Source organism: Camelus bactrianus, chromosome 22, assembly GCF_048773025.1.
Source record: "Camelus bactrianus isolate YW-2024 breed Bactrian camel chromosome 22, ASM4877302v1, whole genome shotgun sequence".
NCBI lineage: Eukaryota > Metazoa > Chordata > Mammalia > Artiodactyla > Camelidae > Camelus > Camelus bactrianus.
In genome coordinates this window covers 6,819,922-7,382,414 of record NC_133560.1, presented here as the reverse complement: position 1 = coordinate 7,382,414, position 562,493 = coordinate 6,819,922, and the positions used below count along the sequence as shown (strand labels likewise).

General features: G+C 51.8%; 16 protein-coding genes across 74 annotated transcripts; 7 read left to right on the top strand and 9 right to left on the bottom strand.

Moving 5' to 3' along the window:
- Positions 1–4,714: 4,714 nt before the first annotated feature.
- GRK6 (G protein-coupled receptor kinase 6) lies at positions 4,715–31,418 on the top strand. 5 transcript variants are annotated; one of them, XM_074350211.1, is made up of 17 exons: positions 4,720–4,931; positions 7,287–7,522; positions 8,499–8,594; positions 9,527–9,639; positions 9,757–9,834; positions 10,195–10,295; positions 10,628–10,720; positions 10,836–10,899; positions 11,039–11,179; positions 11,526–11,716; positions 12,306–12,343; positions 12,438–12,527; positions 14,137–14,345; positions 14,436–14,573; positions 17,726–17,863; positions 17,944–18,078; positions 18,727–19,861. In XM_074350211.1, exons 3-17 carry the CDS (start codon positions 8,543–8,545, stop codon positions 18,835–18,837), a joined length of 1,692 nt encoding a protein of 563 aa, XP_074206312.1. In that variant the 5' UTR covers positions 4,720–4,931; positions 7,287–7,522; positions 8,499–8,542; the 3' UTR covers positions 18,838–19,861. The 5 variants fall into 5 exon arrangements, with proteins under 5 accessions (XP_074206310.1, XP_074206309.1, XP_074206313.1 ...); XM_074350210.1 differs by lacking the exon at positions 7,287–7,522 and adding an exon at positions 7,915–8,018 and having other exon boundaries at positions 4,913–4,931; XM_074350209.1 differs by lacking the exons at positions 7,287–7,522; positions 18,727–19,861 and adding an exon at positions 31,282–31,418 and having other exon boundaries at positions 4,715–4,931.
- Positions 31,419–31,523: 105 nt separating this feature from the next.
- PRR7 (proline rich 7, synaptic) lies at positions 31,524–33,036 on the top strand. The gene is made up of 2 exons (XM_074350213.1): positions 31,524–31,935; positions 32,156–33,036. Exons 1-2 carry the CDS (start codon positions 31,524–31,526, stop codon positions 32,551–32,553), a joined length of 810 nt encoding a protein of 269 aa, XP_074206314.1. The 3' UTR covers positions 32,554–33,036.
- DBN1 (drebrin 1) lies at positions 33,029–47,667 on the bottom strand. 3 transcript variants are annotated; one of them, XM_074350207.1, is made up of 15 exons: positions 47,414–47,667; positions 42,649–42,704; positions 41,926–42,038; positions 41,669–41,743; positions 41,413–41,559; positions 41,197–41,274; positions 40,767–40,918; positions 40,618–40,681; positions 37,188–37,247; positions 36,975–37,098; positions 36,064–36,201; positions 35,556–35,726; positions 34,481–35,163; positions 34,070–34,172; positions 33,029–33,905 (listed from the first exon to the last, which is right to left on the bottom strand). In XM_074350207.1, the coding sequence occupies exons 1-15, from the start codon at positions 47,497–47,499 to the stop codon at positions 33,835–33,837; spliced, it is 2,121 nt and encodes a 706-aa protein (XP_074206308.1). In that variant the 5' UTR covers positions 47,500–47,667; the 3' UTR covers positions 33,029–33,834. The 3 variants fall into 3 exon arrangements, with proteins under 3 accessions (XP_074206308.1, XP_074206306.1, XP_074206307.1); XM_074350205.1 differs by lacking the exon at positions 36,064–36,201 and having other exon boundaries at positions 41,407–41,559; positions 47,414–47,666; XM_074350206.1 differs by lacking the exon at positions 36,064–36,201 and having other exon boundaries at positions 47,414–47,665.
- A 6,899-nt stretch (positions 47,668–54,566) lies between these two features.
- Positions 54,567–69,910, bottom strand: PDLIM7 (PDZ and LIM domain 7). 5 transcript variants are annotated; one of them, XM_074350200.1, is made up of 14 exons: positions 69,755–69,910; positions 68,682–68,787; positions 64,816–64,967; positions 64,704–64,734; positions 64,116–64,234; positions 63,701–63,721; positions 63,312–63,448; positions 63,130–63,166; positions 62,124–62,185; positions 61,744–61,981; positions 60,546–60,726; positions 55,233–55,353; positions 55,034–55,149; positions 54,567–54,905 (listed from the first exon to the last, which is right to left on the bottom strand). In XM_074350200.1, exons 2-14 carry the CDS (start codon positions 68,775–68,777, stop codon positions 54,819–54,821), a joined length of 1,398 nt encoding a protein of 465 aa, XP_074206301.1. In that variant the 5' UTR covers positions 68,778–68,787; positions 69,755–69,910; the 3' UTR covers positions 54,567–54,818. The 5 variants fall into 5 exon arrangements, with proteins under 5 accessions (XP_074206301.1, XP_074206302.1, XP_074206303.1 ...); XM_074350201.1 differs by lacking the exon at positions 63,701–63,721 and having other exon boundaries at positions 69,755–69,909; XM_074350202.1 differs by lacking the exon at positions 64,116–64,234 and having other exon boundaries at positions 63,705–63,721; positions 69,755–69,909.
- A 5,682-nt stretch (positions 69,911–75,592) lies between these two features.
- On the bottom strand, positions 75,593–79,990 carry DOK3 (docking protein 3). The gene is made up of 5 exons (XM_074350199.1): positions 79,814–79,990; positions 78,557–78,862; positions 76,814–76,913; positions 76,531–76,703; positions 75,593–76,449 (listed from the first exon to the last, which is right to left on the bottom strand). The coding sequence occupies exons 1-5, from the start codon at positions 79,877–79,879 to the stop codon at positions 75,799–75,801; spliced, it is 1,296 nt and encodes a 431-aa protein (XP_074206300.1). The 5' UTR covers positions 79,880–79,990; the 3' UTR covers positions 75,593–75,798.
- A 1,849-nt stretch (positions 79,991–81,839) lies between these two features.
- Positions 81,840–87,215, bottom strand: DDX41 (DEAD-box helicase 41). Its single transcript, XM_010946190.3, has 17 exons — positions 87,066–87,215; positions 86,875–86,982; positions 86,458–86,617; positions 86,303–86,377; positions 86,115–86,175; positions 85,851–85,987; positions 85,356–85,428; positions 85,086–85,239; positions 84,873–85,009; positions 83,891–84,053; positions 83,598–83,729; positions 83,246–83,317; positions 83,046–83,142; positions 82,753–82,902; positions 82,597–82,668; positions 82,371–82,481; positions 81,840–82,194 (listed from the first exon to the last, which is right to left on the bottom strand). The coding sequence occupies exons 1-17, from the start codon at positions 87,090–87,092 to the stop codon at positions 82,058–82,060; spliced, it is 1,866 nt and encodes a 621-aa protein (XP_010944492.1). The 5' UTR covers positions 87,093–87,215; the 3' UTR covers positions 81,840–82,057.
- Positions 87,216–89,554: 2,339 nt separating this feature from the next.
- FAM193B (family with sequence similarity 193 member B) lies at positions 89,555–120,026 on the bottom strand. 21 transcript variants are annotated; one of them, XM_074350192.1, is made up of 14 exons: positions 118,634–119,858; positions 113,635–113,695; positions 106,130–106,372; positions 105,726–106,036; positions 105,507–105,625; positions 105,115–105,346; positions 103,596–103,983; positions 101,103–101,304; positions 99,957–100,196; positions 92,916–93,939; positions 92,690–92,765; positions 92,447–92,599; positions 91,775–91,872; positions 89,555–89,936 (listed from the first exon to the last, which is right to left on the bottom strand). In XM_074350192.1, the coding sequence occupies exons 4-13, from the start codon at positions 105,820–105,822 to the stop codon at positions 91,776–91,778; spliced, it is 2,628 nt and encodes an 875-aa protein (XP_074206293.1). In that variant the 5' UTR covers positions 105,823–106,036; positions 106,130–106,372; positions 113,635–113,695; positions 118,634–119,858; the 3' UTR covers positions 89,555–89,936; position 91,775. The 21 variants fall into 21 exon arrangements, 20 of the variants coding, with proteins under 20 accessions (XP_074206293.1, XP_074206294.1, XP_074206295.1 ...); XM_074350193.1 differs by having other exon boundaries at positions 105,726–106,372; positions 113,635–113,690; XM_074350194.1 differs by having other exon boundaries at positions 105,726–106,372; positions 119,717–119,778.
- An 8,309-nt stretch (positions 120,027–128,335) lies between these two features.
- LOC105062028 (transmembrane emp24 domain-containing protein 9) lies at positions 128,336–146,220 on the bottom strand. 4 transcript variants are annotated; one of them, XM_010946182.3, is made up of 7 exons: positions 145,699–146,220; positions 143,014–143,114; positions 140,885–141,866; positions 140,342–140,442; positions 139,891–140,016; positions 139,204–139,350; positions 128,336–130,315 (listed from the first exon to the last, which is right to left on the bottom strand). In XM_010946182.3, exons 3-7 carry the CDS (start codon positions 141,324–141,326, stop codon positions 130,064–130,066), a joined length of 1,068 nt encoding a protein of 355 aa, XP_010944484.1. In that variant the 5' UTR covers positions 141,327–141,866; positions 143,014–143,114; positions 145,699–146,220; the 3' UTR covers positions 128,336–130,063. The 4 variants fall into 4 exon arrangements, with proteins under 4 accessions (XP_010944484.1, XP_010944483.1, XP_045365995.1 ...); XM_010946181.3 differs by having other exon boundaries at positions 145,853–146,220; XM_010946183.3 differs by lacking the exon at positions 128,336–130,315 and adding an exon at positions 138,540–139,075 and having other exon boundaries at positions 145,853–146,200.
- Positions 146,221–146,352: 132 nt separating this feature from the next.
- TMED9 (transmembrane p24 trafficking protein 9) lies at positions 146,353–150,228 on the top strand. Of its 2 annotated transcripts, XM_074350181.1 has the most exons (6): positions 146,353–146,567; positions 146,737–146,837; positions 147,778–147,903; positions 148,266–148,412; positions 148,618–148,722; positions 149,383–150,228. In XM_074350181.1, the coding sequence occupies exons 1-6, from the start codon at positions 146,384–146,386 to the stop codon at positions 149,530–149,532; spliced, it is 813 nt and encodes a 270-aa protein (XP_074206282.1). In that variant the 5' UTR covers positions 146,353–146,383; the 3' UTR covers positions 149,533–150,228. The 2 variants fall into 2 exon arrangements, with proteins under 2 accessions (XP_074206282.1, XP_010944547.3); XM_010946245.3 differs by lacking the exon at positions 148,618–148,722 and having other exon boundaries at positions 146,355–146,567.
- Positions 150,229–152,817: 2,589 nt separating this feature from the next.
- Positions 152,818–161,134, top strand: B4GALT7 (beta-1,4-galactosyltransferase 7). 5 transcript variants are annotated; one of them, XM_074350180.1, is made up of 7 exons: positions 152,821–152,991; positions 154,763–154,918; positions 156,592–156,954; positions 158,055–158,298; positions 159,402–159,485; positions 159,757–159,861; positions 160,359–161,134. In XM_074350180.1, the coding sequence occupies exons 1-7, from the start codon at positions 152,942–152,944 to the stop codon at positions 160,512–160,514; spliced, it is 1,158 nt and encodes a 385-aa protein (XP_074206281.1). In that variant the 5' UTR covers positions 152,821–152,941; the 3' UTR covers positions 160,515–161,134. The 5 variants fall into 5 exon arrangements, with proteins under 5 accessions (XP_074206278.1, XP_074206281.1, XP_074206277.1 ...); XM_074350176.1 differs by having other exon boundaries at positions 152,822–152,991; positions 158,073–158,298; XM_074350177.1 differs by lacking the exon at positions 159,402–159,485 and having other exon boundaries at positions 152,818–152,991.
- A 27,029-nt stretch (positions 161,135–188,163) lies between these two features.
- N4BP3 (NEDD4 binding protein 3) lies at positions 188,164–196,382 on the top strand. Of its 2 annotated transcripts, none has more exons than XM_074350174.1 (5): positions 188,164–188,493; positions 193,600–193,950; positions 194,162–194,689; positions 195,099–195,353; positions 195,478–196,382. In XM_074350174.1, the coding sequence occupies exons 2-5, from the start codon at positions 193,630–193,632 to the stop codon at positions 196,003–196,005; spliced, it is 1,632 nt and encodes a 543-aa protein (XP_074206275.1). In that variant the 5' UTR covers positions 188,164–188,493; positions 193,600–193,629; the 3' UTR covers positions 196,006–196,382. The 2 variants fall into 2 exon arrangements, with proteins under 2 accessions (XP_074206275.1, XP_074206276.1); XM_074350175.1 differs by having other exon boundaries at positions 188,261–188,493; positions 193,603–193,950.
- A 6,593-nt stretch (positions 196,383–202,975) lies between these two features.
- Positions 202,976–217,521, top strand: RMND5B (required for meiotic nuclear division 5 homolog B). 11 transcript variants are annotated; one of them, XM_010946177.3, is made up of 12 exons: positions 202,976–203,315; positions 203,465–203,531; positions 204,065–204,186; positions 208,479–208,629; positions 211,797–211,942; positions 212,070–212,210; positions 214,005–214,105; positions 214,285–214,451; positions 215,242–215,407; positions 216,577–216,679; positions 216,771–216,925; positions 217,011–217,521. In XM_010946177.3, exons 4-12 carry the CDS (start codon positions 208,491–208,493, stop codon positions 217,072–217,074), a joined length of 1,182 nt encoding a protein of 393 aa, XP_010944479.1. In that variant the 5' UTR covers positions 202,976–203,315; positions 203,465–203,531; positions 204,065–204,186; positions 208,479–208,490; the 3' UTR covers positions 217,075–217,521. The 11 variants fall into 11 exon arrangements, 9 of the variants coding, with proteins under 9 accessions (XP_010944479.1, XP_045365989.1, XP_074206272.1 ...); XM_045510033.2 differs by lacking the exon at positions 203,465–203,531; XR_012501528.1 differs by lacking the exons at positions 202,976–203,315; positions 203,465–203,531 and having other exon boundaries at positions 203,917–204,186; positions 217,011–217,131; positions 217,324–217,521.
- Positions 217,522–218,405: 884 nt separating this feature from the next.
- Positions 218,406–222,099, bottom strand: NHP2 (NHP2 ribonucleoprotein). The gene is made up of 4 exons (XM_010946176.3): positions 221,852–222,099; positions 221,702–221,771; positions 219,424–219,529; positions 218,406–218,785 (listed from the first exon to the last, which is right to left on the bottom strand). The coding sequence occupies exons 1-4, from the start codon at positions 222,009–222,011 to the stop codon at positions 218,660–218,662; spliced, it is 462 nt and encodes a 153-aa protein (XP_010944478.1). The 5' UTR covers positions 222,012–222,099; the 3' UTR covers positions 218,406–218,659.
- Positions 222,100–239,635: 17,536 nt separating this feature from the next.
- On the top strand, positions 239,636–245,983 carry HNRNPAB (heterogeneous nuclear ribonucleoprotein A/B). 2 transcript variants are annotated; one of them, XM_074350168.1, is made up of 8 exons: positions 239,636–239,869; positions 239,963–240,193; positions 240,940–241,108; positions 241,798–241,956; positions 242,139–242,270; positions 244,139–244,259; positions 244,921–245,061; positions 245,370–245,983. In XM_074350168.1, the coding sequence occupies exons 2-8, from the start codon at positions 239,985–239,987 to the stop codon at positions 245,438–245,440; spliced, it is 1,002 nt and encodes a 333-aa protein (XP_074206269.1). In that variant the 5' UTR covers positions 239,636–239,869; positions 239,963–239,984; the 3' UTR covers positions 245,441–245,983. The 2 variants fall into 2 exon arrangements, with proteins under 2 accessions (XP_074206269.1, XP_074206271.1); XM_074350170.1 differs by lacking the exon at positions 244,921–245,061.
- PHYKPL (5-phosphohydroxy-L-lysine phospho-lyase) lies at positions 243,233–259,230 on the bottom strand. 9 transcript variants are annotated; one of them, XM_074350161.1, is made up of 13 exons: positions 259,088–259,230; positions 258,152–258,270; positions 256,936–257,095; positions 255,617–255,691; positions 254,908–254,995; positions 254,714–254,830; positions 253,118–253,200; positions 252,629–252,854; positions 250,262–250,416; positions 249,805–249,894; positions 247,756–247,886; positions 246,703–246,829; positions 243,233–244,641 (listed from the first exon to the last, which is right to left on the bottom strand). In XM_074350161.1, exons 1-12 carry the CDS (start codon positions 259,144–259,146, stop codon positions 246,735–246,737), a joined length of 1,398 nt encoding a protein of 465 aa, XP_074206262.1. In that variant the 5' UTR covers positions 259,147–259,230; the 3' UTR covers positions 243,233–244,641; positions 246,703–246,734. The 9 variants fall into 9 exon arrangements, with proteins under 9 accessions (XP_074206262.1, XP_074206267.1, XP_074206260.1 ...); XM_074350166.1 differs by having other exon boundaries at positions 246,703–246,784; XM_074350159.1 differs by lacking the exon at positions 243,233–244,641 and adding an exon at positions 246,099–246,611.
- Positions 259,231–260,240: 1,010 nt separating this feature from the next.
- On the bottom strand, positions 260,241–561,945 carry COL23A1 (collagen type XXIII alpha 1 chain). Its single transcript, XM_074350158.1, has 28 exons — positions 561,455–561,945; positions 538,679–538,745; positions 324,247–324,291; positions 308,773–308,780; positions 306,729–306,755; positions 286,080–286,106; positions 284,695–284,721; positions 283,463–283,489; positions 280,084–280,200; positions 279,257–279,292; positions 278,807–278,833; positions 277,084–277,137; positions 276,536–276,598; positions 276,073–276,117; positions 274,598–274,675; positions 273,232–273,285; positions 272,538–272,582; positions 271,600–271,689; positions 270,747–270,809; positions 270,381–270,437; positions 270,110–270,136; positions 269,123–269,185; positions 268,986–269,039; positions 268,753–268,779; positions 267,092–267,145; positions 266,714–266,800; positions 264,736–264,774; positions 260,241–264,301 (listed from the first exon to the last, which is right to left on the bottom strand). Exons 1-28 carry the CDS (start codon positions 561,746–561,748, stop codon positions 264,299–264,301), a joined length of 1,605 nt encoding a protein of 534 aa, XP_074206259.1. The 5' UTR covers positions 561,749–561,945; the 3' UTR covers positions 260,241–264,298.
- Between the last annotated feature and the right edge of the window lie 548 nt (positions 561,946–562,493).

The window sequence follows — 562,493 nt, the reverse complement described above, 5'->3', positions numbered from 1 at the left end:
GGGTTCAATCCCCAGTATCTCCTCTAAAAATAAATAAATAAACCTAATTACTTCCTCACCCCCAAAATAAATTAAGTAATAAATAAAAGAGAAGTGAGTCGTTAGGTCCAGTCCATGCTCCAGGGGAGGGGATCACATCAGGGTGTGAATTCCAGGAGAGGGGATCATTGGGGCCCTCTTAGACGGTGCCCACCTCAGGAAGCCACTGGGAGGTCCTGAGCAGGAGGGTGACAGGACCAGGCTGATTGTTTTTAAAATAAGCAGTAGAGTTACATGATACAAAGTGAAAATCCAAAAGGGCATAAGATGAAAAGCTCCCCTCCCGTCCCTGTCCCCAGCCATCTAACTCCCCCTTCCTAGAGACAACCCACGTTCCCATGCCTCATGCGGCCTTCTAGAAGAGGGGTCCGTGCGTATGGAGGCAGAGTCATCTGTGGGAGTTAGTGTCGGTCACTAAATATTTCCAATTCTATTCTCCTTCTAGGCATATAGCTGTTATTCCAGAATCTGTGTCTGTGTAGCAAACCATTCCCAACTTAGCAGCATAAAACAACAACTTATTAGGCTCATGGACTGTGCGGGTGGGGAATTCAGGCAGGATGGAGCAGGGATGTCTGTCTCTGCACCACAACACCAGGGGCCTCAGCTGGGGATTCTTGAACAGCTGGGGCTGATAGGAGTGCCCGGGAGCTGGAATCACCCAGAAGCTTCTTTGCTCATCAGGCTGGTGCTCTGGGTGGGACAACTGGAAAGCTGGGGTCAGCTAGAACTGTCAACCATAGCAGAGCACGTACCTGCATGTGACCTTTCTATTCAGCATGGGCTTATCACAGCACAGCTCATGATCCTGAGGGAACATCCTGAGAGAAGCTTCTGGAAAACAAGCGTTGCAAGAGAACCAGGCTGCTCAGCTTTTTGTGACCTGATCTCAGATCTCATGGGCATTACTTCCACCACATTCTATTGATGACGAGAGTTACTAAGGCCAGACCAGAGGCAAGGACAGGGAAATACGAGCCCACCTCTTGATGTAGGGGAGGCAAGGTCACATTGCAGAAGTCCCTGTGGGATGTAAGTATATTGCTAAGCTGATCTTTGGAAAACACAACCTGTCTCAGCAGTGTTGGATGCCCACCCTGCCCACTTCAAGCTAGTTGTGGCCATGTGGTTGCCTTGACCAATGTAATGTGAGCAGAAGTGATGTGTGTTGCTTGCAGGTGCAAGCTGAATGATACCATTTGCCACATTTCCTTTTACTGTCTGCCACTGTAGAAGCACAAATTGAGATGGAGTCCCTGTCGTCCTGGGTCCTGAGTGACTACTCTGAGTGGGGCCTTCCCACCTCCCAACAACCTGTGTTGGACATGGGGTATACCTGAGAAATAAACTTTTGTGGTTTTTAGTCACTGCAATTTGGGGATTGTTTGTTACTGCAGCAAACGTAGCCTATCCTGATGCTTTTTACACAACTGGTAGCAAAACTTACTCACTGTTCTGCACTTTGTTTTTTTCATTTAACAATGTATCTTGGAGATTGTCTGTATCAGTACATGAAAAGCACTCTCACACTTTTTTTTTTTAAACAGCTACATCGTATTCCTGTACAGGAAAGGCCCAAATTTTACTTAACTAGACTCCGTTAAGGACAACGAGTACATTTGCTGGTTTTGGACAATGCTGCAATGAACAAACTTGAACATTCGTTTCTTATTTTGCTTGAGTGCAATTATATTTATAGGATAAACCTTAAAAGTGGATATGTCAGATGAACGGTGGCAGCTTTCCCTTTTAAAAAGGATAACTTTGTGGGGAGGGTACAGCTCGGTGGTAGAGTGTGTGCTTAGCATGCATGAGGTCCTGGTCCCAATCCCCAGTACCTCCATTAAATAAATAAATAAATCTAATTAACCCTAAATAAATAAATAAATAAATAAATAATTTTAAAAATATTATAAAATATAATAAAAAATGTTAAAAAAATAAAAAATAATCCCACTGCCTTTAAAATAAAATAAAATAAAAGGGACCATTTTGGCCATAGGTAAAAAATAGGTTGAAGAGTCAGAACACAAGACTTGAGTGTGATTCCTTCCCCTCCTCCCCCCATATCAATCATCAATTCTTATTCATCCTAGCTCAGTGATAGCTCTCAACTTGGCTACTTGCCTGCACCCCCTGGTCACTGCCCCAGCACAGGGCATCATTCTTCTCTGTAATGGTTCCTTTTAAAAGGACCTTCCATTTGTCTGACTCAGGACACTTGACTGCAAACAATGAAGCTAATTCTGGGTAACTTAGGCTGACAAGGAACTGCTCTTGGGTACTTGCTGAAGCCCTCTACCCAAGGAAGGGCCTGGTTTGACTACCTCCCCCTCTTCTTCCATTGCCACCTTAATGGGTCCTAAATGGTCCCCCTGATGTCTATGTTAATCGCTTGCTTTGGATTTCAAAGACCTGCTTGCAAGCATTGGAAATATGCTCCAGCTACCAAGGACCTTAGAGAGGAAATTCTGCTTCCTCTGATTTCCCTAGTGGAAAGCAGGGTCTGCCTCTGCATTTTATAGGTTTCCTCCCAAAGGGGAGGGTTCAGAGGCTGGGCACCAAAACAGTAGATCTTTACAAGTCAGCCAAAGTCCCTCTCTCCTGACCCTTCACCCCTGCCCATAGCACACCTTCACAGTGTGGCTCAGAGTAAGCAAATCTGATCACACTACTCTCTGGCTTGACACACCCTGGACAGCTCCCCGCTACCCTCCAATGAAATCCAAACTCCTTGTCTAGCTTCCAAGGACCTCCCTGATCCAGGTCCCTCCAAGTCTTGGGCTTTACTTCTTGCTCCCCATGCCCACCCCAATGTGTACCTGAAACCCTAGTTCAGTGCTCTGCCCTCAGGCACCAAATGCATGAAGTCCTTACCACCTTCCTCTACAAAATTTTGAACATGCTCTGGCCCTCTATCTAGATGCTCTTTCCCTCTGCACTACAGTTACCTCTGAAACCTACACATTCTCACTTAACTCTCAGGTCTCGCTTGGACACAACAGCCTTCACTGGGTGAGGTAACTGCCCTTTGTCCTACCGGCCACCAGGTTTTCCTCTTTCAAGGTACTTATTTTTATTCTCCAAAGTATCCTTGATCCATGCGTTTTTCTCCATCTCCACTGCCATCTTCTTGATCCAAGCCCCTATCCTCTCCTTGAATTCTGTAGCCTCCCAACTGCTAGCTCTTGGCCCCCTAAAAGCCCACTAGCCGGAGTGATCTTTTCAAGTATAAACCATCCTTTCAAAAGCTCCATATTTCATCTAAGAGAAACAAACAAACGCCTCGCCATGGTTTACAAAGCCTTCCAGGATCGACCTCGAATCCTTGCTTCTTTATCTCATCTCAGACCATTGGGCCCTGAAGCTACACAGGCCTTCTTCCTGTTCCTTGAACGTACTAAACTTACTCTAGTCTCAGAACTTTGCACTTTCTGTTGTCTCTGCTTGGACTCTGTTCCCCCAGATCTTTGTGTGGTTGAATCCGCTCCAATTTCCCCTCAATATTTTGCCCTAAGTCTTAATAGCACTTACTACTCTCTCTCAGATTATCCCATTTATTTATTTATAGGATTATCACCGTAATCCCTTTTCTAGCAGGTAGGCAGAGAGATAGGCTAATTTGCTGGCACCATTGTATTCTCCAGCACCTGGTGCTCGGCACAGAATGCGTGCTCTGTACCTTTGGATGAATGGATCGGTAGGGAGCAGAGAAGCCTAGTTGAATCTGGCTCTGCCTTACTCGCAAGTTTGGGCAAGTCTCTGTTTCCTGGTGTGTGAAGCGAGGGTGGAGGGAGTAGGATGTTGAGCTAAAAAGTGTTGATTAGCTGTAAAACTTCAGCCTTGTTTTCTCCCTGGTCTTCGGCTTGGAGCCAGCAACAGGACCTCACCTCCCCACCTGTATAATGGGTGTGAGCTCATCCCTCCGTCTTGGGGTGGTAGCGCTGCCTAATAAGGCAGCCGAGGCCGAGGGCGGGCGAGGCTGTGTGGGTGGAGAGAAATAACAACATCCGGCTGTTGGGGCGGGGTGAGGTGGGGCGGGGTGGGGCGGGGTGGGGCGGGGGGGCCCGAAGCGGCCCGGCCAGAGGCAGCAGCCTGCTGTGGGCTTCGCCCAGCTTCCGATGTGCGCCCTCCAGGATGGGCCGACCGAGAGGAATACGGCCAGACACATGGCCTGAACCTGCAAGAGGTTGGCCAGCAAGAGTCCCAGGACACCAAAGGCATTCCCTACAAACCCTGGAAAAGCGGAGGAGAGCCAAAGGGACCCGGGCCACACCCACATCTAGTGACCCAATAAGAGTGCACTGCTGAGAATGACTGACGCTTCTTCATCCAATCAAATACCAGGCTTCTGAGGCGTGACCCAGAGGACCCACCTCCGTTGTCCCCGCAGAGGGCTCGGCCCTAATTGGCAGTTCTGTATCCTACGAAGGCCCAGAAATTCGAACGTAAGGGCCGAACCTCACCGCAGACCAACCAGGAAGAGGTGACGTATTAGGTCCCGCCCTCTATCTCTTTGAACGAATCCCTGGCTCTAGGGGCGGGGGGTAATGAAGAGACTGTCTAATGGAAAGACGGCGCGGGGAGTACCCGCCCGGTTATTGGCCGAGTAAAGTAAACAGAGGGAGGGCCGGGGCGGGGCGGGCCGGTGCCCGGGTGGCCCCCAGGAGGGGGCGGAGAGTGCGCGGCGGGCGGCGGCGGCCGGGGAGGCCCGGGAGGCCGCGGCGCGGTCACTGCGAGCCGAGCCGAGCCGAGCCGCGCCGATTGCCATCCGGCCCCGGCTCCCTCGCGCGATCCCGGCCGGCGGCGCGGCCCGGCGGGCCCGGCGGCGCCGCAGCCCATGGAGCTCGAGAACATCGTAGCGAACACGGTGCTACTCAAGGCCCGGGAAGGTGAGGCGGTCGGGTGCGGAGAACGCGGGCGCGCGGCCTCCGAGCTCCGGGGGAGCCCCAGCCACCGGATCCCCTAGGGCAGCTCGCCCGGCGCCCCGCACCTCGCGCAGACACGAGCCCTTCCGGCCTGTGGTCCTCCTCCTTTGCACCTGCCCCCCGGGAGCAGGAGCCCAGGAAGGGGCGGGGGTCAGGCCGCCGCCCTCACGGCGGGCGCCTGGGAGGTTGGGGTGAGGGAGTGAGGGAAGGAGAGAGAAAGGAGGAGGGAAGGGTGGGACCTCAGCCCTGGGAGAGCCTCTCAGAGGCCTCGCCCAGGTGAGAGGTAAGAAGATGCCCCAGGAAGGGGTAGCCTACCCCACGTGCCCTGGGACCCAATTCAGGCGCGCAGCCTGGACCGGCACACAGTTGGTGCAGGGTGAAAGGTTTGGGGAATGAATTAACCGGGGCTCTGCGGCAGTACAGCCCACCTGACGTGGAGAAACTGTTGGTCACATATGCTACCAGCATGACTGTCACCTGCTCAGTGCCTTAGGACACTGGGGACAGAGGTGAATGGGTCACGATTTTTGCCCTCAGGAAGCCCACAACTAGAGGGGCACAGAAATAACTGGAAGGTGAGCTTTGAAGGAAGAGAGCATGCCGGGCTGGTGGGACTGTTAAGTACAAGCCTGGCAGAGGGAGCCAGTCTGGTGAACCTAGTGTCAGTCAGCTTCTCAGACGGTATCAGTAACTGCTCTGAGGGTCCTGGGGACACAGAAGGACCAAACCTGGTCCTTCTGCCTTGTGGTCAGTCTGCTCCTCATCTGCCATTGTCCACCTCAGTAATGTAATCACCAAACACCTACTCTGTGCCCTGTCCTGTTCAGGGTGCTAGGGACCAGCAGAGAAGAAGACGTTTTTTGGATCTCTAGGGCAGGGAGGTCAGGACAGTTTTTCTACACTTTGCTGAGCTTCCAGGCCGAAAGAGCCATCTGCTTCATCTTTCTGCCCCATTTTACAAGTGGGAAACTGGGCTCGGATCAGGGACTAGTCCCCAGATCACACAGTGAGACTGGCTGACCAGGCCTGGGACACAGGATTCCCCCAATGTAATCTGTAGGAAGCCCAGAGAAACCTCCAGCTGACACAGCATCTGGTGCCCCTGCCTGCTGACCCCAGGAAACATGCCCATGCTGCCTGGAAGTGGACATGGCAGTCTGGGTCCTTAGTGCCCAGAGCCTTCCTTATCTCTTGTCTCTTATCCAGTCCTGGTGCTCGGCCTTCCTCCCAGCCTATGGGGGCATCTGCCGATTCTGTTCTGCCTCGTCATTCAGCCAGCCAGGGAGGAGGGGTGGCGAAAGCCTGGCCAGGCCTCCCTCCCTAGGGCTGTAGCCAGTCCTCGGGACTGCTGAGAGCACTGCCTTGCCTGGCTAGAGAATGTGGGCACCTTCCGACAGGCTTCCTCAGCCTGTGGATGAGGCATAGAGGGTTATGGCCAGATGGGGACCCATGCCTTCAATGGAGAATCCTTACTCCCACCTGGCTCTGCCCCTCCCACCTGCGTGGCTCTAGACAAGTCTTTTCTCTCTGAACTTCAGTAACTCTTTTTGTGGAATGGTTGGGGATGGGACATAAAAACTAATGGAAATCCCGATGGTCATGGGTCCTGAATCCTGGTCCATAGACTGATTATGCCGGAAACTCTGTTTGAGCCTGGGCCCTTGCCACCTTCCCAAGTGCTCTGACGCCCTGAGTGTTTGGGATTGTATGTATTTGATTGACACCTGACAGATGCCCTGCATGTTTTCGGTGGAAAAGGAGCTTGCGTGTGGTCCCAGGAAGCTGGGTTCGAATCCTGCCTCTGGGACCTCCCAGGCTTTGTGATCTTGGACAAATTGATTCCTCATTTCGGGACCTCAGTTTTCTCATACACTTGGGTCAGGTCTGGCAGAGTTGCTGTGAGGATGAAGTGGGGCAGCCCTGGAGGAATGAACCCTCAGTTAGTCCTTCCTTCCTTTCCCAGACCCCCAGAGGCACAGGGAGGGGACCAAGCTAGGGTGGGGAGGAGCCCCACTGACTCTGGTGGCAGTTCCAGGACAGGATATTTGCATGTGACTCTTCGCTGCTGCCTTGATGTGGCTGGGAGGAGGGAGAGGAGGAAGTAACTGGTGGGGGTAGCAGGCGGATGGAGGGTGGGGTGAGGGACCTGTGGGGGTGGGGGAGGAGTTCCCCTTCTAGGGAGGCCTTGCCGCGGGTGGGGGGCGGGGGTCTGTTGCTCACTCACAGTGGAGCAATGACTGTAGGGTATGCTGGGTGCGGGCTGCAGGAGGGCTGCTAGAGGGTTTCCCAACGGGTACCCTGCAGCACTTCCTTCTCCAGGCCACCGAGGTCAGGGAGCCCATCGAAGGACCCAGCCTTGCACCCTCCCTAGAAGGCGGCTCCTCCTCCTGCACCACCTGCCTTCAGCCAGGCCCCATGGAAACAAGGCTGGGTAAACCAGGCGGGAAACTGAGGCCAGGCAAGGGACCCACCTCTTGTCACAGCTCTACCCGGTGCTGGACCCAGACTCTCCCAGTCACCCTCACAATACTTCCGGAGGTGGCTTTGGACCCGAGGTACAGACGGAGAAGCGGAGGTCTCTAGAGGGCAAGTGATGGGCCTAAAGTGTAAAGTGGAGATTCAAACTGAGATCTGTGTGATTCCAAGACTCAGGTCCCTTCCACCATTTTCAACCTCATGGCCCAAGGGCCACATCTGGCTAGCCCTTTGTCATATTTGATTTATTTGGCTGACTGGGTTTTTAAAATTTTAGAAACCAGTATTTCATGTAACAGTTCAGATTCTCAGCTGGTTTTGAAAAGTCAGAAGAGCTGGCCCCACTGAGCCAGCCATCCTGCCTTGTATCAATCACGCAATCAGCTACAGTTGTGCTGCAGCTGCCCTTGTTGCAGGGGCCACCGGGTCCCGTTCACCACACTCCCCACCACTCCCTGTTGTCTCCCATCAGACCCACGTTTGCCGTACCTGTCTGGCTCTGTAGGCCTTTGAGCTGCTATCCTGGTCTCAGCGGCTACAGATGAGGGGTCAGCTATCAAGACCAGGAATGCAGGGGTAGGGATCCTGAGGGCCAACCCTCTTGCACCCACTTTGTTTGAGTCTCTGATAGCTCTGATGCAGGGTCCGGAATAGGGGCCTGGAGCCTCCCTGGTGACCCAGGCTGCCTTCTGCCTCTAGCATCTCTCAGGCACATCCCCTGTGTCCTGGAATGTCTCCCACTTCTGGGCCTTGACTTACACAGTTCCCACCACTGTCGTATCCTTCTCTACTTTCCTCACCTGGGAAACTCCTGCCTGGTAGGAAGCAGCTGAGGCTGGTCGAAGCTACCTGCAAACCGTACCCTCCTGCAGCAGGGGCGCCCAGGGGACCATGTGTGTTCTGGAACCCAGCGAGGGCACGCTGGAGCATTTGGAAGGAAGGCCCGAGGTGCCTCCTAGAGCAGGCTGGGCCCTGAAGGCCTCCGAACCACCTGAGGGTGGAGGGGAGGCATGGCGGGGGCGGGACTCGAGACCTAGCGCTTGTTTACTCCCACAGGTGGTGGCGGGAATCGCAAAGGCAAAAGCAAAAAATGGCGGCAGATGCTGCAGTTCCCCCACATCAGCCAGTGCGAAGAGCTGCGGCTCAGCCTCGGTGAGGCCTGGGTAGAGACAAGGCGTGCTGAGGCCAGAGGGACCTGCTGGTGCCAGGGGAGCCTCCCCTGAGACCTGGCCTCCTGGCGGAGGGGCAGCGTTGGGGGTTTCGGGGAGCAGAAAGATTGAAGCTGCACCACCCAACTGGTTTCAGTTCCTGGGCTTGGGGTGGGTGGAGGGCAGAGAGCTCACAGGACAGCAGGGGGCTGTTGGGGTAGGCGTGGGGAGTAGCATGGGGTCAGATATGGGGCGGTGTGACGTGTGACGGAAGCAGTGGAAGGGAGGGCCAGGCCCTGGGTGAGCAGGGCTTGCGGGACAGAGGGCGTGGTGGGGGCTGGAGTCAGCCGGCTGATTGACTGCACTGGGAGCCCCAGGCCTGTGCTCACCCCAACCCAGCCCCAGAGGTGTCCAGCCAAGCCTCGACCCCAGGGCCCAGGCCCCCTCTGACAGCCCGCACGTGGGCCAGGAGTATGCCATGGCTGCTCCCACTGCCGAGAAGGAGGCCTAGCCTTGAGCTCACCGGAAGCCACAGCTTCCTCCCACACTTTCGCCAGGCAAGCAGCAGGTGTGGGCCCAGGCCTGGCCAGAACCTCACAGACCGCACCCAACCCCAGCACTGTGACATATGCAAGTGATGTGAAGCAGGAGTCAGCGGCCGGAAGTGAGGACCCCGGCTCTGGAGCCATGCTTCTGGCTGTGTGACCTTAGGCTAATCGCTTAGCCTCTCTGAGCCCTGGAGTCCCAAGTTCTGATGGCAGTAACAATAGTGCCACCTCAGCGCTGTGGTGAGGGTTCTAAAGGACATAGTGGCTACCGTACTGCAGGGCTGGAAGCTGTTGGTGGGGCCCAGGGCCTGGCGGTGCAGACAGGAGTGCCCTGCTGGCTGGCAGGCTCCAAGTCTGGGAACCCAGCAGCTCCCATCTCTGCCCGCAGAGCGTGACTACCACAGCCTGTGCGAGCGGCAGCCCATCGGACGCCTGCTGTTCCGAGAGTTCTGCGCCACGAGGCCTGAGCTGACCCGCTGTATTGCCTTTCTGGATGGGGTGGTGAGTGCAGCCCAGCCAACATAAAGGGTGCACAGAGGTCCCGGGCCACACATACGCCAGCTCCCCATACCTGTTGCTTCACCCAAACCCCGAGCTTCTCTGCCTCCTACCCTACAGGCTGAGTATGAAGTGACCCCCGATGAGAAGCGGAAAGCGTGTGGGCGGCGGCTAATGCAGAATTTTCTGAGCCACACGGTGAGTGAGCACTGATGGAGGGATGACAGCAGTGGGTAGAGCTCAGTGACGGGGAGTGGAATGACCACAGCCTGGGCAGAGAGTGCCCTGGAGCTGCTCCAGGCTCACCAGGCAGCACTGTGGGCACGGAGCCCAGGAGGGTGGGCTGGGGCTCTGGGTGGGGCAGCCTGCCAGCAGCTCTTCTTCACCCTGCTTCAAGGGGAGCAGCAGACACCAAGTTCAGCAGCTGGGCAGGCTGGTGCACCACCAGCCTGCAGCCACCCGCTAGCACAGGTCCGAGATCTCTGCCATCTCTGCTCTGGGAGTGGACAGCTGGCCAAGGGAGCCTCCTGTACTGAGCTGTCTGCGGCCTGTCCCCAGGGTCCTGACCTCATCCCTGAAGTCCCCCGGCAACTGGTAACTAACTGTGCCCAGCAGCTGGAGCAGGGGCCCTGCAAAGACCTCTTCCAGGAGCTCACCCGGTAAGCCTCTCCCTGCCCACAGGCTGAGAGTTGTGTTCTGAGGAGGGGACTTCTGTGGACCCAGAAGGCTGTGAGCAGAACAGCAGTTGGTGAGGGAGCTAAGCCTCTCACCCTGGCCTTGCCCCTGCTGTGTGACTTTGGCCAGGTTGCCTCCCCTCTCTAGCATCCTCAGCTTCAGTATGGGATGCATGTCTCCCACGTAGCTGGGTTAGCAGGAGGGCTGGCCGAGGATGCTGCCTTTCAGGCTGAGCATACACATAACGGGGGGCCTGGCCCATAAAGCTGAGAACCTGGGGTGTCGGCTTGACCAGTGGGCTGGGCATTCTCAATAGGCTGACCCATGAGTACCTGAGTGTGGCCCCTTTTGCCGACTACCTCGACAGCATCTACTTCAACCGTTTCCTGCAGTGGAAGTGGCTGGAAAGGTGAGCTCCTTGAAGACTGGGCTGAGGTGGGCCAGATTGGGCCAGGGTGCTGGAGTTCTCATGGGCATCAGGCCCCTGCTCGGCTAGCGTCTGTTCCCCAACCCCTTGCCCGCAGGCAGCCAGTGACCAAAAACACCTTCAGGCAGTACCGAGTCCTGGGCAAAGGCGGCTTTGGGGAGGTGAGTGGCCAGGCCATAGCCCAGCAGAGTGCAGAGGTGGGGTAGGGTGGGCCCTGACCAGCCCCTTCCCCCTCTGAGTCTCTGTAACCCCAGGAAGGGCACAGCTGGTCCCCATTTACCCTATCTACTCTGGCCACAGGTATGCGCCTGCCAGGTGCGGGCAACCGGCAAGATGTACGCCTGCAAGAAGCTGGAGAAGAAGCGGATCAAGAAGCGGAAAGGGGAGGCCATGGCACTCAATGAGAAGCAGATCCTGGAGAAAGTGAACAGTAGGTTTGTAGTAAGTACAGACAGGAGATCCCCCTCCTTCCCCTTGGCCACATGCTGCCCTCCCCACTCACTGGAGTAAGATCTCTTCCCTACCTGACCCCCCCCCCCCCCCGGGCATGCCCCCCCAGGCACCGCCCCTTCCAGGCACTGCCCCCTCCAGGCACCGCCCCCTCTAGGCTTGGCTGGCTCTCTTGCCCTCATAGATGCCTGGGTGGGTTTGAGGCGTTGACACCTGGCCTGGGGAGCAGGCTGGGCCCCAAGGAGTGGCACTGAGGATTATTTGGGTGGCTGGTGCCAGCCCCACCACCAGGTGGCCCATGGCCCCTGCTTGAGGGCTTGGGTCCCCTTGGCCACAGGTGAGCTTGGCCTACGCCTATGAGACCAAGGACGCGCTGTGCCTGGTGCTGACACTGATGAATGGAGGTGACCTCAAGTTCCACATCTACCACATGGGCCAGGCCGGCTTCCCTGAGGCGCGGGCTGTCTTCTACGCAGCAGAGATCTGCTGTGGTTTGGAGGACCTACACCGGGAACGCATCGTGTACAGGTGCAGCAGCGTGGCCTTCCCTGCCAGGAGCCGCAGCTGGGCATGGGTGGAGGCTGCAAAGGGATGTTGGTGTGCTGGGGCTATCACCGCTGGCACAAGTCTGTCTGGGTTCTGGCTCAGGGCTCCACATTCACCCAAGCCAAGCAGACTTGAGAACGCAGGCTCTGGGGTCTGGTTGTCTCATGTGTGAATCTCGGCATTGTCAACCCCTTTCTGAGTAGCCACATTTGACAAATAAAAAAAGTACAGTCAGCCACCAAAATGGAGGGAGGACAGAAGCCCCTTGACACTGGTGGTGAGCAAGGCTGCTGGTTTTGTCCAGGAAGTCCCACCCCCTACCCCAGGTGGGAGCTGCCTTCCACTTGGCTAGTGAGTCCTGGCTGAATGGATCCTTTATCTGCTCCCTCGAGTTAGGGCTGCTGCGGTGGGGTAGGGTGGGAGGAGGGCAGGTCTGTCTGTCTGGCAGCAAAAGACTCCTGCATCTTGCTGCACATCCCATCCCAGGAGGCGAGCAAGTTAGGAGGGGGTGGCCCTGTCCAGCTGCCTGGCAAACTAAGCAGCATCTGACCCTGCCCTTCTCTCCCCACAGGGACCTGAAGCCAGAGAACATCCTACTGGATGACCACGGTGAGTGAGGGGGGTCCCAGGGCAGGGATGGCAGAGGTGGGGGAGTCTGGTCTACCTGCCTAACAGGACTCCCTGCTTCTCTACCCGCATTCAGGTCACATCCGCATCTCTGACCTGGGGCTGGCTGTGCACGTACCTGAGGGCCAGACAATCAAAGGCCGTGTGGGCACCGTGGGCTACATGGGTGAGTCCCCCTCCTCCCTGGCCCACCAGCCTCCTGGGTCCTCTCGCTGTCCTGGGCCCAGTCCCGCCACTTCTGTTGGGCTGTCTCTTGCACCTCAGGGAATAGAGAGAGCCAATGCTCCTCTTTCATAGATGAGGAGACCCAGATTTTACCAGGGCCCGACACACTGCAAAGCCACAGCATTCACTCACTACGTGTGCATTGAGCTCCTCCTGCTGGTCAGGCCTGCAGGTGGCTACCTGTGAAGGACAAGGGAGTCACACCTGTTTCCATGGCCCCAGCCCTTGGCTCCCTGGACCTGCCCACATGCCGAATGGGAATGCCCATCTGTAGTGGGGGCCGAGATGTGCCCCACCTGCCCCTTGGGACTATATGACACAGTGGACAGAGCTCCGGCTGTAGGTTCCACTTCTTCCTTGTTTTGTGTCCTTGGGCCAGACATTCTGTTTCTCCCAGCCTTGTAAAGCAATGATCATACCTGCTCCCTGGGTTGCCCTAAGGCACTTTCATCTTTAAAGATGAAAAGAGGCAGTAGAGACAAAATCCCCACGTGCTTGCCCTGGCAGGCAGGGGTATCCAGCAAACGAGTTGTCATCTTCTTTCCTCTCTAGAGAGGGAATATTAGAATATTATTTAATAATATTTAATATTAGACTAGTAAATCCAGAGGTTACAGGCTGGTAGCCACAAGGGCCTAATTTGGTAAATTTTTGTTGAAATTTAAAAAAAAAATTTTTTTTGAGTAAAGGTAGATTTATTCAGAGAGATACTCCATAGACAGGATTGAAGGCTGTTTCAGAAGGCAAGAGGAAAATATCAAAACAAATATATATACGTAAATCCATGACTGGGACATTGTGCGGTATACAAGAAATTGACACATTGTAACTGATGATACTTCAATTTAAAAAATCAAAAATTAAAAAAAAACTGGAAAAAAAAGAAGGCAAGAAAAAAGCCACGAGGTGTGGGAATTAGGTGCTTAGTTTAAAGTAAAAGTAGTCAATAAGAAAAAAATACCAAAAAAATAAAATAAAAAGTCACAGAGTATGGCTGTCTTACTCAGAAGCCATGAGTTGAGGGGATTTTTCATTTTTATGGGCTCAGTAACTTCACATGCTAGAAATCAAATTGTTTTAAAAACAATTTCAGTTGGTCACCGACATTTATAACCCAGACAGCTTCACATTAAAAATATGGATTTCTGGGGGGGAGGGTATAGCTCAAGTGAGAGCGCATGCTTAGCATGCATGAGATCCTGGGGTTCAATCCCCAGTACCTCCTCTAAGAATAAAATAAATGAATAAACCTAAATACCTCCCCCCACCAAAACAAACAAACAAAAAAACATTAAAAAAAATACGGATTTCTGACTTCTCTTGAAAAATCATTAGCCCTAGGTCCTTGCTGGGCCGCATTAGCTCCTTTTGATGGGGTGTGTCTTCTACTCACCTCAGTCCCCACCAGGCCACTGACGGTGCCTGCCTGGCTGGAGCCGGTGGGTGTTTGAACTGGTCCCCAGCCTTGACTTGCGAGCTGGGCATTCCCAGGGCCCCAGGGCTCGGGTCCGCTTTATGCGTGGTCTTTACTCCTGTGCCCTCCCGCCCAGCCCCGGAAGTGGTGAAGAACGAACGGTACACGTTCAGCCCAGACTGGTGGGCGCTAGGCTGTCTCCTGTACGAGATGATCGCGGGCCAGTCGCCCTTCCAGCAGAGGAAAAAGAAAATCAAGCGAGAGGAGGTGGAGCGGCTGGTGAAGGAGGTGCCCGAGGAGTACTCTGAGCACTTTTCCCCGCAGGCCCGCTCGCTCTGCTCCCAGGTACGGTAGCCAGCGGGAACCCCCGCCGGCCGGGGCCGGGCCGGGAGCGCCTCTCCCAGGGCTATCTTGACCGCCCCTGCCCTGCCGCAGCTCCTCTGCAAGGACCCTGCCGAGCGCCTGGGGTGTGGTGGGGGCGGCGCCCGCGAGGTGAAGGAGCACCCTCTCTTCAAGAAGCTGAACTTCAAGCGCCTGGGAGCCGGCATGCTGGAACCACCCTTCAAGCCTGATGTGAGTGCAGCTTACTCCTGCGCGGGGCGGGGCCACGCCCAGGAGGGAGGGGCGGGAGAGGCTTGGGAGCTCCGCCTACTCCGGCGGAGGGCGGGGCCAAGCCCTGGAGGGTGGGGCGGGGAGGCCTGGGAGCTCCTGGAGAATTGGTCAGGACATCCTCGGTGCAAGTTTCAGCAAACTCAAGTGGTTTAGCCAACAAAACAGGATTCACTGGACTCATAAGAATGAAAAGCTCTGGGGTTGGATATAGCTCAGTGGTAGAGCGAATGCTTAGCATGCATGAGGTCCAGGTTCAATCCCCAGTTCCTCCATTAAAAATAAGAGGGGCCAGGGGAATGAAAAGCCCCAGGATAGGTCTAGCTTTTGGCATACTGGATCCGGGGCTCCAACAATGTTATAGGAATTCTGTCTTCCTCTCCCTCCTGCTGGTCAATGTGCAATTGTCTCAGGCAGCTGTCCCCTCAGTGTGGCATGCCTACACCCTAACAGCTCAGCCACCCCAATATTGCCCCTTGCCCAGTAATTTCAAAAGAAGTCCTAAAGGGGAAAAAAAAGGCCTAAGGCTGATGCTCATTGCCTCTGATTGCTCAGAGGCCCCTGAGCAGCCACACCTGGATCATATGCCCACCTGAGCCACAGCCAATGAGGGCGATCAGTTCCCCAAAGGAAAACCAAGATGCCTTGCCAGCAGGGAGAAGGGCTATTGGTCTGGCAGAATATCTGCTGCCCACCGCTCCTGGCAATGCTGACCTCCCATCTGTGGGTAGGATGTTCCCTGCTGCAGAGTCTCACTCATTTACTGAGCATCTCAGTGGGTCAGGCAACCTACTGGCAGAAACGTCCTTGAGTCATCAGACTCCAAGTGGCAGAAACCCAACTCAAACTTAGGCCCAACATGGAGCTTATTGGTTCATTTGGCCAGAAAGTTCCAGAGTAGGGCCAGTGTCAGGATGTCACACTGTGTTGCCAGGACTCCCTCTCTTGGCTCTTGCTTCAACTTGTTGACTCTTCTCCCACTGAATTCAGGCTTCTCTGTATAAAGTCATAGGGAGGGTTCTGATTGGCCAAGATTAGGTCATGTGCTTGGCCCCCCTTCATGTGTAAGGGAACTGAGTCCTGTGATTGACAGTTCACCCAAAACACTGGGGAGGCAGGAATGTGATGGATAGAACAGGTTCGTGGCTGTCAGCCGCACATGTGGTTCTTTATTCATTCAACAAATACCTGAATACCCATATGTGCCAGACCTCAGAATCAGTAGGGTCAACAGGACCCAGTCCCGCCTTCATGTTCTAGTGGGAAGACATAGCAAAATAAACCAGAAAGTGAAAAAGGAATGGTGGGGCATGGGAGTATTTTTAGACAGGATAGTTTCTGAGGAGCTGATGGTTAAGCAGAAGCCTAAAGTATGTGAAGGAGAGAGCCGTGCCAAGATTTAGGGTGTGAGCATTCTGGGGAGAAGGAACAGCCAGGCATTGAGGTCATGGTGCAGGGACCAGCCTTGAGAGATGGAACAGCAGTGAGAAGGCCAGTGTGGTCAGAGTGAGCATGTGCAGGGAAAGAGGCTCGAGGTCTTATGCTAAGTGTGTCGGGCATCTTTGGGGAATGTGGAGTGGGCATGTGAGATGTGGGGGGTGGGCAGTAGAGCAGAGGAATGGGAGGACATCTGGGGGCTGCTTCCTCTGAAGGATTGTGTCATGTAGCTGGGCCCCACCAGCACCCTGAGGTTTTGGCCTTGCCGTGGGCAGTTGAACTGAGAGCCTGACTTCCAGGCAGCCTGCCTTGGGGCTGGCGCTGCCACTCAAGTTGACTCCTGCTCCCTGCGCACCTCATCTCATTTGACCTTGAAATCTTCCCAGTGCCCCTCTGTCTTTCATTCAAAGTTAGAAAATCAGTGGCCTGGAGTTTAACTTTTTTAGAAGCAGCAGACGAAAAGCATGCTTGATGATAACAGTTTTTAACAGCTTTATTGAGATTTCATTTACATACCATGCAACTCACTCCTTTAAAGCATATAATTAAATGGTTCTTGGCATATTCAGAGTTGTGCAACCACCACCACAATCAATTTTAGAACATTTTTATTACCCCTCCCCCCCCCAAATCCCCATGCCCACCATACCCATTAGCAGTCGCTCCCCATTCTCCTCTCCCCTGGTCCCTGGCAGCCACTAATCTACTTTTATGTCTATTAGCCTATTTGGGACATTTCATATTAATGGAATTATACAATATGGGGTTCTTTGTGACTGGCTTCTTGCACTTTGCATAATGTTTTCAAGGTTCACGAGTGTCGTAGCGTTTATTGGTATGCGTTCCATTTTTATGACTGAATAATATTCCATTGTATGAATATGCCATATTTTGTTTATTCATCAATTGATGGACGTTAGGGTGGTTTCCACTTTTTGGCAATGATGCTGTTTTGAGCATCCACATACAAGTTCTTGTGGAGACATGTGTTTTCACTCCTCTGGGATGTAGAATGCTGGCTTATATGGTAACACCGTGTTTAACCTTTTGGGAGAACTGCCAGATTGTTTTCCAAAAAGCAGCTGCACCATTTTACACAATGATGTTTTAATTGACATGCTTAACAGTAGGATTTAGAAAACAAGGTAAAGATGAAAAAGAAGTGGCCTTCTGAGGGGGAGGTAGGCTCCCTGCAGGGGGCTGGGGGGGTGCGGGAGGTGGGAGGGCTGTTTTAATCCACTGGTTGGCTGTGAAGCTTGAGGGGATGGACAGAGGACCCATCAGCTCTGGACCTTGCATGGGGTGCCCAGCTGAAGGAGCTAGCTGAGATTCAGCTGTGCTCCCCTCACCAGTTGCACGCAGACAGCTGTGTGCAGCTGGAGGGGGTGCCTGTTACTGATTCCACGAGGCGAAGTGGGGGCTGGTTCACTGCAGTGGGTCAGCTCTGCAGTCAGTGAGCAGTGAGGGATAATGGTCCCTGGTTTACAGAAGCACAACTTGGACCTCAGGGAGAAGGGACCACCATGTTCAAGAAGTACATGGGGCACCTGGTTTTTTACTCCAGACCAGAGAGCTGCAAGAGTCAGGGCACAACCAGCTGCAGCTCAGCGCTGAGCTGCCCCTCTGTGGAGGGGGTGTGTATGGCGTTCCTGTCTGACCGCTGTCTCTGTCCCCCCCAGCCCCAGGCCATTTACTGCAAGGATGTTCTGGACATCGAACAGTTCTCCACAGTTAAGGGTGTAGAGCTGGAGGCCACTGACCAGGACTTCTACCAGAAATTTGCCACGGGCAGCGTGCCCATCCCCTGGCAGAATGAGGTGGGGCCCTGCCCAGCTGGTGGGGTGGGCTCCAGAGGGACGGCACTGGGGCAGCGCTCACAGCTGCTGTTCTGTGGCAGATGGTAGAGACCGAGTGCTTCCAGGAGCTGAATGTCTTTGCGCTAGATGGTTCGGTTACCCCAGACCTGGACTGGAAGGGCCAGCCGCCTGCGCCCCCCAAGAAGGGATTGCTGCAGAGGCTCTTCAGTCGCCAGGTAAGCCCCAGCAGTGTCCTCCCTGGGCCCCCAGCCTGGCTCCAGGGGACGGTGGGTGGGAGGCAGAGCCGGTGCCCGCATGCGCGGGGAGTGGGCATCCTCCAGCCGTGTCAGCGGTGCCCAGGGTCTCTGGCCTCATTCCCGCCTGTCCCCGACCCCTGGCTGGGCTCACAGCCTCTTTTCTCTTTCCAGAGGTGAGCAGTGTGGGCTCCCCGTGGGCTGGCCTTGCTGCCTGGCCTCGGGGAGCCACAGGCAGCCCTTCCATGGCAGAGGCAAGATGTGGGCGAAAGAAGTCTGGTGCCCGCTCCCCATTTCCCCCTCCCCACCGCTTCCATTCCCTGCACCCTGGCACCTGCAAGCTGCTAGCCTTGCTTAGCCGTCTGTCTCCCCATGCTCTGCCTCCACCAGCCCCAGGGAGAAGGCCTTGGCAGAGCCTGGGATCCACCTTGCCCCCTTACTTCAGCCTGTTGCCAGCAGCCTCTGCACTGATGTCCACACATGTCTGGCCTGAGCTGTTGCTCCAGGCCCCTCGTGGGGAGCCCCCTCCTCAGAGCATGGCCCCGGGCGGCTCCTGGTCTCCCCAGTGACGGCCATGGTGGCTAACTGCGCCCGCTCTGCCTCTCTTCCTCCGTGTCTTCCCTGCCCTCCAGGACTGCTGTGGGAACTGCAGCGACAGTGACGAAGAGCTTCCCGCCCGCCTCGAGCTCCCCACCCGCCTCTAGCCCCCAGCCCGAGGCACCCCCGGGCGGTTGGCGGTAGCAGCTACTCCAAGCGCTGTTTACAGTTTTGCACAGTGGTCTTCCCCCTTGTCCACTCGAGTTGTGGCCTGGGGAACACAGCCGGAGCTGTCCCTGGTGCCCTCTGCCCTTCAGCCCCTAGTCTGGCTGAGTTTGGCAAGGCCTGGGCTGTCCCTGGGACAAAGGTGCGTCCCTTCAGCTCTTGTCTGTGGAGCTCGGGGCTTTCTGTATTTATGTCTTGTACGAATGTATATAGCAACCAGAGTGTTCTTAAGACCTACCCTGGAGCCGGCAGAGGGGCTGCTGCCAAACTCCAGGCTCCTAAGGCCTGGCCCGGATGGGCGAGGCTGGGCCGGGCCAGGGTCCTGAGCCCTAAGCACTGTGTTTGCCACCGCCGACCTCCGAGTAAGACTTGTGCCTGCCCCTGCCGCCCTGGGCTCAGGCCGCCACGTCTGGGGCCCAGTGCTGTCCCTTCTTAGCACTGGTCAGAGCTGGATCTGGGGCCTCAGTGTCCCCTAGGCCTGTGCCAAAGTGTGACCAGAGATTAGGCTGACCCTGGGACCCCTCAGTCCACTGCCCAGGCTGTCCCAGAGGGGTCTGCCTCTGCCTTCCAGCTTCCAGGGCACCTTGTCCCTCATGCTGGGCCCCGTTCCTGAAGACACCTCTTGCAGAAATACCCCAGCCCAGGCCATAGGAAGGGTGGGGGCAGGGGTGTCCCTGGTCAACCCTCAGACATTCCAGACTCCCCTCATAACAACAGACACATGTGCCCAGCAATAATCCGCCCCTCCCTGTGTGTGCCTGTGGTGTGTGTGTGTGTGTGTGTGAGAGTGTGTGAAGGGGGTAGGCTGAGGCTGTGTGCCTGTACCCAAGGCCCCAGCCCTGGCCCTTCCCAGACTGTGATGGCCATCCTGGTCCCAGTGTTAGGGTAGCTCGGGATTACAGGGCCCCAGTTTTTCCATATTTAAAGCCAATTTTTATTACTCATTTTGTCCAGTGTAAGCTGCCACGTGTCTCTATGTGAATACAGTCTGAGCACAAAACTGGCCAGCTGCCCCTGCCTTTCTCTTTCTTGCCCCTGGTGGTCCAGGGGTCTTCCTGCTCCCCTGGCCCTGTTGACAGTGGGGAGGGATTGGAAGTGGGGCTGGTGAGGGCTGCCCTTCCAGCAAGGCCCTTCCCTGTCCCTCCAAGACCGCTGTGGGTAGTCTTGTGGTAGCCTCGCCAGGCAGCCAGGCTTTGGTGGCCTTTGGGCCCTCCAGCTTCCTCAGGGGGGGTGAGACCTGAGGGAAGAAGTCTTGGGTCCCCACTAGGGTGTGGGTCTGGCTCTGCCTGTGCTGGAGAGGCAGGCTCAGCTGGCAGTGTTTCCTCCAAAGCCAAGGTGGCCTGGCCACTAGCTGTGGGTTTAGAGCAGCCTGAGGTGTGAGGTGGGAGCTGCTGTTAGAAACACCCGCCCAGTTTGTCTTACCTGGACACCTGCTGTGTGATTTGCCCAGGGCCAGTGCACATGTGTTAGAACCATTCATCTGCTCTGCCTTTGAAGCAGGAAATGTGGCTGGACAGACAGTGGTGATGCTGGGAGCCATGCTGTGGCAGAGGTGGGTGGAGACCAGCCATGTGAGCATCAGGGAGGATTCTCTGAGGGTAGCAGTTGAGCCAGGCCTTGAGGGAGACAGTCATCCAGGGGACAAAGGAATTGGGGAGCATTCCACCTGTGCAAAGACTTGGGGGTGACAGCCTGTTGACCACAATTCTGTCCCAGACTTCACAAACCTGTCCCTGGTCCATAGCCTCCCAATGGCTCTAGTCCCCCAGTGATGCCCTGTAGCCACCATAAAGGTTTGTTCCTTGCCTCTGGGTGGGGCACCCCATACCACAGAGGCCACATGAGCTTTGTAGTTGGGCAGTTTTGGGTTTCAAGTCCCAACCTGGCCACTTGTCAAGCTGGCTTTGCATAGGCCCTTCCTCTCTGGAAAAATGGGTATGTTACCCATTGTTTCATAGGGTGACTACGAGAATCCACTTAAGCAGCCAGTCACCCCCTTGAGCCCCTGGGTCAGTCAGGACTCTTGCCTGCTGGGAGAGTGGGTGCTGGGTCCCAGGCTGGTGGCTATCTCAGGGGCAGCAGGAAGGTTCCAAGCAGCAACTTAACAGAAGGGGCCTGTGATGGCAGCCCAGCTCGTGATGGTCTGGGGAGCATGCGCTGCTGCTTCTATTAACTTGAGGCAAGAAGGGTAGGGAGAGGGCCTTGCCTGAGGTCTTCCAGCTGGTGATTGGCCATTGCAGGGTGGAGAGGAAGCCAGTTGAAGATGAAGTTTGGAGCCTGAGTTGCTCCAGGCTCTGTTGCAGGGGCCAGGGAAGGTAGGTAGGTCTTCGCATGCAGAGACCACAGCCCAGTGCAGGGCAGGCATGTGAGGATGAGTGCCAGGTAGATAGGTGGGTCCAGACTTCCCATCAGACTCCCCTTGGGCTAAAGAGACACCCAGGGAACTTCGTGGCTACGGTTCAGACCCACCTTAAAGTTCTTACCACAGTGGGTCCTTGACAGCAGAAACTTCCAGAATTCACTTCCCAAAAAGCCAAGCTCACCTCCTCCCCAACCAGCTCTCTGGTGGGAGCTGGGAACCTAGGTGGAGATGAGGCCCCTGCCAGCTTGGAGCTGAGTCCAGTAGGCAAACAGACATGGGAACAGTAGGACCCAATGTGATCAGCACCATGTTAGTGACGATTCTAGAGCTGGTGGGGCTGGGACTGCCACAGGACTGGGGCTGGGGCCAATACCAAGCAGGGGAGGCCCATTGCCACAAAGTTGTCAAGAGCTGGTACCCTCCAAAACACAGAACCAGATGCTCCCAGGTAGAGGAGGGAGGAGCCAGATGGATGGTCCTGGGCCTCTAGGGGTTTGGGATGGCTGTACATCGCGTAGAGGTGGAAGAAAGGAGTGGCTGCAGCCAAGGTCAGTGAGACTCAGCCACACCAGGCTTTGAAAGCTGTGTTCGGATGCGGGGACTCATATGGAAGGTGACTTTCCAAAGGATTTTAGGTGGCTGTGTCAGGAGGTCTACCAAGCATGTACAAAAGGACCCCGTGTTTCCTTTGGGTAAACAACTCTGTCAGTCCTTGTGGTTTAAATGGGGCTGGACTAGCACCCCCTGCATATACATACACTAGAGCGTGACCCAGATGGTGCTGTTAGGGATCTTTGGCTGCAAGTGACACAGCTGTCCTATAGCTACCTTAGAAAGTGTTAACAGGATATGGAGGAGCCAACAGACAGGACAAATCAGAACTGGGACAGCTTTGGGATCACAGTTGCAGACCCCATTCTTACCAGGGCACAACCTCCCGAAGCAAGATGCTACAGCTATGTTTATGTCTGCATCATTGAGCCTAGCTCTGAACCCAAACCAGGCTGGGAACCTGCTCAGTGTGCAATGGAAGAGCAGGGCACTTGGGTTCACAGGCCCACTCTGATGGCACTCACAGGGTGCAGTGAGTTTCCCTAGTGAAAGCAGGGTGCTCATACCCAAAGAAAAAGGAATGGATATGGGTGGCTGAACACATATCCCCTCCCCTATACCTGCATCACTCAACCGAAATGAATCCAAAAAGCCCACGTGGGTTGCTAGAACTATTAGGGAAGAACTAGGGTTCTCAGTTCCTCTGGGGATCAGTGGCAGGATACAAGCATGGAGTTATGGGGTCATCCTCACCACCGCTTGGGGGGATATTTGCCTGAAAATGATGCAAATAGAGAAGAAAGCTGAGTGGAGAGAACAGATACATGCCTGATGTCATAGCTGGGACACCTGGAACAGATTGTATAGGAAAATGTAGAGTGGCAGGTGGACAGACTAACATGGGTGATATCAAGGAGGCTCCAAGATCTCCCCAACGCGCTCCAAAGGCTAGTCTGAGGCAGGGCTAAAGGAGCATGTCCATAACTAAAAATCTACCCGTGGACTTCCCAGTTACATGAGCCAAATGCCTTTGGGCTCAAACCTATTTGTTTTGGGGTTCTGTCACTTGCAACTCAAAAAGTCCCAGCCTATATGGTGGCGGAGGGTGTTTTGGGAAAATCACCCTAAGTATAGTGGAGAATTTGGACTGGAAACAGAGAACCAATTAAGAGGTTTTGGACAACCAGTTTCAGACTCAGCCTGAACAATGGGACCCTCACTAGGGCTCACCAGTCTTCCCTGGAGATGAGCAGGGTCCATGGAGGCCAGGACTATGGATCCAGCACTAGGTTCTCCTCCCTGTGCTATTTACTAACCATGCGGTGGTGTGTGCTTGCTGGAGACAGTAGGAAGGGCCGTGAGTTGGGAGGGGGCCCTGGATTTGTGGATTGAGTCACACTGGGGTGCCCGACTGTTCCACAATCCCCCCACCTCGTGTGTGCGGTGCTTGTCAGGAGATGGCCGGGACCCGGACTTGAGTGCGCTCTCCCAGTTGAGCTGTGTGTGTGTGTGTGTGTGTCAGGGTTCTCGATCTCAGCAGCCTGGCTCAGCATCCTGTGTGCTCTGGTCTGCCTGCGTGTGCCCGGTGCGGACAGCCCGTTGCCAGGAGCTGGGCGGTGTGGCGTGGGCATTCCCTGTGCAGGATGATCCCGGCGCCCTGGGTGCCGAGTCTCGGTGCGACATGTGGGTGCTGGGTCCTCCGCCTTTCGCTCCCGGGACAGCCTCCTCAGCGACGAGTGGCAGGGGGTGGGGGCCCTCTGCCGGCTGCCGCGCGCGCGCGCGCACGCCGGGCTCGGTACGCGCCGTGTACGTGCCCGTGCGCGCGCCCCGCGGCTCCAGCCCAGCGCTCGGAGCCGCCTTCGCTGCCACAGTCAGCTCCCTGGGGCCGCCGCCGCTTCCCCCGAGTCGGGGGCTCTGTCCGCGGGGCCCGCGCCGCTCGCCCCGAGCCAGGAGGACGAGCTCGAGGAGGATGCCTGGGCCCGTGAGTACCGCGGCGGCGGGCCGGGCGGTCCCGGAGCGCGGGCGGAAGATGGTCCCGGGGCTGAGCCCCTCCCCGCTGGCGGCCCCGCGCCCTGGCCCTGGGTCGCCGCCCCGGACCCCCTCCCCGGTCAGCCCCTCCCCCAGGCCACACCAGAGGGAGGGAGAGAGGGAGGGAGAGGGAGGGCGCCAGTGAGCGAAGGAGCTGGAGCGGGGCGCGAGCCGCCACCGGTTCGCTTGGAAACGGTTGCCACAGCAACTGGGTTGCGCTCCCCGGCAACGCGGCTGCGGGGCGGTGACGCCCCCTCCCCCTTCCCCCACCCCACGAGGGGCGGCAGCCCGGGGGCGCAGTGGGAGACGAGGAGTGGGGACACCCCCTCGCCCGGTGAGGGAAACTTCGCCCCTCTGGTCTGTCTAGCTGTGCCTGCCTCCACAGCTGTCGAGGGTGGGGGTGGGGGGCGAGCGGCCCCGTGGGCACGAGCTGGCTCCCACGTGGCTGCAGTCGTCGCAGCAGGGCTCCTAGGGTGGCTGCAAACGTGGGGGCGGCCCAGCCCCTGGGCTTGCGGTGGGGAGGAGGAGGCATGGGTCTGGGGTCTGTGAGCTGCCACCCCCCACCCCCACCCCCGCCTGCGAAATGACCTGACCCGAGTTGGATGCCCCAGAGGCGATGTTCCCTACTAGGGGAGAGGAAAGAAGCTCGCATCCTCCTCTTTATGGCTAGACATGTGCCAAACCGCGGCCTGGGCCCGCGGCGGGTCTCTGCTCCTCTTCCCAAGCCTCCATTCTCCAGGGAGGGGTGGGAGCAGCGTGGGCAGAAGCAGAGGGAAGGACACTGCTGACCCAGGGAAGCTGAAGCCCAGGCCAAATGGGATCGCCCTGGCCCATTGTCTGAATCACAAGTGTCCCTTTCTTGTCTGAGCACAAAGCCCAGACTGTGCTGAGTGGCATGCAGGTTGGCCGGCGGGCAGGCCAGCGCCACATGGAGATGCCCTGTCCTCCAGGGGAGCTCCTCTGGGAGGAGAACGGCCGCTGAGTCAGAGGAAATGACCTCTGGCTCCCCTCCCAGCCTCCCCTCAGTGGGTATGCTGGGGAGAGAAATGGCCCTCCTGCCAGCTTTCCTGGGCCTGACTCAGCAGATGCCAGCCCCGACCACAGGCCTCGGACCCAATATCCCAGTGACCACAACCACCCTTGGGTTTCCTTTCCCATCCAGGGAGGTGTCCTAGGTACCAGAGGTAACCATTACCCTTGGAGGCCTTGGCATAAGATGCCCTTAGATGAGTGGTGTCCTAAGTCAGGCTTGAGTCTCCGCAGGCAGGAGTGCCTTTGGAATTACTCACAGGCTCCTTTCGTTCTGTTCCTGTTCTGCTTGAGATCTGTGTTCAGTGCTCTGCATCCACTATCTCCTAGTCCTTACACCAATTGTGCAAGGTAAGTTTATTAGCCCCGTTTTAGAGGTGGTGACTCTAGGTTCAGGGAGGTAAAGTGACTTGCCCAAGGTCACACAACCAGTTAAGTGGTGGAGCTTGGTTTCCAGTGCAGGTTTCTCTGCTGGCCTGGCCCCTCTCTGCTTGCTACATACCGTCTCTTGTGACCCAGGCAGAAAAGAACTGTAGAGCCTTCTAGAGGAGCATTCTTAACCTTCTTCCACAGTCCTCCAGGGAGGAAATCCCCTGTTTTTTAGGCCTTGGTACACCTTGTCTCCTTCCAGCAAAATCAGCCACATGCTCTATAGGACTGTGCCACTGCTCTGCTGCCTCCCTCCCTCCATTTCTTCCCTCTGGGGGAGGCTCAGCAGTAGGCTACCTCAGTCCCCTGGGAAGCCCCCGAGGCCCTCTTCCTTGGTTCGTAGGCTCTGTGGCCTGGTCACCTTGCAGTCCTGGCTGTAGCAGGAGGAATTTAGCAATGATGGGCCCATTGCAGCACTGGGCCCTGTGGATGCTCCGTTTAGCTCAGGGGTTGCTACCCAAATGCCTCCAGGGCCCAGGTCGACCAGGGTGCTAATCGGCTGCAGTCTGTGTTGCCATGTGAGAAAGTGAACTTATTATGACCAGATTGTCCCATTTTCAAGGTGAGCCAAAAACCCAGACTTCTATGTAAAATCTCTTGGTTTTTAAATGTTGGCAACTAATCATAATATTTTTTAAAAAATGATTGTGGGCCAACCAAACATGTCCATGAACTGTGTCCAACCTGAGAGTCACGAGGCGGAGACCTCTGGTCCATAGGAGAGTGATGGCAGTTTTTGCTGGACCACCTCCAGGCTTGTGCAGATGTAGCACCAGGGGCTGGTTTTCACATTTGAGCCTCTTGAGGCTGCAAGGTGCCGGCATTTGGCCTGTCACCTGCAGCTGTGTATGCTGGGCTTGAAGTATTTTCACATTCCCCACCAGTTTTGCTCCTCCCTTGGCACTGCCAGGCAGGTCTCATCATCCCAGCATGACAGGTGAAGAAACTTCAGCTCAGGCGTGGGGGACGGCTGGGATGGGGTTACACAGCTCGGTCAGGACAGAAGCAGGATTTGAACCCAGGGCTCCCCACTCAGTGCTCTGCCTGTTCACCAGGCTCCCTTAGAGGAGCAGATCTGAGTCCAGTAGACACTGACCCACTAGGGCCCCAGTCTCGGTTGTCGTGTTTGCAGTTTCCTGAGCCCTGGCTTCCTGGCTTGGTGCCAAGGTTGGGTCACAGAGACACTACCTGTAGGTGAGGGTGCCAAGTCAGTACTTTGGCTAAGCTGGAAATGAGGTTCTGGCCAGCTCCAAGCCTGGCTGACTGGCAGCTGGGACAGTTCCCATCATCTGTGTCTGGCTTCAGTTCATCCGTCTTGGTGTGGGAGGAGTGTAAAAATGTCACCAGTGCCTTCCTGAAATGCCCTTCCTGCTGGGACAGCAGGCTTTGCAGTCACCTGGCCTTCACAGGCACCCAGCCATGTGGGCCTGAGCGGCCTCAGCTCCTGCCTGCAGAGTAGGGATGGCATCCTCTCCCTCTGGGAGAATGAATCTAAAGAGGTTAGCGGAGGCCTGGTGTGTTCAGGGCATGCGGAACACGTGAGCAGTCACCTTCTCCTCCCCTCCCCTCATTCCACACGCCACACTCTCCTCCCTCTCTCCTCTGTCCCCTGCTCTGAATTCCTGTCCCTTCAGTTAATCAACAGCTCTGGCCTCACATCCAGGGCTTCCTTGTGTGACCCAGAGCCCCTGTTACCTGGGATTCCCTCTGTCCACTCCAGAACCCCTGGAGATATCTCCACGTAGGCTTTTCCTTTTATTCACATGGCTGGATGGGTCCTCAGATCTCTTAAAACCTCCCTGGGAAGGCTGAGAGCTGAGAGCTGGTCTTTCTCAGTGACATTTTGGTGAATGGCCAACATTTCCCAGGAATGACTTAGATGCTGACCCAACACTTGAGGTGTTCCCTGTCCTTACAGCTAAAAGACCAGACAGGTAACTGGACATCTCCGAGTTGCTCCCTCAACAAGTGGCTTTTTAGCTACTACATACTTGAGCAGATGATCAAGACAGATGCAGCCTCTTCTGTTGGACACAGGCCACTGCAGAACACTGTGAATGATGTCGCTGGGCTTCTCATCCAGCCCTGGGGGGTGAGGTAGCCGGAGGCTGATGTGTCTGGGGGGAGACAGGCGAGGCCACGAGGCTGAGTAGCAAGGGCAGCAAGACTGTGTTGCATCTGGGTTCAGGAGAGGGCCTGGGGGAAATGGGTGACGCGGAGAGTGGTAGGCTGCGCAGGAGAACAGTGGAAGTAGAGAGTGGTGGCAAGCATGGTAACAGGGGCCCAGGTGTGAGGCCACGGTGACCTGGCTAAGCCAAGGAAGTGGACAGATAAAGACACACTGCACTGAGGGTTCAAAACAACAGGATGTGGCAGCTGGAGTAAACGGCAGGCCTTTTGCTGAGATAAAAGGCCCAGCAGCAGATCTTTGGGATCTAAGGCTTTGGTGCCAGGGTTCTTCATGCAGAGGAGCGATGTGGGAGGGCCCCAGAGCAGTGCACCAGCCCTAGACTAAAAGGTTTGTGTGACCTTGGGAGTCATTTAGTCTCTTTGAGCCACGTGTTCTCATCTGTCAAACGGACAGAATGCTCACCTAGTTAGTTCATAGGGTGACTGAGAGAACTCTGTGGCAGCCAGTCCTGGGGCGGAGGGCACCTCAGGGACACGCATCTCTGCATCCCCAGCTCTCAAGCTGCGGTCTGCAGTGCTCATGTTTGTCAGGCATCTCCAGGCCCTTTGCGTGGGTTAGCTCACTCTTCCCCGTGGTCACCAATGAGGAAACTGAGGCAACACGGAGGTTAAGAAACTCACCCCACCCCCAGCTCTCACTCCTGTCCCCCTGCTGTGCTCCCAGCGGGTGTGTGGCCTGAGAAAACCCTACAAAGTGATACACTCACAAACTCCACAAATAAACCAAGAAGGCCTGAAACATGTCTAGATAACCCACAAGAAGCAAGAAAAGAGAAAGAGGAAACAGAAAACAAATCATAAACTGGCCGGCTTAAGGATGAGTCCTGCTGAAGGCACCACTCCTAGCACACAGCTGGAGGTGGTGTTTGCTGGGGACCAGAAGTGTGTCTGCAGGGGATGGGGAAGGTGAGGGGCCGTGAGCAAGAGGCAGGGTCTGCTTCGGAAGGGCTCCCCGGACCCTGGCAGGAGCGTGCACGGGGTGTGGAGGGGTAAAGGGACAGAAAAGCTTGAGAAGCTTGGCCTGGCTAGGAGGAACACTTGGAAAGGTCTGAATGAATCCCTTGATGTTTATATATTGGGCACCTACTGTGTGGATTAGATGAGATGTTACTGATGACTCCTGTGGACCACACTCAGGGCAGGAGGGAGGCTCATGCAGGATTCCTGCCCTCTGGACCTGCTGGAGCACCAGGGTGAAGCAGCAGCCCAGGAGGGAGTGTCATCACCCCCCCGACCCCCACCCAAAGTGGGCACCAGAGCCAGCCAGTGTGGGGGTCAGAGGGCCAGCTCAGCTGTGAGACCTTAGGCAGACTTCCTCTCTCAGACCCACAGTGGCCTAGTCTGTAAAATGCAGCAATGGTTCCTGCCTCCTGACTGGAGTTTAGCTGAATTAGGAATAAGAATATCTGCCAAGGACTGTCTACTGCGTGTCAGGCCTCGATCTCGGCCCCTTCATGCAGAATCTTATGTGATCTTCAACACCGCCTTCTCACTGGGGGTCTTGCCCATTTGATAGATGATGAGACAGGCTGAGAGGTGACAGTGGCACCCTGCAGGTCTTGGGGGTGGCCTGCCCCAGCCTGCTCTAATGCCCAGCCAGCTGAGCCAGACCCCTCCGGGCACAGTCCCTGTCCTTTGTTCCCTGTTAACCCCAGAGCTGCCATTCCATCTCTCCTTTACCCTATGGCCTTTTACTCTTAAGCTGAGAGCTGGTCGCCAGAAGCACTAGGGCTTTGAGGAGAAGGAGCAGGACAGTGTGTTTTGGCTACAAGCTGGCCAGACTGCCCCAGGTCCCCATGGCTGCGAGGTCCTCCCATACTGAGCACTCACCTGCATTTATTTACGTCTCACTTGTGCCTTAGGGGAAAATGTTTCAACATAAGACTTTAGATTCAGACTCAGATAAATCCCTTATTAGCTGTGTAACCCAAGGCAAGTCATTTCCCTCTCTGAGCCTGTCTCTCCATCAGATGGGCACGACCCCCAGTGAGAAGGTAGTGTTGAAGATTATACAAGATTCTGCAGGGAAGGGGCCTTGAATGAGTCCTCACACAGTAGACAGTACTTGGCAGGTATTTGTATTTCTCATTCAGCTAAACTCCATCACTTCCAGCCCCAGAAGTGCTTTTCTGACCCAGAGCTGTTCCTGCCTTGCCAAGGAGCCCCCTAGTTCGTGCCAGCTTCCTCAGAGCATTCCTGAAAATTCCTGTGGGCTCAGGAAAAGGAGAACACTGGATTTAATTAACTCCCAGTGACTGGCAGCATCGTGTTTTTATCTGGGCTGCGTCGCCATGGCAGCCTCATGGTGGGGTTGTCGAGGGGGCGGGTGGAGCTATTGTTCCTGCCATTGTCTGTTCTGGAACTCGGGCCCAGGAGAAAGGGACTGGCATGGGCACCAAGTGCCACATGGCACAAAGCAGCCATGGAGTCAGACAGGAGCCATCTGGGGAGAACTGTGGGGTGGCCAGTATGGCCTGGCTTCCCCCCAGCTTGCTCTCAGACCAGTGGAAGCTTAATGTGGAGTCCCCAGCATGGGGCTCAGGCCCATTGTGGCTCCCAGAGCTGAATGCATGTGTGCCTTGGTTGGGCATGCTGAGCATGGGGGGCCCTTGGCGCTCCTGGGAGGGGCCCCCAGGGTAGCGCAAGCAGCAGCACTCTCCCACACCAGGCTAGGGTTCTGTGGCCAGGCTTGGGGTCAAATTATGGCACTGCTGCCTGCCATCCATACACCTAATTGTGTAAAACCCATAAAACAGGAATAATTCCAGTTACCCCCAAGGGTTGTATGTGAAAGCCTCTGGGTATAAGGAATTCAAGAAGGGCTCATTTCTGTTCTGAGGGGGTGGTGAACAGTTGCCTGCCACGGTCCCTCCGCAGTCAGGGCTCCCTCCTACATACTTCTTAGGATGCAAGGTTCCCCTCTCAACCCTGGCTGTGGAGAGGAGGAGGTGGGACTAGAGGTGCCCATCTGGAGTGATGCGGGACCAGGTGGTACCGATGACTTCAGCTAGTTTTCTGTCTCTGCAGAGGGAAAGGAACTGGGGGAAGGGCACAGCGGCCTGGAGCTAGAAGGGCAGGGCCGAGTGGGGCTGCGCATGGGTAGGAGGCTCGGGAAGCAGAGACGGAGCTGAGATTAAGCGGGCGGAGGCGCCTAGAGGAAAGGAAAAGAAGGAACAGCCCACGCTCACGGCGCGTTCAGCGCAGACAAAGGCAGGCCGGTGGCACGCAGTAGCCGCGGGAACCACCCATCCGAGTTCCCGCTTCAAGAGCGGCGACAACCAGGAGGCCGCGGTGCGGACAGTAATGTTCCACGCTTTGGGCAGCCAGGGGTGGGAGTGGGTGCAAGACCTGGGGCGCCAGGGGCTGCCCGGTGTGTATGCACAGGGCTGAAGCTGGGGGCCGGCGGGCTGCTTGTGGGGCCCTCCTCGCCGCAGAGCAACCGCGCTGTGGCTCCTCTTCAGAGCCCTGGGAGTCTGCCTATGGGCCTATCAGGCCCTTTCGGAGCTGAGGTCCTTGGTCCCTCGGGGATGCGGATGGAGAAGCTCCCGTGCAGACTGAGGCCGAGTCCGGCCTTCGCGCGCCCCCTGCTGGCCGGACTGGAGTAACCTCGGCTGGGAGGCGGCGGCAGCGGCAGCCCGGGCTCAGATCCGGGAAAACCCTACCGGGGAAACCTCGAGGCGTGACGTCATCGAGCGATGACGTCACCTGGCCCCCACGGAGTGCGGGGGTTCCGCAGAGGAGGCTTCCCCAGGATTGCACGGGGCACCCGCTCGGGCAGGGAAGTCGCCGGGGGCTGCTGCGCTCCTTCACCGCGTCCTGTGTCTGTCCCACAGGTCCCGCGCGGCCCCGGGTGAGGCCCGCCAGCGCGCCTGCCGGCGCCATGGGAAAGAACGGGAGCTGCTGCTGCTGCCCCCCGCCGGCGCGCGCACGACTTGAGCCCCGCTGCGGGCAGCCCCCGGCCGCAGGGCCCCGAGTGACACTGGCGGCGCCTGGGAGCGTGGCGCGGGCCCGGGGCCACGTAGAGGAGCCCATTGTCCAGTGAAGGAGCCGAGGACCCGCCGCCCGCGCCGCCGCCATGGTTATGTCCCAGGGCACCTACACGTTCCTCACGTGCTTTGCTGGTTTCTGGCTCATCTGGGGTCTTATCGTCCTACTCTGCTGCTTCTGCAGCTTCCTGCGCCGCCGCCTCAAACGGCGCCAGGAGGAGCGACTGCGTGAGCAGAACCTGCGCGCCCTCGAGCTGGAGCCCCTGGAGCTCGAGGGCAGCCTGGCCGGGAGCCCCCCGGGCCTGCCACCGCCACCACCACCGCAGCGAGGCCGCCTCGAGGCGCCGGCGCACACCCATCAGCACGTACACGTGCACCCGCTGCTGCACCACGGGCCTGCGCAACCTCACGCGCACCCGCACGCACACCACCACGCGCTTCCGCACCCGCCGCCGCCGCACCTCTCCGTGCCGCCGCGGCCCTGGAGCTACCCGCGCCAAGGTAAGTCCCCACCTCCGCCAGGAGGCGGCCTGGGCCACTGGGGTCGGGGAGGCCTCGGCGAGGGGCGGACTCGCTGCTGACCCGCGAGGCTTCCAGCGGAGGGCCTCCTTGAAAACCCAGGAGGAATCGGGCTGGGTCTGGGGTTGGCGACTGGCCAAGGTCTCTGAGGGAGGTTGGGGACAGGTGGCCTCACGCCCTGAGACTGCTTCCTACTCCGCAGCGGAATCGGACATGTCCAAGCCACCGTGCTACGAAGAGGCGGTGCTGATGGCCGAGCCGCCGCCGCCCTACAGCGAGGTGCTCACTGACACGCGCGGCCTCTACCGCAAGATCGTCACGCCCTTTCTGAGCCGCCGCGACAGCGCGGAGAAACAGGAGCAGCCGCCGCCCAGTTACAAGCCGCTCTTCCTGGATCGGGGATACACGTCGGCGCTGCACCTGCCCAGCGCCCCACGGCCCGCACCGCCCTGCCCTGCGCTCTGCCTGCAGGCAGACCGCGGCCGCCGGGTCTTCCCCAGCTGGACCGACTCGGAGCTCAGCAGCCGAGAGCCACTGGAGCACGGAGCTTGGCGCCTGCCGGTCTCCATCCCCTTGTTCGGGAGGACTACAGCCGTATAGAGGGGCGCCCGGCGTTCCGGGCCCCACCTGCAGACTCCTGGCCTGATTGCGGGGCTTTTTAAATGCTTCCCTTGGACTGTGGGGGGTGGGGGGGGGGGTGGGGAGGGAGGGATTTCTTACCCCGTTTGTTACATTTTGAGGATAATAAAGGTGTGTGATCTGGTTTGGTACAAGCGGAGGGGGCACCCACTGCTTGCGCCCAAGGTTCTAGTGGGCAGGCCTGCCCGGCCTTGGCGGGACCTTACCTAAATGCACCTTTAAGCTACAAACTGGCCAGAGGGTGCAGGACTAAGCCTGAGGTCTGCCTGCTTCAAACCAGAGGCTAGTAACCTCGGGAGCTTCAGACCCCACCTTCCTTGCCCATGAAGTCATGATGAGGTGCCCTCTACATCCTTGGAGGTGGGAAGACTTGGGAATGGGGTCAGGGCAGGCAGCCCACCCCAGATCAGCCCCTGGAGGCCCGGAGCAGCAGGCCTGAAGGGATCTGGATTTCTTTATTAACAGACATGAGCACGACCTGTTACAGAAGTTTGTGCTTTCCAAAAAACAGTTACTGAACGTGAAAAAGGAACCCAAGCAAAGAGGGAGGAGGTGGAGAGGGGCCACCCATAGCCCTGACCTGAATCATACCTAGGGCCTCCAGCCTGGGACCTGCCCAGCAGGAGGGGGCAGGAAAGGGCCAGGAAGCTGAGGGGCCCCAGCTGGGCCTGCTACTTCCTTCAGGCCAGGTGGGGAGGGGTCAAGAGGAGGCTGGGGAGGGGAGGGGTCCCAGGGAGCCAGAGCCCACGAGCCATTTATTGCCATGTTTTAAAATTCGTGCAAAATATCTGAAGCCCTGGACAGAGAATACAAAGTGATATTTTTCCAAGAAACAGAAAACTAGGAAAAGAGGTGGGGGGAACATTTTCCCACCAGAGCTCCGCCCAACGCCAGGCCCCAAGCAGGGTGAGGCCTCCACCCCGGCCAACTGAGTGAGCAGGGAGGACTAAGCTACAATCTGGACCGGGCGGGAAGGGGTGGAATTTGCAACAGCGTCTCAACTACCAACGGGAGGAAAACCAGTCAACTGTACAAGTCTCCTATCAACTTTAAAAAAAAAAGAGAAAAGCTGTAAAAGTCGGGCCCTGTGGGTAGGGAAGCGGCCAAGTCCTCGGCCAGGGCCGGAATCCAGAGTGGGTGCCAGGCGGAGCTGCTGCGAGTGCAGGCACTGCGGGCCGTCTGGCCAGAGGCCGGCGCAGGTGGGCGGCCTTGGCGAGGGCAGCCTGAGGGCAGGCACCACTGCTAGTCGCCACCCTCGAAGCCCTCCTCCTCTTCTGGTACTGGGTCTGCATCCCAGCAGGTGATGTCGATTTCTGCAGTGTGGGGAAGGGAAGGGAGTTAAGGAGATGGCCCAGCAGATCCATGCCTGTGTCCCCTCAACCCCAGGGAGCTGTGCCAACTGTGTGCTGTGAAGCTGTCTACACTTGAACACAGCACCGTGACCCAAATTCCTCCCCATCACCCATCCCAGCACTACCTGGAGGCTTGTTGTAGAACACAGGAGGCGGAGCCTTTGCGCAGGGCTCTTCCGATTGGGCAAATTCTTCCTCCTGTGATTGGCTGAAGTACCCCTCACTGGCCTGCAGGAGAAAAGCTCCATGTCACTGGGACCCACCCAGCAGGACTAGGGCTGACCTACCAGGCCTGAGCACCGTTTCCTTGACAACCTGTGATTCCATCAGTGGTTGCCAGGGAAACACAGATGCCCGTCTTGGGAATAAAAGCAGAGCCGGCCTCAGGGATGGGAAATGATACAGAGCTTACCCCCTCAACAATATGGGTCACAGGGAAAGGGGAAAAGGTACTTCCGTAAGCCTGAGGAAGGCAGGGTCAGCCCCCTGCTCCAGCCCTGACTATTTCCCCTCCCACCAAGCAGCCCCAGCCCCACCTGGGTCCCCTCCTTCTGGGTGGTCTCGCCATTGGTCAGCAGGTGGGGCTCCGGCTCCGGTTCCAGCTCGGGCTCCTGATCCAGCTCCTCTAGAGCTGAGGGCAGAATTGGAGCCTGGGGGGCAGCCAAGGGCTCCCCTTCTACTTCCTCCTCTGGGTCACAGAAAGTGGCAGGCGGCTCAGGCAGCTCATCGAAACTGAGAAGGTTGGCACTGCCTTCACCTGTTGGTGGCAGCGGCTCCTGAGCCACCTCGTCCAGCAGGGGCACCTCCGCCAGAGTGACCTCGGCACCCGAGGGTGGTGTGGGGGCCCTAGGCTCAGCCTGGGGTGCAGAGGCCCCTTCCCCATTGCCAGGCCATAGGTCAATGAGGCTGGCAGCGGCAGGGGTGACGGCGTTGGCAACAGCGGTGTCAGCAGCGGCAGTGTCGGTTTCAGTGGCACCAGCTGCTGGGGTGTCGGTGGTCGAGGCTCCAGCCCCGGCCGGTTCTAGAGGGGCAGCCAGGGCGGCCTGCTCTGTAGACACCATGAACATCAAGTCCTCTGTGGGGCTTCCCTGGGCCTGGGGGGGCTCTGCTGCCCGAGGGGGCTCCTCCTCGGGGCTGCCGGCCCAGGCCTCCGGGGCTGCTGCTCTGGCTTCCTTGCTGGGCTCTTCACTGTCCAGGCCAGGGCTGGGCTCCTGGGTCTCTGTCACAGCCCAGATGGAGGAGACATGTGATCAGCTCCCAGGAAGGATGGGGGCCCTGGACAGCCACCCTCGACAGTACCTTGCCACCCACCGAGGAGTTGGCAACCTCCAGGAAAGACCTCTACCGAGACTTCCATGCAGAGTGCCTTCTGGCACCACTGGCCCCCGCTGCCCATCTACCTAGTGTCTTTAAACCACTCAGCTGCCCGGGAGGAAGGCCCAATCCCCACTCCAGGGAGAGACACTGAGGTTCAGCGAGGGCAGGTTTGACCTCCCTGCCACAGCCACTTCCAGGGCAGCACAGTCTAGGTGAGGGGTGGCCCAGATCCCTGGGGGGTCGTTACCATAGCCACTTGGTGTCCCAGCCCAGGGACGAGGGCCCCTCACTCACCTTGGGCTGGTGGGAGTGGTGGTGGCAGTGGTGGAGGTTGCGAAGATGTGACCTCATCCAGGGCCCGCTCGATCCGCTCAGCAACGGGCGTGGAGGCCGTGCTGGAGTCAGATGGGCTCCGGGCAGGGATGGGGGTGGGCGCCATCCTCCGGTGGCTGTCCAGGTGGCTGCCTATGGAACAAACCCCCAGGCTGGTCAGTGAGGGTCAGGGAGCCAGGTGGGACCAGGACTGTCCACCTTGGGGCCTGGCCAGCACCTCCTCTCTGGAGTCTGGGTGGGGGCTGGGAGCTCCCCAGGCCCCCCAGGGGCCAGACCACAGCTCCAAACCGTGTAAGCCAGGCCCCTAAGGGCCAGAGCCCCTTGAGGGCCAAGGGAGAGAGGCAGGCAGTACCTGCTCTGGGGACAAACACCAGAGATCAGCGTTCAGGCTGGGGGAGTGAGGGCAGGGGGGCTGCTGGGAAGCGGGGCCCTCCTTACCCCCCCGCGGAGGCCTGGGGCTGCTACCTACATGGGAGGGAGGAAGAGAGGTTTGGGGTGCGGTGACAGGTGATATAGGGAAAGGGAGTCCGTGGAGGGGAGGAGGAGGAAGAGGAGGAGGAGGAAGGCCCACTGTCCGATGCCTTTATGAAAGGGCAGTACGGACGACCTGCCAAGAGAGACAGACAGAGAGAGAGAGACAGAGCACAAGAGAGGGTCAGTCTCCCCCACCCGCCATGAGGCCTCACCCACCCCCAGGGCTGGCCCTGGATGTTCAAGCTGCCTTCAGCCAGAGCACATATTCAGCCAAGCTGGGCCAGAGCCTCAAGCCATCAGATGACTCCCACCAGCACCAGCCACGCACAGCAGAGAGCCTGACACACCACAATGTAGCCAGCCTCTGAGCAGCACATGCCTGGGGACAGCCTGCCCCACCCTCGGAGCCCCAGCACAGAGCCAAGCACACAGAAGGGGCAAACGCTCAGATCAGCAGACAGGGAGTGGAAGGTTGCTTCAGGGAGAGGCGGGAGCTACACAGAGAGAATCCAAACAGGGAACCCTGGGTATGGGCTGCAGGCTGCACCCGCTCAGGGCCAGGGCGAGAGCCCACCCAACATGCACGCACAGCCCTTCAGACAAGACCTAGTTCCACTGGGGCAGGGCCACTCCCTGCATCCAGGGAGATGCCTTAGCCCCTGTCAGAGCTGCCCGGATGGCCCCCCAGCAAGACCCATTGCTCAGCCCAGGCCCAACACTGACCCCATCTGAGCCCCTCAGCCCTGCCACCTGGAGGCAGTGGGTGGAAGCACACTTGACAATCAGCCTTGCCTTCTCCAAGGGGTCCTTCGTTGGGCAAGGCTTTCCTTCCTAGACAGGTCCCAAAGGGGCTCAAGGCCAAAACTGGAAGAGTGGGGGTTGGGTGAGGGTGGGAGCTGGGACTACCTGGTCGGTGGTTGAAGGGTGAGGGCACATCGCAGCTGCCTGCGGAAGCCGATGCGACTCTTTCCTGCTGCTTAAAGAACTCCCGTGGGTTATCAGGTCGCTGGGCAATGATGGCCGCTGCCTCCTGGGGACATAAGGAAAGGGTCAGGGCCAGGCCGTGCCTGACTGAGACAGCGCTGCCCACCTCAGCTGTCCTGTCCCCCCAGCTCTCACCTCTACCTCCGATTCTGACTTCTTCATCTGCGTCTCTTCCTCCTCATCCCGCTGGTCACCCTGGAAACCAAAGGGACGGTGGTCGAAGCACCCCACTCCCACAGGAGCTCTTGGCTTTCTCACAGCCTCCATGTTTCCCTCACGACCTGGCACCACCTTCACCGCCCAGTCACACAGCACCTTCTCTCTGAGCAAGGCCCTCAGCCACCTCACCTCTGGTCCGGACAGGCCCCTGGGCAGCTCATCCTGCTCCTTCGCCCCCACATCCAACCAGGCACCCAGGGCCATCCAGGGGCACTCCCTACTTTGTAGCTAACTTTTCTTGACCCTCCTACCCCAGCACCTGGCCAACCGCGCCCTGATCACTGCTGCCTGGATGTCAGTATCACAACTGAAGCTTCTTCACGAGTCCCCAGTCTCCTTGCTCTTTTTCGCATTTCTACTCTACAGACCCTGAAAGGACCTTTCCAAAATGTTAATTGGTCACCACCACTTAAAATCAGGGAGGTTTCTGTGGTGCGGAGGGTATACCTCAGTGGTAGAGGGTGTGTCCAACATGCACAAGATTCTGGGTTCAATCCCCAGTACTTCCATTTAAAAAATAAATAAATACCTAATTACCTCCCCTGCACCCCCCCCCCCAAATCTGGAGGTTTCTTACTGAAATCAGGATCTCCAGAAGCCCTGGCAACACAGGCCTGGGTGCCCCAATGCGGCACTGCAGCTGCTCTTACATGAGGCCTGTGCTGTCCGGTTCACCAGTCCCCAACGCTCCCTAGTGCCCTGCACCTGTCCACTTTACTCTGTTTTGAGACTGCAACCCCAGGACTGAAGTAGGTGGGGCCCCTTGTTTGGCCCACATTCCCCTCCCCCTACCTGATGTACCCCACGACCCCTCCTAAGAGTCCCCTCTGGCCCTGACTCGCCCACACCCTGTGAGATGTAGACATAAAAGTCCTCAGCACGATGGAGTCGCAGTTCCTAGAACATGTGTACCGTTTCTCTCCTCCTTGCCTTGGCAGGGGAGATGGATCTCTTTTCCCAAGTGCCCAACCCCCACCCTGGGTCCAACTCCCCCTGCTTCCAGCCTGAGCTCGGGCACTGCCCTGGCCCATTCAGGTCATTTTTTCTCTGGGCCCCCATTAGGTGTTCCGGGCATACACACAGATTACACCGTGTCATAACTTCCTTTTTCTGGATCATCTCCCCACACTCTGTGGGGGATATGGGATGAGAACGCATGTATGTGTGTGTGTGAGCAGCCCAAGGTTCAGTTCGTACCTGTCTACTCACTGAACTCACCACACCAAAAGCCTCAAGAAGGCTGTCACCACAAGTACCACTTATGTCTTCCAGAATGAAGTGTAAACTCCTTCTCTGACCTTGCTCTCTCTTCCCAAATTTCCCAATGGGCTCCAGTTGGGCTCCTTGCCTTCCTCAAAAATGTACATCACACCAGCCTTTGCTGTTACTCTGCCCCTGCCTAGTATGACCTCGCTAGGTTCCTCTGCCTCTTTCGAAAAGAGAACTGTAGGCAGCTGACCACAAAAATCTTACACACCAGCAATGTGAAAAGCACTGAAAGAAATGAGAGCTGAGGAGTAGGAGATAGAGATCAAGACACTAACCATAAATGTCAATGGCATTGCTATTGTACATCTTCAGATAAATGGAAGCTTCCAGGCAGCCCAGGCAAAAAGGGAACTCAGATAAAGAATGCAATTCTTATCAGAAGAGAGAAAGCAGATAGCTCCTTAAGCCAAGAGAAAGTATTTTATGGTTCTAAATTCCAAAGTTCCTTATGTGGGACCTTCTTTATCGGACCTGAAGTTGTAGGGCCACCATAGTGACCTGCTAGAACACCTACTGTCACTTGTCACATGAGCCACACTTGAAGGGTCATCTGAGACTATAAAGTAATGATGTAAGACTTTAAGCCTTTGCCTGAAACGTTGGTCATTGGTGAAGATGAGTGACCAGTAGAGGGGATTCACCAAACTATTCTTCCTACTTTTGTGTGCCTGTGTACAATTTTCTGTGAAAATAATAAGCTTTTCCAAAAAGACCTTGCACTGAATGGATAAACAAAATGTGGTACACACATACAACGGAGTAGTAAAATGGCTTTCATAAGGAAAGACATCCTGCCACATGGCTGAAGTTTGAAGATACTATGCTAAGTGAAATAAAGCAGTCACAAAAGATAAAATAATTGCATGATTCCACTCATATGAGGTACTTAGAAGAATCATAGTCATAAAGACAGAAAGCAGAAAGGTTGTAGCCAGGGGCTGGGGGAGGGGGCAGTGGGGAGTTAGTGTTTCCTGGGTACAGAGGTTCAGTATGGGAAGATGAGAAGGATTCTGGAGATAAACAGTGGTGATGGTTGTATCATATAAATATACTTAATGCCACGAAACTACCCACTTTAAAATGGTTAAGACGGTACATTTTACCTGATGTCCATTTTGCCACAATTAAAAATAAGCTAATTCATCAATTAATTTTAAAAGGGCCTTGCTCTTCTTGTTCCCCACCATGTTTCCGACACCTGGCACATGGCAAGTGGCAAGCGTTTGTTGAATGAATGATTGAGGCTGGAGCTTACTAACCACACGTCCTCTCCACCCCTCAGGGGCTGATGTGACTGGAATGACCTATGACAGCCACTCAATGCCAGTGCCTGCAGGGCTGTCCTGCCATACCACCTGCAGGTGTGACCCTGGCACCTGTCTGAGTCCCCACGGCCCAACAGCTGTCCAGTCCCAATCCAGACCAGGACTGCCCACCTCTTGTCCTAAACTGTCCCATGCTCAACCCTGAATGACCTCAGCTATTTCTCAAATATAAAATTCAATTCAAAGCATGAAGATTTGACTCCACTGTGATTTTGAAAGGGTCAACCCACGAGGACCCTATGGGCCATCCCAGCGTTTGGAGGTTCAGACAGCAACCCCGGAACAAGGGCCTGCTCTGAAGGAGACACTACACATACTTGTGCACAGATGCTCAGAGCACCACCCCAGATTCATTCAGTAGCTCTGCAGTGTTCTCGTTGTGGGGACCAGGCCTTGAGCCCCATAAATGCAAGAAGTGGGTCTAATCCATCCACCCTGAGCCCCTTAGGCCTTGCTGGGAAGGGGCACAGAGTGCCTGGTCAGTGAGGGTCTGGTTCAAGGAAGATTTTTATCTTTCAGTCTGGAGTATAAACTTCTCCAAGGAGGTGTCCTCTCACAGGCAGGTAAGACAGCTCCACAGGAGGCGGTGGGAGGCCTGCCCCTGCACGGCACCCCACACCCACGCGGCAGGAGCCAGAATGCCCAGTTCTGCCCCTTAGACGCTGATCCCCACCCCCCTCTTCCCCCAAGAGGCCAGGAGCACAGGGACCATCCTCATTTCCCTGACCAGGGAGCCCTGGCAAAGGACTTACAAAGATAGACTGCTCCTTCAACCGCCTCTTGGCCTCCTCGGCTTCTAAAGTCTGCTGTTTCCTCCTGGAATGAGAAAGCGGCGGGCACCCGCTTAGGGCGGGAGCGCGCGGGGCCTGGAGCCCGGGCCCGCGCCGGCGGCTGCGCGCACCTGTGCTCCTCGATCTGCTGCTCCCGCTCTCGGTAGCGCCGCTCCCGCTCCTCCTGCTCCTGCCGCTCCTGCTCCATCCGCTCTTGCTCAAACCTCAGTCTCTCATCCAGGGCCTTCTTCCGTTCCTCCTCCTTCCTCAGCTCTTCCTCCTTCTGCAACCCCCGCCCCGTGCCAAGGCAGGGTAGGCCCTGAGCCGGGGGCCCGCCCCGCCGCTCCAGCCCACCCCACCCCACCCCAACCCAGGGTTCTGAGAAGTCAGGGGTGAGCCGTAGGGCGTTGAGGCCAAAAGCGCTTGCTGTCCCATGCAGGGGAGCCCGTGGGATGGGCCGCACTGTTGGAGGGAGGGACTGAGGGAGAGAAGCCAGCGCTACCCCCAGGGTCGGGACACGGAGGCACAGCTCAGCCTACAGGCCGGGGTCGGGGTCCACACCTTGGCCTGTTCCCAGAACTGCTCGCGGTTAATCCGCTTCATTTCCACAGCTGCGTCAGTCTTCTGATAGGTGGTGCCCTGTAGGGTCAAGAGGCCCGGCGTGAGCGAAGCCCCCAGGCCGCGGGCTCGGGAGCCCCCACACACGAAGGGTGAGGACCAAGAGGGACAGGGCGCCGAGCCGCGGGCAGGGCCAGCCTGTCGCGGGCGTACACTGACCACCGGCTCGGCGTTCTCGTCCTCGCGCAGCCGCAGGCGGTGCAGCACGGGGCTGGAGAGCCGCGCCAGCCCGTTGGAGAGCCGCTGCCCGATGGCGCCCGCGTCTATGTCCTCCACGCTGCTGGCGTTCACGATCACGTCGACGCCCTGCAGCAGGAAGAAGGCGTGCTCAGGCAGCAGGGCTCCCTCCCATCGCACCCCCAGCACACAGACCCTGGCCTGGAGCCACCCCTGCGAGCGCCGACCCCACTCGCACCTGGAAGAACTCGGCCACCTTAGCCACGTGGCTGGCACAAGCGCACTTGCGGGCATCGGGCACATCTTCGCCAACCTGCAAAGTACCCAGCAAAGAAGGGGTCAGGAAAGGACAAGAGCTGGCGGCAGGCTGAGGCCCCCCAGCTCTCCTCCCTGGGCCAGTGGGGTTCTCTCCAGCACTGTCAGTGGGTGGAGCGGGGTGGAGGGTGACGGTTCTGGGGAGCCTTCAGCTCCCCTCCCCAGCCCCAGGCTGCATACCCAGTTGATGAGCACGTATTTCGGCAGAGCAGCTTGGGAGTCCTTGACGCTGCAGAAGCCATACATCACCTTCTGGTTCTCAAAGTGGCCCGAGAGCTCCTGCAAGCCCCCATCTGGGGGAATCAGGAGGGTGTCAGGCCCTGTCTCCTGAACCCCTCTCCCACAAAGAGCCTGAAACCTGAAGCAAAGACTTCTCTCTGGCTCGGCAGGCACCGCCAGAGATCTGGAAGTCCCAGAGTTCTGTGTTGGTGTGAAAGAGGCAGCAGGTAGGTGTGAGCTTTGCCTCTGAATCCCCTAGGACCTGATTCGGGGTAGGACTGAGGAAGTGTTTGTTCTTCACACATCATGTCTCATGTGGTGCTAGCGCCCAGTGAGGTAAAATAAAGCTTTTTTGGGCTCTGGAGACAGTGGGGTGATCTAGGCCACCCTTGCCCAGCCCCTTCCCGCCCAGCTATGTGACTCTGGGCAAGTCACTCTCTCTCTCCCTCTCTGAGGCGCAGTCTTCTCATAATCAAACAGGAAACAAAGCTCCCTCCCTCCCCACCCTGGGGACCTTAGGGATGACCGGAGGAGGACACTGCCAGACAAGTGTGGGTCGGCTGGATGCAGCAGGGAGGGAAGTGGCCTGGAGCCAGGCGGGTGGGGAAGAAAACAACTGGGTGGGGAAGAAACAACCAGAGGAGGGGGCGGAGAGGAAGGCGAAGGAATGGCTGGAATTCTTACCTCCTGACGCTGCAAGCTTGAGGTCATCTGAGCCATCCTCGTATGTGTACAGAGCCCTGGGGAGAGGGAGGGGTGGTTCGGAGAACTGACAGAGGCCAGGCAGCCAATTTTGGGTGGAGATGGCCCTGGGGGGTAGGAGGGACACAGAGGGGGCAGGACAGGAGGGGGTTTCCAGCCCAGCACTTGAGCCTTGTCGCCATAACAACAGGGCTAAGCACGGTGTCTGGCTGGAGCCCAGTGGGGGACAGTCTGGGATCCGATAGAGGGAGGCCTGGGTCAGGTGGGGAGTAGGCAATGGGGGAGAAGAAATCGCTGCCCAGTCACTTGCTTCCAGCGGGCCCATGTGTTGTATCCTCGGAGCCCTGGCCCTAGCAGCCTGCAACCCAGCCAGTGGCGTGAGATGGAGATTCCAAGGCGACGGTTCCTTGGTTACCGTTCCCTGGCTACCGCTCCTCATCCCCCATTGGCAGTTGCCAGGAACCTACCTGGTGCGTGCCTTGGTACCCACCACCCCTCCCCCTACAGCAAGGCGGGTGGGGAGAGAGAACCTGGTGCTGCTCAGCTCTGGGCATCCCCCAGTTACCATGGCAACCTGGCAATTGGCACGAGACTGGCCCACCCCACACCCCAGCCGCATTCTCCTGAACACAAAGGACCCGGGGGACACGCCCTCAGCCTTGATCTCCGCCTCTCTGAAATGGGGATGAGGTCACCATGGTCACTCTTGGCTGGACTCTGGCCCCTGGATGGCAGTGCTCTCCAGCTCTTCCAGCCCTAAGCTACCTCCACCCTAGCTGAGGTTCTGGCCTTCTAGGACTGCTGGCCTCTCCTTCCCTCTCAGCTTCAGTGGAGAGCTGACCTAGCAGCCTTCCTCCTTCCTCCTCCTCCTCCCTAGTTTGTTCTCCACAGGCAGCCGTGGCACAGCATCCATTTCACAGAAGGGAAGACAGAGCTGTCTCCTCCGGAGGACCCACTCAGAGGACAGGCTTGGAGTCAGGAAGAAAGGCCTTGTTCTGGAGGCATAGGAGGCTCAGCCCCTCCCCAAGCTCCCCTTTCCCTACTGACGAGGCAAGGGGCTAGGAGGAGAGGAAGGAGCATAGCTACCCCCGGGAGACACAGAAGAGAAAGAGGGAGGGAGAAGAGAGAGAGAAGAAGAAGAAAGAGAAGAGAAAGGAGGGAAACGATGGCTGAAGAGAAAATGAAGGAGGGAGAGAGAGGAAGAGAAGGGGGAGGGAAGGAGAGAGGAAGGGAGGAGGGAGGAGAAAGGGAGAGAGGGAGGAGGGAAGAAAGGAAGGAGGGAGGAAGGCAAAGAGGGAGGAGGGCGGAAGGAGGACCTGGCCCAGGCCCAGCCCCATGAGGTCAGCACCAGCCACTGCCACAGCCAAATGGCCCCCCAGCCCCCAGCGTCTCGGGATCTCTCCCTCCTGAAAGGGACACAGGTGGGCTGTGGGGCTGGGAGCTCTTGGTCCAACTGTTGCCTGGGCCCCAGCCCCGGCAGCTGCTTCTCAACACAGCTGTCCCACCACCTGTCCGGCTGCCCTAACCCACCGCTGGGAACAAAAGGCCTTTGGAGAAGCAGGGTCTGCCCCTCTCTATTCCACAGATGAGAAACTGAGGCAGAACTCCAAGACCCTGGTTCCCAGACACTACTCTGGCCATCACACCTTCCTGGGGTGACCTGTCAGCCTCTCCCAAGCTCTCCGAGGGACCCTTCCTCCTCCACGGAACACCTGCCCTGCCCCTTCCATTCTCACCCCTTGCCTACCCACCTCCAGCCACCTTTCCCTGCTGTAGCCATGGCCCTTACCTGGGGGAAACCATAGCTCAAAGGTTTCAGCAGGCCTTCAACCCTGACCTCCGCCCCACCTGCCTTTCCAGCCAGGCCTCCCTATCCATAACACACACTTGGGCCACGTTGGATTGGCTCCCTGAGTCCCAGCACAGTTCTGGATATCACCCCGCCCCAAACTGGAGCCTTTGCATACATGGTTCCCTTCACAGGAAGGCCAGACTAGCTTCTCCACCCCATGCCCCACCTTGACTGACACCCCTGAGGCTCCAAGGCCGGCTCCCCAGGAAGCCCTGCCCTGAGCTGCACCTCCCCAGAGCGCTTAACACACCCCAGCAGGGATGGAAAGAGGTACCTGAGCCTGCCCCGGATCTCACTAGACCAGTGCTTCTCAAACACATCCGAGGTGGCCTGGGCCTGGGTGGGTGGGAGTGGTGAAATTGCAAGGAATCAGGATGGGGGTCTCACCACCTCCAACCTCTGGAGGCAGACGCTGCTCCGGACTGAGAGCTTCGTGAAGGTGGGATATCTAACTCAGTCCTTCAACACAGAGCGCAAAGCAACACCAGGAGGTGTTTGTGATATTGACACAAACTCTGAGAAACCATCTCGGCCAGACAAAGTGGACTGGGGTGAGGTGGGAGCTGGAATGTAGCAGCTCCAGGGAGATGCTGGGGTCAGCTGAGGATGGGGGTGCTCAGGGCAGGTGGGTTCCTCAGGACAATCACACAATCATACTTTCAGGATGTTAGAACTGGAAGGGCCTTGGGTATCCCAAATACAGCTGAGCCCAATCCCCTTTTCCTCCTTTAAAGAGGACCAGAGAGGTGCAGAGACTTCTGTGTGGTCACACAGTGAGCCAGGTCACATCCAGGACAATACTAGCTCTTCTGACTACACAACCTGACTTCCTAGATCCCCTGCTCCCAGCACCTGGGCAGTGGTCCATTTCAGAGGCCCTATTACCTAGGAGTAAGCTCCTCCCACCCCTGCCCCTAATCAGAGGGAATGTAAGGCAAGGCAGTGCCAAGTTCCCTTTGCCCAGAAAGCAATTTAACCCAAGACACCCTCCTCCGGCTTGAGAGTGTGGGGTCTGCCCCTGAGTCTTGAGAACCCACTGTACCCCTGGCTCTGTGCTAGGTGCCGAGTCCCCCTGCAGGATTTGATCTTCACATCCTTTCTACCAAATGCTTATCTGGGCCCTTGGGAGGGAGCAAATGTGTGTATGTTCGAGGGTGCCTGTGTACATCTGTGTGTGTGTCCCACACACAACCCAGATTGGGGGGGGGGGGGTGACGCACACCAGTGATGAATAACTCGCTTTGGCCACATGGATGCTGCTGGTGGGAGCCTAGGCCTCTGCTGAGCAGCATGTGGGCCAGCAGTGGTTGTGTGGCCCTGCACTGGGCCACCAGAGCTCTGCTTTTGGGAGGGTAGGGGGAAATGGGGTGGTGGTAGGCAGCACCCTCAGATTGGAGGGCGAGGGGGCCCTTCTGAGGTGGAGTGTGCCTCTCTAAGCACAGCCCAGACCCCAAGGCCAATTCTTCCACCAGGCCAAGTGGGCCACTTGCCCTGAGCTCCTCCCATGATCTCAGTCCCTCTGGGGCAGGGCTGGGACAACGGGTGGGCTGCCTGTCTGTTAGCCGGTGTTGGCCTCTCCTGTGACTGACCCGCAGGACAAGAGAGCGTGCCTGTCTCCCTCGTCTATCCCTCCAGGCCTGGCCGCCCGCCAGTGCTGCAGTACTGTGGCATGGACGCCTAGCCATCTTGTCCCCTCCTCCAGCCCCCAGGTCAGTGTCCCTCCTCGCCTGCCCTCCCAGCAGGAGGGTGAGGCCAGCCCAAGTGAGGCCCCTCAGACCTGCCTTCACTCTGTGCCTCAGTTTCCTACTTGCCAAGGGGGGAAGAAGCCTAAGGAACAGCACGGGCACCTGCCCCAGAAGAGTATTTGGGGGAACGATGGTTCCTGAATGGGGCAGTGTGGAGCCCCTTGGCCTTCCTGCCCCAGACCAGGTGGTCAGTCCATCCCCTCCCACAGCTCAGGGGGAGACAACAGCTGGGAGGGCACAGGGCAGGCAGCCCAGCTCCTTCTGCACTGGGGAGCTGAGAGCCCCTTGCCACTGGGCCAGCCATGGCGCTAGGGGCCCAGTGGATCTACTCACCCTCTCATTCTTCTCTGGGAACTCCCTCCATACTGGTGTGCCTAGGGGCTTCATCCCAGGGACCCCACCTGGCCCCCTAGGCAGGCTGTTCGGCCCCTTTGGCATGTCTCAGTCTAGCTGCCTAGTTCTTGCAATCCCCTTCAGGTCGGAGAGAGGGCTTATCTCTGCCTCCTCCTCGACCCCTGAGAGGAACAGGAATCACTTGGCGGTGGCCATGTGGCAACGAGTGTCTTTCCATCACACCCCAACTCCGAGAGGCCCCCCGGTAGGCGGGGCGCCCCGGCCCCCAGCCCAATGCGCTCCTCCCCCGCCCTAGCTTTCCTTTGTGCTGTGGCCGGGCCGGGCTGGGCCGGGCAGGCTGCGCTGGCTCTGCTAGCTCGGTCCCCGCCCCGTCCCTGCCCGGTCCTCGCCCGCTCGAAGGTGGCGAAGGTGCCCTTGGCTGCCCTGTGCACACCTGTCCCCCAGGCCCGGGGCAGAGGGGAGAGGGCGAGGGATGGGCCCACGCAGGGCCAGGAGGACCCGGGCAGCACATCTGGACCTCGCGTCTCTCCAGCCCGCGTCCGGCCACCGCTCCCACCGCGCGGCTGCGGCCGCCTCCGGGCGCTCGGGGCCCACCGGTGCCCCGCCTGGCCCGGCCCGGCCCCTCCCCCGGCGCGCACAAAGGCAGCCCCTCCCTGGCCCTCCCGGGCCGCTGCACCATTTCGGGGTCTCCCCCTCCCTCCCGGCTGCGGGGCGGCGGGGCCGGGTGGAGACAAAGGCGCGGCGGCGGCGGCGGCGAGGGGACAAAGGGGCCAGGGGGCGGGGGCGGGGGGCTCACCAGTCGGCCGCGCTCTCCTCCCGAATCACCTCCTCGTACGCCGCCAGCAGCTGCAGGCGATGGCCGCTGAAGCTGACGCCGGCCATGCTGCGGGCCGGACCGAGGCCGAACGGACAGACGCACGGACGGACGGACGGACGGAGAAGGAGGGAGGGAAAGAGGGAGTCGCCGCGCCGCCGCCGCCGCCGCCGCCTCGGAGCCTCTGCAGCGTTGCGAGCCGAGCGAGCCAGCGGCCGGGGGAGGGGAGCCGGCCGGCGGGGGGCGGGGGGCGCTGGCTCCGCCCGGCTCGCTCCCTCCGCGCGCTCGGTCCTAGCGCCGCCCCGGCCCGGCCCAGGGGGAGGCCCGCCCCCCCGTTCCCGGCCTGCCCCGGGGCGCCCCCACGCCCCTCACCCCCAACCCCTGTGAGCCGCGCCCTGGCGGTTCTACTCCCTGCGCCCGGGGACCATCCTTCCCACGTCCCAAATTCTCACCTATCGGGTCCCCAGCCTAGGCACTCACCCTCTGCTCACCCTCTTCCCCAGCCCCGTCACCAACCTCTATCCAGGCTCAGCTTCATCCCTCCCTTTTCCAGCTCCCGGCCCCAATCCCAAGTCCACTTCATTACAATCGGTCCAGCCTCACTCTGTCCTTAATTTATCTCCGCCCCAACCTCACCCTCGTCCCTGGTCTATCCCAACCTCCAGCCCCAACCCAATTCCCGTGCCAGCCACCCCGGGCACCCCCGTCTGCTGCCCATTCCCACCTCTGAAAGGCCCATTCCTAGTCCATCTCCATCACTGTCCGCTGCCGTCTTCATCCCCACCCCAAATCCAGCCCATTTCTTTCCCATCCCAGCTCCAGCCCCACTCCCAACCCCAGACTTACGGCACACCCCCTACCCATTCATCAGACCCCATCCCTAGCTGCATCCTCCTCAGTCCAGCCTATCCTGTTCTCATTCTGATCCTTGATCCCAACCACACCCTTCCATTCCTGCCTCCTAGGCCATTCCCAGATCCAATCCAGCCCCTTACCCCAACATTTCCAGCTTCTGCCCCATGTGAGCACCCCTCCCTTACCAGCTACTCCCTGAGTCCTCTCAGATGGGGCCAGCCTTGGAAATCCTTTGCCTTCTCTCTCAAGGCTTAGGCCTCCCAGAGGAATCCCAAGTAGATTTCCGGAAGCAGCATCTAACCCCAGACTCCCAGGGCAGGGCTCCTCCAAGGACACTCCAGGGCCAGCCTCCTGGCACCTTTATTTCCCAAAGCTCTGAGCACAGAAAACACTGGGGCCTCAGAGGAATCCCCTGTAGGGAGGGGGACACCACTGCCAGGGGCTCCTGGAACATCTCTGCTCCTGTCTGAACTGGGACCCTGAAACCCGCTGCAGCTCTCAGAAGCCTTTACAACACCACCTACAAAGCCCCTCACCCCTGTCTTCCCAGAGGAGGTGACAGAACCTGAGCAAACTTTAGCTGGTCCAACCTGGGAGGCGGGCAGGCTGGGCCTCTGAGATCTGAGTTGGGTAACCAGCTGTGCCAAGAGGAGAAGGAGAGCAGTGTGGGCATTGATGCCCAGCAGTGGGTCCCAGCGCTTTGGAGTAGGCAGAACCTCTAAAAACTCAAAACATTCCACAGGCCCCAGCCTAGGGAACTCTGCGCCCGCTATGCCCACAGACCCCTGGCACTGGCAGTTTCTTCACGGCCCCCACGTGGAGCAAGTCCCAGGCAGAGTCCGTAGGATTCTGGGGAGAGAGGAGACCCCAAGAGGGGCTGAGGGGTGCCTGGGAGGGGTAGCAGGTCTCATTCCCTTGCTGCTTCCTTTGACTTGTCCCAGCTCAGAATGCCTCCCACTTCCCCACCTGAAGCCCCCTCCCCAGCCCCGTGCTCACTCAGTTTCACATCCAAAACACAGGAGTCCTACCTGCATGTGCTCCCTTCCTCAAATTCCTGTCTCCCCCCAACCACCTACAAACTCCAGCCACACCCACTCTTACCTCTTTACCATCTATATTTTTAAATAAACTTTTAATTTTAGAACAGTTTGAAATTCACAGAAAAATTACAAAGATAGTACATAGAGTCCCCATATGCCCCGTGCCCAGTTTTTTCTATTTTTAGGGGAGCAAGAAGGTTCCCCGCTTCCGTTCCTGGAGCCCACTCCTTCTGGTCTTCTCACCCTTCTCCCCTCCACATCATCATCATTCTATAATTTGTATATTTGTAATCTGTTTCTTCCTTCCTGCATTGTCCCTGTAACTGTTCTGGCCAAGGTCACCAGTGACCCCTAAATTGCCAAATTTAGTGGCCCCGTTGTAGTCCTGTTTCCTCAACTGGTGGAGCAGGGTAACCACTGATCACTCTCTCCTCTGCAAACCTGCCTCCCATCAGCCACCTGAAACCCACTCAGCCTTGGTGGGTGGGCGCTGGGTGACTCCTTGGAGGCCTTCCCACCAGGCTTTCATGTCTACCACTCCCAGCACTGATCACCCTTCAAGTCTCTCCCACTCCCAGATCTCAAGCTCCCAGCTCCGGCCCCCACACTGGGAGGCTGGTCCAATGGCTTCTGGGTCTCCAGAGTGTAAAAGACAAGAAAGAGGGAGGATTCAGACTCAGGAGCTGGTCACTTGCTGTGTGACCTTGGGTAAAACACTTTCCCTCTCTGAGTCTCCTCTTTGATAACATGTTGTGAGAATAAAAATGGGACTGGACGAAGGCTTAGAAAGCGAGAACCCCTTCCCTTTCCTCCTGGCAGCCCCACCCTCCTCCCTCCCACACCCACCTTCCTGCTCTGTGCTCCCCCACACCTCTCAGGGAAGACTTCAAGGCTGACATGTAGGTTTCAGGACTTTTTCAGCACCAGCTGGTGGAGCCTTCTTTACACTCTGCAGGTTGCTACCAAGGCACACCTTCGAAAGTTGCCCCCTCATCATTGCAATGCTCCCCGCACTTCCCGGGTCTTGTCCCTGGCACAGGGCCAGCCACTCCCACCACACTGGCTCTTCCTGAGCCGCACAGACCTTACTCCCCATGTGAACTTAGACTGCTTGGCCTTTCTTGTCTCCAGTTGTAAAATGGGGATGATAATGATGGTGCCCGGTCTGTCCTGTGTCACTTCAGCACACCACACATCCTCCTCACTTCCTCTTCTAGCACCCCCATTTCTCCATCCAGCTGGCCTGGCCTGGAATTTTCAGAAGTGGTTCCTGAGGCTACAGCTGTGGGGTCATGTGGGGGAGTCAGGGAGCAGGGGCATTGGGCATGGAGGGGAGCATCAAGTACTGTCTGCCCGATACATGGATGTCCGTGGTCAGGTATGTCTGCCCACCTTCCAGTTGACTGTCCACCGCACACTCCAGAGGGGAGCGTGTGATTCAGGATGGTGGGTCGGACCCAGTGACTGCGTCGGCAATGGACACATGACCCAAGTCAGTCCAATGGGTGTCAGCCCTGGGACTTTTGCTGGAACCATTAAGAAAGTCCTCAGTGGGGCTGCTGAGCTGGCAGGATGTGGGCCTGGAGCCGGCTGAGGGGTGTCTTTGCTGATAATGGGGAGAGTTGCCTGAGAATAAAGCCAGAGCTGAGAAAAGCAGAACGGAGAGATGGAGACAGAGAGTGTGAGCCTGGGGAGGTGGGTGCAGAGAGGGAGCTGAGAGGGACTGTTGATAGCATCATCACATCCATGGGTACTGGATCCTGCCATGACTGAAGCCATTAACCTTTTCAGTGAAATGAGACAAATTATCCCTGTTTTTGCTTAAACTAGTTTGAATTGCAGGCGAAAGAGCCCTTCCTGGTTAATCTAGTCCCCAAGAAGTGATCGTTTTTGTCAGTGGCAAGGGACGTGGATGAAAGCTGAGTTGACCTAGTGCCCCCGGACCCTGAGCAGAAGAACCCAGGCTGGCCCTGGGACCCTCCCTGGCCACTCTGCAGTGACCTAGCTGCACAGTCTCCCAGGGCTGGCCCTGGCCTCCTGGGTTCTCTGCAGGCTCCCAGCAAGCTCCTTCTTGCCCCACCATGGCCCCTGGAACCCTACCCCACCTCCTACTTTAGGTCCTAATTGGGGAGGAGCTCTTCCTCTACTCTCAGGTTTGGCTTTGGACTCAGGCCAACTCAGGTTCGAATCCCAATCCCGGCTGCTGCTTCCTGTGTGCCATGGGGCCGGGCCCTTTAGCCCCTTCCCAAAGCAGGGTCATGGATACCTCGTTCCAAGGCCATGTGGGGCTCAGCACTGAGAAGGCAGCACCAGAATCGTCAGTTCCTGCCTGTGTACCCTGTACTCCTGTGAAACAGTCCGTTGCCCTCCACCGCCTCTCTCCCTGCTGACTTCAAATGAGCTCAAGCCGCTCAGAGCTGGAAAAAGCCCTTCCCTGGCCTGCTGTCTCTCCAGTTGCCCACTCAGCCCCCTGCCAGGGGCTCTGCCCCCTCAGCTGGGGAGACTGCACTCTCCAAGGGCGCTAATGGCCTCCCCTGCCTGGTACAAAGACATTTCCTGGTACCCTTGGCCTCCACTGCTTCGCCTGGCACCTAAGCCTGGGAACACTGTGATCCCTGCAGCTCCATGCTTGAGGGGAGGTGGCTGGGAGGTACAGTGGGAAGCACCTTGGCCTTGGATCTTTGGATCATCAGACCTGGGCCATTCCGGCTGGGGGGCTCTGGACAGGTCACTTTCCCTCTCAGAGCCGCAGGTTCTCATCTGAAACATGCCTTTAATGACATCTCTCTTAAGCATGTTTTGTTTTGTTTTGTTTTGCAGATTAGGCGGTTTTTTTCTTTTTTTTGAATGGAGGTACTGGGGATTGAACCCAGGATGTTTTTGGGTTTTTTTTCTTAAGCATGTTTTGATGATTAAATGACATCTAAGCGATTGCTCTGCAGTTCCCGGCAGAGAGACTGGTGGCCATTCAAAGCAGGTACCTGCCCTATGCTTGTTTTTACTTCCATCAAGACCAGCTCTGCTTTCCCGATATTCAAGATTCAGTCCCCAGCACTCTGCTGTCCCCTTACATCCACCCTCCACCTCCTTCCTCGGCCATTTTCCCCAGGCAGAAGCCTCCAGACTTCCCCCTCCACGCCGCTGGGCCGGCTGCTCGCTCCGCTGAGACGCTGAGACCGGGGCTGCCGGTGGTCCTCTGGGCCTGCTACAGCGCAGCCTCTTAAGACAGCTGTCTACACCCTCTCACCTCCACCCTCGACACCCTCCCCTTGTTCCTCTCACCCTGGCACCAGCCTCAACTCTCTGCTAAACTGATCTGGCAAACGTCACCTTGTTGCACAACGCCTTGGGGACTCCTTGGCCTTATCTGGCTGGTTGACACTCTCAGACTTCCGGCAGCACTCCTGCCCCGCCCAGGCTTCCCTGCCCCGGGCTCTCTCGGAGGCTGTTGTCCTCCGCCTCTGGCCGGTCCTTCTGCTTTCTCTGCCCTCCGCTGCTGCTGCTTCCTGCCTCTCAGCTCTCCTCTGTGCTGGGGCCTTGGCCGTCCTCACGCTGGATTTGGCACGTTTATTATTTTTTAATAGGATTTTTTAAAAATCTAACTTAGTTGCCAATATTGAAAAACCAGATTCTGGATGCTGTTGGTAAACTGGCAGATCTGGCCACAGCGCAGCATTCCCACCAGGCTGCCCCCAGAAGGCTCCCCACAGACGGCTCCCAGCGGCACTCGCCATGCGCCCTGGGCTCTTGCTTGCTTGTATCCGTGGAAACCAAGGATGGACTGAGGGGCCTTCAAGGTTCAAGAGAAGTGGGAGAGAGTACATTTCTTTGTGGAAGTGAAAGATACTCTGTGTTTAATACACCAGGGAAGTCTAGGTTGAAAGAAGACCGAATCCTACCTGTTTCACTCTTGCTGTGAGCTGCCTGGGCCCCTCTCTGGGCATCAGTGACAGCTTCTGTGACAACTGTCCCGAACCTGCCCCAGACTCACTCCTGAATTGAATCCAAGGTAAATCTAGACTTGAATCTTCCGTCACTCCTTGAATTTGTCTCCTAAATGTCCCACAGGCACCTCATCCAGTCATCCAGCAAACACTGGGCGTCTATCATGTGCCAGGCACTGTTCTAGGCGCTGGCAAGACATCATGAGACAGACAGGAAGCCCAGCACTCGTGCTTCAGGAGTCCTCGAGTGGACACAACAGAGAGGCCCCTGTCTTCTTAAAGGGGACAGAGAATGCCCACAACCTCAGGTGTGCTGAAGGTCCTTGTGCCAGGGAGCCCCAAAGGACAGGTGGCCAAGCCTAGTCTGGAGCCTCTCCTCAGTCTCTCTCCAGTCTAAGCTTGGAGAGGAGAAACGACAGTCCCCCGGGGTGATGGAGGGCACCAGTGGGAAGCAGGAAGCCCCGGGGAGAGATGGAGCCACCACCAGAGCTGCCAGGTTTTGAGGAAGCAGACAGAGCGGGCTTCCGAGGGGGCATCCCTGGTGCACAGCGCTCAGTGCCAGCCAGTCCCAGGACAGCGCACCAGCTTCGGGCTGGGCTTCTAGTCTGGCTCATGGCTCAGTGCCTGTGCGACCCTGGTCAGGTCTCCTGAGCTTTCATCTGTAAAATGAGAGTAACTTGCAGACACCTCACAGGGTTGCTGCGAGGATCTTGCGAGACAAACAAGGAATGGCTGGTATATTCCGGATGCCCAGGAAACCTGCCTGCCTTCCTCTCCTTACCCCTCACCCCCCAGGTTTCCACTCTAGGCTCCCTTGGACCTGTCACTGGGTCCCAACTCTGCCATGTCGCTTTCTGGTCCTCCCTTCTTCTGGCCCCTCGTCCCAGTCTCCCTCCTCCTGTCCACCCTGCTCACGGCTCTGGGGCTCTTTCTACAACACAAATCTGAACTCTTCTGTGCCCTGCTCTCCCCACCCCAACCCTGCCCTCAGAAGGCGGTCCCGGCTCCTCAGCCCAGGGCTTCTGGTCTCCCAGGACCTGGGGGCTGGCCTCTCCAGCCTGACCTTCTTAGGCTGCAGCACACAGATGGCAACAGGGCCACCAGGATGGCCACCCAGGGAAAACTTAATCTCCACCCTGCTATGTGCCTCAGATCCCACCTTCTTTTTTTTTTAAAAGAGGTACTGGGGATTGAACCCAGGACCTTGTGCATGTTAAGCACACACTCTACCACTGAGCTATTACCCTAACCCCGGAGCCCACCTTTCTTGATGCGTAGGGGTAAGTACACATGGGACACAGCTGGATACAGATTTATTGTGGCACTGGATGTGAACAGGGGCCGGTGTGGCCAGCACCAGTGTGCAGTGGTGGTGAAGGGGGGTGGGGGGAGGTGAAGGGGGTGGGGCAGGGTCCAGGGAACCCCAGGCTCAGGCCAGGAGTCGGGGTTGGGGCAACTTTTGCTAGCCCTACCCAGAAATCTGGGGCAATGACTCCAGAACCAGGGCCCCTCCGGCAGGCATGGCTGGCAGCAATGGGCGGGAGGGGCTCACACGTGGGAGAAGGCGTGACTCTTGCACAGGGGCTTGTCCTTCTTGGAGTAGAAAGTCTTTCCTTCCAGGTTGATCTGACATATCTGGGGACAGCCAAGCTCCAGTCACATGGGGTTGAGGGGAGGCAGGAGAGACACCTTCCCAACCACTCAGGAGTCCCAGAGGCAGGGGTGGGAGGAAGGCTGACCTGAGTCCGAGGAGGGGCACTCACCGCGCACACGAAGCATGTATCGTGCCAGCTGAAGCCCAGGGCCTCCAGGAAGCGGTCCCCGGCATCAATCTTGAAGTCACAGCCTCGGCATTTTGTGCCAAACATCTTCTCATAGTCTAGGGACATACAGAGAGGAGGGGGGCGCCGGGTTCTCCCCTGTCCATGCCCTGCCCGCCCCCTCGCCGGTCCCGCCCCATACCTCGCTCGCAGTAGGGCGCCCCTTCCTCCATGTAGAAGGCCCTGTTCCGAATGGGTGTCTTGCAGGCCGCGCAGGTGAAGCAATGCACGTGCCAGGTCATCTTCAGGGCGTGCATGATCTCCTGGGAAGAAGTGACAGTCACTCGGCAGCTCAGCACCCCCCACTCCAGAGCCCAGAACACAGAAAGGCAGACTTAGGCCTGCTCTCTTTCACGGTCAATGTTACCTCTGCACACCCACTGCTTCTGCTCTCTCCAACCCTGAGGTTTCCCTGTGGATGCCCGCTGCGCCACGTTTAACGCTCAGCTCCCAATCTCTGCACGGCAAACCGCTGGCGTTCCCACAGCTGTCTCCACCTCAGCTGGTGGCAACTCCATCCTTCCATCTGCACGGCCAAATTCCCGGCTTCCTCCCCCACCCTGCTTCAGGCCCACCAGGAAATCCTGCTGGGTCCACCTTCAAGATGCTTCCAGATTCTGACCACTTCTCACAGCCTCCTCAGTGTGGGATAGGAGCCTCAGGCACCCCTGGTCCGGCTGACTGCACAAAACTGGCTTCTGCACTCCTCCCTCAGCTCCTACATACTGATGTCAGCTTGTGCCCGGCCGCATCCTTCTCTGCTCAAATCCCCGCCTGCTCCACACTTCTCTGAGCAAAAGCTAAAGCCTTGGGAAGGGCCTGAAGGCCGGCAAGTCTGGCCTCTGTCCCTCTGCTCTCCCCACTGGCCTCTCACCCATGGTTGACACACCAGTAACGCCCATCTTGGGGCTTCACACCAGCTGTCCCCTTTACCTGGGCTGCTCTGCCCCAGGTATCTGCAAGGCTCAGCCTTCACCTCCTTCCAGTTTCTGCTCAAATGCCACCTTCTCCATACGGCCCACTCCGACACCACCAGTTCATACTCCAACTTGCCTTCGCAATGCCATGATCCCAAGAGCTCAAACTCTGCGCTTTCCTTTTTTCCATGCTAATACACTACCAGGTAATTTACCTATTGTGTGTATTGCTGCCTTCCCCCCTCTTCCTGCTCCAGTGTGAGGTCCAGGAGGGCATGAAGTATCAGCTGTTCTGTCAGCGGATACATCCCGGCAGGCCCTGGCCTGTGCGCGTGCATCACAAGTGCACCTGAGCTGAGTTAACCTGCTCCCCAGGAGGCCTGACAAACGGGCTCGCTGGCGGGCTGAGCTCTCCCTAGGGCTGGGACCCTTGGGCCAGCCAGGCAGCAGCATTCACACCTGGAGCAGACAGAGGGCGCTGTGGAGCCTGGAGAGGGGTCAGATCTGTGGGTTCAGCCAGACCCTGCTTCTTAGCTGGGCGGCTTGGCCAACAGTTTTACCTTCTCTTGACATTTGGCTCCTTCCCTCTGAGAACCGGGAACCTCACCCCAGCTTTGCAGGGTTGTTGTGAGGATGGCCCTGTGCCTGAAGCCAGGGGTCCCCGACTCAGCGCCTACACCATGGGGCAGGTGGGGGCTGTGTCGTGGGGGAGCACTTGTCTGCCTGCAGGTCTGGTGCTTGACCAGTTCATTCAGGAAGGCAGCACAGGTTGAAATGTAAGTGTTACAGTGAAATCTGAGTTTTCCAGTGTTGGCCAGTAATTTGAAAATGAAACCATGTGACTCAAGCAAGCAGTAGGTGTGGGAGGCACCTAGGAGGCGGGTGTCTGCCCATATCCAGAACCCGCGAGCCAGTTCTCATGTCTATCCTACCCCCGAAGGTTCCTAAACCTGTCTGCCTCTCCTGTACCCACCGTCCTGACCCAGGCCCAACTCAGATCCACTCCTCTGGCTATCTCCCACGGTCGTGAGGAAGCAGGCGAGGTACATCTGACCTCATCAGTCCCCAGCTCCAAACTTCTAGCCCAGCCCTGGCCCCCCTCTTCTGCCTCATCTCACACCCTCCCCGGGTGTTACCTTGTGACACCAGCCATTCCCTCTGCCTGGAGCATCCTCCCCTGATCCTTCTCCAAGCTAATTCCTACTCATGTTTTAAGTTCAGCTTAGAGGCCACTTCCATCCACTCCTTCAAGTATTTACTGACCACTTCCTATATACCGGGCATAGCATAATGTGTGAGCCAAACAGCCCTGGTCCCAGCCCATGGAGTTCAGCCCCGGGGAAGAGATGGGACCAAAGGACGGGGGGGTGGGGGGTGGGGTAGTGAGCAACAATGTGGGGAGCCTGGCCTTGTGGGGAGGGTGGGTATCAGGGAAAGTGCCCCTGAGGAAGAGCTATATGAGTCCCAGATGGGAAGGAATGAGGTAAAGAGAGTACTAAAGAGTGTTTCTAGCAGAGAGGACAGCCTGTGCAAAGGCCCTGTGCAGAGGGGAATGGCACACTGGCAAAATGGAGCAGCCCATGTGGCTGGAGCACCAGAGTGAGTGGGGCTGATGGTGGGTGGTAAGCCTTGAGAGCACAAGGTTCCAGAGGGTCCCCAGACCAGGACAGGCCCCCTTGTCCCCTCTAATGTATCCCCACATCTCCTTCCTTCCAACTCCACTGAAGCAATCTGATTGTCCTGTGTTTCTCTCCCTATTTTCCACTCAGAGCTCCAAGAGCAGGCGGTCCCTAGCACTGAGCACAGGCAGGGCCAAAGCTCAAGGCAAGTTGGGAAGGGTAGCCTTCCGCCCCTTAGGAGGGTGAGGTGGGGGCTCCCTGGTGCCTGTCAGGCCCTGGAGTCCTTGCGAGAGAGAAGCTGAGGGCCCCCGGGCCACTCTGTGGAGCCACTGGCCTGGGCTGGGGCAGAAACAGGGCCTGCCCCCTTACTCTGGGCCTACTCTAGGACCCAGCAGCCAGGCAGGCCCTGTGAGCCTTGGCTCCTCATGTGTGGCCTGGGTGATAACCCTGCCCACCCAGAACTGGGGCAGGGCGGGACAACAGTGTGGTGTAACGCAGGCAGAGCCGTCAGCGAACAGCAGGCCCTTGATCTGTGGGAAGCAAACCCAGACGCCCGCCTGGGATCCAGCCCATTCCGCTAGAACAGTCCAACAGGGCGTGGCCTCGGCTGATGGGGAAGTGATTGCGTAATAACCAAACTGACTTCGCAGTATGATTGTGAAGCTGGATGCCTACACACAGTAAGTGCTCACAACGTAAACTGTTATTATCATGGTAGAGACTGTGATCATGTCCATTCTCCCCTTCCCATCTACTGATGGAATTCCCAGTTTTTTCCTGGGCAGGCACATAGGCGTACCAAACAGACTATATTCCCAGCCTCCCTTGCAGCTCAGCATTGTCACGTGACTGAGTTCTGGCCAGTGGGATGGAAGCGAAAGGGCTGGGTGGCAGCATCTTCTAAAGGTGGTGCCCATAGACCTCCCACCCCTTCTTCCCTTTCCAACTTCCTGCAGGTTGGAAGGTGGAAATTCTACCTGAGGCTCAAAAATCATTTGGACTATGAGCAGTAAGTAAGCCAATGCTGAGAATATCAGAGAAACAACACACAGGAGCCTGGATCTGCCTCCAAGTCCCCGACTGCCCACCTCTGGACTTTCTTAGGTGAGAAGCAGCGGCCACTGTTTTGAGTTTTCCATCACTTGTGGTCAAGGGAGTCGTCATTAATATGAACATCACCACAGAGCTCTCTAGCCACATCTGGAAGCTCTGCCCAGGGTTCCAGAAATAGGGAGAAGCATGAGTGGCAGGAAGACCCCAAGCTGGAAGTCAACAGAGCCTGAGGCTGCTCTGGCTCGGCCCTCATGCTGTGCAACCCTGGGCAGTTTCTGCCCCTCTCTGGGCTTCAGTTTCCCTACAGGAACTGGAACCCCCTCAACTTGTCACCATGCCTGTTCTGCTTAGCCCTTGACACCCTCCGAGTTCCCCTCCACAGGGTGAACTCCTGGGGACAGGGCCATGCCTGTCTCTTCCCGAGGTGTCCCCAGCATGGGGCACACTGCCCACGTTCAACAAAGAAAACAAAGGGGGGAAGGTAGACAGCGCACCACTCTTAGCCCATGACATGCGCTGACCCAGGTCCCAAGCCCAGCTCCGGTGGCAGCTAGGCTGCCCTGCAGAAAACCTGGCCGGGCCAAGCTGTGTTTAGCCCCAGTGGGAAGAATAGGATTTTGAATCACAAATTTTTGAGCCTGAATTTCTGTCTCTGCTGATCAGCAGTCCTGTGCCCTTCAAGTACATCACGTCATCTTTCAGAGGCTCCATTTCCTTGTGCATTGGGGTGGCGGACACTGGACTAGCCTCTCAAAAGCTTGCCACAACCGCCTTCTCTTCTTTGTTCCTCTCTTATGGAGGACGGAAGCTAAAACACGGGAGTTGCCAGCTTTCCCCGCAGCCCAGGTGCTCAAAGGATACCAATTCCAACCACCAAGAGATGCAAGTTCCTGGTTTCCCTTCCCATGTCAAAAAGCAAAACCTCGTTAAGAGAAAGCATGTGTCCCTTCCCTCTCCCTCCCGCCTGCAACAAGAACACAGGCCTGGGGCATGAGCCGTCATCTGGCAACCACGATAACGACAAACTTGGGGACAGAGGTGTACATGCTAAGGATTCCGGAACGAAAAGACAGGAAAAGCCTAAAGGCATCCTTGAGCTGCTATCCCACCCCTGGAATTCTTGTGACTGAACTGTCACCCCTTCTGTTTCAACCCCTGTAGCGGGGTTTTCTATCATCAGAGCTGAGTGCAATCCCGACACAGTACCCGTCTCTTGTTTTGGCTTGACCAGCACTTGCCTCCCTTCTTTGGGTAACGCCATCCTGGTTTTATTTCAGGGAACCAGTCCCGTGGTTCAGGCGAGGCCACCAGATCCCCACTCCAAGGGTGGGGGTCACCCAGGCCTGGCCAATTAGAGTCCCAGGGCTTGGTTCCGAGATGGGCTTGTGACGCAAGCCAGACCAGTGACCACGAGCACGGGGACTCCGGATGCACCAGCCGGCAGAGGTGTTCTCGCTCACCTTGTGGTGCTAACCCTGCAGCCGCCAGGGCACCATCTTGGCCACTTTCTAGGGAAAAGCATGCTGGGAACGAAGCCAACACAGACGAAGCCAGAGGTAAGTGGCAGACAGACTCCTAATGACCTCAGGACCTGCATTCAGCTGGGCCTGAAGTGAGCACCCCTCGGCCTTTCTGATTATTTGCGCCAGTACTCTCTTCCTTGAACCCTTTTGAATAGAATTTGGGTCATTTGTTAAGAGGATCCTGGCTAATGCAGAGTGAGGTCAGAATAGCAGCCCTATCGTTAGGCTGCTGAGGTCCCCAAGGGCTCATCAGGGAGAGCCCAAGGCCCAGGAGTTGCTCGGCAACACTGCTCAGTGCTCACGGCTCGCATCCGCTTGCCCCCCACCCGCCAACCTCACTCACGCCCGTGATCTTCTTCTTGCACTTGGCACAGCTGGGTGCGTAGCGCACGTCATAGCAGGGCGGGCAGAAGATAGCGCCCTTCTCCTCAAAGAAGCCACCCTCTTCCAGGACCTTCCCACACTGGCTGCACACGAACTCCTCGGGGTGGTACGCGTGGCCCAGCGCCACCAGGTAGCGGCCCCTGAGGAGGAGGCGGGAGCAGTGAGCGGGGAAAGGATGCAAATGAGCTAGGGGCTCCTGGCCCGCGCGCAAGGGGGTTTACTGAACAACCATTCTGAAACCCTGAAGGAAAAATGAATTCTCTCCATCTCCAAAGAAGGGAGAAACAGGCCTGGGAGGTGACTTGCCCAAGGTCACACAGCAAGAGTGAGGAAGCTGCACTGTTCTGATGACAGGAGATGAGGGAGGGGGCGGTGCTGGAACAGGGAGGAGGGTCATACTGGGTGGGGGCTGCTGACTGGGGCCTCAAGCTGAAACAAAGGAATTGGTGCCCTGTGGGACAGGAGGCCTGGAGCACCCCTGAGCCCGAAGACCAGTGGGCACCTGGGCTGGCTCTAGTCAGCCTGCTTGCCCTGCTTGTCTGTTTCATCTGGCCTGAGGTAGGGCCAGCAGGTCTCAGATAAACGGGGCTGTCTGAAGAAGAGGATGTTTCATGGAGGCTAAGAGCTGACAGGAGTCGAGAGCAGGGCAGGGCCCGGGATGAGAACTAGGAAGGCTCTAGAATGTGTCACACTGATTCTGGGGGCGCCAGTGCCTCTGCTGGGCCCTGGGGAGCAGTGCCAAGAGGAAGCAACCTCTGGCCTGTCTGCTCCAGGAGCAGACGCTTAGCAGAGAGAAACCGAGCGAGCAGGAGGGAGAGAGGCTGAGGGACTGGGAGCGGACAGGCCCTTCCTCGCCCAGAGAGCAGCGAGTCCAGGGCTGCCGCTTGGCTGTGTCGTTGGCACCTCCTCCATTCCACCGAGGCAAATGCTGACAGAGGCTGATGAGGGGTGGGGTGGGGGTGAGTAATGCAGGATTCAGACTTTGAGGACCCAGGCCAGGTCCCTCCCGCACTCCAACCGGGAACTGAATCCTCCTCCTCCCACAGGGGCAGCTGAGATGAGTGGGGAGGTGGATGGGAGAGCTGAGGTTGGGAAGACACCAGGGCTGGAATTCAGGTCAGGAAAGGCCAGAGTAGGAAAGGAACAGGGCCACCCACCGGATGACCTTGTGGCACTGGTGGCACACGGGAGTCTTGCCGTTGCTGCCACCGACGCCTCCAGGGCCCCCTCCGGCAGCTGCCTGCACAATGGAGGTGCGGTTCTGCAGAGGCGTGGGTGTGGCTGGCTGGGTGTGCCGGGTCAGCACCGTGCTGGTCTTGTCCGGGGCGTAGCGTTCAGCAAATGCAGGGTCCACAGCCCAGGGTGGGCGGCTGGTGGGGCTGGGGGTGGTAGGGCCTGCCGAGGCCAGGAAAGTGGCTCCAGGGGGACCCCACAGGAAAGCAGGGAGAGCCCAGGGCAGCTTGGAGGGGCCCACCCCCCTTAACATGCCCCTGGAAGTTACCCACCCTTCCCCAGGCCCAAGCCCACTCTCTCTCACCAGGCCAGGGTTCCTGGGGTGTAGCTGAGGCTGGGGCTGGGGCTTCTGTCCTGGGCACCTGGCTGCAAGATCTGCCATTCAAGGCCCTGCACGGCGGAGGCTCCTGGCATGGCCCCACCCCCCAACCATGGTCCTGCTGGCCCCATGGGAGATGCCTGGGTGCACAAGAGCTGCTGGGTGGGACTCCAGGTCCCACTGGGGTAGGGATGGGTAGGGCGGCTTCTGTTAGCCAGGTTCCAGCTGGCTGGTCTGTTGCACAAGACTAGGAGATGGAGCATGGCTCTTGCTTCTGGGACAGCTCTTGGGGCTCTTTCTGATGGCTGGGCCCCCTTTGCTAGGTACCCCCATCCACTGAGACCCAGAGTGACAGGGCCCACATTGGATCTAAACCAATCTAACATCCCCAACACAAACCAAGCCCACAAAGATAGAAGACAGAGGCAGAGAAAGCAGGGCTGAGAATGTTTATTTTCATGCTTAAGCCGGCACAGACCTGGCAGAGAGCAGTACCATAGGGCAGAGGGAAGGCAGTGTCAGATGGAGCCGGGCCCTGGGCCAGGAGGGTGGCTAGGGCCAGGCCAGCAGGAGGCTCACTCCAGGGGCAGGAAAGCAGTGGGTGAGGTAGGCAGAAGCTGGAGGCACCGAAGGGGGGGTGCCCTAGGCGGAGGAACAGAAAGAGAGAGGCAGAGAGGGCAGCCGGCCGGCGACGGCCAGGCTAGGACTGCACGTTGAGCACGTGGGCAGAGCGCTGGTGGTGCCAGTCCCGGAGGCGGGTGTAGCGTGGGCTCTGCAGCTCCAGGACATACTTTTCCCTGAGGGGCAGAGAGAGAAGGAGGAGGAAGTGGAAGGAAAGAGAGACGGAAGGGAGAAAAGGAGAGAGGAAGGTAGGAAGGAGGGAAGGGGAATGGAAGAGCCTGGCTAGGGACAGCCAGGAGCAGACACAGGGCGGTGGCTGGAATGGGAGAGGCAGGAGGTGAGAAAGAAGGGCTGGAGCTCGTCCTGTTACCTTGATTTCTTCAGGTGCTCCTCATCCGGGTCTTGCACTGAGAGGGCAGAGGCAGGCATTGACCAAGAGAAGAGAGAGGGCCACCCCAGCCCTGGGCTCTGGCAGAGGGTCCCAGGGTGCTGGAGCCAGGCCCGGGCTGGGGGCCAGAAGGAGAGTCCGCCCTGCCCTGGGCTGGCACTTACTGAACTCGGTGCCCGTGAGGTGGGCAAGGATGCGGAAAGAACGGGACTGGCCTGTCCCAGGCCTCGGCCGCCAGTCCTCCGTGTCCTCCATCAGCCGCTGCTTGCTGGCATCTGGGACCAGCGGTCGGAGCGGCTGTCTGTGGGGAGGGGTCGGCTCAGAAACTCATGCTGGGGGTGGGCAGCGGGGGCAGCCCCTCCCCGGATTGGGTACATGTGGGCTATGGCGAGGGGAGAGTGGGGAAGGGCAAGGCCAGGGCCCTGCTGGGGGTGGGCAGGTAAGTGAGAGGGGAGGAGGGCAGTCAAGGTGAGAGGAGGGCAGCCAGGGCGGGGAGGGGCCACTGCCCAGAGTGCAAAAGGAAGGAAGAGAGGGACAGGCAGAGGGGGCTCACTGACTTGTCAGGGGTCTGCACCTGTGAAGGAAATAGACAGATGGACAGATAAAGGACAAAGGGACAGACACAGAGGAAGAAAGATGGCAAGGGGTCAGAATAGCCAGGGGCAAGGCTGCACTGAGTGTCTGGGGCTCAGATGGCCCGACACCACACCCCAACCCCGGGCCACCAGCGGGGGACGCTGCCTCGTTCAGAGCCCCCAGGAGGGCAGAGCCGGGGCAGGAGCCACACCGTCGGAGGGGCCCTGTGCCTGCAGCCCCCGCCCCCGGCCGCCAGGGGTCGCTGCCGCACGTTCCGGCCCGGCTGGGGCGCAGCGCAGACGGCGCAGCAGCGGGCAGCGGGCTGGCATGGGGCCGTGGACAGACGGCGTGGGCGGTGGGCGGTGGGCGGTGGGCGGGCAGGACGGACGTACCCATTCTGCTGCGGGGTGCTGTCAGCGGGCGGGGGCGCCCCAAAGGGCCGGGCCGTCTTGTTGAGGGAGGCGCTGGGTGCAAAGGTGTACCGCGGGGGGTCCGCGGCGGGGGCCAGGGCCTGGGCGGAGACAGAGCGGGCAGGGAGGGCGGGGACGGGGCCTGGCCAGAATGGGGCGCCCCACCCCCAGGCGCGGAGAGGACAGAGGCGCTCCAGCCCCACCCCCACACATCTGGTCTAAGGCTACGGGGAGAGGGGTGACTTGGGTTTCAAGGGGCCCATTAGGGAGCGATGATCTCAGCCCACGCAGCCCGAGGGCAGACGAGTGCGGCTTGCAGCATAGGCCGGCTTGCAGCATAGGCCGGCAGGAGGCAGGCAGGCAGACGGACAGACAGGCAAACATGCGTGTGGTGCCCTGGCCGTGCGTGCGGCAGCCCCTGGCCCAACTCCCAGACTCCCCAGCTAGGGTCTCCGCCCTCTACTCTCGGCTAGGAATGAAGGTACCGAGGCTGCACCAGGGAGGGCAGGTCAACCCGGACATCCAATCCCACCCTGCCTGCAGCCCAGACGTCCTCAGCCCATCACCTACCTTCTGCGGTTTGCTTTGCGCGGGCTGGGCCCTAGAGGAGAAGGGGAAGGGGTGATGGTGGGCCAGGCCCAAGGGCTCCCCCACCCACCAGGCCGGCTCAGTGCCCGCATACCTGCTAAGACCCAAGCTGAGGTGCTCCCCACAGGCACGTATCTTGTTCTGAGCTTCAATGTGTGTGAGGCCCCCCGCATTCTCTCCATCTATGCTCAGCACCCAGTCGCCCACCGCCACACCAGCCTGCGCAGCTTTACCTCCAGGAGTGAGCTATGGAGAGATGGAGGGTTATGGAGGCCCAAGACTGCAGACCAAACTCTGGCCAACAGTAGCCAACCCTGCCTTTCCTAAGCTGCCCCACTCGCAGAAACCTACTTCCGGGCAGCTGCTGGATACTAAAGTCATCTGGGAGGGGGTGGGGCTCACCTGAGCTTCACCATCACCCCAATTACCCTTAGTTCTTTGTTCACCTCCATGGACCCTCCCCACAGTCCAGAAACTGCTAGGACATCAACACACAGCCACCCTCAGGCTAAAACCCAAGCTTCTCAGCTTCAACAGCCGCCTTCTGAGGCCCCCGCTGGGCTCTTGCATCCACTAAACACGGCCTCTGGCTTGCACATGTGGCAAGTTCCTCCCTGACCACTGCTGGGTGCTCTCATTGACCTCTGATACTCCTAGCACCCTGTCCTAGGGTTATCTGCAGGGATCTACTAGGACCTAGGATCTACCAGGTCCCATCACCTCTAGGTTCCCTGTGATTAGTGCCTGAATGAGGCCTCAGGTGTCAGCTGGGGCTTCAGACTATAAATATGGGTGTTACCCCCCCCAAGCCCTTGATTGCCACATCACCTTCCCCTCACCATCCTTTAGGTTCTGGGCTGCAAATCCCTGGTTCCTGTGGCAAATGAGGAGCAACAGGAGGCTGGAAGGAATGGTCACTACCAGCATGAGCTGAAACCACCAGGGATGACTTCTGGGAAGTGGTGGGCTTTGGTGAAAGGAGGGTGGGATAGGCTGCCTAGGGTGTAAGAGAGTCCGTTTATGAAGACCTCAAATGCTGGAAGGAACCAGGACTTGGCCCTGAGGTTAGGGGGAACCACTAGCAGTGTTGAGGCCCGGGTTTGGATATTTAAGGCCTGACTGAGGTGACCCTGAAGAACCCAGCTGGGCCCTCCCAGCCTTCTAGCCTAGTAGCAGGAAGATGGGGAGGAGTGGGAGGCTGCTGTTGATAAGTCTAAGCCCACTGGGCTGTCCGGTCAGCTGGAAAGGGGCCTGGCATTGAGCAGGCTTGTGGGGGAGTGCTGGAAGGCAGATTCACACTCCCATGCTGGGGAGGTGTGCAGGGTACAGGCTGCCTGTGGCCCCAGGAGGTTCCTCAGGTGGCCCGATGCACAGACTGAGTTGAGTTAGGGAGAGAGGGGGTAAGAGGTTCCAGAGAGATGGTAGCGGGACCAGACGCAGAGACTGATGGCACTAGGGCAAGAAGGGAGAGCTGGGCTTAATGGCTCTTTTTCATGTTTGGGAGGTTAGAAGGGTAAGAGAGCTGGGTGGCCCTTCCTTCATCTGCTAAATAGTAAGAACAGGAACTTAAGGTTTATTGAGTACCTAGCACTGCCACATGCTGAGTCCTCCAACAACCCTGTGGAGAAGAGTCTGCAAATATACCCATTTTACACAGGGGAAAACAGAGGTTAAGTAACTTGCCTCAACTCGCCCAGCTGGCAACTCAAGAGGCAGGGCCAGGACCCTGACCCTAAGGCTCTGCTGTAAGAGGTCCCATCTGCTGAGGGCTGGGGCCTCATTCAGAAGTCAGCCCTCTGGCTAGAAAGACTCCCTGACCACCTGGCTGGGTTTGGGGCTTGGATACCCAAATTACCTCTAGTTCAACCCAGCCCCTTACAATAGGAATGGGGAGGCAACACCCTTGAGGGGAAGTGACTTACTCAAGGTCACGATGAGTCAGTAGAAGGGAAACCTGGTTCAGCCACTCCCTACCCACCCGGCTGGCTCCTGGGAGGCATGGGCTAAGCCTGAGGTGGGAGTCTGGGGTGGGCAAGAGCAGCTGGCTCCCGGAGATGGGGTGGGGAGCTGGGGACCACTTCCTTCCCAGGGGTGAGGAGGACAGGAAGCACAGGAGGGACAAGGGAGTGGTCAGGGAGGTGGAGACAGAGGCAGAAGAGAGCTGGTGGGGGGGAGGTCTGGAGAGAGAAGCAAGGAGGCCCAAGGGACCAAGGAGGGGAAAAGCCAGGGGGCTGGACACTGCATGGGGTGGGGGGTGAGTCAGCCTGAGGGCTCCACTGAGCAGCCCAACCCCCAAGTCCCAGACGTTACCTCATCTCCCAGGCCTGGGCCCACAGCCAGCCCTAGCCCCTCCCTCCTCCATCCAAGCTGGGGTCAGGGGAGAGGGAGGAGGCCCGCCCAGCTCAGAAAAGACCACCCCACACATCCACCCACCAGAGCCTGGGTCCAACTCCAGGGCTGGGCTCCACTGGTGGCCCCACCCACACGCTGGGACTGCTGACAAGCAAGCCTGGGCTCCTACTGCCCCCTACAGGCCACATCTGAAAGTCCATCCCCCAGGCTTCCTTGCTGCCTCTCTCCACCAATGAAGAAACTGAGGCTCAGAGGCCAGTCAAGGCCTCGGGCTCCCCCGCCACACTGGCCAGCACTTGCTAGGGAGCAGGGTATAGGACAGGCTTTCAGGGCTGGCCAGGCTTGAGGACTGTGTACAGGGTGGGTGTACGTGGTGGGGGACCACTGTCCTTAGCTACCCTGCTGGTAGAGCAGTTTCCAGGGAACCCTGTGGACCGGTCCCTGGGAATAGTGACTGCCTGCCCTGGCCAAGCCCAACTCTGACAGACTCCGCCTTGGGGGCCCCCTCAAGCTGGGCTGTGCCTGGACAACGCTTTGGCCCCCTCCAGGCTTTGCTTGCCCTGGGCTTCCTGCCAATAGCTGCCTGCCCACCAGGAGCCTGGGTGGGCCTCTATTGACAAGAGGATATGGGGGCAGGAAGTCCCCACCCCCTCCTGACCCCCAGGCCACAGTCAAAGGCACCAGCCCCAGGACTGGCCTCGCCCTCTCGGGGCAGGCAGTTTGTTCTGTGTCCCATAACTGACTCGACAGCTGGAGCCACAGCCCAGTGGTGATCAGCTGAGGGGCCACTGATGGGGTTCAGGGGTCCAGGTCTAGGCCAGTCTTTTTCAGCTCTGCAGACTCCAGCCACCAGTTGGCCATCCCAGCGTGGGGCTGCATTCTTGGGCTTATAAGGCAATCCCCCGCCACAGGGAGGAGCCAGCCCCCAGCTCCACCCCCACCCGGACAGGCTCTCAGGAGCTGAAGTCAGAGCCCAAGAGCCCCGGCCCAACCCCTCCTTAGGGTTAAAGGCCACTGAATGGGACCAGTGGATGGGACGAAGGTCCTCACATAGGCTGGGGAGAGACACTCGCCCTCCTACCCACAAAAACTGCAGGCCATCCCTGTGCCTGAATTCCAGTCCCTGCTTGGTCATGGAATGGCGGAATGAGCCCCTTCACCTCTGAGTCCTTAGTTACTTCATCTGGAAAAACAGGATGACAGCTGCTATTCCCTGGGTGGCAATGAAGTGAAGTGAGATCCTGCAGTCAGATCACCCTGCCTGGAGCCCAGCTCCAAGCACTGCTCCCTCAAGCAGCTTAGACACTTCCTGGAGACCTCAGGCTCCCTTCGTGCAGAATGGGCATCACCCTGGGCCTCTGAGGTGGCCCCCGGAGCTTTGTGGAATGGCATCAGGTACAGTACAGAGTTGGGAAAGTGTGGGTGCTCCTCTCCCAATATCTACCTAGTTGGGAGTTCTTGTAGCAGGTGCCCATGACATTACCGGACCTGGACACCTCCTGGCCTATTAGCCCTGGCTCACTCCTGCTCAGACTCTTCCCCTCACCCTCTGGAGGTGTGAGCACCTAAAGACTCCTAGGGGGAACCCCTCCCTCAACCTAGGCTCACCCGAGAGATGGAGAGGGGCACATTGAAGTCCTTGCCCCCCTGCAGCCGGAAGCCCCAAGGTGCTGGCCCCTCCAGCACCACCTTGAAGGAATCCATGGTGCCGCTCCTGAGAGGAGAAAAAAGGTGAGTGTCTGGCATGGTAGATGCACAGGCAGGCCCAGCTCTGGACACTAGCCTTGGACTAGTGCCAGGCAGACACTGGCAGACACTGAGCACACCCAGGGCAAGGGTAGGCGAGCACCTTGTTAGGTCTGGCTGGGCTGCTGGCTGGCAGACCTCACTTTGGAAAGACAGGGGCAACCAATCCCCCTTCCCCAAGGGACTGGGAGGATGAGGGGAGCCCCCTTTCAGTCTTGAGGTTCTTTTCATCCAAAAGTGGACCACAGGGCTAATTTGGTAAGGCCTCCCCCCAAGCCAGCCTTGAGCCTCGGACTGGCCTGCAAGGCCAGTCCGGGGCCGGCGCTCCTCTTCCCCGCCCCCAGGTCCCGACAGGCAGGCCGCGGCTGGAGCCTGCTCGGACTATATAAGGCGTGTAAGCTGACACTGTGCCGGAGAGCCAGCGGAGGGAGCACACGGGGGCTCAGGACGCGAGGGGGAGGGGTGGGGAGGGAGGCGGCCGGAGTGGGTCCTAGCCTTTCCAGGGCCGGACGAAGCTGCTGGAGCCAGGACGGGACCCCTGGGTGCTGGGGGAGATGGGCGGGGTCGCGGCCCCCGCGGAGATCGGTGGGGACTGGGACCCCAAAGCGTGGCCAGGAAGCGGATTCATCCTGAAGCCCAGTGAGAGTGATGCCTCCCACACAAGCCTGCTACCATCCCGACATGACTCAGTTTCCCCACCGTCCCCCGCCCGGGCCCCGTGCATTGGCCGAGTCCCGGGCGCAGGAAGCAGCGCAGGCGCCAACCGGCCCCGCCACAGCCGGCTTTGCCGCAGGAAGGCGGGGGCGGGGGTAGGGGCTCTGGCCCGCCAGAAAAAGCGCAGAGCTGGCTACGACTCCCAGTGCCCTCTGTGGTGCCCAGCAGACCTCTGCCCCCGGCCTGGCCCAGCCCGAGACGCCCCGTGCTGTTGCCTGTACCTGCTCGGCCCCGCCGGGGCGCTGCTCGGCGGCGGAATCCAAGGAGCCGCGCTGGGATCCGCCGCCCGAGTTCTGACCCCGCCCCCGCGGTCGCCGTCCGCTTTGAGACCGCGAAAGGGGCGTGGCCTCTGGCCACGCCCCCTTAAAGCCGCGGCCTCCTGGTAGGTGAGAAGCCCCGCCCAATCTTTCTGCCGCGCTCAATCACGAAGTCCCATCTCGCTTTGGGCTGGAAGGCACGGCCCTCCCCGGTCCCCTTGGTGGGGCGGGGCCTGGGCGGGGCCTGGGATGCTGGACGCCTCGCCTGGGAGCCCAACGCGCGGCTTGCCCGGCCGCTTGCCCGGCCCCTTGCGCCTCCCGCTGGCCGAATGAAAAGAAAGCAGCTTTGGAAACCAGACAGATCTGGACACGAGTTGGCTCTGAACCTTAGTTTCCAACTCGGTAAAATGGGACAATAATACTCGCCTCTCAGGGCCTCCGTAAATATAGGCATAGAGCACAGCCATTAGTGGCTCTAGAATTTCTAAATCCGACGGACTTGGTCGGGAGTGGGGAGGGGGGGTTAGTTGAGGGCGGCACAGGAGAGCTTGAAGTTAAGTTTGCAGAACACTCAGACGAAGGCAGAAAATAATGGCAGAAGCGGATGGCGGTGGAAGGGCCCTTGGCCCGGCCCCGAGCCTGACCTGTGGGCCGTGCCCTCACTCCTACCCCCATCCCCTGCAGTCAGCCGCCCGTAGCCCTCCCACCCTAGCTCAGTGCTGAACGCAAACTGTCGAGATGGGATGATTCCTGGTACCCCACTCCAGAGCGGGCAGCACCTCCAGTAGGGGTGTCAGAGACCCCACTTTGCTCCCACTGCTCAGCCCTGGCCTGTAGCGGCAGTGAGGAAAATTGAACAGGGACCGGAGAATGGTGGGTGAGTGAATAGGCGTCCACTCCTCAGCAACTTCTAGGGCATGGCCGCTGCTCTTCTCCCCCCCACCCCCATCACATTCTCCCCTCTTCTGTATCATTCCCCTCACTAAGCAAACTGGTGTACAAGTTCTCATCTTTAAAGAAATACTCTCTTGATCTCACATCCCTCTCCATCTCTCTTTTTTATTTATTTATTTTTGTTGGGGGAGGTAATTTGGTTTATTTATTCAATTATTCAATTTTTTTTAAACGGAAGTGCTAAGGATTGAATCCAGGACCTCCTGCATGCTAAGCACATGCTCCACCACTGAGCTGTACCCTCCCCACATCTTCCCATTCTCTCTTGAACCCATTCCAGCCAGGCTTTTGTTCCCAGCAGTCCTCTGAATTAATTCCCTCTTCAAAAGGTCTCTAATGACTTCCAGGTTATCAAATCAATGATAGTTTCTCAGCTTCCCTCTTACCCTGCCTAGGAGCAGCGCTGGTCCCAGTGTACTCCCTGTTTCCTGTAGCTTCATGCCTTCTTCCTGCCCCACTGACTGCTCCTTCGCCACCCCCTTTGGCTGCTCCTCATTTGCTTCCCATCGTGGCCATCAGATCTTTCCAGTCTACACTCACTCTCTGGGACCCCATCCTGTCCTGTGACTATCAATAACACCTATGCCAAGGACTCCCAAGTTACAGGTCCAGTTCTCATCTTCTCTCCAAAACTCCAGACTCCAACATCCAACAGCCTGTCCAACCTCTACCTGAATGTCTGCTAGCTATCTCAAATTATTAAGTCCCAATTTAAACTTGCAATTTTCCCACTTCCCTAACTCCTTCCCTAACTCGGTTAAAAAAAAAAAAAGTAGCAACACCATTCATCTGCCTGGTCCAGTAAAAATTATGAAGTTTTCTTTCCTTTCTTTTCTGCCATACCTCAGATTCTGCAAATTCCACCTCCAGAATCTGTCCCACCCCTGGCTGCCATGGTTGTCCCTGACACTTGTCTGATGCCTGGACACCTTCACAGTCTCCTAACAGATCTCCCTGCTTCTACCGTTGCCCAGTCCTGGGTCTTCTCCATGCAGCAGCCAAAGTGGAATTTTTAAAGCAGAAATCACACCACATCACCCTCAGCTTTTAGCATTCCAGTGGGCTGGCGTTGCACTTAAAAATAAAACTAAAGTCTTTCCGACTTACGTGACACTGATAAACTGGGTCCACCTCCCATCACTCTCCTCCTAGCTCATTCTGCTCCAGCCACGCTGACCTCCTCACCGTTCCTCCAACACAGCAAGTGTAGTCCTACCTCAGGGTCTTTGCACTTGCGGGGCTCCTGCTGCTTGAAACACATTCTCCCAGATATTTTAAACAACAGGCTCTCATCGCGTTCAGGGTTGCCTCCTCCTTCCTTGATCAGCCTACCTAAAACAGAGGCTGCCGGCCATCTCACCGCATCCTGTGCTGGTCCTTTATCCTGCTTTATTTTTCCTCACAGCACTTACCACCATTTGACATTATATTAAGTGTTTGTTTCTTCATGGCTTTTTGGCCCCATTAGAACGTCAGTCCTATGAGAGCAGGGGCATGTCTGACTTGTCCACCATTTCCCCAGTGCCTGCACACAGTGGATCTGAGTGAACAGATAAAGGACGGACTGAGAAAGTGAAGCAGCAAATGAGCAAAGGAAGAAGGAGCAGCCTGGAGCTCCTGGCAGTCCTCCAGCAGAGAAGACCCCAGGGGGCCCATTCCTTGGCCTGGATGGAGCCTCCAGAGCTCCCTGCACAGGCAGTCCCTGGGTAGGAACAGGCATTGGGCTAAGACACAGTGCCCCCTGGTGGTCAGGACACCTGCAGCTGCAGGCTGGGTCCCTAGAATTTTCCAAAGACTTTCTCTTCCATGGTCTGGTTGGAACTTCACAAAATTTGCCATTTTGCGGCAAACAAAAAGGCTTAGATTTGTGAGGAAAAAAACCAAGCCAGACTGGGGACCCAGAGTCCTGGATTCTAGTTCTGGCCAAGACCCTGACTCCCTGGGTAACCTCCAGAGATTTACGGAGCTGGCAAGCACTGGCTTGCCACTGTGGGGCTGAGGGGTCCTTGCTGTAGGCACCCTGAAGGAAACTCCTGTCCTTAGCTTGCTCTGTGGCAGGCAGCCTGATCAGGGAAAGACCTTACTTGTCAGAAGGATCTTCCATAAGTGGGGCTGAAATCTACCTCCCCGTGGCTCCAGCATCTTTCCAGGCTTCATCTTCTGTGGCCACAGACAACCTGGGACAGCACTGCACAGTACTCCTTCCCCACAATCTTCCTTCACACATTACATTCAGAGATGCTTTTGAGACATCTAGAAGTCTAGTGTGCAGCTGGATTCTTAAATCTAGAGCTTGGGAGAGATCTATATTGAAGCTATACCTATAGGAGTTGGCAGCATTTAGATGGGCCGTGAGACCTGGAGACCACCCTGGGTTACGTAGGACCGTGGTGCTCAACCTTGGGTGCCCACGACAATCACCCGGGGAACTGAAAAGAGTGGTGCCCAGGGCCCACGTTGGCTGATGAAATTCAAGCCACTGAGTGTGGGCCCAGGTATGGGCATTTTTTAAAGGCTCCCAAATGATTCCATGGGCAGCTAGGGTTGAGCAACACTGTCTGACGCCAGAACTCTGGCAGAGGAAATGCCGAGTCTGGGAAGGAGAGACCAGCAAGGAAGAGGAAAACCAAGTGAAGACCAAGTTTCAAGGAGGGGTATGGAATGCTGCTGAGAAGCTGGGGATCCCAGGTCACAAAGGGGGTCTAGGTTGCTTTGTTTTGGGGAACAAGGAGATAGGTGACCCTGATGAGAGTGATGTAATGGAGTCATGGGGACCACCAGGAGACAGGAGTTGGTGTAAGGGAGATGGGAGATGAGAAAGTAGAAATGAGAGTAATCAACTCTTTTGAGGAGTTTTGCTGTGAAGAGGAACAGAGAAATGGGGAGGTGGGTGAAGGAGGAGAGATCAGGGTAGGTTTCCTTTAAAGACGTGAAATTATGGAGTATGTTTGTGTGTGGCTGGAAATGATGATATTGGTGAAGGAATTAACAGGAGGACACAGCTCAGTTTGCCAAGCTGTGGGGAGGTGAGAGGAGGTGGGAACAGACACTGTTCTGCTGTAGGGCAGGAGGGAGATGGTACAAATGTGGGTGCTCTTGTAGACGAGGTGGTGGGAAGCCAATGGTGTTCACTTCTGTTGGCTGCCTCTTCGCAAGTAAAAATACAAGGTGAGAATGGTCAGGGCTGGAGGGAAGAAGATATGAGGGTCTGGGGGAGGATAAAAGCAGCCACTTTGGAATGCAGGATCTCTGGGCAGCGTGGAGAGCCGACCTGTTTGAGGTTTGAGATCACATTGTTAAAGAGACTGCCATCTACTTGGTTATGTGAATTTCTCCTGCCTTGACACGGAAGACAGCTGGGTTCACCTGAGGCTGAGGACTTTGCCTGACAAATCGGATGAAAGTAGAGGAGAAGGGGAGGGGCTGATTCCATTGGTGGAGTGCAGACTCCAAGTTGGACAGGGATGGAGTCGTGGGGCTGGGGTAGTGCAGATGGAAAGGGGTTGCTGTAGGTCGATGCGGCTGGATAGGAGCCATATGGGCGAGACTAGAGGAAGTGGGCTGGAAGGAGAGAAGGAGGTAGCCAGAGGCACACACTTGAAATAAGATTGCATCACTGCCAAGTGACGATAGGGTGTCATTGTCATAAAGATAACATTCAGGATGTGCCAACAGTGTGGGCAGCTGAGGCGGAGCTGAGGTCAAGCAGCCAGGAGGCCAGGTCCTTGGGGGCATGATGCTTGTGTGCATGGAGGCCCAGGGATGGTGACAGGAGCAGCATAAGGGAGGATAGTAAGGCAGGCACTAAAGTCTTCAGGAGACTCGTTATCTCCCTCTGGAATGTGGGCTCTTTGAGAACAGGACTGCAGCTATCTTGAACATGGCCACGTCCCCAGGGCCTGGCACAGAGTAGGTATGCGATAAACTCAGATGAGGGGGGAGGGTATAGCTCAGGGGTAGAGGGCATGCCTAGCATGCATGAGGTCCTGGGTTCAGTCCCCCGTACCTCCATCAGTAAATAAATGAATAGACAAATAAGTAAGTAAACCTAATTACCTACCTCCACAAAAAAATAATAAAATAAAATAAAATCGTAAAATTAAAAAACAAAACTCGAATGAATGCATGCCTGGTATGTAATTTGGTCTTTATCCTTGAAAGTTAAGATGGAGACTGAGGGCTAGTTCTCCCCAGAAATGTCTGTGCATTTCTGAGTCTCAGCGGGGAGTATTTAGGGTGTGCAGGTCTTTGAAGTCCCTTCCACTTGCCCCTCCCTCACCCCAACTCCTCCCCAGCTAGGGCTTTCCGGCCCCTCCAAATCAGCCTCCACGCTGTTTCGCTAGTCTGGCTGCATCCCTCCGTGAGGATGAGACCAAGCTCACTGTTGGATGGTCAGGCCTCTTATGCTGGGCCAACCCTTTCCTCAGCCCCTTGTAGCCCTCTGGTCTATGATCTTCCTTCCTCTATGCACCCACCGTGCCCACCCTCAGCTTGGAAAGCCCTGGGGCTCACTGGCAGCCTGGTGAAGCTCTGCCTGCCCTTCACACTCAATTCAGAGGGCACCTCTCCCATCAGCAAGCCTCATTTCTCCCTCTACCCAGTTATCAGAGTCACCTTTGCTGCACAGGACCACATGGATCTATAATTATCTGCACCCCACCCACCTGTTCAAGTGGACTCGAGCCTACTGGTGGCAGAAGTCAGGTCCAGGTCATATGTATCCCTGGAACCCAGCACAGGGCCCTGGTGTTTGCTGCCACGCCTGTGACTGAGCGTCTGTGTGGACCCGTGGGCGCCACTGCCAGGAGCCCTACTAAGGAGGAATGGGCTGTGGCACACGAGGTGGGCTGAGAGGGGAACTAAAGGGCTTTATTATTAGCAGATCTGTACACTATACACTGGGGGGCTGGCAGGGCACTTGAGGGGTCCTCCCCAGGCAGCCGGCCTTGTCCCCCCAGGCCAGAGTGGCTGTGGGGGTGTGTCCGCAGATGTCCACGGTTTTCGCGCCCTCTTGTTCCAGGGAGAGCGCCTTCGTCTCCTCCCGCTGCCACGGGTCAGGGTCTGTCGCAGGGGGCCGGGCCCTTCCTCCGCTCCCGGCTCAGCAGCGTCACCAGCTTGGCTTTGAAGCCCGTGTGGGAGCCGGGGCAGGCGGAGCCCCCCGCCTCGTCGCTGTCGCCGTTGTCGGCCAGCTCCAGCTCCAGCAGCCGCCGGTACTGGGCCTCCAGGCTGCTGTCGCAGGCCGGGCCGGGCCAGCTCAGGTCCTGGCTGTTGTGGTAGATGGGGCTGGCCGGCGGGCCGGCGGCCTCCAGCAGGCGCAGGTTCTCGTACAGGTGCTCGGCGGCGCCCGCGGGCACGCTGGCCCGCTTGCACACCGAGGCGTAGAGCACCGGCTCGGCGGGGGCCGCGGGGCTCAGCAGCGGCGGCAGGCTCTGGGGCCCCGCGTCGGCCGCGCCAGCCCTCCGGGGGCCTGGCGCCTGGGGCCCCGGCGGCGCCTCGCGCAGCTCTCCCGGCGGCTCCAGCGAGGGCAGGGAGGTGGCCCGCGGCAGGGGGCAGGGCCGGGGCCGCGCTGGATCGGACAGGCGCTCCCGCTGGCGGGCGATCGCCGTGGCCACGGCCCCGCACAGGTCGCGGGCGCGGGGGCTGCTGAAGGCGAAGAGGCCCTCGCCCGAGGCGCAGCGGCGGCCGGCTTCGAAGGAGAACACGTCCTGGGCGCGGGCGGCACGGGGTGTCAGGGGCTGAGGGACCGGGCACCCCGCCCCCCGCCTCCTGCCCGGGCGGGACCTCACCTTGTCAGAGCCGAACTTGCGCAGGAAGCGGTAGGGCCAGGTGTAGAGGGCCTGGGGGCTCGCGGGCTCGCTCAGCTGGATGGCGTCCTGGCCCAGCAGCAGGAGGTAGGGCCCCTTGAGCTGGCAGCGGGCCGCAGCCTCTGTCCTCTGCACCACCACTGGGAACTCGCCCACTGCAGGCAGGGGGCCGTGAGGGCAGCAAGCGCAGTCCCCTGGGTCCCCCGAAAGATCCCAGCCCTGGGTGTGCCGGGGCTGAGGCTGCCCCTGTACCTCCCAGACTCACCTTCCTTCCAGGAGGAGTAGATGGAGTTCTCCTCCATGGGGACCGGGCCCCTCTTGGGAGCTTCGGCCTCCCCTGATCCTGAGGAGGACTCCCCTGTGCCCTGGGGATGAGACCAGGTCAGAGGTTTGAGCCCCTCCACTCCTCTTCCCACATTCTTTCCCTGGGGTCCATAACCCAGGACTCTGTGACAAGCAAGGGACCTAGGTGCCAGTCCCAGTTTTGCCCTTGACACACTGCACCCCCCAAGCACACCTCTGAGCCTGTTTCCCCACCTGCAGTCCCCACCGACTCCCCCTTAAGGGTGCTGAGAGCTGTAAAGCAGAGCGCAACCAAGGGGCTGTCTCCCACTGTCCTTGAAGTTGGCCAGGGCCGGGGCTGGCTTGTGTGTGTCCCTGACAGCAGGAGTTTCAGGGTGGGACCCATGAGTGAATGGCCACTTGTTCCTCCCCCAGGCCTCTTTCCCCATCTCCCCGCCACATCCCACAGGCTCTGGCCCTGCACATCTCCACCACGACCACCTTGGCCCACGGTACCATGGCCAGGGTCAAATGCAACGGCTTCCTCACCAGTCTCCTTGCTCTTGTTTATTTCCTTTTTTTTTTCCTTTTAATTATAAGAATTGTGGTAAAATACACAACATAAAATTTATCATTTTAACCATTTTAAAGTGGTTAAATTTAGAACTTTTTCATCACTCTAAATGGAAACACTGTACCATTAACTCTGACTCCCCATTCCTTTGGCCCCCAGCTCCCAAAAACCACTTAGTTGCTTTCTGCTGCTATGGGTTTGTCTGTTCTGCATATTTCATGTAAGTGGAATCATACAATGTGTGGCCTTTAGTGTCTGGCTTTTGTGACTCTGTTTCCAAGGTCCATACATGTTGTAGCATGTATCAATGCTTCATTCCTTTTTATGACCAAGTAATGTTCCGTTGTATGGATAGACCACATTAAGTTTATCCATTCATCAGCTGATGGACATTTGGGTTCTTTGCATCCTTGAGCTATTGTGAATAATGCTGCCCTGAAGATTTTCATAGAAGTTTTTTCTGAACATCTGTTTCATTTCTCTTGGGTATATGCCTAGGAGTGGAATTGCTGGGTCATATGGTAACTGTATGTTTAATTTTTGAGGAACCGCCACTCATTTCCTTTTGGTTCATCACAGACCCTGTGAAGCTTTAAAACTCTCAGTCTCTGGGTCTAACTCCCCAAAGGCTTCTCTCACTGAGAATAAAACCCCCAACTCCACAAGTAGCCCAGGGCAACTTCAGCTGGCTCCCACCAAACTCTCCACAGTTGCCTCCTCCCAGGCCCCCTCCCACTCTGTACCCTCCAGCCACACTGGCCTTTCTGCCCCTTGAACACCAAGCTCTTCCCGGCCTCAGGGCCCTTGCGCATGCTGCTGCTCTGTTCAGGAGACCCTCTCAGATCTGTGTCTGGTGGGTTATTTGTCCTTGGGATTCAGGTGCACTGTCCTCTCCTGAGACACCTCCCTGGACCATCCTGTGTAACGTCCTTCCACTCACTCCTGGTCTCCCCCAGCCTCTCATTTTCTCCATAGCACCCGTGACCATCCGAGATTTGTTCTATGGGCTACTGGGCTGTTTCCCAGGCTTGTAGATGCTTGGCAGGTACTTGCTGAGTGGTGGGATGTGAATTAACATGGAGATGAACAAGACGGGGTGAGGTGGTGTCCCTGGCTGGCCCTGGATGCCCTGCCCACCCGCCCTGTGCTCACCGGGAAGGCCAGCTGGCAGATGGAGCCTATCCATGCCTGGCGGTGCTGTGCGGCCAGCAGGTGGCTTCGCTCTGTGGTGGTGAGCAGGAAGGCACCAGTGTCCCGGGGGCAGCTCTCACCGTCGGCGGGCAGCACGGACACGCAGTCAGCCAGGCGGATGACCCTCCGCTCCCCGCGCCGGCCAGGCCCTGCAGATCTGTCACCCGCTGGCCCCTGGCCACCATCCCGGACCTCCCAGCTCTCCAGCCGTGCCACGCCTGATGGGCCTCCTGCATAAAGCAGACCCCACACCTTCCGCCAGGACTTCTGCAGGAGATGAAGATGTGGGAGATGACCCTCAGGTGATAGTTTTCCTGCAGCTCAGCCCAGCACAAGCTACTCAGCAAACACTCCTGGCCACCCAGGCTGGCCTCTGCCTCCCTCAGCTCCTCAGGCCACAGAGGATGTCTTGTCAGAGCCAGCCCGGCAGGGGGAAGAGTCTGTGCTTGGGGTCAGTTACCTCTGGGTTCAGATCCACCCCACGCTTTCCTAACTGTGACTCCCATAAGCTCTAGTGTCCCCATTTCGGAAAAGGTCATGAAAACATGAGTCTGGGGCTTCTCCTGGGGAAAGTCTGCAAAGTATCTAGTGGCTGGAGCAGACCACCTGACACTGCTGTTATGGGGGTGGCCCCTCCCCCTGCAAAGAAAAGGTCACTTGGGCCATGGGACAAGGGCTGGGGTGGGAGGGAGGCCTTCGTCTCATGATGGCAAGGAAGGAAACATGCAAATAGTGCCGAGCAAAGGAAACAGACGGTTTATCTGCCTGGGCAGCAGCTGCAGCTGAGCCGTGGGTGTGCAGGGCCTGCTGCGCCGGGACCGGGCTGGGAGGAGCCAAACCCTGCAGGATGGGGGTCCACCTCCGGGGGCTCCTCCAGCTTAGCCCTCAGCCCTCTCGAGGGGCCTCAGTGCCCCTAGCAGATGGAGTGGAAGGCTGCTGGATTAACCAGCCTCTCGGCTCTGCCCTGCCCCAAGGGTTGCCTTCTTAGACCCTCCCTGGTCTTGGCTTCCCCATCTGTAAATGAAGCAGACTCTCAAAAAGGCCCACTCAGCCCAATTCGCTCAGGCTAAGAACTGGTTCTGTTCCACTATCCTACCCATGACTTTGACCCCACCCCCCGCCTCCCTCCCCCATGCCCCTGGGTCCTGCTAGGCTGTTCTAGGCTGGAGCAGCGGCCCGGACCTGACTAGGCGGCTGCCTGGCAGCCAGGGTCCCCACCTTGCCAAACTTGACGTGCTGCTGGTAGAGGATGCCGTCCTTGACGGGGGTCTCCAGAAGTTCCATAGCCACAGCCGGGCCCCAAGGCCACCACTCCAAGGGCCTGAGGAGACTGGTGACAGGCCGAGGGGAACTCCTCACACTTCCCCTTCTGGCCACTTCCCCCTCCCTCTGTCCAGAGAGGCAGCTGGGGCTGGGGGGAGGGGAGCCCTGTCTTCAGTAAAGGAGCTAGGATGGGGGTGGTGGACATCACTTACTTCTTCCTGGGGGTTCCAGCTGGCCCGAGGTGCCCACTAGTGCCTGGCAGGGGCCTCAGACCACCTGAGGGCAGATGACCCGTGCCTGCCCAGTCAGCTGGGTGTGAACATCTGACCACAGGCTGGCTCCCGAGTCATGAGCGCTGACCCCTCCCCCTCCTGTGGCAGCTGTGTACCCTAGGGCCAGGCAGCCCCACAGCCCTGCCGCCGCCCCAGGGCCTTGCTCTAGCCAGACCCGCAAACTCCTCGCTCTCCCACTTGGAGTCCTGGTTGTTCTGCTTATCTTCATCCCAGAAGTAGTTCTAATGTTCACTTGTTCCTCTTCATCTTCATAGTCCCTGTCTGTTGCCAGCATCTCAGCTTTGCACCGCAGCCCTACCTGGGCCCAGGCGGCCCTCTCCTCCAACCCCACACCAGCCCATCTCTCCACTTCCTAAACCTTTCCTGGCTCCCAATGCCCTTGAGTCTACAGTCTAGCTTGGACTCCTTAGCCCAGCACTCAAGGTGCCGAGTATTCTGGTCTCCACATCCCCCAGCCCAGCCCAGCCCTTCCAGGGCACCTCACCACTGTGCTGCTCAGGGCACTGGGCCCTCTTCCTCCAGGAGGCCTCCCTTGACTGCCCCATGTTGTCTGAGAGCACAAAGGCCCCCGTCCGCGTGGTGCAGCCCCAGGCATGTGAGTGGTGCGTGTGGGTGGCGCACACCCAGCGGGGACCCCTGGAGAGCTCACATGTTCTTTTTAAGCTTTTTTTTGCTGGGGACTTACTTTTTGCCCATGCCTTGCTAGAGTTCAGTATCGAGGCTATGTGTGTGGATTTGAATTCTGGGGACAGCCTCATGTCATCCACTCAGTGCCACCTCTGGGAGCGAACATGTAATCAGGCTGAGGAATACTGTTTGGAGGTCACATATGGGGTGTAAGATTCTCCAAGGGTTGTCCACCCAGCTTTATGACCGCCGTGGCTCAGCTGCCTCGGACATCATGTCCTTTGCGTTCTTACTGACATTTCAACAATGAGGAAATCAAGGCTCAGAAGCATTAAGTAACTTGCCCACGGCCACACACTGAGTGACAAACACGGCTTGAGCAACTGCTGTCCTGTGGGATAAGCCAGTGCTCTCTGCCTGCCCCTTGCCAGACGGTGAAATCCCAGCCCACTGGCCAGCAGTCTCGTGGCTGCCGCCCACGTTTATTCACAGCTGGACAGTCCATCCGCCTCAGCTGGGAGCTTCCCAGTGGGCCTCTGCCTAGCTCGCCTAGGTTGGGAGCTCAGCAGATGGCTGGGTACAGAGTGGGGTCAGTGGGTGCTCGTGGCCTGGGTGACAGTCCTGTGGCATCTGCTGCCCTCTCAGCAAATGGAGCAGAGTGCTCCTACTGGGAGCCTGGGTTAGCAGGTGGCCTGAGACAGGAAGTCGTCTCCCACGGGGCCCCAGGAGAAGCCCCAGGAGCTGACACGCTGACAGGAAGAGGGAGGCTGTGGCAGAGCTGGAGGTTGTAACAGCCAACCAGAAAGACCAGAAAACCCAACCGACCATTTCCCCTTCGTTCCCCAATGTGGTCCCTCCCTGAGTCATAAATCCAGGTGGCCTAGAGGAGATGCCCTAAGCCCCCAGAGCGGGGCCCCAGTTAGGCAGCTCTTTCTGCAGCCGAGTACGGGCAGGCTGAGTGCTGGCAGCGGTGGTGGGAGACGCCAAGGCCCTGCCTCGGGGGTCAGAGGCTGAACCTGCCCAGGAAGCAGGGGGCAGGCGAGGCGAAACGGAGACTGAGATCAGAGAGGCTTGTGCTTTAATGGTAGCTGGGTTAAAGGGGGGCAAAAATAGTAATTCTGGGGGGCATGGGGAGCAGGCAGCCAGGTCCAGCCTGGCCCAACCCAGGCCAGCTGGGCCAAGGATGCTGGCTTCTTGCCCACGGGGCTGGTGTGTGTGGGAGGCGGCTGGAGCCCCAAGGACGGAGGCCCCATGAAGAGGAGGCGGGATGACAGACGGCTCAGAAATCCATGGAGCTGTGGGCCAGGTAGTCCTTGCGGCCGATGTTGCTAACCTGCTTTGTCTGCATAGCCTCGAGTTTGGGGCAGTCGGTGATCCGATGGCCCAGGCCCCCGCAGAAGGCACAGCCACGCTCTCCTGGGGGCATGTGGAGTGGGGTGGGGAGGGAGGGTCAGCACGCTGAGGGGGCCAGGCTCCATGCCCCAGACCTCGGCCTCCCGTCAGACCTCCAGTCCACTGAGTGGTGGTGTGGACTCGTTTCGTGAGGTTCCCATCCTGCCCTCACTGAACCAGTGTCTCCCACCCCGCCTCACCTCCGATGTCCAGCATGGACTCGTCCCCGCAGTGCAGCACCTGCAACACAGGTGGAACCTTCTGCTTGGCCTCCAGCAGCAGGGCTTTGAGGTCCATCAGCACTGACTCGTCTGTGGGGGCAGCGGGGAACCATGAAGTCCAACCCTGGGCCCTGTAGCCAGGACCCAGGTGGTCACAGGTAGAGGACCCGGCAGATGGCTGAGGCAGCCCTGGTGGCAGACTCACCGCAGGCCTTGTTGATGAAAGTGGTGGCGATGCCTGTGTTCCCTGAGCGCCCAGTGCGGCCGATTCGATGCACTGCAGAGAGAGGGAACAGAGCCTCTGGCCAACTGCCCAGGGCTGGGGCCTAGCCCGCGCCCCCTGCCCCCACAAGCCCCGCACCGTAGTTCTCGATCTCCTCAGGCATATCATAATTGATGACGTGCTGGATGGCGGGGAAGTCCAGGCCCTTGGAGGCTACATCTGTGGCCACTAGGACATCCTTTTTGCCCTCCCGGAATGCCTCTATGGCCTTGGTCCGTTCCTCCTGGTCTGGGAAGGGTCAGGCAGGAGCTGTTAGAGTGATAGCAGGAGTCTGGGGAGGAGTGGCAGGCCAGCCCGGCAGGGGAAGGGAGAAGATGAGGGGCTGCTTTGGCAGCGGGGTCCATTCACGCCTGTGCAGGCACCACCCTGACCTTTGCCCCCATGGATGGCCACGGCCTCGACCCCCTTGAGTAGCAGGTACTCGTGGATGGCGTCCACATCTGCCTTCTTCTCTGCAAAGATGAGCACCTGTCCGGAAAGGCCACCTCCTGTCACGGGGACTGACCGCTGGGTGCCCCTGCTAACCTCCCCCAGCACGCTGCCCTGGGCCAGCCTGGCTGGAGGCACTCACGGGTGGCGGTGTCTTCTGCAGGCACTCCAGCAGGTACACCATCTTGGCTTCCTCCTTCACGTATTCCACTTCCTGCCACCACCAGGATCAGGTCAGGCGGTCGTGAGAACAGGCTCACCAGCCGTGACCCTGCCCCAGAGGACAGGCCCCCCAGTCCCGGCTAGGTGACCAGAAGCTTCTTGTCAAGGGTTGGGCACCATAAGACGGCATCCTGCTACAGGCCAGGCCTGTGAATGGAACCACTAGTGCCCACAAGGTGGCCCTCCCCGATCCTGGCTCCAATCAGCCTCAAGGGAGCCTGGCCAGACCCAGCCCTCCCAGGTGAGACTGCCCACGGGGAGTGTTTGCCCACCTGGATGACATCCAGGCTGGCAGCTCCTGCTCGCCCCACGTTGATCGTGACAGGCTTTACCAGGGCGCTCTTGGCAAAGTTCTGAATCTTCTTAGGCATGGTGGCACTGAAAAGTAGGGTCTGTCGCTGGCCCTGGGGAAGAACAGGGCTGGGACTGAGGGCACGTGGGGGCCGGGGAGGCTGAGCAGCTGGGACAGCGGGTGGGCAGTGCAGGGCCTCAGGGCCCCCCAGAGTAGAACGTGGTATGCAGGAGTAGGGTGGCAGGAGTGTCCTGGCCACTTGCGGAAGGGCACCTTGAAATAGGAGAAGATGGTACGGATGTCACCCTCGAAGCCCATGTCGATCATGCGGTCAGCCTCGTCCAGGGCCAAATAACGACAGATGTCCAGGCTGACCATTTTCTTCTGCAGCAGATCCATGAGGCGCCCAGGGGTGGCCACCATCATGTGAACGCCACTGGGGACCGAGGAGAGATCCTGAGGTCGAGGCCACCTGCTCAGTCCTACCTAGAGGCCATCACTCTACCCCTTCCTGCCCTCCAGCTTCCTTCCTGTCTCTCACCTGTCCCTCCTTGTCACTGCCACCACCTTGCCCTGTGGACAGCACACAGCTCTCCTGGAGGGCACTGCAGCATTCTCGACTACTGCTCTGTTCCACAGCTCTTCCCCAGCCAAGTGGTCACCTCTGCCTGGCATACCCTTCCCCTTTCTCCCAGGCCCCTCCTCTCGCCCCCAAGAGGGCTGTCCTGCATCTTCACAGAGGCCTCAGCCTGTGCTCCTGCCCCCCTTTGGAGGACTCAATGGGCTCACTCTCCTGGTACACTGAATTCGTCTTTCCCGTGTCTACATCCTCTCTCAGACTGGCAATGCCTATGAAACAGGGCCTGGGTTTGGTCTGTCCATGACCCTAGACACCCAGTGATGTCTGTCGGGGACCATACTGTGTGGAAAGAGCACAGGTCCAGCCTCCTGGATGGACCACAATGAAGAATCCTGACCTTCCTGGACACCCGGGGCCCCCCACCTCTGTGCCTTCTCCCTGGAACACCCTGACCCCTTGACTTCCCAGATGCTCCTGTTCCATCTGCAGTGTTTCCACAGTAACTTACTACATCTCTCGTTCCCACCCTAGCTGACATCCCCACTAGACTGGGAATTCCTTGAGGGCTGGACTACAGGAGGCTTTGACAAAGGTCTGTCAAATAGCTAGAGCAAAGGGTTTTTAGCTTGTCTCGGGACTTTGGGGAGACCCCTGCTTGGGGGTGCCTGTACTCACTGTCGGATGGTCTCCATCTGCTCTTTGACAGACATGCCCCCGATGCAGAGCGCACAGCGCAGGAGCGGCGAGCTGTCCTCCTGTAGTAGGCGGCAGTAATACTCCAGGATGCCGTGTGTCTGCCGGGCCAGCTCCCGCTGCAGGGACGGGAGCAGTGGCTGGCACCAGAAGGTGGCTCCATTGTGCCCTGCCCTCCAGGCCAGCCTATCTTACCGAGGGGCAGATAATGAGTCCATAGGGCCCTTCACGCTTAGAGAAAGGTAGCCTCTTCTCCTGTTCCAGGCAGAACATGATGACAGGCAAAGTGAACACCAGCGTCTTGCCTGAACCCGTGAAGGCAATGCCTATCATGTCACGGCCCGACAAACTGTTGACAGAAGACAGGCTTGAGGGTCAGGTTCTGCGGAATACAGGGACCACTTCTCATGGAGCACCCGCTCCTCCCGTCACCACCCTCCTCAGGGCCGCCAGCTTCACACTCACATGGTGGGAATGCCCTGGATCTGAATGGGGGTCGGGTGGTGGATGCCTTTCTTCTTCAGGCCTCTCAGGATGGCTATAGAAAAAAACCCTGGCATCATCGTTATGTCTCACAGATACTTTATCAGGACCCCAAGGCCTATAAAATTGGCACTATGCCCCTCTGGTTACAAATGAAACTGAGACCCCGAGAAAGAGAGAAGGACAGACAGACTTGTCCAAGGCTTCTAGGCAAAGTGGAGGCAGGATTCACACCCAGGTCTGCTTAAAGCCATTGTCACTTGCCCACTAAAGCTCCCTAATGGCAGAGATTAGTAAAGATCACAGTTGCAGCAACTGAAAGAGGAGCATTAAAAATACCCAGTCTCAAATCCCTCCATCCCCACTGGTGAGGGCCAGTGCTGCAGGAGGGGCCAGTGCTGGGTTTGAGAGGGGCTAGAAGGCAACTTCACAGATGTCCACCATTAAAGTGTGGTGCGGCTCCCAGTTCCCAGGTACCTGCAGGAAATTTCATTTCCTTGAAGCTCTTGATGGGTGGGGGGATACCATCTCCCTCTACCAAGATGTGGTACTTCCTCCGTACACGCTCATGCCGCTCTTCAGACATGCTCAGGACGTAACGGGGGGGTGTCCAACTGTGGGTGGGTGGTAAGGGTCAAAACAGCCCCCCGGCATAGCTGGCTTTGTGGTATCCCTGCCAATCTCAGCCACATACTGTCCAAAGTGATGGTGACTGACCTTCCACAGACTGGTAGGACGTACCTAGTTTTGATCGGGTCATCGTATGTGATTCCCTTAGCCATCTCCTTCACTGACATCAAGGCTGAGGAGAAAGATGTGGCTCAGTGCTGCTCCTGCTCCCCTGAAGCCAGGCCCCTCGAGATATAGCATGCCTGCGGTCGGGGGAGGAGGCTCAGGCCATCTGCTCTCTGCCCTGGCTACAACCATACCTCGACCCTCAGCCACACTCTCCAGGATTTTCTCCTCTTCCTTCAGCTGCTTCTCCTTGGCAGACTCCTTGCGGGCTGACAAAAGCAGCAGCAGGTGTCAGAGAGACACCATAGCAGAACACCAAGCTGAGCCTCCCGCCTGCTGCCCAGCCCACCTTCAGCCTTCTCTTTGAGGTGCTGGTGCTGATCCAGGAGGCTGACGTTGGACTGAGGGCCCAGCGGGATGTCGTCCTCATCTCCCCGGGGCTCGCTGCCGCTGTCCTGCTGCTCCTCCTCCGCAGCTCCCTTGCGCCTTCGCTGCAGCAGCTTCTGGAGCTGAGGTTTCACCAGCGCCCCTCAGGGCCGAGCCCAAAGAGTGGGGCATCGGGTCTAGGGGCCTGAGTCAGGACCCTGGCTTTTGGGAGAGAATTCTGTGCCCCGAGGCGCAGAGTTGCCCCACCCCTCAGATCAGGTCGCCAGGTCCTCGCCTGCCATGCACTGACACCTCACTCCGCAGGCTGGGGGCCACCCCCCATCCAGCCGCCAACCCCCCATCTCCTGCGCTCATTCGTCCCCCGACCCGGGGCCCTTACTAGCAGTTGTCGGCGCTGTCGCAGCGGCACGTAGGGCACGTAGTCCTCATCATCATCCTCTGCCTCGGAGCGGCTTCCGGCGGCAGTCGCCTCGTCGATGCGAGCCCGCTACAGATACACACAAGTTAAGCCCGGACCCCGCCGCCTTCGCCGTCGCTCGCCACCCTCGCGGACCCCAGCCTCGTTCCCACCTTCCGCTCGGGTTCGGAGTCCTCCATCCTTTGCTGCACGCATGCGCGCCCGGCAAAACCCCGCCTCACCTTTGAGTGAGGTCCAATCAGATGTGAAGAAGCGGACGTCGGCGCCTAGCAACGACCTCAGAACGCCGGATCGCGCAGAGGGACAAACTTCCTCCAAGTCCCGGTCTTGAGCCGCAGAGTCCCGGCCTCTGTGGGTGGCTATGCGGCCGTTGCCAGGGCTGAGGGCAAAAGCGCCAGCCAAGGCATTGTGGGAAGCTGGAGGATCTGAAGCCTGCGCCAAAGGCTCAAACCAACCCGGGTCGGAGCGTGGAGACCGCTGATCCCAAAAAGGGTAGCTTGCCGGGTGCCCAGCCTCGTCCAGGGCGTGACGTCACCTGGCTCGCCCCCGCCGGAGGACACTGCGCCCCCTTGCGACCGAGCCAGCTCCGGTCCCATCCCGCCCCTATTAACCGCAGCGGCCACTGAGTGGGGGCTGGCTTGGGGCACACCGCTGCTCTGATTGGTGTGCTCTCATCTGTGTTCGGAGTGGTGAGAGATAAACAAAATACGGCTGGTTTTTAACTGAGGGACTGTACATACGTTTGTAATTATTGTATATGGTGTAATTATTGTAAATGCTGTAATAGAGCTCAAGAGAGTGAGTAGGGAACTAGAGGCTTAGAGGACATCTGGATCTGAACCTGCAGGGAAGCGTGGACTCTCAGAGCTGGGAGTGGAGGAGCGGAAGAGGCTTCCCGATAGGGGGTTCAGCAGGAGTGAAGTTCGGGCCATGTGCAAGTTCCTCGGGGAACATATTCCTCAGGGAACAAAGAGATCACGTGGCCCGCGTGGGGTGGGTGTAGTCAGAGCTAAGGCTGGAAAGACAGACCCAGAGCATGCAGGGCTCTAAGTAATTTCAGCTTCACTGAGGACTTTTAAAGAGGAGTGATGGGTCTGTGCTGTTCTTTTCTTCCTTGGTGTATTTAATATGAGTAGGTGCTGGGCATTGTGCACAGTGCTGAAGCAGATAAAAACTGAGCAAGACATGAACGTGGCTGGTGAGGAGCTTACAGATTAGGTGAAGAGGCAGAAGCATATATAAATTGGTCTTGAGGTTAAGAAGAAAACTCAAGACATACAAGGTACCACTTTTGGAATTAGCACAAAGGCAGGGCCGACTGATTCTCATAGTAAAAGTGGCTTCTCAGCTGGGATGTGAAGGATAAGGTGGAATTCATGAAGGAAGGGTTATCTGGGAAGGGGGAAATACGTGAGCAAGTCAAGAGTCCTGAGGGTGCCAAGCCTAGCTGGAGATTCAGGTGTGGCTGCAGTGTGCCAGAGGCAGGGGCCAGGCTTGGAGGGCCCTGAATGTCATTCATAGAAGTCTTCGTAGGTAAAGCGACTGCTTGATCAGACTTGCAGTTCTCCAGTGATGAAGCAGAACTTTAGATAGTTGTGACAATTCAACTGCAGGGCAGGAGCCTTGTGCAAGTGTTGAAGGGAGAGAGGAACACAGGTAATAAATATACAGACATTTCACAGGGAAGTGTCCACATTTCCTTGGGGACTGGGAAAGGTCAGGGACCAGGAATTGTGAGCCTGTGGTCAATTTCACCTCTTTACAAGCAGCAGCTGGTACTGCCAGCCCAGTGTGGGGGGCTTCAACCTGGGGGGGAAGGAGGGAGTGGTTTCTGATCCTGCTCCCAGTACCCCACAAAAGACTCTGAGTGACTGGCCACTGCCACTGTTGCTCCCCACATGAGCGCAAGGTAAGAGCAGGTTTTAGTAAAGAAAATGCCATTGGAGATGAGGATTTGAGACAAAAGTGTGTGTGAAGCATTTTTAGCAAACCTATCATATTAAAATCTGAATTCACAAACCAGATCCATGGTGGGGAAAGGCGGATGAGGCAGTTTGCTTTACTTTACAGAAGGGTTCATTACTCTCTTAACTCTTAAGTACTTAGATTACATGTCCATTCCCATTGGAAAATCAGATCAAATTTATAAAAACTCCATTCACAGCTTCCCCTGACAACTCCAATCATCCAGACTATGGGTGCATGCAGTGCATAATGGCATCAAGCCTTCCCCCAACACCTTCTCGCGTCACTGCACAGAGACCAAGTCCCACCCCTCATCTTGTAGGGAGGGAAACTGAGACACAGTGTGGGGAAGGGGCTGCTCAGGGGTTCCATACCAGGGTCCTCCCAACAGGAGGAAAGGGCACAGACGCTGCTGTCACGCAGGCCTATGCTCTAATCGTCGTTGGCCAGGCTGAGCTCAGCAGAGTGACTTTCCTGTCTTAGCTTTAGTTTCCTCTGTAAAATGGGAGAACAGTCCCCCTTAGCACGGCTGCAAGAATTAAAGAGAAAAGATGCCAGCCTGTTGACACGTAGTACGTGCTCAAGACAGTTAAATGACTGAGGCTGACTCCAGTGCTTCTGAGTGCCTCCCTCACCCTCACCCCCGATCCAAACAAGCAAAGCACCGACACACTGACTGTGTCCAAATGTTGCTTTATCTTTCGGCAGGAAAGATCTTCACAGTATCAAAAGTAAAGAATTGAGAAAAAAAAAAGTAAAATAAAAAACCAAACACAAAGAGCAGTGTTGGGCCAGCAGTACCATCAGCCCCCAAGCCCACAGGCCAGCCCAGCCCCCGGGGCTCTCAAGTGTGGAGGCCGCGTAGCACCAGGAAGCGCTCTGCAAAGGTCCTGAGGGGCCCCAGCACGTGTGGCATCCGTTCAGCTTTTGGTTGGTCCGAGATGGCAGGGACTGGGGAAGTCTCGGGCAGGTGGGTGGGGATGTGGAGGAGAAAACTGTAGACCTTCAGCTGGCAGTCGGGGTCTCAGAACACCCTGAAGAAGCTCATCTGGCAGAGGCTGAGAAAACAGAGGGCACGGCTACATGGTGAGCAATGGTCCCACCCCGGGCCTCCCTGCGCTGGCTCTGGGTTTCCACATGGAGGCAGGAACAGCGACCTGCTCTTTTTGTTCCCCGGGATGAAAACACTGAACAGATTTTCTCCATCACGTCCAGCAGACGATGAAGGTTAAGACCCAGTTGGGGGACGGAGCCCTGGTCCCAGTGAACATTGTCGTAAATTGCAAGGAATGTGGGAACAATCCTAGAGGAGCCCATGACCCTCTGCTGCAGCACATCTCCCAGACCAGGATGGAGGAAGAGCCCAGCCTCTGGCATGTGCTCGCCTGGTGACAGACAGTGGAGACTTCACCTATGCACTCAGACTGCTGCCTCAGGCTCCAGGTACAGAGCCCGGGGTGGGTCCCAAGGCTGGGCCAGCACTGCTCTCTCATGCACCCGAGGCTCACAGTCACACTCTGAGGAGGGTAGAAAAGGTCGAAGGAGAGCACTTATTGGTGGGGAGCATCCCTTATCTTAGGAAAGAGATTAACCGAGAGCGAGTGGGGAGAAAATGGCTGCGAGGTTTCCTAGATGACGGGGCACTGCACTGTGGGAGGAGGGGCAACAGATCAAAGTGTGTGGGGTCCCTGTAACTTCTGGTTCCTGTGGAGCTGAAGAAGAAAGGCAAGAAGGCACCCTGGCCTTGGCGGAAGCTCCTGCGGGCAGGGACATCTCGGTCTGACAAAGCATCAGGGAGCTCAGGCCCACAGGGCAGAGGAGCTGAGGTGAGTCTAAGGACAGTCCTGACTCGGGGGTAGCACAAGGGAGCCACAGGGAGCCACAGGGAGCCTAGCCCTGAAGGCTGCCCCTGGGAAGCTGAGGCCAGTGCCAAGGCGGGGCCAGGGGAGATCTTGACCCAAAAGGGGACTGGGGGACTCCGCCAAGGGTCCAGGAAGTCTGTTGCCCTGGCACTGGAGAGAGGAGGAAGTGAGGATACCTCCTGGGGGTGGGGTCTGGGAGGGGGTCCCTGAGCTCAACCTCAGCCCACCTGCCCCAGCTTCCTATCGCTTTAAGGGCAGTTGTGTGGATGCCAGCCAGAATAAGAAAAGGCCTGACCCCAGGGACGTAGCTTAGTGCTGAGTGTGGCACTGCACAGCCATTAAGCCCCAAGCCCAGGACCAAGGCCAGCAAGCCAGCTTTCTCCTCTGCCCTCAGTTCTCAGCCCACCACCTACTACCTTCAGCCCAGAACACCATCTGATACATCAGTATTTCACAGAGAGGACTCCTGCAGGTGGCTGGGAGGGGAGGCCAGGGCCCCGCTGGCAGCCAAGCTCTTTCTTCTTCCAGGACGCAGCGTTGCTACCTACTTCCTCCTGGAACCCGTCCTGTTTGGGGAGCGGGCCCACCAACTCCTTCACGCCTAAATGACCTCCAAGGCCTTGGTCTAGCTTGGCTGCCCTCTCGCTGCTCCCTCAACGTTGGCCCCTTTTTGTATGGCTGTAGCTGGGAAGCACCCTGGTAGTTTGTATGGCGGAGCCAGGCCAGGCCAAGTGAGATTCAACCCTGAGGCTGATCATGTCAGGGGTGGGGGCAGCCCTCTGAAGCCCACGGCCACCTGGGCACTTTGGGAGGCAGCTGGTAAGGAAAGTAGAGGCCCGGCGGTGACACCCCAGGGGACAGCAGTGCAGAAGGACCCTACAGGAACACAGGAAGTGGGGGCTCTCAGGAGAAGAGGTAGGGCCTGCCAAGCCCCAGTCCAACTCCCTGTGCCCCAGAGCATGAAATGGCCCAGCAGGGGCACAGAAAGTGGCAAGAGTGTGGGAAAGAAGGGCTGCACGCAACACAGTCTATACCTCACTGAGCTGTGCTGGGAGTGGTTTTCTTGAGGCTGAAGTTGGTCCAGTTCACAGCAACCTTCTGACGTGTCTGCTTTGCAGAATCCAAACAGAACCTGTTGGGTTTGGCAGATGCCAGGGAAGCACAATCAGAGGTTCCCTCCCCTCCCTGCTGGTCCCTCTTCTAGACCCATGTGTCCTGGTCACTAAAGAAAACAGGTCAGCTCTGCACAACCTCTCTGGCTCCCGGGTGTTGGCATGGGGACTTCCTGGATGAGGCATCTACAGGCCCAGGGAACAGTGTGTGAAGAGTGACACTGCCTCAGGACACAGCCTCCTCCCCCAGAATTTAACTCTAGCTGTACTGGGATGCCTTCTGTTCCCCACGGACAACGTGATTCTTTTGCTCTCAAACCCTGTATGTGCTGGCCCCACTGTCATGAACGCCCTTTCCATTTTACCTGGCTCCCTCATTCCTCTTCCTCAGGTTTCAGCTGGCTGCCGCCTCTCCTGGGAGGGCTGCCCTGACCACCGCCAGGCCCTAGCCCTGTGCCCTTACTCCTCTAAGGACACTCACTCATCACTGGACTGTATGTTTGTGGCTCTCCCCCCATTTGGACAGACTGTGTTTTACTGCCTCTGCCCCTAGAGCTCAGCCCAGGCAGAGCAGAGGAAGTGCGGGTGATAAACCTGGAGAAAGCCCTGGTTCTTGGGGCCTGACACGCCTCCTGCTTTCCGTCCCTTGTACTTTCCCAGGTGACCTGTCCTGCGGGATCATCTCGGCTGCCTGCGTTGCAGCACACAGGCTGGTGGGAGAGCCGGGTGGGTCTGGAGCAGCTCTCCCTGCAAGGGCACAGGGCTGAGGGTGAGGCCTTGGTGTGGGTGGGTCCTGGCGCCCACCGTGAGTGGCACAGCGGGCGGCCCCACACCTACCTCTTGAAGTACTCCACCTCCCGGTCGGTCTCATCCATCTCCACCCCGTCCACGTCCTTGGGCAGGAACACATCGTCTAGGAAGACACAGCCAGGAGGGCTCAGGGCGCACAGCCAGGCCCCTGGGGTCACGCTCTCAGGGCGGTGCTGCTCACCCGTGAGGACTGCCCTCCGCCCCGTGGCCTGGCTGGGTGGGGGAGCAGTTGCTCGGTTCCTGGCGCACTCACCCCAGGAGGAGGCTGGCTTCTCCTGCTTGTGGCGGCTGCGGCGGCTCCGGCCCTTGCCCTGCGGCAAGCTCTGCGGCCTTGCTGGGCCCGGGGGCTGCACAGACTCCTGCTCCCGAGGCCGAGCTTTGGCCTCGCCTGGCCAGTTTCGCCAGGAGCTGCCCTTCTCCTTGTCAGCTTTGGGGCTGCCAGCCCAGCCTGGTCCTGGTCGGGTCCCCCGGTTCCCCTCTCCAGCCTCGGCACAGGTGCCCACTTTGGGAGGCTCTGGGGCCTTGCCTGGCTGCCTGGGGTTGGGGATCTGGCCCTTGCCACTGGGAGCCTCCAGGCAGGCTGGGGACTGGGGCGCTGGGCTCACTTCACTCTTCTTGGCCTGACTGCCCTGTCTCTTGCCCTTCCGCGGCTTCCCACCTGAGGCCACTGGCTCAGGCAGCTCCTGCTTGCAACTGGGGACCTCCTTGGGGCTTGGCTCCTCAGAGCTGGGGTGTCCTGGCTTGGGTGTCTTGACCCAGATCACCCGGGACAGGCTGGGCACAGTGTTGAGTCTCCTTACTAGCCCATTCTCAGGGGTGATTCCGGGAGGGGGGCCCCTCACCTCCATCCACGGTGGGTGAGGACTTCTCATTTCTGCCCACGGTGGGGCCGGCTCGCCTGGAGCTTGTAACATGTGGTTCTGAGGGGAGCCCAAAGTCAAAGGGGACAGGTCAAGGTTGATGTCAGGCCGTTGCTCTGAGGAGCCATTGAGGTTTGAGGGGGGCAGACCTGGGGGCTCGGGCTCAGCGGCCCCCTCCTTAGAGAAGCCATCGCTGTCCATGCTGAGCTCACACACACTGAGGCTGGCGCGGATGGAGTCCTTGACAGTGTTCTTGATCTCCTGTAAACGGCTGCTCAGAAAGTTGTTGACCCGATCCAGCTCCCGGTCGGGCCACTCCAAGAGCCTCTCCCTGGCAGGCCTCAGCTCCCGGCTTCCAGAAACACTACGATTCACCTGCTTTAGAGCTTCTGCTGCCAACTGGGCCTTCTCCTTTTCCTGCCAATACAAGAGGCAGTTTCAGCAGAGGCCAGGCAGCTGCCAGGAACAACGTGACACCTGACATGTCTGCCACAGGCCCAGCTTGGCCACTAACTGGCTAGAGGCAGGGCCTCGCAAGCCTGGCCTGCTTACCCAGCCTGCAGTGGTGCGGATGAACTACAACCAGACAGGCACGTGTCCTGAGGATGGAGGCTGTGACACCTGCACAGGGAGGGACTTTTACAGCTTGTTCACCCAGGGCCCCGGGGCCAGTCCTAAGGCCTGAGCAGCCTGGTCTCACAGGGATAGGAATGCAGCAAACCGACCTTGCCTACCAGGCATATGCTTAAGCAATTCACTCACTGGCTGAGTCCCAGTGGACTCACCCACAACCTGGAGACAGGAACTCTGGAGTGAAGACCAGAGCGGGGAGGCACGTAAGGAAGGCAGCTGCTACAGAGGCCTTCTCTCCAATTCTGCAGGCGGTAGGGGGAAAAGCCATGACGCCATGCAGGTCTTTCAAGAAGGAAGATTAGGGCTGTGAGACTGCCACAGTAGGTCAGACTGCCCTGGGGGGCCAGGAACGTGCATGCCCCCAACGCCGTGTGTAGGCGCTACTGGAGAGGGCCAAGCTCCCACAGGAGGGCCACTCGCTTAGTTGGCCTCAAGTAATCAAGGCCACATGCCTAACGTGTGTCCAATGGCATACAAGGGACAGCCCCAGGGGGCCCCCACAGCAAGCTGTGAAAGCAGCCCCTTTGCCCAAGTAAGGACCAGGAGGCTGGACCCTGCCACTCAGCGCTGACAGAGCCAGACCTGAGAGTGAAATCAAGTCTGTGGGCTTGGGCTCACCCCACCCGTCTGCCTAAACTCAAGGCACCAGGAGGCTGAGGCCTTTAGAGGGAGACAGGAGACAGATGACAAAAGCCAACGGGAACAGGGCAGTGGTGTGCCAGGGACTGGATGAGTTCACCGTTTTATATATTTCCAGATGATCTGGAAATGGAGGGGGAGAAATAGGAAAAGTGGGGCAAGAAAAGAAGGCTTCCTTCCCTTGACCACCTCAGTGTCAACCTAAAGAGGGTGACCGTGTGCCCCAGTGGGCATGCCTTTATTTATTCTCACCTTTTTTTGAATGGTGGCTCCACAACTGACCAGGACCACCACTGTGGGACCTTGGACAAATCACTTATTCTCTCTGAACCTTACCATCTCTATTTGTAAATTTGGGAGAAAAACTATCAACCTCTATACCTTACAGGGTTGCTATGAGGACACCTGAGCGAGTGTTATGTCCCTTTCCCCAGGCTCTAATAAGGCTGTGCCTTGGCACTGTGGTGCTCAGGTGAGGAAGAAACTCAGTCTGAACAGCTGTGTGCCGTGAGTTCAAGGTCACAGGCAGAGCTCTGAGGCCATGGGGATGGACAAAGAACTGGAAAGCCCTTCACTTGGCTCCTCTTCTGCACCAGAAGGGCTTTGCTTCTGTTTGTCAAGAACTAAGGTTCCATGGAAGACTTCAACTGCAGAAAAGAGTTTTGCTGCTAAACAAATAAATCTGAGAACTACTAGTGTAGAGGGAGCGATGCAGAACCACGTACAACTTGGTAGAGAAGGAAGGAGAAAGCACAGAAGCACAGGTTCTCTGCTGTGTACCACGAGCCTGGGACTTCCCACGTGTTGTCTCATTTAATCCTCGCAACTGCCCTTGTGTGTCATCATCCTCAATTTACAGGTGAGGAAACTTCACTTTGGAAAGAATAAGGAAATGGCCCAAAGTTACATGCTAGTAAGTGGCAGAGTCGGGACGGCACATCCAGGTGTGATCTGCAGAAATTCCTAAGTTTTTCGATATTGTTTAACAATCATTTCGTGATCTGTGACTGTGGGGCACTGGGCTGGGTTCAGGGAATTCAGCCGTGTACGAGACAGTCTCTGATTGCTGCCCTGAGTCTCCTGGGGGAGACAGACATGCGCACAGGGTGTCTGATTCTGAGTGACAGTGACAAGAGCTACAGGAAAGCACTCAGTGCTCTGGGAACCCAGACTGGGCCATCAGGGAGTGCTTCTCAGAGGAGGCAGTATCTCACTGAGCAATGAAGGGTGAGTGGGATTATTCTGGAAAAGACGAGACAAGTACTTTCTAGATAGAAAGAAGAGCAAGTGAAAAGGCTGGGAAATGGGAACAGGCAAAGTCCTCATGGAATGCAAATGCTCAGAGGGACAGATGGCGTGCAGATTTCTTTGCGGGCGGGGGGAGTGGGCGGGAAGGTCACAGGACAGACAGAGAGAAGCTGACAAGCTGGGCAGGGGCTGGATCCTGAAGAGCCTGCAGGCCATGCTAGAGCCTGGATTTGATCCTCAGGGCAACATTCAGCCACTGAGGGCTTTTAAAGCAGTGGCAGTAGGGTGGAGAGAAGTGGGCTGCGTGAGCAACTTGGAAGGTGGTACGGCCAGAAGCCCCGGTGACGGGTGGGGAGGGAGAATGAGATGAGTCGTGGAAACATGGATAAGCGCTGCTGGCACCACGCTGACCCCGCGCTCGCTCTGCGGAGCCTTTCTGTGTGTCACTCCACTCCATTCTCGCCACAACCTGGAGAGACGTTCTACTGTTATTCTCATTTTATGGAGGAAGAAACTGAGGCTTAGAGGTTAAGTGATTTGCCCAAGGTCATACAGCAAGTACGGCAGAGCTGGGTTTCCAGCTGGGGTCCAATTCCAAGGCCCACTGCTCTCGATCGCCATGGTGCATTCCTCCCAGGACGGCGCCCAGGGCTCTGGTTCCGGCAACTGGGTGGGTGGTGGTGCCATTCACTAGACAGACAACAGAGAAGGGCGGGCGGGCTCTCTGGAGAAAGGTAACAAGCTCAGTGTGGGATACCCTGAGTCTGAGCAGCTGCAGGACGTCTGTGAGGAAGGCCCAGCAGCAGCAGGGGACGTCACTGTTATGTGCAGACAGGAGAGAGGTGGGCGAAACGGACCAGGAGGCAACACTACCCGGATGGCTCTCTCCCCGGGAGATGCCCTCGAGTGGGAGGGCCGGGCAGAGGGTGAGGAGCTCACAAGGGAGACAGAGGAAAGGGCAGAGGGGAAGTGAGAAACGAAGAACACAGCCTCCCCACTGCCCCGACCTGGCTGAGGTCAGAGGGGTCAAAAAAACAATGTCTGGAAAGGAGAAGGAACACAAGATGTGAGATGTTGCCTCGTGGAAAATAAGGTGGAACAGGAGAGCCTGATTTGGCAACAAAGAAGTCACTGGTGGCTCTGTGGAGGGTGGGGGTGGAAACAATTTGCAGTGAGCTGACGGGAGGAGAAAGACAGTGAACCCGTATGGCGTTCTCCCGGGATGAGAGGAAAGAGACTGGGGTAGGGAGAGGGGTCCTGCGCTCAGAGAACAGTTGGCTTTCAGAAAAGAGAGAGTACTGGGTCCAGTGAAATGCTGATGGGAAGCCGCCCAGAGGAGAGGCTGGAGCACACGGCAGGACGCCGGTGTTAGACTGAGGAGGCAGGAAAAGGCGAACTCTTCCCTCATGACAAGAAAGACGTGCAGGTGAGGTGTAAGACGCTGAGAGAGTGCCTCTCCACCAGGCTTTTAGTCCTTGTTGAAACAGGAAGTGAAGTGATCTGCCGGAAGATACGCTGGCACTTGGAGAAGAATGGAGGTCTGACAAAGGGGCTGTGGGGAGTGGAAGTGAAGAAGGGCTGGAAGACCAGAGAGCTGCACGGTGGGGGCTCAGGCAGGCGGGAGGCCAGCTGGCCTTTGATCTGGTGCCTTCCTCGAGGTGCTGACGGGGAGAGACGGGGTTGAACCTGGGAATGCGGTTTTTCTGAGCGGGTGTAATGGAAGGGGAACAGGGTGAGAAACTGAGCACTGGTAGGAGAGTGAGGGAAGGATGGTCAAGGGACCTCAACTGGCCTGGGAAGGGAAGGAGGACAGGTGACAGTCTTTGGCGAACAAACAGGAGTGGTGGTGGGAGGTTGTAAATGATAGAGCCAGGGATCAGTTTCAAAGGTGCAGAGGACGTGAGGGAGAGAGTCATGATTTGGAAAGACACTCAGCTTTAGCTGTCTCCCCAGGTGGGTGGGTGGTTCCTGGTGGAAGCTGTATTTCTGGTGGACAGCCAGACTGTAGATAAATCAGGGAGGTGGAGGAGGGGCACTGGGGAGGCGGCTGATGCATACACAGACAACGACCACACTCGCTTGTTACATGACATTGGAACGGTCTGCTTTCGTGTTGTATCCTGGCCTCCAGACGGAGCAGGGCAGACAGCAGCTGTGTGGAAGTTCTGGCCAAGTGAGAACGATACATGGCAGGAGGGAGATGTGGGAGGTGCAGCTGTAGCAGAGCAGAAGCAGTTACCTGAGGAAGACTGCGCGCAAGGAAACGTCTGAGCTGGGCTTGGAAGGGGGTTGTCAGGAGGACAAGGAGGTGACTGAGATGGAGAAAAGACATCCAGGCACAGAAATTTACAGAAAAGCACACGAGGCCTGGGAACTGCAAAGTGTGCTCACTGGGACCCAACTGGGAACCACAGCCTTAGGAGGCCAGGAAAGGCTGGAGAGACCACTGCTGTCCACCGCACATTTCTGGCCAGGCAACGCTGGATGGGAGATGGAAAATGCTGATCATTTTCTGAAGGCAGTAGTGGGACCCTTTGGTTCACTATTTCAGGCTTCAGGAAGGGAATCCTGGCTTGTCCTTTGGGCTGGATAAAGATGGAGAATCACTGCTGCTTTCCAGAGCACCAGGGCTGTTTGACCACCCGGGACCTGGAGCTAGCTGACTGTCAAACTCTCTTTGGCCGCTGAGCTCCTGAGTGTGGCACTGTGTAGATGTAGCTGAGGCCAGGCAGGCCAAGAGGTAATGAGGCGGCAGGGGATGAGCCATCAAGCCTGAGTATAGCTTGCCTGGTTCTCTCCTCAGCCCTCTGGGAGGAGCTCACTCAGCCCTCAGGCTGGGTCATTCCCCTGGCTTCAATTACACCTCCATGCTGGCAACTCCCAGCCCCACACCTCCATCTCCACTCAGATATCTCACGAGACTCTCCAAGCCAATGTGCCCCAGCTGAATTCCCAGTCTTCTGCCAATCCCATCCTTGTTCAGGACCAGCCATGCCATCCTGCCAGTCACCCTAGCAAACACTTGAGACAGACATATCCCCGACCCCGTCATCTTGTCCTGCAATCAGGTGACCAGAGCCTGTCTTGCTGCTTCCTCTGAAAATCCATCTCTCTTGCTCCAGCCCGACTATCAATCATCTCTCCCCTGGCTTTTGGTTTTCTAGCCTGGAGTAGCACCCCTCCAGGCTACCTTCCAGACTGTCACACAGTAATCTTGGAATACAGATCTGACCAAGTGCATTCTTCAATTAAAATCCTCCAGCAACCCACCCCTCAGCAGTAGGATCAAGTTAAAGCTCTTCAGCAGGGCCTAAGAGGCCCTTCCCTCACCTCCACTACTTGTCCTGCCTCTCCTGTCTGAGCTCTAGCTACACAAAGCTGCTGCGGACATGCCGTGCCTGCTGCCAGGAGGGCCCTCCTGATGAATACGTACTCACTCCCCATGACTCAGCTCTAGAGTTAGCCCCGTGGTACAGCCATTTCCAGCATGCCCAGGCAGGATGGGGGGCTTCCCTCATCCCAGCACTTGTCACACGCTAACGTGCTCGTCCAGTTTTGTGTCAGTCTCTCCACTGGACTGATCTTCTCCAGGGGGAGAACTTAACTGCATCATGCTTTGGCTCCCAGTACTTGCAGAAATGTTTGCTGAATGAATACATGACTGACTGACTGAAGCAAGTCCTGGCTTTGAGGAATCCAGTGGCTTGACGCCAGGACTTGTTTTTCCTCCAATCATTGGCCCCCAGGCTCCCTCACCCTGATGCCTCCCAAACTCATTCAGACCTTCCCGGAGCAGTGAGCCGTGCCGAGGCCTTTGGCAGCCAGCACCATTCATGCCCCAGAAGTCCTAGGGGTTGGGGCGAGAGGTTCCTCGGGGAGAAGAGGTGGTAGAGCTGGGCTCCCCCCACACCCACCTTCTTTTTCAGCTTGTGCCGGGCCCGCTTGGCGGCCCTGGCGCTGTTGGGGACTTTGGGCTCCGTGCTGTTGATGAATTCCAGCAGCTCATCCACATCTCGGTGGTCCACGGCGGGCTCCCCAGGGATCCCGCCCAGGGTGCCCCCCTTCATGGGCAGCTCCTCTTTCCGCCTGGTCAGCCGCGAACGGAGCTTCTCCCGGATCTCAGTATAATTCCGACTCGTCGGGGCAGCGGGTGGCTGGGGGAGGGGAGGTGCTGATGTTACACCCCGGGCCTGGGAAGTCCGCAGCACTCCCACCCGCGGGCACCAGACACGTGGTGAGAAGCGAGACAACTGTTCTCTCTAGCAGAGCCACAAAGGCCAAGCGGCTCCACCCTTGCCAGGCCCAGAGCTGAGGCCGCGGCGGGCGGAGGGACGGGGAGGTCCGCCGCAGCGTTGGGAGCACACTGGCCTGGGAGCCAGGAAAGCAGGTTTGAGCCCAGGCTTTGTCACTTGGAAGTTGTATGACCTTGGGCAGGTCACTGAGTCTTTGTGAGCCTCAATTTTGCCATCTCTAAAATGAGGATAACAACCCCTAGCTCAAAGGTGACCAGCAACGCAATTGCTTTCATTTCTTCAGTCCTCAACTGCTCTATCCTAGCCTGCGGCCCCTTCCTCTTCACCTTATGAGACTTCTGAACTGCTTTCTCCCCCTGTCCAGAGACAGCATGTACTCTGCTCTGAGCCTCCTTCCTGGCGCCGTCTGTGCTCACGGCCTGTCCCTCGGCTGGCTCTCACACTGGGGGCCGAGAGCCTTTGCTTCCGCTCTGCCTTCACCACGCACAAGCCTTCACTTCTCTGTGATTACACACGTATATATATTCATCAGAATCATAGCTTTCCTCTGCAGTTTCCTTTCTTTTAGCCTAAGGAAAAAAAGTCAATCTTAAGAGAAACCACAAAAAGAGCAAAGGAAGCAAAATGCTAAAAAAATCCCTACCTCACCATCGTGCTGTGAGGATCAAGCGAGCAGACGCAGGCATGAGGACTTACAGGGTCCAAGTGTGATTATTATCCCCAAGTAAGGGGGCACTGGGGAGAGCAGGTGGCTCTGCTGACCCCCCTCGGTCGCCCCGCCCGCACTAGCCGGGCGGACTCACTCACCGCGTTGTGGCCGAAGAACTCACAGTAGCAGCAGTCACAGAACTTCCCGTCCCTCTGGTGGGTGGAGGACGAGGTGCAGGAGCTACGCTCTGAGCTGCTGTCCTCCTCCTCGCCCAGCCCCTCATCTGCCTCGCAGGGCTGGGGCAGCTGGCAGGCCAGGCCACTGTGGGTAAACTTGTGCCCCTTGCACCCGGGGTCCCTGCTGACGGGGGAGAAAGACAGGCCCAAAGGTGAGAAAAGGCGGGGCAGGAGCAGGCCGTGAAAGGAGCCCGGGAAGCGGCCCCTCCATCACCATCCCAGCTACCCTTCACCTGCCTCATCCCACAAAGGCCACGGCAGTCAGACTGTCTCAGCACAAGAACAAGGGCAAACACCTCGCTGTCCCTCAGGGCCCAGCTCAACGGTGCTATTCTGGAGAGGGTCCCTGTGCCTCCTTGGCCGCACCTACATGTGACCCTCCTGGGCACCAGGCAGACCTCTCTCTATCCTGCTGTCTGTCACGCTTTGCAGCAATGGTCTGTTTGCCCACCCGTCTCTCCAGACCAGACTGCGCGTCCCCCAAGAACAGGAACTATGCCACTTCTAGTTTTGGGTCCCAGTGTGTAGCATAACAGCCTTGCACACAGTAGGTGCTCAGTAAGTAGGTGCCTGAACAGATTAGTGGGCTGATGGCTCCCCAAAACATCCAAAGGAGGTCAATGTCCTGTTACTCTCCAAGGCCCCTATGACAGGGTCTGGAACAGCGGCAGAGCTGCCTTTGCTGTGGGGCCTTGAGGTCAGGAAAGCAAATGTGCCTTGTGCCCACAAGGGTCCACAGACTAAGAGCTATGTTTGCACCAGGTGCTGTGTTCAGCTTATTATTTCTAACAATCCCCCAATGTTCAGCTTATTATTTCTAACAATCCCCCAAGTCTTGCGGGATGGGTGCTGCCGTCCCCTCCTGGCAGTGGAGGAGACAGAGGTGCAGACTGCTTCACTGCTGTGCCCACGGAACAGCTGGGGCCCTGTGTGCACAGCTCATGCCCCCCCCCCCCCAAAACCGCTGCACTGCTCTGCCTCTGGCTTCCAGGAAGCACAGGGCATCTTGTAATACAGGCTATTTTCCCACGGTAAAGAAGGTCCCAGAATTGAAGCCAGAAGAGCCAGAGCTCTGGACTGGCCATCAGCAGTGGGCGTGCCCGGGGGCTGGGGCCATGGCTGAGGCTGAGGCTGAGGGAGCCAGGAAGAAGGGTGGGCAAGGAGGAGGGAGGGCGGTTCCACGGGGCAGGAACCGTTATCATGCTGCTTAGAGAAGCTTAACCCAAACTGACCACCTCTACATTTACTACGTTCACAAAGTTAAAATTCCTAGCGCTCCTGAGAATGTGAAGAAACCAGCGCTTTAACAGCGGTGGCTGTATCAATTTGGAGAGCCCCTTTTCAATGTGTATTAAGGACCCTTCTCAAAAAAACAAACAAACAAAACAAAAAAACTCTGACATCCTTTAAACTGAGAACTTTTTTTCATTTTGCGAAATCTATTCCAAGGAGAAAAATCCAAAAGAGGCAAAGACATCGTTAAAGAAATTATTTATAATGTGACTATGTTGGAATGACCTAACTGGTCAGCAACGGGAGAACAGCAAAGTGCACTATGGAGAATTCTCCAGCCTTTAAAGCTGAGAATCAGAAGCCACACAGGAGCCTAACAGTGCCACGTGAAAGCAGACGACGAAAAAGCATACAGACACCACCAGTACCACGTGGGAAAGATGCTAGGAGGGGTTGTACCGGGGTGGTGGGATTTTAGAGTGGGAAAATATAAATGCCCAATAAACACAGATTTGATTCACAACATAAAAATATACATCTATCTTCTCCAAAGAATTGTATCTTTCCAATATGTATTAATATAAACTTTCTCAATACTTAAGAGTTCTAGGAATCTACCTTAAGGACAGAACGCATGACTCTAACAGATGTGGGTGCAACGGTGCTTCTTACAGCCTCATTTATAATAGTTAAACACTGTAATAGTTAATATATAGTAATATATATAATAGTTAAAAACTATTATAAAACTATTATGAAAAACTAAGAAATGTCCAGGAATAGGGGAATGATAAGTTACACTAGAGCTACAAAATAAGACACTATGTGGCTACTGAAAAGTGTTTTGAAGAATTTTAACTGGGGAAATGATTGTGGTATAATGTCAAGAAGTAACTACAACAAAAATATATAGAACATGGACCTCATTTTGTTATTTATAGAAACATCAGGGAGAAAACACACTGCAGCATTAAAGTTTATCTTCAGGTTGCCAGGAATTTTTTCTTCTTCTATACATTTCTAAACTTTTCCAAGTTTTTTAAAAATAATAAATACATATTTCTTTTATAATTGGAAGAACTATGAAAAAAACATAAATAGTCTACCCTTTAATTTCCACTCTAAAGGTACCCTTTGCAAAGCTTCCCCAAACTCTAAGTTCAAGCTATGCCGCTCACTTACCTGTGAGAGCTAGGGAGCTGCTGGGAGCTGGGTGGCGGGAGGAGCGGCCCACCGCAGTGCCCGCTGCAGTGCCCACTACAGGGGTGGCTGCAACCCGAGAACGGCGGAGGCATCTTCAGGAGCGGCATGCTGGTGGAGGGAAGGTGAGGGCTCTGACATGGCCCTGGGGTGTGGGGGGCGGCAGCAACGGCAACAGGGCATTCTGAAACCTGGGCAGGGAAAGGTGCTGCCGGGGTGGTGGGCAGCAGGTGTGGGTGGGGTGGTGAGCCAAAGGATCCGGGGTGAGATGGGATTAGCGACGCTGGCTGGGGGTGGTGGCCGGTGGGGCTGTTAGGTGGAGCAGTGAGGTCTGAGTGCCGGTGGTGCTCCAAGATGGGGAAAACCTCACCTGTGGGCGGATGGGGGAAACGGGTGTCAGTGTGGAGCCCAGACCCTGGGAAGGAAAGCCCAAGGGCTCGTTGCCACAGCATTCTGTTTACTGCGACCAGAAGGAAACTGGGCACAGTCTTTCAGCACGGTGGACCCACGAGCTTTTGAAAAAGCCCAGCAGTGCCTTGGGCTGGAGAGACTTCTCTGCAAGCAGCAAGTTGGCGGGACAGGCCGGAGGAGCCCAGGCCTGAGGGAGAAGGCACCAGGAATAGCAGCCCCATGCAAGGCTGCATACTTCTGCTGGCATAAACAGGGGACACATGTTCTGTCTCTTAGTGTCTCTCCAGGACCTGTTTGTTCGTGTTCCTGGCCCAGGGCAGGATCTACAGAAGCCGGTGGAGCAGCAGGCCGAAGCTCAGCCTCTGGGCCACCTGGACCAAGGCAGCAAGGGTGTGCCAGACTCTCAGGTGGCCCCAGATTTCAGAAGACAAGTGGAAAAGGATCTGATGACTCTCTCTGGCTGATGCACCAAAGTAACTGGAATTATGTACTGCTCAATTCACAATTCTGGGGCAGCACCCCTTTGAAGAACTCAGGTCCTTCATTTAGAAGTGGACAGTAATTTATGTTCACAACCCAGGTTATTAACAACCCAGGATTTCTTCTTTGGGTCTCTGAGCATTATCTCAGGGTCTATAAAAGTTTTATACAGCTGCAAAATTGGCTAATTATCAAGGTGGTTCACACTGCCAATCACTTGTGGGTGGAAGTGCAGTGCTTTTATAAAAACACTCACCCCCTGGGTGGGGAAAGGGAGGCTTAGGAAGAGGACAGGTCCTCTGTGCTGTTGCAGGAGCAGATGTCAGGTGATCTAAGCCCTAATTCCCTAAGGGCCCTTCAGACTCTATTTTCTATTTAGTCAGTGCTCACCAAGTCCCTTCCTGGATCCAAGAACAGCTCTCAGAGGCAATGACAGCAGTATTTTTCCAGTTCAGAGTCCTCAGGGAAGGACTCCCCTCTTTGGCTTCCACCAGAACAGCTCCACTTTTACTTATTTTAATAACTGATCTGATTTGTTCAAACAAAGTGGTTGGGAAAACAGCTCTTTCCATTTATGGGGCCTGGCTCTCTTCCGAGCTTGGAGACTCACCAGGGACGGCAGGAGGACTCCCGAGTGAGCTGCCCGGCATGGCCCCACTGGAGTGCGGAGAGTTCCAGAGGCCCGAGAGCTTATGTGCTGACAGGAACGAGCTGGGATCCCAGTCCCCTGAGTTCCCGTGGCAGGACGAGGATGAGGACGAGGACGATGAGGAGGAGGATGAAGAGGAATGAGAGTCACCTCCACAGGACTGTGATTTGCAGGATGTGTGTGACAAGGAGATCTGGGGAAGGGGGAAGAAAAAGGCTCATGGTAAAACAGCAAACATCAGAGCTGGCCCTCTGCTGCCTCAGCTTCCCCAGGAGCACCTCCTCCTCCACGACCGAACACTGTGGCCGAAGCACAAGTGCAGCTCCAGGTGCAAGTGCAAATGCGGGTCAGACCTCTGCCGGGAGGGGCTGTGGTGCTCCTGGCGAAGTGAAGTATGTGGATATGGGTGGGAGACACTGTGGTAGGGGCAGAGACCGCCGGTCAACTGTGGGCCTTTGGGGAGTCCTGAGAGCTGCCAAGGAGAGGAAGGATCTTAAAGTCAGGAGTCCTGAAGCTGAACTGTTTCTGGGTAAAAGAGGAGATGGAGGGGAATGAGAAACAAGGAGGCTGACCTCTGTGACTCAGGAGATGGCACTTGGCTCCCAGGCATCTCGGAGGCTTTCTAACGGAGGCACACTGCAGACCCTCAAACTGACCTTTGCCCTCCATGCCATTCTGGATGGCTTTTGAGTTGCCACAAAGCTGAAGGCAGCCTGGTCACGAGGAAGGGGCAGGATCTCGATCTACCAGTGCCCCCGAGCCGGCCCTCACACTGTGCACTCTCCTCGGGGGCTGGTGCTGCCTGAAGCCTCTCTTTTCTTCCCCTGAATTTGAACCTGAGCTGCTAATGCTGTGTGGATGCAGCCCAGCAGCCTCTTGGCGCCTGAGAGGACAGGGCAGGAACAGCGCAGCGGCCTGAGTTCTTTGGGCAGGCAGCGCTCCTGCATTCAGGGACCCCTTCTCAGCGGTTACCTACCGCCACTGCATGTTCTCGACCTGTCTGCCTTTCATCTTCCTCCATGCTCTTTCGGCAGCTCTGGCAGACCCACAGAGGCATCTCGCCTAGGAGATTCTTGACGAGCTTTGGCATGAAGTCAGGGGGCAGCTTCTCACCCTGCAACACCAGTCCGTTTTGGGAAGGGCCTTCTTCCCAGCCTTTGCGTTCCCGGTGACACAGCAGGCAGCAAGTCTGCACAGACTGGCTGGAGGTGGGGGGGACCTGTCCAACAGACAGAAACAGGGTTTCCCAGGAGGGGGAAGGCTCTGCTTAGAAATAATATTAATGATACTAATAATGTCACTTATTACGTGCCAGGCACTGGGTTAGGCACTTTATTTACCTAGTTTTAGTCCCTGTAACAGCTCTGCAAACTAGGTGTTATTATTCCAATCATTTTTTTTTAAAGAAACAAATTTCAAGAAGTTAAGTAAGTTGCCCAAGGTTACATAGGGTTAGTGACTGGCTGAACTAGGATTTGAATCCTAGTGAGGCTGACTCCAAAGCTCATGCTCAAATGCCCTAATGCCCCAATGTCCCCAAAGCCTTAAGGTTAATGAGAAGATGGCCCTTCCTTCTCTGGCATATCGGGGAGAGGCCACAGTTCTTGGGCTGTCTGTGCAGTCCACAGATCAATTCCCACCTGAAAGGAAGACATGCTTTCAGTTAACGGAAGTTTGGGAGAACATGTGGGTTTCCTAAAGAGCTGCACAGATCCCAGCAGCGTTTTGGAGGAGCTGATCAAAGCGCGTCAACTTGCCAGAAAACCAAGCTGGAGTGTAAAGGAGACCCCAGTGCTTCTGAGAGGCAGTGAGGTGTGGTGGGAAGGACCTGGGCTTTGCGGGTCAGATGAATGTGCATTCTAATCCCTCTCTGACCACAAACCAGGTGGGTGACCTTGAGCGAGTTACTGAACTTCCCGAGCTCCGATTTCCTACCCACCTTGCAGAGCTGTTACGAGGACTGGAGCACAAACAGGGAAAGTGCCTAGCCCTGTGCGTGCCCACAGCACAGGCCCAATACACAGGAGTTATTACTTGAACTTTTTTTTACCTTCTAGAAAAAAACTGACCTAGAAATATAAGTCTATAGGTTTTCTATCACATCAAGGAGTACTGACTGGGGACTGGCTGTGTTTACGGACCTCAATTAATGGCTTGCCTATATTCTGCAACTTTATGGTCCCTCCTCACTAAGGTACTGTCATGTCACTTTCTTTGGCCAATGGTCTGGCAGCCCGTGTGCCGCCAGCATGAGCTCCAACAGTGTGCCTGCATTTCTACCTGCTTCCCTGCGTGGCTGGGCTTGCCCGCTCTCGCGCCTCTGCCCCGCCATGTGCGCATGACCAGGCTAGTTGCTGGAGGGATGTGAGAGAGGTGTGCAGACAACTGAGTCTTCCCAGCTGACTGGCCAGCAGATCATATACACAAGTGAGTCCACCTGAGATCAGCCAAGCTGGCCCCAATCAACAGAAACACCCAGTCAACCCAGAGACTCACGACAAATGGTAAGTGGTGCTGTTTTAAGCCACTAAGTTTTGGGTGGCTTGTTATACACGACAGTTTAACTCATATACCTTCCAAACTTACCCACCACTAGGTAACAGGTGTTTGCAGAGGCCTAAGCAAAGGAATAATAAGGGTATCATTTTCACTCCAACAATAAAATAAACGGCATCATGTTTTTCAAATAAAATCACCTTCTCACAATAAGTTGGCATCAGGGTATCCTTCAATCTGTAATACTACAATTACACTGACCTGGGTCTCTGGTTTCTAGAAAAAGAAGGCAACCAGACAGTAGTACCAGGAGCATACTGAAACATTTGGGGAAGTAAAAGGATCTTGGAAAAGAGTACCAGAGAGAGAAAGAAATCTTAACATGTGGAATTCACATGAGAGGCTGCCTAACGTCTGCCAGGGGGGACGTCTCCGTGAGCAAGGCAGCTACTTAAGGTCAGCTGCAAAGGGACACGGGCTTCTGGAGCCCACCGGCAGTGAGTATCTCATGGGAAGAGTGGAAGGCTGATGGAAGGATGGTGTTCAGAGAAGTTAAGGCAGAGGAGGCCTTTCTGAGATGTGTACCCAGGTAACTTCCCATAGCTACAAGGTGCCCAGCAACTCCAGGAGGAAGAGGTGAGGCCAACACCCAAGACCCTTTCCCTGTAAGAAACAGAGAGGTGACCGTATTTTTAAGGCAAACACTAGGACGTGTAATTTTACTAAAGTGGAGTGTCATTTCATTTGGGTGTTAGGTTCTACATTTATCACATGAGATGAAAATCTTATATTCTTGAAAAATTTTAATATGGCCTATAAAGTACAGTACATATGGTTCTGTAGGCATGACCAAGAATTCAAATGTATAATGTAAAGGACATGTATTATAAGTGTTTTCTATGTTTTCTTTTAGAAGTGAACACAGAATTCTTTTAAGTTAAATATGTGATCAGTGTGACTGTACTTAGTGCCAAAGCACCTGCAGGAGGTACTGCGGTGCACCAGAAAAGCAACACGGGCTTGGCATTAACCCTGGGCCCCCATCACTTACTGGCTGCGTGATGCTAGGCAAGTTCTACCCCCTGTCTCCTCATCTATAAGACAGGACTAAGTCCTAACATGTAGGGCTGGCTGTGAGCACTGTGAAAGCACTTATCCCAGTGCCAGGCACGTAATACATGGCTCAACATATGGCATTAATTATGAACAGGATGGGAGTAATGGGAGACAGTATTTAAAATCAAGACTAGGGCTGAAAATACAGAGTATACAGTCACTGTATTTTACAGGAATGCAAGTATCTCTCACATGCAATGAACTGAAGGTGACTTCTGGGCATCTCAATTTCTGTCCTTACTCCCGAAGTCATTCCTTAAGATCCCCAAATACTCCCTGTATTCTCCTACTCATCTCTTTGCTAAAGGGGATCCTCTGCCGAAAACTCCTTCCTTCCCACATTTACCAACAGAATAGATGGACAGGGCTTAAACAAAGCCCAACTCAGATCCAACCTCATCCATCCAAGCTTTCCTAGAGAGTCTCCTCTCCTCCTCACATCCTCATAGCACACCGTGTCTTGGTTCTAGCATTTGTGCCTTCCACTTAATTTATTAACCTGCATCTTCCATCCCTTCTGCTAGGTTGTGCTCCCAGGAGACAAGCACCAGGTCTGATTCGTGTCTGGATCCCTCACAGTGTATCAAGGGGCACAGGCTTAGCTGGGCACATAGTGGCTAAATCAGATTTGTTAAATGTCCCTATGGCAACATACAGATGGCAGGCAGTTTGGTGTGACACTGCTTGAAATTACTGTTTCCCACAGAAAAAGGCTATCTCCCCACCCTGAATCTCCACTTCAATGGTTCCAATCTCAAGTGCGGAAGAGTGGAAGACCGAATTCGTTGGGGATTACAATGAGGTGCCCCGTTCATGGAAATAATATGACTTTCCCTAGAGCCAAACTGGCACGCATAATAAATAAGATTAGCCATCAATGCAAGTGAGCATATAGGGCAGACTATCTTTCTAGCTAAAGGAAGAAACACAGGGCCTGGAAAGCTAATTAAGTACAAACTGAAGCAGGGATGATACCACCTACATTGCATAAGGTTATCCAGAGGATTAAGTGACATTACAGACACAAAGCGCTTAGCTCAAGGGATCCAGGCAGGAGGCACTCAGTCTACTACATAGGCCCGTTGGCTGGTCTGTTCTTAATAAGTCTACGCTGGAAACTAGCTTATCCACTGTCTTGAGTTTGGTATCTAGATTCTTACTTTCTTGGCCCGGGCAATTCTGGGGACCACCCTCAAACTGTCATAACCCTAAGCCACGATGCCTGCCCCTGGGTAAAACTCCCAGTGGAGCTGGGGCACTTTTCTCTCTGACATTTTCATCTACTTTAATTGCCAGAGGATAGTGAGAACCCCAAGCCCTGGAGATGTTATATATAGTCAAAAAGCTACCTCTGTTCTTTTAAATTTTTGCTTTGGCAGAGAGAACCTCTTGGTTCACAGTCCCCTTGGACTACAATCTCCTGCTATTTTCCAAATTCCTAACAATGATGACCTCTTATGCCCTGAAGTCAATTCAGGCTCTCAGCTAGCTGTTCTCAAGCTGTACTTTTAGCACCTGGAACAGTATTCCCACGTGAAGAACAGGATCAATAAATGTTTACTGAATGAATGAAAATTCCGACCATGTTTCTTCATCACAAAGGCTGAAGGAACTGATTTTTAAACCCAGCAACCCTGGGCAACAACTAACTATTCCTTCTTACCTCAGTTTACATCTCAGAGCCTCTCTAGATCTTGGTCTAGCCCTGGGAAAAGATGGGGAAAGAAAAAGGAAAGGTTCTAGGAGTTCTCTAGACTTCTGTTTCACTCTCTGAGCAAAACCAAAATCTCTGGACAATGTGGGGTTATTCACAAAGGGGATCCATGTTGTAACAGGCACATCCCGAGAGCAGTCAAGGATCCAGGTGAACACTAGACTGTGGCCACTCTCAGCCCAGGGGGCTGGCATGAGCAGCCATTAAAAGCAATTCTGCTCCCTCACCTGACCAAGCCCAAGACTTTTCTGACTTCCCCTGAGAAACATGCCAGGGCATTCTAGTTTTTCCCGGAAAAAAAGAGAGAAAATTGGCAGACATTTTTTCAAAAAATGAACAAAATGAGCCTGTCACTTCAAGGAAAACAACTTTGTATTTGTGGCCAATGACAAAATTCAACTTTTAGGCGAAAATTAGAATTTTGGAAAACTTGTATCCACAATCATGAACTTGACAGCTTTCCAATATTTAAAGACTTTATGATGAAATTGGTGGTATTAACAAATATATCTTTTGATATTATAAAATGAAATGGGAAAACATTTGGAAGATCTACATAACTCAGTGAACCTATTTCCCAAATGATCAAAGCATGATGTTACAGAATCACGCTCTGGTAAAAACAAATCCACTCAAAACTGTTAGATGGGCCAACAGATTTTAATGTAAATGCATATAAAGGCTTTACTGATACGGTCTCAGACTCCATATTGCAAAGAAGAATATGAACAATCATCTGGAAAGGCTATCAAAATACTTCTGCCTTTTTCAACGACATATCTGAGTGAGGCCGGATTTTTTTAAACATACCTCAATCAAAACAATGTATTGCAAAAGACTGAATACTGAAACATACATGAGAATCCAAGATTCTTCTACTAAGGCAGACAAATTTGAAAAATAAAAACAGGACCATTCTAATTTTTTTGGAAAATAGTTATTTTTCATTTAAAAGTTGTTATTTATGTTAATGTGATAGGTTTAATATTGTTATTCTGAAATGAATTAGTAACTAAATATTTTTAAACTTTCTCAGCTTTAATACTTAATTTGGTAAATACCAGTAGTTTAACCAACAAAAGCTCTTTTGGGTCCTCAGCAATTTTTAGGAACGTAAAAGGGTCCCAAGAGCAAACACTCTGAGAGCTGCTGATGTAAAGCATCTGACAAGTGTCTGCCACCCAACAGGAGCGCTACAATAGTGATTATTAACAACCATACAGAGTTCATGGCGTATCTGGATAGCTCTTTGGGGACATGAAATGAATTTTTCACCTCGGCCTTTCTGACCACAATTTGGGGCTTGTGTGTCACCAGGCCAGTCGGCTGTCAGGGACTGTGCTTGAAGCTGGATCTAATTTCCAGAACCAGACTCGCTCGTGGATTCCTGTTACTCCCAAGAGTTTGAGAGTTTCTGTAGAGGAGTCCCCCAAGACACATGCTGTATCTAACCAGCAGCCCTGAAACAGTTTCCAAATTTTATTTGAAGTGGCCACGTGGAGCACTCTACTCTCAAGTCACCCAACTCAGAGAGCCTCCCTGTCACCAAGGCAGGCAGAGGACAACAGCTAAAATTCCCCTTCCGAAGCAGAGAAAATGATTACTCTCCAGCCTAGAAAGGCTCATCAGCCCAGCCATCACCACTCACTCTTCTCATTCAGCAGACATTCTCAGAGCCCCTACCTGGTGCCAACCATTGTGCTAGGTGCTGGGAAACATAAACAATATAGAGTTGCTGCCTTAAGAACACACAGTTCAACCAGAGAGGTTCATGCACGGGGCTGTCAGTGCTCCCAACTCCTAGGATGCCTCATATTCGATTTAAAGAATCAAGTAGGAACACAAATTAAAGTAATATATAATTATAATTAATACACAAAACAACATACAAGTTAAAAACAATCAACTAATCAGGACATTGGGCTTCTCTACTTAATACAAGCTTGTTATGTGCCTTCTTGCATACCTACCCAGGTTGAGGATCTCCTTTCTTTACCTCCTCTTTCCTACCCTGGTTTCTCTTTAATCTTTAGGCTCCTTTCTGGTTGAGCTCACTACCATGGGATCGTCTGGCCCCTGACAGTCATGACTCGGCCCCAGCTAACCTCTCCATACTGCATTTCAACACTAACACCCGAGAGCCACAGGTTCTGTTTACACTGTTCCTCAATACACCTTGCCCCTGCAAACCTCAGCACCTCAGCTCTACTCCTCAGCCAGTTCCTACTCATCCCCTATGTTCCTGGTCAAAGTTTAGTGAAGCTTTTGCTGGACCAGGCTAAGTAGAATTTTTAGTATAGCATCTATCACATTGTGCCACAGACATATATCCTCTGCCTACTCCCAAACCCCCATAGAATGGGAGCTCTTTGAGGGCAGGGAATGACCTCGGCCATTTAAGAGTGCCCAGGAATCTAGGCTTGGCTTGGGCCTGGCACACAGCAGGCATTCACTGAATAAATGAATGAATGCTTCAAGCCTATCTGGCTCATGTCTCAGCTGCTCTACACAAAGGACAGAAACTAAAACACAGCCCAAGCAGCCCCTTTCCCAACATGTCATGCTAAAGAGGCATGGCTGCCTCACTCCAGGACACTAACGGGAGGACTCAGTGCTAAGAATCTCAGGCCATTCTAATGCTGGCAATCAGAGGCGCAACCGATTCCTAGGGAGCTGGTATAACTGCACCTCGGTGACCTGGATCTTTCACCCAAACTCCCAAGCAGGCTGTTGGCTCAGATCCTTCCAGCTGTTTCACACCATAAAGCCAGTTTGTGGAGCATTCTCTCTGGTTGTACAAGCTGAGTCTCTCTGACCCCAGTGACCTTCTACCTGCCAAGGCTAGTTCATCCGCTGAACCTGCTTCCTTGGTGCAATCAGCCATGGGAAGGCCTAAGCTGCTGCTGATTTCCCTGCAACTTCAGGCAAACCCTATTACCGGCTACTCCGCAACCCCAGCAGACTTCTTATGGGTGGAAGAGTGTGAACTTTGGAGACAGACTGTTGTGAGTTCAAATCCCAATTCTGCCATTTTAGGTACAACCTTGGATTATTACTTAACTTCTTTGAGCCTCAATTTCCTCATTTATAAAATGAGAATAAAACCATACTTCACAGAGTTGTGAGGACAGAAGGAAATAAATTATGTAAAGTACCTGGCCTGGGCCTGGCACACAGTAGGTGCTCAATACCCGTTAGTTTCTTTCCTCTTCTGTCCTGGAAGAAATGACAGGGAAACTTACTAAGTGAGACTTGCCCAATCCAAAGTTATTAGTTGAAGCACAGGACAGAAGACTAGACAGGTAACCTTCAAGGCCTCTTTGAACCCCCCCAGACCACGTTCTCTGGCTCTAACTTCCTAATAAGAACCTTCAGTATTTCTGGGCCCTTCTTTCTGCTTTCATTTCCCTATACACATTCACTTCAGAACAGAGAGAAACCAGAAAGGGAGCTGGAGAGCTAGGAGCCTTGGGTAGGGAATAAAGGGGAGGGGGCCTATGGGACTGCGCCATGTCCATTCACCTAGAGTTTGAAGGAAGAGGGTGGGAACATGGGCACAGAACCGAAGGGTGTGAACATGGGGCCTTTCCCAGGACACAAGCATGCCTCTCCTCAGTCCTTTTCTGCCCTGCACATTCTGCCACGAAGAACCATTAACCATTCCTTCCCACAATATCCTTTCCTTTCCCCCAGTACATGAAGCACTCACATCTTCACTCATGCTGTTCCCTGCCTCCTCCTTTTAAGGCTCAGTTTGGGAGTCACAGTCTCCTAAGTCCACAAACAAAATGAACTGTGCTTTGCTCTGGGATGCCCTAACACTTTTTTCTCTACCGAACATATCTCTTGAATAGAACTTATCACATGTAGCCTGGTTGTTGAAATCTGTCTTCTCCACAACACTGTGAGCTTTTCAAGGGCAGGGCCTGTGTCCCATGATTCAATGCATCCCAGTCATTCAACAGAGGTGGTAGCATGTGTTTTGATACACAAAGAAAGATTAGCAGTTGGAGAATGTGGGCAACAAGTGGAGAACTGGGAAAAGTTCACTTTTTTTTTTTTAAACTAAGGCTATTTCTACTCCTGCTTATGGAAAAGCTCCCTCCTCCCCCGGAAGCCCCATTCTTTGAAGAATATCCTAGGCCTCCGCAAAGATCCCCATGGCACCCTTAATTTAGCAGTTCCCAGACCCAGCCACACATCAGAGTCACCCGGGGCAATCTGGTAACAATAGATTCCTGGGCTCCAGACCTAGAGACCAATTCTCTATGTCTGGGAGAGGGTCCAGCAAAGCACAGGGGGTCTGATGATGAGTTAGGCTAGGGGGAGGTGGAGGTAGAATCCAGCAATCACAGCTGCCTCTCCCACTGGGAATTGCTTCCTCCCATGCTGCCAGAGAGAATCTACTGAAGTACATCACATTCACTTTCCCACTTAAAAACTTTCATGGATTCCTCCTTGCCTACAGGAAAAAGCCCACATCTCTTGGTACGGTTTTCAGGAACGCTGCTAACCTCTCTAGCCAGACTTCACCACAATCCTGTGAGCTGGGCAGTTCTTGCCTCTGGGTCTCTGTCTATGTTGCTCGCTTTGTTTAGATACTTTTTCTCACCTTCTCTGGACGAACTTCTACTTGACCTTGAAGCCTCAGCTCTGAGAAGCCTTTTCTAGGCTATGATGTCTGTGCTTCCTCAGAATAAATCATCTATAATAATCATAGCTACCACTTGTGCCCAGTGCTTGAAATGTAGTACCCGATGAACCCTAACGTGAGCCAGTCATCACTGTCATTTTATACATGAAAAAGCAAACCAAGAGGCTGAAACACTTCTAAAGGCCACGTACTAGGACCTAGGATTTGAATCTTAACTCAGGGAAAGTAGTGCTCTTCTAGCCTAATTGCAATTATTATATATGTGTTCTATGGACCATGAGCCCCTGTGGGCAGGGACCATGACTGATTCACTTTTGCATTCTCCGCTAGTCCAGGGCCTGGCACAGATCGGGTGTCCAACAGAGTTATAAAACAAATGCACACCAGATCAGGTGAGGGGAAGACTGGACATGGTGTGTGTACAATGGACCTGAATGAATGACTGTCAGCCTGACCTCGCAGTGGGGGCAGAGAGGAACAAGGTGGTAGAAATCTAACATTTCTTTTATTATAATTTAGTTTAACTGCCATTCATTGAACACGTAAGGACCATGCACAATGAATACCCCAGAAGTGAATTAAAACAGAGCCCATGGTCTCAAAAATTCTAGATTTAGTAGGTGTTAGGATCTTAACAGTACATCTGATATTAAATATTAAGCTTATAGCTCTGGGATGTTTTAAGGAAAATAAATTTTAAAAATCTTAGCAGGTAAGCCTTCATCTTCAAAGGCCTTCCAGCATTTCTGCATAGTGAATCTCTATTTTCTTACAAAGAAGAAATCAGAGGTGACAGGGGTCTCTTCGCAGTATCATTTCCTTCTACCTGCAATGAAGTGGCCAGCCTGGGTGGGCAGTGATTTGAAGGGAGAAGTCTCAGGGTATAGGGATCATCTCATTCATTTGTGCGCCCTGAATAAAGGCCTTGGCACAGAGGTCATAATGCTTGCTGAGTAGATCAAACATAATGAGATGATTTTAGCAAAGATACTGATCATCTGCTTCAGTCCCTTGAGGGAGCAGGTTTAACTCTGAGCAGTGCAGGAGCCAGGTCTCTAGAGCTCCTTTAAAGTAGGCTGGGCAAAATCCCAGGGGATGCTGTAGAGTGACGGGAAGAGTAGGATGAGCTCAACCCCCACCAACTGCTGATCTACAGTCTAGCAGGTCTCCTGGGGGTTTGCTGTGTGTGCACCTGGATTACAAGCCGAATGATCCAAGGGAACTAAAGACAGCCAGCAGAGCTGGCAGGTGAGAACACTCAGGCTTTGCATGGCCGAACAGAGCAGCTCCTGCCACACACCACGTCTGACTCCTGCTCTCCGGAGGAGCACTAGGTGCTATGTGGGTTGCTCCACACTCTCTTGTGAAGTTGCTGAAGAGGCTCAGAAAGGGGAAGAAACATGCCCAGAGTCACAAAGCAAGGAGACTGAGTGTAAAGCCCACTCCAAGTCTGTAACATTAAATATTATGTCTCACTGCCTCCTTCAACTGCTTTGTAAGGTTTTTCTTTCTCTTTGCTAATAAGACAGTAACTGTTTTAGTCTTCTTGTGAAGTACATGAGGATTTGGGTTCTTAGTGAACATATCAAAGTAGTTCAGTGACCTAAACAATTAGAAGGACTTTTGGGATCCCAACTAAGCTAAGGTCCTGCTTTTAAATGTGTATAGGTTATGGAAATGAGCAAAGGGGATTGGACGGAATCAGAGTGGCCTATGAACCTTAGAGGAAGCAATGCTCTTCCAGTCTTACTGCAATTTTATTTACAAGTTCTCTAGATTGTAAGCCCCTTGTGAAAAGGGACCACGTCCGATTCACTTCTGCACCCCTACCTAGCCCAGGGCCTGGCACAGAGCAGGTATCCTTTGTACGCTAACGGGGGCAGACTACTCAGAGACCACAGATTACTGCCTCATGGAAACGTGGCACCAGATTTTTAGTTTTAAGAGATGACACAAAGCCACTCTTGTGGGAAACCTTTGACTTAAAAAATACTGGCTCAAATCAAAACAAAAACAGAAACAAAATAACGTGTGACTTAGGGCATTAGAACTTGTGTATGGACTGAAAGTGGTCCTATTTGGGTCTCTGGCTTCAGTTTGGCATGTGACACTGAACTTCACCTTACTTACCCACTTAAGACAGGGTTGTAAGTGGTGGCGGGAGCCAGAGGTCCTCACCAAAGGCATGCCTGCGGGCACAGCAATGACTGATCCTAATTCTTTCGGCGAGTGCTTTTCACCGAGGCACAAAAGCCTGTTTCTGGCATCCAGAACCCCCTTCCCCAGCAAAAATGGGGTACGATCAGAAGAGTCTGTCAGTTTGTTTCATCTATCGTGGCTATAGTAAAAATATGTCTTGTGGTATTCCCCACAGTACACAAGAACGTCCTTCTTTGTTGTTGTTGTTAGGGGGTGGTTTATAGTGGGAGTTATTTGGGCAAATGTTTAGTTGCTCTGAGTTCCTGTTCTTTCATTTTAAAAAAGAGGTAACAGTATTTATATCCTTCAGTTCATTCACTAAAATCTTTTAACCACTAGGCATAGGGTACAATGGTGACTGACTGGTTCCTGCAGCCTCAAGAGTTTGCATAGCAAAAGCAGACCTATAATTACAGTAATAGTTAACTCATATTTATGCAAAATGCTGAGAATACAGGGTGGTGGGAAGGTATGTAAAGTGCCTAGCATGAATAAATGAATGAATTGGCTGGTCAAGCAGCAGAGTAGGTAAGGACACAGTAAGAACCTTCCATGTTAATGAAGCTTATAGCTCCAGGGAAGTTGCATCCTAAATAAAAACTAAGTGGTTAAGTCACCAGCCAAACTTTCTGGCCATGACACTACAGGCTGGCTAAGTGGCAGGGACCCTAAAGCACTGTATGGTCTGAGTGGGAAAGAGAGAAGATAACAGCTCCCCGGCTCTTCCTTCCCCCACTCTTCCCTTTGGAGAACAGCACTCCCAGTGGGGCCCAGAGCAGGAAAAGAGAAGGCTAGAGGGGGAAGGAGCTTTTGAGTTGGAAGTCAGACCAAGCAAGAGAGGAATCCAGCCTGAGGAGTCAAACCCTCCGGAGCCAGATTCAGCCTAGGGTAGGAGGTAGGGGTGAAGGTGGGGCTCTGACACTCAATAAGTGGTGACATCTTTATTAATTAAAAATCTTGTGCTCTGAGACACAAAGGAGACCAGTATCCAAACTGGGTTACAATAAGCACAGGTTCTCAACGAATTCATTCTCTCATTCACCTAGTTATTCCTACTCTGTGTCAGCAAGGCCCAGGGCTAGGCTTGGAGGACCAGAGAGAGATGGCATAATGTGTGCCCCTGTGGAGTTCCCAGTTCAGTGCAGGGAACAGACACATCAACAGAATGTCTCATCGCAGAACGGGGAGTGGTACCGGAGGGGAGCACAGGGGACTATGGGCACAGAGGGGGCACCTCACACAACTGGGGAGGTCAGGGAAGGCTTTCTGGGAATGGAACCCCAAACAGCATCCCCACTCACATGCACAATTCCAGAGATTCTACTAGAAGGCTGTCAAGAGCCATGCCTTCTGGCTGCACCAGCCTCCCAGAGTCCCCTGCTGCCCGATGCAGTGTCTGCAGAGCCAAACGCATCTTCCGCCACGCCTCATCCTCATCCGGCGCTGCATCCGACCCTCCAAGACTCCTGCAGGAGCCTGCCTTCTTTGGCAGGCTCAGCCAAAAAACCAACTCAAAACTCTTTCGTCAGAGCAAGCTTAGGGCGAGCCACCCAGCCCCAGGTGCCACAACCCTCCCAGAGCAACTGTGGCTCATGCCACCCGGGCTTGGCAGTGAACACTGGCAGGGTACCTCCTATTATCTCCTCTGCTCAAAAGAAAGTGACCTTCTTCCAGGTGGCAAGCTGGAAGCTTTGGAGAGTCCTCCTACTGCTCACTCTCAGCAGGATTCGCCAAACCCAGGGATCTGAGGGTCTGGGTGGGCTGCCTTGTGGATCGGGGATATAGAGGGGAGAAAGAGCAGGCTTCACTGGGTTTCCACCTCAGTGCAGCAGCCCCACTAAAGTCTTCTGGGCAGCCTGGCTGTCTCCTGCAACTGCTCTGCTGGGCAAGGAGAGGAGGGAGGCCCCGGGAGACATATGCTGGGGGCACAGCTGCTAAAGGGGCAGCGAGGGGAAGGGGTGGAGCCGCTCCCAGGGGGGAGACCGAAGAGGCTGCAGCCTTCTAGGCCCCAGAGCCCCGAGGTGGCCCGTGGGTGGGTGGGGGAGCAGGTGGGCCCAGGGGAGGTGAAGGGCACAGAGCTGAGCTGTGGCCTCAAGATCGGAGCGAGGTCCCAGTGTGGGCGTGCGACCAGAACGTTTCCCGGAGGCGGTGGGAGAAAGCAGGCAGCCTGGTCTCAGGGGGACAGGATGAGCCGTGCCTCGGCTTGGGACAGAAGGGTCCAGGCTCCCCTCACGCCTTGGGGGAGAAAGGCTCAGCCCTGGCCCTGGGGGGGATACGGCTCTGGCCCCAGCCGGGGGAGGACGGTCCATCCCCAAGCGCGTCCCGGCCGCGCTCCGGGGAGGTGAAAGCGCCCGAGCAGCCGGACTCGCCTCGCTCGCTCCTACCTGGGGGACGGGTGCCAGCTTGGGCTCGTCCTCCTCCCTGGGGCCGGCGCGGTCAGGCTCCGCCAGCGCCTCTGGGGGCCCTGCACCCGCTCCCGCTTCCAGGCTCGGCGGCGGCGGGGGCTCCGGCGCCAGGGGCTTCTGCGGCCCCGCAGCCCGCGCCCGCTCGCGCCGGCCCGCGCCGCCGCTCGGCCTGCTCCGCCTCCGAGTCATGCTGCCGCTCACGCCGCTCCCTCGCTCCACTCGCGCCGCCGCCGCCGCCGCCGCCGCCGCCGCCGCCGCCGCTCCCCTCACAGGACAACAGCCAATATGGCGGCGCCCGGCTCTCCCTCCACCGCTGCCAGCAGGTCAGAGGGCACGCGGAGTCCGCGCCGCCGCACTAGCCCCCGAGGCTACCTGCGCCATTTTGAGTAAGGTCACCACCCGGAGTTCCGTGGGAGAGTGAACATGGTGAGGAAACGCCCTCCCCATCCTGGGATCGAAGGGGTGAGACCTGCTCCAGGAGAGGGTGTACGCGGTGGCAACCGTGCTGCACGGCGCTGGGCACTTAATAACGGGCTGTTATGTGGATGAGTGAATTAATTAGTAATTTCTATGGTGCTACGCTACTTTCACAATCATTACCTGACTCCTCGCACCCACATGGCGTGGCAGGCACCATAGTTCCCATTTTGCGGCGAAGACTGAGGCTACAAAAGGCGAAATGGTTGCTCAACATCATCCAGCCAGAACTCATGGGCTTTTGGACAGACTGAGCTGAAAGGGACGGAGGGGCTGTCTAGGTCTTTATTTTCAATGTACGGTCCACGGGGAGTCCAGCGTTTGGTGGTTGTGACAGCAAAACTCAGACCTGACTCCTCCCTCAGTCTGGTGGGGAAAGTGGACACTTAAATACGCAATTACAAGTGTGATAAAGATAAGATGACTTAGGCACGTAACAGGTCAGTGTTTCTCAGAAGGTGGTATGTACGTGAGATTTTGAGTGGTACACAAAGGAACTTTAAAAAGTGTAATGATTATGCATGTAATTGTTAAAAATGGGATATTTTTCTTTCCCTTCTTTTTTTGAATATATAAGACATGCACGTAGTATAAATTTTAAAAAATAGTTTTGAGTGTAGTCTGTGTCATGCCAGGGCCAGTGGTACCCTGAAACCATATGGAGGTTATGTGTAGAGGTGCTGTCGATCCATCCACAGGGGCAGAATTCTGACATTGGCCTAACCCAGGGATCAAGGGTTGTTTTGAGAGGAAGGGCTAAATGGAAGGCCCTGAAGCTCTCCCTAACTGCCAACAAGGTAAATGAAAAAATGCTTCATCTTATCACAGGAATCATCATCAAAGATTTGGGTGGTGATTCAGGGTAATGCCCACTATATCAACATTACCTCTTCAGTTTGGCCAGAATAGAAGATAGATTATATTTTTTTCCCCATTTATTTATTTTTATTGTGGTAAAATATGCATAACAGGAAACTTACTGTCTTAACAATTTCTAAGTGTACAGTTCAGTGGTATTAAGTACATTCATATTGTTGAGCAACCATCACCACCATCCATCTTCAGAACTCTTTTCTTCTTGCAAAACTGACACTCTGTACTCGTTAAGTAATTAACTCCCCATTCTCCTGTCCTTCCAGCCCCTGGCAATCACCATTCTACTTAAAAAAAAAAAAAGCTCCTCCTTTTCCCTGTACCAGCCTCTGGTAACCACTATTCTACTCTCTGTTACTATGAGTTCAGCTTTTTTAAAAGAAATAGTCCATATAAAAGTGAGATCTTGCAATATTTGTCTTTTTGTGACTGGCTTGTTTCACTTAAAATGTCCTCCAGTTTCATCTGGCAGGATTTCATTTATTTATTTATTTATTTATTTATTTATTTATTTATTTATTTGGGGGGGAGATAATTAGGTTTACTTATTTATTTTATTGATGGAGGTAGTGGGGATTGAACCTAGGACCTTGTGCATGCTAGACATGTACTCTACCACTGAACTGTACCCTCCCCCCGGACTTCTTTCTTTTTTAAGGCTGAATAATATTCTTTAATATTTATGTTTTATATATGTACTTTATATATATTCCCATATACATTTTATATATATTCATATATTTCTTTATATATGTGCCTATATTCAGTTATCTGTCTATTTAGGTATTTATATCACACTTCTTTTTTTCCGTTCATACATTAACGGAAAAGACAGAAGGCCTTAAAGAATGATGGAGCAGGAAAAAAAAAAAGAATGACAAAGCATTAGGATAAACTCACTATGCTAGGGAACCCACCTGCAGGTACTTTTTCAGAGCGGTTGTTCTCGGAGCAGATAGGTGTAATTGCTGGCCCACAATTATAGGTCTGGTCGGTGCTCTTTCTTCTATACCAAACTTCGGGAACAGTTTGTGTTTCTCTAGCAGGGGTACAGTAAACCTTTACTGTCTTGCTTCAGGGGTGTGTCACTCTCGAGACACACTCAGTTTACAGAATTTTTGACCAAATCAGCATTCCAGTGGACATCAGGCTAATCTGCTGTGACACTGATGACAATATGCAGATGGACCTTGAGAACAGGAAGTAGCAGATACTCTAGATGATTTGGTAAGCACGATGTGTGTGCCAAGGGCAGATAATAAATCCCACAAATACATAGGGGCCTGTCTACTTAGTGAACTATCTAGGGGTCTGGGGTGTGTAGAGATATTCCACACCAAGTAAAGGACAAGCTGCTGGACATCGCAGTCCCGGCCACTGAGAAAGGGCTGCAGGCCACTGTGGAAAACAGTCTGGAGATTCCTCAAAAGACTAGGAATAGACTTACCATATGACCCAGTCATCCCACTCCTGGGCACATAACCCTACTTCAAAAAGACACCTGCACCCCAATGTTCATAGCAGCACTATTTGCAACAGCCAAGACATGGAAGCAACCTAAATGTCCATCAACAGATGACTGGATAAAGAAGATGTGGTATATTTATACAATGGAATTCTATTTAGCCATAAAAATGACAACATAACACCATCTGCAGCAACATGGATGTCCTTGGAGAATGTCATTCTAAGTGAAGTAAGCCAGAAAGACGAAGAAAAATACCATATGAGATTGCTCATATGTGGAATCTAAAGAAAAAAAAAGAACATAAATACAAAACAGAAACAGACTCATAGACATAGAATACAAACTTGTGGCTGCCAGGGGGTAGGGGGTGGGAAGGGACAGACTGGGACTTTGAAATTTGTAGATACTGACAGGCATATGTAGACTAGATAAACAAGATTATACTGTATAGCACAGAGAAATAAATACAAGATCTTGTGGTAGCTCACAGCGAAAAAAAATGTGACAATGAAGATATGTATGTTCATGTATAACTGACAAATTGTGCTCTACACTGGAATTTGACACAACATTGTAAAATGACTATAACTCAATAAAAAAAGTTAATAAAAAAAAAGAAAGGGCTGCATGCTTTCTGGGCTTCCTCAGGCTTGGGTATACAGTATACTGTATTTAGGTACATTATTTTTACCTACTGCTGGGTCACTTGAAAGCTATCAACTTTGAGGGGAACCACACGAGGAGAAGGATTTCTTCCCGGATCAGGCTGCCGAGTGGGTAGTTCCGCGTTTGGCTTTGCTATTCAGATATTGGATTTTGGAGCAAAGTTATGACCTCTCTCAGCAAACTGTTGATTTTCCTTCTGAGAAACAGTTCCTGGCTTGCATCAGGGGTCTGGTGAAATTGGATGCCCGACCGTGGCGTAGCAGGTGACTGTAACTTGAGCTACTGCGTTATCTGATCTCCCCAGCCCCAGAATTAGGGGTGGCCAGCAGCACTCCATCACGAAGAGGAAGTGACGCAGATGGCCTGGTCCAGCGAGCCCGGAAGGCACAGGTAGGCTGCCTGAGCAGGTTGTTTACATTCCTCTCCTGCTACTGATGGACATGGTCTTGGGGAGAGTTGTTTATGGTGAGTTGACTGAGGAGGAAAAATCTAAAGCCCTGTAGAGACGCTGCTTAGCTCCAGTGAGAAGCAGATTGCTGGAGTCTTCCAGTCTTCCTTCAAGAAGGCCTGAGGGACCTAGAAACGGGGAGCGTGCCCAGAGGCCCTGAAGGAATGACACTCTGATTCCTGGGCGTTAGCTCATGGTGTCATCTGTTGGTCAGGGACTTGGAAGGAAACAGTCTGAAGGCTTAGTGACAGGAAGTTTTGAGGAAGATAAATGTAGATAGACTGCCCAGAATGGCTTCAGAGCATAAGATTATTTGTGTCCAAGACGAAGACTCACCCAAAGGGTCTCGATGCAGAAGAATGTCTTACAAGCCCGTGGGCAGTGTGGGTCCTTCTGTGGCTAGCAGGCAGTCTCCTTCCCTAGCCATCCCAGAACTTGCTCGATGGGTTTAAGAGAAAACCAGCCCAGGCTTACGGACAGCCCCTTCCCACGGCTGGCTGACTCCCAGGGCTCAGCTCAGTTTTTGAGCCTCAGGGAACACGCCTGAGCCCCAGAGGGAACCTAACTTTGAGGCAGCCAGGCAGCTCTCTTCTGGCAGCGGGCTGACACTGGACTCTGTATTAGTCAGGGTGGGGTAAGTGCTGTAACAAACGACCCTAACACTTCAGGGGTTTAATACCTTAATCGTTTAGTTCTTGTTCATGTCACAACCCGATGCCGGACAAAGGGCATCCATGTAGTCGTCCAGGGATCTGGTCCCCCTCTCTCTTGCGGCTCTGACCTCATCTGGGTTCTCCCCATCCAATGACAGGTTAGGAAAGAAGAGAGCGCGAGGGGTGCGTGGGATGTTTTCATGAGCAATACCCAGAAATGACTATACATCACTCTCACTCATATTCCGTTGGGGAGATTTCAGACACATTCTCCACCTGCCTGTAATCTTTCCCTCCTACTCCTTCCCTTCTCCCCAGGCAACCACTGATCGGCTTTTTGTCTCTGTGAATGTTTTGCATTTTCATACAGTTTTCACTCTGTTTTGCCTAACTTCTTCCCCTCAGCATCACTCTTTTGCAGTTCATCCGTGCTGTCCTCTGTCTCCACAGTCCATTTTTCTCTGTGCTGAGTGGTATTCCATTGGATGGAAGTCCCAGTTTGTTTATCCATCTAACACAGACCAGAAGTTGTGACAAACGTTTCCCATACATGAAATTAACTTATTATGCTGCTCTGAGAACTGGAAGAAAATATTTTTAAAGCAAGTATGCAAGGTACTAAAATCACATCTTTTGCAACTGTTTAAATTTATATATCAATTATACATGCTAACTTAAAAATGTGTGCGAGCAGGGCCAGCTTCATGGATGCACAACTGGAGAGTTTTTCTCATTTTTCTCATCTTTTCTATCCCTTTTCTTTGCCCTCCTTCTTGGGAGAGTTTCTCAAATTATCTTCCAACTTTCATTTTGCATATTTTCCATTTATGCTCTCAGTTTTTGAATTTCCAAGAGTTTTTGTTTTCTTCTGAATCTTCCTCCCTCCCTTCCTTTCTTCTATCCTTCTTTCCTTCCTTCTTTCTTTTTTAAAAATAGCATTCTATTATTATTTTAAGGATATATATATTTTAAAGATTTCAAAGAGAGTTTTAAAAATCTTACTCAATTAAAAATTTTACATACAGAAGTATTCACTTTTTTGGTGCATAATTTGAAGAGTTTTAACACATGCATAACATGTTCTTCTCCCAGTGTAATGTCTACTCTCTTCAGGTTGCTTTTTTTTCTCTTGTTTTAATGTGTTCAACATTTTCATCAGATGTCCAGCGATTCCTGGCTCCCTGCTCGTGATTAAGAATGGGGACTAAGAGGTTAACTGGGGACTTTGAAAACATGGTGAGCCTTGTCAGCTGGGGGCTTCACAGTGGGTGATGATGTGGACCATTTGCTGGGGGTCAGATTCCCCAGTAAAGAGCCCACTAGTCTCCCGCCTTCAGCATTTAGTGTGGTTTTGGTATCGCCACCCTGTGTTATTTCTTTAAATATATCCTTACTACTTATTAGCTTAAGATGGTATCTAGTTATTCTTCTGCTGAGAAAGATGAGAAAATCAGCTTACTTTTACTATCAGCCACCACTTCTGCCTCTCTCCTTTTCTGACTTTACTGAAGACAGTTTCTTTGATTGTTTCTATGTTCCTTTTCTGGAACCAAAATCGCTGCTTGTTTTTGGCTCAGTTGTACATTTAAATGCATTCAGTACTCACCACTGACTTTGCTGCTGTCACGGCTAGTTTTTCTGTTTGTCTTTGGCTGAAAATTGTCTTCTAGGACAGTGCTTCTCCAACTTTTATGTTCCTAAGAGTCATCTTGTCAAACTGCTGCTTCTGGTTCAGTAGGTCTGGGACAGGGTCTGAAAGTCTGCGTGTCTGAGGGCATCTCCCAGGTGAGGCTGATGCTGCAGGTCCCACTGCAAGTGGTGAGCTTCTAGCAGGCTCCTCACGAGTTCTGAAACGCCGAAAACATCTCTCTGGTGCCTAGAAGCTGTGTGAGAAAGGCAGGAAATTCCTGCGTCACATTTTTTTTCCTCGATGACTCTCCAGGCCTTGCTGCACTATCTGCTGGCAGTGGAAGTTTTTGGGAGATTCTGACGACAGCTTGATCTGCCCCTTGCAGGTGGTTTGATTTTTGTGTGCTTGTTTCCTTTCTGCCTGGAAGCTGTGAGTTTTGCTTTATCTTTGAAATTCAGCGTCTTTGCAGGCGACGTCTCAGTGCTGACTGATGTGTGGGAGCTCTTTCTGGGTTATGGTGTGGTGCCCGTTTTAATCTATGGATTCACAGTTTCTTCTATTTTGCAAGAGTTACCTGAATCATTTGCCTTTTGTTTTCATCTAAATCTTTTTTTTTTGAATTGAGATAAAATCCACACACTATTTTCGTACATCTACCCTTTTAAGGTATACAAGTCAGCTGTTTTCAAGTTACTCACAAGGTTGTGCAACCATTACTATTGTCTAATTCCAGAACATTGTCATCATCCCCCAAAGAAACCCCATTCCCAATAGCAGTCACTCTCCGTTCCCTCCACCCTCCTGGCAACCAGTCATCTGCTTCTGTCTCTGTGAATTTGCCTATTCTGGACACGTCACATAATTGGGATTGTACAAGATGTGATCTTTTGTGTCTGGCTTCTTTCCCCTAGAATAACGTTTTCAAGGTTCATCCATGTCATAGCAAATACAAGAATTTCATTCCTTTTTATGGCTGAACACTGTTCTGTTGTATAGATAGACCACATTTTGCTTCTCTACTCATCAGCTGATGGATGGGTTCCTTCCAGTACCTGAATCATTTTTAAAAAAATATTTATTTATTACTGTATTATTTATTTTATTTTGGCCGGGAGGGGGGGCAGTAATTAGGCTTATTTATTTTTAGAGGAGGTACTGGGGATTGAACCCAGGACCTCGTGCATGCTGAGCATGTGCTCTGCCACTTGAGCTACACCCTCCCCACTACCTGAATCATTTTTGAATATTTCTTTTTTTCCCTCTTGCTTGTTTCTTCAGTGATTCCAACTATGTGTCTAGCAGATCTCTTTTGTTCTATGTCTGCCATTTTTCTCTAACCCTTTTCCTTATTTGTTCTTTTTCAATTCATCTTTCTTAATTTTCTTTATCTTTTCCTATCTGTCCCTGATTGTTATCCACAATACCTCGTCCCCTCCTCGTGGCTTCATGTGTGGCCTTTATTTCGGTCATAGTCAAATTCTCCTCCCCCTCTTTTTCCTGAGCTCTCCTAGAAAAAAAATCTTTTCATCTCTTTCTGCTGTCCTGTCATTTCCATCTCAGCCTTGCGACCTTGCATGATGGAGATGATGGTTTTCATAGATTCTGTGAGTTCTTGGGGAAAATCTTGGCTCGTGATGCTCATCTTATCTGTGACAAAATCTTTTTGAGAGATGGTCTTCACTTGCTCCTTTATTTTTCCTCTATCCCCCCCACCCCCCACACAGTATAGGTACTTTGCCTAGTCATTCTGTGGCTGAATCTTCTTGGATGAGCTGTTTTCACAAGGATGTGTTGGGGAGGAGCCAGGGTGTTTGCACTATCTCATGCCAATGCCTCCCTGGACAGGCGTGTGCCATTGGGCTGCTGACTTCTCTGCTGAGCTGAGCAAGAGAGGCAGCTTCAGAGCTGCTCCCTCCTCTGGAGTCCCTCCCTGCTGCCCATGTTAGCCAAGGTAGCTGTTTGCCACGTCCTTCATGTGACCTCTTATCTCCCCAGCACCTTATCTCTTCCCACTCTACTGGGTCAAAAGTGCTTGTTTTCTCCCCACCCTCCGGCTGGCCATCCACCTGCACGGGTCTGGCCTGCACTGGCCCTGCCTTGAAGGTCTCCCTGGATGGCCCAGTGTTCCCTGCCCTTAGCAGTTTTCCTTATTTATCTTACAGTCTGGAGTTTGAGGTTTTCCCTCATTTAATCAAAGGCAGAGAGTTGCTGTTTCTCATTTTCTTTGCTGTTTTTGGTGGGTCTGGGGGACGAGGCAGACAGCGAGTCATGAGGAGTCCTTTCTAGTATGTCATTCCAGTAAACAGAGGACCAAAAGCAGTTGCTTGGGAGGAAGCAATGAAGATTTGGAGCCACCACTCCCTCCCCTCCTGTAAAATGCAGGCAAAGTTCAACGTAATTTAATTAACTTAATGTACATTTCTGAATCTCACTTGAAGTCTTTACAGGGGTGTCCCCCGCCCACACACTCCAGCTTATAATGGTAAAAATAAATGAAATGCCTGGATACCTCTAAAATCAAATTTCAAGTGTATAATATAGCTCATATTTTAAGTCAGACTACGCCAAACATTGCCTCTGAATTTGGAGAAAGTCCAGCTGTCTCTATAAAGTGGTAGCAAACATTTTTATCTTATAGAAAGGCAGAAATACTACTTCATATAAAGGAGCAATGGCTATAAAACTCTTGGCAATGTGTTTGCTCCCGTTTGAAGTCAACATTGGGTTTTTCTGCCTCATCTCCTTCCAGTTACAACAGGGACCTGGCCAGGCTGGACCAGGTTCTAGGCAGATGGGGACACGGAGCTCTCCATCAGGGTGGGGCCCTTAGGACAGTTACTGGGACAGTCATCTCCCACCTGGTGCTGTTTGGGGCCCCTGTGGGGTCTGTGTCCAACTGCCAGGTAGATACAAACTCTGCAGGGGCCCACAGTGCTCTCTGGAGCACTAGGACCTGGAGGGGCCTAGAGCTGTTTGTGAGACTGTTAGAAGCTGGTAACAGCTCAAGTCACAATCCCCAGGGCTCTCAGCTTTGTGTTTTCCAGCTCAGCCTCTAAAGCTGGTTCTCTAGGCTACTTGGCCTCTGACCCACTCTGCTTGGTGTTCTCCACCTATCCCCAAGCCCCCAGATGCCTACTGCTGTCCTCCGGGCAGCCTTTCGTAGCTTAACTGAATCCTGACTCCCCTCCCCTACTGCCCCTGCCCCTTCATCCTCCCTGGTCCTAAGCCTCTTCTTGGTACTGAGTCCCAGTGCTGCTGCCCCTCCCTGCAGTTCTGCCCCGCTGACCCTCTGAGATCCTGTTTGGGCTCATCTACCTCCCTGCACTACTCATTCACCACTCCAGAAGTTCTGGGGCTGTGGCTCTGGCATTCTGCTTGAGGCCTGGAGATTTCCAGGGCTCACCTGCTGTGGATGGTTACCTCTGTGCCTCCCCTGGTTGCCAACAGCACACCATTCACTCCCTAGTTCTTCAGCCCTGACTCCCAGGCATAGTTCTATGTATATGTCTCTCCCAGCCCACTGGAAGCTCCTCTCCCAAGAGAGAGTCTTAGTCATCTGTACCGCACAGTCAAGGTTAGGGCCAGCCCCTCGATCAGCACTCTTCTGTTAGCTTAGTGGTAGAGCGCATGCCTAGCATGCACAAGGTCCTGGGTTCAGTCCTCAGTACCTTCATTAAAACAAACAAACAAACAGACCTAATTACCTCCTCCCCCCAAAAAACAAAACAAGTGCTTTAAAAAAAAGTAAACAAAAGGCTGGAAGGTAGGAACCTAGAGAAATTCACGCTCTTCTCCCCTCTGCTGCGGGCTGTAATGCTCAGTCTGGAAGCCTTTCTCCATCCTCCAGTCCCACGGGCACTTCCTTGCTCCTCCTTCTTCCCTCCATAGCCGTCAACCTCCAGCCTGAGTCCTCTAGGCCCTGCTTCCAGTTTTACTTTTTTTTCTATTGAGGGATGGACACCGTCTGTGAGGCTTGTGGCCGGTAGAGAGCAGGACCCTTCCAGCCAGGCAGGGCTGCTCAGGGAGGGGCAGGTGGGATTAAGTAAGAGTGCGTTGGCACTGAGCCCCGGGCCCTGCTCTGCAGCCTCCAAGGAAGGATTTGACTACTGATTCAAGTAGGGTCTCTATGCCATGCGGAGGAAGCTTCAGGTAGGCAGGGAAGGGATGAGGCTCCTGGGGTGGTGGCGTGTCTTGGGGGCCAGTGAGGAGGGAGGCCAAGCAGGGGTGGGAGGAGAGCTGGAGAGAGCGAGCTGGGAGTCCGGTTAAGAACCCCTCTTTGCAGATGCTCATTGCTGTCACCGTCTACTCTTCTGTTCCCAAGGGTCACAGAGAGGCAGAGGGAGCATGTTGTCTGAGAACATTCCTGGAACCAGAAAAGAGTGCGTGGTGAGTCAAAGGCTATGTTTGACCAGGTCTCATTCCTCCACTCATTTATTCCTGCAAACGTACAGATATACAGCAGTGGACTCATTCTCTAGATTGAATAATCTCAAACTCTGAATTTATCCCTCCCCCACCTTTCCTCTTTGGTAACCATAAATTTGTTTTCTATGTTTGTTAAGTCTGTTTCTGTTTGTAAATAAGTTCATTTGTGTCTTTTTTTTTTTTTTAGATTCCACATGTAAGTGGTTTCATAGGGTATTTGTCTTTTTCTTTCTGGCTTATTTCACTTAGTATGATATTTGTCAGCCCCCCATGTGGCTGCAGACGACATTATTTCATTCTTTTTTTATGGCTGAGTAGTATTCCATTGTGTGTGTGTGTGTGTGTGTGTGTGTGTGTGTGTGTGTGTGTGTGTGTGTGTGTGTGTGTGTGTGTATACCACAACTTCTTTATCCAGTCATTTGTTGACAGACATTTAGGTTGGTTCCATGTCTTGGCTATCGTGAAAAGCCCTACTGCGAACATTGTGGTGCATGTATGTTTTCGAATTAGAGTTTCCTCTGGATGTATGCCCAGGAATAGGATTCCTGGATCATAAGGTAACTCTTATTTTGAGTTTTTTGAGGAATCGCCCTACTGTTTTCCATAGTGGCTGCCAGTAAAGGGAATCTGGGTGGGGCAGCAACACCATCTACTATGCAGACAAACAGATTGAGAGCTATTATACAGGACGATCAGTATCAGCAGGTTATTGAAAATAAAAAATAAAATAAAGTCATTGAAAATAAAAAGGAGACTGCTGTGCCTCAAAACAGACTTAAGAGACCTATACAGACATTTCTCCAAAGAAGACATACAGATGGTTGATGAAAAGATGCTCAATATTGCTCGTTATCAGAGAAATGCAAATCAAAACTACAATAAGGTATCACCTCACATGGATCAGAATGGTGATCCACAAATGATGCTGGAGAGGGTGTGGAGAAAAGGGAACCTTCCTACACTGTTGGTGGGATTGTAATTTGGGGCAGCCACTGTGGGAGACAGTATGGCTGCAGTGAATGTTGGCTGCTAAGGGCTCACAGCTGCCCTCTACTCAGGAGAACTGTCTCTAGAAAATTGCTCTTGGCCAACCGGAGCTACCCCTCTTCACCATGGCCTGCAGCCATGATTGACTGATACAGGGGTGCTGAAATGTAGTCTCCTGGACCTGAGAGGGGACAACACTGTAGTGGTGTTCACGCTCCAGAGCTTTCCAGGGGATTAGGCAGAGTCTAGACTTCAGCTGACAGCACTCATTTCCTTAACTTCTTCCCCTGTTCTCTCCCCCCCCTTACTTCCTTGCAGGCTTCCTTTGAGAGCACTTGCATGAGAGTCCTATTGTCAAACTGTGCTTCTAGGAGATCCAAACAAAGATAGTCTATATTCTTCTTTAGAATGTCACTTAACTTTTACCTTGATTTCTTGAATACCTACTAATGGAAATAAACCCGAGAGGCTTAATCAGATCCAGGTTCAACTCCATAGCAAGATTACTTCATTAGTGGTCTGTGGGCAGCATATTGCAATCCATCTGGAGGCACAAGTTCTGTCCCACCTTTGAGACAGGCTATGATGGATCCAGGGGTTTAGTCTGAATCCTCCGTTGTGAAGTTTCCCATCAGCCTCTCACCCAGTGTCTTCATCCACTGACTATTGCCTGACTCAGTTACTGCACTAGGGGTGGCAAGGGAGTGATTCCTCTCTAATTCTTTTTCTGACATCATTTCTTTCACATTTATTACCTGGAACATTTCTAGGGAAGAACTTTCTCTTATCAATTAGAGCTGTTTGGTTGTCCTCGAAAGCAGTTTATTCAGGAAAGGTTGGTTTCTTTCCTGTTAATTGCCGATGCTCAGGAAACAGGCTGACTTCCTGGTTCTGTTACCTTTATTTCCTGGTTCTATTACCTTTATTACTCATGTCATTTGTTTTGGTATCGTAATGAATGCATAGGTTTTTAAAATTTAAGATAAAATTCACATAACGTAAAATTCACCATCTTAACCATTTGAAAGTGTACAATTCAGTGGTTTTTAGTATATTCACAATATTGTGCAACCATCATCACTATCTAATTCCAGAACATTTTAGCACCCAAAAAGCAGCCCCACCCATTAAGCCATCACTCCTCATTACTCCCCAGCCCCAGCACCTGGAAACCATTAATCTACTTCCTCTCTATGGATTTGCCTATTCTGGACATTTCATAGAAATGAAATCATATAATATGTGGCCTTTTGTGTCTGGCTTCTTTCCCTTAGCTTAATGTTTTCAAGTTTCATCCATGTTGTAATATATATCAGTACTTCATTATTATTCATTCAATACTGACTAATATTCCATTGTACAGATATCCCACATTTTGTTTATCCATTAACTGGTTGATAGATATTTGGGTTGTTTCCATTTTTTTGGCTGCTAGGAATAATGCTGCTATGAACATTGAGGTTCAAGTTTTTGTGCGAACATATCCTTTAAATTCTCTTGAATAAATACCTAGGAGGAGGATTGCTGAGTCATATGGTAACTCCATGTTACCTTTTTGAGAAACTGCTAAACTGTTTTCCACAGCCTCTGCTCTGTTTACATTTCCCACCAGCACTGTGTGAGGGTTCCAACTTCTCCACATGTCCATCAACACCTGTTAGTTACCATTTTAAAATGATAGCCATTCTAACAAATGCTGGAGAGGCTGTGGAGAAAAGGGAACCCTCCTACACTGCTGGTGGGAATGCAGTTTGGTGCAGCCACTGTGGAAAACAGTATGGAGATTCCTCAAAAGACTAGGAATAGACTTACCATATGACCCAGGAGTCCCGCTCCTGGACGTATATCCATAAGGAACCCTACTTCAAAATGACACCTGCACCCCAATGTTCATAGCAGCACTATTTACAATAGCCAAGACATGGAAACAGCCTAAATGTCCATTGACAGATGACTAGATAAAGAAGATGTGGTATATTTATACAATGGAATACTACTCAGCCATAAAAATGACAACATAACACCATTTGCAGCAACATGGATGTTCCTGGAGAATGTCATTCTAAGTGAAGTAAGCCAGAAAGAGAAAGAAAAATACCATATGAGATCACTCATACACGGAATCTAAGAACAAAACAAAACAAAATAGAAATACAAAACAGAAACAGACTCATAGACATAGAATACAAACTTGTGGTTGCCAAGGGGGCAAGGGGTGGCAAGGGGCAGACTGAGATTTCAAAATGTAGAATAGATAAACAAGATTATACTGTATAGCACAGGGAAATATATACAAGATATTGTGGTAACTCACAGAGGAAAAAAAATGTGACAATGAATATATGTATGTTCATGTATAACTGAAAAATTGTGCTCTACCCTGGAATTTGACACAACATTGTAAAATGAGTATAACTCAATAAAAAATGTTAAAAAAAATGATAGCCATTCTAGTGGGTGTGGCGTGGCATTGCACGTGGCTATGATGTACATTTCCCTAATGACTCATGACGCTGAGCTTCTTTTTATGTGCTTGTTGGCCATTGTTATCTTCTTTGGAGAAATTTCTACTTGAATCCTTTGTCCATTTTTAGTTTTATTGGACTGTTTGTCCTTTTGTTGTGAGTTGGAAGAATTCTTTATATGTTCTATCCACACCAGACTCAAGGCTTTTTGCTATCTTGATGGTATCCTTTGATGTCCAAAAGGTTACAATTCTCCCCCCTCCACCTTTATTGAGATATATTGACAGATAACTTGGTGTGAGTTTAAGGTACACAGTGTGATGATTTGACATTCGCATATTTTGTGAAATGCTAACCACATTAAGTTAACACATCCATCACCTCATATAGCTAACTTTGTCTGTGTGTGTATGGTGAGAACATTTAAGATCTATTCTCTCAGCAAATTCCAAGTGCACAATATAGTATTGTTAACTGTAGTCACCATACTGTACATAAGATCCCCAGAACTAATTCTTCCTATAACTGAAAATTTGTATCATTTGACCAGTATCTCCCCATTCCCTGCACCCCACAATACCTGGCTACTCTCTGTTTCATTAAGTTCAGCTTTTTTAGATTCCACATACAAGTAAGATCCCACAGTATTTGTTTTTCTCTGTCTGGCTTTTTTCACTTAGCATAACATCCTCAAGTTTCACCTCGTTGTCGCAATGACAGGATTCTCTTACTTTTTTTTTTTTTTAGGATTCCCTTATTTTTTATGTCTAAATAATATTTGTGTGTGTGTGTCCATATCATCTTCTTTATCCATTTATCTGTAGATAGACACTTAGATTGTTTCCATGTATTGGCTATTGTGAAAAATGCTGTAATGAACATGGGGGGTGTGGGTATCTCTCCAAGGCAGAGGGTAATTTTAGGGTAATAAAAGGGTAATTTTAGTCCCTTTAAATATGTATCCAGAAGAGGAATTGCTGGGTCATATGGTAGTTCTATTTTTAATCTTTTGAGGAACCTCCATCCTGATTTAGAGACTGTACCAGTGTACATTCCCACCAACAGTGCACAAGGATCCGTTTTCTCCACATCCTCTGCAACACTTGTTATCGCTTATCTTTTGATTATAGATTCTAACAGTGTGAGGTAAAGCTCATCATGGTTTTGATTCGTAATGTCCTTATTTGGCCTTGGTATCATGGTAATGCTGGCCTCATAAAATGAGTTTGGGAATGTTCCCTCCGCTTCCATTTTTTGGGAAGAGTTTGAGAAGGATTGGTATAAGTTCTTCCCTGAATGTTTGGTAGAACTCACCAGGAAATCATCTAGTCCTGGGCTTTTCTTTGTTGGGAGGTTTCTGATGACTGATTCAGTCTCCTTACTTGCTATTAGTCTGTTCAGATTTTCTATATTTTCATGATTCAATCTTGGTAGGTTGTATATTTCTGGGAATTTATCCATCTCTTCTAAATTGTCCAGTTTTTCAGCATGTAATTGTTCACAGTAGTTTCTTTGATCCTCTGTATTTCTGTGGTATCAACTGTAATGCCTCCTCTTTCAGTACTGATTTCATTTATTTTTCTCTTCTCTTCTTTTTCTTAGTCTAGTTAAAGGTTTATCAGTTTTGTTTATCTTTTTGAAAACCAGTTCTTCATTTTGTTGATCTTTTCTATTGTTTTTCTGGTCTCTATTTCATTTACTTTAGTTCTGATCTTTGTTATTTCCTAACTTCTGCTAAGTTTGGGCTTAGTTTTTTTTTCTTTTTCTAGATCCTTGAGGTATAAAGTGAGATGGTTTATTTGAGATTTTTCCTTTTTATTTTATTCAATTTTTAATTTTTTAAATGGAGGTACTAGGGATTGAACCCAGAACCTCAGTGCATGCTAAGCACTCACTTTAGGTTCCTGTGGTCTAAAGTTTAGTTCAAGTCCAATGTTTCCTAATTGATTTTCTTTCTGGATAATCTAGCCATCGTTGACAGTGGGGTATTGAAGTCCCCTATTATTATTGTATTGTTATCTATTTCTGCCTTCAGCTCTGTTAGTGTTTGCTTAACATATTTAGGTGCTTCAGTAATGGATGCATATATATTTACAATTGTTATAGTTTCTTTTTTCCCCCTCCCCCTGGGCCCTACAATTGTTACATTTTCTTGATGAAAATATTTACCTCTTTATCATTATATAATGACTTTCTTCATTGTTTGTTATAGTTTTTGGTTTAAAGTGTACTTTGTCTGATATAAGTATAGCTACTTCTGCTCTCTTTTCCTTTCTGCTTGCAATGGAGTATCTTGTTCCATTCCTTGACTTTGAGCCTAAGTGTGTCCTTAGTCTCCTCTAGGCAGCATGTATTTGGGTCTTTTTTTTTTTTTTTTAAGTCTATCCAGCCACTCTATGCTTTTTGATTGAAGAATTAAATCCATTTACATTTGGAGTAAGTATTGATATGTGAGGACATACTAATGCCATCTTGTTGTTTTCTGGGTGTTTTATAGCTCCTTTGTTCTCTTATTCCTCTCTTGCTGCCTTCCTTTGTGAATTAAATTTCTGTAGCATTATTCTTTGATTCCCTTCTGCTAATCTTTTGTGTATCTACTATTGGTTTTGCTTTGTGGTTCCCATTAACCTTACTTAAAACATCTTATAGCTATAATAGTCTCTTTTATGCTGATACCAACTTAAATCACAAAAATTCTATTTTTTCTCCCTCCTTTTGTTTTTGATGTCATAATTTACCTCCTTCTATATTGTGTATTCATTAAATTATTATAGCTATAGTTATTGTAACACTTTTGTCCTTAAACTTTTATAGTAAAATGGTTAATATATCACCACATTACAGTATTTGAGTATTCTGAATTTGACTATGTACTTACCTTTGTCAGTATGTTGTATATTTTCATGTTGCTAATTAGCATCCTTTCATTTTAGTTTGAAGGACTCTTTTCAGCATTTCTTGCAAGACAGGTCTAGTGGTGATAAGCTCCCTCAGCTTTGTCTGGGAGAGTTTTTACCTCTCTTTCATTTCTGAAGGACAACTTTGCCAGATATGGTATTCCCACTTGGCAGTTTCTTCCTTTTAGCACTTTGAAAATATCATCCCCCTCTCTCTTGGCCTGTTAGGTTTCTAATGAGAAATCCTCTGATAGCCTCATGACTGTTCCTTTATAAGTTATAAGCTTCTTTTTTTTCTTGCACCTTATAAAATTTTCTCTTTGTCTTTGACTTTTGACAATTTTATTATAATATGTCCTAGAGAAGATCTCTTTAAATTGTTTGGTGACCTTTGAACTTCATGAACTTGGATAGCCAAATCTCTCCCCACATTTGGGAGGTTCTCAGCCATTATTTCTTTAAATAACTTTTCTGCCCCCCCACCCCATCTTCTCATTCTGGGATTCTAATGATTTGCAAATCGTTTCTTTTAATATTATCCCATGGATCACAGAGCCTTTCTTCATTCTTTTTTCTTTGTTCTCCCTGACTGGATAATTATAAAGGTCCTGACTTCTAACTCCACATTCTTTCTTCTTCTTGATCCATTCTGATGTTGATGATTTCTACTGCACTTTTCACTTCACTCATTGTATTCTTCAGCTCCAGAATTTTGGTTTGGTTCTTTTATGTGTTAGATTTTTCATTTTATTTATGTATTGTTTTCCTGATTTTGTTCAATTGTCTTTCTATGTTTTCTTGCAGCTCATTGAGCTTCCTTAAAACTTTAACCCTAACCCTGCCTCATTTGGTGTCATGCCACAGGTTCCATGGGCAAGAAGGTCCCCATCTGGATCACTGTGCTTCCCATGCAGCAGAGAGCAAAGCACCCTCCCCACCCCCACCTTCCAATGAGGGAAGTGACCCCAAGGTCACATTCTCTGGTCAGAGGTCACTCTCCAGTGGTCCCTGCCCCCAGCCTTCAGTCTCATTCATATTTTCAGAGGCCAATGTGGCCAGACTCTCAAGTGAGTAGCACCCTGAGTCTTGCAGTCATCCCTCAGGAGTATCCCAGGGAGGGTGAGTCTATCTCAGGGACTAAAAACTGGGGCTATCATAGCTGCCTCTCCCCATGGAGAGTCTCCCTTATTGATATTTTTGGCCTTGATGATTTGGACTTGATTTTCTTGAGGGTGCCAAGCAGTGAATTTCCCTATAACAGAAAATGTCAAGTTCACATGAGAGATGACTCTATTCCAACAGGGCAACCAGCACAGGGCTTGGAAGAATGTGGCCTAGATCAGGCAGAAGCAATGGGGGCATCTACACCTGTGTGCACTTGTGAAGGCTGCATTATGGGAAATGCTGAATATAATGGAAACAGTGACTTGGAATACTGCAAAAATAGGCATCTCTTGAAGAGATTAGCCAATGGCATCATAAAGAGAGACACAAGTCGACTGAAAAATAGCAGGAAGACAGAGGTGCCCTCAGACTCCGTGAAGAACCCAACAGTCCAGCTGACTTGGGTGGGATAGCATGTAAACCTGATCAGATCCCAGGGAAAGAGAGAGAGGCACAGGATTGCCACCAGCACTTGGGTTACCCAAAAGATGGGCCCGAATTGGACTTTTCTGGAAAAGGCGCTACATGTTGCTAAGGCTTCTGGGGCAAAGCATCCTTCACCCCATACATTTTGGAATCAGTCCCCCATCAATGCAGGGAGGGCTTCAAATGTTAACATCTGATTGGACACATAGAATGAACTGCAGAGTTGGAGGCAATATATATTTAGGTCAGAAAGCTTGACAGTTATAATTTATATTCACTCTTATGATTTCTCCATCTTGGGATGGTTCATCCATCCTGTTTAACATGGGGGTTGGGCGCACACTCACCCTCTCTCTTGCTCAGCATCACAGAACCACAAAGGAGCCTACAGCTCCTCCCACCCAAGTGTCTCTAGCTAGAACCCATCCTCTCCCTAGTCCTTAATGAGAAACCAAATTAAAGAGGTCCTCTGTTCCCCTGCAGTAACAAGGAAGTCCCTCAGGGTTGGGAGAGGTGGGAGAAGCCAAGAGACAGGCCGGGCCAGGCCACTTCCCATCAGCCAGCAGAAGGGGAGTGAGTTGGGCGAGGCCTCTGGTCTCTGGGGCCCATCTACACCAGCTTCTTGGCTTTAAAGAAGCTCTTCAGGTGCAGCATCTGCCAGACGCCAGTGGCCACGAGGATGAGGGTCTGCAGAATGGACCACCACAGTACCCGCTGGTTGGTGCTCTCGCTGGTTTGCCGGAAGTGCTCCTCTCGCCACTGGGAGGGGAGAACGGAGAAGGCTCCCGGCTAGAAATGAATCCCCGCCTCCCAGGGGAGGAGCCGGAAGAGCCAGTCCCTGGGAGGTTACACATCCTCTGTCTCAACTGCGCCAGCCCACCCCTTACCCTCTGGTGCTCCTGCTCCTTCTGGATCTTCTCCACCTGTTCTACCAGCTTCTGTATGCGCAGATGCAGCAGGGTCAGCTTGTCATTGGCCGCAAATTCTGTATAATCATTGGTGCGTTCACCCAACTGCATGTCCAAGTGAATGGCCTGGGGAGCAGGGGAACCAAGGATGGGGGTCAGGGAGCTCAGCTCCATGCACCTGCGAGAAACCCAGCTTCCACACCCCAGTCTGGGCCTGACATTGAACTAAAGTGGGCAGTTCAGTTCTTCACACTCACTGAGGCGGGGACTAGCCCTGCTCTGGGTATCAAAACCCCAGATCAAGTCCACGTCCAAAAGACAGAAGGGACAGGACCAAATGTGCAAAGAAACAGAGGTATGACTCAGTGTTTGAGGCAGGCAGCTGCTAGTTCTGTGTCAGTGGGAGGTGGCAATGAAGAGCCTGGGAGCATTGTGCTGCTGAACAGCTCTGAATTTCACATTGGTCCTTATGCTGGGATGTCAGGGAGCTAAGGGAGGATTTTAAGTCAGAGTGACTCCATCCTGGGTCCCCTCTCATCCTTCAGGAGCTGTCCTTCATAGAAAGCCCAGCCCTCCTCAAGAGGCACCACCCGCTGCAACCTTCCCACCCCAGGGACTGAGACCTTGAGCTCCCCAGGTCAGTGGACCTCCCCCTGCCACACTCACCAGCTTACCACCATAGAAGAGGGCGAACCGGATGGATTCGAGGTGAAGGCAGATCTGGTGCTCTCCAGGGGACTGGGAGGTGAAGGTGAAGCTGCCCTGAGGGCCGTACTGACGGGACAGCAGGTTCTAGAGGAAGCAGCCTCCAGTGAGCACAGAGAAGCTTATCGGAAACCTGCTTCTAGGAGAGGAACTCTGGGGGTATCCCAGGTCCTGACCTCCACAGGCCAGCCCACCGGGGAGGGTGTAAGAGAAATGGCATCAGTGGAATAAAAAGTCTCAGATCCCAGGATGGCCAATGCAGGATACTCTACAGTGTGCAGAGAGCATGGCCTTCCTTCAACTTTTCTGTCTGTGAGGAGACGGGCCCTCCTCTGAGAAATGGAGAACTAGAGAGGACTAGGCATTGATGCTGGAGGCCCGGGGGGCGGCAAGGAGTCCAGGCCCACCTCACCTTGTTCTCAGGGTCCTTCACAAACACGAACAAATTGATCCATTGAGGGGAGGGCTGGTACTTTTCCATAGCAGGGTCGTATAGCTCGGTCTTGTAGTTACCTAATGGAGAGGTAGACTGGATGCAGCCCCATCCACACCCATGACCAAACCCCGCACCGCTTTCCGCTCGGGACCTCCTGGAGTCACGGAGGGCCAGGGCAAGGGGTGGGGGGTAGGGGTAGGGAGGAACAGGAAGATCCAGGCATCTCACTGCGGGAGCGTGACCCCAGTCCTCAGCCTCTCTCTTCCACTCTCCAGCCCCGCTTTTCTGCTGTCATCCGGATCTGGATCAGACTTGTCTCCTCTGTGCCCCCAGTTCCACTCAGCACAGGCAAGGGAGAGAATGCTTTGGCCACACTCCTGTGCACCCATTTCCCACCCAAGCCCATCCCCGACAGCAGAGGGGAGGTGCGGGCCTGAGCTGATCTCGCGGAGCTCCATCCCCATCCCCACTCAGGACTCTGGGCGGGGAGGGCAAGGCCGAGAATGGCTGCGCGCGCACCTATGACCATGGTGCCATCCGGGATCTCCTGGATGAAGCACTTCTCCTCCAGCTCGCGGACCTCGAGGTAGAATGCGCCCCCGCCGACGGTCAGTGCCAGCAGGTGGCCCAGCAGCAGTGGCAGGACCAGTCCCGCTGCCCGTATTCGGTTCCATCGCCGCCGGGGGCCGGCGCAGGGCCCAGCGCCTTGCGCCCCGCAGGCCCTCGCCACCTTCCCAGGCGAGTCGGCCACCTCCGTGCGGGACATGCGGAGACTGCGAACTCTGGCACGGACTACAACTCCCAGGAGCCCCCGCGCGGCTCCGCCCCAGGCGCGTTCCCACGGACCCGCGCTGCTGAAGGGCCACGGGAGCCCCCACCAAACTCGTGAGGCTCTCTCGAGCGCTTTCCCTGCCCCGCCTCGCTTAATAAAATCTAGGGAGCCAGGTACTCTTAGCCTCATCCTGCTGATGGGAGTAATAGCCTCAGAGAGAGAAAAGGGCTTGCCCTCTGAAACTTGCAGAGCGGCTGCCCGAGATGGGTGTTGAGAGTGTGGGCAGGTGGGAAGTTTATGACCTGGACCTGAACCTCGAGGAGCATAGAACTGATGTAGGTGAGACGGAATGAGAACTGCAGAGAAGCTCTCTAGGGTTCAGAGGCTGACGTAGTAGTTCAGGAAAGGGAGGGAGAAATACAATGGCTTTTATGGAAGGGATAAATTTGATTCAAGCTCTGAAAGACGGTTAAAATCTCCCTGAGCAACGGGGGAGCAAGGACATTTTGGTGGAGGGACCTGGAAGTGCCTAGCAGCCAGTAGGCCAGTTAAGGGACTGGTGGAAGAAAGATTATGGGAACAGGAAGGGAGGAGGAGGTAAATTGGGCTGAATCACTGAGGGGGGCAGGAGCTGCCAGGCTCACTTGCACAGGTGAGACCCTTCATCCAGTGTGAACATAAGAGATTATGAGTGAGACTGGAGGGTGACAGAAGGTGGCAGGAATCCAACTGGAAAAGAAAAGGTTATACACAACTGAAAGGGGTGGGATGGGAGAGTGGGGTCAATATAACAGGATGGGACCCAGGAAAAGCAAATCTCAGGAATTCCAAAGTTCACGGTGCCCTGAGTAGGACAGTGTAGATTCAAACTACTGTCAATGTACAGCAGTAGCCCTAGCCAGGTGGTGGGATGAAGACCTACACCCTCTAGTGTCTGGTGATAATAGATGCTCATTGTTTTATTCAGCAATATAAAATATTGAGGATGAAAATAGTAATACTTTTAATTCTTCTATGCCAGGCACTGTTCTAAGCACTCTTAAATGTACTAACTGAATTAATATTTTGGAAACTCTATAAGGTGGACTCTAATGGGATTCTCGTTTAACAGCTGGGGAAGCAGCGGCAAGGAGAAGTTAGGTAATAACTTGTCCAAGGTCATCCAGCTGACAAGTGGCAGGCATTTACTCTGGGTTTACAAACTCTGGCTTACAATACATGTTGGACACAAAGATGAATAAGACTTGTCTCCTGCCCTCTAAGAGCCCGCTGAAAAGCAAAGAAGCAATATCAATACAGTGTTTTAATAATATGTTTTAGCTACCAGGAATTGTCCCTTCATTTTAACGGTGTGGCACACCGCTAAATTCTAGGGGGACATTTTTATTCCTTCTTTGGGAATGGTCTTTAAACAAAAATAACAGATGCATGTGTTAACAAAGACAAACGCTTTAGAAAGGTCAATTAAGGCAAGGGCTGAAAAGCATCTGTTGGATTTAGGAAGTAGTTGTTTACCAAGGCCATTCACCAGGAGCTGGGAGCAGGGGTGATAGCTCAGGGCTGGGGAGGGAGAGAGAGAGAGAGAGAGAGAGAGAGAGAGAGAGAGAGAGAGAGAGAGAGAGAGAGAGAGAGAGAGAGAGAGAGAGAGAGAGAGAGAGAGAGAGAGAGAGAGAGAGAGGTGCTGTCCATGGTCCTGAACTGCAATTGCCAGTACCACTGCCTGCAGCAAAGGACTGGTTTTGGTTTTTAGTTTTCATAAAAATTTATAATCCCTCATGAACCAGTACTTTTGTAAAACAAACTTGTCGTGTGCTTGGATGTCACATAAATGTTAAATTTCTACAAAAGTTTCTAAACACTTAATTTCAGTACTTACCTCATTGCAGAACTATAACAGATATTCAGGGACCAGCACTGGCCGACAGTAACACTGTTGCATGGCAGTGGTCCAGTGGTCAGACTGCCCTCAGGAATCCCCTAAAGAGACAAAAGCGGAAAATTACTAGGGCCCGCAGGGACGTGCATGTGAGGAGAGAGTGCACCAGCGACTTTACAGCAAGATTTCAAAGCCAAGTACCTAGATGCTAGGATGGGTGACATAGCTTCCCAAGTAGTAAAAGTAGTGTGTGGCCTGTGTTTGTGGACTCCTTCCACAGGCTTTGGGATTGTTGCTTTCTTATTTCTGCTATCTGCCTCCTGATGGATGAGGCTGGACTAGAAGCTTTTGCAGGTTTCCTGGCTGGAGGATTTGGTGCCTGCCCATTGCTGGGTGAAGCTTGGTCCTGGACCTCTGGTGGGTAGAGGCGTTTGTGGCTCCAAAAGTCCGCTGATGGGTGGGGCTGTGTTTCCACCCAGTATGTTGTTTGGCCTGAGGCTTCCCAGCCCTTAATCCTACAGGCTGTTGGGTGGGTGCTAATGAGCCAATCAAGATGTCAGCCTCATGTAGTTGAATACTCTCGGTATGTCCACCACCAGCATTTTGTGTACCCTGGGTGAGCTGCAGCCATTCCCTACCTCCCCAGGAGACCCTCCAAAACCAGCAGGCAGGTCTGGCCCAGGTTCCTATGAAATCACTGCCTCTGCCCTTGGGCCTGGCGCACGTGAAATTCTGTGTATGCTTCCCAAGAGAATGAAGTCTGTTTCCCCCAGTCTCAAGGGGCTCCTGGAGTTAAGCCCCACTGGCCTTCAAAACCAGATGTCTTGGGGGTCTCCTCCTCCTTCCAATGCCAGAACCTGGGCTGGGGAGCCTGACGTGGGGCTTAGAACTCTCACTCCTGTGGGAGGGCCTCTGTGACTTAATTATCCTTCAGATTGTGGGTTGCTTGCCCCCCATCCTGGGGATATGGGGCTGGATTATACTGATTATATCAGGAGCATGCCCCATCCCACTGTGGTTCCCTTTTCGTTTCCAGTTTAAGATGACCTTTTTCGCTAGGTTCCAGATTTCTTTTTTTCTAATGGTTGTTTAGCAGTCTGTTGTGATTTTGTTGTCTCTATTTCCCTTATAGTTTTTTGTTCCTCACTTCCTGCATTTACTATCTTTTGCATTACTTTTTGTAGTGAAACGTTTACATTCCTTTCTCATTTCCTTCTGTGTATATTCTTTAGCTATTTTCTTTGTGGTTACCATGGGGATTCCATTTAACATCCTAAAGTTGCAATACTCTAACTTGAATTTATACCAGTTTACCTTCAATAACATACAAAAACTTTGCTCCTTTAACAGCGCTGTTCTCACCTCTTTCAGTTGTTTATGTTACAAAATTATATCTTTATACATTGTGTGTAATGGTCTTTTTTTTTTTAACTATAAAAAGAAACTAACAGTTGGTGCATGCAATAAATTGAATAAATCTCCAGAGAATTATGCTGGGTGGAAAAAAAGCCAGTCTCAGGAGGTTACACACTATATGATTCCATTCATATAACCTTCTTGAAATGACAAAGTTACAGAAATGGAAAACACAGATTAGTGGTTATCTGGGGTTAAGGAGGGGGTGGGGGGGTAGGGAAGTGGGTGTGGTTATAATAAGATAATTGTGAAAGATCCTTGTGGTGATGGAAATGTTTTGTGTCTTAACTATATCAATGTCAATATCCTGGTTGTGATAATTGTATCATACTTGGGCAAAATGATACTACTGGGGGAAACTGGATAATGGGTACTTTGGATCTCTCTTAATTATTTCTTACAACTCCATGTTAATCTGTAATTATCTCAATATAAAAAGTTGAATTTAAAAAATACCTGAAAGCATTATTATAAAGCATCATTTATTAATTCTGTAATAATTTAGTTCTGAGTGGTGGTTACAACAGCAGTAATAGTGTGTAGTTATAATAGCACAGAGGAAAACACAACAAGCAATTTATAGAAGAAAACAAATGACCAACAAAAAATGTTCAGTATCCAAGGAAATAGAAATTAAAAGGATAGTGAAATACTATTTTTCCCTCACTGATATTGTAAAGATTAAAAAGGTTGAGAAGCTCTGACCAGGGTTTGGGGAAGGAAGCACTCCCAACAAACTGTTGCTGGGGTTGTAAATTTGTACGAAGTTTTTGGGAGGGCAATTTGTGATCTCTTATCAACAAAACTATGTCCTACAGTAATGCTTTATAAAAAATGAACAAGAACTTTTATTGCAGCATTATTTGTAAGAGCAAATAATTAGGGGGAAAGAAATCTTAACCATTTTCATCAAAGTAATGGTTAAAAAAATAAGGTACATTCATATTATGGAATATTACTACTGGTAAGAAAAATGAGGTAAAGACTTTCCATCGAGGGAGAAATGTAAATACATTCCCGCTGAATCTCCTTCCCTAGGGCCAAATGAAACAATAAAGAGAACTCAAAATAGAAAACCCCTACTTTTATGATGCCTTGAGGTAGAACAATTACAAACTGCTAACTACGAAGAAAAGCTGCCAAAACATACTGAAATTCGGATAAAATCCAGGAAGGACACTAAACGCAGATCTTTGCTGATCTCACACTAAGTGCAGAACTCTCCAAAACAGCGGTTCCGCCTCAACACCCCCACAAATACCCCTTTACCTGCCGGCCACTAGGGTTCTAGATCCCGGTCCAGAGTTGAGCCGTAGCGGCTGGGATTCGGCAGCAAAGCAAGCGCGAATGTGAGTGAGTAAGTAAGCAAGTGAGTGTGCGTGTTTGTAGGGGGATAAGGGGAAATGCCTGGGCGCATACAAACCAGATATAGGAGTGGCTGGGGTTTGATGGGCAAAAAAATGGTAAAAGGATATTGTGGCGACTTCTTCTTCTTCTTCCTCTTCCTTCTCTCCTTCAGTATTTGTGTCATTTTCGAAGACAAATTGATGCATTGTTTGTGTCGTTTTTCTCAAAGTTCAATTTTTAAAAATAGAAGCTCTGACTGGCAGATGCTGTGCCGAGGGAAATCAAGGATCCTAGGTTCGAATCCTGTTCCTGCTCATAATTCTCTTCGTGACTCAAACTTCGCAAGTTTCATCATCTATAAAAAACTGATAATCATCACCAGTCGCCGTTCCGCGACGACGGTCAACGGAAAGAATTTTTCGTTTCTGGGGCCGCAATTTGGTCCTAGGTAGAAGCGGCGCCCCAATCAGGTACAGCCGCGCCGCCGTCCCGGGGCATCTCGGGACTTGTAGTCCACCCGGCTGAACTCGCTGTCCCGGCACGCCCCGCGGCGGCAGCAGGGCTACGTGGCGCGGCCGGCCGCGGCTGCGCGGGCAGGTGGGGCAAGATGGCTGCGGAGCAGAGCGCGCGGGTCGCTGGGCCCTGCCCGGGAGCGCGGCTGGGTAGGGTCGTTCGGGCCCTCCTGCTGCTGCTGTTGTTCGCGGCCCGCGGAGGCGCGCTCTACTTTCACATCGGGGAGACAGAAAAGAAGTGCTTTATCGAGGAGATTCCCGACGAGACCATGGTTATAGGTGCGGGGGAAGGGGGAGAGTTTGCGACTAGACCGCGGTCTTGGGGGCGCGGGGTGCGGGAAAGTCAGCTCTCCGGAGCCAGGAGCAGCCTGCCTCGCCGTGCACCAGTGTCCGCGGACGCGGCGCCTCCCCGCGCTCCTCTGATTGCGCTCGCCCCGCTTCTCCCCAGGAAACTACCGGACGCAGCTGTATGACAAGCAGCGAGAGGAGTACCAGCCGGCCACCCCCGGGCTTGGCATGTTCGTGGAGGTGAAGGACCCAGAGGACAAGGTGAGGCGGCCCTTGAACCTTGCTGAGCCCTCTGCTCTGCACTTGAGCTCCAGACCAAGCAGGCGCTGCTACTTCCCTTCCTGGTTTCCGCATCTGCTAAACTGGTAAAAGCAATTGGTGTTGTGGGAAGATGCTGGATTTTCACTCCAGGCCAGCCTTGGGCTGTTGCAGTGCTGGCTGCTCCTCTCAACCTCTTACCGCTTTATGACTCGGCCAAGTCCTTTACTTTTCCTGAGCCATTTTCCTGGTCTGTGAAATGGAAATTCATCTATCTTATAGATAGGTAATGGGTAATGGGTGATGGGTGGATTAATTGTGCTGCTGGAAATCAAAGAATTTTGTCAACTCTAAAGCTGTGATGTCTAGACTTTAGGATTTCACGGAATAGGGTACTTTCCGAAAAGAATGAGCAGCTTTTGGTTTTGACAAATAAGGATATTAAAACCAAGAAACCAAAAACCCAAAACTCTTTTTTTTTTTAATTTAAAATCTTATGTATGTATGTATGTATTTATTTATTTTGGTGGGAGGAAGGCAATTAGGTTTATTTTTAGAGGAGGTATTGGGGATTGAACCCAAGGCCTCATGCATGCTAAGCATGCACTCTAACACTTGAGCTGTACCCTCCCCTTCCAAAACCCTTTAGCTGTCACTTTCACTTAAAAAAAATAATTACACCGAAAGAGCTGAAAGGTCACAAGCCATGAATAAAGAAAGCCCTTTCCAAGTGTGGTCACATGCCAGACTAATGTTAGACTCTTCACCCCTGCTCCAAATAGTTTGAAGACAAGTTTTTGGTACCTGCTGCTAAGCAGCACTAAACCTTTTAGTGTTGTAGGGTGCCTAAGGCTCTGCTTGTCAGCTTTTGAGGCTCTTACTGCCTTAAGCACCATTCAGCCCCATCCCCACTGTAACACTCACCGAAGCCTCTTCTCTCCAGGTCATCCTGGCCCGGCAGTATGGCTCTGAAGGCAGGTTCACCTTCACCTCCCACACCCCTGGTGAGCACCAAATCTGTCTTCACTCCAATTCCACCAAGTTCTCCCTTTTTGCTGGAGGCATGCTGGTAAGTGGACCCACGTGGGACTCATGGCTTTCAGCCTCTAGCCCATGGTCAGGGCTGGAGACTGGTGATACTGTGGGTGTGAGATGACTGTGTCAGATTTTGTGTCTCCTGATAAGACCGGGTTTCCGGTGGACATTCAGGACATGGTTGCAGGGCTCTTTGTATATGCTCTGGGGAAGCATCAGCCAAGGCTTGTTCTTGCCTATGGGCCTAGAGCCCCATAAGGCCGGACACTGAGGGGGCCTCAGTCAGTGTTGGCTAAATGAACAAATGAAGAAAGGTGGGAGGACCAGCTGTTAGGCCCTGGCAGGAAGACAGAGCAGGGCTACCTGATTCTCCTTATCTTCCTTGTCTGTCTCCAGAGAGTTCATCTGGACATCCAGGTAGGTGAACATGCCAACGACTATGCAGAAATTGCTGCCAAAGACAAGTTGAGTGAGTTGCAGCTACGAGTGCGACAGCTGGTGGAGCAGGTGGAGCAGATCCAGAAAGAGCAGAACTACCAGCGGGTGAGTGGTTGGGCCGGGAGCAGTGGGCTTCTCCCCAGACGCTGTGCACTCACTTAGCCAGGAGTTGCACGTCAGATTCATTTTGAACCCAAGGGACTTACGTGTCTCTGCTGCATTGTTAGGCTAAGTGGTGGCATGGGTATTACTGGTTCTACTTTGTAATTGAGGAGACAGATCTCTTAAGAGGCTGTCATTATCTTATTAGGAGACACACGAAGTGACAGCAGGAATTGATATCAACACCTTGGGTGCTAGTTCCATGGTCCTCAGTGCTCCCAGGACCAGAGTTTCAAACTCAGGAGCTAGGCAGGTACGATGAATGGATTTGTGACTATAAGGACTGGTAAAATAGAGCCCTCTCTAAACAGGAACAGCTCATGTTACCAGCTGAGGACAGCCTTGCAGAAACGCTAGCTCTGGGTTTTAAGAGGAGCTATAGATTCAGGTTGTTTATGTGAAATTTTATGGGTTTTAAATGTTGTCAAAACATTGCATGAACCAAACAAAACAAACACATAGGCTAGATCCAGCCCCTAAGCCACCAATTTTCAACCTGTGCCCACAATCTTCAAGGAGCAGTTTGGGTGACCTGGGCAGAGGGCTCAGAGCGGGTCCCCTTCTGAGCATTGCAGGACAGCTCTGTCTGATAGGGTGATACCACTACCACTTTACCACTCCCCCAGGCACCTGGGGGAGGACCGTACCTGACAGATGAGCAGACAGACTTAGGAGAAGTGAGTGGGTTGTTTGAGGTCATCTGACTAGAGGGTGAAAACAGTCCCCGGGTGGAATGGCTTTTTTCAGGCACTTGCCTGGAACCTGGGCAAAGTTGGTTGGTCCTGGGGGCATCCTCCAGGGAGGGAATCCAGCAGTTCTAGTGAACCCCAGGTGACCCCCAGCCAACTCAGGCTCCTCACCCCAGGTGACCCCCAACCAACTCAGGCTCCTCTTTCATTCTCCCCTCCCACAGTGGCGAGAGGAGCGCTTCCGGCAGACCAGCGAGAGCACCAACCAGCGGGTGCTGTGGTGGTCCATCCTGCAGACCCTCATCCTCGTAGCCATCGGTGTCTGGCAGATGCGACACCTCAAGAGCTTCTTTGAAGCCAAGAAGCTGGTGTAGCCATCCAAGCCTCACAGGCCATCCTTCCTCTCTGGCTGGGGAAGAAAGGGCCTCCTGGACTGACTTCTGTCTGGCAGGAGGACTGGTTCCCAGCCATGGATGTTCTGGGGAGAGGGGCCAGCACACGCTGAAGGCAGCAGCTTGGCTTGCTAATACTGAGCAGGTGGTGGGGCAGTTGCTCCCTCCCCTGGGCTCTGGGCCCTTTGCAGTAATCTCCCAGGGGCTGGTGAAGCCACTGGGAGCCCTACTGACACCTCAGAATCACAGTGTTACTGATCAGGGATGTGAGGCTGTTGTCTGGGGTGGCTGGGGGGAGGGACATGGGTGGGCAAGCCAATCTTCCTTCTGTCTTCCTTTGCTAACTTGGGATTTTGACCAGGTTGGGATGTAGCTGTGATTCCCTGCCACCTAGGGAACCTCACTACTCTCCCTTTGGGCCTAGACCCAGCCTGCTGATCTGGGGCATGTGTGTTGAGGGTGGGGTAGTGGGGTGGCAGCGTGGGAACGTGGCCCTGAATTTGACCCCGGATTCTTCACATGGTTGTTCTTTTTGGGGCTAGAGAAACGGGTCAGGCCAAGCAGAGGCTTTGGTGCTGGTTGGGGGTGGGGCCTGCAGAATCTTAGTTACTGATTTCATTTTCAATAAGTCTAAGTTTGTTACATTGGTTTCCCAATTAAAAAAAAAATTGACTTCTTGTCCAGTGTAAAGTTACTCTACTGTCAACGGCATAACACCACAAGGAGTTTGAGGGAGTGTCAGTTTTCCCAGCGGGCAAAGCACTTCACATCCTAAGATGAATATCCACCTGTGAACTTCATTCTTTCGATCCTCCCTGGTTGGTAGTTTTGCCCAAGATCATCCGACAAGTAAATTGTGGGGTTGGTGCTCAAATTCACACCATTTCCTCTGCACCAGCTCCCCTGTGAACTGCTCTGCCTTCTACAGTAGGTGGACAGAATTGTGCTGCAAGGAAGTGCCTAGTTAGGGAAGGTAGTGTGCATTGAACAGAGGGATCTGCTGGTGTGGGAAGGACAAAAAGCCCTGGGCTGGTGGGGATGAGGATACTGACGGGCTTAACCAATAGCATGAGATTTCAGCAAAGACTTTGAAGAAGAGGAAGGATTTTGATGAAAGAAGGCAAGGCAGAGGTGGTTGAGAGAGACAGGCAAACAGCTGGAATGGAGACGGATGAGCATTTTTTCAGCTGGTGTTGAGGGGGAGGGGTTGTGAGAAAGCTGGAAAGGAAGGTTGGTTAGAGTTAGAAGAGCCTTGAACCCCAGGTAAGAGATTTGGATGTTACCACTGTTCAACAAAGTTTTGAGTATAAGAACCCCCTGAATATGAATTTGGGAGAGGTTATCCAACAGTGTGTGAGAGAGGCTGGGGGAGGGGAGACAAATTTGGGGACTACTTGAATTGCTAGGAGAATGTAGTCTGAGCTCATATTGCCACCTAGACCTCCACATTTAGAAAAAACCTTTTTTTAAAAACAGCTTTAGAGTTACAGCAAAATTGTGAAGATAGTTTACCTTATTAACATGATGCAATAACATGGGTACATGTTAAAACTGATGAACCAGTAGTGATAGTCCATACTTCATGCAGATTTCCTTAGTTGTTGCTTAGTGTCTTTGTTCCAGGTTCTGTCTAGGATACCAAGTTAGATTTCGTTCTCTCCCCTTGGGCTTCTCTTGGCTGTGACAGTTTCTCAGACTTTACTTGTTCATTACCTTGACGGTTTTCAGGAGTACTGTTCAGGTATTTTGTAGAAGTTCCCTCAATTGTGATTTGTCTGCTGTTTTCTCATCATTAGACTAGGGTCCTGGGTTTTTGAAAGAGAGGCCACAGAAGAAAAGTGCCACTCTCATCCCATCATATTAAGGGTACTAATTGCCAACATGACTATAGATATCACATAGCTTAAAATTAGTTAATTTAGGTTTTTAGATGAAATCTGATTTCTTGAGCTAAATCAGATCTGATACTACTGGGGCTTCATCTTAATGCAACTACAATTAGCTGGGCTGAATGGCAGCTATCTGTACCCTTTAGATGGGCTTGTGCTTCCCAGGTCAGTCCCATTTTCCTGCTTCCATCACTGGCCTTATCTGACTGGTCTCTGCAGGGGTCAGCCTTGCCTTTGTCATTAGCCAAATCTAGGCTGGATTTGTCAAGGTTCTGGTACAGGGTGTGGTGCCCTGGGAGAGTTCAGTGGGAAGGGGACTGGTGGGTTGTATGCTTGGTTAAAGGGAGAAAAGGGGCTGCTGGGAATGATTAATTTCCCACCCATAGTGAAGTCCTCTCAGAAGCAGAGTGCTTGAGTCCACAGCTTGTGAAACCAAACTACCCGGGCTTACATCCTGAATTGTCTCTGTGTGCCTCAGTTCCCTCATCTGTAAAGTGGGCATAATAAGTGCAATATTCATAAGGACACACTGAGATAACAGTAGTGAAGAATTTACAACAATGACTGGTACATAGTAAAAACTCATTCTATGTTAGCTATTTATTAGGAGATTTAAATTTTGCCTGGAAGAAGAGAGGAGATCAAGTCTAATAACTCTGCCACTCTCTTGCCAGGTGGGAAGCTGGCCTAGCTGGGGCCTAAGTTCCCATGGTGACAGGGCAGATATGGGAAGTCAATCTCCTTATTCCCTTCCTCAGTTCTCACCTCAGCTCCACTGAAGTACCCCTCCCCAGATGACAGCTATCATTTATATAGCGTGGACTGTTGTGCCCATCACTGTACCAGTGTTTGCGTTTTCTCCTTTAATCCTCACAGCAACCACGTAGATCAGGAACCATTTATATACTCAGGTGAGGAAACAGAAGCAAAAGAGATTGTCTTGCCCCCCACCCCCGACCCCGCCCCAACATAGCCGAATTGGCAGAGTCGTTTCGAATCCAGCCCATCTGTGTTTAGTGCCTGGCTCCTGACTACCGTTTGGGGTATCCCTGAGCTTGGCCCTGCCCTCCTCCAAGCTTGTCGCGGAGGAAGAGTGCACCTGGGTTGACGGCGCGACTGCTCAGATTCTCCCTGCCTTTCCTTGGGAAGAGGCGGAAGGTGCAGATCATTGCCTGGGCGCTGGTTTGTAAGTCCGGAGTCTAAGTCCAACCCAGTCCATTGTCTTGAGACCCCTCTGAAACCTCAATTTCTCGGGATGTCAAGCGGTCTCCGGAAGGCAGCAGTTCCGGAGGTTGGAGTACTCACATGTGCTTCCGGAAGCGGAACCTTTGACGCTGCAGCTCCAGGGAGCAGACGGCGCGGCCGGAGCGACGGACCCAGAGGACCGAGGGGCGGGCGGACGGGCCTGGGCGGGGCGGGAGGCGGAGGCGCCGCGTAGGCCGGGGAGGCCCGGCCGGCCCGGCTGGGAGCTCGAGCCCCATGCGCCGCCGCCTCCCCCCACGATGTTCCCCTCCCGAAGGAAAGCGGCGCAGCTGCCCTGGGAGGACGGCAGGTGAGCGGCGGTGGCCGGCCCGGGCCCCGTCCTCCTGGGTGCCGATCCTTTCCGGGCCGCCCCGTGGAATCTAGGAGCCCGAGGCCGTCGCTTCTCCGTCTCTGCGGGTTTCTGTAGGGTCTGTGGTTCTCCTTGTGGGTCATTGACTCTCTCTGTTTTTGGGTCTCTGTCTCTATGTGGGTCTCTGTCTCTACCAGTCTCCTTTACTCCGCAGGTCTCCGTCACTCAGGGGTGTGTGTTTTCCGTTGACTTACCTTTGTGAGTTTCTGTCACTCTCTCATGGTTCTTTCTGTGTTTTTCCACTGACGTCTGTCTTCTTGCGGGTCTCCGACTCCATTGACCTCACACAGTGAATCTCTTTCTGTCTGTGTCTGGTTTCAGAGGGTCTTTATTCCGTTTCTCTGGTCTGTGCCTCCCTCATCACATCCACGTAGCCTTAGACTCTACCCTCCCTCCTTCAGTCTTCCCCATTCTTTGCTGACCACCCAGAAGAACACCCCAGACAGAAGCTCTATACTCTGCCTGGCTGGCCGCTGCCTGGCCAGGACTAAACACTTCTCAGAACTAACATTAGTTCATTTCCGGTGCAGCTGCACTTTAGTGGGGCCTGCTCCAGGAGTTAGGTGTGAGCTTGACCCAGACCTTAGCACGTGATTACCGCTAAAGCAGAATGGGGGGCCGAAAGAAGCTATTTGGCCATTTAAATTTGGGAGGACACCCACACTTCAGTCTTGAGATGTGCTCCCAAAACTCCTTCTCACCCCAGAATACATGATAGTGGATCGCTGCCTAGTGAGTAACACCTCATTCACTTAAGTTTGCTAGGTGTCGAAAGGCTTTGAAATAGAGTGGGCACAACTCTTTATCTTTGGGAATTTTTCAGACTTGGTGTTGAAGTAAGACGAATATAACAGAAAGCCTGGACTGTGGACTTAGGCCTGGACAGGAATCCTCTTTAGTAGCTATGAGACCAGAAATAGATTACTTAATCTTTCTGACCTCAGCTTTTCCATCTTTGAGACAGGGGATCATAATATCTACTTCGCAGGTCTGTATGCGAATGAAAGGGGATCATACATGTAAAACTCTTGATGCTGTGCTTGGCAGAGGAGGTGCCTGTTGTCTTCCAGTTACTTTTGCAGTTTGGAGGTGCTGCAACCAGAGCAGCCGAGTATTCGAACCACTAAGGTTTATTTGAGGGAAGAAAGGAAAGGTGATGGAGGAGAATTTTCCATTTCCTAATTCCTTTCCATAAACTTCTGGAGCACAACCGTGCTCCCAGAAAACTTGACTGATGTCAATACACGCTTTTGACACAGGGATACAAAGATCCATGCAACAGATGCTGGCTCACTCATGTAGTGATTAAGAGGGATGGCTCTGGAATCAGCCTGTCTGGGTTTGAATCTACCTCTCACCAGCCTTGGGCGCAGATTGATAAAGGAGACAAAAACCTCTTCTGGTCTGCCTCTGCTCCCCAGAACCAAGGTGGCCTGGGCCTGGGAGCAGCTGAGACTGCAGATCTGGAGTTTGCCACCAGGTGGCACCAGGAGCAACTGTTTTCAGCCTCCAGCGTCCTGAGGAATTGGGACTCAGCTCTGAATTCAATTGTTCAGTAGTTTGAGCCCTAACAGCACAGGAAGTGAGTGCCCATGGGGAGGTGATCCTGCTAGGAGGGAAGGCTAGATTGAGGGGACATCATGTGAAAGTGCGTGGAATGCCCAGCCCATGCCATACCCCTGGATAATGGTCACTGCTTCTTCCCCCAAAGGTGGGATGTTTCCCCATGTCCATCTCCCCAGTCTCTACCCTGCCCCCAGAAAGAGCCCAGAGGGAGAATCTGTAGAGGTCCCAGCCTTCCTAGGCCATTGGCAGTATCGGCCTCTGCTCCTCCCCAGCGGAAACCCCCACCACAGGATAATGGGGGGTAAGTCAGAAGCTCTGCACGTGTGTGGCCCCCTCTCTGCTGTGTGTGGGGCTGAGTCTGGCTTCAGGGTTGCCAGCTTCCAGATTGGCAGTTGTGCCTCTAGAGAGAGGCAGGAGTTGGTTTGGCTCTAGTGTGTGACAAGCATGCCCTGAATGCTTAAGCCCTTTCTGTAACTCACTTAGCAAGCCCTTGCTGTGTGACTTGTGCTGGGGCCACAGATATGAATCTGATTACCTATGGGGAAGACAAGCAGGGACGCAGGTGATTACAAAATGCTAAGTGCTTCAAAGAGGGCAGTACCAGATCCCATGGGCACACAAAGCAGGGAGTATATATCTCGGGTTGTGTACATGTGATGGGGAAAGCGAGGTGGTGATGCTGGCCATGACATTGGAACTTGACCCTGAAGGATCAGTGGGGCGCCTCCAGGAAGATAAAATAAGGAAAGGCATTTTAGGCAGAAGCAGCAGGCTGTGTGAGGACTGGAGCAGGAAGGAATGGGGTAAGTGGATAGGCTCTGGGTTGCCCATGTGTAGCACTGGGTGAGTAGCAGGGAGCAGCTGGAGATGGGGCCAGGTCACAGAGGGGTCTGACTGTCAGGCCAAGGACCAGATGAGACTTGAGCTAGAGGAGAGGCAGTGGGTGAGGAAGGATCAAAGAGCACTTAGGAGGTAGGATCTATATGACCTGGTAGCTAATTGGTGACTCTCAGAGGTTATAAAGTAGGTTGCTTTCCAGGTAATTTCGGAATAGAAGAGGCTTCCCTCTTCTTGGATTCCTCTGTTCCTCCTTCACTATCCTTAGGAACTTTTTTTGCGGGGGGGACAAAGAAATCAGGTGAATTCCACCCATTTCTTTGTGCCTTATAACCTAAAGGGCAGTCTCTCCCAGCGCTACCCCAAAGCCTGAGATACTCTGCTGGTTTTCTGGTTTCTGAAATGAGCCTGGGTGCTGTTCCCAGCCCTCATCTTTCTTTCCCTCTTCTGTCTCTCGTCTCTTGTCATGTGAGCTGCCTCTTGCATTGAAGTTTTGAGATGCATTCAGTGAACTGCCACTGTCAGTTTGAGCCTTGCATTGGTTTGGGAACAGACCTGATTTTCCCAGAGTTAACTGGTCTTTTCACTGGGGCTTGATGCCAGCACAAGCCCCTGTCTTGGGGAGCTTTCTGGTCTGAGAAGCAGGATGAAGCCAAGGTTTCTGTCGAAGGTGAACCTGCAGGGGAGCAGGTGGAAGGCAACGGGTGGGATCTCTAAGGCAGATCTCCTGCCATCAGCTCAGGACATGAGCCATTTTCCTGGCAGGGGGCAAGTGCAGGGGACTAGGAGTCTCGTCCCTGCCCTCGAGCAGCTCTTGGTCTGGCCAGGACTCAGGCACAGAAAGTAAGAGAGCATTGAGGAACTGGGGCAGCTCCGAGACCTGGGAGTGGTTGGAAGGCCTCCTGGAGGTGGTGGCACAGGCTGAGCCTAGAGCTGCAAGCAGGATTCTCATGCACGGTAGCAGGATTCTCATGCACGGTAGCAGCATGAACAAAAGCACTGAAGTTGCTTCTGCACTAATTCCCAGGCGCTTGGGGCAGAACAGTCATGTGTGCTTTACTTGGGGAAGCCAGAGAAGGGGTCACAGGACCTCAGCTCAGCCTTGCCCTTCTCACCTGGTCCCTGTCCTTGTCCCAGGTCCAGGTTGATCCCCAGCAGCCTCCCCCGGAAATGCTCCGTCTTCCATCTCTTCGTCGCCTGTCTCTTACTGGGCTTCCTCTCCCTGCTCTGGCTGCAGCTCAGCTGCTCTGGGGACGTGGCCCGGGCGGCCAGGGGACAAGGGCAGGAGAGCCCGGGCCCATCGCGGGCCTGCCCGCCAGAGCCGCCCCCCGAGCAGTGGGAAGAAGATGAGTCCTGGGGCCCCCACCGCCTGGCAGTGCTGGTACCCTTCCGAGAACGCTTTGAGGAGCTCCTGGTTTTTGTGCCGCACATGCACCGCTTCCTGAGCAGGAAGAAGATCCAGCACCATATCTATGTGCTCAACCAGGTGGACCATTTCAGGTGGGGACCGCCTCCTGAGCCAGCACCCTCGCGCCTGGGCCTCACCTTGCCCCGCCTCTCAGGCCTGCTCCCTTTTCCTACCGACGTCCAATGTCAGGTGGGCCCAAGCCTGCAAAAGGCCACCCGGGGCCCCAGCAGGAGGATGGGAGGCGCTAGTCCCCTCTCACTGGACATGACAGGAATTTAGGGGGAGGGTTTGTGGCTGGGGAGGCCCCTGATCTGGTTTCCATTTTACAGAGTTTCCTGTGGCTGCTGTATGCGCTAGATCATACCAGGACAAGGAGGGGACTGGGGAGATCTGTTGGGTGGTCATTGGAGTCACCTGAGCTGACAGGGGCTTGGTCAGCGTGGCAGAGGGGTGGAGAGAGGTGATGTGGGGCAAGCACAGACAGGGCTCAGTGGTGGATTGGCGGTGGGGATTAGGGGAAGGGAGCGTCAGGGCCAGGGCTTTAAAGTTGCTCACAGTCCAGCATTATCCCCAAATCCTTGTCCTCACCAGAGACTGCTCCCCACGATCCAAGCATCTCACACTCCACCCCGACCTCCTTTCCCTCCAGCTCACTCCTGCTGGTAGACAGACTCCAGCAGTTCTTGGACCCCACCAGGTCCTTTAGTCCACCATGCTCCCAGTGTTCACCACCCACCCTCCTGGTCCTCACTTTCTACTGACGAATCTTGGATTCCATGGTCCATCGTGAAAGTCACACCCTCACGTACACCTCAGCTCCCTCCCACTCTCTCCTAAAGAACAACTGGCCACTCCCACCCAGTGTGCTTGATCCTCCTCTTCCTGCTTTACTGTTCTTCACAGTGCTTACCACTCCCTGGCTTGTTCCATGTCTACTTATTTCTTCCTTTTTGTGAGGGCATGGCTTTGATTTCTCACTGCTGTATCTCCAGTGCTCTAAACAGTTCCTGGCACACAGCAGGTGCACAGTAAACATTTGTGAGATGAGTGGAGGGGCAGACGTGCAGCCAGGCAGCCCCACAGCGAAGTCGGTGTTGGGCTGGAGGGCAGCACGGCCCCAAGGGCGGGTGAGATGGAGGGCAGGCTCTCCCATGGAGACTGGGGGAGAGCGAGCTCGCCGCCCCCTGCCCAGCCTCGGCGCCCTGCGCAGGTTCAACCGGGCGGCGCTTATCAACGCGGGCTTCCTGGAGAGCGGCAACAGCACGGACTACATCGCCATGCACGATGTGGACCTGCTGCCTCTCAACGAGGAGCTGGACTATGGCTTCCCCGAGGCCGGGCCCTTCCACGTGGCCTCCCCGGAGCTCCACCCGCTCTACCACTACAAGACCTACGTCGGTGGCATCCTGCTGCTCTCCAAGCAGCACTACCAGCTGGTGAGGCCCGGCCTGCCTGCTCTGCTCAGAGCCAGGGAGCACCCGCCTGGGTGGGGGCAGGGGCCAGAAGAGCAGCAGTGCCAGGGCCCGGCAGACGGAGGAGCCCTGCCCGGGGCCAGCAGGGGGGCCCAGGAGGAGCCAGAGACAGGAGAGGGCAGGACCGAGCAAGCCAGTGAGGGAGGACTCTGCCACAGTAACGACCCCTGCGCCAGCGGCTTCAGAAGACCTGGGGTTTGTTGGTTCGCAAAGTGGAAAAGTCTGGGCGGGACTGAGAGAGGGTCTGGCTTCAGGTTTGTCTTGCCCAGCCGCTCAGGTGGTGTCACCAGGACACCAGTTCACCTTCCATGTCTCGGCTCCGCCATCTCTAGACTGGATTTATCTCCAGACGTTCAGCATGCAAGGTGATGGTTGTAGCTGCAACCTGCATCCGTCGAGGCTCAAGCCTAGTGGTAGATGGAGCCCCCTTCCCAACAGCCTAGACAGGAGGCCCATAGCTGCTCCACGCTGCCTCTTGATTGGCTTGACTTGCGTCACGGGTCCCTCCCTGAATCAGTCACTATGGCAGAGGGTGGGGGTAGGAAGAACTGAGTGGCTTAGACCCTCACCTCCTGCTCCTCTCTTCAAGCTGTGGCTGGAGCCAGCTAATGTAAATGAAGCCCGAAGTCCGGTGGTAAAATTGGGTGTCTGTCCTAGAGCCCGCTGTCCCTTTCCCACAGAAAGGGGAGACCAGGGCAGAGCCCCACTGGCAGAAGGGGGAGCATGGAGCCAGGGAGAAACCGAGCAGGAGCTGGCACTTCTGCCGATCGCCAGCTCTCCAGAGGTCCCCTCTCCGCCAGTCAGACATTTATGAGAAACTAATCACCTCACACAAGTTCAAGGCCCCATTAGAACAGCCGGAGGGACTGGGGCATGCTGACTGTTCTCCCAGTACCACAGAGGTGGTAGGAGCTGTAAGCATCTGAGTGTCCATTCAGAACTGCCAGGGAGGAGGAGCAAAGGGGGCCTGGCCCAGGCCGGCTTGTGCTGGGGACTCCTGAGTGGTAGGAGACCAAGGAGCACCCCTGGGAGGAGGGGGCAAGTGACGCTGCCTGTCTCTGTGTCAGTGTAACGGGATGTCCAACCGCTTCTGGGGCTGGGGCCGCGAGGACGACGAGTTCTACCGGCGCATCAAAGGAGCGGGGCTCCAGGTAACACTGCCTGCCGCTGCCCCCCACCTCCTTGGCCATCATAACTGTGCCGAGGTTCTTCTCTCTGTCTCCAAATGAAGTTCCTGGGGTTGGGAGACAGCAGCCCTGGTTCTGACCCCAGCCCTGGCCCCGACAGGCACACCTCTCCTGCAGACTGGGGGTGCAGGCCCCTGCCTGTGGGCCCTGCAGGTAGCGGGACCACAGAGGGCTAGTGGTGAGGGCTGGGGCTTCAGGGGAGGCAGCCTGACCCAACTTCCTTTGGCTCCCTTAGCTTTTCCGCCCCTCGGGAATCACAACCGGGTACAAGACATTTCGCCACCTGCATGACCCAGCCTGGAGGAAGAGGGACCAGAAGCGCATCGCGGCTCAGAAACAGGTGCTGGCCGGTCCTTTGATGGACAGGTGGTATGTGGGGAACCTACGGGCCCAGACATTTCACCAAGTGGCCCCATCCTCTCCTGCTTGGCGCGGGTCAGCCTGTGGGCATTCTGCTTGGGCACCACACCCTCCTCTGATGGCTGCCGTGGCCCTTGGACACCGTGGGTCAGCTGAGACCTAAGAGTCCACGCAGGCGAGATGTGTGTGTGGGAGTTGGAGATGGGACCAGAATCCCAGGCTGACCTGCAACACAGGAGTCCCCACCCCTCAAACAGCTTCTTCTCCAGCAGCCAAATTAATTCAACTGGAAAATCCCTGCTTTCCCGCTGACTCGGGGGTGCAGCCATGGGCGAGAGACTTCACGTCTCTGAGCCTCACTTCCCTGTCTCTTCAGTGGGGCTCACAGGACCTCTGATGACGAGGTCATGGGGCATCAGTGGACAGCTGGCACCCACAAAACCCTGAGTACATGCTATCTCTCCCTTCCCTTCCCAGGAGCAGTTCAAGGTGGACCGGGAGGGAGGCCTGAGCACCGTGAAGTACCATGTGGACTCCCGTACGGCCCTGTCCGTGGGTGGGGCCCCCTGCACTGTTCTCAACATCATGTTGGACTGTGACAAGGCTGCCACCCCCTGGTGTACATTTGGCTGAGGTGGCTGGATAGTAAGGAAGCCTTTGCCTACAGGCCACACTGTTCCTCAGGCCCAGGACAAAGCCTCAAACTTCAGGCCCAGCTCCAGTAGGACATGGTGTGGCCTGAAGTAGCGGACAGCAAGCCGCGTGTTTGCAGCAGCCCTGCCCCCAAGGCAGGCTTGAGCCAGGACAGGACACACACAGGGTACCTGCAACGCTGCTAGCAATAAACAGTGATGGGGAGCAGCTGGGATGTGGCTCCCAACTGGGACTCTCCGGCCTGCCTTCCTGCTCGCCCAGCCCTGCCCTCCTTCATGTGCTGAGATCTGCGGGCTTTTGTTCCTCCCCCTGGACTGCTTCATGCCGAGACACAGTTTAGAAGCCAGGCTGCTGACACGGGTGGCCAGGGCCATCAGGAGAGTTAAAACTGCAGAGACCAGCACGCCAGCCCCAACGGAAGGGAGCAGTGAGACCAACTCTAGCTGGTGGTCACTGGGCAGGAATGTGGGCCTGGTGTTGCCAGATCTTCTGATTTTTCAAAAGAGACTAGAAATTTGGATTCTTAAGTGAAATTGGTTAATTTTTAAATGATAGCAACTAATTGAAACTTAAAAAAAAAGTATGGCAGGCCAAAGCAATTGTGTGTGAACCACCAGTTTGTCACCTGCGGCTGGGGAAGGGGATGGGGCAAAAGATGACCTCTCTTAGTTATAAACTGGCAAGGAGTTGGGGCAGGGCTAGGGACTGAGGCCAGGGGACGCTCGGGTGGGAGAGAAGCCCAAGGCACAAGTCTTCACCACCTCTCTCAGCCCTCCAGGCTTCACTGCTCTTCTAGACAGTCTGACTGCCGCCAGGCTCCGGTGGGTTTTGCCTGGAAGAGGTGTTTCATCCTGCCTCACTGAGCTGGACAGAACTAGATCCGCAGGACTGGACTTAGGGTTGGCAGGCTGCATCTGCATTGAATCCCTGGGTCACGGCCCCGAGGGAGGGAAGACCGTGTCTCCGAGGCAGGAGGGAGATGAGGAGGAGGGGGATGGCTGGAGTGTTCCCAGGGGAGGTCACCAGTGATCCCAGACGCCAAGGAGAGGTGGAGAGGGCGAGCTGAGCGAGACAGTGGATCTGGGGAGTGATTTTGGAGGAACTATCTGGGGGGAAGCCTGGGGTCAATGAGAGAGAGAGGGAGGTGAGGGGCCCTGAAAGGTAAATCACTCCAAGGCACCTGAGTGCCAACGATTTGGGGCAGAAGTCAGAGAAGACTGGGACCAGTTAAGGTTGGTTTATTTAACAGTGAATAGGACACCTGGAGTGCTGGAGGAGGGGACTGAGGATGCAGAGTTCAGAAGGGTGGATTCAACAGCTCTGTTCCAAAAATGCTACCCCCCTGAGGATGAAGGGCAAACAGAAACCTGCCCCTTTCCAAGGCCAGGACCACCAGGCTCCATTTTGCTCAAGGAGAGTAAAAGAAGCAGGCAGTGGTTATTCCTTCAACAAACACTTGTCGAATGAAGCACTGCCTTTGGCGCTCGGGGGGCAGCAGTGACTGCGCTGCCTGATGGAGGGGACCGCCTGCTGAGGGCTGCGGACGTCACACTCCTTAGCCGAGGTGACCACGGTTACAGAGGGGAAGTATGGAGCCGTGGGAACATGTAATGGGAAGCTGATCTAGTCTGGGAGGTGGGGTGAGGAAGTCCTTCCCCCTCACTGGCTGGCCCTTCGTTGCCACTTGAAATGTCTTCGTAAAGAGCAGTCCCAGGGAGACGCCTTTTACAAACTGAATACTGAGTCTTAAACAAGTGGGTAATTCAGATGGTTTCTCTAAAATGGCTCAAGGTCATGATGGAGACCCTAAAGTATGCCCCACCCTGGGGACCCAGGGACTGGGAAGTCAGCCGAGCTTGTGTGAAGACACCCTGCCCTCTTAGTGGAAAGGGTGTGGTGCACACTTGTGAGTCCTCCTCTCGGCATCCGATTCCCTGTCCTCCAACAACAGCCAGGGGTTCTTTCAGGGACCCCTTGTCTACTCTCAGTCCTGCGGTTTGAGTTGAATAGACCTTAACCTCCACTCTAGGGATAGGCCCTGACTGGTCTAACCGAATCTGTATGTACTGTTAACCTGGCCACAAAGATTGAGTCAGGCAAGGGCTGTAACCTAATTTGGGCAAGTGATTTGTGAGATGTTTTTTCTTGGCTTGGCGGAAGAAAGCTTCTCTTCTGTGAGAGCTAAGGGGAAAAATACTCTCTCTGCTTGGTATAGGAGAGCATACGAGGAGCAGAGGTGACTGTGTTGGTCACTTCCTGCAAGTCACTTCTAGACCCAGAATACTGTGCTCATCAGTTGAGCAGAGGCTGACAAAGTTAACAGCAGCAGGAGAGCTTCAGGGACCAAGAAGCAAAAAGCAGCCTCCCCAGACCTGGCTGGAAGGGCACCCCAGGCACTCTGTTCAGCTGTCACTACTCTAGGATCAGGGCATCATTTGGGACAACGAGGGTGGCGCTTCTGAGTTGCTCCCGTAGCAGTCCCTCGGAGAGTTCTGAGTCACTCTCTGGAATTATCCTTTGATGAACTGATAGGCTTCTCTGAGTAAGTGGGAGTCTGCCTCCCAGGCGAGGTTCCCGGACCCCAAGCCGTCAGAAGCCTCTTAGGTGGGAAAGCCACCAGAACTGCCATAGTCTAAGGGCATCTCACCAGTTTTGACTAGCTTGGTGGTGGCAGGATTTTTAAAACTTATTCTCTTCAAGATAGGAATATTCTGGAAGACAATGTCTATCTTTAGGTACCATATATATTTATATATATATATAAATTTCAATGATTGTAAATCTGATCTTTGGGACAAGGGAATTATACTCATTCTTATCATCAAATATAATCCATAAGCAAATGACTTTTATATTTTTCTACAGCTCGGTACTCTCCTCTGAGCTTCAGGTGCATAAATCCAACAGTTTATTTGGAATCTCCACTTGGATAGCTGACAGGCATCTCAAATTCAGTATGTCCAAAACTAAACTCATAATCATCTTCCTACAGATTTTCTGCCTCCAGCCAGCGCTAACGAGCACAGCAGCTGTCTCCACTTTGTTTGTCATGTCATTCATGACATTCCTTCTCTCTTTCATCCCATGTTCAACAAATTGTGCCTCTTAAACTTCAGTTCCATCCACCTTTTCACTTCCATGTCCCCAGTCTTATCCTAGACCATAAGCTTAAGTTCCATCTCCCCAACATACACTATTACCCCACCTCTACACAGCAATTAAAGGGATCTCTTAAAGACTGAAAATTCAGTCATGCCATTCCCCTGCTCACAGCCCTTCATATGTTCCCACTGTACCTAGGACACAACCCAGAATCCTTGTTAAGTTGCTTATAAGACCTTGCATAGCCTGGCCCCCGCCTGGATCTGCAGTCTCTTCTCACAGTGTGTTTCTGTGGCTCCAGTCACACTGCCTACTGTTGCTTGATCTCAGTGTCTTCCTTCTTCCAGTGTCTTCCTTCTGCCTGAAACTCTTCATTCTTTCACTGGCAACGCCTGTTCATCCTCCAGCCTCAGCTTGGTGCTGTCCTTTCTTCAGGGAGGTCTTCCCTGACACCCTCCCCTTCTTGGACAAGGTTTAGCCTCACTTCCGTAAATTCAGACACCCCCTACTGTTCTGCAAGTGCATTTACATACTCGCTTAATTTTTCCAACGTCCACCTCCCTCTTAGGGCTCTAAATTCCTAAGGGCAAAGCCTGTATCTCCACCATGTAGGACCGTGCAGGCACACGGCAAGGACTTTTGAAGATACTTCTTTTTTGGAGGGGCATGATAAATTGAGAGGATTAAGAGGTACAAATTACTATGTATAAAATAAAATAAGCTACAAGGATATATTGTACAGCACAGGGAATGTAGCCAGTATTTATAATAACTATAAATGGAGAATTGTGAATCTCTTTGTTGTACACCTGAAACATACAATATTGTAAATCAACAATACTTCAATTTAAAAAAAGCAGCCATTATAGAAAGCAATAAGGAGGTTCCTTAAAAAGCTAAAAATAGATTTACCATATGATCTAGCAATCCCACTCCTGGATGTATATCTGGACAGAACTCTAATTTGAAAAGATACAAGTACCCCAGTGTTCATAGCAGCACTATTTACAATAGCCAAGATGTGGAAACAGTCTAAATGTCCAAGTGACAGATGATTGGAAAAAGAAATTATTCCACTATATATATATATATAGTGGAATACTACTCAGCCATAAAAGAATAAAATAATACAATTTGCAGCAACATGGATGGACCTGGAGATTGTTATACTAAGTGAAGCCAGAAAGAGAAAGAAAAGTACCATATGATATTACTTATATGTGGAATCTGAAAAAGAAAAAAGACACAAGTGAACTTATTTTCACAATAGAAACAGACTCACAGACATAGGAAACAAACTTATGGTTGCCAGAGGGGAAAGGAGGGGGTGGAAAGGGATAAATTGGGAGTTCGAGATTTGCAGATACTAACTACTATATATAAAACAGATAAATAACAAGGCCCTACTGTATAGTATGGAGAACTACATTCAATATCGTGTAATAGCCTATAATGAAAAAGAGTATGAAAAGGAATATATATGTATAGTTGAATCACTGTTATACCCCAGAAATTAACACATTATAAACAGACTGTACTTTAATTCAAAAAAAAGGAAAAAAAGAAAGCACCTTTTATTGAGGTATACTCAGCCATCCCTCAGTATCCAAGGGGAATTGATTCCAGGACCCCCACAGATACCAAAATCTGAGGCTGCTCCAGTCGCTTGTATAAAATGTATTTGCATAGACTTATGTGCATCCTCCACCTTCCATCCTGTGTACTTTTAACTCATCTCTAGATTATTTACAATACCTAATGCAATGTAAATGCTATGTAAATAGTTATGAGTGCAATGTAAATGCTATGTGAATAGTTGCCAGCATGGCAAATTCAAGTATTGCTTTTTGGAACTTTCTGGGATTTTTTTCCCTTGAATATTTTCTGTTGGTAGTTTGGTGATCTTGCAGATGTGCGATCCACGAATACAGCGGGCTGACTAGACGGCTAGAGACCAATTGATCTGGTACTAAAATTCTTTCTTGTAACAGAAATGGAAAATAGCAAATATTTTATGAGATGAAGACTGTAAAAAAAAAGAAGACTGTAATTAGGATATTTTATATGATTTTATAAAACAGGTTCGTCTCCATTTTTGTACTAACACAAAGAATCTGAAAGAAATACCATAAAAAGAACATCTGTGAGTTTCAGCCAATGTGACCTGAAATGCTGACATTCCCGGAGACCGTGTGCTACCCTCCACTGTGCCTGCTGTTCAGGGGCTCGCCCCCCAGCTAAGGACGTGTCCTGGGATGAGCACTGAGAACTACCCAGGGGTACGTAATCCCTACCTGTGCTCTCTCTTCTTCACTCCCAGGGGATTCCCTCAAGAGCAAGGCATTTCTAGATAAAAGGAGAAGTGGGTCAGAGGTGGACAGATCTTAAAAGTTCTCATCACAAGAAAAAAATGTGTAATTATGTGTGACGATGGATGTTAACTAGACTTGTGGTGATCATTTCACAATATATACAAATACTGGAATGTTAACACCTGAAACTAATACTATCATATATTAAAAAACTAACATAATAGAATAATGAAAAAATTGGCTTTGAAATGCTGACACCTCAAACTAATATAATGTTATATGATAATCACATCTCAATCTAGAAAAAGAAAGAGAGAGAGGTGGAAAAAGCAAAGCCATCAACTAAAAATCACCATTAAGAAAGAAGACATATGGAAGCTGAGATTGTGAAAACTGATTCCCTTGAAAGTATCCATCTACCTGGGATGCAATTCAGTTACATAAAAGCCAGGGTAGTTGGAATATTTCCTGGCACTACCCAAATTTTCAAGATACATGACTAAGAATGCGTGGATGTATATTTTACAAGCTTTTCTTCAGATTCCATGAATTAATCAATGTAGCAAAAGCTATTTTCTGGCTTCCCTGCCCACACCCGACTCCTGGAAAGACTATCCCAGGAGTGTGTGTACCTTGTTTGAAGACCTCTGAGCAGGTCTACCAGGCCTGGGAACTGAAGAAATTTACAAGATCCTTTTCCCTCCCTACCTGCCGGCTCTTGGCTCTGGGCTGGAGTTAAAGCTATGAATTCCAGCAGCAGGACCAAGGCAAAAAATGCCTTTGGCAGGAATTTATATCCAACGGAATGCAAGAGAAAAAAAAATCACAATGATGCAGTTCAAAATTCTTGTCCCCATTACACCTGTAAAGTGCTTCCTGCAGTGAGGGGCAAGCAGAAAGTAGTAAACAAGGGAGATGGTCAGGTAAACACACTTCATGTGCACACACACTCCCAGCCCGGCTCTGGGCTCACATGCCGCTGCAGGTGTTTGGGAGCTTGGTGCAGAGTTGCTGCTGCTGAGCTCACAAGATAAGGCAGGGATGAGAGCCTTCAGTCCCCAGATGTGAACTGTGTACAACCACATGCCAGCCCCAGTGCCCATTCTGTCCGCTAACTGCGCAAGGACACCACTGTGGCTTCAGGCTTGATGAGACAGAGGCAGAGAGTGCACAGTGGGCTAGAAGGCTGCCGGTCATCCCGGGGGGTTGATCAAGTCCTCCTGCCCAGGTGGGAAGCTGAAATCTAAGGAAGAAAAGGCAGAGAAAGGCTTAGAGAAGAGGAAGACCTCCATTCTGCCCAACCCAGTTATGAGTCCCTGGAAAGCAGGCCCCCCTCTTTGCTGACCCACAGCATCCAGCAGGGGGAAGGAACCCAAGATCTGGAGTCAGGCAGATCTGGGCACCCACACGGCCCCACCCTGCCCATCACTGACCTGGCCAGTCACTGACCACTCTGCCCTGGAGGTCGGCCCTGGAATGTGGGGATAAGACGCACCTTGTCTGATTCTCAGCCACTGACCGACCAACGGGGACAGTCAGCAAAGAACTGCCACCCTGATCATCCTGGCTGTTCCAGATTTGTGGCCCCCATGCGCTCCCCTCTTGGTTTTATAAGCCAACTCAGATTGGAACAGCCTCTTCCCACATCTGATTTCCTCTCCTTCACCATCTAGAGAGCCACCTTTTCATTATCTCCACGGGATGGAAGCGGGACTCTCGCTGGTTAAGGCGACCTTCTGTAGAATATTAAGAGGCAACACGTTCCTCTAACCTCGTTCTGTCCCACTGTGGAAATTGTCCTTTCCGCTGGCTCATAACTGCATCAAGAGAAAGACAACTTTATGAATGCTGATATCTCCTCCCATAAAACCCGGGGTAAGGAGGAGGATCCAAGTGTTGGTGTTAGAAAAACTAACTTATAATAGACACAAGCTGTATGAGGGAGCGGGGGAGGCAGGTGCTCGGCAAACATTTTCCTGCAGGGGGCGCTGTCCGCCCGGGGACCTACAATTTGGTCGTCTGCTCCTGCATCTCGATTCCAACGTGCAGGTTTTTTTCCCCCATCACCAAGCAATTGATAAAAGAAATTTTCACACATTGAGGTGTGCAGAAGCACCATTCTGGCTTACACATAATTTAACTTGAATTTTATGCTAACTAAAACAGCCTAACAGCCCTGTTTGTGGTCTATCAAACATACACTGTACACCTGCTTTAATTATTAAAGAAAAGGGAGCATTGACCAGAGTAAAGAATGTCCATATTAGAAATAAAGATTGGGGGGAGGGTATATCTCAGTGGTTAGAGCACATGCTTAGCGTGCATGAGGTCCTGGGTTCAATCCCCAGTACCTCCATCAAAAAAATTAATAAGGAAACCTAATTACCTCCCCCTAGAAAATAAATAAATAAAAACATTAAAAAAAAAAAAACCCAACCGAAAAAAATTAAAAAATAAAGATTAAATGCCTCCCTTCCTGGGATGCCGAGGCTGGTACTCCTCCAACGATCAGAGCATTCCCCAGGTGCCAAGGCCACGCTGACCTGCTGTGTATGTGCGGGTTTGTTTCTCTGAAACCTTGAAGAAATGTACCCCGACTTGTTCAGTGTTCTTTGTTCTGAGACGACACAAAACTGTGCTGGAAACCATGCTCATCCAAGCAGTTTCTCCAAGCAACTTGGCTTCTGGGCTATAGTCCTCAGGTTGGCTCCGATAAAGCTCTTTTCTATTGTTATTATTGATTATTTATTGATTACTTTTGTCGACACAATTCTCTGACACCACTGGGTTCAATTCAACTCTGCTCAACTCTGACACTCTCTGCCTGGAGGTAGCATCAGATCACACAGGCTACAGGCTCAGTTTTACAAGGCTGCCCCTCCCCCACCTCCACTTTGCAACACACACTTCAGATGCCAAATCGCGAGCCCAGGGTGTTACCTGTGCTTCTGTTATCAGACTGAACTTGGGTCTGCTCGCCCACCCTTCCGCTCTGGTCCTCGTCCTCACCACTGCCCATTACACGCCCATCACCCCAGCCGCTGCCCCAGGACCAACTGTGGACAGACCCCCATCAGCCAGGTCTGGTTCCCTCTGGAGAGCAGAAGCCACTGGTCAGCAAAGCCAATCTACTGACACTGGGTTGTGGTGAAGGAAAATACAGCATTTACTGCAGGGCAACAAGCGAAGAGAAAGGGCAGCTCCTGCTTTAAACTCCCTTACTCCCCTATGGCTTTCTGGGAAGGGTTAAGGGCAATATTTGAGCTGAGGGTTGCAGCTCCTGGGCTCTCTTCTGATCGGTCGGTGGTGAGGTAACAGGGTGATGTTTTGGGAATCTTAATCATCACCCTTCTGGTTCCAACCAGTCTGGGGTCTAGTGCTGGCGGTCAGCATGTGGTCACTGTCCTCCACCAGGGTGGAGATGTTAGTTTCTGCAGAACACCTCAAACATACGCATCAGATTGTCGTCCATCTCCCTTGAGGAGGAGTGGGGACCGTTTTATGGCTGAATTGTTTAAGCTATCACTTCTCTTGCTTGACAGCTTTTCCTTTGTTTCTGCATTTTCCTCACTTCCCTAATTAGTAACTGTTTGAGTCTGTTCTTGGGAACTCAGGCTTAACAAACTAAAGTCTTTTTCTGTAAATCAGACCCAGGGGAAGAAGAGGGGCTTCTGTACCCAGGAGGGCCCTGCAGGGTCCTGGTTGATTTCAATCCCCTCTTCTCTTTGCTACTTCTCAGTCCTGAGGGGGAGAGGGGGACAGGGGCGGGACAAATATGGGAATAAAGTTTTGGATAGAGACGTTAATCCTAAATGCAGCAGGGGAACTTGGTTCTGGGGGAGGCTTGGCTTCACTTCTGACTAACTGGCTCTTCTAGAGGTTCCCAGATCCCCTTCCTGGATTTGATTAATTTGCTAGAGGGGCTCATAGAGCTCAGAGGACATTTACTAGATCATTGGGTTTTTTTATAAAAGGCTATAACTCAGAAACAGCCAGATGGAAGAGATGCACAGGGCTAAGGGTGGGGAAGGAGCAGGAAGTGTCCACACCCTCTCTGAGCATACCAGGCTCCAGGTGGTCACCAACCCAGAAGCTCTCCAAACACCACCTTTGGGTTATGGAGGCTTCACTACATGAGAATGATTGATCAAGTCACTGACCAGCGGTCAGGGGGTGGGATGGAACATTCCAATCCTCTAATCACCAGGTGGCTTCTCCTGGAAGCCAGCCCCCCTCCTTAGGTGGAGTCCAAAAGTCACCTCATTCACGTAACACGGGACACTTTTTATCGCTCCTTCCACTGAGGAAATTCCAAGGGTTCTAGGAGCTCAGGGCCAGAAATGGAGACCAAATACACACTTTTGTCATAAATCACCCTTGGACAGAGAGCCTGGCTGCCCAGATTCAGGTGGCCTGAAGCAAGCAGGGTCCCTGGGGGTCATGCACCAGGCCTCTCCCTCTTACAGACCTGACTGGTCTCACCCAAAGCCCTTGGTTTTCTTATTTTAACTTTTCTTTTTAAATAGAGGTACCGGGGATTGAACCCAGGACCTCATGCATGCTAAGCATGCGCTCTACTACCGAGCTGTATCCACCCTCATCCAAAAGCCCTTGCTTTTCGTGCTGCACCACAGAAAACAACGTACTGTCGTGCCCCTCCTGCCCCTCCGCTGCATGCTAAATTCCCCGCTCTTCACAGCAGCAGCGTTTGGGCTCCCAGGCCAGCCAGCCAGAAGCCACTTTTAGCTCCTACTTCTCCCTCACCCTGGCATCCAGCCTGTGGGCACAGAATCCAGCCCTGGAGGCCTGATGACACCGCAAAGGGCAAGCAGTTCAGCTGCCCACGCAGCTCTTGGACTCCTTCTGAACGGCTGGGGTGAAGCTGCTGCCCAGGCTCAGCCTGAACACTGCCCCACCCCCCTAGCCCGGGAGCTGGCCACTTCCTGACATCACCTGTCACAGCTGGAAACAGTTACGATGTTCAAAAGCGGCCTTAGGTTGAGCTGAAATTTGTCCCCCCCCCTTGCCTCTCCACCCACATTTTCATTGGTCCTAATTTTTTTCTGGGGTTTCACAGAAACCTGCCTGCATCTTAGCCCTTTAGCCAGGAAGGCTAGGATCATGCCTCCAGAGGCTTAATATCCCCCACAGCTCCAGCTGGTCTTCCCACGACATGTTTCAGGTCATTAATCAGTCTGGCCCCTCCTCCAGACAAGCTCCAGTTTCTCCAAATCAAGTGTAGTAAACTCAGTGTCTATGGAGGCCAAGCCAGTGACATCAGTGCATCAGAGAGGTGGGTGGAGCACAATAAGGAGTGGCGGTGACTGCAGCAAAGAGAGTAGGTGCCCCAGTTACTGGAAACAACACTTTCGTTTCAGCCCATTGTTACTGCTCAGAAGTGGGGCCCCAGCATTGCTGGATCCCTCACTTTCCAATAGAAACGGAAAAACTGGATTTGGATTTGAAATGTCCTGATTCTTTAAGTTGGTAATTCATTAAAAACAAAATATTTTATATGAGTGGAAAACATGCAGGCAAAACAAAAACCTATGGGTACCAGTATGCAATCTCTACTTTGAAAATGCCCCCTGAAACTGAACGTGACACTCAGAGGTGGTGGCTGACCTGTCCCACCCATCCTTCCTTGGGGAAACCTGTTCCCTCCCTCTCGGTGTCCACTATTCCAGGCCTGCACCATCTCTCACCAGGACCAGGCTGCAGTATCCTGACCAGCCAGCCATCTCTTTCTCTCTGGTCCTCCTCCTCACTGCTGCCCAGTGCACGCCCAGCACCCCAGCCCCTGCCCCAGGGCCGACTGAGGCCAGACCGCTATCAGCCAGGTCTGGTTCCTTCTGGAGAGCAGGCAGGCCAGGGCTTTGGTTAATACACCTCCCTCAGTCTCTCCCCCTCTTCTTTTCTTTTTTTTTCTTTTTTAAATTTATTTTTTGTGGGGAGGGTAATTAGATTTTTATTTGTTTATTTACTTATAATGGAGGTACTGGGGATTGAACCCAGAACTTCATGCAAGCTAAGCATGTGCTCTACCGCTGAACTGTACCCTCCCCCTCTTCTGATAGGAGCAAGCCCCCTACTTTTCTGCCCAATCCTCCACACCTTTGCTCAAGCCAGGCCTCCCTCCAGGCATGCCTTCCTCCTCCCCCACCCACATCTTACCCAGGCTCAGGCTTTCCTCCTCCCGAGGCCTTCCCTGGCAGGATCAGCCCTCCTGGTTTCTGCTCCTTAGAATTTGCCACATCTGTAACATGGGGAGAATGACCGAGCAAAGTCAAAGAGCGTTTAAGGAACAAATGAGGTGACTCGTGTCATGTGCTTGGAGCAGTACTGGGCACACGGGGAGTGTTGGATGAACACGAGCTGTGACGACTAATAACCTGCCTAGCACTGAATCCACATGCTGTCTGCTGCCCTTACACATTTGCTGCTCACATCTTTTCAGCTAAATGATGAAAGAAGCCTGGATGTGGAGACCAGCAGACCTGGGTCTGAATTCCCTCGCTCCCGCATTTCACCCCAGTGAAGTCACACAACCTCTTTTGGCCTCTGTCTCTGCGTCTGTGAAATGGAGCTAATGGTTCCCACCGCTCAGGGTCATGATAAGGATCAAATGAGGCAACGTCTGCAAAAGCTCTAAGTCAACTGAGAAGAAACTCTGTAAGAATGACCAGTTTCCAGAGGAGGAAATTCCAGACCTGCCACCGTACTGCTGGAGTCAGGGCAAGTGGTTCTTTGAGCAGATCTAGAACATTCTTTCACTAAATGTTCAATAAATAGTTCTTGAGCAGCTATTCTGGGCCAGACACCATGTAAGTTTACTGCAAAGATGAATGTCCAGCCCTCAAAGTAAAGGCGGTTAAGCCACTTCTAAATCTCCCCTACCGGCTGGCAGCTCAGACTGCCGCCGCCCCGCGCAGGCCCTCACCTGGGACCACGCCTCCTGACTTCCTTCCCAGACTCCGCCCACTCCTGCCAGTCCTCCCTGCTGCCTGAATGACCTTCCTGCAACACACTCATTCACTCATTCATGCATTACACAATTATTTATTCAATTGTTACCAGCCTTCTGAAAACAAAACAGACCAGAATCACTGCCCCTCGTGGGTTTGACATTCTAGTAACTCTAGTAACTCATTACGTAACTTCTTTAAAAGCTCTGCTGGTCTCCAGTTACTTATGCAAGAGTCAAAAGTCTGGAGCTCGGCCTTTGGGACTGCTCTCCATCTGCTCCGCTCTCTTCCAGCCCCTCCCCTCCTTTTCCCAGGAAGGTGACTCCCTTGGGCTCCTGGTGGGCCACGCCCTTTCAGACTCAGTTTCCTGAGTTTCCTGGTGGTTTCCTCAGTCTGGGAAATTCCTCTTCCAGGTTAGAGGCAGCTGAATGTTTTCTCTGTAGGGGAACCTGTTCTCAGCCCTGCCCAGGGACCCTGCCACACTCACCTGGGCGCTCTCTCCCAAAGGTCATTGTCCTTTTGTTTCACTAGCATCTAAAGAGTGGATGTTCAGCGATGGGGATCTGTGTGTGTGTGCGCGCGTGCGTGCTTGCGTGCGCGCGCGCAACTGCATTGAGAAAGAAGCTGGCCATAGACGTAAGCAGTTTTATGGATGGACAGAGAGAGAATTGAAGCAGAGGGCACCTTTCAGCGGGGAGATGACAGAGCAGGTCTCAGGGAGGATGTCCTGGCGGCCTGGGCCTGGATGAAGGAGCAGGATGTGACCAGAGGAGAGAGAATCACCTGTTAGGGAGACAGGGCAACAGTGTGGTCAGAAGCATGGGACGCACTGAGGGGCCATCCAGCATTCCATGGGCCAGGAGAGGAAGGTAAGAAAAGGAATTGATAGAGAAAGAAGATGGGAGAGAGGAGATGTCCCCTGAGTGAGAAAGGCCTTGGACGCCAGGCTGGGGAATCTGACCTCAGAAGCTCAGGGGTCAAAAGCTCAGATGCAACAAAGGCAGGTTAGTGAGATCAGGGCGGCCCAGGAGCCAGGGGAGGTGCAGACTGGGGGCTTTCAAAAAGGAGAGGCACTCCTGACTCAGTGTGATGGAGCCACGGTGGAAATCCAGGCTCAGGGCTGCCATAGCTTCACTTTTTTTTTTTTTTTAAAGCCAGAAATCCAGTCTTTAACTAAAATGTTCTGATGGAAAATACCACCACCATCAGACACGTTTATGCGTCTTGAGTTTGCAGCCTCTCGGGCAGGGTTTTAGGTGGCAAGATCAGACATGTATATTGGCCCAATAAACCGGTGACCGATGTGGCAAATGGCGGGGGGAGGACCAGAGTAGAAGCAGCTGCAGAGGCTGGGAGGGGGCTGCTGTGGTTATGGTTCAGGTGGGGCTGGGTCAAGGGCAGGGATGGAAAGGAGGGGAGAGCTGGAAGAGGTGATAAGTTTGCTACAAAATACAGAAACCCTAGTTAAGTTTGAATTTCAGATAAACAAATTACTTTTTTAGTATTAAAAAGTAGTATACAAAAACCCATTGTTTCCCTTAAGTTCTAATTTGCCTAGGTGTTCTGTATTTTTATTTACTAAATCTGGCCGCCTTTACAGAGGGGACCTATGGCTGTGGAATTGAGAGCACTCGAGACCTGACCACGTGGGGAGTGGGGGCTGCACATGCGCGGTGTCGTGTCCAGCGTGGCCCACGGCAGGGCAGTAGTACCTGCCTGGTGGGACTGGTGAGGGCAGCTCGGCCCTATAAACCCAGACTTGTGCCATCATCCTGGATAAAAGAGCCAGTAGAATCCCAGGCGCCCGCACTCCTGCCTCCTTGCTCCTTGCTCCAGTCCAGCAGGGTGGAGGAGACCTGGGACCCCTGGAGATCAGGAGGAACAGCAGGGCCCCCTCTTTCTGGGGGCCTCTGGCGGGAGCACTGCCCACCACCCGTCTTCGGTCAGGTCAGGGGAGCAGGGCTCCGCATCACACCACCTCCGGGTATCGACTGTGTGGCCGGCAGCGCGTGCGCACCTGAGTCCACCAGACCCGCTGGCTGGACCTGCTCCTGCAGGACCCGGAGGGCGAGCGGGGCTTGGCGCCAGGTTTCCTCCTCCATCTCTGCGGGTCTTGCCGGCTCCTTATCCTCCTTGACTGACCTGCCTTCCCATCTGGCAGTCCCACTATCCTTGCCCTTGAGCCCTGTTCTCTCGCCAGAGAATCTCCTCATCCAGGGCTTCAGCAACATCTGTATGCTGAGGGTGACAGCAGGGCAATTTTTTACCCTCTCTTTAAGCATTTTTAGGAGGGGAGTAATTAGATTTGTGTGTGTGTGTGTGTGTGTGTGTGTGTGTGTGTGTGTGAAAGGAATGAAAATTGAACCAAGGACCTTGTGCAGGCTAGGCACACCCCTGAACTATAACCTCCCCCTCTCCCTGCCTATTTAAACTCCAGGGGTGTTCTGACCTGCTGTACCCTGCGTCCTCTCCTGCCCTGCCCCCTCAAATCCTCCATCTCTCCCTTCCTCCCCCTTTCCCTCTCTCTTTGCTCTTTTTTCCAGTCTTCTTTCCCTTTCTCCCAATTTCCTGGTATTCCTCAACTCTTCTATTCTCTTCTTCATTTCTGTCCTGATCACAAAACTGCTCAAAAATTTCTCCTGGATTTCCTAAGAAATGGAGACAAACTATCATTCTTCCATCCAACGCCACCAAGTAAAACTGACAACAGCTGTACCTGCACACAGCAAAATTTATGACTGACTGTAAAATGTCAGGAAAATCAAATCTTTCTGACATAACTCAGATCTGCAAAACCTGATCCAGGAGATTGGACTTAATAGAAATGGTAGCTGCAAAAGGAAACGCAAACTGACTGATGAAGAAATTGATTTTATTTTAAAATTAGATTGAATAAAGTTAGATTGAACAGCAATGATTTCCATGAAAATAACTTTGGCAAAATAAAATTTAAATGCAAAAAAAAAAGAGAAATGGTTTGACTGTGCTGTATTTAATTTTTTTATTATTAAATTAACTCGCTTTAATGCAATTTATTCAAGAAATGTTTTACTGACCCAAGAAAAAATCATCAGTATTAGCAAAAAGTCTAATTAAAATATTTCCATTCAAGAAAACCGCAGGGTTGAGAAAGACAAATGTTATATAATAGCCCTTACGTGAGGAATCTTAAAAAAAAATTATATAAATGAACTTATTTACAAAACAGAAACAGATTCACAGACATAGAAAACAATTTATGGTTACCAGAAGGGAAAGCAGGAGTGGGAGGGAATAAATTAAGAGTTTGGGATATAACATCAAAGCTCAATAATAAAATTTATGTTAAAAAAAAAAAGTAAAAAATAAAATAAGAGTTTAGGATTAACAGATATATACTATGTATGAAATAGATACTACTATATATAAAATAGATAAACAACATGGACCTACTGGGAACTAAATTCAATTTCTTGAAATAACCTATAATGGAAAAGGATCTGAAAAAGAAAAAAATGTATATATACATATATTCACACATAACTGAATCACTTTGCTGTACACCTGAAACTAACACAACATTGTAAATCAACTATACCTCAATTAAAAAAAAAAAAAAGAAAGAAAGCTACAGGGTCAAAGTGCCCCCTTCCTGTTGAAGGCTTACAATTTTATGTATCCCTGCCTGAACTCCAGGCAAAAATATATAACTGCCCACGGAACATTCTCTCTTGGCCATCGCAAAGCCTCATCAAACATGTATACCCAAAGCCAGCCTGCTTATCTTCTCTCCCCAAATTGTTTTTCCTCTCAGACACCTGTGTCTGAGACTGGGACTATCACCCATTCGATTACTCATGCCAAATACAGGAAGCATCCTCCACCCTCACCTCCCTCATCCCCCAAACACTATAAAAAACCAAGCCCATCATCTCAACATGCAGAGCAGCTCTCAAAACCTGGCCTCTTTCCAGCTCTACCTCCAGTGCACCCAAGGATCTTCCATGTGGATTAACGTAACTGGGCTCCACCAAACCAGTCCTGTACCCTCTGATCCATCCTCCACACTGATAGTTTTAGAGTTTAAAAAGCAAATCAGGACCTTTCTTCTAGTAAAGGCAGGCTAGGTATTTTGGACAAAACTTCCTGCTGAAGACAGCTAAAAGAGCTGGTCAAATGTTTATAAAATACACACACACATGCACACACATATTCTTAAAAGCATCAAAGAGCTAAAAAGATAATGAGGGATTGCTGTGTCAAGGTCCAGGATTCTAAACAGGTGACCCTGATACTTGGTGCATGGTTGCCCCAGAAGCTTTTGCCAACTGGAAAGAAGTGGCTAAGAAGCCAAGCTCAGTCCTAGTGGCCTTGAATGGCTGGAGACAAAAATCAGAGTCAGGGGCCTCCCAAGGGTGAGGGACTGATAAACCAGCTTGACACTGGGCTCACTCCCAGAGGACTGCACCCCAGAAGTAAAGGTGAACCGAAAGCAAACCAGCCCTTCCCTGAATGGCAGTCAAGCTCTGAGTCATCCAGGTGCCCCAGAAAACATCATGCCCTAAGTATGAACTAACATGATCTCAGTTTGCTAATCCCTCCAGGCACCTGACAAAAGCAATAAAAAATTCTCCTAGGTGAATGACAAAATCACCCTATTTCAAATGATCTCTACAAATAGAGAGTTTCTCAAACACAATATTCAACGCACAAAAATAACGTGACATAGCAGGAAGCAAGATTCTCTGAGCAAACAACCATTGGGAATAATAGTCGACAGAAACAGAGCTGGAGGAACTCCAGGCTGTAAAACAAATTTACACTTACTATGTTCAAGAAATTAAATACTAAGATTGAAATTTTCAGCAAGGAACTGGAGACTCTATAAAATTATATAGCACACGCAAAAACAGAATAAATAGAAACAAAATCCAAAACTCAAATTCTAAACTCAGTGGATGGGTTTTAACAGCAGATTTGACATGGCTGAAGAATGAATCAGAGAACTGGAAGGCTGGTCAGGAAATGAACCAGAAAGAAGTATGGAAAGACAAAGGGTAGAAAATACACAAGGAAAGGTTACAGGCATGGAAGTTACAGTAAGATCTTACACGTGTCTAAATGCAGTTCCAGAAGGAGAGAAGACAGACCAGAGCAGAGGCAATATTTTAAAAGATGATCGCTGAGAATATTCCAGAGTGGATGGAAGATATCAATCTACAGATTTAAGAATTCAAAAGGGTCCTAAGCAGAATAAATAAAAAGATATCCATGTCTTGACCCATTATGGTGAAAATGTAGAAAATCAAAGACAAAGAGAAAAACGGTAAAATCACCCAGAGGAAAATAGGTAATAGTAATAGCTGGTTATTCACCTCTTGTCTCTCAGGTCTCAGCCCACCCTTCTGTAACCTGCTCTGAGATGCTGGGACCAGGGTCTGAAAACCACATTTCCCAGGCCCCTGGCCAGCTGACTTCCTGTTTGGTTCCGACAGTGGGAGGCACTGAAGGGAGATTAGCATCTGGCAGAAGGGGATTCCTTCCTGTTGGCTTCACTTCAGGAGCCTCCAGCTCCTTTCAGCGCTTCCAGCACCAGCCACACCAAGCCCCGCTCACAGGTAATAGTCCAAGCCAGCAGGGTCCTTCTTGTGGTTGGAGCCCCAGCTGCAGGTCGTCCTCCAAGCCCCCAGGTCCTGCTAACCCTGACCTCTTCCCTTTTATCCTCCCAGGCCAAGGGGTGGCAGCTGCTTCCTGTAATTACTAATACCACTAAAATCAGCATCCTCTTTCGCTCTTGCAGCCCTCAAAGATCTGTGTAAACAATTCATCTTGTGTATTATATCCCCTTTGTTTGAAAAAACTAGCATAATTTATATTTTCCTGGGTGGACCCAATGTGCTACAGAACTCTTCAAAGGAACCACAGCGTGGTAGACAGTATTATTGTTCCCAATTACAATCGTCCCTCGGTATCTACAAGGGATGGGTTCCGGGGGCCCCCGTGGATACCAGTATCCGAGGATGCTCAAGACCCTTATGTAAAATGGTGTAGTATTTGCATATAACCTATACACACTCTCCTGTATACTTCATCATCTCTAGATCACTGTGGTATTTAATACAATGTAAATGCTAAGTAAATAGTTAGCAGGGCACACAGCAAATTCAAGTTTTGCTTTTGGAACTTCCTGGAATTTTTTGCAGAGAGAAGGAAAATGATCTGAGATGGAAGATCATGGAAGCAGGGAGGAATGAAGGACAAAAATCATGGTAAATATGTGGGTCAATCCAGCTGAAGACTGGCTGTATGAAAGAACAATAATCAAGTCTGGGGCGTCAGCAGAAAAACTGGTCGAATCCAGACGGAGCCTGCAACTCATAGCACTGAACTGCTGTTAACTTCTCGGTTGTCATCACTGTATCTAGTTATGTTTGATGTTAACATGGGCGGAGGCTGAGTCAAGGGTATAAGCAAACTCTACTATTTTAGTAATTTTTCTCTAAGGTTAAAACTCTTTCAAAATTAAATCTCAAAAAAAAAATCACTCCAAAAAAAGGCACTGACGGTTAACTTTTCTGGCATATTTTCTGCCCGTCCCTTGTCCTGCACGGGTGATGTTTTATGCTCCACATAACTAAGATCATGTCAGACATGTGATTTTATTCCACACTAGGTTTTCGGAGATGTTACCACATTTAAGTTGGACAACAGGCTTCATTACCCTTATTTTACAAATAAGGAAATTAAGGGGGGAGGGTACAGCTCAGTGCTAGAGCACATGGCTAGCATGCATGAGGTCCTGGGTTCAATCCCCAGCACCTCCGTTAAAATAAATGAATAAATAAGTAAGCCTAATTACCATTCCCCCAAAAAACAACAAAAAACTCAAACAAACAAACAACAAATAAGGAAATTAAGGTCTAGAGCAGGTTAAAGGTCATAAAGCTATTAGCTGTATGCAGGTCGCCTGATGCCAAGTTCCAGAATTGCCCTAAAACCCTAGTCTTTTTTTTTTTCTTTTTTCTTTTTCAGTTTTCAGTTTTATTAGGTAGAATTGTTATAATTTGACTGCACATATACAATATATTTCATGTAAATACATATACAAAATATACTGCACATATTTTTAAAAATTTACATTTATGTTCTGTTCATTGTTTCTAAGAATGTAAAACCCAACTCTTGAAGAGTAAGTTCATCCAGTTGTTCACACACACATGGAGCCACACCTCACACCTCCTGGGGGGAGACGGAGTCTAGGAGACCCTGGTCCTACCAGCAGCCTGCTTCTGTGCTGAGGGTTTGGTGCCTGCAGCCCAGGGCTCCCAGCCACACCGCCTGACCTGATGTGCCTGGGTAGGACAAGGTGATGTGCTCCTGCAAGGAAGGACTCACTGCCCAGCTGCAGAGTGTGGCTGGATGACAGTGCCCAGCTGGTAGCATCTCCTGGGTCCATCTCAGCTTTCAGATGGAGGTCACACTCTTCTCTGGGGCCACCAAGGTGGTGGTGTAAGGACCTTATACCTTAAGGGATGAGGGGTCCTCCAGCTGGCAGGCAGACCTGGAGCTCCACACTGGGCAAAGCCTTTGGGGTCTGTATCCCCTGGTGGCGCCCCCTGCCCAACCCTGCTCCCTTCCCTTTTCTTTCATAGATGTTCCCCCAATAAACTCACGGACTCCTAACTGCATCTCAGTATCTGCATCGACCTGCAACACACTGTCCAGTAGGTTTGTGTGATGCTCCCACCGGCTCCTCTGGGTGAACTAACCCAGGGACAAGGGGTGGTCTTTGTCCCTCCATCAGCCTGGAAAGCCCCCTGGGACTGACAGCCGTATGCAGGGTCAGAAGCTGGTCCAGGGCCTGACCTCCCTGATGCCCACACCACACACACAATCCTGTGCCCGTCCCACCATCAGACCTGCCAGGCGTGTGACCAGCTCATGCTTGGAGGACCTTGAGGACCACATGATGGCCTGTGCGTGGCCCGGACCTCAGAGGAGGCGGAGCAAGTGGGAGAGGCAGCAGCTGCCGGGGAGGTTTGCTCGGAGGGCGGGGTGGGGGCGTGCCAGCCGGGTGAGGGTGTGTGCCAGCCTGTCTGGCTCTCCTGGGTGGGGCTGATGAATGTTTGGGTACAGGCGGCAGCCGTCTCGTGGCTCTGTGAGTTGAGCCTGCCACGGGTTGGGGATGGAGGTCAGATAGGCAGTCTGTGTCGGGCGCATCTACTCAGTGGGCCGAGAAAGGGAAATAGAGCAGGGGCCCGGGGAAACCTCTGCCTGGGCAGAAGACACAGGGGAACAAGGGCTTTGATTTCCAGACTTCCAAGGCCCTCGGTGTTTCACATACCAGAGCCCAGGGCGCGCATGGACAGATGGGAGGACGGGTGAGGCGCCCGCTGGGTGGGCGTGTAAGTGAGGGGGTGCATGGGTGGCCAGGTAGCTGAGACCCAGGACCAGGACCTAATGGTCACTTCTGTGGCTCCCACACACCCTGGGAAGCGCCCTCTTTTGGCCCTGAGGCCCGCACTTCAGCATGTGAGCATCTTTTCCACACAGGCAGGAGTCCCATGGGTGAGCCCCAGATCTCTCCTCCTGGCCCTCCCTTGAGGGGAAGAGAGAGGAAGGAGCTTCCTCATTCCCTCTCAGGAGAGGGTGTCAGCGGGCAGGTGGCTCTGCCCCTGGTGGAAGACAAAGCGGAGGAGGCCCCCTGCCTGGCAGACCCTGAGTGGTCCAAACCCTTCATACCTGTAAGATCACCCGCCCTGAAATAAATGCATGTTACAATTTAAAATGTTTGTTTACACTGAGATACTGACAGATGAGCTATCATAATGTTCATCCATCAATTTGCTTTAAAAGAATCCAGGAGCGGAGGAGGGGCTGGGACGTCGGGGGACAGAGAACAAAATCATAAAGTTAAGTGATGGGTACCTGGGAGGGCTTTTATTCTCTTCTCTCTACCTTTGTGCATATTTGGAAATTTCCCTAATTCAGCTTTAAAAGTAATCTATGTAGCGGGGTGGGAAGGGACAGACTGGGAGTTCGAAATTTGTAGATACTGACAGGCATATGTAGAATAGATAAACACGATTATACTGTGTAGCACAGGGAAATGTATACACGATCTTGTGGTAGCTCATGGTGAAAAAGGATGTGACTGAATATATGTATGTTCATGTATGACTGAAATATCGTGCTCTGCACTGGAAATCGACACAACGTTGTAAACTGACTATAATTCAATTAAAAAAAAGCAATCTACGTAAAGGCTTTGTTTAAAAAATGGCTGCCCCGCTGCTGGCTCCTTTTAGCTAACAATGGAATATGAGAATCCAAGCTCACTTCAGTGTCTTCTTTTTCTTTAAAAACATTTCTAACTGTGGTAAAATACACGTATCGCACAGTTTACCATCTTAATCAGCTTCCAGCGTGCAGTTTGGTATGAGGCCCCTTGACCCTGGGCACCCGACCTCCACAACTCTTTCATCCTGCCGTAGACTCCCCCAGACTCCTCTCAACCCTCCTCCCTCCCCCCAGCCCCCTGCAACCCATCAATCACTGTAACCAAGGGCCTGGAGCCCAGGTCTCCAAGTTCCTATTACCACCCTGGGCGGCAGCTGGGCCTGGGCCTGGCTGTGGGGCCACTGGGCTGGCCAGGCAGCCGGGGCTTCCGGGTGGCTTTCACACCGCAGTCCCGGCTGGCTCCTGCAGATCTGAGCTCTCTGCTCCAGGGCAGGCACCGGAGCAAGTCCTGGCAGCTCTCAGCTGCCACCCCCACCTGTGGCCTGAGGCTGCCCCGGGTCACCATCACCAGGGGAAGGGGGGCAGGCGACCTACGGCTACTCCCAGCATGTGTGACTCAAGGAGGGCAGTCCAGTTCCCAGGAGTCCACTTTCACCCCAGGGTGTGGGGCACGGCACCCTGGGCGTGGGAGCAGGGTCCTACTGCCTCTATCCCAACAGCCACAATGCCCTGGCCGTGACGCTCTCAGGTTTCAAACCATCTTGGAGGAGCTGGCAGGGGCTAGAGCGGGCACCAGGAGTTACCTGTTAGTCTGAAATCCTCAGTTGCTGCCTCTCCCGGAACGCCCAGCTCTTCTCCCTCCTCATTTGGGCTAAGGCCTGGCCCCAGGGGGCGAGAGAGGACAAAGGAGGGCAAGGAGTGAAGAGCGGGCGGGGACACACAGCTGCCACATCCCCACTGGGGCCGCGTGGGTTCCTTCGCCACATCCCCATAGGTTCCTTCGCATGGGTTAAGCCATTTCATCCGTGACATGATTCTCCGGTTTACAAATGAAGAAACTGAGGCTCAGAAAGGTCACCAGGAAGTCACAGACTGGGGCTTAGAGCCAAGGCTGCCTTTCTTCATCCTCGTCCTCCTGGTTAGAAACAAGTCATGAAATGGCTGTTTTGCAGATGGTGGGTTGGAGCTGAGCACGGTCAACTGTCAGGTTTGGGGAGGCTTCCCAAACCTGATAGTTGACCTTAAAATTGTCTGAGGCCAGCCGATTCAGGAAGTGAGTTCATCCAGACAGCTTCTTTCCTTTCCCCTGGCCACCCTAAGTGCCTCACCCCACACCCAAAGTGCCTCGCCCCTTGGCATCTGGGCCGTGTGGCTCCTGAGCCAACTCCACAAGGATGCCAAGTCTGGGGGCACTGGAGGATGTACACGGGGGGCTTAGGACCCATTGTCTCCTGGGGATGACAGCCAGGTGACCCCAAAATGCTCACACATTGCAGCACATGCAGCGCCAGTGATGGGGGCAGTAGTTTTGCCTTGGAGGTGGGAGGAGAGGCCTTGGGCAGAGCGGGTGCCCTTAATGGATTCTCCCAACAACAAGCCGTTCCAGGTGAGGACGCTGAGGCAGCCCCCAGCGTGGAAATACGTGAGGCAGGGGCCAGTGCTGGGCCCGAAGGAGCTGCGGGACCAGTCCTGAAGACGGGGCGCCACCACCTCTCAAGCAGAGGAGGGCAGGGACAGAATGTGTGGGCTGGAAAGCACCCTCGGAGGCAGCGTGGGCAGAGGCCAGGGCCAGGCAGTAGGGAGCCCAGGCAGGCTGCTGCAACAATCAAGGAGAAAGGTGATGAGGCCAGAGGTGGCAGTCAGAGAGTAGGGGAGCTTTCCGAGTCCCCAGGGTAGCTCCAGGATTTTACAATCCTGGCCACTCGCAAGTTGCATGCATGCAGGAACCACCCAGCCCAGGGAGGCAGACCCAAGAAAATGTAAGTCCATGCTGGGGGTCCGAAGCCTTCCCAGCCTCTTCAAGACAGGCCCTGTGGCAAGCATTTTGACTTTCTGATAAACCTTCCCCAGGAGGAGAAGGAGAAGGAAAAACTAACAGGTACAGCTGTCGACTAGTTGCCAGGTACCATGCTGGGCACGTGCTTTATGTGCTTCACGTGCTTCACTTAATCCTCCCGGCCAAATTATCATCCCTTTTTCGAGATGAGAAAACCAAGGTGCAGAAAAAGAAGTGAAATTGTCCGAGGCCAGCCTATTCAGGAAGTGAGTGCATCCAGAGAGCCTCTTTCCCTTCCCTTGGCCCCACGCCCTAAGTGCCTCGCCCCTTGGCATTGGAACCGTGTGACTCCTGAGCCAATTCCACAAGGATGCCAAGTCTGGGGGCAGATGGCCCAGGCAGGGGTGTCTGCTCTGCAAGCCCAGGAGGGCAAGCAAAGTTCACTGCATGCAACCCCACCCCCGCCCAGTCTGACCTCTCTGATGCTGTCCAGGCAAGTGCGTGGAGGGAGGCAGAGGCCTGGCTCCTGTCCAGCCCACCTTCTCTGAAAGGCCTCAGAAAGGCAGGTCGGAGGCTAAGGGTCCAGGGGCCAAAAGTGCGAACAGGAGGCAGCCCGCGTGGAGGGAAGGAGAGTGGTTGAACTCCCAGGCGGCAGGAGTTCCAGCTTCCAGGAACTGGCTCTGAGATACGTTTTGGGGGAACAGGTCGTGTCCCCTATCTGAACCTCAGTTTTTCCATCAGAGACTGAGGGCACACAAGGGTTCAAGGTCATGCTCTGTGGTCTATGCCTGAAGGTATTAAGTTTGTGAATATGCATAAATAAGGGTGCCTGGCTATGGAAAGGGGAGGAAGGGGCACTTTCTGGATTAGAACTGATGCTGCCTCTCCCCTGGGGCCACCGGTCCCCTCTGCCTTACACTCCCCAACCAGGTGACCGGGACAACCTCAAAGGGCTCAGAGAAGCCAGGCAGGAAGAAACATCTGCCAGGCCAGCTCCCCAACTTCTGGGGAGAGCTGGTGGGGGTGCTCCTAGCCTGTGCAGGAGGTGGGGGACAGGTAGCCTGGTCCAGGCTAGAGGACGCCAGGGCCCTGAGCTCTGTTTTTGTGAATGACAGCTCTGCTAGAGGGCCGGAGCCAGGCTGCTCTCTACCTCTGCCCCCGCCCACTGCGCTCTGCAGCTGACCCACTTTGGCGCTGGTGCCCAGCGGCCAAGATTCCACTAGCCTTTCACCTGCAGCCACCCTCTCTGGTGTGCAACGTGGTGGAATTCCATTCAGCAGAGACCGTCCTGTCCCTGTCCCCTTCCCACCTGTCTTTTATATCTCTGGGCTTCAGGTATCTTCTGATTTCTTTCCCTCCTGCTGGGATGTTCCAAGGTACTGACTGCCCTTCCCCTCCCACCTCCCTCTGGCAGCCTGGTTCTGGGAAGGAACATTGGCCTGGCACTTATCATCCATCCCCTCCCTCTCCTACTTGTGGAATTTCTGGCTAAGACAAGTCAGTTCTTTCAAACCATCTCATGAACATCCTTCACCTTTTCCGCCTGGCTTGGTTCTCACACTCCCCTCTCTCAATACCTCAGAGGCTCCCGCCTATTTCAAGAGGTCTTTCTGGATCTGCTCCAATGTGGACCTGTACCCCATCTCTCCCATTGACCTTTCCCATCCCAATGACCAGGCTCACTCGTAAGCCTGCCTTCACCCGACCGTGCCCTGACTTCACCAGCCAGATTCTGGCTCCATGATGACTTTCCTCCATGGAAATGCTTCCCATCCATCAAGAACCATCTCAAAAGTCACTTCCTCAGTGAGGACTTCCCTGAGGTCCCCAAAAAGGTGAGATGCGTCCTTGCTCTGAATTTTCCTCTGTAACCCTACCAGACAGGGGCCCCTCAAGCGCTGACACCCAGTGTAGTTATTAATTTTCTTTTTTTTTCTTTCCTTTATATATATATTTTATTGAAATATAGTCAGTTTACAATGTGTCAATTTCTGGTGTACAGCACAATGCTTCAGTCATACATGAACATACATGTATTTGGTTTCATATTCTTTTTCACCATAAGTTACTATAAAATGTTGAATATACGTCCCTGTGTTATACAGTATGAACTTGTTATTCATCTATTTTATATATATATTAGTTAGTATCTTCAAATCTTGAACTCTTAATTTATCCCTCCTCACCCCTCCCTCCCATAACCATAAGTTTGTTTTCTATTTCTGTGAGTCTGTTTCTGTTTTGTAAATAAGTTTGTCTTTTTTTCTTTTTAGATTCCACATACAAATGATCTCATATGGTATTTTTCTTTCTCTTTCTGGCTTACTTTCACTTAGAATGACAATCTCCAGGTCCATCCATGTTGCTGCAAATGACATTATTGTATTATTTTTTATGGCTGCGGAGTATTCCACTGTATAGATATACCACAACTTCTTTATCCAGTCATCTGTCGATGAACATTTAGGTTGTTTCCATGTCTTGGCTATTGTAAATAGTGCTGCCATGAACATTGGGGTGCATGGATCTTTTTGAATTAAGGTTCCCTCTGGATATACGTCCAGGAGCGGGATTCCTGGGTCATATGGTAAGTCTATTCCTAGTCTTTTGAGGAATTGCCACAGTGTTTTCCATAAAGGCTGCACCAAATTACATTCCCACCAACAGTGTAGTAGGGTTCCCTTTTCTCCACACCGTCTCCAGCATTTATCATTTGTGGACTTTGAATGATGGCCATTCTGAGTGGTGTGAGGTGATACCTCTATTAATGAGTTTTCTTAATTGGACAAGTCCTCCGAATTTGGGCACTTCCATTGTTAGGAAACTGGTGAGGACAGCAAGACAGGGGTTGCAAACTGGTGGCCTGTGGGCCAAATCTGATCCATGGGTAACATGATGTCTGTTTCTAAATTGAAGTAAAATTCATATAACATAAAATTAACCATTTTTAAATGATACAATTCAATGGCACTTAGTGCACTTACAATGTTGTGCAACCGCCACCTCTATCTGGTTCCAAAACATTTTCCTCATCCCAAAAGGAAACCCCAGGCCCTCTAAGAAGTCACTCCTCATTCCTCCCTCCCCACAGCCTCTGGCCCTAATCTGCCTTCTATCTGTATAGATTTACCTGCTTCATGTAAGTGGAATCATACCACATGTGGCCTTTTGTATCTGGTTTCTTTCACTTGGCAGAATTGTTTGGCGGTTTGTCCCTGCTGTAGCATGTGTCAGAACTCTATTCCTTTTTTTGGCTGAATAATACTCCATCGTATAGATATACCGCAATTTGTGTAACCATTTATCTGTTGATGGACACTTGGGTTGTTCCTACCTCTAAGCTATTGTGAACAGTCCTGCTACAAGCATTTGAACATTCATGCACAAGTGTCTGAGTCCGTTTCCAATTCTTTGCGGTACATACCTAGGTGTGGAATTGCTAGGTCTTTCACTCACTACACGTTTAAACCTTTTGAGGACGCCATGGTGTTTTAATACTTGACTTTGAATGCCCTTAGGTGCCCATCTCTGTCTCAGTTTCCTTATCTTCTATTGTCTTACACCCGCCCCTTTGACTCACATTATTTGTCTGGCCCCTGAAGGTATCTGAATTTGCTGCCCCTAGAAGGCTCTGCCAGCTAAAAACCTTGGCGCCCAATTCAGTCCCTAACGAGCCAGGGACCTTGGGTAAATCTCTCCACATCTCTCCGAGTGCTATTTTGCTTAGCCTCAAAAGGGAATAATAATACTTACCTAAGAGGAGGCGGCGAGGATCAGGGAAGTGATGGTCGAAACGTGCCTCTTCGGAAGCTGTCAGGTTCTGGAAACCTAGAGGGGCGGGCGAGGCCAGGAGGAGGAGGAGGAGGCGGAGGCGCCTCTAGGGGCGTCGGCTGCGCTCGGGGGTGCGGATCCGCCCGGGTCCGAGCTGGGGCGCACGCTGCGGCCGCGGCGCAGAGCGCAACCGGTAGAGGGCTCGGGCGCCACCGCCGCGCGGCGCCTCGGCGGGCCGGGCCGGGCTGGAGCCGCGAGCCCGGGCGGGGCTCAGGTTGGCACGCGGTGGGCGGGGGTGGCCCCCCGTCTCCGCCCCCCACATCCGGGGGCCCGGTCCGGGCTCTGGGCCGGCCGCGCGCCGGTGAGTCAGGCCGGGTTTTCCCTCCGTCTCTGGGGCAGGCGAGCGAGGGCCGCAGAGCGCGTCCCTACCTCGCCAATCCGGCTCCGGCGCCCGCCCGCGTTTTCTCGGCGCCTACCGCCCCGCCGCTCCGGCCCGGCTCGCAATCTCGGCTGGAGCCGGCGCCCTGGAGGGAGGGTTCGAATCCGCGCGAAGGAGCCCCAGCGTGCGAGGGGTGCGGAGCAGCGCCAGCATGGTGAGTGGGGCGCGCCGGGGGCTGGGGCTCGGGCGGGGGCCCGGGGCCGGACTCGGGGGGTGGGGCCGGCCGCCAAGGTCTAGCCTTCCCGGCGACCTTGGCCAAGGCGCAGCCCTTCGCCCGCCGAGGTTCCCGTCTGAGAAGTGGGCGGAGGTGGCAAGGTGCGGTGTGCGCCCAGGTACCCTCTGCTTCCAGACACCGTAGCACCGAGGTACGGGATCAGAGACCATCTGCGAGCAGGGGCGCTCCGCTGGAAGGGCGGGCGGCAGGTCTCGCTGTTCTCCTTAACCCATGCAAACGCGCTTTCCTTGGATCTGGGACCCCTGCGCCGCCGCTGGGGTGGGGCAGACGCCCTTAGCGCGGGAGTCTGACCTCGGCTTCTGCGCCTCCAGCCCATAGATTCGGGGCAGGCCTCAGAGAGGGGACTGGAAGAGACGTCCCCTCCCGCCCCCCAAGTAGGTCGAGGACCTCTCTTAGTTCTGGGAGCCCTCGCCTCTGCCACAACCTTTCCCGGGGAAACTCCATGGAGATGCCAACCTCTTCTGCCCCCTTACCTTCCTCATGAGACCCCTCTCCTGCTCTCTTCCGCCCGCTCCGAGGTACCCCCTTCCTCCACCAACCCCTTGCCCTGTACCGGCGGCAGCTGCCAGCCTGCTGCCAGGGATCCTGTGGATAGGGGATGTGCTCAGGTCTTGAGCACCATCCCAGTCTGGCCACAACCTTTGGCCAAAGTGAGGGCCTGCCTGGGGCCAGGCGGAAACCGGGGCCCTGACTGCGTCCGGAAAAAGGACTGGGACCTGTCGTCTCCCACCTGGCAATCCCCAGCCTCCACGCCTCCACGAGCAGATTGGGGCTCTCCTCATTTACACCAGGGGCTCAGCCTGTCCAGGGATTTTGGTGCGCTCTCCCTGCCTGGCCTAGGGAGGGAGAAGAGGCAGTAGGCCATCCTGGGCCCAGTAATCAGCCTCCTCCCAGAGCCCTCCTGGGCAGGGCTCCTCTGCCTGCCGGCTGGCTGTGTGGGTGTGTATGTGCGAGACTGAATGAATGCGACCCGCCACCGCCTCTAGAGCTAGCAGTTTCCAGGGCTGAGTCCCCATGCAGAGTGCTTCCACTATTTCTTCCTGACCTAGGGGCAGGCGGGGGACATTCCAGTCTGAGGGGCCTGGGATCCAAACCAAACTGGTTGCAGGTGCCCTTGGGAGAAGCAGGAGCGGGGAGCTGAGCTGACTTACTCCACAGCAGTGTGTGCCCATGGAGGGCAGCTGGTGACCATCGGCTGAGGCAGCCTAGGACAGAAGAGAGGGTCTTGCCTAGGGAGTTGGGATTGCTCATCATGTAGGATCTTGGGCAGCTCACTTCTTTCTGGGCCTCAGTTTCCCTATCTGTAATATGGGGGTGAGGGTAACTACTGTTCTGCCTGCTTCTATAAGGCTGTTGTGGAGATGAGATGATGAAATGAAAGGGCTGATAAACACTAGCGTGCCATGCAATTATAGGTGACCATATAGTGATGCTAAGAATCACTCCTGCAGGATTTAGACGCTGGACTTTGCCTCTTCAAGTGTCTCAGTGGGGCTAGGGAATGCCAGCCTCTCCTGACCCCTCCCTGGGCCCCTCTTTTGGAGCTGGGACATTCCAGTCCCATTCCTCAGGGGCAGCTGCAGACACGCCCCTCAGCAAAGCTGATACCCCAGCAGGTGGTGGGACCCTCCCCTGGGGCCAGGGTTCAGGAGGGGATGAAGACAGCCGAGGCCGGCTGGGAGCTTCCTACCCTCATGCTCTGGGACTTTCCACCCCACAGGAGATGCACAGTGAGGTCAGGGCAGGCTTCTAAATGTGGGAAGCCTGTGCACTTTCTCCTATGCAGCTGAATGTGACCCTGGGCACATTATTTTACCTCCTGGACCTCAGTTTTTTCTTCTGAAGTGGGGAATGACAATATCCCCCTTTGTGTGTTGTGAGCATGTGGCAGGCCCAACAGCCCTGGATCAGGCTGACCCAACAAGGCACTCACCGAGGGACAAGTGGATGCCTCCCTGTGTGTCCTCTCTCTGCATCATGGCCAGGGTAGTCCCCCAGCCCCATTCTGTCTCCACCAAGGGTTGGACCAAAGTAGATGCTACTGGTGTCCGGAGCTCTCGGTGCTGCTGGCTGATCCTGGATGGGGTGGAAAGGGAGGTGGGAACAGAAATAAAGAGGCCCAGTTGGGGCCAGCAGCGACCTGCGCAGAATGTGGCCTATGTAGCCCAGTCAAACCCAGCTGGCCGGGTGGTAGGGGGTTTCAGCTCTGTGCAGAGCTCTGGGCCCCAGGCAAGTACTGAGCTCTGGGCAGCGCAGCCCAGGCACTTGGAGGAGGCCCTACTTTTTGCTCTGATGGTCCTAATGAGACTGCAAGGCACTTGCTGTCTCTCCCTCCCACTCCCCCACCACATCCTCTCCTGCACAGCTGGCCCTGGACTGACTGGGCCAGACCCCGGGCTTCCAAGCAACCGGAAGGAATGTATGTGTTGCGGGGAGGCAGGGGAGGTGGATGGACTCCTTTAGGAAAAGGGACTGTCCCCAGACTGAGACCTGGGCAGGGCGGAGCCTCCTGAAAGCTGGGGGCCTTAGCTAATAATACAGCCAGAGAAGTTATCTAGGAAGGGTGGAGGGTGGGGGGCCTTAGGGAAAGACAAAGGGAAGGGCTAGGGCTGTTTGTGCCCCTCCAGCCAGCTCCGATGTTTCTAACTGCTCAACGCGCTTGTGAAGAGAAGCTGGTCACAGGCCCCTCTCACCACCTGCTCACTCGCATGTGCGTGTGTGTGCGCGCGCGCACACACATACTCTCACTCCCCTACATCTAGCCTTGAGGCTGGGAGGACACCTGGGTATTCGTGTGTCGTGTGTGTCTGAAGGTGCTCAGTGCTGTGTGGATGACCTTGAGCATGACTGTCTGCTGTTGGGTCTGCGCTGTGTCCTCTAACGGAGGAGCTTTGGTGCTGCCAGGGGCACTGACTAGACTGCGGTGTGAGTGTGATGTACGTGCTATTTTGGCCCATGGCTGCCTCTCCCCTGGACCTGAGACCCTTCGTGGGGATCATGGGGTGTCGGTTATTGCTCCCTAAGACAGGAAGTGAGGCTCTGCCCAGGGGAGCCCGAGGCAGTGTGTGAAGTGGGCGGACTTGGCACCGTTGCCACAGTCCCCACCCCCGTGCTCTCACCGGGCTTGCCGTTCACAAGCCCTTTCACCTCCCTGTCTCTGTTACAGTCACAGAAACCCCAGGAGGAAGGCAGGGCCGGCAGGGTCTTTCCCACTTCGGAGAAAGATGGGGAAACTGTGGCCTGGAGAAGGGAGGTGCTTCTCCGTGGAGAGAGAGTGTGGGGGCAGGGCTGGAGACCAGGTTCTCTGCTGTCTGCCTTCCCAGGAAGCTGTGACAGTTCAGTGGGCTCTTGGACACAGTGGTGTCTGTTGCTAGGTTGGCTTGTCAGGGTGAGGGGGTGTCAGATTGGGAGGCAAGATGCTCCCATTCCAGCTCTTGGGCTGTGGGTGACATCCTGGGTCCCCACTCGACATTTGGCAACCATGGTGCTGGGATCAGAAGCACCCTCACTCTGACCAGCTTTGTGACCTTGGGCAAGCCAACTTCACTTTTTGGAGTCCCAGTGCCCTCACCTAAAAAAACGGACAGTTAACTATGTCCTAAGACTCCACGAGACCCCCAGGCAGGGCTGTGTCGCTGTAGGTGCCCAGCACCTGCGATTCCTTACCTGGATGATCCCCTCACCCTGTGTGGCCTGTGATATCCCCGGAGGGGCCGAGCCGTCTGGGGGCTGTGTGGGGAGGGCTGGGGAGGTTTCTTTCTCCCAGAGCAGTGTTGAGGGCCACAGGATATGGGGGCAGGGCCTGCCCTCCCTTCCACTCCCCGTGAGCTTTGTCTTCTACAAACACAAAACCTGGAAATGGTTAAGGAAGATGGAACCTCCTAACCATTGTTTGGGGCAGGAGTGGGTGTCCCGGAAGCATATTGGGTGGGTGGCCGGGGACTTGCAGTCCAGGAATGGGAGCAGCTGGGTGGGGGGCAAAGAAGGTGGCATTCATTCATCTGACAAGTACTTCCTGACCTCCTCCTGTGTGCCAGGTGTTGGCCTGGACACAGGGGACCCAGCAGGGCACTAGGCCCTGCCCTCCATAGTGTGGTCCCAACACGGGTGGGAGACAATCCGTAACCTGGTCACTTGGCTGCCCGCTGGCGGCGTTCATGTGTCTGCTGGCTGAGCTCAACTTCAGCCAGCCTATGTTGACCCAGGCCACGGGCCAGCCCCGGACTGGATTTCTGTTCTCTTATCTCAGTCAATCCTCCCAGCATCCCTGAGTGATAAGAGTTGTCATGGTTATTGTCCAGATGAGGAAGCCACCGACCACACACTAACCCGGCTCCACGCTGGGTCAGGATTTGGACAACCCCTGACCCCGGGCCTGGTGGTGGGCTTTGGAATGGCAGCATATACAGGGGCTGGCAGGGGCTTCACTGCCCCTTCCCCTGCTTCCCACCGCTGCCCTGACATGAACACCTGTTCCGGAAACTGTGGCCATTGTTCCTGCCGTCCATCCTTCCTTCTCGGGCCCTTCCTGTTTGGATCCCTCCCGTTGCAGCTCCCAACCCCACCCATGCCAGGTGCTTCCCTTGGGAACTCTGAGCCTCTGAAAGAAGAGGGGTTGAACCGAGTTTCCCCCACCCAGGGGAGGAAGAAGGACTCGGGAGTCCGAGGCCATTGGCCTCTGTTCCCTGGACCCTCTGTCCACCTGCCAAATTGGGTGAGGAGCCTGGCAGGAGAATGGACAAAATTATAGTCAGACGGAGCTGGAGTCCTCAGCTGGCCCAGCCCTGGGTGGGGCCCCTATTCTGCTGCCTTATGTCCTGGACCCCCCATGTCCCCCATCACACACTACCCCTTTCTCTTGCCGGCCAAGGAATCCTGTCTGGATTCTCTCTGGGACCCACACGTGCCACTCCTGGGTGGGCCAGGTGGGGAGCTGATACAGAGGGCAAGCACCTGGTTTTCGGGCATCCAGGGAGCTAGGCAGCAAGCTCCTACCTGCCCCTGATGGAGCCTCTCGACCCCCAGAAGCAGCCACCTGTGCCCTGTTGAAACTTCATGGCCACAGCCCCAGGCCCTGCTGGCATTGTCATGGGCAGCGTGGGCAGCCTGTTGGAACGCCAGGACTTCTCCCCTGAAGAGCTGCGGGAGGCACTCGCAGGGTCCCGGGGCTCCCGCCAGCCTGATGGGCTCTTCCGGAAAGGCTTGGGCCAGCGTGAGATCCTCAGCTACCTGCACCTCCCCAAGAAGGACAGCAAGACCACCAAGCGGGCCTCTCGGAATGAGCCTGCCGACTATACCACCCTTTACTACCGGGAGCATCCTCGGGCCGGTGACTTCAGCAAGACTTCGCTGCCTGAGCGGGGTCGATTTGACAAGGTGTGCCTCTGCCGTGCCCCTCCCCAGTGTGGGAGGGTGGGGTGGGGGGCTGGGGGCCTCCTTGAACATCCTGATGCTGGGATGGGATACGAAAGTCTTGCTATGGTCTGGCCTGAGGCTTGGTCACTGCCTCCTGTGTTCTCAAAGAGGACCCCCAGGGGCTGCAGAGCAGTCAGCCCAGGGCCTCACACCTGTCCTCTCTTCCTGGCAGTGCCGCATTCGCCCATCGGTGTTCAAGCCAGTGGCGGGCACCGGGAAAGGCTTCCTGTCCATGCAGAGCCTGGCGGCCCACAAGGGCCAGAAACTGTGGCGCAGCAACGGCAGCCTGCACACGCTGGCCTGCCACCCGCCCCTGAGCCCGGGGCCCCGGGGCAGCCAGGCCCAGGCCCGCGCCCAGCTGCTGCACGCCCTCAGCCTGGACGAGGGCGGCCCCGAGCCCGAGCCTAGTTTGTCCGACTCCTCTAGCGGGGGCAGCTTCGGCCGCAGTCCCAGCACCGGCCCCGGCCCCTTCAGTTCCTCTCTGGGCCACATTAACCACCTGGGGGGCTCCCTGGACCGGGCCTCCCGGGGCCCCAAGGAGGGTGGGCCGCTGGGTGTGCTGAACTGCCTGCCCGAGCCACCACCCCCCTACGAGTTCTCCTGCCCCACCGCCGAGGAGATGGTGGCTGTGCTGCCCGACAGCTGTGAGGAGCTCAAGAGGGGCCTCGGTGACGAAGATGGCTCCAGTCCCTTCACGCAGGTGAGAGCAGTCCCTGCCCCAGGGTCCTCTTCTGTCAGGGCACTGGCGTCCAGAGCAGAGGGTCACCAGTTAGCTCTCCCACGTGGCTCTGAGAGAATAAGGAAGAGGGAGACAGTTTGGCTTCTTTCCCCAAATCCCGCATGGCATGGATGTCATGTCATTGGCGGTCCTTGTGGGAGCTGTGTGGGGGGAAGGAGGACAGTAGACTCCTTGGGGAGGCCATGTGTTGGGGACATTTCACCTCTGGAGGACTTCTGAGTTAGGGCCCATGTGTGGCCAGAGCATTGGGCCCTGGGCCCAGCTGGAGTGTCAGAGTGGTGGGCCCGCTATGGGAAGGCAGGCAGTCGGCGTCCAAGGGGCAGGGCTGGGCGTGGGTGTCAGCATGGCAGGTTCCTCTTCCCCTTGGCAGGTGCTGGAGGAGCGCCAGCGGCTGTGGCTGGCTGAGCTGAAGCGCCTGTACGTGGAGCGGCTGCATGAGGTGGCCCAGAAGGCTGAGCGCAGTGAGCGCAACCTCCAGCTACAGCTGTTCATGGCCCAGCAGGAGCAGCGGCGCCTGCGCAAGGAGCTGCGGGCACAGCAGGGCCTGGGCCCTGAGCCCCGGCCTCCAGCCGCCCTCCCAGAGGCTGATCCCAGCGCCCGACCAGAGGAGGAAGCCCGATGGGAGGTGAGAGACCAGGCATTCAGAAACCCCTTCCCCCATGGCAGTAGACCCATCCTCTGTCTGTCCTCCAGGCCGGCCCTGCTGACCCTGCTTTGCTGGGCTCTTGCCCATCCTTGTGCCCCTCCAGGTGTGCCAGAAGACAGCGGAGATCAGCCTCCTGAAGCAGCAGCTGCGGGAGGCCCAGGCCGAGCTGGCGCAGAAGCTGGCTGAGATCTTCAGCCTGAAGACGCAACTTCGGGGCAGCCGGGCACAAGCCCAGGCCCAGGACACGGAGCTGGCCCGGCTGCGTGAGGCCGTGCGGAGCCTGCAGGAGCAGGCGCCTCGGGAGGAGGCCCCGGGCAGCTGTGAGACGGATGACTGCAAGAGCAGGGGGCTGCTGGGGGAGGCAGGGGGCAGCGAGGCCGGAGACGGGGCCGAGCAGCTGCGGGCTGAGCTGCTGCAGGAGCGGCTCCGGGGCCAGGAGCAGGCGCTGCGCTTCGAGCAGGAGCGGCGGACGTGGCAGGAGGAGAAGGAGCGGGTGCTGCGCTACCAGCGGGAGATCCAGGGGGGCTACATGGACATGTACCGCCGCAACCAGGCTCTGGAACAGGAGCTGCGGGCGCTGCGGGAGCCCCCCACACCCTGGAGCCCTCGGCTCGAGTCCTCCAAGATCTGAGGCCCACGGAGCGAGCTGACAGCAGAACCACTGTCAGGAGACGGCTTGTACCAGCCCGTCCTGAGACAGCCGGCTCCTTCCTTACGTTGGTCTGGGGCAGAATCTGCTGAGACCAGCCAGGGACGGGGAGACTCGCCGAGAGGAGGGATCCAGTGGGGCTGTGGGCTGGATGGGCTGCCAGTGGCAGGAGCCAGGGCAAGGTGCTCCTGGCTGAGGAGCACCGAGGCAGGGCCCGGCCCTGCTCCCTGGAATAGGCGTGGCCCAGGAAAGGAGGTTGGGCAGTGAAGAGCCCATGATGCAGAAGGGCAGGCATGAGGGAAGGAGGCTGCAATGGGAACACTGGCCTCCCCAGAATAAAATCACGTTTTCTACGAGGAGGCACCGGCTTGAAAACGTTGGGCCTGTCCTGGGTCTTTGTCCAGAGAATTGTGGAAGGTCAGGGTTGGGGGCTGTTGACCTGGGCTGTAGCTCCTCCATGGTCATGGTGAGTGGGGAGGGGGTGCCCTGGGCCTCTGTGTGCATCTTCTGGGCGTACGTGTTGGGGAGTGGAGGAATCCTTGCCCTCGTACCACAGAGCTCCTTAGCTGCCATGTGGGCTGAACTTCTTTTCTTTAGCACGGGTGGGACTTTTGAGAAGGAACAATGCCAGGGAACACAAGAAAATAAAAGGGCAAGTCAACCAAGGCATTGCTAGAGCATGAAACATCCTCTTGGTGGGAAGTCTGGGCCCTGAGTGCCCGGGCCCGCTGGATGTGGGGCCAACCTAAGACAGCTTCCGCTGGGGCAACTTAAGGCTCTGGTAGCGCCCTGCCCCTCCCAGGACGTACCTCCCACCTTTCTATCTGGTTTATGCACCCCTCCCTCCAGAGGGAGGGCCCTGGGAAGGTGCAGGAGACAAGCAGAGAAAGCTTGTAGGTCACTTGATAAAGGGCCTGTGCCACAGTGGGGAATTTGAACATTTCCCTGTAGGGATGGGGGACAATGGGATATTCTGGAGAGATACTATCTGATTTGTATTCTGGAAAGCTCTGTCCTGGGAAGAAGCAGCCCCACCCACACCCCTAGCCCTTTCTCTTAGCCAAGGCTGATCCTTGGCCCCCTAAAACCTGCTCCCACCCTTGGCCTCTCAGACATCTGCCCTTCTCTCTGAGCCTTTGCTCCCTCCTGGGTGGGTGGCCTGGAGCACAGATCCAGTCTGGCTATGCTGGTGGCGTCTCCCCACCCCTTGCTGTGAAGCTCTGTGTCCTTACAGATGCATCACTGTAAATGTTGCCACGCATTGAGCGCTTCCTGTTTGTCAGGTGCTGTGTTAGGCCCTCAGGGCATAGGGGTGCAGAGTTGAATTAGATGTACATCCTGCCCCAGAGGAGCCAGCACACAGATGTCCCCCTACCCAGGCCCTGCCCTGGTGGGGCAGCGGCCACCCCTGAGAAGTTCTCTGCAGAAACCCCCAGTTTGCTCCCTCTGGTTGTGCCCCCTCCCTCCCAGGCCAGGCCTGGCAGCTCCCTGAGGCCCCAGCAGGGGGGTCCAGGTGGTGGAGTTGCCATGCAGGAGTATGGATGGGGATGTGGAGTGTGGGCCGGTGTGCTCCGCCTTTTTAGGGCGGAGAATGGGGGGTGTGAGTTGTCTGCAGTGGAGATGGTGTGTTCATGTCCTGTGAGTGGCAGGTGGGTGCGCTGGAGATGTGCTGTGGGTGGTGGGTATGTCTAAGGGGGTGTGTTTGGGGCTCCTGGGTTGGAGGCCAGGAGGGCTTCTTCCTAGCTTCTCCCTCTGTCCCATTCTTACCCATCAGCCCCAGCCCCTTTCTGCACTGGCCAGGCTTGACTGGAGCTGGTGGACAGACCCCTGGGCCTTGCTGAGACCCATCTGGGCCCACCTCTGAGCCGGGGTCCTCTGCCTGGGGAGGGAGGGAGGAACACCTGGGTTAGGTAAGCCTGTCCCCAGCAGGCCTTGATACTGATTTCACACACCCCTCCAAACCGACATTTCTGGGTCAATGACTCCTCTAGAGGGCTCTCCAGAGCCCAGTGCTGGCTGGAAGCCTGGTGCCCCCCCATGGCCTGGAGCTAGTCAGGCTGGGTACCCATGTGCCCCACAGTGGCCAGGGTCCACCTTTTGGTGTCCCAGCTCTGCAGAACAGCTCCCCACCCAGCAATTAGGAAGCTGGGCTGGCCAGTACAGCCACTGGGGAGTGGGTGGGCGGTACCAAAACTTGGCAGCTGTGCCAGAAACTAAGGCCAGGCCCAAAGGTAGGGGGAGGGCTCAGGAGAGCCGAAGCTGGGGCGTCTCAGGGAACCTGATCCTTGTTAGCTCATCCCTGCTGGGCAAACCAGTTCCCCGTCCCCATGTCCCCAAGCCGGCAGGGTGGCTCTGGGGCCAGCGGATCACAGGCACCACCACAGTGGCTACTGCTTGGGGCAGCCCCTTCCTCCTGCCCCTGGCAGCCCCTCAGCTCACCAGCCACCCTCAGCCACCCCCCACCCCCATGAGACTAGGCCCAAGTAGCCGATTCTCTCCTGTACTGAGGCAAGCTCCCTGCACTGGGCTCCCTGCCCTCGGCCCCTCCTGTTCTTAGCTCAGATAGTGTCATGCCCTCCAGTGGCTCCCTGGGCCCCTTAGCCTGTCACTGAAGCCTGCGACAGCCTGGCCTCCAGGGTCCCTGATAGTGGTGTCCCTCCTGATGCCAGCAGCCCTTTGGGCCTGTGTTCTCCAGGCAGGATGCCCTCATGGAGCTCAGATCTTGCCTCCTCCAGGAAGCCTTCCCTGAACTCACTCCCTGTCCAGGCAATCCCCTCATCCCTGTGTCTGCAGCCCCCATGTCTCTCCACCAGCTCTTTCTGTGCTGCTGGAATGGTCGGTCTGTCTCCACTGGGCTGCAGGCATGGCTGGGGCAGGGCCAGGTCTTCTGTTTTCATCCCCAGAGCCTGCTCTGGTTTGAGCCCAGAAGTCACGGTGACGGGGGTGGGGGGGGGCATTTGGAGCAAGAGGGACCAGACTCCTCCCCTGACTGGCATGGGTTCAAGTTGGGTGGGGGTGGGGTGGGAAGGTGGCAAAGGCTTCACCTCTGAGCCTTCATTCACCTTTTGTGCCACCTGGTCTGAAGCAGGTCTGTGCCAGGCACCGACTGGGGCGCCACAGCCAGTCGCCATTCACTGCACAGTGATGTACTGAGCCTCCCTCAGGGAGGAAGCCGAGGTGGCCAAGGCCTCCGCCCCCGTGGCCCTTCCTGGAGGGAGAGTGTGGGGGCGGGAGACATCACACACACACGTCCACAGTCGTGCCTGGGCCCCTCCGCGGCAGTGAGCCATCAGCAGAACATGGAGACGGCAGAGGGAGCCTCGGAGGGATGAGCGTGCATTTCTTTGAGACTGAGGGGCTGTGGTATTAGGAAACCATTTTCCAGAGAGGATGCAGGCCCCACAGTGATGATTCAGCTCACCTCACCTCACCCACCACTCTGGTGGGTGCGGGCCTAGCCCTCTGTATTGGATTCAGAAAAGAATAAGAATGTGTTGTTTCTTGCAACAAAAACAGACGTGGAATATGTCACGAGAGGTGAGGTTTGAGTGCCACGGGAGTCCAGAGGACAGCTGGCTCATACTCCAGGTGATGAGTAGGTTGGGGGGGTTATCCAAACTTTGGTCAGCCACTTCTGAGCTCTCTTTTTGACTATGCCTTCCTGTGTCCTGGGCTCCTGTGTCCTTCCTTATGCAGTCCGGTTCTAGCAAGAATCCTGCTAAGTTAGTTTAGCTAGAATCCCCCATCCTCCATATCCAATCACCCTCCATATCTACCCTGGTTCCTCAGCCTCCACCATCTCCCACGTGATGTCTGATCACTCTGGCCTGCCTTTACCGAGGATCTGTTTAGCCAGATCCCCCAACCCTGCCCTCTGAGGTTTCCCCTTAGTAATTTTCCATCTACTGATACCACCCCTCAACCCTGCTCCTTGGCTATAAATTCTACTTTTCTTTGTTGTATTTGCAGTTGAGCCCACTCTCTGGTCCCTACTATAAATCTCCATTCCAGTAGCCCCCCCACCCCGCCACGTTGAATAAAGGCTTCCTTACTCTTTAACAATTGTCATGATTTTTTTTTTTTTTCTTTAACTGAGGTAATCTCCGAGGAGGGGAAGTTGGGAGAGATTACCTCGGGAACAGGCTGGGATGTGGGTAACCCGAAATGGGCCGAGATTTGGTCACGGGAAAGCACGCGGTGGGTCTAGGGGAGGGTCCTGTCTGGAAAGGGGTGAGAGGAGGCAAGAAAGCTCCTGGACAGCCTGGTCAGCTGGCACAGGAGGACTTTACCTCCTGCAACTGAGTGGGTCCTTCAGGCAGCCAAGGGGAAGGGCCAGAACCAGGACCCGCTTTGTGTGTGACCTGTGCCGTCACCCAGGGCCCCACACTCAGAATGGCTTGAGACTTGGTGCAATGCTCGGCTGCCACCATCTTGAACTTAATGCTGTTTGAACAAGGATCCTTAAGGGGCAGAAGGTATAGCTCAGTGTATAGTGTGTGCTTAGCATGTAGGAGGTCCTGGGTTCAATCCTCAGTGCACTTAAAAAGTAAATAGGTAAATAAATCTAATTATTCTCTCCACCCAAGAAAAAAGGAATAAGGGGCTTTAGATTTTCATTTTGCTCAAGGAACTACAAATGATGTAGCCTCTCCTGGCCTGAACCAAAGCTTTGCAAGGAGGGGCTGGGACAGGGAGACAGGAGACTGGTTGGGAGCCACCTGGAGACTGGAAAGAAGAGCAAGGCCTGAGCCGGCACCTTGAACTCCACAGGCTGAGCCCTGATGCTCCAGGTTCCACACACCTGTCATTGCCCCCATCGCACCAGCTAGCACTGGAGGGTCCATCTTTTCCAAGCTTGGCCTTCCTCGATGTGCTCTGGGAGGCAAGGAAGGCTACATTTTCAGGAGAGCACCCTGGGGCCTGTCCTCTCTGTCAAGAACCAATCTTCCTTCCTTCCTTCTTTCCTTCCCTCCTCCTTTCTTCCTTCTTATCTTTTTATGTAGTGTGCTCTTTGTGTACTGGCCTCTCTGCCCCTTGCCATGTTTAAGGTATAATTTCCATACAGGAAAATTCACTGCTTTGATAGGACAGACAATTGTAAAGCCAACCCTACAGTCAACAAATAGAATAGCTCCATTGAGACAGGAGGCAAGGGGGCAGGGCACAACCATTAAAAGAAGGACACAGCCATTTGCACCAAGATGGCGGGAGATTCAACTCCCAGTAGACCTTGAGCTTCATTATATGCTCATTGTAATATATTAGCATGGGAAATAGTACTCCTGCAGGTGCCATGATAGTTCCAAGGCTGACTATAAAAGGCCAAAAAGTGGGCGGTGGCCCAGGTTCAGGGACTCCCAACCCCTTCCCCAAAGTAATTGGAATAATCCTCCCACTTATTAGCATACGAAGTTACGGAGCCCATAAAGCCTCGTGGCCACTTTTCCTTCTGAATGAGATGAACCTCACTCTCTCTATGGAGTATGCATCTCTCTGAGTAAGTCTACTTTTACTGAACTATGACTCGCTCTTGAATTCCTTCCTGCATGAAGCCATGGACTCTAACTTAATGGGGAACATCCCAGGGACTTGACCAAGACCTGGGACACAGCCATCCTCTTGCACCCCATTTCCCTGTATCTTCTTCATTCCCCCAAATTCCCCTGTGTCCCCTGTACTCACCCCTTCTATCCCACCCTCAGGCAACCGGTGAACTGCTTCCTTAATAACCCTGTGTTTGTTTTTCTTGTCCTTTTTGTGAGCAGAGTTTAATCCCACCATATATTAGAGCGTGTTACAAAGTAGAGAATAAAACACCATGACATTGTTGTAAAAATAAAACTATACACGTCAATGGAAAGAAGTAGATTTCATTCTGTGGGAAATCTTAATGTTATGATGACGAGCTTCAAAATGAGAGGGTAAGGGAAGATCATTTAATAAGCAGTTCTGGGACTACTGGACAAAAATGTAGGGGGAAAAATAGTCATACTTTGCACCACTCCCTGCAAAATAAAATGGACACACAGTGGGAATTAAACTTTAGAAATCAAATCCTATAAAACTAGCAGAAGCGGAAGTAGACCATTACTGAGTTAGTGGAGAACAGCTAAGTTCTGCTTTGAAGCCATGACCCTCCAACAAACTAAACCAAACCAAACCACACAGGCCCAACAAGGAAATGCTGACAAAATCCACAATGTAAGAAAACATGGTGCACTCTGCAAAGTAACAAAACTAGAGGTAAGAGCCACGGACTGAGGAAGACAATGACAGACAGAAGTGAAGGAGCCCCACGTGTGAGCTGGGCATTCTAAGTTCTTGCAGCTGCCAGGCTTTGCTCACAACCAGCGTGGCTGTGAGGCAGGCCAGGGCACCCCCAGAGGAAGTGGGGAAGCTGTGGAGTTGGCGAAAGCCTGTGAGGTCCTGCTGGCTTGGACGCAGTCTCAGCTTCCGACCTATGGCCCCAGGCAAGGTTCACTCAACCCTCCGCCCCCACGACTCCTGCCGGGGCCAAGACCACCCAGGCTCACGGTGCACAGACAGGCTTCTCCGGGATGCTCCGATGCCCCCGCGGGCTCCTCTTGGGGCTGTGGAGCGCCCTCTTTCTTGCGTGTTTCATCAGGTTTTGGAGCCGCGGTTTCCTCATTCAAGAGCGGAGGATATTGGCTACTTCAGACCATTTCTGTGCACCTACTGTGTTCCAAGCGCATAGTGTCGGGGATACAGCAATGATGAGTACAAAGTCCTGGCCCCAGAGGAGCTTTTATCCTGAAAGTGGGTAGTCGTGATGGGATTAGGGGCGGGAAGATAGAATAAACAAATAAACGCTCAGGATAATTTAAAGTCAAATGTTATAAAGAAAACACGACTGGGTTGTGCAAGTGCTGTACGGAAAACAAACCAAGATTGTGCAAGGGTGCTTTGTGGGTTTTGGGGAGGAGGCGTGCAGAGTGGGAAGGGAGAATGCCCTAAAAGGCTGCAGGAAGTCAGGGAAACAAGAGACCGAGTCTCTTGGACTGTTTCTTTGTTTGTTTTGTTTTGCTATTTTATTTATTTTTTCTCTTGGGCTGTTTCTAGTTCAAGTCCTTGAAGCCTGTAGAGGAAGTAGGGAGCGTCTCTGCCTCTTCCCTGCAGAGCAAGAGGGCCTGGGAGAATCGTGAATTCAGTCCTGGCTTGGGTTTGGGGTCACTGCCTCCTCTCTCCTCCTTCCTAACCCTTACCCTTCCTCCTTAGGACAGTTGGGCCACCCGTCTCCCCCAGCACTCCGTAAGGATGGCGACTAACGGAAGGTAGGAGGGTAGGGGCTGGGTCCCTCTGAGCAGAATTTGAATCTCCTGTTGAATGCCCAGTGCATTATGTATGGGCTTAGGGGAGCAGCAGGGCTAGGGCAGAAAAAAGGGACTTTTCTTTTAAACATCACTCGATGTTTCCCAAACAGCATCAAGGAACCATCGAGGGAAAGCCCCACTGCTTGACCCCTCACGAGCCTCGTGTCGTTCCTTAAGGTCTTTACTTTGAGTGAAGGTGGAGGGCGGGAGCGGGGGAGGCACAGGGCTTCTGGACGCCGAGCCGCCGCGCGCACCCCCGCTGGCCAGCCAGTAGGACGCCCCCATTCCTTCCCGCCGCCCCGGGAGCCCCGGGCGGGCCGACAGCCTCGGGCGCCCGGGGGAGCCCCGGCGCAGCGCCCGGACGGCGGGAGCGGTGGCGGGCGGAAGCTGCCGGGATGCTGCGGGCGACTCCACTCCTGGCGCGCGGGAGGGGGAGGCTCGGCCAACCCTCCGCGAGACAGCGAGTGGGAGAGTCCGAGCCGCCGAGCAACCGCCGCGGCTTCCGGTTCCGAGGACGGCGGCGCCGGAAGCCGGGGCCCGGGGGCGGGGCCAGGTGGGAGCCGGCGGGCGCGGCCCGAGGGCGGGGCGCTGGGCGGGCGGCACCGGCGCGCTGGGCGGCTCCTTCGCCGGGCTGCCGGGCGCCGGCTTGCCTCCGAAGTCCTGCGAGTGAGCCCCCCGACCAGTCCTCCCTTGGGCTCGTTTTCTCTCAGACGTCTGGCCGGGCCGCGAGTTGGACCCCCGCAGACTCACAGGACTCACGAGGAACCGCCCGTGCGGTGGGAGTCGCTGGAGCTCAGACGTCCCATCCCAGTGCGACCTGGCCCGGTCCGAGGTAACTCCTTGTGGACGTGGGAGCCAGGCAGGGCAGTCCACTTAGGTCTTTTGAAGGATGAGTAGGAGTTTGCCAGTTATTTGCACGTTAATGCAGTTATAACTCCCAGTAGGGACTGCAGTCCATGAAGAGTGGTGGGCTTTTTACTCCTTCCAGTTTTGGTTAATGACAAAAGAAGGATTTGAAACTTGAAGTAAAGATGCGAAATGAAGAAAAGGAACAGAGTGATATAATATAGTGACGGTGACGGGTGTGGGGTAGGGCGGAGGGGTCAGCGTTAGATACTGTGGTCTAGGAGAGCATCTCTGAAGAAACGACGTTTGCATTTGAGACCCTAATAAGGAGCTGGCCATGGGGAAATCTGGGAGCAGTGTGTTCCAGGTAGAGGGAACAGCCAGTGCAAAAGCCCTGAGGTAGAAATAAACTTATGTTCAAGAAATAGAAAGAAGGCTAGTGTGGTTGGAATATGACTATTAAGGTAGTGGTAGGTGATGAGGTTGAAGAGGTGATTGGGAGTTGACTCACGTAGAGCCTTGTAAGCCATTACAAGAAAGGGGAATTTTATTCTAAGTACAATGGAAATCTTTTGGGTTTTGAGCAGAGGAGTGATGTGTAAGGTGAAAAATGGATAGAGGCTCGGGGTGCAAAAAATTGTGTTGGGTCATTGGAGGTTGTCCAGTTCTGTGTCAAGCAAAAGGGACCTTTCTATAATTTGCACAAAGTTCCCTTCTTCCCCCTGGCTCCAGAAAGGATGCTGAAGACTGGGGACAACACCCCTATGTATGCCTTGGTGGGGATTTTAATATTACACTCATGTCTCTTCCTGCCCAACCCTGGCAGGTTTGAGCTCAGTCCTCCTGGTCCAAGGGTTAGGAAATGGATGCACCCACCGTGGACCAAATGCTGGGCTGGGCACTGAGGGGAGAGAGGATGAGATTGGACTCCAGCCCTGAGCAGCTCACACTCATGGGAGGAGACAGATGTGTGAGTAGGCAGTTACTGTGCCGCAGTGCTGAGAACTCAGATGTGTGTGGTACGGCAGCCTCGACAGAGGTTTGGTTTGTGAAGCAGAGGAGATTTCATTGAGAGCTTCGTGGGGGAGCTGACGATTAAACTGCATCTTGTGTTCTCCTTGCAGAGAAGAGTGGAGGGCACGCTAGACCCAGGAACAGCTTGTGCCGAGGAAGCGAATGTACAGTTGCAAAGGGCTCATATGTCAAACCATGGCAGTGATGAGTGAAGGGGGTGACAGGATCTGATGTGTTGTTTTGGAGTGATCACCCTGGTAGATAATTTCTGTCCATGTGACACCTTGGGGAGGAGAGCTTAGGACAATGGAAATGAAATTACACTGGATTAATCCTGAAGACAAACTCACACACTCATTCATCCTTGTGCCTGGTGAGGATGACCGACTGTGATTAAGGCAGAGCGGCTCACCCTGTACGCACTGAATTGGCCTCCTGGGCTTTTCAGATGGAATACCTGAAAGCAGTTCTGTTTTCCCATCTCATTTATTTTATTTAAAAATATTTTATTGAGGTGATCACACTTTCCTGGTACATTTAAATGATTCAAAGGGCAGGCCTTTTTTTTTTTTTTCTCCTTTGCATTTACTTGCATATTCCCTTTTATCCTCAGTCCTCTCTCCCCTACTCCAGCACCCCCACCCCTCGTAGTAAACCACTCTAATGTCTTTGGTACACAGCCTTTTATTTGCATGTATATATATATTTTTTAAGTGGAAGTACTGGGGCTTGAACCCAGGACTTCATGCATGGTAAACATGCACTTTACCACTGAGCTTTTCCCACCCGCTGTATGCATATGCATGTATTTTTAAGCTACGTAAATGGTATTCTGCCTGGTCTTCATTTTGTTTTGTCTTTTCCCTTCAGTGCCATGTTTTGGATCTTACTGATGTTGCTGTGGGTGTATCTGGAACATGGTTTCTCAGTTCTACCCAGGTTTCCATAGATGCATCCCCTACATTTTTACTTCCTGACTTAACCACTTCCCCCTGTGATGAGGCCCCTATGCTGTGTCCAACTCGCTACTGCAACACACAGCACTGGGATGAAAAATCTTGTACCCACCTCCTTCCTCAGCTTTTTAACATAATTTCAAAATGCTGACTTGGGCTTCCCTTTGATAGTCCTGGTGTTGGTGTCTGACAGGGCCAGACTTTTGACCGTGGTGAGGTCCTGACCTTTTTTGAGCTGTGATTATTTTGGGTAAATTACATTCTTTTGTGCTGCCGTCTTTCCCAGTTGATCATCTCACAGGCTCTGTGGTTACTTTCCTGTTTCTTGTTGTCCTTAATTGTTGCTCTACACTCACTCCAACCATAAATACTGGCTGCTTTCCTTCGTGGTGAGGTGGTGGCCTGCTAGGCTGGTCCAGAGAGTACTGTGATGCGAAGTGTTTCAGAAAAGTGCCCTTGAGCCTGGAGCCTGACTGCCTAGCTTCGGTTCCAGGTCCTCCACTTTCCAGCTGCGTGACCTTGGGCAATTTATTTAATCTTTCTGAGTTTTATTTTCTCGTCTGTAAAGTGGGTCTAGTAATTGTACCTACCTCATAGTGTTTTTATAAGAATTAAGTAAATTAGTTGATGCGTGCCAAGTCAATAGAACAGTTCCTGTCGCATAATAAGCCCTTATGAAATATTAACTAATAATAGCAATAATAATAATAACTATATTATTATTTCTGATAGGTGTCCCTGTTATATTTTGCCCATAATGGCTCATATGCATTATAGGGTATTTCCTCAGGGGGCATGAAGAGGGGGCAAGTCTTCTAGACACCATGATTACAAATTCTAGCGTGACAGCATCGATTATAAGGAGAGAGGTCGTAAACACATCTCAAGGCCCTGTCTGATAAGGAGGCAGTGGCTACGGGCTGGGCCGAAATGATGAGGTCAGGCCTGACGGTGCTTGGGGGAATGGGGAGAGAGTCTGGAGAAACTGGGAGAATCCCGGTGGTCACTTTGGACACAGGATTCTCTTTGTGATGTTACTCTGAACCCTTCTTTGAGAGAATGAACAGCTGGCTGGATTTGAACGTTTGAGGGGACATCGGACAGAGCCTCTCACTTCAGATCCTGTCTTAGATGGAAGGATGGGGCATGAAATCAACTCTGTCCCCAGCATTCTGAGGATTGTCCATGTGTTCAGTGCAGAAGGCTGCTCTGAAATGGAGGGGAGCAGTGGCCCGGGATGGAGGGGACCTAGGCATGGGACCTCAGTGGTGGGAAGGCTGGGACAAGAGAAGTGAACTTTAAACAGTAAAATGAAGAGGGAAGGTTGTGTTACAGCAAGAGATGTTCTAGTCTGGTGGGAGAGGCAGGCCTCGGCCAGATCATTACCCAGTGATCAGAACTGAAACAGAAGGTTGCTAGGCGAGAGTGGAGGGAGCCAGGCGGGAGCAGGCTGGGGACAGCGGCGGGAGATGACCTCTGAGCTGCCTCGCAAAGGATGAGCTGGCTTCTCAAGTGGTCAGGGAGCGGCGGGACAGTGGGGAGCATACCAAGGCACGGAGCTGTGAGGGAGCAGAGGTTCCTGCTGGCAGAACACAAGCCGCCCGTCTGAGCGGCTGAGGCGGGAGTGGTGGGTGAGGCCGGTCAGGCCACTGCCATCAGCCTTGGTCCCTCAGACTGCGCTTTCAAACATCAGCCATTCGAGGACTGCCTTCACGGCTTCTCTCTCCGTCGTGTGTGGAAAACCAGGTCCACTCGCTGAGGAGAAGGTGGCCCTAGTGAACGTGTGAAAGCACGTGACATACGATCGCACAGAGAGTACTGCTCGCTGAAGGCTCTGCAAGGCCTGCCCTCTCTTCTGATTAAAAGGAGAGGGGAAAAAGTAAATAAATAAAAATAAAAAGAGAGGAACAAGGATTCTAATGAAAAGAGTTGAGAGTGGGGTATAGCTCATTGGTAGAGTGTGTGCTTAGCATACGTGAAGTCTGGGGTTCAATCCCCAGTGCCTCCAGTAAATAAATAAACAAACAAACCTAACTACCTCCTACCCCCCCAAAAAACAAAACAAAACAAATTAAAAAGAACTGAAAACAGTAATTTTCTCACCATGATTCAAAAAACCCCTGTCCTCACACCTGCCTGCACCCTGCGATGGGCACCCTGGGGTGATGGCACGGGTATGTTAGGCTGGGAATTTCTGAGCATTGAGATACGATATGGGAATAGTGAGGGGGATCTGGGAGCCCTTGTCACCATGTCCCTCTGGCCCAGATGGGGCCTGATGCAGTGGACACCCTACCTGTGCCCCCAGGCAGAGGCCGCCATGGAGCAGTGCGCGAGTGTGGAGAGAGAGGTGGACAAGGTCCTACAGAAGTTCCTGACCTACGGGCAGCACTGTGAGCAGAGCCTGGAGGAGCTGCTGCACCACGTAGGCCAGCTACGGGCTGAGCTGGCCAGCGCAGGTGGGTGTCCCTGCACGAGAGCCCCGCACCTGCCTCCCTCAGGGCCCCGGGGACCCCCAGGCTACTTGGTGCCAGGGTTCTGGAAGGATGATGGTTAGGACATTGACACATGGGTCCCTAGGCCTCCTTGAAAGAGGATAATGGAAGTGTCTGAACTATTTCCAAAAAGCCCATCAGAAATTATTCATCTACCTGAGATTATTTTCATGTATACTTTGTTTTCAATTTGCTTTTCTATTTTGAGTTTTTAAGACATTTTAAGATAATTTTGCATTTACAGAAAAGTTCCAAGATTAGTGTAAAGAGCTCGCATCGATACCCTTCGCCCAGGTCCGCCCACTGCTAGTCCGTCGCCACATTTGCTTTATTAGTTCTCTTGCATATTCTTAATTCTTTTTAAACCATTAGGAAGTACATACTCCTTTGTCCCTAAACCTTTGGTGTGGCTTTCCTAAGATCAAAGGCATTCTTTTACATAAGCACAGTATAATTATTAAAATAAGAAGTTAAACATTAGTATAATACTATGACCTAATACATCTAGCTCATATTTTAATTTGCCAATATCCAGTAATTTTCATAAAACATTTTAATTTTATTTCCCAGTCCAGGATCCAATCCAAGATCAAGTACTGCATTTAGTTTTTCATGTCTAATCTTTAGTTTTTTCAGTCTGGGACATTTTCTCTGCCTGCCTTTGTCTTTCATGACATCGACATTTTTGGAAACATTAAGGCCATGATTTTGCAGAATGGCTCTCGGTTTGGACTTGTTTGCTGTTTTCTCATCATTTTTTCATTTGGGGCAGGAGTCCTTCAGAACTGATGTGTTTCTCAGTGCATCACACCAGGAGGTACAAGGTATCAATTTGTTGCATTACTGGTAGTGTTAAGTTTGGTTACTTGGTTATGATGGTGTCTGTCAGGTTCCGGTGCCCTAAAGTTAATAGTTTTTTCTTTAGAGTTAATTCGTAAGTAATTTGTGGGGAGGTACTTTGAGATTATAAATTTCCTGTGCTTTATCAAACTTCAGCCCACAATTTTAGCATCCATTAATTCTTGCCTGAATTAAGCATTACAAAGTAAGTTGCAATATCAGTGATTTTTCCTGCTCTGTCATTCCCTATACATTTATTAGTTGTCATTCAACTGTAAGAAAGAAGCTTTCAAGAAGGGAGGGTGTAGCTCATTGGTAGAGTGCGTGCTTAGTATGCGGGAGGTCCTGGGTTCAGTCTCCAGTACCTCCATTAAAAAAAAATTTAATAAATAAATCTAATTATTTCCTCCCCTCTTAAAAAGAAAAAAGCTTTCCCATCTCCCTTATTTATGTATTTATGTATATATGTATTTATTTTTTCAAGTTCATGCTCATAAATTCTTATTTTATTCAGTGGGTTATACTGCATTACTATTATTATTTATTTTGATGATCAAATTGGCTTAGATTTGACCAGAGGTAACCCCTGGTTCTTATATCCTTTATTTTTTAACTGAGCTATAATTCACATTAAAATTTACCTAGATTTTTAGAAAACAAACAAAAACAAAAAACAGGAAAAGAGAACAATAAAATAAAATTCACTGTTTTCAAGTGTACAGTTTAGTGGTTTGTAGTATATTTACATAATTGTACGGTCATTACCACTCACTAATTTCAGAACATACTCATCACTCCAAAAACAAACCCTGCCCATTAATAATCACTCCATTTCTCCTTCTCCCTCAGCCCCTGGCAACCGCTAACCTGCTTCCTCCTGATGGACTTACCTATTCTGGACACTTCCTACAAATGGAGTCATACAACATGTGGTCTTTTATGTTCTTTCACTCCGCAGGTTCTCAAAGTTCATCCCTGTTGAATCGTTACTTCATTCTTTTTTATGTGCTGGGTCTTATGGTACCTCTCTGTTCGACTTCTTGAGGAACTGGCAAACTATTTTTCAGAGTAGCTGCAACATTTCACATGCCCACCAGCAATGTGTGAGTTCCAGTTTCCCCACATCCTCGCCAACACTTGTTATTACCTGTCTTTTTGATGATGGCCATCCTAGTAGGAGTAGGTGGGTGGCCCAGCTACCTCCTCTTGTTTGTATTTGTCAGGACTCATTCAGTTACAAGTGACAGAAGCCCAGCCCACATAGCTTAAATAACAGACAAACAAAAGGGAGGGGGTGCTGGGTTTATAGACTCAGGTGACTGATAGGTCCAGCCCAGCTGGGTCTAGGTGCTCAGGTGATACCTTCAATCTACACTGGCTTCCTTCTCAGAGCAGTGGTCCCCTGAGGTGGCCATGGTGCTCCGGCAGCCTCAGTTTGTTTAATAACCTGGCAGAATGCGTCTGTCTCCCAGGGCTTCTGATCTTGGAGCTGAGATGCTCCCTGGCCCTCTTGGCTCACATTCCCTTCCTTGTGTCATGTTTCCTTCCCTGAACTGAGGTTCTGCCATCTAAAGAAGGGGCGTAGATGCTGGGCTGGAAGGAACGACTCCATTCCCTGTCTGCCCTCCTCTGTTCCAAGTCTCACATGCTCTTGGTGGTTGGTGTGGCTCCAACCCAGCCAGAAAGCTGGAAATCACTGTGACCCTGGAATCCAGAGCCAGAAGTGTCCCTGAGCTTCCCTGGAGACCATGGCCTGCCTGGTGTCCTCTGGGCAACTAAGGGCATTAACAAGTGGACAGCGCTTTATGGTTCAGAGCCTTCCCGCATGGCATCTCCCTCAAGATAAGGAGCCATCTGCTGTGGTGGTGAGGCATGCGGGCTTCAGATCTCTCACTGCTGTGAGATCTGGCGAGTTACTTCCTCGGCTTCCTCAGCTATAGGACGGGATCCTGAGAGTGCCCCCTGCAGAGCATGATGGTGAGGACTGAATGAGCCAAAACAAAGTACCTAAGTGCCATATCATCTTCATTCACAGCAACCTACAAGGCTGGTGCTCTCACCCCTGTTTTGCAGATGAGGAAATGAAGACTCCAAGAGATGAACCGGCTTGTCCCACTTGACCAATTCCAAGTCATGCAGTTAAAAAGTGGCAGGAACAGGAGGAGAAGCTGAGTCTTTCAGTCTGCAGTTCAGGGCTCCTTCCTGGGCCTCCGTGCTGACATTTAGAATAAGGAGGCCGGGACAAGGTCTGCTCCTCTGGGTCCCAACTCATTGCCAGTGTTTCTCTGCAGCCCTCCAGGGGACCCCTCTCTCAGCCACCCTCTCCCTGGTGATGTCCCAGTGCTGCCAGAAGATAAAAGACACCGTGCAGAAACTGGCTTCGGACCACAAGGACATTCACAGCAGTGTCTCCCGAGTGGGCAAAGCCATTGACAGGGTGAGCAGGTGGGCGGCCCCAGCCCGGGGGCGGGAGTACCTGCCACTGGTGCGCAGCGAGCTCCCCAGGAAGCCAGAGCGAGAAGTGCGAGCCTGAGTCACAGCGCCCTGTTTCTCGTCCTCGTCAGAACTTTGACTCTGAGATTTGCGGTGTAGTCTCCGATGCGGTGTGGGACTCGCGGGAGAAGCAGCAGCAGATCCTGCAGATGGCCATCGTGGAGCACCTGTACCAGCAGGGCATGCTCAGTGTCGCCGAGGAGCTGTGCCAGGTAACGGGCCGGCTGGGGAGCGCTGGCTCTCCGCTTGGTGGTTTTCTTTACATTAGGTCCCTGTTACTCTTTTTTATTTTTATTTTTTGTGTCCACACAAGTCAGTTTGTTTACATGACTCAGATACGTGCATCGTCAGTCTCTGAGTCTGATAGGTGTACGTGTTCTCAGAGACCCGTCTCCAGTGGGCGGGAGGCCCCGCAGGGCACCCTCGCGTCTGGACTGCGCACGGGAAGTCCAGGTTCCCTTCGAGGCCTCTCCTTCACTTTGCTTCCATTGTAGACCAGCCCCTTTCTGTTGATGCCTTCTTTCTTTAAATGAGTTAATATCTATTTTTAAAATTTTATTTAATCTATTTAAACTAAAAAACTCAAAACAGTTTACCGTTTTCTCCCACTCCCTACCCTCTGCCTCTGGAAGCCACCAATCTGTTCTCTGCATGTATGCTCTTGGCTTTTTTAGAAAATTTTTTAGGTTCCACATATAAGTGAGATGATATGGTATTTGTCTGTCTCAGCTGACGTATTTCACTCAGCATAATGCCCTTGAGCTCCATCCGTGTTATCACAAATGACAGGATGTCCTTTTTTTAATGGCTGAATATTATATCGTATGTCTATATATATATATCACATTTTCATTATTTATCTGTCGATGGACACTTAGGTTGTTTCCTCATCTGGGCTATTGTAAATAACGCTGCAATGAACATGGGGGTTCTTTGGATAAACACCCAGAAGTGGGATTGCTGGATCGTATGGTAGCTCTCTTGTTCATTTTTTGAGGAACCTCCATACTGTTATCCACAGTGGCTGCAGTAATTTATACTCCCATCAGAGGTGAATGAGGATTCCCTTTTCTCCACATCCTTACCAACGCTTGTTCTTTCTTGTCTTTCTGGGAACAGCCATTCTGACAGGTGTGAGGTGGTGTCTCACTGTGGTGTTGGTTTGCCTTGCCCTGATGATTACTGACGTAGAGCATCTGTTCATGTGCCCGTTGGCCATTTTGTTGCCGCCTTTGGAAAAATATCTATTCAGATCTCCTGTCCATTTAAAAAATCAGATTGCTTATTTTTTTTGCTATTGAGTTATATGAGTTCTTTATATATTTTGGATATTAGCCCCTTATCAGATGTGTAATTTGCAAATATTTTCTTCCATTCAGTAGGTCACCTTTTCATCTTGTTGATGGTTTCCTTTGTTGTGCAGAAGCTTTAAATTTAATTTGACGTTGTCCTACTTGTTTGTTTTTGCTTTTGTGGCTTCTTTAAATAAATCTATTTTAGAAATCAGTGTCTTTGACATAAATAGAAAGTGGCTATAAAAATATTACAATGAAAAGTGAAGTTATTAATTTCTAGCTAGAGTTGATTGCCAGGCAGGTTCTGAGTGCCTGACAATCCCTTTCTTAAAAAGGAAGATGAGTAAAATGGCAGAGTAGCCTTGTTAGGGTTAGAGACGCACTAGCAGTGGAAGTAAAGGGTACCTTCCCTGAATGTAATGAGGATTGAAAAGGAATAATTTTCTCTCCATGCTACTCAGTATGGGTGCCCAGTACCCCACAGGTGGGGTGGGATTTGTATCTGCCCTCCAGGAGGCCAGCATGCAGCTGTCAGCCTCCCAGAACTGTGGTGGAAATGAGGGGTCCAAGTGGCTGGCAGGAGGCTGTGGCTTCTCTTGCAAAACCTGGCCCTCACTAGCCTGTCTTTTGTGGATAAGGTTTTATTAGGTGCAGAGCAGATAGTTTTGGAAACACTGTGCTCCAGGGGTGGATTGCTCTCTCTCCCTGCAGGAATCAACGCTGAATGTGGACTTGGATTTCAAGCAGCCTTTCCTGGAGTTGAATCGAATCCTGGAAGCTCTGCACGAACAAGACCTGGGGCCAGCACTGGAGTAAGTTGGCCCCTGGGGAGTCTGCGGGGGCAGGGCTTGTCTGTGTTCTTCACCTCACCCGCGGTACATGACGTGCCCCCCTCCCGTCTCAGGGGCCTCACGTAGGCTTCTGAAGGCTCTGCGGGGGCCCTTTCCCTTGCGCCACCGGCTCCACGCTCGCTTGGCCCCTTCCTCCCCAGGTGGGCCATCTCCCACAGGCAGCGCCTGCTCGAGCTCAACAGCTCCCTGGAGTTCAAGCTGCACCGACTGCACTTCATCCGCCTCCTGGCAGGCGGCCCCGAGAAGCAGCTGGAGGCCCTCAGCTACGCCCGGCACTTCCAGCCCTTTGCTCGGCTGCACCAGCGGGGTGTGTGTCCCGGGTGCCGGGGTGGGCACGGCTGGGCTCTGGCCGGGGGTCAGCATGTGCAGGATTGCCCGTCCCTGCCCCACGTGGGGCCCCGGCGCCTCCATCTCCCAGGTGAACTCCAGACTCAAGGCCCTTCCTTGCCTGCCTCTGATGCACCCTCCTAGCTTCATCTCACACCGCCTCAGGGGTGCCCCTGCCCTGCGCCACACACACCCCACCCAGAGCGCACCGCCACCCACTGGCCCCCACACCAGGACTTCCAGACCCCAGCGGTTTTAGCCTCACTTTCCAGATGTCCACAGTTAGTAGCCCCCCGACTGCCAGTAACTGTTCCTTTAGCTCCACTCACGCTTATTACTTCACGTTTTACTTAGAAATGAACACCAGCAACGTTACGGAATCTTAGCTAGCTGCTGCTGCCTCCTGAAGGCTTTTTAAAAAGGAAGGTTAGCTAGTGTTTGGAGAATAGAGATGTGAGCACCAACCTGAGACGGCGCCTGGATGTGACTGGAAGGGTGGGAAGAGAACTGAAGCCCCTCCCTACCTGCTGCACGTGGTCACGCCTGCCCCGCCCCACAGAAGCAGCCCAGAGGCCCCACCTCAGCACTGGATTTTAGAGAAAACCGGTTTTGCTGGAGGGCATTTTAATCCCTGCTTGGCCGGGTCACCGGCCTGGGAGCCACAGGGCTCAGCCTGCTCCCCCTGCTGCCCCCACAGCCCTGCCCCCGCCCTGGGGCTGGATGCAGAGTCCTGGGGAGAGGCTGCGCCCTGACATCCCCTTGCCTCCTAGAGATCCAGGTGATGATGGGCAGTCTGGTGTACCTGCGGCTGGGCTTGGAGAAGTCCCCCTACTGCCACCTCCTGGACAGCAGCCACTGGGCCGAGATCTGCGAGACCTTTACGCGCGATGCTTGTTCCCTGCTGGGGCTTTCCGTGGAGTCCCCCCTCAGCGTCAGGTACAGCTGGCCCTGGGGGCACAGCCCCAGTGGGAGGGTTTCGAGGGAAACCCAGTTTGCCAAGGCCACATCGAGGGATGGTGCTCCTACCTAAAATGGCTGTCTCAGTCATTCTCCCAGGGAGGAATTACCTTTGTTTGTACAGTTGGAGAAACTGAGATTAGGAGAGCTGTGGCCCGAGGTCACCACAAGGTCAGCAGCAGGGTCAAGTTTCCCATTTTGTAAGATCTCTTGAACAAGGTCTGTGTCTCCCGCACCTCACCCCTGGATTGTCACAGCCCAGCCCTCTTACCAGCTCATCTCTCAAAGCCATTTCCCCTCAGGGAGACCTGAGAGTGGCTGAGTCACGTATGCTGAGAGCTTTCCTTTGGAAGGGTTCCTTTACAGTGACATTCTTTTCAGGGCTTCACACAAACCTGGGAGTTAGAGGTACTGCTGTCCTCGTCTTCCACGAGCAGACAGGCTCCTGGGGCCTCACAGGGAATAAGGGTCACCTGGACGCGGCCCCGCCGCACCCCACACCACGGCGGTGCATTTATTTAGCCTGGCTGTGGGGTCTCACGCCATGCTCCAGCGTGGTGGCCTCCACCCTCCAATTTGTTACGACGGACTCGGGTTATAGAACAGTCTTCCCAGCAGGAGCATCACCGGCCCCTCAGACAGGACGGGTCTGTGCTGCGTGACCACCCTGTGCATAGTAGGTATTTGGTACCCAAGGCTGCAACCAGTCGGCTCCCCACTCCCACTCCATCGTTGTCAGAACTGAATCCACTTCCCCCATTTCTAAGCACCCTGGTTGATAGCCAGTGGCAGAGGTGCACTGTGACAGCAGAGGGGTAGACAGGCAGGATGGGGTCCTTTCAAACTCATCACTGCCCCTGTCACAGCCAGGACTTAGCAGTGGCTTAGGTGAGCAGATGTCTGCCCCCGGATGCTCCTTTTGTCTTTCCTGTAAGTTCTCAAAATTTGGGGTGCATTAGAATGACTCTCTAGAGTTCGACACACAACCACATTTTATGAGTGACCTGAGATTTTTAAGGACCAATTTGATCATGTGCCACTTTGGAACCCTGTCCTGAGTCATGTCCCGACGACAGTGTGCTGGTCCTTTTGTCTTGTCTGCTGGGTTCTTGGCGAGGTCACTCCAGCCCCTACTCTTTGTCCTGCAGCTTTGCCTCTGGCTGTGTGGCGCTGCCTGTGCTGATGAACATCAAAGCTGTGATCGAGCAGAGGCAGTGCACCGGGGTCTGGAGTCACAAGGACGAGTTACCGGTGAGGCCTGGCAGGGGGAGGTGCGGCGGAAGGCGCAGGGGAGGACAGCCGCCGCAGGAAGTGGGACTCACTGCTCTGCTGGCCTCCCCAGATTGAGATCGAACTAGGCATGAAGTGCTGGTACCACTCAGTGTTTGCGTGCCCCATCCTCCGCCAGCAGACGTCGGATTCCAACCCTCCCATCAAGCTCATCTGTGGCCATGTTATCTCCCGAGATGCACTCAACAAGCTCATTAACGGAGGAAAGTAAGTTCCCCGTGCGCTGTTCCACCTTGGCTTGACTGGTCTGCTGGCCAGCCCCGAGACGTTCTTGCTTCTCCTCCCCTTGTAGGCTGAAGTGTCCCTACTGTCCCATGGAGCAGAACCCCGCAGATGGCAAACGCATCATATTCTGATTCCTGCCTGAACTTTGCCGAAAGAGATTTTTCATCCAAGAGCCTCGGCCTGTCTCGGTAGGGGTGGTTGGCTTCCATGGACTGTGGTTCATTTCAGAGCAACTGGCTGAGGAGTGCCACCATGGGCAGGGGCCAAGGTGGGAGGTGAAGCATCCTGCACTGGGCAGCTGGCTCCGTGGCTCTGAGGGCAGGGAGACGCTGGCCTCTATACCGTGCTGTCTCTCCCTGTTTATTTTTGCTGCTTAGTAGCAACCGACAGAGGAGCAGAGGGCTTGGCCAGCACAGCGGACGTCTCCCATCCCTGCGCTCAGCCGGGTCTGTGACCGCCACGCCAGTTCCAGCCTCACAGCTGCGTGTCCACATCCCACTGTAAATAGTCCACGTTACAACCCGATGCCTTCGTTTTATAACTGAACAAATATATTCACAGGCCTCCTTCCTGCGCCACCCTTTAGCTTTACTGATGAAGCATTACTACGTGCCCACGGCACACAGGCACCGGGCGTGGCCTGGCTGCTGCTGTCGGTGGGAGCATGGTAGCCACACAGCTCAGTCAGAAAGAACCCAACCTGCATCTCTGATTGGGAGAAAAAGCTGGGAGATGTCAGGCTCTGGGCAAGGCGCGTTTACATATGCATATATGAAGTCTCATTACCTTCTCAGTAGGAATGAGTCTGAGGGGGATGCAGGAAGATGAAATGACTTGCCCAGAAGGGCTCACAGCTTATCAGAGAGCTTAGAGTTTTAAACCAGATCCAACCCTCGAGCCCAAGATCTTTCCAGTTTTTTCCCAGGGCGCCTGAAGCTTGGTTGCTAGGTGTACTGAGTCCTGCGTGGGGCCTTTGAGAGCAGGAAGGCACCATAAATCTAAAATGTTTAAGGGATTACATTACTGGGGCCATTATGCCAGGCAGGAGGGATGGCCTGGGGTTTTGCATTTTGCTTCATATACCTATTTAAAATTTACTGTGGGTGGGTAAATTGCTTCTGTCAGCTTCCCAGTGGCATTTAAGGCTCCTGGGGAAAAAAAGAAGAGGAACTGGGGTGTCCCTGACAAGGGCTACCGGCCTCCGTGCAGTGGGGTCTGCACTCAGCTGCTTTACCCTGCAGCTCCCACCTACTCTGCAAGCGGGCGTGGAAAGCTCGGGGGTGGGCAGCGGAGTCTGCTCAGCTGGAGTCTAGCACCAGCCCTGACAGCCAGGCATTGGCACTGAACATTCCTGAAGGGCTCAGGTTCTCCAGTGAGAAAGCCTGCTTCTGCTCCTTCCTGCCCACCAACTCCTTGGCCCCACGAGTAGCTGCTGTTTAAAAAAAACACCCACAGGCTCACATTTTAGTTTCAGCATTTACTTCCCCTACACCACATTCTTGGAACCGTCTTCGTTGAAGCTCAACAGGAAACAGCAATGATGGAGAAGTTGCCGGCTTTGCTGTGGAGACCTAGCTGCTGGAGCTGTCTGGGAAGAATCCGTGCCTCCGGGGACCAGGGAGATGCTGTGAGTGTGGGCAGCAGGAGGGCAGCCAGCTGGCCTGCCGCCAGCCCAACAGCTTCTGGAGCAGGTGCCCAGGTTGCTGCCGAAGTCCTTCACATGGGCGGGGGCAGAGCTTGCACCTCCTCCAGGCACTCGTCGTAGGCCTCCTGGTATTCCTCGTGGGGCTTGACCATTATCACGCAGGTGGGGCGCTTGGAGCCAGCGGCTGCACCCAGGTCCTGTAGAGAAGGAAAGAGAAAGGCTGTTTGGAAAAAAAGCCACATAACCTGTGTACCAGGGAGTCTCATAGTGATGACCCACCAGCCTAATCCAGCCCACAGACGTGCTGCCCATCAACATTAAAAACATTTTGAATTGGTTGCCATCATTTAAACTCAGCAAATGTTCGAGCTGTGGTCCAGCAACACTGGGCTATATTCCCACCCAGCAACTGTGAAAGGGCTCCAGCCCAGCAGGGGCTGTCCCCTTAGGCAGGGCCTGTGCTTGCCAGGTCCCTGCCATCCCCCACTCCCTGGACCCCAGACCTATGGCCCCTGCTATGTAAGGATAAGGACAGTGGCAGGTCCCCAGAACACCCCCTCTGGACACTGCACCCACCTAATAGGACCAACACATCCAAGTACACCTTCTGTTTCATTCCCACTGTCCATGGAGAAGGGGATTCCCATTTCACAAGCGCAGAGAGGAAACTTATCTGCAGTCCCACATCTAGGAAGCAGCAGAGCCAAGAATCCATCCGGGCCTGTCTCAACTCCAAAGCTTGTGCTCTTTCCCACAGTGGCCTGCTGCCACACACCCAACCCCAGACCCCCTCCTCCTGCACTGACCAAGATCGAGGGGCTCACATGCTCTTTACCGTCTTAGAGGGGATATAGACGTAGGGCAGATTCCGGTCTTCACACATAACTGGGAGATGACAGTATACCTCAATGGGTAATGTGTCTCCTGCCAAAACCATGATCCTGAAATGGGAGAAACCACTGTCATTTCGAGCTTGCTCATCCCCTCTTTCAGTTGTGAGTGCCTTACCACTAAGGATGGGCCTTGAGGGCACAGAGATGGGTACGATGGCCGCTGACCTCAAGGAGCCTAATTATTAATGTTTGTCTCCCAAACTCTAGAAGTGTGTGCAGATTTGTTTGGTGAGTGCATTCCTCTGGGAAGGTGATCTCTATTGCTTGGCAATAAGTAAATGTCACCAAGTGTGCCAAATAGTATTGTGCTGGGACAGATAAGGTATGGGAGGGATGCCAATGAATAAGAGCTCAGCTCTCCTGGACAATCAAAAGAGTAATCAGGAGGTGACACCTGAATGGAAAGCTGAAATGAACATCTGCCAGGCAGCCCATGGAGGGGCTGAGGCAGGGAAAAACCTTTAAGGTTGAGAGAATCAGAATGGCACCAGATACACAGGGGCTGGCTGTGGGGAGCCAGGGATGGCTTTGGAATCCAGGATGGGGATGGGGCAGACAAGAAGGCTAAAGAGATTAGCAGGGCCATACCCAAGGGCCCTGAGTGTAAGGCTCAGTCCCTAGAGTGACAGGGAACCAAAAAAAGCTTGCCAGAGAACCCTCAGTTAGGGCTCCTAGTTGGTAAAGTGTCGGGGTTCTGGGGCAAGGGCCTCTGAACTCCTGAAGACACAGAGGAAGAGTCTGTTCCGCAGGGGAGTGAGAGGAAAACACAAGGAAAGAGCTCTCGGTTCAAAGCACTGCATGCACACCCCTAGTTTTCCTTTTGTCTTGTAGGCTCTCGTCCTCTGCAGGCTCTTCTTCCTCTGAGTAGTCTTTAAGTGCTGGTGTTCCCACAGCTTGGTCCTTGGCTACCCTGTCAGCACTCAGCTGACATCCCATATGGGTTATGACCCATCCATAACCACGGCTTCAAGTGCCATCTATGTGTTGACAACCCCCAAATCTATTCTCTCCAGCCAGACCCTCTCCCAGGCCGCAAAACCAAATAGCCACGGGCCTGTCTGACAGTTCTCTGGGCAAAGGGGTGATGTGTTTAAAAGGCACCTCAAAAACTTGTCTAAAACCAAATTCGCGATCTTCCCATACAAATCTGGCCCCCTCCACTGTTCACTGTCTCATGAGTGGGCCCTCTGTCCGTTTGCCTGGCATCCATACATCCTCTATCCACGTCCGAAAATCCTCTCATCTGTCAACTTTAATTCTCTCCATCTCTGCCATCACCATCGAAATCAAAATTGCCCTCACCTCTTCTACACCGCAGCAGCCTCCTATCTCAATTTCCCCATCTCTTCTTCCACCTCTGATCCTTTCCAAAGTTTCCAGAAAAATCTTAAGGTGTAAACATAATTATGTCACTCCCTGGCTTTAGCCTTCTGGCGTCCAAAGCTCTTGAGTACAAAAATTAAACTTACCACGGCTTACGAAGCCCCATGAGACAGTTTAACACTTCTGCACACCACAACCTTCTCCTGCCCCGGGATCCACTTTCTTCTCACAGAATGCCCTGCGTCCCGCCAAACACACACACCAATTCCTGTATCTTCAGACCTCAGCTACTCCACCTAGGTCAGACTCCTCAATGAGCATCAAATCCCCACAAGCATTACGTATCTCTTGAGCACCTACAATGTACCAGACACTTCTGGAAATAAAGCAGTCAGTCAGAGGCTTTATCTTGTTCTTAAAGAACTTACTGTCTAGCTTGAGTGGGAGATACAGGGAATAAATATGCAAGTAAGTTTCAGATTCTGATAAATGCCAGAAAAGAGAGATGTAGGTTAATGAAGTCATCCTCACTGCACCCTGTCCTTTTCTTTCTACAACTTGTAATTTTGTGTGTAGTTGATTAATGTCATTGTCTCCGCATAGCACAGTGCCTGAAAAAGAGTAGACACTCAGTAAATAGTCGCTGAATGAATGAAGCTGGGATCTGCCCTAAGTGAGTAGGCTTATACGATTCGCTTCCCTTGGAATTCACTTTCCCCGTGGTGTCCCTTTGAGCTCGAGTAAGTATGTATCGGCATCTGTACTGAAGAGAATTTACCGACTAATTATCTTCTGCATATGAGGCTGTCAGAGCACTCTTACCGACTACCTTACTAAGTAGCAGGGATACTTTGGGACCGTTTTGAAAAGCAAAATCCGGCGGGAGGGGGTTCTTACCCTTTTTCGCCTTTGTTGATAAATTTCTGAACCTCCTTCACCCCGCGCCGAATCTGCTTCTGTTTCACGGCTGCCACGACAGGAGAGTCAGTCTGGGGGGCCTTGACCCACCACCCGAGTCCCGGCCCGGCCCACCCAGGTCCGCCGCACCTTTCTTGATGCATTTGTAGAGCTTCCGCGTGAGGCGGCGAGAAGCCAGGGGCTGGGCAATGGGGTTCAGATTCACCAGCAGCTCATGGTAAGTGCGCTCCCCGCTGCACGCGTCCGCCTGAGCCTCTCGCCCATCCGAATCTGCCTTCATTTTGGTCATCACAGCGACCGTGGGGGCAATCGAGCACCTCAGTTGCGAACCCACGCGGAGCTTCAGGAATCACTTCCGGGTCATGCCCCTCTGCGGAAAGCCGGCGGTACACCACAGCCAATTAGGAACCCGGGTCTCTGACTCAGACCAATCGTTGAAGCTCAACTCCTTAAATACAGCGGGTGGGGGCGGAGTCTAGGCCGTAGGGGCGGGATCACTCCCATAACTGAGGCGGGGCAAGGCCGAGCGGATTAGGGTCTGAGTCGGAGGGAGTCTGAGGCGAGGGGCGGGGCCCGGAGAAGGCGGGACCCGGGGAAGGCGGGGGCCTGGGGAAGGCAGGCCTGGAAAAGGCGGGGGCTGGGGAAGGCGGGGCCTGTACAAGGCGGAGCCCCGAGGGAGGCGGGGCCCGGAGACGGTGGGGAGGGACTAGGACACCCACTTGGGCTCCTCTGAGAGTCCGGCTTCTCCCTTCCCGGCGGCGGGAGGAGGAGGAGCGTGTACCTGCGGGGACGTGACCACGTCTAAGGGGACGGAATCCTTGCCTAAAATGCGGCGTGGAAGAATGGGAGTCTGCTCCGTGCGATTCCAAATCTCCTTCGAATCCGATCCTCAGATGCGCCGCACGGAGCCTGGTCAGGTCCCGAGCCCGCAGCTGGTCCCGCCCGAGGGGTGCACCCTAGTTGCCAAGGTTAAGATAGAGTCTGACACCAGCACTTCTCCCACTCTGCTTTCTCTTTCCTGGCGAGGGGTGGCCCCGCTCACTGAGCGCTCGGTCTGGACCGCTCTTCCCCGTAGAACGGGGCTCGCTCCCACCCTTCCCACTCAGGTATTTCCCGCGGGAGAGGTTCTCCCGAGCACCGTGTCTGAGACTGCAGTCCAGCCGACCCCCCACCGGCAACCATAACCCTGTTTCCCCTGGTTCCTACCGCCACCTGGCACCGCACACACGGCACACATCGCAGAAACAGCTGGCGGTTGCTGAGCTTCGGGAAGGCAGCGTGAACGCTGGGGACCGGCGCTGGGTCTGAGACTTGGAGGTGTGGCGGGGGAGAGCTCTGAGTATGCGCCCCGTTTGCAGTTGTCTGTAGAGGATTAGTGGACGGTGACGCTGGGGAGGCCAGCAGGCCTGGGTTGCGGTGGACTTGTACCTCTGACTTATTTCTTGTACCTTGTCTTGGAACATTGGATGAATATTAATTTGATCATTGCTATAAGTTAATTGCCTTTGATTTTGCGGTGGTAGGCCTGCCATTTTTGTGGTGGTGGAACAGGCCAGAAAGTGGAACTTCAGAAGTCTGCAGCTGGCCTTGCCAGCACAGGGTGGTTAAGCCAACTGAAAACCTAACCTTTAAACCCTGTAACCAAGTGCAGTCCTTACACAAAAAAAGTAGTAGTTTTTTTTAAAATTTCGTATTTTAATAAAGAAAATTAGGATACAATTCATGCTAACCTTAGACCCCAAATAATTTCACAAATGGAAAAATACATCAGTTGAACACTGAGAATATGTTACATAAGAAACAAAAAATAATTTGAAAATAAACAAAGGTTGTATGCACAGTGTAACCCCAAATTAACCTTTTAAATGTTTTCACTTTGGAATCTCTTGAGAAAATATAGTGGCTCCTGAACTTTAGGACTAGGGGTTACTGCCAGCATTGTCTGACTGTCCACTGCATTGCTATACAATTTCTCACCCCAGACCCTCCCCCCGCTGTTCCCTCTTCCTCAGTCCTACAGTAACAGTTCTGGCCCTCCCTGGGGAGACCTCCCCAAGAGGCAAGTGAGAGCAGAGCTCCTCTGAGAACAAGGCTGGCAGGGCTCTGCAGGATGGTTTTCTGCTCCTCTTTCAGCCTTGTGGGGTGGGTAACAACGTGTCAGGGTTGCAAAGGGGAAAGGTGCTCCCAGACGTGTGCACGGGGCATGACGAGTTCCGTGGAGAATTTCACCCCTGGGAAACCCAATTGAGGCAAATGTGCTTGACTGGTCTTGGTTATGAAGGCCTCTCAGTTCTCATGTGGAAGAAGGAAGGAATTAACATTTATGCGCCAAGTGTAATGTCTTATCCAGTGCTCTCAAAGAATACCTTTATTATTCACAATTTTACGGAGGCTCATAAAGGGGATTGCTCCATCCCGCTCACACAAAGCTGAATTTGAACCCTGGTCCACTAGTCTCCAATGCTCTGCTCACCTCCTGTGACTTCGTGTTCAACTTTAGCTCAAAGGTTATGAAATGTGGCTGGGTAGTGAAAGTATAGGAATCTTGGCCTGGCCAGGTCACAAGTGTCAGCTTTTTGAGCCATAAAACAATGAAGTACCAAGAACAAATCTATCTTCAGTAAACCCCACAGTGTATTTCTCACACTGGTCTCGGAGATTTGTGCCAGATCCGAGGTGGTTTGTGTGACTTCACTGATTTTGTTTGAATGGCCACTCACACTCACTTGAAGCAGTGTATACTGGGTGAGAATGTAATGGCTAATGGGTCCGGAGATCAGGGTTCTAAATGACAAATGACACTGGGCAATTCATTTAACCTCTCTGGGCTTCAGTGCCTTGTCTATAAAATGTGAAATTTAGACCTAGATGGACTAAGGTCCTATCTTTTAAAAAGTTGGGGAGGATGATGATTTTTTTTTTTAAGTGAGATATATGGGAGGAGGGTATAGCTCAGTGGTAGAGCACATGCTTAGCATGCATGAGGTCCTGGGTTCAATCCCCAGAACCTCCATTTAAAAAAAAAAAAGGAAATAAACAAATAAACTTAATTACCTCCCTCCTTCAAAACATTAATAAAATAAAAATGAATAAACCTATAAAAACTGTCTAAAAAGTAAATTGAGATATAATTCCTATATATAATTAACCCATTTAAAATATACAGTTCAGTGGTTGTAGTATATTCACCGAGTTGTCCAGCCATCACCACAATCAATTTTAGGACATTTTCATTGCTTCAAAGAGAGCCCCACACCCTTTAGCTGTCACCTCTGTCCCCTCATCCTCCCCGGGCCTAAGTAACCACTAATCTACTTTCTGTCTATAGATGTCCCTGTTCTGGACATTTCACAGAAACGGGATCATTATAGTACACGGCCTCTTGTGTCTGTCTTCTTTCACTTAGCATGTTTTCAAGGTTTGTCCATGTTGTAGCACGCGTCATAGCGCCATTGCTACACAACAGTCCACTCTTTGGATACACCATGTTTTATCCATTCATCAGTTGATGGACTGGGTTGTTTCCACCTTTTGGCTGTTGTGAATAGCGCTGCTTTGAACATTCACGTGTAAGTTTTCATGTGGGCATATGTTTTTATTCTTCTCTTGGATATATACTTAGAAAAGAATTGCTGGGTCATATGGTAACTTGTTAACTTTTGGGGGAAATACCAGGCTGTCTTGCAAAGTGGCTGCACCATTTTACATTCTTACCAGCAGCATGCAAGCGTTCCAATTTCTCCTCATTCTCATCAATACTTACTGTAATCTGACTTTTTCCTTCTAGTCATCCTAGAGGGTGTGAAGTGGTATCTCATTGTGGGTTTGATTTGCATTTCCCTGATGGTTAATGATGTTGAGCAACTTTTCAGGTGCTTATTGGCTGTTTGTGTACTTTTGTAGAAATGTTTATTTGCCCATTTTAAAATTAAGGATGAGTTTTTAATTGACTTAATTTTTTTTCTTTATGGGGAGAGATAATTAGGTTTATTTATTTACTTATTTTAATGGAAGTACTGGGGATTGAACCCAGGACCTCGTGCATGCTAAGCATGTGCTCTACCACTGAGCTATCCCCTCGCCTTCTTATTTATCAAGCTAGATGCTTTCTCTAGAAGCTGATGTTCAAATAGAAGTTTGCAATTGGTGTCTCCCCAGAAGAGAAGCCTGAGATTTCAGGACAGAGCCTAAGGAGAGAGGGACCATCAGTGGGATTCTGGAAGGTAGAACCTTCCTCAGACACAACTGCTTAGGTGCTTTATGCACCTTACTGCATAAAGCTAACTGCTTAGAAAAGTCAGCTTGGCACTTGAGAAAGTTGGGTTTCTTTAGGGTCAGGATTTTGGCTTTGGAATTTAAAATGTATTATTTGAAAGGTGATAATATTCACATTAAAATTTTTTTCAGATAGTACATAAGAATATAAAACAAAAAGTTAAACATCCTTCCGCCTCAACCCCTATTCCTCCAGAGACACTTACCATTAAGTTTTATTGTGTATACGTGCAAATATATTTGTTTACATACATTAAATGATATAATACACTGTCTGGCAATTTGTTTCCACTTATCAATATATCTTGGGAAATTTTCCTATTTTCGCCATAGGGATAAATCTCATTCTTTTAATGTGTTGTCATATCACGTTGTAAGCATTTCCGTAATGTAGTTGACCAGCTCCTAGTGATGGACTTTAGTTTTGTTTTTAGTGTTTTTACTATTTTGAATAAATTTGCAATGAATCTTGTGTAGTATCTTTGGTACTTTTGTGAGTCTATCCGGGGAAAAATCTCTAACATTTAGGTTTTGATGGGTGTGGTATGGTCCAATTGTCCTCTAAAGAGGTGCGGTTTACAATGTTCTGATATTGTCTCTACATCGCTTGCGAAGACTGGGTTTTAGCAGCCTTTTATCAGGAGGAGGAGGGGCGGTGATGATCCAGCGGGGAGAAATAGTGTCTGCGTTCATTTACATTTCTTTAGTTCAGAAGGAGGCTAGACGGTTTATATTTTTATAGGTCATTTATGTTTCTTTTTCTGTGAACTCTCTATTCTATCCTTGCCCAGTCTTTCTATAGGGTTGTCTCTTAGTGCTTTAGAAAAGCTTTTTGTATTCAAAGGAAAATTTTCTAGTGCTTTTGTGGTTTCACCGTTTATATGAAAAATTTTGATCATCAGTTTTAATGTGAGTGTGAGGAACAAGGCAGGGCTCCAACTTCGCTTTTTTCCAGGTGGTTCGCCATTGTCCTCAGGCCATTGATTGAATCCTTCCTCTTTCCATCCATTCATTTAAAATGCCTTTGTGTTGTGCTGGACTCTAACATGTGCTTGGATCTCTTTCCAGTCTCTCTGTTCTTTTTCTAGTATGAAGCTGCTTTGAAGGCTCTAGTGTTTGGTTTGTTTGTTTTTTTTAAACTATTTTTAATATCTAATAGGTTTTCTGATGGTGCTGAGGGCTGGGCCCATGTTGCTAGGCACTTTCTCATGTGCGGCCTCGGCCCTGACTCTCCGTCCCTCTCTCCCAGTCAGTGACCTGGGCCAGCCGTAGCGAGTGGCTTTGATTTCTGGCAGGGATAAAATTAGTGGACAGCATGATATTTTAAGAAGTCCAAGGGACCCTAGGGACCACCTCATCCAGGCATTTGACAGATGAGAAGCTGAGGCAGTTTCACGAGGTGCTGTGTGTTCTGGTTGGGCGCTCTGTGTCCAGGCGCCTGCCGTGGGCTGGGGGCTCCAGCTGGTGATGGGAAGAGGGTGGCCATGAGCCCATCGTCAGCCCCGGATCCCCAGTCACAGCCTGAGACAGGCTCTTCTTCCAGCCACCAACACCTACCAAAAGCCCGCACTTTTCCCAGATGGGCTTTTGGTCTGGGGCTGCCTGGAGGGAGGAGGAGGCGGTGGGTGCCAGTGCCGCCCCTGTTTCAGTCTGACTCCCACTCACACAGTCCTGGAGCCTGTGGATGCTGCTCGGGCCAGTTTCCTCTGCAGTCCCCCCGCCTCCCCCCCGCAGCCTCTCCTAGACTGCAGCTCTCACCACCCGCTTCATCTGTTACCCTCTTCCATTGCCTTTGCATGCTTTCAAAAATCAGGGAGATTTCTCCTCTGTTGGAGACGCTCTCATTTTCTTTGCTGTTTTGGTAGATGTTGCTGGAGTGTAGATGTGTGTATGTGTGTGTGTGTATGCGTGCAAAACCTGCCCTGTCTCCAGGATTCCACGCTGCCTCCCACTGCTTCATGGGATTCTTGAGCAATTGCTTGATGGGCACAATTTCTGTTCATGTGCCCAGAAAATCTCTTCCTTTCCTCTTGGCCTCCTGGAATCGACACTGGCATGCATGCCAGACTTCATGTGGTGGAGCTAGCTCTGGTTCTTAAATAGCTGATTCCCAAGCAGCAACATCCTGGGGGATCAGCTGCAGTTTACAGCTAGGGTCAGGCCAGGGGGTGCCAAGGGGGGCATCCAAGGGCTAGAACTCTGAGCAGCTGGAGTTTTTGCTGCCAGCATTTTCTGCAGACTTGGCAAACTGTCAGGAATAGAAGGGACACTGAGGAGGTTTGGGTCTCCACCGTTGCCTTTCAGACTTTGCAGTCATTCCAAAAAAAATGTACTGAGCACCTGGGATGTGTTGAACACCATGCCACACGTTAGAGGGAATGCTGGTGAGCTCGAGAAAGTTCTTGACTCCCCAGAGGCTCCCTATGAACTCCGCTGCTGCATCCCATGATGGGGAAGTATCAGGCGCTCTAAGAGTATTGAACTGGAACCTAGAAAGGGATCTGGGAAAAAGCTGCTTGCTCCTGAGATTTGTGGAATGGGAGAGTGGGGGGAGGGGTGCTGGGAAAGCCTGGAGGTGGGGTGGGGAGAGTCCAAAGCTGAAGACAGCCGGTGGCAGGGCTCACATGATGGCCACTGTCACTGCTTACCGAAGCCACACTCCTGTCGGGGTCCCTCTGTCCCACAACACAGAGAGCTCCAGGAGGGCAGAGTCTGTCTGTGGATCTGGTACCTGGCAGGGAGTCAGTGCTCAGAAAACATTTGAGTGAATGGACTTTACAGAATTTTGCTTAGATCTTGAGGCTACTGGGGAGCAAGAGTTTAACTTGGGGGTTAACCTGGTTAGTTTCATGCTTTTGGAAGAGCATTCAGGCAACTGTGGAAAAACAGGGGGGTGGACAATATGCCTGGGGGGCTTCCTCTGCTGGTGGCTGAAGGGGAATCAGATTTGAACCTGGCACCTGATGCTGGAGGGAGCCACATGCAAGGACCAAAGAGCAGCTGCAAGGAGCTGAGAACCATCCCTGGCCGACAGGAAATGGGGATCCCAGTCCAACAACCACAAGGAACCGAGTCCTGCCAACAGCAGGGATGAACTTGGAGGAGGATCCCAAGGGCCAGATGAGATCACGGCAGTTGGAAAGTTTGATTTTACACTTGTAAGCGCCTATCAGAGAACCCAGCCATGCCATCCCGGACTTGTGACCTGCGGACCTGTGAAAGAATAAAAGGATATTTATTGTTTTAAGACACTAGTGGTCATATGTTACAACAACAGTAGAAAATGAACACACCAATTTCTGGATGCATTCACTGAATTGAAAACACAGGTAGAGTGGCGGGTCAGGAAAGGCTGGCTGAGAAAATAGGCCCAGGAGGGCTTGGCGTGGACAGTGATAGTCCCCACCTCATCAGGTTGTGGAGAGGCTCAGAGACTTAGAAAAAGTGCTGGATCAACGTTGGCCCCTGTGGATGTGGCTGGAGCTGCAGGGAGACCTGAGTCCCAGGTGCAGGTGGAGATCTGGGAGTCTCCGTGGAAGGGCCTCTGCCTCTGAGCCTGTCCCAGAGTCGTTGATTCCACGAAATGTGATGGGATGGAGAAAGCAGGTGACACTGTCACTGCCTGAGCCCGGGGTCTGTCGAGTGGGCTGATTTCAACCCGCTGGCCAGGCTTACGTCTCCTCCTCCTCACACGTAGGCCTACCCCGTGGAGCAGTGAGGAATCACCGGGACTGGGTGTGGCGGCTCTGGCTTATGAACTTTTTATGACTGCTCTGTTGACAGCTGGTTTCTTGCTTTGCCTTTGGAGGGGCCTGGAGTTCACGGTCCTACTCCTAGAATGTGAGAACTCGAAGAATCCTTAGGCCCCACCTAGTCCCCCTCCCCCTCCCCCCCATAACAGAGGGGAAGGAGAGGCTTGGAGAGGCAGCGACTCGCCCTGGACCACAGAGCAAACCAGGGACCAGGCTCCCCTCCCTCCCTCAGTCAGCGCTTAGCTGGGAATGGGGAGAGGCAGGATTCGGGGAGCAGCTGGACGTCCCCTTCCCAGTCCTGTGTACCTCTTCCGCAGCCCCCAGTACTGCTGAGGAGGGACGGAAACCTGACCACGCTCAGCTTCTGTCCACACATGGAAAGAGGAATCTATCTTTTTCTTTGTTTAAGAGGGACAGAGAGGAGGGCAGCCAGGCTGGAGTGGAGCAAACTGGGGCAGAAACTGGGTTGGGAGTGTTTGGGGCTTGACTGGGAGACCTTGGCTTCCAGAGTCCGCCCGATGTAGGTGAAGACTCGGCAGAGGTTTTCTGTCAGGAGCCAGACAGTGAATATTCTAGGCTTTGTGGGCTATACAGTGTCTGTTACAGCCATTCAACTCTGCTGTGACACTATGAAAGCCGCTCTGGGCAATATGTAAACAAATGGATGTGGAGTTTCCAATAAAACTTGTGTGTAAAAACAGAGAGCGGGCTAGATTTGGCACATGGGCTGTACTCACTGTAGTTCCTTAATTTGGAAGGTGGTGGTGGTGCCAGTGGCTTCCCCTCTCCTCACCAATCTGTTGTCATCAAATACCATTATTTGGAGTCCAGTTCTGGAAGTTCTTGGATACCTAAATCACTTGCTGGCAACACAGAGCCCTTAAAATATTTTAAAAAATAGAAATATGGTTGTTTTCAGTTTTCAAAAAATTTGAGTAAGTATTATAGTCACATGGTTCAAAATGGTAACAAAAAGTTATACAGTGAACAATGTCCCTCCCACCCATTTCAGTCACCCATTTTACTAACCAGAAGCAACCAATGAGACCCATTTCCTACATTGCCTTCCATAGACAGTCCAGATCTTATCTCTGTAAAAATGCTTTTCCATAGAAATGGTAGTATATTATGCACATATACTGAATAAATAAAAAATAAGTCTGAATCTTATTTTTTACAGTAGGAGATTGTTCCTATTACATTTTTGGTGTTTTTATTAGGATAGCATTAACAAATTCTTTTATCAAGTGTCTGCGAGAGGTTTGGCATTATCATAATGTTGAATCTTCCTGTTTGCTTGGATCTTTTGTGTGCTCAGTATTTCAAATTGTCTTCATTTTTATCTTAAGTGTATTCCTAGGTGTTTTAGGTCTTTCTATCTTCTGATTGTTGTTGGCATATATACAGGTCACGATACTGAATTCTTTTATAGCTTAGAATAGTGTTCTGGTTAATTCTCTTTGGGTTTTCCTCATATATGATAACATTATTTGTGAATGGTGATGGTTTTGCCTACTCTTTTCCTGTTTTTATACCTCTAATTTCTTTCTCTTGTCCAATTACATTGGTTGTACAACCAGAAAAGGTTAAATAATAAATAGAAGAAGACAAGTTTGTGTCATTTCTTGCTTTAATGAAAGTGCTTCTGGAAGCTGACATTTGGGGTGCTTTTATAAATGTTTACCTTATTCTGTTTTACCAAGAATGTTTACTAAAAATATATGTTGAGATTTATCAATTTCCCTGTTAGTATGTGTTGATAAGACTTCTTCCCTCATTTAATCTCTTAATATGGTGCATTATCTTAACAGAGTTCTTAATATTAAACCATCCTTGCCTTTCTGGAATAAGCCTTCTTTGTAAGGTTTAAAATTATTATTAATGTGCTGTTAGGTTGTGTTTGCTTATTCTTCCATCAATACTCACAACTGAGCGCAGACTGGTTTTTTTTAAGTTATTTTTAAAAATTGAAGTATAATTGATGTGCTGTGGTGTGCTTGTATTGGTTGTGTCAAGCCTGATGCCTGAGATGACCTCCAAGTGGGGACATGGAGGAGGCCGTGGGACCTGTGTGTCTGGAGCTCATGGGAAAGGGCCAGACTAGAGAGAGAGAGATTCGTGGGTCATTTGCATACATGGTCTTTTGTGCCAAGAGACTGTATGATATCACCTGGGGGCTGAGTAGGTAGAGATGAAGAAAGGAGGAGGGTTGAATCTTGAGGTGCTTCAACATGTTTGAAATTCAGTCTCTGGGGGGGAAACCAGCAAAAGAAGTGGAAAATTATTTGGCAATAAAAAGGTAGAATGAAGAAGTACCAATACACACTGTAATACGGATGAACATTGAAAAAATTACGCTAAGTGAAAGAGGCCAGACACTAAATGCCATGTGCTATATGATTCCATTTACATAAAACATCCAGAATAAGCAAATCTATGGAGATGCAGAGTAGACTAGTGCTTGTGGGGGCTGGAGGGGGGGATGGGAATGACATAAGGGCAAGGGATTTTTTAGGTGATGCACATAATCTAAACTGAGATTATAATGACCTTGCCCAGCCCTGTGAATATGCCAAAACCATTGAATTGTACACTGTAAGTGGGTGGATTTTATAGTATGTCAATTATATCCCAATAAAAATGTGTGGAGGGAAAAGAAACTTGAGAAGCGGTTAGAATGTGGAAGGAAAATCTGGTGACTGACATGAGGAAGCTGCTCCCACCATGGGTCAGGGCTCAAGGTCCCACCAGTGAGTGGGAGGCTAGTTCTCACCTCTTTGGCAAAATGGAGGAACATTAACTGGGGACGGGAGAACTTGTTGGCCACAAGTTCAACTCTAGGACATTGTTCTTCATTGCTGGAAGTGGTTTTGACCTAACAGCCAAAGGGAGGGTCAATTTTAGAAGACACACTTCCCCAGGAGGCAAAGATTTACTGGCAGGAGGTGATGAAGGAAAATGGGTGGGGTGGGCCCTGCCCTAGAGCCAAGGCGAGCCCAGCATAAGCCGGTGGTGACCAGGCCGACCTGGGCCCAGGAGAGAGCATGACTGGAGCTGGTTCTATAAAGCAGAAGCCGTTGGGACTGGGCAAGATGGGCAGGGGAGTCCATGGGTCGGGGCTCTGCTGAAAAAGGGAGCAGTCAAGATTCAGATACTGGATGTCAGAATTGATGAGGTTTCTGTCACGGAGCTCAAGGGGAAGGGAAGAACGTGGTCCTGGAAATCTGGGCCGCGCCTCACTGGGGCAGTCTTAAGAATGCGGAGAGGGCTGGGCAGGGCTGGGCTGGAAACTGGTCCTCACCTGCAGGGATCAGACCTGTGCGCATGCCCAGATCACCCCTCGGGCGTGCCGGAAGTGCTGCCGTTGACCTGAGGAAAGGCAGACCTGTGAGCCCAAGGGGACTGCTGGGGCTGCAAAGTGGGCGGCGCTGGGGCAGGTGGGTATCATCTTGGAGGAAACAGAATCTGAGGAAGGTGAGGAAGAAGGGAGGCTATTCCAGGCAGACGGCGAGTTGCGCTGCCAAACGGATTGAGAAGCCACCTATGTGGGACCCCTGCCAGTGGAGATGGAGATTGCTGAGGATGTTGGAAGGCGGCGACTGACCCGAGCATCACCTGGACAAGGTACCCAATGAGGTGACAGGGGCTCGGTGGACAGGTGTTGCAGCTGGAGATGTGCAGACTGAAACTGGAATGAGACTTGGGGACTGGAAACTAGTGAATGAGTGGCCAGATCTATGGCAGGCGCTGGGTTTTCACCCTCTTTACACCCTTTGAGTGCTGGCCAGACTTTCAAACGAAGAAAATTGAGGCTCAAAAAGGAGAAATAACTTGTTCTAAGTCTCAGAGTTGGGACGTACAGGAGCTGGGATTTGAGCCGGGCCTTCTAATTCCAAAGCCAAATCTGGAGCTCCTGTATTGGAGTTTAGGGATCTAGATGGGCAAACTTGCCCTTTATAGCATCAGATAGTAAGTATTTTTGGCTATGTGGGCCAAGAGGCAAAATTTGGATGATATTATGTAGGTAGGTAAATAATATGAGAAGAAATGAAACATTTCCATACATTTTTATTGGCAGAATTTAAAACATTATTTATGGAAACTAACTTTGGGTTTCATAGAATTTATGTGTCATGAAACACTATTCTTTTGATTTTTTTTCAACCATTAAAAAATATAAAAATCACTCTTTGTTCAAGAGTCGTACAGAATCAGACAGCAGGCCAGTGCTAAGCCCCATGCAAAGGAGCCGCCAAGGCTGCTCTTCTGAGGGGGCACTGCTGCCTTTCAGAGAGGACATAGGTGTTTCCTGATTTCATAGACTTTTCTCCAACCTGGTCAGCAGCAGTACACCCTAAATCTGTCCCTATCCCCATGCCTGAAATGCTGTACAAAAGTGAGAGTCCAATCCCAGAGGAAGCTTAAGTTTTAAAGGCTATGCCAGAGATTGTGACATGAAGCCAGACCAGGCCCCTCTGTATGTCTCATTCACTGAAGGCAGCCTTGCGAGCTCCAAGGAAACTGGAGGGTTAGGTCTGTACATGCTGCATCTTCCATTGAAGTCTGATTCCAGAAGGGTGTCCTAGACAATTCTGATTAGCCTCTGCTGGCCAGAGGCTGCTTCTGAGACTCCAAGTAGGCACAGGTGGCTGTTGCAAATGTGACCTTAGTGGGTCGGGGTTAGGGGAGCACTGGCTAGCAGAGCATCTCCACATCTTCCGAGTCTGTCTGGAGGATTTGATTTGAGACGGGATGGGGAGCCCATCAAGCGAAGGAGTCTTCCCTGGGGGCCTCTATTGTAATTCTTGTTAGCAGCCCTAGCAGCTGTCACTTCTGCCTCCTGCCCTCCTGGCTCCCAGCTGAACTCTTGGCGGACAGTCTCATCCCTGTAGGAGTGCGGAGGGGCAGGTGCTGTCATCCCTAGTTTTACAGTTTAATTAATTAATTAATTAATTACCTTTCACACAATGTGTTAATTTCTGATGTACAGCATAGTGATTCAGTTACACACACATATACAATAATTATATATTATACACAATATATACAATATTATATAATACATAATATAATATATATTTTATACACATATATAACTATATATATATAATATCTATGTGTGTCATCCCTGTTTTAAAGATGAAGAAGCTGAGTTTCATGGAGGCCTAGTTAGGGACTGATATCCCTAATGCATTCAGTTGCTGAAGGTGAGTTTAGGGGGCCCAAGAGCAAGACATTAGGACCTGGTGGGGACTGGAGTGAGCTGGACAGCACCTGTCCCGCCTGCTGGACACATGAGACTGCAGCCCAGTGTGACTGCATCCAACAATTTTCCAAAAGTAACTGGAAATACAATGTTTTGTAGAAAAATCATGCTTCGTAAATGTTGGCAAATAATTTTTTTAGTGTTAAGTACTTCATTTTCCCATTTCGAACACTGTTTTAAAGCTGTAAATAATGTCTCCTTCCCTTCCCAGATCATCTTCTTCTAGGCAGACTTTCTTATTATAACACATCGGCGTGTGGGACATTTTCTTTCAACGCCATTTGCCATCGAGGAGAGCTGATTCTTAACTCTCCCAACTCTCATTGCTCTCACACATTCTGGTGAGAGGTTGGGAGGATGGCTCCCTTTCTGTGAAAGAGGTAACAGCCAGCTCCTTGCTGGTTCTCTTGGTAAAGCTACTGGCGGAGCAAAGCCTGCCACTCTGGGCTCAGAGGAGTTCTCTCAGCTACTTCAATTGGCTCCAAAGGGAGGAGGCAAATAATTCTTTACAATGTTCAAGACACTGCATGGGGCAAGCAAGCCCATCTAAGAGTCAGAATCAGCCCACTAGGAGCCAGTTTGTCACCTCGGGTTGGGAGATCTTTTACTCATTCCGCACAGATTGGAGTGCTGCCCACTGGAGATGTTGGGGTGAAGGAGACAGACCTGGTGCAGGACCTCATGGAACTCACGATCATCGTCAATATTGTACAGTCTGTGCTCTGAGATGGGCCTTTCCTCGGGGCCTGTCACAGCTGAAGTCTGATGGATGTTGGATTAGTCAGCTAGGGCTACGGTAATAAAGCACCACCAGCTAGGGGCGGAGGGCGGCGTGACAACAACAGAAATAGACTGTCTCACAGTTCTGGAGGCTAGGAGACCAAATTCGTGGTGTGGGTAGGGCCATGTTCCCTCTGAAGGCTTTAGGGGAGGATCTGCTTCATGCCTCTCTCCCAGCTTATGGTGTTGTGGGCAACTGGTGTACATTCATGCTATGGACTGAATGTTTGTGTCTCTCCAAATCCATCTGTTGAGAACCCAGTGTGATAGTGTTTGGAAGTGGGGCCTTTGGGAGGCAACTGGGTTTAGATGAGGTCATGAGGGTGGGGCCCTCATGATGTAATTAGTGCCCTTTTAAGGAGAGCCATGAGACAGCTTGCTTCTCTTTGCTCTCTGCCATGTGAAGATACAATGAGAAGAGAGCCCTCTGCAAACTAGGAAGGGGGCCCTCACAAGACACCGGATCTGCCAACACTTTGATCTTGGACTTCCCAGACTCTAAAACTGTGAGAAATAAATTTGTTGTCTAAGCCACCTGTCCATGGTATTCTGTTATAGCAACCTGAACTAAGGCCCTTGGGTTGTAGACCATCACTCCAGTCTCTGCCTCTGTCATCACGTGGTGTTTTCCTGTGTCCGTCTGTTTGTGTGCCTTTTCTTCTTATAAGGCACCAGTCATATTGGATCAGGCCCTACCTACCTCAGTCTGACCTCAACTTGATTACACCTGCAAAGATCCTATTTCCAAGTAAGGTCACAGGCACCGGTACCACGGGTTGGGAACTGAACATGTCTTTTGGGCGGGTACAATTCTGCCCAAAACAGATACGCAGAGTAGGCAAGTGAAATTTGAGGAAGAGTATTCCAGGCAGAGGGAACAGCAGGTGCAAAGACAAGAGGGTGCAGATGAGTTCCAGGAAAGAAATCAGCTAGAGGGGAGAGCTGGGCATGAGATGTGGCTGGGGTGGCTCATGCCAGGCTTCTCAAGCTGAGTGGGACAGTCAGGCTTCGCTAGGCTGCAATTAAAGATAAATTCCCATATCTCAATGGCTTGACCTAGTCCAGGTTCATTTCTTGCTTATGTCAAGTTGGATGTGGGTCGAACATCTCTCTCTATAATGTGGCTCTGTGGTCTTCAGAGGAGGAGAGGTCTGAAGAACACACCTGGTGTTGACTGCCCAGGCCTGGAAGTGACCCTTCCACTCACAGATCATACAGCAAGAGAGGCTGGAGGGAGGAGGGCACGGACTTCTATGAGCCCCAACTGTCTCACCCAGATTCAGGGTCAAGACTTCATCCTCAGAGTACTGGGAAACCAGCCAAAGTTTTCACGAAGAGTGTGACAAGATCCAACTTACGTTTTAGAAAGCTTCCTCTGGCTGGAGCCAGAGTCAGCCCTGGAGTGAGGGAGCTGGAGGTGGTAGAGCTGTGCTGTGGGAAGTGGCCCCCGCGTGGGAGTCCGCCACTACATGTATAACATGTTTGCAATTAACTCCTGCAACTTCCACCTTGCAAGCTTAGCCAAAAAAATTTTTTTAAAGAACTTTAAAAATGCATTTTGTGTTCTTGCTATTCTAGTTGGTGCTTGTACACATGCTTACACATACATTGCCTGACAGCCTGAATCCCCAAAGCCAGGGGACTGTACTCTAAGGGACCTTCAGGGGTAACTGGGCTGCTTGCTAATTTGAGAACCTCATTGTCATAGAAGATGCCCTTAACTCAAGTCTGTAACTGGGACCCAATAACAAGAGTCCCTTGTGTCAAAGGGACTTCCTGCTGTTTCCAAACATCCCAGCGTGCTGCCTGTCAGAAGCATCCTTGGGTGCAATATAAAAGCATGCTGTGCCGAGATTGACCCCCATTTGTCTGCCATTCTTTATGGTTCGTGAAGTACTTTCTGAGCCATTGCTTCATTTGAGCCTCAGAATCATTTAATCTGATATGAAATCTAATTTAGACCAAGGGACACAGGTGCTCAGAGCCTCCTTGTCCTACAGCAGTCAGGAGCCCTGGGAACAACGTGGAGTTGCCAGTGCTGGCTTAGTGGCTCTGTCATTTTAGCTGTGTGATTTCAGAGTTTTGGTGTATAAACTATCGATAACTGCATGCAAAGTTATTTTGAAGCTCCAATAAAGCAGTGTTGGTGAAAGCATTTTGCAAACTGTGATGCAACATCCACACGTTGGTATCCAGACTTTTTATGTCACTGAAAGTGTTTCCCAAGTTGTGCTAAAAGAATCCATGTGGACGAGAGCAGAAGATTAAGTGCCTCAGTAGTTATGTCCTGTGGCTATTCTCAGACTATTTGACTTTGAACTTGATCGCTTGGATTTTCTTCATGGCTTGGGCAGCTATGCCCATGCTCACCTGTGACCAAATCCCTCCCCCTTATTTCTGTGGGTGGGCAAGGGCTGGGGTGGAGTTTGTTAGGGACTTTCTTGGAAACCTTACCACCAGATTTCAGTGACATGACCAAGGTTTTATGGAGATATGTGAATTCCAGGCATAGAATCAAGCCTGAAAGTGAAATGGTCAGATGAACCTTGGGATGAACCAGAGGCATTTGCTAATCTGGGGGGTGGGTGCCCCAGCTCTAGGTGGTTGATACTTTGGGGGAAATGCAGCGTTGTGTGGCTAATAATTTTCAAATTATCTGAAAATTATTTTTTCCAAATGTGAAAGTGTCACATTTTACATTCTTATGGTAACTACACTGGCTGGTCAGACTAGGAAGTGAATTCTGTACCAGGACTCTAGGCTTGTTTTCTCATTTATAAACTGGTAGGTACCACCTTCCACAGGGTTGTTAGGACACCAGATGAGAAAACAGAACGCCCGGCCCACCACGGGGCCTGGCCGCAGGAACCCAGTAGGAAACATCAGCTACTACTGTTCTGCCGTTATTTGGTAATCCCCAGGCTTTAGAGGTTTTAATCCTGGTTCATTCGGGGTCCGTCACCCATTTGATTAAAAGGAATCACGGGATTATGCAGGCCTTTCAAGCTTGGTGGTCAAGTATATAAATAGTAAGGGGTTTTTCTACCAGAAAAAGAGGACTATTCTTCCCTTCCCTCAAACTTCATCATTTCACGGAAGTGGTGAATTTTTCTTAAAAATTGATTTCAGCAAAAAATAAATGACTCTAAAAGTGTAAATATGATGCTAATCGTCCAGGTGTTGCCAGGTGACCTAAGACTGGGGGATATGGTACTCCCAACGCTTCCTCCCGCCACATCTCGGTGGAGCATCACTGGCAAGTCACCTGGCGGACTCCGCCCCCTCCCCGCATCTGGCCCCCAGGGGAGGTGGCAGAAAGGGCGGGAGCGCGTGGCTCAGACAGCACCAAGGTCAAGGCGGCAGGGCGGGCTCCGTCCCGACTTCTCCCAGCCAGGCCAAGGACCCTGGAGGACACTAAGCGCCCAATCGCTGAAGGCCGGGTTCTGCCATTTCCAGCCGGGGACCCTGGTTTCCGAGATTTCTTAGAGCTGTTTCCTCTTTTGGGAAATGGAGTGGCCGAGGCTGCTAATGGCTGGGACGGGGCGCACCGCGACGAGAGACTACAGCCTCAGAGGGCCGAGGGCCAGTCTTGGGCCCCACAGAAGCTAGCTAGCCTCGGGCTGCTGGCCGCACCAGGTGGTGCCGTCAAGCCACCAGCCCGGCGACCCTCCGCAAGGCCCCGGCTCGCGCGGATTCTAAAATGAGGACAAAGCCCGCCCGGCTCCAGCGTGCGTGCGGCGCTGCAACCAATGGGACGTCGGAGCGGGGTTGAGTGACGGGCCGGCGAGGCCAATGAGCATGCGCCTTGTTGCGAGGTGGCCCCGGCTCCGGCATTATAAAGAGCGCCACGAGTCGGCATTGTCAGGCGGCGGCACCGCGCGGGCCTGAGCACGCTTGTTAGTTGGTGGGTTCCGTGCGGCAGCGGCGGCGGCCGAGGAGGAGGACTCGAGGTTGCGGCGGCTCCGTCGGCAGACGGGGGACAGGTCCGGCAGCGCGAGCGTGAGCGCGGCGGAGCCCGCGGCGCCTTCCCAGCGGGTGGGGACGAGCGGGCCCCGCGGCGTCATCGGCGGCGAGGTGAGCGGCCGGGCCCGCGGGCGGCGGGCGGGAGCCCGGGCGGGAGCTGCGCCGGCCTGACGCGCTGTGGCCGCATGTGGCCTCTCGTTGCAGGAGCCGCGCGCTTCGGCCTAGCATGTCGGAAGCGGGTGAGGAGCAGCCCATGGAGACGACGGGTGCCACCGAGAACGGACATGAGGCCGCCCCCGAAGGCGAGTCGCCGGCCGGCACCGGCACCGGGGCCGCGGCAGGAGCCGGAGGCGGGAGCGCGGCGCCCCCGTCCGGCAACCAGAACGGCGCCGAGGGCGACCAGATCAACGCCAGCAAGAACGAGGAGGACGCGGGGTAGGTGCGGCCGCGGGCCGACGGGGGCGCCGCCTTTGTTCCGGGGCCGCCTTTTGTTGGCGCCACGCGGCGGGGGGAGGGGCGGCCGGGCCTGCTCGCTGCCCGCAGCCCAGCCGCGCCGCGCCGCGCGCCGGAGTTTGCCGGAGTTTGTTGGGTCGACTTTGGCGCCGCCCCGGGGCCGCTCGAGCGGGCTGGGGGCGGGCGGCCCGGAAGGAGCGGGGGGGTGCGCTCGCACCCGGGGCCGAGCCGGTCGCGGGCTGCCCTGGCTGCGTGGGCGGAGTTGGCGCGCGCCCCGGCCTCCCTCCTCCGCCTCCTGCCGAGGGCGGAGTCACGGTCTGAACGCGGCTCGGCCCCGGAAGCCTGGAGTTCCTTGAGAGCGAGTTCTGCAAGGGGGTGCCCCGGCAGGGGCCGTAGCGTTTTGATACGTGTTGGTTAGACAAATCAGGTTTCTTCCAGCTAGTTGTGATGCTCCGGGCCTCTCTCAGGCCAGGCTGCCTTTTCCCTCGCCAGGCTCCGGGTGCGGAGTCACCTGAGGCTTTGTTGGGGTCAAGGCTGGGTTTGGGAGGGTAGTGGAGATTTGTTAATCTCTTCCAGCGGTAGAACCCTTACAGACTCTAAGGGTAGACCTTTGTCCGGAAGGTGGCTTTGTTTATAATCCTTTCAGTGAAAGCTTTGCCAGGATCAGTCGTTCTAAACTCATAGCTTTTTTTTTAAGACTTGCCATGTGTTTCACTTCACCATTTCAGAAAAATGTTCGTTGGTGGCCTGAGCTGGGATACCAGCAAAAAGGACCTAAAAGATTATTTTACCAAATTTGGAGAGGTCGTTGACTGTACAATAAAAATGGATCCCAACACGGGCCGGTCAAGAGGATTTGGGTTTATCCTCTTCAAAGATGCAGCCAGTGTGGAGAAGGTAAGCTGCGTACTTTACTGTCAGCAGCCTGTATTCTAAGAGAACGACGTTCTTAGACTATGGTTGGCTTCTGTGTTCTGTACGTGGTTGAGTGCTTTGGGAAAAGCAGAGAGGTTGGGAACTTATGCTCCTGTTTTTAAAGGGATTAAAAGTAGAGACTAAGGGGAGGAGTGAGGATGGGCTAAAGTGGTCCAGGGAGATTATAGTGGACCACTTACTTTGGTGCCTATTCTGGACCCTGTTAAAGCAGATGCTTCATTGCGGGAACTAGACGAGAGTTCGTGGTTGCTAGGAGATAGGCATTATTTTAGGCCACTTTACAGAAGACAACAAACCTAAGGCTCAGTGTAAGTAGATGAGATCACATTGGTAGTAAGGGGTGGGGGGTGAGAATTCCAGTCCTAGCACCCCAGCTCTAGCTTGTGCTTTTAATCTCTGCTGCTTTAATTCTGGAGGAGAGAGGCCTAAAATTGGGACTGCCCGGGCAGGAACAGGGGTGCACAGCATGGGTGAGGACAGGTTTATACGTGTCTAGGTAAACCAGGTGTACTTGAAGTTTGGGGGCTGGGTTGGGAAGTTAGGTTGGAGGGGATGAAGCATGTTTTGTGTACATGTTGTGGCTCAAAGAGAAGAGCCTTGTCCAGGGTTATGCTGCCAAGTTGGTATTCAACTTGCTTCTGTTGGAACAGGTTCTAGACCAGAAGGAGCATAGGCTGGATGGCCGTGTCATTGACCCCAAAAAGGCCATGGCCATGAAGAAGGATCCAGTAAAGAAAATTTTTGTAGGGGGTCTGAATCCTGAAGCCACTGAGGAGAAGATCAGGGAGTACTTCGGCGAGTTTGGGGAGGTGAGTGTATGCCCCCAGAGAGGCCTGCCAGCTGCCCTGAGCTTGCTTTCTTGGTCCTTGGCAGTCTTGGCTGGCTGGAGCTCTTTCCAGTCTCTGGTGTTTATGTGAGTGCTGAGTTCCCTAATTTAGTCCCTGGGGTAAGGGAGGCAGGCATTGGTCCTGAGCTTTGCCTATGTTTACAGATTGAAGCCATTGAACTTCCAATGGATCCAAAGTCAAACAAAAGACGAGGCTTTGTTTTCATCACCTTTAAAGAAGAGGAACCTGTGAAGAAAGTTTTAGAGAAAAAGTTCCACACTATCAGTGGAAGTAAGGTAAGGGGTCCCCAGCTGTGTGTGCGTGGCCGCCTGCTGACCCTTCCGGGTGTGAGTCAGGGGCTTACCTGCAGGAGTTCTCCAGGGCACAGCTTACTGCAGTGTCTGCTGTCCTCACAGGGGTGGGCGGTCCTGTCCTTCGGGGAACTCCTTGGCTAGTAGAACTGGCAGTAAACAGGATGTGCGGGAGGCAGGAGAGGATGGGAGGCTTCTGTGGGGTAGGGAGTATGCTGAGTAGCTTCTTCAATTCCTGATTTAAAGCTAGAGATCAAGGTATTAGGGCGCTAGAGTACAAAGTGTATAAGGCCTGCAGTTAAGTTCTCAGAAAATACTCTAAAGCTGCCATTTACTGATTTCCCTGTGGTCAAGTCTCTTTCTGTTAAGAGCTTGCCGCAGCCTTTTCTCCTATCTTTATTCCTGCTACAACCAAATCTTTTCACCTCTATACCCTTTGGTCACTGGTTAAATTAATTGCCATCCCAAAGATCCTTCCCAAAGAGCTCCCAGGGTCCTGGCCAGCTTAAGCCCAGGGCCCGTTTAACTTCAGATGAGCAGAGTCCTGTGCAGTGAGGTGTACACTGAGGTGCAGCTCTAACCCCTGAACTCTGGACAGGAGAGAGTAGGTAATGTGCTCTAAGTGTTCTCCAGGTGGCAGTTGGGAGTTGAGGGTGTGGCCCACTGTCGGCAGGGTGTGGCAGGCTCTGCCTGAGCAGGGGTGGCAGCCAGATTAGGTGGGACCGGTAGGGTGGGGCTCCTCAATCCTGGCTAGGAATTTGGAAAGATTGGATTTGGGATTGGGACCTTAAATTTTATGTAAAATGAGATTGGATCATGGGGCTCTTACGTGAGATGTCGCCCATTAATGGTTACCCCAGAGGACAGTGACACAGAGAGAGGCCTTTTCCTTGTGCCATAATGTGAAGTGGGCAGGCAGAGCCTGTTAGGATTAGACAAACTACTGGTGGTGGTCGCAGAGTAAGTTTATTTAGTTGGTGTATTTGGCGTTTTAAACTTAAGATAGAAAACATGGTATTACATCACTTGGGGATAACTTGCCAATTTTTATATGAGTGCTTGTATAGGGATGTCTTGTATAAAGTGGTTTCTTACTAGTCTTAACGGGGGCAGGTTGTGTCAGTGGACTTTTTAAAAAAAAAAAAAACTTGAGTAGGAGCACTGGAAGGTCTGTGACCCCACCTGCACTAGACAGTTGTGAGCAAAAAGGAAGTAAGTCTCTGGGCCCTAAGGGGACACATCTAGCCCGACCCAACAACAGACTAGTGGTTGGAGGAAGTGGGGGGAGCACTGTGGCCTTATGGAAGGCCTGCCTTGAACGTCAGTGGCTTTCTTCCTATATAAGATGGAGGTTAGGGTTGCTGCATCAGTGGCATATTTGAGTGGGATGCTTTATTTCTTGTTGGGGGAAAAGGGAGGCTTTTTTTCTCTAATGGAGGCCTTCTTTGACTCCCTTGCCCAGTAGGGCCAAGGTGGCTGCAGACTAACACCTGGTGTGGTGTCTTCCTCCACTGGCCTGGCACTGGCCCGGCTGTCTTGCAGCTCTCCTCCCACTTGTTAGATGTGGAGCGCCCAAGGGTGACCCTCTGCAGACCTACTGGTGTATCCCATCATTTCAAGTGTCCTGGGGAAGGGCTTGAGCCAAAAAGGCGCTTGTGTGTGAGTTTCAGTCAGTCTGGGTACTAGTTGTGCTTCTGGGTACTGTCCCGGGGTGGTTTCTATTGCAGCACGTGCTGTTTATGAGCAGGTAGACAAGATGTGCCATCTGAGTGTTGGTCAGTGAAGGCCTTTATGCACACTCCCTGCCCAGAGCTCTTCCTGCTGGCATGACCCACTGCTCTCTTGGCTTTCAGTGTGAAATCAAGGTGGCTCAGCCTAAAGAGGTTTATCAACAGCAGCAGTATGGCTCCGGGGGCCGCGGGAATCGCAACCGAGGGAACCGAGGCAGCGGCGGTGGTGGCGGAAGTGGAGGAGGTGAGTGGATCCCCAGTGAAGACAGGTTCTGTTTTCCTGCCTGCATGGAGCTTCTGTGCCTGTCGGTGGGGGCTTTCTGGCCTCCAGTGCTCAGTGCAGCCAGGTGGGCAGGACCAGGACTGGTTCTCCTGGGTCGAGGCTGTGGTGCTGTTGCTGCTTGGAGTGGAAGAGCTGTAGGGCCCCAGGGCAGAGGGGGCGTCTATCTGCATCACTCTTGAGTGGTGGGGCACGGTGGGGCGCGCTTGGCTCTGGCTGTTCTGAGTCTTGGCACACCCGTGGGCAGGTGGGCAGAAGGGTAGGGCAAGGCTGTGCCAGGCGCTTAACCTTCCATCCCAGGCCCCTCTGACTCCAAAGCCTGAACTCCATCCTTTTTAAGGCCAAGCTGCCAGGGAGGGTGGGGGTGATCAGAGGGTGACGTGAATGAGAGTGAGCTGCCTCATTTGCCCCAGCGAAGTTAGTTTCCTGGCCTGGCCTTCTCATCCCCAGCTTGGGTCTCTCAGCTGCAGGGCTGGGCCCAGGGCCCTTTACACCAGGACAGCAGCCCCTTGGCCTTTCTGAGTTGCCATAGTAACCTCGCCACCCAAAGGGCAGGATCTCCTCCATCCTAGCTCCTGCGTATGCTAAATGGTCCATGGGCCCCTGTGCCCTGCTCCCCCCACAGGTCAGAGTCAGAGTTGGAATCAGGGCTACGGCAGCTACTGGAACCAGGGCTACGGCTACCAGCAGGGCTACGGGCCTGGCTATGGCGGCTACGACTACTCGCCCTATGGCTATTACGGCTACGGCCCCGGCTACGACTACAGTAAGTAGGAGAGAGGGAGACCCCCGTCTGCTCGCCCATCCCGGGAGGCAGGACAGACAGTGCAGGGGCCGCTGGCAGCATGGGCCGCTGGCAGCAGGGGCTTTGGAGTCAGACAGGCTGGGCTTTGTGGCCTGGCTCGGTCATTGGAGCTCCCCAGTTTGGAGCTCTTGAGCTGTGGGCCTCAGGAAGGTGGGAAGACATCCTGCTGGACAGAGTTGTCGGCTCCGGTGAGGATGCCTCTCAAGCGCCTGGCACAGGGTAAAGGCTCAGTAAGCTGTAGCTGCTGTCACTGTTGTTCTCGTCCCTAGGTCAGGGTAGCACAAATTACGGGAAGAGCCAACGACGCGGTGGCCATCAGAACAACTACAAGCCATACTGAGGCTTCGGCAGGAGTGCCCGACTGACCGCACACGCTTTGTTTGGATACCGAGTGAACACAATTATGTACCAAATTTAACTTGGCAAACTTTCTATAGCCTGTCCCATGTGCATCTTATTTAAAAATTTCCCCCTGGAAATCACTCTCCTGTTCAATATTTCCAGAGCTCTAGTTGTTTTAGGCAGCGTGTGGTGTCTTAAGAGGCCAGAGAGGCATTATGGGCTGATTTTTTATTACCGGGTGACCCAGAGCCAGGCCGGAGGGTCTGCTTCCCACTGCTGCTCTGCAGCCTGCATCTGTGTGGACCCTGGTTGTAAAGAGTAAATTGTATCTTAGGAAACCAGTGTCACCTTTTTTCACCTTTTAATTTTATATTATTTGTGTCATACATTTCCTGTAATGGAAGTGTTAATTTTACTGTACTTTTTGGTACCTTTCGGGAATCTAATGTATTGTAAGGTATTTTACACGTGTCCTGATTTTGCCACGACCTGGATATTGAAGCTATCCAAGCTTTTGAAATAAAAATTTAAAAACCCCTGAGCCTGGGTGAGTGTGGGGCACACTGTGAAAGGGGGCAGGTGCTCCAGAGCTTTCTCAGCTCCGGTGTCTTTCATGACCTAACCGCCCTGTCAGGCATAACCGCACACTATCCGCATCCTTAGCTAATTTCTTTTAATGACATGGCCCTGGCCCTGCCCAGGACTCAAGCCTTTAAAGAAAGCTTGAGGCAGCTGTTGAAGAGAGTGATGGTGTAGTGAGGGCTCACCATCCCCAGTGGGGACACTGCCCCAGGGCAGCGTGAGTCTGCAGCACCTTGGAACACCTGTCTTCACCAGTGGGATTCTCTACCTTCTGGTGGAGGCGGTGTGAACCTGAAGACGAGAGCACAGCCGTAAGGGCCAGCTGGATCTGGGTGAGGCCGTGCTGGCTCTGGCACCGAGTGGAAGGCCAGGACCAGGTAGTTGCGAGAGGCGGCACTGGGCTGGGGCTCCAGGTGGGGGGGGAGCCTGGCAGAAGTTTCCTTTCCCTTAGAGGCACTGGCTGGCAGAGGAAATAGCCACTCCTGGCCCAGCAATCAAATCCAAAAGTATTCGGGAGATGTTGGCGGGGGAGGGGTGAGGAGCAGCCAGCGCCTCCTAGCGTTGGCACTCACAGAGAGGGACATCACCTGGAACAAAGGAGTTGGAGCTGCTGGCTTTTGGACGGTAAGGAGCCCAGTCCTGGGCCTTTGGGAGCAGGAAGCAAGGCCCTAGACTTACCCAAAGAAGGACACGCCTCAGCAGGGCCTCCCTCAGGGCCGGAGCCTCAGGGTCTCACAGCTTCTCACGTTCTCTTCCATGTCTGGGAAAGACCGCAGAGCCACCCAGACTAGCCAGCCTTTCTCCTCTGCTGAAGACGCACTGCCTTCAGCGTGGAGAGTGTGCCCACTGGCCTGTCCAAGCCCGTGCCCCACCCTTTACCCAAGTGCGTGGGCCCCCAGCCACAGGGTCAGCAGCAGTTTCCCAACAGGACAAAAATCAGCCCTCAGGTTTCAGGAGACTTTGGGCTCAAGTCCCCTCTACAGGAATTCCAAGCCAGTTATGTGCCATCAGCCTTTTCTTCCCAGGTTCCCTGCACACACATTCCCTTCTCCCAGCAGGTCCCCACACCACCAGCAGTTACACCTAGTAGGGACTGGGCCTCAGCTCCAGAGACCTGGGGGCAGCAGCAGAGTGTCCTGGGAAGGGGGCTGGGGTGTGAGTGGCCGGGCTGCTGTGATCTCTACCATGAGGACAGGAGTTTGCCTGTTGGGTCCCCCACTGAGCACTCTGCTCGCGTGCTAAGCAGCCTCAATACATAGTTATGTCCAATTTGGTAATTAGGTTCCCTTGTAGGTGGATTTAAGGGAGACCTTGACTTTCCTAAATGACAAGGAACGTGGGGAGGAATTTCATTTTGCGTTGAGTCAATCCTGGGCACAAATCTTGTTTCAGCCACTTGGCAGCTGAAAAAGCACAAAGCTGCCACCTTCATCTCATGGAAGCGGTAAGGACAGAATGGACTCTCCCACTGCAGTTCTGGTGGGTAGGCTTACAGCCCTTGTCCTGCTTGCCACGCTGGTACCTGCCCGGGGGGGCGGGGAGATGGCTCAGCTCCCACCTACCTAGGGCTCAGAGTTTTGGGGGGGGTACAGGCAGGAATTAGGGGAGGCCTCCACTTCAGCTCCCTGCTTCCCACACGCCTCAGAGGCCTGGCTCAGCTGTCACAGCCCAGTCCCTGGGCATGCTGGGTTCTAGAGACAGTCAGCAGCTGCCTCTTGGCCTCCAGCTCACCTGTCAGGATGGCATCCAGCTTTGCTACCACAAGTCGTGCGTTGTCCAAGGTGAAGCACATGGGGGGCTTAAACTTCAGGACGTTCTTCCCCGGGCCATCCGTGCTTAACAAAATGTGGTTCTCCTTCAGCCTGTGAGGACAGGGCACAGCAGGGCCTGCCACCCACCAGCCTTCCAGATCTTCCTCAGCCTGACTTTGGCCTCGTAGGCAGGGCCGCAGCCACAGTGCCCTCAGAACCCTCCACAGGCCAGTTCGCACCAGGATACGGCCCCAGCCACCCTCTACCAAGCTCCTGCCCGATTTTACGGCTCAGCACAATGGCCCCCGCCTGGGCTGCCCCACACCTGGACCTGAGCCTGCTGGCCCCAAAGCAGGGGCCTCATTTCATTCATCTCTGGGGCCCCCAGTCTAAGCCAAGCTGAGATGGGCCCCGGGGCTACAATGTGGGCAGCAAGAGTCCCTGCACCTCCCATTTTAATGGATGGTTTATGTGATGTGTATGGTTTACTTTAACATTTCTGTATTTTTTGACGGGACATAGGTAGGTAGGTTTGTTAAAAAATGGAGGTACTGGGCTTGAGCCCAGGACCCTGTGACTTCGTGCACCACTGAGCTGTACCCTCCCTGCTATGGTTTACTTTTTAAGTCGAAAAAAGCTAACATTCACAGAGTAGCATAAGGAACCCACGGAACACTTACCTAGCCCCAGTAACTTCCCTGCCAGCCCTGTTTCTCTGCCCTCCCCCAGGTTGTCTTGCAGCCCAGAGGACTTAACAGTTCTAATTTTCAGTTCTTTTTTGGAAGATACCGTCCCCATCTTTAACATGGTCATTGGTACCTAAGAATCATTTTTATTCTACATTTACACTTCTAAGCTAGGAAAGGGCCTTACCCACCTGGAGCCTGAGAAAGGGGTCTGATGTGACTGTATGTACTCTCTGACTCCCACTAACTCTTTTATTCTTTTTATATAAGCCTTGTTAGGAGCAGGGTGTTCTCAGTCGGCCGCTGGCTCCTTTCTCCCATCCCAGGCTTCCTGGCACTGACAGCGGCCGTGCTAGAAAGAACAGGTTCTGAACTTCAAAACCAGCTCTTCCTCTGACTAGCAGGGTGACTGCCAGTGAAGCACCTGCCCCCGGTTCGTTTCCTCACTGAACTGGAGAAACCACTGGGGTGGTTTTAAGGTGGAGGAGGTCAGGCTTGGCTGGGGATCTGGCTGCTGTCTTCCCACAGACCATTCTGCAGTCCCGAGTTCTGAGCTCCCTGGGGGAAGGGGTGGGTGAGCTGGTCAATGTGCCCAACCAGCAGAGAGAAGGCAGAGCTGGACGGCCGCTTAGGAGGGGTCAGCCTCAAAAGCCGTGGCAGGGAAGATTTTTACATCAGTACTGTTCATGTGAATTCAGAACAGGATGACGCATGTGTCACAATTTGAATAAGGACACACATCAGCCACTATAATGGTTTTCCAAGGAGGCAGGAGTGAGGAATGGAGATAAAAAGGGAAGGGAACAGGTCGTGGGGTTCGGGGCTTGCCTGGGGTTCCAGTGAAAGAACACGCAAACCGGAGCTGGGACAAGGGCTTCTGAGTCCTGAGGTGCCGAGTCATCCGGACCCGCTGAACCCAGATGAGCAGCAGGAGCCCTGTCTATTTGAAGACCCTGCTCTAGGAGTTGGGGTTCTGGTTCTGCCACAGCCCCTGGTGGGGCTCTGGAGAAGGTGTGTCCCTGGGGCAGCCTGGTCTGAGCTCCTGCAGCGCTGGCATTTCTGGTGGAAGTGGCTGCTCAGGCTGGGAGTGGCCTGCGCCCACCTGAAGTCTTTGCTGCCAGGCACTGGGCACAGAGCTTTCTTTGTCCGCAGAGCCCAGTCAAGGGGGTGCACAGATTGGCAGCCCTCTTACCAACTCAGAGGCTAAAAGCCACCTCCTTCAGTCCACCCTCGGTGGGCCCAGAGTGCCCGGGAACATGGTGGACAAAAGGAGAGGCAAGATGTGGGCTCTCCCGGCTAGGGCTGTAGACAACGCAGAGTCAACTTGTTTGAAGAAAACATACCTGGACACCACGTAGTCAGCCTCTTCGGTTGCTGGCATCCTCGTGGCCTCATCTTTGATCAGGTCCACACCAATGAAGAGCCCAACGCCCCTGGAGCAGAAGGTGACAGCTCAGAGGCCAGGCCTAAGGGACTGTGGTCCTTGCTCTCACCTACTGCCTGGGCCTCAGCCAAGCCCTTATCAGCCCCCCAGGGCTTGGCCCTTTACCTCCTGGGGAGGCCTAGAGCCAAGGGACCTTTGGAAGGTGTGAAACAGTGCCAGGAAGTGGGGAGGGGCCCTTGATGTGGACACAGGGAAGTCTGTCCTGGCTTCAGCCCCGCCACTCCTTGCCCCCAAAGTGCCACCTTGGGCAACAGCATCTCTTGGTGCTTCGTTTTCTCCTCTGTGGAGTGGAGATCAAAGTTCCCCCTGTCCCAGGTGGTTCGCTCGTGGATAGTGACTGCTGCTCTGGGTCTCACCTGATGTCCCCAAGGATGGGATGTTTGGCTTTCTGCTGCCCAAGGAGCTCCATCAGGAAGCTGCCCACAGAGGCGGCGTGAGCCTGCAGCTGCTCCTTCTCCAAGACATCCAGGACGGCCAGTCCCACAGCGCAGGACACTGGGCTGCCCCCAAACTAAGCCAGGGGACAGAGAGCATGTCAGATGCCCAGCAGAGCGGGCCATGCCCCGGGGAGTGTGAAGGGCAGGAAACTGCCACACACATTCCAAGGGCAGTGACGAGCACAGGCCCGAATCCCACAGGGCTCAGCATGCGGGGCAGTAAATGGGGTTCTCCTGAGGCCCTCTTGGGTTGTCCCACCTTCCCAGGTGCTAATGTGACAGTAACTCAGGTCAAGTACCCCCAGGGGTGCAGGAGGAGCCCTGAGGAGATGCAAAAATCAGAGGGGAAGGTGTACTGGGCATTCCCACAGAGCTGGTTTTTGTCGAGAGGCGTCAAGGCCCCACCTTGTGGGCTGGGCCCAGACCCACAGCGCTGCACTATTCCCGTCACCTCCTTCCGGGAGGGTCGTGGGCAACACGCCAGAGCCACACCCAGGAAAAGCCGCTCTGTGTGGTTCGAGCTCAGGGCTCTGTTGGCTGAGCCCAGGGCAGATTTTAGGGTGTAAATCACAAGCTGGCTGTCCGTGAGCCAAATGGGGCCTGAGGGTTCACTTTGTTCGGATTGTGTGGCATAATTAAGAGTTTTGAATTAGGTGCTAATGTTTTAAAAGGAGACTTCACACAAAAATGTGTTTTTCTGACTTAAAACAAACCTGGCCTATCTGGCTACACTGGCACTGGCTGTCCCTTCAGGCACCCTGAGTGCTTTGACTGCAGGTGTCTGAGTAAGGACCTGCACCGTAGGCCTCCACTGCTGGCCCAGGCAACCACTGACCTGTTTCTGTCACTGCAGTCTTGCCTTTTCTGGAATGCCATACAAATGGAAATCACAAAATATGACCCTTTTGTGCCTGGCTTCTGCTCAACAAGTTTTACAAATTCATCCATACTGTTATATGCATTGGTAGTTTGTTCATTTTATGACTGCATAGTATTCCACTGTATGGACATACCACCATTTTTAATCCAGATTCCTGTTGATAGACCTTTGGCTTATTTTGATTTTGAGCTATTTATGAATAAAACTGTTACGAACATTTATAACAAGTCTTTTTGTAAACATAAGTTCTCATTTGTCTTAGGTAACTTAGGAGTGGAATGGCTGAACTGCTTGATAAATGTATATTTCTTTATAAAAAAACTATGAAACTGTTTTCCAAAGTGGCTGTATTATTACAACCCTTGTTACATTCTCACCACTCATTCTGTGAAACTCCAGTAGCTCCACATCCTCAAAAACATTTGGAATTGTAGTCTTTTTAATTGTAGCCATTCTAATGGGTGTGTAGTGGTATCCTGTAGACCATCTTGAAAATTTGCATGCAGAACCTCATACTTGAGATCATAAAAAGCTTTCTAGGTGATTCTGCTATGAGGCAGCTTTCTGATACGTCCAAAGCAAACCATGTGTGGAATGAACACAGGGGATGGATTGAGGCTACTTCTTATATAACATTATTAACTGTGAACTTGTTAAAAGCTGGCATGTCTATCTACCAAGAGCATCTTTGGTTTAGAATCATGGCCTGGCCAACATATACTTAAAAGCCTCAAAATACAGGAAGAAAAAAGTAATAGTATTACAGGAAAAAACGGATCAGTTTTCATTATAGTGTGAGATTTCAACACACAGTCCTCAATTACTAATAGGTTAGTAGGAAAAAAAAAATCCAGAAAGAATCCAGAAGATTCAAACCACACAATTGACAAGTCCGACCTAAGAGACATCCAGAGAGTCTGGCCAACATTCAGGGAACACATTTTTCTCAAGGATGTGTAGTGCAACCAAGTTCCAGGTCACCGCAACACGTTTTACAGAATAAGTGTCAAAAGAAGAAGCATCACACACGAGACAGGCCCTTGCACCTCAGTGTCAGTCAGAAGTTAACAAAAAGATCTGAAAAACCTAGAACTGAATGAGAACGCAGTGTTTCTCAAACTTTTGGTCTCAGAATCCCTCAACACTCAAAAATTATTGAGGAACCCGCAGAGCTTTTGTTCATGAGTTATATCTATTAATATCTGCTGTACAGAAATTAAAACTGAGAAATTTGAAAAATATTAAGAATTTAAAATATGCTATTTAAAAATAATGAAAACCCACTGCATGTTTTCATAACATATATTTATGAAAAATAACTATTTCCTAAAAAGTTAGCGAGCAGCGGTGGCCTTGTTTGTGCAGAAGCCACCATGGTGCTTCCTGGCCATGCAGCCTTCACTCACCGTGTTGAAGTACTCAACGCCGGTGGCTTCAAATGCCCTCGCCACAGCTTGGGTTGTGGCCACGCAGGCCACAGGGTGGCCATTGCCGATGGACTTGCCCATGGTGACAATGTCAGGGACAAAGTCTTCCCCCTGCAGCTGGAAGGCCCAGAAGTGCCTGCCCACTCGGCCAAAGCCCACTTGAATCTCGTCTGCAACAAAGACACCTCCGGCCCTGCGGACGTGCCTGTGGCAGAGGACATACAGCTGACGGGGGACTGTGGTGAAAGGGGGCAGCCCGGGAGCTGGGGCTCTTGAGTTCTGACTCTGCCAACAGTAAGGTGCGCGGACCTTAGGCAGATGGCTGGCCTTCTCAGAGCCACTATTTCCTCAAGGACTTCACTGAAAATTCCAGCAAATAGTCCAGGCTGAGGTCAGAATGTGGAACAAAGGCTGGGAAACCCCACCGCAGCCCTGCCCTCCCTGGGGCAGCCTCTCCCACCTACTCACTCCGCCACTTCCGGGAAGTAACCAGCAGGGGGAACGATCTGCCCTCCCACACTGGGCAGAGACTCCGCAAAGAACGCTGCGATCTGTGGACGAGAAGGGAGCGCCACCGTGGAGGGGCTGGGCGGCAAGCTGAGGGCATCCTGCTGACGCTGGCTCAGTGCTGGCGCCAAGCAGAATGAGCTACTGTCCTCGCTACGCCCTGACTTCAGGCTCCCATCATGTCTCACGGTGTGTGACGTAGCTTTCTTTCAGGCCTCAGACCAACTCTTAGCACCTGGATGCCTCCAGCCCCCTTGCGCTTAGCATGCCTCAGGTGAAATCTACCAGCTTCTCCCGAATAAGCCTGCTCCTTCCCTTCCCCCACACGGTGAGTCCCGTCCCTCCCACCCAGGACAGCAATCTGGCCCTATTCTTGATTCAGCCTCCTCCTTCACCCACCAGTCAGCACAGCCTCTGACTCTGCTCCTGTGACATCTCTGCACCCATTCCTTCCCTTCCGCCTGGACAGACCTGCCAGCTTCTGCCCTGGCCTCCTGCAGTGCTTTCTAACTGGACCTCTTCCAGCCCATCCTCCACGGGCCACCAGGTGACGCCTCAACCAGACCCTGAGCTCATCACTGCCCTGTTGGAAACCCTTCGATGACCATTTTGCTTACAGAAATGACAATGACAAAACTGTGTTTTGCCTTGGAGCCGCTTCAGAGGCTACTGCTGGGATGAAGGGAGGACGGGGGTGGGAAACTGATCCCTGACTCATGCTGCCACCAGAGCGATCTCTTTCCTGGTTTTATATAAGTAGGTGCAGATCATCTAAAACACATAGGCCAGGCTTCCCGAATCCAGCTCTGCCAGCCTCTCCCAGTTGTCTTAGCTGTATATCCTGTGTTCAGCTGTCACTCCTTCAGCGAAGCCCCCTAGAGCCCTCACACCAACTGCTGGCTGCCTTCTCTCCACTGTCGCCACGGCCGCTGCCCTTCCAGGGTATACGCCACATCTCTCCTGTCTGTGCCCCACACTCCGTCTCCACTGTGCTGCCCTGGGTGGGTCTCCCCATCGCTGAGCCGGGCCAATACAGCCCGACACCTGTCACTGTCCTCATGTCTCTGGCCCCGTTCAGGTGCATCCCTTGGTCTTATTACTCCCCCTCTTAAAACCCTGTAAAGGCCCCTCGGCCAGAGGGGCACTTGCGTCCTCTGGCCTACAGTCCTGCCAGCCTCTCCAGGTTGATCTCCTGCCTGCCCAGCCTGGCCCACACTCATGCGGTGCCTGCAGAGGCTGCCCGTCTGTTGAGGATGCCTTTCCTTGTCTACACCCCACCCCACCTGAGTGGCTAACTCCTACTCACTTTCCATCACTGAAATCAGGCAGCAACCCCTCCATGGGCCTGCCTTCACACCCGCCCAGTCCAGCCTGGGCCCCTGGGCTCCAGTAATGCCTGGGACATATCTCTGCCTAACCTCTCTGCTGAGCACTTAATCCCCTGCTAGATTCCCACAGAGAGGCCCTGGTTCCGATTTCTTTCAAGGTTCCCAGGACCCAGCCCTGGGCTGGCAACACTTGCCGCTTCCTGGACCAGACCTATGTGGAGGTGGTTACCTTCCTGCCCTTCTCCTGTGCGCTGCTGACCACACGTTTCACCTCGCTGGCGTAGGCCACAGCTGGATTGGGGTGGTCCTCCCGGTAGGGGCCCCGGTAGGTGTCTGGGAGAGGTGCCTGCGGGGAGTGACAGCACCACGTCACCCAGGCTGGGGCGTGAGCACCGGCCTGTTGCCCACTGGGGCAGCGCATACCACGTGGACCCACTCCTTCTGGCCGTCCAGGTCCCGGAACTTGTAGGGACTGATGTCGATCAGGGAGCTCAGGTGACCGTGATAAGCACTGGGGAGGAGAAGGGAGAGGGCGCTCAGGCCCCAGTGACAAGTCCTCCCCGGCCTGGCCCTGACAACTGTCTACCCACATCAGAGACACTCGGGAAGACCAGCCTTTCTGACACAGCCCTCAGGTCCTAGGGCCGGGAATGAGCACGGCCCTCGGAGTCAGCAAGCCTTCCTGCAAGGCTGCTTACTAGCTACGTAATGGTGGCCAATCATGTACTCTTGGGGTCCAGTTCCCTCCTCTGTAAAGTGGTGGTGGTGGGGTTTTTCCTTTGTGGTTATAATGAATGTTAAATGTGACAATCTTGGGCTGGATCTTATGCACGGGAGAGACTCAATACTGTTGGAACAGTTCTGAGAGTTAAAATGTGGGACCAACTCTCACCACCTTATAAAGCAGTCTCTGCCCCGCAGAAGAGAATACTCTTCCATACTCTGCCGTCACAGAAGGGACACCCAGAGTAAAGAACTGCCTGGGGAGGGTGCAGGGGTGTCTCTGTGGCCAGGTCCTCATGCTTCTCTCCAGAAGCCCAGGCCCTTCACCTTTCCTGACTAAGGCACCCCAAATCAGATCCTCGCCAATTCCCAATAAGCGGCGGGCCCAAGCACTGGAAACAGCACTTACTGGTCCAATACCACCACGTCCCAGTGTCCTGTGTACTGGCGTGCCAGCCTCAGGGCCAGGTCATTGGCTTCTGACCTATGGCAGAAAAGTTGGGCACTGCTTGGACAGCTGTCCAGGGCGTTTCCCTCCTGGATAACTGCTTCCTACAGAGAAAGCAGGAGGGAAGGAGGAGCCCTTCCAGGAGCAAGAAGAGTCTCAGGATACCATCTGTTAGTCATTCACTTACTCATTTGGTAAATATTTATCAAATGCCATTTGTTGCAACGTGGATGGATCTAGTGATTATCATACTAAGTAAGACAAAGAAAGACAAATACCATATGATATCACTTATATGTAAAATCTAAAAAAATGGCACAAGTGAAATTATTTACAAAACAGACTCAGACTAAGAAAACAAATTTATAGTTACCGGGGGGAAAGGGATAAATGAGGAGTTTAAGATTAGCAGATAAAAATTATTATATACAAAACAGATAAACAAGGTTCTACCGTACAGCACAGGAAACTATATTCAATATCTTGTAATAAATGATAATGGAAAAAACCTGAACCTCTGATGGCTTCTCAATGCTCTTAGGATAAAAACAGATTCCTCACTTGATGATAAAGCCCTGGGTGCTGGACCTTGCCTCCCTCCCCCGTGTCTGCTCCCATCCTGTGCCCTTCCTCACTTGCTGCCTTTTGGCTCCTCAAGTGTGCCAGGATGCCGGTACCCTTCCTGCCACAGGGCCTTTGCACAGGCCGTTCCATGTGGCAACCAACCATGACAAAAGCACTTCCAATGGAGCGAGCAGCAGCACCCTTCCTTCCTCCTCACCTAGTCATCTCCTAGTCAGCTCTTAGCCTAACATCACTTCTTCAGGGAGGCCTTCCCTGATCCTCTCAGGGCATGCCAGGTCCCCTCATTGCTTCTATGCCTCATTATTCCCGGTACTTTTCTGGCAGACAATGACCCTTCTTATGATTTTGTATTTCTCTGAAGAACCTTTGATGTTTGTGTTCCTTATGGAGCAGGGGTTTGGGCTGTAGCTCCCAGCACTGTGCCTGTGTACTCATAAGGCAGAACTAAAGGGACATATTACTTCAGTGAGCCACAACAATGATCCTGGAAGGGAGGAAATGGCATCCCTTATTAAGAGAACAAAAAACTGGACAGAGAGCAGCAGGGCCTACAGCTGGGAAGCACAGGTGCTTGGCACACACTTGGTGGGCTGCCTCTCCCCACGCTCAGTGGGCTACACTATCCTGCACCCACGTAAGCACATCTCTTTATCACTGTCTCACCTTCCTGCTGGGGGCTGGCTGAGTGCACTTACCCAGAATTCAGGAAATAAAACACACAGAGCTTCTCTGGCAGGGTCTCTGACAGCCTCTGCGCATAATCCACGATGTTGTCGTGCAGGTATCGGCTGTTGGTGTTGAGCACCTGGTTCTGTTCATGTGCTGCTTGGACCACAAGAGGATGACAGTGCCCAACTGCAAGAGAGCTACCTCCATCACACAGCTGCCAATCCCACCACACCTGGCCTCCCCCAGCCCCAATCTGTAGACCCAACTAGTGGAGATGCAGTTACGGAGGGAGAGGTGGAGAGGAAAGAGGGGAGCCTGAAGACAGAGGGGCCAGACAGAGATGCTAGTCTGGAAAGGGAGACCAAGAAAGGGGTCCCTGAGATTCTGGCAGAAGAAAAACTTCTCTGGCAGAAATCTAATCTAGGAAATCCATGTTCTTAAGGAAGCTTGAGGCCTTCTGCTTAACAAAGACAAAGGGTGTGGGGTTTGGGGGATGGAGAGGGGTACGGGTGTTTTTTGGTGGCCTGGACTTCACCAATCAGTAGGGCGGGAGGTAATGACTGCCAAGGGCCAAGGATTATGATAACAGTATTGAGGGCTCACCAAGTGCCAGGCACACTCTAAGTAAGTTACATGAATTAACTCACTTAATCCTAAAAACACCTGGAGGCGTGCACCTAGTGTTAGCGTGTCTATTTTGCAAATGAGCACAGAGACTTAAGAAATTCGCCCGAGATTACAAAGTCAGCAAGCAGAGAACAGGGATATGAACCCAGGCAGTCTGGAATTAGAACCTGTGTTTTTAACCTCTACTTTATTAACCTCCAATTTGCCTGCTGATTCACTGGACTCCCTGTTCTTCCATCAGCTCTAGTGGCCTCATCTGGATAACTGCATTCCTACTTTAGTTTCCTTGCCTAGGACCAGAGATGACCCTCAGGGCTTGGCCAGGGCCCTGTTGGGTTGCTGGTCATGGCCGGGCCCACTGCTGTTCTCTGAGCTCACGGTCACTCCCAAGCGGAACTAGACCCCCAGACCTAGGTCTCTGACTCATGCTGGTTTAGCACAGCTATTGCTTGGAAACTTCTGCTACTCTGGAAAGTCTAGGCCTTCTCTGCACATGGATGCTGGCTAAGCTGAAGCTGAGTTCTCTGTACTTCTCTGCAACCTGAGGCTCACCCCTGGACCAGGTTCTCAGTCTTGGCGTCCTCTCCTGCCCCATCAACCAGGTATGATACTGACCGTGAGCCACATTGTTGATGCAATCGATGTATTCTGTCCCCTCTTCATCGTACATGTACTGCCCTTGGCCTCTGACAATCTTAATAGGATCCTCAGGAAAAAAGAGTCTGCAGGAATTGCTGTGGGGACATGCAAGGAATGGACAGCCATGTCTGAAGACCTGAAGGGAGAAATCCACCCACCCCAGGCCTGCCCCACCCCTTCCCCACTTCCGGAAAGGACAAAAGCTTGAAGGGCAAAATGCTGCATCCCTGCCTCCGGAGCCCCCAACTCCACTGGTGGCTGGAAAGGAGAAAAGGGATGGGATAAGAAATTGCTAAAACTTTAAAATAGTTTCTTAAGTCATTTGAAGGCTGTGTGGCTTCATTCATTCCCGTATGTGCCCATTAGTCTCTTAGGTTCCAGAAAAGGTGCCTGCCTCAGACCCAGACAGACTCCCTATGACAGTGTTTCTTCGCTGGGATGGGTGAGAGGAGAGCCAACCGGCTCTAGGGCCCCAGACGAGAGCTGCCCGCTGGGGGCCAGCCCCAAGCTCTAGCCCGAGGCTGCCTCCTGCCCCACGTCCGACCGAGATCCCCTCTCGCACAGGTCGAAGGCGGACTTTCTCTAAGGCTGCCTGTGAGCCGGCCCCCCACCCCCACTTCGTCTGGACTTCCAGTCCCTTCCCGGGTCACTCCCAGGGGCCCGGCAGCGGCTGCGGGTGAGGACAGAACGCTGCAAGGGAAGTCCCGGCGGCGGCCGCTCGCCCTGGGCGTGCGCCGCGGCGTCTCGGGAGCCAGAGGAGCGAGGCGGATGGGCCGGGCGAGGCCGATGGGCCGGGCGAGGCCGCGCGAGGCCGCGCGGGGCGGAGGCCCGCGGGCTTCGAGCCAGACGTGGGTGCGTCGTGCGTGCGTCGTGCGCGCACGCGCGCCCCCTCTCGCGCCGCCGCGTCTGTACCTGAGCAGCCGCCGCCGCAGGGCCAGCGTCGCGGCCTTCCCACGCGGGTCGGAGGCCATGGCGCCGCCGGGAGCCGAGCCGAAACGCGGCGCCGAGGGGTGCACGGGGGGCGGGCCCCGAGCGGCCCCGCCCACAAGCCCCGCCCCTGGGCCCCCGTCCCCGCCTCCGCGCAGGGCGCTGCTTGGGGTTCCCTTCGTCCTGCACCCGGCTGGTGCCTTTCGCGTTGGTTCCTTAATTCGTCCCGCTAACAAACGTGGCGTGCGTCCCACCCCTGCCAAGTTCTTTAGGCATCGCCGCGCGGGTGCCGTGTTTGCGCTCGCCTCGCCGAATGCGGGCGGGGAATGAACCTCGAGCCTCGCCATCCGCGCCGCTGCGGTTTTCCTGCCTGGGAGGGGACCCCCGGTGACCCTGCCGCTGCTCCCGCACCCGAGGTGCGTGCCTCTTGAGCTTCGGCAGGTCTCGCTCGGGGATTCGGGCTTAGTCCCTGAGTCGCCCTCCCCGTGCATAAAATGGGACGATGCGCCGTGATCGTTCCCTGGGCAGGTGTGACGGGCGCCCAGCCTGCTGCACAGCCGGAGCCTCGGGGCAGGTGAAGTGCAGGAGCAGGACGCGGGGCTTCCCAGCCCCGTGAAGGAGCCGCAGGAAGGGCAGAAGGAGGGCACAAGGCCACTGCTGGGGCCGGCGGAGGAGGTCATGGGCACGACCTCCAGGACTCCTGCTGGAATCCAGGCAGGGTGAAGCCGAGGTGTAGCAACGCTAAGAGAATCTTACAGTGCTTAGGCGGGAGGGGAATTGGAGGGACTCTGGAGCCTTACTCATGGCCAGTAAAGGAAGCGGGCTTTGCTCTCAGACACAGAGCTAAGTGTGCCTCAGAATCTGGACTCCCAACTCCAGAGAGCGAGAGGAAAAACGTGGGAAGCCGCGAGAGCAGAGAGGTATCCCCTTATGGGGCTCTCTGCCTTGGTGAACCCTAGAACAAGGGCGCGAGGTTGCAGCCTGAGCGGGGTGACTTGGGCAGGCTGGGGCAGGGGAGGCTCCTGCTGTCCCTCCTGCCACCTCTTCACGATTCTCAGCTCTTTGCTTTGCCCCCTTGTTGCTGATTTCTTCATCTTTCCCCCGTGCAAGTGTAAAATGTTTAAGGCATTTATTAAAGAACATTTGGAGTTTCTTTATTGTGGTAACATGTACATAACATAAAATTTACCATTTTTAACATGTTTAAGTGTACACATTCAGTGGCATTAAGTACCTCACGTGCACCCATCACCACCATCCATCTCCAGAACTTTTTCGTCTTTGCAAACTGAATGGAGTTTCTTCCTTTAAATTATAAAGCTGAATTGAACCTTAGGTATGACTTTGTGAAAAAAAAAATCCCTCCCAAGTTGACCAAGAGAGGTTGCTTGTGACCAGCTTTAAATGCAATGTGAATGTTTGTGTATGTTTGTGTATGTGTTGTGTGTGTGTGTGTGTGTGTGTGTGTGTGTGTGGCAGAGGGAGACTGAGAGTCCTGTGTGAAGCCCATCTTTGGCCCTATCTTGAGCCCAAACACAAGCCTATCTTGTGGCCCAGAGCAGCTCAGAGAAGTCAGGTTGGCACAGAGACTTCTCCTGCCTCAGGGTAGAGGGTGAGAAGGCCGCAGTCAGGCCCAGTTCACTCCCAGGATGTCCAGGGTCAGGAGGTTGGAGGTCAGACCAAGCTGGGCCATTTCCTGGGCTAAGAGTATCTCCAACAGGGGCAGGACAACTCCAGGAAGACTCCCGTTCTTCCTGTTCAGAAGAGCCCACTCTTTCCTTCCTCTGGCCCCATGCAAAGCATGCCTCTGTCCATCATCTCATGCCTGACCTTTGAGGTGCTACTGGAGGCCAAGAGGGCAGGGGGTACGAGGAAGTAGCTGAGTCAAGACTTGAAGCCAGGGCAAGCTGTTTCTCAACGCGGGTGTTACATTCTTAGATGATTTATCATTGGGCAGGACTGTCTCCTGCGTCTCAGATGTCTGCTATCCATGGCCCTACCCACCAGTACCAGGAGTGTTCCCCCGACCATTGTGATGACTGAAAGCATCCCGTGCATTTCTAGCTGTATCCTGGGGATGAGGAGGAAGGAGGCCTGGGCAAGCCCACTCCTCTCGGGCCTCAGTTTCATCTGCAAAAGGGGAACAGTCATCCTTGTAATTAGTTTAGCTGCCGTGGCACACGGCGGGGCTCAGTAAATGTGCTTTCCTCACTTCTGGAAGGGGCTAGTGTGGGGCACAGCTGCCCTCTTGGCAGGGGGACATGAGCCCCTCAATCCCTGAAGCTCAGCTGCAAGGCAAGGTGCTCCCCAGTGTCTCAGCTGGGACCTTAGCAAGTCATTCACTCTTCTGTAGTTTCTTGACCCTACTCTAAGCTCTTAGAGTACTCTGCACTTTAAATTTTGAAGTTTGCAGACCTAAGAATACACAGCATGAGGCCACAAGAGGGCAGCAGTGAGCCATGAATGGCCCTGTCCTGCTGGATGGCACTGGAAAGGACCTCCTGGATTATCTGGGGAAGTCGGGGTACTTGTGGCTTCTACCCTCATGAGGATCTGCCTGCCAGTCACCCAGCATCATGGCCCTGCCCACAGACTCCATGCCCTGCCACGCAATTTCAGAGAGACAAACTGGAGGACACCCAAGAGCCTGGGTCCCGTCCTACACCTGCTACCACGTCCTGGCTGCGTATCCCTGGGCAGGGGACTTACCCCTCGGAGCCCCACTTTTCCCACATGTAAAGCAGAAATAGGGACACCAACCAAAGTGGTCTTGTCTTTCACAGGGTTGGAGAGGGGATCCGGTGAGGTTCCTGGGTGCAGGGAGGAGCAAATTACAAATTGTAGTGTGCAGTGGCTTGGTGCGGTGACGCCAGAACTCCAGAGGACACTTGGACGCCCAGTAGCCTCCATCAGTCATCACAGCCTCACCATGTTTCTCTTTCTTTTCACACTATGGCTTCCCTGGTGACCCACACGACTTCCACTTAGTGCCAGTAACTGAGGGAAACAGAAGTGGGGGCTTTCTTTCTCCTTAGCCAGCAGATGGCTGGGCCTCTTGCTTAGCGAGGAGGCCACATAGCGGGGTCTGGGGGGGAAACTACCCATACTACCCATAGTGTGGCCTCCTTGGGCCTCAGTCCTTGGAGGAAGAAGGCTGAGACACTGTCACTGCAGGCCTCTTCTTGTCTATACCGCCCCGGGTGTGCTCGATTTTGCCATCTGAGAAATGGGCACGTTCACTGAGTCCCTCTCTTGGGACTGTTGTAAAGACCAGCTGGGATGAGATATGTAGAAATACGCTGTAAGACTGTGGCACTGGCTTTGTCTTGGAGTGAGGAGGAGACAGGGAACTCACGACTGTGGTCGCTTCTGGGTGCTCCACCTGTCCTAGGTTCTTCATGTGTTCCGCCCAGTTGCTTCTCCCCAGACCACAGTCTGAGTGTAAGCGTCAACGAAGTGACAGGTTGAATTTTCTAGGACGGCTGATGCAAGATCGCCTACCCCACATTTTCTCTTTAAAATGCAATGTCAACAGTTATCCCTTGAATGAGGGTGATGAATGAGGGTGAACCTGTGATCTTGGCAGAAAGTGACACCACCTGACCTCTGAGGCTTGGCCATAAAAGGTGACTGAGGTCTACCTGGGAATCTGGCAGCCATGCTGTGAGGAAGCCCAGACCACACACACACACACACACACACACACACACACACACACAGAGGTGTCCTGGCCATCGGGGGTCCCAGCTGACAGCCAGCATCAACCAGCAGGTGTGGCAAGTCTGAGCCACAACCACCCAGCTGAGCCCATTACCCCAGAGCTGTGAGAGACAAGTAGAAAGGCTCACTGTTTTAAGGCAGAAGATTTGGGGGTGCTTTGTTATGCAGCGGTCAGAGGCCACACAGGGGCTTGGTAATTCGGGTGGCTGGACAAGGGGGCTCGGGTGGCAGCATGGCAGGGCCGTGCCTTGAGTCTTCGTCTTCACAACGCCAAGCCCCATCTTTGCCCTGACTCTGAGCTACTTCCTCTGGTTTCTGGGGTGGCTCCGGCCCAGGGACAGTCCCCTTATCCCTCCCCACCTAGCGAAGGCCAGGCTGAAAGCTCGCTTGGTGGTGGTGCCAGGGGCAGTCTGCAAGGACAGGCACACCCAGACGCACATCTGTGGTTTACTACACGCAACAGTATCTGTCTACACAGGGGGCAGGCAAGTGGCCGGGTCAGAGGTGGTGGCTGGGAACCCTTGTCAGAGGTGGGGCAGCCGCTTCTCAGAGGGTCACTAGCTCGGGTCACAGGCCCCCTACTCAGGCCTGCCTGGAGCCAGCCCTGAGGCTCTCTTCATCTGCACACTCATTTTTGGCCAGAGTTCCCCTGGCTGGGAGACTTGGGGCCAGTGAGACCCAAACTCTGAGCTGGAGGTCCATCTCATCAGTCCCATCATGTCCCTGCTCTGGAGGGGCGTGGAGATAGACAGGAAGCGGCAGACACCCAGCCTGGGACCTGCTGCCCTCCACACTCGGGGATCATAGGGCTCCCCGCAGCTGGGTCCACACGGTGGCGATCATAGCGCTGGGCCTCTCCTCCTGGACACAGGATGCTTGTCCTCACAGCAGGCAGGCTGCTTCCTGAGGCCTGCGGAACTCGGTGGGAGCTCCACCTGCTTGGGGTGCTTCCCACAGCTCCCAGTGTCCGGCTGCAAGTGCTGGGCATGAGTCCTGCCCTGCTCTGATGAATCAGGGCCCAGGCGGTGGGCCCAAGGGATGGGCAGCTGGCTGTGGCTGAGTGCCGAGGCCAGAGAGGCCTGGAGCAGCTGCCTTGGCCATCCGTGCCCTGAGCCTTTTTGGATGGGGTGGGCCCTGGGCAGCAGGACAGCCAGAGTCTCTGCTGATCAGGTGACTGAAGGCCTAACCTGGCCGGCGTCTTTGCAACCTCTCCTGGGCCCGGATCCTTCCCGGGAAAGCCAAGTCCCGCAGGTGGCCCTCAAGTACGTCGTGCCCCCACTGGGCCTGTCCATGTTCCCACCAGCTTCACATGCTGAGCGTTCTGGGGCTGGGCCGGGCACACTCTCAAATGTTAAAAGGCCACAGGGATGGTGGTGCAGCCCGTGAAAAAAAAGATCAATATATTACTGTTTTGTTTTTACAAAAATTAAAAATGTCCACACGGATCTGTACAGGTTGTCAGCTGTGTGCTGGGGATCACTGGAAAAGGAGGGAAAAGTGAAGGTGAGGCGGCGCAGGGAGGCCCCGGAGGCCCTGCCCTGGGCCGAGCTCTCCCCACCCTGCCCACTTCCTCAGGAACAGGTGCGCACCGAATCCCTTCCTCCCAGCCTCCTGGATTCCACCCCCTCTGGGGGGTGGGGTTTAGACAGAGCCTCAGCGGGTGCTGATGGCTTTGCAATGGCTGGGCAAGGAGCTGAGTGAGCCCTGAGTGACCCACAGGCTGGGCTGTGCACAATCACCCAGGACCACAGCCACAGGCCCTGGGCCCCAAGACAGGAGAGTCACAACTAGAGTCATCCAGGGAGACCTGGCTGTTCGGTCGCAGCCCGGGGAGCGGCAGACACCCAGCCCCAGGGGCCCCTTTGGTCCCAGCTCCTCCCAGCCTGCCCTGGACATTCTTCCCAGCAAGGTACCTTATGCCAGCAGCCAGGCACGGGCAGCCCGTCGGGGCCCTGGAAAGGAAGAAGGTTTCAGTGACAGGGATGGGGGCTGGTCAGATTTCTGTGCTCCACACACTCCTGCCCCGGGCGTTGGGAGCTGCAGCCCTGGGAATTGCCATGTGAGGCCACTGGACCCACTGAGGCAGGGCCCGATGCCTGCCCTGTCCAGCTGGTGGAGAGTCACAGGGCACAACAGCCCTCACTGTCCTCGTTCCAAGTGCACCCTCGTGGGCTTTGCTGGGACATGGGTGCTGTGGGCAGAACCAGGACACTGCGGAGTACTGGGCATCGTGCAGGACGTCTGTGGGCTGGAAGCAGGGCCTGGCCCCGGCCCTACCCAGGGGCTGCATGGCTTTGCTGCCTGGCAGCTGTGACAGTGGCTCTGCTCCTCACACTGGGGACCTAAGAGCCTTCAGGATGTGTTTGAGGACAGTCCAGGAAGTGGGATTCCCCTCTGGCCTGTCCTGGTCCCTGTGTCTGGATCCGAGTGGCAGACAGGGTAGGCTGAGCTCAGGGTGGAAGCTGGGCTGGGGTGGGGAGGTGTGTGTGGGCAGGTTGGAGTGGGGACTGTCACAGGCAGGGGGGTGGGTTTTCTCAGACGGCCTGGAGGTGGGGAGCCAGAGAGGGACAAAGGCAGACCCGTCGTCAGTCAGCCTAGCATCCCTGCGGGATGCTGTGGTGGACAACAGTTCACTCCATTCGGAAGCACACGGGCAGACGCCAGACACCAGACACGGGGACCATGCCCCCCAGAACTCCAGTGCATTCACCGGGGACACAGGCTGGGACCTAACAGGAAGTGGGGGGAGGGGAAGAAATGGAAAGGAAGGCGGGATGGAGGAAGGTGGGCCAGGGCAGCGGGCACAGGCCTCCCAGAGCACACAGCACAGCGCACAGCACAGCACAGCACACCACACAGCACACCGCAGGCCAGACCGCGTACCGCAGGGCAGGGCCCGCTGCCCCTCGCCAGGCCCCTGGAGCCCGGCGCCCCACGCCTGCCTCCACATTTAGGATTCTCCTGTTTCAAAGACAAAGGCTTAATGACTCAGAGGGAAGTCTTGGCCCAGGGCCTGAGCTGTGAGGCTGGGCCACCCGATCTGTCTGCTATCCCTGGCCCTCTCAGTGTGTGCCTTTCCTCCTCAAAACCATCTGGAGGTAGGGTTTAACATACCCACTGCACGGATGAGGAGACTGAGGAATGGAGGACTAAACTAACCCACCCAAGGTCAGGGGGCTGGGCCTCTGGGGTCCCCGGCCCTGACCCCCTTTGGAAGGGGGCCATACACGTCACGGCAGGAGGCTCCTCTCTCCATGCCCCTGGCTGTGGTGGTCGGATGTGAGTATCTAGTCAGTTTCAGTATGGAAACTCAGCTGTTTTGTTTCTCCTGACTTTTCCGAGTTCCACTGGAGGAGTCTGACAGCTAAACCCTCCCTGCCTTCTAGGAAAAGAGAACTGAACTTTGATGATTTCAGGCACTGGGTCTGGTGAGCCATCAAAGGATGTTGTAAAAAAGCAGGGAAAGAAAGGCTGTGGAGGCAAGGGGTTCTGGGGCACGTGGAGGAGATGCAGGGGTGGGTGTGGGGCTGCCCAGACGGGCAGAAGCCTCCTCTGGGACAGGACAGACTCCCAGAGAGGTGAGGGCGGTCCCACCCCACTTCACACCTGAGGAAGATGAGTAAAGAGGAGCAGTGACCTGGCCAGGCCTCCATCTCTGTAGAGGGGTCCCCAAGCCGTGCCCATGGAGGGGTCAAGCCCAGGGCAAGGGGCGCATCCATGACTGCAGAGACAGAAGGGGTGGCCCCAGCAGTGTGGGCATCCTGGGGCGGGGCCCGTGGGACCTCAGGGACTTGCAACTGAGCTCTGAGGACAGGGAAGGCGGGCGCCCCACCCTGGCAGGAGGCGGCGGCGAAGACCTGGGTTGGGCTCCCACCCTGCACTAACACATACCACAGGACACGGCTGGTCCAGGCCTGGGGGTCCTGGCTCGCCCTTCTGGCCTTTCATTCCTTTCCGACCGGGGACGCCGCGCTCCCCCTGTGCACGAAGGGAGATGGGGGATGTTCCTGGCTGCCAAGCCCAGGGCACCTCCAAGGCCTCTCAGAGAGACGGGCCTGGGGGTCCGGCAGCCACCCCTGCCCTGCTGCCTCATCCCAGCCTCCCTGCTCCTCCTCCTCCCCCCATCCCACCTTCTGTCTGCCTGCTTCCTGCCTCCCGTGTCCTTTCCTTCCCACCTGCCCCTCCTTCTCTTCGCTGGCTACCCTCCCTCTGTCCTCCTGTCCCCACCTCCTCTCCAGCTGCCCCCCACCTTCTCTCTGCTTCCCCCACCTTCTCTCCACGCTCGCTCTGGTCGCCTTTCTCTCCTCGGGGTCCAGGGAAACCCTGACAAAAGGATGGAAAGTTAAACGTGCAAGCGAGGTTTGCGGTTCATCTCTGCCCCTTCCCTCCATGCACATTCGTGGTACAAGCTGGCCCGGCCCCAGCTCCCAGGTGGCACAGAGGCTGGGTACAGGGCTGATTTAGAGAAAAGCGTGCGTTTGGGACACCAGCACCGCGTCCTCTGAAAGGAGAACTGCTGGCTTTTCTGGAGGGAAGCTCTCAGGCAGAACAGCTACCAAGGGCTTTCTCTAAGGTCCAGTGCAGCAGGCACTGGCCCAGGCTTGGCTGGGGACATAGACCCAGGAAACTCACGGACGTTTGTGTCACCCTCTTCAGCAGATCAAGAAATGGTGACCTCTGTTCTCTGCCCTTGGCTGAAACTCTTGTCCACCCACCCATCCATTTGTCCATCTGTCCATGTACCCAACCATTTCTAAGCATCCACTAGGAACTGGGCTGCGGGCTGAACGCTGGGGCCAGAAAAACAGATTTGACGTGTTCCCTCTTGTGTTCTTTTCGTAGTTTACTTTCTATATTTTACGATGTATTAATATCCTTGAAATTTTGCTGGCCGGGGAGAGCCTGCCTCCCCCAGGGCTAGCCAATTCTTAGGGAGAGCAAAGGGCGAGTCTGGGAGCATGGCTTTCAGAAGCAGACCAGCCGGTCCCCCAACCTGCCCCTTTAACTCTCACACACTGAGTCAGCGATTCCCCCACCCCAAATCATCCAGGGCCAGGGAGCAGGCAACGGGAGAACACCCCCATCACCCGAAGCCTGCCAGGATTATTCAGACTAGCCAGCCCCAAACCGTTTACCCGCCCTGCCCTGCCTTGCCCGTGGAAACCCCAATAAAAGCCCTGGCCTAGGCTTTTCCCTCAGTCCTTTCTGCCTCCCGACCAAACCTGGTGCTTCTCCACGTGGCCCTGTACTGCAGAGACAAGAGAGGGTGAGAGGTTCGGCTGTGCTGACACATCTGAGCCCTGGGTTGGGATTTTTCAGTTATGAGTCAGTTTAAACCAGTTTAAATTGGGTTTTCTGTCTCTTGCAACCAAAAGACACTTGACCCAATCAGTGCTCAGTTCATACTTCTCTTCCTCTCCTTCCCATAATGCTGCCCTAGCTGAAGCCTCGTCACTTCTCACCAGGATGTTTCAACAGGCTCCTCACTGCTCTTCCCGCCCCCCTGCTCCAATGGGCCATCCATCCATCCTCCATCCGTCTATTCATTTATTATTCATCTATCCACCATCCATCATTCGTGTATCCACCTATCAATCATTCGTCTGTTGTCCATCCATCCATCCTTCATCCACCCATCCTCCGTCCATCCTCTACCATCCTCCACCCATTAACTATTCATCTATCATTCATCCATCTGTCCATCCATCATCCACCCACCCATCCTCCATCCTCTATCTATCATCCATCTATCAATAAAGCACCTTCCCTGGGCTGTGCATTGGACACAGCACTGGGGACACAGAGGGGACCCATCACTTGTCGTCCCAGCCATGGGGAAAGCCAACCAGACCAGATTACTGTGTGGGCAGTATGGGGACAAACGCGACACAAGGGAGGGGCCTGGTCATGGTGAACGCTGAGGTACTCACATCGAGTCCTGGCTCCCCGGGCCTGCCCTGAGGGAAGACAAAGAGGAGATGTGAGGGGGCTGAGGAGGGGGCGCTGGGAGAAGAGCTGCTGGCAAGCTCGGTCCAGTGGCTGGTCCACAGAACCTGAAGTCTGGCCTTGGGGACCAGCAGAGTGCAGGGGTTGCGCCCCCCGGGCTGAGTGACACCACAGGCATGGAGCCACATTCGGGGGAGCATTAAAGGAAGCCGGTTACCTTCTCTCCTTTGGTTCCTGGCAGCCCAATGAGGCCTGGCGGGCCAGCCGGCCCCTGGGGGGAAAGGAGTGCGTTAAGAGGCATGACAGTCACAGAGATTAGCACCTCGAAGGACAAATAAGGCTCATGACACTCACAGGCAGGCCGCTGGGGCCTCTCTCGCCCGACGTGCCCTTCTCTCCCTTTGCTCCGTCCAAGCCCTGGGAGTAAAGGGGAGACATCAGTTAGGGGGCCAGATAGACGGCAGGACAGGGGGTTTGGGGCCTGAGTGGGAACCGAAGTGTGCAGGTCAGAGGGGCAGACCCTCCTTCCTGTGCCAACAATCGGGAAGAGCTGCGGGTGTGTGGACTTTCCAGTTTCCCACATACGGGCTCCCTCAGTAACCGTGGAAGGCCGCTGTGGTCACACCCACTTCACAGATGAGGAAAGAGAGGCACAGGGACCGGCAGGGACGGGCCCAGCCACACAGCCAGCAAGTGGCAGGGCTGAGTAGCAACTGGGATTCTGAGCCCCAGGCTTGGACCCCGTCCCTGCCAGCAGCTGCCTCTTCTGAACATGATCTGGGGAGGCCTCGGGACAAAACAGAACCAGAAGCAGCACATCTGGTCAGGCCACATGCTCAGCCCCACCGGGCTCTGGGATTCCATGACTCTGAGGCCCTCTTCCGCGTCCGAGCTGGGGAGGCAGAGATGTGCCCTCCCCCAGGGTAAACGTGAGGGATGCAGTGAGCCCAGCTGGCTTCCCCGCGACAGGGCACATGGGCAGGCCACACTCAAGGTTTTAATTTAAGAGTAGAAGACATGGCATTATGTAATACACGCCGAACCCAAGACTTTACATCCAGGCTGCGGGCACTTGGGAGACAGATGTGCACGTGGGGGGGCGGGGGGGGAGGGAGCAAGGAATGGAGATGTCAAGTGTGGGGTCTGGGGAGTCCCAGCTCTGAGGACATCAGGGAGGTTATTCCACAGGCGACTGGGAATGGTCAGGCCCCGGGAAGGCGCAGGGCTGGTCTGGGGCCAGTGTGGGGCCCTGACTTTGCTTACTAGCAAGACTTTTTGGAACCGTCTAGGCCGTGAGCCTGCAGAGAGTAGGGGGGTTCTCATCCACGCTCCAAAACTTACCTTGGGACCCTGAATTCCCTGAAGGCCCTGGGGGAGGAGGAGAAAGCAGATCAGAAAGGCCATCAAGCTGGGTCCAGACCTCTGGACCACAAAGGCTTGCAGGCCATTCACTGGCCCCTGTGACCCCGCCCTCTGCCGCCTCCCAAGCCCAGACCTGGGGTCTGCCCTCCCGGCCTGATGCGCCCCCTCCCCCACTGGGGTACCCTGTCCTCCCTGGGCCTGGGCCCACACCCTCTCCACATCCCAGCTGCTTCAAGCCAGATGTTCTTACCATGGGGCCTGGGGGACCAGGCGGGCCTGGGGGCCCTGGCTCCACTATGATTTGGGCCTAGAAAGGGTCAGAGGTGGATTATCGCCCCATTACCCCTCACCTGCCCACACTTGAGTTCGCCACCCTTTGGAGGAGCACGCCCCCGGGGCTGAGCCACCCAACTGAGGCTCCCCCCTGCCCGGCGGCAGGCGCTGCCTGGGGAGGGACCCAGTGCCGGCCTTTGGGTTCAAAGACAGGCCCCAGGCTCCCCTCCCCCTCCCTCACCGCCCTGGGCATGGGCAGGCCAGATGGCCCTTGTTGTCCCAAAGCTTGGGGCCCCAGCGGCTGGGGCTGGGTGTTGCGCAGAGACCCTCAGCAGCCCCTTACCAGGCTCTCCTGTAGGCTGTCAGATGCCGGCTCTCCCTTCTCCCCCTTGGGGCCGTCGGTGCCCTGCAGGACAGGGCAGCCTTGAACCCTTTCTGTCCATCACCAAAATCACCGCCCGTTCAGCACCTCCCCTTCCTTCCCCCATAAGGCTTCTGGGCAATAAGCCCGGAAGGCTGTTGGCTTTTGCAGCTGAGAACAGTTTTTCCTAAATCAGGGGGAAACGTGCTCAGAGAGCACGTTAACAGCAGTATAAACTGTTTCTCGTGGGGCAGCGGGGCAGCCAGGGGCTCTGGAAGCAAAGACCCGGGGTTCAAACTCCGGCCCCAGCTCTCTGGCTGAGCGAGCCTTGTGGATGGACAACGGGTGGGTAGCGGTGGCCGCCCGACAGTGGTGACAGCGGGTATTTACCAGGTGCCAGTCAGCCACTCTCTGCCCCGCTCCTGTGTTCCCTGGTGGGTGTGGGAGATTATCACCCCCATTTTAGAGCTGAGGAAACTGAGGCCCAGGGAGGTTAGGGCACTTGAGCAGGGTTCCAGAGTCCGTAAGAGACGGAGCAGGATGCAAACCTGGGTGGTCAGAGCTCCTGGTCTAGCCACCGCCCGGCCTACTGCTCCCACCGGGCGGGGCCTCCTTATTTCACCTTTAAGTAGGCCTCGGCGGGGTGGGGTGGGGTGGGTAGGACCTTCTGTGGAGTCAGGGCAGCCCAGAGCGTCTCTTCAAAGGCCCAATGGGCCGGGGTGGGCTGAGACCAGGACAGCGGGGCCCCAGCCCCTGGCAGGTGCCATGGTGGGCATGTATCCACCTCGGGCCCCCCACACGGAGCAAGCATGGTGGGACCCACACAGCCACGTACTGGGAGGCCTGACAGGCCCATCTCGCCTGCTTCCCCTTTAGGTCCGGCTGGCCCAGCCTCTCCTGGGTCTCCTTTCTGTCCTTTGGGACCCTAAAAGCCACAGAATAAGGTGTCAAAAGGCATTTCCCCCCTACTCACACTGGCAGGTCCCCAGAGCTTAGTCCGGGCCAAGCCAGACCCCTGCTTCCTCCTCGGGGGTCCTCTCCTCTTGCCCAGGTGGCAAATGAGCTGAGGGGCCTGGACGGGGACAGGGAAGGGGCACCCCCCAACCTGGCCTGCCTCACTGCAAGCAGGGGTGCAGGCTGGGGCAGTGGGGGTGGAGCGTGGGACTGGGCAGCCACTGAGAGGGCACATATGGGGTTCGAGGCCAACCCCGTGCTCACATCTCAGGAGCCAAAAGCGGGAGCCCCCAACCCCACATACAACCAGCCATGCCCCAGTCACCCAGCCCCTGCACTCCCCCATTCAGCCAACTGCGTAACATCGCGGCGTGCACACACCAGGGACCCAGCCCTCAAGACACACTCATGAGTGTCAAATGACACCCGCGGACACTGTCGTGTCTACGTGGGATCCCACAAACACATGTGTGCTCACAGGCACACTGATAACGGCCGTGACACTACTAGCTGGCATTTGAAGGCTCTTTGCTATCGCACGCCGGGCACTGCTCTGATGTGTTTTCCATACAGTTATTTTACCCTCACGGCAGCCCTGTCAACCATCTTCACTGCGGGTGAGGCACCGAGGCTGCCAGAAGCAAGCAGCTTGCCTGAGGCCCACGGGCAGCACCAGGGTTTGCACAGAGGCTTGAGTCCACTCCGTTCTGTGGCCTTTCTCTGACTTAGCGCAGGTGCGTGCGCACACACACACACACACACACACACACAGTCTGACGCCAAGCACTAGCATCACCAAGGAAATGAAAGGCCAGAGACCTTCTCTCCATCGATTCCGGGAGCCCCGGGCAGTCCAAGTTCGCCCTGGAAGGGAACAGACAGCAAGAGGGTTCACAGGGTCCCACAGCCCCCAGCAGGGATCTGTGGCTGAGCTGCCTCCCCTGACCAGCACCCTGGCCCTGGGTCGGGTCCCTGCGGTTGGACCTTCAGGGAGGTGCCCACTGGGTGCCCAGCACAGTGCCAGGCACCGGCCACCCTCTCTCCCCCGTTTCCTCAGCCCCTACGAGCAGCCCGTGGCTATAAAAGGCTGGCAGGTTATAGATTTAGAAGCTGAGACTCGGAGAGTTAAGTCACTGCTCCAGGCCACACAGCCTAGGGACGATGGCCTGGACCAGACCCTCCCTGATTTCAAAGTCTGCAGCTCCCTTTCCTGAGCCAAGCGGGCAGGTGTAAGAGATGCGCACAGGCCGGAGGAACAGCTATGTAACCTACGGGACTTTGTGACATCATGAGGGGCTGTTTATGGATGACTCATGTGAACGAGGTTTCCCAGGGAGAAGCTAGGGCCAGGAAGAAGGCACCAGCTTGGTCAGGAAGGAGCAGGCCATGTTCTCTGAGCCCTGGGAGGGCAGGCTGGGGCGCTGGGAGAGAAGACGGGCAGCGTGGCAGGGAGGAGGGGGGCAGGCCCTGGGGACAGGGGCCTGGGGCGCCACACAGCTGCTCCTGCACTGACCTTGGCTCCGGGCAGCCCTGGCAGCCCTGGTGGCCCCGGTGGCCCAGGAGGACCCTGTGTGTGAAAGTCAAGAGGTTAGTGTTTAGGTGGGGCCTCCCCATGACTGCCCGTCTACCCCTCCATCCCGAGGCCACGTCCCAGCCCAGCTGGGCTGCAGCAGTGGCCCTTACGGCCCTCTTCCCACCCAGTCAGGTCAGGCCTGTGTGTCGGGGGAGGCCAGGCAGGCAGCACCAGGCATCAGGTAAGATACCAAGGTCTACTGCCCCGGGGGCGCCCAGAACCCCTCTGCCCCAGAGCCATTCCCCACCCCCATATAGATTTCTTCACAACACTCTCCTGCTCAAGATCCTGGGATGGCTCCCCATTGCCTCTAGAATCAGGCCTAAATCCTCTGCTGGCATTCAAGGCCACCCAAAAATTGAATCCCCAACAGTGACCTCTCCCATGAACTCTGCCCGCCACCTGCTGGCCCTGGGGCATCCCTTGGCCTCACAGGTAGGGGATCACTTGCCAAGTATCTTCACTCCCCAGCTCCCATCTCGACCTTGGCTTCCCGCAGGACCCCCTGCCCACCATGGCTTGTCATCACCCCCGACACTCACTCCCCCTCACCAAGGCTGTAGCCACCCAGCTCCCAGCCCAGCAAGCTCCAGGCCCCTTCCCTCTGCTTTCCCGCACCAACCTTCCCCTTCTTGTTGGTGCCTCCACTGAGATGTCCCTCATCTTCCAACCTTCCTCCATTCCACCCGTGCTCCTCCATGCCGAGGCGCAGCACCTGCCTCCCCGGGGACCTCCCTGCCGTCAGCCGTTCCCACCTTCCACACCACTTCCCAGCTAGCCTCCCACCTTGTGTTTTTCAATTTCATCCCTCTATGTCTGCCTGTGGCCTGTCAAATCCAGCCATCATCCCTGTCTGGCGTCTGAAATCCACTTCCCGCCTCTCTGTACTCATGGAGCTTCTCCAGGCAGCTCCCAGCCGGTCTGGGACAACCAGGCCCATGCACACCCTTGGGCCGCGTCACATCACACCACACCACACCATGCAGGTCTAGGCAGGCGCAGTTCCACCAGCCTGTGTTCCCCAGGAGGCCCTGCCTCCTGTCCCCGAGGGGCGAGCTTCCCTTTTTGCCTTGGCCTCTGGGGAGCTCAGGGCCCCGTCAGCTGCCTTCACAGCAGCTTCTCAGCATAGTGTGCATCTCCACACAGCACTGATTTCCTTATCAGGCACCTGGTGAAGTTGGGGTCCTTGAGTTAAGCTGCCCCTGGTCCCTTGTGTAGAGAAGTGAAGTATTTTTACACCAAGTAAGTGGCTATTCCCCCAGGAAATGAACAGCAAGGGCCTATCAGGGCCCACCAGGAAGGCTACCTTAAGGGCATCCAAGATCCTGCCATCGTAGTCAATCACCACCGTGTCTCCTTGCTCGCCCTTGAGGCCTGGGGGACCCTGAGGTGGGAAGGGAGGGAGAATGTCAGGGAGGAGCTTGGTAGGCGCCTCACCCAGAGGACCTAGTGACCCAGCTGCGCACAGGCCTGTGAGCCGTGGGCCAGCTCTCACCCGGCTCCTGGCTGGACCCCAGCCCCGCGTCTCCTCCTGTTCCCTCGGGCATTGGCATGCTGGCTCACTGACTAAGCACTCCAGGGCCAGGCCGGGGGTGACACGAGGGAAGGGGGAGGCCTGGGGCCAACTGAGGAACAGCCCCAGCCGGGTCTGGGGGTGGCTGTAATTTACCTTCATGTGGGAACTGAAGCCCACTGAGGCCCATCTCTGAGTCCTCAAGGGAAAATGGAGAGCCTGATTTTGATGTGAAATTCTGCAGATTTTTTTAAACGAACAAAGCACCCAACCCCCCCCAAACACTGTAGTAATTAAAGCCTGGCCAGCTGGCTCTTGCCCTTACACCACAGTTTCCTGACTTCAGGTAAAGGCTGCAGACACCAGGCACTGATGCTCCCATTCACTCCTGGTTCTGAGCGCATGTCCAGCCACGCACGTGTCCACACGTATGTGTCTGCTCGTGTGTGTGTCCACACGCGTACCCGTCCTCATGGGCACGCGCGCCACCACGGGCCCCGCCCTTTCCCTTTGAACCTCCCCTCCCCACCCAGCTCTTCTCCACTGGGAGAGTAGCTGGGGCTGGGAGCATTTTGGTCCGGCCTGAGGCCAGCCCCGTGCACAGGACAGAGAGACCCAGGCCAGGGCCTCACTTGCCAGCTGCCTCCACGGTCATGGCCTTCCTGGAACCGTATGTGTACACTGAATTCCCACACTCGATGCTTAATCCAGTCCCGGGCTACCTGCATGACCAGGCTGCAGGCTTAGATCTGGATTTTGGAGGAGGAGGAAGGCAGCTTCTGGGAGTGTGAGGGGATGTGACTGCTGGAGGTCACAGAGCCAAGAACGAGGATGGGGATGTGGTCCTAAAGGTGTGTTGACAGGGGCTCATCACAGAAGATCTGGGACCAGCTGTGGTGGCTGTGCCCAGCAACAGGGCTGAACTGTGATGGGGGCTGCGGGGAGGGTCCCACGGCAGTAGGGTAACGCCATGTGTGACAGATCAGGGTCTATTAAAGGTCTGAATATGCCCAGAATGAGTCTAGGAAGACAGACGCTCGCCTGGGGAGGAGAGGGGGAGGGGAGAGAATGGGGCCCTTATTTTCACATCCAAAGTTGAACATTTTCCCAAAAGCATGTATTATGAAATTAAAAGCAAAAAAATCACCAGTGAATTCTTACTAAAAAAAAAAAAAAGACTCTCAGTTCTGGGGTCTCTGGGGGACAGGGGCTTCGGAAGGAACCAGTCCCCCGGACTCCAGGGTTGTGGCCGGAGGAGAGCTGCTTACCCGTGGCCCTGTGGCTCCGTCGGCTCCCGGGTGGCCGGGCTCCCCCTGCGGAGACACAAGGCTGCAGCCAGGTGTGCACAGCTGAAGCCAGAGGTTCCCCCGCCCCCTCCAGTCCCCTCTTCCAAAGGGTGCAGGGCTGATTGCACATGACTGGCACCCCAGGGATGGGGCTCCCTGAGGTGGGCCTGCGAGACTTCCCTCTGACCCCATGTTGCATAGAGATGGGCCACTGAGCCGAGCGCCCAAGGCTATTCAGCCACACAGCAGGCCTGGCGGGAGGCCCTGTCACTCACCCAGACCCACTGCCTCCCGCCCCCTGTGCCAGCGTCTGACCCGGTCAGACAAGTCCCCTGGCCCTGGGCTTTCCCGGACTCCCAGCCCGAAAGAGCGAATTAGAGGCGGAGCCGCATCTCCACCTCACGAGGGCGGCTTCGGGAGCCAAAGTGGCAAACTGAGACGTCACCTTGGGTCCTGGGGCGCCATCTGGGCCATTCTCTCCCCGAGGCCCCGCGCTCCCCGCTTCGCCCTGCAACAGAGGTGTGTGCGCCGTGAGAGAGCGCTGAGGGAGGCTGGGGGTCTGCGGGCTTCCAGAGTGTTCTGAGAGTGTGCCTGCGCCCACCCAGGGGACTGTCTGCTCTGGTCTTGGGGCATAGCTGGAGCAGCTCAGGGGCTCAGCTGGTTTGGAGGCAGGCTGGCCAGGATTTGGTGGGGTCTTGAGAAGCTGGGGGAGCAAGGATGACACCCAGTCCCTGGCCTGGGGACAGGGCAGAGTGGGGCCACCTAAGACGGGAACCAGAAGACTTGAGGGTGTGAGGGAAGGTAACGGCCTGGATGACTTGCCAGGCTGATGGTGAGTGGGACCCTGGCCTTCCTGCTGCCTCTCTCTGGTCTGCCCTGGTCATCAGCCTCTGTGCCCATCATGTGAAAGGGCCGGGTAGGGGCTTTACTAGGCAGACAGGAACCCGGGAGGTGGGAGGCAGGGGGACCACCGGGGGAGGGGCATGTACCTACCTTGGGCCCTGGGGGTCCAGGGACCCCTGGCTGGCCTGGTGCCCCATCATGCCCCTGAGGAGAGAACAGCAGAGGCTGAGCCCTTGGACCTGGACACACTGGCTGGGCCTCTGGCAGCCAGTTGGCTACCTGCCCCCCCAAACTCCCCAGCATACCAGCCCACCCTTGGCGGCAGTACTGGTCACACTGGGTCGGGACAGTGACACCCTCCCCTCCTCATCCCTTTAGGGCAGGGATGGGGTCAGACCTGCCTCTGTCCCCTGTCCCCACCAGCCCAGAACACGCCTCAGTAGGTGTGCGCAGAAGGAATGGATGGGGGCGCGTGAAGGAGAGGGAATTCACTTGTTCCATCAACAAACATCTCTGAGCGCCCTCTGCGGGCCAGGCAGAGGGTCAGAGCAGGCCGAGGGCAAAGAAATATCCAGGTAAATGCATAGCGCCACGTGGGGAAGAGAATAGAAGAGAATGGCAGGGCGGAGAGGGGCTCAGGGAGAGTGTGCTCCAGCAGGTGGCTGGGGACAGTCCTCTGGAGGAGGGGATAGTTTTGCTGAGGCCATCAGGAGGAGGAGGAGGCCCGGCCCTGGGCAGCGGTGGGGGACGATCAATCTGGGTCACTGGTTCCCAGACTTGAATGCAGGTCGGCATCACCCAGGGCGCTGCTGGGACAGAGCCCGGCCCACCCCCAGCGTCTGGCTCAGTGCCTCTGGGGCGGGCCCCAAATGCACATGTCTAATGAGCCCCCAGTAATGCCGATACTGCTGGTCCAGGGACCGCACTTTGAGAACCACTGTCCAGGACCCTGATGTGGGAACAAATCTGTTGCATTTGAGTAACTGGATATATTTTTTAAGAGTGAGTGAGTGAGTGAGTGAATGAGATCCTGACTGCAGAGACAGAGACAGAGCAGCCACGCACGGTGAGGTCCCGGGCCTGGTCCTGCCGTGCCCAGCCCTGGTCTTTCCCCCCAGCCACTTCCCACATCCCCACCAAGAAGCTCCTCCAAGGCCCCCCACCTTCTTTCCAGGAACATCGGGCCCACCCTGAGGGGGAGACTGTGGGGATGCTAGAGAGAGGTCATAGCCACTCAGACACCAGGCACACCCCTCCCAGCCCAGAGACCCCGAGCCTCGCAGAGAGATGTGAATAGGTGGTGGGGCTGACAGTCCAGGACTCCACTCTGACGTGGTCCCTCCCAAGCTGAGTGACCCTGGGTAAGTTGCTGCTCCTGAAAGCGGGGCTGGGACGCCCCCAGTGTCGGAGGGGGTGGTTACGAGATTAGAGAGAAAGTACTGAAGGCCCCTGGCTCCTGGCAGGCGCTCACTAAAGGGGGTTTCTCTCCCACCCTTCCCTCTTGCTCCGTCCAGGGATCTGGCTCCTTCAGGGAGAACCATGGCCTTTTCTACCCCAGCAGGCACTGCTCCAGGAGTGAAGAAAAGAGCTGACATCTGGAGAGGGCTGCAAAAGCTAACGTTGTTTTACTCTTCAGTCCTCACAACCTGGTATGAAGGCAAGGCAGGAAAGGCCTGTCATGCTCCCATTTGATAGATGAGTAAACTGAGGCCCAGAGAGATGAAGTCACTTGCCCAAGGTCATGGAACTTGGAGCTCCATCTCCTAACCCTGTGGCTTTGGCTTCAAGGAGGGGGTGGGAGAGGGAAAGTGTTGGGGGGAGGGAGCCAGCACCCCCCCCCCCAGGCCTGAGACCAGGAGTGAGGAGCACTTACCTGGGGCCCTGGGGGTCCACTCGGGCCCTGGAACGAGAAAAGAGAGGGTGTTAAATGTGATTCTGGAGGCTGCTCCTGGGCTGTCTTCCTTATCATCCTTATCATTGTAAAAGATGACAAGTCCCAGAGAGCAGGCAGGGCTGTTGCTGGAACCCAGCTGGGCCGCCCATTCGTGTGTCTCGGATGGAAATCTGCATTAGATCTCAAGCAGTGACAGTGGACTGCAGACTCCCTCCCAGGGATGTGGGGCTGTGAGAATTCTGCCGGGGCTGGGGTCCTGGTCCAGTCGTGCCCCACTGCTGGTGGGGACAAGAGTGCAGGTTTGTGCACGTGGACAGCAGTGTGGACAGCCACACGTACAACCCCAGTGTGGGTGTGTGTATGGGGGGCTTCCAGGCCAGCAGCTACAGTCCTGCCAGCCCAGGCCTCTGAAATGCCCTGGATACTGACCGTCTCGCCGTCTTGTCCAGCTTCTCCTTTGGGACCCTGAGGGGGCATGAGAAGAAAGCAATGAGGGGAGGCGGGGACTGCACGGCTGACTGAGCCCGCATCTCCTGCCAGACCCTGGGATGGGGCTGCAAGTACATTCCCTCATTCCAGCCTCACCAAACCTCTGAGAAGGGGGTTTCATTGTTCCCACTTCACAGATGAGAATGTTGAGGCTCAGGGAGTTAGTGCCCAATGTGACAAGGAATGGGTGAGCCAATTGGGGGGCTGCCCTGACAGCGGACCCCGGTGGTAGTCTGGTGGAGGTGCCATCTCTGCACTGGGGGGGAAGGACAGCTTGCCGTCCCTGTAACCCACATCAGGGTTACAGAAAGGGGTAGTTCAATGAGGTCTGGCCTCCAGAGTTTGGATTAGGACCAGGGGAGGACAATTGAAGCTTAGTTATCACTGGGGAGAAAGAGAAGGGGAAAGAAAAAAAGAGAAAAAGAGACACAGAGAGAAACAGACACGAGGGAGAGAGAGGGAGGGATCGGGGGAAAGAGGTTGGTAGAGATTTGCAGAGAAATTAGCCACATACGGTCTCAGGGTCAGGACTGGGACTGAGAGTACAACCAAGGTCGGGGTTCGGGTCTATGAATCCACCTGGGGTTACAGTGCAAGGTCTAAATTGGGTTAGGGGTCTGGTTAGTGTCAGATTTAAGGTTTGATTGGAGTTAGAGTCTGGGTTGGGGCTGGGTCTGGACTAGGGATAGGGCTGGGGTTGGGGCTAGCTCCGGGATCAGGGTTTGGGGTTTTGGTGGGTTCAGAACCAGGTCCATGCCCTCTCTTACCATGGGGCCTGGTGCTCCCCTGGGGCCGTCTTTCCCGGTGTCTCCAGGAGGGCCCCGGGCCCCAGGGGGTCCAGGAGGCCCTGGGGGCCCAGCGGCTCCTTCCTGCCCTTGGTCTCCCTGAAAGAGGCGGGGCCCAGCGTGACCCTGCGGGTGAGGGGAAGGGGGCCTGGCCTCCAGAGGGAGGCCTCCTCAGATGCACGGCCACATGCCTTCCCCTTCCCCGCCCTCAGCAGGCTCCCAGGAGAGGGCTTTGTCGTTGGGCCTCTTGTCACTTCTTGGTGGTCACATGAACGGACAAGTCCCTATACGTCAGCAAGAGAGGCCAACAGGGCCTTGAACTGTCCATGGCAGGTGCCACCTCTCCAGCTCCAGTGCCCGAAGCCCAGCTATGGTGTCGAGGTGAGAGATGGGGCACACTGGCAGTGGACAAGGCACCAGTGCCCACCCAGGCCCCTTCCTGCTGGGACAGGGACTGCGCACCTCCTGAAAGACCTTCCTGGTTGGCCAGCTCCTGTTTTACTAAGTGGTGGAGGTGCGCTCTCGGGCATTCGTTCCCGAGGAGAAACGGGTTCACACAAAAACCCATGCATGGATGTCCACAGCGGCTTTATTCATAATAGCCCCCCAAACTGGAAACAATTCAAGTGTCCTTCAGTGGTGAATGGTCAACCAGCTGGGCTACATCCATATCACGGAACACAGCTCAGCCAGAAATAAAAGGAAAAAAGCGTTGACACATGCAGCAACCTGGATGCATCTCGAGACAATTATGCTGAGGGAAGAAAGCGGGTCTCAAAAGGTTCCATACCGGATGACTTCATCTACACAAGAGTCCCAGAGTGCGAATTTCGTAGCGATGGAGCACAGCTTAGCGGTGGCCAGGGGTCACGGAGCGGGGCAGGGAGGGAGGGGACTGTAGCTATAAAAGGGCAGCAGGAGGGGTCTGCGTGTGGTGGTGGCAAGAATCTCGAGGTGTAAAATTGCATGGAACTAAGTAGACACGCAAATGGGTGAAATAGGTGAAACTGGAAGCAGGCTGTTGGATCACATCAATGTCAGTTTCCTGGACGTGAGATTGCACTACCGAGCTGCAAGATGTTGCCCCGGGGGGAGCCTGGGTGAAGGGTACATGGAGTGTTATTTATTACAACTGCATGTGAGTCTATGATTATCTCAAAAAAAGGGATGGTCGGTGGGGGGTACCCAAAGGGCCACACAGTCTCTCATGCAGCACAGAATCCCTGACCCTCGGGCCACGTTAGTACTGGCTCAGACCTCAGGCAGCCAGAGCCCTCACCTTGTGGCCCCACCCACAAGGGGAGATCACAGTGCCACTCACACTTCCCGTTGCCCCAGGGGTGCCCACCCAGCACGGGCACAGGAATGGGGTATGCCTGGCTCTCAGTGCCAGCGGCTCCCAACCTTCCTGTCACCAAGAAAGGAAGGAGCCTTTTGCAGATCAGGACCATGCTCTGTGCCCAGCGCGGACGGGCGAGGCCTCCTGGAGGTTAACTCGCCCGCCCCTGTGACCAGCTGGCCGGGCACTGCTACTGTCCCATTTTACAGATGGAGCGGCCGGGGCTCTGAGAGGGTAGTCATTTCCTCATGACTACAGAGCTTGGAAAGGGAGCGGCTCCTCTGGCCACGGAGGCAAGTGGTCTCTTTTAGACACTTTTTTTCATCCATGGGCCCCGTGATAAGAGAACTTGCCTCTCTGGACAACTGCCCCTAAGACATAGCTTGTTTTCCCAATTAAAAAATTAACAGAAGCGCTCAGTGTCCACCGCGTGTATCTTCCGATCAGTCTGACTCAGCCAGTGTCCTGACCGAGAGGATAGAACTCCAGCCAAAAGTAAAGAGAACTGGGTTTGGTTCAGTCACCCAGCCGGTATGGCGTGGGTGGTGGGTAATTCCTGTCTCATTTTACACCGTATCAGATACCCTACCCACTGCTGCTCCTTTGGGAACCACTGGCCTGGCCTCTCCTTATCAAAGCAGAAGATGGGTGTGGATACTTGAGCAGGTCCCAGAGGGTCTTCCCCTGAGTTCCTCGGGGGCGAGGCGGGCCAGCCTCCTCCTCCTCTCCCCGCCGGGACTGGCTGGCTGAGGTCTCGCCCTGGGAAGGCGGGGTGAGTCGCGGGGAGCACGCACACCAGGAGCCGGGACCCGCCACTCGGCCAGTCTACCTTGAGGACGTGGCGACCGTACACGTGATGGTCTCTACTTATAAAGCCCGGGTTGAGCCTCGGGAAAACCATCTGGTCAGCAAACAGGTGTGTGGTAAGAAAGGCAGGAGGGTGATTTAGAAACCACCAGGCTACTTTACGGAGGCAAAGCCACTTAGCCCAGCCTGGGGAGAGGCAGCTTGGTCACTGGAGGACCACGTATTCCAGGGACGGCTGCCGTGCTTGGTTCCACCCCACCGGCTCCTCTGCAGGGACCCTGCAGTCTTCAAGAGCCAGAGTCTGTCTCCACCCTCCTGACTCCGAGTGGGCCCTGTGACTGGTGTGACGGGCAGAATGCAGTGGACGTGAGGCTGTGTCTGTTTCGGAGACAGCTCTTAACCAGCCTGGCGGTTCCGGCCTCCTGCCTCTTGGAATGCTGCCCTCTGGGACATCCCTTTGGGAACCCCCTGCCAGGATGAGAGAGGCCCGAGGCGCCCAGAGACCCACGTGTGGGCACCCCCAGCTGAGCTCTCACCAACAGCTGCATCAATTACCAAGACCGGCTTTGTGGCTCCACCGCAGGGGTTCTCCACGCTGCTTCAGCCTCCATCGAGGAGACCCCTGGCTCGGCACAAGGCAATTCTGGGTCCCTGGGCCCAGGGGGCAGAGACTCTGATCTGTTTGCACTCGGGGTGCTGGGTGCCCACTGTCATGACTGCCACACATCTTTACCTCGGTAGCTTGGAGTAAGGGCTGTCACCCCCACTCCCAGTGGGAGAAACCGAGTCTTACGAGGAAGTGACTCATTCCAGGTCACTTGGCTGGTAAGTGGCAGAGCTGAACTCTGGGCTCAGGGCTGCTGGCTCCAACCACAGTCTCCCCTCTTCCTGGGGCCAGTGCCCTCAAGAGGGTCAGTCTCCAGCCTGGGCTGGGCCAGCCCCACTGTCTGCCCATCTACGGTGATGAGGGTGACTGGGATGTCTGCCAGAGACCCTCCTCTTTGCAGGGGACAGCAGCCTCGGCCAAATCAAGGTGCCTGGGGCCTTCACTTTCATTTAAATGAAAACGGGCAGCGAGACAGACCACAGCGGGGAGTGGGGAGGCTGGGCACCTCTTTCTGTGATAAGCATAGGGACCCAGAAGAAACACTAGGTATGCCTTATAATGATATAAAACAAACCACGCGGGGTGGGAGGAGGGTGCTCAGTTCTCACCCGGGGGCCGAAGTCTCCTGGTGCACCCTAGGGACAAAAAACAGGGAAACCCATTACGGCCATTTGTATTACTTCCTCACATGTATGGAACATGAAGCTCAGTGCTTCACGTTCACGGCCTCACTGCATTCCAATAAAAACAGCACACAGGCTCTATATCATCTCCATTTCCAATGAGGAAACTGAGGCACAGAGAAGCTAAGTAAGTTGCCCAAGGCCACAGAGCTAGCAGGTCCAGGGCTGGGAGCCGGGTGGTCTGTTATCTGTTGCCAGCCCCCAGACACAGCGGAGCAGAAGAGTGAGGGATGGTAACTGATGCACAGTTTTAAGTCGCCAAGTTTTGGGGCAGTATGTTATATAGCAATAGATGCCAAGTTTCTCTCTGGTTTCAACGCCCCTGCCTTAATCATTTCTATGACTTGGTGGCATTAGCCAGACGGGCGGGAAGGTGACCACTGCCGGCCAGCAGCACGAGTGTCTCATCATCTACGAAGTACCCTCAGACCACGACCTCGTGCAGTTTTTCCCATGTGACGCTGCTTCTGCCTTACAGAAGGAGACACTGAGGCCCACAGAGCTGGGCAACTTTCTGAAGGCCACACAGTTGATGGGGGAGCCGGAATGCAAACCCGAGGCTCTGAACACCGGATCCTGTGTTGTGCTCAGCCCTGATGGTGGAGTGGAACCCTGGCCGTACTGACCTACAAGTGCCTGACCTCTGACCTATGAGGGCCACATCGCAGTCGGGGTTGGGGGTGGCCCAGCCCAGCCATGCCCTGCCATGCCTCAGAAGTGCCCGTGGGTCCTGCCACACCCAGGACTGCAAAGACCGCAGGGCCAGCTCTCTCAGTCTTTCCTTGGAGAGGTTCCTCATAAAGAAAGGTATCAGTGGTCCCTGTTCAACCCCTGGGCTTTCCTGGCACCCTCCCTGTTTCAGGATTGATTCTTTTGGAAACCCGTCATTCTGGGTAGACTGTGCTTTGAGTTTTGTTACACTCCGGTGCCAGGAGAACTCAGATCCAACCCTCCAAGTACTTTAAATTGTCAAATGTAAGCTTTGTAACCACTTTAGGAGGGAGGCACGACTAGCCCCACTTTACAGATGGGGAAACTGAGGCTCCAGGAGGGGATGTGAGTTGCCCAAGGCCACACTCTGGAACCGGGGTTTGGAGGCAGGTTTCTGGCCTCCTTGATCAGCTTACTGTGTCTGGATAGCCACCAGCATCGCTTACCTTTTCCCCTTTGGGGCCTGGAAGTCCCTGGAGAAGGAAGGTAAAGACAGAAGAGGAGTGAGTGAGGAGGACGAGGCTGGCCCCCCTTCTCGCTTCCCCGAGGCTGTGAGGGCAGAAGGGCCTGTGAGGCTGAGTAGAGCCGTGGGCGGCCGACTGAAAAAACACACGCGCCTGTTAGCCCTTAGGAGGGGTGCTCTGCTGACCCCAAGAAAGCTCTGCACCTCCATCCTCACCACGAGGGAGACGGGGCCAGGGCAGTCACTGGCGTCCTCTCTGGACAGGGGCACATGTGCTAGTCATTCCCCCAAGAGAACAGAGCCCTCTCTGCTCAGCACCCGCGATGCCCAGGTGCCAGTGGGGAGGTCACCCCCCTCGGAGCCTGGCGGGGTGTGAATGCGGGGCTGGCTCCCTGCAGGCCACAGTGGCTGCCATCTCTCTCTGGCTGCAGGGAAATGTGTCTCTTTCAGTCTTGCCAAGTTACCAGGATTTCTAGGGAAGAGGATCAGGCCAAAAGGCACCGACTGTGGAGCTCAGAGACCCCAGGATGGGGCCAGGCTGGGGTGGGACAGCTTGGCGTTCACACTCTTGGTCAGGGACTGACCTGATCACTGGCCTCCATCCCAAACCATCCATGTGTCCCTTCAGCTAGTAATGGAGTCGCTCACCCATTCATTCAACAACTCATCCATTTAGGGAGTTGGTAATTTTCTTCCATCTTTACTAATGCACACGTCATTCAGCTCTTCAGTCACTTGTCCATTCACTCATTTCTTCACTCATTTGTCTGCTCAACCTTCGTGCATTTGATCATCCACTAACTCATCTACTTTTCCATGCATCCTACTGTCTGTACAGTTACTGATTCATTAACTCACTTGACTGTCCATCCATCCATCCATCCATCCATCTCCAATCGTTAATTTTATTATGCTGTCTCTCTGTGCGTCTCATTCATTCTGCTGAGGATGGCCGTGGACCACACGCTCCTGGCCCAGGTGCTGAGAACTCTTCAGCCTGACGCCCACCATCTAACTCCTGAGACTGAATGGAGGGACGCGTCATGCCTGGGGCCTGCTAGGAGGGGCTCGTACGTTTTGAGGGCTGACTGGGCACCAGGGACAGTGCTGTCCACAGTTCTCTGCATCCCGGCCTCCCTGTGGGGAGAGTTAATATGCCTCAGGCTCAGGAGCTGAAGAGGCCTCCCCAAGGTCGCACAAGCAGCAGGTGGTGGAGCTGGATTTGAACTCAAGTCTGATGGTCAAATAGCTTCTCTCTGTGCTCAACCAGGTTCTCAGTGGCTCATCTCTCTGGCGTCCACGGTCATTTCCAACCCTAGGGGCAGGACCCCACCCCAGGACCACCAAACCTGCCCTGCTATCACTTACGGGTTTGCCATCCAGACCCAGTGGCCCCTGGAAAATGAGAGAGAAAGAGCAGAGGTTACACAAGGGGAAGGCATTCCTTCTGTGTTTTATGACCCAGAGGCACTACTGAGTGACAAGAGACCAAAGCCTGCCCTGAGCCCGTGGTCTGGGCGCATCTCACATGGACGCAGGGTGGGGGGCATCTCTGTGCTGTTTGTTGCCCAGAACCCCCTCTCTGATAACACAGCCTATTTCTTCTCTAAAGCCACCCTCATCCACCCCGCAGGGCTTGGGCGCCTGACCACACTCCCTCGGCCACGGTGAGCCGGCCAGGGGTGAGTGCTGTGCCGGGGGCTGTGAAGGGTGCAGCTTCAGAAGAAAGAGGGCCCCTTTCTCCTGACGGGGCTAAGCCTGGAGCTCCTAGGGGCACCGCATGGCTTGAGAAAGAGCCAGCAGAGGAAGGCAGGGCTGAGAGGCAGAGAGAAAGGCAGGCGAAGGGCTTGAAGCTGAAACTACCCCTGCACACTTCTGGTTTGTCAGCAAATACATTTTTTTCCTTAAGCCAGTTTGAGTTGAGTTTCTGTCACTTGTAACTTGTTAGGGGCTGAATGTGTCCCCTCAGATTCATGTGTTGAAAGCTAACCCCCGATGTGATGATGTGTGGAGGTGGGGCTTCTGGGAGGTGATGAGGTCATGAGGGTGGGGCCCTTGTGAATGAGATTAGTGCCCTCATAAAACAGACCTCAGAGGGCTCTCTAGCTCGCTCTCTGTGTGAGGACACAGTGAGAAGTCAGCCGTCTGCAACCCTGGAAGAGGGTTCTCACCAGGACTCAACCACACTCTCCTCAATCTCAGACCTCCAGCCTCCAGACGGTGGAGAGAGATTTCTGTGGTTAATAAGCCACAACAATACTTTCTTAGAGTGGCCTGAACTGACTAAGACATAACTGGAACAATCCTGAAAGCTCCTTTGGCTTCCAGCATCGCTGTGGCCTTTGCAGGCAAAAGCCAAGGCTGACAGAAGCCAAATAACACAAGCGTGGGTCCAGAGAGCTGGGGTCTCTGTGGTGTCTATTGATGGCCAGTTACCACTGCACAGCAGCCCCTACTGGGCCCCTCTACCTGTCCACCCATCTAACAAAGCCTTGCTGAGCTCCACCTCCTTCTGGGGTCTGGAGGAATCCAACAGGGGGGCCATGGACTGGGTCCATCTGGTCTATGCCAACCCTTGTCCTGCCCCCCACCACTGCCCCCTCATCCCCACATGCACTTCACTCTTGACCTCAGCAAATGTCCTCGGCAGCTCTACTTTCCTGAGCTTTTGCACACACTGCCTGCCTGCCTGGCACACCCTCCTTGCATTTGGACGCCATCTTCAGCTCCATTACCTCCTCTTCCACAAACCCTTCCAGGCTCCTCCATTTCCCAGAGGCAGGCTGTCTGTCCCCGCCCCCAGCACATTTCCTAACTGTCACGTGTGACACAGTGTATTGTTCACGTGTGGTCTACATGAATCTTCCAGGAGACCTAGGGAAGGGTCTGATTCCTGCGCCTCCAGGGCCCGAAGGAGACCTGGCACAGAGCGTGTGCCAGGAAATGAGTGCTGGGTCAGGCCAAGGGAAGGCAGCCAGGAAGATGAACTGTGCACACATACATATCATACGACATGGAAAGTGAAGAGAGGGGACAGACGAGGGGATCTGCAGGACGAGGGCCTGTCCAGCTTTGGGAGGGGCTGGAAAAGATGAGGGAGCACTACCCTGAGGAAGTAACATCTGCGGATGTGTCATGGGGAGGGCACGATGGGCAGAGAGAACAGCCCAGCAAAGGCAGGGAGGAGGGAGTGTGCAGGGGGCCTGCCGGCAGAGGGGCAGTTTGGCCTCAGCATCAACCCCCAACCCTGGTCTCACAACCGTGCACAGTTTGTCCCTGCGGTTCCACTGCTATGGCTGCACCCCTGGCCCAGCGTCAGGGTCCTCTGTGGCCAGGGGCCAGCGGTAGTTAGATGACCCATGTGTCTGGTCTCCTCAAGCTCTGAGACTTCTTTCCCATTTTCACGCCTTTGCATGGGCTGTTCCCTCTGCTTGGAATGTCATTCCCTGCCTCCTCCAACCAGTGAGAGTGACTCATTCTCGGAGACACACTCCGGCTCCAAGAAGCTTTTCTTGGCCCCTGGTTGAGGCGGTCTCTTCTTCCACAGTCCTGGACACAACCTAGGAACTGGCGAGCCTGCCCTCTGGGTCCAGCAGCAAATGGCCAATTTTCCTGGCTGGATCTCCAGGCTGTCTGGCAGACAGCCATCTGCCGATTCCCCAGATGCCATGAGGGCGGCCGCTCCTTGGTGCCCTCGCAAACGGCCTCACTCCAGGCAGGAAACCACAGAAATTCTGAAAATTGGTCCCTTAAGTGCTTCTGGCCACCCACTTCACAGTTGGCCAAGGGTCTGGAGGTCAGGGTGATGGCCTGGGGGCAGCTGGGGTCCCAGGAGAGGTGGGGGCAGGGCCATTTCAAGGTCTTGGGGGTCCAGGCCCTGGGGGGGTCACGGTCACAGGTGCATTCTGTCCCTGTCATCTGCGACTCACCAGGAGCTGCCCGAGCTCCACCCCTCATGCTCAGGCCCTGCTAAGCCTCCTCAGGGCCACGCCCCTCTGGGCATCTCTACCTTGGACCCCTCACCTGGGCCCAGCCCTCTCAGCTGCCACAACACACAGAACCCAGTCCCATCCTGGGGGCTGTTGGTGGCCCCCTCTACTGAATCACAACAGAAGCCCTGCATAAGGCAGGTGTTATCATCCCCGTCTTATAGGGGAGGAAACTGAGGCCCAGTGAGGGAAGACCTTGCCCCACATGCAGCCAGAAGAGGAGGAGGCTGGAGCCCGGACGGCAGACGGCAGGCACTTCAGTTCTGTGTCCTCTCTGCACTCAGGCCCCTGCAGCGGTCTCACCTGGCCCTTGGCCACTCTCTCCCCTCTAGTCCCCCTTCACATGCCTCAGAGTTCAAACCTTCCCTGCTCCATGCCATTGCCCACTGGATCGCGCCTGCCCACGGCACTCCCCCGTTACCTTGTCCAGCGTGGCTGCCACCACAGACTCTGTGACCAGGCCCTGCATGTGTCTGTATTTCCTGCTGACCTGAGCCCAAACACAGTGCAAACTCTGCCCCTCTCTAATCTGCATGGATTAAAAAAGCCGTGATGGGGGGAAGGGTATAGCTCAGTGGTAGAGCGCGTGCTTAGCATGCTCTGGGTCCTGGCTTCAATCCCCAGTATCTCCATTAAAAAAAAAAAAAGTTAAGGAAAAAAAGCCATAATGCAGATGGAAATGAAAAAGAGACAACGATGCAGCTTAGAAATGTATAAAACTCTTTCCTTTCCAAGAAATAACAAGTGTTGGCGAGGATGTGGAGAAAAGGGATCCTTTGTGTGCTGTTGATGGGAATGTAAATTGTGCAGCCACTATGGAAAATAGTACAGAAGTTCCTCAAATAATTAAAAACAGAACTACCATATGATCCAGCAATCCCATTTCTGGGTGTATATCCAAAGAAAATGAAAACAATAATTCAAAAAGATACCAGCAAACCCGTGTTCATTGCAGCATTGTTTATAATAACCAAGACATAGAAACAAGCTAAGTGTCCACCAATGGATAAAGAAGATATATACACATAGACACCCATATACACACAATGGAATATTATTCAGCTATAAAAAAGAATGAAATCTTGCCACTTGCAACAACATGCATGGACATCGAGGTGCATTATGTTAGGTAAAAAAGTCAGACAGAGAAAGACAAATACCGTATGGTCTCACTTACATGTGGAATCTAAAACAAAACAAAGCAAAAAGAAAAAAACCCACCAAGCTCTCATAGATACAGAGAACAGATTAGAGGTTGCCAGAGGTGGCGGGGGGCGGGGGTGACTGGGGGTGAAATGGATGAAAGGGTCAACAGGTACAACCTTCTAGTTATAAGATGAACGAGTCCTGGGGATGTATGTGCAGCCTGGTGACTAAAGGCAACAGTACTGTATTGCATATTTGAAAGTTGCTAAGAGAGTAGATCTTAAAAGTCCTCATCACAAGAGAAAAAAAAAAAAAAAAGAGACAAAGGTGCAGCTTAGAACCAAATAAAGCTCTCTTTTCTTCGTACACCAGGAGGGAGGGCACAGTGGCCTCATGGCCAAGTCACTGGCGGCAGCTGGGGATGGGAGCTGGTCTCAGGACCTGGACCGCGTGATGAGCTCAAGGCGCCCCTGACAAAGGCCAGGACACAGTTGCAGACGTGGGAGTAACCTTGCCCAATAAATGCAGTTTAGGGGAGCAAAATAAAATGTCTGGACTCAGTCCTCCATATCCGCCATGGCATCTGCCCTCACCACAGCCCTGGGAGGCAGGGGCCATGACCCCTCCTACAGAGGCAGCTGAGTCAGCGGGATTGTCCCAGGCTGAACCAGGACCCCCTCTCCATGCACTGCTCTTCTCCTGCAGCACAGGGTAGCAGGAGTGGCAGATGGCCGTCCAGGGAACCTGGGAAGAAGGCTCACAGGCTTTGCCTTCCTTCCAGGAGTCCTTGTACATCTGTCTCCCTCACTGAGCAGACCCTCCCCAGGGAAGGGTTCTCTGGACCCTCTTTCACTTTGAACCTCTAACAGAGAGAGTGCTGGTTCAGACAGACACACTTGCTGTGTGACCCTGAGAGATCCAGTCAACCTCTCTGAGCCTCAGCCTCCTTATCACCAGTTCTCCCTAGCAGGGCTGTTCGTGCCTGGGCTTCACTCCTGTTTTCCCCTAAACTCTGCCATACCCTTGGGTCCCTGCCAGCCCTTGGGATTCAGAAAGAGCTGCTCCAGTGGTCTCACTTGCATACCTGGTGCCTCCTGAGACCCTGTGCACTGTCAACCCTCACACTGTTTCCTGGACCCAAGCTGGGTTTTCCCATCTCACTTCCACTGTACAGTGTCCTGCCTCTACCTGGAGAATGCCTACTCATTCTTCAAGACCCAGTTCAAATGGCCTCTCTTTTGGGAGCCCCCCCCCAGGGAGCAGCAGCATCCGTCCAGACAGCCTGCTGCACATCTGGGTCTCCATCCTTCGGGAGAACAGTCCTATAGTTGACCTCTAGGAGGCACGTGGAGGGGTTAGACGAGGCAGCCTCTGGATTCAGACACACCTAGGATCAAATCCTGGCTTACCCAAGTACCAGCTGGTGACCCTGGGCCTTGTCATCTGTAACAGGGAGATGGGCCTCCTTGCCTTGTTATGTTCACTCAGTGAAACATACAAACTTCAGGAGACAAAGTAAGCGCCACCCACATGCCCCCAGTTCTTCCACCAGAAGTGGGTGGGGGAGTGCTGACACCAGCATTTTCAGATAGCAGTCCACACCACAGAAGCACATGCAGATCCCTGCCTTTCTTATTTTCAAAGCCCTGTATGGGCTGAACAATACACATCTGCGGGTCCATCTGCCCATGGGTTGTGGGAGAATCTCGTCCCTGTGACGCACATCATAGTCAGCCCTCCTCACTCTGGGTTCCACGAAGGTCCCACCATGCACGTGAGATTCTGAGCATCATTTCCACAACCCTCCCGGGACCAACACCTGTAGTCTCTCCCAGACACTGCCCTGGAGAACTTTCTAGAATGCAAATCTGACCACACTGCTCTCCAGCTTGAGCCCCTCTGAGGAGCCTCACTCCTGAAGGATGACGTCCAGACCCCCTGGCCTGGTGCCCCAGGCGGGTCACTGTCCTGATTCAGTCCCTCCCAGGGCTGGGCTGCTCTGGTCCGTCACTGAGTCCCCAGGCCCAGTTCTAGTTGACGCGAGCACGCAGAGCAGTAGGTGCCGCTGTAGAAGGGAGCCCGGGATGTTCCCTTGGCTTTGAGCCCAGAGGGAGAACCTCAGTGCCACCAGCTCTCTCTAAATGCGCTCTGACGGCCAGACCTCAGATGCTCCCTCCTGAGCATGATCGTGGGCCCCCTGCCTCCTGGGCGGGGTGCTCCCCTCTGCCAACTCTGAGATTGTCCCTGGTGGGTCATCGACGGTGCAGCCTTGGTCCCCAAGGCCTCTTTCTGGTCTGTGAGAAGCCCCAGAAGCGGCAGGAAACCCACTTCGCACCTAGGGCCCTACCTGACTTTGGGATCACAGAGCTCTCGGCTCCCAGGACTTGGAGTTTTGAAGAAGTGACTAAAGCTTGTAGTTTCTGAATAAAGGCAGAGGGCATGTTAAGAGCAGCGATCTGGGAGACGCCGACTGCGGGGCTGAAGGAGAGTCATCTCCGATTCCCCAGGAACCCAAGATTGGAGCTGTGCATGGTTGGATGTGATGCCAATAACGTTCCCCTGGCAAACACAGAGCCCCAAGGTGTAAGTATTTAGAGAGCAGAGGGTGCTGACCTGGCCTCGGGGAAGGAGCCAGCCCACAGCCATGGCCTTGGGATATGGAGGTGGCTCTGGGCTCATCTCTGATGACACCGAGGTAAGAAGGCTGTGCCCAGGCCCCTGAGTTCTCTGTCTGAGGCAACAGCTGACCCTTGGAGAGGCTGCTGGTTTACCCGTGGTCACTGGGAGTCACTGAGGAGGGGACTCGCAGAGGGGGTGGGGCAGGGGAAAGAAACAGCCTGGCATTGGAGTCACACGGACATGCCCAGCTTGGGGGCACGGTTTTGATCCGTCTTATCCTGCGGGAGGCTGGGCTCTGGTCTGTGAACCCTAGAGGGAGGGTCCTGCCCGCAGTTACTCTATGTAATGCCTTTCCAAACCATTGTCCATGGAACACTGTCCTACAGTGTGTTAACAGGCTCGCCTGGGGAAGGGAGTTCCACAGCCAAGTAAGTTTCAGAAGGGCTGGCTTACACCCTGTGCAAGACTTGCCTGAGCCATCATTTTGCCTGTGGCTCTCCAGGAGGGCAAGGCTCCCAGCCGCACTGGGCCCCTTGTCTCAGGGCCTGGCTGAGTCTTAGCAAAACAGCTACTCTGGCTGAGTGACCATCTATGAAGCAGGCATTTCCATGGGTGGAGGGAGGCCCAAGCCTGGCTCTGGGTGCTCAGAGAGGAGGAGAAACAGCCTGGGGAAGGGCCAGGGGCTGGTCAGAGAGAGCCAAGGACAAACCTGGATTGAGGGGAGCAGTCAGGCTTGGACCAAGGCAGGAGAGTGTCCAGGCTGAGTGTCCCAGCTGATAACAAGCTGGTTTGGAGCAGGATGGAGCCGTTTTGGGGAGCCGGGCCATCTGGAAGAGCAGAGCCCCAGACTGGGTGGAGGCATGGCCTTGGTGGCAGAGGGTCTTGTCCCATCAAGGCAGCCCTCCGTTTCCCCGAGCATCAGCTGCTCCAGCTGCTTGTCTCCCTGCACCTCCCACCAGAAGAGTGGAAGGAAGGACACCAGGCAGCCCACGAGGCAGCTTCATGGAGTGAAGGCAGGCCTTGGGCCTTGCCTGGGCTCCAGTCCCCTCTCTGAGCCACAGCTTCCACACACCGGGTATCCTGAGGGTCAGACGCCCCAGCACTGTGCCCAGAGGCGCTCGGTTCCTGCAGGCTCCCTCCCCTGCCTGATCAAAGCCATGGAATTCACCAGAGGTTTTCAACGCCTTCTGCCCTCCTTGAAGCCCCACAGCTGTTTACAAGCCTGAGTTCTGCTTTGAATCACTCCTTCCCAGTGCAGATCGGCGGAGCTCCAGGGCGTGTGGGAGTAAACAAAGCCCTGCACAGCGTGAAGGGCAGGCCAGGTGGAGGGAGAGCCCCCCTCACCCGCCCCCCGCCCCCTGCCGTGCTGACCCAGCCCTTGGCCTCACGCAGGGTCCCGAGCAGCCCAGAGACTCGGCTGCCTCACCTGTAAAACAGCGATCAGGCCATTCTATCAAATGACGAGTTCAACATGGGTCCCTGCTCGGTCCCCTCTGTCTCCTCCCCCAGGCCAACCCCAGACGTGCGACCCTGCTGGCCAGCGCACAGCACACGCCAGAGGCGAGCCGCGCTGAGAGGGACTTCCGAGCAGCAGGCGGTGGGACTCCCCGCTGGACCACCGCCGGCATCTCTTACCTTTGTGGGTTTGCTCCCTCCTTCCCTCCCCACCGTTGAGTATTTCCTAAGCAGCATTTCGAGAGAGTCATCTTTTGAGAAATATTAACCAGAATGGCAAAGCAGGGGAGGTTTCTCGGGGAAGTAAATTGGGGCCCGTGGAGTATGGTGACGTCATCCCTGGAGCTTTTCAATGTCCACCAGGGAAGAAGCCTCCAAGGGACCGTCCCCTCTGTCCCCTCCGCGCGGGGCTGGCTCTGCCCCTCCCTGTTAGCTGTGGCTCAAGCCTCCCACAATTGGCGAGAATATCCGTTGAACTGAACGAAATCAATACACTGGCCGTGTTTGGGTGATGACAGGAGTCAACGCTCAGACCGGCCGGAGCTGGGTGACTGTCTTGCTTTCTGGAAGTAATTAATGCTGATGGCCCCCGTTGGGGAATGGAGGCCTCAAAATGCACGAGGCCGGGACCCCGTGGATGAGGGGGCTTACCAGGATTATCAGTCCAGGGCCCAGTAATTATGGCCCAGATGTTGACAATTCATCAAATTACAAGGCTCTGGGGGGCCGGGGTCCCAGCCTGGGTCGTGTACATTCCTGCGTGAAGGCTCTCTCATTACGCTGCCCCATGGGCAAGGGGGTGGGTGGGCAGCCCCCCAGGGCAGGTCAGCACCATGTGGTTCTGGTTTCTCAGGCCAGGCCGTTTGCACACATGTGGGCCACAGCGAGACTGCTCCGGCTGAGCAATTTCCCAGACTCGAATTCCCCCCAAGGGTAAGGGAAGAAAGGACCCCCACTTCTTATGTCCAGCCTGGCTGCAGCAGGGGCCTTGGTGGTGGCACATGACTCCTCCTGGGGAGCCCCTCCTCTGGATCTGGGGCTCCCTGTAGAGTGGGCCCTGCGGTCACAGCCAGCTGTGGGGGGGTTCTGTGCAGGCGGGGAGGCCTGCCCTGCCCTGCCCTGCCCTGCCCTGACTCCTCGGCCCGCCCCCGCTGCCCCCTCCCACTCCACGTCTGTACAGCAAAGGGCTGGGCCAGGGCGGGGCTGGCCGGGAGCCAGGCTTGGTTTGGTTTGGTCCACGCAGTTTAAAAACAAAACAAAACAAAACTGAAAAACCAAAACTAACCGAATGAGTTTGCGTCATTTAAAAACTGTGATGTTTCACATAAACATCTGGAGTACGGACTTTCTGTGAAAAACTGCAGATCTCACACTTGGGGGCCACGGCTCCTTTAGCACCGCCCCCAGCCACAGGCTCCACCCTACCCTGTGGCCTCACACCTGGCCCCGCTGCCCCATTGAGGCCACCTGCCAGCTCTGGAGGGGGCATCTAGGTTTGTAACCCTTGGCCAAGAAAATATCTGGATCTCTTTGAGCTCTGCAACTCTGTGAGGCCAGCTGGCTTCTATTCTGCGGGGAGGGCATGCTCGGTGACTCCCCTGCGTGCGCTGGAAGCAATCGCCCGTGTGTCCTTATACATCATGGCTAGAAGAGGTGGTGCCATGCCTTTGAACCGATCCCCAAATACCTGCTTCAGTTACACACTGGCCTGTTACATGATGACCCTGTCAGGTATCAGGAGAAATTGTTCCTGGGTGGGTGGGGTGAAGGGGAGTAACCGGCCTGACTCCCACTGGGTGTGGGAGGATGGAAGGTGGATCCGTGAGTCGGACTTGTCTGCCTGAGAGCTGCCTCTGGCCCGGCGTCTCCAGCTCAGCCAGGTGGGGCTGGTCTGATGGAAGGCGAAAGAAAGAGCAGACAGGCTGGGGCACCCATCTTGGTGGCGGCCTCCGCTGGGGTGAAAATCTAGCAGGATGGACCAGAGGGGTGACCATCCCAGTGTGGCTGGAACCACGCGCCTTGCAGCAGACATGGAGGCACTCTGCAGGGACCCCTGATGCCCCGGGCTGTACACCTGATCTGCCCTCTGGCCTTCAGCCTCAGTCTGCAGGGCCGCTTCCCTGCTTCCTCCCAGCCTCACTCACGTTTGAATCTCTAGCCTCTCTGAAACCCTGGGCTTTGGTGTGGGCCCTCTTTGGTTTCCTTGGATGACACAATTGTCACCCACTCGTAATGGATTGGTTGGAATCTTTAAGAATCCAAAGACTTTGTATAGAATTTGTGTTTCCAGTTTTTCTTGACATGTTGGAAGATGTGCTAATGGTCCACCTGCCTGGGCGGAGCTGCGGCGCCACCTTTAGATGGGGCACGTGCCCCCCTAGTTCAGCCCAAGCTCAACTGTTTCCTCCGCTCTCCTGCACCCAGCCAGCCCCCTATTTCCTCACCTGGCTTGTGGGGTATCAGGGAGCTTGTGAGCCTGCAATTCTAGCTCTGAACCATCTCTCCAAACCATGTCCAAGTCCAGTCCCCCACCCACCCCTGCCTAGGAGTTGGCCTCTCTCCTGGACCAGCCTCCACCAGCCTCCCTGCCTCCAGTCTCCACATACCCATCCTTCCTACCCAGCGAGGAGAGCAGGGGTTGCCCTGACTGCCACGGCCCTACCCTGAAGACCTTGGAGCGAGCTGCTTAACTTCTCTGGAGCCTGCTTCCTCCTCTGGAAAGTGAGCATGGTGTGGATGGAATGGCTCCAGCGTGGAGGTTGGCACCTGGGGATTGAATGAGTGTGACTGTAATGCGCTGCGCCAGTTTAGGGGTAAGAATCCAGGAAATGGTGAGGAGCTCAAAGACACACACCTTTACCTTCTCATCTGGACATCACTGACCCTGAGCACGGCCCTGTCAGTCAAGAACCGTTATTACCTCCACTTCACAGATGATGAAATGGAAGCTTGGAGAGGCCAGGCATGGCCAGCTTGGCTTGGGACCCCAGCTTGAATCTTGTGCCTAAACCCCGCACCATTCCCATCTCCCCACCCCCCTCTGGCTTTAGCGGCACCTGTCACAGCCTCACCCCATCCTCAGGGCAGAGCTGCAGTGCCCCTTGGCCTGGTAGACAAGGACCCCTCCTCTGTCTCCACGGGCCTCCTTCCAGACTCACATGTCACCTCTGAGAAGCCTTCCTCAACTCCCCCTCGTCCCGCACTGAGAAAATCCTGTTACTGACCCGCTGCTCTGTCTTCCTGATGCCTCCCTCCCCGCACTGACGGATCCTGAGGCTCCAGTGTCCCCCAGAGGCCTGGCTCTGAGGGATGTCTGTGAATCTTTGACGTGCCCCCTCCCCCGGCCCCTCAAGCCGGGCTGTGCCATCCTGTCCCATTGAGGAGGCCAAAAGAGAGGCCTCGGTGGTGGAAGGACCTGCCCTTGTAGGGAAGATGACCCACTGGGGCCAGTCTCTCCCTAGACGCCCTTCCTGAAAGCCCTGGCTTGCACACCTTCAGTGACAGGGAACTCACTGCTTCCTGGGCAGCCTGATGGGTTTGCCAAGCTTTAGTTCAAGCCTGGCCCTTCCCAGGTAGGAGGCCACTGCAAGCTCCCTCCACCTTGTGGCCCTTGGAGAGGCAGCCACCTCGCTCAATGAAGCTGGGCGCTCAGGGGCCCCCCTCCTATTCCCTCACCAGCCCGGCCTGTCTTGGGTGCACCCTCTCTCTGGACATTCCCCCGGCCGCTCCCCACTTGGTCTTTTCCAACCTTGGCTCACACCTCCCTTCCTTTGGGCGGCGCCCCGACACCGCCGCAGCCTGGGCCTGGGTAACAGACACTCTGCAGCAACCTGTGTTTTCTTGGTGCTGAACTGTGATTCTCTTTCCTGGGTGTATTTCCCACTATCTGTATCCCAAATGCCAAACAAGTGCCACATGCATAGCGAGAACACAGTAAATACTTGAATGAACCAACTGTCAAGTGAACTCTTCTGTGAATCAATGTCCATTTCCTGCTGGCCCCGGTGCCTGGCCTGGGAGCACTAGGGGGCGCCCTTGACCTGCTGAGGGCGCCAGTGGACCCCTGCCCTGGGCCACAGCCTGGGCGCCGGGCACTGGACACTGGCCAGAGAGGGGCCTTCACCCCAAGGCTCTTCCTGCTGGGGTGGCTGGCTGTCACAGGACCTGCCACCCACTGAACCCAGTCTGTACACCGAGTGCCAGGGCTTTTGTCTACGGAGCCCCAAAGCCCACTCACTGCCCACCGTGTGGGCAGGACAGGGGGCCAGCCCCTGATTTCAGGAGACTCTGGGTGGTCCTGTTTCATACCCCAAATAACGGCTTTCTCTCAAGTCTGTTTACTCGGAGGCCCCGAGTCTGCCCCAGTGGCCTGGTGCAGGGCTGAGAACACGCTCTTCCTTGCCCGGACAGGGTGATTGGCTGCCTGGGGAAGTGGAAAGAGCCATCTACCCGTGTGGAAGGCACCACTCCGCAAAGATGTAGCCACAGGCACACCCGGAAAGGGCAGGACAAACCCTGCTGGCTCCCCCCGGGCTGTCCCTGCTGAGAGCCCTCCCGGGGCTGGACACGGGGAGAGGGAGCCTCCAGAGAGGCTCGTATCTGGGGCCGGGTCTCCCCGGCCACTGCCTGGAGCATGCAAACAGCTACCGAGGGTAAGTGGGCATCTGGGAACTGGGCAGAGGAGCAGCAGCTCGGCCCTCCTGCCCTTTGGCTGCCCCACATGTGACCCTCGAGGAACATGGGCCCAAGGCCTGGCCAAGGAGCACCTGTGATGGGCTTCTGAGAGACCCTGGGGAGGGAGAGAGGAAAGGCCAGCTCGGTGGCCGTTTCCCTTGGGTCTCGCTGTGGTCCCCCGAGGTTCCAATCTGGGGGCCATTAGCAGGGGCTCGGGAAATCCACTTTGATCCCATCCCCGTTCCACCCGGGATCTGGGGGACCGCAGAGCAGCTCTGCAGGGGTCCGATGAGAATGGGATGAAAATGAGACGTAGGATGTTGAAATCTAAAAACAGATGAATTGGGGATATTACAGATGAATCGTTTAACTAATTACATTTTTACAATCAAAGCTGTTTTTGAACTCCGAGAGTGCAAAAAAGCATATGAATGCGCGGTGCCCTGTGGTCTTTTTTGTTCACTTGATTAATTCCAAACAGTCTAACTGAGTTATTCATTTCAAAATTGGTCCCAGGCAGAGGCCCCGTCTCCTAGCCCACATTTCAGCTCAGAGCTTATGCTGTCCCCCGGGCCCAGGCTGTCGATGCCCCCACGACTGAGTCTGTGAGCAGCTCTTGTCTCCCCTCACCCACACCCGGGGGGGTCTCAACCAGATGGTGCCTGGGGACCTGGGTGCTGCCAAGCGTGAGGAGTTCCGGTTCTGGCCCCTCACCTGTCAGAGCCGGTCGGCAGCTCCCGCCAGCCCTCATTTGTCCAGTCTGCCCCCTTTCACTCCATTCTTTCTGGGACGTTCTTGGTTCAGCCGCCTGAAATGATTGTAGCCGCCTCCCACCTGGACCCCCTTCCTCCAGTCTCTGCCCTGCAACCAGGGAGGCCTTTCCAATTATATACATCTGGCCACACCCTTCTGGGTGGGTGGGTGGGGGGCCCACTCAGCGTCATCTTCCCACCTTTCCCTGCCCTCCCTCAGTCACTGTCCCCGGGGCACATGGGACCACATCTCTCCCTCTGCCGCTTTTATTGTGCCTGTGTTGGTGGAATATGCCTTCCCACCTTGTCCTCCTGCCAAACTCCTACTCATCCCTCAAGACACACCCCCATTGTCCTTCTATGAGGCCTCCCCTGGTCCCAAGCAGACTTAGCCTCTCCTTCCTCCGTGGGGCCCAAGGCCCTGCCGGGTGCCTGACCGCCCTACCCATGGTGCCACAAGGATCTCTATGTGGGAGGGTCTCACCGTGTGGGGTCTAGGGAGTCTTTAGGGGGAAGCCAGGCCCCGCGTGTTTGCTCTGGTGAGATCCGTAAAAGGGGCACAGCCACGCTCAGCTTCAGTTTTTCAATCCACAAAATGGACACAAATCATCATGTCCAGGGATAGGATGTCCTTTGAAACAGCGAAGGGCTGCACAGATCCGATCCCCACCGTTCTCACCCAGGCCAAGCCTGGCACTTTGCAAACGTGGACACAGAACCAGAAGGGCTGAGTGGCTGCTGCGGGCAGGGGGTGGGGAAGGGCTGGGTCATGGCTGTGGTCCCCTGGCCATGCCCTGCTTCACTCAGCTGCACCCTGACAAGGACAGGACTGGCCAGGGAAATGCAGTCGGACATTTCGTCAGAGGGGGATGTTTTTCTTCCTAATTTCTCATGATCACTATGACACGGAGTATGGCTGAGGAACAGGAAAGAGGGCGGATGGAGAAATCGACTTCTTTGTTTCAGTTAGACCTGAGTTTCTCTCCTTCTTCTTCTTCTTCTTCTTTAAGGAAAGCAGGTTTGATTGTTTGGGGGTTTTTTAGGGGGAGGTATTTATTTATTTATTTGGAGGGACTGGGGATTGAACCCAGAGCCTCTGGCATGCTAAGCATGCACTCTACCCCTGAGCTACACCCTCCCTCTCCCAGGGTTTTAATTTGATAATGGTGGGGGGCGGTGAAATGGGGAGAGAGCTCCAGCGCCAGGTCAAAATCGGGATGAGGAGGAGAAACAGAATATTCACTCCAAATATCTGTCCCTCTGGGTGGTGAGAGGAGAAAGACCCTCCTGCTGACGCCCGGCCAGTCTGTGCCCAGGCTGTTGCTGCAGCCTGCTTACTGACAGGGTGGCTGGTTTGTGAGCCTGGGTGCTAGTCTGGGCTTTGCCAGGCGGGTGGCCCTTGTGTCTCGGCCAAGTCCCATCAGCCTCTGAGCCCCGCTTCCTCCTCTGTCTAGCAGGGCTGAGATCGCCGACCCCCCCGGGGCCGTGGGGGCGTAAGCCCCCAGCAAGCACTGAGTCTGGGCGCTTGGCCCCTGGCACGTTGGAAAGGCTTCCGGGGGACGGAGCGGACAGTTCTTTCTCTGGTTCCCTCGGGAGGGGGAATCGCCCAGGCCCTGGCAAGGCAGCCTGTCTCTGGGGACGAGTGGTTTCGGTAACACAGAGCCAAGTTTCCTTGGCCTCCTGCCTGGGTCAGCCTCTCACCATGGCCCACAGGAGTCTACTCCAGGCAGTCCCGGAGACTTCCCCAGCCTCCCCTTCTACCGTTTCCAGCCCCTCGCTGGCCCACTCCAGCCGCACCAGCCTCGCATGTACCCCGGATGCACGATGCGGCTCCAGCCTCATGACCCATGCACTTCCTTTGTCCTCTGCCAGGAGCACTGATTTTCTTTCCCTCCAAGATTGCGGCATCTTTTCATCATTTAAGTCTCAGCTCAAATGTCATCTTCCCCAAGAGCCCTCTGATTATTTAATCCAAATTAGACCCACCCATCCGCCCAGCCAGACCCCTCATCACATCCCCTGCTTTCTTCTCAGTCTAGCACATTTCAGTTTGAAGCTGTCTTGTTGGTTCATTTTCTTGGTTGTTTCTCTCCTCCTCACCACAGACAAAAGCCTTGTCTCTCTTGTTTGGTGCTGGTCCAAAGGCCCAGAAAAGCCTCTGGCACAGACACAATGATTGATGGTGTTTCCACGGTGGCAAGCCCCCCGGTGGACCCCAGGGCCTCTGCACTGGTAGTCCTCGCAGGGTTTCATCATCTCGATGTGCCTCTGGCCTCACGACCTAACACTCTCCTCAGACATTCAAATACACAGAAATATTAAGCCCTGGAAGACTTACCAAAAACACATTTTCCAAAAAATGTTTGAATTGTCTTCTGAAGGTGTAAAACAAACCAGAAAGTCGCTAAAGCTCAATGTTGAGATTTCAAAAAGTCCAAAAACCAGAAAAGAGGGAAAGGTGAGGGTTTGATGTTATAAGGCAGAGATAATGAGTCTAATGTTTTCTGTGCAAAAGTCAAGGGGTAGGCAAGACTGTAGCTTGCGTGAGAGGCAAGACTTTCTGTCTCAGACAGAAGCCACAATTTGGAAAGGAAACAAGAGTTTGTGATAAGAGACCTCTAAGAAGGTCACAGTGACCCTTAGTTGTTCCTCCCTCACGATCTCATGGCAAATTGGCTGTTGGTCTCTCTCCTCCACAGCTCCCCAAAGACTGCAACTGGGTCTGATTCTCTTTGTGCTATCCTTCTGGATTTGTTGAGCAGAACCAAGCCTATTTATGAGATGGTAAAATCACTTTATAAACATAAATGCTGCTTACTACCCTCACATGCAAGAGTGATGTGCCCAGGGTTCCTGCAGGTCCCACCTTGGACTCAAAATGTTCTGAGCTCAAAATGCCCCTTGTGCTGCTGATTCCATGATGTCTACTGCCCCTGGACCAACTGAGATCTGAAAGCTCTCAAGGGCTGGTGATTTCTTCTTTCAACGCTATACCTGCAATTCCAAGTGCTATCACCAGAGGGCAGTGAGGATCACACAAACTTTATGAAAACTAGTTTATATAATCTCTGAAGACTGCACTTCCAATGAAAACATACCCTAAATTAAAACAAGATCCATCCATCCATCCGTAGATTTTTACCTTATCATACCGGCATAGATTTAAAAGTATAATACCCATGGCTGGGCAGGGCTTGGGGAAACATGTAGCATGCGTGTGCTGTTGGTGGGGATGGAAGTTAGCGCAGCATCCAGGAGGGCAATTTGGCAGCACACATCGAAAGCCTTGAACATGTGCAAACCCTTTGGGCCAGACATTCAACTTCTAGACATTTATTCTAAGGAGATAATTGTGGAAATAAGCCTAGATTTATTCCCAGGATGTTGACTACAAGGGTGAGGGATTGTCAATACAAATATTAGGACGTGGAGACGAGTTAAACAGATGACATATCTGATAAAAGACTACGTAGCTACACGAATTCTTTATGATGTCGAGAAATCTCATGCTCTGTTAAGTGAAAACCGAGGCCACAAAAAAAGATTGTCCACGGTGATCCCATTTTTAGAACAATAACTATAAAAACAAACTCACACATAAAACATTTGGGAAGAACAAACACCAAAACACTGAGAAGACTTATCTGTGGGTGGTAGGGTCATGGATGATTGTTTGTCTCCTTTTTTGTGCTTTTCTCTATTTTGGGAAGTTTTTTTTTTTTTTTTTAAATCATAAACATGCCTTTTTTGTCATCAGCAGAGAGCTATCCATGAACCCTTACAGCCCGAAGGACAGGCCGGTTGCTGCACCGGGAGGCTGCGGACAAGGTGGCCGCGGGCCCCTTTCAGCCCACAACCTGCCCCACAGATGTGCTTGGTCCCTATGCCCCTGTCCCCCCGCCACTCTGCTGGGTCCACATATGGACCTGGTTTCAGCTGGTCTCCTCAGAGGAGGGGCTGCCCTGGATTAATCCAGAACCACAACCACCCTGCCTGACTCTCTTCTTGCTTTTACTTCCTTTTAGGAAGTAACATGTTTTTAGCACAAAGGAAAGAAAAAAAAAAACACCTCCCTGAGGCCGGTCTCGAAGTTTACCAAATTGCAGAAAGAAACGGAAAAAAAAAAAAAACTTTCTCTAAAACTGACCGTTCTCAAAGCCATTTTCCTTTCCAAATGCTGCCACTGTGTGTTGGTGGCTCAGAATGATTTCCTAAGCCTGTCCGCCCTCTCCTCGGGGCTTTGAGAGGGAGAGTATCACAGGGCCGTACGTGGGCTCTGCCATAATGTCTCTCTCTTCACTCCATTTAAGCCTCCAACTCTGTAGGTGCGATCTCCCCAGGTTCCGAGGGGCCGAGGACCCTGCCCGAGACCACACAGCCAAGCCGGGATTGGACTTGGGTCAGATGGACTCCGAGCCCGTGGATGCTCAGCACACAAGGTGGAGCTGGGGGCGGTCGTCCTCACCCCGGGACGACCACGTGGAGCCGTCTGTAAGCAGACGCCGGGCTGGGCGCCAGGCCCTCCGCAGGCGGAGAGATCTGGATTTCAGCTTAAAACACATGGGTCCCATGAGCCTACAGAATTCTCTTCTAACCTCCCCCTGCCCAATTCCCTCCTGCAGGGGAAGCCAGGCAGGGTGTCACCTCTACCCTGTGAGCCCACCGAAGGGACAGACAAGGGTGCTTGGAGGCACACAGCTGGGCGAGCCAGCTGGCTTCTGGCACTGGAGGCATGAGCACCTTGAACCCAGCAGCAGGCAAGTCCAGCCCAGCCAGGAAAGATGCCTAGATCTGTGCAGAGATGGAGGTGTGCATGAAAACGAGGGCTGGTGACTTCAGGAAAGGGGGCAACTGGCCCCGGGGTAATTGTGGGTGTGATGCCAGCTTCCCCTCACCCCTCACCCAGCCCGGCCTGCTCGGGGGTGCCCAGTGATGAGGAGCTTAAGAGGCCAAGGGCACTGGCTGCTGGGACTGCCTGCAAATGGGCAGTGGGGGAGGCTTGCTGGGCCCTGACTTGCTTCCTTCCCAGAAAGCTCCCAACTCCACACCAGGTGGACATACGCCACGCGCATCCCTCCCTTGGCCTCCCCGCCTCAAGTTCACAGGGTCTCATCTCTGGTCCAGGCTGGGTGACAAAACCCTCACACACTAAACCCCAGGCTTAATTCCCCATGATGGTCCCAGTAACCTGACACTGCTTGCTGTGACCTGAACCCCAGCGCCCCTCCTCACAGGGAAGGATACATTCCTTAGCTTCACAGCTATGAGTGTGATTCAACTCCCAGCTGCTTAACGCTGCACGGGGCTCCTGCCTATCCCTCACAGACCCTGCTGGCCACCCCCAGTCTGCTCGGCCCTGGAAGGAGAGGCTCTGTGCGGGGTGGACTGGACCCCCCGGCGACTACTCTGGTGTCCCCTGCTCCTTTCCTGGGGAAAGTGATTCCTGCCATCAGCCGGCATCCTCTCTGATGCTCAGAGCCAGGGAGAAGGAACTGCGTCACCATGTGCTCAGAGGAGACGACAGTGGGGGAAGAGGGAGGACACCCACTCACCCAGCCACTGTCCACTCCCCTCTGGACACCTACCGTCAACAGGAACCTTGGGGGTGGGGTGAGTATAGCTCAGTGGTAGAGCGCGTGCTTGGCACGCACAAGGGCGTGGGTTCAGTCCCCAGTATCTCCATTAAAAAAAGAAAAAAAGAGTAACCTTGGAGTATAAAAGGTAACTAGGTAATCCCAGAAGTGGTTCTCTCAGAGAGTTTCCAGTGCTCCTGAGCTGCTGAAGTGAGTGGGTCCAAGACACAAGGCTGAAAAGTTCCAGAAAAAATCTGTGGTTCCCCAAGACTCCAGCTGCCATGTCTAGGAATGGGGGCGGGGGGAGGGCTGACTCCTCCCTAATCTGGAAAAGCTGTTGGGGAGGTGGTGGCCCCCTGCCCCACCCCGTGTGCTCCTGTGGGATGAAGATGGGTCATGGCGGGTGTCACATTTCTAACTCCATCCAGAGCAGGATGTTTCTGGTCTGAGAGGCCAGGACGCTTGCTGCTGGGGCAGCCCGAGCCCCCCAGCTGCCCGGGAGATCCCAAACTGCACTCCAGGGAGAGCCCAGACCACGCTGGGCACGAAGTACGTAAAGTGCCCCGCTAAGTCACCGCCAAGTCTTAGAGGATGAGTGTGTGATGCATTTTGTGTAGCTGTCACCTCCTCAGTCTTTTTTTTTTAAATAAATATAAAAATTTATTTTCCATTTCAGAGTTTTGTGTTGGTATGTAAAACTACTGAACTTTTTTTTTTAAATGGAGGTGCTAGGGCTGGCACCCAGGACCTCATTCATGCCAGGCATGTGCTCTACATCTGAGCTACTCTCCCTACCCCCTCAGTCTTAGTTAATCCCAACTCCAGTGCTGGGAGGGGGGCCTTGCATCACCCATTTCACAGAGCAGGACACTGAAACTCAGAGAAGGCCAGCGCCTCCCCTAGGTCACCCAGCTAGGGGGCAGCAGGTCGGAGTCCACGCCCAGGGCTGCCCTCTACAGTCGCCTGGGAAGGCGGCTCCTGCAGGGCTGGGGACACCCACCCCCCTGCCCCACCCTCCATGGCAGCCCATCCTGACCTTGGACGGAGCTGGCCACTAGAGAGGCCTCTGAATTGATCAGCCTTTCCCTCCCTGCATCCTCCTGGCCTGAGGCATGAATCTGTCCCCCAACAGGATGGTCCTCCCGTGCTCTCTGCCCCCCAGGCTCACCCCCGTGGTTCTTTCTTTATCAGGACTTCCCGAGGCTGCTGTCACAGCCTTAACCTCCCTGCAGGACTCAGCAGTGGCACAGCCACATTTCACACGGCGCTCACTCAGCCCAGGCCAGGAGCATAGATTCCAAGTATAAGCTAAATTTTTAGGTTTAAACGTAAAAGAGCTGAGAAGTAAGGACACCACAAAGGCCAAACTGGAGCCAACCAGTCTCTGGTCCCCAAGTAGTGACAGGACACGATGGTCTGGGACAAGGAGTCTCCTGCCCACTGGAAGAGGTCGGCCGCCATGCCAGCAGGAGGGCACTGCACAGCCAAGGCTGGACCTGGCTCAGGGCAGACACACTGGCCAGGAAGAGCGGTGTTGGATGGACTCAGCCCATCACCGAGGTGCCTTCGTGAAGCTGCTGCGCTGTCTGCAGGGCAGCTGGAGCTGCAGACTGTTCCCGCCAGACCACGGCCCTGCCTCCTGCACACCCCACATCTCCCCAGCGCTAACGCTAATCCCTCCGCAGAGACTACAGCAACCGAGGAGCAGGCGGGGAGAAGGAGCGGAGAGCAGTTAAATAAAAGCGCAGAGGAAGGATATTGGCTTGAGAGTAGAGGGCAAAGAGAGCAAAAAAATAAATGGCAAATTACCGGGTAGCCATCTCGTCCTGATTGCCCCTGTGGTAATTAATACGTCATTAATAATCAGACTTTCGGCAGAAAACCATATGGCAACACTTAGAACTCAATCAGGGCCCCAGATCCCCCCCATGTCTGTGGACTTTGCAGCAGGGGCTGCTGGTTGCTAACTGACTCCTTCAAGGGGCGGGGGACGCGGGGCTCCGACGGGTCTAGGGGATGCAGCTCACATCCAGGTACATGGCGAGGACCACGTGGGGATGTGGGGTTCCTGAGCATGGCATCACATGCTCCTTAAGGCCCTAGCGAGCAGATATGGGTTTCCTGTCTGTTGCTCCAGGGGATGGGGGTGACTCGAGGAAGACAGCTGTGCAAGCCAGAGATATGGGGGCACATTTACTGTTCCTGGATGCTTCGCTGCTCCCACATGCTCGGAGCGGTGACTGCCCGGCCAGCGTCCCACCCATCTCAGGTCGCAGCCTGAGAATTCTGTGTTTGCTTAATTCACTTCGTCATTTAACAGTCAAGTTTAAAAAAACACAAAAAACGCAAGAAAACAACTTTGCTCCAATAGCCCTCCACACTACGCACTTTGGCGAGTTCACACAGGTCAGCCTTCATGTGACAGTCAGGAATGACTTAACAGCAAAAAACTGCGCAGGGCTTATAAATCTACACGCTCTCAATCTCTGGCTCAGTGGGATGCTGCTACACACACCAGGAAGCCCGGATTCCACAGGGTGCCGACCGGGAAATGAATCATGGTAAGCGTAAGTAAAAACAAAGCTGCTCATCTGAAAGGAATTCCTGTAGAAGGTGAATTTTTGGCTCAGGCAGGCTGTACACGTGCCTCTTGAATTGATTCGTCAGGATTTATCAGACTCTGAAAAACTGCCAAGATGCATCAAAGGCAGACTTCTGTGTCCTGCGGGAGGAGCGGGGTTTCTGGGGCTGCTGTGCGTCAGGCCGCCGGCCCCTCCCGCACACCCTTCGCCACCTCAACGCCCTCGCTGGCCAGCTGCACTCCCGAGGTCTCTGCTGCCCAGCCCAGAGAGTCCAATATTTTGGCAAAGAAGGAAAGCAGACCCCAGGATCTAGCAGTCAAGTCCAACTTATTCCTGGCATCTCTGTCTGACTCCCAAGCCCTTTGTGCCAAAGCACATGAGACCAAAACATTTAGATGGATCAGCGCTGCAGGGCACTCAGGGACATGGGCACCATGCTTGCGTTTCTGTGCACCAAGCGGAGCCCCGGATTTGGTGAGCAGCAGCCAGGCTCGTGCCGCCCTCTTTGAAGGAAAACGGTCCCAGAACGTTTCCCCGAGCAAGTCAAGCCCACGGAATCCTGTGTTTGCATTCACCCACAATTCACAAAATATATGGCCGCTGTCTGGGACTGAATTTTTTTTTTTTAAGGACACACCTCTCTAACCAAATATTACATCCATGGAAGTGCTATACACAGAGAGAGAACAAAGCGTCTTATCTTTCAGGAGCAGAGGGCCTAATCCAGGACACTTACGGGAGGACCTGCAAGACACAAGCAGAGAAGCCACAGTCAGCATCACAGGGAGAGACGGTCCCCTGGGTCAGGCCGGCCCCTCCCTCGCCCGTTTCCTGGCCTCCCCTCCTCGCAAGACTTTGATGCTGCGGCCGCCCCCAAAGCCAAGTGGCAGGGCAGAGGGAGCGCCTTTGTCCTTGGAGGGGCTGGGTGGCCGTGGCCATGGTGATGACAGTTCAGGAAGTCTGGGTCCACGCCTTCATCGCCTGAGGCTGCCGGTGCTCCCTGCTTGGGGCCCACCCGGGTCGGGTTTTGGCAGGCAGGGCAGGAGCCAGACCTTGTTCTTGCTTGAAGAACAAATTCTGGAGCTCACCATGGAAGGGGAGAGACTTGGGGGAGAAAACATTTTGAGCAGAGGGACGAACACCCTAGGGGCACTGGACGTGTGTGGCTGAGCAGATGTGTGGGGCAGGTGTGGCCACAGCCCAGCCTCGGGGTTAGCGGTGCCAAGCCTGGCTGTGTGTGGGGGCTTGAAGGGGGCTGCGTCTGGAAGCACGGGTGGCCCTGCAGGGAAGACTGGCGCCGCAGGCTGAGACTCGCCCCCTCCTCCCGGGAGAACCCCCAGGACACCCACATGGGTCCTCGGCTTACAGCATGCAATCCACATCGCATATCCACATCTGCATTTGACCTCAATAATTTTTGTGAGAGGTATGATGAACATGTGACAGGTGACAACACAGAGGCTCAGAGAGAAAGGATTGACTTGTCCAAGGCCACGTCATTGGTTAGGGGTGGAGCTCAGCCCTGGAGGAGGCCTCCGAACCCTCCCATCCTGCACATTTTCCCCTAGAGCCACCCTGCTGCCCAGCCAGCAGCTCCTCTGCCCCCGGCAGCCCCCACCCTCGGCCTGGGGAGTGAGGCTGGCAGCCGGCACACGTTTATGTGATGGGCAAGTGATGGCACCAGGGGTGAAAGAGGCAAGGTCTCTGACGCAGAGTTTTCCTTGGACGGATCGATACTTAAGAAAACCATTACACACGGAGAAGCACAGGGAGCTCCCGGCACAGAGCGAGTGGCCAGAGCCTGGCTGGGCCGACGGGGGACAGCAGGCCAGGCTGAGCGCAGGCGGTGAGGGATGATTACCGGGGAGAGGAAGGGGAAGGAAGAGCGTGGCGGAGAAGGAAAAGTTCGGAGCACACCAAGGTCACTGGGCAGCTGGGGACTAGGAGGGGCCGAGTGGCGGCAGCCGGGGGGCCTGGGGAGAAGGCAGCCAGAGCACAGGGTCTGGTTTCCAAGACACGGTCCAGGGGACGTGACTGGAAGGGCGGCGGGGGCCACTGAAGGGTTCTGCATGGAGGAGTGGTTTGAGGAGGCAAGAGTGTGCACAGGGATGCGCTGCAGCTGTCCCCAAGAAGGACTGTGGCCCCAACGCAGGTGCTGGCAGTGGAGACGGAGAAGTGAGTCAGATGATAAACGTTAGTGAGGACAGACAGGACCTGCTCATGGATTTGACGGTGGAGGTGGGGGTGGAGGGGTGCCTGGGGTATAGAGGAAGCACAGAGATGAGACAAAGATTTTTGGCTTGAAAACCTGACGTGCAATGGAGCTGAGACCCGAGAACGTAACGGGGGGACCGTGTGTCCCCTAATCCTAGACTGAAGGTGGGGCGGGGCGATGGCCGCGCGGATATCCGTACACCTAATGCCTCACTTTCAGCCAACGTCTTTGCTTCTTGCTTTACAGAGAAGAGAAAGCCACCACGTGGACTTGCCGGCATCTTTGCGCCGCCACACGCACACCCTGCCTGCGCCTGCACCCGTGCGCGGCCTCCGCTCCGGGCCCCTCAGGTTAACTCTGATGAAAGAAACGTTCACATGCTGAGGTGTGGGGAAGTCATTCTGGCTTACACGTGAGTTAACCTGAATTTTACGTGTTAACTGAAACAGTCTGTTCGTGGCCTATCAAAATACATTGTACATCTGCTTTAATTATTAAAGAAAAGGGCGCATTGACCAGAAGTAAAGAATGTCCGTGTGGAAAATCAGGATTAAATTCCTCCCTTCCTGGAACGCCAGTGCTGCTTCTCCTGCGATAAGGCTCCCTTCCCAGGCCGAGGCCACACGACTCGCGGAGTACGTGCTGGTCTCCTCTTCTTGAAACCTCGAAGGAATGTATCCCTGACTTGTTTGATGTTCTTTGTTCAGACAAGACATAAAACTGTGCTGAACTAAACTTCAGTTAAAAAAAAATCACAAAATTTGTAGATACTGACAGGCATATGCCGAATAGATAAACAAGATTACGCTGTATAGCACAGGGAAATATATACAAGATCTTGTGGTAGATCACAGTGAAAAAAAATGTGACAATGAATATATGTATGTTCATGTATAACTGAAAAATTGTGCTCTACACTGGAAATTGACACAACTTTATAAACTGACTATAATTCAATAAAAAATGTAAGAAAAAATCACAAAAACATCAAAAGAAAAAATCTCTATGAAATCCACCATACAAGCCTAAAAAAGAAATAAATACCCCCCCCAAAACAAAAACAAAAACAAAAACAAAAACCGTGCTTCCCCAGAGCAGTTCCTCAGAGTGATCTGGGAGGCTGTCTTCCAGGCTGTAGTCCTCACTTCAGCTCATATAAACTCTTCCATTCCTGGTATAGATTGTTGATTGATTATTTACGAGGACAACTCAGAGGAGCAGACCCGCCTCCACCTCTCTGGGTCCTTGCTGCCCCCACCGCCCCCTCTCTCTCCTGGTCGCTGTCAAGCACGCCCTCTGAAGCAGAGGCTTCCCCACCAGCCTGAACATGCTCCGATCCCTTCCATGAAGAAGCCAGCCTGCACTCCGCGTCCTCCTCTGCCCTGCCCACCTCTCCTTCCTTCACAAGGAAGCGCCCTGCTGGAAGTGGGGGGGCCTCCTCTCCTCGCTCCTCTTCTCCCATGCCCCTCGTGACCCTCCGAGTGGAGGCCCTCCCTGTCCCACCCTCACCAGGTCTCCAACGACCTCCTCCCGGTCCGTAAGCCTGGCAAGGGTCTCTCCTCCCCACTGGACTCATCTCCCACCTCCCCGGCGGCTCAGCTGACTCCGCCTCCTCTCCCAGGCTCACCCTCAGGGTTCAAGTCTAAGCTTCCTTCTCTTCAGTTCCCTGTTCATCCATCTCCTCTCCGTCCTCCCCAGGTCTCTTCCACGCTCATGGCTACACTAGGCGGAAGTGTCCCAAACGTGTACCTCCAGTCCCGACCCTGCCTTGAAGCCCAGGCTCCCTTTGCGAGCTGCCCGCTTGATCTCCCCGTGAAGAGTCCCAAGATTCCTTAAACAGACACGTGCAGCCACACGCGTGCTCTGCTTCAGCCCCTTGTCTCCGCGGATGACATCCCCTCCCACCCAGCTGGTGACCCGGAAAACAAGGAGTTCCCCTCGACACGCTCTCCCTCCCCGGTCTATCGGCACATCCATCGTTTACTGCCCTGGGATCCACCCACTCACAGCCAGTCCCTGCTGCCACCACCAGTACCACTTGGTACCACTGACACCATGGCCTAATCCATGCTGCCAGCATCTCGGGAAGCTTCTTCCCTCACCTCCCTCTTCACTCACCCCACAGACATTCGCTGAGTGCCTCCTGTTTCAGACGCTGTTCCGGGCAAGTGGGACACAGCCGTGAGAGCGGCAAGGATCCCTGTCCTGAGGAGCAGCCCTCCTAGGGAGGAGACAGCTGAGATACAGGAAGCGTGATAAACGGTACGTCCCCTGGAAGGCGCCAGTGCAAAGGAGCGGGAGAGGCGCAGGGCCGGGGAAGGGGCGCTGCCAGCGCTGGGGGCGGCGCAGACGGGGACGGCTCTACCCGCCGCTTTCAGGACTTATCCTCTGAGATGGGAGCTCTTGCAGGGTTTTGAGCAGAGAGAACATGGCCTGGCTCATATTTTAAAAGGATCACACTGTGTGGGGTGGCCATGGCAGTGACGTGGGGGAGAGGCGGTGGTGGCCCACAGCCGGTGGTGGCGGTGGAGCAGGTGGACGTGGTTGGATTCTGGATTGATTCTAAAGGAGGAGCCAAGAGGATTTCTCTAGACTGTGGAGTGTGAGAGACATGAGTTGAGGAAGATTTTGGCTTGAGCAACTCTGAAAAGATGTTGCCATCAACAGAAGTTGGCAGGTTTGCTGGAAGGATTAGGGGCTCAGCTTTGTACACGTGGCCCTTGGGGGCACCCCAACAGTTAGAAGTGGGGAGAAGAGAAGGAAGTCCCAGAAGCTGAGTGGAGGAGGGGCACTGAGGAAGAGGGCCCCACCACTGTGCCCATCCCTGCTGATGGCCACATGAGGCAAAAGCCGAGATCTGACGGCTGGACACCAACAGGAGGGGAGATGGCAGTGGGCATCTGGGGAGAGGGAAGGGGAGGAAGTGGACAGTCACAGCTTTCGGGGTGTTCTGCTGCAGATGGGAGCGAAGACACGGAGTAGTTGCTTTGGTGGCACGGAGTCCAGAGAGGGGTATTTCTTTCCAGTGTGAGGCACAGAAGCGTGTTTGCACAATGGGAGTCGTCAGCAGGGGGCGCAGATCCAACATGTTGGAAACCGGGCATTCCAGGAGCGACGTCCTGGAGGGGGTGAGAGGGACTGGCCCTGGCATCAGAGGCGGCACCGGGAGGTGGTACGTGGTGCTGCTTGGTGTGCAGACATGCAGGTGGGATTTACGGAAGTTCTCTTCCAATGGCTCCAACTGTGCCAGGGAAGGAGGAAGTGGGGCCATCAGCCATGAGTGATGGTGGCAGAAGAGGGTGGGAGGGGCTTCTGTGTGGGTATCAAGACCCTCAGGAGTTCACCCGAAGTGGTGCTGGAGACGGGGCTGGAGGCCCAGGAGAGGAAACCTCACTAGCAGCAAAGGGGACGTGCCTGGGATCAGAGGGGTTTCAAATATGCTGACCCATCCCCCTGCAGTCTCCCCTGGGAGGCCACATGCAGATCTGATCATGGCACTCCCATCCCCTGACCCTTTGCTTTCCCATTGTTCTTAGGATAGAGGCCCAAATCCGAAGCCCCATCCACACTGCGATCTGCCCCTGCCACCCCCCAACCCCTACCCGGCTCCATCTGAGCCTCTTGTACCACTGAGAAGAGAGTTATTATGAATAGAAGGTGGTGAGCAGGCTGGTGGTTATCAGGACAAAGTCAAGTTGGATTCATACCTCAGCATGAACCAGGATAAATTTCAGAAGAATCAAAGAATTATATGTTTAAGAAAAAAAAAATCACAAAAATCCTAGAGGAAAATATGGAAAAATTCCTTTCTAACTGTGGAGAGGGGCAAGCTTCCCCAACTTCAGTTCATAATCTCGAAACCATGACATAAAGTCTGACCCAACCATATAAAAACAAAAATGTCTGCGAGGCAGAAAGCACCGTCAGCAAAGTCCAAAGCCAGCATGGAAACATATTTCTAACTCATGTCACAAAGGCTAGATACCCTGACAAACAAGGCTCCTGCAGATCGACTCTACAAACATCAACAATCTTACAGAAAAATGGCCAAAAGAAATGAACAGCGAGTCCACAAGAAAAAACAGAGCCCTTAAGCACACGGGGAAAAAAGGGACTCTTCATTCACGATAAAAGAAAGGAGAGTTAAAACTACAATCATATCAGATTAGGAAAAGTGAAAAAATCCGATGACATCGTGTGAAGGGAAAGGTCACCACACACACAGGCTGAGCGAGGATAAACTGGTACACTCTCTACAGCTAGTGATGCTGACTAAGATGTCAGACGTTTGTGCCAATTGCCACACTGATCCTCCTGGAAATTTATTCCATAGATATATTAACAGATATACATGAGAAGACAGGTGTGTAAGGTTACTCTTTCCAGAACTGGTTGAGAGAGTAAAAACCTTTAGGAACAGCACAAGTGGAGCTGCTTAGAGAAAGGATGGATGCTTGTATAAATGCTTACCTAACTATTTACAACAGCCAAGATGTAGAAGCAACCTAAATGCCCATCGACAGAGGACTGGATAAAGAAGCTGTGGTATATTTATACAATGGAATACTACTCAGAGATAAAAAAGAATAAAATAATGCCATTTGCAGCAACATGGATGGACCTGGAGATCGTCATTCTAAGTGAAGTAAGCCAGAAAGAGAAAGAAAAATACCATATGAGATCACTCATATGTGGAATCCAAAAAAAAAAAAAAAAAAAAAGAAGGAAGAGGACACTAGTGAACTCATCTACAATACAGAAACAGACTCACAGACACAGTAAATAATCTTATAGTTACTGGGGGAAGGGGGTGGGAAGGTATAAATTTGGGAGTTTGAGATTTGCAAATGATAACCACTATATATAAAAATAGATAAAAAACCAAATTTTTCTGTGTAGCACAGGGAACTATATTCAATATCTTGTCATAACCTTCATGAAAAAGAATATGAAAACAAATATATGTATATATATGGATGACTGGGACATTATACTGTACACCAGAAATTGACACATTGTAACTGAGTATACTTCAATTTTAAAAAATGCTTATCTATGCAGCTGTGAAAAAGACTAAAGTACTTCTTTAGGTTCTGACATGGAGTACTCTCCCAGGCATATGGTTACATTTTTTTAAAAGGTGTGTTAACAGTGTGTTAATAGGCAGCCATTCGTGCTAAAAGAAATGGCTGGACTTTTGTTTGTGTGAATGTGGGACATCTCTGGGTGTGGACAGAAGGATGTGGCCAGCAGGTTGCTTCCAGGTAGGGGAATGGGGCAGTGGGAAGGCAGGAGTGGCAGGGAGAGACTGACTTTTCACCGTGGACCCTTTAATGCCGTCGGATACACGTGTGTGGCCACCAAGTCAGACAAGGCAATTAAGTTAACTTAAAAGTGGCTGTGCTTTTGTCTGGGCCTCCAGCTTTTGCTGCCTTCCCCTCACCTCCAAGCTCCCTCCAAGAAAGTTCAGACTGCGATGACCATTCTGGGCGCCTGGGGTCCTGAGAGTGGAGCCCGGAGCCTGGCGTGAGGTGCAGCTCAGGAGACGAAGGAGGGGCCCCGGAAGTCACCATCACTCACTCAGGGCTCATCCTGCACTGGGAACTCCGCCGTCTGCCCTCCCCAGCCACCTCATTTAACCCCTGCTGCTGCCTGACCAGCACATTTTACAGACGCGGAAACCAAGGGTCAAAAATGTTACCGTGCCCAGGGTCACGTCCTGCTCCGATCTGAGCAGAACCCCCTAGGCAGCCTTACTTCAAGCCTAACAAAGTGCAAACTATTTTGGCAGGAAGAGCTCTGACATTTACTGTGTCACCTGAGGTCCCTGGGAGGGAGCATGGCCTGTCTGAGGTCACCCAGCTAGTGGGAAGCAGCCCTGTGGGGCCCTAAACCCATGGCCCTGTGCACCGTCCCCAGAGGGCTGGCCAGAGTGGGAATGGCAGCATTCCAGAGGCTGATCCCATCACTGGTGGGACTGGATGCATGGAGCCCACCTGAGACTCCACCATGACTCACACCAACCCACCACCTCTCTTGGGCCCTGCTGACACCCGTCACCAGCCACCACTGCTTACCGCTGGCATCATCTTTACAGCCTCCTTCTGGGCACACCCATCCCACCAGCCAGAGGGGCCTTTAAAAAATGCCCACCCCTTCCCAGGGCTTCCCATTCAAGTGGAATAACGTGCAGACTCTTGGGGGCACAGCGGTCCCACGTGACCCTGCTCCTCCTGGTCCCTGTCACCCTCGGCCTGGCACTGGGCCCCCCTTGTCTCTCTCGGTGCCCCGAGGGGCCAGCTCTCTTTGGCCCCAGGACATTCACACCCGCCTTCCTGACCATCGCCCCCCTGGTTTCCATCACAGCTCCCTAGTATTTCCTTCCAAGCACTCATCACAGTCTTCACTTCTGAAATCTGTTTATTTGTGTTTCCGTTACTGTCTGTCAGCCCCAACAGCAAGGCAGCTCCCTGAGAGCTGGGACCCTGTGTGCCTGGCTCCCAGCCATCTCCCTCCGGCCCAAGCAGGGCCCAGCAGGCACGAGCACTCTGTGAACACGTGCTGGATGGATGAGAGGGCAGAAGGGCAGGAGCGCCGAGCTTCGCCGTACAGTCCTCCCTCGGTACCCTCGGGGGGATTGGTTCCACGGCCCCCCAAGGATATCAGAACCCAAGGATGTTCAAATCCCATGTATAAAATGGTTCTATTTGCACATACCCTACACACATCCTCCTGGATATTTTAAATCACTTCTAGATTACTTATAATACCTCACACACAAAGTCTACTGTACAGAGTTTCCGGTGTACAGCAAATTCAAGTTGTGCTTTTTGGAACTTTCTGGAAATTAAAAAAAAATTTCTGATAGATGGTTGGTTGAATCCACAGATGTGGAACCTGTGAATATGGGGGCCAATCGTACAGGGTTTGTGCTTGGGCTGCCCGAGGCTTCTAGAGATGCGCTCCATGGCCCATGGTGAGCTGGCCTGCCAAGAGCGGTGGGTGGGGAGGGGGATCCAGGGGTCCCTGCTTAGAAAGTGAGGTGGTCTTGTAATAACCTTTAATGAAAAAAAATATGAAAGCAAATATATGTATACATATGCATGACTAAAACATTACTCTGTACACCAGAAATTTATACATTGTAACTGACTACACTTCATTTAAAAAAAAAAAGTGAGCTGGGCTGCAGGGCTTCCGGGTGGCGGTCCCACCGCGGCCGGCCCCGTTCCACACACAGCTTTCAAACACGTGCTCCAGGGATTGGCTGGATCTGCTGCCTCTGCTGTCGGGAAAGCGGGAGCGATTAAATAAGAGCCAGATGACTTGGGAAATAGATAAAACGGGTTTGAGGGTTCAATGATTCTGTGGCCTCTTTAACTGAATTGATGTGGCCTGACAGGGACCGGGTTTCCCAAACTGGGGGCCACACCCTCTCAGCCCCGGAGGACAGGAGGGCACACGAGCTGCTTGTTGATGGGTGAGCAGAAGCGGGTGGAGGGTCTGGGGGCCCAGCACGCCCTCCTAGCGCTTTTAGTCCTGGGAGGACCATTTCTGAGGGTTTCCCGAAGGCCATATTCCTGGAGAAGCAAATTGGGAAGAGCCCTTCCCACAGCCTGGCAATTGCTCAGTGTGCACACCTGGAGGTGGCGAGGGCCGGGGTCTAGCCTGAGTGCCTGAGGCCGCTGGGGTCATCATAGCCACTGCTCACGGCCCACACCTGCTCTTCTGGGTGGTGCCTGGACCCCTGACTCCCACTCTGCCTGCTCCCTGCTCTGCCCAACAGGCCCTCCCCTCTGCCTCTCCCCTCTCAGCTGGCTCAGGTTATGGGGCTCTGCTTGACCCTAGGACACCCACCCGCCGTGAGGACAACCACCTTTGGCCACGCTTCTCTGGGGCTTCCCCTGGTGGGACAGAGTAGGCCCAGGGCTTTTATTTTATTTTCCTGATGGAGATACTGGGGATTGAACCCAGGACCTCACACATACTAAGCACGCGCTTTACTGCTGAGCTCTACCCCGCACCTGGCCCAGGGCTTTTAAACCGAGTTTGCAGGTGGATGAAGTAAGGCTTGGAGGTGGGCAAATGCAGAGCCAGGAACGAGTCGGTGAGTCGGGCACTTAGGCCACAGGGCCTGGATGTGATGAGGCCAATAGTGCCAGGGAGCGCTGAGGCCTCAGAGCCCGGCTCCCCAGCTGACGAGCTCTAAGTCTTCAGCCAGAGCCTGTCCTCTCTCGGCAAAGACTGCTTCTGGGAAACGTGGGGAGCACCGATCCCCTGCCTCTCCGGACTGCATGAGGATTGCATGAGACATTGTGTGTATATAAAGTGCTCGGGACAGCAGCAGCACAGAGCGGACACCAAAACCCAGTGCCGGCTGGAATTCCAGCACGCTCTCTCTTTGTTATGTGCACACACATTTGCACACTCCTACACAGACACGCACCCCTTAGATCACAGGGAGGAGAGAAACACAGAAGGAGGTTTTCCTTTCTTTGGCTTCATGTTGCTGAACAAACGCTGACTGCACAACAGCTTTGAAGAGTCTCCTTTGGAAATGGCAGCTCAGATGGGCCTCCAGTGTTTTGGCTGTGATGACATGTCAGGTACACGGCTGCAGCCCTGGAGTTCAGGGTCGAGCAGGCCAGCCTTGGCTTGGAGGTTTGCTCTGGCAGTTACCCTACTCAGACTCAGTGCAGGGCAGCGGCGGTGCTGATTAGAAGCCTCAGTGGAAAGTAAATACGTTGGATTAAAAAAAAAATGGTTCTACTGAGATGTAATTCATGTACCATGAAATTCACTTTTTAAAAGAGTATGTTTCAGGGATTTTTGGTATACTTGCAGAATCGCGTGGCCATCACCATTATGTAATTCTGTTTATCCTTCATTTTTTTTTTTTCTGGTTGGGGAAGGTAATTAGGTTTATTTTATTTTATTTATTTTTTAATGGAGATACTGGGTATTGAGCCCAGGACCTCATGCCTGCTAAGCACTCACTCTACCCCTGAGTTATACCCTCCTCCCCTGTTTATCAATCATTTCTGATAAACAGTCATCATTTCATTATCCCCTTCATTTTTGAAAGACAGTTTTGCTCGACGTAAGATTCTAGGTTGATGGTTCTTTTCTTTCAGTCCTTTGAAGAGGTCAGGCCATCCTAGTGCCTTCCGGCCTCCGTTGTTTCTGACAGGAAGTCAGCGGTTAATGTTACTGGGGTTCCCTTGTATGGATGAATCCTTTCTCTCCCGCTGCTTTCAAGAGTTCCTCCTTGTCTTTGACTTCCAGCATTTTACTGTGATGTGTCTGGATGTATATCTCTGCATTTATCTTATTTAGAGCTCACTGAGCTTCTTGGATATGTAGATTAATGTTTTCAGCAAATTTGAAAAGCTTTCAGCTATTGTTTCTTAAATTATTGTCTTGCTTCCTTTCATTTCATACTGAAGGAATCCCTTTAGTATTTCTGCTGCTAGAGATGAATTCTCTCCATTTTTTGTTCATCTGGACGTGTCTTAATTTCTCCTTTACTTTTCAAGTATAGCTTCCCTGGCTACAAATTTCTTTGTTGACCGTTTCTTCTTTTCTCATCACTTTGAATATGTCCCACCACCTTTTGGTTTTCATGGTTTGTGATGGGAAATCAGCTGTTAATCTTATCAAGGATCCCTCTTCTGTGATGAGGGAGCCATTGTTCTTTTGCTGCTTTCAAAGGTCTTTCTTCATTTTTTCCCTTTTGGTAATGTGGCTATGGTGCACTTAGGTTTATTCTACCTGAAATGTGTTAGGATTCTTGGATATACAATGTTTTCTTTATATTTGGGAAGATTTTGGCCATTATTTCTTCATATATTCCTTATGTCTCTTTCTCTTGTCCCCTGCTGAGGCCCCCGCTCTATGTATGTTGGCACACTTGATAGTGTCTCACAGATTTCTGAGACCCTCTTCATTTTTCTTCATTCTTTTTTCTCTTCCTTAGTCAGGATCATCTGAATTGACCTAACTTCAAATTTGCTGATCCTTTCTTCTGCCAGCCCAAATCTACTGTTGAGCCCCGTTAGTGATTTATTCATTTCAGTTACTGTACTTTATGGCTCAAGAACTTATTATTTGGCTCCTTTAAAAAAATACTTTCTATCTCTCTATTGATAGTCTCCATTTGGTGGTACATAATTCTTGTGCATCCCTTTAATTCTTTAGACGTGGTCTCCTTCAGTTCTTTGAACATATTTATAACATCCAACATAAAATCTGTGTCTGGTAAGTCCATCTGGGCTTCTCAATGATAGTTTTTATGGACCACCTTTTGTCCTTTTTAAATTGCCGTACTTTCTTGTATCTTTGTATGTCTCATAATTTTGTTAAAAACTGGGCATTAAAAATAATCTAATGTGGCTCCTTTGGAAATTACATACCCTTCCTCCTTTTCAGGATTTGCTGCTGTTGCTGTTTGTTCAGGGGCTTTTCTGGGCTAATTCTCTAAAGTGTGTACTCTTTGTCATGTGCAGCTGCTGAAGTCTCTGCTTGGGTTGTTTAATTGTCAGCTAGACAGAGTTTTTCTTTAATGCCTTGATCCAGTAAGTCTCCCACTCCATGCCAAGGTGCTCTTTGGGCGTGCTGGAACATAACTTCAGTGCTGCACCAGGTTACAACCCTGCCTTTGCCTTCATTTCCTGTTTAAGTGGAGCCTCAAGGTCAGCCTGAGATGACAGACTGGGGTTTTCTTAGGTCTTTCCCTGCACATCTTCTAGATTCCCAGGAATATGGTGGAGCATTTCAAAGCCCCTTTGGACAGCACATACCCTAGATCTTCATTTAAGTTTTTGTGTCAGCTTCTTGTTTGCTCCAACTGGCATTGCTACCTCAGGCAGCTGCAATATTAAACAATTGCTGCTGAGTGTTTTTGGCAAGCTCTCCGGGAATAGGGCTTTTCCCAGTGAGTGAGCTCTGCATCAGATCAAATAGAGACAAGTCTATAAAAAGTGGGCTTTTCCAGGGAGCTTACAGATAGTGATGGTTCTCAGGGAATGAGCACTTGGGGGCTTCAACCTTGTTCTGCCACCTCTGCGGCTGCTACTTTTCACAGGTGCCGTGATTATGAGGCTGATGGTTTTTAAGGCTACAGCGGGGCCAGGAGATGGGCAAGTTAAAATGCTACAAACCTCACCGTTTTCAGTAAGGTTCAGATATTTCTCTTGAATAAACATTTCTTAGGTTGTTACCAGATATTAATTTCCAGAATTCTGAAAAGGTCTTTTTCCTAGTGTTCTTGCTTTCGTGGAGGAGCAGATTTTCAGAAGTCCTTACTCTATCATTCCAGAAGTGCTTCTTCCAGTGGATTTTTAGAAACAGTTTCTTGGGGCCAGGGTGGATAAAAAACCCCCAGTACTAAAACTGCTGACCTAAGGCTGGCAGCCGTAGAGATCCGGGGAGCACCTCTGTTTGTCTCTGCAGGTTTAGTGCAAGCGTCAGCCAAGCAGCTTTTGACTGTTTTCATCCTTTGCTCTTCTAGCTTCTTAACGCTTTACCCTTCATTTGCTCATCAGTTCCTCTTTCTCTCTCTCTCCTTCCTTTCCTCCCCAATTCCTATAAACAAGCTTTTATTGACCATCTATTTAGTGCCTGGGGTTCAAGCACCTGCTCTGAGGAGCCCATGCTTTGGTGGAGAAGAACATGTTTGCAGAGCAGACCACCAGCCCTGCAGGAAGCACTGGGACAGAGGGAGGGATCGGGGGCTGTGGGCAGCAGGGGGACTGATGGATGCTCTTGGGGAAAGGGGGATCTGGAAAGAGAAAGGGTTCTGCCTAAGTTCCCTAGAAAGAGGATCCCAAGGCAGTGCTGGGCTTCCCTAGGGAATGGGCCAGTGGGGAGGTGAAAAATCCCTTCCATTATGACAGAGACACATAAACACTGTAGGACCTGTAAGGCATATTCCAGGCAAAGGCTCTCACTGGGAACAAGAGAGGACCCATCCCCACAGGCAGGCAGGGTCAGCTCTGTCTGCAGCTGTAGCAGCAGCAGCAGCAGCAGCAGCAGCAGGAAGCCATCTCGGCCAGATACTGTCCCACTGGGCAAAAAGAGCCTTTCTCCCCGGGGCACAGGAAGAGCCTGGTTTGTACAAGGGAAGGGCCCAAAGCCAGGAGGTGCATGTGTGTGCAACTATCTAGAAATAAACATGAGGCCCAGCCAAAGCTAAGCAGAGACGGACATCTGCTCTGTGCTACGCACACCCCTCTGTGACAGGCAGAGAGTCAGGCCACCGCGTGGGGACGGGCAGTGAAGGGGAGGAGCAGCTTGCCCGGCAGCTGACTTCAGGCCAGACACTGCTTCCTCCTGGAGCCTCAGTTTCCTTATCTGCAAAATGGGGCTAAGGACATACGCTTATCTTGCACAGGGCTCTGTGAGGATCACGTGAGATGAAGCACTTGAAGGGCCCAGAGCCGTGTCAGCGGCCCAGTAAGTCCTGGTCTGTCTTTGACTTTTAGACGTTTGTAAACTGGAGTCAAAATTCTATTGGGTTTTTGAGTAAGTTGAGCAATATTATACTTTGTCCTAAAAAAAGTCACTATGTATTCCTCATCTCCTTCCAGAAAAGACATCGGGAGCTTACAACGAAAGGCAATAAACCCTTTCACGAGGGCAGAAATGAGAACTGAGTGATGAAGAGCGTATCTGGTGGGCTGGCGTGCGGGGGGTGGTGATTACACACAAAATCCTTTGCAGCCAAACACAAAACAGCCTTCTGCTTCTGGAAGTCAAAGCAAACAGAGTACCATGAGAGGCGTATCCTGCCAGTGAACTCTGGGAGTTTATCTGGAAGGCTTCTATGTAAGGAACTAGATAGCGCGAGCACGTAGCGGAAGGTGGGGACGAGAGCCCATGCCAGTGCCAGGAGGAAGAGTCTGAGGCTTAGAGAGAACCTGTCCTGCCTCCCCAGGCCCAGTCTGCCTGGGTCCTCTTGGTGGTGGACCCCTCTGGCATCATCACCACGCCATCCTTGTGCAGTTGCTTTGGGCTGAGCGTGTGTGCATCCGGGCATTCCTTCATTCACTGCACTGTGCATTTATAGTCCCTGGATCCTGCCCTGCGCCAGGCTCTGGGCTGGGTGCTGAAGACTCGGGGTGACAGCCCCAGCCAGAGGGGCTGGAGAGGGCTTTTTGGGGGGAGATGCTTGAGCTAGACTTCAAGGACAAAGAGTCGTGACCTTCGGTAAGAGTCCAGGTGGAGGAGGAGACATTCTGGGCGGGGGAGGGCAGAAGAGCGCAGGCTCAGAGTGGGAGGGTCCTGGACCCCCACAATGAGGCTGGAGATGGGGGACATGGTGGGAAGGGTGGTGAGAGTGGCAGGAGGCTGTGCTGATGAAGACAGAGGAGGGGGCACAGGTCTGAGACCTCCTGGGGAAGAGACTGAGCAGGACTCTGCGTGGAAGTGGCGGGGGAGGGAGCAAAGATGACGGCCCGGTGTCTGCGCAGGGAAGGAGGTGGTTGGAGTCCCGTCCCTGCGGTGGGGAGCCAGGGGGGAGCAGGCGGGGGAGGTGCTGGGCTCAGTGGGGCCACGTCCAATCTCTGGGCCCAGAGATGACTTAGCTGGAGGAAGGGGAGCATTGCCAGCAGTATGGGGGCTCTGGAGCCACAGGGTTGGGAGGGAGGAGAAGAGACGGCCAAGGGCAGATCCACTTAAGAGGCAAGTGGGGTCCCATTGGGAAGGCAAACAAGAAGGGGTCCCACAGAGATGTGGGAGGAAACACAGAGGAATTCTGGGGGCATGGCCCGCGCGAAGGTCAGGAAGACAGACAGCAGCTCATGCCGGCCAGGCCATCGGGAGGTCAGTGGTAACCCGGGCCCCAAGGATGTGGGTGGAGTGACAGTAAGAGGAGCCTGGAGGGGCCGGGATGAGCGGGAGGCAAGGCAGAGGAGGAGACAGGAGCGGGGCAGGGGCGAGTGGCCTCTGAGGGAGCTTCACGGCGAGTCTGGAGAAAGGGCTGTGCAGAGAGAGTGCATTTTGGGGGAAATGAAGATGACCGGAGGGAGGGTGGGGCAAGAACAGGTGAGCCTGCGGTTTGTATGGGAGGAAGGTGACGGCTGCTGGTGGCTCTGCCAAGGGAAGGGCAGGCCAGGTCTGGGGAGGGGTGGGGACGCACAGGAGAACCGTCTTGTGCTGAAGGTCCCAGGGTAGCGACCGTGGGTGGTGGAATCACCATCAACGCCCACAAAGACAGGAGGCCACTTTGGAGGGGGAAACCAGGGATTAAATTTCTGAGGCCAATAATGAGATTTGAGGGGGTGGCCAAGGGCACAGTGGGGACTGTCATTGGGACTGTGACACTGGATTTGCGTCAAGAAGCCAAGAAAGGCAGCCCTGGACACTGCGGCTCTGGGGACAGTGGCTGGAATTGGAGGGGAGACAAGACCTGGGCCGGGACCAAGGGTCCTGAGTTACAGGGTGGTATGGGGGTTGGCGCCGCCAGCCCGGTCCCAGGTCAAGGGCAGACCTCCAGGCCTAGGCTCAGGAGCTAAGAAAACCCAGCACTCACCGGGATCGCCTCTTCTTCCAGGCTTGCCACGCCGTCCCGGGGGGCCTGGGCAGGAGAACAAGGAGGGGCTTGTTAAGAAGGGAAGCCAGGGGGCTCGGGCATAGCCTGCCTGCTGCTGGGCCCCCCACTCCCCACCACCCCCGTAACCGTGGCCTGGGGGAGCAGAGAGGAGCGGGAGAAAGCCCTGTCTCCTTCCTTCCCTCACCCCGGCTCCCCTGGAGAGCCCCCACCCCGTTGGCTGCATTCTCACCCCTCACTCATTCATCCATTTGTTCAACTATCCGTTCATTATTTCATTCACAAGTCCTTCCGCATTCATAAAGGTTTGCTGCTTGGAAACTCTTTTAAATAAAATTTTATTTATTTTTCTCTTAAACTTTTGGGGGGAAATAAGGTTTATTTATTTATTTTTATGGAGGTGCTGGGGATCGGACCCAGGAACTTGTGTATGCTGAGCATGTGCTCTACCAGAGCTACACCCTCCCCAACCCCTACCTAGGAAGTCTGGAGGCAGAAGAGTTTGCCGCTGAGAAATTTCAGACTTAAAAATAAGGCTGAGGGCGGGCATTCTCTTACGAAAGCCCTGACAAATGCTTTTTAACATTCACGTAAATAAAACTACAGAGACAACACGCCATAAAAAGACACTATCGCAGCATCTCAAATGCTTAAACTCGGTGCTGACAGGCTCAGTCCTACCCACCCAGCGTCCTTCTTGGCTCGGAGACCCATCGGCACCTCCCTCCCCTCCCCCACAGCCCCAGGGAGATGCTTATAAATTCCTCGTGATTTATCCCAGATAATGTGCACACTCACGCACATTCTTTTCGGTACCCAGCCCTCCATTCACACATTTGTATCTGAATCTTTCTTTTTATTTTATTTTATTTTTTAACTATTTTTATTGAGTTATAGTCATTTTACAATGTTGTGTCAAATTCCAGTGCAGAGCACGATTTTTCAGTTACACATGAACATACATATATTCATTGTCACATTCCTTTTCGCTGTGAGCTACCACAGTACCCTGTATATATTTCCCTGTGCTACACAGTATAACCTTGTTTATCTATTCTACATTTTGAAATCCCAGTCTATCCCTTTCCAACCCCCGCCCCCTTGGCAACCACAAGTTTGTATTCTATGTCTATGGGTCTGTTTCTGTTGTATCTGAATTTTTCTGAATCTGATGCAGAGCACCCTGCCCCCACCTTCTCCCCCTCGGCCCAAGTCAGCCCCCAGGACCTGAGTGACCTCAATGCTGAGGAGGGAGAGGGCTCTGGGTTATGGAACCGGGCTGCCCCCAACCCGAGCTCAGCCCTCACCCCCTCCCTCATCCCCCCGCCTCTCCTGGCGCTCGCTGCAAATGTCCCTGCAGCCCCCTTGCCTTCCCCTCTCTGCCTGCATCTTCACTCCCCCTCAGTCTAACTACCCCGCGATTCTTCCATCCAGTTTTCTCAGGGGCCAGAGGGGACGGCATGCAGAGGTGAGGTCGCAGGCACGAGACTGCAATTTTAAGTAGCATTTTACACCCCCCTCTCTCTATCCTGCTCCTCCTGGGTCGCCCGGCTCCAGGCTGAGCCTGGAGGCCACAGAGGAAGAGGCTGTGTCACAAGCACTGTCCTTTGCTATAAAAGTCAACCTTCAAACCCTCCAAAATACGTGGAACAACCACAGAGGTGAGGCAGAGGCTGCGGCAGGATGAGGTGCGTGCACGCGTGTGTGTGTTTCCCTTTATCATTCTCCTGGTTTTCAAGCCGGAGGTCAGGCCCATTTGCCTGACCTGGGGATTGGAGCAGGGCAGAAGAGCAGAAGCAGGCCCCGGTTAGCGGTGCCCCCCCGACTTTAGTTAAGGCAGCGTCCTGGATGGGGGAGATGGAGGAAGAGAGAGAGGAGAGGCTCACATGGATGGGGAGGGGGTGCTCAGTGCTATCTTAGGCTCTGAAACTTTTGTGGGTCCCGGGGGTGCGGTGAGAATGAGTTTCGTGCCTGCCTTATGGACACGGGGGCTTGAGGTCAGGACGGTTAAACAAAACTGAAAAATGAGAAACATGCTATTTCTTGTACTCCTGAGTTTGTAATTTAAAAATATTTTTTTCACTGTGGAATAAAACACACAGCATGCAATTCTCCATCTCGACCTTTTCTAGGTGTTCAGTACAGCAGTGTTAGCCTCACAGCTCTAGCGCTTTTCATCCTGTAAAATCTGAAACCATCCATCAAACAGCTCCCCCTCCCAGCCCCCACCCCCAGCCCCTGCGAAAAGCCATTTCAATTTCTGTTGCTAAGAGTCTGACTACTTTGGGTATCTCAGGTAAGTGGAATCACCCAGTATTTGTCTTTCCGTGACTGGTTTATTTCACGTAGCATAATGTCCTCAAAGTTCATCCACATTGCAGACCGGGACAGGATTTCCTTCTTTTTTAAGGCTGAATACTCCCAGCGTGGGGCAGGACCTGGCGGCATTTGTTGAGGGAAGAAGGAAGGAGGGAGAGTGTGCATGGGTGAGGAGGCCTTACGTCCCTGCGCCCCGTTTCCTGGCATTCTCTTTAAAAGGCTGTCAAATCTCACATGATCCACGGCTTAGAGGAGATGCAGGACTACCTGGTTTGATAGGAAAGCTGTTGACGTGAGGGTCACTTTCTGCCCTCCTTTCTCCCCGTGGCAGGAGACAGAGGTGGCGAGGCCTGCCGTGCTTGGCCAAACAGAGGCCCTGGGAGAGGGGGAGCCCTGGAGCTGAGCCCCACGCTGACCGCCAGGCTCCCTGTCCGCTGCTTTTGCAAACACAGAGAGGCCTGGCGCACGTGGTGCCTGGATGGTGGAACCTGCAGCGGGGAAAGGCAGGAAGGATGGCCCCTCCTCAGTTTCCAGATCAGCAGGTGCAGAGGGCCAGGCAACGGCAGCAGCTCTGCTTCAGCACCCACTAGGCGCCAGGCCAGCTTCTCACTCAGTGAACATGAACTTGGAACCCTCGGTGCTCCAGGCCTCCTGCGGCTCATCCCGGGAGCTCGTCTACTCCCTGCCTGGCCCTCTGAAGAAGGTACAGAGGAGGACCGTGCAGAGGAGGACTGTGCAGAGGAGAACTCCGAGGCTAAGTGGGACGAAAAGACTTACCCAAGGCCACACAGCTGGTGCCTTGGGAAGCCCTTCACCATCAGTTTGTGGTTCCTAAGGGGCAAGGATGGTTGTGCCAGGCATGCTGAACCCCCAGGCAGGCAGCCTTGACAATGGAAGGGGCGGCCCCCCGGGCAAGCAGCAGGGCACCCCAGGGGGAAGCTGGGCCAGCTGGCTGCAGTTAAGACATTCTCCAAACAAGCAAAGCCAGGTCCCCAGCCCAGGGTTTGCCCCAGAGCTTTCCGCTTGTTGGTTTTCTATGGTCGGAGAACATCTCCTGCTGCTGCACAGATGCAGACACTCAGGCTGTCCGGGGAGGTACCTGGGAGTCTGTCTTGATCGACCTGCCCAAGGATGCTGCTGGAAACACGGTCCCAGCTGGAGAGTCTGCCAGTGAAGAAGACCAGCTCAGACTGGTCTCCTTACCTCTGTGTGGCACCCATGCGGCTCTGGGTCAGAGGCTGGCAGCTGTGGGGACCCTGGTGTCTCACAGCAAAGCTTCCTTCCGGAGGCTGTAAGCAACAGGCATCAACCAGGCGGTGCTGGTGCAGGAGGGGAAGAGATATGACTGAAAGAGAGCTGTTCATCTGGAGCAAGTCACTCAACCTCTCTGAGCTTTAGGTGTCCAGTCCATGAGGATAAGAGTTCAGGGCTGACGGCGACCACCCCTGCCCTGCAGAATTGTTAAACAGAGGAGCTGGTAGCAGACACACCAGTATTGGGGCACAAAAGAGGGGCTGATTTAGTAACTGAGCAGGACCCTGTGGGGTTTTCTCAGGCCAGGCTTCTCCCCTTGTCCTCTGCTGCAGCTCCTCTCTGAAGCACCCAGATAGTAGTATCTCATGTGTATTTCCTGAGTTTTTCACATGCTTAAAACCACCACCAAAGGGAAGAAATTAACTACTCGATGATTGAGAGCACGTGGCCCCCAGACCTGGTGCCTAGGGTTTGATGGTGTTGACGCCCTGTTACCCCAACATCAGCCAATCAGAGGATCGTGCACGAGCTGATCACGTGCCCTGCGGTGGCACATGAACTTGCCTCTGGTAGCAGTTTGGGACCCCAAGAAATAACTGCCTAGGGGCCTCTGGGCCATCAGAGTCTGGGGACTTGATGTAAATGGGTTGTGCGCTTCCCAAGGTGGGGAGAGCCCCGGACATGGCAGCCGTATTTCAGTAGAGCTCAAGTGTGGTCCACGGGCAGGATTTGAGTCCCGATGTTGGCTGAGCCCTCAATTACACCCTGACCTTGAGCCCACGAGGGCAGGGCTGGTCTGGAGCTATTCCATGTCCCTCATCACTGTCTGTCTGTGGGCCTGGGGTTCAGGATGCAGAGGCTAAAGGGTCTGGTAATGAGATTTCTCGAAGAAATCTGGAGGTTTCAGGCCGAGCAGGGGCTGGCGGGGGCTCCAGCTTGCTGCTAAGTGACGTGGCTTGTGACAACCATCTGCACAGTAAGGATGTAACTCCACAGGGGGGACGATGTTTTTCTCAGGCACTGTTCAAGGCCAGACAAAAATGGAACCAGTTCTGACTCATAAAAGTCCCATCTCTGGTTGGACTGGAGAACTCATGTCACTGACCAACTCCAAAGGGGGCGTGAACCCTGACAGGCTCCTGGGAGGCCTGAGCAGAGATGACTTGGCTCTCAAAGTGGTGGTCTCCCCCAAGACTTCCCAGCACCTCCCTCCCCTGAGGACACCTCCCAGCAATGCCTGCCTTACTGCTGTCCTCACAACCCTGGGACAGTCTGTCCAGGCCCCTTCCTCTCCCTCTCCCCTGGCTCCACCTCCCCCGCCCCTGCCAGCCCCTAGGGCCAGGAGCTTTTGTGCAATTTATCTCCTTGAATCTCTATACAGTTCTGGAAAATGCTTTAAACCCTCTCCATTCTTTTCTCTCTAAAGACTGGGCAAACTAACGCTCAGAGAAGTCAAGAAAGGCTCCCAGATGCAACAGCAAAAGGTGGAATCAGCCCAAATGTCCATCGACGGGTGAATGGATAAACAAAATGTCTTCTCATACTTATGTGCGATGGGATATTATTCAGTCTTAAAAAGGAAGGGCATTCTGACACGTGCTCCAACATGGATGAACCTCGAAGACTTACACTAAGTGAAGTAAGCCAGTCACAAAAGGACAAACACTGAATAATTCTGCTTTTCCCAGGTACCTGGAGTGGTCAAATTCAGAGACAGAGTAGAATGGTGGTTGTCGGGGGCTTGGGCTGAGGGCTGGGGGGCTCGTTTTTAATGGGAACAGGGCTTCAGTTCTGCAAGATGGAAAGAGTTCTGCAGATGGCTGGTGGTGATGGTTGCACAGAATGTACTTAATACCACAGAATTATATACTTAAAAATGGTTAAAATGGCAAATTATAAGTTATGTGTATTTTACCATAATTAAAAAGAAAAGAAAAGAAAAGAAAAGGGTGCTCAGTGACCATGGGCCAGAGCGAGACCGTGAACTCAGGTTAGCCTGATGGAGACCACAGTGATGCTGCTGGCAGCGTGGCTAGTGACCACCACTGTGTATTTACTGAGAGCCGGGAACGGTGTGGTCACGGGGCACAGTGGAGTCCCCATGGGCACACAGCAAGGAGATGGTAGAACAGGGCTTTGCACTCAGGTCTGGGTGACTCCAGGACCTGTCCTCTGAACCCCTTGGTCACCGTGCTTAAGGCCAAGGTCTTCTTACCATCCCTGAATGTGTCCACAGCCTCCTGAGGCCTTCCCAGCTGGCCCCTCCCATGGGCACTGAAAGCCTTCTTTCCAGAACTCCAGAAAGGGAGTGGGGCGTCAGGTGGCTCCGAATCCCCCAGACCTTCAGCTTGGAGGTCCCTAAGATTGCCTGGGGCCCCAGGACCATTGTGGGGGTGTGCCTTGAGCAGAAAAGGCAGGGGAAGTCCCTGGACTTGAGCTCCCATGGCAGGATTATTAAAACATCTCCCTAGATCATTTTGTTTTACAAATTTCAGACCCACCTCAGAGCTGGAAACTGCCGCCCAGGAGTTTCTCCATGCTCATTTCCAGACTGGCCTAACAAAGCCCTCTGCCCCTTGTAGGAGGGACGCAGTGTGTCCTGTGGACGCCCCTGGGAGGGCCTGGGGGACAGGCACTCCTGGTGGGGACGCTGACACCAAGAGAGGCTGGCCAGCTGGCAGGCTGCTTGGGCCCCGGGGGGGTCATGTTGTCCTCCAGGAATTAAAATCACAGCCTCTTGCTTAGCAAATACAGCTCATTCCAAAGGCATTTATGTCCCCGCAGGCTCACCCTCCACCCTCCACCCTCCACCAGGCGGCAGGGAGCCCGACAGGCCTGCGCCCGGCTGCTTGTTGTAAAGCCCTGAATGAGCTCGGAGAAGCAATGCCACAGGTCGCTGGGGTTGTAAGGAGAATGTTTGTTTGGAACCAGGATGGCTGTCCAGGCTGGTGCAGACCCCCACTGCCCCAGTGAGCAGACCTGGAGAGCCTGCCTGAACACTGTGCCATTCAGTGAGCAAATGAACAGAACCCCATCTCGGGGTTGGGGAGCGGGGTGCCAGGGGCGGGCGGGCCCCCACCTCCCATTCACAGAGGGCCACCGACATTCTTCCCAAAGGACCTGACGGTTCTGGACAGCCACAGTGGCCCCCCGACAGTGTTTAACAAAAACAAGAGGGAGGTGGTACTGTTTACTGAGTGTTTAGCTTCCCCTTGGCGTACGTTTCAGTTCCATGGTCCTAACCCACGTGTTCCTCACATCAACCCTCGGAGGAAGGCGGTGATTATGTTCTCCATCTCATAGGTGGAGAAGCTGGGGCACAAAGGGATCAGCTGACCCCCCGCGGTCCTACAGCTGGTAGTGGGTGGGACCGTGCAGTGTGGACCCAGAGCACTGGCCTCCCAGCCCTGCCTTCGGCCTCCTGCGTGAGAAGCAGCTTGCGGAAAGTGACGGTTAGAAGAGTTGACAATTTTTATAACTACTTCTTGGAGTTAGTTACTGTTATTTACATATTTTTTAATATACCATGAACCACAAAATGGAAGGGGCCCAGAGATGGCTCTTAGAAGCCCATGAATTAGATACCTAAACAAAAGGCCACAGGCCGCCAGCACTGGGGCTGCCTCCAGCCTGCTTTTTTTTTTTAAGTTTCAGAGTTATTTATTTGTTTATTTTTAGCTGAAGTACAGTCAGTTACAACGTGCCCATTCCTGGGGTACAGCACAATGTTTCGGTCAGACATATACGCACATATATTCCTTTTCATCTCCATGATAGGTTACTGCAAGGTATTGACTAGAGCTCCCTGTGCTGTACGGTAGGACCCTGTGTTTCGGCCCGCGTTGGGCACGCCCTCCCCACGCCCTCCCCAGGCCTTGACGTTCCAGGCTGGGTCCTCCCCCCGAGTCGGGAGCAGCTGTAAGAAAGCATTTCAGATGGGATCAAGGAGCCCAGACCACGGCTGACACCAGCCCTGAGAGCATCTCCCAGGGGCCCCGGCGGGAGGGGCTCAGGTGAGGGGGGGTGCGGGGAGCCTAGGGGGCGGGCGGCTGAGCTGCGCTCGGCGTGCTGGGCACTTCTGCTGCATCTTTCATCCTGCCGGTAACTCTGAGGTGTGGCTGTGATTGGTCCACTGACAGAAAAGAAACTGAGGCCCAAGACGAGGTGACCTGTTCAAGTCAGAGCTCGTCGGGAGCCAGGAACTGGCCCGGGTTTGCCAGGGCTCTTGCGGCACCAGCGCCACCCTCCTACGTGCCTCCTTTTCGAAGAAACAGACTGTGATATAGACACCAGAGCTAAAAAGTGGAATGTTGCATCCAGAGGACCAGGAGAGACGCAGAACACTGATAGAGGGGATGAGGGTTGGAACGTCATCTCTAGGTCAAGGTGATAAGGCTCAGGGAAGGGCTTTCAGTAAAGGGCTTCTGTGTCTTGCAGTAGACATTTCAAGGGATTCCTTGAGGGGTCCTCGTGAGCGACAGATGTAAGGAGTTGTAAGGCACATGGGTACCGCGTTGGGGCGGCCCAGTAACAGGTCACTTCTTGGGCTTGGCAGAGCCCCCTCCCTGCAGCTCTTGGCTCAGGCAGCTGAAGGGTGGGCTGAGCAAATCTGCATTAAGAGAGAAAGTCTTAAAAAGTCCACAAACAATAAATGCTGAAGAAGGTGTGGAGAAAAGGGAACCCTCCTACACTGTTGGTGGGAATGCAGTTTGGTGCAGCCACTATGGAAAACAGTATGGAGAGTCCTCAAAAAACTAAAAATAGACTTACCATATGATCCAGCAATTCCACTTCTGGGCATATATCCCAAGGGAACTCTAATTCGAAAAGATGTGTGCACCCCAATGTTCACAGCAGCACTATTTACAATAGCCAAGACATGGAAACAGCCTAAATGTCCATCAACAGATGACTAAATAAAGAAGCTGTTGTACATTTATACAATGGAATACTACGCAGCCATAAAAAAGAATAAAATCATGCCATTTGCAGCAACATGGATGGACTCGAATATTGCACACTAAGTGAAGTAAGCCAGAAAGAGAAAGAAAAATACCATATGATATGATTTATATGTGGAATCTACACAATGACATAAAAGAACTTATTTACAAAATAGAAACAGACTCACAGACATAGAAGACAAACTTATGGTTACCAGCAGGGAGAAAGGGTGGGGAGGGATAAATTGGGAGTTCAGGATTTGCAGATACTAACTACTACATACAAAATAGATAAACAAGTTCATACTGTAGAGCACAGGGAACCATATGCAATACCTTGTAGTAGCCTATAATGAACGAGAATATGAAAAGGAATATATGTGTATATGTGTATATATATATATATATATATATACACACACACACACATAAATGAATCACTATGCTGTACACCAGAAGTTAACACAACACTGTAAATCAACTACACTTCAATTAAAAAAAAGAAAAAAGCATACTGTTTAGAATATTCTTTGCTAAAAAAAGAGTAAAAGCCCCTCAGAGGGACGAAGAGACCAGGGCCCTTCTCTCCCACACGGCTCCAGGCCGTGAATACATCTCTGAGGCCCCGATGGGCCAGCTGGCCTGGATTGGAAGGGGTGGGTGGGAAGGAGTCTAGAAAGGGGAGGACTTTCTTGGGCTCTTAAAAGGTGAAGGGAAGAGTCAGGTTAACCCGAATATGGAAGGAACTGGTGCCAGAGAGCTTGGGGTGGCTCTGTAGGGGCTCAGTCAGACCCAGATCTGTGCTGGTGCAAACTGGCTTCTCCCCAGAGCGTCTCATCTACTGGGATCCTGTTTCCTGTCGGAAAACAGGCTACAGAGAGGCACAGAGAAACCAGTGCAGCCCAGAGACACAGAGTTCCCCACCTCTCCATCCACCCCAAAGCCTTGATCACTGACATGTGGGCCAGTGCATCCCCTCAAACTCCACGAAGGCCAGGATTTATTGCTTTCAGAGAATGAAATGCTTTTTATTTTTTTTAAACTTAAAAGCTATTTATGTGAGCTTTGATTTCCATGAGAATTCCTGCTAACCTGCATGTTAAAAACCCAGTCAGAAGGTCCTAGAAAAGAGCAAGTGAGGCCTTCAGAGCACACAGACCAGCATGGTGGTGGATGGGACTTAGGAAGTATTGACCCTCAGCTTGTCCCACCAGCTCCAAGGTGACCTGACCCTACGGGCCCTGGACCTTGGCATCCAGGGTCCTCAGGACAGGAGAACAGAGCTCTGCTGAGGGAGGGGCATGCCAGCCCCCAGCAGGGCCCAGGGTGCTTTCACTTCTGCATCCAGGAAATGTGGGGAGGAAGTGGGCACTAGCGTGACCAGCCCTCCCAGTGTGCTCAGGACTGAGGGGTCTCCTGGGCCTTTCAGTGTTAAAACTGGAACAGTCCCCGGTGGGCTGGATGGTGGGTCACTCCAATGGGCAGCCTGTGAGGAAGGAGGCTCTCCACACTGCCCCATCTTCCACTGCTCCCCCTCACCCACCCCCCACCTCCACCTCCACCACAGGGCTTTCCTTCTGCTTCTCAAGCCTGCCGGGCCTGGTTCTACCTCAGGGCCTTTGCACCAGCTGTTCCCTCTGCCCGAGGCCCTCCTCACACCGTCTCTGCATGGCTAGCTCCTTGTTGAGCTTCCTGGGTGCCTTCACTGACCCCCTTCCCCTGGCAGCCACCAATCTCTTTTCTGTCTCTATGAATTTGCCCACTCTAGGGACCTCATATGAGTGGAATCATACAGTATTTATCCTTTGGTGTCTGGCTTATCCCAGTATAATGTCTTCACATTTCACCTATGTTGTAGCATTGCTATAGACTGATTGTTTATGTCCTCCCAGAATTCACATATCAAAATCCAGACTCTCAATGTGATGGTATTCGGAGGTGTGCCCCACCTCCTAATACCTTTGGGAGGTGCTGAGGTCATGTGGGTGGAGCTCTCGTGAATGGGATTAGTGCCCTTACAAAGGAGACCCTGGAGAGCTCCCTCATCCCTTCTGCCGTGTGAGGATACAAGACGATGGCTGTCTACGAACCGGAAGCAGGCTCTCACCAGACACCACCTCAGCTGGTGCCTTGATCTTGGACTTCCCGCTCTCTGGAACTGTGAGAAATAAGTATTTGCTATTTGAGGCACTCGGTCTATGGTATCTTTGTTAGAGCAGCCTGAAAAGACTAAAACAAGCACGCAGCACTTCAGTGCTCTTTACGGCTGAATAGCCTTCCATTGTATGCACAGACTGCATTTTGCTTATCCATTCTTCTGGTGATGGACGCTTGGGCTGTTTGCACCTTCCCTGGTGCTGCAGTGAATGCTGGTGTACCAGCAGCTCTCGGAGTCCCTCCTTGCTGGGTTGCATGGTGACTCTGTTTAGCTGGGCAGCGTTCTTTATTCCTAGCAGAAGAGGGACTCATCCTGTGCCTGACATCCCTCTGCATTCCCGGCCCTCTTGGGAGAAGCTGGCCTTATCTCTCTGGGATCAGGGGCCCTGCCCTGCCGGCCACCTTTCTGAGCAGCTCTGGAAGGGCATGAAGCTCACAAGGGTGATTTTGTCCCTTGTCCCTTTGTAAACAAGACAGACAGGAGCCCTACCATCACAAAGCCTGTGTTCTAAAGAGGAAAGATCGCATTTGCATCTTAGAAAGTCTGCTTTCACTGGCACAGCCCGGAGCAAGCCGTTTCCTGCCTTGGAGCTTCCGTCTCCTCACCTTTGGACTGGAGGTGGTGACCTCGGTTCTCAAGGTCGTTTGAGGTGAGCTAAGATAACACATGACCTTGAACCTCTCAGACCCTCAGCTTCCTAGGCCTCAAATGGGAATGTGAATACCTCATCTTCAGTCTGTCACTCAGGTTGTCATCCCTGAAACATCCACAGGACGCCCTGCAGGCACTGGGGACGCCGTGATGGACCAGGCCTGGGTCCCATATCCGGGTTCTGAGGCCCAGCGACTCCTGCCCCTTGAGGCGTTAACCACAACCCAGTGTGACATGCTGGGGACTGGCCTTGCCACCAGTGGGACCACCCCACAACATGCTCTCCCTGAAAGCTCAGGTGTCCTTACACCCTCACCGTGCCTGGAAACTGGCCTCTCCAGGAACTGCTTACCTGTCCCGGCCTCCCCACAGCTGTCTGGAGTGGAAGGAGGCTGGGCAGGGCGGAGGGTGGCTCCCTGGCTGGCTGGGGGTGGACCACGTCGGGTGCGTGTGGCACTGCCTGAGTGGGGAGGCACCGGTGGGCAGGGGCCTGCGGCCTGGGGCAGCTGTGTGCGGCCGTCAGCACTCCTAGGCTCACCTGGCCCCTGAGGTCCCTGCCTATGGGGACACTGGGGACTGCCTGGGGCCATCTCCCATCTATTCAGATGCCATAGCCTGGTCTCCAGACACAGGTGGCTCCTTTTGTTCCCCCCTAGATCCTGTGCTGCTCCGGCTGGGGCTGGCCTCATCTGGAGGTGGCTGCTGAGTCAGGGACGGATGTGGGGGCACCTGGGAGTCCCTGCTGACAGCGGCTGCTCCTGTCTGCAGGCCCCAGGTCCTGCCTATGGCTAGAGGTCAGGCTTCTGCCATGGGGAGATGTCCCCGTTGCTTCACGGTTCCCAGAGCTCTGGACGGGCGTCCTGGGATGCTGTGGGAGGCAAGGAAGGCAGCGTCGGCTTGTGGACCTGCCACATGCCCGGCTTTGTGCTGGGAGCTCTATGGATGTTCGCTTGTCTACTCTGCTCAGCACCCCTGCCAGGGAGGTGGAACCTGCCTTGCCCTGCAAATGAGGCAGAAGAGGCTCAGAAAGAAGGGACTTGTCCCACATCACACACCTGGTGTGTGGAAGAGCGGGGATTCAAACCCTGCTATGCCAATTCCAAAGCATTTGTCTACTTCTTTTCTTTTCTTTTTTTTGTAAAGAGAAAGAACTGGGGGCTGCCTGGGACTCCTCCTCTCTACCCAGATGCCATCGTCTGGCCAGAGGCCCCTGGATGTCCCCAGACACGAGCAGCTCCTTTCCCGTGCCCTAGGTCCTGTGCCACTCTCCAACGTGCTCAGGGCTGCTCGCCCCCCTACCCCAGTTTCAAAATCAGTGGGGCTGGGGTGACCCGAATATTTGCAGTTTTCCCAGGGGCTGTTGCTGCTGCTGGTCCAGGAAACACATTCAAGAATTGATTTCTTGTTTCTTTCTCTCCTTAAGTACTGTTTTTTTTTCTTACAAAAGATTTCAAGCCTCATGTACTTTTCATGTTGCCTTCTGTGTGCTCAGCGGGTGGGAGGTTGGAGCCAAGTTGTGAGATTACGAAACCCAGGGACACCAGTTTTGAGATCATAAACCACCCGCAATAATTTCTACCACCACCACCACCGCTACCACCACCACCACCACTGCTGCCCTAGGACTTCTGCAGTGCACACTTAGAGTTTGCCGTCTGCCAGGTGTTCTGAGCTCTGTCATGTCAATCCTCCTATAATTTTCACAGCCACCTGACATCTCATTCTGTAGAGGAGGAAACTGGACTCAGAGTGGGCAAGTCTCTGGCTTGAGGTCACACAGCATCAGTGGCAAGGTGAGGATTCGACCAGGTGGTCTGGTGCCAGAGCTCATGCTCTGAGCCACAGGCTATTCTGCCTCAGGATTAGATGAGATGGGACAGAAGCCCCTCAGCAGTTCTAGTGGAAACGGGCTGGAAATGGCTGAAACCAAAGTCTTTACCGCCCCCACCCCCAGTTCTCCATCTGAATTCCCCATCTCTGGGAACAGCATCACCATCCACCCAGCAGCCCCCTGGAATGTGGGTGGATCCATCCCATCGACACTTCCTGGGCACCCGCTCCAATACAAGAGGTCAAAGGCCACTGGCTGACCGGGCCTCAGCCCTGTCCTGGCATTTTACGTGCATTACTGTGGACCAAACAGCAACCTCAGGCGGCGGGTCCCATTATCCCCATTTTACAGATGTAGAGCTGTGGCACCATGAGGTTGAGGAACACACCCCAAATCAGAGTCAGAAGAGAAGGAGCCAGAGCCTGCCCCTCCGTGTTCCCACCAAGTCCAGTCCCAGCATCCCTCCCTGGGTCGATGGTCACAGCCTCATCCTGGCGCCCTGTTTCCCCTCATTCTCTACCCCACAGTCAGCACGGTCCTTCTAAACCACACATCCTTACATGCCACTGCCTTTAAAGCCTTGCACAGGCCCCCCCGACCTTGGCCCGCAGCCTGAGCTCTTTGGCCAATGCCCTTCCGGGATGTCCGTCTTTGGCCTGCTCTGCCCACCCCCTGCTTGTCCCGGCCTGCCGTTTGCCAGAACACCTGGCCCCTGAGCTGGGCTGCTTGTGTCTCCAGTGTCCTTTCCCCCATTACTTGCCAGAGTAACTCCTACTCATCCTTCAAGACCCAGCTAACACGTGGGCCCTCCTCTGGGGAGCCTTCCCGGCTGCCCACTCCTGGGCTAGGGGCATTTACTTGCTTCAGGACTTGGTGCACTGGGATGGAACAGTCTGCCCATCTGTCTCTCCCTCTCTTAGACTGTGTGGCCCACAAAGTGGGGACCACATCCAAGTTGCCTTGGTCCTCCGAGAGCCTGGCCCTGGCTCAGGCCAAATCCAGGTAGACTGGACTAAGGTGGATGGCCACCAGTGGCCATGCAGAGAGACTCTGGACTCCAGGACGTCCACCAGTGGCTTGTCTCTGAGTCTGATCTTTGCTGGGCATTGGGAAAGGAGAGGATGGGATTTTTTTTTCTCCTTTATAGGCTGAGCACCTGCGCCTGACCCGCCTCCGCCCACCAGGGTGGGAAAATGCCCGCTGGCGAACCAAGGGCAAGCTGCCACGGTCTTTCTAGCCGGTGCTGTTGGAAACCACTGGGGACAGATCTAGCCCTAAGAAAACTGCTCTCAGCTGCTCTCCGGGGAGAGCCCTGGGCCCCAGATAATTAGCCGCATGTGTGTGGGAGACAGGCCCGTTTTTTTCCCAAGGATTTATGAGAAAGGGGAGTATTCTCATTGACCTCCCCTTCAGGAAGGGCCAGGACCCCTTGCCGAGCGCTCCATCAACAGCAGAGCACACATGCTCGCGGCGAGCCGCTTGCCATCAGCGCGCCCAGCATATGGTTCTCGTCTCGTACGCATTTTAGCCCTCGCTTTGGGGACTGTATGTGTTTCTGCGGGTCCCTAAACACAGCTCCGAATGGAGCACTTAGAACCTACCCTCATGAAAGCCGTCACTGCTCTTTCTAAACATACTTAGAAGTGGATTCAAAGTTTATTTACAGAAATTTTTTTTTTTTTTAGTAGACAGAAAGAGTGTTTGTGAATTCTTTTTCCCAACCCCTCCCCCTGGGGACCTTGGGAAAAACTTCAGCTCACAGACCTGACACCCTCCGAGGAGGCCGTGAACGTGGGAACACAGGCCGTCTGTCCTCTCAGGCGCTTCTCCAGTTCTTCTTTGGTTTATTCACCTGTTATGATGTTTTTCTCTCCGTCTCACTTTCTCTTTCTCCCCTTCTACTCGTGTGCTCTCACCTCATCCACTCGTCCATGTATCCCTCTGTAGAAACACTACTCACTACAGAGTTTTGAGTGAATGAAAGACTATATTCATCCAGACTATCAAACATCCACCTAACATATTTACTCATCCATTCACCCAACAACAGATAATAGATAACAATCAATCTTTGTTCATTCATCCTTTTGTTCACTCATCCACCCATCCATCCACTCACCCATCCACCCATCCACTCATCCATCCATCTATCCACCCACTCATCCATCCATCCATCATCCATCCACTCATCCATCTATCCACCCATCCATCCACTCACTCACCCATCCATCTATCGATCCATCTGTCCATCCATTCGACATTAACCCACTCTGTGCCAGATCCTGGGGATTACATGTGGTTCTTGTTCTTGAGCAGCTCACAAGGAGCTGGGGGATGACAGACAAACAGCCAATTACAGCACAGTGTGGGAAATGATCTTAGAGAGATGTACAGGTGCTCCAGGGGCGTGGGGAAGGGGCATGGATGCCTGGGGACAGTTCTGGTACAGAAGGGGAGACAGAGCCATCCACAGAAGGAAAACCTGCCTGCCCTCCTTGTCTCCCAGAACCGATGGGGCAGCAGCTTGAGGTGAGTAGACTCAGCTCCTCTAAAGCCTGAAATTCCACCTCTGCCTTGCAAGCATTATCTGTCAGAAATAACCTTGACCGGGCTCCCTCAGATCTGTCACTCTCTAGTGGCCCCTACAGCAATCCTGCATCTCCATTCTGCAGAGGACAAACTGGGCTCAGGAGAGGGCAGATAATAAACAGGAGAGCGTCCATATCAGAGTTTGAAGTCTGGATGCTGGTCCCTGTCGCCTGCTGCCGCCGTTGTCCAGGGGGTGGCCCTCAGGACAGCACCAGCCGCTGGCCTATCTGCTCCCACTCTGAAGGCTTCCAGGGCGCTCGGGACCTGGGCCTGACTGCTTGGAGTCAGGGCTCTCCCTGCACCCCAGTGTCCCAGAGCTAACCAGACGTCCCTGGCAGATGAGTTGTGATCCCTCTCCGGGAAGCAGGGTGCTCACCGGACTTCCCCAAAACCCAGGTATTTCAGCTCCTCCCTTCTCCTGGCCCCGGGCCAAGGGAGCTGAGACCAAGGACCTTGCTTGCAGGCCCTGCCTGTTAAATTCCAGGCTCTGGAACCTGCAGAGAGTGGCCGTGGTTCTTTCTACAAGCACTATGGGAGCTGGACTGACTGACCCTGCCCTGCCCGGGTGAGGATGGTAGGGCAGTCCATCAGTCCCCTCTGGCTGAGGGTTTCTCCATCATCACAGGGAGGGGCTGGGGTCATGTTTCATGCCTCCCTCTTTCACTCAATTACAAGTCCTGCCTCTGGTCTCCATAATCCCTGTCAAAGAGGCCCTGTCAGCCCCACTGCCTTCGACCGACTGCAGCAGCCTCCTCTGGGCCTCCCTTCCCCCAGGCTTGCTTCTCCCATCCAACCTCTTCCCTGGTCTCCCCATCCAAGGCTCCTTTCTAAACCTGGTTATGCCACTCTTCCCAAAGAGAACAAAATCAAAGCCCGTAGCCCCTTCCTTTAGCTCAGAAGCAGGATGGGTTCAAATCCTGCTCTCTCACATACTATCCACCTGAGCTTGGGTAACTCCATGGTGCTGGACCTCCGTTCTCCCATCTGTAAAATGGACATATGAATACCTTTCTCACAAAGCAATTTTTGTTAGAATTATGGCTGCCACGTAAAGTAAAGCCTTTTCCCAAAAGGAAGGAGTCACCTTTATATTCAAATCTTCAAGGAAGTCTTTCATTTTATGTGGAGCATGTTCAATTGATTTATTCAAAAAAATATAACAGCGAAGTACCGTTTGGTGAAAACACACAACCTAAACCAATCCTAATCAACATTAGGTCTGGATGCTGACAGAGGTAACCCAAGGGATCTATTTTAAAAAAAAGGATCCAGGTAGTTATGGATGGGAGATGGATGTATCCATTTATCTCTACTACTTCCAGAAACCTGAGCTCCAAGGGCAGAGAGGTCAGGAGAGGAAACATCAGTGATGACATTCAGGAAGCTGGGAAGTAGACAAATAAGAAATTACTGCCTGTGCAGAAACGGGACAGCCAACATTTTAAGGCAACAACGGGGAAACTTCAAGAGCAAACCAACCTGCAAGGCAGAACATCCAAAGTCTGGGAATTGGCGGGATCAGGTACCTAACGATCTGGAACCCAGACCAGGATCTCAAGCTGTGGTCCATGGGCCAAATCTTACTTGACATCTATTTTTGTAAATAAAGCTTTATTAGGACATGGCTATGTCCATTTGTTCATGAACTGTCTATGGCAGCTTCTACGCGCCAAAGGCAGAGCTGAGTAGTTGCAATGGAGATGGTATTGGCCTCTGGTCTGGACAGTTGCCCTTCTTCCAACTGGGCACCAGCCTAGGGGTTTATTTTCCAGAAAGAGAAAAGCAGAGTCCCTAGCGCATGCAGGACACCAGGCACAGACGAGGGAGGAGTACCATTTGGTGAAAGTTCACACAGGGAATATGGAGGCCCACAGATCTCTTCTTCTCAACATGGCTCCCTTCCTTCGCTGCCAGGTGGGAGGCGGGAAGGTTCTTCCCAGGGAATCTGATGAGCTGAGGAGAAAGACCCAGCTGGCTCACGCCACTGCGGAGCCACACTGAAGCTCCACCTGTGTCTGCGAGCTGCCAGTCTGCTTTTCAGCCTGCAGTCTGAAAAACAAGCCAAAGGTGCTGGACATTTCAGGGAGACTCTTATGTGAAAGAGAGAGGACAAAACAAATGGAGAAAAGTAACTCAGAGGAGACAGGCTTTCAAAAACAAAAAAACTTTTTTAAAACTCCATAATTAATATGCTCAGAGATAATGGTGGCTATTATACCCATGAAACAAGATCAGGATGCTATTAAGAGGGAATAGTCAGAGAATATTTGCACAAACATTCTTTCAGATTAAAAACATGATAGCAAAGATTAAAATTCCATTAGAACTAGCGCTGTGAGAGAAAGTTTGAGGGAGGTCTCCGGGAGAGGAGAGCAAGACAAACTGATGCAGGTAACTGGAAAAAAGAGATAACAAAATCAGTCCAGGAAATCATGATCAGACCGAGGACTGTCCCCCCCTCCCTGCCCCTCCATGGGAAAAAAAAAATAAAAACCTTCAGAAAGAGAGAACAGAGAAATTTGGAGGAGAAATTGTTTTAAAAATTTAAGAAATTTGGTTTTCTGAGAGTCCAGCTCAGTGGAAAAAAAAAAACCAGGCCTTGCTAAGGCACTTCATATTGAAATTTCAGAGCACAGGGATTAAAGAGAAGATTCCAAAAATGTCCAAAGAGAAAATATAGCAGGTTTCATGCAAAGGGTTGAAAAAAAGGGAAGGCTTTGGACTTCTAATAGATAATGCCTAAAACTCAACTATCAAGAAGTTGCAGGATATTCATGTTATTTAGAGGAAGGTGATAATTACCAAGAAAACGCCCACTATTTGTCAGGTGCTGTACCAGGAACTGGGATAAAATGCGAGTAAGATACAGGACCTCCACTATCATTACAGACTAGCAGGGGAGACAGGCAGTGGCCCGATAATGTACCAAATTACAAACTGTTAAGTGCTATGAAGGAAAAGTACGGGGATCTCTTACAGAATGTGGCAGGTGAACGCGACCTGGTCTGGAAGGTCTGGGTTTCCCTGAGAAACCTATGCTTGAGACGAGGCCAGCCAGATGCCTGGAGCTAACTGGGCAGAGGGGAGGGTGTTCCAGGCAGGAGGAACCACAAGTGCAAAGGCTCTGCGGTGAGAGGAGGTGGCAGGGCCCCAACCCTCATCAGAATCACCTGAAGGGATCTCAGAACAGATGGCTGGTCTCACCCTCATGAGTCTCTGATTTAGTAAGTTTGGGGATTTGCGATTCAAATAATTCCCAGATGATTTTGATGCTGTTGGTCCAGAACCACAGTTTGAGAAGCCCTGACCTGAATGTCTGCAGAGCCCAATCGTTAAGGAATTTGTAGTTCATCTTTCAGGCTAGTGGTTCTCAAACAGAATAATCGGGGCACTGGTTGCAAATTTCCAGCTCCCTCTCCCTGCTCCTTGGGCTGGGCAGGGCCTGACAAGGTGTGCTGACTCGGATGCCCATGGTCCCAGAGGCCGCTGGAGGGCTGGGAGCCGGGAAACGGGCAGACGCCTCTGGCAGTAAAGCGGCAGGGAGGTGGCGGGCCTCACCAACCCAGGTCAGGGACTGGCGGCGGACGGGGCAGGACTGAGGGCTACCCAAAACTGAAGAGCCTGTAGGGTCCTGGCCAGCCCAGCGGCTCTTGCCTTGGGGGTCCTGGATCAGATTTCAGGTTCCTCAGCCAACGAGCACTGTCAGGCAGAAAGCCCTTCTCCAGGTGGCCAATTTCAGGTTTCAGGCGTCAGCTGGATTTTCTGCTCCGAGTCCCCTGCAACCTCCGAAAGTTCACTGCCAAATTGATTTCCAAATTTTGTAAGACAAATGTATTCCCAGGTGAAAACGTCTGTATCTGATTTCTTCTGCGGATGACCCAGCCACGGTGGAAAGTTGCTGTGTTTGACTTTAGACTCCACCAGAGGCAGCTTCCGTTTCTCAGACAACTGACGAAGCCTCAGTTCCAACCGTATCCCATCAGATGGAGTGGGCCAGCCTTGGCCTCCCTAAGGCCCCAGCCCAGGCTCCTGCCAGCAAGGCAGAGTCGATTCCAGACCCTACAAAGCGCTCAAGCCTCCTCACTCCCCACTGGGAGAGGCCTGCTGTTTCTTGACCAGAATAAGAGCAAGCAAAAGTCCCAAAAGACCCCACACATAAGGCCCTTATCGGCCCTGCATCACGCCTGCCTCTCTGGGACCCTCCCCGGGCAGTCTCAGTCCGGCCACGTTTGGACACAGGATGGGGCTCAAATGAAAGGTAATTCACAGCTGCCCATGTGACATGGCGCCATTGGTAGAAAGTCCCAGGAACTGGGGCCCTGGGCTGGCTGTAGGCTTCTGGGGGACTCTTGGGACCTGTGTATTGTATTGGTGGTGGTGGGGGCTATGGGAGAAGGGCCTAGAGACTCTTGCCTTCCTGCCCATTTTCAAAGTCCCATGCCATTTATGAAGTACCATCTCCACCCCCCTATCCTGCCCCCAAACATACTGTATTTTTTATTTTAAAAATTTTTTTATTGATGTGTGGTTGATCTACAATGTTAGTTTCAGGTGTACAGGAAAGTGATTCAGGTGTACATATACATACATATATATATATATATTTTCCAGATTCAATTCTATTATAAGCTATTACAAGAAACTGAACATAGTTCCCTGTGCTATACAGTAAGTCCTTGTTGTTTATTTATTTTATACATAGTGGTATGTATGTTAATCCCAGACTCCCAATTTATCCCTCTCCCACTATTTCCCCTTTGGTAACCATAGTTTGTTTTCTATGAGTCTGTTTTGGGGTTGTAAATAGAATTTGTATCTTTTTTTTTTTTAGATTCCACATATAAGTGATACCACATGATATTTGTCTTTGTCTGATTTACTTCACTCAGTATGATAATCTCTAGGTCCATCCATGTTGCTGCGAATGGCATTAGTTCATTTTTTTTGTGGCTGAGTAGTGTTCCATTGCATATTTTCACCACATCTTTTTTATCCAGTCATCTGTCAATGGACCTTTAGGCTGCTTCTATGTCTTGGCTATTGTAATAGTGCTGCTGTGAACATTGGGGAGCATGTGTCTTTTTGAATTAGAGTTTTCTCTGGATGTATGCCCAGAAACGGAATTGCTGGATCATATGGTTACTCTATTTTCAGTTTTTTAAGGAACCTCCATACTGTTTTCCATGTTTCTCTGTGAGCTTTGACCTCCTTCGGTTTCTTCAATCCTCAGAGCAGCCCCATGCAGCAGTATTCCCGCCTTCTGTGTGACTCAGGGCACGGCCTTCTGCTCAAGGGCACCAGACCTCCCCCGGAACCCAGGTCGAGCCCCGCCACCTTGCCCTGGCCTACGCCACGTCGCCGGACCTGTCCCGTGGCTACATCTCTGACCTCACCGCAAGTGCCCGCGTCCTGGTTAACCACACAGACCTTCTTCCTGCTGGAATGTAAGCTCCCTGACAGGCTAGGGCCTGTCTATCTTATTTCCTAGTGCTTGGCGTCTGAACTGGAGCTCAGAAATATTATGCAAATGAACGGTGAAAACCAAGGTCCATGGAGAAGTGACTGGCCCCACATCACAAGCTGTCGCAGCTGGCACTGGCCTGGCTGTCACAGCGCCTTCCCTGCTGCTCCCTTTCCTGGGCTGAGGTACTGGCTTGGCCAGCCTGAGGTGGCTCTGTGTGGGCCGTGGACTCTGATGAATGTTTCCTGCTCCAAAGAACCTCCTGGAAGGCAGAGATGCTGCATCTGGGCTTATCCTGCAGAGACAGCTGCAGAGCCTAACCAGGTAGCCAGTGCAATAGTCTCAGGGGTTGGGGGAGAGGCTTTGAAGCCAAATAGACCGAGGCTGACTCCCAGCCTGGCCACTCACTGGGTGAGTGGCCCTGGGCAGGTCACCTAATGTCCCCGAGGCTCGGTTTCCTGGTCTATAAACCCGGAATCACCGGGCATTTACCTTCTCGGCTTGTGCAGCTTACGTGAGACCCCACAGGCCCGGCTCCTGGGGCCTACCAGGGGCTGAGGCAAGGAACTCACAATCCAGGTTGAGCCCCCAGGGCTGTCTGGGTAAATGACCCGCAGAGAATCAGTGGTCCTCAGAGCAGACGATGGTGCCACATTGGGCCGGGTCCTTCGGGGAGGGCTCTGAGGACAGAGACAGCCACTGTCAGGAGGGTGGGGTGGGCACACATGCCACAAGCCCAGGAGTGTGGACACATACACTTGGCTTCTCAAATTCAGGCAGAGCTGGGACACCTCCATGGTTTTTCATCTCTTAATCCCGTCTGTTATCAGCTGTTGGGAAATAGCCCAGCCCTGTCTCCAAGCTGGCAGAGGCTTCCTCTGAATTCCACGGAGAGAACAAAGGGTTTTGAAGGGGCAACACAGCTGCCCAGACTGGCAGCCCAGGCGGCTGGCTGGGAGGAGGGCACGGGAAAGCCGAGCAAAGACACTTGGCCAGGAGGCTGACCAGCTGGCCTGCCAGGGACCACTCCAGGCCCTGGGCATCGGGGGGCAGGAGGGGGGTGTCTTCTCTTTGAGGAGTGCCCCTGTGTTTAGGAACTCAGGAGGCAGAGTTGGTGGTGTGGAGTTCCTGGCCAAGACCACCCCAGGATGCAAGGTGGGTGGCTGGGTCAGGTCCCCGCTGGGCGACCTCCCACACGCCATAGCTACCCCCTTCCCCGGAGCTTGGAGTGGTCCATGGTCATGTGTGGCTGTCCCAAACCTTCTGATCACCTCCTCACATTTCGATGCTTTCCCATAGTATAAACCCAAGTTTCCAACACGGATCACAGACTTCCCTGCTGTCTTGGGGCTAGGGGCAGGTGGGGTTCCAGGGCTCAGACACATCCGACTCGCTCAGAGCTGAGTTAGGCGGAGGCAGAGGCAGGGCTCAGGGCTGCCCATCTGCAGGTCGAGGCAGTGGGAGTCTAAGCCAGCAGCGCTGAGGAGGCCTCCCGATCTGGCGGGCGTGCCCCTGGTGGGCCGGTTCACTCCCAGAAGCTCCTCCTCCTAGGGCTTCATATCCCTTCGTAAGGAAACTCTTTTTCCTTTTTTCTTAAATTAGCTGGAGTGGGTCCTGTTGTCCGCAACCATGAATCCCTGGCAGAGTTTCAAACTCTCCTGCCTACCGGCGTGAGCAGGTTACACAGATAAAGGAAACAGGCTCATTTAGCAAAAATCACAAGACAGGCCTTTTTTGGGTCTAGATTTGATTTTTGACAGAGATGTGGTTAAAAGAAGGCTTTCTGACTGGTGTGAGGCGATACCTCATTGTAGTTTTGATTTGCATTTCTCTGATAATTAGTGATATTGAGCATTTTTTCATGTGCTTTTTGATCATTTGTATGTCTTCCTTGGAGAATTGCTTGTTTAGGTCTTCTGCCCATTTTTGGATTGGGTTGTTTATTTTTTTCTCATTGAGTCGTATGAGCTGCTTATATATTCTGGAGATCAAGCCTTTGTTGGTTTCACTTGCAAAAATTTTCTCCCATTCCGTAGGTTTTCTTCTTGTTTTACTTCTGGTTTCCTTTGCTGTGCAGAAGCTTGTAAGTTTCATTAGGTCCCATTTGTTTATTCTGGCTTTTATTTCTTCTAGGAGAAAATTTTTGAGATGTATGTCAGATAATGTTTTGCCTATGTTTTCCTCTAGGAGGTTTATTGTATCTTGTCTTATGTTTAAGTCTTTAATCCATTTTGAGTTGATTTTTGTATATGGTGTAAGGGAGTGTTCTAGCTTCACTGTTTTACATGCTGCTGTCCAGTTTTCCCAACACCATTTGCTGAAGAGACTGTCTTTATTCCAATGTATATTCTTGCCTCCTTTGTTGAAGATCAGAATGGCCGTCATTCAAAAATCCACAAATGACAAATGCTGGAGAGGCTGTGGAGAAAGGGGAACCCTCCTACACTGCTGGTGGGAATGCAGTTTGGTGCAGCCACTATGGAAAACAGTGTGGAGATTCCTCAAAAGACTAGGAATAGACTTACCATATGACCCAGGAATCCCACTCCTGGGCTTGTATCCAGAAGGAACCCTACTTCAGGATGACACCTGCACCCCAATGTTCATAGCAGCACTATTTACAATAGCCAAAACATGGAAACAGCCTAAATGTCCATCAACAGGTGACTGGATAAAGAAGATGTGGTATATTTATACAATGGAATACTACTCAGCCATAAAAACTGACAACATAATGCCATTTGCAGCAACATGGATGCTCCTGGAGAATGTCATTCTAAGTGAAGTAAGCCAGAAAGAGAAAGAAAAATACCATATGAGATCGCTCATGTGTGGAATCTAAAAAACAAAAACAAAAACAAAAACAAACAAACAAACAAAAACAAAGCATAAATACAGGACAGAAATAGACTCACAGACAGAGAATACAGACTTGTGGTTACCAGGGGGGTGGAGGGTGGGAAGGGATAGACTGGGATTTCAAAATTGTAGAATAGATAAACAAGATTACACTGTATAGCACAGGGAAATATACACAAAAAGTTATGATAACTCACAGAGAAAAAATGCGACAATGAGTGTGTATATGTCCATGAATGACTGAAAAATTGTGCTGAACACTGGAATTTGACACAACATTGTAAAATGATTATGAATCAATAAAAAATGTTAAAAAAAATTTAAAAAAAAGAGAAGGCTTTCTTTACTAGACAGAGATGTGGTTAAAAGAAGGCTTTCTTTACTAGGAGAAAAGAGAGGGCAAGCCCCAGAGTAAATGGTGCCTGGTCATCAATTTCAGGGCAAGAGAGACAATAAGGAGTCGTGGGGACTGCGGCACACTGGAGATGACACACCCTGTCTAAAGGGGCAGCTACTATGTGGTTACGGAAGACTGTATCCCGATCTTTCCATTTTTCAAGAGAAACCAGAAATCAGGATTTTTGATGTGAAATGTCCTATATCTTCAATTATTTTGAAAACGCAAGGCTGAAAAACCCCAGAAGCTCAACACCTTAAATCTGGGTTTGGCCTGAGGTTGCCACTTTGTGCCCACAGCCTACAGGATCAAGTTCTAGCTCTTTACGACACATTTAAAGTTCTCTGCACAAACCCAGACTCATTTCCTCCTGCCTTCTCCTTTTCTCCCCTCCCCCACCTCTGCAGGCCCAGAACCCTTACCCTCTGCCCCTTTCCTTTCCTTATTCCCCGACCTAGCAAAATGCCTGTGCGTCCTCTAAGATCACCCCAATGGTCGATCCTTTGTGAAATGCATCCCCATCTCTTGGATTCCAGTATCCAGGTCTTGGGGCTCCCACAGTCCCCTCTATTATCCTTCCACCCTGCTTCTCACCCCGTGAGAACCACCAGAGCATCTGTGACCCCAGCCCGGTGCCAGGAGCACATCCCTCTTTGGAGAGTCTTGGCGGGAGACTGGCCCTCTGGGGAGGTGGGGTTCTCCCCGGGTCTCAGAGGGCATCCATCCTAGTGAAATGGGGTATGTTGGGTCCAGTTTAGGGAACCCTACATGGCGAGGGTAGACCTGCCTGCTTCTTCCTGCCTCAGTGACGTGGGGCTCTCCAAAACTCGGTGGGGACCATGAAAGGTAGCCAAAGGGCAGCTGGCCTCACTGTCCAATGAGTAAGCCCCGCTTCCGGATGTTGGAAACATCCACGCACCTTCAGGTAGAGGTTTTCCCTTTCTCCTTCGGGGAGGAGCTGGGCGAGCACTTGGTCTTGTCCGTGTCCTCCATTCCACGCCCCCAGGCTGCAGCCTCAGCCGGCTTGCCCCTTCTCCACCTCCCTCTCTAGCTGCAGGGTTCGCCTTCCTCCTGGCCTCCTGAGTGGGGTGGTGACTTGCTTCAGTTCACCCAGCTTGACCCAGGCTCACTTCACATCCGTTAAGCTCCTACTTGGCGCCTGAGTGGAAGCAGGCTCTCTCCCGGGGCCGTGCTCTTAACTACGACTTCTGACACCCAGAGCCCTCTGCACTCCCCACCCCAGAGGCAGCCGGACGGTACGGAGAGCGTCCACAGGGAAGTCAGACGGACCCACTCAGTATGAGCGCCCCCCGGGACAGTGACATCTCGGCTGCGCACTCTGAGCCAAATTTCTGTGACATTGGGAGGCGCAGGGAGATAAGAAAGGCCAATCAAGCATCCAGATGTGCCCCGGGCACAGAGGAGCTGTCCCCCAGCCCCAGCCTGTGCAACTCACACCCCGCAGCGTGGTGCAGCGGCTTAGGTCCACAGGCAGCGAGTCACGCAAAACCGTGCCGGGCTGAAGTCCTCCTGGGAGATCCTGAGGAAGGTGTCCTGCAGCATCTGGCCCCGTAAGAAGACAGGGCAGCAGACTGCTCCTCCCAGAGCTGGTGGCTCCCGCCTGTGCACCGACGCCAGATAAAATGGTCGCTTGTGTCTGGTGGAGACCATGTATTTAAGCCCTAGATGATTCCTTGGGACCATATGGAACAAACCCAACCACCCCTCACAAAGGCTCGTGATTGACGGGCAAAGCCACAAGCCAATTCTGCATCTCTAGGAGACGTGCGTTCCTCAACCCTCTGCGTCCCGGAAGCCTTCTTCTAGTCCTGCCCCATCTGATAGCATCCTTCCCTCTACACCAGGGTGCCTGGAACTGAGTCCTCAGGTCAAGCTTCAGACTGGAGCAGGATAATCCCCTCCCTTGTTGAAGATATTATGCTCCTGTTATCACAGCCTCAGATCCTGCCCTGACGTGCAGGCAGTCGAAGACATGATGAGTTTCTCACCCAAGCCTTTATGCTGCCCCTCTCCGGGACTCAGCTTGGCCATATGCACAGGGCTGCCCTGTTTCCGTCCAGCCGGTCTGGTAGGGGGTGGTATGAGCGGGAAGGCGTTGGCTGTGGGAGTCAGTCCCTAGGCGTCCCTGGTGTGCAGTGGGGAAGCATTCTCACTGACTCACAGCCAACTCCACATGTTTGGGGGAAGACAACAGGTATACGATTTAAATACCAAAGATATGCTCACTTATGCGCTGGAGTGAACATGAGCGGGGACGTGAGTCCGCCTGATCCTCAATGGGCCTCGGCTCCCACGGGCCTTGTGAGGGGTGAGAACCTCCAGCTGAGCTTCTGGAGTTTGGTGGCTAAGCACTTTCTAGTACTCGAAGGCTCCTGCACGCAAGCCCAAGCTGGTTTTCTTCCCTCTCCCAGCGCTGGAGCAAACACCAGCTCTGTGGGGTTCTAGAGAGAGGGCGCATCTGGCATCTTCTGGGTGACCTGAGGGATTTTCAGGAGCAATATGAACTATGCAAGATCTTTTTTTTGACTTCTGTAATCACTTCAGAATAAAAATCCCATCTAAAATGTGACTTTGTAAAATGACAAACGAACTTTTATAAAACAGAAACAGACTCACAGACATAGTAAACAATCTTATGGTTACCAGGGGGAAAGGGGTGGGAAGGGACGCACTGGGAGTTCAATATTTGCAAATATTAATTAGTGTATATAAAATAGATAAACAACAAGTTTCTACTGCATAGCACAGGGAATTGTATTCAATATCTTATAGTAACCTAGAATGAAAAAGAATGTGAAAACGAATATATGTATGGCAGCAACATTATTCTATACATCAGAAATTGACATATTGTAACAACTGACTATACTTCAATTAAAAAACAAAGTTAAACCTGCTGTCTCATTGCATTACGTGTTCACTTGCTGAAGTCTGGATGGAGCGAAGCTGCCAAACCCTGCAGGTAGCCCCAGGTGCTTCAGCCAGTGGGACCCAGGAAATGGAGTATCACTTAACCTAGAGCAATGATCTGTGCCTCTGCCCAGGGCACCTGGAGACGTGGAGGGAGCCCCGTGCCCCTGCTCAGACTGCCCCTGCCAAGCTGGACAGACCTGGCTGGCACGGCCAAGAACACAGAGGAGACATGGTGCATCCTGCGAGGCTACCTGCACACCAGTGGAGACCAGGATGGGTGAGACCAGGAGAAACAGGCTCAGGGGAACAAGCACAGGAGAGATGGTTTGGCCCAGGGAAAAGAGTGCTTGCTGCTAGAGATTCTACAAAGTGAGCTGTCACCTGACAGGAGGGCGCTCTTCATCCCAGACCTGCCAGAGCTCCAGGTGAGAGACGCTGTTCTCAGTGCAAATGTTTCTTCGTTTCGGGTCATGGGGGAAGCAGAGTGATACCCAGCAGCCCTCAGCCAAAGCTGCTCAGCAAAGAAGTCAGAGAACCTCCACCTGGACAGTCCCCTGCCAATTGAAGAGCCCTGCTGATGGAGTCCGCAGGACAGAGGTGCATCCCCATGGCCACCCGTGTCCTGTTGTGTGACCTTTGACGGGCCCTTCACCCCCCAGTGCTGCAGACGCCTTGTCCACAAAGCAGGACCTACTACGAGAGGCTGATGTGAGTGACAAGGAGAAAACTCACACACAGAACCAGCACGTGGAGGGGATGGAGCGGGCTCTTGGGAACACTGATTTATTTTAATAAAAAGATGGCTGTGATATGCCAGTAATTCTCAATTCATTCTTTTGCAAGCCCCCCTTTCTATTTATATGTATTCCTATTAAATAAGAAGCCAGACTTAATGTATGACATAGAGGCTGTCAGTAGTACTTGTAGGCGGAAATGATTAAAACAGAGGAGAATAATAGAGACAGATTCCAGGCTTAAAGAAAGATGAAAGCTCTCAGATTGCAAAGGGCCCCAGAACACCAGATAGAGTTAAGAAGGAATCCCTATCTCGCATGACTGGGAAATGATGCTGTAAACCCGAAATTGACACAATGTAACTGACTATACTTCAGTTAAAAAAAAAAAAGAAGAAAGAACCCCTATCTCAACATGTAACAGTGAAACTGAAGACTCTCAGAGACAGAGAGGTCAAAAAGTCTCGGGAGAGCAGAGCCTGCGATAAAGGAGGCAGATGCAGATCGACACCACTGCTACCGGCAGCAGCGCTGCCTGCAAGACGACAAGGTAGCAGTCATTTTGAGAACTAATGTGAGGATTGAGGCTCTAAGTCCTGAACTTTGAACTTTGACTTTTACATCCAGTCAACTTGCATCCGCCTGCGAGGAGACGACCAGGACATTCTCACACGCAGAAGGCCCTAGACGGTCTGCCACACAGAGACCCACGTGGGAAACCGTCCTGGAGAAATAATTCAGACAAGAGAAGAGACAAACCCAGGAGATGCCCCGAGACACACGATCCAGGGGTGGTCAGATTCCCAAGTGCCCCCTTCCCTGTCCTAATTAGCTAAGACCGAGAAAAAAGAGAGAGACGGCACATCCCTAATAACATGATGGGAACCGGGCGAAGGGGACCCCAGGGACGCGAGGGCATGGTGCAGTTCCTGCCTGGACAGGAGCACGTACAGATAACAACTTTATTTATAAAAAGAAAGGATGAACAAAGCAACACAGGAAAAGCAGAGACAAGCTGGAGCCATAAACTTCTCAGTAAAAAGGCTGAGACAGTTGATTGGATAAAACACAAAATCCAGTTAAGGCTTTTTACAGGACAGACAACGAAGCCATAAATCAAAGTAATGAAGAGGCGAAGGGGGTGCGGATGGGGCAGATGTGACATTTCTTGGAGCTGGATGTGGACCATGGGGTTTCAGTCCGCGACTCCTGTCTATCTTGGCACGTCTGAATTTTTTCCATCACAAAATGCTTTTCTCCTAAAAGCGTGTTTTTGACCAAGATTTCTCTCTTTTCCGAAAGTCCAAGACAGCTGTAAATTGCTCATTTTTACATGGGGCCCATCGCCTGAACGTTCAGAAATGGTTAAATAGAAACGAGTTTCGAGGACTTGGTACGACTGGGGGATGAGAGAACATGCACATTGCCTCCGGAAATGGCCCAATCTTCTCTTTAGAAAGATCATTATAAAGTGTCAGAGATGAAAGGAAAATTGTGTTTAAGTTGATCTTTTAAAATTAAACATAAATATCTACGTACATTTAAAGATCATACATATATGCCTATTTCCATTTACGGACCCTCACACGAGCCGCCAAATGGGAACCCGGAGGCTGTCAACAAGATCGCCAGTAATAGTTGCCTCTAGGGGGTAGATCACATAAGGGGCCTTTTTATTATTTTCCTTCCCCCGTGAAAAGATCATGTGTCCCGAGCTGCGTTTGTGCAGTAACAGCTAACGTGTTTTCCCGTCATTATTAATCAGAGCCACACGCAGCGGCGGGTCAGCGCCTCTGACGGCTGTAGACAGGCAGACTTCCACGTGGGCGGATAGCGCTCCAGCTGAAAGCCAAGACACCGAGGGTCGGGCGGGCCTGAGAGGCCCACCCCTCGCCAGGCATGATTTTTCATCCATTTTTGAAATAGCAAAAATCATTGGTGGCTCCCATTACAACCTTTGGGGATCTGAGAAGGGGCCATGAGTCCACCCGCAGCGGGTGGTGGCCCTGCTCACGTCCCCTCTTGCTCCTCTGTGGCCTCGCTGTCCACTGGGGGCACTTGGAGCAGCACCACCCAGAGAGGTTTCTGTGACGCTGGACACGTTTGCCGAGCCGTCCCACGTGGAAGCCGAAAGCCACATGTTGGCTATTGAATAGCTGAAACGTGACCAGCCCAGCGCAAGAACTGAATTTTTTTTAAAGTTAATTTGTTTTAATGTGCCACTGTTGACTTTTTTTGGGGGGGGGTAATTAGGTTTATATATATATATATATTTTTTAAACGGAGGTACTGGGGATTGGACCCAGAACCTTGTGCATACTAAGCGTGCGCTCTACCACTGAGCTGTACCCCCCTGGAACTTTTAATTTCACTGAACTTTTGTTTTTGAGTTTTTATAATTTTATTTTGTTGTTTTCCCAGTAATTTCACTGAACATTAATTTGAATTTAAGCAGCCATGGGTGAACCTTGGAAACATGATGCTAAGTGAAAGAAGCCAGGCAGAAATTAAGGTGTGTATGTATGATTCCAACTACATGAAATGTCCAGAACAGGACTCTGGCTTCACAAAGACAGAAAGTAGATGAGTGGCTGCTGGATGTGGGCAGAAGTGGGGACTGGAAGTGACTGCCATGGTTTCTCTTTGTGGCGATGGAAGTGTCCTGGAATCAGGCAGTGGACATGATTGCAAGCACTGTGAATACATGAAAAACCACTGGACTGCACACTTGAAAGTGGTGAATTGTATGTTGTGGGAATTATTTCTCAATTTTAAAATACGGGAAAAAAAATGAAATAGACACAGGGGCTACTGGCTACCGTATTGGACAGCAGAGCCCTAGAGGCTTTTAAAGAGGGGTCCAGGTCTTTGATCTTCCCCCCTGCTCCAAATTCATGTCTCCTGGTCGCAGTGGTGCCCCTCAGGGGACTTCCCTGCCCTCCAGGGGCTCCTCACAGCCTCTGCTCCCCCCACAGCCCTTGGCTCCCGCCCCAGCTCCAGCCGCACTTGACCCCCGATCATACCCCTGGGCTCCTCAGCTGCTGCCCTTGGCCTGGGGGGCTCCTCCCACCAGCTGTGCCTCACCTTCAAGTCTCCTGCAGGGACACCTGCTCCTGCCACACTTCTACGCGATGACCCTCAGGTACTGTCATCTGCCACGTTCTTCTTACTTTGCTCAAAACACCCCCCGATGTTATTTTCCCCTTTGAGCTTACTGAGGAGAGGAGAGAGGGCCAGGAAGTCACCCCAAACTGGCCCTGGCTGGGTCAAGGCCCTCTCTGACTCCCCCACACCAGACCCCCTCCTCATCGCAGCCCTGGTCACACTGCTTCCTGACTGAAGCCCCTCCCCCATCAGGAGAGGGCTGGTTGGTGTGTGGCCTCAGCGCACCTCACAGGCTGGACCAGGTGGGCATCGGCTCAGATTTGCTGCCGGACAATGGACAGCGGTGATGACATCGTCACGGCTGGTAAACGGTTCACAAGGCGCCTTCACGCCCATTCGTTACTTGGCTCCTGGGCTGAGCTCTCTGCCTGGATGCAGTGCATTCTGCCCTGAGAGGGGAGGGAGGGTCTGCAGGGCCTCTTGCCAGGACCAGCCCTCATGGATGCCTGATGTCTCCCTAAGCCTAATTTGGGGAGGGGATTCCTAAGGTCCTGGGTCCAACTTGCCACCTGCTCCAAATCCAGCATTTCCCATCTGAGACCCCGAGCATGCATTCCCTGCACAGGGCCGGGTTTGGGGGCCATGGGGCCCACTGACTGCTGGCGGGAGGCCCGACTCCCCACTGCAGAGGGTCAGCCTCCCCTGTCGGCACGGGCGCGACAGGCTGACCCTCCAATCCCACCTGAATCCAAGCAGGGAGAGGGACTGAGCGCGTGTGAAAAGGCGCTTCACGAACCACACAGAAGGCGGCATTGTTTCCCTGTGTCTTGTCAGACAAAGTCTGGAAGGGATTCTTGGCAGGAGCTCTGATGAGGCCTTACCAAATTCTCAGCACAGCAAGGACCCGGGTGATTGATGTGGAGAAAAACATTTTCACCAGCCCCCTCATCTGGTTTGTATTAAGAGATTTCCATGCCTGGGTTTTTTTCCCAAGGTAAAAACACACGATGAGTTGGGAGCAAAGAAACAACAGAGGGGACAGGCCGCTGGGAGTGGGGGGATCTGGGGGGAGCCCAGACTGAAAGATGTGACCGAGGTAGAGGGAAGCCCCTTGCCCTTTAGGGCTGGTGGGCAACAGAGCCCAGCGGGCGGGTAACCAGCGATGACGGAGACGCTGGGACTGGCTTCCTTTCTCACTTTATTAAAGTCACAATGGATTTGGCAGCAAAAAAAAAAAAAAAAAAAAAAAGTGGTCCCTGGCAGCCCTTACCCCATGGCAGTGCCATCCCAGCCCCTCACCCCACGCCTGGCTGCCCCGTCCCCTCCTCTTGCTGCCTTATCTTCCTCCCCAGCACTGTCAGCATCAGATGTAACTGGAGGCTGTGTTTTGTTTGTTTTCTGTCTCCCTGCTGTAGCAAGCAAGCCCCACAAGGACATGGGACTGTTGATGGCAGGAATGAATGAATGACCTGCTCCTCCTCCTGCCTTCCCGGCCCCTACCTGGGCCCCGGGCTCCTCCTCACTTGGGTAGGGTGTCTGTGTGGCTCCAGTCTCACTGGTTTGGAGGACGCAGCCCCTTGCAGTGGCCCTGATGGGGGTGAGCCTCTGGCTTCCCCCTGGGTTCTTCTCTCCCTCTTGGGGTTGGAGAGGGTGGGTGGAGTTGGGAAAAGCCCCCAAACCCCAGTGAAGCCACTGAACGCCTGCTCGAGGACCCAGCTCGAATTGGTCTCTCGGCCTTCCAGGTCCTCCTCTCCAGGCGTCCTACGATCAGGTTACTAAGCAGAGCTGGCTGAGTACCCAGAGACTAGGTCTGGGACTCACCCTTCCCCTGCCTAAAATAACCTTGAGCACTTTCCCGCTTAGCCAGCTTTTACTCATGTCTCAGGGCAGAGTGCCCATGCCACCTCCTCCAGGAAGACTTCCTGGTCTTGTCCCTCTGTTCCTCCTTGTTTCTGACTCCATCTTGCTCTGAAGCATGGCCTGTTTCTCCATCACAGTCTTTGGTGCTTGGACATCATTAGCTCACCTGGCGAGATCTCAGATCCCTTTGGGATCCCAGCACCCATCGCAGTGCACAGAGAGGGTTTACTGGGCTGATGCGTGAAGAAGAGTGGCCAGCACGGCCCCAGCACCCAGCACGGGGTCAGGGCAGAGCAGGCAGGAAACATGGCTGGATGAACAGAGGGACCGCGGGGTGGGTTTCCGGCCACCCCTCCCTCCCCTGGCCTGTTAGGCCTGTATGGCCCACCTGCTCTGCCTCCCCAGCCTCGACTGATGACAGCTCCCTTCTTGTCCCAGGGCACCTGCCCAGGGCTCAGGCTTTTCCCTCCAGTGCTCAAGCTGCTCTCCCTGGACCGTGGGCTCAGCTGCATCAAACCCCTGTTTTTTAAAAAGCTGAGTGGCACAGTAGCTGCCATTCCACAATCACACCGCATCCTCTTGTCCAAAGAGGGACAAAGCCAGCTGGGGTCGTCTCCCGGGCTGCCAGGAGGACCAAAGCTACTTCAGAGCTCCATCACCTGCCCCGACAGCTTGGTGCAGGAGTGACCTCCGGCCACATGGAGCCTTGGTAGCCGGTATCTGGCTGCCCACGTAGTTTGAGATCGCTCAGAAATAAGCCAGGAGAGAGCCACGCGGCCAGCCACAGAGGTGGGGCAAGGAGGATTCTGACTTTGGGTAAAGAAAGAGGGGAGGAGAGACAAAGCATGATAAGGACTGAGGGAGGACAGCGCTTAGCTCTGGTGCCGGCAGTTAACCAGCAGTCTGAGATGAAGAGGGACGAGTGACATTTTCTGCTAGTGAATGAGTGACTGCGTGTGTGCACGTGTGGGTGATCCACCGGCAAGCACGTTCTGAGTGTCCACTTTGTGCGATGCTGGGGACACAGCTCAGTGGGCCTCGGCCCAGGGAACTGAGCTTGGTGGAAAGACATCCCAGAAGGTACAAGCGGTCCCCAGCAGGAGGTGCCTGGGGCTGCCAGGGTGGGTAATCGGGGGCCTGACCTGGTCTCAGGGGTCAGGAAGACTGTGTGGGTTTGGATGAGGAGAGGGTATGCTGGGTATGGGACACATGTGGGGCAGGGGAGGGGGTGGTCCAAGGGCGGATCCGTGGGGGAGGCACAAAGCTGGCAGTACGGTCAGGGGCCGGATTTGGGGCAACAGTGGGGATTGTGGATTTCATCCTTCTGGGGAAAGTGTTAACTTCATGACGCTCAGCCTGTGGGCTGTATTTTGTGTCCCAGGCTGTCAGGGACAAAATTGTGCCCCTTCCCTAATTCAGAGGTTAAAGTCCTGCCCCACCCCCAGCCCCAGTGGGCCTTCAGGGAGGTAATAAGGGTAAACAAAGTCATAAGGGTGGGGCCCCAATCCCACAGGATTGGTGTCCACATAGAAAGGGTCAGAGATACCAGAGACATCTCTCCTTTTCTCTCTCTCTCCACTGGGGAGGACCCAGCGAGAAGGTGGCCGTCTACAAGCCAGGAAGAGAGCCCTGTCCAAGACCTGACCCCCACAGCACCTTGGTCTTGGATTTCCAGCTTCCAGACCAGTGAGAAAGTAAATTTCTGCATTAAAGCCCCCAGCCTTGGTGTTTTGTGATGGCAGCCAGAGCAGACTGACACACAGGCCCCAAGTTAGAGCGTTTCATCCACGCTTTCCCCTTCACTCCCCAGGCGGCCCTGTGCGCTGGGCACCGTCCTCACTGCCCTTGCCCTGAGCAGAGAAGCCAGCGAGCTTCGAGGGGCTAGGGGCTGGATGCCTCGACAGGTTTGCAGAGCCAACAGTGCAACTGTAAAAGCACCTTCCAGCTTTGAGACTTTTCTCTCTTAAAAGAAGAGAGATACGATGGCTACCTTTTAAATTAGCAAGATGGAAGGGCTATTACACAAATTTAAATAAAAATAGATGTTAAGCTGATGGTGTGAGACGTTCTGCTAAAGAGAGTGACGATCAGGGGAGGGGATGAGATGAAACCTCAATGGCCTCAGGTATTTAGAATGATTTGTGTGTGTGTTTATTATTTTTTTAAATTTAAGTGTAGTTAATTTACAATGTTGTGTTAGTTTCAGGTGTACCGCCAAGTGATTCAGTTCTTTTTCAGATTCTTTTTCATTAGAGGCTATCATAAGATATTGAATATAGTTTCCTGTGCTATATAGTAGGTCCTTCTTTATCTATTTTATTTATTTATTATTATTTATTTATTTATAGCATGTTTAAAAAATACTTATTTTGCGTAGGGGGAGATAATTATGTGTGTGTGTATGTATGTATTTATTAACATTTTTTATTGAGTTATAGCTATTTTACAATGTGTCAAATTCCAGTGTAGAGCACAATTTTTCAGTTATACATGAACATACATATATTCATTGTCACATGTTTTTTTGCTGTGAGCTACCACAAGATCTTGTATATATTTCCCTGTGCTATACAGCATAATCTTGTTTATCTATTCTACATTTTGAACTCCCAGTCTGTCCCTTTCCACCCCCCTGCCCCCTTGGCAGCCACAAGTTTGTATTCTATGTCTATAAGTCTGTTTCTGTTTTGTATTTATTATTATTACTATTTTTTTTTTAGATTCCACATATGAGTGATCTCATATGGTCTTTTTCTTTCTCTTTCTGGCTTACTTCACTAGGAATGACATTCTCCAGGGACATCCATGTTGCTGCAAATGGCGCTATGTTGTCATTTATATGGCTGAAAAGTATTCCATTGTAAAATATACCACATCTTCTTTATCCAGTCATCTGCTGATGGATATTTAGGCTGTTTCCATGTCTTGGCTATTGTAAATAGTGCTGCTATGAACATTGGGGTGCAGGTGTCATTTTGAAGTAGGGTTCCTTCTGGATAGATGCCCAGGAGCGGGATTCCTGGGTCATACGGTAAGTCTATTCCTAGTCTCTTGAGGAATCTCCATGCTATTTTCCACAGCGGCTGCACCAACCTGCATTCCCACCAGCAGTGCAGGAGGGCTCCCCTTTCTCCACAGCCTCTCCAGCACTTGTCATTTGTGGACGTTTGAACAACAGCCGTTCTGACTGGGAATGATTGCTCTTTATACCTATGTTAAGAGTGATCTTTCTATCAAAACTACAAAGACATGTCACCTCACACCAGTCAGAACAACCATCATTCAAAAGCCTACAAATAATAAATGCAGGAGAGGATGCAGAGAAAAGGGAACCCTCCTACAGTGTTGGTGGGGATGTAAATTGGTGCAGCCACTGTGGAAACAGTATGGAGGTTCCTTAAAAAACTAAAAATAGAGTTACCATATGATCCCACAATCCCATTCCTGGGCATGTATCTGGAGAAAACTCTAATTTAAAAAGATACAGGGGGAGGGTATAGCTCAGTGGTAGAGTACATGCTTAGCATGCACAAGGTCCTGGGTTCAGTCCCCAGTACCTCCATTAAAACAAACAAGCAAGCAAACAAACAAACAAACAAACCTAATTACCTCTATCCTCCCCCCCAAATTAAATTAAATTAAATTAAAATTAAAAAAAATAAAAAGATACAGCAGCACTATCTACAATAGACAAGACATGGAAGCAACCTAAATGTCCATTGACAGATGACTGGATAAAGTTGTGGTATACATATACAATGGAATATTACTCAGCCACAAAAAGAATAAAATAATGCCATTTGTAACAACATGGATGGTAGAGATGATCATAATAAGCGAAGTAAGTCAGAAAGAAAAAGACAAATATTATATGATATCACTTATATGTGGAATCTTAAAAAATGATACAAATGAACTTATTTACAAAACAGAAAGAGACTCACAGACATAGAAAGCAAACTTATGTTTACCGAAGGGGAAAGTGGAGGGCAGGGGGAGGGATAAATTAGGAGCTTGCGATTAACATATACACACTACTCTGTATAAAATAAAGAAGAGAATGGCCATCATTCAAAAGTCCACAAATGACAAATGCTGGAGAGGCTGTGGAGAAAAGGGAGCCCTCCTACACTGCTGGTGGGAATGCAGTTTGGTGCAGCCGCTGTGGAAAACAGTATGGAGATTCCTCAAGAGACTAGGAATAGACTTACCATATGACCCAGGAGTCCCGGTCCTGGTCTTATATCCAGAAGGAGCCCCACTTCAAAATGACACCTGCACCCCAATGTTCATAGCAGCACTATTTACAATAGCCAAGACATGGAAACAGCCTAAATGTCCACTGACAGATGACTGGATAAAGAAGAGGTGTTATATTTATACAATGGAATATTATTCAGCCATATAAATGACAACATAGCGCCATTTGCAGCAACATGGATGTCCCTGGAGAATGTCATTCCAAGTGAAGTAAGCCAGAAAGAGAAAGAAAAAGACCGTATGAGATCACTCATATGTGGAATCTTAAAAAAAAAACAAACAAAACATAAATACAAAACAGAAACAGACTCATAGACATAGAATACAAACTTGTGGCTGCCAAGGGGGCAGGGGTTGGAAAGGGACAGACTGGGAGTTCAAAATGTAGAATAGATAAACAAGATTATACTGTATAGCACAGGAAATATATACAAGATCTTGTGGTAACTCACAGTGAAAAAAATGTGACAGTGAATATATGTATGTTCATGTATAACTGAAAAATTGTGCTGAACACTGGAATTTGACACAACATTGTAAAATGACTATGACTCAATTAAAAATGTTTAAAAAAGAACAAATGATTCTAATAAATGAATCAAATCATCAGAAAAAAAGAGCAATAATTCATTATAAAGAAGGGTTTTAATTAATGGGTAAAATATGGAAGCACAGATCTTCCAAACTCCTGGCTCTTTCCAAGACAGTGTGAAGACAAGCCTCCGCACTTTCTCCTCCCAGAAGAGAAGGCGGCAGCGCCAAGGTAAAAGAGAAGGAGCATCAAGTTCCTTGTGGCCCAATAAACAATATGCTAAAATCTTTTAAAGACACGTTATATTTTTAAGGTTGTCACTTTGGCAGTTATGGGCTGCGCAGGAGGTGTCAGGATGAGATACTTTTTTTTTCAGGTTTAAAAACTTTTTATTTGCATATTAAAAATTGTGTATTTCAATAATTAATCTAATAATTAATCGCTGGCCCAAGCTGCTGAAAGGAAGGTCTCCACCCCACACATTCTAGCATGTCCACTTGCCCGACTTTCCCACACTTAATATTTTGAGAAGAAAATAAACAAAGATATTTTCCATTAAAAAAAAAAAGCTGGCAAGGCGCTCTCCTATACCACTGGAGGGAAGAATACAGTTCAACCTCTTTAGAAAGGCGTTTGGCAATACGTTTCAAAATCGAAAACGCTCACACTCTTTGATCTAGTAATTCCGCTTTGAGTAATTCGTCCTCAGATACGCTTCCACGTGTGCACCAGAGCACCGTGTACTAGAGGACTGACGGCACCATCACGTCTAATAGAAACGGACTGGAAACAAGCCATGCGCCCAGTGACGGGAGGATGGCGAGGTAAATCATGACACACTCCTGCCGTGAAATCCTAGGCAGCCTTTAAAAAGAAGGAAGCAAAATGAAGCCATTAAAGGACTAAAAAGGAGTCATAAATTTCCTTTATAATCTCTGGTTTGGGAAGACCCTTCTACATATGACACAAACTTCAGAAGCCATGCAGTAGAAGACTGATAAATGCGAGTACATTAAAATTTTTTGGCCATGACCCCAAAGAAAAACCAAAAGCAGTCGAAGGAATAGGACCAAACTGTGGGGAGATATTTCTAACCCATATGATGACTTCTTAAATTAGTGAGGAGCAGGTGAACAACCCAGCGGAAGAACGGACCTGGGAAAGGATGGGGCCATTCACGGAAAAGGAAATTTCTCTGAAATGCATGAAAAAAATGCTCAACCTCCGTCCAAGAGAATTGCAAGTTAGAACTCTCCTGGGGTACTGTTTGTTGTCTTTCAGGATGACGTGTAGAGAAGAAGCACCATGCAGCTTAGGCAGGGCCCAGGAACAGGCCCTTTCAAGAGCAGGAAAAGACTGTATTTACACACACATTTGCTTGCATGGGCCAGAAACACCTTTAAAAGAACGCAGGGGAAGTGACTGGGGAGGGCAACTCGGTTGCTACAGGACAGAGGTGGAAGGACTTTCCTCAATGAACACCTCTCAATACCATTGGAATCTTGAGTTATAAATATCTTGCCTATTCAAATGACTAGAGTAAAATCAAAAGAATGAAGCCTGATTCATTTGTTCTGATATGGGATGATTTCCTCCTTATCTTGAAGTCTGACCAGTCAGGTGTCCAACATGCTACAATACAGATAAACTCTGGAAGCAGCCTGGGCGAAAGAAACAGGCACAAAAGACCCCGACTGTGTGATTCCGTTTATATGAAGTGTTCAGAGCAGGCAAACCTATGGAGACAGCAAGTGGATCCGTGGTTCCCTAAAGCTTGTCGGGGGGGCTCGGGACTGCTAATGGGCCCGAGCCTCCCTTTCAGGGGATACAAGGTTCTCAAATTGATTGTAGTGATGGTTGCACAGCTCTGGGAATATATGAAAACCCATCGACTTGTACACTTTAAATGAGTGGATTGTATGGTATATGAATTATGTCTTAATAAACTCAGTATTAAAAAAAAAAGGCCAGGTGCAGAACAGTATGTAAAGCATACCACAGTTTGTCTAAGAGAGGGGCACTCGTTTGTGAAATTTAGTGTGGACATAGGAAATGCGTGAGCCAGGTGATCCTGGAGCAGAAGAGAAGGCGGCCACTTCCCACAGACTCTGAGACTCCCACGGCCTGAGCCCAGAGACTGGCTGCAGTCGTAGAGCCTCGGAGGGAAAGTGTGCCCATGTCAGGTTCAAAATGAAGATGATCTTTTCCAGCAGTGGTAAAGAAGGGGCTTGGCTTGCTGTCCCCGCTGGGGCACGGTGTGTAGGCTACGGTTCCAGGCCTCCCCCGGGGCCCCTGCAATAAGGCTGATAAGCACAGGATACAGACAGTGGAAGCTCAAGTTGGTTAGATGATGGCCCAAGTACCACCAAAGAGTCAGTGCTGACCCAGCAGGCCACACAAGACTACAGACTCAGGGCCCAAGCGTCCATTGCACCGAAGCCGCCCTCAAGTTTATAGAAATTAACCGGGCGCAGAGGAGCTAACAGCTGCTCTCCCTGCCGTGCCGAGCGCGGGCCTGATGCAGAGGGCGCCAGAAAGAGAACCAAGCCACCTGCCTCCCATCAGAGCCTGCGTGAGCCATGTCCCCGCCATGCTCCTCTTCCTCCCCTCCCCATCGCCACCTTCATCTCCTCTTACCTCCACCTCCTGCAGCACGAGTGGCGGCAGCTAACACTTGGCAGCACTTACTACACGCCGGACACTTGGCCTTTGCCTGGTTTAACCTTCAGGAAGTTCACCGCCCAGCCTTCACCACAGGACTTGGGAACATCTCCCACAGAGCCCAGCATTCCCGAAGTCTCCGCTTCGAGTGATTAGGGAGCAGCTGTGTGAGTCAGGACTTCTGGGAGTGCGGCAAGGAAGGCAGGGATCGCAGGTGGGGAGAACCTTCATGGCTGTCTAGGTCAACCTCCCACCAAGGGAAGTGTGTCCATCTACCCATCTGTCCATCCTTCTATCCATCCATCCACTCATCCACCCGTCCATCCATCCAACATTTATTCAGCATCTACCATGTTGTCAAGCAGCAGACTTTGTATCAGAGATGCAATGGTGATTCAGACTTGGCCCCACTCAGGAGGCCACTTTAATGGGGTCCAGTTCAGTAGCCTTTTCATAATGGCCTTTCACCTGTTTTTGCTTACTTCTTATGCTGGGGAACTCACTATCTCAAAAGGAATCACATTCTATCTCATGGAACATTTGGACTATTCACCCCCTTCATTGTCCAGTTGAGGAAACTGAGGCCTAGGAAGAGGATGATGTGGCTGAGTCCGTACCACACACGAGTGCAGAGCTGGGTACTTGACTCAAGGCTGCCTCCTCCAGCTTAGGGCTCTCTGCAGAGACAGTGATTGTTTCCTGTGGAGGCTGTTTGAGATACTAAAGAACTTTACATGGATGACCTGAACTTCTGTTTAGCACCTCAAACACACAGTGCACTGATGGCTGACTATTTACGTCCAAAGTCAGACAAAACCAATTTCTCTCTCCCTCTCTCTCTCTCTCTATATATATATTTTATAGAAGTACGGTCAGTTTACAATGTTGTGTCAATTTCTAGTGTGCAGCACAATGCTTCAGCCATACACGAAGATGCATATATTCGTTTTCATATTCATTTTCACCGTAAGTTTCTACAAGATAGTGAATATAGTTCCCTGTGCAATTTCTCTTTTTGTCTTAATTTTTTTTTTAAAGATTGCTTCTTGAGGGAGGGTATAGCTCAGTGGTAAAACATGTGCTTAGCGTGCATGAGATCCTGGGTTCAATCCCCAGTACTGCCATTAAAAAAAGAAAAAATGATTGTTTCTTTTCCATCTTCTTATGGAGACGGAACCGCAATAAACCAGAAGCTCACCTCCTTCACCTTGTGATTCTGGCCCACAGACTGGCTCCGGAGCAGGAGAAACAGCTTGGGCTCCCAGCCTCAGGTTCTGGTCCCAGCTAAGACCCCGGCGATCTGTCCACTTAGCCCCTCTGAGCCTCTAATTCTAAACCAGGATACTTGTGGCCGCTTTTCTAGATAATTTGAGATACTGTGTGTAAAAGACAATCTAGCAGAGAACCCGACACTAGCTAGTAAGTGCTCAGTAAAACTGAGGTTGGGTTTTTCAAAAAAAATGCTCTGAATCAAATCATTGTCTGAATTCTGCAGGATGGGGCAATGAATGAAGGTAAAGACCTAATTCCCTTTACAGGATGCTGCCTGTTTCCCTGTTCCCCTTTGCTCTTCCATCTCTAATTGCATTAAGCTCGAGTTCCCTCCCTGGTGACCCCCAGGCTTCCCAGCAGGAAGTGACCCTGAGGCCTGCCTGCCTAGAAATCTGCTCTCTGAAGTCCCCGGTAATACGTCCCCTCAGATGTGACCTTCCCTTCTCACAGGCTGCCTGGTCTGGCCCGGCCTTTCCTGTGCTTTTATAAGAGACTGACAACTTTTGAGCTTGGAGAGCGGATAAGCAGGCCTGTCCCCCAGGAGCAGGCCAGTGGCTGCAGGACTGGGGTGCAGCCTTGTCTCTGAAAGCACTTACGATGAAGTGAGGTTAGGCAGGGTCAGGCCAGGGAGAGATGGGGTCTTGCTGGGAACAATACACACTTGAGGGATTGTGTGCCTTTGAGGTTTTAACTGTCTGCTTGGGAAACTCTTTAGTGAATTCTTTAACGGAAAACATATTTTGGAATTTGGTCTGAATGATACCGCAAGCGCAGGCAGCCTTCAGAGGCCAGCCCCTGACTCCAGGCTAGAGTCATGCTGATTGTGAAGATTCCCCTCAATTTCAAAATGTTAGCCCCAAATATAAAAGAATTTACCCATCAGCTGAAGTTCTCGGTTTTTATTTGTCATATCAGATTTAAAATACGTGAACGTATGTTTAAACATGACACACCCATGTCAGATTTCATGTAAGTGTAAAAACCCACACACATGAAATATTTACACATATGATATTTAAAAATTTTTACTTATTTATTTTTAATTTTTATTTCTTTCTTAATTTTTAATATTTTTGGGGAGAAGGTAATTAGGCTTATTTATTTATTTATTTATTTATTTAAATTTATTTTTCCTATGGAGGTAATGGGGATTGAACCCAGGACCTTGTGCAAGCTAAGCACTGAACTATATATACCCTCCCCCTACATTTATGGCATATTTTTTAAATGTCTGTTTCTTTATAGAAGTTCAGTGGAAAAAAATTTAAAAATAAAGGGAGAAAATCATTTCTGCTTTCATGATCTTTCCAGGACTATGGCTCAAATTTAGTGTGTTTTGTTCCATGACGGATGTCGCATCTAGTAAAGACTTCTGATTTGGCTTGGAAGAGTCCAGGGTGACCCACAGGGAGAGAAAGTGCAGAGGGTGCAGCCACGTGCAGGGTGGAAAGGCGCGGGTTTTCGAGGTCAGACCAGGCTTTGACACCAGCACTGCGGTAATTACGAGTGTGACCTTGGCAAAGTCACTTAACAACCATGAGCCTCAGTTTCCACCAATGACTCAATTGATTTCTGGGGAGAAGATGGAGCAGAGCTGCAATGGTTCCCAGAAACGAAGCTTCTTCCCCAAGGGATGGAGGGAAACGGGAGCCACGGAGCTGGATGGAGGAAGAGGCGGTAGAGGGGTCTCGGGGAGCAGGGATGGGGTCAAGGGTGAAGTCATGGAGGCAGAAAAGCTTTTCCTGAGGCTGGGCCTCATGGGAGACATTCAGCCACGCCTCCTGAGTCCCAGGGCTATGGCGACAGCTGCAATTTCACAGTTCTCTTCTGTGGTCCCCATTAACTGCCCAAATGTCCTGGGATGCCAGCCCTCTGACACGCAAACCACATCTCACAGAGACAGCCCCTGCTGCCCAGAAATGGCCCCAAATTCTTTGTCAGACTGAGAGCCGGCATTTCTAGTTGGGAAAATGTAGTCATGGTGAATTTCATGGAAGGCGGAACAAGAATAGAAACTGCTAAATTATTTTCCAGGACATGGACATTTGTTATCAGATTGCAAAATCTTTCCCCAGTGGGGAAGGGTCAATTTAAAGAGGCAGTGGTTATGACAGGGATGACGCACACATCCAGGTTCTCTCATCTGTGGAAACCACGTGCTGGACCTCACATGGGACGGCTGGGGTCCTGCGTGGGAGCCGAGCCTCCGCTAGGGCAGAGGCTGTGCACTGCCAGGCAGAGCATGAGAACGGGTGGCCTCCAGCGCTGGGTCTGAACCCCTCACAGAGCTGTGTGCTCCAGGCAAGCACCTCTCTGAGCGTCAGTTTTCCCACCTTAAAAATGGGCGTCATCATGACTGGGACATGCTGTACCCTAGAAATTGACACATTGTAACTGACTGTGCTTCAGTTACAAATAAATGGGCATCATGATAATACCAACCTGGTTGGGCTGCAGAGAGGATCAAATGAGAAACGTACTAGAAATTGGCATGCAAAGCCCAGTGCGTGGAGATTTTCAGGAAGTGGTGTCCCTGCCAGATGCAGGGCAGGCATTTCTACCGGCTGCTGTCTTTCTGCAGCAAAATCCTTCGGGGAACCAGTAACCTCAAGGAGCTAGAGATGCTCTAGGTCCCTGGGCTGGAAATTGGCCACCAGAGCGAATGTGATGGGAGAGGAAACACGATGCACTTGGCGGCTTGAGCAAGAACAAGGTCTGTGGTCTTTATCAGGTCAGCTGGATAGTCAAGGACAATGAAAGAGGTTTTGACACTCAGCTCCAGACTCAGCAAACAAGACAGGACCGAACCTTTCAGGGACACAATTTGCCATATTCAAGCAAAGACTGCCAGGAGCTGCTGTGAGAGTCTTGTTTCTGCATCTTTAATCATTCTTGTGCCGTCTCTGCACCATTTTTTTAAACCTGATTTTTTCTTTAAACTAGCTTTTCTTACTTAAGTAATTATGTTTGGAAATGAAATTGTATCTCTGCCACAAAAGGAAAACCAGTCTTCCATGCAATAAAATGGTTACTGTCCCAAAAAAAAAAAAAATCCAACCAAACAAACAAAAAAACAAACAAAAAACAAACACAATGCAACAAGGTTCTAGCCAAAACCCTGCCCGAAAGTGCTTAGCCTAAAGTCCCTCTTCGTAAAAAGAGAGATTAAGAAGTATTAAAGGAATGTTAAAGAGACACGAGGACCAATTGGAAGGACTGAAAGAGATCTGAAGAAGGGCTTTCTTACGTGGAGTAAATGTCTTTTGATACTGAATGAATGCTCTGTGTCCTTGTTCAGAGAAACTGTCCCCATACTGCCCCGGCGAAAACGTGGGCGCACACAGCCTGGGGGAGGTGTAACGAACGCTCTGGGATTCTCATTCATCCTACATCTCCTCGCCACTCCTCGCTGGGCTCCGGCTTCCTCTCCAGCCCTGCCCTCAACCCAAAACCTGGTCTCTCATCCTAGTCTCTCTCACACACCTGCCTGCAGAATGCATTTCTTCCTGGAACCTCCAGGCTGAGAGTTTCCAGTGTCCATACCTCTCCAACCTGCTCCTATCCCCACTCCTGGGCTCATCCACTCCATGCTGGACCTGAGAACCCTTCAGGTACCACAGCCAGCTTTTCAAAGACAGGTACTTTCATATATATGTGCTCATCCCTGTGCACAAACTCTTTCTATCTCCTTCTACAGATGAGAAAAGTGAGGTCCAGTGAGACTAGCTGCCTGGTGTGGGTTCCCCAGCTGGTGGGCGGCCAGGCGGGTTCCCCATCCTGACTCCCGCTTTCCCTCCTGGGGTCTTCCCGCTACGTCACTCTGGACCTCTCTCTGCAAACCACAAGCTGAAATAACAGGGAGCCACAGGCGCTGCCTAGGAAATATTGAGGGGGAGGTAAAGGAGTTTTGATATTTACACAAAGGTTTCTCTCTTCCTCCCCTGAGGGTGTGAGGCCATTATAACCGGCAGCGAGGAAACTTCCTAGGTCCAGCTTCATCTTGCTGACACACTTCAGGTTTGCGGGGACACGGAGTTAGGAAGCATGTTTGAGTGCCCCCTTCTCCAGCTGACAGCCGGCTGGCTCAGGACTAGTCTTCAAAGCCAATCCCCCTGTCCCTGATTGGGGGCCAGTAGGTGGAGTCACCTGTCCCTGTTTCTATCCTGTTTCTATCCAGAGCCCAGGGAATGGAAGGAACTGGAGCTTGAAGCCAGATGGATGAGGGCTTGAATCCCAGCTTCATCACTGACCCAGGGCCAGGAAGAGGAGGCTAGGGAGCTTCTAGGAGGGGGTCTCAGACTGGAGGTAAGCCCAGGGGGAAGGTGTGTCCCACCGAACCCTGAGCCCACTGCACCCCTCTTGGCTGACCCAGAACCCAGGCTACCCTCTCAAAGGGGGTGTCTGTGGTCTGCCCAGCACCCTTTCTCTTCTCTTTTGCCTCCAGCACCTCAGTTTTCCTTGGGGAACCATCCCTCTCCACTCTCAGTTCAATGGACTCGATTAAGCCTCGATGTCCCACACGCACCCTGGCTTCCAGCATGTGACTGGCCTGGCTCTCGGCACACACTTGTTTTCCTGGTCACCGTGACTGGCTCAGAGATGGACCTGCCACCGGGGAGACTGGGTCACGGGACTTCTGCTGTACTGTTAGGAAGGAGAGGCTCTCTTCGGGTGAGCTGCAAGAAAGGAGCGAGGCTGGAGCGTCAAGGACCCCACTTTCCAAAGAGGAAGCCAGCATGGAGCAAAGCAGACCCAGGCCCCAGGGACAGGGGCTCCTGATGCCACAAAGAGAAGCCCTCAGACCCGTCTTGCTGGCATCAAATCCATGATCCACCTTTTCTTTCTCTGTTGGCTTAAGCCACTTTGAGCTAAGTTTCTTGTGACAAGGCAACAAAACATATCCTAACACATGTAAGTGGAATTGGGGGGACCCGTAGACCACAGCTGTCCCATATTAAGCATTGGTCCATCACCGACAGTCACAGTTCATCAGGGCTTTCGTACATTTTAATTCATCCTCTGCTATAGTTACCACCATCCTCTTGTCATCTGCAAATGTGATCGCTGGACACATTTTGTGTCTTTAAGTTGTTGGAAACAATGAACAAGGTAGGCCTACAGTCTGAAAGAAGATTTCCTCCTGGCTGACAGTGGCCCTCATTCACTCAGTCACTCACTCACTCACTCATCATTCATTCAATGTTTCTGGAATTCTCCCATGGGCCAGTCATTTTGATGAGACCGCTCTATTAACTAACAAGCTATACTTTCAGCCTGACTCTAGTCCAAATGACTAGTCCCTCCCAGACAAAAAGACTGGGCCGTTTGTCAACCCATCTGAAGTCCAAATGGGCCGAGATTGAACACTCCCTTGTCCCACAGCTCGGCAGGTGGCTGTTACCTGCTGGGCCCTGATGCTCACAGGCAGCTGGTCACAGGGCCCGTGAACCCTTTGCTTCCTCACCTGCTCTAGACAGCAGCCCTGAGCTCCTGTCTGGCTCACCCACCTGGATTTTCTAGGATCTGTCCTTCTGAACACGGGACAGTTCTGACATCACACCTCGTCCTCTATTCTTCCTCGAAGACAAGGTCCTATTTCTAAGATCACATTAGCGAGTTCTTTCTGCGCTCCAGGCACAGTTGTCCAGGTCTAGAGGCACTTAGGGTTGCCCCCGAACGTCCATCCTCACCACTCTCCATCAGAAGGTCTCTATGTGAAGCAGCAGCAGAAACCTGGGACCCAGGTCATTGTCCACTCTTGCTGCTGCCCGTGAATCCCACATCCTGGCTCCCTGGCCACATGTCTGGCTCGCCTTCCTTCTCCTTGTGCCAAACAGACTTTCAAAAGCCAACTGTGCTCTTCGGCACATTTTTGTCATCACAGGCCTGTGCTTTTCTGGGCCATTTCCCTGGCCCGGCTCCTGTGCCTCCTGTCAACACACACACACCACCTTTCTAAGGCTGAAAAGTGAGCTCCTCTGCCCATCCCCCACCTCCTGGGAGAAGGTCGTCCTTCCTCTATCCTTCCGGACATCTGCTTTCCTAGTTTCCAGGATATGAATCTTTCGGTTGTGCCAGGTTTCCAGAATGATGAGCTAAGGATGGAGGGGGCCTCGAGAGCCGGGGGCAAGGCGGGGCCTGTGTGGAGAGACCACAGTCTTGCCCCTCCTATCCCCAATGCTGAGAGACACTGGATTGTGGTTCTGGAAGGGTAGGAGGAGGCTCTTGGAAATTACGTGGTCCAGCAAGTTGCACCTTAATGAGCAGAATCAATTGGAGGGCCGAGAGACCGAGCCATGGGGTTTGGGGAGGGTCTCAGGCACCTGATCTATAAAAAGCACCCCCAGCCGCTATGACTCTGTTGATGAGTCCCACTGGGAGCTCCTTCACCTGTGGGGCAGCTGGCACCTGGCACAGGGCCCCAAGCCCTGGGATCCAGAGTAAGTTCATAGAACCTGCCCAGGACACAGCTCCCATGTACCCAGCCCAGTATTCTTATTCCCTTGTGCTGACTGCGGGCTTGGGAACCTGGGCTAGGGGCTGCTCACTTCCACCACCCTCATAAATACAGCCCGGGCTTATAAATGGATGCAGCAGTCAGACCAATAAATGGATATACAAACAGATAAATCAATGCAGCAATAAAGAGTAGGGGCCACCATCTCCTGACAATTTCTCTCTGGGGGTGGGCTTTGCAATATTGCTTTGTCGTTGTTTTTTTAAGAAGTAAAACTGTTTTCTTGGGATTCCATCCAAGCACATTAGCTAAATAACTGTGATCCAGCCCCAGCTGCTCACAGGAAACCCTGTTCAGACAGACAGTGTGGGAGAGTGAGACTGTACTTTGATGTGCAGTGTGGGGGTGTCCTGGGGGCACAGAGGCCTCCATGAGCGTCCTGGGCTCCACCATCTTTGGCTTAGCTCCCACTGGCCTCCTACTCCCCTCCATGCTCACACGGGCTGGATCTGACCATGCCTCCCGACTGCCCGAACCCTGCTGTGTCCTCTTGATGCCTTAGGACCATGTACAAGCCTATTGGCAGGTATTTAAGGTGTGGACTGGGCCCATCTCCCTGCTCCCCAGTCTCTACCATGTGGCCCAATTTCAGCCCACTGACCACTCAGCATGACCAGGGTGTTTGGTAACCTTTTCCCTCCTCAATAGCTGTAAACCCTTGTGTTTTCTGTCCTCTTCCTGGAGAGCCAGGCCCCTCATTCTCCAAGCCCAGCTCTGATGTCACCTTCTCCCTACCCTGCCTGGTAATGGTCTCCCTGCCACACTGGGTGCTGGCTGAGGGCATAGCCTGGGTCCTCTCCCGCTGGGTCCAGGAGTGAAGCAGGAAGAGTAGGGTCAGGGCAGCAGGAGTCTTGGAGGCAGACACACTGGGTTTAAACCCTGCTCACACTCTCACCATCTGGGTCACTCCTAACAGCCTGCAAAATGATCTCTCAATGACAGGCATCGTCTGCTGCCATGTATCCTCCACGCCCAGTCCCTCCCTCCATCAGAGCGGGTATCCCATCTGTTAAAAACCATCTTCCCTACCAGCCTGCGAGTCATCAGGGCCAGCTCTGATTCCTCTCTTCCTTCTCAGCTGGACCCTCGGGTCACTGAGGAGCTCTGCTGGCTGCCAGGGCTGCTCCCAGCCCAGCCCAGCTGTCTGGAATGGAGGCAAGTCCCTGCCTATGCCTGGGGTTCCCTCTGGACCCCATGATGGGCACCACCTCCTCCATCCTCTAGGGCCCTTGGTCCCCTTTACTCTGAGCTCCCTGCGCATTCAGCCCCTCCCAACTGCCAGAGTCTCCTCTGCTGCCCCTGCTCACCATCTCCTGAGCTGGGCCCCATTTGGCCCCAGCTTCTCTCACATACACTTCCGTCCACAGCCTCCTCTCCACCTGTACCCTCATCTGACTCTTCCAGGCCATCTTCCACCCTGTCCCCTGGGGAGTACTTTCAAAGCACTCAACCTCAAACACCCATCCCTGGGACTAGAACGAGTCCTGGCTGGTGTCTCCCCATCTGACCCGCAGCCACTTCCAGCTTCCCCTTGAACCACACAGCACCCTGCTCTGCCCCAAGGTGCAGCCTCCCTGAGCTGCTCCCACCTTCCTGGAAGCTCTTCCCTGCCTCTGCCTGTGCTTGTCAACATCACTTCGACTCTTGAGGCCCAGAGCAGATTCTGCCCCTTCCGGAAAGAATTTTCTGACTCTCTCCTTCATCCAGGGAGTGGGTCTGGCCCTCCTCCATGGCCCAGGAGACCCATTTTGCATCAGGACTTGGTGAGCCAGCCTTCCCAGCCATTCTAGCCCAGCTGTGCTTTCTGCATCTCCAGGCGTCTCCTCTCCTCTGGGCCTGGAATGGGGTGGGCACTTGGCGAGATTAATTGAAATTGAATTTTATGTATGCATTTAAGACCCTTCTCTGAATGGATTTTGGTCTGTGAAGCAGTCCATTTGCCATCAGACAAAATTCAGTTGCGGTCCAATATTTCCCTGTGGCCAAATCATGATCTGAGGGAACCGGTGGGATATAAATCAGCACTATCTCCATCGGCTTAGAAAAAACTGATGGCGTGGGCTCCAAGTCGTTTGATGATGTCCAGATGTGGGCTGCTGCACTGAAGCGCCTTTTCAGTAATTAAGCTTGAAGTTGACAGGGGTGTTTGGCCTTGAGCAGGTCACCCCTCTGTCCGCCCCCGTTTCTCCTCTGCAGCAGAGAGGGGGCACAGCTGGCTTATCGGCAAGTTCACATGAACGGTGGAATGATCTCCACTTTTCCTGAAGAAGTCTATACTTTGAATAGGCTGCACGTTGCACACCTGCATATTGAGGCCAAGCTCTAAGCCCATCGGAGGCTGGGGGTGCTCCTCGTGGGCTACAGCAGCTGGCCTTGCCCCCGGGCTGATCGGAGGAGACCTAGGGATGGACATTAGATCCTGCTGTGTAAGCTGGGAACCCCTGGCAGGTAGCGAGGCGGGGGCTCAATTCTGAGGTGGAGCAGGAGAGGGCTTGTCTTATCCTGGCCCTGAGCACGTGCAGGCTGCCATCACACAACCACGTCTTTCCTTTCTGTCGCACTCTCCCAGTGCACCCTCTTCCCACTTTGGGGGACTTCTTGCTCCCAAATGCCAGAAATCATTCTGGGGTGCCTGCAGGTAGTTGCACACCTGCATGCTAGTCCAGACTTCCCAGGGTACACCCCCACCCTCCCAGGTGCCCCGGCCCTGCTGGGCCCTGCAGGGAGTGGAGACGGATGAGACCCCGGAGCTCCAAGTCCCAGGGAGCTCACGGCCAGGCAGGCGACGGGCTGTGCACGCAGGGGAACCGCTCTAGGGGAGATGCCACAGCACACTAAGGAAATTGATGGGGTCAGGGGCTTCGTTTTCACATAGAGGGGATCAGGAAAGGCTTTATCAAGAAGGCAGTACTGGAACATGGCCTTGAGGGTGAGAAGGACTTCGACTTGTTGGGAGGGCAGGTAAGGAACAGCCACTGAGACAGTTTAACACAAGATACAGATGCAGGTAAGGCTGGATTAACTCGTTTTTGTCTAAAACTTGCAGTGTGAGAAAGGCATGATGAAAAATCAAGTCCACCCACCCGGCCAGGACAGCAGGCTAAGGAGGGGGAGCCCCATGAGCTGGGGGCAGAGGCTGTACCGTAATGTTTTGTGTAGGAGAGCAGCAGGGCCAGGCTGGGGCTGTCGGAAGCCATACTCCTCTAAAGTAGCTCAGCCAGCAAGCTTCTCAGAGGCTTTCCTCTGGGAAGACCTGGCGCACTTGGCATCCCTCCAAGCCAAGCAGGGCTGTTTATTTGGACACTAAGTACTTATTATTGTTCCTGGGTTGTAAGGTTATGAGCATGCTTTTCCTGGCATGCAGGGGCTACTCCTCACTGCAGCAAATCCTGACCGATGCAACCTGAGAGAGAGGGCGGTAACACAGACGGGTGGGTGTCGGGGAAGAGAAAGAGAAATGGAGAACTGCTCGTGTGCTGTGACCCTTCAAGGTTTACCCTTTTGAGACATGCGCTCCAAATGTATTGAGCTGAGTCGATATGGAAACCTAGGCATTGAAACCATTCACAACACATACAGGATAAAAACCAACCAGCAGGTCAGGAAAAGCACAGCTAGGCTGGAACCTAGTTGATGCCAAGTGTCCACACAGCAGGATCCTAAGTCAACCTCACAGCATCTCTTAGGCACGGCCCTTGCCAGCCGGGCAGTGCTGGGCTAAGTGAATCATGGAGGGTGCCTGGGAACAAGCGCTAAAAAGGCACACCCTGCAGGAGTGTGTGGAGCCAGGCTGTGGGTCCTGAGCGTGATTTTTTTTTCTCCTCATGTTTAAAGTGTCAATGGAAATGCTCTGTGCAGACTTGGAGAGGAGTCAGAACCTGAAACTCATACCCAAGTATTTTTACTTCCTTATCCTAAGTGGATCCAAGTGGCCTTACCAGCAGGCACCCAGACCAAGACAGGTGCCAGCATTCACAGGGGTGAAATGATGTGCTCAAGCTCACACAACCGGTCCATTTACTCAAAGATCTTTATATTAAGGGATGCTGAGCAGAGAGGACGGCTGAAAAATGGGTGAGCCGTGGGCCTTGTTTTTGCAACTGCAGGTGATGGGCCAGACGGGTCTCCAGGGGTGCAGCTCCAAGGCCCCCGCCCCCCTTTGCTGGGCCACGTGACGTCAGGTTGGCCAGGCTGACACTGGGAGGCCAGGACCCAAGCAGCCCCAGGCTCCTTCTGAGGCACCGTCCTCAGCTTCCTGGGCTGACTGACCGTGGTACCCGCCCTGCCCTGGCTCATAGCTCTCCTGTCCACCTTCCCATGGAGGGAGGGCCCCAATTCTGTGGTCCCTTCTGGGTAGAGGGTTTCCTCCCAAGGTAGAAACGGCTTCCCCTCCTCTCATCTCTGAGCCCACCATCTCCTGTCTGCCAGCCGAGAACCTACTGTTTTCTCCAACAAAGCCAGCTCCCATCCCACCCCACCGCACGAGGGGGTTCCATCAACTCCAACGGCGAATCTGAGGCTGAAAATGTCTCCAGGTGTTAATTTTACAGCTATTACCAACCAGAGCTAAACCCTTCTGATTTAACTTAAACTCTAGAACTACAGTTCTGAAGGTCTCATAAGTTGGTTAAAAAGGATTTTGGGGGGAAAAAAATCAAACCTGACCAACTCTAAGTGAGGAAATCCAGGAAAATTTTTAGATTAGAGGTTGGACAATGACAGCCCAAAGAGATATTTTTGTCTGGCCTGCAGAGTGTTTTAAAAACACGTGAATTCGCTGCCCAGAGTTAAAAGGCAGTTTTGCACACAGCTCAGGATTTCTGGTTCCTCTTTAAGGAATGAGGTGATCGGGCAGCAGAGGCCAACCCTCCAAAGATGGGGACTGACTCAGGAGGGTGAAGGTGGGTGCTGGAGAGGGGAGGTGGCCCCCCAGGGTCAGGAGGCATTGAGGGAAAGGGTTGCTCACGAGAGAAGTGTGCTTAACATTCCACGTTCCCAGCGCAGACCTGGCTTGGCTGCGAGCCCTGGCGTAATTTACAGACTTGGCAGGAAAGCCATTTCCTCCAGTCTTCTGTTTCTAATTAAAGCTTTTAGGCAAAGGGCTTAGTTGCTGATTCTGCTGCCAGACTTAGCCCTGGCCTTATTAAACAGAAATATACAGCCAAGAGGAAATGAAGGAGGAAGGACAAAGGATGCCAAAGGGGAAAATGGGACTAAGAAACCAGAGCAGCATCTCTAGGACTAAAATATCAGAGGGTGCGTTCGGGGGCTTGGTGGAGAGAACAGGATGGCAGCAGGAGCCGGGAAGACTGCACGGGGCGAGGAGCATCACAGCTTCCGATTTCTTAGGAGAACCGATGAGTACTGTGGGAGCAAGAAATAACCTCCTTGGAAAGAAACAAAGGCTTAAAAGTGGCCCCAGACTTCTGACCAGGTTTGAGCACCAGGGCTGCCACTCACCAGCTGGCTTTGTACCCTCAAGCCCCGGGTGGGTTGGGCACCCCTCCTAGTCTTGGTTTTCTCATCTGTAAAATGAGCACAGCAACAACTAGACAGGGGTTGCCATGGGGATGAGATGAGCGCATGATGTGAAAGCCTGCCAGCACCTGAGTGGCGGGATGCAGGCTGCTTCTCAGGGGCGGGACCCTGGCTGCACACCCGGGTGCTGCGGAGCTGAATCCGCTATTCCCATCGCAGCCACCACCAGCTGGAGGTAACCCTCCAGGCATGACGCTCCACAGTTTGGTCACACAAGATCAGTCTGGACAAAACTCATTCAAAGGCACAGTCCCCATAAATACTTCTCACCTTGTCCTGCTGGGGCTCCCTCCCACGGGAGGGGTGAGTAAAAGCAGAGTAGTCAGAGTTACTTTTAAACACACCTGAGCAGGATGCTCTCCTGCTGGGAGGCACACCGGCCAGCTCGGGGCGGGTGGGGAGGGGGGTGCTGAGCCACTGCTGGGACAGGAGCGCATCCTCTCCTCCTCGCCCTCACTCACCCCAGGGGACTCCAGGGACTCCTGGGAGCATTCTGCGGCGGGGGAGCGGAACGCTGGCGCTAGATAACTTGTCTCGATTTCCTGTCGGTTGCATGTGGACGAGCTTGCTTAGGTTGGGTTCCCACGTATGAGTGTTGCATATATATATTAGGAGGTTTTCTGGTCACTTATTTCGGGGGGTGGGGTAATTGGGTTTATCTATCTATCTATCTATCTATCTTTCTATCTATCTATCTATCATTTATCTATCTATCTACATTCAGGTACTGGGGATTGAACCCAGGACCTCGTGCATGCTAAGCACGCACTCTACCCTAGAGCTGTACCTGCCCCCGCTCACTTATATTCAATCAAGTGGACCCTGGAGGGTATAATGCCCAGCACACTCTGGCCTCTGCGCTTCCTACCCTCTGCACACCCCTCTCCCAGCAGCATCCTTCCAGCCACCTCTCTCCGCTTGACACACTCCTACTCGCCCTCTGGGCCCAGTTCTGCTGTCACCCTCCTTCTTCCCTGACACCTCATCGTCCCCGCAGGCTTTCCCACACCCCCACGCCACAGCTCCTGTGGGGTTTTCATGTGGACAGCAGCTCCCGCTCCTTGTAAGGTTTTTGAGCACGGTCAGGAACCAGACTGCCTGGGTTTGCATCCCGGCTCTGCCCCTTGTGACCCCCGGTGCCTCAGTGTCCTCCGGAAGGGGACACTAGGAGCAGCACCTCCTCGTGGGGCTGGGGGAGTGAATACATTGATGTCGACAGCACCTGGCTTTAGCCAGCACTGAAAACCTGTTAGCTCAACTCACCGTGGACGCCACCTCCCACCCCTTAGGATGGCCAGAATTGGGAAATCAGATAATAACAAGCGTTAGGGGGATATGGAGAAATCGGCAATGTCACACATGGCTGGTGCGGACGCACGTGCTGGGACCCCGTGTCCTGCTCGCCTTTCTTAGCTGCACTTTTCCATAGCACACGTCATCTTCTAAAATACTGCGCGATGTGCTCATTCTAGTCCTTATTGTCTGTCTCCACCGGGTCAGGGACTTGTATTCTTTTTGCTGACTTATGTATCCTCTTGTTGCACTGAGAACTTTGTCTTCGCAGCATCTCTGAGAAGGTTTTGTTTTTCCCATTTCTCAGATGAGGAAACGAAGGCTGGAAGAGGTGAAGTAACCTGCCTGGGACCCCCTTCCGCACCCCCAGCTGGCAAACGGAGTTGGGCAGGAGCCCAGGACTGCCTGTGCCGGTACTGGCCCCTGAATGTCGCATGGGTGCCACTGGTCTCCTAAACGCAGAGGTCAGGTGGTGGAAGCTGCTCTCCGGGAACCAGGCATTGAGTTAGATGCTTTCATTACACCACCTCTACTTTTAAGTGATCCAGCAAGTTCAGCCTTTCATTTCCATTAAACAGAAGAGGAAAGGGAGGCTCCCTAAGGTTATGGGACTTGCCCAAGGCCACGCAGCTCATGGAAGGCAGAGCTGAATGTTTATTTATATAAAGGGGTTTCAAGCCTTCTGGATGCAGCTGAGCTCCTCCCCACCCCCATGTGTAAGTCACGTCCTGTTTACTTGCACGAGATAAGCACCTCTGGATGAAAAGAGTGCTCAGGCAGCTGAATTAATTGGCAGGACAGGGAGTGGCAGGGAAGCATCAGCAGGCGGCCTCTCAGGACATCCTCAAAGCAAACCCCGCCAGTTTTATCTTCCCTGGGGAAGGCACCACTCTGTGGAGAGGGCCCTCGCTCCATCTGACATGCCAGGAGCCGCCGTGTCTAGTCGGCGCTCGGATGGGGTCACCCCCTGGGGGGATGGCTCAAGGACAAACTCAACTGCCTCGAAGCCTATTTGATGGGGTCTGGGAGGAAGCAGCCCAAGACTGATGGCAAAACACCAACACGAGATACATGCACCCTGTGTTCACAGCAGCACTGTTTACAATAGCCAAGACCTGGAGACAGCCTAAGTGTCCATCAACAGAGGACTGGATAAAGAAGCATGTCATATTTATACAATGGAATGCTACTCAGCCATAAAAAAAATGAATAAAATAATGCCATTGGCAGCAACATGGATGGATCTGGAGATCAACATTCTAAGTGAAGTAAGCCAGAAAGAGAAAAAAAAAATACCATATGATATTGCTCATATGTGGAGTCTGAAAAAAAAAAAAAGAAAGGAAAAAGAAGACACTAATGAACTTATCTACAAAACAGAAACAAACTTGCAGACATAGTTAACAAACTTATGGCGGGAAGGGGGTGGGAAGGGGTAAATTGGGAGTTTGAGATTTGCAAATGTTAACTACTATATATAAAATAGATAAAAAGCAAATTTCTTCTGTATAGCACAGGGAACTATATTCAATATCTTGTGGTAACCTATAATGAAAAAGAATATGAAAAGGAATATATGTATATATATGTATGAAGCATACACTGTACACCAGAAATTGACACATTGTAACTGACTATACCTCAATTGAAAAAAAAAAGATACCCGTGTGTTCACGGGGAAGTGTCTGAGTCAGCACTGGGCAGTGGAGGGTGACGGTGTATTGGTCCAGTAGAGACACTGGTTAATGTAATATGAATAAACAGTCTCCCATAATGGGCTGCTGTTTCCCACCTGTCAGACTCGAAACCCGGAATGCCTTTCCTTCTCCGCCCGTGCACAGGAAGTGCATTCCTCCGTGCTTCTGGTGAGGGAGGGATGGACTGAGTGTTGTTTAAGAAACAAAATTCTGCCCCACCCCATCTCCAAGGTGCTGAGATGCCCCGCAGCTGCTGGAGAATGTGCCCCAGCGCATTCACCAGGAGGTCGGTTCTGAAATCCTTTCACTGAACTTGTCCTTGTTTCTTAGACTCGCTCCTCTTCCTCACCTCCTGCAATAGCCATCTGGTCCTGTGAGTCTACCGCTTACCTTCTGTGGGCACATTTCCCCAGCCCACCCCATCTCCACGCAGCCTTGGCTCCTCCTGGGCCAGGCCAGCAGCGTCCTGCCTGCAGCATTCCCCAGCGCTGATCCTCTCCCATGGGCAGCAGATCCCATCCTGTAGCTGCTGAGAGCCTCTACAGCAGGGGCGGAGGGAGAGCCGGCAGGCAGAGCAGGAGGAAGGGCAGGACGGGCCGAGGAACCCATTCGTGCAAAGGCAGAGTGGAGAGGATGGTTCTAGGGGACAGTGACCGATCTTGTGCATGTGGCAGGAGTCTGGGGCTGGTGACACGGTAGACAGAGATGACACAGACACTGGAGAGGTAGGTGGGGGTCAGGTGAGAAGGGCTTTACCTGATGTCCACATGCTAACCCCCCAAGAGGTTGACAAATTCCATGGAGCCCTTGGAAAGCACACATGTGCCCAGACACCCTGTCTGCTCCAATTTCAGGGTATCCTCGCACCCCTTGAAGTGCTTGTCGCTGCCCCACGGCAAGCGGGTCTCACCACGCAGGAGAACACCACCCTTGCACCTGAGGCTCAGGAGGACATGCAGGACGACCAAGCAGAGGCAGGGAACAGGGAGAAGGGGTCTGGGAAACAAGCCGCCACAAGGCAAAGGTCTTTGGTCAATCCTGCCAGATCCAAAGGGTAAACACAGTGCCAAAGAGAAGGCTGGAGCTGGAGGTAACTGATGCCAACCCCAAAGGGAAAAGGCAGCCATGGAGATGGGGGCCAGCTGTGAGGATGAGAAGAAGCCAATCTGTCGGGCTCGGGGTGGGGCTGAGCCTGCAGGACACGCAAGCACGGGTTTGGTGCCTCCGGGGACAGGCTGCCCCTCCATCCCCACACCACACTCCCCTCACTGCCGGTTCCCAAAGGAGAACAGAGACAGTGAGACCAAGGACAGGGAGGTGAGGGGGAGCCGGTCTCAGCCATGTTTGCCTAACAGGGCTGGACGTGAGGGCCTTCATGCAGAGCCCACACCCCTCGTCTTATTCCGAGTCCCAGACCCTCTAAGCAGAGAGTCTATTTTCAGTTGCTGCAAATCCATCTGGAGGCAAGTCTGATCTGTCTGATCTGACGTGAGGCAGCTTAGAGACTTCATTTATCCCACTTTCGGGGCGTATTTATACCTCTCACCGCAGAAATGTTAGCGTGTCTGGTGACAGGGGCTGTCTGTTACGTGTCCGACCTTCCCTTGAGCTACAGAACAATTTTGAATTCTGACCCATCAAGCCTCAAGGGGTGAGGTGACGGATTGTGAACCTATACTGGGGAAGGCTTGATTAAATCACTGTACATCTATATGGCGGTCAGAAACAAAGCCCAGGAAGATCTCCAAGACAAAAGAGATGAGATTAAAAAAAAAACCCCAACAACATTAATTCAATCATGCAACCAAAATTTGCAAAGTACGTCATGAGTTACGCCTTTTCTAGGCGCTGATATTAGGAAAGTAAAAAAAAAAATGTAAAAAGACTAAACAAAACACTTTACATGCACACGTGGGCATATAAGTGTAGGAAAAGGCCTGCCTGCAGCCACACGAACCTGGCAATAGCGGGGCCTCAGGGGGCAGGGATCCCACAGAGAGGAAGGCGGTCTTCGACATTCTATTCAACACACTATGGTACATGTGGTGTGTGTGTATATATATATATGTGTGTATATATATATATATATATATATGTCAAAATTTATTGATGGCTTGCTTAAATGCTTTTTTCTTTTCAGGATTTTATTTAATTTTTTATTGAGGTATAGTGGATTTACATGGTAGTTTTTGGTGTACAGCATAGTGATTCAGATGTACATATGTATAGAATAGATACATATGTATATACTGAATGTGTGTCCCCTCCTCCCTGCCCCAGTTCACATGCTGACCCTACGCCCAGTGTGACGCTATTAGGGATGCAGTCTTTGGGAGGTGACGAGGTCATGAGGGTGGAGCCCTCAGGAAGGGATTAGTGCCCTTATAAAAGAGAGCCCAGAGAGTAACCTTGCCCCTTCTGTCAGCCGCGGGAAGACACGGCCACAGGACAGCTGTCTATGAACCAGGAATCGGGCTTTTGCTGGATGCCAAATCTGCTGGCCCGATGATCTCAGACTTCCAGTCTCAGGAACTGTGAGAAAAGTAAATTACTTGTTGTTCAGAAGACACCCAGTCTAAAGTATTGTTACAGTAGCCTGAGCTGATTAAGGCGATAAGCACAGATTGTGTATCGCTCCTGTGATTAACAGAGAAGAAAACCAGCACTACGAAAACAAAAACAGAACAAGGGGAAAAGAAACCACGCATAGAGTCCAGTCTACTTATCTTACAGACCAAGACGCTACAGCTCAGGGAAGCCCACAGGCTCAGGTCCACATCGGAACCCAGATCCTTCAGAATCCCCAGGACTCGCTCCTGAACCCACACTGCCTCTGGCACGACCCCCCCTCCCAATAATACAAGGGATGTAAAGGTGCTTTGTGAACTGCAATGAAGTCTATGAGTATGTCACCCTTTGGTGGATGGGAAATTCTACATTTGGCTTTTTTCCCCCTCAAAGTCCTTTTTACCACGGAGGAACCACTCTATTTGTGATCTGTAGGAGCCACAGAAGGAGGCTTTGAGAGCAGGCGAAGGTCGACAGAGCAAATGTCACCCAGAGTCGGAGCAAGATGAAGACTATAACCCACTGGTGAGATGTGAGCCTGGGTCACAGGTGACCTTGGTGAGGGAGCCCAGCGTGGGCTCGAAGGCACGGCCTGGCAGCGGGGCGTGGACCCGCCAGTGTAGCCGCGTGAAGCGTACCATCCTTGGATTTCCAGGGCGTGCACTATTTTTTGTGGGTTTCTTTTCTCTGCCTTTGGTTTTCTCTCCTGTTTTCTTCCTTTTCTCCGAAAGCGGAGTAACATTGTCACCCACCACATCTGAGTTTAAGCTCCAAGTTTCGATTTTGCAATTGCAGTTGATTTCATTCATTATTCATTACTTTTCATGTAATGTATGAATTTTTTATGTCGAGACATTTTTTCCAACATTTTGAAAACCAGAAGGAGCAAATGAAAGGCGACATTTGAGCCAGGCCCTAAAGGGAGGGCTGGTGGATGGGCTGGCCCTGGCCGAGGGGACAGCCCGGACAGCACAGAGGCCCAGGTTGGCGCCAAATTCGGGGACCACCCCGGTGGGAGGAGGGACACAGGAGGCAGAGGTGTGTCCCCAAACGTCTTGCTCAGTTCAGGACTGTCCAGTGGGACGTAACATAGCGCTGGATGCAGCAGAGAACCTTCTAGGGCTGTGGACGTGGAGACGGGTCAGCGAGAGGCGAGGCGGAGATCTGGGGTCTGGCTAGGCCCCCTGCACTCGGTGACTGATGCTGTGAAATAGGGTGATCTCACGTTCAAGTTCTGATTTCTCGCTTGAAAAGTCAGAAGCTCTGGCCTTCCTGGGCCTGCAGAGTGGCACGGCCACAATCCCAGAAGTGGACCCGGGCTCCCGCCCCTCCTGGCCCCTCACTCACCAACAATGCTCGTCCGAGCCGGTGATGTCTGCCTTTCAGAACTAATTAGGAAGCGGCTTTTACGGGCCCCTCTCAACTCGAGAGGGTGGATAGTAAGGCCGGCAGCCTGCTCTGGCCAGGACTCCCGTGTGGAGGCTGCGTGGCCACCGTGGGGCTGCCGGCTCGCCCCTTCCCCACCTCCACCGGGTGGGAAGGGAGGGCACACAGCAGGCCCCCCGCCCCCGGCTACCCCTAGACAGACATGGGGAAGGCTCTCTTACCGGGAGATGAGCCCCTAAAGGGGCATGTGAAGGGGGTGCCTGGGTGAATAATTACCTGGAAAGTTCCCCACATTGCCCAGAAAGTGCCATGGCCATGGCTATTCCATCTCCCCAGCCCCAACCAAAGGGTGCCCTGGGCTGGGTGTCTGTGATCAAACTGGCACGTTTCCTCTCCTAAGGGGAAACCAGGGACTTCCCGGGGGCAGTGCCGCCTTGACCCTGACTCCTCATGACATGGTCTCATCAACACAGAGATGCCTGTTTCGAGGCTTCACACTACACTGGAGTCTTCCTGTGGGGGAATGTGATTCTGGCGCAGTCCCCGTGGGGCTGAGGTTTCTAAGCTGAGGGCCGCAGCCCAGAAAGACTGGGCTGTGAGCCAAAGTCACGTGGCCAGAGGGGACAGAGCCACAGCTCCAGCTGTTTGGGGCCAGAGTGCACCTTGGCTCCTGGTCAGAGGCACCTACCTTGCCTGGAAGGAGAGTCAGCTTATTGGGGTGGGAATGAAAAGCTCAAGAAGAAGAAAAAGGGTCAACTTCCAGGTTTTTTGTTTGTTTGTTTCCAAATCAGTTATTTCGAGATTCCTGTGCAGGCCTAGAGTTTGTGTCACAACAGTGGGATGAGGAAGTTAGAGCCAGGAGCCCATCTACTCCCTCCTCGTCATGTGAAGGGGACCAAGGCAGGAGGGGATGGGAGAGGATGGGCCCCGAGGCGGTGGAGACCTCAGGGAGGGCATGGATGCGCCACTGGTGACCACAGTCAAGGAGCCCGCGGAGGAGGCGCCGTGCCAGCTGGTTACACACTGGGCTTCCCCGAGTCTCTCGGAAACTGCACCCCCACCCAAGGTACCAGTATGTGCTCCCTCCACCCCCAGAAGTGGGAAATGGCGTCTTGACCCCCACAGGGGTATGGAAGGGAAAGCAGAGCCCAGACCCAGGACTCAGGTAGGACTGCAGATGGGGAATCCACTGCTGGGACCACACTCCCCCTGTCCACCTCCTCCTAAGAGAATGCCCCCCAGGGGAGAGTCGAAAAGCAGACTGTCAGCTGTGATTAGGGTGGCCTTACTCCCTGGCCAGCTGGGAAGTAAACTGAATCCAGCTGGCAACCAGGGCCTGAGAGCGGGGCGGGGAGGGAAGGCGGGCACGGAAGGCGGGGAGGAGATGGAGGCGGGCGCAAGTGCAGACCTGGGAAGCGGTGAGACCAGACAGCAGGCCTCAGCCTTTGGCCTGGCCCCTGAAAAACTGAAAACCTGGCAGGAGTGGAAGGGCCCCTGCGATCAGGACTGCCAGTCTCTGGCGCAGGGTTCTCAAACTTGCGATGTGTTGCAGAATCACCTGGTGGGCTTGTTAACACTCAGACTGCTGCCCCCTCAACCCGATTCCCCCACCCCTACCCCCACAGTTAGGTCTGGGTGGAGCCTGATAATCTGCAATTCTTATTTGTGGAACCTTCCCAGGTGATGCTGTCATGGCTGCGGGTCCGGGGACCACACTTTGAGAACCACTGCTCTAGGCCTCATGCTCCAATCCAGCTGGAGCCAGCTCTTCCCGCAGGGACTGGACCTCCTCACCCCTCTCCCACCCGGTCAGAATTCTCCAGACAAAAGCTCAGCTCCAACCCGCTCTCTGTCTGTGTCGGGAAACCCAGAATAAGGGCTCCAGGCTGGCTTGTTCCCCCTGCCCCGCTCTGCAGGCCCAGGACTCCGCGTGGGCTGGTGGCTACCCTGCCCTCCAGGAACCCCATCAGCCCCAGAAGGCTGTCCTGCTCTTTCTTGGGAGGTGGGCTGGGGACTGCGGAAGTCCCTGCTCGGCTGTCCCTTGGGCCCCAGGACTTTCCGTGGAAACCTGGGCCCTCAGCCTGGAGGCAGAACATGGCTTTCTCCTAAAAGCCTGGGTGAGGGTAGGGGTGCCTCGTGAATCCACCCCTGACTTCTTGAGGAAGGATCTAGTAGGGTCTTCCACACCCCCTGATTGCTCTTCCGGGTCAGGACTGCTTCCGGGCTCAAGGGTGCTGTACCTGTGACCTGGGGGCAAACCCACCACCCGGCTGCATATTGGAGCCACGAATAAAAGGCCTCAGTGGTACGGGAGTCAGGACCAACCTCATTTCAGTAGCGATGCTCCACCCATCAGTCACGTGACCTTGGACAACTTAATTTAATTTCTTCGTGCCTCAGTTTTCTCATCTTTCAAGGGAGATCATTACAGGACCTACCTGATGGGGGTCCCCGAGGAGAAAATGGGGTCACCTGTGTGAATCCATTTACTGCTTAATAAAATGTCATTATTTAAGAAATAATCCAAGAATTAAAAACTTCTAGATGAGTGGTCAGAGGCCTTATTTGCAAGAGCCAAGAGGTAGAAACAACTCAGATGTCCCTCAGCCGATGAACAGATAAACAAAATGTGGTCCATCCACCCAGGAGAACATTATGCAGCCATGAAGAGGAACGAGGTGCTGATACAGGATACACCGGGGATGAACCCCAAACATGCTAAGTGAAAGAAGACAGACACAAACGTATCATACGGATCCACTTGGAGTAAGTGTCCAGAAGGGGTGAATCCACAGGGGCAGAGGAACAGCAGGCGCTGCCGGGATCAGGGGAGAGGGGACTGGAAGTCACTGCTAAAGGGAGCTGTATTTCCCTTCAGGGAGATGAGAAAGTTCTGGAACTCCACAGTGGTGATGGTTGTACAACCCCGTGAACGTACTAACTGCCACTCAGTTATACACTACGAGACGTGCCGGGTGCAGATGTCACCTCTCTGCACATGCTATTTCTAAGAGGTGTGATTCGTAAAACGGGGCGTGACTGGTGAGGAGACCCAGGGGCAGGGTCGGTGAAGGCGTTTTGTGGACATCACAGGTGTTACTAGTGATGCGAGGGGCGTCGGCCTGGACACGGCAAACACGGAGCTCAGGGTTGCACGCCTACCACGTTAACCCGTTCACGTGGCTTCAAATCCAGCCCCTGTCGCCGCCTCCACCTGGACTGGCTGTTTTCTCATAAAATAATTTTCACGATGTGTTGGCTCCTTGGTCTTGACATGAGAGGAAGCCTCAGAAAACCCCAGAGATGTTCATCTGGGTCGTAAATAAGGCTACAGCGTTTTAAAGGCTGACTTCTCCTCCCTTGCTCCCGTGAGCCTTGGGCCATATGGAGACCACGTGGACAGCTCTGAGAAAAGTGCCTCCCAGGGCCTCGAGTGACCCCGGACCAGACCGAGGGGACAGGTCACCCACAGCGACAAACCCTCCGCTGGGCGCCCCGCAGGGCCCGGCACCCTCCTCCCTCCTGAGCTGACTCCACACCCTCCCTCTGAGGTCACGGTTTTCAGAAGGGGAAACCAAGGCTCTGGGGGCATGTGCCAACCAGCTGGCGGGAGGTGGCGCCGGGATTCAATCTCAGGTGTGCAGATTTCAGAGCTGGGAGCCGCCTGGGACCATGAGCGACCAAGGCCCAGAGTAGGTGCCCACCTTGTGCCCATGAGACAGCGACCCAGACCCACGTTCCACAGTCGGAATGTCCCAGCACAGCCTGGGGCTTGCAGTCCCCTTGGAGAGAATTATCTGTACCTTGTCCCACAGCAGGAGAAAACCTCTAACAGAAGACCTGGTAAAATCTGTTAGGTGGAAGAGACTGGTTCCAGAGACGTGCATCCTGAGTGTGTCCAAACTTCCCACCAGTCCGAATTGGAGGGAGGCTGAATGAGGTGTCCACCCCACCCCTGCAGGTTCTCACGCGCTGGGACCTCTGTGACAGTCCGCTGGTGGCTGGGCTTGTGCCCAGCCTGGCAACAGCTGGCAGAGCCTTATGGATGTGGGTCTCACCATCTCCAGGGCTCTCCCTGCCCAGGAACTGAGCCACCGCCGTGGGAGCAGGAAGTTTAGGGAAGGAAACAGACCCCACTTTATCAAACATCAGCCCTCCACGCATGTCCCCACATCTCTGAGTCAACAGACTGGAAGCAAATGTCAAAAAATGGAAATATCTGTGCTAACCCGGCCTCGGTGACTCCTCCCAGAGGCGCGAGCCCGGCCTGCCCCAGACTCTCGGGGCGCCAGGAGCCTCGCCGGCCTGCGCCCCAAGGAGCCACTGCCTTCTTGCCCTTCTGAGAGCAGCGCGGGTCCAGCCCGCAGTGTTCACCGTGGGGAGTGACTCTTGAGCCCTTTCTCTGACACTTTCCACAGATGGGAGGTTTGCGATCTGTGGCCTCGACTCAAATAATCAGCCACAACTTCCATGTTCGCACCTGTGTTCACAGAGAACGATGCAGGGCACAGTGAACCCAAGTCCACTGCCCAGAGGCCAGAGCCAGGCCCAGCCACGGCCACCTTCAAAGGGATGGACGATAAAACCAGGAACGCGGGATCAGAACACCCACGTCGGCTGCCAGGATTTTTGAGACGTACTCAATCCATTTCAGCCTGAATTGCCTATAATATTTTACCCATTTTCCCCACATTCATACTAAACCTGACATTGCTTGGGAAATGAAAATCTGTGTGTCCTGACCATCCAGTGTCAAAGCGAGGCACGCAGAATTCACAAGTTCATGGTGACGTTAATGGTGGCTGGAAAAAGGAAAGCCCATGTGACTGGCTACATATCCAACCAGGGTTTTTTTTGTGTGTGTCTTTGTGGGTTTTTTTAAAAATATTATTATTAAAAAGGCAACATACAATTCCAGGAAATTTTAGGAATAAGGCCTGCCCACAATCCCACCAACCTAGCATAAATATTTCCATTTTTGGACATTTGTTTCCAGCCTGTTGACATGAAGACGGGTGGGCATGGGTCGGGGATGATGTTGGATACAGCGGGGGTCTGCTTCCCACCCTGAAATTCCTGCCCCCACAGGTCGCTGAGGTGCCCAGGCCCCAGGGAAGGGAAGCGCCAGCAGCGCAGAGGGGTCCGCATACCTCTCACCCCTGTGCTGTCAGAGGACTGAGAGGAACCCTGGGCCCCGAGAGGGCGGGCGGTGGCTCAGTTCCTGGGCAGGGAGAGCTCAGGAAATGCTGAGATTCACGCTCTGTGTGGCTGTGGGTGAGATGGTCTTGCTCTTTTTTTCTTTTTTCTCTTTTAATTTCTACTTCTGTATGCACTACCATGCGCTCACCACCAGAAATTTAGTTTGTTTGTGTATTTATTTTGAGACACCCTTCTTTCGCCAAAACATTGAATGGCTCCACCCTCCACCCTGTAATTTACTTGGCCAGTCCCCCTTATGAGACATTTGAGTGTTTCCATTATTTTACTATTAAAATGGGAGCAACAGTGGGGAGGGTATAGCTCAGGGGTAGAGTGCATGCTTAGCACGCATGAGGTCCTGGGTTCAATCCCCAGCACCTCCATTTAAATAAATAAATAAACATAATTGCCTCCCCCCCACCCCCCCAAAAGGCTCAATAAATGTCCACATGCAGACCTCAGTTTTGTCCTTAGATTTCAGCCCTGGTGCCCATCTCTGCTCAGGCCCTCCTGCTGCCCCACCCTCCACATCCGGACGCCTCCCCTCACCCAGCAGGCTTCCCCCGCCCCTCCCTCTGGAGTCGACATCACCCTAGTCCCTCTTTTCTCTTTCATTTTATCTAGCTCGGCGTTGACAGTCACAACCATTCTGGCCAAGAACCTTCAGTGGCTCCCCGCAGACAGCCTCCTGGACAGAAACCACACTCCTCAGCCTGGAGATCAAGCCCCTGTCCCTGGGGCCCAGACGCCCCAGCTCTCATCTCCTTCCACACACCCTTCTGATTTCAAGCTCTGGTCAAAACCAAACCGCTCCCAGCTCCCTAGACACTGCTTGTCCAAGACTCTGCGTATGTGCACACGCAGATTCCACCACCAAGCCTCCCCGCCAGGATCTGCCCACCCATGTTCCCACTGCTCTCCTCAGACCTCTGCTCCAGCATCGCCTCTGCTCTGTCTCCTGCCCCCGACCTCTCCAGGCGGGGTAGGAACCGCCCCCCTGCATCTGGGCGCCCTGTGCACACAGTCCCGTCATGCGGCTTTCCACGTGGGCTATATTTTGGGGTGTACATAGCAGCCGCCCCTCCTGGACCAAGCCCTAGACGCCCACCACCGTTCTCTTAACCTCAACACAAATACAAAGATCAAACCAAATATCACCCAGTAAGCACACGGTGAATGACCTAAATGGGAGTGAGTCTGAGTTCTCCCCACCGACTGGGTGGGACCATGGGACCATCTCAGCTCCGGGGCATCCCAGCTGAGCGCCCCCCTTACTGTCTCCCGGCTTTCCCACCCAGGGAAGAAGGCAGGTCTGTGGAGGCCTTCGGAGGTGTTGTAGAAACAGAAGGGTGGAAAATAGTGAGCCACCCCACTCCCACCTTTCCCCGGCTCACGTCCACCAGACCCCCTCTGCGTGATGCAGCTCTTCTGAGAGGCTGCCCGCGGGGGCCTGTCGGTTTCAGCTGGATATTCAGTTCCCCCGTCTCAGAGTCTCACGTGCTCCCTGGCTTGAAACAGATCTTACAGATGATAACTCAGACTCCCGAAATGCAAGCCTCCTGCCATCAAGCAGGTCCGGTTAAAATACAAGAAGTGATTTTTAGTGGTAATCTGATAATCTCACGGGAGGTTCAGTTCTCCGCTCTGCTTAAGAATTTAGGGGCTAGGGTGGCACGGGGACGTATTGCATTTAAGCTTATGTTTTCCCCTCTTCTTGGAAGGTGAGGAAAGGCAAGATGTGCCCTGTTGGAGGCAGGTGTCCCCTGGAGCCTTCAGGGGCACAACTCAGGACACATGACCTACACTTAATAGAATGTAAACACACGCTGGCAGTGAGGAGCCTTCAACTGCTCTTTCTAAGTCCTCAGAAGATCCCCAGGGCCTGGGGCCGCTGACAGCTGCTCAAGGAGGGAGGCTCTGGGAAGCAGCACCAGCAGAGCCCGGAGGTGGCTGCCGCCTTCTTGCTTGTCCCTCCCACCCCCTCTGTTTCTGGGTCCTTCCCTGACATCAAGGTAGCTACTGAGATGGGGCCTCTGACTTAGCCAGTGACCAGCACCCAGGGGTCTCCCTGTGCCCAGCATGGCCCAGCCAGCCATCCCCCGTCACTGGCATCTGATCCCGTCACTCCCTTGCACTGAAACCTGCAGTGGCTCCCTACTGCCTGAGCCATACTTCCTTTGGAGAACAAAGGCTACAGGATGGTTTAAGGGAAGCCCTTTGTAATCAGCCAAAATGGGCGTTTACTGCAGGACTTCTCAGGGCCCTTAGTATGCTATCATCCCTTGCAGCTCTCCAAGGTGGGGACTTGCAGTGGCCAGGGGTTTTGGGGGTATTATATGTGAGATTTCCCAAAGTTGTGTGACAGTGGAACCCTTTGTCCCAGAAGACTCTCATGAGTTTGGCGTTCAGGGACATTGATTTGGGAATCACTAAAGGCTAAAATTCACATTCTTTACCAAGACAATCGAAGCCTGCATAACCTGGCCTCACCTTATTTCCTCCACACTCCCACTACCTCAGGACTTGCTTGACAAAATTCCTGCTGCCTGGAAGCCTCCTTCCTTTTCCTCCTTTCGGCAAAGTCCCACTCCTCCTCCCAACATAGCTCCCAGGTCACCGCCTCCAGGAAGCCCTCTCCCACTCCCCTTCTGCACGGGGATTTTGCCGCACTCTCTCCCAGCGTGACAGTTACACAGAGTCAAGGCATGCAGTGACACCTGCACTTCATCACAGTGATTCTCTGGTTTGCATTTAAAGGATAAGCTGTAGGAAAACTTCAGCCCTCACTTCGATGGTCCGACATGCACAAGGGCTCCCAGAAGTTAACACCGCAGAGGGGGCTGGGGATTCTCCTCCCTCCCCACAGAGGGGACCTGCTGGCACTGCTTAAGTCATTTGTCTCTCTTTCCTGCTCTTCCCCTCGGACTTTTTTTTTTGTCTAGTTACAGCTGGATTTGCATCAGGTAAGTGTGCATATAACAATATTCTGGGGGAGGGGTGCAAAATGAGTGAAGGGGGTCAAAAGGTACAAACTACCAGTTACAAGATAAATAAATCCTAGGGAGGAAATGCACATTTACTGTGCTTGGGGACCACCTTTAACAACACTGTATTGGCTATTTGAAAGTTGCTGAGAGAGTAGCTCTTAAAAGTCCTCGCCACCAGAAAAAAAAATTTTGTAACTATGTCTGGTGATGGATCTTAACTAAACTGGTTACAGTGATCATTTCACAACATATACATATATCAATCATTATCTTACATGCCTAAAACTGACACCATATTAAATGTTAATTATATCTCAACTTGAAATACGTTAAGAAAACTAAATAAAATAAAAGAGTTGGCCTAGTGAAAAAGCGAACAAACAGAAACCGTATTCCCCTCTTAAGTGGAAATGCCTCTGCCCTCCTGTCTGCGGGTCCCCCCAGGTGTCTTACTCATCATTTAGTGACAGGTGAGTGGCACGGAGCTGCGCACCACGTGGCTTCTCCTTGAGGCCGCGGGGAGCCCAGGGTGGTGAATAAACAAGGCGGACAGCACCCTGGAGTGTGGGGACGGACACACACAGGTGGCAGGGGCAGGGACGGCCCCATCCAGCCCTCTTGACCCTTCCTGCAGTGGAGCCGGTGACCCAGGGCCAGGACACTGGGAAGCTCTCCATCTGGGCTGATCTCAAAGGCTCCCAGAGAAGGTGTCTCAGCCTCGGGAGCCCGAGGAAGCCATGAGTCCTGCCAGCCTCTGCTCGTGGAGGGGGTTTGTGGGATCCGGACCACACTTCCCGAGGCTTTGCAACCTTTGAGGTGCAAGCTTGGTTCTCCCTGTCGGTGCTGCTGGAGGGCAGGAAGGCTGGCCTTGCTCTAGGACCGAGGGTGACTGTATAGCTCATCATCCAAACCAAGGTACTTTAAGAAAGAGGCCCATGAAGAATTATTTGGGAAGGAGAGGCATAAATTGGGACCATCGCAGTATGGTGGTCACTTCAGCTACGACCAGCTTGAGGAAGGCGGTGAGGAGCAGGGAGGAGTGAGGCACCTGCTTGTGCACATGGATAAATAAACTGTGCTCTATTTCCATACAATGGAATATCATTTGGAAATAAAAAAGGAATGATGTACAGATACACGCTACAGCATGGATGAAACTTGAAAATATGCGAAGTAAAAGAAGCCAGTCACAAAGACCACCTGCAACACGAGTTCACTCACAGGGAAGCCCAGAGCAGGGAGAGCTACAGACAAAAAGCAGGTCAGTGGCTGCCCGGTGCCGGGGGCAGGGGGGCTTCCGGGAAACGGTGGGTGATGACTAATGGGCGTGGGCTTCCGTTCCAGGTGAATAAGGTGTTCTGAAGTTTACTGTGGCAGTGGGTGCACAGCTCTGTGAACGTCCTAAAAGCCACTGCAGTGTGAGGGGAGGGTATAGCTCAAGAGCTAGAACGTGTGCTCAGCGCGCACGAGGTCCTGGGTTCAGTCCCCGGTACCTCCTCTAAAAAGAAACAAACCTAGCTACCCCCCACCTTCCCCAAAATAAAATAATTAAACAACACTTTTAAAACCCCACTGCAGTGGGTGAACTGTATAGTGAGTGGATTACATCTCTGTAACTCACAGCAGAACCTGCCGAAAGGCTGGGCGAGCATGGGCGTGGGACCCCGCTCTGCCCATCGGGAATCAGAGCACATTCTTTTCCCATCTTCCCAACTGCGCGTCCACTGCCTTTCTAGCATTTCCATCCTTCTTCTAAAACATTAAGGAAACTGCATCTGTGGAACCCATCTTACAGCAGACAAACCAACCAGCCCCAAACAGGACTGCTCATGGGCACAGGCCAGCAATGAGGAGCTGTCAGAACGTAACACAGGCAGGAACACAAGCTTGAACGGAAACTCTAAGTTCTCTGCCTTCTTGCAGCCATTTGAGGGCACAGGATGGCGGAGCATGGGTCAGACAGCATAGCTGACGCTCCGTAGACTCACAGCAGCCCCCGCTGGCCCTCCTGAAGTAAGTGCAGAGGAGGCAGATCTCCGTGCTCAGGACTTCAGTCCCCGATCCCCATGCGTCTGACGGGCAGATCACCTGCCTCTCCCACCTGTGTCTGGAACCAGTTCACTCAGCCCATGAGAGGACGACTGCCAAGATATGGCCCTGGGCAGGACTGAGGAACCACTGTCCCCACGAGAGGTGGGTGACCCGTGGGGATCTGCTTGTCTGCATGGGGATCGGGGACAGAGGTCCTGAGCTTGGTCATATGGCTTCTCATTTATTTCAGGAAGGCTATCCTGGACCTAAATAACTTTTTGGACTATTTCCTGTTGCAAATGAGCAAGGTTTGGAAAAAAAGAGTTGTATGAGGAGAGCTTCAGTCTCAAAGAACTAAAGTTGATAGTGATTTGGCAAACGGAAGCCTGGCCTGGCCCGAGACAGTGTGGCCCTGGTGGGCTCCAGATCTGGGGTCCACATCGGAAGTGGAGACAGTGCCAAACAAGGAATAAGCATGGCTGACCAGCAGCCGCCTGGAGGAGCTGTCAGTAAGTGTGGCCGCCCAGGGTGACGTGGCACAAATGGAACGGGACCACGGGGGGCAAATGCGATGCCCAGGACGGCACCTCGGCCCTCCCGCCTGCTGCCGCCTCAGCCCAACAGCAGCTCCCGGGAAGGGCCACTCACACGGGGCTTTTCATGCCTGCACGTGTGTCAGGGGGCAGAAGACGCCACCTCAGAAGAGGAGGCCCCAGGAGAGCAAGACCCAACCGTGTGTCCACGCAAGAGAGGAAGCGCAGGGGCAGATTAAGTGAGTTCCGGCCGCGTCTGGGCACAAGAGAAACACTTCCGGGGAGTCTGACCGCAATCCTGCAAGTGCGACAGCCCCCGGGCCACGCAGAAGGCTTTCCAGCGCTTCGCCTCCACCACCTGGCGGGATGGGATGCTCGGAATCCTGCGCTGAGGCGTCTGTGTTTTGCAGAGAGGAAACAGACTCAGAGAGGACAGGAGCCTGAGGGTCCACAGTGGGCATGCGATGGAAAACGGCTCAAATCCTGGCCTTCTGTGTATTGTTCAGTGATTTGCTGAATGTGCGTAAAACATTTGGCTCAAAAGAAGCCTTGGTACCAATCAGATGCTGTGGGGCGAGGGCGGTAGGTGGGAGGTGAACTGATAGCAGCCATCAATCAAGACTCTCCTTTTGACTAGTGTTCCCAGGGCGCCGAGGAGTGGGGAGGGCCCACCAGCACCCTGCCCACCACGGTCGCTTTGTTCCAAGACAGCAGGTGTGCAGTGTGGCCACAGATCATCAACACTTGGAGAGAAAGACCTGGGAGGGCAGGCGGGGGGCTGCAGGGGAGGAACAGAGAGGGGAGGGAACCTGCATGAAAGACAAGGGTGTCCCGAGGGCTGGGACAGGCAGGGGGCGGCCCAAGGCTCTGACACCCCCGGAGCCCGTAACCATTACCCACTCATGTCTGTCTGTCCTGCGAGGCCTGGAGCTTCCTGAGGGCAGGCCCCGAGCAGGGTTCACCCGCACCCCGTGCTCAGCCCAGGGCTGGCACAGAACGGGCACCTGGCACTTGCTGTTGAGACAGCCGCTCATAGCAAATCTGCCCCCTGCTGCCTGTTGTTCCCCCGGGAAGGCCGAGGCGGGCCTCCACCCGTCTCCCAGCTCACTTCCCAAAGATCTCTAACTAATCAAGCTGTATTTATAGGACTGGTTATTATTCTGCTCCAGAGAATTAATTCATTTCCAAATCCTTGGTGTTCTGGCCAAAATGTGGTGTCCAGGTTTGTTCCAAGGACCATGTGGCCCCAAGGTTCACATCTTTGGAGAAACAGGAAAGGAGCCAGAACCAGCGTTTCTTGCTCACAGGTCAGCTCCTGGTTCCTGTGCCCATCTTGACGGGGTGGGGGGGCGGGGTGTCGGCAGCCTCACCCTCTCAGGCAACAGGGTGATGAGAGATGAAGTGAGTCCCAAGGCTACAGTAGCAGGGCTGGACGTTCAAGCCCCTGGGTGTCGGGCAAGGGCTGAGGGAGTCGACGGGGCTGAAGCCCCGGCTCGGCTGTGCAGGCCTTTCAGCTCCACCCGCCCAGACTCTCCCCACTTCGCTGCAGGCACTCCGGGCTCCTGCCCAGTGCAGTTTGGCGTGGACTTCAAAGGAGCAGGACAGCTGAGCATCTGGGGCTTCCCTGGTGTCCACTGAGCTAATGCCAAAGATGCAGACCGCGGGGTCACCTGTCTCTCGGGTGGAGGCTGTCTGGGACCAGCCTGCCCTGCCCTGTGCCAGCTGGGCCCACGGGCTCCAGGAAGGGGCGTGCTGAGCTTCTGGGGCCATGGCCGGGCTGGCAGGACCACTGAAGACCTGCCTGGCCATTTATAGAACATGAACCGTGGGCAGGTCAATGACTATCTTCGAACCACAGTTTCCATGTGAAGATGAAGGCAGAAACTGGACTGATTTAGTTGTAAGCTAAGGGATGTGAAGGATTGCTAGCAACGACTAGAAGCTGGGAACAAGCAGAGCAGGATTCTCCCCTAGAGCCTTCGGAGGGAGCATGGCCCCTGCGGATGCCTTGATTTCAGACTTCCAGCCTCAAGAACTGAGAAAACATGCCTTTGTTGTTTTAAGCCACCAAGTTCGTGGTACGTGGTTGTGGCAGTTCTGGGAAACTAACACCCACAGCAACAGGGACGTGGCAGATGTGACTGCATTAAATCTATCGAGATGGGGACTATGTGCTGCATTATCCACATGGACCCAATGTAACTCCAGAAGGAAATAGCCCTGCTGACACCTTGATTTTAAGACCCATTTGGGACCCCTGACCTCCGGAAATGTAAGAGGATAAATCTGTGTTGTTTTAAGCCACCAAGGTAATGGCAATTGGTTATAGCAGCCCCAGGAAGTGAACACGATTAAATTAAGCCACTTGACATTGCTGGTGTACACTGGAGGCAACTGAGTCCACCCTGATGGGTTTATACCAGGCGAGGCTGCTCCACCTCCCCACGTGGTTTGTTAAGAAGTGCAGGCTCCTGGACTATACTACAAAGGTACAGTAATCAAAACAGCATGGCACCGGCACAAAACCAGACGCACAGATCAATGGAACAGAATAGCGAGCCCAGAGACACACCCACACACGTACGGTTAACCAGTCTATGACAGAAGAGGGAAGAATGAGGAAAGACAGTCTCTTCAATAGTGGTGCTGGGTAAACTGGACAGCTATATGTAAAAGAATAACATTAGAACATTTTCTCATATAACATATACAAAAATAAACTCAAAATGGATTAAAGCTCTAAATGTAAGACTGGAAACCATAAAACTCCTAGAAGAAAACAGAGGTGGAACGCTCTTTGACATAAACTGCAGCAATGTTTTTTTGGATCTGTCTCCTACAGCAAAGGAAACAAAAGGAAAAATGAACAAATGGGACCTAATTAAACTTAAAAGCTGTTGCACAGCAAAGGAAACTCACAACAAAATGAAAAGACAACTTAATGAGTGGGAGAAAATATTTGCTAATGTTATGATCAGCAAGGGGTTAATATCCAAAATATATAAACAGCTCATACAACTCAATTAAAAAATGGGCAGAAGACCTGAACAGACATTTTTACAATGAAGACTTACAGATGGCCAACAGGCACATGAAAAGATGTTCAACATCACCAATCATCAAAGAAATGCAAATCAAAGCTGCAAGGAAGGGGAGGGTATAGCTCAATGGTAGAACGCATGCTTAGCATGCATGAGGTCCTGGGTTCAATCCCCAGTACCTCCATTACAGAAAAAGAAAATTAAATAAAATTAATTACCTCCCTTACCTCTGCCCTCCCCCCCCAAAAAAACCAACCTGCAACAAGACACCATCTCATAGCTGTCAGAATGACTATCCTCAAAAATACCACAGATAATAAATGTTGGCAAGGATGTGGAGAAAAGGGAACCCCTGTACACCACTGGTGGGAATGTAAATTGGTGTAGCCACTGTAGAAAAGTGTGGAGGTTCCTCAAAACTAAAACCAGAACTACCATATCAACCAGCAATTCCACTCCTAGGTGTGTATCCAAAAAAAAAAAAAAAAGAAAACACTCATTTAAAAAGATACCTTACTTCAATGTTCACAGCAGCACTATTTACAATAGCCAAGATATGGAAACAACCTAAATGTCCATCGACAGATGACTGGATAAAGAAGCTGTGGTATATTTATACAATGGAATATTACTCAGCCATAAAAAAGAATAAAATAACACCATTTGCAGCAACATGGATGGACCTGGAGACTGTCATTCTAAGTGAAGTAATCAGAAAGAGAAAGAAAAATACCGTATGATATCACTTACAACCGGAATCTAGAAAAAGACACAAATGAACTTATTTACAAAACAGAAATGGACTCATGGACCTAGAAAACAAGCTTATGGTCACCAGGAGGGAAAAGGGGTGGGAAGGGATAAATTGGGAGTTTGAGATTTGCAAATAGTAACTACTACGAATAAGATAAACAAGTTTCTTCTGTATAGCACATGGAACTATATTCAATATCTGGTAGTAACCTATAGCGAAAAAGAATATGAAAAGGAATGTGTACATGTATGGCTGAAACATGATGCTGTGCACCAGGAACTGACACAACGTTGTAAACTGACGATACTTCAAGGAAGAAAGAAAAAAAGAAACGTGCTATGATATTCAAATGTGAAAAACGCTTACTGTGCTTTCGTGTAACTTTATGGGTAAAAGTCAACCAGAAAAGAAAAAAAGAAAGAAAAATTCTTTTTGCATTAAAAAATGCTCCCAGAGTTGAAATGATTCCTTTAACATTGTTAAATACGAGATAGTATTATAAAGATGAGTTTATTTTTGGTTTCTACTTTCAAGATTTTAGCTCCAATGAAACCTTCTGTTCACTCTTTACTACGAAATTAAAAGGCCTTTGGCTGGGCCCCCTTGTTCTGACATAACAGGACCTCCAAGTGTGCCTTTTTCTGCAGGTGAGTCTCTCTTTAGACCATGGGCTCTTGGGGCAAGTAGTAATGTTTTCATCATTATCCCTGGGACCCAGGCTGGTGAGCACAGAGGAGAGAGATTGGGAGTCAAAGGAAGGGCCAGGACCCTGGGAAGGAAAAGGAGTTTAAAGATAGAGACGAAGAATCTTGAAGATGCTAATTATCTCCCAGATCCAGCCATGCCTGAAGCCAGCACAGCCTGGGCCTTTGAGTTTCATGAGCCAGCGTCTTCTCTATTTTATTAAAGCCAGTCTCTCTCATTTGTAACTGAACTATCTCTCTTATCTGATCTCTAGGAACATGGGAGGGAACAGCTGCTGGCAGGATGAACACAGTGGCCTGGCGGACAAGACCCCAGCCTCTGCGTGGGAGAGGCCCAGGAGGCTCATGGGAAGCCCGGAAAACATAGGCTGTTTTCCTCGTTTTAAAACAACAAATGCAAACAAAAACCAGAGATGGTTTTTAAAACCAGAGCATCAAAAGGAGGCAGACAAAAGGAGGCAGATGTGAAGGGCTGCTGTATAAACACACTTATCTAAAAAATGATAATGAAGCGTCCAGAGCCACCAGACTGCAGAGCTGGTCTCCAAGGGAAAACTGACTGACATGACTTTTATCAAAATGACACTAAGACACATTGTTCCCATCTCCTCCTGCTCAGCTGTCTTGGGATCCGCTGCACATCCATCCCTGGGATTCTGGGGACACAGGTCCTAGTGCTGTGCCAGCACACAGGTGGAGTTAATAAATATTGGGTAATAACTAATAAATATAATAAATACATGGCTAAACGAATGAACAAGCATGAGGATCAGAGCTCAGCTGGAATGCCTCTGTCTTTTTAAAAATTTAATTTTAGGGGGTGGAGGGTATAGCTCAGTGGTGGAGTGTGTGCTTGGCGTGCATGAGGTCCTGGGTTCAATCCCCAGCGCCTCTGTTAAGGGGGAAAAAGCTTTTCAAATTTAAAAAAAATTTAATTTTAAATTTATATGAAGTAAAATTCATTCTTTTGGTCCACAGTTCTCTGTGTTTTGACAAATGAATAGCCATGTGAGCACGATGACAATCAAGGCACAGAGTAGCCTTCTATCACCCCCCAAAACCCCTTGTCCTATCCTAGCCCTCGCCCTTCATCTCTGGCAACCCCTGATGTGCTCTCTGTCCCTATGGTTTTTAACCAACTGTGGCAAAATATTCATCACATAAAACTTACCATTTTAACTGTGTTTTAGCGTGTGATTCCATGGCATGAAGTATATTCACAATGTTGTGCAACCATCACCACAGCCTATTTACAGAACTTTATCATCACCCCAAATAGAAATCCTATCCCTATTAAATAATGACTCCTCATTCTCCTTTCCCCCTGCCCCTGGCAGCCACCGTGTGACTTCTGTCTTGATGTATCTGACTCCTCTGGGAACCTCACGAAAGGGGAATCACACAGTATTTGTTTTTATGTGTCTGGCTTATTTCACTTAACATAATGTCCTCAAGGTTCATCCATGTTGTGGCACGTGTCAGAATTTCCTTCCTTTTTAAGGCTGAATAATATTCTGTTCGAAGGATGGAACACATTTGGTTAATCCATTCACCTACTGGTGGGCACTTGGGTTGTTCCCACCATTTTGATGCTGTGAATCGTGCTGCTATGAATGGAGGTACGTATGTATCTGTTTGAGTCCCTGCTTTCAATGACCATCCCTACCATTCTTCCTTTTATAGAAGGTCATACAAATGGAAGCATATGAGATGTAGTCTGACTTGGTTTTGAGTCCAGCTTCTTTATCTTAGCCTGGTGCGCTCAGCATTGATTCACCCACGCGGCTGCATGTATTAGCAGTTTATTCCTTTTCACTGCTGGATGGGAGTGCATGGGATGGATGTACCATGGTTGGTTTTTCTGTTTTCCACCTGAAGGGCATTTGAGTCATCTCTCATTTTTGGTGGTGCTGAATGACGCTGCCACGAACATTTGCATGCAGGTTTTTGTGTAAATACAAACTTTCATTCTTCTTGGGTGAACACTTAAGAGAGGGATTGGGGAGGCACATGAGGAGTAGGTGTTTATCGTTGTAAGACACTGCCTTCCAAAACTGCTTTGCAAAGTAGCTGCACCGTCTTGCATCCCCACCAGCAGGGTGCGAGAGTTCTAGGTGCCCCACATCCTTGCCAACACTTGATATTGTCAGTTGCCTCTGTCTTTTTCAAACCCATAAAGTATCCATTAATTCTCATATCTAAGTAATTGAGTAATTATAGTGGTAAGAAGTGAGTGAATGAGTGAAAACTACAACTTACTGCGATATTCTACAAGTAAGACACACGTCAAACCATTACTGTGTGCCAGGCTTGGTCCTCACAGCTTTTCAAGTATTAGCTCATTTAACCCTTACATTATCCCAGCTTACTACACCGGAGCCTTAGACCCCGAGAGAAGAAATAACCTACCCCAGGGGGCTGGTAATGGCTGAGCCAGACCTGGACCCAGGTTCCAGACCCACCACGTCCTATGCGTCCCTCACATACAGACAGTGCTAACAAACGCGGCTTCTCCCTCCTCCCCTTGGAGAGTTTGAACACATTGTCTCTGCTGTTGCAACACCCCTCCGGAGCAGGGTTATCCTCCCCAGTTTGGAAGTGAAGAGCACCCCCAGGGAGAGGCACGGCCCCGCGGCCGGGGTCCACCTGCCTCCCGAGGCCCGGCCCCTTTCCACAGCCCCCCAGGTTCACCATGTGCAGACCGCTGCTTTCAGACCCCAGGCCTGAGCATCCGGTTTGTCCTCCAGAAACAAAGGCCGAACCCCTCCAGGTGTCTGAGCCTCAGAGCCCTGAGTGGTCCTTGTGACTCCTGGCTGGGACGCCTCTCAAATGTGCAGCCATTGTTTGCAGACGCCTCCCTGCCTGCACCAACTCAGCCCAACATCTGCAACGCTTTCCAAGAAAGACACTGTAAGGCCACGGGAAAGAAAAGAACAAGCGTTTCTGTGAAAAAGCCCCAAGATCCGCAGGTGCCTTCCAGCCTTTTGAGGTAACCCAGAAAGTGCCAGATGTGGGAGGCCGCCACCAAGCCACAGAGCCACAGGCTCACCCTGCTTCTCCCAGCCACAGCCTCAGAGAACGTGAGGCTTTTCTAAAGGGACGTTCAAAGGGTCTTTTCTTGCCTCCGGGGAGGTTCCCAGAGACAGAAAGGCAGGGAAGACAGAGGCTCAGACTGGGGTGTCATGTAGCCCGTGTCTCCCCAGGGCCCTCCACTCACTCCGCCTCCATTTGTGTGGTGAGTAGTCAGAGCCAGAAGATCCAGCAGCCACTCACTGAGAGCCTGCTGTGTGCCAGGCAGGGTCTGCCTTCAATCCCTGTGGGGTACCATGCCCATCGGAAGGAGTGCCATCCTGCTGGATGTTGGCACCTTTGTCAAATGTTAGGCCATAATGATCACCATCATCATTCAGTCATTCATTTACTTCATTTAATAACGAAGGACCACAGTCCAGTGAGGGTCATGGAGGTGGGTGCAGTGCGGTCAGCCAGGAGAGGCGGGCACCAGGTTTGTGGTGGCACCTGAGGGAGGAATCAGCTCTGTGGGGCAATGCACACTTCATGGAAGAAGAGACTCCTGAGCTATGTCTGCACGGAGGAGAAGTTGGCCAGCAAGAAAAGGTAGCAAGAATAACATGTGCAAAGGCACTGTGAGGTATGAAATGACAAGAAAGGTTTGGGGAAATACAGATCATTCCTTAGATGGGAGTATGGGGTAAGGGAGGGGGCATGAGATGAGTCCAGACCAGACCCTCCGTTGGCTCCAGTGACCCCTGATCCCCGCCACACACAGTAGGCACTTCATACTATAAGGGGCACAAAGATACTGATAACCAGAACCCTTGCTTCTTCCATCCCTCAGAGAGGCAGATGCTCACATGATACTGAGGATGGAGGGACTCTTGAGGTTCACCTGCATTTCCTCAAACGTTTCTTGTTATTTCATACCTCAGTGCCTTTGCACATGTTATTCTTTCTACCTTTTCTTCCCCAGGGGAATGCCACGGGGTGTGGACCAGCTGTGACTCTCTCTCTCCCCTCAGGAAAATGCACAGGGACGCTGGGGGAGGATGAGGTCCCTATGCTGCTAACCTCGATTTTGCTTTAATTTAGAAAAGAAAAGGAAATCATTCTCAAACCCTGGTCCTTTCACTATTACTGACGCCACGTCACCAATGGTGCCCCCACACCAGGTGTCTCTGTCTTGGTGGTCCCTTCCCGAGCTTGACACCCTGTGCCTCCCTTAAAGCCTGTCTTAACTTCTCCCACGGTCACCGCAGGCCACAAGCCCTGGCCACAAGCAGCCCGAGGGCCAGAAGGGCTTGTGCGGCCTGCAGAAGGTCCGTGTCTGTGTTCGCTCTGGGAAGCTGGGATGGATGAATCACGGCCTTATTCCGAGGCCACCTGCACCCTGATGTTTCTGCTGCTTGGTTTTGTGAGTCAGTAAATTCCCCCTTTTACTCAAGCTAGTTTAAGTTGTTGCCCGTTCCAAGACTTCTGACTAATACAGCTCTTTTCTTGTTTAGATTACTCTCTAAACACACCACGATTCAATTTTTGTATTTCCTTTCTGACCCGATAGTTATTTAAGAGAGTGTTTTAAAATCCCCAGATGGTGAAGTTTTTATATGTTTAAGCACTTTTGTTATTCATGAAGAATAGAAATAGACAAGTCCTTTCCCCTAAATTATTAAAAAAAAAAAACCCAAAAGTATCACAAACCACAATCCAACATGCTGAGACACTGCAAGCGCCCCCACGCAGGTCAGGGACCCGGTGGGGTGGGGGGAACCACCACCACTTTTATTGAATAGTTTTCCGGAAGGCTATGATAAAGGAAGGAACACCAATCTTGGAGTGGACCATGGAAGATAATAATTATTTTTACACTGTATGATTTGATACCTCAGATCACGAGAACAGCCTAAAAACTACTAGAAATAAGAAGAGAATATACTAAAATAGATGGATGTACATTTAATATATAGAAGTCAGTGCCATTTCCACACACAAATAATAACCACTTAAGAGGCACAATGGAAAACCGTTCCCCGTACGACAGATACAAGAAAAGGATGAGACGCCGATTAGTAAACTCAACGAGAAAACAAAGCATCTCTGAGAAGAAGACTCTACTGACGGACACTGAGAATGCAAATGTGCCGGAAAGCGACCTTGTTCTTGGAGAGCTAAGCAGATATTTAACACCGAAAAGACGCTTTGTCTCCTTCAATTAATCTTGAAATTGATGGGATAGCAGCCGCCACTTCCACACTCTCATTCTGGAACTTAAAGTAATACTGGGGTTCACGTGGAGAAAACGCATCAAATAGCTCTGAGAATTCTGAAGGGGAGTAAAGAGTGACCAGGAGCCCAAGAAGACGTTTAAAGCATGCTACAAAGCTGCAATAATTAAAGGTTCGGCAGAAAGATGGAAAAGACGTGCTTTGCCCCACTCCTCCTGCTAAGGACAGCGAATCACCCTGCGTATCACATATGTACACGTGCAAAGTTCATTTTATTGTGCTTTGCTTTATTGCACTTCACAGACACTGAGTTTTTTACAAATTGAAGGTTTGTGCCAACCCTGCGTCAAGCAAGTCTATGAACACCATTTTTTTCTAAACGCATTTGCTTACCTCATGTCTCTGGGTCACATTTTCCTAAGTCTCGCAGTATTGCAAACTTTTTCATTATTATTCCATTGGTTTTGGTGGTCTGTGATTGGTGATCTTTGATGTTATTATTGCAAAGAAAAAGAAATCACAACTCGCTGAAGGCTCAGATGATGGTTACCACATTTTAGCAGTAAAGTAGTTTATATTTTAATTAAGGCGTGTACATTGTTGTGGTTGTTTTTTAGCCATAATGCTATCGCACGCTTAATAGATTAGTTTAGTGGAAACCTAACTTTCATGTGCACTAGGAAGCCAGAAAGTTCGTGTGACTTGCTTTATTGCAATACCCACTTTATTGCAATGGTCTGGAAGTGAGCCTGTACTGTCCCCGAGGTCTGCCTGCACACACGAGGAAGACTCTGGAAGGTGGAGAGAAGCAGCAGGCTAGTTAGGGACCTTGGGGCCAGAGAAATGACAGACAAATAAGTCCACTTTTATGTGGGTTTTTTTTTTAGGGGGGGTCTCATGCTGTAACCAAGCAGGACCCTGTGGGATCTTCCTGGGACAGACCCCTCGCCCGTCCTCTGCTGCAGCTCCTCTCTGAAGCACCCGGATAATAGTATCTCATGCGCATTTCCTGAGCTTTTCAGATGCTAAAAACCACCACCAAATGGAAGAAATTAACCTCCGGATGATCATAAGCACATAGCCCCTAGACCTTCTGGCGCCTAAGGATTGATGGTGTTGACCACCCTTTTACCTCAACATCAACCAATCAGAGGATTGCGCACGAGCTGACACGCACCCTGGGACGCCCCAAACTCACCTTGGCTTTAAAAATGCTTTGCCGGAACCCTTCAGGGAGTTCAGGGTTTGGGGGGGCATGAGCCACCTGTCCTTGCTCAGCCCTGCAATAAACTTTTCTCGGCTCCAAACTCTGATATTTTGGTTTGTTTGGCCTCCCTTGGGCACATGAACTTGAATTTGGTAACAGTATATTCCAAACTGGGTGCCTGGGTGTTGGAAAAGCCAATGACCCAGAAACACCAATGGATGCAAACAAAAGAGTCCTCCAGCAAAGCCTGCTCTCTTTAGCCTCCAGCCAAAGGGCCAGAAAAAGGAAGCTGTACAGGACAGAACTTCTTGGGAATAACTGCTCCACACCAGGCATGTAACACAGAATAAATTGAGGTCCCACTCCTACCTGCCTCTGCAAGGCAGAGTCGGGGGCAGCCTGCCCCTTTGTCAGACCACAGCATGGGGCCCTGGCCCCCACGGGGGTGGCATCAAAGGAGCCAAATGAGGAGCTGGGACTTTCATCCTCCTGCCGTGTGGTAATGAGGCCAGACCCCAAGGGGTCAGTGGAAGCCACATGGGGAACAATAAGGAGGCACTCCAGCCCTTCCCAGCTAGAGGGTATCAGAGGAGGCTGAGTGGAGAGCCAGAACTCCCACCGTCTCCCAGGAATAACTCGGAGCCCGTCCCTATCTTGGGTGTTACGGAGGTGAGTGGAAAACGTGGACTTCCATTCCCACCTGAAAATAGCAAGGTGGCACCTCCTGCCCTCTGCCCATCAGCATGGGGTCTGAGGAGGCCAGCTAAAACACAAGATTTAAATAAGACCCCAAGTCTCATAACATAATATCCCAAATGTCCAGGATCCAACTAATAACCACTCATCAGCCCAAGAACCAGGAAAACCTCGACCTGAGGAAGAAAAGGCAATTAACAAACGTGAACACTGACAGGACATGGCTGTCAGAATGATCTGACAAAGACTTAAACAGCCATCACAAAAATGCTTTGATGAGCAATTACGAACCCACTTGAAGCCAATGAAAAAATAAAGTCTCGGCACAGAAAGGGAAGATATAAAGAAGACTCAAATGGAAATTTCACAGCTGAAAAGTGTGATACAGGAAATGGGTTCAACAGTAGAATGGAAAGAAAAGAGGAAAAAAAAACAGTGAACTTGAAGGGAGAACCAAGAGAAATTACTCAGTCTGAACGACAGAGAGAAAACAGACCAAAAAAAAAAAAAAAAAAAAGAAATGATTAGAGCTTCAGGGAATGGTAACAAAAGATCTAACATTTGTGCCACCAGAGTCCCAGAAGGAGAGAAGAAGTAGAGGGGGGCTGAAAAAATATTCAAAGGAATAATGGCTGAAAAATTTCCAAATGTGGCAGAAGACCAAAACCTTCCCATTCAACATGTTGGGCAAATCTCAAACAAGTTAAATCCAAAGAAACCCACCCCAAGAAACATCATAGTTAAACTGTTGAAAATTTGAAAACTAAAAGCAAAACCAAAAATCTTGAAAGCTGCCAAAGAGGAATGACACCTTACTTATGGAGAAAAAGAGTTCAAGCGACAGCAGACTTCTCAGCGGAAACCATGGAGGCCAGAAAGATGTGGCACGCTGGTTTTCAAATGCCGAAAGAAAATCCAGAATTCTATATCCAGTGAAATTATCCTTGAGGAATGAAGGGGAAACCAGGATATTTTCAGCTGGAAAAAAAAAAAATTGAAGAGGATTTGGTGCCAGTAGACCTACCCTGAAAGCATGCCTAAAGCAAGTTCTCTAAACAGAAAGGAAATGATGAAAGAAGGAATCTTAGGACACCAGGGAGGACGAAAGTCTGGATAAGTACAAGAGGTATTCCTTCTATTGAGTTTTCTAAATCGTGCTTCATGGTTGAAGCAAAAACTGTAACATCATTTGATGTGGTTCTCAATGTAAGCAGAGGAAATAGTTAAGACAATTATAAATGGAGGCGGGTAAGGAATGTAAAAGGAGGTATATTTCTACACTTCACTCACATTGGTACAGCTGCTCTGGAAAACAGTTTGGTAATTTCTTAAAAAAAAAAAACCAAAACACAAAACCCTAAACATACACTTTCCATATGGCCCAGAAATTACACTCCTGAGCATTTATCTCAGAGAAACGAGAAATTTTACGTCCACACAAAAACCTGTACATAAATGTTCACAGAAGCTTTATTTTTAATAGCTCAAAACTGGAAACAACCAAAATGTCCTATGATAGGTGAATGGCTAAACCAACTGTGGTATGTACATACCATAAAATACTACTTGGCAATAAAAGTGAATGAAATATTGACACATGCAACAATATGGATGGATCTCAAGGGCATTATGCGGAGTGCAAAGAGCTAATCTCAAAACATCACAAAGTATATAGTTCTAGTCATAAAACTTTCTTAAAATGGCAAATTTACAGATATGGAAAATAGATTAGTGGCTGCTAGAGGATAGGGCTGGTAGCGGGAGGGGAGCACTGTGACAGAAGATGCTGTATCTTCACTGTGCTAGTGGCTACGTGAGTCTACAGGCATGATAAACTGGTGCGCGGCTGAACACACGCTGTGTACCAATGTCAGTTTCCTGGTTTTGATATTCTACAGCACGTAAGGCGTAACCATGGTGACTATAGATGAACATGGGGTGAAGGCTACATGGGAATTCTTTGTACTATGTTTGCAACTTTCTATGAACTTACAACTATCTAAAGGGAAAAGTGAAAAAAAAAAAAAACCCCAAACAAAAAAACCCAATAACCAGTCAGTGGGAAAGAAATTAACAGAACAGTGACGAAATATACAGTATCCAGAATGTCATAAATTCAGAACGTCAAGATGGCGTTTTGTTCAGTGGCAAAAGATGGTAAAAGACGGATTATCCAGGAAGAGTTGTCTGGACATCTGGGAAACCATATGGAACAATCATAAAACTGGATGGCTATCTTATTCACCATATCAAAATAATTTCCTAAGTTATTAATATAAAAATAAAACAAATAAAATTACTAGAATAAAACCTTAGTGAATTTATTTACAATGTTAGATTGGACGGAGCTTTCTAACAAGACACAGAGTCCAGAACTTGTAAAAGACTGATACATTTGACTGTGTTAAAAAAGAAACTGTGAGGGGGAGGGTACAGCTCAGTGGTACAGCACGTGCTTAGCACGCGTGAGGTCTTGGGTTCAATCTCCAGCATTTCTCTTAAAACAAACAAACAAACAAACTAAAACCAACTAGTTACCGCCCCGTCTTAAAAATTTTTTTTTAAAAAGGAACTTGTACATGTCAAAAACTATCATAAACAGGGTCACGTGACTAACATCAAATTGGAAAAAATATTTACATTATTTAAGATGAAAAGTTCATTTGTATGTTAAAACCACTTATGTGAAGCAGTATGAAAACAGAATTACTCATTAGAAAATCAGGCAAAGGGTATGAGTAGATAATTCATACATACAAAAAATGAAAATATATATATGAAAAAATACAACCTCATGTCCCATGTTAATTGACAAGAAGACTTAATATCTTTAAGATAGTAATACTCCCCAAAGCAGTCTACAGATTCAATGCAATTTCTACCAAAATTTCAGTGGCTTTTCCCCACCAGAAACAGCAAAGCCAGCCCTCAAATTCCTATGAAATTGTAAGGGGCCCAAATAGCCAAAATACTGAAACACTGAAAAAGAAGAACAAAGTTGGAGGACTCACATTTCCCAATTTCAAAACTTACCACAAAGCGACACTAACACAGCAGCGTGGTACTGGCATAAGAAAAAACATGCGGACCGAAGGAACAGAAGCGAGAGTCAGAAATGCACCCACACATCCACGGCCAATTAATTCTTGACAAGGGGTCATGGGGCAAAAAATAGACAAATGGTGATGGAAGAACTGAATGCCGACCAGGACTGAGCAGAAGGTGGAGCCACACTGAGCCACACTGAGCACAAGGTTGAATACAGAGATTTGCTTTATGCTCTCGGCCCCATCACGCACAGCCGGCGGCATCACTGACGTCCCCCAGCAGGGTGGGACATTCGCTACAATGGATGAACCTACACTGACCCGCCACGATCTCCTGGGTCCCCAGTTAATTTGAGCGCTCACTCTTGGTGTCGTACATTCTGTGGGTTTGGACGAATGTATGAAGACATGTACCCACCCCTGTGTTACCACGCAGAGTATTTTCATGGCCTTAAAAAATTCTCTGTGCGTTGCCACTCATCCCTCCCTTCCCCCAACTCCTTGTGTTATAGTCCTTTTTTGATTTTTAGTAAAATGTAACATACACAAAAGTGCACATATCCCAAGTGGTATATTATACAGCTTTCAGCATCCTACCCTTCCTCTGAGAAATTGTTTTGGGATTTTTGTATTCAGTCGTGTGATTTGAAATTTAAATTATTTTCAGTGTCTCACATAACCTTGAATTTACTTAATTGACTTAAAATCAATCAGACAGCTTTCCCTGTCCAGACCCTGCTTTCAATCCCTTCCTCCTTTCATTGCATGTATGTTGCGGCAGCTTTCTAGACATAATAATATAGAACCTGAGAAACAGCATCTCTGGGGATGGTCATTTCAGTCTTCACCCAAGAATGGCCACACAGCTATACAAGGAATTCTTGAGGATAACCTTTTCAGCTCAAACTCCATAGCCACGGCCCCGCTGTCTTCTGATCCTTAGAACTATGGCGAGGTTTGAGGCTGTTCTGCACTTTGATACTTTGCAGAGATTGGTCATGTGTCCTGTTAATGGTAGCTTTTTTTCCCCTCCCTTGAACGTTTGTGGCATATATATATATATATATTTTTTTTTACCCTTTAAGTTAAAATTCTTTGCCACATGAAGTCTCGGTGAAGTTTTCCAGTTTACCTTGAATTCAGCGAGTCCCTTGATACATAGGTTCAGAACTTGAAGCATGGAAAACCTTTCTTATATATTTATTGTTTATGTTCTTACTGCTCATAGTTTTCTCCCATTTATTCATCGTCAAACAATTGTTGAGGCTCTACTGAAGTGCCAGGCATGACGCCAGGCCCCGAGAAAGGAGCAGGTCAGACAGACATGGTCTCTGATCTCATGGACCTTAGTTTGCTGGGAAGGAAATTACAACAAAGTGTCGTCCAGGAGGGGAGTCCCAGAAGTAATGAATCACAGGCAGGGGGATTTCTTCAGTCTGGGATAACGGGAAAGGACGGTCTTATGAGCCTATGTGGGGATGGAGAAGGGGTTCCAGGCAGAGAAAGAGCGTATACCACGGAGCTGGGAAAGCCTCGAGCTTCGCGGGAGGGCAGTGCTGGGGTTTGTATAAGCTCTGTGTTATTGCTTTATTTGGGGAGGTGGGTGGGGTTTCCTACCAGACCATGTGGGTTCCTAGAAACCCCTTAGACCCCATCCTATTTCACTTGTGTTCGCGACAGCTTTTCTGCGTCTGCCTCAAGCCTGAAGCTGGAGCTGGGGTAGCCAGGAGGGCACTGAGCGCCCTGGGACCCGTAGTGGGAAGACACCCAGCTGCACCGAGGCAGGGGGGCCCTGGGCCTTCTGAGGCCACTCTGCGACCCCGTGTTGATTTCATGGGTAGAGACCACCCTACCCCGAGCTGGGCCAGCAGCAGGTGCTTTTGGTCACTCCTGCAGCAGCAGCAGTGCTGTTAAGTGAGCACCTGCCACGTGCTGGAGGGTGACTCATCTCCTGGAGCACGAGCTCTCTGCGGGCAGGAGCTGTACTCGGCTCCTCCGCCACCAGCACCCAGCCTGCGAGAGGGCTCGGACTGGCTGTAACTGCTGACTAGTCTTTGGGGGAAAAAAAAAGACTAAACAATTTCCCCTCCCACTTCCCGCTTCCTCAAATGGCAGGTAACTGTCTATGTGGAAACGGGGAGTCAGGAAAGCAGAAGTCCCTGGGTCCACTTCTCAGAGACCCCAGTCCCCAGCCCCCAACCCATGACCCTGCCTGAAGACAAAGCAAGACCCCTGAGCCCGCCCACAGGTGTGGGGTCAGGGGACAGTGGGCTTCTGGCTCCCACAGCGCAGCTGCTGCCCGGCTGCTTCTCTGCTCCCAGGACAAGGGCAGGTGGTTGAAAAGCCTGTGCCTCAGTTTCTCAGTGAGAAACCTAGGGCATGTAAACACGGGTTACCCCTCCCCCAGAGAAGCAGAGCCACTTGGATTCCGCCTCTGACCCTCCCAGGAAGGAGTTAGAATCCAGCCAGAGTTGCTGCCGTCTGCTCCGTACAGTCACACACTCTTTTCCCTGACTGGGGTCCTCAGCAGGTTGGTTCCGTGGTACGTGGGGACGCTCCTGCCTCACCGGGTGAGTGACGTGGTTCTTTCCGGCAGTGGCAGGGCTGCAGACCCAAAGCCCAGCACGCTAAGTGAACGTGTGTTCCGAATGGGGCGCATGTCCCAAAGCAAGCATGTGCCCCACGTGCTCAGGGCCCAGGCTGCAGGTTCTGTCAGCCTCTTCCTCCCAGGGCCAGCCCCTCCTGGAGCATCGCCTGCCCTGCCTGCCTGCCTCCTCCCTCCATGCGGTACCTGCTCTGTTTGGATCTCACCTCTGCAGGTGATCCCTCCAGAGCCGGCAGGATACCCTGACATTCCTTCCGGATACATCATGAATGGATGCCCCGCTGGCGTGAGATGTGATTCCTGCTGCTGGGAGGGTCCTGGGGATGAAAACTCAAGGATAATTCTCTTCTGAGCCCTTGTCTGTCTCCACAAAGAGGGAGGGGACCATGTGGGCAGTCAGTGAGGTGGCCGCTCAGCAGACGACACAATGCCACATCTGAGCCAGGACTCCTGCCAGGCATGGGCAGGCCGAGGAGAAAGGCCACGCTCTTGCCCGCAGAGAGCTCCCAGCCTCGTGGAGACAGAGGCGGACAACTAGACTGTGAGCTCCTCGAGGGCACGTCTGCCAGAGGGGACCAGGCTGCAGGAGAGGAGGGTGCTGGGCAAGGCCGGAGCCCGCTTCCGGGGACAGGGGGACATCCTGGCTGATCAGGTGGGTGGAGGGGCGGCAGGCGATCAGGGCACACCAGGGTCCCTCAGCTGTGGACCGGGGACAGAGTTTCCGGGGCAATATGCCAAGTCATGAAATTGTCAAGCACCTTAAGGCCATTCTCCTCATTCAGTCCGGACCCCCCCATTCACTCATTCATTCATTCACTCACTGAATATAAATTGAGCACCTATTATTTGTCAAGCACTGGATACAGAGAAGAGGACGCGCTTCCTTGTCCTTGAGGGGTTACAATCTCAGAGGCAGGCAAAGAAACAGACCCCGCATGGCGACCAGCCTCACTCAGGAGGCCCCCGGGGCCAGTGACAGGGGGCCAAGTCACTCTGCTTCATCCCCTGGCTCCACTGCTTCTGTCTCCCCCTCTGTTTCTGGATCAGATCTGCCTTAGGGAAGACCCCCAGGGTGGTAGTCTGGCTGGAGGGGGTGGGTGCAGGAAGGAGCTGTGGCCTGGACCAGGATCCTGTAGTGGGGTTAGAGGAGACAAGTGCGTTGCACATGCACACAGGCGTAGAATTAACCAGGACGAGGCCCAGTTTTAAAGCTCTCACTTAATCCTCATAACTGGCAGTAGTATCATTCCCATTTTACAGATGAGAACACTTGAGGTTCAGACAGATTAAATAACACAGCTGAGCAGGGGATTAACTGGATCTGGAGTGGGTGTCACTGAGGGTGACCCGGGGTCTGGACGGGAGGGGGCTGATTACTGGGAGGGGAGGACAGGCAGGGAGGGGTTGATGGTGAGGAGACTGTCAACATGCAGGCCCGTCACCCCCTGACCTATGACCCTCATCTCATTCATTTCTTGTCCTTCCTGGAGGTGTGAGTCTTCCCCATCAGTGCATGAGTTTTTGGAAGTAAGGGATGCCATATGATTAAGCGCCAGCACAGGTCCTGCCGACAAGCAGCGCTTGCTGAACGAATTATTCCTAATGCCACAACAGTAGCATTTGGTCTTGACACGAGACTTGCGCTTACTGGAGTGTGGGGCAAGAAGGCAGAGCCACTCCTTCCCGACGGACAGCTCTCCTGGACATGCACACGTGCGCGCACACAACACATGCACAAGACACGCGTGCACGCTGTCACACTCATACACATGCACCCGCACACCTTAAGAATGCAGACAGATGCAGATGCACACATGCACACAACACACTCACAGACACACACAAACACACACGCACATCTAACTTTGGGGGCTTGATTGTACTGACTGTTGCCTTCAGACTGATGCTGGGGAACGCCGCCTCCCTGCTGGGTGTACCTTTTAGTTACAGCCAGTATTTTGACAGGTAAGGAGTCCGACCTCTCTCTGGTAGTAACCTGTGCTTCCAGTCACTGCCCGAGGCGGGAAGTCAGGCGTGCAACATTCCGGATGCTCGTCTGGGAGAAAGCCACAGCCCTGCCACCCTAATCCACCCCACATTCCCCCAGCGAGATATCATTATTCGGCAGAAAACCGTGGGGTCTGTATCAGAGGGAAATCCAACCCTTGGTGATAAAGGAACATTCGAAAAAAAGCCCAGGAACACCAGCATCTGATCAGACGGTTTTTATAGGTAGTTTTGCCCCTGCCCGCTGGCTGCCCCACTTCATGCAGGCCAAGGAGACTGGCTTCATCAGCAGAACAGATGTGGCCTGTCTCCACCAGGAGGATAAAGATCACAAACTACCCGCAGAAACGAGGACATTCTGAACCAGGCTGCAGCAAAAAACATCTGACCTGGGCCCAAGGAAAATCGCATGTTTCCCTTCAAGTCCAATTAACAAACATTTATGCAGGGCCTGCTATTTATTCAGCTTCATGTTTCAGTCCTGGGCGTCTCTGGCAAGGCCTCCCCCTAATCCTAGAATCAGCCTTGAGGAAGCAGCCTTAGGCTGCCAGCGGGTCGGACTGCAGGACGTCAGCCTTGTGTGCAGGACCCTGTGTCTGGAGGGCATGGCACCCATGCGCTCACAGGGTTCAAATCTTAGCTCTGCCACTTAGTAAGCTGTGTGACCTTGGATCAGTTACTTAACCTCTCTGTGCCTTGATGTCATACTTTGTAAACTGTGGACAATTATAGCACCTCCCTTGGGGTTGTGATGATTGCATGAGACAGAACACATCAAGTATGAGACTTTTATGCACTTGGTAAGGGTTGGCTATAATTATTATTAGTAACATCATGATAATTATTATCAAGTTGGCTCAGCTCTCTTGTCTGAGCTCCAGCCTCAACTTTTTCTCCCTGTTAGACTTAAAGTTCTTCCATGGACTGGAGCCCTTACAGAAATTTCAGCCCTCCTGGTCAGCCCCTGACCCTGTTGTCCCCTTTCACGAACCAGCCCCTTGCCCATCTCAGCCGTCGGTCTCAGCCACGTCTGGACGCCTGACTCCAGCTTGAGTGCTGCTTGCGCCTGGCTGCCTGGTCAGGCCTGTTGCTATCTCAACACCCCCGCCCCCCGCCCCATTAACCCCCTGAAGCTTGGGTACTGGGCAGCTGGCTAACTTCTCAGCCAGTCCTCCAGCCCCACAGGGACCCAGGCTGCTGAGTCTAACCTCATGTCCCCTCCAAGCCCTTTGCAAGAAGCAGGATGGTGAAGAGACCATCAGAGAGAGAAAATCTGAAAACAAGCCTCATCGAGCAGTCTTTGCTTCTCTGGGTCTGGAGGCAGTCAAGCCCTAAATCCCTAGTCAGAGATAGTAAACCACATGGCTTCAGTTTTGGCTGGACCGCAGAGACCCAGGCATTGTGCAAAGACTAGACCATGAAGCTGCAGATTTTAACCCTCCCTCCCTGCTCTAGAATGGAAGCCCAGGAGAGCAAGGACCCTGCCTGCCTTAGCCACGACTTCGTGCTCAGAGTGACATCCGACCCACAGGAGATGCTCAAGAAACTATAGAATGACTGAAGCAAACACAGGTGCCCCCAGGCCGCCTACTCCTTGCCTGCTTCCAATTAGGCTTTGGCACCAGTTTTTAAGGTGAGTGGCATTGCCAGCTGTGTCCAGCTCAGCCATGGCTCCACCATAGGTCACTGCCCCAGGACAAGGGGAGACCAGCAGAGCCGAGTGGGGCAAGCTTCCAACCCCTCAGTGCCAGGGCTGAAGTTATAGATAATGACACTAAACACATACTGAAAAATCTGGTCTGTGCCAGGCTCTGTGCTGGGCACCCTTAACCTGAATTATCTCCTTTCATCTGCGCGCCACCATGAGGTAGCTGTGATTACTGTCATCCCATCTTGTAGATGAAGAAGGAAAGGACTGGGAGGTAAGCCACAGCTCAAGGTCACAGGGCTTTAAGAGGCAGAGCTGGACTTGAACCCAGGCAGCAGGGTCCAAACTCAGCTCCTGTCTCTGGGCTCCACTGCCGCACCCGCCTCCCCACCAGCCCACTCCCCAGGGTTGGAAGGTCTCAGCCTTTCCTCCCCACTCTGCTTGTAGCCCAAGGGAAGGGCTGAACAAAGGACTCCGTTGTCAGGGAGGCGGAGTGTATATCCATGTCCATCACTCACAGCCATGCTGCTGCAGGGAAATCATGCCGCGTTCCTCAGTCTTCCCTCCCCGTGGAATGGGGACAATATGAAGCCTCTCCTGCGGGGCTGCGCGCAGGTGGACGAGCAGCACAGGGCCCCACAGACTGAGGCCTCATTCCTTCCTGCTCGTTGTGAGTCGTTATTTCCCTCTCGGCTCCAGCACGAGGGGAGCGTGGGCTTTGGGCCTCGAAAGGGCAAAGAATGTCCCAAACCGCAGGAAACGCTGGTGCTCCTTCGGGGGTCATCACTCCCACCTGGGGCGCGGGCTGGCCTGGGGGGCAGCTTTGTTGTTCTCATTTTATCTGTAGGATGTGCAGCAGAGTTCCATTCCCAGGGAAAACCCCCATGGACGCAGAAATAAAAACAGAGCACCCCCTCCCCAGAGGGAGGTCCCGGAAACCCAGCGCGGGAAGGACGGCTGCGGTTCTTTGTTTACTGGGAGGCTTAAAACGCTATCTGCTCCTTCGTTATCAGTTTCTCTGAATAAATGAATCAGGCTGGGAAAGAGGTTCTGTAAGTGTTAAAAATTCCCAGTGTAACCGAAACCGTTTTTGAAGTAAATTAGCAGCGACAACAGGCGTGATCTGGGAGGTACAGCTTGCCCTAAAAACGTTTCTCTATAGGAGAAGAACAAACATGTTGGAGAGTCAGCTGAACGGACACTGTGCTCCCCTGGAGGGGCCTGGGTTTCTAAGCCTTGACGCCAGCTGTGTGGTCTTGCTAAGGTCACTCAGCCTCTCTGAGTTTTGTTTTCCTCCTCCATAAAATGGAGATAGTTACGTCTGCTCCAGGAGCTGAGTCAGATGATGGATGAAAAGTCCCAGCACGAGGCGACCCCTCCCCTGGTGTCACATTTTTGCGCAGGGCCCCCACCTGCTGCCCTTTGTTAGTAGGATGCGGGACCGCTGCCTTAGCAGGACAGACAGGGAGGGAGTCGGAGGCACAGTGCAGTGGGCAGCCCGCGGCCGGGTGGCCAGGGGCTCGTCCTGCGCTGCCCGCTCCTTGTGGGTGACCGTGGACTCACCCCTTCCCGCCGGGCCTCAGTCTCTCCTCCTGTACAGTGAGGACTTGGGCTTGATCTTGGGGCTCTCTGAGCCCCCTAGTCCAAAGGCTGTATAAAAAGCCAGCTAATCCCGTGCCCACGTCTCCATCATGATTTAGAAGCACAAAGCATTTAAATAACGCGTGGCTCCTTGGGCTCTGAGAGAGGGCAGCCCACGGCTCTGCGCCAGGAAAACGGTGTCTGAAGGGAGTCCCCAGGCACTGACTGGCACCTTCCAGGTACGGAGGGCCCCCTCCCTACAGTCTCCCTGGAATCCTGCCTCTTGCCACAGGCAGCTGCATTTGCCCCAAAGCCACAACTGGTGCTTTTGCTGAAAATAAGACCAAAAAAACCAGGCTTTACAGGAACAGAGCTCCCAAGCAACTAGAAGCAAAAACCAAGTTGGAGAAGATGTTCGGCTCTGGGAACTGAGGGGTCAAAGGGGCAGCAGGCAGCAGCCACGTGGATGGCTCAGACCGAGGCAGCGGCGCCCAGGTGTGGCCCATCAAGGAGGTGCCCTGAGTCACAGCTCCTGGGAGGCTGGAAGGGCAGGGCCTGTCCTCAATAGTTACCCCGACGGTTACCAAGGATGCTGGGAATATGGACATTCAGAGTTTCTATATCTGCTTGCCCCTTGTTCTTCAGCGAGGCAGTCAGAGTGAAATTACAAGAAAAGCACTTAAATGAATGTCTCATAATCCCATGAAATAGCACTTGTAGTGTTTATAATTAAATTAGATGAGTATATATATAAATGGAACCACAAACACAGAGGCAGAGCCCTGGCGTGTTCCCTCCCCTCATCTGATCCTCACTCTAGCTCGGTGGTCCCGTAGGTGCGGGGAGGTGTGTAGCTGACGGAGCAGATAATCTGGGGGGACTGAGGACCAAGAGGTGAGAAAAGCCCACTTGACACGAGGACACTGAGGCTTGGCAGAGTTAAGTGACTTTCCTAAAGTCACACAACACTTAGACATTAGAACCCTCTGCCTTCTCCTCGGGTCTAGGACAGCGATGATGATGACGGAGTTAGAGAAAGATGCTGCCCACTCCCTGCCCCGAGGCAGTAGGCAGGACCGAGATTGAGCAGCCTCAACGGCAGGCAAACAAAGGTTCATTCCAGCACAGTGCATTCATTCCTTTCCCCACAGTGACTTCCCCTGTGTTACCTGCCAATGCAACTCTCCAGAACAAAGGCTATGAAACCGCTTGTTAAAGCAGCTCCACTGCACTGGGCAGGGCATGTCGTGTGAATCTGACATCTGGCCCGCTCGCCCAGGGTCCGAGGGTGCACGCTGCTTCCCCAGGATGCAGACAGAAGAGCGGGGCTTCAGGGAAAACCCTGTGATCCGGGTCCCAGCCGTGTCCCCTGCTCTGCCGCTGCCCTGGGAGAGGCAGTAACAGGCACACATCAGTTGGAGAGAGAACACTGAATGTTCTTCTCCAGAGCTGAACAAAGAGGGGGCAGTGCTCGGGCCAGGACGAGTTCCCCCCGCTGAACTGCCTGGGCGCTCGCAGTCACGCAGTGTCCTCCCGGCCAGGACTGAGGGTCCTTGACTTTCTTCCCTAACACAGCGATTCCTCAGTCAAACCTGAGTGGTCACAGTTCTGGCTCTGGTTCTGATACTACCAGCCGGGCCACCCAGGCAGGTTACGTACCCTCTGAGTTTCAGACACTGTCCATCAAACACAGAGGGTAATCTCTCCCCTGCCTACTCTCCCAGGCCACCTCGAGGATTCAATGAGGTCACAAGTGTGCAAATGCCGCCCCATGCGACTTGAGTAAACAACCCAGGGGACCCCTCTTGTTCAAGGAAACCAAAGAAGGGTCCTAGCCACCCTCTGCCTTCTCAGGAGGTGATGTCAGGGTAGAAACAGGCACAACTGGAATCCAGATGGGAAGGTCTGAGTTTCTCCCCACTTACTACTGATTTCCCCTGGGGCCCCAGCTTCTTTCTGACCATTGGTTTCCTCCTCTGTAGGGTGGCGATACTAACGAATGCCTGGCAGGACCCTAAGAGAAGAACAGGGAACTATCTGTAAGGTCTAAAGCACTGTGCAAAGGGGTGCTGCTTCCCAGTCTCATTGCTTGCCTCAGTTTGCCCATCTGCAAAATGGGGGTATTCACGGTGACACCTAGGGCTGCTCTGAGATGGATGAAAATCAAGCATGGAAATGGCTGGCACGTGTCTGCCATGCAGTGGGTGCTCAATTAATGTTGAGTTTGGGTCTGCAGGCAGCCTGGGAGGAGTTGGGATGAAACATGCTGAACTACAGGGGGTCCAACTGGAATTTTAAAGAACACTGGAGCCCAACATCAGTGCCCGCCTCCAGTGACAGTCTGGTTTGTCACCTGGTCTCAGCTTTTCTTTGGAAAGATGCTTTGATATCGGCCAATGAGGGAAGCATGACAGATTTGTGTCCAGAAAGCGTAGTGGCCACAGGTGACCAGAGGGCAAGGAGACAGCCCCCCAAGTACTCCCCACTCCCCTGAATACACCTCCAGGGAGGCCCCACCACTCAGGGCAAGAATGCCTGCTTCTGTTCTGTCCACAGCACGGGATGCAACCGAGGGAGGGGGGGGCTCCCACTCCCAGCTCTTCCCTCAATGCCACTGCAGAACTCGTGGCTTAGTGAGTCAGGAATAGCAGTAGAGGCTTTAGGAATCAGCTGTTTGAAACTAAAAAGTTGTTGGGGGGAGGGTAAAGCTCAGTGGTAGAGCATGTGCTTAGCGTGCACAAGGTCCTGGGTTCAATCCCCAGCACCTCCACTAAATAAATAAATAAATAAATAAATAACCTGATTACCTCCCCATCCCCTCCAAAAATAAAATAAATAGTTGTCATTATAAACAATGATCTATAAGAACATTATTCACCGTCTGAAACATGAAAGGAGAAAAATTCACTTTCAAGCCTGTCGACACCACGGAACTCTTAGTGCTTTCCTTTCTGGTCCGTGACCTTGTGCGCATGAACTCCCAGAGTTTTCAGCTGAGCTCGTGCCTCTCTGCAGCCTGCATCCTCCACCTCCTCGGCCAGTGGCTCACATTTATAAATGCTGCTTCTAACGGCTGCCCCGTGAGGAACGCCGGGGCCACAGTGTTCTCATGTCCCACCCTGCCCCCACGCACACCCTGGCTGACACAGGCCCTGCTTGGATCTGCTGTCACTGTCAGTGCTGAAATCAGGGCGTGTACAGCTTAAGAAGAAAAAACAAACAAACCAATCCAAAAATGGGCAGAAGATCTAAACAAGCGATTCTCCAATGGAGACACACGAATGGCCAATAGGCACATGAAAAAATACTCAGTGTTGCTAATTATCAGAGAAATGCAAATCAAAACTACAATGAGGCATCACCTCACACCAGCCAGAATGGCCATCGTTCAAAAGTCCACAAATGACAAATGCTGGAGAGACTGTGGAGAAAAGGGAACCCTCCTTCACTGGGAATGCAGTTTGGTGCAGCCACTGTGGAAAACTCAAAAGACTAAACTCAAAAGACTTCTCAAAAGACTAAAAATAGACTTAACCATATGATCCAGCAGTCCCACTCCTGGGCATATATCCAGAGGGAACCTTAATTCAAAAAGACACCTGCACCCCAATGTTCATAGCAGCACTATTTACAATAGCCAAGACATGGAGACAGCCTAAATGTCCATCAACGGATGACTGGATAAAGAAGTTGTGGTATATTTACACAATGGAATACTACTCAGCCATAAAAGAGGATAACATAATGCCATTTGCAGCAACGTGGATGGAACAGGAGATTGCCATTCTAAGTGAAGCCAGCCAGAAAGAGGAAGAAAAATACCGTATGATAGCACTCATATGTGGAATCTAAAAAAAAAAAGACAAATGAACTTATTTGTAAAACAGAAACAGACTCATAGACATAGAAAACAAACTTATGGTTACCAATGGGGAAGGGGGTGGGAAGAGATAAATTGGGAGTTCAAGATTTGCAGATACTGATAGATACATATATAAAATAGATAAACAAGTGTATACTGTACGGCACAGGGAACTATATTCGATATCTTGTAGTAGCTCACGGGGAAAAAGAATATGAAACCAAATATATGTGCGTTCATGCATGACTGAAACAATGTGCTGTACACCAGAAATTGACACAACATGGTAAACTGACTACTCTTCAATAAAAAATAAATGTTTATGAAATCAGGGCGTGGATCCTGAGCTTGCTCAGATGCACGCCTTAGGGACTGCCAGAAGCAGTCAGAGCCACATACTTACCCTGCAGCACGTGACTTGCCCACTTCCCTACTGGGCAAAATCTGGAACAGCCATTTTGAAATGGACCATCAGACGAGCCACAGACTGGTAGAAAATATTTGCCAGACACATCTGATAAATGACTGTTATCCAAAATATATAAAGAACTCTTAACTCAACAATAAGAAAACAAAAAATCCAATTGAAAGATGGGCCAAAGACCTTAACAGACATCTTACTGAAGAAGATATACAAACGGCAAACAAGCACATGAAAGGATGGATGCACCATGTCATCTGTCATCAGGGAAATGCAAAATTAAAACAGCAGTGAGACACAGCTGCACGTCTGTCAGAATGGCTGAAGTCCACAGCACTGACAACACCGACCGCTGGCGAGGATGCAGAGCAACAGGAACTCTCATTCATGGCTGGAGGGAACACAAAATGGTACAAGCGGTCTCTTACAAAAATAACATACTCAGCATACGATCCAGCAGTCACGCTCCTTGGTATTGACATACAGGAGCTGAAAACTTACGTCCACACAAAAACCTGCACACGCATCTTTACAGCAGCTTTATTCATAACTGCCAAAGCCTAGAAGAAGTCAAGACGTCCTTTCGTAGGTGACTAGATAAACAGCGGAACATCCAGACAATGGCATCTTATTCAGTGCTCAAAAAACAAAACAAAACAAAACAAAACAAAAAACAGCTATCAAGTCATGAAAAGACACGGAGGAAACTTAAATGATTATCACCAAGTGAAGGAAACCAATAGGAAAAGGCTACGACATTCTGGAAAAGGAGAAACTATGGAGATGGTGAAAAAAGGCCAGTGGTTGGGGAGGGCCTGGGGGAGAGGGACGGATGAACAGGGAGAGCACAGGGCATCTTCGGTGCAGTGAGATCACCGTGTGTGCTACTATAGCGTCACGTGTCAGGCACAGATTTACCCAAACCCACGGAGTGCACAGTATCCAGAGTGAGCCCTAAGGGTACACTGTAGACTCCAGGCGATAGCGACGTGCCAGTGTGGCCTCACCCACTGTGCCACACGCACCGCTCTGGTGGGCGCGTTGATCATGGAGGAGGCTGGCTTGTGCTGGAGGGAGGTATAAGGGAAATCTCTGTACCTTCCTCTCAATTTTGCTGTGAACCTGAAACTGCTCTAAAAAAATCTATTAAAAAACAAACAGTTCAAGGAGGACTCATTTTCCTTCCTGGGTCATAAACTATGATTTGGTGGTGCCCGCAGTGGTCATGGGGGGGCCCCCGGTATAAGCCATCTCTGGGCTTCGGTGGGGTGGACGGCCGAGGGCAGTCACCAGCGCTACCGGCCAGCCCCACGCCCTAGGGCTCGAGGCCCCTGCACAAGCCCTGCCTCCTCCCACAGCTCGGCAGACAAGTCCCCTGGTGTCCACCTGATGCTCTCACCCCAGTGCCACATCACCACTGTGCAGGGCGAGAAGTGAACCACAGCCCTGAGATGCTCAGACGGAGGCTGCCCGCCCGTGCAGCCGGTGATGACTGGGCTCCCACGTCACAGAGGGGCAGCACCGGGATCCCTGACTCTGTCACCTGCTTAGCAGCTGTGTGACATCGGACAGGAGACCCACTCTTCTGGCCTCCTCATCCTACATTGGCACTCCAGGGAGGAAATTTTGCTCATCCTCCAAGCTGGGGAGCTGTGCTGACATCCTCCAATGATGGTTGGTGGGTTCGCCTCTGACGTCTCTGTAGGAGCTGGTGATGGATGGGTCAAAATGAGCCAAACATGGCTCCCACGAGGGAAAGTGGGCCGGACCCCCAGACAACGCTGCGCTCACAGTTCCAAAGGCACCCGTGCTGTGTGCTGGGAGGTGAACCCCCACAGCCCCATGGGATGGGCAACCCCAAAGGTGAATTTGTCCCAGGCTCTTCCTGGGGCCCCCTCGTGCCCTGTTTCCTCTGGGGTTTGCCCTGGAACTGGGACCAAAGGCAGGAAGTGGTGCCTCCGCAGTGGAAGCCAGTCTCCTTTTGCCAGGTGGGCCTGGGGCCACCCCGCAGAGGGACCAGCATGTAGGGAGGCGCCCACCTGCGTTTTCATTACTGCAGTTGCATCTTGCAGCCGCCCCACGGAGCCCCACCACTGAGCCCGTTTTTCAGGTAAAGAAACTGAGGGCTGGGGTCATTTACTGACTTGCATCAGGTCAGTCAACTGATGAATAAGAGAACTAAACTCAGGCCTTGTGAGTCCAACCCAGGGCCCCTTCCTCTTGACCCCAGCACAGGAGAGAGGGAGGCACTGCCCCCGTCAGGAGCAACTACCAGGGCGTCCAAGGCTGAAGACCCTGCCGCCTCAGAACGACCTGGGTGATGAGGGGAAGGGTCACTGCATACCTTTCGAGAAGACACCACAAGATCCTCACATGAGCAAAGCTGACGTAAGAAAGTGACTCCCACTGCCGCCTCCTCGAGGCTCCGCTGGGAGGGAGGCCTCTGGCTCCCCAACCTGACCTCTGTCCAGGCAAGAAGGAGCCGGGCAGACCCCAAGGCTGGCCACCTCTGCCCAAGCCTGAGGGGCTCTGGGCTGGCTGTTTTGCTTTATAAACTGAAGGGAGAAGAATGTTAAGGAGCCATCCTGAACCAAAAATCCCTCAAGAGAATTTTCTTGTTAAGAACCCCAATCCCACCAGACACCATGGGGCCGGGAAGAGAGGAGCCCCATGAGCCTGAGTGTTTTCTCTTTATTTCTCCAAAATGTAAAGCAATTAAACCTGCTTACAGGGAGCCATAACATGAAGGCTGAAGACAAACTTCAGTAGTCTGGACAGAAACCGTGAACACAGAGTTTCTCTCTGGAGGGGGCAAGAGGCTGGGCATCACACGCCGAGGCCTCAGCGCGCGGACCTGGGAGGCGGGCTGGACGCCCGGCCAAGCTTGCTGTGGGGCCCGCGGCCTCCAGCCGCCCTGGGGGGCCTCTGCCTCATCCTGGCCCTCGGAACTCCTTGTGGCGGGGCCTGGATGAATGATGCTCTGGACGTGCTGCCCGGCCGGGCCTGCGCTTGTACCCAGGGCGCCCTGGCCCGGCCTGCTGGCTGGCGGCCTCCGCCCAGCACCCGGGCCTCCCCAGCCCTTGACCCAGGACGGCGGCCCTTCCTCCCGACCCCATCACGCCAGCGCCCTGATTGTGAGTGGGGGCCGGGCTGGGGACAGGACGTCTCCTGCTCCTCCAGGACACTGTTGCTGTCTGTGCCTGTGGCTGTTTATCTCAGCACCTCATTCTGTTCCTGAATTAGGCCCAGCATTTGGATTTTAACCCCCCGGCTGCCCAGATGAGTCCGTCAGCCCCAGGCCTCGGGTGCTGCAGTTGGGGGCGGGGGGCTGTGGCCGCATCTGTGATGCTGCCTGGCCGGCTCCCTCCCCACCCCGGGGTCCCGGGACCAGCACCGCATGCACACCGGCAGCCCCGCAGCCAGCTCCCTGAGGCCCCGCTGCGCCCCAGCCCCTCCCAGGCCTGCATGCTTCTCACGGGGGCCTGGCAGAGCCGCCATCCGGCTCCCTGGGTCCGATGCTGGAGGAGGAGAGTAGGGGGGCAGGCGACTGCTAGGAACGTCGGCCTCACAGACGAGGAAGTGTGAGTCCCAGGAAGTGCAGCGATGCACCCCGGGAAACAAAGGGCAGATGGGGTGACCTGGCCTGCCTGCCTCAAGCCCAGCGCTCCTGCCACCACACCGCAGTTCCCCCTTCAACGACCCAAGGGTAAAGCGTCTTTCCCCTCCTTTCCTCTGCAGAAAGCTTCTCTGCTCCCTTGATCTGAGCCTCATGGTCATCCAGGCCCATGGGGCATCCAGGCTGGGGACGCCCCAGAGTTCCTATCTAAGCCCCCATCTTCCTGGTGAGGCCCCTGGTCTCTTGCTCAGACACTACAAGTGTCTCCCCCAGCCCATTTCCTCACTGTTAACAGAGGGACCTTCTGAACACGTGGCCCTGACTGTGTCCCTGATTGTGTCCCTCCCTCCCTGCTCCACCCTCCATGGCTCCTACTGGGCGCCATCCAATGTCTCAGCCTCCCCTGAGAGGGTCTCACTGGGTGGGGCGGTTCTCCTTCCTCTCTCCCGCCTATGGCCTGGCTCTAACCCCACCACCTTCCTCGCCCCGCCAGGCACAGCTGGAGCCCAGGTTCGGTCTGTCCCCACTGACCGTGCCCTTCCCATTCCTGGTGTGGCCCTTGCATGCTCCGTGTCCAGGTGGGTTCTGGAGTCAGACCGCACACCTGTGCCCAGCAGGTCCCACAGGTGTTCAGTCAAGGAGGTCAGGCAGAGCTCAGACCTCCCTGCAGGTCCACCCAGAAAGACCTGTGTGCAATGGTTTGCCCATTTGAATGCTGAATTTTAAGAGCATTAAATACTCCTGGGTAGAAATGTCACTTTGAGACCTTCACCTTGAACGTAGGGTGCTTAATCCAGAATGTACCACATTATCTCAACTGTGCGTTCATTTCAGGTCTCCTGAGAGCTGGTGTCTTAATGCTCCTCCTGCTGGGAATACGTGATCACACCCCACGAGGAGATTCTTCTATGTGCGCCATTAACAAAGATGTACGGGTGACCTCACCAGGGGCCTGAGTTCCAGGGCCTCCACCCCCTGGAATTCTGCCACTTGTGGCCAAGAATTCCAGCCGTGGGTTCTAATTTCCCAAGGATGAATGGCTCTGGTTGCACAATTCCACCCCCAGGGCTCACTGTCCCCTGGAAAGGCCAAAATGGGCCCTGGGAAGACAAGGGAAAGAAGAGCAGTTCTGTTTTCTTGAAAGGTGGAGCTTGTGGCAAGTGGTAGAGCGCATGTTTAGCGTGCATGAGGTCCTGGGTTCAACCCCCAGGACCTCCTCTGAAAGTAAACAAACCTAATTACCTCCTCCACCCCCACCAAAATAAATTAATAAATAAATAAAATAATTTTTTAAAAGGTGAGCTTTATCTATTCATGGGGGCTGTCAACCCCCGACTTGTCCACCTGTGGGAGAGGCTCACACGTGCACACACGCATGCACATGTACACAAGTGTGCAGGGAATGCTGGTCCTATTCTCCAACCCCAGGCAGGATGCTGAGAAAGGGAAGCAACAGGATCGCATGTTCCTCTAAACAGCAGCATGGGAACTAGGGTATATTCTGATGAAATGAGAACGAGGTCATCGGTTTGCTCGAATCTACACAATTCGCGTTCCCTGAGTGTTTGCTCCGTGCCAGGCCCCGAGACCCAGGCTGTGGCTATTCACTCATGCTCACATGCATGTGAGCCCTGGGGCTGCCAGGTATGGTGGGGCATAGAGGGAAGCAAGCACATCCCTACCTGGGGGTCAGGCAGTGACAACTCTGCGGTGATGCCCTGGGAGGGTCCCCGCAGACCTGGACACCAGCAGCGGCTGCAAGAGCACAGACCGGGGAGACAACAGAAGAAGTGGCGGTGGGGACGAGCCTGGAAGGCTGAGCAGAGCTCTCCAGGCAGAGGAGGGAGGCGGGAGTTCCAGGCATCAGAAGCAGCACCAGCAAAGACACAGACGGTGAACGGTCAGTTTACGGAACAAGTGGGTGATTCAAGGTGCTGAACGGCAGTGCAGGGGCCATAAGACGGCCAGGCGGGGAGCTGCACTTGGGAACCACCTGCATAGCTCAGGAGCCACCCTCCTGTTACAGGATGTCTCTTGGTTGCAGCTGGTTTTGGAAAGCTTGTGCTGAGGGCAGAGATCTATCCACACAGAGAAAGTTCTGGAACACGACTGCCACAACGAAGTTCTGAAAGGCACTGTGGTTGGCTGGATAGTGGCCCCCAGGGAGATGCGTGTCCTAACCCCCAGAACCTGTGAATGGTTCCTAACGTGGCAAAAGGAATTTGGCAGGCGTGATTAAGTTAAGGATGTTGTGATGGGGAGATTACCCCGGATTATCCTGCGGGCCCAAAATGCCATCACAAGTGTCCTTATAAGAAGGGGGCAAAGAGAGGTTAGACACAGAAGAGGGGGAGGCAGTGTGGCCACGGAGCAGAGACTCAAGTGATGCAGCCACAGACCAGGGAGTGCCGGCAACCACTGGAGGCTGGGAGAGGCAAGGAATAGATTCTCCTGTACAGCCTCCAGAAGGAACCAGCCCTCCCGACCCTTGGTTTTAGCCTTGTAAGACTCACCTGGGGCTTCCAGAACTTTAAGAGAATAAACGTACGTGGTTTAAAGCTACCAAGATAGCGACAATGCGTCACAGCAGCCACAGGAAACTAATACAGACCGCTCTTGAATTGCCCCAAACTGCCAGCACGGAGACCCTCATTTTGAGATGGGTTATTTCAGAGTTGTCGGCGGTGCCTTCAGCTACGTAGACGAAACATGGGGTGGGGAGAAAAATCTTCCACCAAAACTTTCCATCGGCAGAGAACAGAAATCAATCAGATATCCACGAGAAACGAGAAATGATTTACAAATTCTGATTAGAAAAGTAAGAAGTTAATTTTAAGTCCGGGCCAAAAAAGAAAGGGACTTTTTACAATATGCTTTTAAGGTCTTGGGATATAAAGAACCGGCATTTCCGCAAATGTTCTAAGACTCTGGCTGCCATTAATCACAGATGGAGACTTTCAAAGCAATTTCCAGAACATTTTTCTTTTATTTTGAAGGCGTCAGAACAAAGGCTTTGTGCTTATTTATGTAGGCAGGTTCTAAAAAAAGAGAGACCACTGCAAGTGTTTACCACATTGGAAATACAATGCAGGGAGCTTGTTACACAGGTGTGGCACGGGTTGCGAAGCCAAATAGAGGACATTTAAAATAACCCAACATTTAGCAACAGCAGAAAGCCGCTAGCACCCCTAGGTGAGCAGGACAACCGAGAGGGGGCTGTGTTACTGCCCCAGGACTGGGATCACCATCAACAGCTGGACCAGAGGCAGGCAGTGTGGCCCCGGCAGGGAGGGAGACACAGAAACACCCTGGTTTCCTCTTCTCCCCGCCCCCTCATCTGCTTCCTGCGCTCCCATTGGCTGAACCCCACAGGAAGTCAGGACACCCCAGAGTCCGCAAGGCTCAGTCGTGCTGTGATCAGAGCAGAACAGGAACGGGCCCGTCACTCGCTCACACTTTCAAACACCCAGGGCCGGGTCTGTGGGTCTGCACCCAGTGGTGCCTGTGTCACTCTCCCGCTAAAGAGATTCATTCCTGCCTGGGAGGGAGAGGATGCCGGGCAGAAGTGGAGGGAGGAAGAATGCAGGCAAGTCCTGGGGGAGGGGCAGCAAGCGCCCCCACCCCACCGGCGTGAGCGCCTCTCTTGGCCGCGCGTGCACCTGGCCTCTCTCCTGCTCTGCCAACTCTCCTGGGCAGACTCCCATTTCAGCTCTGCGGCTGCCCTGTCTGGGGCCCTTACCCACCGTGGGCTGGTTGCTAGTGCCCCCCCCACAGCTCCCTCCCCCCACCAGCCAACTCAAATCCTAAGGACCATCACCCTCCAATCCCCACTGAGACCATCAAAACTCCAGCTTACTGGGTTTTTCACTCTCTGAAAGGCCTTTGCCCTCCTGACACCAAAAATGTGATGTCATTTCCAATTTCGCTTCTCCAACTTTCCAACACCAACTGAGTGTCCCACAATTCATTTCAATTCAGACACTGACTCCTGGGAGTTAGCACACAGACCCCCCCAGGCTTAAAGGCTCAGTCCCGTGAGCCTGCCCCCACTTCAGAGACCAGTCACAAGTACTGGGCCATCCGTACTGCTGCCCAGCCGGCTATAAACTGGGGGTCCCCACGACCTACCCCCCGAGATTTGATGATTTGCTAGAATGGCTCACAGACCTTCGGAAGCCACTTTACTTACGTTTACTGGTTTACTATAAGGGTGCAGCTGGACAGCCAGGTGGCAGGGCAAGGTCTGGAAGGGTCCTGAGTGTAGGAACTTCAGTCCCGGGGGGTGGGGGTGTACCACCTTCCTGGCACATGTCAGAGTTCACCAACCCAGAGGCTCTCTGAACCTGGAACCTCATGGTTTAGGGTTTAGGAGGTTTCATCAGAGAGGCAGGACTGATCAAGTCATGGGCCAGTGTTGACTGAACTCAACCTCTGGCCCCTCACCCTTCCCTAGAGGTGGAGGAAGGGGAAAGTTGAAAGTTCCAACCCTGTAATCCTGTCTTGGTCTTTCTAGCAACCAGTCCCCATCCCAAAGCTAGGGAGCCCTCATCCCCACCCCCCTGCAAGCTACCGGTCATCTCAGCACACAAAAGACACTTATCTCCCTGGAGATTCCAACGGTTTTAGGAGCTTTGTAGCAGAAACCAGGGACAAAGACCAAATATTTATTTATTTATTATTATTTTTTAATATACCACACTCCCTGTCTTTTAACACTTTCTTGTGGGCTGAACTATGCTGCCCAAAATTCATATGCTGAAGTCCCCACCCCTCCTGGTACTTGAGAATTTGACTCTATTTGGAGATAGGGCTGTTCAAGGGGTAACTAATTAAAAATGAGGTTGTTAGGGTGGTCCTAATCCAGTGACTTCTGTCTTCTAAGAAGAGGAGACCAGGACACAGGCAAGCAGAGAAGGAAGGCCACGTGAAATCACAGGGAGAAGGCGGCCGTCTGCAGACCAGGAGAGAGGCCTCGGGAGAAGCCAGCCCTGCCGACACCTTGGTCTCGGATGTCCCTGCCTTTAGAACTGTGAAAAAATACATTTACGTCGTTTAAGCCACCCGGTCTGCGGTATTTTGTCATGGCAGCCCGAGTAGATGAATGCACCCTCCCAGCAACCCCAAGAGGCAGGCAGTACTGTTACCTCCGCTTTACAGATGGGGAAATCAAGGTTTACAGAGGGTAACTGGTGTGCCCAAGGTCACGCACTCATGCCCAAGGTCATGCTGCAGAAAAGTGGTGGGACATGCTCTTTCCCGCTCTACGGCTTCCCCAGCATCTCCTTGCCACACTGTCAGTGGCTGCAAGTGTCCCCAGGTGTCCCCTCTCCAGGTGTTGTAGCCACATGTGGTCCCACCAGGACAGCTTCGCACAGCACAGCGGAGTGGGGAGAAATGCCTGGACCTGGACTGGGTCGATGGGTTCTGCCACGCAGTGGCTGTGAATGGCGGTGAGGTGGGAAGCCCCATTAAACAAAACCGGCAGGACCCCCAGGCAGGGCCACTGCTCTCCTGCCAGCACCGTCGGGTTCCCTGGCCCAGCGGCTATTTCACTTTTTGCCTCAGAAACAGTTTAGTTCTAGGAAAGTGGAACTTACCCCTAAAATTCTATTGAGCTCACTCCTGATTGGTTCTTTCTCTCCCTCCTGATTGGCCCATTTCTACAAAGCTTGTTCCTAATTAGTCAACTTTTGTTATACCTTATTTGCATATGATGTTGCAAAGTGTAAACTGGCAGCCTATAAAAGCCTGTGTAAACGTTCAGATGGGGTCCAGAGCTTGGATTGTTAACTCCTCTGGGCTCGCTGGCGTAATAAACCTGAGTTCGCCAACTTTCTGAGTGCTGCTTGGTCTCTCGCCTGGATCCAGGTTGCTGTCTCAACTGAGCTGTAACACATTTTTCTGCAACAGCAGGAACTGGACCTCACTCCTTGTCTGTAAAGTGGTGAGTCCGAATGAGGGCATTGGAGGCTGATGAGCCCAGAGATGAGCCTAGGCTGAGCCTCAGCCTGCAGCAAGTGTCCCCTTTGGGGGTGACTCCCTGGGACCCCAGTCTTGGACCTCACAGGGGCAGTCCGGGGCAGGGGACCCCAGTCAGGGTGCAGGTGAGAACTGTGCTCCTGGAGAGGCCAGGCACCTCGCCCACATGTACATTTCACAGCCCAGGAAACAGACCTGGGGTGATGGGGGGGGAGGATATAATTTTCTCAGAACCACAGAATTGGAACTTAACAGAGGTGGGATCAAACGCAGCCTGATTCCAAAGCTTCTGGCCCTTCCTGCAAGGCAAGTTGCTTCTGAACCTCAGTGTGCCCTGTGCCCCCAGGGGGGCTCACGCAGGGCACCCCACGCTGACCCCACAGCTGGCTGCTGGCTGACCCCAGGTTTCCCAGGAGCCTCTGCTGTCGAGGCAGGGGGTAGGCACCGATCCAGAGCGGCTCGCTGGGCTCGGAACGGCACCGGATACGGGCGCTGCTTGCCCAGCAGGGTAAGCAATAATCTTTTCGTCTATTCCTGGCTCCTGGAGATTTGCCTCTCTCTGGGGAAATTACTTCGGGGTCACAGCAAAATTTCTTTGACAGCTAATAAAGTAAACTTTCTGTTTCTGGAACCAGATCCCAGAGCCCTGGGCCCCTGGGGGAGGTGTGTATTGTATTTTTTCTCCTCCCTTTTAATCACCAGATGAAGTGGAAAGGGAAAGGGGTAAGGTTGAGAGCTCCAAGCTGAATTACCTCCTTGGCCAAAGTTCACTCTGAATTTGCCATTTGCAGACGGGGAGCCCAGGGAACAGCGTGTCCCCACTGTGGCCTGTAGTGACCTTCAAGTGACGTGGTTCAGGGGGCCCACGTTCAACCCTTCACTTGGCAAAGCCGAGGCTGGTGCCGAGCGCAGAGCTGGACACAGAGAAAGGCAGAGAGGCCCCCGATTTCAGACCACAGGTTATGGTGGCTCTGCCTTGTGACCTGCAGGTGGATATTTCAGCTCTCTAAGACTCAGTTTCCTCATCTGTAAGATTGGACAATAATAGGACCCATCTCCTAGGCGTCCTTGGCAGCCCCAGAATTTCCGATTTCAGGCTGGTGAGGTGGGAGCCGCTTTGCAAGCCGCAGTAGCAGAGCGGGGCAGGTGTTTTTACTTAGATGGTATGTTTGGGGGCGGCCCCAAGAAAGTTTCCTCTTTGGCCCTGTAACTTCTGGGCTCTGCTGCAGAGGAATGAATCAGATCTTGGATGAGAATGCTTGCCACCTCACTAGCACGGAATATGTTGACTGCCATTCTTTCACTGCTGTCTTTGTTAATAACAGGATATGACGCTTGGCGGGAGAGGCAGCCACGCCACCGGCCACGGCGATCAGCGTCACACACGGTGTGCCAGGCACTATGCGAGGACCCCGGGAGCCTGTTTAATTCTGCCTGGGCACCCAGGGCTGACTTCACAGAGCCAGTGACGTGTTAATCGAGTCTCAAAGGATGCACCTGGTCTCAGGGCAGGGTGGGGCCTTCAGGCAGAGGTCGGCGTGAGTGAAAGCGAGGGGGCATGAGAAGCATCCTGCCAAGAGGCCAGGTGAGGCAGCCAACGGCCCTGAACACTGTCCCGGGACGGGGGCTCTGAGTCCCAAACTCAGATGCCTGGTGTTTAGCTGTGTTGACGGTGTGGAGAGAATGCACAGAACACTGTTTCTGCTGAAAACCACCTAGAAACACTCTGCTGGCTTTCCCCCAAATGTACCATGGTCAGGGATTCACCAGGGATGCCTCAGAACAAAGGCACCAGAGTGGTGGACGAGCTGCTGCTTTCTTATGGTGTCACTGTGTGGCCTCTGGTGACACAGCTAAGCCATCCTTACTGAGCAAAGAGGGTGGGAACCCAAAGATGAGCCCTGCTCACCCCACAGCTCACTGTGTAAGACACAGAGCTGACAGCTAACACTGAACAGGTACTTGCCTGTGGAGAAACTGTGGGCTCAACTCATTTCATGCTTGAGGGGTGGTATCCCCATTTTGCAAAGGAAGAGACTGAGGGTCAGGGAGGGTACACCTGTTGGTCAAAGTTGCGCGGCGGTAGGCAGCGCAGCCAGGGTTCGGCCTGGCCCGCACAGTTGACAGGGCACTTTCAGAGCCTCGTCTCCTGGAGACTCCTTCCTTCCCGCTGTCTCCCTCCCAAGGACCACTGTGCCATCAGGTGTCAGAATGAGCCCTTGAACAACCTGGGATGTCTGTCTCCAGGTTCAATGCTCCTTGAGACAGGACCACGCCCTCCACCTTGGCGGGCTGCAATCTTTCACCTCACTCCTGGTGGGGGGTGGGGGTGGGGGGTGCCTGATCATAACCCTCTTCCTGCTTTTCATGCTCCACGTTGGAAGAAACAGTTCCGGGCAGAGGGTGCAGGTGAGGAAGGGAACACAGAGACCAGGAGCAGGTGGGCACGTCTCTGGCATCAAGGGACCCCACATGAGCCTCACCCTCGAGAGCTCCCAGAGGAGGAGGGAATGTGTGCTGGGGGAGGGGTGGGGGGCAGTCCCTGGTGGACTGCAGCTGGGCCCAGCTGCTGCTACCTGCCCAGCATGACCTATGACTTATCTTCCACTCCTCTGCCCGGGAGCAAATCCAGCCTCTGAGTCTAAGGCCCTGGTGCTGCTCTGAGTTCAGAGGAAGCAGGCTCTGAGGATGCGCCAAGGCCCAGGGCTCTCCATCCCTCATCTGGCCCCTCTGAGGCCGGCCTCAGGACCATTTCCATCAGTCAAGAGGCAGAAGTCAAGAAGCTGACCCAGACCAGTGGGCACAGGGAGACGGGACCCCGAGGGGAGGGTAGATAGCAGGGGGGCCTCAGCCAAGCTTCTGGGCTGCTCACATCTGGGGGCCTGGTCTACGTGCCCATGATGGGCTCAGAGGTCCCTGAAGACCACAGTGAATAAACCTGAAGTTGACCCAAGGCTGCAGGTCAGGGCTCGAAAAATCTCAGCCAATGTGTCATAATCCCAGGGCCAAAGACAAGCAGGGGCAAGGCTCCCCTGAAGCACCTGCCTCCACTGAGACTCCCTGCTCGGGTCCACACCAAGAGATTAAAGCATTAAGTGCAAAGAATGCAAACAGTACCGAGAGAACCTAATATGCCAGGGCACTTGGTAAAACAGTCCAACTTTAAAAAATAAAGCCAGCTTGGGCCTCCTCCTCAAGTTCCTGCTGTAAGAGTTAAAAGATCCTTGAGTTTCATGGGCAGGAACGCACAAGTGCCAAACACCTGGAGGAACTAAAAAGTACAAACCATCACTGTTGTTTATTTAATTTACTATCTGAAAACATTTCGGCAAGAAAAGTATGCATAAATGAGCTTCCCAGGATGATCTGGGATGCTGGCGAAATAAACTGTTTTACCTATAGTTCCTCAGTTCATCATTTGTGTCTGAGGTGTGTTTATGTAGACACGCGCTGGCCAGACCACAGAGCAGGCAACATGCAGCTAATCTGCTGGCTCCTCACCCACAAGTATCTTTAAATTCCTTCTGTGTCCGTATTTGTAAATATTTTTCTGTAAACCAGATGGATTTATAGAGCACGTGCACTGGAATCTGTTTTATTTTTTTTTAACAACATGTACTGTAAATGCTTCGGAAAAATGATCTGTTCGTTTGAAAGAAAAAAAAAGGTTTCTTGGTCTAGGTCTGAAATGGCAAGAGAATCAAGAAGACGCAGAGGAAATGCTGGCATTGGAAGCATCTGCTCGGAATTGACTCTTGGGTCCAAACAAGTCGCCTAGAGCAGTGATTCTCAAACTTGGCTGCACAATATGATCACCTGGGGAGGTTTAAAAAGTTCTGGAGGTCAGGCCTTGCCCTTTGCCAAGTATACGAAAAGCACTGGGTGAGACCCAGGCATCTGCAGCTTGTCAACAGCCACCCCCCCCCCCCCAGCCCCAGGGGTTTCCAGTCTCCAGCCTCCAGTTTCCAGGAGTCTGCGAACCTGCCTTGGAGCGTGGTCTCTGCCCAGGTGCACTCTGCACTCACCTGGGAGCCTTAAACCTCTCCACGTCCAGGCTGCGCCCCAGGTCAGTCACACCACGACCAGCCGGCAGGTCTTAAAGTTTCCCAGGTGATTCAAATGTGCAGCCAGGGCTGGAAACCACTTCCCTTGGAGGGTCTGGGAACGATCCTAAGGGATGTGACAGCTGGGCTGGCCGGGCTCGATGGGAACCTGAGACGGGCCAGGGGCTCCCGCACCACCGTCTCAGACCAGACGCCAGTCTTGCTTTCAGGTCACCTCCATCTCTCTCTGCTACTTATTAATTGTGTGACACGGAGCCAGTTTCAGGAGTGTTCTGCGACACCCTCTCCTTGACTCCCAGCCTTGCCAGAGGCATCTCTTGTCTCCAACCGCCCGCTGCAGCTTGAGTCCTTGACCCTCCAGCCTCTGCCTCGCCCCCATTCCTCTCCCTCCTAGTCAGCCCCCACCCTGCAGCTGGAGGAACCTCATCCCATCTCTCATCCGCTGCAATCCTCCAGCAGACGTGGAAGACCCTGGAACCGTCATGTGCTGCTGGTGGGAATGTGAAACTGTGTGTGCCCATTTCTCATCGAGGTAAACATCTGTTTACTATACAATGCGGTGATTCCACTCCTAGGACCTCCCGGGAGAAATGAAAACACACGTCCACGCAAAGACTGGGACACAAGAGCTCACAGCAGCGATATCCACCTAGCCAAACTGGAAGCAGTCCAAATGTCCATCAGCTGGCCGGTGGGCAGGCTGCAGTCTCTCCAGTCAACGGAGCGCTGCTACACACGGCAGCATGGATGGACCTTAGAACCATGAGGCCGTGGGACAGAAGCCAGATACAAGAGATGATGTAGTGTATGTTTTCATTTGTACGAGATTTCTAGAAAAGACAGATCTTCAGAGACAGAAAGCAGATCAGTGGTTGCCTGGGGTTGGGGGTAGGATTAGGGGTTGACTGGAAATGGGTAGAAGGGAAGTTTCTGGAGTGATGGAAAAGCCCTAAAGCTGGATCGTGGAACTAAAAATCATGGAACTCTATACTTACAATGGGTGAATTTTACAGTGTATAAATGATACTTCAAATAAAACTGTTTTTAAAAAAACAAAAACTTCCAGTGGCTCACATAGGCTAGGGAGCAAGCTCTTTGCCTGGTATGCAAAGCCCTCCACCGTCGCCGATCTGCTTTTCCAGGACCGTCTCCCCTGGTGCCCAAGCTCGCACCTTTCCTCAGTCGCAGACATGGCCCCTGTGTCTGGAATTCCTCGGCCTGGCAAACCCCTCATCTTCCAGGGCTCAGAGCAAATAACACGCACCTGGGAAATCCACACCCCCTACCCGGCACCCACCATCACGTTTATCAAAATACCATTATTTGCTTGGACACTGGTCTCTCCCTTGTAAAACTTAGGAGTTTTGAAATCAACTAATGCATTGGAAGCTAACGGGTTGTGAAATCAACTTTGTGTGCTACAACCAGCGTTTTAAAAAATGAAATAAAATAGAGTAGAAAAGAGAGTGCACTGTGCTTCGTGAACACACTGGCCTATGAAAGTACTGCCTCACCTTTAATGCATGTGTACTCGTACGAGCACTGTGTTGTTTTTTTCATACTCTGGGGTGAGGTTTTAAAAGCCGGAAAAAGGCTTAATTAGACAAGGAGTTTCCTGGGGGCAGGGGCTGTGCTCTGTTCCTTGTATTCCTGTGGTCAGCACAGGGCTTGGAACCCAGAAGTCATCCAGTACGGTGTCCGCTCAGTGAGAGTGGTTTTGTGCAAATGTGAAGCTCCCCGCAACACCCGATTATACATCCTTCTGAGTCATATTTTTTTTCCTCTCCCATAACCCACATGTAGCTTTTAAATAGTTGTTTGATGGCTTACAACCCATGTTCTACAGTCTGGCAGCAAACCCCAGCAAGGAGTTCAAATATCTGCTGTAAATCTGAGTTATAAGACTGACTATAGCGCCAAATACATTTTTGAGAGTTAAGATCTACAACGTTAAAATAACAAGGTAATAGGAGTAATTCAGGTTGAAAACTCCAGACAGCAATGGCTACATAATTTGTGGGGTCCAGTGCAAGAGGAAAGTGTGGGCCCCTCATTGACAAACAATGAAGAATTTAAGATGGCAACAGCAGAGCATTAAACCAAGGAGGGAGCCCCCCAAGTGAGGGGCCACAGGGCCTCACCCACCAAGCCTGGTGCCGACCCCAGATCGCAGAGACAGAGACCTGGGGTAGGGGGAGTTTAAAAGAGCTAACTCTGGTCTTAACTGGGGGGGGGGGGGCACAGAAGATCGCATTTAACTCCAGATGTTTAGAGAAACAGGGGTTCAAGTAAGTCAGGCAGAGAAAGTCAAACATCTGATAGCACTTAGATGTGGAATCTAAAAAAAATGACACAAATGAACTTATCTACAAAACAGAAACAGACTCACAGACCTAGAAAACAAACTTACGGTTACCAGCGCGGAGAGGGGTTGGTGGATAAATTGGGAGTTTGGGATTTGCAGATACAAACTGCAATATAATGAATATAATGAATATTATAATATAATGAATATATATATATATTGAATATATATATTGAATATATATATTGAATATATATAATGAATATAATGAATATAATGAATGATATAATGAAACAGATGAACAACAACAAGGTCCTACTGTCTAGCACGGGGAACTATATTCAATAGCTTGTAATGGCCTATAATGAAAAAGCATATGAAACAGAGTATATGTCTGTATATGGTTGACTGAAACACTATGCTGTACACCAGAAACTGGCTATACTTAAACTAAAAAAAATTTTTTAATTGAAAAAAAGAAAAACAGACCAAGGACAAAAAGGGATCATTCACCACAGAAACAACAGATGCTGATCACTGTCAACAGTAAATTATTTGTAACTCTTAGCAAATCTCGTGGAAATAAATTGTGAATGCACAATAAGAAAAATGAACTGCTCAAGAACTTCTTCTGTTGCTCAAAAAGAAAAAAAGAATATGAAAAAGACACACATATATGTATAACTGAAACACTACGCTGTACACCAGAAACTAACGCAACATTGTTAAGTCAACTGTATACTTCAATTTAAAAAAATGCTTTTGGAACAAACCAAAAAAACAGCCAAGGGACCTCCACCTGATGAGTCGGGCTGGCAGATTCAGGGCTCAGCTCCACCACAAACCTGCCTGCTTGTCTTTAGGTTTAACCCTCGGCACCATATGCCCAGATCATGGGACCCCGCTCACCCCAATATGACGCCAGGATCGAAGGAAGCCCATCCGATATCTAACAGGGGCCCCGAATCACCCATTACAGACGGATTTGGGCGTCACAAAAGAAACTGTACTTTGTAGCCTGAGCATGACTGGGCACAGGGCCCACTGATCAGCCTGGGCCTCAGTTTCTCACCCTGAATCCCCTTCTGTTTGACCAAGGCCTTGACTTTTACTCTGAGCCCCCACCCACCGACCTGGCCTTCTGGGACACCCAACGGGGGCCCCGTCCTGCAGCCTCACTGGTAGACCCTGCTTGGCCCTTGCTTTCTCCGCGTCTCCTTGGCCCAAATCCCCCAAATTATGAGAAAAGAGTCTGAACTTGGGCTGTCCTTGTCTTATGAAAGCCAGGGGTGGGGACTGCATGTAGTCAAAAAAAGAAGGGGAAAAGTGTATCTGAAAGCCCAAAAGTACAATGCAAGGTCTCATGTGCTCATAATTCCATGAAGAAAACTGCCTTTGAGTTGTTTGTACGGACAGGTTTGCAAATTCAGATGGGAACATGTATTAAAGATCACCCTCCCCTCCACACATTTTAAGTATTTGGAGCTTCTTTTGAGACACTTTCTACTCCTAAGCATGTCAAAAAAGTCATTTTCCAGAATGAAGCCTTTACGAACCCAAAATTCATTGGCCTGTGCGTCCCCCTCTTTGAACGCTGGGGGCAGGGTCCACAGCTGCGGTGGCATCAGGTCGCTCCTCGCTGACCCAGGGCATCACAAGGCACCTAAGGAATCTTACAGATCATCACCGTGGTCATTAAACCTTGTTTAAAGCTCCAGAAGTGACTCTTTATATAGAAGGCATCGTGCAGAAGCCTCGTCTTTAAAGAATCAGAGTGGAATTGCTCTGGCTGTTGTTTGGCACAAGGAGCCCAGGCCAGACGTCCTGCACCCCCTTTGCCACCCCTCCCTGTCCCCTCTCATCCCTAGAGAACCCCTGGTCTCTTCTGCATCCCAGACCCGCCGTAAAGCGGCCTCCTCCCATCGCACCAAACCTTCCCCTGTCTCCAGGCCAGTGATGTTTCCAGCACCCCAGGCTGCCTCTGTTTCCTTTTAGCTGCCAGGAATTGCAGGGCCCTGAAAGATTTGAAGCAGCTTGTGCCTCTGTGTGGTCCCACTGGAGTCTCATCTGGGCCACTGCACTCACTCAGGCCTGTGTGGCCTGCAGTCCTGGTCCGCCCGTCTGCACCCCAACCCACCTACGGCGTTTCCCTGAAACCCATTAGAGGCACAGACGCGGTGCCCATGTGAAAACATTTACCATGTGCCATTCTGGTTCGAGGCAGCAAACGAACCCCACATTTAAAGGGAGCTGCAACTTGAGAGCACGCTACCAACCCAGCGCCAAACCCCTGCTTTGGAAGGTGATTCAACACCAGACACGCAGGGGCCAAATACCTGTGGCCACTTGCCCTCTCTTTGTTCAGATTCTGGCCAGAGTTTTAAAAATTTAAACATTATAAAAAAATTTTTTTGAACTATACTCTGTTCAACCTATAATGGAAAAGAATCTGAAAACAAATACACACACACACACACACACATACACACATAATATAACTGAATCATTTTGCTGTATGCCTGAAACTAACAGAACTGTAAACTATAATTCAATTAAAAAATGGTTAAAATTAAAAAAAATTATTTGAACTTACAATTCTATGAACTTTCATGACATGCATAGGTTCTTCTAATTGCCACCACTCACCAAATAAAGGACAGTCCCCACCAAAACCCCCAAATTCCTTCATGCAATTCCTTTGTAGTCAGACCATCCCCTACCCCTAACTTCCAGTGATCACTGATCTATTTCCTATCACTATAGTTTTGTCTTTTCCAAAATATGATATAGATGGAATCATACAGGCCATAACCTTTTGAACCTGGTTTCCTTCACTTAGTATTTAGTATATTTAAGACACATCAAGTTATTGCATGTATTAACAGCTTGTTTCTTTTTCATTGCTGAGTAATATTCCATTATATGGATTACAGCAGAGTTTTGTTTTTTTTTTAATCCTTTCACCTATTGAGGGACATTTGGATTTTTTCCAGTTTTTGGTGATTGTAAGTAATGCTACTATGCATATTCATGTACAGGGTTTTTGTGTGAACATGAGTTTTTATTTCTCTGTGATAAACACCCAAGAGTCAGATTGCCGAGTCATTTTGCCAGGAATACATGTTTACCTTCCTCAAAAAAATGCCAGTTTCCAGAATGGCTGGACCATTTTGCATTCTCACCAGCAAAGCATGTGAGTTCCAAATGCTCCACATCCTCATCCACACACTGTTGGTATTTTTCTAGCCACTCTAATAGGTGTGTAGTGGCACCTTGTGTGGCTTTTAATTTGCATTTTCCTAATGACTTATGATGTCAAGAATCTTTTACGTGTTTATTTGCCATCCATGTATCTTCTTTGATGAAGTGACTTGTGCCTATTTTTAATTGGGTTCTTTGCTTTCTTTTCTTTTAGATGTTTTCCCTTCCAGTTTTATTGTTGACATATAGCAATGTATACTTTTTTTTTTTTTTGGTGGGGGAAGGGGAGGTAATTAGGTTTTATTTATTTATTTATTTATTTATTTATTTATTTATTTATTTATTTATTTATTTATTTATTTTACTGGAGGGACTGGGGATTGAACCCAGGACCTCGTGCTTGCTAGGCATGTGCTCTACCACTGAGGTATACACCCCCCTCCTCGCTCCCTACCGGGTTCTTTGTTTTCTTATTGCTGAATTGTGAGAATTCTTTGAATAGTCTGGATACAAGTCCTTTGTTCAGTATGTGACTTGCAGAGATTTTTCTCCCAGTGGGCAGGCCGTCTTCTCATCCTTTTTAAGGGTGTCCCCTGCAGAACAGAAGTTTTCCATTTTGGTTTATGTCCAACTTATCAATTTTTTAAAAAAATGGATTGAGCTTTTGTTCATCATCTCTAAGAGCTCTTTGTCTAACCCAAGACCATGAGGATTTTCTCCTGTGGTTTCCTCTAAGAGTTTTAAAGTTTTAGGTTTTACATTTGTATCCCTGGTCTATTTTGATTTACTATTTGGATATCGTATGAGGTTTACGTGGAAGTGGTTTTTTTCTGCATTTGGATGGCCAACTGTTCCAGCACCATTGTTGAAACCACTGTCCATTCTTCAGTGAATTCCCTTTGCCCCTTTGTCAAAAATTAGCTGACTCTGTTTGCAGGGGTCCATCTCTGGGCTCTCTGCTGTTCCACTGCCCAGTGTGACTATCCTTTTGCAAACGTTACCTTGTCTTGATTAGCACAGTGTGAATCCTTCAGCTTTGTTCTTCTTTTTCAAAATTGTTTTCACTATTCTAGTGTCTTTGCCTTTCCATACACATTTTAGAATAAACTTATTGAGATCTATAAAGAACCCTGCTTGGATTTTGATTGTGATTACATGAAATCTATAGATCAATTTGGGGAGAACTGACATCTTAATTATATTGAATTTTCCAATTCACGAATCAGGTTAGGTCTCCCCATTTATTTAGTCTTTCTTTGGTTTATTTCATCAACATTTTGTAGTTTTCAGCACATAGTTTGTTATACTTATGCCTAACGAGCTCATTTAGGGGGAGCACTATAAATGAGGGTGCCTGTTACATTTCAGTTTCCAATTGTTTGTTGTTAGTGTATACAATTATGTTGACCTTGTACCTCATGATACAATTCATTTATTAGTTCCAAGAGCTTTTGTTTTTCCTTTTTGATGGTTCCTTTGGATTTTCTATGTAGGCAATTATGTCATCTGCCAGTATGGATAGTTTTATTTCTTCCTTTCCAACTTGAGTGTCTTGAATTTCTCTTTCTTCCTTTACTGCACTTGCTAGGATTTCCAGTACAATGCTGAGTGGGGATGCTCTCTCTGCTCACTGGGGAAGGCATTCAGCCTTCCACCACGAGGTATGATGCTAGCTGCAGATTCCTGCAGATGCTTTTTATCAGTAATTCCAAACCCGACCCCTAACCCTGGAGACCACTGATCCATCACTACAGTTTTGCCTTTTCCAGGATGTCATGCAAATGGAATAATACCTTTTGAGATTTACCTCTGGTTTCAGGTTAAAGGCAGTCCCTTCTACTTCTGGGAGTCCCTTTCTACTTCCCTTCCAGTTTGCTAAGAGTTTTTATTGTGAATGAATGTTGAATTTTGTCAAATGCTGTTTCTGCTTCTATTGATGCAATCATGTGGTTTTTCTTATTCAGCTGTTAATATGGTGGATTTCAACAACTGACTTTAGCACATTGAATCAGGCTTACAAGGCCAGAAACTTTTAAGCACAGCATTTATTACTTTTTTAAAAAATTTGTTTCCATATTCTTTTTACCATAAGTTACTACAAGATATTGAATATAGTTCTCTGTGCTATACAGTATAAACTTGTTGCTTATCTATCTTATATACAGTAGTTAGTGTCTGCAGATCTCGAACTCCCAAGTTATCCCTTCCCCCCTTCCCCCTTGGTAACCATAAGTTTGTTTTCTATGTCTGTGAGTCTGTCTCTGTTTTGTAAATAAGTTCATCTGTTTTTTGTTTGTTTGTTTGTTTGTTTTTTTAGATTCCACATATAAATGATATAATATGGTATTTTTCTTTCTCTTTCTGGCTTATGCCACTTAGATTGACAATCTCCAGGTCCATCCATGTTGCTGCAAATGGCATTATTTTATTTTTTGTGGCTGAGTAGTATTCCATTGTAGAAATATACCACAACTTCTTTATCCAGTCATCTGTCAGTGGACACTTAGGTTGCTTCCATGTCTTGGCTGTTGTAAACAGTGCTGCTGTGAACATTGGGGTGCATGTATCTTTTTGAATTAAGGTTCTGCCCGGATATATACCCAGGAGTAGGATTTCTACCATGTGTTAAAGTTGTTTAAATGTATCCTGTCTCTCTTGCATTTTATTTTATAACTCAGATTCAACTCAGGTGCTTTGAAGGCCCGCTAAGTGCCAGATACCACTCAAGGCAAGCTCATATGCTTCATCTCATTTAGTTTCCACAGCAGCACTAGGAAGTAGATATTATTATCCTTCCCCATTTTACTGTCAAGAAACGTGGAGGCTGGAAAAATTAAGAAGATTATCTTATCTTACACCTGGGTCTCCTATCGCCACATCCAGGACTCTCCTGCTGTAGTAGTGGCCTCTAATTCATCTTCTAACCCATACCAAGTTCAGCACGGTGATGGCCACAGCAAAAGGCCAAGAAACACCAAAGCAGTCGGACAAATGATTGTGTCTCCTTGCGTGCACACTTCTTGTTTAAAAAAGCCCTTTTGCTAGGTTTCGGCATAGCGTGGGCTTTCTTATACCTTATCCAAGGAAGTTTCCAACTGAAACCAGCTCACAACACTCTAGCCCCAGGACAAGAGCAGGGGAGTAGCAAGCTTTTAACCTATTGGATTTCAATGAAAAGAGCAACCCCACTCAGGGCTTCATCCTTCACCTCTGCTCTTTGGCTCACAGGTAATTCTGAACAAGGAGGCTGTAAAGCCGGAGAGGGCTGGGTGAGCTGCAGAATGAGCAAACCCAGCAGGCATGAAGCTCCTGAGGCCAGACGGTGGTGAGTCCTGGAGGTGCTGTGGCTCCTTAAGGGCAAATCATAACAAACTTGCCACGGTTTGTTTCTCAACAGTGAGGTGAACGTCACAGGCAGAGTGGAAGCAGAGTGCTCCTTCTCTCTCGCATCTGGACTGATGATGAATTAATCGGTGAAAAAGTCTCTCGTGATATCCTCATATAGTAGGTACATAGGTGCATTCTGAAAAGGCTGTTAACCATGTTCAAACGTCCACTCAGCAGCCGTGTCTCCTTCCCACCTTCTTCATTAGCTGAACTCAGTTTGATCAGGGAGGACGTGGAGATGCGTCAGTTTCACGAGAGGTTGGTCCACGTGGCTCCTGCTTTGAAGCAGCACCGGCCAAGCGATGGCCCCTTCTCAGAGACAAACCACGAGATCGTCTCCGGAGCACACACGACCGTGCCAAGTGCTATGTGCACTTACCTCCCTCAATCCTCCCACGAGCTAGGTACTGTACCATCCCCATTTTACGGATGGCGAATTGAGCAGAAAGAAGTTAAATAATTTCCCTTATGTCCTCTAAACAGTCCTGTCTCACTGTCTCATCTTCTTTGCCTCTCATTTCAAAAATAAAAAACATGGAGGAAAAAAATGTATTACCTGCACTGCTTCTAAGTTGAAATTTCAAGGACAGAACAGAGGAAGACAACTGTGAAAGAAATTGAGTCTTAAGCTCCAAAGGTCTCACTGATAACCAGGGAAAATTAATAAGAAGAGACCCACCTTGATATTTTCAGAAATGTGGTGACATTTTCTCTATATTTTAACACAATGTATTTTTATAGGTGGTCATATATTAAGTCACAATATAGTTCCCAAATCAGAATATACAGGCTGACCACTGGGCTTATACAACTAGAAGTAACTAATAAATATTTAAATATAAAAATAACTTAGAATTTTTTTTTTTAAAAAGACTCCTCTTTTTTTTTTTTTTTTAAAGCTTAAATCCAAAAGAAAATGAAAGCTTCAAGTGCATGGAAATAAACATATATATTTTTGGAAAGCCTATTCAGGAATAAGCAGAGCAAAATCATTATACTTAACAGCAGAGGTTGGACGCATAGGGGACAGGAATTATTGCAGAAGAATACTATATACAACCCTAACAACTTTTTTAAAAGAAAAATAAGTGTTACCAAAATTGACAAGCCCTGGGTTCAACTAGGGTTTCAAGCATGTTGCTTGTGCCGTTTGAGGAACAGTTTTTAATTCAACCTTTTTAACATCTTAGGAAATGTAGAAAATTTCCCGATTCTATTTCCTAAGCTGTTATCCTCCTTTACACTTTGGGTAAATATTGATCAAGTGTCTACCATGTGAAGGACACATGGTCAGGCACTGAGTTTTCAGTAATGAACTAAAGACAGACATGGCATCTAACATCATGGTACCAAAAGTCCCTGGGGAAAACAGGAATGAACCAAAAATCATACTGATAATTAGTTACAACACCCCACCCCTTCCCCAAGACCCCAGCACCAGCCAGCTGGACTCCCCAACAATAACTAGTTATAATAGAAGTCACTGCTATAAAGAAAGTTCAAAGAACTATGAAAGAGAATAACCAGAGGAAACCTAAACTACTACATATAGGTTGGTGATTTAGGTAAGTCTCCCTAAGAGATGAGTTACACTTAACTAGGTGACATGGAATAAGAAGAGATAAAGAAGGTAGAGGGAAGAGCATATGCAAAGGCCCTGGGGCAGTAAAGAGCTTGATGGGTCAGGAGAGCTTCCCAGCCTGTGTGAGTGAAGGATTTTGAGACTTGCCTCTAGTTGAGAATAACTGATGTGGAAAGCGTTGGAGGACAGTGTGGCTGAGGCAGAGTAGGAAATGAGGAACAAGCATGTTCAGAGTCTAGTGGGCAACGTTAGGAATTCTGACAAGTCAGGACAGGGTTTTAAACCCAAGAGTATGGTGATCTGATTGTATTTTAAAAGATCATTTAACATCAATCTTTCTCAAATTCTTCTAAAATATAGAAGAGGAGGGAACACTTATTTCACTCTATGAGACTAGCATTATTCTGATACCAAAGCCAGACAGAAACATCATGAGAAAAGAAAACACAAACCTATAACCTTTATGAACATAGATGCAGAAATCCTATGCGGAACCAGCACACTGAATCCAGTAGCATATTGAGAGAATTGTATATCATGATCAACTTGGATTTACACTGAGAATGGAAGGGAGATTCAACACACATAAATTAATATAACCCAGAATATTAATAAAATAAAGAAAAATGATCATATCAATTGATGCTGAAAAAACTGACAAAATCCAATACTCTTTCATGATAAAAACACTTACATTAGGAATAGACGGGAACTTCTTTAACAGGATAAATGGCATACATGAAAACCCACAGCTAACATCATACTTAGTGGTGAAAGGAGAAAGCTTTCTGCTTAAGATCAGGAAGAAGAGAAAGATGTCTACGTTTGTCAGTTCTAATCAGTACTGTAGTTCTAACCAGAGTAATTAGGCAAGAAAAAGAAATAAAAAGTAACCAAACTGGAAAAGAAGATGTAAAATTATTTGTTCTCACAGATGACATGATCTTATATATAGGACATAAGATGAACACAGAAAATCAGTTGTATTTCTATACACTAGCAACGAAAAACCCAAACAGAGCTATCAAGGAAATAATTCCATTCACAGTAGCATCAAAAAGAATAAATTGCTTAGAAATAAATTTAGCCAAAGTGGTGCAAGACTTGTACACTGAAAACAATAAAACATTGCTAAAAAATTAATTAAGGTCTAAATAAAGGGAAAGATACCCTGCATCCATGAATTGGAAACTTAATATTATTAAGATGACAATACTTTCCAAAGTGATCTACAGATTCAATACAATCCCCATCAAAACACCAAAGCACAATGACCTTTTTTGCAGAAATGAGAAAGATCTTAAAATTCACATAGGATTGCAAAAGACCTCAAATAGCCAAAACGACCTTGAAAAACAAAGAACAAACTTAGAGGACTCACACTTCCTAATTTCAAAAACTATCATAAAGCTACAGTAATCAAGCAGCGAGGTACTGGCATAAGGATAGACATACAGATCAACGGAAGATAATTGAGAGTCCAGAAATAAACCCATACATCTGTGGTTAATTGATTTTCAACAAGTGTGCCAAGATCGTTAAATGGATAAAGAACAGTCTCTTCAACAAATGGAGGTGGGAGAACTGGATATACACATGTAAAAGAATGAAGTTGGATCCTTACCTCACACCATATGTAAAAATTAATTCAAAATGGATCAAAGATCTAAATTTAAGAGCTACATTTAGCTATGTTTTCTTAGTAGAAAATACAGCGAAAATTTTTTATGACCTTGTATTTGGCAATGGTATCTGAAACATGACACTAAAAGAACAAGCAGCCAAAGGAAAAAGTAGATAAATTGGACTTTACCAAAATTAAGAACTTCTGTGCATCAAAGGATACCGTCAGGAGAGTGGAAACCCACAGAATGAGAGAAAATATTTGTAAATCATATGCCTTATAAGGGTGTAGTATGCAGAATGCATTTTAAAAAAAACTTTAACAACTCAACAACAAAAAGAAAAATAACCTCATTAAAAGATGGGCAAAGGCTCTGAATAGACATTTTTCCAAAGAAGATACACAAACGGTCAACAAACATATGAAAAGATGCTCAACATTATGAGTCATTAGTGAAACACAAATAATGAGATAGCACTTCATAACCACTGGCTATAATTTTTTTTTTAAAAAAGGGAAAATAACAAGTGTTGGGAAAGGATATGGAATCAACTGGAACCCTTACACATCGCTGGTAGGAATGCACAATGGTTCAGCTGCTTTGGAAAACAGTTTGGCAGTTCCTCAACAAGCTAAATATAGAATTACCATATGACCCAGCAACTCCATTCCTCCATTGAAAACAGGTCCATCGTTTGAAAACAGATACTCAAAGAAATAGTTGTACACAAATGTTCATAGAAGCTCCAGTCACAATAGCCCAACAGTGGAATTAAACCAAATGTCCACCGATGGATGAATGGATAAACAAAATGTGATGTATCCAGACAATGGAATATTACTCAGCCATAAAAGGAATGAAGTACTGACACCGGCTCTGACAGGGATGAGCCTTGCCAACAGTATGCTAAGTCACATAAACCAGCCACCAAAAGGTCATACATTATATGATTCCATTTATATGAATTATCCAGAGCGGGCCAGGTCCACAGGGAGAGAGAGCAGATTAGTGGTTGCCGGAGGCTGGTGGTAGGAGGGCAGAATGGGAAGTGACTGCCTCAAAGGCATGGGGTCTCTATTTGGGGTGCTAAGAGTTCTGGAACTAGATAATGGTGATGGTCGCACAACACAGTGAATATACTTAATGCCACTGAATCCTACTTAAAAACAGTTACAAGGGTAGTTTTTATGTTATGTGTATTCTACCTCAATAATAATATTAAAAAGCAAACCAAAAAAAACCCCAACTAATTAAGCAACTTACACTGTCTTTTACTGATTATAAAACTTAATAGACATTTCATGTAAAAAAAAAAAATCACTGTGGCCATTATAAGAACAGTGTGTGGAGCGGAAGCCAAAGTGGAGGTGGGGGGCCCAGGCAAGAGCAGCAGAGGAGAGAACAGATGGCTCTGAGAAACGCGGGCCATCTGATGATTCTGTACTGCTGGCAAGATAACTGCGGAGGGAGGAGGACATCTGATGACAACAGGTCACAAATTCTCTTCTGACACTCAAACTATTTACAGCTCTATGGGCCAATGTCACTTACGACTACAGGCACCTAACATCCTAAATAAAGCATCAGAATTCCAGCTTAAACATCGACTAAAGGAATAATACATGGTGTCCAAGAAGCATTTGTTCTAGAATTGTAAGGATAGGGCAATATGACAAAATGTGTTAGTATTATAACTCATAACAAAATCATTCATTTCACAATCCTTTTTGTTGTCACTATCTGAAATATTTTACTCTATATTGATATGCTGTACTAAATTATTTTATATCCTTGAATTTGGTTAAAATTTTTCTATTGTTTCATTGATTTGTCTGTTCCTACACTAATAACATGCTGTTTTCATTTTCATTATTATAGCATTATATGTATTTTATTATCTGATAACCTAAGTCCCTCCTCTTTAAGCTTTTTCTTTTTAAAATTTTCCCAGCTGTTCTTAAAGTGTTTATTTTCCTACATAAAATTTAGACTCATTTGGTCAAATTCCCAAAATATCTCATTAAGATTGACAGGCATTGTACAAAATGTATATATTAATTTGAAAAGAACTGACATCTAAAGCAGCCAACCAGTCATCTCTATGACATTAACATTTTGAATTTCTTGCTACCTCTTTGGAGAGAAAAAGTAGATTTGAATCCACATTTACCATCTGGCAAGATTAAGTTTACAGAGTTTAAAGATTTAAGTGCAGAAAATAAAACCTTAGAAGTACTAGAAGAAAATATCTGTGATCTTGGAAGACCAAAAAAAAACCTTTCCCAGATATGATGATAAACATAGCTGTCATGAAGGGCAAGATTTAGAATTAAAAAAAAAAAGACAAATAAACACAAATAAACAAACAAAAAAACTCCAAACCAGAATGAATAAAATTAGAAGGCAGCTAAAAGACTGAAAAATATTTTGCAATATAGGAAAGAGTTGAAATAGCCAATGGAAAATTTTAAAAAGTAACAGAATAAACAATTCATAAAGGAACAAATACAACTGTCCGATAAGCACATGGAAGTCTTTCACGTCTTTAATTACATGACTTACAAGTCAAACAAGACAGTTTTTTACCTAAAAATTTCCCAGTATGTATCTTTATTAACATTATAACAAATATCTAGTGCAGAAGACACAGGTCAGGGGGTGTTACATAGGAGTCTTAAAATGTGTGAAGATTTAGTTATAAACATGGTCATATGATATTACTTAAAACAACAGAACACTGAAAATGATCTATGTTTCCAAAAAATAGAGAATTATGTGAGCAGACTATTTAATGCCCTAAAAAGATGTTCGCATAGCACAAAACTCATGTGAAAAATATTTCTATTGAATTTTTAAAAAGGAAATCAAAAGAAAAGAAAAAATGGAAGGAAATTACATACACATTTGTTTAAAACTTCAGACAGGATACAGACCATAATATTACCAGTGTTTATGGCTCACTGAGGGCAAGGTTATAGTTGATTTTCATTTTCTTTTAGCTTCTCTAGTTTTATACAAGTATGTATTCTTTTTTCCAATAAGAATAAAACAAAATTCAAAAATTTTCCATGTATTGTTTCACCTTATTACAACAGGAAAAAATTTAGAAAGACCATGATACTCATTGCTGTCATTAATATTACGAATTTTTCAAACATCGTTTAAGGCATTACACATTGGTACAACTTCTGAACATCAGTTCTGCAATATCAAAGGCTATAATGCTTCATTTCCTTTGAACTTCTAAATATATCCCAAAGAAATAATTCCAAACAGTAAAAAGGTTATGCACATGAAAATGAAAATGTTCATTGCAATGCTATTTGTCAAGGTGAAAACTTAGAAGCCAACCATAATATCTTATAATAGGAGGATTGTGAAATAAAATATGATACATCTGAACAGTTGGCTAATATTTTTTTGGAAAAGATAAAAGGCTGTTTATAAACTATGATAATTATGAGAATAATTATGCTTATGATTAAAAAACACTAGAAAGAAATGTTATAAAAATGGATGACTAAAGATGTTGTAGTATATTTATACAATAGAATACTACTCAGAGATAAAAAGGAATAAAACAATGCCATTTGCAACAACATGGATGGGCCTGGAGATCGTCATTCTAAGTGAAGTAAACCAGAAAGAGAAAGAAAACTACCATCACTCATATGTGGAATCTAAAAAGAAAAAAAGAAAAAAGAGGACACTAATGAACTCATCGCAAAACGGAAACAGACTTGCAGACGTAGTAAACAATCTTATGGTTACCAGGGGAAAAGGGGTGGGAAGGGATAAATTTGGGAGTTTAAGAATTGCAAATGATAACCACTATATATAAAAATAGATAAAAAACAAATTTCTTCTGTATAGTATAGGGAACTATATTCAATACCGTGTGATAATCTTTAATGAAAAAGAATATGAAAACAAATCTATGTATGTATATGCATGACTGGGACGTTATGCTGTGCACCAGAAATTGACACATTGTAACTGACTATACTTCAATTTAAAAAAATGGATGATAGCTGTTAGGATGTTACACATGATTATGTCTTCCTTTTTTCCCCCTGTTTTCCAAGTGTGGTTGTATCATTTTTATTCTTTTAAAAAAATGTACACGGAAGAGAAAAAGAAGAGGTAAGTTTGGTGGCCAAATAGAAGATGTGACAGAAGAGGGAGAATGCGAGGGTCTGAAGTGAGTCAGGGAGGGTGCTGACTGGCCTGGCGGGGACCCCTGGATGCAGGGTTAAAGAGACTGAGCCAGGCTTCTGGCTGGGGACATGAGCAGATGGCGATGCCTTCACCTGGAGTGAGGATGCAGCTTGCATGGCATGTCAGTAAGAACCTATCGGAGGAAATGTCAGGCTCTCAGGAGGCGGATCCTGCCTCCCTGCATCCAGCACTGTCTTCCCACATGTCTGCCATTCCGAGACGGTCATGGGAAGGGGGAACCCGGGCCAGTGTGACTCTTGAGATTCCCCGATAGCAGCTGACCGTTTACCTTCTGGTCAAGACGCTGACAGGAGGTTCCTGGCTCAGAGTCACAACAGAACCAATGGTGATGACTCTGTCTTTCAAGCTTAGTGAATAAAGCTATTTTATACACTTGGATGCAAAAATCACTTTTTTGCCCCCTTGAGATGAAGGCATTAGAAAGAATGCTCATTAAAGTCAACACAGACAGGTTAATTAAAGGCACAACTGTCCCAGCCTAAACACAGCTTTCAAACTGGAAAGATGCCCTGTCTCCCCAACCCCATCTTTTTACTTACTACTTTTTCTAATTAGAGTAGTGGCCTGAGAGGCAGGGAAGGTTTTGTTGTCTGGTCTTAATAAGAAGATTTATATGTAAAGCACCCTCTTCCACAACTCCAGGGATTAAAAAAAAAAAAAGCATTGGCACGTGATCACATCCAGCTGCTGTTAAGCAAGTGATATAAACTGAGCTTCATTGTTTCTGTCCAAATGATCCTGTCACTAGAATCAGTCTAGTAGTCATCAGTCAGTATTTATGGGTACCCACTGTATGCCTGGCACGGTCCAGGCACTGAGATGGTAGCAAAAAAGATCAAGGTTTGACCTCTTTACCAACAGCGTCTGCCACACCTCAGCGAATATCAAGACAGCTGAGTACAGGTTATACCTTATCACCATAAGATCCGCTTAGCATGGAAGGGCAGCCTCCCAAAGCAAGCCCCAGAGAATGGATAAGGCTGATCTGGCAGGAGAATTACATACCCCATGACCTTACAGTGAAATGAGACATCATATCAGATCCTTAGCCCCTCCTGCACCTGCAACTCCCCTCACGCCACACACACACACACACACACACACACACACACACACACACACCTCCCCCCCCCCCAAGATGGGTCACCACTGGGCTCAGATACATGGACATTTGGTGTGTGGGAAGTGTCCTTTTCATACACCATGTATGGCTCCAACTGCTGGTTGTCCTCAGGGTTCATTTGAGGCCGGCATAAACCCTACATTTCCTACTTTCCCTTGCAGCTAGGAGTGGCTGTGTGACTAGTTTATGGCCAATGGCACGTGAGCGGAAGTGATGTGAGCAGCTTCCTGGGCGTGATCCTAGAGAGAAGGTGTGTGCACCTTGCCTTCCTTTCCTGGCTTCCTGCAGGCTGAGTGACGAGGCAATGGTGTGAGCTGGAGCAGCCATCTGGGACCACGGGATGACACCACGTGCTCAGAAGTGGAGCCACAGAACATTGGAACCTGGGTGTCCCGTATCTCAGAGCCACCATACCAGTGCTTTTACTGTTCCACCAGAGGAAAACACATTTCCACCTGCTCAACTACGTACTTAGAAGTCTATGTTGTAGCAGCCTGGTCTTTGTCTTAACACCCCAAAGGTGGCTTAAACTAACAGATATATTATTAATAATAGCCACTATTTGTTGCAGATAAACCACGGGCCATGAAATATGCCAGGTGATCTCAACCTACATGATCTCATCTGACCCCTCACAATAACCCTGTTAGGTAGTTACCATCAGTCCTATTTCATAGATGTGGAAACTGAGGCCCAAGGAGATGGACAACACTGCCAAGAACTGGTGACAGAGCCAGGGCTTGAAGGCAAGTCCTCCCGTTACCCTGTGCTAGGTACTCGCTCTAAGTTAGGTACTTTTTCTTTCCACCAGATTATTTTTGAGAACATACTATTCCTTAAATCAAAGTTTCTGAGCACAAACAGCATAAGGAATTATAGATCTCTGTTTTATTAAAGCTAAATCCTATCAGAACTAAATTTTCAACTTCTATTACACTGATATTGCATTCAAAGCAAAGTTTTCTTTTAAAAAGAAGAAAAAAGGGAAAACTTAAAATCTACTGAACATCTATTTATGTTTTAAGAACTGGTATTTTCAAGATACAATTCCCCAAAGGGGAACATAAGCTCACTTAATTCCCAATTTCCTGGTTAAATCGGTACAATTATTATCCATTTTCCTTCACTGAGTTTTGTATCAAAATTCTTTGACCCTTAATCTCATTGTTTACCTAGAAATCCCAATAGAATCAGAAACAATGAAAGAATTCAGTAATACGGGGACATAGAAAGTTAATATAAAAAGAAGTCGCTTTCCTATATAAAAGCAATAACCAAATTCTAAGATAGAATGAAGGAAAAGATCCTAATTCTATTCTATTTTATTCTATCCTATCCTATTCTAAAATACAAGATACCTAGAAATAAATTTACTAACAAATTTACAATACCAACATGAAAAATCTTAAATCTGCTAAAAGATGCAAAAGAAGACTTGAACCACTGAAAAAGTACACCATGTTCTTGGGTAGAAAATTCAACATCATAAAGATGTCAGTTCTTCCTATGTTCATCTGTAAATTTATCAACACAATCCATACACACACAGGAATACCAGCAGGATGTTTCTTGGAACTAAGCAAACTTTTTCTAAAGTTCATATGGAAAGCTCCACATGCAAGAATAACCTGGACAAATTTTAAAAGAACAGTAACAAGGCGGGATTAGTCCCTTCATATATTAAAACGTATTGTAAAGCCTTCGTCATTAAGCATTGACACATGAATAAAGAGATCCATGGGACATAATAAATATTAAGTCCCCCCAAATATACACAACTATGTAAAGAATTTATGAGGTATGTGACATCTCAAACCAACGTGGAAAAGAGCTGGAACAACACTGGATCGATATCTGGAAAAGGAAGCTGGATTCATAGCTCATACTTCACACAGGATAAATTCCAACGAGATTAAAGATTTAAAGACAACCATGGTGCTGAAAAAGGCTCTAGGAGGAACCGAGGGAAAATTGCCTTAGAGACTTGGAGTGATGAGCATCTTTCCAATCCAGCAGCCACCAGAGGAACGATGGGTGAACGGACTGTGTGTGATGCACCCCCTCTCTGCAGGAGGTCTAGTCCAGGACCCACAGTGGATGCCTGAAACCTAGGACAGCACTCAGTCCTGTATATACATATGTTTTGTTCCATCCATACGTAACTGTGATCAAGTTTAATTTATGAACTAGGCACAATAAGAGATTAACAACAGTAATAATTAAATAGAACAATTATAATAATTATTGTAATGAAAATTATGTGCAAGTGGTCTCCTCTCAAAATATCTTATTGTACAAAGGTAAGGTCATTTGTATCTTTTTTAAAATTTTGTTTGTTTCTTACTGTATTATTTAATGATTTCATTTTAGTGGGGGGGTAGGTAATTAGGTTTATTTATTTGTAGAAGAGGTACTGGGGATTGAACCCAGGACCTCGTGCATGCTAGGCATGCTCTCTACCATTTGAGCTACACCCTCCCCACCATGTGCAACTAAAACTAGGCATTTATCACACACTGTGGCCATGACTTTCGCAGTCTAAGATGTGACCAGGACAAAACCTGTGCAAAACCAGCACAGATTTCTTTTCCTTTCTTCACTGTTTCACGGACAGAAGATTCATTCTACCTGTAGATGTTAGCAACCTCAGTATACGATCATACAATGTTTTTTTCATTCCTTATTAAGTCGAGAACATTCACCTACGTTCACCTTTTCACTTAAAGGAAGCATTTTACAGCTATTCTTTGGTGCATATAAATTACCAGCGTCACCTCTCTTGGAGCCATTATTAAGTAAAATAAAGGTTACTTGAACGCAAGCCCTGTGATGCCAAGATCTGATCTGATAAGTGGCTACTAAGTGACCAACGGGTGGGGCACGCTGGACAGAGGAATGATTCACATCCCGGGCGGGGCGGAGCAGGACAGTGTGAGGTTTCATCCTGCTATTTGGGATGCCACACAATTTAAAACTTATGAGTTGTTTATTTCTTGAATTTTCCATTTAATATTTTTGGATGGCAATAGTCCTCAGGTGACTGAAACCACATAAAAAGAACCTGGGGATAACGGAGGAAGACTGTATATGAAAAGTAAGGAAGTCTGCAGACCGAAACACTACCACAAGCCAAATCAGAAGGCCATAAATACATTCAACTGATTTCACGGATAAAGGGCTTGTTTTCCTCACCCACAAAGAGCTCCTACAAATTGGTAGCAAAGAGCCCAATAATCTAACAGAAATAAAAGCTACAATGAAACAATTTACAGAAGGGAAAAGATGTCCAATCTCATTCATAATAAGTGCGCTGCAAAGTGAAACTTCTCTGAGATACTATTTTTCACTCACCAGAATGGCCCAGACCCAAAGCACAATGATAACACCTTGAAGCAAAGGTAAAACCAGGAGCATAAAATGGTGCAACCTTGATGACAGGCGATTTGTTAATGTCCATCAAAATTAGCAACGTGTGTACCCTTGACCCACGGTTTCCCCTCTGATTGATCAGATGGATGTCTTATACATATGGGAAATGATGGACACATGAATTTACTCCCTGGTATTGTTGGTAAAGGCAAGAAAGTAGACACACCTAAATGGTCACTAGTGGGGGGCTGGATAAAGCACCTAGGCACATCCATGCAAAGGAATACTATACAGCCAGAAAAATGAATGAGGAAACTCTATCCTAATAGAGAAATGTCTCCACCGTGTATTGCTAAGTGAAGGAAACATGTGCACAGCAGGATGTGCTGGGTGTTTGCACATTGTACTAAAGTGGGAAAAAGAGATACACACAAAAATATATGCTTTTACATGTATAAAATATCTCTGGAGGGAGAATAAATAAAACTAAAGCACCAGTGTTCTGTGGGGAAGATAACCGGGCATCCGGACAGCACTATACACAACACACGCCATAAACCTCAACATTTTCCGACCATGTGAGTGGATTACCTATTGAATTTTTTCATCCATTAAAAAAAAAACAAACATGTTGTAGCACTTTTCTTCTTATCTCACTGAACCACTCACTTTCTGGGAACGTCCTTGTGTATACAGTGCTGTTGTAAGCACTGTGGCATGGGGCACGACGTGTGGGCACTTAGACACGTCCATTGCCGCTGACTGTCTCATTTCCCTCCTGGAAGTCTGGCCTGAAGAACTGATTAGAAATATAAGACAGCGGGGTGGGGAGAGCTCAGTGGTAGAGTGAGTGTTCAGCATGCACAAGGTCCTGGGTTCAATCCCCAGTGCCTCTATTAAGATACATAAATAAATAAACCTAATTACCCCCCACCCAAGAAAAACCAAAAAGAGAAATAATAAGATAAAAGACAAAGGCAAGGATATTTATCACAGCCTTCTTTATCATAAAAATCTGAAGGCAAGCTTAATGTCCACAAGCAGAGAAACGTCATCAAATATGGACTATCATGCCCCCATCAAAAAGGTTTTCCTGAAGGACCAAAAGAAATGCTAAAAAAAAAATGTGTTTAGTAATCCTACTGTTGAAGGCAGTGTGATACTGCTGTTCTGAGACCACTGAATGTGTGTGTGTGTGCGTGTCACAGGACACGGGGAGGGAATTCAGAGTGTACTGTTGAGAGGCAGGGTTTTTAGCATAAGAAAGAGATCGTATTAAAATAAACAAACAAACCAATTCCAAAGAAATGAACAAGCCAAACCCCACAAAAACAAACATGGAGAGAACAGAGGAGTGGTCACTATAGGGGTGGGGAGCGGGGGCAAGATGGGTCAAGTGATCGACTGCATGGTGACACCGGAAACTGAAATCCTCGGTGGTGAGCACACTGCAGTGTGTACAGAAGTAGACATACAATGCTGTACCCATGAAACCTACATAATGTCGTAAACCAATTTTAACCTCAGTAAGTAAACAAATAGATAGATAGACGGATAGGTAAATAAATAAATTCCTGTAGCCTTGAATTTAAATTGGAATGAGCAGCATGTGCTGAGGACGCATTTCATCTCAGAAACAAATAAACGTTTCCTAGTGCTGTCCACTGACAAGGCCTAAACAGGAATGGCTGACCTTGCACCAGCGGCACCCACAGTGCCCACGATGGGGGCTCTCCCTATTTCCTAATTCAAGGAAGACAGAAGATGAGTCTGGACACAGTCATAGTAAGAGGAGAGGAGAGAGGCTACCAGACACTACTAGGGTTATTATCAACAGGACTCGTGACTCAGCTTGAAGAGCTTTCCAAAGATGGGCCCCCTCAAGCATCAATAAAAATAACTGCAATGGATTAAAATACACCAAAAATATTTAAATGCATGAGGTCATAATGGTCCTGAAAACAGAGTTCAGTGGTCACCTTTGGAGGATGCTGGGAGCCAACTCATTATCTTGAAAATCGGTAAATAATTGGAAAAAAAAAATAAAACATCTTGCTATTCTTAAGTGAATTCTATCACAGGGCAACTGAACAGTTTGTCTTTATATAAGTATTCTGGCTAATAAATAAAGAAAAATAGCAGAATTAGAAATCACCATTTTCCAAAAGCCCTAATAAAACAATGGGTCCAGGCAACGGTCACCGATGGCTGTTCACATCGCAGAAGAAACGCATTCACCCCGTGCTTCCTGGTGGGAGCACACACCACTCCTTCGTAAGTATTCCTCCCCCCAAACCAAACCTGAATCCCATCAAGCCTCTAGATCTACCCATCAATTTACAGGAAATACAGGGGCAAAGGAACATATTAAATGACACCGCAGGAATGCAATCATCAAAATCCAGACTGTGGGAAACTCTGCAGGACAAATGACCGGTTCCTTCAATAAATAAATTGCAAGGAATAAATGAAAGGGGAGGCAGACCCTACAGACTAAAAGAGCCTTAGTGGACTTCTCAATCAAGCACAGGAGATGAACCTTATTTGGATCTTGATTCAAACAATCAAAAAATTATGAAACAATCGCAGAAATGTGAACACCAACTGGAGATTTAATTGATGATAAGCATCTTTTAACTTTTACATTTAGGTATAATAAATAGTATTTTGGTTACATTTTTAAAAAAATGCCTTTGACTTTTAAATATTTATACTGAGATACCCCCTGAATCATGTGGTGTCTATAATTTGCTTCCAAATATCCAGGTGGTTAATAGGTCTAGATGAATAAAACTACAATTTGATAGTTGTTGAAACCAGTTGATTGGTACCTGGGGGTTCATACTCTTCTCTCTACAGCTGTTAAAATGTTTGAAATTTTCTAAAAGAAAAGATTCAAGAAACATTTAAAATGAGACTTTTCCAAAACAATTTAATGACGCGGAGAAATACAATACAGGATGATGGAAAAAGCTAACACAGAGTGTTTATCACGCATAAAGAATTCTAACAGAAACAGACTCACAGACACAGAATACAAACTTGTGGTTGCTGGGGGGAAGGGGTGGGAAGGGGTGGGAAGGGACAGACTGGGAGTTCAAAATTTGTAGATACTGACAGGCATATGCAGAATAGATAAGCAAGATTATACTGTGTAGCACAGGGAAATGTATACACAATCTTGCGGTAGCTCACGGTGAAAAAGAATGCAACAATGAATATACGCATGTTCATGTGTAACTGAAAAATTGTGCTCTACACTGGAAATCAACACAACATTGTAAACTGACTATAACTCAATAAAATAAAATTAAAAAAAAACCTTTGAGAAAAAAAAGAATTCTGAGGCAAAAAGAAGAAAATTCAATATAATGTTCATAACAAAGTGTTATCTCTTTGCGGTGGTGTAATGGGTGGTTTCTACTTCCGCCTTTGTATTTTTGGTTTTCTGCAGTTAGTAGGCCTTACTTTATAATTACAGAAATATATTTTAGAAAGCATTTAACTTGGAATTTTGTCAGGGAAAGCCAAATTGTTATGTTCATAGAGTGTTTATTTCTACGTGGCCTAATCACATCCAACCGTCTCTGCCACGAACCCAGAGCCTTTCTCTGCGCAGAGAGAGAATCTCCAGACTTAATAAAATAAACACCATACAGTAGACCTAATACAGAAGCACCTTTCTCAGGCCAAGAAGGCTTTTACAGAGCCCACAATTCTTTATCCCAAGGGAAAAATAATCCAGCAGAAAAAAAATCCTTTGCAGAGCTGATCCCAGCAGTGCCTCCCCCAGCAGGGGAGAGCTGGCCCCGGCCCAGGGGCTCATCGGGGGCCCGCAGCCCAGGGGCACGGAGCAGCACTGGGCGGCGGGCCCGGGACCATTAGCCACGACCAGCCCGGGGTCTGTGCCAACACACACAACACCTGTAAGGAAAGTTCTTTCAAGTGAAAAAAAACTGATCCCTAATAACCTGCTAATCCCAACTAGGAGCCATAATCTGGGCTGTCACTGGAGGCTCCGTGAGAGGGAGGTGACACAGTGAAGGATGTCACTGGGTGTGGCCCATCTCCCCACCCTAAGATTCAAAGTGTTGAGAAACCTCAGTTTCCAAAGCGGCCTCCACGGGGTCTGCCAAGCATCCCCCCTTAGCAGCCTTGCGCTCCGGCGCAAGTGCCCACGAAGCCCATCTCCTTTCCTTTTCTTGCCTTATACCTGCTCCATGGGACATGGAAGTGTGTGTGTGTGTGTGTGTGTGTGTGTGTATTTTTAAATTTTTATTTATTTTTCATTCTTTTGGGGGGGGGTAGGTAATTAAGCTTTTATTTATTCATTTCAGTGGAGGTGCTGGGGATTGAACCCAGGACCTTGCGCATGCTAGGCAGGAGCTCTCCCCACCTCCCCAGAAATGTATATATATTTTTTGTCTTTCACATTTTACAAAAAGTCTTACCAACTTTACAACCATATATCATCAGGACCTACTGGGGGGAAAGTGAACCCCAGACCTTGCTGATATGTTTGCAGTCCCCTGGGGGCAGGAAGATGGGGACTCAAGATCTCCCAGACCCCCTCCCCCCACATTTTATGATATTTAAGTTCTGGAGGCCTGTGGGTGGGGCATCTCAGTTCATACTAGCACTTTTTTTTTTTCCAACTTCAGGAAATAAACAGGAGAAATTCGCATGGGAAAGTCTGGAGGGCATCACCTCTGAGAGAGTCCCCTGACGGAGGCCGGCGAGCAGAAACAGGCCGCTTGATGGTTTTGGCAGCAGGGCCCGGTGCCTTCTGTGTGATTGTGCAAAGACGAGAACTGGCTGTAACCCAGGAGCTGAATTCCTGGTGCCGCCTCGCCCCTCAGGAGCAGGTTACTTCTGCTGACCTTACAGGTAAAAGGACTCTCCAGAGAGCTGCCCAGGCTGGTCACTGCTGAGAATCGGGCCAGGCCATCTCCTGGTCCCCTCTCCTGAGTGTAATGGCTGCTGTCCATCACAAGGGGCAGCAGCGGCAAAGCTGGCCCATCACCCACGTGCTGAGGAAAGGGTCTGGGTAGAGGGCACCCCCCCCCCCCAGCCACCTCTGGCCTCCTGCCTTCCCCCACTGAGCTTGAGCAGGCTCTGGGCTTGGTAACCCACAAGGCATTTCCGCCCAGGGAAGGGCAACTTGGGGGCAAGGTGAATGCATACCGCTCTCTTGAAAATACAGAACCAATTTTTTGTAGCTTGGACAACGGCAGAAATGCTTTTGGATATTTTAAACAATGTCTCTACTTTAGAGAGACCGGGGCAGCCAACCTGCAGAGGAGGAAAGGGAATGGGTGTGAAATAGTCCTGGCAACCATACCGTGTGTTCTCAAGAAATACTGGGGACGGTCATTGTGCTTTTTATTATTATTATTATTTTTATTCCCTATTCAAAATAACAGGGGTGCAAATTAGAGAACACACACAGAGAATTCCACACCAGTTCAAGACATGGCTTCAGGAAAATGTGGGGGGAGATATGGACACGTTGTATTTTAAAAAGGTGCTCCAGACATTTCCACCCAAGCAAATCAGACACCGTCCTGCAAATCTGGTTTTGAAAGTGTGAGTTTTCTCAGTACTTGCATTCTTGGTACCTAGCATAGCTCCTGGCACAGAGTAGGAGCCTATTCAGAATTTTGGGAGGAATTATGGTAAAAGTGGCCATACACACAACACTTGTTCTGGGCCATGCAAGGTAAACATTTCCACATAATTTAACTCTCGTTTTATTACCTACCCTTTCACAGATGGCATTGGGTCCCCACGAGGTTAGGTCGGACCCAACCTCCGCAGTCAGGCCCAATCCCCAACACAGCTTTTAAACAAAAGCAGCTGAGGCATTTACCCGGGTCAGTAATGAAAATTCAACATTCTTCTGTCATTGATAATACAGGGAGCTTTTCATATTGATTCCTTTTATCTTTGCATTTGAGGCTAAGATAAACCTGTATGCATTTAACTTATTTCAGTCATTTTAAGAAATAAAGAACAAAAGAGAAGAATCTGTATTAAATCAGGCACAATAAGAGGAAACGTTTTTAACAAAATATTATGTTAAGAGCTTCAGGTTTCTATAAATCACCCCCATTGAACTCTGAAACCCCTAAGTTACTATCGTTGTGCTATTGGGTGCTCCCTATCCGTAACAGCTGATGAAAAATACAAAAACCAGGCCCAAAACAAAGTCGGAAAAACATTTTAACTTAATTTTGACTCTGAGTTACTGGAACAACAAAAACAACAATAACAAAACAAAACAAAAAAGAAATCAAAACCATCCAGGATTTAACAAATTTAACTACAAATTACAAGTCAGATCCTTTCAACAATGAAATGCTTGTATAGGAAGAACGGTTTCCAAATCAAATTTCCCAGAATTTTCATTAACAAATGTCCCTACGGATCCCTCCTCAGAACTAGAGCCAACATGGAAATTGGTGTGAAAATCAGTGAAAATTTCTGAACAGCAGACAACTGCGGGAGAGGAGGAGACAGGAAGGAGCATTTGCTATTTACTTGGAATAATTAGCAAAGCAGAACCAGCTGAAGGCTGGTACCAAGTTCCTTGCCCAAATGCTGGGGAGGATGAGATGTTCACAGGCTCAGTGAGTGGATGGTTAGGTGCAATTTCACGCTTCACTGCACAGCTAAATCAAGGGAAATATATATTTTTTAATGTAATTGAACTTTAGCAGCCCCGATGGAATGTTTGGCTCTGGGGATTCCAGTGATTTTGAAAGCCGCACACCTTCGAGCCACAGCAAGAGTTTCTACAGCAGGTTAGGTAATACACAAGTGAAGGAAAGATTTCTTTGTCTATCACCAGAGGATAAATAAACATTCTGAATTTTAAGTGTTTTCAAAGACTCTGCTTTTCATTAGATGCGTGGAGATGAGGTTTATTTCCGCAGAGAGCCCAGAATGTCCGTGAATTTGGCTTTCTCCTGAGCTGATTCTGTGAGGTGGAGTAAAACTGTTATTGTGTCTAGAAAGAGGCAGCAGAAGCAAGGGGGGAAGTCAGGACTGGGGAGAAAAACGCTAATAAACCCGCGCTGAGAAGCTTGCTGCTGCCCGCACTGTTCTGAGTACTTTGCAAACATTCCCGAGACGCGGGAGACCCGGCCCTCCGAGGCGGGCATTGTCCGTTTCTCCATTTTGCAGAGGAGGAAACAGGTAGGAGAAGGCGATGGGCTCCCATAGGGGCCCACAGCTAAGAGGGGAGCGGCGAGCGAGGGCCACTGGCCCAGAGACGCTTCCCACATGTGCACGGCCGCCCTCCATCCCCTTCTGTCATGTAAACACAGAGGCTCTGGATGAGAACAGACATTTCGTTTATAAACAAGGAAGAGCTCAAACATCTGGCCCTTCCCTTGCAGCCTCGGACACTGTGCAGGTACGGGCCCTTTGGCCTGCCTGGGCCATGTGGTGTCCATACGAGGAGGCCTCCCCTCCTCGGGAAAGCAGCCTGGTCAGGGAGAGGTCAGGGGGAGAGGCCTGTCTCTTGTTGCACGGGGTTGTCACCGACTGGCGTGGGCAAGGGTGTGGGCTGAGGGGCAGAGACTGACACCCCCGTCTGCGGGCGTCCATGTCCAAATCATGTTCATGTATTTCCCTGCCTTCTGCTGTGGTAACACACACATTACATAAAGCAGACCATCTTAACCATTTTAAGTGCACAGCCCAGTGGCACCGTGGTGCAACCATCACCACCATCCATCTCCAGAACTTATCGTCATCACAAAATGAAACTCCTTACCCAATAAATAATAACTCCCCACTGCCCCTCCCCCAGCCCCTGGGAACCACCGTTCTACTTTCTGTCTCTATGAATTTGACAACTCCAGGTCAGATACGTGGAATCACATGATATTAGTTTTTGATACTCGTTTTTTTTGTATTTCACTTACTTCACTTAATATGATATCCTGAAGGTTCATCCATGTTGTAGCAGGTGTCAGAGTTTCCTTCTTTTTAAGGCTGAATGTATAGACATCTTTTGTTTATCCATTCATCTGTGGATGGACACTTGGGTTGCTTCCACATTGGTGTACCCCTTTTAGACACAGTAAGTGTCTTCTCAGTGGAACACATATGGGTACAGCACATCACTATTTATAAGGCAGTGTCCTTCCTGGGTTACACATGAAGGCTTTGGCTATCACTCAGCCCTGACTTGGAAATGCAGGCATGCCGGCCAGCGCTGCTAGAGCCTGCCACTTGTTAAAGAACATGGGAAGTGGGATCTTTAAGGGACATGTCCTTATATTTTTAAACTGTCAATTCAAATGCTTTAAAATACCATGTCCTGTAGAGCCCCCATGTGACCACAGCCTTATAGCAACTCCATGCAGCAAGTTTTGTAGATGAGCACTCATAGCCCAGAGAGGTTAAGTGAGTTGCCCAAGGTCACACAGCAGTGCCTGTACTTGAAGAGAAGTGTTCCACTCGAAGCTCACTCTCCTTCCAGAACAACACTTTCACTGTGCAAATACTTCAGAGATGACAACATGGGCTACATATTTAATGCATTATTGTTAACATGAGTGAAGAAGTGGCTTCGAGTAGAGCCCTAAACAGTTAATTCAATTTAAAAAGCATATCTGAGGCCCAGAGGAGGTCTTGTGGAGAGCTCCTGACCTTCCGGTGGCAGAAGAAAGCAGCCCTTCCACCTCTGTGACCCCGCACAATGTGTACCTTGAACCCATCTGGGAAACAAGCACTGCCTTCCAGTTGTTAGTCAGGACCCTGACAGGTGGCGGGCTTCCGAGGAGGCCGCTGGCCTCAGAGAGCCTGCTGAGAGCTCCCGGACTTACGAGATTCAGGTCCTGGGAACGCCAGGCTCTCGTTAACCCCTGGGGCCCAAAGGCCAGAAATTCTCTAGCTTGACCCCACTTCCTAAAACCCCAGATGCTGGGGGCTCGTCTTGGGCAAGAAGGGGTTAAACGGTACATCTGTTTTCTCTCTCAGAAGGTCAGGAACCCAGGCACGGGTTTAAAAGCATTCTTCACACAGCCTCAGATAACCCTCCCACCCCCAACACACACACACACACACACACACACAGTCCTCCCAGCAGGCCCACTGTGCCGAGGGTCGGCCCACACACCTGGGAGCAGGGGAGGCCTGGTCTGGCCGGAGTGTGCACTATGGGCCCCTCTAGTATATTCTAGCATGTTCTGAGCCCCTTAATGCTGGGGACACAGCAGTGAGCCAAACTGCAGGGAGCCCTGCCCTCGTGGAGTCCACAGTCCAGCAGGAGACTGGGGGGGCAGGGGGAGGGCATGTGACAAAATGTGATGACACTCAACATTTATCTAGCGGGTGCTACGAGGGACCTGGAGTGCTGAAAGCAGGGGAGATTTGTGATATTAAATACATGTACATATATTTGGGGGGAGGTAATTAGGTTGACTTCTTTACTTTTTAGAGCCCACCACTTCAGCTTGCTCCCCTCTGTATTAAATACATTTTTAAAACCACTTTATGGAGGTGTAAATGACATACAAAAAGGCTGTGTATATTCAACATGTAAACTTGATTTTGAAGGTGAGAACGCATCTGTGAAACCATCACCACAACCCAGGCCGCACGCAGACCCATCAGCCCCAGAAGTCTCCCCCTGCTCTCCTTCTTCATTGTTGTTGTCCTTCTTTGTGTGTGCGTATGAGACAAGAACACTGAACAGAAGATCTGCCCTCTTAGCACATTTCAGGAGTACGACACCTTGGGGAGAGAGGGTGGGAAGGGGTAAATCTGGGAGTTCGAGACTTGCAAATGTTAACCACTCTATATAAAAATAGATTTTAAAAAACCCAAATTTATTCTGTATAGCATAGGGAACTGTATTCAATATCTTATAATAACCTTTAATGAAAAAGAATATGGAAACGAGTATGTGTGTGTATATGCACGTCTGGGACACGGTGCTGTGCACCTGAAACTGACACATTGTAACTGCCTGTACTTCAGTTAAAAAAAAATAAAAGGAACACCATACGGTGCTGCTGGCTACAGGCACTACGCTGTGTGGTGGCTCTCCAGAACTTATCTTCCATAACTCCAACTCTGAACCCTTCAGCCATCACCTCCCCACTTCCCCCTCCCATCAGCTCCTGGCAATCGCCTTTCCACTCTCTGCTTCTGAGTTTGATTCTTTTAGATTCCTCATACACATGGGATCATATAGGATTTGTCCCTCTGTGTTTTTTTTTTTAATGGAGATACTGGGGATTGAACCCAGCATATGCATGCTAAGCATATGCTCTACCACTGAGCTATACCCTCCCCCACCATGTGATATTAAATATTAGCCAGTGATTAACACAGGGACCCTGATGAACCTGGAAACTCAGTCCATCTCCAGTCCAGCTTCCCAATCCACTGCAGACCTTTGCATGCAATGCACCTCACAAAACAAACACCAGAAAACCTGGGAGAAAGGCTCTCACGTGTCCGCACCAGCCCACCCTCCGAGCCTCCCTGCCGCTCCTCCCGTCCTGAATCCCATCTTGGTGAAGAGTGACACTCACCTGCCTCCCAAGCTATGAACCTCAGAGGCACCCAAGCCAGGCCCTCAAAGTCACCACCGTCATCAGTGGTCCCACAGGGCTGCCTGGCCCCCTTCTAAATGCCTCTCTATCTCCTCCCTCGCTTTGCGTGGTTCCACATCTTTAAAATGGGAACATGGGCAGGATCCTTTGCCATGAGGACCAGGTGAGTGGACACCTGTGTGCCAGCATCTGTGGGCGGGGCAGCGGTTGCCACCGTCCTCGCTGTGACAGTAGCTTGTGTTTTCAAAGCTGAGTTTTATCTTTTCTTTTTCTCCAGATGCCACAAAAGATAGAACGGGCCTTTCTTCCTGTCATCACTCTGAGGGTCCCAGTGCTTTCAAACACGGCTGCAGAAAACCAAGACCGGCCTGGGTGCCCCCGGCTTCATGCTTCTCAGGGGCTGGGGTGCAAATGACAAAGCGGCACCCTCGTCCCCAGCTCAGGTGTCAGGGACCCCCTCCTTCTGGGTCTCACCAGCACTGTGCTGTTTCTTGGGTCCCTGCAGCTGAGGGTGGTGGCCCTGCACCTGCTGCCCCCTTGGCCAACCTGGAGAACATCAGAGCCACCATCGCAGTCTAAATGTGGAGCTAAGTGTGTGTCTGTATGGGAACATTAACATTTTCTGCCGCCCGAGACGGGCTGTCAGAGCAGCTCTAACCCCGCCAGGCCAGGCCAGGACAGGCGGGCACTGCCTTGTCTGACAGTTAGCTGGTGACACGGCCAGCCCGAGGGGGGCAGCAGAACGGGTGTGGAATCAGAAAGTCATGTGTGCCTCTTTGCTAGCTGCATGACGGTGGGGCAAGCTAGAGCCTCAGTCTTCCCAGCTGTAAAATGGGGATAGCAATCCCTCCATCGGGGGTTTATTCTGAAGAATAAACAAAATAATACACGCAAAAAAGATACAAAACACAAAACGCCATGGGAACAGACACTACTGTTATCACAAGATCATTATCACGAGATTAAGCTGAAGACGCGCATAAAAAGGTGCATGGAGACGCATGGACTAAATTCAGCCTGAGCAGGGGCCGAGTTGGATGGAGTCCTTTAGCTTTGTTTCCATTACCTCGTTTTCACAGGGAACTCACTGTTCCCTTCCTGAACTGACGTGTTTAGAGTCACAAACAGGAGCTTCTGCCTTCAGGACAGAGGGAGGTCCGGGAACACTGACTTCGCCTTGCAGAAACGTGGGGGTCTTACAGGTCCCTGCCTCTGCGGGGAGACCCTTCCTCCCCTGCTGGCTGGCAGGCTTGAAGGGGCAAGCACTCCCCGATGCCGGCCCTGGGCCGGCTCTGCGCTGGCGGCCGGGGGCCGGGGGCTGGCCCTGCGTCGCTGCCTGTTAGGGGTGCATTCTTCAGACCCACAGAGCTGCGTGCTCCATGTAGTGTGACACGGGCCGTTAACATCGACAGCAGTGCTGTCTTGTTTGGGGACAGGACGTCAGGGAGGACTGCAGAGGAGAGGTAACCCTGAACCAGCCCCACACACCGGGAGGGTTTGCAGGAACTCCCTAGGGTGCGCCCCGCTACGCGCCTCCTTCCTGGTTCCCCATTCAGTGTTTCTCTTTAAACCAACTCAATGTTTTTTTCACTCAAAATGATTTGAAAAGTAAATGGTATACACTACCATAAACAGACAGCCAGTTCCGTTTGCCAAAAATAGAAAGACATCCTAAAAATAAATACAAGGAAAGGAAGTTATTAAATTATAACCAGACGCTGCAGCTTGCTGGATGTCTCGGAGACTGAGGCCTGCGCTCTCCATTCGCAACAAAGGGGAACCAGCGAGGGTCAGAGAGGCGTTAAGGACCGACCAGCACCAGCCTGAGACTTCCTCCTCCACGTCCTCCAGGAAGAACCTCAGGACGGGGCAGGGCAACGTTCTCCAAAGTGACATGATGGCGTCTAGTCCCACGTGTGCATCATGTAACATCCTCTCCTGGGGGCGCACACCCCTCGCTTTGGGAGAAGGTGCAGGAAAAGTGGGGGACTGTGTGTTTGGGGAGGAAATGGACAGAGCTCAGAGTGTGAGGGGGAAACTGGTGCAGGTGACGGTGAATGTAAGACTGTCCAGGAAACTCGTGACTCATGCTTCCCGAGGGCTTCCCGGGGGTCAGGCACTGCACTCAGGGCTTGAGGGCAGCACTTCACTCACCCCTTACCGCCCCCCCTCAACAGGGAGAGACAAGGCAGTAGAGAAATATCATTATCTGACCGTGAGAGACCTTGTAGTTCTTGGCCTCTAGCTTCAAAGACTGCTTCCATTGCTGCCTCCTTCCTCTGTAAAAGCCTCCAAAACTCTGCCCAGACTTCACTCGCCCCATGCCCCACACCCCGCACCCCTTGAGCAAGGGATGACCAGCAGAGCTGGGTCAGGGGGAGATGCTGACGGTGGGGCCGGGGCGGAGCTGGGCACTCACAGCGCCGATGTGCACCCTCCCTCAGATCTCAAGGCGCCCCTGCTGCCCCCCTGCAGCCCAGGCGAGACGTGGTCCCCTCCGCCAGGGAGGCAGCTCAGATGTCCTGGGGTCCCTTGATGGTGTGGCCGGGGTCAGGACCTGATGTTTAAGTTATAAATTCCCGACTGAAAAAGAATTTTTTTTATTGGGGCAAAATATACAGAACATAAAATTGACCATTCTAACCATTTTTAAGTGCACAGTTCAGGGATATTAAGTATATTTACACCGTTGTGCCACCGCCACCACCACCCAGAAGTTTTTCATCTTGCGAAATGGAAACTCTGCCCCCATTAAATAACAGCTCCCCGTTCCCCCCCACCTCTCCCCAGCCCTTGGGGACCATCACTCTGCTTTCTGACCCTGTGAATCTGACTACTCTAGGCACCTCATATGAGTGGAATCATACAGTATATGTCCTTTGGTGACTGGGTCATTTCACTTAGTTTAATGTTTTCAAGGTTCATCGTGCAGTGGCATGTGTCAGAATTCCCTTCCTTTTCAAGGCTAAATAATATTCCACTGTGTGGATGGACCACCTCTTGCTTATCCATTTAGCTCTCAGTGGACACCTGAGTTGTTTCCATCTTTTGGCTGTTGTGCATAATGCTGCTGTGAACATGGGCGTACAAGTTCGAGTCTCTGCTTTCAAGTCTTTTGAGTACATGCCCAGAAGCAGACAAATTCTCAGCTTAAACATGATCAGAAAGGCCCCCGTTAACTCTAGGACACTGCCCAGGAGTAGGCTCCCCCTGTTCACCTCCTGTCCATCCCTCCCGGTTCCCCACCTAGTCTGCCTGGGCAGCATTCATAGCCTTCCTTCGAGATCTGGTTTTATAAGCCCCATCACATTCTACACATTCTACACATTCTACACATTCTACACATTCTGCACATGCGTGCTGGAGACTCAAACCCAAATTCTGAAGGTATGTCAGCTCCAGGAGTAGGTCTTGGGGAAGAGCAGGAGACGGGGCACTCGGCACCTGGGACCTGGAGGAAGGCCCCAGCCACGCGCCTGCGGGGCAGCCCAGCACACGGCGGGCAGCCGGGGCCGGCGCTGCTGTCCGGCAGCATCCCTGACGGACCCGGGGGGCCCTGCCGTCCACTGTCCTCCGCAGAGCGCCCCTGTCAGTCGACAGAGTGGTCAAGCCGTCCATCTCCCGGGCACGGGGGTGGAAACCGGTGAGAAGCAGACTGGGTTGTGGGAGGAGAGGGGACATCCCTCCTAGAGTGGGTAGGACCTTCCAGTCTTGGAAGCAGGACGGGCTACGAGGTTCCCATCCCGACGGCTCACCACGCGGCGCCCAGAGGGGCTCCGTCGCGCTCACGTAGATTCGTCTTATCTTTCTTGAGTGTCTCCTCTCGCTGGGCTTCCTTAGAGCGATCACCCTAATATAGGCCGTTTCTTTAAAAATGTTTTCCCCCCAGTTGGTCTAACCGTGCAAGTGGGTCACTCCAGGCAGCTAGCTGAATTGCTTTAAAACTCTGGCCTTCACATTTCAAGGACTTCGTCCCCTCCACGTCCAGAGACGGGAGGGTCGGCGTGCAGACCCCTGCCTGGCAAGCGCAGGGCAGCTGTGGGGCCACACCCATAAATTACCAGAGAGTCCAGCTGATCAAGGCCTGGCCCTTCCTCGGGCCCCTCCTCGGGATCGCAGCTTGCCTTGAGCTGACAGTCCGGGCTCTGTGCCCTCCTCCTCTGGGTCAGCTACTAGCGGGCTCTTGGCTCCCACTTGGCCTCACCCTCTCTGCCCCTGAATCCTTCTCCAGCGGGAGCCAATGTCCGCAGGTCGGCTGAGCGGCCCTGGGCTCTGCAATTATGCATTCCTGCAGACCCAGTCCACTGATCAATGCTGTCTTCTTCGCTCTAGAGACTGCCTGGAAGCATTGTCCCAAACCACAGAGCTGGGCAGCACCCCCGGGCTGTGAAGGCACCGGCTCCTCGCCCAGGCTGAGCCCACCTGCAATCCAGAAGCCAGGCTGAGCCCTGAGCCCGGAGCAGCCAAGGAGGCCGGCGAGAAGATGGGGAAGGTCTACACCATAGCTCATGAATAGACCAGAGGGCGGGAAAGAACACAGAGAAGCAAAACAGAGGGGGACAGAGCCTGGACTGTGGCTCAAAGACGAGCCATCGGGGAAGTGGCCGGGTCTAGCTCACGCTGCAGAAGCACCCCACTCGGCAGGAAGCCCGGAAACGTCCCCAGGGTTCCTGGGTCCCCACCGCCTACAGGCATCTGGGTTCTCACATCTCCTCCCTCAGAACGCTGGACCTGGACACTTCCTGTCCCGAGTGGCCATCCTCCGCCCCGGCTCCTGCCCTCCTCCCAGGCTCTGGGACCCCAAGGAGCAGCCTCCCCATCCAAAACCCCTGCCGGGGAGCCGGTCTGAGGTCTGCTGTGGGTGCCTGCGGAGCCTCAGGAGCCCCTCCTCACACCCGCAAAGCCTGTGCTTTCGCCGGTTCCTGGCTGCCCCACACTGCAGCCGGCCCACGTCCTCCTTCCATACTGAGAGCCTGTGAAGACCTAACCAGACCACCTGAGCAGCCTCCTCAGACTATCAGCTCTGTGCACGCACGAGGTGGTCCTGAAAAACCATCCACTCCAGCAGCCAGCTGCATCAAGTCACCAGAAAAGCATCCAGTTCTTTATGTGTCAGTTCAGGCCCCTGGTAAGAAACAGAAAGCCCTCTTCAGGGGCAGTTTGAGGAGAGTTTAATAAAGAAATTTACAAAGCTGTGGGCAGGGGGTGGTGCGTTCCCAGGGGCTGTAAGCACATTTATCACCCTGTCTTAATTATGTTTTTTTAAAATGTTTTATGATGTTTTGACATCTTCTGATGCTTTGCTGGCCAGGGAGAGACTGCCCCTCTTAGGGTTAGCTAACTCCTAAGACAGCAAACTGCGTGGCTTTAAGCACATCCTTCATATGCAAACTAGCCAGTCCAAACCCCATACCTCCTACCAACTCGTTTACAGACTCTCACACACCAGGCCAATATTCCCCCAGCCCTAAATCACCCCAGGGCAGGTACCAGACAGCTAGGGACCACCCTCTAGTCCAGAATCTGCTGAAAGTATTCAGGCCAGGCAATCTTCAGCTTGCTCAGTTCGCCTAACCTACCCTACCCTACTTCCTTCCCACGAAACCACAGTACAAGCTCTGGCCACGCGGGGGCTCCTGGCCACTTCTGCCTCCTGACCCACCCCGGCGCTCCTCCGTGTGGCCCTCCGTGGCGGGCTGTGTCCTCTCCTCTTGGGAGCTGTGAGTCATAAACTCTTCTTTCAAGTCAGCCGTCACAGTGTCTGTCATTTTACCGTCCCCTATTAAAATAAAATCCTGGGTACGTTTTTAAACAACCTGAAAGAATAAAGAGGCTGGTAGAGGGAGCAGCTTTCTGAACCTGGAGAGAGAGACAACCATGTGGAGATGCTGAGTGACAGGAGCTCGAGGGACATCCCTTTGCTGAAGGGACACGGCTGGTCCACAGTGACACTTAGGAAAATCAACTGAGACCCAACCACAGGCCACGCTGGTCAGCCTCCTGGGGCCCGGAGTGTGGTGGACAAGGGAGTGGAACGGTCTGGAGGGGCAAACGGCAGAGGCCTGGCATGCGTGGGCACCACTGCAGGGAAGTCTGATTCAATAATTCTTGGGTGGGGCCTGGGAATTTTTCCTAAATGCTTCCCAGATACGTCTGATACATGGCCAGATACGGGATACACATTACCAAATGTAAGGTACTGTCGTATTAATATTATTCACAGCAGCGGCGGCAGTGTGAGCTACCATTCACAGCACATTGCTGCACCAGGTGCTTGCAATGCCTAATTCCTAATTTCCACAACAACCCTTAAAGGTGTGTGGTATTACTCGCACCTTATACAGATGGCAAAGCTGAGGCTTAGGGCAGTTAAGTCACTTACCCAAGGGCACATACCCTGTCAGTGGGAGAACTGGGTTTTCCAGACTGACCCAAAAGCTGCTTCTGTTTCTCCTGTTCCTTTTGGCACTTGCCCCTGAACAGTCAAGGCCACAGCTGATTAACAGTCCCTTGCCCCCCTGAAAACCTCACTGAGCAGGCCTCTTACGACTCTTACACTGTTATCCAGCCTCCCTGTGGGGTTTTGTTTTTATCACTGTTTAAAAAATCAGTGCCTTGAGAGCTTTGAAAGAAAGACACTGAACAACCCCACAAGGTCATTCATTTTGCATTTAAACAATTTCATTCACAACCTAACAGAATGGTGCTCAGCTCTGATGTGGAGGTGCGGCCCCATCTCACCCCTGGCCAAGGGAAACTGGACCCCAGAAAGAGGACTGGGGTCCGTCCGAGGCAAGAACGCGGACTCGCTTTGACAAATGCTTCAGAACAAGAGTTCTTAACCTTGGGCTTCAACAAATCCTCCCACCCTGAAATCACATGAGATTGTATATGAATCGGCACTTTTGTCTAAGTCCTTAGCTTTCACCAGATTTTCAAAGGAGCTCCTCAAAAGTCAGAATTTTGTATCAATTTCTTCCCTAGTTAACTTCAAGAGTTACCTTCCTAGTTCTCTTTTTCTTGTACTCAATGAAATGATGACCTGCTCCAAAAACAGGCGGTCGGTGGAATTTAGTTCACAACAATTTTATGGTAACGTTAAAGAGTAGGCTACATGAAAAATAAATTTTAAATGGTACTATTCCTCTATCTTATTCATATAAATGATTATTTTTATTGGCTTTCACATCTGAGGTTTTTCATTGAAAATAGTTTTTTCCTAAAGATTCAGTATCTTCTCTCCTCCTCTGAGATGTAAAAAAAACATATTCATATGGAAACAGATCAGTGTAACTTACCATATTTCCTTCTTAACCTTTCTAACTACGGAGGAATGTGGCGCAGAGAGAATTCATAGCATGGACACTTTTTTTCCTTTAAACTAAATATTCATCCATTCACTCAGCACATTTTTATTAAGTCCTGATTTAGGTACAGAGGGTTTCACTGGGAACAAAAGAGAGTCAATTGCTCTCAAGAAACTCGCATGCCAGTGGGGAACATGGGTTATAAACTATAAACCATAAACTGGATAGACAGATAGAGAGAGAGAGAGAGACGATGAGGATGAGCATCAGTGTATTAGTATTGGCAGCTGCCATAACAAATACCCACAAACTTGGTGGCCAAAATACCAGACATGTATTGTCCTATAGTCTGGAGGCCCGAAGTCTGAAATCAAGGGGTCTGCAGGGCCGTGCTCCCTCTGAAAGCTCTAGAAGAGGCTCCTTCCTTCCCTCCCTCCTGGCTTCTGGGGGCTGCCAGCCATCCTTGGCATTCCTTGGCTTGTAGATGCACAGCTCCAATCTCTGCCTCATTTGTCAACATGGTGTCCTCCCCGTGTGTTTAAATCTCCCTCCTCTTACATGAGTGCCAGTCATTAGGTTAGGGTCCATCCTAAACCAGCATGACGGGATATGAACTTGACTCTATCCCCAAAGATCCTATCTTCAAACAAGGGTACATTCTCAGGTAGCCGCGGCTAGGGTGCCATCGTATCTTTTGGTGGGGGACACAATTTATCCCACGAGTGTCATGGAAAAAATTAAGTGACTATATGGGAGGCAGAGAGTGACGGGTGCTGGCATGTCGGGGAAGGTCTCTTGGAGGAGATGCCACCGGAGCAGAGATGTCAATGACGTGAAGGAATGAGCAACAAAGACATCTCAGACCCTGAGGCAGAGGCACCCGATTAAGCTGCACCGGCATCCTTGGCTCTCAGAAACTATGAGATAATAAATGTTTGTGGTTTAAGCCATTAAGTTTTGTGGTGCTTTGTCTGCAGTAACAGATAACTCACACGGTCACCGTGCAGTGGCCTCGCCTGCTCTGTCAGTTTTCTATTGCTGAAAACAAAGGACCACACACTTGACAACTTAAAACTCAGGTCACACTTTCTGCAGGTGAGAAATCTGGGCCCTCTGCTCAGGTCTGTGTGCTCCGGGAGGGGTGAAATCACAGTGCTGGTGGACCTGTGTTCCCTTCTGGAACTCAGGGGCCTCTTTCAAGCTTGAGTGGCTGTTGGCAGAATTCAGTTCCCTGCAGTTGTAGGACCCAGGCCCTCATTGTCTCACTTGCTGATGCCTAGGGGGCTACTTTTAGCTGCCAGAGGCCACCCCCAGCTCCTGGCCATGCAGGCTCCTCCAGAGGTCTCTCATGCTTTGAACCCTCTGACCTCTTCTATCTCTGACTTCTAGACCCAGACTGAAAGGGCTCGTGTGATTAGCTCAGACCCCCTGGGACAATCTCCCTTTTGATTAATTTGAACTCAACTGATTAGTGACCTTAATCACATCTGCAATAGCCCTTTGCCATCTTAATGTGACATAATCCCAGGAGTAACGTCCCATCCTATTCGTAGGTTCTGCCCACACTCAAGGGAAGGGACTACAGGGCTGCACACCAGGGGCAGAAATCCTGGGGCTACCTTGGGATTCTGCCTGCCACACCAATCTGCCACTTGCACGTCTATAACTGCCAGTGACTTGCATGAGTGCTCTGGGTGTGGCTGGTGTGTGCCTGTGCACAAGGTGAGCAGGGCCGCTTGAGCACCTGCCTCTGCCACTGACCCAGCGAAAAGTGAAGGCAGAGGGGCAGGGCCCGTGCGCTCATGCCAGCCACCATTCTAGGGACTTCATACATACAACTTCATCTAGTCCTCCTTTCAGTGTGGGCATTCTTAATTTCTCAGTTAAACAGATTAGGAAACTAGAGTTCAAATGACTTAAACTATTTCTCTAAGCTCCCAAATACCAACGTAGGGCCAGGATATGAGCCCCAGGTGTCAGACAGTCAGGACCCCAGCCCTAGCTTTATCTCCCTCTATCTGCGTCGCCGAACTCCTCTGACCCTCAGTTTGCCCACCCCTACAGTGGGGTTACCAGAATCTCTGTGTCTCCTGCCTACCAGGACTAGGGTTTGGATTCTCTAAGCAGTAAGGGCTGAAGTGCATCTTCTAAACCATAAAAGGCCGAGAGACCGTGGCTGTTGACATTACTTTTAAGCACTGTTACTTCCATTTACTGGAAGAAATTGTTTTCTAGGCAACCCAAGGGTTCCAAAACAGTCATCTTGGTCACAAAGCTCTCAGCAGGAGAAACAGTAACTGGGGTTTGGGGAAGGCCCCAGTTCTTCAGCAGAGGTAGAGCGACGGGGCGGGGGGGGAGCTCACAGCAGACACACAGTCTCGCAGTGTTACCGGTCGTCACGCAGGGCGCTGAGTCACCCACCTAACCCAGCAACCCATCTCGCCTGCAAACAAATGGCCTGTTTAAATGAAAAGCAGACAGTGTAAGCAGAACTGTCCCCAAAAGAGTGTCTTTCATGTCTCCTCATTAGGCGCCACTAGGTCTTTTAGACAATTGGGCCCCAAAGGGAGGGGTGGTTAATCACTGTGCATGTTGCCTAATTGGGAAGCAAAGACCTTGAAGGACACATTTGATGGCTCCTCTCAGAAATGCAAAACAGCTTGAACCCTCTTCAAGTGAAAACATGTATGTTTACAACTCTCAACATACCACCCCCCCCCCGCCTTTCCTCTCTTCCCCAGGGAACATAGAATACGGTGGAGAAAAATGTTTTGAAGGACAGCAGACAAGTAATTTGTTTTACATTATAGGACTCTTATGGATGTTGATTCTAATGGGGGAAGCTGGCCACTCCGATGCTCATGACAGTCCCCTGAGAGAGGAGTGGTCATCCCCATTCCACAGATGAGTAAACTGAGGCCCAGAGGGAACTAAACACGAGATGGCAGGTGCCAATTACCAGCAGAGCGACCTCTCAGGGCCCTCGTTGTGGCCGGGAGGTCTCAGGGCACAGACACGGCTGGGCACACAGGACACGGGGCTGAGAAGAGACTCCAGCCATGGGGGGAGTAGGTAGGGAAGCAGCCGGGGCTGGAGGTCTGGCAAGGTTCAACCCAGGAGGGCCAGATGGAACCTGCGGGCACCCTGGCAGGCCCCGCTGACCCCCGCTGACCCCCGCTGGGGCATGAGAGATGAAAGCTCTTTCAGAGCCCTGTTCAGGAAGTTTCCATCATTCGGCCAGAAGAACCAGTGGGTTGCCAAGGTGCCCAGGGGAGGGGGGAATCAGGAGAATTCAGTGAGGTTTGGGACACAATGGAAACAAACCGGGATTCTTCTGGGCTAACTCAGACAACTGCTCCCCTGGCCTCTGCCCCTGACTGCTGCAGAAGGAACGGGCTTCCAGACTCAGAGCAATAGCTGTTACAACCTCCACGTTATTTATTTATTACCCGGATTTTCCTAGCTTGGCTCCCTTTTACTGGGAGTTTTTCTTCCCTTCCAGTCTCCTTCGTATCAGCATTGAGGCCAACTGCCTGGGGAACATCTGGGTGGGACCCCCCAGTACAGGTCCCATCTGGGTGGCAAAGACTTCCTGTGCCAAGCCCCTCCCTTCCTGTGTCCACAGAGGGAGCATCTGGAGGAATCAAATGAATGTTTTGAATTAATACTTGGGAGAGCTATCCCAGGCCCACCGGTTTACCTTTGGAGCTACATCCACTTGGGTTGAAAGCACAGCAGCTACAAGAGAAGGGGATGTGGCCCTTTGAAGGCATCAGTGCCTTCCCTTCACCCCTTTGATTCAGAGAAGACACTGTCCAAACGCCTCCCCCAGAGACCAAGAGCACAGAGATGCCAGGGTCCTGAAATGCAAGCTGGCCCCAGAGACTCTGCCACAGTTTCTGGACTAGGACACCATTCTGGGTATCAAAACGCCACTGGTGTTCCCCAAGGGACCACTCTTCAAAACACTTCATGACATGGGATTTGGCCATCATTTCTTGGATGTGACACTGAAAGCATATGCAACAAAGGAAAAATAGGTAAACTAGGTTTCATCAAAATTAAAAACTTCTGTGCATTTAAAACACTATCAATAGAACGAAAAGATAACCCTCATAATGGGAGAAAATATTTGCAAATAATATATTTGATAAGTAATTCATATCCAGGATGTATACAGAAGTCCAACAATCCAACAACAACTGCAAGAAACACAACGAAAAATGCACAAAATTCTGGAATAGACATTTCTCCCAAGAAGATACACAAGCGGTCTATAAGCACATGAAAAGATGCTCAATATCATTGTCATTAGTGAAACGCAAATCAAAACCACAACACGATGCCATGTATCATACCTGTTAATATAACTAGGACAAGTGCTGGTGAAGATGCAGGGAAATCAGAACCCTCATTCATTGCTGGTGGGGACGTAAAAAATGGCGCAGCCACAGTGGAAAATAGTTTGGCAGTTCCTCAAAAAGTTCAGCGTAGAAGTATCACATGACTCAGAAATTCCACCGTCAGGTGCATACCCAAAAGAAACGAAAACAGGGTCTCGAAACAGATACATTTACACCAATGTTCATGGTAGCTTTATTCATAACAGCCAAAAAACAGAAACATCTAAGCATTCATCCACAGATGAGTGGGGAAACAAAATGCTGTGTATACATAGCGTATGAGCCCGTTCAGGCTGCTGTAACAGGACTGCTTAGTCCATTCCGGGTGGCTTATAAAAAGCAGCAATTTATTGCTCACGGTTCTAGATCAAGGTGCCTGCACGGCCAGGTTCTGGGGCGAGTCTCCTTCCTGCAGCAGACTGCTGACTTCTTACATCCTCCCCCAGTAGAAGGGGTGAGGGAATCTTTCAGACCTCTTTTATAAGGGTACTAATCTCATTCATGAGGGCTCTGCCCTCATTATCTCATCCCCTCCCAGAGGCGCCCCCTCCTAATACCATCATCTTGAGGATTAGGACTCCAACATGTGAATTTTGAGGAGATACAGACATTCAAATGGAATATTACTCAGCCATGGAAAGGAATGAAATTCTGACACAACTACAATGTCGATGGACATTAAAGACGTTATGCTAATGTGCTTACAAAATAAGCCAGACACAAAGGGAAAAATGCTGTATGATTCCACTTACATGAAGTCCCCAGAGCAGCCAAATTCATAGACACAGAAAGCAGAGTGCTGGTTGCCAGGGTCTGGGGGAGAATGAGGAGGGTTGTTACTTAGTGGGTCCAGAATTCCAGTTGGGGAAGATGAAAAGGTTCTCGAGATGGTGGTGTTGATACTGCACAGTATGAATGTACTTAATGCCACCGAACCGCACAGTTAAAAATGGTTAAAAAGGCAAATTTTATGTTATGTAGATCCCACCCCAATAAAAAAAAAGCTGTGAATAGGACCAATACACAGGTCACTGATTACCCCTTTGGTAAGGCTTGTCAATGATCCATTTTGAGCTACACACCAGAGTTAAGCATTTGCATGTCATTTAACATAATCTCCTTCAAAATGTATTATTAGGGAGACAATTCAATTTTATAGGAATTGATCAGAGAAGGCATTAGATGCCCCATGAAACAGAAACTAAAAGAGAGAGAGAGAGAGAGGGAGAGAGAGACTCTTCAAAGGATGGGAACTTTGGTTCCTTGGGAGATGTTATTGAAATTCAGCTCCAAGGAACAAGGGGCTCCACAGGCATAAACTCCCTCAAGACACAGAACTTGCAGATTCTCTCTGTTCACATCTCCCCCTCTCCTGGCTTTTCAGCACCTCAACTGACTACAACTCAGAAGTGGGAAGAAACATGCACAAGTGTGAAAAAATAAGTAGGCGGTCCGGTTTTCAAAAAGCATTTAACTTTTTATATGTTTAAATATTTACATGTTTCCAAAGTCAAATCTCAAAACCACAAGGCATCTTCAGAAGAGTTTAGCTTCTATCCCGATGCATACCGTTCCCTCCCTTGCTTGTTTTGTTTTGTTTTCCTCTGATTTTGATCTGGTTTGATCTCTCCTTCCAATACTAGGTTCCGTTTGATGTGTTGGGTTCCAATTCCAACTGACCGTCTCTACCCCACAAAGTCGTAAAGAGCACTGAGCAAGAGGGCTTGCCTTGAAAAGGAAGCTCTGATGCTGTAGTCAGCACATGCACAGAAGAAGGAGCCCAGAATCGGTAATGCCCGCTGGCTTCCCCCTGTTACAGAACACAGTGTCCTGGGCACCAGCTCTGTGCTAGGCAAGAGGCTTTTCAAAAAGAGTTTGTTTTCATTCTTTTTGTTTGAGGGATGGATTCTGATGATAAATCTATTAAAAGAAAGCAAAGCAATCTTATGGTTACTGGAGGAAAGGAGGTGGGAAGGGATAAATTTGGGAGTTTGAGATTTGCAAATGTTACCCACTAAGTATAAAAATAGATTAAAAAACAAACTTCTTCGGTGTAGCATAGGGAACTATATTCAATATCTTTTAATAGCCTTTAATGAAAAAGAATATGAAAACGAATGTATGTATATGTGTGCATGACTGGGACATTATGCTGTGCACCAGAAACTGACGCATTGTAACTGACTATACTTCAGTTAGTAAAAAAAAAAAGTAACATATGTAATTTACCACAATATTAAAAAATAATTTTGTAACATTGTGTGAGCTAAAAAGGCCCCCATCTGGCTGCCCACTTTCCACCTGCATTTCCACATCACTGCACACGTGCTCCTCCCAGCCAGGCCAGCGCGGTCCCTGCTCCCGACAGGCAGGGTTTCGACGCCTCCCCATCTCCACACACACATGACTCCGCTACATATTCCTGTCTTTTCTACTCCAGATAAGCTCCTTTCATTCCAGCTCAAGAGTCACCCCCTGGCCCCGGGCCAGTGTCAACCACTTGTCCCCCTCAGAGGCCCCAACTCACTCACAGAGGCTCCTGGGGGGCTGTCTGACCTGGGGGTTGAAAGCACAGCCTTTGGAGCCTGGCTATCAGCCATAGAATGCCAGCGCCAACCTTTCCTATCTTGTGACCTGTGTGGCGTTACTAAACTTTTTGGTGCCTCAGTTTCCTCCTCTGTAACATGGCGACAATAGTAGGGCTTACCTCAAAGGGTTTTTGTAAGGATGGATGACTTAATTCATGGAAAATGCTTAGAGCAGTGCCTGGCATTTAGTAAGTGCCACATATGTTGTCTGTCAGATAAACTTTTAACTGTTGGTGTATGTGTAGGTCTCCCTTCCTTAAAAGAGAAATTTCCTGAGGACAGGGACTCTGTCTGATTTGGGTCCCCGTCTTCCAGCATTTCACAGGGACAGGCCCTGAATGAATGAATGCTCAGCTCCTCACTGTGAGGGAGAGGAGATGGTTTCCAGAGGCCCTTGGCTCAAAGTTCTGTGGACCTTGGAGCCCAAGAGATTTAGAAATCCCTTCCATGCTAGAAACCTTCCCTTACCAGTCAGTCTACAGGTGCAGAGCAAACGGAACCGCTCCCCAGCTCCACAGGCAGGGAGTTTACCAGGCTTCCAGATTTTCTTGGATAAAAACACACACTTTGTAGTAAATTCGGGGCCATTTCAGTCTCACAAACTCAGGTCCTATTAAGGGAGTCATGGGCAAGCAGGAATCCCTACCCCGCAAGGGGCTCTGTCCACATGCCATCCAGCCCCTTTCCCAGCATTCTCACGGCCCCCTGCACCACCCCTCCCATGCCCGACCCTCACATCAGTATTAAAGCAGCTCTGCGGCAGAAGCTTCTGGAGACCTTGGGACCCACAGCTCCACTGGCCCGTCTGACGGCCCCCACATGTCGAGGGTTCCAGTGAGGTGGGTTCAAGGAAAGAACTTTGGGTGGGCCAGAGGTGACCGGTGGGTCTGCCACCTAGATCCCCAGGGGCTGCAGGCAAAGGATCCCTGGTCCCCCCCAAGCAGAGCTGCCAACCCCGGGGGCCCATTCTCCCTGGGCTAGTGGGCTGAGCACTCAGGCACTCGGCAGGGTCTTCTTCAGGGGAAACGAAACCCGATCCCCAAGGCCAAAGCCTGCAATCACACCAGGCCACAAGTCACAGCCAATCTAAAACCCATTTCTTTCACAAATCCCAGAACAGAATTTTTTTTGATATAAGCCGCCAACGTGAACATGACTGCCACTATTTAAGAAAGGATGATGTAAGCCCCGCTTTCCTGTGGGTGGAAACAGGAGGATTTGTTTTGGCAGTCTGGTCTATTTCAATCCAGCTATTAGAGAAACCACAGCAGGGCAGGGGTGAGAGGTATACAGGAGTGGGGGTCAGGTCTGGTTTTGTAATACCCCAGCAGGTCTCAACTACGTCAAGAGGGGATTGTGAAAATCTCAAAGCATTCTTTCACTAAAGTTACCTTTCCTTTGCCGAGAAGGACACATTCAGTTTTGGTTCAGTAGACAGTGATGGAGGGCTGACCAAGCCAGGCATCATTCAGCCCTTCACACGAGAGGTGAGGGGACAGGCAGCGGGCTGGCTCAACAAAGCAGGCCACATGGCTTGAAAGTGACGTGTCGGGAGGGTAGTTGGTGTTGTAGACTGAATTCTGTCCCATCAGAATTCATATGTGGAAGCCTTAATCCTCAATGCAACTGGATTTGGAGATGGGACCTTTAAGGAGGTAAATGAGGTTAAGTGAGGTCGCAAGGATGGGGCCCTGATCCAATAGAACTGGTGTCCTTATAAGAAGAGGAAGAGACACCAGAGGGCACCCGCTCTCTCTCTGTCTGTGTGCAGAAAGGAAAGGTCATGTAAGGACACAGCAAGAAGGTGGTGGTCTCCAACCCAAGGAGAGGGCTCTCGGCAGACACCAACCTGCTGACACCTTGATCTTGGACTGCCACTCTCCAGAACTGTGGGAAAACACATTTCAGCTGTTTAACTGCCCAGCCTGTGGGATTCTGTGATGACAGCCCTGCAGACTAAGTCAGTGGGCTACCGCTCCAAAGGGGGAAAGCAGTCAGACTTGGGTGGACAGAGGCATCGAGCACAGTGACTTGCTTCCCACTGTGCTCCAAATAAGAGAGCTCTGCTCCCTGGTACATTCCCCACACCTCCCAGTGGTCCCCCTCATCCAGTATCCTCCTGTTAGTCACTGCAATTCCTATTTGAGCCAGGCCTCAGGAGACCCTCCTGCCCTTATCATCAAGCTAGATCACAAGGACAACAAGGAAGAAAGACCCCAACAGAGCTGTGACAATCACGGAACAAAGAAGAGACCCCACTCAACACCCAGTGCAGGCCCTGGTCACCAGAATAAAAATCATACCCCTGTCAAGGGGATAATGGCCAGCACACACTGAGAAAAGACAGAGCAGGCATCCAAAATGCGAGACTCACGGAGGCTACACAGGGATGCTCCCGCATAAAAACAGCCCTTCAAGACCACAGCAGATAACTGCTTCTCCTAAGCTCATAGAGTCAGAGGAATAAAAGTAGAATGAAGAAGCAGAGGAGACACTCCCAAATAAAGAATCAAGAGAAAATTCCCCTGAAGAACAAACAATGAAACAAACATGAATAATGAAACAGACCTCATCAGTCTACCAGATCCCAAATTCCAAAAGGAGGTAATACTGAAGGAATTATGAAAGGCTAATGATAGAAATGCAGATGACTATAAAAAGGAACTAGAGATTATAAAGAGGAGTCAATTAAAATTAGAAAACTCATTTGCCTAAACAAAAGCTGAGCTAAAGGCAATAAACAGCAAACTAGATAATGAAGAAGAATGAATAAATGATCTGGAAGACAGAAAAATGGAGATCACTCGAACAGAACAGCAGACAGAAAGACAAATATATATAAAAAAAGAAAGCATTCTAAGGGACCTATGGGATAATATAAGTCTCAATCTATGCATAATAGAGATCTCAGAAGGAGAAGAAAGAGAAAAGGGGGTCAAAAATTCATTTGAAGAAATTATGGCTGAAAAGTTTCCAAACCTGAAGAAGGAAACAGATATTTAGGTATAGGAAGCACAGAGGATCCCAAACAAGATGAACTCAAACAGATCTACACCAAGACATAATATCGTTAAAATGGCAAAATTAAAGATAAAGAGAGGATTCTAAACGTAGCAAGAGAAAAACAAAGAGTTAATTACAAGGGGACCCCCCCCCCCAAGGCTTTCAGCTGATTTCTCTACAGAAACATTGCAGGTCAGAAGGGAGTGGCAAAATATATCACAGTCCTGAAAGGGAAAAACCTGCAACCATGGATACTCTGCACAGCAGGATTATCATTTAGAATAGAAGGAGAGAGAAAGAATTTCTCAGACAAGCAAAAACTAAAAGAGTACAGTAATACTAAACTTATCTTAAAGGAAATATTGAAAGATCTTCTCTAAATAGAAAAGAAGCAAGAATCTATAGGAAGGAGAAAACCACAATTGGAAAGTAAATCACTTAAATAAGCCAGTACATAGATTTAAAGAAATAAAACATAAGTTTTGTGAAAGAGATGATAACTACAATGAACTGCCAAAAGGATAATTATGAAGATGTAAAAGAGGACATCAAAATCATAAAAATGTGGGGGAGGAAAGTAAGAAAATGCATATTTTTTTTAGAATGTGTTTGAGCCTATATGACTATTGTCTAAAGCAAATAGATGGAGTACATGAAAAACAGGGTAACCACAAATCAAAACCATACAACAGATTCACAAAAACCAAAAAGAAGAGAACACAGGCATAATACAAAAGAAACCCATCAAACCACAAAAGGAAAAACAAAAAGAAAAAGAAAGGAACAAAGAAGAAATACAAAATCAACTGGATATGAAAACAAATATATGTCTATATATATGCATGGCTGGGACATTGTGCTGTACACCAGAAACTGACACATTGTAACTGACAGTACTTCAATAAAAGAAAATTAAAAATTAAAAAAATCAACTTGAAAACAAGGTTTAAAATGGCAATAAGTATGTATCTATCAATAATTACCTTAAATGAATAAAGTATGGAATTTAATTCCTAATAATGTATCAGTACTGGTTCTTTAAATGTAATAAATGTATCATCCTAATGTAAGATGTTTACAATAGGGGAAACTGAGTGTAGGGTAAATGAGAACTCTCTGTACTATCTTCATAATTCTGTAAGTCAAAATCTATTCTAAAATTAAAATGGTTATTTATTTTTTTTGTAGTTGTAAGCTATTTATTTATTTATTAACTTTTGTTACTGAGTTATACTCACTTCACAATGTTGTGTCAAATTGCAGTGTAGAGCACAATTTTTCAGTTATACATGAACATACATATACATTCATTGTCACATTTTTTTTTTGCTGTGAGCTACCACAAGATCTTGTATATATTTCCCTGTGCTGTACAGTATAATCTTGTTTACCTATTCTGCTCTTTAGAACACAGGGGACAGAGAGGAGATCACAGAAGTTTTAAACTTCTCAACAACTATGAAAGCAAGAAAACAATGGAGAGATTCATTGAAAATTCTGAAGGCATATGCTTTCTAATTTAGAATTCTATATCCAGCAAAATTACCCATGAAGTGTCCAAGGAAAATGATAATATTTTCAGACATAAGAGATGTCAAAAATTTGTTTTCTTTTTTCAAAATGAAGGTTGTTCTCCACCAAAATGAGAGGATACACTAAGAAAGCAACAGACATGGGACCCTGAAAATAGGAAATGTAATACAGGAAAAAAGATAAGGGACCCCCCAAATTAAAGATAAAACACCCTGGGATAATGACAGTTACCAAGTATAAAGGGCAACTGGTCCAGACTGGAGCAGTGTAACCAGCCAGGTGGATGAGACGTGTCCACTGCTACGCTTCCCACCCCTGCAGCGCTATTGAACCTGATGAAACTTCTGGAGGCTTAGCTCCACCAGAGCAATGAAATAAATGAAGAAAGAGAAAAAGACATGAGACCCAAAGAGAAAAAGCAAAAGGGAGTGTCGGATGATAATGTGGGAATAATTAGCAATAGACACGCACACAGACAAACTGAAGCAAAAACAAATCCCAAGCAAATATTAACTGCAAGCAAAACAAAAAGAAACCAGAGCACATTCCGAACTATAAATAATACTGGCATCGATTTAATGATACAACACTAAATAACTGATTTAAGTGGAAATTATATATAAAAGCACATAAAAAGATGCTCAATATAATCAGTCATTAGGAAAATGTGAACTGAAATCACACCGAGAGGCCACTACACCCCTATCAGAATGGCTAAAATGAAAAAGGCACACCAAGCGCTGGTGAGGATGTGGAGCAAACAGAACATTCACACACTGCTGGTAGAAATGTAAACCTTTGGGAAAACAGTTTGGCAATGTTTTAAAAAGTTAATCATACCTTTTATCACATGACCAACCACTCCACTCCAAGGCATTGATACCTACAAGAAAGGAAAGCGTACTCCTTATGAAGCCTTGGACACAAATGTTCACAGCTGCTTTATTTATAACAGCCTCAAAGTGGAAGCAAACCGAATGTCCACTGACAGATGAATGAGGGAACAACTTGTGTTATGGACATAAAATAGAACAGTACTCAGCAGTAAAAAAGAACGAACTATTGATACACATTATAACATGGATGAAGCTCAAAACAGTTATTCTGGATGGAAGAATCCATCCCAAACAAAAACAGTATGGCCTGTATGATTATACTTATACAAATATCTCATAAATTCACACCCATTTAGAGTAAAAGAAAGCCAATTCTTTTGGTAGCCTAGGGCTGGAGGGGAGGTGGGGGCGGGGGTGCAGGGAGGAAGGCTGATAGAGGGGCAGGAACAAATTTAGAGGCGATGGATTGTCCTTATTATGGTGATGGTTTCACGGTGTTAACCTACATATGTCAAAACTTAACAAAATGTACACTTTAACTGTGTCTTCTTTATTGTTTGCTAATTTATACCCCACTGAGGCTATATAAAAATATTAAATTGGATCCTTACCCCATAACATACATAAAAGTCAATTCCCAGTGGATTAAAAATTTAAATGAGAAGCAGAAATATTTGTAAAATTTAGGAGGCACTATGAAAGGTTACCTTTCTAAACTTGGGGTAAGTAGTTAATTTCTTAAATGAGAAACAAAACGTACTAACCCTAAAAACAAAAGAGAAAGAGAAGATTGATACGTAGAATTACATTAACATCAAGAACATGTGACAAAACAGATGGTGTTAAAAACACCATAAAGGAATTTTTTTTTAAAAGCCACAAACTGAGAAGTAATATTTTCAATATAACAAGGAGCGTGGGGCTCCTTGAGTAAGGTTAGTACTCATGATACACAAAGAACACTTACAAGTCAGTAAGGGCTCTGCTTCTAGGACGATGGAGTCGACGTACTTTTTTCCATTTCTTCCACTAAGAACAACAAAAAGCCCTGGGCATTATATAGAAAATGATTTTACAGAAAACATAAGAAGACTCTTAGGGTGCAGAGAAGGAGGCAGACCAGCTAGGCACCTCGGGACCCAAGGAACGCATGGTGGTGAGTTCCTGAGTTTTCTTTCTGCGTCAAAGGTCCCAGACTCGGAGCTGGAGAAGCCAGGAACCTGGAAACGCCACGCAGCACAACCAAAGAGCCACCGCAGAAGCCTGCGCGCTGTACCCGAGGCCCAGGAAAGGGGCGATCCGGCAGGACAGAGGGCTCTCAGACAGACACCTCTCTGGTCCAGCCCAGCACCGCAGGGAAAACAGCAACTCTCTTCTCACTGCTGCCACCGAGAGCTGAGTGGGGAGCCTAGATTCCACCCTCACAAGACCATGCGTAAAGGGGCACCCCAGCACCCCCGCCAGGTGGAACCAGAGAAGGCCCGGTAGGAAGCCAGGGCTCCCCTCTGAGTGAGATGACCGGTACTGAACCCCACACCTGGGTGTCTCTGGAGACCACAGGAGGTACCGGAACTCTCACCAAGCCCTGCAGTCACAGGGAGCCCCCCTTGGGTGTCAAGACAGGCAGAGTGGGGGGCCTGACCTCCACCTCCGCTGGCAGGGAGGTGGTACCCTCCCCTTCCCCGTCCCCGGCAGCGTCAGAGAAAGCCACCTAAAACAGAAGCGTAAAGGAATCAAGAATTTAAAAAACAAACAATCTGATGGGAAAATGGGCAAAACACATGAAGAGAAAGGAGAATGATAGTAGTACCTGCCTCGTGAGGCCATTTTTATGATTCAGTGATGTGTGCGCTTAAAATAGCCTCTCACACACTGAGAGCTGTAAACAAGCGGTGGTGTTGTTATAATCACCGTTATAACCATGGGAAACGGCACACACATGCTCCCCATACATGAAAGGATGCTCAGCACCGTGGTAATCAGAAAAATGCTAATCAAAACCATCACGCAACAGCAACTCACACGCCCTGTGCGCCCTACGTGACCTGAAGGTGAGACGCCCGCAGGAACGCGCACTCCCTGCCAGGCGGGGGCCAGGGACCGCAGCCACCTGGGAAAACAGCTCGGAACTATCTTGAAAAGTTGAGCATTCCCATAGATGCTGACTCAGCAAGGCCGCTTCTAGATAAACTCCAAAGAAATTTTCACACACGTGTCAACAGATGTGCAGGGATGGTCCCCGCAGCACGGTCCTCAGCAACACCCTGGGAAAACCCAGCTGTCCATCAACGTGCGAATAAATGGTAGCAAATGCACACACTGGGGCAACATCCAGTGAGCTGCGGGTGCACGCAGTAACACGGGGGCCTCGCAGACACAACCCTAAACCTCAAAAGAGCACCCTCGGAAACAGGAGGCCACGCCTGCTCAAACTCGAAACAAGCAGCGTCCTATCTTTGTTTAAGGTGGGAAAAGCAGGTAGAGGTGAATTCATACAAAGACAAAGAAAGTCTGCGGAAATGTTCCTGCTTAGCCGATGCTAAGGAGGCATAGTTCTACCTGGAACCCGAGGGAAAAAAATGCTACCAAGGGCATCATTAGGTCAATGTGCTGAAGTTGACAAATTGCAATGTGGTTAACTAAGAATATTCCTGTTAGAAAATAAATACACACTGAAGTATTTAGGGGGTGACATAATGTGACAGCCTCAAATGTTCCCCTAAACACTCGTGTGGGGGAGGGAAGGGGGGAGAGACGGGAGAGAGGGAGAGAGAGAATGAGATCAAATGATAAAGAAAAACAGGGTAGAATGTTAACAGTGACTCAGGGTAGAGCTAATGGGTGTTCTTTGTTCCCTTTTTACTTTCTCAACTTTTCTGTAATTTTGAAATAATTTCCAAATAAAGAGTTCAGGTGCCATTTTGAAGTAGGTTTCCTTCTATGATGCCTGCACCCCAATGTTCATAGCAGCACTATTCACAACAGCCAAGACATGGAAACAGCCTAAATGTCCATCAACAGGTGACTGGATAAAGAAGGTGTGGTATATTTATACAATGGAATACTACTCAGCCATAAAAACCGACAACATAATGCCATTTGTAGCAACATGGATGCTCCTGGAGAATGTCATTCTAAGTGAAGTAAGCCAGAAAGAGAAAGAAAAATACCATATGAGATCACTCATATGTGGAATCTAAAAAAAAACACCAAACAAAGCATAAATACAAAACAGAAACAGACCCATAGACATAGAATACAAACTTGTGGTTGCCAAGGGGGCGGGTTGTGGGAAGGGATAGACTGGGATTTCAAAATTGTAGACTAGATAAACACGATTATACTGTGTAGCACAGGGAAATATATACAAGATCTAGTGGTAGCTCACAGAGAAAAAAAAATGTGACAATGAATGTATGTATGTTCATATATAACTGAAAAATTGTGCTCTACACTGGAATTTGACACAACATTGTAAAATGATTATAAATCAATAAAAAACGTTGAAAAAAATTCAGAAGGACAGGGGGAAAGGGCGCGATGGCATTTGGGATCACAGGTACCTGAGCCGGGCCGGGCAGAGGGGAGGGCTGCGTCGGGGGCACAGACCTGGGCTTCCATTTGTGCTCTGATTCCTGGTTTGGGAAACAGGTCCCCAGGTGTTCATTATATACTATGCTTTATAACTCAGAGACTGTCATTTGTATGTCTACAAACTTGTATTACAAACATACAAGGTAATAAAGTCACCTCAGGCTGGTACCGACCGGAGCTCTGAATACCTGCAGTCTTTTCATTGGAAGGACACAAAGATTCACATTTTCCTCTGCTGTGCGTCTCCCACAATCTCCCACACCATTCCCCGCTGCAGGTACTTTTGGGCTGGGGCAGGAGGCGTGTGAGAGAAACTGCTCAGTTGGACAGACAGGTCAGTTTACCGCTGAGTTTTAAAATGATACATTTTCAAAATCGACCTTCCTTTGGTGAAAGGGCCAGCTGTTGGGTCTGGGACACGGTGGGCAGCAGTATATGGGTCACAGGGTTTGGGCACAGGCAACAGACTGGAATCTCAGTGGGCAGTGGTGACAACTGATGTCGGCGAAGTGGCCTGGGGGTAGGTAGGGGGAAAGGAGGAGGTGCAGTCCGCGTCCTGGAGGGACCAGAGCGAAGATCAGAAACGCAGGTGCCTCCTGGGGCCAGGCCGGTCCCCTGCTGAGTGAAGCAAATGCATCGTGGGGTGACGCGCCTCATCTGTATCACATATGCACCCCAAATGCACTGCGCTGGATGCGGGGCATGTGGCCAACAAGGGGGCACTCTGCTCCAGCCGCCTGTGGCCAAGCAGGAGCGGCCCAGATGGGGCGGGTGTTCCGATTTTTCAAGGGGAACTGGAAATTTGAATTTTACGTGAGGTCTATGGATTTACAAGTGTTGGCTCACAGCTTTTAAAAACAAAAGGCAGGCCTGACAAATATTTTTATTTATTTATTTAAGGCTTGTGGGTTTTTTTTTTTTTTTTTTTTTTAATGGAGGTGCTGGGGACTGAACCCAGGACCTCGTGCATGCTAACCACATGTCAGCCACTGAGCTGTACCCTCCCCTCTGACAAATACGTCATGGCCACCATTTGGTGGCCTCCTTACTAAGTTTTTGTTTTGTTTTCTGGGGCTGTCAAAGCAAAGAACCACTGACCGGGTGGCTTCAACCACAGAAATGTCTTCTCTCAGGGTCCCGGAGGCTGGAAGCCCAAGACCGTGGTGGCGGCAGGGCTCGTGCCCTGTGAGCGCTGCGAGGGGAAGCGGCCCCACGCTGCTCACCCAGCTTCCAGGGCTTTGCCGCAGACTCAGGCATCTCTCGGCCTGCAGGTGCCTCACCCTGATCCCTGCCCTCATCTTCACATGCCTCCCCCCGCTGTGTGTGCGCCTCCATGTCCAAATTCCCCTCACCCTTCTTAAGGGCGCAGTCACATTGGGCTGGGGCCCACCCTCATGACCTCATCGTGATCATCTGTGAAGACCCTGTTTCTAAATAAGGTCCCCTTCGTGGGGGGTTAGGCCTTCAACACCTTTTGGGGGACACAGTTCAACACGTAATACTCAGGTAATCAGCAGCTGAGCAAAGCAGTGACTGAGGCTAGGAGGATCATGATGGGACCACAGCGGGTTCAGAGCGGGGCCTGGACTCAGGGATGGGGCGTCCAGTCATTGGAACTGGATACACAGAAAGATCAGTGCCAGTCCGAGCCTGGGGACAGGGCTCAGAGACCTCTTCAGGCAGTGGCCCCACAAAGAGAAGGGCACAAGGGGCCAAGGAGCCTGGCTGTGACCCCCTGCTGTCTCCAAGATGCTGAGGACCCACAGGTAAGCCAGCCCCTCAGATCCATGGCTGCCAGGGCCTTCGGATTCTGCGTGAGGCTTCTGATGGGATACAGCCCCCCAGCTCTGCACCTGCGTGTGAGGCCAGGTCTGCTGAAGATTTCAGAATGGATTGAACAAGTAAATAAACAAAGAAAGATAAAAACCAGCAAAGGCCTGTTTCTTGACCGGAACTGATTTATCCTGCCACTTCCCGGGGCTGAAGCCTGTCCTGGCAGTCAGGGCTCAGCCTGGGGGCGTTTCCAGTCCTCGGCCAGGGTGCTTTCCAGCCTGCCCGCATGACTGACAGTTCTCTGAGGCCGCAGGTTCCTGGGTGCCCCACACGATGGAGGCCTGCACACACGAGCGGAAGCTGGTGCCCGCGCCTGGGGGACTTGATCAGGAAAACCAGGGGACCCCAGGGCACATCCTCCAAACAGACTTTGGAGACACAGAAGCCAAGGGAATATTCACCCCCATCCATCCAACGAACATCCCACCCAGCCTATTCTGCACCACAATAACCGCCGGGGCCGGTAGGGAAATGGAGGCTCCGTGGGAGGTTGGATGGAGGGTCTGACTCAAGGCTGGAGACCCAGTGTGGGGCCGTGGTTGCTTCTAAAGACAGTAACACAATTACTCATGGAATAAAGTAGGTCCTTCATACTGCTGTTTCCAATTCTGATTAATGATGACAAGATTTTACTTAATATCCAAGATTTTGTATTTGCACCCTTTCTCTTACAACAAAAACCTTGGTTCTCCAAGACATTAATAAAATTACTTAAGGTTAATATGTATATTTGTACATACAATAACTTCAAAACAACAATACCATTTCTATTACCAACAGTAAGACAACTGAATGCAGGTTAGGAGTTTGTATATGTGTGTGTGTGTGTATGTGTGTGTGTGTGTGTGTGTGTGTGTGTGGTTCTTTTTGTCCTTGTCCCACTTGGAATGCACAAATTACTGTGTTGCAAAGCCGCTTGAAACAATTCTCTGTGAGGTTATGTCACCAATTTTGTACACAGGACCATTTGTCTCAGTTTATTTTTGATGTTAAGAAACGGCTTTCATTCTTTTTGTTTTGTTTTGTTTTGTTTTGTTTTGGGGTTTGGTTATGTAAAATGTTTACATGGTTCCAAACCCAGCTTACGAAATAAGGTACATTGCTTAATTTGTAAACCTGTGGTTTATTTTTCTACTGTTTCTATTTCAAAATACAAGTAAATATGTATAGATGTTCCTATTTTCCTCCGTTTTTCGACATAAAAGGCAGAGTACCATCTGCACCATTCTGTACCTGGCCTTCTCCTGGTCAGTTAGCCATACACCCTGACGATTACTCCACGGTGACAGCGATCTTTCCTGGTCCCGCTCAGCTCCACACTGCACTGCCGCACAAATCTGTCAGCGTCGGTCCAGCCAGCTCCTTTGGATGGATCCTTGGGAGACATCCTGTCTTTGATTTTGCAAATAGTGCTGCCAGTGATAGCCTTGCTCATAGGTAACTTCATTCCTTTGAAGACTCCGTTTGGAATCCTCACCCTCCCCTCAGGGAGCGCTGTGGCTAATCACTCACTATTCGAATCTCAGGCCCCTCGTCTGCATCTCGCTCGCAGTTCCAATCACCCAGCGCAGGGCCTGGCACATGGTGAACAGTCAGTAAATGTTTGCTGCTGCTGTTCCATTCTGTTTGTTTTTTTTTTTAACATTTTTTATTGATTTATAATCATTTTACAATGTTGTGTCAAATTCCAGTGTTCAGCACAATTTTTCAGTCATTCATGGACATATACACATTCATTGTCACATTTTTTTCTCTGTGAGTTGTCATAACATTTTGTGTATATTTCCCTGTGCTATACAGTGTAATCTTGTTTATCTATTCTACAATTTTGAAATCCCAGTCTATCCCTTCCCACCCTCCACCCCCCTGGCATTCTGTTTTAATTATTCATACATGGCCCAGAACTTTAAAATTTCACTGTCTGGAAGGAGACAGAGAGATGGATGTAAATTTTTACTCGCCTGTTGGGGTGTTGAGGGGTATGTGAGGTGTAAGAACACGGAGAACAAGGGGGAGGCTCACCCGCTCTGCCTGGAGATCAGAGAGGTTGTCCCTGACAGTGGATTTGCCCCATGGAACCCTCTCCTTATGGAAACCACCCCCCAGGTTTCCTTTCCCAACACACACAGCTGCAGCAACCTCCACAAGCCGCCCAGGTTAGCACATGACCCAGGCCTCCAGTGGCCCAGGAACAAGCACATGACCGAGTGCAGCCAATAAGGGTCAGCCCTGGAGCTCACTAGGGGCTATTAGAAAAAGAGGCTCCCTCATTTTCCACCAGAATGTTAGTCTCACTGAATGTAAACTGAAGCTGCCAGGGACCAGCATGTGGCCAGAAAGAATGTGAAGAAATCAGAGCTGAAAGATGGAGAGGGACAGATTCCCAACATTGTCTCTTGGACGCTGGGGATTTCAATTAAATGAGCTGAAAGAAAGCCCTTTTATGGCTCAGCCAGTTTGAACAGGGTTCTCATCTACATTAAGAATGGCAGATAATAGCCAAGACATGGAAACAGCCTAAATGTCCACCGACAGATGACTGGATGAAGAAGATGTGGTATATTTATACAATGGAATACTATTCAGCCATAAAAATGACAACATAATGCCATTTGCAGCAACATGGATGTCCCTGGAGTATGTCATTCTAGGTGAAGTAAGCCAGAAAGAGAAAGAAAAATACCATATGAGATCGCTCATATGTGGAATCTAAAAAAAAAAAAGAAAAGAAAAATACAAATGAATATAAATGCAAAACAGAAACAGATTCATAGACATAGAATACAGATTTGTGGTTGCTAGTGGGGAGGGGGATGTGAAGGGATAGACTGAGAGTTTGAAATTTGTAGATACTGACAGGTATATATAGAATAGATAAACAAGATTTTACTGTATAGCACAAGGAAATATGTACAAGATCTTGTGGTAGCTCACGGTGAAAAAGAATGTGACAATGAATATATGTATGTTCATGTGTAACTGAAAAATTGTGCTCTACACTGGAAAATTGACACAACATCGTAAACTGACTATAACTCAATTAAAAAAAAAAAGAATGGCAGATAGACAGAGGAGGCCTGATGCCTGAGGCTTAGTTATTAGGGGGATAAGGGAAGATTTTCCAGCAGAGGGAAAAGCACGGGGAAAAGTCCTGAGGAATGTAGCAGTCAGCTTCTTTTGTAGCTTTAACTAAAGCAAGATATGTGGGCTGACACCCATCATCTGAACAAACCCAGCGTCTCAACTGGAAGGCTGCACTCCAGATCCCCCCGGAGCCCTAACCTGGATAACCATCAGACAGGTGATGCCAGAATCAGATAAGAGCATGCAGATGGGTGGTGGTGGGGTCAGAGACTCCTCAGATGCAGTCTGGGGACCCAGTCTTCCCCACCATCAAGTCCCTGCTAACACTGCCCATGCCCATCACAGTCTGCGAGACGTCCTCACGGGCATTCTCTCCGTTGTCAAGTGCAGCCTTAACCAACGTCTGCATTTTATGCGGGGGCCTCCAATTCCCTCCACGGTCCTGGCTGTTACAGTGTTGCTTTGGTTTGTGAAGCCTCCTATATCTAGAAGTCTCTCTTCCCCTGGTCCCACATTTTTGCTTGTTTCCACTTTTCTACATCAAATTGGCCAACTTCACAGGGTGCCTTAACTGAAACACACCACGTAACAGCTTGTGCTGAGCAGGGCAGGAGGGCCAGGCTGTACACCTCCAGCTTGGAGTAGAGGGGTGGTGAGACTGAAAAACTGGAATTTGTTACCTGGAAGTTTTTTTTCAAAAAAAAACTTTTAATTTTGAACTAATTATAGATTCAAAGGAAGTTACAGATAGTACAGAGAATTCTCTAGAACCCTTCATCCAGTTCCCCCCATGGTGACTTCTTACGTAAGTACAGTGCAACGTCAAAATCAAGAAGCTGACACTAATGCACTGTGTGCATATACTCCTATGCAATTTTATCACAATGTAGATCAGTGCTACAACCACTGCAGTCAACACACAGAAACGTCCCATCACCGCAAAGATCTTCCTCATCGATCCCTTTACAACAATAAGTGCGGATTTACTTCTCCTTTCAGTGCTTTCAGTTTTTGCTTCACATATGTTTTAGCTCTCATCTTTGGAGAATACACATTCAGGATCTGTATCTCTTTTCGGTGGATAAACCTTTTTATCATTATATAATGTCCCTCTCTGTCCCTGATGATTGTCTTTCCTCTGAAGTCTACTTTATTAATACAGCCACTCCTGCTTTCTTTTAATCAATGTTTGCATGATATAGATCTTTTTCCGTCCTTTCACTTTCAGTCTACCTATATTCATATATTTTAAGTAAGTTTCTGTAGGCAGCTTACAGTTGGGTCATGGTTTTTTTTTTTTTCAATCCACTCTGACAGTCTCTGTCTTTTAGTTGGTATAGTTAGACCATTTACATTTATATTTAATGTCATTATTTATATCAGGGCTTAAGTGTGTGCTTTTAATTTTCATTCTGTTTGTTCTATTTTTTATTTCTGTTTTACTTTTCCTGTCTTCCTGTGGGTTACTCGAACATCTTTTTTGAATTCCACTTTGAGATCTCTCTAGTGTTCTTGCACATATCACTTTGTATAACTTTCCCAGTGGTTTTTCTAGGTATTATATTATAGAGACATAACCGGTCACAGTTTACTGGCATTGTGATTTTGACAATATGAGTGAGATGTAGAAATCTTACCTCCCTGTACCCTCCTCCACTTATGTTATAATTGTCTTAACTATTTCCTCTACACCACATCAAAGAGTGCTATAGCTTTGCTTCAACTATCACTCTTAGAAAATTCAAGAGGAGAAAAAAAAATGTTTTTTACTCATTCTGTTGGTCTCTTTTCCTTAGTGATGTTCCAAGAGTCCTTCTTTTAATATTTCTTTTCTTCAGAGAATTTCCTTCTAGGGTAGGTCTGCTGGTGACAAATTCCCTCAATTTCCCTTTCACATGAGAATGTCTTGATTTCCTTTTCATTTCTGATGGATATTTTTAGTAGAGGATTCTGGGTTAACAGTTCTTTTGTTTCAGCACTTGAAAATTATTATGCCACTTCCTTCTCGCCTCCATGGTTTCTGAGGAGAAATATACTGTCATTCAAATTGTATTTGTCCTGTAGATAAGGTGTTGCTTCTCTCTGACTGCTTTCATGATTGTTTCTTGTTATGAGATTTCAGAAATTGGACTTGAGTCTCAGTGTGGATTTCTTTGGGTTTATCCTATTTGGGATTTGCTTAGCTTTTTGAAATGGTAGGATTCAAAGTTTCAAAAATTTGTCTTTTGCCAAATTTGGAAAGTTTTTGGCCATTATTTCTTAAGTACTTTTCAATCTGCCCTCTTTCTTTTCTCCTTCTGGGACTCCAAAAACAAGAATGTTAGATCTTTTGTGGTAATTCCACAAGTCCCTAAGGCTGTGTTCATTTTTGTTTGTTTTGTTTTGGTCTATTTTACCCGATGTTCAGATGGTGTAATTTCTATTATTCTATCTTCTGGTTCACTGATTCTTTATTCTGTTGTCCCTGTCCTGCTGTTGATGCCCTCCACTGAGTGTTTAATTTTGGTTTCTGTATTCTTCAGTTCTACAATCTTCATTTTGTTTTTCTTTATCTCTTCTATCTCTTTGTTGAGACTCTGCTTTCCATTTGTTTCAGGCATGTTCATAACTGCTCACTGAAGCATTTCTATGGTGGCTACTTTAATAGTCACTGCAGATAATTCTAACATCTCTGCCATCTTGCTGCTGGTGGCCATTGACTGTCTTTTTCTATTTAGGTTGTAATTTTCCTGGTTTTTGTTATGATGAGTGGTTGTCAATTGAAACCCATACATTTTAAGTATTATGAGATTCTAGATCATATTTAAATCTTCTATTTTAGCTGGCTCCTCTGACATCACTCTGGTAGGAAAAGGGAGATACCATCTCACTACTGCCAGTGGGGAGTAACCTCCAGGTTCCCACGTGACCTCTGTTACACCTGATGTGGGGAGGGTCTCCTTGGTACTTCTCGGTGACAGTGGGATTTCCATCTCCCCACTAAGCCCCATCCTGGCTGGGCGGGGCTGCTCCTCAGGTGACCTCCACTGACACCACTTGGCTGGAATCAAGCAGTTATTATCTAAACTTTTCTCTCTTGTGAGGTGCCCCCTTCCTGGTCCTCTGGCTGGAGGGAGAAGGCTTTTAGGAACTCATCACTGTCACTTCTTGGTTCTGAGGTCCCTGGCAGGTCTACCTTCTTCTCTCTACCATAACAGTCTTCTTATGTTGGTTTTATATCTACTGCCCATGGCTTTTAGTTGTTCCTAGCAGGAAGAATAGGAAAAAGTACTTTTTCATCTTTCCATAACTGGAAGTTATCTGGAACATTTTAAAGTATGTTTCAGATGCCAAAGTGGAGCAAAAGTAAAACAAAGTCCCAGCACCTGAGCAAGTGCTTGAACACCTTAGGTGACACTGAAGGCAGTGGTGAAAGGTCACGGCTGTGGGGCTGGAATGACCTGAAAGAATACTAATTTGACCTTGGGCAGGCCGCTTTGGCTGTCACAGGCTCAACTTTCCTTCTAGAAAATAAAAACTAAACTACTTATTATGTAGGGGTGTCATGAGGAGAAACCGAGATAAAGTATGTCAAGTAATACCTGGCATTGGAAACACATGCCATAAACAACGTCTTTTATTTTTCTCCAACAGTCCCAAACTTACATCCGAGTATTTCCTAAACAAATCCTGAGCTGTAGCCCAAACTGTTTATAATCCCGCTGCAGCTGGAACTCAGTTTCCCCATCCTTAAAAGGAAAGGATTGTCTGGATCACTGCTATTCCATGGATGGGCTGCAGCAGTCCCCGGGAACTGGTTAGGAATACAGAATCCCAGGCACCCAAGCCAGCCTACTGAGCCAGAACCTGCATTTTAACAAGAGCCCCAGCTGAGCTTGGCATAAGGAAGTTTGAGGAGTGCTCTGGGTGAACTTTCAGGCCACTGCCAGCTCTGACTGAACCTATCTCAGGCTTTCCCATCTCCGGACCTCTGCTGAAATGCTCTGACCTTCCTACTCTGGCCACACAGTGCTAGCCATCATTCAAGGTGCAGCACAATCTCATCTCACCCCACCCCACCCCACCCCACCCCACCCCAAGCATAAAGCTTCCTCTCATAAAGCCCAGCCTGAACTGATCCTCTAACTCCTTAAATGGCCCTTCTCTAGACCATTAGTGAGATGATTTATCATGGGCTTAGTGGCAGCTTGCCTGTTTTTTTCTTGCGACACCATTTAAACTGTATATCATGTATTCTTACTAAACTTTATATATCTTTTCAGAAACTGAGAATGTAGACAACTCCTAGAGCACTCTTAAGAGAGCAGAGACCATGACTTCCACATGCCTTAGTGTTCACCATCAGGCTCCCCACACATAAGAAATAGTCAAATACATAATAATTTTCACTGAGAAATTGTTCTAAGCACAGCTTAGAACAATTAGTAATGAGAAGATAATATGGTTATCAATCTTTAAAATGAACATAAGTAAATCTATATCTTCTGTTTCCTGAGATATTAAGAAGGAAACTTAAAAAAAATAACAATACCCAATGCTGGAGAGCTTGAAATGAAAGTGGTATTCACACTCACACTCACGACTGTAAACCGATACAGCCCTTTTAGAAAACACTCTGGCAATATACATTATGGACCAAAAAGATGCTTCCAGAAAATCCATTCCCTTATCTCAATTAAGCAAAAGCAAGAGTTTATTTATATGAAGTAAAAACTTGGACATAATCTAAATGTCAAACAATGAACTGGGGTACATCCATTTGATGGACTACCACGGAACCATGAAAATAATCAGGATGGCTGTATTCAAACATAGGAAAATGTTTACTCAATATGAGGTAAGAAAACCAGAATAGAAAATAACATACGTTATTGATTATAACTAATATATGTAAATAGGAACTAAAAAGGAAGGAACAAACAACTAGAAATTATATTTTAAGGTGGTGGGATTGGATTTAATTTCCTGGACTCCTTTTTGCCCCGAGTTTTTTCATTTTGCCAACTTTTCATTAAGTTAGGAAAAAAAAACAACTTTTCTTAGTGACACCAAAAGTATATTTGGAGGTCACCTTAGGATGGTGCACAGATCAAAGCCCATTTTCTTCGTAGATTCACCCCAATGCCATTATGTGGGATGTGACAGTCACGCGACCTCTGAACCAATAACCAAGGCTTCAGTGCCAAGAAGTTCTCAGTAGCTCCAGAGCCAAGGAGGTCTCAAGGTTGGAAGTCACCACCTTGAGGGAGAAGATGTTAATCCCTAGCCCGTGGCTGGGAGTGGTCATTCATTCTTCCCCCAGCCTCTACTCATATAAGACTCTGTTTGCAGATTGTCAGTGGGGTGTGTGCTCATTAAAGACTGAAACGATTTAAGATAATTTCCAGCCCATGTACCAACCCTTTCCTTGGCACTTCACTCCCAGGGGCCCCAGTTCACCCCTCTTGTACTGACAGGAGTGGGAAGACCCTCACTGGTGACCCGTGGGTCCCCCGATCTGCAGTGACCCCAGTCTCCCTGCTCCCTGACCAAGTCCTGAGCCTCCACCCTAAGCCTGAAAGAGAGGGACACTGATGTTGTCCTCACGGGGGAAATTAAGTGAGGGGAGAATTTTGAACATCCCTGGGACAGGGCAACAATTAACACATGTTATCAGCTCAGATAGCAACTGTATGCTATCAATTTTTTTTAAAAAATGAAAAAAATGTAAACGGACCACTCACTGCTGGATGAGGGTGGACACTCTGGTACATCCCGGGGGGGAGTCACCAATGCTGAGACGACCCTTTGAGAGGGGACTTTGGAAATACTGTGTGGAACGGAAGCTTAAAAATTTGCATACCATTTGACCCAGCAATTCCGTTTTGGGGAATCTGTCAAGAGGAAATTAGATAGATGAGCAAGTGAGAGTGTACAAGGATGTTCAGTGCAGTATTATTTATAAGCAGAAAACTGGAAACAGCCTCAGTGTTCAGCAGCAGAAGCCTGGCTGCATAGATTTGGGCGCACAGTCGCGATGGACTTACTCGGCACTCATGAAGTTGCAGAAGTAGAGTTAATCATACAAGGAAATGGATGTGGAATATTGGGATATTTTTAGCAATAATATTTACTGTGTGATCCTGTTTTGTGAGAAAAGAATCTGTCTATGTATCTAGATAAAGATACGCATGTATCTTATATAAGATACCCAGTCTGAGACATTGTGTGAGAATTTCCTTTCTTTTTAAGGCTACATACCACACTTCGCTTGTCCATTCACCCATCCATGGACACTTGGGTTGCTTCCACCTTTAGGCTTTAGTAAGTAATGCTGCTATGAACATGAGTGTACAAATATCTCATGTCCCTGCTTTCAATTCTTGAGGCATGTGGGATTTCCAGAAGTGGGATTGCTGGATCATATGGCGATTGTGTTTTTAATTTTTTGAAGAACCCCCATACTGTGTTCCATAGCAGCTGCACCATTTCACATTCTGAACCCAGACATTCTTAATCCACAGCCTCTGCCCTTCATTCTATGCTGTCTGAGGAAGGGGGCTCTGGGTACAAGGACTCAAGGATAAAGGTGCAGAGGCGGGGTGAGCAGGTGTGTCTGGAGGGCAAGGGGACGCCCATCCTGGCTGGCAGGCAGGCCCCAGAGGTGCGCCAGGCTGCAACATCTGGGTTTGATGCTGAAGAAGCAGGGAGCCGCTGAGGGTTCTGAGAAAAGGAAGCTCCGAAGGCAGGGTTTCACTGGGAAGATTGTTCTGGTGACAGCATGTGGCTTAGACGGAGGGGCTGAAAGCCAGCGCGAAGCAAACCCTGTAAGCCCACGGTTCTCTTTGAGGAGCCCAGAGATTCCCTTCTCATACATTCATTAGTTCATCCAACAACCCACTGACCCCAAACCTGTCACCACACTCAGTGCCGCATCCTGGGGCCACAGGGGCCGAGGCTACAGACAGGCGTCGACCTGGGACTCACACCCCAGTGGGAGGGCTCACACAGCAGGCGCTGGCCCCAGCCACGGACAAAGGGGACACCAGGGGAATTCAGGGCTGCGGGCCAACACAGAAAACCCAGGTTTGTCGCTGACAGGTATGGGAGGAAAAACACCACCTTCTGGGACTGGTCACCTTTGCCCAGCCTTGGAGACCCTGTTCCTCATAGGCCCCAGATGCTCCCCACTGGCTGCAAATTCAAATTACAGCTCAGCACTGTCAAAGTGTGGCTTAGTCATCAGGAACAAAGCGAAGTAAAGGGACCAAGTCTCGTCTGTGTTCTCCGCCGAGGTTCTACTATTTAGAGCTTTTTCTCCCCAGAGTCCAATGAACATCGAATCTCTTTGAAGCAAAGCTTTTCCAAGCCAAAGACAGTCGCTGCCTATTCTCACGGCCGCCCAGGAGCCATGTGCGGCGCGGGCCTCCTGCAGCAGCTGAGCAGCAGGCGCGGGGAGGGCGGGCCCGGCTCAGCTCCAGGCCGGCCCGTGGGCTCGTCTGCGAGGGGGGCCTTCCCTCTGGAAGCCACATTGCCCTGAGCTGCTTCTGCTCCTCCACGCCCCCACCCCCGCCCCGCCCCGGCAGCAGCCCTCAGCCTCCAGCCTCCGGGCCCTCAAAGGCTCCTTCCGCACCTGCCCACCTGGGTGCGGGCAGGACCAGGTCCAGGTGGGCCCCCGCTGGGAGCCTGCACGTTGGCGGGCCGGGGTCGGTCCAGAAGCCGCCCTGGTCCGGAATCCGTGCCCTGCTCTCCGGCGGGCTGGGGCCCTAAGCAGCCAGAGTAGGGAGGGGTGGCGAGGGAAGCCACGCCAGGTCCACAGATCCTCCTCAGCCCCTGACCGCCTAGACCCTTCCTCCTCTCGTCCATCCAGCTCGTCTCCCCAGGTGCTCGGCACGCCTCCCCCTTCACCAAAGAAACAGAAGTCGCAGGGGTGACTTTCTCATCCTCCCAACCCCGACCTGTCCTTCCTCCTGGCCTGGACCCCGCCTCCTCCTACCTCTGCAGGGCCCTCGCTTCAGCCCTCTGGTCTCCCCCACTCCCCTGGCCGCTCCGCTGCCACCCACACTAAGGCTCCCTCCCTCCTGAGCACCACCCAGCTCCCTGCCCACTTCCGGGCTCAGCCCCGCCTCTGCGTCTCCCCCACACCTCCCACCCACTCCTCGACTCCCCCTGCCCCCAGATAACACTCACCAAGTTCTCAACTGACCTCCCTGTTGGGGCCCAGGGGCCACATTTTGGTCTTGGTGCCGCCTGACCCTGCGGGCCGGCTCACCTGGGGCCTCCACCTCGCTCACACGGCCTGGCTCTCCCCACCTGCTTCTGTCTGCTGCCTCCTCTGCGGGCCCCTCCCCGTGCCCTTCCCTTAAACCGAGTTCCCTTCATCTTGGTGGGTTCCTCAGGCTGGATGACGAGCCCTCTCCCCCATCTCTCTGCAGAGCCCCCTTCAGAGCTCTCACCTCCTCCCTGATTTTTCACTGTCAATCCAGAGCCTCAGAACCAAATTCCCGCAGCATCCTGGTCGCCTCCACCGTGATGTCCCACCTCAACCATCTTCTCTTGCACCCAAGAGGCTCCTCCCTTCTGCTCCTCACGGCCATCCAGACCCGAAACACAAGAGCCCTCCCGTGACCCTGCCCCCTCCCTCCCCTCTCACAGCTAGTGAAGCCTGAGCCCGGAGCCAGTCTGCCCCCAGGCACCAGGAGAACCAGCCACCACCACTCCTCTCGCCCCAGACAGCTGAGCAGCTCCCTGCTGGCCCCCCAGCCCCGGCCGGAGGTCTGGCCCCCAGGTCCATCCTCACCCAGCTTGAATGCCAAAGTGCTTGATGCATCCCGCCTGAAGACTCCCCAGGGGTCTCCCTGGCTTTTCGGGTTAGTTCCAACCCCCTGACCAGGGTACAAGGACTAAATGTTCTAAATGCCGATTAACCCCCTTCCCAGGCTCACTCCTTGCAAGCAGCACTGCTCCTGCCTGCCTTCTCGCCCCGCGCACCCCCAGCCCCCTTGTGTACAAACTCTACTTTCTACCCATCGTGACTGGACTCTACCCATCCTTGAAGGCTCCGGGCTACAGAAGGCTTTTAAGGTCCCTCTTCCCAGTTCCTACTTATCTATCTCCACTTAGGTGTCTTCTCCCTTTCAAAGCACCCTGATGCCTCAGGCCTGGATGGGGTGCTCCTCCAGCCTCCCCCAGAAGTTCCATGAGGGCAGGGGCTGTGCCCACCTGGCCCACCAGGTGTCCCTCTCCTCACACCCATCCTGATCCTAATAATTAGCATGAAATGAACCGACGAGGGGGTATGAGGCCCCACGTGTGCTCCGAGTAGCGGGCGAGCAGGGTCTTCCTGTGCACAAAGCTGAAACGTTCATGGCCGGGTGCCTGCAGAGAGTCCACGGTGGTGCACAGACGCGCACCAGGCAGGGCCCCGGCGGGCCTGCCCGTGTCAACGCTCAGGACTTCAAGAGGCCATGACGGGATGCGTCTGGGCCCGGAGCCAGGACCCAGCTGGGACAGAGACTCCAGTTGGCAGAGAGCTTCAGCAGCGCGCCCACCCTCCCATCTGTCCGTCCAGTCCCCCAGCCGAGACCAGCCAGAGAAGGCCAGTCAGGCGTGGCAAGAACATGCCGGCCTTTATTCCCGGGGAAAGGTAAGCCCCTCAGCAGCTGTCAGTCTTATTCTACTGCTGCGTCCTCCACGTCTAGAAGGGGCTTAATCGAGACTTGTTGTAAGAATGAATGAGTGGGTAAAAGCAAACATGTACCCCTCACTGGTGGGGAAGGCGGGACAAATGCCGAGATCCCAGTATCAGAGACCCAGTGGGACGGGTGAGAAGCTCCCCGAGGCCCATCTCTACACGGGCGCTGACGGGAGAAACAGGCCCACGTGCCCACCACTGACAGCACTGAGCATCGTGCAGGCAGGATGCCAACCAGCGGCCCCCCTCAACCAACAGGAGAATCCACAGCCCAGCACGCAGCCTGTCGGCAAGCAAGGCCCATTTGCTCACCCTCTCCTGGCGGCTCATGCTCTCAGCACTGGCAGCCCTTGCTTTTGAACAGCATGTTGCAGCCTGCAGATTGTTCTCAGCTCCGGTAGCATCTTCACTCACCTCCCTCCATCTTTATTGTGCAGATGAGGTAACTGTGAGTTCAGGGGCAGAATGTGTTGGAACAAAGTCCAGGTCTCAGGCCGGGGCAGACTGTGAAGCCAGTGCAAACACGGCTCTAGTGGGAGGTGCAGGCTCAAAGGCCTCTCGGGGCCTGGCATGCGGCGTGGTCCAGGTGCAAGACAGCTGGCAGTGGCGGGGCTGAGGGGAACCAGAGGCAGACGCCCTGCACAGTGCTACCCACCCACATCTGGCAGGCACCACCAGGCAGCATACTGGGCTCTGGTGCTGCCTGGTCTCCCAGCGTTTCCAGGAGTAGCCAGGAATCAGGATTTTAAAATAGTTTCCTGACTTTTAATACATTATACTGATTGGATCCATCCTCTACTGACACATGTTTGTCTCACTGGTCATTGGTGCTGCCTAGCACAGGACCTAGCATCCACCAGGCCTGCGACAAACATTGTCAAGATGCATGGATGGATGGATAAGTGGATGAGTGGATGTATGGGTAGATGCATGGATGGATGGATGGATGTCAGATGGATGGATGGATGGACAGATAGTCAGAAGGGAGGCAGAGAGGGAAAAGGGAGGGAATGAATGTGTCCCTGACTTTGCTGCCAGAGCAGAGCACTCAGTGAGGTAGCTGGTCACTGGTTCTCCAATTGCAGTGTAAACAGACCAGTTACTCAAAGGTCCCAACGCCTCCCTAAGAGCAGGCACACATGTGACTCCCACCTACTTTCTCTCATCTTTGAAGAGTTGATAAGGGATACACTAAGGCCAAAGGATAAAACCTGGGCCATTTTGGACCAGGGCTTGAGGCTCTGTTGATGCATCTGGGAGGAAGGCATCTCCATCACATCTCCAAGTGGGACACAGTGGTGTGAACCAATTTGTCCCCATGGTTACTGAGAGAGAGCAGACAGGACGTCTGGATGGGAACACGTGGATAAGGGACTAACCAGGGTTCTCAGCTCAGCCAAGCCACGTGCTAGCTGTGTGACCTTGAGCAAGTCCCTTATCCTCTCTTGAGTTTCAGTGTTTTCATCTTCAAAATGGGGTGATAAGATCTACTTCTGCTATGTTTTTGAGGATTAAATGAGTTGACACTATGTGCGTGGCCCCAGCACATTGCCTAGTTTACAGAAGACAATCAATAAATGTTCCATTTCATTCTAGTCAATAGTCCAAGTGGTATTATGAATGAAGACTTTACAGGAATAAAATGTTAATATTAAATTTACTCCCCGGAACTGTTCAAGACCAAAATTTAAGAATGAGGAGGTTCAAATGGCTATCAATTGATGAATGGATATACAAAATGGGGTGAATGCACATAATGGAATAGTATTCAGTCATAAAAAATGAATGAAGTACTGATTCATTCTCAAACGTGGCTGAACCCCGGAAACACTGTGCTCAGGGAAAGAAGCCAGACACAAAAGACCGTTTTCATATAAGCAGACTAGACAAATTCATAGAGATAGATAGCAGATGAGAGGTTAAACCATGAGCTGCGGTGGGGAGACATGGGTTATTGCTAAATGGATACAAAGCTTCTATATGGGGTGATGAGAAAGTTTTGGGAATAGCCAGTGGGGATGGTTTCACACCATTATAAATATAATTAATGCCACTGAACTGTAGACTTAAAAATGGGTAAAGTGAAAAATGTATTTTACTACAATAGAAGAATGTTAAAAAAAAAAAAAAAGAACAGGAAGACTTGGAAAAGTAACAATTCTCCTAGTTCACTTAAACAAGGGAAAGGTTACAGGACCTTACATTGTGTAAACATCAAAAACTGAGTTAACTAGATGAAGGTGTCTTCCATCCTGGGAGACCTAAAATGTGTTTTCAGTTTATGAAATGAAATTTGGAAACATGACCCGGACGTTTTCTCTCTGTAATCTGGGGGCAGGAGAGAGAGAAACACTAACCAGGCAAGTGACTGCCTTTGGAAGACAACCAAACATGTTTTCTTTCCCCCTCTCAAATTAGGATATATGTATTTAGCCCATGTGAATTCCACTCACAACACATTTTAACAGGAACACCAGTTTGGCCTCAGTAGCCTCCCCTGGGACTGGGAGAGGCCTGGCTACTGTCCCCAGGTGTCTGGGAGCTGGTGTAAGGGTGCACGACTCTAACCCCAGTCGTCCAGCAAGGAACACTGGGGCACTCCCAGCCACCTGCAGCCCCTGAGCCGTGTCCAGGAGCCTTTTGAGAAAGAATATACCCAAGGGGAGTTGAAGAGCTTATCTCTGAGGACAAGGGGGCAGTGCTGGAGGGCAGGATGGGGGGCCTGATGCCAGCCAACACCACCAGGCACCATCCAGGCAGGCACCCAGCACCCAGACGTGGGCGCTGTCCGGGGACCAGCGTCAGCTCACAGGGGCTGCTGATTCCTTCTGCCAAAGGGCACCCTTCCTCTTATCTTGCAGTCTCCCCTCTGTCTGAGGATAGAACGGTCCATCTTGAACCCTTGGACACCAAATGTGGCTTTCACAGTACGATTCTGGCCCTGAGGTCGTTTCAGTAACGAGCCACGCAGCCCTGTCCTGTATCAGACGCCCCAAGCACAGCCTCTATCCAGGCCCAGAAGTGAATCTGAAGAAACTGCAGGGGGTGGACGAGCTCCGAGCAATCCATGTGGTCTGGAGTTGCAAAGATGTGTCACTGGAACTGGCCAGGGAAGAGCGGCTCCGAAGCTCTGTTCCTGTTTAACCACGGGCGGAAATTTTCCTCCTCTGTGTTCACGCAAGCACGAGGGTGGGTGCTTTTATATCATTTTCTTTCATTTGTTGCCACGCTTTATCAGCGCATGTAATTATTTCCATTACCAAACCAACAGTGCGTGTGAAAATACGAACCAGCATACCCAGTAAAAATCACAATGAGACTTTGAATGATGAACAATGGGAAGGAAACTTTCCTCAATGTGGTCAGCACACGTTCCAGACTCTGAGGCCGCTGGGACGAAGCCACAACACGACACTGAGCTGTCACTGAGGACGACACAGGTTCCGGTAGACAGGCTGTGAACATGGCTTCTACTCACTGCGCTATCACTGAGAGCCTCTCCCATCTGTGACCATTTATTTGTGTGACCTCTGACAGGGACCTCAAAAATGCAGACCCCACGGGAGTGAACACCCCCAGGGAAACTGGCCTGTCATGTGGCTGGGGTCTCGGGAGAACACCTGCTCTCAGGAGGGCAGTATATCAGTCAGGACGTTTATCTCCAGAAGTCAGAACAGGGTCAGATGAACTTTAAAAACAAAGAGCGGGTTCCCTCTTTCTACTGACAGATCCATGAAGACGCAGGCACGGCTGGATCCAGGTGCTCTGATGACATCATCTGGACTCTCCCTCCCCATCTCTCAGCTCTGGTTTCTCTGTGTTGGCTTTATTTATTGTGGCGGGGGTGCTGTCCATACTGTGGCCCCCAGCAGCTTCAGGCCCACATTCTGCCACCTCCCCAACCCCAATGGAAAGAGAGCCTCTCTATGCCAAAGTTTCCAGGAAAAGTCTGGAATTTGCCTCTTTTGGGGCTGACTGGGTCATGTGCTAATTACTAGATGGTGGGGTCAGCCTATTCCAAGCCATAGCCTGGGACTAGAGAAGGGGGGTTGCTCCAGGAAAACCAGGCTGCTATCACCAAAAGACTTGGGGGTAGATGCCACGCTGCCCAGCAGAGGCAGACATCCTGGTGATGGTCCGGCCAGGGCCTCACCAGCTCCTGGGCCTTACCAGCCTCCTCCTCTCCCCCAGGTGGGACCACCTGACCACACCTGCTGATAGTCCTGCAGACCTGCCCAGCTTCTGGACCAGCCTGGCCTAGACAGGCAGGCATGGGCTGGCCAGGGCCCTGCTGTCTACACTGAGGCCTCCTCCACACCATGAAACAGGGTTTTCTTCTCTCACGGAGTCCCCTGGCAAGAGTCCCACATGCTGTGTGGCTCATCTGACTGGCCAGTTCACTCACTTACTCACTCATTCATTCAGCCCAGCGCCCTGCTGTCATTTTCATGTACCTTGCCTGTTCCGTCCGTGTGACTGTAGGGGAAGTGTTCTCCCCGTTGTGAAGATGAAGAAGGTAAGCCAACAAGAGGATAAGTACCTTGACTAAGCCCACAAGGCAAGGCAGGACAGGTGACAACAGTGGTGTCAACCCCAGCATCCTAAGGCTTTGCCTAATAAAACTGGTGCAAACTGCGAAAAGATGGTGTGTCAAAGCCTCACAGGAAAAGCTTCACCAACGCAGAAAAATGAAATGAAGATCAGGCCAAATGTGCTATGAGCAGGGCACAGGCTAGGAGCAGAAGCCCTAGAGAAATGTCCAAAGCTCTTTACCATGTCAGCCACCTTCGGGATAGAGGTGTCTTAAGCCCTGCCCTCAAAGACCTCACAGTGAACGTGGGACAAAAACCCAAACGCATATAAAGCTGAAGACGGTAACAGCTTGAGGTAATAAACTCTGCATAGGCAGGCCTGACAAAGCCTGGGGGTTCTGGGAAGAAGAAAACACAGAGGGCTGGTGTAATCAGAGATGCCTTCCTGGAGGAGGTGAGCTTGGGAGAACTCAGAGGAGAGAGGGCAGATTCAGGGATGGGGCAGGAGGGAACGGCACCCGGGTGGGGGCAGGCATTGGAATCACATCTGCCGGTCTCACCTTCCCAGTGCCCCTCCCATTCTTTTTCTTTTATTTTTTTCCTCCTGCTAATTCCGAACTCCCCCTTTCCCCTTTGGTAACCATACGTTTGTTTTCTATGCCCGTGAATCTGTTTATGTTTTGTAAATCAGTTAATTTGTATCATTTTGTAAGATTCCACATATAAGTGATATGATGTGATATTTGTCTGACTTCACTTAGTATGATAATCTTTAGGTCCATCCATGTTGCTGCAAACGGCATTATTTCCTCCCATTCTTTCAGTAGCATCCCAAGCTCCTCTGCAGAGCCACGCCCTAGCCGTGTTCAGCCCACGTGGGTGTGGGTGGGGTTGATCCCATCCCCTGACCTGAGGGTGGGCACAGGACCCAGACCTGGCCAAGCAAAGCCGCACATCCTCTCAGCTACAGTGACAGGTTTGGGGGACGCATGGCGGCGGCTGCATCAGTGGAAGTCCCTTGCAGGATCCTGCTGGGACCACTGGGGCCACACATCTGGTAGGATGTGGGCTTGGAGCTGGCAGGGCGGTCACCGCCCTCACAGGGGAAGAACCCGCCTGAGAGCCAAGCCACCGAGGGAACACAGAGCCGAGAGAAAGGCAAACCCCCCAGGGGGGTGTCAACTGCTCCTGAGACCAGAATTCCCAGATCCCAGCAAAGATCCTTTGATGCTTAAGCCAGTGTGAGCTATGCTCCCAGCACTTGCAGTAAAAGGAGCCCCAGCGCAGGCACGCGGCTTCTGGGGGGCAATGAGAGCCGGTGAGTCTGCAATGGGTGTTTCCACTGCTGTTTGAGGGCTGCGATACAGAGGGGGTCAGGCTGGCCACAAAGGGCTTGAACCCTGAAATGAGGGTTCAGACTCAGCTGCTGCCCAGACGCAGGTGGATAAATGGCCGCAGTGAGGGTGAAAGAACAATTCGGTCCTCCTGCGCCCTGGACTCCTGTTTATTATATTAAACAACGTGCAAAACTGCTCTCATCTTCACCCATCCTCACACTGCTGCTGTCCAGGAAGATGGCCTCGTTCAGCCAAGTCCCCCGGGATGCAGCGGCTGCCCCGGCCACTTGGGTCCAGGCAGGGAGGGAGGGAGGGACTGGGTCCAGGAGCTGAGCCGTGCCCGGAGGGCCTCCGGTGCAGGAAGGGTCAAAGCCAAATCAAAAAGGTGGGGTGTTGGTTGCCAGAGGTGCAGCCCAGAGGGGTGTGGACAGCAGGGTGGGCCGGTGGGGGCGAGAACAGTGAGGGGTGGCCAGGAGGACACCCCAGCCCTGGTCTGAGCTGAGCCTCACTCACCCTGAGGCTTGAACTTGTCCTTCTGTGCTCATCCCTCCCCGCCTCCTGCCTCCCCATTGAGGAGCAGCTGTGGCCGTCTCCACATGTCCATCTGTCTGTCCTGAGATCAGCGGCTGCGCCCCGCCCCCCATTGCTGGGTGTCTGCCAGCCCCAGGAGGCCCCTGGGGCTCCCTCCACCTTCAGTGAGACCAGCGCCTACCCCGTTCTATTTCCAGGAGGTGGCTGGCCCGCGTGGCTGGTGTGTCACAAGCTTGCACTGGGCACATCACTGGGTACAAACTGTCCTCATGCCTCAGTGACCAACTGGAGTGGGGGGAGGGTGTCAGGCCTCTGCGAAGACCTGTGACAACTGTGTGTCCCCTGTGAGGGCTCCCCTGGGGCCGGCAGCCCGGCCACCACAAGCCGCCACTCAGAGCCCCTGCTCGGCCCCCGAGCAGCCTGGACACTGTGGCCTCAGGAGGGCTCAGGCCGCTCCTCTTTGCTGTAAGCCTGGGACAGCTGACGGCAGCTCGGCCCAGCCAAATGCAGCCTCCTGTTCCCCAGACAAACAGTCTGGGGCGGCAAGTGCCAAAACGGAACATTTCCAGGATTTGTTGGACATTAAATAGCTTCCCACATTCACACACACACACACACAAACACACAGAAACACACACCCAACACTGATGACTTGAATGTAAATGGATCAGAAACACCTGGACACTTTTCCGAATATACAAGTGAATTTTCCCATTGGGAGAAAAAGCCTAAAATATATTTGGAGTCCCAGCAAACACAGCGCTTTCGGCTGAGACATCTGACCCTCTCCGAGTGCGGTGGCCGATCTGTCCGGCATCCGCACCCAGCTGTCACTTACCCAGGACGCTGAGTCCCACGTCTGGGCTTTCTCCTGTCTCCTGTTCTACGCCTCAGCTTGCCTGCCACTTAGAAGCCCTTGTCCCTGACTCCTGACATGTCCTGACTTAAATATTAGCCCTTTTCAAAATTCTTCCTCGACTCAGCCCACACTTATCATTACTCGTTCACGCCCTCACCCACCCAGTGCCTTCCCCGTGCAGGTTATCTGTTGATGATTCTGACTGGGAAGTCCCCACTCTCCCACTGTATCCCAGTTCACGGGTTGGGTGGGACTGACCCAACCCACCCCCCCCTACAAGGATGGGCTCACATCTCCGGCCTGGTCTTCACCTCTCGGCCATAGTGTCTGGTTCCAAGTGACTTGCATTTGTTAAATGAGGATTAACCCCATGGAAAAATGGTATTCGGTGTCTGCTGGGATTTCTCAGCCTGGAGTTGTCGGCAGCTGACCTGCCATCACTTAGAGAGGATGTAATAGTTACCTGTGGTCACGTAACCACGTGTCCCAAAACCTGGGGTCCTAAAGCATCCGTTTATGATTTCTCGTCATTCCGTGGATTCCCCGGGACTAAGCTGAGGGGTTTTGTGACTCGGGGTGGTGGCTGAGGTCACTCGTGTGGCTGCATTCAGTTGAGAGCTGGTCTGAGATGGCTCGTCCTGCAAGGTAGGTCTCTGTCCACGTGGCCTTCCGTTCTTCAGCAGCCTAGCCCCGAGCTCTTCAGAGCTGGATGGCCGGGCTCCATGAAGACCAGCCCCAGCACGCTGGCAGCTCACTGGGCCTCTCCTGGTATCACACCTGCTAACCTCCACGTGGCCAGAGCAAACTGCACAAGCCGAGCTCAGAGTCAGTGCTGGAGGGAGCTACACACAGCATGAAAATGCGGCGGCCTGGCCCACCGGGGCCTGCGGTGTGACGTCTGACACACAGGTGGCAGGGGGAAGACTCTACGTCATCACTGGAGTCCAGGGACCCAGGTGTGCCCGAAGTCAGAGAGCCACCCCTGATTCTCTCCAGTTACTCAAACCCAAAGCAAACAAACAAAATCCTTGTGTTTGTTGTTTAGCCAAGTCATTTCAGGTCAAGGTTCTGTCACTGACCAATACGGTAACCAATGCTGTCTCTACGCCAAGCCCAGGGTGGACACTGGGGACAGACTGAAATCAGATACGGCTGGCTTGGCTAGGCGGGGGCATCCCCAGTTGTCTGTCTCCCCAACAAAACTAGAAATTCTTAACACATGGAGCTCAGGCCCAGCACAGCGCTGGGCGCTTCAGAAAGGGCCAGTGAACTCTTGTTGACGAACTGTTAGAAGACCACCTACTTTCAAACACGGCTGTTCAAGTAGTCTCAAGTCCTGGGTCGCCAGCGAGCAAGTCTCAAAATGAACTAAGTCTCGTGCACTTTTCAGACTGAGGAAGGCCCCAGTCCCGGCCCCACGGAGGTCAGGCCAGGGCTGCCCCCAAAGCAGCCCGTGACTACTAAACCTTTTCCATAACAGTTCATCTGTAATCCTTGCCCCGAGAAGCAGCCTCCCTTGTCTTCCAGGACAGTGAGAGGAGGCACAGAAGAAGAGGAACTTTGAGTCTGAAACCTACAGGAGCCTGGTGGTTTTCACGTGCCCACAAATTCCTCAATGCTCCTCCCTTGAAAGGCACGTCTGACATCCGCCTACTTCTTCTGAACAGGGAAAGGGGACATGGCAGGAGTGACTTCGCGTGACATCACTGGCCAGTTAGAAAAGCCCCCTCGGCCTCTCCTGGCTTTCTCCTGGGACACTCACCCTTAGAACCCAGTGGCCACGTTGTGAGGAAGCCAAGCAGCCACGTGGAAGTCTGGGTGCAGATGTCCAGCCACAGCACCAACTAACGTCCCAGACAAGCCCTGGCAGCCCCTGCTAGACGCGGAGTGAGCTTCAGGCCACCCCAGCCCCCCAGCCAGCACTGGACGGAGCAGAGACCAGCTGTCCTCTCCGAGCCCTACGGAAATTGCAGATTCATGAGCAGAACAGACATTTTTAAGCTAGAAGGTTTAGGGGCAGTTTGTAAAACAAAACAAAACAGAAACCCAGATAGATAACTGAGACAATGGAACCGACTTTAGAGATAATATAGTTCAACTGGTCCATCTGACAGGCGAGAAAAAGTCCAGACGATGGAAGTGACTTGCCCCAAGGTGACCCGGAGTAGCCCGTGGGCCCAAACCTCTGGACTGCGAGTGAGCGCCCTTTGCACTGTCTGCCTGGGGCTGACCCAGCCCGCATTCTGCCTCCCTTCTCCCTGACCTCTCTGTGAAGATGAAGGCCAGCTGCTGAGGATGGAGGGATGGAAAGATAAAAAGAGTCTGGCTTCCAGAAACATCCCAGAGCAGCCGCACCAGCCGTGGACTGCCTGCCTGCCTCCGGAATTATCCTGCACGTAAAATAAATCCCCATGTGTTTAAATGAGGGTCTCTGTTATCTGCAGCCAAATGCATGCCTAACTGATAACACTGGCTTCCAAACGGCACTGGATTCAAAGCTCCTACTGTGTTGTTTCCAACTTCTTTTGCTGCTGTTGCCAAAAACCCTGTTACTGAGCTGCAACTCCAGGGGCCAAGTTGAGAGAGCTCCCCGCTGCCCCACTTGCTGCCAAATTGTTCACCTATCCACAGCAAGCTGGCCCGTGCTCATCCTCAGCCTTCCAAGCTGACCCAGGCCGGCCCTGGCATCGCACACGCTCCCTCTGGCCTGTGAAGGATAAAAGGTCCCTGATGGTCCTCTCAGCCCTGCAGTCACTGAGCTACACCAGACCGGCCAGGGGCTGCCAAAGCCCCCGGAGATGCGGCGAGACTGACGGCACAGCCCCCGGCTAACAACCAGGACAGAGGCGGCCCCGGGGCATGCAGGCTGGCGGGGGCGTGTCATCTGCTGATATGGGCGGGCGCGCTCAGACATCCCCATCGCCGGTTCTGCCCCCACCAAGGCCTGAGGTCACCCCGTGCAGAATCGAAAAGCTGAGGGCTCTGACAGAGAGCTTTGCAGCAGGCACATTTTTTGCTGACTTTGTTTACCTGGCCATGATTTAGCATTGTCCCTTTCAAAATAATCAGGTGATTACAAGGAACCTCCAATATCTGGGGCGAAGCCCCTGGAAGACGGCTCACTTTCTGGCTGCCTTAATCTAAAAACCATGGGGATGACTATATTTAATACCTTGTAATCGCCTATAATGAAAACTAATGTGAAAAGGAATATGCTTTTACGCACAACTGAATCACTATGCTGTACCCCAGAAATTAACACAGCATTGCAAACCGACTCTACTTCAATTAAAAAATAAAAACAAATAAAAAACCATGGGGATGGAAAGGGCCCTTTTTCGGAGCCCCCTTGCAGGGATGAGGCAGCAGGGCACCCTTCCTCCTAATGCCACGCACACTCAGCCGACAGGCCTCCAAGGTGGCCGGAGGGAACAGCTCTGGAAACACAGACTCAGACAAGTCTAAGCTCCTCCAAGGCACAGCTTATAAAGGCGTCTGCACCTGTTACTCCAATTGAGCCCTATGATAACCCCGTAAGAGTGGGCAGGCTATTATGGTCCCCATTTCACAGATGGGGAAACTGAGTCTCGAGGGATTGCTGGGACTTGCCCAAAGCCACGTGCAAGTGAATGGGTATAAAAGAGTGAATGTTTGTGTCTCCCCCAAATTCACACTTTGAAGCCCTAACCCCCAACACGATGGTATCTGGAGGTGGGGCCTTTGCAGGGGTGATTAGGTTTAGACGAGGTCAAGAGGGTAGGGCATTACAGTGGGATTAGTGTCCTTATAAGGGGAGGAAGCGACTAGAACTCCCTCCTCCACCAAGTGAGCACACAGCAAGGCAGCTGTCTGCGAGCCAGGCTGGGGTCTCCATCAGAACCCGGCCATCTGGTACTCTGATCTTGGACTTCCAGACTCCAGAACTATGAGTAGATTTCTGGTTTTTAAGCCCCCCGTGAATGGTACTTTGTTATTGCAGCCTGAACAGATTAAGACAATGAGGTTCATGGCTGGAAACCCTCTGGTGCTCTCTTACTTAACCCCTGCATCACTGGAGCAAATCACTTACCCTCTCTGAGACTAACTTTCCCATCCTGTAAAATGGGGAGACGCCCACCTTATAGGGTAGTTGTAAGGATAAATGAGATTGTGGCTACCCTGGTGACTGGAGAACCGGGAGGCTCTGAGTTTATAGAAATGAAACGTTTTTTGTTGTGTTGGCGGTGGTAAAGCACAGGTAATGCGAAATTTACCATTTTTAAGTGTGCAGCTCGGTGGCACGACACACCTTCACGCTGTCGTGGAACCACCGCCACCATCCATCTCCAGAACATTCTCATCATCCCAGCTGAAACTCTGAATCCATTAAACGACTTCTCATTTTCCCCTCCCCCAGCCCCCGGCACCCACCGTCCTACTTCCCGCCTCTTAGTTTGTCTACCCCAGGGAGCTCGTATACACGGAATCACACAGCTGTCCTGCTGTGACTGGCTTAGTTTATTAGCACGAAGTCCCCCAGGTTCATCCATGTTGCAACACGGGTCAGAATTTCCTTCCTTTTTACCACTTAATAATATTCCATTACGTGTAAATACTGCATCCTGTTTACCCACTCATCTGTATTACAATTTATCATCCTCACTCCTGCAGAGGACCTGAGGTGACGGGCTCCCTCTTCCTCATCACAGTCTAGTCTCAAGCAGCTTGTTCTCATTCTTCCGAGTGTGGCTCCAGCCCGCTGTTCCGACAGCAACACACACGGCCAGGCAGGTGTAGTGCCTACCTGGGGCAGAGGACCAGCTGTCTTTTTTCCATTCTAACCTCGTCTGTCAGGGGACGATTCTTTTGTGAAATGCAACAAAGCGATGTAAAAGGTAAAATTTTAAAACCCATAAAAGTCCTAGCCCATTTTTTTCAAATTCTTAGATTCAACAGACATAAAAATCACTGGATAAACTGCTTTAAAAGTTTCCAAACATTCTCAGTTTCTATCCAAATCTTGTTAGGGACCTGTGACAAACAGTTTAAGCGCCAGCACCCATCCGCACACCACATTTTTGAGCAGCCCTGCCTGGAGCGTTGTTTAACAGCAAAAATGAAAACATCTAAAGACCATCAATAACATAGCTGTTAAATACACTCTGGTATCTCCATATTACGGTTCAGCAATAAAATATAATGAAGCACATGAGTCAGCAATTCCACTCCTAAGTATATAACCAAGAGAAATGAAAACATATGTTCCCACAAAAACTAGTACATAGATGCTCATAGCAGCTTTATTCACCAAAGCCAGACAGTGGAAAGCCAAATGTCCATCGACGGATGAATGGACAAACAAAATGCGGAATATCCATACAGTGGAATATTATTCAGTCATAAAGAGGAATGAAGCACTGACACAGGCCCCTGGATGAACCTGGAAGGCGTGCTAAGAGAAAGAAGCCAATCACAAAAGGCCACATATTTATGATTCCATTTGTAGGAGACGCCCAGAACAGGCAGACTGAGAGAGACAAAATGGAGGTGAGTGGTTGCCAGGGGCTGGGAGTGACAGAGGGATTGGAAGATGACAGCTAAGGGGTACTGGGTTTCTGTGTGGAGTGATGCTCTAAAAATAATTGTGCTGACAGGTGCACAATTGTGTGCATATACCCCAAGTCACTGAACTGTATACTTTAAATAGATGAATTGTATGGTATACACTTTATATCTTAATAAAGTTGTTATTGAAAAATGAAGCAGAGTCCTAAAGCCATTCAAACAATTTAATTAAATTATTTAAAACCTAAAGAAAATCCTAGGTCTGGATGTCTTTACTAGTGATTTCTTCCAAACGTTTAAGAAAGAAGCAACATTAAACCTTATACTAATTCTTCCAGGTAACAGAACCAGGTGTAACGTTTCCCAACTCATTTTATGAGACCAGCATAACCTTGAAAACCAAAACCTGACAACAGAAGGAAGAAAAATTATAGGCCCTCTCTCTATGAAGACAGAGGCAAAATTCCTAAAGAAAGTGCTAGCAAATTGAATCCAGCAACATATTAAAATAATACAGCCGCCCAAGTGGGGCTTATTCTGGGAATACAAGGGTAGTTAACATTCTAAAATCAATCCTCTTAATTCAGCGTTTTGACAGAAAAAAAGGGAGAAATATCATAAAATCATCTCCTAAATGCAGAAAAATCGCTTGACAAGTCTTAACATCCAATCATAACTTAAAAAAAAAAAACTCTCGGCAAACTAAGAAGAGAACTTCTTTAACCTGATGAATGAATACAAAATCATAAACTCAAACTTAATGTTCCCTCTGAGTTCAGCTACAAAACCAGGATGCTTGCTGTGGCATTGGCAATCAATCTCTCCAGCAGCACTGAAGATCCTAGCCAAGGCAATGAGTCCAGCAAAAGAAATAAAAGGTGTAAGGACAGGAAACAAAGGAAAAACTTCTGTTTACAGATGACATGATAGAAGATACACAGAATCGCGAAAAGACTATTCAACTATTAGAGTTAAATGAGTGTGGCAAGAACACTGGAAACAAGGGCCACATGAAAAATCACCAGTGACAAACAGAAAGCAATTTTTAAAATATTATTATTTAAAATAGCACCGGGTGGGTACAGCTCGGTGGTAGAAAGCACGCTGCACAAGGTCCTGAGTTCAATCCCCAGCACCTCTGTTAAAAACAAATAAATAAAATAAGCCTAATTACCTCCCTCCCAACAAAATTTAAATAAAAAATAAAACAGCATCAAAAAATATTAAATCCCTAGGCATAAATCTAATAAAACAGGTGCAGGATCTCTATACTCAAAACTATATAAAAATACTGTCAAATAAAATTAAATTAGACCCAAATACTGGAGTGATACACCATTTTCACAAATTGAAGTCCCCAGTATTGTGAAGATGTCATTTCTTCCTGAATTATTTTTGGTTCAATGAGTCTCAGTCAAAGTCTCAGCAGGGCTGGGGTTTTTTGTTGTTGTTTTCACAGAAATCAGCAAACAGGGTGTAAAACTTGTGTGAAATTGCAAAGGCCCAAGAACAGCCGGGGCTGTCCTAAAGGGCGAAACACCGCCTAAAATCAACACGAAAGCTTCGGTGATTAAAATAAAGTGGGACTGGCACGCGGGTAGACACACGGAATGATGGGACGGAAGAGGCAGTCCGGACACAGCCACGCACAGCCACCAGGATGGCTGAAACAAGACTGATGGGAAGTGCCCCGCGGTGGTGAGGATGCGAAGCACCTGGAATTCTCTTGCTCGTTTGGTGGAAGTATCGCCTTCCTTGGGAAACACCGTGGTACTGGTTACTAAAATGCAACATCTGCATACCTTACGCCCAGCGATTCCACTGTAGGTCTAAACACAACAGAAATGCCTACGTATGTTCGCCAAAACACATACAAGATTGCTCATAACAGCCCCACACTGGAAACAATCTGAACGCCCAACAACCACAGGATCAATAAATAAACGAACCATCCACCACTGAGTGTGGCCACACGGGCAGATCCCCAAACGCTCAGCTGAAGAAAAGAACCTATAGTGTGTGATTCCATTTGTAGAAAGTTCAAAAACAGGCAAAGCTAGTCTATCATGGGGCACGGGGAGAGTGGTTACCTTGGGCGGCGGGGCGGGGGCGGGGGGTGTCTCTGGAGGCAGGTCACGTGCTGCGTCCTGACCAGGACACAGGTGTGTTCTGTCTGGAAAGTCACCAGGCTGCGCGCTCAGGCCCTGCGCTGGTGCCTGTGCTAAGTCCTGTTCTGACAAAAAGCTAAAACAAATCCGAGGTGCAGCTATGTTGATATTAATGTGACAGAAGCTATGAACGGTCGCAGAGACACAGAATACGAAGCGTGAGCATGTCCACTGCCTTTCTAGCACCTCCCGCAGAAGCCCCGCCGCGTGTCCGCTTGTCACTGGGGCTTCAGATGGGCTGACAAGGAGAAAGAACAGAAAGGCCAGGATCAGAAGGGGCAGCAAACAAACCAGGAGACTTTTACGTTGCAAAGAGTGAAAACGGCTGGTGTGGAGGAAAATGTGAAAAAAAAAAAAGTCCAGGAAGGCAGGCCCAGAGCTGGGGGAGGGTGTAGGGGCAGAGTGGGAGGGACTGGGAGGGCTGGGAGCCGCAAAGAACCCCCAGCCAGCCACCCTGAGTCACGTCCTGGTGTTTAATTCAGCAGGTCTCCACGTAAGGGTGGTCCGTGGGCCCTGGGAGCCCATTCAGATTGAACTGAACCTCATATTGTGAAGTTAAACAAAAATGCAGAATACCACGCATTATTTTATTTCTGTAAGAATTTAAATGTATTTGTTGAAGCACAAAAAAGGCCCGTAGAAAGCAAACTGAACGGACCAAATATTTACACCTAGGTTTCGGGGACGGACAGGGAAATGGAATCGGGGTACAAGGGGAACACTTTTGATGGGGACAGTAGGATTACTTTAAGAAGCATAGTTTTCTTTTATAATAATAGTTTTTTTAAGTCAAAGGAGGACAGCCTGCTAAGAAGACTGGAAGGGGGTCCCTGTGGGGAGGTGGGGACCCGCAGAAAGAAGAAAAGGGTGCGTTCTAGGCAGGAAACGAGCCTTTCTCGACAATCCTAAGAGAGGCCCTGAGGACCTGCTGAGTCAGCCCTTGGGGGATTCTGGCTGGAGGACCTGGAACCTCCCCACAGCCAGACCTAGGGGCTCAGAGTCCCTGCCCCCCACACACCTGGGTGCACGCATCGTCCCCCCACTTCTCCACCCTTCCCTTGCCCCTCCCTCAACCCCGCCTTCTTGGGCCACCATATCCGCCCTGCGTTCCCTGCCCTCTCCCGCCTGAGTTTAGCGCCCTGCCCGCTCCCCGCCACGCACCCTCACCCCACACGTGCGCCTGGCCCCCGTCTTCTATACCCGCCAGCAGGCCTGGGGTGAAAGAACTTGATCCTCACAGACCCTTCCCCCCCCCCCCCCAGCCGCTGGTGTTGCTTCTGGATCCCAAGGGGGAGGGGGCAAGAGGAGAGGATGGACACTTTCAGGGAGCAGACCAGCTTGGGGGGTGGGGCCCGAAGGCGCTACCTGGTCCGCCTGGAAATTCAGCCCAAGTGCTGCCCTGGGGGAGCTGCGGGGGGCGGGGGGGGGTCACTCTTGAGCGGCTGCTCCTGGTCTTCCTGGGAGGCACCCTGTCCTCTCCAGGTCCCCCACCCTTTACACAAACAGAGTAAATGCCAGACCATGCCCCCCTACCCGCAGGGCACAGTGGGGCCCAGGGTCACAGCTATTAATACACAGCTGACCCTCAGGCAGGCACTCGGGCCATCAGGGGCTGCTTCTACCCCGCCTGTGTGACGGGCACGCCAAGGGCGGTACTGACACCCAGGAGTAAAGTCACCGTCCAGTCCTGCCGGTGGCACAGCCACTCTGCTCTGCCCCCAGTCACCCACTGCCCCCACTCCCCTGGGGGCACACAGGGTCTCACCTAAGGACATTCTTCACAAAGCACCACGTCAGGAGGTGCGTGCACTTGTAAGCGGGGAGCCGGCCCCTCCTCCACACCCTCCTTTGTCTGCTGTTTTTTTTCCTTAGGGCCCCGTTCCCTTCGGAGCCTCGGCCTCAGGGCTTTGAACTTCTTTCTGTGCTAGCCTGTGAGTGGGCCGCACACGGCTGCTTCTAAAGAAACGACCAGACAGCAGGCCGCTTCAGGCCTACTTGTGTCATGAAAATTGTGACCTCGTGGGAAAGGAAGCTTGGATAGATTCATCCTACTTCCAAAGTCAGGACTAAACAAAAATGGAACTTTGGTGGATCAGGAGGGAAACCCCAGGGCCAGTCGAGAGCAAAGGGCTTGACCACACAGCCCGCTGACAGTCTGCAGGGCAGCAGAGGGAACCCCAAGTTCAAGGGCTCCCGGAGGAGGAGCCAGGAGTTGCTCCTTCTCCATCTTTGAGCAGAAGGTTGTCGGGGCGGACGGCGGGGGGATTCTGGCACTAAGTGAACCAAGAGTCTAAGCAGAAATGACGTCCTTTTCTGCGAAGGAGGCCACAGAAGGAAAGCTCCCCCCACCCCACGCTGGCCTGGCTAAGTCCCCCTCGCACTGTAATAATGATCTGTGTCTGGCTGTCTCCCAGCTTTTGGGGACCGTAGGCCACTTTCCTGAGGGATAAATGAACAGATATTGGAGATGCCTGGGAGCACCTAGCACCCCCACATACACTCATCTCAGTGTAGCCTCAGAACAGGCCTGTGAGACACATAAAGCTTTTCCATGTTATGCACAAGGAGAGGTGGGGTTTAAAGCATCAGATCGCTGGCCCCAGCTCACAGAGCCGGGGGCAGAGTCCACCTGTATCAAACCCAGACCTCACTCCCCGACACCGTGTGGCCTCCTGGCACCCGTGGTGGAGGTGCCCTCCCTGCCTCTCAAAGACCCTGGCAGAGGGATGGGCACAGCAGCCAGGCCTGCCCAGTGGGGCTCTGTCTCCTGAGACCCTGAACCTCAGGCAGAGTGACACACAGAACAAATGGTGCAGACACACCCAGGGGACCTCTCGTTCCCCAGGGAGCTGCCCTGCACCCTGTCCCTGCCCAGCCTCCTTCCTCAGCAGGCACTTCGCCTCTGTGAGCTCCTGCATTTCCCCCAATACTTTCCCTCTTGGTCTGAATCTGCCCTAGTTGATTGCTGTTGCAAGGGATCAAAGAACGCTACCTCGTTCACCGTCCATCGAGCCTCCCTCCCTCCTCTCTGCTCCCCAGAACAAGACTCTGCGAGGCCGGTTATATGTCTTCCTAGCTACCTCCCCGACGGATGGGTCCAGGGGCTGCTCCCAGGCTGCTGGAGGGAGAGACCTGAGGGTGCACGCGGCAGAGTGGGACGGAGCAATCCACACTAAGAGATGAAGGAAAGGAGGGGACATTTCCGTGTGTTTCGACCACAACCAGTCATATTTGTACAGTTTAGCAAGGGCAGCTCTCTCTGCCCACGCCCCCCGCCCCTTCTATCTGCCCCACGAGGCTGGAGGCAGCGGAGGTCGCCCGGTGCCAGGTTCAACCTCCACCATCCCTGCAAGGCTGCGCGGGCCAGAGCTTTGGGGTGGACACGGGGTGGGCCGAGCCAGGTGAGGCCACAGGAGGGACAGGGGAGGGGCTCAGCGGCCAGAGGACAGAGAAGACAGGCAGGGAGATGTGCGTGCCTGCAGAGGCCAGGCCTTCCAACCTAGGGAGGGGGCTGGGAGTGCGCGGGTCTGCACAGCTCCCAAACCCTGCTGGATTTAAGCAATCTGGGGATTAGAACAGAAAATACAGGAAATGTTGGCTGCAAAGGGTCAAGGAGGCTTTTTCAGGAAGCAGATTTCTGAACCGTTTCCCTGGAGGGAATATATTTCCGACACAGAGTGGCAAGGACCCCAAAGCCAGCTGGCAGGACCGGATCTGATTCACAGGGAAGGGACCCGGGCCAGCACCAAACTGAATGCAAATGACTTCAATCATCCAGTCATCGGCCCCTGAGGCCAACTCAGAACTCGGCAGAGCCAGGTCCTGGCCAGAGTTAAGTCTAAGATAAGCAAGGAGAAAAAGCCAAGCGATGAAAACGTGGGAAAACCTGAAAGCGAGTCAGGATAAAGTCTGAGGATAAGAGTGAGCGGACACCGCAGACAGGCTTCCCTGTGCGCTGAGAAGCCTCTCTGCCAGCCCCGCCCGGTTCCTGGACAGTGAGGAGTCCAAGGAAGACAATGTCAGCCGTGAAGCTTTATTTATAGACTTTATTACCCCTTCTCTGTAACAGTCCCCTAACAGACTTGTCACTGTCACTCCACAAATCACCTGAAGTTATTTATAAAATGAGCTGAATTCTGCGTGCTCCTGGGGTAGAAGCAGAGTTTGTCCTTTCCCTCCTCCCCCACCTCATCTCACCGTCACTGGAGGATCTGTTAGGAGCCTGGAGGGCGGGGAGGGGGAGACAGGATACAGCCCCTGCCTTTTAGGGTTTCACAGGGTGGGGAAGTGGTGGTGACAGTCAGATGAAGCAACCCCAAGTACACTATGGGATCGTTTGAGGGGTACCCAGAGTGTGGTGGGGTCACAGAGGAGGAGAAGATGCATTCTGCCTGGAAAATAGGGAAGGTTCTCAGATGACTAAGACTGAAGCTGGACCACGAAGAATGAACATGGGTTCTTTCAGCAAAAAGCCAGGAGGGGAGCCATTTCGGGCAAAAGAATTACATATAGGTTCTGAGTAGGTAGCATGATTAAAAAATGAAATCACTGCATTTGGCACAGGAAGGTGACACGATTTGAGAGATGGGTCCAGAGAGGGAGGCAAGAGTCTAGTTGAGAAATGCCAAGATACAGACTGCGTACTTGGTCCTAAAGATGGAAGGCGGTTAAACCAAAATTTGCCCCAATCCTGGGGAAGGCTTGGAAGGGATGAGGGACGATGAGGGTCTGAAGAAAGCAGTGGTGGTGGGGATGGTGTAGGGAAGATTTAGTCAATGCATGGGAAGTAGGATGAGAGAACTGACTGGCTGGAAAGAGAGATGAGGAAAAATGAGGGGGACCCCAAGGGAGGTAACAGTAGAAGGTAAGTGTGATGGTTAATTTCATGGGTCCACTTGGCTGGGCCACAGCACCCAGATATGTGGCCAAACATTATTCTGGATGTTTATCCATGAGGATCTTTTTGGATGAGATAAACATTCAAACAGGTGAACTTGGAGGAAAGCAGACTGCCCGCCGTAGTGTGGGTGGGCCTCATCCAATCAGTTGAAGGTCTGAACAGAACAAAAGAGAATTCCCCAACAAGAGAGCATTCTCCAGCAAATGCCCTTAGGACTCTAACTGGAACATTGGCTCTCCTGGGCCTCCAGCTTGCTGACTTGCCCTGCAGGTTTGGACTGAACCAGTTATTTAAGACAAATCTCTTTAGATAGATAGATAGGTAGATAGATAGACAGACAGACAGACAGACAGACAGACAGATAGGTATACACAACCTATTGGTTCTGTTTCTCTGGAAATCCCTGACTAATACAGTAAGGAACAAAGAGGTCTTTCCAGGCTCCAGGCTAAGGAAGGAGGCAACCAGGCTAAGGTCCAGGGCTGTCTTGACCACTGTCCCCATACATGTGTATTTGGAGTCAACACACAGTGACAAATGCCCACTCTGGGCCAGGTCCTGTGCTGCTGCCTCCACCTCCGTGGTGTCATTTAATCCAAGGACTGTGACTGTGTATCTCTGCTCAGATGTCCACTAGTCATGTCAAAATGAACAAGTCCAAACAGACTCCGCATTCTGTCCTCCACCCCCATTACAGCAAATGGCACCACTGAGTTGCCCAAGCTAAGAATTCGGGTGTCATTCAAAAGCTGGGAGTCATCCAGTCTTCTCTCCCTCAGTCCCCCCGACTAAGTCCACCTCCAAGTCCTGTCAGTACAGCCTCTAAAATCCACATCGACTCCGTCCGTGTCTTCCCATCGCCTCCAGCATCACGCCCCTGGTGCGAGCCCCCACTGCACCTGGCCTGGACGACTGCGGTGACCTCCCAGTGGTTTCCCCACTTCCTCTGCCCCTCCATTCCTCTCAGGCACTCCTCCAGGACCACTCTCCATTCCGCATCAGCCTGAGCTTTTCAAAACACAAACTGGACAATGGCACCTCTCTATTTTCAACCCAGCAGTGATCTCCCACTGCTTTGGGGGTGAAACACACATTCTTCTGTAGCCAACAGGGCCAGACACACCCTCCCTAGCCTGATCATGCCCTCCCCAGCCTTCAGACACTGACTCCTCCCTGTTCCTAGAAGACACCCCAGCTTCTTGGCTGCCTAAGAACCAACTCGCTGTTCTTGGGGCCTTGGGACACCTTGGGATGCCAGGCTTCTCATCATGCAGATCTTGGCCTCAGTGTCCCCTCCCCAGTGAGCCCTCCCTGACCTCCCTTTCCAAAGCAGTAAATCTCAGCACCACCACACCCTTGCATCCTCTGCCAAGCGCCTGTCCATGCCTGAGTTACCTCATTTGTTACTTTATCTGTTTTAGTTTGTCTGTCTCCACCCTACCTACCCCATGACGCCTGGAATGTAAATTCTACGTGGGCACAGATTTTGTCTTGTCCACCACTGTGCCCCTAAAATCTAACATGGTACATTAAAAAAAAATTTTGTTTATTGCAGTATAGTCAGTTTACAACGCTATGTCAATTTCTGGTGTACAGCATAATGTTTTAGTCATACATGTACATACATATATTTCTTTCCATACTCTTTTTCATTATAGGTTACTACAAGATATTGAATACATACTTTTGAATGAAGAACAAATAAGATAACAAATAACTACCTTCAACTTTGGGACTGTGGTGTCGTTATTAAAGAAGAATGGTGAACTGAAGGCCAGAGACGTTAAGTAACATGCCCAAGGTCACACAGCTCTAACTGACAGACCCAGGACTCAAATTCAGGCCTGCCTTATCCCAGAAGACATGCTTTCCATCACTCCCCATGGGTGTCTATATTAATCTGTGTCTACAGTGCACTTTTCAGCTTTAAAAGGTCCTTTAGGAAAACACTATGTATTAAATGTAAACATTTTTGTAGCACCTGTCAGGCACCAGGTTTCTTGCCGAGTGGCTTGGTGGACTTTAAATCAGACAGGGGCTGCCTTTCCAGACCCCCAGAGCCCTGAGGTGGGCAGGACACTTGGACAGGCCTGTGGCCAGCCCAGGGCTGGAAACAAACTCTGTCTTTGGCTTTTCGGTCGAACACTTTTCAGCTGTTTTACTTTTTGCTCCTGATTATGCTGGTGACGCGTGCTTCTTGTTAGCACATTCAAAAAACGCAGGGGGTGGGCAGAGCTCAGTGGTGGAGAGCATGCTTAGCGAGCATGCACCGGGTCCTGGGTTCAATCCCCCGGGGCCTCCGTTTAAAAATAAAGAAAAGAAAAGGCAGGAAAGAAAAGGGCACTTGCACTCTCACCTTGCAGCGATCAGCGCTGTTCACACTCTGACACTGCCCGTCTTCTCCCCACTGTCAGAATACCGCGGCTGTCCTTCGCCTGTAAAGGGCTGGGACTGTCGTTCCCCACGCTTTTGCGGCTGTGAATGATGCTCCGATAAACATCACCGTACAGTCACTTGTGCACAGTCGTCAGATTTTCACTGAACCTAGCAGTGGAAATGCTGGGAGAACGTCTGTGCTTTTAAAATTTTCTGTTCATAGGCCAAACTGCCCTCCAGCATTTAAGCTTTATCAATCTGATCGTTGAAAACGAGCGCCTCATTTCACTGTGCATTTCCTCAGTTATTCACGATGTGGACCAGCTTTTCCAGTGCCCAGAGCGGCGCCTGGCACAGAACGGGTGCCCCAGGAGAAGTGTTCACTGAGGGACAAGGTCACCATTCACATATTTTCCTGCTGAGAACTCCCTGCTTATTTCCTTTGCCCACTCTCCCACTAAAACATTTGGTTTTCCCTTATTTTTTTACCAAAGCACTTTGGGTTTCATGCTTTCACTGTCTGTTTGTTGTATATGTTGAATTATTTTCCTGTGTCTTTGTCTTCAAACTTTGTTAAGGTGGGGTTTTCTTTCTAGAAAGAAAGTTTACGTGGGGGAGGGTATAGCTCACTGTCAGTGTGCTTAGCATGTACGAGGCCCTGGGTTCAGTCCCCAGCACCCCCACAAATAAATAAATACATAAACCTAATTACCCCTCTCGCCCCAAAAAATAATAATTTTTTTAAAAAAGAAAATATAAGTTTTGAAGCTGAAAACATTTACGAAAACATTTATTCTGCAGCAGAGTTTTTCAACATCAGCACCGCTGATATGTGAGTAAGAAGATTCTTTGTCGTGGGGGCTGGCCTGTCACTGTGGTCTGGTCAGTAGCATCCTTGTCCTCTACCCACCAGATGCCAGTAGCACGCCACCCCCCAAGAGGAGACAAATCAAAAATGTCTCTAAACATTTTGCCAAACGTCCCCAGATGACAAGATCACCCCAGGGTGAGAACTGCTGCTTTATGGCTTCTGACTTCGGTGCCAGGCTTATAAAGTCGATTTCCACCTCATAATGTTAAAAAATGACCTGCTGTACTTCTGTCTTGCCTTCCATGGTTTTATGTTTCACATTTGTGTCTTCCGTCCATGTGGAATACACTTTGGCGTGAGCAGTGAGCTAAGAAGCCGGATACTGTGACTGCACTGAACCCACCCCCGGGAAGAGGCAGGCCCCCACACGAGCAGCTCTTGAGAGGTGGGACACTCAGTAATCGCAGTGTACAGAGTTACACGACACCTCATGGGGGGAAATGTCGCACCTGTCATCCAATAGCTGGCACAGGGCTGGCCAAGCTGAGATCAAGGCCCTTCCGTGTCTTATCTTCCCACAGCTTCAGGGATTCTCCGTTGAGACTAACCCAGAGCCACCCATGCGACGCTGGGTGAGTGGGACACCTGCTCTAGGAATGTGCTTGCTAACGGCTTTTTTACCCTTCACATAATCGTCATGACCTGAAACCAACAACACACCACTTGATTCTGGAATCATCTGGAAAATTCTCAGGGATCTTCCATTTTAGTCAGGAAAAAAAAACACCAGAGTGAAAAGTTAACTTTGTATTTCACTGCCTTTGGTTTGAACTTTCGTGTGCTTGAGAGTACATTTTTAAAAAAATATTAATTATCCTTTTAAAAATTCCTACTCGATTTCTATAGCATTTAATGAACATTGTGGGCTCCCTCTGGTGGCCACAAGAAAATCTCCAAATCCCAATGGTCACCACAGAGCGAAATCCCAAGACCTTTGTTTACAGGACATGGTACAGTTTCTAATTCGTAAATTCAGCGTGGCTAGACGTGCCTTGAGAGGAGACTTCTAATCTTTTTCCTCCTTCCATCAGTGGGTCTACAAACTGCTTTGTAAGGCCACTGTCCAAAACCATGCACACCATCCTCCCTTCTAAATCCCTCTCTGGGGATTTCCGGTTTCTGTTCAGGATATCGCCCTCCCCCAGGCTTCCAACTTCGGGCACCTCTGTCCCCTCCCGTGCCCATCCATCCTGTTCGTGACTTCTGTCCACCACATGGCCCAGTGCCTCTCACAGCTGTTCCCTGCCATCAATTCTCATGGCCCTCATTCAAGTTCTCGTGACCTCTCCTCCAGAGAAGCCATTCAGCAGATATTATCATCCCGCCTCCACATGCCCAGCCCTGTTCGAGGCCCAGGGGATGCAGGAGGGAACAAGACAAGGCTGTCTGCACCCTGAGCATCCTCTCAGCGGGCCTCTCTGCTGGGCCAAACCTGTGGTCCAGCCCATCCTTCACGCTGTATCCAGAGTCCTCCTCTGAAAGCTGAACTGTACTCACGCACCTTTACCTGTGTCCCAAGGGACGGGGCCCACATCCCCCTATAAACCGAGACCCTCCCTCACCTCCCACCACCACCTTCCAACCACACAGGGCTCCCTGACGCTCCTGGGCTCCGGGTGCCTGGGGCTCGTCCTGTCCCAGCTGGCTAAGAAGCCAACCCTGCCCAGCTGTCATCTCCCCCACCCAGGCCTTCCTGATCGGAGGTGACCTCTTCCTCCTTTCAGTTTCGGTGGGCCTTTTGTCTTGGGATTCTTCCCGATGGTCCCTGTGTACGTGCCAATGTCCTCTAAGAACCGGGTCTACAGCCCCTCTAACAATCTTAGCATCGCCCGCAGGACAAGCACGACACAGGGGAGGGGGCGATGAATGAATGAACAAATGAATGAGTTCTCCAGAGAATTCTGGCAAAAAAAAAAAAATCAGACATACAAATTAACTTCTGTACAGTCTGACCCGCAGCGTAACGCTATTAAGCTACTTATTTTTACCATAAATGCAAGTTGACTGGGATTTAACATTAAAAAAAGTATCATTTAAAAAATTTCTACTAATAAGAAGGAACTCAAAGGGGGTTAACAATTTTTTGCTTCCAAGTAATTACAAAGTGCCACCCCCTGCCCTAAGCAATCTCCAAAACCAACAGATAGAGTAAACAGACTGAACAGAGCAACCCTGACCACGTCTGTCCCACCCTGCAGCACGGGCCATAAACCATCCCCGAAATGGATCAGGCTCCGTATCACTTCCGCCTCGTGCTCTGCGCTCTCCTGGGCAGAGCTTCGCGCCTCTGCTCAGACTTCCAAAGATTCCCACAGAGCAGCGAGTTCCTAACTGATTCGTCTGTTTATTAATTTCTGGAAAGTCACCCTTCACTGCAAGCCCAGGGCCCATCATTTGGAAACCACACACCACGTCTCTGGCATATTATGCAAGGACACAAACAGGCACAGAGAGGAAATGAAAAGTATCACCGTTTTCCCGTTAAAAGTTGCTAATAACTTCCGGGGCTGGCTGAGCCCAGTGAGAACTCAGCGTGAGCCGTGTCCGGGCAGAGCCCCAGGCTCTGCAGGACGGGCCTTTCTGGATGCTGTTAGCGGCTGACCAGAGATCACGCGCTACACGTCTTCTCTTCCTTTCCGGTTCCCTCACTTCTGGGCGCTGTCATCAGCATTTTCTCACCCACGTCCCAGAAGAATATGCCAAGGAAACCTGCCAAGCCTTTGTTCTTTCCCTCCAGGATATTCCCGGCCAACTGCCAGCACGGGGTCGCCTCCCCCCTACCTCTCTGGCAGCCCGGACTGACATCAGTGAAAATCAGGAAGGTTAACAGGCTGCACACGGCGGGTCTGGACTGGCCTGGGGACGACGGATCTGGGGGCCTGGAAACCACTAACTCGTCTTCAGGAAGCGGCGCCAGGCCCTGTTACAAACTACGTGTGTTAACTCATCTAGTCCTTGCACAAGCCCCGCGCTATCAGAAACCCCACTTCACAGATGTAAAACTGAGGTAGCAGGAGGCTAAGTTCAAGGTCGTGGAGCTGGTAAAGGACAGGGAATTTGAACCCAGCAGCCTGGGTCCAGAATTCAAGCGCTTTATCACTGAGCCACACCGTTGGATCAATTCCACAGAGGGAAAGACCTGTGTGCCTGAGGTGGAGGCAAACCTCCACTCAAACGCAGGATCTGTCTCCAGTCCCCGCTGAGGACCAGCTGGACACGTCTGGCCAGCTGCCCCCGGAGCAGGACTGAAGGGGTCATCTACTAAATGTGTCTGCCTAGTGACATCTCTTTCCTTTTCTTCTGGGAACAGCACCCCAACTGTCCTTGAGGTGACCACCCTTCCCCTTGTCAGCCCACGCGATCATGGTAGCATCAGCCTTCCCCCAGAATGGCCTCCCTCTGCCCGCCCAGTTCCAAGAACTGTCCCACGACCCAGACCTGAGCAGTCAATGCATCCAGGCACACCGACTCGGCCAGGGAGAGGCCCCTGCCCCAAGCCAGACAAGTCTGGCTCGATTCTGGGACTTCTTTCTTTAATCATGCTAAAATAGAAACAAAATTTAAATAACCATTTTAACCATTTAAAAGTGCACAATTCTGGGGGCTGGGCCAAGACAGCAGAGCTCACCCTCTTCCACAAATACAGCAAAATCTAAACCTACATACAGAACAAATCACACAGAGTATCTACTGAGCTTTGGCAGAGTATCTCTTACATCGGAAATACAAGGAAATCCTCACAAAACCAATAAACAACAAGTCTGTGCTGTACAGCACAGGCAACTATATTCAATATCTGATGGTTAGTAACCTGTGACAAAAAAGAGTATGAGAAGGAATACGTATGTATACGTATGACTGAAACATGATGCTGTAAACCAGAAACTGACACAACATTGTAAACTGACTACACTTCAATTAAACAAAAAAAGGTGCACAATTCCATGGCATTCACTACATTCACAATGTGGTATAACCACCCCCACTCTCCATTTCCAGAACTTTTCTTTCTTTCCAAACAGAAACTCCGCATCCACCAGCAACAGCTCCCTGGACTGGTCTGCTCGGGCCGCCAGAACGAGTCCCGCGGTCTGGGGGGCTTCAACCACAGAAACCGATCTCCTCACAGTTCTAGGGGTTGTAAGTCAGAGATCAAGGTGTCAGCAGGGTTGGTGTCTCCTGAGGCCTCTCGCCCTGGCTTGCAGACGGCCGTCTTTCCTTGTCTTCACGTCACCCTCCCTCTGTGTGTGTGTCTGTGTCCCGATCTCCTCTTCTTGCAAAGACACCAGGCATGGAGGATTAGGGCCCACCCCATGGCCTCACTTGACCTTATCTACCTCTTTCAAGAACCTGTCTCCAAGACAGTCGCATTCTGAGGTACTGGGAGGGGGACAGGACTTCAGTGCATGAATTTGCAGGGGGAGGGGGCACGCGTCAGCCCATAACACTCCCCGCTCCCCAGTGCTGAGAACTTCGAGTAAGGGGAAAGCTCTATCCGCTGGGCTCGCTGACCCACCCCTGGGGCTGCTGGTGGCCACCTTCCCACTGCAAGGAGACAGCGTCTGAAAACAGCTCAGAGAGGAGCTGAGAGGTGGAGGGGGAGCCCCTGAGCCCAGACACGCCCGAACCTGGCTCTGCACCGACCTCTCCAGGCCAGCTGTATGGCCTCCGAAGTTTCCTTTTTCCATTTGTGTGTTTGATGAATGTAATTAAAAGCGTCAGTTAACGCAAGGAGCTTGTACACCAGAGGGGCCCATATCTCCGGGACATGTAGGATGCACTCACCTGGCAGCAGAGTCAAGAGTCAGATCCAGGCCTCTCAGGCTCCAGGGTGGTGCTGGCCCCAACCTGTCCCTTGGGATGCTCAGGTGTCAGGACCATTCACAGCTCAGTGGGGACCCGACCATGCCCACATCTCCCACAAGCAGACTTCAGGGCCACCCCCTGCCAGCGCCCTTCCTGCAACATTCCAGAACTGCTGCTCTTGGAGGGGCTCCCCAAACAGACTGCGGGCTCCTGTCCTTCCTGCCCCAGGCCCCCAGGCCCTGCAGCCATCCCTGGCTCATGACAGCCTTCAGTACAAAGCACAAGGAAGGCAGGGGACAGGGCGAGACAACAGGCCTCCTTCCGTCCCTGACTTCTCTGCAGGACGGTCTGTAAGAACACAGGATGGGAAACAAAACAAACCAAACGTCCTTGGGGTGGGGACTGGCCGGCGACCTCACAGGACAACCCAACAGCCCGACAGGATTCCGTCCTTTAACCCCAAAGGAGGCAGCCTCCGACAGGCAGGCTGATGCAGACCAGCTCAGAGGGAAACTGCAAACTGCGAACAGCAACACAGGGACAATGACATATGATGCCCCGTGCGCAAAACCATGAGGGGAGCTACTGGCTGAAATGTACATAAGTGACCTCAAAAACCAGGCTGTCCAATACCATAGACACCAGCCACAGGTGGTGACTGAAAACTGAGATTAAACAAAAATTTAAAATTCCGTTCGTCAGTGGCACTAGCCACCTTTCAGGGGCTCGACAGCCCATGTGGCTGGTGGTGGCGGCTGTGTTAGTGGGACCTAGGACACTCCCACCATCACAGGAAGCTCTGCTGGGGAGCCCTGCTCAGAAGGACGTCCGCAAATGGCCAGGGGCCCCTTTGGAGAGGAGGGGAGGATTACTTTTCACGTGTAATCTTTCGCAGCACTTGAATCTTTTTCTATTACATATTATTTCCTATTCAAAAACAAACATTTTAAAACTTGAAACACGTTTTGAAGCATTCAAGTACATAAGGAATGTAAGCAGAGAGGGTGTCGGCTATAATGAAAAAGAACACGAAAAGGAATACATGTATGTATATGTCTGACTGCTATGCTGTGCACTGGAAATTGACACATTGTAACTGATTACAGTTTGATTTAAAAGGAAGGAAAAGAAAGAAAGAAAAGAAGGAAAGAAAAGAAGGAAAGGAAGGAAGGAAAGGAAGGAAGGAAGGAAGGAAGGAAGAAAGAAAGAAAGAAAGAAAGAAAGAAAGAAAGAAAGAAAGAAAGAAAGAAAGAAAGAAAGAAAGAAAGAAAGAAAGAAAGAAAGAAAGAAAGAAAAGAAGGAAAGAAAAGAAGGAAGGAAGGAAGGAAGGAAGGAAGGAAGGAAGGAAGGAAAGGAAGGAAGGAAGGAAAGGAAGGAAGGAAGGAAGGAAGGAAAGAAAGAAAGAAAGGAAAGAAAGGAAGGAAGGAAGGAAGGAAGGAAGGAAGGAAGGAAGGAAGGAAAGAAAGAAAGAAAGAAAGGAAGAGAAAGAGAGAGAAAGAGAAAGGAAGAAAGAAAGAAGAAAGAAGAAAGAGAGAGGGAGGGAGGGAGGGAGGGAGGGAGGGAGGGAGGAAGGCAAGAGGGTGTTGGAATTCCCCGGGACATGGGTTAGTCACGTAAATGTAAAGCCTGGAGTTCTCTGTTGAAGGAAGAGCGGGGTGCTTCTCGGGGGGCAGGTGTGTGACACAGAGCAGCGCTACGGGAGGCTCCTGTGTCCGGCACATTCTGAGTCTCTCAGCCGCCTTACAAGGTCCTCGGGGTGACTGCTGTTCCCATTTTAGCTTCCTGAGGCTGCCACGACAAATGAGCACAAACTGGGTGACTTCAGATGACAGAAACCTATTCTCTCCCGGTTCTGGAGGCCAGAAGTCCAAAACCAAGGTGTTCAGCAGGGCTGATTCCTTCTGGAAGCTCTGAGGTAGAGTCCCTTCCATGCCCCCTCCACTTCCGAGGCTGCCGGCAGTGCTGGGTGTTCTCGGCCACGCAGACGCATCCCTCTGGTCTCGGCCTCCGTCTTCCCAGGGCCTTCCCCTCTGGGTGTCTCTGTGTCTCAGGTCTCTCGCCCCGTCTCTTGTAAGGACACTCATCACTGCACTGGGGGCCTCCTCTAGATCCTGGATGCCTCATCTCAAGATCCTTAACGTAAGTACACCTGCAGAGAACTTATCTCCAAATAAGGCCACACTTACAAGCACCAGGGGTTAGCACTGGGATTTGTCTTTTGGGAAATTCACAATTCAACCCACTCCACTGTTTTATAGAGGAGTTCAAGGCTCAAGGGCCCCTCACTTGCCTGAAGCCCCAGCCCTGCCGGTCGTCCCACCACTAACTCGGGCAAGAGAAGAACCTTGACCTTCCAGCCCGAGGCCTGCCCTCCTCTCGGCCTCAGAGCTCTGCCAGCATCCCCTTCACAATGAGCAACACACACAGAAGAGCCGCCCCCTTCTCTTGCTTTGCTTATCTGTCTGCTGCATCCTAGGATCTGACAAAAGGTGACACTATCCTTGGGGCCGTGGGAAGGAAGTGGGTCAGGGGGATCTGTGCGTATCTCAGATCAGACGGGGAGCCAAGCTACAGAGGGTGGTCGGCGTGTCCAGACTCCAGAAATCTGCAGGGCAGATCAGAGCTGGGGAGAAAGGGAACGAGTTAAAGGTTTCTGGTGCTGGAGAAAAAGGCCTCTGTGCTTTTTTGTGACAGAGGAGAATGTGCCAGCCTATGTGGCTTTGCTCTGATAAAGCGCTCTGGTCTCAGGGGCTTGTGGGAGTCCTCCAGCTCGAGGTGACAGGAGAGAAAGAGCAGACGTGGGCACGGCTGCACATCGCGGCCTGGCAGATGCCACCCTGCTGCACCCCTGGGGCTACACTGACCACAGGTGCCAGGAGGGTGTGACCATAGCCACAAGGCCCTCAGACAATGACAGCACAGCACAGACCCCTGGGGGCCTCCAGAGAGCAGGGGCGGTCACTGCCCTCCTCTCACTGGGACTGGGGGTTCTGACCAGCCTTTCGGCCTCCACAGTCAGCCCAGCTCTCAGCACCTCTGCTGGTGGTTCAGAAGCCCCTAAGGGAGGGTAGGACCTGGGCTTGGACCTGTAGTTCCTCCATGAGCTCAGAAAGGCCCCCTCAGCCCGCTCCGGTATAGGTACCATTTATTGATACAAACAGTAAGTGTCTGACCAAGACTCGGAGCCGGTTTGGGTTTATTCAGGGGCTCCACGCCCCTCACTGCCAATTCCTCACTCTCCATCTATTATCTGTATTTGGGATTTTCAAACTTCCGGTCAGCAACCCACGCAAGGAGCCCGTTTCACACCATCATCCATGTCACCCCTACAATCGCGGAAACAAAAACCTCAGTCCAATCATTTTTGTTCCATCTCTGCTGGCTCAGAATTTCAGAATGCGAGCTGCAGCCCACAGAGCCAATTTCATGTCTCATGAATGAGCTGGGACTCCCAGTTTAAAAGACACTCGTCCACATAACTTACATGAGTTCACACCCCAACAACACTCAGAAAGAAAGAGGAGAAAGGAGAGGAGCTGTTCCCATTTCATACGTTTTGCAGATCAGCCAAAAAGTCATCTGTGGACCTGAATTTTTGTTTTTCCTCCTGAACTGCAGTTCCTGAGCTCCTGACCTGCTCACGATGTCATTACTTGTCATGTCCTTTTCCATCCTATGAAACCCTCAGGGTTCCTATGAGAGGCCAACTCAAGCTCAGCCATAAAATCCTCTCTCACTGGGTCCCCAGAGACTGAATTTTCACATCAAGGTCCACCTTTTCACAAATCTCAGGGCATCTCCCAACCCAGAGGTGCTAACCCATCAGTGAGCCTGGTTTCTGGACCAGATGAAGTGGTTCCGTAACCAGGCGGGACCCCATGGGGCCTTCCAGGGTCAGATCCCTCCCCTGTCCTCTGCTGCAGCTCCTCTCTGAAGCACCCAGATAGTAGTATCTCCTGTATATTTCCTGAGCTTTTCAGATGCTTAATATCACCGCCAAAGGGAAGAAATTAACTACTTGATGGTCAAGAGCACATGGCCCCCAGACCTAGCGCCTGGGGCTTGACAGTGTTGATGTCCAGTTACCTCAGCATCAACCAGGGAGAGAATTGTGCACGAGCTGATCACATACCCCGAGACCCCCCTCCCTCACCTGGCCTTTAAATACGCTTTGCTGAAACCCTTTGGGGAGTTCAGGGTTTTCTTGAGCGTGAGCCACCCCATCACCCTTGCCTGGCCCTGCAATAAACCTTTCTCTGCTCCAAACTCCACCGTTTCAGTTTGGCCTCATGGTGCAGAGGGCACACGAACTTGCCTTGGGTACACAACAGTTTGGGAAATGCCAGACAGCTTGGCCAATGGAAGGCGTGACAGCAAGGAACAGGGGCCTGGGCTCAGCCCCCGTATTCTGTTACTTTACCTGGCGTGGTGGGAAGCCTGGGAAATACTACGACTTCCCACTCATTCACTGGTGTTCCACGCAGTTCTAGGAGAGGATAATTCTAGTCCTGAAGATACTGGGGCTGAGACTACACCCCTAAATTCTCAACCATAGTCTGTGCAAAGCTCCCCTGAGGACACCCAGAGGACCCGATATGAATCATGGTTTGAGCCACATCGATTCGGAACCATCAAATCCTCATTCTGTTCACAGCCATCCTGGTCTACACCACCACAACCCAAGAGACATGACTATCTGAGTCATTCAGACCATGTTTCATACTCCTTTCCTCTAGCTCCACCCAAAAAAATGAAACAAAAAACCTACATTCATTGGATTATTCCTCTACCCACCCGCAGCCCCTCAGGTGTGGGACAGAGCTGGAGTCACAAGGCTAATACCGTGTGGGCGGTTCCAGCCTGCTTCTCCATCTTTAAAATGGGACGGCTGCTACTTTCCGAGCATCTGAGCTGTTACTGTAAGTCATCTGTAACACTTCGCAGCTCCTCCCCCAACACCACCGTCCTCATCAAACCAAGTCGGCTGATTTTGCCAGGATCTCTCATGACACGCCTACCAGGGAAGCGGTAGGAAGAAAGGCCCCAGGACGCTCCACGCAGTACAACAGACAACCCGAAAGCCAAGGCGATTCCCTTGACCGTGTCCTCGGCGGTTCTGAGCAGACAAGGGCGAGAAGGCCAGGGCTTCAGAAGTCAGGAGCCAGCCAGGATCAGACATCCACTTACCTGGGGGGCAGACGCACTCCGATGGCGCTTCCCGAACTGTCCGCAGCTTGGCGAGTCCCTCCAACTTCTGAACCAGGAAGAAAGGGGGAAAAAATATAAGGATGAGTTTCAGAGCAGAGAGGGGCAGAAGTAGAAAAATTAGCGAAAATCAACGTATCTGAAGGATCTACAGTGGTGGGGCTGGGGCTTTCAAGACCATTTTTTAAAAGGTCACTGAATTCTATGGGCAGTTTTAAAACAGGAGGAGAAACAAAAATAAGCATTAAGCAATGACTTGGGAGTCCCTGAACAGAAGGCGGCAGGTTTCTGCTTTGTTATAACATTTTCCAATACAAACCCAGGACCGACAAAGGGAACCCGTGGTCAGCGTGAGGATGGGAGGGCAGAGCAGGGGGGCGCCAGGTGGGCCCAATCAAAACTGGCCCCTGCACCTCCTTCCCTGCTCGAGGGGCCACCCCCCCCATCCGATCCCAGGGAACCCCCGGCCCCCTAGGCTGCAGCCCCTCCCAGCCCACAGGCGTCAGACCCCTTGGCCCAGACCTAATCCACCCTGATGGCATCTTCCTTTCTTCTTATCAGTGGGGATCCTCAGCCTAGAAACTCTAGTTCAGTTGCATTTAACCAGAATCTGGACACATGCCGAGCCCTGAGCTAGACCTGGGTGAAGGGGAGAGACTGACCACAGCCATGGAGTCAGAAGTCTGCTATGATGGCAACTCACAGCACAGCGCTGGCATAACCAGCACCTGATGTGACATGCGGGGTAACCTCTGAGGCCTGAATTATGGTCCCTGCCCCACAGACAGGGGACACAAGCTTGGAAAAATGGAGAAACTCATCTGCAATCCCAAATCCAGGTTCAGGGGAGTGAAGCAATCGGCCCACAGTCCCAGAGCTAGCCAACACTTGAGTCCTGACAAGGCTATACAAAGCATTAACCTTTCTCTAGGAAAAAAACAAAACCAAAAAACAAAAACAAGAAAATCTCCCTTAAAAAATCAAAGCAAATCCTGAATGTGTTAACATGAGTAGAAAATGCAAGACGACCACCGAAAGGGGTACTTAAGGGTCAAACATAAAAATGTAATTTTTCTCCATTAAAAAAAATAATACAAATACCTTGAAAATAGTACAGCAAACAAATGAACAAAAATGTAATTTTTAAAGCGCCGCTTTAGAGAAGCCAAGAAGGCCACCTCCAGTCTTAAGCCCTTGACCACCAAGCCTGGAATTTTCACGTAAGAAGGGGCTCCAGCCAAGCCCTGTCTGCCTCTGGCTGAACTGCCCAGGACTGGGAGCCCGAGACAGAAAGAGGGTAGCTGCGGGCCCCGCAAAGCCCTCCTGAGTTCCCTCTCCCTCCCAGCCTGCCAGCCTCGCCCTGGTTCTCCAGGGGGGGCCACAGAGGCTGACACCGAAGAGAGACGGAGTTAAGGCCGAGTTCTGAGAACAGGAGGACAGGGGTCGTGGACACTTCAGTGGAGGGGCTGTGAAAGCAGGATTATGACAGGACGTCTCCATCCTCATCCCACCTCTGCAGCCCCCAACCCCCATCCCAAGGCCTTGGCTAGCCCCAGAATCTGGTTAGGCCTCTGGCTGCCAAGCTCTCAGCTCCGGGCCAGACCCCCACCTGCCACTCACTGCGGCTCAAACCGGGGACGGGCATGGGGGTGGGGGTGGGGGGTGGTACTTTGCCCTGGCGCCGTCCACCTGGCCCAGAGCCACCCTGTGAGCAGCCCGGCTGGCCCCCAGCCTCCAGAGGTGCCCCTGCAGCTGCCACAGGCCGCCCCCAAGGGGGTGAGACCTGACGCAGCAAGAGCAACTGCCACCCCCAGCCTCCAGCGGCCGCCCCTGCACCGGACTCTGGAGCATCCCGGCCACGCCCGTCCTCACCGACCTGGGACCCGCCCAAGCTGCCAGCGGTGCAGGCGTGCGCAGGACCTCAGAACTCACTTTTTCTCCCCATTGTACTTGCAGATATGACTACAGAATCCCAAATTTACTGGGGAAAAGAATCCAGCCTTCTAGTTTAAGCCAGTAAATTAGTAGGAGGAGCTCTCATCTGTTTTTATCATTGCTAGAAAGGCTAGAAGCTACACTCGTTTAAAAATTAAAAAAGCATTTAATGCTAAAAAAATTTGCCTTTTTTTTTAGGAGTGCAAAAGAGTAACATTTTATTTCTTTAAAAATCAGAAGCAAATATGGCAAAATACAGGGCATTTATATTATTATTATTATATATATTTGAAATATTTTGTAATTAAAAAGAATTTCATGGGCACATAGGGTATAACAATCAAATAATATTAATTATTCACACCACAAAAACTTTTCAAGCAATAACATTAATTATTTAAGCCACAGAAACTTCTGTACATACATTGCAGCATGTGATTAATAAGAGTTAAAAATAAATTCTAAAATTTGCAATTTATGTTAGGGTTTTAATTAGGGTTTTAAAGGGTTTCAGGGTTTTTAATTAATAGTTTTGCTAATGAGCTTTGAATCTCATGCAATTTTAAAATGTCCTTATGCTAGAATTTTAAGCAGATGCTCTTGTCAAAGCTAAAATAAACTTTAATTAATGTGGTAGTCTGAATTTCAGTCTTACTCTGGAAAGCTTTTTCTTTAGCACATAAACAGTAACAAGCAAAAACAATTTGCTTTTAACAAGTGCTATCACATCTGGGCGGCTCCCCCCGAGGGGAAGGGGGCTTTATCTAACACTGATAGGAAACACAATTACTTTTAAGCTATTCTTATCTTCAAACAAAAAGCTAAACAGAAAACTGTTGAAGAAAGGGGGGGAAACGTATTGTTAAATGCTACTAGATGGAATCATAAGTAACTGATGGAGTTTTTGTTTTGCTATTTATTTTAACTCCTTTGATGTGTTTCTTTTTCTGGATTAGTCGGTGAATCTGCACAGTTTTACCTCCTAGTCCTCTGCCCCGCCTCCCACTCCCATCTCCAGGTCCCTAACTCTGGGTTTAAAACATCCCTATTAGGAACACAAAATGAAATGTTTGAATTAGAAACCCAATACCACGATCTTTATTTCCATGCTTTTTTTTTTTAAATTCTAAGAAAATATGCTTTTGTGTCCAGGTTTGTAAAAATAATTCAAAAGCCTCCGCTTTTTACATTCAATTATCTGGCAGCACCCCTAGCATCTGCAAACAATATGGTCCTGGTTTTACATATGCAAACAAGTCCTGACTCCAAAAGTAAATAAAGAATGAGATTCTGAGAAAAGACCCGACTTTGGGAGCACTCCCTCCAGAAGTATTGAGAAGGGGAACTTGGAGTTTGGGGGGAGGGGTGGCAAGCGCCAAGGGAAAACTCATCAGGGAAACTCGCGGTTTTCAAAAAAGCATTACGTGGTCAGATGATAAATTTATTAAAGATTTGTTGAAGTATTAGTCTCACACACTTCACCAGCTACTTGATCCCATCCCTGAACAGCTGCATTTCGATGAAAGATAGATCCTCATACGAAAAAAGGAGATGATGATTTATTTCTGCAAAATGCTACAGATAAAGCCACAAAGACATTCCTATCCTTTGACAGAAAACTCCTACTCTTGGGAATACATCCCAAGGAAATAAATCAGCAGAAGGGAGAAAAAAAAAAGATTCATGAAATAGCGCCGCAAAACAGCGGGAGGGTTTGAGTGAAGGATGGAGAATCCCCTTCCCGGAACTGTCGTATCTTCAGGAGAAATCGTCATGAAGACTGTGTAGCAGCAAAGGAAAATGTTTATGGTACCATAAATAATGTCTACATCTGTGTAGAAACGCAGGCGTGGGACGGCAGCAGCCACCAAAAACATCAGCCCACTTGGATGGAGGGATTATGGAGATTTGCTTCTTTAAAAGTTCTTTCCTTGTTGTAACATCGTCGTCTCAGTGAAAAAAAAAAAAAAATCCTGAGGAGAAGAGGCAAGATGAAGCCCTGAAATCCCCCCGCCGGGGTCAGTTTTTGCATGACACGCAGATGATTCTGCCTCCTCAGGAAGCCCTAACTAATTCCAGGATCAGCCCTGAAAATCCACAGGCGCGGCAGGCGGCGGGGCCGGGCGGGGCGGGGCGGGGCGTGGGGGGGAGGCTCGCGAGGACCTGCGCCGCCCCGCCCGCCCCGCCCCGCCCCGCCCGGTCACACCCTCCGCCCGCCTTCCTCCCTGCAGGGAAGGGCTCAGGCGTACTTCCTTACGTTCCCTCGTTCCTACAGCCAGCTTGAGAGCGCAGCGTTTCCTGGCCTCGTTCACGTTCCTCTTTTAATACCCCACCTGGGTGATGATGAGGACGGCAAATAGAAAGTATTACTAGCATCGAGATGACTGGTTACTTATTATGTGCCAGGCACTGTGCCAACAGCTGTTATCTAGTCTTCCCAAGAATACCCCTCCCTGGGGCTAAAACTATTTTTATACCCATTTACAGATGAGAAAATTGAGACTTGGGGCAATATGTCAGGACTGGACTTGAATCCTGGTGTCAGCTAACTTCAATCACAAAGCAAGACAGCCTCTGCTTACGATCAATTTTCATGTCTTAAAAATGCAGGCCATACAAAACTGTAAGGACAGAAATTAGGTCAGTGGTTGCCAAAGGCTGAGGGAACAGGAAGAAGGAAGTGCCAGGAGATACATGGAGACGTGAAGAGATGGGCTGCTCTGTATGGTGCTGGGATGCTGGATACAAGACTTTACGCATTTGTCAAAAACTACTGGACTGTGCATCACGAAGAGTAAATTTTGATGGATACAAGCTTTAAAAAAAAAATCAGCCAGGATGTTGGAGAACCCCAGGGTGGAACCGCACGCAGAGACAAACGAATCTAACTATATAAAATTGCATGACTTAACCTCACTGCAGGTAGTGGGGGAAAAACACGTAGTTAACATGAATGACTTTGCAAAATAGGGTTTCAGTTGAGAACTGCAGTTTTTCAGCTGAGAACTATAAGACTGAAGGCCATACATAAACACTGTAGTCTGGTAGGTAAATTTGTTTTTCACAGGGGTACGGGGGGCAATTTTGAAATCACTTTACATATTTATTGGGGTTGAATATTTATAGTAAGTAAACTATGGGTAATGAGAGCCAAGTTTCTCACTGTCTGAGAAAAGTTAAAAATAAGCAAAGGAGGGAAGCTAGAATGAACCCTGTGATGCAGGGCTAGTCAGAGACATCCCTATGGGGTTACGTTTATGTTACACACACACACAGATGCATACGGAATTAATTATAGTTATGTGTGCATAGGAGGTGTACATACACATGTATGTACCTTAGCTGTCTGCAGAGAAGACCCACAGCCAATGACACCCTAGTAGCAACAAGCACAGTCAGCACCCAGATCTTGGTCTCTAAATACCATTCTCCAATAAAAGGACCCAGGACTCCTTAAAGAAATAAATGATTCTAGAGCCATGGAAGGAAAAATGTAAGATAAACCTGGAATGTCTTATCGTCCAGAAAGTAAGGAAGTGCTTTTAAAAGGAGGGAGGAGGGGGAGGGTACTTCACAGAAACACAAAACCAACCTGAAAAAGCTCCAGAATGGCCAAAGCTGGAACAACTTAACCAACAAAATAAATAATGTGTATTAGGTTATAATCCAAAGAATAAATTAGAAATCCACGAGTCTCGATTGGCATAAATGATTGGGTAAAGAAAGAAAGAGAGAGAGAGAAATCTTCCTTACAGAAGAATTCTGAGTAATATAGGTAGATACTTCCCTGGCCAGGAGGTGGAACTAAATTCCCCTCGCCTCGCATGTGGCTGGACTTGGAGACACACTTCTAAAAGAGCAGGGCAGGGAGAGGAAAGCAGCGAGTTCATAATGGAGGAGTCTGGCAGGTACCACTTTAATCAGGTGATCAAGGCACACGTCACCAGCGACAGGCAGGGCACGCTGACGTCATGGACCACTGGCATGATGTCAGGACAGTGGCAATCCACCGAGTGGCATTCTTCCCACACACCTATAACCCAGTCTGTCTAATCATGACAAACATGGGGCTAGCTCAAACCAAGCAACATTCTACAGAAAACCTGACCAATATGTCTCAAAATTGTCAAAGTCATTTAAAAAAAAAAACAAACAACAAGGAAAGACTGAGAAGATGTCATAGATCAGAGGAGACAAGACAACTAAATGCAAATGTGGTCTCCTGGACGGGATTCTGGAACAGGAAAAGGACATGAGAGGAAAAAGTGGTGAGAAGATCTGAATCAAGTCTGTAGTTCAGTTGAAGAATGGGTAGCAAACCCGTTACTGCCTCTCCCTGGCTTGGCAGCTGTGTCTCCCGCGAGGGCGGACCACGGGGCTCAGGGGGTGAATCTCCTTGTAGCAGCCGCCGTGCCCCTCTACTTTTTCTTGGGACTTACACTCACTTTTAACGCTCATCTACTGCTCTGTTGAAATTGGAACTGCCTTATGGCAGCTGGTTCGGCTATACTGCCCAGGTGGCAAAACTAATAAACTTTGAGCCATCCCCTCCCCCACCAAAAAAATGGGTGGCAAAATCACAGCATCACTTACCACTCGCTGATTAAGATCTAACTGTGCTATTTTCCATAACAGATTATTCTTTTTAAAAAACTTAAGGTGACGTTCACATAACACAAAATTCACCACTTGATAGTGAACAATTCAGTGGCGTTTAGGGGATTCGTAATGCTGGGCAACCACCCCCTTTAGCTAGTCGCCCCTGTCTAGTTCCAACACATCACCATTTCTCCAAAAGGAAATCCTGTGCCCATCAACCAGTACGTTCCCTCTCCTCCCTCCTCCCAGTCATCAATCTGCTTTCTGTCTCTATGGACTGACCTATTCTGGATACTTCATATAAACAGAGTCACATAATATGTGACCTTTTGTGTCTGGTTTCTTTCACTTAGCAAAATGTTTTTGCAATTCATCCACTTTGTATCATGTGTCAGCACTTCATTCTTTTTTACGGCTGAATAGCATTACATTGTATGGACATACCACAATTTGTTTATCCACTGATGAACATGCGGGCTGTTTCCACCTTTGGTTATTGTCAATAGTGCTGCTATGAACACGAGTGTATGTGCATGAATTGTTTGAGTACCTATTTTCAATTCTTTTGGGTATATACCTAGGAGTGGAATTGTTGGGTCATATGATAATTCCATATTTAACATTTTGACGATCCACCGAACTTTTCCACAGTGGCTGAACCATTTTACATTCCCACCAGCAATGTATGAAGGTTCCAGTTTCTCCCCATTCTCACCAATAGATCCTAATGGCTGTGAAGTGGGATCTCATTTTGGGTTTGACTTGCATTTCCCTAGTGACTAATGATGTTGAGCATATTTCCGTGTGCTTGTTGACCATTGTATGAGGAAAGGTCTGTTAAAGCCCTTTGTCCATGTTTAAACTGCATTGTTTGTCTTTTAGTTGCTGAGCTGTTAAGAGTTCTTTACGTATTCTGGATACCTACATTCTCATCAGATACATGATTTGCAAATATTTTCTCATATGATAGATCTATTCTTGATCAGAATTCTAACCATCTCCAATGGAGACACAATATGAGAGTGTTAAAATCATCTTGCAAACTGGAGGTGGTGGGAACAGTCCATAGCTTAATGCTGGTCTTGCTAGATGAACAGTGGGTTATTGTTACTCATGGATTTGACCTGGTTCTTTTTAATTCACAGTAATTGTATTCATTTTCCATTGCTGCATAACAAATTTCCACCAAGTAAGCAGTTTAGAGCAACACAAATGTACTGTCTTACAGTTTTCATGGTCAGAAGTCCACATACAGATGAACTCGGTTTTCTGCTTAGGGTTTCATGAGGCTAAAATCAATGTATCATCTGGGTGTTTCTAGAGCTCTGAGTCCTCTTTCAAGCTCATGTGGTTCCTTGTGGCCTGAGGCCACCCCCATTCTCTTTCTGACTGCTGGCCAGGGGCTGCACACAGTTCCTTGCCATGTGGTCCCGTTCACACACCCTCTCATGCTTCAAGGAAGGGTCCAATCTTTTTTAAGGACTCACCTAATTAAGTCAGGCCCACCAAGGACAAGCTGATTAGTAACTCAATCTTAGGTTGAGTGTAACTCAATCATATCATCATAATCACAGGTTCTGCATACACTCATGGGGAGGGCATTATACAAAGTATGTTCCCTAAGGGGTGGTCATCTTGGGAGCTATCTTAGAATTCTGCCTGCCAGAGCATTGTATACAGTTAATTTTTTACTTTTCACAAATGCACTATGGTTATGTGCCATAGTTATGTATACAAGCGGTTATGTATATAATCATGGTTGTGTATATAAATCTAAAATTATTCCAAAAATGTTAAAAGGCCATGTCATGGGTTTCTACTTCCAGGCAAGATGGAGTAGTAAGGACTAGATTTACCCTCCTGCCTAAAACAATATCAAAAACCCAAACAATAACAACAATAAAAATCCCACAAACAAAATATATGACACAATAGTTTTGAAGATACAGATGTCAAGCAGGGAAAGAGAGTGATCTCGGAGACACAGAAAACAAGCGCTCTGGCTTCCTGCCGGGGGGCAGTTCCCAGGCTGCGGCACAGGGAGAGGAAACACAGGGGGAGCCTGGCAGCATGGAGTCCCGGCACGTGAGGGCAGTCAGGGCGTGCAGAGCAGAGGACCTGGGAGCTGAGAGCTGCACGCACAGGACCACGGACATCTTCAAGGGTCCTCGCTGGGTACTCAGCAGAGCACTGGTCAGCACGTGTACGTGAAGAAGCCACCCAAGGCCAGGGACAGAGCCACCTGAAAGGATTAGAGGGAAGAGCGCCAAGCTCTCACACGGGGCTGGGAGGAGCACCTGCTGACACTGAGCAAGGTACCAGGAAGGCAGGGAATAACAACCCTACACTGAATACAGCTCTGACCCCAGCTAATGGGTCTTAAAGACAAGACCCAAAAGATCACACTATTCTCAAGTAGTAACTGTGACATAACAAAGCTCAAGATTGATAGAAATATAAAAATATCCACCATTCATAATAGTCTGGCATATGATAAGAAAATACTGTCAGGAAAAGAGGCCCCACAATGAGCAGAAAAATCATAGATTTTTTTTGAAGTGAAATTGAATTGAAATGAAATAATTGAAAATGACTCACAATTGCCACAGACTTAGCACACAAAGACCTTAAAACAAGGATTGTACCTGCACTGTCTATGTTCAAAAAGTTAAGCAGAGACATCAAAGATACCCAATGACCCAAATTGAAATTCTGGAGATGAAAACGATCATGTCTGAGGTGGAAAATACGACAGAAAGGATTAAGGGAAGATCAGATGCTGCAGAGGAAGAGACTGGCGAATCTGAAGACAGCAACAGGAACTGCCCAAAATGAACACAGAGAGAAAGGACGCTTTTAAAAAGAAAGAGTGTCAGTGAATTTTGGGATTCAAGCGGTCTAATATGTGTGCAATTGGAGTCCAAGAGGTAGAGGAGAACAGAAAAAAAATTTTGAAGAAGTAATGAGCAAAAACTTCAAATTTTGATGAAAACTATAAACCCACAGATCTAAGGATCCTAGTGAAACTCAAAATAAACATGAAGAAAACTATGCCATGGAATATCACAATTGAATTGCTTAAAACGAGGGATGAAGAGAAAACCTTAAAAGCAAACAAAGAAAAAAGACATTGTACGAACATAGGACACTCGCCATACACTGCCGGTGGGAACGTAAAATGATGCGATGGTTTTGAACAACGGTTTGGCGGTGTTTTAGAAAGTTAATCACACACCTCTCAGACCATCCACCATTCCACTCCAAGGGAGTTACACCAAGGAGAAATGAAAGTGTGTTCCACACAAAGACCTGTACGTGAATATTACAAATCAAAGACTTTGTCTGTATTAGCCCCGAACTGGAAACAACCCAAATATCCATCAAGAGGTGAGGTGGCTAAACAAACTGTGTTATATCCATGTAACACTACTCGGCAGTGAAAAAGAACGAACTGATAACGTGCGCAAATTATCGAAGAAACTCTCAAAAATTGTACCGAGTGAAGGAAACCAGACCCCCCTCCCCCGGACGAATATTCTATTCATGTGAAAATCTCACAAAAAGGGAAACCAATCACTAGTGCTAGAAATCAGTGGAACCAGCCAGAAATGCCCGGGTGGCAGGAGGGAGAGGATGGAAGAGAGACAATTCAAGGGGGCAGGAGGGGACTTTAGAGGGCGACATTCGCTATCTAGACCGTGGAGATGGTTTCACAGGTGCACACGTATGTCAAAATGCAGCGAATTGCACATCTCAAATCTGCAGAGTTCACTGTATGTCACGTACACTGAACAAAAGCCAAAAGACAGGGATGCCCAGGTCCTGGCTCCCCGGGCTTGGCCGGCTGGGGGGACGGGCATCCATCCGGGGCTCAGAAGGCATCAGGTCACCAACCCCGAGCCTCAGCGTCCACCTCAGTGCCAGGTAAACATCCCAGTAGTGGGAGGCAGACAGTCAGGGAGCACACCCAGCCCAGCCCAGGCGTTTGGCAGGAGCTGAGGAGCTCTTCTCTAAGGAATGTGGGTTTAATCAGTGACTCCCACTGGCACGCTGAGCGACTCTTTTTCCAACCCACGTTGGCAAACATTTCCTTAAGGATCCCTGCTCGGTCCCAAAATACAGAAGTGTGTTTCGAAAGGTTTAGTCTGCAAATGAAATGCAAGTCTTCAGTAATCCTTAATTCGTGTTCCCATTCATTATTTTGCAAAGACACACACATCACTTCCCATCAGAACCCGCCTTCTAAGGTTCACCGAGCCAGCCGGGCCCCAGGGGTGCAGGGGTGGCTTCTGATTGTGAGGGAGAGCCCTCAGGCTGCTGCCACGTGTGGCCTCCAGCCTTCCCCGCAGCCCAGCCGCCCTGCCAGGCCCGCTTCAGTCCCCACGCGCAGCCCGCCTGCTTCCTGCGGAGCCCCGCCCCCACGCCCTGTCCCCAGCAGGCACCTGGAGCCTCCCCGATGTGTCCAGCCTGACTAGATGGTGGTCCCAGCTGAGTCGCATCCCCCACCAAAATTCATGTGTCCATGTGCTAACCCCTAGTCCTTCAGAATGGGACTGTAATTGAGACAGGGTTTTCCAAGAGGTAATTAAGTTAAAATGAGGCCATTAGGGCGGGTCTTCGTCCGATATGACTGGTGTCTTCATAAGAAGAGGAGAGTCACTGGTTAGTAATACACACGCTGCAGTATTCAGGGCTCCCCCTGAGCGCGTGATATCTGGAGATTATTTTGAAATGTATGAAAAAATAGAATGCACTGGTGAACGGATAAAGGCACGAAGAGATAGAGCAAGTGAAGTGTTAACGATGCAATCTGGGTGGGGTCTAGATCTGTGCTTGCCGTAAAATTCCTTCACCGTTTCTGTTTTGAAATTTTCACAATATAGTGATGATCTGAATGGCAAAGCTTAACTTTTTATTTCAGTGAGTCAACAGCTTTGCGGTTTCTTCTTCCAAGGATAATACTGGCATATGCTTCAGGGATATTTGGGTAACGTGCATATAAATTACGTGTGATATTTGCATGTTTATACTTACAAATAATTCAGTTAAATTATTTGCTGACTCCTGGTCAGGGGGAGCTGTAACATGGCATATAGCGCTTCAGATGTAACCTTTCAACAGCAGGAGACAAAACGATGTGTTATACACAGCACACGTGCTGTGCTGTTGGAAATAATTACACAGCTTTAAAACAAGTTGAAAAATGTACTATCGCTACATGTAAAAGATGATACATAAGAAATAGCACCATATTAAATAAACACAAACTCCCATATCTAAAAAAGAGAAGAGGAAGTTCAGACAGAGACACACACAGAGGAGTGACGGTGCGAGGACACAGGGAGCGCGCAGAGCCACCTGCAGGCCGAGGAGAGAGGCCTCGGGAGAAGCCACCCTGCCGACGCTGTGACCGTGGGCTTCCAGCCTTCGGAATCATGAGAAAACAAATGTTTGTTGTTTAACGCTGCAGTGCTTTGCTCCAATAGCCCTGGCAGACTGACACAGATGGGGTCCCCGGGACACCCGTCCCATCCCCACGTTCCTCCCCCAGACTCCCCACCAGCCACAAGCTACGAGAAGCGAGAATAGGCAGGGAGGAGGCTGAAAGGACCTGAAGTTCTCACCTTGGGAGGTGGAGGGTGGGGTGAGGGGAGGGAGACACCGGTGAGAATATTTAGGAAGATGAGCGAGAAGAATGTGCGCTGGCCACACCGGCCTGGGGCACGGGCTCCCGGGTGAAGGTCACCCGCAGGACCCTCCCCCAGCTCGGCTCACCCAAGCCAAGCCGAAGATGTGAGCATCACGACAGGAGCTGGACAGGGCAGGAGCAGGCCCTGGGATGGCCCGGGCGTGGGGGTTAGCGGTCCTGCAGCTCCACGGCTAGGATGGCCGGTGGCAGGGGCAGGGGGTAAGGAGGAGGGGACCTAGCCTCCCTCACTGCCCAGGCTGTCCTGGGAAGGGCGCCTCCCTCCATCCTCGCAGAAATAGCGGTCAAGCACAGACCATCACCCTTTTTCCAGAGGAGGAAAGTGAGACTTGGAAAAGTCAACTAATTTGTCCCAGGACACTGTGGCCACTTTAGAGGCAGCTCCAGACTCAAACCCAGGGCTCTCAGCTCTGGGGCCCCGCGGCCTGAGCTGTGCTGGGCCGTCAGAGCGGCTTCCAGGTGGGACAACTTGGGCGGGGAGGTCTCACCCTTCCTGCTTCCCTCCCAGCTCCCGCGTGTGCATCTGCACACACACGCTCACTGCCCGCCACGCACATGCACACACATTCATATACACACTCAGACACCTATGTGCACTCACACATATACACACACACAGAGGCCACGTGCGCATATGTGTGTACACCCGCTCTCATATGCACACACACCCACTAGCACACATACGCTTACGCCTTCCCACCCCTCCCAGGGGCTCACCCTCACACACACACACACACACACACACACACACACGTCCCACTGCCCTGTAAACTTGTCCTTCATCTGCACCACAGATGGGTCTGAAGACGAGATGCTATAGGTGATAATCGCCCACATGTCACACAAAAAATCACAGCTAAATAAACGGACAGACCCTGGTTTGTGTGGGACGATCCTCCTTGGAGACCCAAAGTTAAGTACGTTTTATTTCCGTTGTCTTCTTGAAAACACCAGAATACATTCTCATTGCGTTATCACTTGTTTCACAAGGTGAAGTTGGAAGCAAACTCCGTTTCAGAAGTTCACATTACCCATTTGAAGGCACTTCCCCCCGCTCCCAGATTTTGTGGATACATGAGAAAAATAAAGGTTTTCTCATTTACTACTGTGAGTCGAAGCAGATGTGCGCGAGGCCTCCAGCTCACCAGCATAGTCACGAGCATTGAGGCCGTTCGTGCCATGTTGTGTAATCACAGAAAGAGGCTTATTAATTCAGTTTATTCGGTGTCGGATGCCCTTTCACAATGGAAAAGGCCACTTAATAATTTGGGGGATACTTACACTTTTATTTTGGTCATAACCATGAAATTTTTTTATTTAAATGGAAAAATCTCATTCTGCTCAACTGAGAGACTGAAGAAATGGGGCTATGAAGCTAATTCAGTCTTTGCTTTTCTTCAACAACAAAGTCACATTTCTCCATTATTGACTCAGAGACTCAGGTACCTTTTTCACTTCTCTACGGCCTTCACAGGGTGGCAGAATCCCAGTGGTAATAGGATCTTAAGGCCGTTCCTGTAACCACGGAACCTCCTCTCCAATTAGCGGAGACACTCCTTCCAGATTCCAAGAGAGCGTTCCAACGAGAGCTGCCATTTGCAGGATGCGTGTGATGCGCTGGGCTCTGCAGACATATCAGCTTGTCTCGTCCCCACAGAAACTCTGAGGCAAGTACTGTCATCCCTGTTTAACAGACGAGCTGGGGAGGGTGTAGCTCAGTGCTACAGCACATGCTTAGTATGCACAAGGTCCTGGGTTCAATCCCCAGTACAGCCACTAAAAATAATTAGTTGATTAATTAATTAATTAGCAAGCCTAATTACACCCCCATAAATAAATAAGTAAATAAATAAATAAAATAGACATTGGAAGGCAAAAAAACCCAAAAAACAAAAAAATACAGATGGGCAAACTGAGGTTTGGAAGCCACACAACTAGGAAAGGCAAAGCTGGGATGTGAACCCAGGGCTGCTCAAAGCTACAGTCTTCCCCAGCACCTTGCACATCAGCCACCTGGGGAGGATGAGGATGTCTACACTGGCGGGAAAAGCTGCCGCTGCTCCAAGCTAAAGTGCCATTTTCCTGGGGGGCTGCCGTGAGGCTGCCGAGAGGGCTCCGAGCTAGGCGTCAGGTCACCTGGGCTGGTCGCTGCCCCTTGTGGGAGGGCGAAGCCTGGGCTGGGGGTTTGCTAAGCAACACCACGAGGATGCGCGCGTCAACCTTCCGTCCAGGGCAGGCACCCAGAGGCCCTCAGCCACTTCCCCTGTTGCCCCCAGGAGCACACTGACATGGCTTTCTTTAAAACTACACCTGCAAACTTGCTTTTTCTCCCCCTGGTTCGTGCTTAGTGCTGAAGTATGTTTCCGGACATGATGGAGGGATGTTTTCTAAGTGCCTGCGTCAACAATGCAAGATTCATCCTGATCTTACACATGGAGGTGATTGATCGGGGAAGGAGCCGGAGGTCGTGTGCAGCCTCCAGAGAACTTTACGACACCGAGTTACGTCTGTTCACAGAGTTAGAAGTTGCACCGCCGACCGAGAGCCATGCCTGGCGACCACTAAGCTCTGGCTCTGCACCAAACCAACGAATGAGCCTAATTCTGAGATGAAATCTTCAGCGTTCTGCCAAATCTTATTTTAAGGGTTGATGATCATTTGCTTTTTGCTTTTGCTTTCAACAACAACAAATCCAACTAAAATAAAAGTTCAACCAGAAGACAGACTGAATCCACTCTGCCCATCATAAAACTTGAGGCGTGATTTCACAATGGTGCAAGAGTTTTGGAATTCCGCAGGAGGGTAAACATGTATGTCATGGACAGTCGGATGTTCTAAAATCAAGACAAAAAACAAAGCCCTAAAAACGATCCTCTTTAGACAGTTACTCTCCATCCTAAAAAAAATAGAAGTGAGACACTTCCCCTATAAAACCACCGACTGTACCGTGCCAGCAATGATGGGAGGAGGTCTAGATGCGTGTTGATGGAAGGATGCAGATTCCACTGATGGAATCCTAGGTGGTCATGAAACAGGACCCTGGAGCAGCTGGGAAAATGTTTTTGATATAAGGCTGAAATACACAGAAGCAAGACATAAATGGTGAGCACTCTGCGGTGACGATGAGCTGCACATAAATCTGCCTGTCCGTGCAAGGATTGGAAGGGATCCTGCAAAAAGTTCAACAGACTTGGCCTCAGGGCGGTGGGACTATCAATACAATTAATCATGTTAAATCAACATCCATCTTGGTTATTTACATTTTAGAAGAGCTGGAAGGGGAAGGGTTGCCAAGCAGCTATATGCCAGCACTGGGCCTGACATCCTGGAGGAAGGAGGTGGCCACTGCCCAGCAGCAGCCGGAGCTGAGAAAGAGGTTTGAAAGAACTCTGTCTCCCACCAACGCCTATCAATGCCTCGTGGGGGGTGGGGATCAGCATTATTGCAGGGAAAGGGGGACATATGTAGAGACCTGTGGTAAAAGAGAGGGCTCCCTGAAGGTGCAGGACGGTGCCAAAGCCCTGCGGGGCCCTGAAACTGAGGGACAGCGGGGTCTGTGCTCAGAGCTCAGCCTCGGCTGCACAAGCCCTTCCGTCCAGCCCTCCCTTCTCCCCGAACCACCTCGGCCCCGCCCCACAGGCTGGGCTCCACCTCACTGTAGAGAAGTGGGGTTCAAGGGGTGGCAGCCGCCTGAATGTTTGTGTCCCCCATCCCCCAATTCATGTGTGGGGACCTACCCCCCAGTGGGATGGTATTAGGAGAGGCTTTGGGAGGTGACTGGGGCAGGAGGGTGGGGCCCTCATGAATGGGATTAGTGCCCTCGTAAGAGAGGCCCCAGAGAGCCCCCCACCCTCCTGCCATGAGAGGACACGGCGAGACGGTGGCCGGCCATGAACCGGAAAGCGGTCCTCACCGGGCACCGTATCTGCCTGGACTTCCCAGCCTCCCAAACTGTGACACGTAAACATCTGCTGTTTAAGCCCGCGGGTCCGTGCTGTTGTGTGACAGCAGCCTGAACAGACACAGACAGTGGAGGAAAGGCAACACGGAGGCGGGGGAATAAGGCGCGCACACTAGTGGGTATCAGTAAGCTACAAGGATGTATCGCCAGCACAGGGAACAAAGCCAACACTTGGTAATAACTATAAATAGAGCGCAACCTTTACAAACTGTGAATCACCGCGTTGGACACTTGTAACTTACATAATATGGGGCAGCAACGATACTTCAATTGAAAAAAATAAATTAAATTAAAAAAAATATAGACAGTGCCTTTCTGAATCCTTGTCCAGAGCATTTCCTCTTCAAACTCAGGCCTCTCAAAGCCACCGGGACACACGGCTCCAGGCAATGCCGTGGCCACCTCCTAGCACATGCACATCACTGCTCCAGGTCAGTGGGACTTAGGGCGCCCCGACAGGCCCCTCAACCAGGCTGGAGGAGGGGAGCCTCCTTCCTCACGAGAACACTCCTCTCGGGAGAGCCCTCCCTGGGAAACGGATGAAAGGGGGCCGAGGAAGCACTGCCCCGGGCTGGACGAGAAACGCAGACAAAGGGTGGACAGGACACGCCCCCCTTGTCACTCCTCCTTCCAGGGCCTCCCACTAGCCCGAGGGGCGCCCACAGCAGGTCACCGCCTGCATCTCAGTGACATTTCTCCCTTGTAAAACAAGGACAATAACCTCTGTGTTCCACAACTCATGCGGCCATTTCAGTGAAGTTTTAAGATTTTAAGTGGCCCTGTAACGTGTTAAGCTCACATTTTGTATGTGCATTATATTCAGAGACAGTTACGGGTTTTGATATTACCAGAGATAAACCCGAATTTATCAAGATACATAAACACCTACAGAACAATACCCACCAACTCTACTGCCCACCCCATTAGAACAAAAAACCTTTAGCTGGATTTGAAGCCACTGCAGAGGAATTTCTCCAGGATGTGGCTCCAGCTTGTCGCCCAAGCCTCTCTCTTTTTATTCCTTGGATGGTCATCTACTGGGTTTTACCAGCCCAGTGTCTTCCCCCCCTTCTTCTAGTAACAGTTGTCCTTTGGGAACCATCCTCCACTCCTGGTCCTTTCACTCCAGTGGGGGACACACAGGTGTGCAGGGTGCACACACACCCCCCGAGCCTAGCAGAAAAAAGAGGCTGCCCGGCTTGTCTTAGTGACCAGTGCAGCTAATCCATACTGATCTTTGGAGTGAACTGGGGGAACTATGGGGACAGAGAAACTCTAACGCTGAGGACATGAGCCTGGACCTGCTGGCAGCTGCCCGGCCACTTCACGGGAAGAGGGAGGGCATCCTTGAGAAATATGAAGCCAATACCAAGAGACACAAAATCAAGGCACTTCTCACTGTGCCTGAGCAGACATCTCCCTGGACGTCTCAGTGACTCAAGCCAATAAATTCCCTTTTAAATTTAGCCAGGCTTGGGGAGGGTACAGCTCAGTGGTAGAGCACGTGCTCAGCATGCAGGAAGTCCTGGGTTCAATCCCCAGTACCTCCACATTGCTCCTGTCACATTGCTCTTTGAAGGCACAAGGATCCAAAGGCATCTAGAAAGATGGACTCTAATGAGATGACGCTCGATGAGGGTAAAAGAGACACTGTGCTCTGGGGACCATGATTCTAACTGCATACTCTGGAAGGGGATCTGGAGGCCATGGGGAGACATGGCTGTTGGAAAAGTCCAGGAGACCTATGGCCAGGGGCTGCATGGGGAGGGGGAGCGGGCTGCCTGGGCACGTGGTTTCGGGGGTACTGAGCTCCTTGGTCCTCCAGCCCGAGCAGCCTCTCCACCCACTGCAGGGTGATGTGCAAGTATGGGATGGAGCTAGAGAGAACCCCAAATGCACCAACCTTGACCATGGCTGGAGGGTGAGCTGGAGAGCAGGACCCTGAAGGAAACAAATTTTGTGGCTGAAGAGTTTCCCAAAGCACGGAGCAGTAAAAGGGGCATGGTTATGAAAGCTGTGGCAGGACAATGGATGACTGTCCCCTCCTCCCCCCCCCAACCCCATCCTTCTCTAGGGTAACATTCTAGGGCATCCGCCTGACACTGTTGGTTGCTCCCCAACAGCCATTCTCAGGCTCCCTTCCTCACAAAGCTGCAATTCTGTTCCACTGGCAACGTGCCCAGACTCAAGGGATGAACCGAGCTTGGCCAAAGCCTCCTGTGGCAGCCGCATCACCCTTTTAGGGACAGGATGATGGTGATCACGGGCTCTGGTTCTGGCTGGTGGCTCTAAGGAAAGTCCCCTGACTCAAATGAAAGAGAAAGCCTCTCCAGAAGATGGCTTTTTCCTGGCCTCTTCCCTTCTGCCTTGGCTACTCTTGTGTGAAGACACATGCTTGGAGCTGCAGCAGCCATCTCGTGACCATGAGGAGAGGCCAAGAGAAAGGCAGACAGTGACGGGGCACCCAGTCGTGGCCAAGTCAGGGAACTAACCCAGGATCTGCAGGCAGACTTCCAGGCTGCTCTGGCTATGCAAGATCATTCCATGAATGTCGTCTCAGGGACCACAGTCGGGGATTCTGTTAGTCGCCATCAAGAGCCCACTTACTGACCAACACTTTGCTCTCCATTGTCTTATTTGCTCGTCACTATGCAGGTAGCTGTGATCATCATATTAGGTCTTTTTAAAAGTTTTTTTTTTCTTGTTTTTTTGTTTTGGTGGCAGGGGGTAATTAGGTTTATTTATTTATTTTAATGGCGGTACCGGGGATTGAACCCAGGACCTTGTGCATGCTAAGCACGTGCTCTACCACTGAGCTCTACCCTCCCCCTCTGCGATCATCATATTAGGGAAGTTGAGGGGGTTAGATGATGAAACTAGCAGACGGTGGGACTGAAACCCCACGCACCATCTAGCCCTCTCTGCCTGCTGGTTCCATTCGTTCCGCTTACATTCCACCTACAGATTCCCAACTTCAGGAGCGATGCTGCAAATCTCCCAAGCCAATGTGTAAGAGTCCGATTCAGCAATTCCAAAATATGTTTGGGAAAGGAATGGCCTGACAGTTGGCTTCTCGTTCTAAACATGCTGCTGTTCTAATAAAGCTCTCCCAAACTGTGGCCAAAATAAAAGACCGGAAAAAAAAAAAAAAAAAAGAGTGGAGAGATAAAGTAAGTGTGCCAGGAAGTAATTGGTAAGAAACTTTTTCGGTTTGGGAGCCACGAGATGTCAAGGAAATGAATGTAGCTATGAATTACGCTCCACCTCAGGTTGTGCCACAAGAACCAAACACTGGTGTTTTTTTATTAAAGCATTCACCATAGAGCCGTCCTGGTGAGTGACAAGCTGCCCAAAAAGCTACATTTGACTCTGGGTTTTAAGGTTTCTTAACCAATACATAGAGTTGGTGCCAGGGAAGGAAAGGGCTTGAATTTTATCCTGAGTCTCCGGGTTTTTCAAATTGTTTTCAAACTAATTGGTCTGGACAATGGAAGACCAACAGCCAACAATAAATCCATTGTAAGCTGGAAATAGTTTCCTCTGAATATAACTAAATATTTCTTTAATCCCTGCATTAAAATTTTTACTGTAGTGTAGTAGCTTTTTATTTACTCTAAAATTTGAGCTTTTGTAACACTGCAACTCTAGGTATAACTAATGGGGGGGGCAATTACTGAGACAAGCTATTTAAAGCACTTGAAAAGTTTAGTATCAGATGCTTGTTTTGCATTTATATTTTGGGGTCGTACTGAAGATACTATCATTAATGACTCTTGCTCAGAAATCTTGCTTTTATGTTCTGAAAAACCATTTCTTTTCCTTTGTGCCATGGGAAGGGTCTTTAAGAATCATGAGTTACCATGACTATTCCTTTTTTGTAGCTTCTGTATCGACATTATCAGACACATCAGCCCATCCCAAAAGAGTTGGTTCACGGTTCTATTCCCAAGGGAACAAAGACAGTGGGTCCCCTATGAACAGTGGCTTTTGTTGGCTTGTTTTTTATTTATTTATTTTTCTGACATTAAAGTTGTGTATGGTTGGCAAGGATTTTTCCTCTTTAATTTGGATGTGGTTTCTGCCTCTGAAACTGAAAACAAGTTTGTTGGTAAAAGGACAAGCTGCAGGCACCCCCACAAATGCAACTACTTCAGCACGGGCTGAAAGGATGCTTCACAGAGAACAAGTAAGGACTGAGAAGCACATTCAAGCACAAATGTTCTTTCTCTAAGAGATTTTCAGTTCATTGTCGCTTTGTCCTTTATATTGAATCATTTTTAAAAATTATCTTCACATTTATTTAAAGCCAATTACCAGCTCCTCGACGTGCCTCCCACAGCCCGCTCATCTCAGCCAGGGACTCTCAGGGCCACCGGCCAGGCTGTGTACACTTCCCATCCCGCGACATCCGCAAGGCGAATGGCTAGGAGCAGGAGCGGACTGGTGCCCTGGGAAAGAGATGCCTCTCACCGGGGACACCCAAACAGCCAGAAGCTTGAGGCCAACCTCACTCAGGGTGTGGCATCTCAGATGCTCCAAGCACAGACCCCTCTACGCCGAGCGTGGTTAGCCAGTAGCACGACGTGCTGAGATGTGTCCTATGCTAATGGCAGCCTGCTGAATGGTATAGAGGATTTCAAGTGGAAATCCCAGGATTTGAAATTTTCCCTTTGCCTTTCTAATAAAGAGAGAAAGTGGGGGGGGCATATGGAGGGAGGGAGGGAGAGACAGAGAGAGAGAGAGAGAGAGAGAGAGAGGGAGAGAGAGATGGAGAGATGGAGCGAGAGAGAGACTCTGCAATAACTCCTCGGAAGCAGGATGAAGCCCCTGCAGTCTCTCCTGTAATCTGCACAGTTCAGGACTTGAGAGTCCACACTTCTTAGCTGTGACTGCGTTCCCAGTACAGCGCCCCCACCTCCCCATTAGAATCCAGGACACGATTTGCAAGTCCCTTGTAAAAAGTTTCACCAGGATTTCTGATTTACACAGTCAAAGCTTGCAGTTTATTTGTACTAAGTAAGAGGGGCCTCCTATTTGAAAGAACAGCCACAGTTACAGCACTGACAGGTAGAAATTTCACTGGCCCTCCGTAAATCAATTCAACACCCTAGTCTCTAAGGATTTGCTGAAAGATAATGGGCTGCAATTATGAAATCATCACCATGAGTTGCCAGCAGGGCTCCAGAGAGATTTCTGAAGTCTGCAGGCACTTACAAGAGGAACATAGGAAATCATTTCATGAGGCAGCAGTTTTGCCCAAAACCAAGCTGTAGATATAATGCAGGCTTAAATGAAAGAGACTAAGAAATAGATATGGTGACCAAGGAGGGGTGGTGCAGTCTTCTCCCATTCCTCTAAAGAATCCAAGTTAACTCAACAATGGCTACATAGCTCAGCACGTTAGTAGAGATCACAGCTGGGCACAATTCAGGGGAACTGGTAGCAGCAAGCCTGCCCCCCCCCCACCTTGCAACACTGGGGTGCTTTTCATACTCCAGTCGAGGATGCCCCTTTGGGAGTACGCCTGGGAGCTTGGGAAGCCGCCTCTCCCAGGAAGAAGAGGACGGCTCAGGCAAGGGAGACCAGCACAGGCAGGGGAGCACTGGCCAGCTCGCCAGCACCAGCACCAGGTCTATGCCGAGGTGCACTGCTGCACAGAACGTGGGGGTTTTAACAAACATGATGGGCGAGGGCTCTGAAGTCCCAAGCGAGGCTCCTGCTTTGAAGACACATAGCAGCAATCTTAAGTGTCACAGAGTCTCCTATGATGCTTCCGACAAACGCAAGGAAACTCAGGATTGGCTGTGTCCACACTGCCCAGGTGGCATCGACTGAAACCAGAATCTGGGTTTTCTGGCCCCGACTGTTTTTCCTTCCCCTCACCCTACCAAGCTGATGTGGGCACCCTCTCTGGTCTGGCTGCACTGGATGCACACTGAGCCGAAGCAGCACCAAAACGAGCACTACGTCTCCCAGATGGAGCTGCTCTGAAACACTTTCGGGCGGGACGTGGACAAGGCAGGCTGGGCTGACCATGTCCCTCCCAGGGCCCCAGCCCTCGGGTCTGACTGAGGTGTCCCTCCACTGTGGCCGCCGCCTGCTGAGGGCCCCACGTTTCTCCAGGTGTATCGGCGTTGGGAACAGTAGGTGCCACCGGAGACAAGAGTCACAAGACACTTCCCGCAAAAGCTTTCTCATTATCCCGGCACAGATAAGGAGCCAGGCGCTTAACGCAAGCGGGAAGCAGCGGGTCCCAGCGCGCACACCCGGGGAGACTCGCACACCCGGGGAGACTCGCCTCCAGATCTGTTATTTCGAAGTCCGCAGTCTTTCCTCCTCCGTCCCCCAAAGGCCCTTCTAGCTCGCTGTTTCCGCAGCCACCGGCCTGGGAATGCGACCCCGAGGCTGGAGCGGGGACAGCAGGACGCCCTCGGGGACCCGCACCCCCGCCTCCGTCCCCGTGCGCCGGCGGCCTGCGAGGACCGGCGGGCCACCCCTCCTCGGCGACACGGCTCGGGGCGCACGCCCGTCCCCCGCCCCGCGCGCCGCGCCTCACCTCGCGCAGCAGGCGCTCCAGGTGCGGTTCGGCCCAGGCGGCCAGGGCGTCCGGCGAGCCCGCGCGCCGCAGCAGCGCCCGCTCCTCCTCCAGCGCCGCCACCCGGCCCTGCAGCGCGGCCGCCTGGACGCCCAGCAGCAGGCAGGCGGCCGCCGAGCCCGCGGAGAGCAGCAAGCACAGCGCGCTCAGCGCCCAGGCCCCCGCTGCCGTCGCCGGGCGTCCCGCGTCGCCGCCACCGCTGCCCGCCAGGCCGCCCTTCGGCGCGTCGCCGCCCGCGCGCTGGCCGGGACTCATGGCGCGCTGGTGGCGCGTGGGCTCTCGGAGGGGGCGCTGCGCAGAGCCGGAGTGCCGGGCGGAGCGCGCGGTGGGCAGGCGGGGGAGCCGCGGGCACGAAGCCGGCCGGGCGCGGGGCTGGGCCTTCGGGGAGCAGCGGACCGCGGCGCACGCCCCCTTCCCCGCCGCCAGGCGCCTCCACACAGCGGCCACTTTGGGCAGTTTCCTCTATGCAAATAGAGCCTGCCAGAAAAGGAGCCGGGACCCACCCAGGGGAGGAGCGGCCCGGCCGGCCCCGAGCCGCGAGGGGGCGGGGGCGGGAGTGGAGCGGGCCCCGCGGAGCCCCCGGCGCGCGCCGTCCGACCCCGCGCGCGGCGCGCACCGCCGCCCTCACCTGCCCCGGGCGCCGGGCTGCTCCGACTCCCGCTGGCGACTCTGCGACTCCCCAGCCCGAGTTCCAGCTGCGATCCCAGGAGGCCTGAGGAGCACCCAGAGACTCAGGCCGTCTTCTGCGGCCCGCCTCTGGCTGCAGCATCATTCACGCTTTGCGAAAATTCGCTTCAACTTGCGAATTAACCTTTCTGACACTTACTTAAAAGTCCAAAACTTCAAAGCCAGCGGGAAAACTTAGTGAAACCCTCCTAGATGGTGCCCTAGCGCCACTTGGTGGCCGAAAGCGACCTCTTGCGGATTCGCATTTAGAGATGCAGTCAAGGTCTAGAATGCGCCAAGCGGAAGGATGTCTTAGAATCTTCATTCTCTCACC

Coding starts and splice junctions, on each gene's coding strand:
- GRK6 (XM_074350208.1), top strand. CDS start 4,880: ATGGAGCTCGAGAACATCGTAGCGAACACGGTGCTACTCAAGGCCCGG. Junction 10,900..11,038: donor GCAAAGGCGGCTTTGGGGAG/GTGAGTGGCCAG, acceptor CTCTGGCCACAG/GTATGCGCCTGCCAGGTGCG. Junction 12,528..14,136: donor GGGCACCGTGGGCTACATGG/GTGAGTCCCCCT, acceptor CCTCCCGCCCAG/CCCCGGAAGTGGTGAAGAAC.
- PRR7 (XM_074350213.1), top strand. CDS start 31,524: ATGGTTATGTCCCAGGGCACCTACACGTTCCTCACGTGCTTTGCTGGT. Junction 31,936..32,155: donor CTGGAGCTACCCGCGCCAAG/GTAAGTCCCCAC, acceptor CCTACTCCGCAG/CGGAATCGGACATGTCCAAG.
- DBN1 (XM_074350207.1), bottom strand. CDS start 47,499: ATGGCCGGCGTCAGCTTCAGCGGCCATCGCCTGCAGCTGCTGGCGGCG. Junction 37,099..37,187: donor AGTCAGAATCGGAGGTAGAG/GTGAGAGCTGGG, acceptor TTATGTCCCCAG/GAGGCAGCGGCCATCATTGC. Junction 35,727..36,063: donor CCTCTCTTCCTCCCTCCCAT/GTAGGTAGCAGC, acceptor TTTGTTCCATAG/GCAGCCACCTGGACAGCCAC.
- PDLIM7 (XM_074350200.1), bottom strand. CDS start 68,777: ATGGATTCCTTCAAGGTGGTGCTGGAGGGGCCAGCACCTTGGGGCTTC. Junction 63,722..64,115: donor AGCACCCCGCAGCAGAATGG/GTACGTCCGTCC, acceptor TTTCCTTCACAG/GTGCAGACCCCTGACAAGTC. Junction 61,982..62,123: donor ACCCCAGGAACCCTGGCCTG/GTGAGAGAGAGT, acceptor TGGCCTCGGCAG/GCCCTACCACCCCCAGCCCC.
- DOK3 (XM_074350199.1), bottom strand. CDS start 79,879: ATGGAACTTCTGGAGACCCCCGTCAAGGACGGCATCCTCTACCAGCAG. Junction 76,914..78,556: donor TCTGCCAGCTGGCCTTCCCG/GTGAGCACAGGG, acceptor TCTCATCCCCAG/GGCACAGGGGAGTCCTCCTC. Junction 76,450..76,530: donor GCAAGTTCGGCTCTGACAAG/GTGAGGTCCCGC, acceptor GCCCGCGCCCAG/GACGTGTTCTCCTTCGAAGC.
- DDX41 (XM_010946190.3), bottom strand. CDS start 87,092: ATGGAGGACTCCGAACCCGAGCGGAAG. Junction 85,988..86,114: donor GATGACCCGATCAAAACTAG/GTACGTCCTACC, acceptor ACCCACCCACAG/TTGGACACCCCCCCGTTACG. Junction 82,482..82,596: donor TTTCATCAACAAGGCCTGCG/GTGAGTCTGCCA, acceptor CTGCCCCCACAG/ACGAGTCAGTGCTGATGGAC.
- FAM193B (XM_074350182.1), bottom strand. CDS start 119,926: ATGACTCGGAGGCGGAGCAGGCCGAGCGGCGGCGCGGGCCGGCGCGAG. Junction 106,373..118,633: donor GAATCTCTGGAATTGTGCAT/GTGAGTGGGGAT, acceptor TCTGTTGGACAG/GTCCCCCCCACCTCCAGCCA. Junction 92,600..92,689: donor GAGGTGGAGTACTTCAAGAG/GTAGGTGTGGGG, acceptor GTGCCCTTGCAG/GGAGAGCTGCTCCAGACCCA.
- LOC105062028 (XM_010946182.3), bottom strand. CDS start 141,326: ATGAGGCTAAGAGTACCTGGCTCCCTAGATTTTATTAAGCGAGGCGGG. Junction 139,351..139,890: donor TCTTCTATGGTGGTAAGCTG/GTGAGTGTGGCA, acceptor CCTGCTCCCCAG/GCCATTCACTTGGACATGCA. Junction 130,316..139,203: donor AGGAGCAGGAGCACCAGAGG/GTAAGGGGTGGG, acceptor TTCTGGTTCCAG/GAATGTTCTCAGACAACATG.
- TMED9 (XM_074350181.1), top strand. CDS start 146,384: ATGGCTGCGGAGCAGAGCGCGCGGGTCGCTGGGCCCTGCCCGGGAGCG. Junction 146,838..147,777: donor TGAAGGACCCAGAGGACAAG/GTGAGGCGGCCC, acceptor TCTTCTCTCCAG/GTCATCCTGGCCCGGCAGTA. Junction 148,723..149,382: donor CAAACTCAGGAGCTAGGCAG/GTACGATGAATG, acceptor CCCCTCCCACAG/TGGCGAGAGGAGCGCTTCCG.
- B4GALT7 (XM_074350180.1), top strand. CDS start 152,942: ATGTTCCCCTCCCGAAGGAAAGCGGCGCAGCTGCCCTGGGAGGACGGC. Junction 152,992..154,762: donor CTGCCCTGGGAGGACGGCAG/GTGAGCGGCGGT, acceptor CTTCCCCCAAAG/GTGGGATGTTTCCCCATGTC. Junction 159,862..160,358: donor GCATCGCGGCTCAGAAACAG/GTGCTGGCCGGT, acceptor TTCCCTTCCCAG/GAGCAGTTCAAGGTGGACCG.
- N4BP3 (XM_074350174.1), top strand. CDS start 193,630: ATGGCCACAGCCCCAGGCCCTGCTGGCATTGTCATGGGCAGCGTGGGC. Junction 193,951..194,161: donor AGCGGGGTCGATTTGACAAG/GTGTGCCTCTGC, acceptor TCTTCCTGGCAG/TGCCGCATTCGCCCATCGGT. Junction 194,690..195,098: donor GCTCCAGTCCCTTCACGCAG/GTGAGAGCAGTC, acceptor TCCCCTTGGCAG/GTGCTGGAGGAGCGCCAGCG.
- RMND5B (XM_045510033.2), top strand. CDS start 208,491: ATGGAGCAGTGCGCGAGTGTGGAGAGAGAGGTGGACAAGGTCCTACAG. Junction 212,211..214,004: donor TCGCCGAGGAGCTGTGCCAG/GTAACGGGCCGG, acceptor CTCTCCCTGCAG/GAATCAACGCTGAATGTGGA. Junction 216,680..216,770: donor GTCACAAGGACGAGTTACCG/GTGAGGCCTGGC, acceptor TGGCCTCCCCAG/ATTGAGATCGAACTAGGCAT.
- NHP2 (XM_010946176.3), bottom strand. CDS start 222,011: ATGACCAAAATGAAGGCAGATTCGGATGGGCGAGAGGCTCAGGCGGAC. Junction 221,772..221,851: donor CTACAAATGCATCAAGAAAG/GTGCGGCGGACC, acceptor CTGTCGTGGCAG/CCGTGAAACAGAAGCAGATT. Junction 219,530..221,701: donor ATCAACAAAGGCGAAAAAGG/GTAAGAACCCCC, acceptor CTCCCATTTCAG/GATCATGGTTTTGGCAGGAG.
- HNRNPAB (XM_074350168.1), top strand. CDS start 239,985: ATGTCGGAAGCGGGTGAGGAGCAGCCCATGGAGACGACGGGTGCCACC. Junction 241,957..242,138: donor ACTTCGGCGAGTTTGGGGAG/GTGAGTGTATGC, acceptor CTATGTTTACAG/ATTGAAGCCATTGAACTTCC. Junction 244,260..244,920: donor TGGTGGCGGAAGTGGAGGAG/GTGAGTGGATCC, acceptor CTCCCCCCACAG/GTCAGAGTCAGAGTTGGAAT.
- PHYKPL (XM_074350161.1), bottom strand. CDS start 259,146: ATGGCCTCCGACCCGCGTGGGAAGGCCGCGACGCTGGCCCTGCGGCGG. Junction 255,692..256,935: donor TTTTATTTCCTGAATTCTGG/GTAAGTGCACTC, acceptor TTTCTGCCATAG/GTCAGAAGCCAATGACCTGG. Junction 246,830..247,755: donor GCTGGATGCCATCCTGACAG/GTGAGCTGGAGG, acceptor CGTCTTCAGCAG/AGGAGAAAGGCTGGCTAGTC.
- COL23A1 (XM_074350158.1), bottom strand. CDS start 561,748: ATGAGTCCCGGCCAGCGCGCGGGCGGCGACGCGCCGAAGGGCGGCCTG. Junction 274,676..276,072: donor ACGGAGCCACAGGGCCACGG/GTAAGCAGCTCT, acceptor TTCCCACCTCAG/GGTCCCCCAGGCCTCAAGGG. Junction 273,286..274,597: donor GGATCTTGGATGCCCTTAAG/GTAGCCTTCCTG, acceptor TTTCACACACAG/GGTCCTCCTGGGCCACCGGG.